The sequence below is a fragment of the Symphodus melops genome (assembly GCF_947650265.1).
Source record: "Symphodus melops genome assembly, chromosome: 3".
In the NCBI taxonomy this organism is placed as follows: Eukaryota; Metazoa; Chordata; class Actinopteri; order Labriformes; family Labridae; genus Symphodus; species Symphodus melops.
In genome coordinates this window covers 9640965-10217680 of record NC_136693.1, presented here as the reverse complement: position 1 = coordinate 10217680, position 576716 = coordinate 9640965, and the positions used below count along the sequence as shown (strand labels likewise).

The 576716-nt window shown below is 39.4% G+C and overlaps 27 protein-coding genes and 1 long non-coding RNA gene across 37 annotated transcripts in view; 14 read left to right on the top strand and 14 right to left on the bottom strand.

Annotated features, from left to right (window-relative positions):
• LOC306821416 (glypican-6-like) overlaps positions 1–78650 on the top strand; it is a 128861-nt gene extending 50211 nt beyond the window's left edge. The window contains exons 3-10 of one of the 2 annotated variants that reach the window (XM_079339812.1): positions 15625–16016; positions 30471–30636; positions 46855–46985; positions 48820–48963; positions 51159–51188; positions 70851–70981; positions 72065–72240; positions 73298–78650. In XM_079339812.1, the coding sequence (XP_079195938.1) occupies positions 15625–16016; positions 30471–30636; positions 46855–46985; positions 48820–48963; positions 51159–51188; positions 70851–70981; positions 72065–72240; positions 73298–73515 (1388 nt within the window). In that variant the 3' untranslated portion in view covers positions 73516–78650. The remainder of the gene's footprint in view (positions 1–15624; positions 16017–30470; positions 30637–46854; positions 46986–48819; positions 48964–51158; positions 51189–70850; positions 70982–72064; positions 72241–73297) is intronic. The other variant, XM_079339813.1, reaches the window with a different exon arrangement.
• Positions 78651–90998: 12348 nt separating this feature from the next.
• Positions 90999–199402, bottom strand: gpc5a (glypican 5a). The gene is made up of 9 exons (XM_079339816.1): positions 198948–199402; positions 194759–194920; positions 173114–173574; positions 172792–173025; positions 171575–171708; positions 171356–171481; positions 141495–141615; positions 130288–130450; positions 90999–92309 (listed from the first exon to the last, which is right to left on the bottom strand). Exons 1-9 carry the CDS (start codon positions 199096–199098, stop codon positions 92152–92154), a joined length of 1710 nt encoding a protein of 569 aa, XP_079195942.1. The 5' UTR covers positions 199099–199402; the 3' UTR covers positions 90999–92151.
• A 10728-nt stretch (positions 199403–210130) lies between these two features.
• Positions 210131–218404, bottom strand: LOC306821290 (ephrin-B2a-like). The gene is made up of 5 exons (XM_079339612.1): positions 218083–218404; positions 217095–217378; positions 215600–215692; positions 212173–212289; positions 210131–211565 (listed from the first exon to the last, which is right to left on the bottom strand). Exons 1-5 carry the CDS (start codon positions 218187–218189, stop codon positions 211180–211182), a joined length of 987 nt encoding a protein of 328 aa, XP_079195738.1. The 5' UTR covers positions 218190–218404; the 3' UTR covers positions 210131–211179.
• Positions 218405–228863: 10459 nt separating this feature from the next.
• On the top strand, positions 228864–232515 carry LOC306821422 (C3a anaphylatoxin chemotactic receptor). Its single transcript, XM_079339819.1, has 3 exons — positions 228864–228931; positions 229853–229965; positions 230322–232515. Exons 2-3 carry the CDS (start codon positions 229879–229881, stop codon positions 231264–231266), a joined length of 1032 nt encoding a protein of 343 aa, XP_079195945.1. The 5' UTR covers positions 228864–228931; positions 229853–229878; the 3' UTR covers positions 231267–232515.
• A 612-nt stretch (positions 232516–233127) lies between these two features.
• On the bottom strand, positions 233128–237651 carry cenpq (centromere protein Q). Of its 2 annotated transcripts, none has more exons than XM_079339821.1 (9): positions 237347–237651; positions 237219–237276; positions 236994–237093; positions 236326–236394; positions 235959–236088; positions 235302–235421; positions 233713–233787; positions 233236–233316; positions 233128–233185 (listed from the first exon to the last, which is right to left on the bottom strand). In XM_079339821.1, the coding sequence occupies exons 1-8, from the start codon at positions 237446–237448 to the stop codon at positions 233314–233316; spliced, it is 657 nt and encodes a 218-aa protein (XP_079195947.1). In that variant the 5' UTR covers positions 237449–237651; the 3' UTR covers positions 233128–233185; positions 233236–233313. The 2 variants fall into 2 exon arrangements, with proteins under 2 accessions (XP_079195947.1, XP_079195948.1); XM_079339822.1 differs by having other exon boundaries at positions 233128–233190; positions 233241–233316.
• Positions 237652–239720: 2069 nt separating this feature from the next.
• mrpl16 (mitochondrial ribosomal protein L16) lies at positions 239721–242899 on the bottom strand. The gene is made up of 5 exons (XM_079339820.1): positions 242694–242899; positions 242259–242330; positions 241979–242127; positions 240734–241027; positions 239721–240236 (listed from the first exon to the last, which is right to left on the bottom strand). Exons 1-5 carry the CDS (start codon positions 242758–242760, stop codon positions 240045–240047), a joined length of 774 nt encoding a protein of 257 aa, XP_079195946.1. The 5' UTR covers positions 242761–242899; the 3' UTR covers positions 239721–240044.
• A 1497-nt stretch (positions 242900–244396) lies between these two features.
• Positions 244397–246937, bottom strand: txnl4b (thioredoxin-like 4B). The gene is made up of 3 exons (XM_079339823.1): positions 246662–246937; positions 246424–246575; positions 244397–244777 (listed from the first exon to the last, which is right to left on the bottom strand). The coding sequence occupies exons 1-3, from the start codon at positions 246791–246793 to the stop codon at positions 244612–244614; spliced, it is 450 nt and encodes a 149-aa protein (XP_079195949.1). The 5' UTR covers positions 246794–246937; the 3' UTR covers positions 244397–244611.
• A 140-nt stretch (positions 246938–247077) lies between these two features.
• trmt10c (tRNA methyltransferase 10C, mitochondrial RNase P subunit) lies at positions 247078–249307 on the top strand. Its single transcript, XM_079339817.1, has one exon. It carries the CDS (start codon positions 247348–247350, stop codon positions 248824–248826), a length of 1479 nt encoding a protein of 492 aa, XP_079195943.1. The 5' UTR covers positions 247078–247347; the 3' UTR covers positions 248827–249307.
• Positions 248974–252928, bottom strand: blzf1 (basic leucine zipper nuclear factor 1). The gene is made up of 6 exons (XM_079339818.1): positions 252425–252928; positions 251611–252071; positions 251143–251342; positions 250834–250962; positions 250336–250573; positions 248974–250248 (listed from the first exon to the last, which is right to left on the bottom strand). Exons 1-6 carry the CDS (start codon positions 252441–252443, stop codon positions 250063–250065), a joined length of 1233 nt encoding a protein of 410 aa, XP_079195944.1. The 5' UTR covers positions 252444–252928; the 3' UTR covers positions 248974–250062.
• Positions 252929–253202: 274 nt separating this feature from the next.
• On the top strand, positions 253203–261562 carry ercc5 (excision repair cross-complementation group 5). Its single transcript, XM_079339809.1, has 15 exons — positions 253203–253646; positions 253780–253955; positions 254079–254194; positions 254619–254726; positions 255041–255110; positions 255427–255570; positions 255739–255949; positions 256483–257352; positions 257447–257739; positions 258072–258191; positions 258671–258884; positions 259392–259536; positions 259746–259946; positions 260049–260133; positions 260802–261562. The coding sequence occupies exons 1-15, from the start codon at positions 253559–253561 to the stop codon at positions 261351–261353; spliced, it is 3393 nt and encodes a 1130-aa protein (XP_079195935.1). The 5' UTR covers positions 253203–253558; the 3' UTR covers positions 261354–261562.
• Positions 261563–261710: 148 nt separating this feature from the next.
• Positions 261711–272904, top strand: mettl21ca (methyltransferase 21C, AARS1 lysine a). The gene is made up of 14 exons (XM_079340352.1): positions 261711–262130; positions 263559–263716; positions 263823–263940; positions 264067–264164; positions 264333–264621; positions 266399–266411; positions 267063–267147; positions 267661–267796; positions 267931–268076; positions 268535–268652; positions 268865–269656; positions 270979–271139; positions 271294–271411; positions 272062–272904. Exons 1-14 carry the CDS (start codon positions 262085–262087, stop codon positions 272445–272447), a joined length of 2664 nt encoding a protein of 887 aa, XP_079196478.1. The 5' UTR covers positions 261711–262084; the 3' UTR covers positions 272448–272904.
• A 2937-nt stretch (positions 272905–275841) lies between these two features.
• tgfbrap1 (transforming growth factor, beta receptor associated protein 1) lies at positions 275842–284358 on the bottom strand. Its single transcript, XM_079339810.1, has 13 exons — positions 284122–284358; positions 282357–283072; positions 281832–282026; positions 280810–280964; positions 280619–280701; positions 279782–279962; positions 279533–279693; positions 278719–278776; positions 278477–278620; positions 278050–278193; positions 277319–277478; positions 276693–277150; positions 275842–276328 (listed from the first exon to the last, which is right to left on the bottom strand). Exons 2-13 carry the CDS (start codon positions 283051–283053, stop codon positions 276140–276142), a joined length of 2625 nt encoding a protein of 874 aa, XP_079195936.1. The 5' UTR covers positions 283054–283072; positions 284122–284358; the 3' UTR covers positions 275842–276139.
• An 88-nt stretch (positions 284359–284446) lies between these two features.
• cul4a (cullin 4A) lies at positions 284447–293463 on the top strand. The gene is made up of 21 exons (XM_079339811.1): positions 284447–284531; positions 285725–285898; positions 286553–286668; positions 286875–286979; positions 287636–287704; positions 287797–287870; positions 287947–288109; positions 288196–288285; positions 288379–288461; positions 288935–289002; positions 289159–289277; positions 289383–289575; positions 289870–289974; positions 290068–290178; positions 290739–290824; positions 290918–291025; positions 291537–291650; positions 291734–291839; positions 291925–292097; positions 292284–292436; positions 292532–293463. Exons 1-21 carry the CDS (start codon positions 284462–284464, stop codon positions 292625–292627), a joined length of 2376 nt encoding a protein of 791 aa, XP_079195937.1. The 5' UTR covers positions 284447–284461; the 3' UTR covers positions 292628–293463.
• A 1672-nt stretch (positions 293464–295135) lies between these two features.
• On the top strand, positions 295136–301775 carry lamp1a (lysosomal associated membrane protein 1a). The gene is made up of 9 exons (XM_079338889.1): positions 295136–295535; positions 298245–298351; positions 298465–298684; positions 298874–299035; positions 299144–299349; positions 299450–299575; positions 299667–299733; positions 299816–299983; positions 300696–301775. The coding sequence occupies exons 1-9, from the start codon at positions 295481–295483 to the stop codon at positions 300833–300835; spliced, it is 1251 nt and encodes a 416-aa protein (XP_079195015.1). The 5' UTR covers positions 295136–295480; the 3' UTR covers positions 300836–301775.
• Positions 301759–310841, bottom strand: grtp1a (growth hormone regulated TBC protein 1a). Its single transcript, XM_079338891.1, has 8 exons — positions 310100–310841; positions 307977–308128; positions 307734–307892; positions 305601–305725; positions 304643–304739; positions 304193–304365; positions 303431–303616; positions 301759–302554 (listed from the first exon to the last, which is right to left on the bottom strand). The coding sequence occupies exons 1-8, from the start codon at positions 310171–310173 to the stop codon at positions 302462–302464; spliced, it is 1059 nt and encodes a 352-aa protein (XP_079195017.1). The 5' UTR covers positions 310174–310841; the 3' UTR covers positions 301759–302461.
• On the top strand, positions 309574–319435 carry LOC306820872. Of its 5 annotated transcripts, XR_013778725.1 has the most exons (6): positions 309574–310004; positions 312089–312216; positions 317475–317582; positions 317680–317826; positions 318181–318320; positions 318968–319435. It is a non-coding gene; the product is annotated as an uncharacterized lncRNA (long non-coding RNA). The 5 variants fall into 5 exon arrangements; XR_013778727.1 differs by lacking the exons at positions 318181–318320; positions 318968–319435 and having other exon boundaries at positions 317475–317533; positions 317680–317913; XR_013778728.1 differs by lacking the exons at positions 318181–318320; positions 318968–319435 and having other exon boundaries at positions 317475–317533; positions 317644–317913.
• Positions 316211–320299, bottom strand: adprhl1 (ADP-ribosylhydrolase like 1). Its single transcript, XM_079338890.1, has 7 exons — positions 319454–320299; positions 318182–318346; positions 317966–318091; positions 317662–317802; positions 317394–317521; positions 317154–317286; positions 316211–317039 (listed from the first exon to the last, which is right to left on the bottom strand). The coding sequence occupies exons 1-7, from the start codon at positions 319665–319667 to the stop codon at positions 316870–316872; spliced, it is 1077 nt and encodes a 358-aa protein (XP_079195016.1). The 5' UTR covers positions 319668–320299; the 3' UTR covers positions 316211–316869.
• A 704-nt stretch (positions 320300–321003) lies between these two features.
• On the bottom strand, positions 321004–327737 carry dcun1d2b (DCN1, defective in cullin neddylation 1, domain containing 2b). 2 transcript variants are annotated; one of them, XM_079338893.1, is made up of 7 exons: positions 327450–327737; positions 325390–325606; positions 325123–325291; positions 324766–324896; positions 324503–324585; positions 324218–324314; positions 321004–323632 (listed from the first exon to the last, which is right to left on the bottom strand). In XM_079338893.1, the coding sequence occupies exons 2-7, from the start codon at positions 325562–325564 to the stop codon at positions 323553–323555; spliced, it is 735 nt and encodes a 244-aa protein (XP_079195019.1). In that variant the 5' UTR covers positions 325565–325606; positions 327450–327737; the 3' UTR covers positions 321004–323552. The 2 variants fall into 2 exon arrangements, with proteins under 2 accessions (XP_079195019.1, XP_079195018.1); XM_079338892.1 differs by lacking the exon at positions 327450–327737 and adding an exon at positions 326613–326682.
• A 647-nt stretch (positions 327738–328384) lies between these two features.
• Positions 328385–334633, top strand: tmco3 (transmembrane and coiled-coil domains 3). 2 transcript variants are annotated; one of them, XM_079339815.1, is made up of 14 exons: positions 328385–328460; positions 329231–329546; positions 330034–330201; positions 330911–331090; positions 331177–331374; positions 331469–331597; positions 331688–331780; positions 332033–332216; positions 332406–332523; positions 332689–332869; positions 332977–333127; positions 333243–333322; positions 333430–333579; positions 333968–334633. In XM_079339815.1, exons 2-14 carry the CDS (start codon positions 329289–329291, stop codon positions 334079–334081), a joined length of 2004 nt encoding a protein of 667 aa, XP_079195941.1. In that variant the 5' UTR covers positions 328385–328460; positions 329231–329288; the 3' UTR covers positions 334082–334633. The 2 variants fall into 2 exon arrangements, with proteins under 2 accessions (XP_079195941.1, XP_079195940.1); XM_079339814.1 differs by having other exon boundaries at positions 332674–332869.
• A 2865-nt stretch (positions 334634–337498) lies between these two features.
• grk1a (G protein-coupled receptor kinase 1 a) lies at positions 337499–344472 on the top strand. Its single transcript, XM_079339605.1, has 7 exons — positions 337499–338400; positions 339380–339507; positions 339950–340107; positions 342046–342129; positions 342854–342978; positions 343622–343823; positions 344176–344472. Exons 1-7 carry the CDS (start codon positions 337699–337701, stop codon positions 344466–344468), a joined length of 1692 nt encoding a protein of 563 aa, XP_079195731.1. The 5' UTR covers positions 337499–337698; the 3' UTR covers positions 344469–344472.
• Positions 344473–345619: 1147 nt separating this feature from the next.
• Positions 345620–360115, top strand: tmem255b (transmembrane protein 255B). The gene is made up of 9 exons (XM_079339968.1): positions 345620–345684; positions 346497–346639; positions 346781–346843; positions 353756–353845; positions 355183–355263; positions 356230–356315; positions 357089–357248; positions 357901–358044; positions 359610–360115. Exons 1-9 carry the CDS (start codon positions 345621–345623, stop codon positions 359844–359846), a joined length of 1068 nt encoding a protein of 355 aa, XP_079196094.1. The 5' UTR covers position 345620; the 3' UTR covers positions 359847–360115.
• A 1160-nt stretch (positions 360116–361275) lies between these two features.
• gas6 (growth arrest-specific 6) lies at positions 361276–376280 on the bottom strand. Its single transcript, XM_079340304.1, has 15 exons — positions 375681–376280; positions 375271–375431; positions 372957–372981; positions 372800–372862; positions 369923–370045; positions 368855–368974; positions 367837–367959; positions 366213–366334; positions 365937–366055; positions 365116–365305; positions 364853–365017; positions 364599–364767; positions 364249–364388; positions 363973–364174; positions 361276–363297 (listed from the first exon to the last, which is right to left on the bottom strand). Exons 1-15 carry the CDS (start codon positions 375754–375756, stop codon positions 363146–363148), a joined length of 1950 nt encoding a protein of 649 aa, XP_079196430.1. The 5' UTR covers positions 375757–376280; the 3' UTR covers positions 361276–363145.
• A 1419-nt stretch (positions 376281–377699) lies between these two features.
• pros1 (protein S) lies at positions 377700–384855 on the bottom strand. The gene is made up of 14 exons (XM_079339360.1): positions 384514–384855; positions 383782–383939; positions 383572–383596; positions 383407–383490; positions 383153–383275; positions 382861–382986; positions 381916–382044; positions 381577–381817; positions 380756–380942; positions 380436–380600; positions 380120–380288; positions 379558–379694; positions 379238–379466; positions 377700–378752 (listed from the first exon to the last, which is right to left on the bottom strand). The coding sequence occupies exons 1-14, from the start codon at positions 384590–384592 to the stop codon at positions 378565–378567; spliced, it is 2040 nt and encodes a 679-aa protein (XP_079195486.1). The 5' UTR covers positions 384593–384855; the 3' UTR covers positions 377700–378564.
• A 1620-nt stretch (positions 384856–386475) lies between these two features.
• Positions 386476–422449, bottom strand: rasa3 (RAS p21 protein activator 3). Its single transcript, XM_079339093.1, has 24 exons — positions 422157–422449; positions 409047–409164; positions 408417–408520; positions 406751–406845; positions 404631–404707; positions 400890–400970; positions 400696–400768; positions 399107–399180; positions 398920–399024; positions 397526–397682; positions 397266–397414; positions 396122–396236; positions 395912–395986; positions 395691–395814; positions 395135–395241; positions 394681–394758; positions 394442–394519; positions 394108–394181; positions 391056–391162; positions 389852–389934; positions 389528–389736; positions 389336–389439; positions 389039–389222; positions 386476–388655 (listed from the first exon to the last, which is right to left on the bottom strand). Exons 1-24 carry the CDS (start codon positions 422209–422211, stop codon positions 388580–388582), a joined length of 2502 nt encoding a protein of 833 aa, XP_079195219.1. The 5' UTR covers positions 422212–422449; the 3' UTR covers positions 386476–388579.
• Positions 422450–429370: 6921 nt separating this feature from the next.
• tpp2 (tripeptidyl peptidase 2) lies at positions 429371–443471 on the top strand. Of its 2 annotated transcripts, XM_079339022.1 has the most exons (29): positions 429371–429625; positions 430381–430509; positions 430743–430838; positions 431142–431246; positions 431378–431502; positions 431616–431779; positions 431915–432069; positions 432172–432248; positions 432337–432464; positions 432618–432866; positions 432971–433086; positions 433242–433413; positions 433513–433670; positions 433751–433827; positions 433972–434078; positions 434753–434907; positions 435011–435127; positions 435238–435338; positions 435434–435530; positions 435611–435748; positions 435855–436099; positions 436422–436500; positions 437787–437825; positions 438226–438377; positions 438496–438592; positions 438715–438845; positions 439172–439418; positions 439954–440073; positions 440178–443471. In XM_079339022.1, exons 1-29 carry the CDS (start codon positions 429461–429463, stop codon positions 440265–440267), a joined length of 3831 nt encoding a protein of 1276 aa, XP_079195148.1. In that variant the 5' UTR covers positions 429371–429460; the 3' UTR covers positions 440268–443471. The 2 variants fall into 2 exon arrangements, with proteins under 2 accessions (XP_079195148.1, XP_079195149.1); XM_079339023.1 differs by lacking the exon at positions 437787–437825 and having other exon boundaries at positions 429372–429625.
• A 2807-nt stretch (positions 443472–446278) lies between these two features.
• Positions 446279–453269, top strand: LOC306821259 (F-box/LRR-repeat protein 3-like). Its single transcript, XM_079339575.1, has 6 exons — positions 446279–446595; positions 447810–448014; positions 448454–448618; positions 448745–448867; positions 449221–449392; positions 450081–453269. The coding sequence occupies exons 2-6, from the start codon at positions 447811–447813 to the stop codon at positions 450719–450721; spliced, it is 1305 nt and encodes a 434-aa protein (XP_079195701.1). The 5' UTR covers positions 446279–446595; position 447810; the 3' UTR covers positions 450722–453269.
• A 1877-nt stretch (positions 453270–455146) lies between these two features.
• On the top strand, positions 455147–461596 carry LOC306820943 (LIM and senescent cell antigen-like-containing domain protein 1). The gene is made up of 10 exons (XM_079339036.1): positions 455147–455451; positions 456334–456490; positions 456593–456659; positions 457428–457548; positions 457779–457928; positions 458041–458191; positions 459006–459098; positions 459203–459251; positions 459360–459435; positions 460843–461596. Exons 1-10 carry the CDS (start codon positions 455423–455425, stop codon positions 460955–460957), a joined length of 1008 nt encoding a protein of 335 aa, XP_079195162.1. The 5' UTR covers positions 455147–455422; the 3' UTR covers positions 460958–461596.
• Positions 461597–462597: 1001 nt separating this feature from the next.
• On the bottom strand, positions 462598–470117 carry nkpd1 (NTPase, KAP family P-loop domain containing 1). The gene is made up of 4 exons (XM_079339277.1): positions 469934–470117; positions 466384–466712; positions 464387–465814; positions 462598–463439 (listed from the first exon to the last, which is right to left on the bottom strand). The coding sequence occupies exons 1-4, from the start codon at positions 470085–470087 to the stop codon at positions 463161–463163; spliced, it is 2190 nt and encodes a 729-aa protein (XP_079195403.1). The 5' UTR covers positions 470088–470117; the 3' UTR covers positions 462598–463160.
• Positions 470118–576716: the final 106599 nt, after the last annotated feature.

Sequence of the window (576716 nt, the reverse complement as noted above, 5' to 3'; positions counted from 1 at the left end):
AGGGCAAGATATTCAACCCAAAATTAGTCCCGCTAATGTGTATGAAACGATTAGTTAATATACTGACAAACACTTTACAAAGCAGCCTCTTCAGTTGGTGTGTGAACTGGTGACCTGCAGGGTAAAAAGTACTCCAATTATTCAGAAGACTCGAAAGGACCTTCCTTTATCATTCGACATTAAGGAAATGTGCTATGTTAAATGGTGAATGGACTTGAGCTTATAGTGCTTTTCTACCACTTAGCCACAGCCGCCCAAGTTCTGGTTCAAGTTTCATGACCAGAAACATGGTACATTTAGTATATATAGGAGATGTTTTTGAAAAATAGAGAGAGGTTAGAACAGAGAAATGTTTGAAGACCAATGCAGAGCTGGCTAAACACTGAAGCTTCAGTGGCCACAACGTGACAACCTGCATGCAGGTGGGGGGAGACAGCTCCCTACAATGTTATGAATCTATTTTAAACTCTAAGATAAGAGATACGATAATCCTTTATTCATCTCATAGACAGATACATTTACAGTGTTACAGCAACAAAGCAGGATAGCAGAAGGAAAATCAAACAGTGCAGAATTAAATTAGGTAAATATTTAAAAATGTACTATAAGAAAAATGCATTATAAAAAGCCAGTAACTTAAAGATGTAAGTCTGTTTAAACTGGATGAACTCGATCATCAACACCTTACATATAGTTATTGTACAAGTGGTCCCTTAAATTAATATTGCAATGCAAATCAAATTTAGATAAAAATACAAAAAAGATCACATGGCTATGACATCTTATAACATTATTATTACACAAGAGGTAGGAATGAATTGTCAGGTTTGTGGGTGTGTTTTATGATGTACTGGGAGCAGGCTTGGTTAAAGCGTTTGAATGCAGCAGGAAGAAAGGACCTGCGGTATCTCTCCTTCAGACACCGCGGTTGGTGAAGCCTGTCACTGAAGGAGCTGCCCAGTGCTGTTAAGGTGCCATGCAGGGGGTGGGAGACGTTCTCCATCAGGGATGATAGCTTTTTCATCATCCTCCTGTCTCCCACCAATTCAACAGAGTCCAGGGGGCAGCCCAGGACAGAGCTGGTCTGCTGCTGCAGCACACCGCTCTGTAAACGATAGCTGATGCCACCACAGAATCGTAAAAGGTCCTCAGAAGTGCTCCCTGCACTCCGAAGGACCTGAGTCTCCTCAGCAGGTGAAGTCTGCTCTGGCCTTTTTTATAGAGAACATCAAGTCCAGCTTATTGTTCAGGTGAACACCCAGGTGCTTAAAAGAGTCCAAAATCTCAATTTCCTTTCCCTGAGTGTTCACCGGTGTGGGGGAAGTTGGTCTGTGTCTGCGAAAGTCCACCACCAGGGCTTCGGTTTTACCCGCATTGATCTGGAGGCAGTTCCGCTGGCACCAGCCCACAAAGTCCAGGTTGAGTTCTCTGTACTCGGCCTCGTCCCCATTGGTGATGAGTCCGACAATGGCAGAGTCATCAGAGAACTTCTCCAGCTAACAGTTGGTCGTGTTGTGGGAGTGGTGTTAGGTCTTAGAGTTACAGTCAGAGTTGCATATTGCTCCTTTAAGTAGAAAATTAATTTCAAATAATAAGATGCAAACGAAGTAGCACATACCAGGCATACACACAACGTGCAAATGTGGTTTATTTCACCTCGTTTATTATAATTTTAACCATCTTTACCGTGAACGGTTAGTTGCCTAAAACAAACCAAACCATAACCATATAGATGGCAGTTGTTTTTTACCTCGATTAGCAAAATTGTATTAGGTGTATTTTATTTTATTAGTAGTATAGCTTCACTGAAGATTTACAAATCACATTCTGACTAATATAAAATAATCATAATGAAGTAATCTTCCAATAAGGATTCTCACCTGATTTAATACGTACACTTGACAGCAGACAAATCAATATTGATAATTCCTGCTAATATTTGACCCCCTGGTTATAAGAAAAGACCTGGAACACTACCAGCTGTCCTCATGCTCCGGGGTCCTCAGCCTGCAAACCTCCTGTGGTTCACATTGAAAGGCTCATGTAGCATGCACTCTTCTGCATCCAGCCCTGTCACACAGCTTGCTGGCAGGAGTGATGAATGTGGGAACGGATTGCCTCTCTCTTTAAAAAACTTGTATGCTGGAAAAGCTGAGCCTTGTTGGCTGCGACACAGATCTCGAAAAAAATTCAAACTAGCAGACTATGTAGCCTAGCTCTGTCATAGCCATCCAAACCACTTACACTCATCCCTTAGTGTGCTGTATCTTCTGTGCACGCTTGTTAATAAAGGCCATTCTCGGGCCAATATTTTTTTCTGCTGTGTTGGTTTATTGGTGCACTCATTTTGATGAGGTTGTCGAGCAATGTTGATTTTTCTGGCACTCAGATTCGACAATTTGTTAGCAGAGCTCCAGCGATTCTGCAGTCGCACAGTGTGAAAAGGAGAAGGCATACATGAAATGAAACAGGAAGACTGCAAAAGAAGTCACTGGGTTGAATATATCTTGCTCCAGTAATTGGCTATGCAAGGGCTAGTATGTCATCCTTACACCCACACACATTTTAAAGATTATTTTAGTCATGTTTGGGAGTGGTGGAGCGCTACTGCATATGAAAGTGGTAATAAGTAGACGATAGAGTATGCATTCATTGGAGCTTGATAACAAAAAATCAGTCACAAAGGCTACTTCCTTCCTCCTTCTTTTTCGTCTTCCTTTTTTCATTATTATGCCTATGAGCGATGCCTCTTGGCTCCAGTCTTCCACATAATTTAAGACTGTCCTTTATTTAAACGGCAACTCTCTCCTGGTCCATGCCATCATTCAGCAAGTCTTAAACTATCATTGCCTTGTCTTATCCTCTCTGGAGGCAATCACAAAATCAGTGTTCTCGCTCATATTTATTTGTTCGCTCATCAGGGTGCTTCTTATGCCAGCTCTAAACCACATGACAGCTGTGAGTGCAGAGAATCATTTCCTGAATGATAAGCAGGCAGGAATTGTAAGAAATATGCTTTTTTGATTCTGGTTAATAGTTCCTTAAAAAGTCTGGACACCGTTAGAAGGTTAGTTGGGGTGCGAACCAAAGTACGGAAGTTGATCTGGTAGCTGGAGGGGTGCCAGGGTAATACTGCTGAGGTGCCCTTGAGCAACAACTCCCAGCAGCTCTGGTTTGCTCTCTGTGTATTAGTGTGTAGCAGCCCCACTCTGTATCTCCATTTATGCATGGCCACAGGTCCTGTTTGTGCATGTGTGTAATCCAGGCCTACTGTATGTGTGTGACAGGCATGTCTCTCAATAACAGGATGTAAACCAGAATTTCCCTTTCATAAAAGTTTGTTTTAAAAAAAGAAGAAAGTATTCATAGCTTTGAAATGATGCCTGTTACTCTGAAAAAAATAAAAAAATAAATACAATACAATACAATTAAATCTTGAGTTAAGTGAGTAGTTATTGACATAGCTAGACTATGTGATAATTATTGACTGAGCAACCAACAGTTGTCAGTGTTATAGTATGATCTTACACATCGGAGATGTATTATTAATGCAGTATCGTTTAAGCTGCATTTTAATGTCGAACACGGCTGCATACATATTGGTTGGTGGTTTAATTTACTGTAAGACAATCTGTTGTATTGTAAGTTCTGTAATAGGTTTCAGACTGAATAGGAGGCAATAGTTAGGAATCTCATTTAACTGCAAAGAAATGTGAAATACATTATATTCAGGAACAAACTGCTGGTTGGTGCTCCACATGTTTACATTTAAATTAATGAAGTTCAGACCATAGCGTCTGAAAAAAGACCTCCAATTATCCACCAGTTATGCTTTGAGAAGGAAAAAAAAGTAATGGTAATAATAATCCTGACTTCATGTGTAATTCCCAGAGTCTTATCTGAACGACTTTTTATCCACAGTGTAAAAAATGTAAAACAGCATAAAATATTTGACTCCAAAAAAAGATTAGCGCTCAGATTTAGCAAAGCAGCTCCATTAGGTAAATAATAGAGGAAACAAACGCTGCACTGGTGCTGGCAATGTCACTGAAGCACACGAGGAGCCTGTTTATCATACAGCTCCTTCCTCACTATCGGTATGTCTATCATGTAGCTTTTGTGCACATCTGGCAACAACATACAGATAAAATGAAGTAAAAAAAATAATCTCTTATTGATGGATTTCTGTCCTGTGAAAAAAACACAGTATTTCTCTCTCAGCTGTAATGCTGGGGTTGCACAGTGGAATATAAATTCACAGCATCAGGCTTTAATGACAGCGGTACTTTATGTGAGGAATGGCAATGTGTGCCTGGTTCTTCAATAAATATACTGCAGACTGAACCTCAGTGTGAACTCTAATGTATATATATATATATATATATATATATATATATATATATATAGTGGATGGAATAACCGAGTTAATGTTTAAGGAATTTCACATCATTATACCTGGGTTTTTGGTAAGATTTGTAAATTGTTTCAACTCATAATGTTTGAAATTTAAGCTTTAGATTCCAAAAAACTGTGCAAACTGTTACCGTACATTAAGCCCTCGTAGCACGGGAGAGAATCTCTGTTTGTTTCAGCTAATTCCACGATTTTCATCTGTGTGTGTGTGTGTGTGTGTGTGTGTGTGTGTGTGTGTGTGTGTGTGTGTGTGTGTGTGTGTGTGTGTGTGTGTGTGTGTGTGTGTGTGTGTGTGTGTGTGTGTGTGTGTGTGTGTGTGTGTGTGTGTGTGTGTGTGTGTGTGTGTGTGTGTGTGTGTGTGTGTGTGTGTGTGTACGTGTGTGTACAGTATTTGGAAAAATTGGCATGCAATTATTTTCTGCATTTCCATTTATTGGATACAAATGATTTTCTAACTAACTTACAAATCTGCAGAAGAAACTGGCATGGATTCACACTCATCCTTTATTTACAGAGCCAGATGGTACGTTTGGACACCAGCAAGCTTCTTTTTAATACAACAGATGCTGAATTGTGAAATTTCTCTGTTTTTTGTTCGCTGGCTGTGTGCCGCTATGTCTAAAAAGCCCATTATCCAAGGCAAATATGTGACCCCCTCTTCTCCACTATACCCCCCCCCCTGCTTCTATCAGAGAGCATCAAGTACAGCCAAAGTTATTTCTCTGAGAACAGAGGACGGACTCTTTCTCAATTCAGTCTGTCAGCTCTCTGCATGAAAGTCTTCTTCCTCACTCAACCTTCCTTGCAGAGATTTCAGCAGAGATTCACTTAACTGTCAGAAAACAATTGCTCTTTGTAAAAGGCAGTGGCTGGTGCAACTTTAATTTTAAAGATGTTTTAAATGAGCTGCCACCGTGTGATTGATGGGCTGTGTGAAACTTGCCTGCCGCTCCTCTATATCCTGCGGCAGGGGCCTTTAATTACACGGCTTCTGTATTGATGCAGTCAGCTGCAGTCTGATATGCATCATGTATGTGGGCAGAATGGATTTCTACCACCTGGCCGTCTGCTCTGTACAGTATCATTGCACACAGTGTCATCAGCTGAAATGCTTTGTCATCAAAGTAACCTACAGATAATGGCCCTTTGGTATTCATGCATTCACTCATCTGTTTACTCTCAGTCAGAGAGTAAAGTGAATTTGATTTTGATTGATGAACAGTGGTACGTGAACTGACCTACCGTTTAATCATTATCTACCATGCATGTCTATTTCTCAAGCAAACAATCCAGCTAAACTCACACTGCATCTTGAGAATAAAAAAAACTATGTGAAGCATATTTGGACAGCTTTCAAGTGTTAGAATGAAGCATCCGTATCATCACTGTTTAGCAGCTGTAAGTGCATATTCAAGCACAGCATGAGTACAGTTAAAAATTTCGGGGGGAGAATAATTTACTTTACTGCCAAATGTAAACATCTCTTAAACTCACTTATTTTTTCAGGATAAAAGTTTAAAAAATATTGAATTGTGTGTTGCATTGCACCCTGACATATTGTATATGCAGCGTTACAACAAGCTCCTGTGTATCTACAATATATAATGCTGGAGTCTGTGTGAGAGAAGAAATAAGAGTAGTTAAGAGAGACACTGTCTATAAAATCTAACTTTAACAGTTGTTGACTTAAGAAAAAAATAAGCTGTCATGTTTTTTGCTATTATTATAAAAAAATTTAAAGATTTTTTGGTAGGCTATTTCAGCCTATTTTGTGGGGATATGACAGTGGGTAGAGTCAGAAATCAGGGAGCGAGAGAGAGTGGGGAATGACATGCCGGAAAAGAGCCACAGGCCGGACTTGAACTGGAAAAGGACAATGCAAAGCAAGTGGGACAAACGTATCTGTTACTCCATATCTAACTTTTATAGTACAACCAATGTAACTAGCTTGGATAAAACACAAGCATTTATTAGATTAGATTTCCACTGTGGTATGAATGAAAACAAAAAAACTTAATCTGTGGGTTTGAAAATGGTCAGAGATTTGTGTATCAGTCACAAGCTCTAAATACCAACAGTCACATATTAGAAGAGTCTGCACAATTTTTTTTTATTTTTTTTTTTAGAAGAACTGTGAAAATCACTTTTTGCCCCACCTGAAAATAAAAAGTCAGTTATACCATCAAGGTAACACATCGCTCATTAACAAGTTGGCACTGCTTTCCCTCAGATAACACACCTTGTATTCTTTGAGACGACTGACTGGGGAAAACTTCCTGTGCTGGGTGAGACATCACTGGTTCATCATGGAACCAGTGATGTCTCACTCAGATCATAACAGCCTGATACTCAGGTATCTTTTTCTGTGGCCGTGAACTTTACTCTGCATTGTTTTTTCATCTCCACTTTTAAAGAAAGTCTTGATGACTCATGGTTTATTTCACTTAGGGGATGTAATGAAAGTTCACCACCTCTGTCCTCTCCTGTCAATGGTTGTCGCCGTGCCTCTTTCTCTGCTTCATCGGTGTGTTTTGAGGCACCTTTCACTGTCTTCGTTTCCATAGCCTCCTACAGTATGTGTTCCTCTCAGCAGTGCCCTGATGGCCCCTCTTAATTATAAACATCAGAGTCCTCCATTGGCTAATATGATGTTTCTCATTCAGTGTCATTAGGATATGTTAATTCATTCTAATTAAGGTCTTGTTATTATGCTATCCATTAATGAATGATTTGGATTCATCAACATCAACACGGCTATGATTGAAAGCAGTTTCTGATGCTTTAATGAATCTGCTGTGGTCTTTAGTGAGTATGTTCTCATGAACACGACATTAACACTCTGTTCTTGTAGTTATTTTTTGCCATGATAGTTTTGGTTTTGTTTTGTATTACATCAGATATTTAGCTTCAAACACATTAAGGAACAGCAAATCAAACTCAAATGGATTACATAAATAGTTTGTGACAACGTAGTTTAAGTGTAGATGTAACAGTCTGGTCAAACCAAACAAAGCAGTTTGGAATGGAAAGTGTGCACAGTAAATCAGGGCATATTTGTATTATTATTATGTTGTTGTTGGGTGTTTTGTACATTAATTCTGATTATGTTTTATCATGTTTAAGAAGACATCTACTGCATGCCTTTGTTAATTTAATAGACATGTACCATTTAGGCAATTTTCTTTCTCATTCTATTCTGTCTGTTAATTCACTGTTATCCTTCTAGCATATTTCATATTTTTGTATACAGGACTGAATTAAAAAAGTTATTGGCAAATGAATTGGATGAACGACTATAGTTTGAGATCAGGAGACCACTATAGGTGCCCAAGACTTTGTTTTCAGTGGATGAAACTGAAATAGATTCCTGCTATTTAATATACAGTATTGATCATTGTTTGGTTTCCCTTACCTCTCAAATAATTATCCTCAAACAAAAGTGGGAAGAGGGAACCAAAACATGTTTAAGGATTGTTTCTCCACTCTCGCCTCAGATCGGGGTTACACACAGGACTGAAAACAATATTATCATAATTGGCTTAACACACACAAACACACACACACACACACACACACACACACACACATTGCTGTATCTTGCGTAGGTAATGAGTATTGGAGAGAGCCAAGCAAAACAAACCTGCAGCTATCTCAAGTATCTGTCGTGGTGAAGTGCTGCTTTAAATTGTGAATAACAATGACATGGAAATGACTGGGCTCTGCTATAAGGGCAACAGAAGAAAAGTGAATGTCCCATTGATTTTAACATCTCCCAAGGAAATGAAATGGAGCTGGTGAAAAGCTAAAAGTACTGGGGTTTTCTTATTGATTGGGATTTATCCTTCAAAGCGTATACTACCAATCTGGTCTCCAAACTTAAGGCGAAGTTTGAGTTTTGTCTATAGAATACTGACTTTTTTTTTTTTTTTTTAGAAATAAATCTTGCATTCCCTTTAGAGCTAGGGAACCTCTTGTGTCATTAATTAATTGATCTTTGTTGGACTGTGCTGGGTACTCCAGCAATATTCTACACGTATGGGGTGGGCGTCCACAATAACCATCTTGAATTCAGTATAGAAATAAACAACAATAAAACCAAAGCATATCATGTTCTTTTGTTTACTTGACTAATGTTTTATTTTTTAATTTGAATAATAGTTAGTTGCTAAATAGTTGTGTAAAAGAGTGTTTCATAAAACACAATATGGTCGTTATATGTTTCTCTGAGGTTAAAAAGGACAATAATACATGAATTACAGTAAAGGTCAAGGATGAAAAAAAAAATGAAATACACAAAAACCACAATGAAACAGACAGTACAACAGAACAGAAATACATTTGAACAAAGGCGCCTCCAGGACAACTTAAATACTTACAATAGAGATGTCTGTTGTGGATACCATTTTAAACTTCCAGTAAGAATGGCTATTAGACTTTTTTTTTTTTTCATTTATTCAACATGGACAATATTGAACTTAACTGCAGTTTTATTTCACAAAAACATATGCAAATCAGGATGAGGTGAACAAACAAATAACAGTCTGAGACATTTTATCAAACTGATAATCTCTGGAAGTGCTAGCGGAGCATATTGTGTAGTATGAGTAATGTTATCATCAATCTCAAACACCAGCGCTAAGCATCAGGTGCAGACAAAAACAGAGAAATTGATTTTTGTAGACCTTCAGTTTTTTCAGCAGGAATTACCTCACTTGGCCATGATGTCACGCTAAATGTTCTAACTTGAAAGGTGCCACTACAGCGTTGTCTTTAACCTTTACCTGTCCACGTGAAATTAAAACGTTTTTAAAAGTCCCATTAAATGTGAACAATAGTCTTTGTCTTTGTTAGGCCCGAATCACACACATGCACAAACAGGATCTGTGGACATGCATTGAACGTCAGTGTGGTGCTGCTACAAATTGCTATGCAGGGAGCGCACCAGAGCAGTTTTGGGGTTCAATGTCTTGCTCAAGGGCACCTCAGCACTGCTTGAGAAGTGCCCCAGCACCTCTCCAGCAACCAGAACAATTTATGTATTTGGTCCACACTGGGACTTGAACCGGTCTCCCTATGGACTGAGCCACTGCCGCCCTCATTGTAACCATAGTTTATATGTTAATATTTCAGGTACATTGATGAATCTGATTCTAGATTATGTGAAGGAAATATTAGACCGGTACATGTATCTCTATGTACATGAAGCTGGGTTTTAATCCATGTATTGGTAGTTTTTTATTTTTTTTAAAGCTCCCATGGGGAACTTTGGATTTATGACGCTTTTGGTGAAGCCTGTGGACAAAAAAATATCTTTTATCGATACTGATTTGTCCTGTAAATTCTGACAAGATTTCCTTTCTGTCATACGATCCTTTTCCTTGTACGTATAGGCAGAGGTTGCTGGCTTTAAACAAAAACACTCTTGTCAGCCTCAATGTTGATTGTCTCATTTTATTTTGTAGCTTGTAAAGAGACATAGGTAATCATTTCTGCGTATTTCATAACCAGCTCAAATCTCAGCCTTTCTATCCATTTTATCAATGAAACTGTCCATTGTTACAGACAGTGTTTTGTCTCTCCTGTCCTCTCTCAATGCATTACATTAGCATGCTAAAATATAAAATGTTATCTTCTCCATGCTCAGCTTTGTACAATAAGCACCCTCCAGCCATTCAAGGCTGTCAGACCATTAATTGAAATTAAGTCTGAATTAACCACGCTAAGAATTACAGATTCTATTGTTTAAGCCTGTGAAAAATGAGCTTTTGAATTTTAAATGGTGTGAAGTGAAATAAGCGTGTCGATGCATTTTATTTTTGTTGGGGGGGGGGGATTGTTATTATCCCAGAAACAGAAAGGTCACCTTTATTAATCATAGTAATTATTTACAGTAATTAGGCCAGATATCAAAGGAACACTTAGTACTGCTCTCAGAGAAAATGTATTCTTCATGCTCAGAGATACTTCAAGGGAACTAACAGAGTTTCTTTATTTTTTATGCAATATGTAAACTGCTGAAGTCCAACCTCTATTATAACTGTCTGCCACTAATGATGTGTTCACTCTTCACGCATGTTGTACTCATAATGACTCATAGGATATTTTTCCTGTTCAGTTTTTTTCCTTGCTAAACGCATTGAATGGCAAATTAGTCATGATAATGATAAATACTGTATGTTATATTTAAGTAGCTGCATACCTGTTACAAGCATTGTATAGATTGATTGATTTATTGAAACCATTAGATTCTTATTTTACAACACCATTAACTGCTTATCCATACTTTTAATTAATTTTAATACATTTTCTTTAAGAAGAAGAAGATTTACTTTATTGATCCCTGCAGCGGAAATTCTGTTTTTACACTTTGTTTAAGTCATGCAACACACAGATGCACATATCCTATGGACATGCACTAATGGAGCTGGTGGGGGGGATTCATTGCCTTGCTCAAGGGCACCTCTGGGATGCTCAGAAAGTGATCTGGCACCTCTCCAGCTACCAGATTTGGTCCGCACCGACTGACTACGATGGCTATGTTCTGTTAAAGAATTTAAAGACTCAAAAGTGAGATGTTTGGCATTTTAGAAACGTTTAACTGACAGGCTATATAAAAGCCCTTCAGCAAAATTATTTTAACCCTGACGCTGAAGTTCTTCAAGTTTTTGGGGGTTTTTTCACACTTTTTCTCAGTGCATTCACATCTCTTTTAAAACCTTGTTTGGATTTGTACAACCTTGATTACTTGAGAAAGGTGGATGATTCCTAAATGTTTTGTGTCAGGGAGCACATAGACACATTATGCATCAATAGTGTCCAACTATTAACACCCTGAAGGCCCAACAGCTGACTCATATCCAAGGTCAACAACACACAATGGTAACTCCACAGCCAAATGTGTATTTTGGACAGCAGAAACAATCTACTCCTCATGTGTTGGCAGGCTGAAGCTGCTTTCTGAAACTCTCTGCAGACTCGGTTTTCTAGGTAAGGTGAAATCACAGAAAAAAAGACAGTTACGCAAGAGAAGATTGATGAATATTTCAGAAGAATTTAATTCAACAACTCTTGGGTTTGGATTATGCAACTTTAAACATTAGTCATTTGCTTGAACTGATTTGAACTTACATTAGCTCTTGTAAAAAAAAAGATGTCATCATCAACGACTAGAATGTTACCTTGTGAGGTGAATTACAACCGTCAGAAACTCAAGAACCACATAAAAGATATCACTTTAAAGTATTCGTCTATTAAAAACCTGATTGTTGTGGAAGTCCATGCTGTATAAGCCTCCTTACAAATAAATGATAAAAAGTCATTTATTGTATGCAGTCCATGGTCACTCAGGTTGAATTGCCACTTAATTTTTTTAGATCTTTTTTTTCTCCAAGCAGTTCTGTATGGCAGTACTTTCCTTGAAAAGTTTTAAAGATTATAATTTGATGATTAAGATTCATGTCAATGAACCCTACAATGTCACATTACCTAAAGAGATCGACAAAAAAGGATTTGCCTTTCAGAATACTCAATAAAACATGTAGAGACAAGTGTAGAAAAAAACACTTCAGTCTCATTCTGAGGTCTTTCCACACTGATACAGAGTAAATGAAATGAGTAAAATTGTGTTTTTATGACATGTATTACTCATCCTGAGAGCTATTTAAATGGTAACACAGATATATTATAGCCTATGCAATACTCAGGGGCTTACTTGTCCTTGATTTGCGTCTAATTGGAAAAATGGAATGAAAAAGGCCCTGCAGGCTCTCAGTATTTAAACAAAAGTAGGTGTAATGTCAGGTCGCTCGACTGCAACAGAAAGTAGAATGGGAGACTTGGGACTGGTTCCCCTCCTGTTTCACAAGTGTACATGGTGTCTCTATTCTATACAAAGCAATGAGCCAAACAAGATGCTACTGAAATAAGATAAAAGGGTGAAGAATATAAGGCTGGTGGAATACAGTTAATGTGTAACTCCCCACAATCTCAGGAGCTCTAGTGGCATTAGCATGCAGAGCATGACGATAAGCAGATGTTGTATATTACTTTCAGTTTGCAGGGAGCTCCCACAGGAAGTCCAGGTCACCTTTCCAAGTAGACAATCATGCAGTTTCACAATGGTGGTCACAGTGATGTCAGACTAAAGTTTGACTCTTCATTCTAGCTGCAGTACAACAGTTTGTATTATTCCACTTTATATTTTTTAATGAACATAACCCTTGTCTTTGAAACCAGAAACGTTACAAAAACTGGTTTGTTAAAACTGAGTGATGCAGAATGAGTGTAGAGAGTGAAAGCATGCAATTTTGTTCAATTATATTCATTCATTTTTCCAAATTGGCCTCAGAAATAGATTTTTGATTCAGTTTATGAATCAGTCTTTAGCTAGGTTTTATTTATTTAATTACTTTGGTAAGTTGTAAAAGTGAACAAAAGGAAAAAAAAAACATGTTGAATGTTAAAAGTAGAAAATAAAGTTATATCTATCAACCTAAAATCTGATGTTGTTAATTACAGCCCGACTGAGTAATCAGCCAACTGATGATATCTGTCAGTGTTTGCAAATTAAGTGACTATCAGTAAAAGCAAATTCAATGCCAGATATGCATTTCATTTGAGTTTCATTGTAGACTGTATCACTTGCAGGTCTCTTTCTGCCTGTCACCAGCACAGTGGGCTTTCTGAATTAAAACAAGCATCTCCTCCAGTGTCAATCGGTGATGCACGTATTTATATATGCATGCTACTCTCCAGTTGAGTGACCATCTTGTCTTCGTTATATATCTCTTCCACAAGCTGATTACTGCATTTGAGGAATGAACAGAATACATCTTTATAGTTGTTATATTTTAAAGACCTACAAGCCATCTGAATCAAAGTTGAATATGCTTCTCTGATTTAGCCTATGACTGCCGAATGTTTTACTAATGTTAATTGACTGCATACAGCACAGCCCTCACTGAACAGACTGGACTGATTGCTCATGCTGGTTTCGTCTTACTTTAGCAGAGGAGAAATGTTTTATTAGAAGAGGATATGACCACGATGCAGGGGTGGGATTGCTGTCATTAACAATGCAAAGAAATGTCAAGCAGCCCGGAGCTTAGTCCCTGTTTGGTTTATTAGCAGGCGTGACGTGTGAAATGTCTGCAGCGTCTTCCTTTGAAAAGGAGGGCGGAGGAATATTTGACATTTGTGCATGGAGAGAAGTGTTGTGATCTTCCCAACATTTACGCCTGTGCACCCAGTAACATGGGATCCTATTAGCAAGGCTTCAGTGGTACTCCCAAGCTAATGCTGCTGCTTTTTATCCTTCTTTTCTCTTCCTTTTGTTGACTGAATGAATGCTCTAGACATCAGGTTCTCACATGGATGAAATGCCACTCAAAACAATAACACAACAATGATAATAAAACTTGAATTCACATTGAAAAGGTGTTGCACATGTTAGTCTTAATGTCTCTGGTTAATTTAATGATAATAATAAATGTACTGATAATACTAAAAATGGAACTAGGGTTGAAATATACTTTTGCTTGGAAATCTGTATACATATAATTAGGTGACTCTTTGGTGTTTTTAGTTAACGCATGATTTTGGTGTTTCCACCCATAATCGCATATGTAGGTTAGAAAGATACTGCCTGGGCATCTTCCTAAACTAGGACCAGGTCTTGAATGGACAGTTAAGCAGTCTCAACCCATATGAACATTAGTTAAAATTGCACAGACGAGAAGTAATCTGAATTGTATCTCTTTCTTGCAGTTAACTCATCTCCTGCATATAAATGTTTGATTCCAACCAGCACTGTAGGTACAGCTTGGCTAATAGTTGATCTAATAGCCCTGTTGGTAGTCACTTAAATGCTACAATAGTGGGGATTCTAGAGTCTGTTGGAGCCCTACAACCATCATTGTGTCTGCCATTGTCCTGACTCTTACCCCTCATCCTCTTTGTTTTTCTTGATTATTTTTCCAGTGACAAACTTTGTTTTTCATAGCAATAATGCTTAGTAAGTAAACGAGATTGAGTGCTTTCAGATGGTGCCCCTTTAGGGAGGTTTCCTACTGTCATTGCAAATTGTGAACATGTTGGTTCGCTGCCGTGGTTTAAAGTTTGTGAGCCATCAGGGCCCCCCTGGCCTGGGGCCCCAAGCAGTTGCCTACCTTGCCTTTTGACAAACAGTGCATATAGCCACAATCAATCATCTTGTGGACAGACTTCATGGTTTCAATTGCTTTTATGACACTCACTAAGCTGCTCCAATTGTTAGTCTCTGCTGTGATTTTTATGAAGTTAAAATGCACAAGCACACTGTCTGTTCTATTTCTGTCACCACTCTCAGATGAATCAAAGATGGGGAACACAACGTAGTCCTCCATTCTTTAGTCTGAAGTGGGACCAACACTGAGTGTGCAGAAGTTGCTGATGACTCAGAAGGCCTTGATGTAAGGGATCTGTCCCAATATACAATATATACAGTAAATTCAGAAGCTTCACAGTCAGACTTTCCACTGTCAGCAGCACGGAAGTTGACAGCATGTCTCCTAGAAATGTAAGCTCTCAAATGTCAGTCAACTGTCTCCTGGGGAAAAGCTCACCCTAACCACTGAAGCATTGACACTATACCCACAAGTAAAAGTTCTTTTGAAGGATGAAACTTTATTGTCCATATCGAGACAGAAGCACTGACATTTTAATCATCAGACATTAACAACAAAGTTTTGTTTTTGAATGACAATCTCACCGGGTTTGGTGTTAGTGTTGTATCGTATAGTTTAACGTAACAGTAGATTCAGTTAGAGGCTCACAGGCCAACTCCTCTGTGGACAAATAAAGTGTGACAATGAGAAACAAATGCCGGGTGCAAGACGACTCTGTATACTAGTGTCTGTGTCTAAAACTTCTGAATATTTAGTTACAGTATGCAATCAGAACCTTTACATTAATCATTCATAGTCCTTGTGGCCCATTATTTTTCTGCTATTGAATTTTTAATGCTTTGGAGCAACTTTCAACACATAATAAAGTACTTATTGTGGACTGCTATACGTTGTACGTGCAGCCTGGAAATGAACCATTAAGGAACATGAACACTACCCACATTGGATGATGCTTTGCTCCTTTTTCTGAATAGATATCCGTTATTGTAAGTATATTTGCATAATGACCTAGCCATTTGTCTTTTCTCTCCCTTGATCATCTTTCTAGAGTTTTTCTTGGAGCTGCTGGACAATTCTGAGAAGTCTCTTAACAGTATGTTCACGCGGACATACGGGAAGCTGTACATGCAGAACTCTGAGGTGTTCCAGGACCTGTTCACTGAGCTAAAGCGCTACTACACGGGCGGTAATGTTAACCTGGAGGAGATGCTGAATGACTTCTGGTCCCGGCTGTTGGAGCGCATGTTCCAGCTGCTCAACTCGCAGTACCACTTCACAGATGACTACCTGGAGTGTGTCAGTAAATACGCGGATCAGCTAAAGCCTTTTGGAGATGTGCCCAGGAAACTAAAGGCCCAGGTCACCAGGGCTTTCATCGCAGCACGGACGTTTGTGCAGGGGCTCATGGTGGGTCGGGAGGTCGCCAACAGGGTCGCCAAGGTGAGCTGTTTTTTTTCTCTTTGCAGCTGGTTTGATTTCTGTTGCGATCCCGAGCAGTTACATGAACCTGTGTCACTGTATTTCTCTTTTAAAGCTTGTTGGAAGAGTTTTTAACTGATTATGAAACAAAGTGAGATTAATAATGAAGCCTGTATTGCTAAGATTTGAACTGCCTGCAATGGACACTAAAATGGACAATAAAACACGTGTCTTCTCTCCGTGGAATCATTAACTATTTTCACCCAGTGTTTTTCAATGGGTGCAGCCTTGGGACATACCAGCTACTCCTTCATAAAAAAATAGTGCAGTTTGGATCTCAGATGGAACAAAACACGTAAAATGAAATAAAAAATAAAAAAAACATGTTTAAAAAGTGGTTCATCGACTTTTTGATTAATTTGATTAATACCAGGCACAATCATGACCCACTGTAAATGGCCCTGCAACCTACTTTTGACTCACAAATTGAGAACCACAGTTGCAGTCTTTATGATTGGCTTTTTTCATGAACTCTAAAAAGGAGACACAGCCTAATTCATCTCTTTGATTTACCTGCTCTATTTATATCTTAAGTCTTGTCGACTGACTTAAAAACCTACTTTTGAATTGAATTTGCAATGCTTAAGTACACAGTAAATAACCTTTCTTCCATATTTCAGTTCAGTAACCTGCTGAGAGCTAAGCTTGGCTAAAGATTAAAGCTCATTTCCCCTCCCATATTTCTGATGTGGTTTTGTTTCTACAGGTTCCATTTATAATTTAGTGATTTTGTTTTTTTGCAATGTGCAACAGGAAGATTAGTGACATTTTCCATGCTCACAGATAATTTGATGCTCTTAATGGTTTGATTTTCCCGTGCTGTTTTTGTGTTTTGGTTAAATACACTGAAGAATAAATGTGTTTTTGAGCATCATTAAACACTTGAGATTAGTGATGTGATTTTAAAGGCTTAGTGGATATGTTTACCAATTCCAAGTTAAACACAGAGAGTTATGCAACAGCTTTTCATTGACGTCTTAACAGGATAAATTATATAACCACAGCTGGTACATTGCAGAGCTAAACTTTATGAAATACTTTCGAAACTTTCATGAGAGATTAAAAAAAAGCCAGAGTTATGTATAGTAAACTTGACATACTACATCACAGTCTGAAGGTCTTCTTAACAGAAACACTTCGACATAGAATTTAGTTATTTAAACAAATTAAACCTTTGTTTGACCTGCTGTAGATCTGTCACAAATTTTATTTGTGCCACCTTTTCCCATATCATTACATAGAGTTCAACAGAGATTATTTCCCTTTTGATCTTCATGTTTAATCTATCTGATGTTTATGGGTGCTGCATAGAATAGCGATTCTGTTGCAAGCCGTACGGGGGCTATAATCCTTGTCTGGGCAGTCGACCTCGGTCCTTTGCTGCATGTAATCTCCAACTCTCTACGCCAAACAATGTTTTCCAGAAAACTATTATTCCATCAACATTAAAAAAGAAAAAACTCTCCATTGATGGTGATTGTGGCATTTTAAAATACAACCCAGTGCACTTGAAATGTAGTTATTTGATGAAGTGTTAAATTTGTTTTATCAGATGAAGAAGGTGCTCCATAACTTCAGTCCACCTCTGTAAAAGGTTCAAAGTAGCTAAGTGCTCATTCATGGTTTCCAATAGTGAGAACTCTGTTCTGTTGGGACACGGGTAATAAAATGTCTTAAATAAATAATAAACAAACATGTTGTGTATTGAGATCATCATAAGATTTTTTTTATAATTATTTAAAGCTCTATAATTTATACTGCCCTCAACATGAAATAATTATCATTGATATTGTATTATAAACAAAAAAAACGTCACTGAACTAAGACTGTAAGTTCACATTCACAAAAATGTTGGTTAAAAAAACACACAGCAGCCAAGCGTTTAAATATAGTGGTGAAAAACCTTTTTACTTGAATGTCATTAGTCAGTACTTAAAATGTAAAACATGTGGTGTTTAATTATAATTATAATTTTCAACTTGTGCTAAGGTACAAACTGAGTAATGTAGAAATCCAATGTAAAAACACAGACTTGAAATTGAATAATTTTAGAAAGCACGAAAAAGGTGACATGATGAAATGATTGACGTCCATATATTTGATGTCGATTAAACAAACCATCAGTTGGATATTAATGACTCCCCTTCTCCTGTACTCACTGTGCTTAAAGTATAGTTTGTTCTTGTAGGAATTTGCATTGTATATGGTGAAATAGTTAAATGCTCTATCCGCGCTGCTGTTCCCCTGCTGCCTTCCATCATCTCTGACGAGTCGGTCATAGTAAAACAGTTTATTATTGAGGTTTATAGTTTGCCTTCCTCCAGCTACCTTCCACAAGTCGACAGTGGTAAACTATTTCTGTGAAGAGTTTAAACGAGCACTCCTGTACATCTGTTCCGGGCCTAAAAGGCACCCTCGCGCTGGATCAAATCCCGTATTCCCGGCTTCCTCATCAATTATGAAGGGAAGCCAGGAAACAGTGTGGCATTGCTGAAGGCTGTCAGGCCGCTGAACAACCCCACAACTCAAGGTGAAAAGTTGCCTGACATGACAAATCACCTTGACCTCAGAATCACCCTCAGTACCTGCTGCTCTCAGCGACAAAAAGCCACTTGCATCTCCTTACAACACACACTTTGAGTGCAGTCCAATTTCTCTCTTCTGAGGTGTAAGCACAACACTATACACAAGGCAATTTCTGTTCAATTTCATGTCTACAAGTGCTGAGGATTTATTTGCTTTTAAGGAAGAATTCAGCATTTTTGTAGTGCTACTGCTGCAGTTACTTTATTTTCAAAATCAATGTTTTGCTGTGTACGGTCATTTAAGAATTTGAATAGTTTTAGCAAATCATTTACAGGGAGTCAAATGCTTCTTTCAACTGTCCTTTCTGTAAAGTCTCTGTCCATGAACCATCTGAAGGTAAAACACTGTGAACTTGACAGGGTATGCAGTTGAAATATCCGAAAACATAAAATACTGAATTTCTGATAAAAGTTTCACCATGAATATTTTACTTCAGAAAAATGTCATCAAAAACAAAAATAGAAGATAAATTCATTCACACTGTTTCTTCAATATAGAGCTGCAGGCTCTTATCGGTTGAGTTCTGAGCTTGCTCGTCGAATCGTCCATTTTTGTTTCAAGCATTATTGTTTTTAGTCCATTTCGTCCGTTGTGAATATCTGCTGCTTTTCTCTCTTTTAAACTGTTTTAATATTTGGGGGAGCCCAATAAATATTTTTTCAGACAATTAGGCAAACTCATGCTTCGCCTTTAAATGGGGAAAAGGATTGAGCCTTTATAGTATCGTCCTTTACACACAAAGTCCCTCTCAGCTGGCACTGAACTTTAAATGTAAAAAATGTTTCCATGCATTGTACAATGCAACTGAAAGTTCAGACTGAAATATCTTTGTTGGCTTTAGTGGACTGTACTTTGACCTACCGTCTTAATCTTTGGCCCCTGCTGCTTTTATCAACTTCTTGGCGGGCTTTTATCAGCAAAAACACCTACTGGAACAAACACATCTTACACATTGGATGAACGTGTATGTACAAAAAGTATATGAAGCAACAAAACAAATAAATGTAGTGAGAAGAACTACATTGCCTGTGTCTTGTTAGTACTAGTGTGAAGCGGCATAAACGTGTGAATCTGCTTTGCTGATAATCAGAAGTTACTGAAGTATCACCCACAGTTCTGTTCTTATTCTGTCAGTACTCCTTACATAAATAAACCAAAACATAAAGTCTTTTGATGACACTGTGCTAGTTTTGGGATAAGGAGAACAAAAGATTCAGACAATATTTGAGAAGTATAGTTAAAAATGAAATGCAAAAAGAAGCTTGTTTGTGCAAAGGTCTTTAATATATTTATCTGTGAGGTTCGTTGTGAAGAATTCGCAAGGTCACACAACTCTGTGTTAAGCCTTCTTTTTCGGACAGTAATAGTAAAATAGTAAAGCACACAGCCGCTGTTAAATGTCCTCACTAGCAGCTCTGAAGTCTTCAAGTCAAATAACCCAATCAGTTCAGAAGTTCAGTGTTTAACATCACAAAACATGCCTTTTCAAATGAAAATGCTCCCTTCAAACATCCGTCTGTTCAATTTTCCATGTTGCTTCTACACAGGATGATGCTCTGATGATGATGAAGTGTGCATAATTTCTGCTCTCACACAGCTCTGCATGCAGGGAAAGTCAGAACAGGAGAGATATCGCTCCATAAAATGGGATTTCACTCGACTTGCTCTGAACAGTTTCCTGGACCACGATCCTGGATTAAGAGCAGAATCTCTTTGGATTACAGTTTATGATGACCATTAAGAGTTTTATCCTGGGGGTACTTAAAACACAGTCCAAGCACATTAAGAGCTGCTCAGAGAAGATTGCAGGGATTTGGCCCTTTTCAAAGGTTTAAAGTTCGGGCATTTAGAGCACTTATCACTCACTCTGCAGATGTGCGGGAGGCCGGGATCGTCCCTGCTGCGTATTTAGCTGCCGTGATGATGGAAGGAGGGAAGGTACTTTGTACTGAGGGATTTGTTTTCCCCTGATGGCTTATGCTGTCATGTTGATCTCATTATACACTCATTTCCTACCATGAACTGTCAGATAATTTAACATTAAGCTCCAAGGAAATTCCTAATCTTTACACAACATTTACCTTAGATTAATGCTCTGCCAGATTACAGACTCGCTGACATGTGAGTAATATCACCATCAGTCCTGTGAGCTTTCTATAGGATTTCTCAGCAACTTTGTTTTCTGCCTTCTTGCACACATTGCCATTCATCAGTATAGCCCACTCAAGTGTCAAGGCGAAACATCAAATGCTTTCAATACTCCCCAGTACGAGCTCTGAATACAGCTTCATCCTGAACCATTACATTGAGTTTACCAAGGAATACATGAGCTAAAGTGAGGCCAATTTACATGAAAGGTTAAGGCATTATTTAGATTTTCGGGAATAGATCTGTTTAAATGAGAGATTCCTTTTTTAATATTTTAGGATTTAAAAGGATATACTGTATATTTTACGTCAGATTTTCTGATGAGTGAATGACTGCTTTTTTTTAACCACTTTCAATGACACTACAGTTAACGGGAACGCAATTGAAAAATGTCCCAATTTTCCCAGCATAAGAAAATAAATAATAAAGAATCCAAACACCAACATAACAACTGGAGTTACATTTAGCAATAAGAAACAGAGAGCTAATCATAAGGACTGCTGACCTCCACAGCTGTATAGACAATGGTAAATCAAGCAAAAATGTTTGTTTTGATTTTGTACTAATTTTCTCCCCATGACATCTTTTTCTTTCCCTTCCGCTGAATGTCAAAACACAGTCAGTTATCTTGTTTCATTTCATCACAGTCAGAAACATATCTTTCGGCTCCATTGTGATGTGCATTATGGGAAGAATGACAATGAAACACACTTTACAATATCAAACTTTGTCAGTTTGCCTTCGGAATCTGTGTGTACATACTTTGAAATCACACAGCTCTTTAAATGAAATAAAGTAGCTGCACAAAGAATACATTACACTATGGCAGCCAGCAGTTGAACCGTAATGAAATTAGAAATATACAAGAATTAAGTTTGCAAAGTCTGCCAACAGTTTATGGCTTTAAGCTTTTAGATGTTAGCTTCACATTGTTAACATCCTGTTTGCACAGAAGGAAGAAACACATGATAAGGACGTTTCCCTTCTATTTAGTTTGAATCTTTGCAAACTTAAAATTAGTTCAGTCAGTTCTGATTTTCTTGTTTTTGCCTAATGCTGTTTTCTGATTTTATGTACTCTCAGATTTTCAACTCTTGTTCAATAATGTCTATGATTTTCTTGTAGTTAAAATGCTAATACACCATGAATCCATTTCGAAGAAAACCTAAATTGATAAAACATGGACAGAGAAAAAAATCAAGAGAAGGTTTTATATTGTCCTATATTTGATTCAGCCAACGTTCATCTCTTTCAGTTTCTTCAGTTTTGATGAATAAGTTGCATAAGCAGATTTTGGACGAGAACATTTTCACAGCAGGTTCTCCTCGGGGCAGATGAAGTGACCTCCTCCATGAGAGAGTGTGCTCCGTCCATGTTTCTCAGCTGAGGCCCACTCACTCACTACAGATGCACGGCACAAACTTGTCTCCCCTCATCTCTCTCTCTGTCCGTCTCCTTCCCTCTCTCTCTCTCTCTCTCTCTCTCTCTCTCTCTCGCTGGCTCGCAGCTCTCACAGCTTGCTGGGGATAAGGCCTCAGCCACAGTGCTGTGATGGCAGATGGCAACTGGCTCAAAAAGGTTGGCACGTCATCGGGAAATGTGCTGCACCAAAGATGTCCTTTTTAATTAAAAGATTTTGATCTGCGGTGAACTGCAGAACGTTGGAAGACATGAAAGACAGCATGCGGTCTGAAACACAAGGACGCAATATGAAAGGATAATAAAGAAATGTACTGTATACGCCTTTTTAGAGTCTATGCTCTCCAATTTTGAGACAGACCGTTTTTCCCTGATTCTGAGTGGGAGGGCATTTAGAACAAAATACAATAGGGAGGAAATTAACAAAGATGAGGAAAAATATGCATCCCTCTATTCAAAAAGTCCCTTATGCATCCATCTTATCTAACAGCTATTGAAAATATGTCACATCTGGTGACTGTGCCAGCCCAGATTACATTTTATGCGCACTTTTTTGCACCTTGACTTGAAAAGTGTATGGCACCACATCTTTATTTAACAAGCACTTAGACGAGGTTGTCAGCAACGGTGTTGTGACATTTGTCCAGAGGTTTCTTGGCAGCCACAAGAGGCCTGTTTGGCCCTGACATTCAGGCTGGGCTGCAGACCACCAGACGTACGCAGGGTGAGTGCCGTGCTTTAATCCGGGAGGCACAGTGGCAGATGGATAACAATATAGTGAGTGCAGATCTGGTACCCACAGGAGACGTACACCATGCTTGGTTGTCCTAAAATGTGGTTTCTGCTTTTAACATGTTCGCACTTGTCTTGGTAAATTAAAGAAACAATCCCAACCGCTGCTCCAGACATGCTACATAACATGGTATGTGTCAGGGCGGATCAGGGTAGATCCCGTACCTTGTCTACGACAGACACTTGAGCTTACTTGTGTGGGTCACAGAGGCCTGCAGAGCATCACTGTGTTGTGTCATGGAGGCACAGCTGCTCACATGTGGATTACTCTGTCAGTCGGAGACATTCATTGATTTGACAGCAACTGATTTTAGTGCATCCTCTCTGGAATTGTCTTTGGCTCCATCGTACATTTAACATGCTGAGTGTAGGGAGACTGTAAAGTTCACAGAGCAGAACAGAAAGGAGACATGATTAGTGAAAGTGCTGCAGACCGTGTTTTATTATCAATGACAACTTTAGTGCACACACTGTCAAATCCAGCTCAATCTGTGCCGCTATGTACTGAAGGATTTTTTACTGTATTTATCTCAGGTTTACACAGTTGCTCATCGTAAAGCCACTCTCAGGTTCTAAATGTACTTGTGTATTGGCACGTTTGCCGTTTACAAGAGCAAATATGAGCTTCAGTTAAAGTGCAATTCCAAAAGATACACAAATGTCATTTAGCTGGACCGAAACACAGTCCTATTAACTAAAATTCACTAAAAGCAAATCTAAGCATACAGTAGTGTATACCACAGATACACATAGATAAAAAAATATATGATTTGATTTTGATGTTTTATTTATTCCGAACATGTAACATAAGACAAAGATGAACATAAAAGAAAAGACAGACAATAAATAAATAAATAAATAATAAACAATAATTATAAACAGTGGAAAGTGTAATTCAGAATAAAAAAGCTTGGACAATAAGCTATTATAAGTTACCCACAAAGGAGTGGGAAGAAGTAAAAACTTTTTGACTCTCACCCCCTCTCCATCTATTCAGATAGCTTTTATTTATTGTTTTTAAATGACTTTTATGTAATATTATATGAAAATGTATTTTTTTAGTATAGTCATAAAATACATTTGAAAAGCATCAGAGTCAATAAGAATACCTATGATAACATTTGTTAGCCCCTTCCAAATGGACTAATGAGCTTTTTTGTAACACTAATATGTGTCCTTAGCCTGTCTACTCACCCACAAATGATGAGAAAAATCTATCTTCTTTTTTCTGCTCCAATCAAAAAATTGTATTCTCGCTATAAACAATCGGGGCCGGGCCGAGGAAGTGTACAAAGCTTTACAACAGAATCTCCTTGGCACCTCTAACTGTAATAAGTAGCAATTATGCTTGATGAGCTTTTCTTGAAACATCTAAAAAAGGCAAACAATTGTTTTAGTCTCTCATTATAATTCTATTTTGTCCTATTTTACTTGTTTGATTTTTGAGGGTATGATTTCAAATTAGCTGCCTTTAGGCAGTAAAGCAGAAGATTAGTTTGTCATGCTTCACCATTACCTCTTGTTGTTCTTGGTTATGTTTTGTATTTTCTCTAACCTGCAGATTTCTTAAAATATTTATTGCAACAACCTTCAATGTAAACTTTGATCAAGAATAAATAAGAGGTGTTAAGTGAAGTTTCTCTACAGGCGTGTGCTGTCGACCGAGCACATGTTTCTCCTGGAAGCAGATGGTGGTCTGATTTGCACACTGACAGATCATTCATATTGCTATTGACACTAATGACTGTGGAATTGAGTAGGGACACTGGGGCAGCAATGCAGTCTTACATCCTTGTCCAATCAGTGTGAAGAAACGCAGCCTGTCACAATGATTATAACAGAACTATTGAGAGGATTTTGTTGGCGGCATGCTCACTGTCCCACTTGTGTTCCCCTTCTTTGGCCTTGGTAGCTCGCAAAGTCACTGTCATTTCTCACAACTTCATTACTTTTTGGCACAACACAATTTCTACCTTCTGCGCTCTCCCCCCCTTTGTTACCCCTAAAGGGAGTTCACGCCATATGTGCATAACAACACCCTGTCGGATAGACAATGTGATGTCTTCCAAGAGTGTCGTTAAGAGTGATCTCTTATTATGTTATCAAACCTAGTTGCTTTGTTATAATGATGTCTTGATTTAATATATCTGTTCAGGTGTTCATTTCCAGCTGAGTGTAAAGGTTCCTTCCTGTTGGAGTAGTAATGGGAGGATCTTAAAAAGTGTGTTCTTTATTATTGATCAGGCTCAATGAATTTATCATTATTCCTGTTTGATCTTAAATAAGGTTAATGCTCACTTCAGAGCTGAACAGCTGGCCAAACCTTCAAACAGCTCCTTTGATGAAGCCGGCTAATGAGTATGCATATATAAATACAGTATACTCTCTGTCCCTCACAGCACACTCACGTCTATAAACGATGGAATACAACTTATCACACTTACTCAACTACTGTACTAAAAAAAAGGTCTGAAAAATGACCAGTGATAGTCAGAAACTTAAAATGTTGCTGTAGAAAAAGCAAAGCTCAGCTGCAGCTGAAATAACAGCTCTATCTATTCTATTAAGTGTTTTTTTTCTATACTTCTGAAGTTCACAGAATAATCATACACTTTGTACTCCTCTTCATGTATTTAGCTTCAGTTAGTTTAAAGATACTGATGTGTTATATAAAATATATGAAAGGACTATAATATGAGTTTAAAAATGAGTAGAGCAAACAGCACTACATATAGAAAATAATAATTGGCCTCATCTTTATCAACAGCAGAAGTTCAAAGCTACTGAAACAAAAGAAAAGGCAAACATGTTGAGTTTAATAACTGTAATATATAGTTTAATATACCAGTTTATTTTTTTTAATTACACAGTACGTTAATTATTTTAGTATTTTCCATAACACTTTTGCAGTTGTGACTTTTTATTCAGAATTAGAATGTGTTTTTTTTAAGTTCATGGGGAAATGAATAGTGCAGCATTCGTACTTTCACTCAAGTCATTGATCTGAGTTGTAACTCCAGCACAGAGATAAACCTCACACCCTGACTGGCATATGAGCACATGCTCTCCAGGCGGTGTAATCACAGCACTTAAACATCAGATGACTAGATTAGTGTTTTAATCTCACTCTGGATCTGTGGCATCTCGCCTTTCAGGCCCACCCTCCGCCTGCTGTGAATCTACTCGACTGTAAATAAGTGTTAACAAGATTATCAGATTACCCTTCATCCAGAGCACCAGGCGACTGCTGGGCACACTCACAGCAGTCATGTAAAAAACAATAAAAACAAAACTCCTGTTGGATAATTGGGTTTCGAGGCGACGTTTTAATGCAAATTATGTAAAGGATCACACAGCTCAGGGGCAGCTTAAAACAGTACTTGCAGCATGTGAGATTTGTCTGGTTGCCACTAACAAGCCACACTGACTCTATATATATATATATATATATATATATATATGTGTGTGTGTGTGTGTTTGTGTGTAAAAATGTAGGTTTTGGACCAATTTATGAGTGATTAATGGCGAGAATTGAATAATAACGTATTACTTATTTACTCTTCTCTGTAACTGAATTATTTGACATTCAACGCTGTTCTTCTCTCTGTTTGTCTTAGCAACATTGTCTCTAATTGAAGATTAGTCTGGTATACTGCATGCATGTGTTTCTACTTTAAGAGTACAGCACATTTATGATGCTGATTTATTCAAAAGTTATCCTGTCAAAGCTCTATGTTTAATGATGGTGGTTTAAAGTGGATTTAATGTCCCTGCCCAGGTACAGTGACTGGTTGGGCATGAGCCAGCATAGAAAACAAAAGGCTCTCTCTCTCGCTCTCGCTCTCTCTCCTGTCACTGCAGCAAATATATTTCTATGCAAATTATCCTGTGAAATAAAATGATTCAAATAGCTCGATAGAAAATTTTACATTTAATCTGTTGCGTTTGAGTCATCGAGGAGGGAGGGAGAGAGCGATGGTTGGAGATGCATGAGGATGCGACAGGAAGTAGAAGTCCAATCTAAAATCTGTCTCATCCTTCTCTCAGTTATTGTAGACTGGTGAATTGTACGAGGCAGTCGGATCAGACACATGAATTTATATGTGTGGCACAGTTTTTTATATAATAGCCACAGAATGACTACACTGACATCTAAAGCGTACACTTGTATAGCTGCCAGATGAAAGCTAGAAGCACAAAAAGTGAATTAAAAAAAAAAGGTCAAAATAAAATGTAAGTTTAATTTAAAAACATGTTCGTCGAATATGACTTAAATAGGAGAGGGAATACTGTACATCATCATAGGGAACAAAAATTGTGAATTTGTGAGTTAAAAATTCAGTTGGTAATGAGAGGCAGTTTTCTGCAAAGCAAATACTGTGATTGGCATGTGTTTGGTTCTGATTTTAGTCCAAATATGGCGGCAGCACCTGCCCATTCCTTCTGTTTGTCTGCGAGTGTCTTGTCCGGTTTTCTCGCCGTCTGTTTCATCCGTGTCTGTCTCTCAATTTTCTCTCTGTTTGTTTCTCTGTGTCTTTGGCAACGTCTTTGGATTTCTCCCCAGTCAGTTCTATCTCTGTTTCTCTGCTTTTTCTCTCCTCCCTCCTGGACTGCCTGTGCAAAAGACGAAGGAATTAAACATTGGTTCATGTAGTACATGCATAATGACAGCAACACAAATACATACAGCTGGTATAAATGTATAAATTTGGAATACTGCAAGTATTTATTGTTAGCATTCATTTCAACATTTACTATAGGGTGGATGATGGGTGACAACAAAGTAATAGTCTTAATTATAAATACATGAAAATGTTCCTTGAAAAAACTAACAACTATTTACAAAACTTTACAATAGTTATCATAAATTATCTTTAAAGCTTCCTTTAATTTCATTAGTATGTTCTTGATTATTTATTAAATGTTTGCGTATGGCTTTATTGGGGAATGTCTTTATTGGGACTCACATTGTTAATGTTTGCGTTTGATAATGATGAAGCAAAGAAACATTTCTATTTAGTTAACCATAACTTCTTAAACATGTACTCTGTGTCACCTGATAGATTACTGTAGCTGTGTAATGCCAGGCTAATTATGAATTACAAATAAGTCAGGGGGGCAGCACAGGTCATTTTTGCACCAGAAGTGCTCCTCAAGCCAATCAGTCTTTGTATCAAATGTTCCCCATACATCATCAACAGCTGTGATTGGCTCCTCTCGGATCATGATGGATGAAAATATTTCTGAAAAGAGGGGACCAGCTACATCTGGGAGGGAAAATTAAACATAAGCTTGCAGATGTGTGTAGTTATCAGGCTTGAATTACTGTCCACACAGACGCACATGAACCCTGACACACTCACAGAGGCACTTACACACAAACCTGGATTGTCATGCACCAAAAACTTCTTTAATTTTACAAGATTATAAAGTTCTATCTTAAAAGTCACCCTTTTCGCCTGTGATGTCACAGAAACTACATACACAACTGGTTTCTGTGCATGTCAACTTTGAAATGTGTTTAATCAAATGACCCTTGTTTTTGAAAACATTTCCGTCTTATCCACGCTCCCACATCCCACACTGATTGAACAATTTACAAGACCACATACCAGCGGATGACATGCAGCGCTTGAAATGACAGCTATAGCAGCCTGGTTTAATGGCCTCCTTACGAGACGTCGCGTGATGTCGGTGGCAGATTGCAAATGTCACAGACGCTTCATTTGATCCTTGTTGCCAGCTGCCAAGCAGCAATGCAAGCAAATTCATGACAGTGAACACCTCTGTCTTTTTGCTCTTGTCTTCTTCCCTCTTATGCACACACACACACACGCACGCACACACACACACACACACACACACACACACACACACAGGTGGTCATTGTAGCAGCAAAATCAAAGACAAACAGCAGAACAGACTGAATGGAAAATGAAGGTGGTTGTCATCTCCGAGCCTCAGATCTTGCCTTGGTTGTACAGAAGTAGACAGATGTTCTTCTTTTTATAGTCCATCTCACCTTTATCTTCAGCTGTAATGTATTACCTGGATTTGTGTTGTCTCTCTCTCTCTCTCTCTCTCTCTCTCTCTCTCTCTCTCTCTCTTTCTCTCTATTGTTTTCGCTTTCTGACTACAGTAGTGCCACTTTAGAGTCATAATAAAAAAAGACAGAAAACAGTGAAGCAACGATTGAGTAACTAAAACGAAATAACATTTACCAATTTAGCATGTGGATGGCATTCTTGTCTTGTCATTTATTACATGTTTCCTTGTAAAGACTTTTTTAGTTGTTTCTGTTTTGTTTTTTGTTTGTTTTTTTTTATCTTTGGATGTGTGAGAGCAAAGCTCTCTAAGGCATACATTTTGACTTGACCTGATTTGACCTTGAATATCAAATTGGTCACTTGTTTTCCTTTGATGAATGCTGATGATTATGCTGTTAAATTAAAAGTCTCTCATGCTTTTTTTAACCATCTCCTCAAATCATTTTCTGGACTGGCTATATTTATTACTCTGCCACAGTTTAACCCTTACAGTAGAGAGATTGTCTCTCCTGTTGTGCACACACACACACACACACACACACACACACACACCCCGACAGTCTCCAGAGTGTGTGTACTGGACAACATCTAAAGTCAGGCATGAATACAGAGGCTGACAGGCCAATTATCAGATGTACTTTTGGTTCTGCATCCCCACCTTTGAAGAGAACCAGACGTGAGAATCCTGTCGCTTTCACTCAGGCCGCTACAGTGACATGGCAAAACAACAAAAGGCACAGCCCTCACACACAATGGAGATGGACAGAGTTGTAAACCTTTTGTCATTCAGTTTTATCTGGTTGGTTTTCACATTTCAGGCTTCAGAGGACGTGTTGTTTGGGGGTGTTTGTCAAAAGTTGAATAGTGTCTGACATTTCCCTCTCAAGTTTGGACAGCAAATGCCTATGCTTTATCTGCACCATAGGGTTGGCTATGGTTGGTGTGTTAAGAACCCTCAAGTTTAGCGAAAACATTTTTTAAATGTCACTTTTTGACTGCAAGTTAAATGTTTAATCAAGACTCTCCATTTCCTATTGTGTCATAAAACAAGTCAGAGATTGAGGGCGTCTGAAAAGACTTGACCACCAAAACATGCATCATAGTTCTTTCATTATAAATCAAATAAATCAGGGGATTAATAAGCAAAGGGAAAAAAATCTGAGGGAACAAAGTTGGGCAAAAGTTTGAACTTTTTTATACCTTCTCTTTTATAACTAATACATAAACAAGAACAAGTGACGATGCACAAAAACACTGAGACAAAACAAGACACAGCATGAATACTGATGCTCAGACCTCATTTTTAAATGTATTCACAGCTGTTTCACAAGTTTACCCCCTGTTAGATATTGCATCTCTTTCTCTTTTTTTTTTTTTTTTTTTTTGCAAAAAAATAATTGTTCCTCGTCTCTTTGTTTTACAGGTCAATGTAGTTCCAGCGTGTGTCAGAGCCTTGACCAAGATGCTGTACTGTCCTTACTGCCGCGGCATGCCCGGTCTGAAACCCTGCCATAACTACTGTCACAACGTCATGAGGGGCTGTCTCGCCAACCAGGCAGACCTCGACACTGAATGGAACCTCTTCATCGGTAAGAGAAATCCAGTGCCCTTGTAGCTGTGTTTTGTTTTCCTTATTTTTATACTTTGTTTCTGTCTCTCTGGGTCTGTGTGCATACTTGAACTTTCCCTTCCAAGTCTGCATGTTACTTTCCAACGACCTGTCTTTGAATATTCTCTGTGGGAATTCAGCAGGATGTGCTGTGTTAGATTCAGCTTTTAAAGGATTTACAGAGACAAAACTGAAATCTTATTGGTGCAACCATTCCTTCTATTTTTTTTTTTTTTTTTTTTTTTCCATCCGAAATGTTGTTTGCCATTGCTGGAACCCTGGCATGGTGCTTAAAGCTCTGGTCCCTGCTGTTTGGGATTGATAAAGGAGAGCAGATCCTAGGCAAACACATTTTCTATAGTGTTTCCAGCTGAGCTCACTGAGTAATATAGCACTTCAGTTAGGCTGTAAGTAGCTGGCTGCTGTAAGCCCTCCTGTTAAATGGATACCAAGGAGGCACATAGAGTGCTCCCTCTGGATCTTTTGTGGGCCAATGCTGTATTTGTTATGTACCCCAATCTCATCCTCCCACCCACATTTACCGATTTTGTATTTATTTATTTTTTTCAAATGGCGAGACTTTTTTTTCTTCTTTTTTTTAAGAGGCATCCCTGAAGACTGTGTGTGTCAAGTGAGCTGCACTTGGAAGCTTTTGGCTGTTATGCGACAGGCCTGTCGTTGGAGAAACCGTCAGATGACGTACCGCTTGTTCTCTCCGATGGCACGTCTGAAGTCTCAGATCAACACAGGCCCCCATGCACTGAATGAGATGTCTTGCAGCTTTATGACATGTGTTAAAAAGTTAGTGTCTTGTTCAGTTGTGAAGAGGCAAATCTATTGCCGCAAAGGGACGTTGTGCTTGACAGTAATGGGAAAAGCTGTTGTTGCAAGAAACTGATGTATCTGGTTATACAAAGATGCCCTTGAGGTGTTGAAAAAGTGGATTTTTAATTTTGGAACACTTTTTGTGAAGACAGTTTTTTGTCCCTTTTTTGCACCGTAGAAGGTATTATAATTATTAGAAGTGTTGAACCGAAGGGATGTTTATTTTTCACTCATTTTTCCATGCCTTCTGACATTTCGTGTTTATTATCTATTTCTAAAGAAGTTCGATTTGCTTACCATGCAGTTCACAAGAAATATTGATTTGCCTTTCAGAGACAACTTCTAAATGTATCACAGGTCACTTCTCACCGCTGGAGCACATCTTTGCATTATAGAAATTTATGGATCGTACCCGCACTCAGTCTGTCTTTGCCATCCTCTCAAATCATCACTTATTAGAGAAGGTTAGGTTAGAGGCAAGGCCTTCAATTTTTAAGAACCCTCAATGACATTTACCTGAGGACTTTGTTCAAGCTAAAATGTCAATATCGATATCATTGATTGGTTGAACTTGAGAAAGGAGACTTGAGGCTTTTTATTAGCTTCGAAACTTCAACGACTAAAGAGAAACAGCAGATGAGTTCAGAAAAATGGTACATGGATCCATAAAGGTAATAAATTAAAATCTTTCTTTCCTGCCTGTAATAGTTAAAAAATATATTTCCTCCACTATAAATACAAAGCTAAGTTGACCTTATCTGACACCATACCGTAGGTGCTGAGACGATCACAGCCTTTGGTTTTGGTGGTTCTAAAATATAGACACACGGAAGGCAACAAAATAGACGTGTCTTCAAGTCCTCATTTTAATTTGTTTTTTCTTTAATATAAGACAGTAAATGCCAAGGGAAAAACCATGCAATGGATTCTTAAACCTTTCCTCTATGTAATTCAAATGTGGTCCTTTAATGTGCTTTTCATTTGTCACACTGTCCCTTCAATCAGTCGGTAGCATTCATGTTTAATACTCCATTTTTTTACCAAGATAATCTGAGACCATATTTCTGAGATATAAATATTTCCTTGAAATTTTTTAAATCAAATCATGCAAAATCAAGTCACAGTTTTCAGTCTTTTTTTATAAAAATGGCCAAACAACTTTAGCTGGCAGAAATCTCCTCCAAGGTGAATTGGACGTAGTCTACTATAAAGGAACTTCAAGACATCAGTGCCTTTTGACAACCCTAAAATACCAAAATCGTGGAAAACAGGCCCGTTTTGTAGCCACACCAGGCTATATTTTAAAGGCACACTATATTCTTACTTAAAGATATGGATGGGATATTTTTTAAAAGGTGGAAATGCTGAAATGCAGCTGCTTCTTGCAGTAATTACATAAATGTGGGCGACATTTAACTTAGAAGAGTGGGTTATTTAAAACTCAAATGTACACGTAGCTAACAGAGCAACCTTTGTCTGTGAATTTCCAGAGAAAAGAATAAGCTGTGCTAGAGTGAGAGAAGAAAATGGACACTGCCGAGCATCATCATTGGGAGCAGACTGAATACATCCAGCTACCTCAGAAAACTTTTTTCTTCACTTTCAAATTAATGGCTTGATAATTATGGGCAGTTGTATAATGTTTTGAATAATGTAGGATGGTAATGGAACAGGCATGTGGGAGTGTGTATATGTTTGTGTGTCATTATTAGGTCCATGGCCACATTTGAGTTTAAAACAGTATATAGGCCTGGAAAATACCATCTGAGCATGTAAGGCTTCAAGGATTCTTCGGTGAAAACACTTTTGAATTAAAGACACTTTAACTTACGTGACTGGATTTGCACTGAAATGTAAAACATGTTATTGTCAACACTATTGAGCCTTTTAGGTATTTTCGATAATTAGAAATCTGAAAAGTCATGTTTCGTCCAAATGGCTTTATCAAACTAATTTTACCCAGATAACTGCTGGGATAAAAAATTAAATCTTTCAAACCTAATTCCAACAACAACAACATGGAGCACAACAACAGCACTGTGTGAACTCATTTGTTTTCCTGCTTCCTCTTAAACATTTATGGGCTGCCTTTTTCTTTTCCCTTCATTCTGAAATTCTCAAAACAAAAGACGACGTCAGCTTCCACTCCTGGCATGTCTGCACATAACAACTTTTAATAAGCGTTGACTAATCCATAAACAGAGACCACGTCGTTCCTTTTCAATCTCTCTTCCATGCAAGATAATGGATTCATAGTCGCACATGAAAGTCACATAGCACGGCTGGTTTTCTGTTGAGTTTAAATGATGAATAATTTTGACATCATTTTGCATAACATTGTGAACAAATGCTTTTTTTTAGAATTTGTTGTATTTGAAGACAAATTGTGTCTCTTTCATCTGCTAAAAACTCCACTTGAAAGAGCGTTGCCAATCTTCTCTTCATTCGGATGAGTGAAATGTATAACCTATGGTGCAATCTATACCGTACCACATATTTTAAGGTTATTATATTTTTTACACACCATTACACCACACTATTAATATTTTGTTTTAACAAAGGCTTTGTCTTAAATTATTTATAGTATATTTCTCATTGGATTTTATAATAAAAGTTTATTTTTTTAGTTTCTCATATTAATCACACATTGTCTTTGTATTTTGGAATTTTCAGTAGAACAAACATAAAAGTGCTGTTAAAAGATGTGTAAAAGGCAGAGTCACAGGGATTATTGAGTCACACTGTAACCGTGCACTAATACAAGATTAACATAAACACGAAGAATCAAGGATATCATTCAATTTGATAGCCACTTATTAATGAACTTTACATCTTCCAGCACAAACAGTTTGGATGACACATTGAGTTTTACAAACATAACCAGGTAAAATGGATACGCTTCTGCTGCGTGCTGTTCCTTCATCTGTGTGAAGTTGAAGCTAAAATGACCTTGGTGAGTACTTTGTCTGTGTATCACTTTGCAGAGAAAGAAAGGAGATTACAGCACCATGGATTTCTCAGTTACAGTCACAGTACAAGAGGTGACAGTTTGTAAAGGTTACCGTAACAACGTCATGGTTTTCATGCTGCAAAGGAGACAGACTGCAGTGAACAATGAGCACAAATCTGAGGAATGTGATACACCTGTGTATACCTCCTGTACTGAGTGATTTTAGGCTTCCCAACTTTGAACTGGGTTTGTGTGCCTCTGAGAGTGTGCAAGTGTATATATGTGTATGTGTTTGAATGTTCAGGGAAAGAATTCATGGTTTGGCCAATGGAGGATACCAGACCATCCGTCACCTGCCATGATGACAAATTTTCTCAGCTACGCATCATGACAGACACATCATTATCATTTTTCTTGTCAGCACCTTGTTAAAATACCCTCACAGAGCGAGCAAGAGAGGGACAGAGACAGAGAGAGGGAGCGAGAGGGGAAGACAAAGAGAGAGGCAGACAGACAGAGAAAGAGGACTGATGCTGCTTTTCACACAGCACTCTGGCTTTTCAGGCAACACCATTTGTGAGAGTCATTAAGTGTAACATAATCAGTTCAGCTCAGTTTATTGTTAGTTGTTTTGTTAATTCACAAGACAAAGATATTGTCGTTTTATAATGTAACATACATGCTGGAGGTGTTTGCATGTAGACGGAGGCGCTGCTTGTCAACAGGCAAGGCAGCCAACTGCCTGGGGTCCCATTCCAGTAGGGCCCCACCTGAGGGCTGAACTACTTTCAACTGCATTAGCTCAACATTTCAAGTTTGCAATGACAATAGGAAACTTCCCTAAGGGGGCCCTATCTGATGGCACTTACTCCTGTTGTGCTGTTAATGGACGCTTGCATTATTCCCATGACAATCTCAGTTTGTTGATGAAAGTCACTGAAGAAAAACGCAGAGAGGTAATCTGTCTGGTACTCATAACCAGCTGACCTGATCTTGAGTAATGTGACTGAAATAAACGTGGTCTTTGCCCATGAGTATCATTTACCGTGTCAAAATACTACACTAGTTTGAGGGGCTCCCTGTGGATTTATTTTGCTTCAGGCCACAGTAAACTCTTGGATCATCACTGTATGTAGGGGGTCACTATCAAACACAGCCAAATGCAAAGCATAATCACTTTGTGATATTTCCTCACTGTGTGGAAGCTTGTCCGGAATGCTATCAGATTTTCACTAATGTGAGAAGTTTTCTTCTTCTCTTTTCAATTAGAGACTTTCCAGCAGCCACAACTTACTTATATGAAAGTGATTTGTACAATAAACTGTTTGATAAGCCTTTGTATCTATCAAACATATAATACTAAATGTACTATGTCAACATCACAATATCTGAACAAAGCTTCTCATCTCCTCTCAGTCTAAACAAGCAAAGACGTCTTACGATTTTTATGTCAAAACAAATATACAACAGTCAGCAGGAGATCGCTTGATTTAACCAAAGCAAATGTCAAACATAATTTACTAGCTAATTAGCTAAAACTGATAAATCAAGCCTAAAGTTGTTATTTCACCTCTCTGAATTCACAATCACTTACTAGAATAAAGAAACTAGCTTCGTAAAATGAGGGACAAGTCCCATTGACTTGAAAACTGCATTTCCCGGATTCAATCCAGCACTCCTGTGTTCTAATATTTAATCACATTTTCTCCTCCTGTAAAAGGTTGAATAATTTTTCAATTAATTAAAAATCTGTGTTGAAGCTAATGCTCAACTCCAATTCATCCCAAAGTTTGTCCCGCCTTCTATCTTGGGATTGGCTATATCCCTTTCAGTTGGCAATACGTCACAACATGGCAGTTACTCTTGAAGTTCCGTTTTATGGGGACATTGATAAGAACAAATGATTTGAAGTGGTCGATCCACAACACCATTATCATTAAGCCACATGAGAATGGAAAGATTGAATAGTATATACCTGCTAATTAAGGGAGGGGCTTAGCCAACAGTTCATTCTATTCTAATTGGTTTACAGTGAAGTAATAAAGTCCTTCTCGCTTTTAATGAGAAGTTATTTACAAAAGCCAGCTATTCCCCTGTTGCACGTGCTTGGCTAAGTCTGTGAGCACATTATTTCTCCAAATTAAGATATAGTCCTGTGTTGTCCTCTGTTGAGTCCGTTGACACCACAGTGTAAGCGATCCTCATTGATTTTATTTGCTCATCTCTTTTTAATTGCATGGACGGTGTCCCAGTGAAACTGGAGCTCCCCACAACCCCCCAGTTCACAAGAATTCAAGCCAATATTTCTTCTGCCCTCCAAGAAGGACTTTCTGTGAAGTCTGTTAGATTATGAAGATGAACAACCTGCCAGTGTTCTACTTTAAATGATATCGATAGCTTGGCTGAAGCACAGCTCGTGTTCTTCATCACTGCAGTGGAGCTTCAGGAAGGTCTAAAAAAAATCATTGACATCCAGACTTTTTTACTAGTTGTTTAGTGGTCTTTTGGATTCCTCTGACATAAATTTGACATAAAAATACTGCTTCTTTAAATTTAACCTGATCATTTTCCATAACAGTCAAACTGAGTGTCAGGCACAAAGCTCTCAGTAACGGACATGACAGCAACAAACAAGCTAGCTGGGGGTTTGCTGTCTGTCACAGAGCTGAAGGCTGGATGACTCACTGAGCCGAGTGGAAGTGATCTCCATATCCTCAGCATAATCAGCAACCGGTATCTTTTATTTCTAATTGCAGCTGGCTGTGCAGATTCTGCAAAATGCTGCTTTTCTGTAAATATGGCAGGAATGCTTGCACAGCTGCACTTTCCAGACAACATATCATTTTAATAATACTGAGCTACTGCAGCTGATTGTCAGCTGGGTTTTGTTTAATAATGTAATTGCTTGCAGACATATTCACTCTGCATATTGTTCTTGCTTAAGGTTCCATGCTCGTTTTTATATCAGTGGTATACATATTGATGAGAATTGTATTGTATTGTTTTACATATTTTTACATTTTTAATGTATTGCATGTTTTAACCTATTCCAAAGGCATATAAAGCACCTAAAGGAATAGTTTGACATTTAACATGGCTGTAAAGGCTGGAGGCAGGGTTGACTATAAGCCAAAGCTTTAAGTCATTAGCCAACCTCTTCCTGTTTTCAGCTTTTATGCTAAGCTAAGCTAATTGCCTGCAGGCTGTAGCTATTTTTAATAAACACACTTGAGAATGGTATCAATCTACTAACTATTAATGACTGCTGACCATTTCCACAGATTATGTCAGACACTGTATAGCACCCTATGAGCTTCCTGGATGGCTTTAATTTCATCATTGTTTGACATTTAATTTGGCAACTTGACTGCCACACAATTAAAACTTGCTTAAGTTAATCTATTGAATCAACTCAGTCGACATCAAATCTGATTTCATACATTGCTGGTGAAGTAAAAAAGGGAACAAAAGGCAAGGTGGACAATGAAAACGCTAATTAGTAGTGATGCAAGTGTCCTGCAACTGTCACTATGTAGTGTAAAGTTTTAATTTGATAAGACAAGACGGGTCATGTGTAAGGTGCATCAGACATTCTACTGAATACTCCAGATGAGCTAAATGTATTGTGACAGCTTTAAAAATAAACGTTTGTTAGCACTGTTTCTGAGCTACAATCCAGCAGACAGAATGCATGTCGAGACTAGCCAAAGACAAACAGATAAGTTGGCTTGTTAATGGAGTCTTGTGTAATTGTCTCACATCTTGCAGCTGTGAAGTGGAAAAAAGTTTTGCTCAAAATCGAGCCTGACATCTTCTTGAGGTTTTTGGCAGTGTTTGTGTTTAGACAGAAGAGCTCTGAGTAAGAGAAAGAGGGTGTCTGTCTCACACTGGTTACACAAACGATACGCTTCTCCCACATGAGCTAAAGATTTACCGGTACTTCAGATGTGTAAACGGAACAAAGGTGAAAAATGCGAGTTTTAGTCTGTTCAGCTGATAAAAGCTTTCAAACATCAGCGAGCCATTTTGTGCCGTTGCACTTAAAACCCAATTGCATCTCTGCACTGTACAGCACATTGACAAAGACATTATGTGTGTTTGTAATCTCTTCTTGCTGTGTGTTTCCATTCACTGAGACTGAGCCCCTCAAAGAAAGGTCACAGAGCTCAGGGGTCTGCTGGGACAAAAATTAATCCTCTGCTTTAGCCCCCTTTAGTCTCTTTAGGGACATATTAGGACACATACTGCTTCAAAATAATCTGCAAGCTTTTCCAATTCCTGTTTGATAATAACTTAATGTTACACACATCTACTGTAAATTGTAGCATTTATTATCACGCTATACTGAGCTTTGATAGCTTTCAATTGTCACAAAGCCTTCTTAGTTCAATCTAAAATGTAACAAATGCTTTTTGCTAATGATGAATTTACAAAACATTTATCACAAGTTGTTTTTCATTTTCTGGTAAATTGTGCCCTTAAAAACATTTTTTAAACATGTTTTTTGGAGGAGGCAATATTTTTGCCTTTGTTGGATAGGACAGCTGAAGAAAGATGGGAAATGTTGGGAGGAGAGAGCAGGGGATGACATGCAGCAAAGGCTGGAGGTTAGATTCAGACCCACAGCTACCATAGCGAGAACTTAAGCCTCTGTACACGCCATCCGGCACCCAAACCAAACAGTTTTAATGTCACCACAAAAACAAAGTTTTTCCCTTTCACTAAAGGTCATGCTTCTCTTTAGTCTTACATTCAGATCAAGGTCACTCAGGGACCTTTGTGAATTTAACAAAGATTTAAGAATTTAAAGGAAAGGAAATCATAAAATATGGTTTAAGTTTATATCCCCTAATCAATCAGCTTTACTGGAACAATGTACAAATTTGTTTCTTACAGAATATTTTCAATAACCATATGTGACTTTTCTCAGCTTATAGACATGGAGCGGGGTTTAAGATGCACTGCTATGCTTGATAGAGGAAATGTCAGGGCAATTTTCCTTCTACAAAAGAAGGCTGGGGACGGTCTTTGGATGATTCACAGCTCATTTTTTACCAATATGATCATTGTCATAGTTACCATGTGTAATAGTTTTTATTCTCTGATCTATTAGTTTGTTCTTTTTGGAATAGAGGAAACCCATAATTGTGACGAATGATCTTATTAATAACCTTTGCATGTTAATTACTAGATATATAATTGTATATTTAAAACTGCAAAAACAGTTTATTGGGCAGCTAAATGAAAAAAAAAAAAAAAAAAAACAATAGCCCAATAATGTTTAAAAAGTTTAAATTGATCTCAATGTTTTAAGGTTATTTTCTGTGCAGGTTGTTTGAGTGCAATGCTGTGTCACTAATAGTTCTGTTTTACTATAATAATCTGGACCTTTTTACAGTTTCACTGCTCTTCTTAACAGGTTCAGGCTTGCAGTCTGTATGATACACACAACAATGAAAGAGAAAGGAGCAGCTGCTGCAGACAACACATCAAAGATGTTTTTTTTATTGAAGTGACACAATCCCTCAATGAACAAAGAAAGTATGGTTTCTTCTCATCTTGTCAAACGTGGAATATATAAACCAGGAGCCATGTCCCTGAGCAAGTTCATTTAGGCAGGGATGCCTCTGAGAGAAGTTTCTTCCAGGTCAAAGATGCAGTCACATAGAATAATTTGTTAATTACAAAATCTTCTTTTGTACAAAATCCCTATTCCTCATGTGACACATAAAACATGAACAAAACAAAAAAATAGGAAAGATTGACTTCTTGTTAATTACTACTAGAGAATCTGACGAAACAGTAGTCAAGCATTTTTTTTGGTTTGGATTTAATTTGCATTGTGTCATCTTTCATGCATACTTAAACACCAACATCTGCAGGGGAGTAGTTGGATATGTTGTGAGTTATCGGCAGGTTGTCATGGGGATGTATTGTTGGTTGTTTGCGATCCGAAAATGTCCAATTGGTATTTCCAGATGGAGAAAATTATTTTTGACATTCTCATCACTGATTTTCTGAGTCATAAAGCAGACTTGTTATAGTCAACTCTTTGTTGGTGGAATTTCCACTCATTCCTTCCAATGTAACTGAATAATGAGGCAAAGTTCTAATATAGGCCAAGTTTAAATGGCTTGTAAGTGTATTTAATAATATGAATTGAAATTACATAAACAGTCATTTATCCATGATCAGAAATGTCAAACAATGCAATACTTAATGACAGAGTTTTATTTCTTTGCTGTAGCCTCTATGTCTTCAGAGAAAGACACCTTACAGACAGAGCATGTGGGCTTTTGGAGCTACTAGTTTACATAATTGAGACACAGATATGTCCTTATGTACCTATGTACCTTTTGTCCTGAAATGTATGCCTTTCAGAATTGGATTGAAGTTAAAAAGAAAAAAAACAGTAGAATCATAGTTTATTCCATTATTTGTTACAATGCTGTTTCAGTATTGATAAAAAAAAGAAACATGACTGTGAGTGGGTTATATTAACAGATCTTTATATCAACCTGCCAAGGATTGTGAAAGAAATAATCATTATGGAGCCTGCTGTTATGGAACTCTATAGTGCTCACCCCATTAAATGATATTAAGTTTACTTTGACCAAAGTAAAAGCAGTCAGTTTGATTTATCACAGGGATCAACAAATGACTGCAACAAAACAGTCAGAATATCAAAACTCAAGAAGTGAAAAAGGGCCCTGATAATTTGGAATGCACTTTGTTTTCCAACATGGTAGCATCGTTGATTTGTCACAGAGCCACAGTGATCAGTCATTGTCACATGAATGATCGCTGTGTCCCTCGAGGGACTCGGCAGATAGTTTGTTGCAGTGTCTCCAAATCCTTCATGGTGAGAGAAAAGGAAATTCTTCAATTAGAGAATAACCAAGCATGCAGCCTGAAGCAAAAAAAAAAAAAAAAAAAGGCTTGGCCCTATGCAGCCGGTCGCTGCCAACCGCGCCTGTGTCAGTCAATAGAATGAGAGAGGAGAGATGCTAAACATTGATTTTTTTTCTAATATTCATTTTGATGCCCAAACAAATATGTGTGTCAAGATCAATATTGCATACAATGGGGAACAGAGTAGCATCTATCAACCCATTTATAAGGTCAGGTTAGTGGTCTAAAGACAGCAATGTTGGTTTTATCACCAAGTGATTTTGACTCAGAAAATGTGGAAACAAGAATGTTAAAAGTCAAAATCACTTCATGTGGGTTCACCATCAGTAACATTGTCTTCGAGTCAAAATCAGTCAAAGACAACCAGTTACGAAATGTTACAAAGACCAACACCTTTTTAGTTCAAAAAAATGTTTCTTAAAATATGTTAAAATGTTATTTTCTTTGAGCACCACCTTTCTCCTGAATGCAAACTGCAACAAATAATGCCTGAATAGGTTGAACCAATTATTGTACTCACTTTTTTTCTGCCAGCTCCCCAGAACAAAGTCTGTTTGAATCAGGGGTGTCCAACCTTTTTCCAACCGAGAGCCTCTTTGAAAGAATTAAAGTGGTAGAGAGCTATTTGCATCTCATTGATCATGTTTAGCCACATAATGTATCACAAGAAATGAGGCATCTAAATTAAGCTAACTCTTCTTTACACAAATGGTTGGAGACGCAATGACACAAAGTATAATTCTCAGAGGTTACACAGCACAGAGACTCTCCATGCTGCTGTATTAGCACCAAACTGTAAATCAGCTGATTTAGAGAGAGTTTGCATTATTGACTTGTTGTCTTTGGTTTCTATTATGAATATGTACTAATACATCTTGGATTCATAAAAATGCAAAAAAATAGTGTTGACCAGCGAGCTCTGACCATTACCTGTTTAAAGCTTAGAAGGCGAGAATGTTTCTGACTAAGGGGTTTCACTTTAGGGAACCAGCCTGGATCAAAGTACACTTTACCCCAAAAGTCTGGTCATTTGATCAGTGTGAACACAAAAGTACCATACTCGGGTATCATCCGTTTGAAGAGGTGGTCGCGGCCCTGGAAATAGATACAGTGAACAAAACCATGACCGAAAAGGAACTGGACCGCAGTATACTGTACAACTCATTCACGTAGGACCTGAAAACGCCTTAAAAAAAAGTGTCAACCTGAGTGATTCTTGTCTAAAAGGCCATTCTGGAAAATTGTCCGGACTATATTCACTGTACATTGTGCAGAGTTCTGTGATAAATTGCTTTAAAATCATGTCACAACAAGAATAAGAGGCCTTGAAGTTTCAAACAAAGTGCAGTTTCTCTAAAATTGATTCACCTTGAGACCTCGTCAAATAAATAACTTAAAAACTGGGCCCCAAACAAGACGGAAGAAAGAAACACTTACTACAGTAGGAGAACAGTCCAGCCGCTGGACTAAAATGTGTGCTTTCTTTGCCCTCTTTGTCATTAATCTTTAAGATACTCTTTTTTTCATCATCTCATCCTTTTTAAAAACTGTTCTAGTATGTGACATAATATCAGGAGTTATTTAAGTATGTAGAAGTAACTCCTCCTCATAGCAATTCATGTGGCTGACTCATACTCATAATCCATCAAATATTCATTAGGCTATATGAAAAATAGGCTGTCAGAACTCCGCCGAGGATATCATTTAGGTCTTTGGGTCTTTTATGGAATGAGTAACAGAATTGCTGCCAATTTATCGTCTGCTTCCACTGAATCCCACTGAGGCTTTCTGTGCGGTGGCATTAGACGAGTCCTCTGCTAAACATAGGCGGCCCAAGACGTTACTGGACTCGGTCAGCCTCATGCAGTGACCTCCAGCCAGCTCTTGATGGAAATCTAACCAAGCATCACACCCAATTTGAGCCTCCAGAGTAAACAAACAGGAGTGCTCTTCTAAGATACGGACGCCAACAGCCGATGGAGGGGAGTCTGTCTGGAGCTCCTTTTACTCTATGATGTTCAAGTAAAGTTCTTAGAACAACATACACATCTTACTGAAGATGTTTATTTGGAGGGCAAACAAGAAATAATGTGTTAAGCAACAACGCTAAGCGACAGCTTCATTTCTACATTTTTTGTATGTGCAGTTAAACAGCTTAAAAAATAAGCTTGATCTACTGTTGTTACACCTGTCTGTAAGGGGTTCTCTTTAAATTGTTTCTGAAGTTATCTCTTTGAGTTGCCTTTTTTAACCTTTTATTGTAAAATTCTTTGTGACGTCTGCTCTCCACAAAAAAACTATCGAGAAACTTTGCTTACTTACTGATCTATTTACCAGCAAAAGTTTCAAGCAAATACATTCAGTCAAATATAGAAAATCAAACACATTTGACTGTTTGAATTGTTTCTGTGACAGCCGATACAGTGATTTGGTAGTAAAGAACCAGTTCTTACACTGGTAAATCTTTAAAGTTTTAAGAACATTCCCTGCGCTTGCAGGACCGGTTTCAGAAAGAAGAATCAGTCTAACTCTAAGGCGATTCTTTGATTGATTGATTGATTGATTGATTGATTAACCCTGAACGGCTGATTTGAGTTAGATCCATGGACTCTGAGTAGGTTCACTAAGAGTTTAGTGTGCACCACGACTACAGAATAAAAAGCCAACATCAATACAGGCCCGATACTACGATTAGCCACTGAAAAATGTAGTTGAACTGCTTTTGTTGCTATTTGCTGTGACATCACTAACCATCAGTAATGGTCTCTCGTAGGTTTCCATTTTGCAAATGAAACCAGAAGGCTTCTGCCTCCCAAAAAATGGCGTAATCAGCAGGGCACAGATTCATAAGGTGTAGCTGGAGATGAAGTGGCAGTGAATGACTTCATCACAGTTCTGCCAAGCTGAGACATAGCCTGTGGATATTATTACAGCTTCATTCAGTGTTAATTGGCCCAGCTTTGACTATTAATCTTTACACTTTTAATTCACGTCCTTTAAACAGGCGAGTGCCCTCTCCTCTGTACTCACCTGTCCTCTAAATCACTCTTCTCAGTCGAGCGGCTGAGCTTAATATCCTGCCCTGTCAATAGCCGCTGAGAGGAGGGAGACTTTATGTTCCTGGGGTCTCATGACAGCCACTCTGAAATGTCTGCCTGAGGGCAGGAGCTCAAACTCATTCTGCGAGGGGCCAGTCAGGACACTCTTGAATGGTATTGGCTTTCCTCAGAGTCAGCCTCTTGCGCTGTAATTGTGAGAGCTGTATACCTGACTTCCCCCGATGATCTGATTTGTCAATTTTACAAGGCTCCTAAGGTTTACTGAATAGGTTTCCACACCAGACTGTTGTTGGTGTTCTTTTGTTTACAAAAGTCACTGCAGTTTTTACTTGTAACTTCACACTTTGACTCTAACATCACCTGTTCCAAACTTAGTAGGTGAGAATGTGTCTGACTAGGGGTTTGAGAATCAAAATAAACTTAAATACATCCCTAACTGCTTATTGGTTGTCAGTTAGGAAGCTGTTGTTGAATTATGATATCTTAATATACTTTGCATAGAATCGCCCTTGTAAGCAAAACCATACTAAGATGTGTATGCATGTAAAACAACCTCATTTGAATTAATAAGCAGTAGTTCAGAGGGTACAAAAGGGGAACTCTAAATTTTTCCTGTTAGCTGTTGACAGGTCATGTAGAATAAGGTAAAATAATAATGACTAACAAGCAACCAACACACTACTTATTATGATTACTAGGAAGCAACACGTTCATGGAGAATATTGTAACCTTAATTGAAAGAGTTGGACTTTATTTATCATAATAAAGATGATGAATATGTTTTCTTTGTGATCATTTCTTCTGTGGTCACAATCCATGTATTCTAAAAAAAACAGGTCATTGAACAAATAATACATTCATAATGATATCAGACATAACCATAATTAAATTTGTACTGACATTAAGAAACTGTTCTTTAGAAGTTTGGATTAGTCAGAGGAAGTGTTGTATAAATATAAGCTCAAAGTTATTCTGTAGCATTATTTCCTAAGCTGCAGTCACACTGCCAATGGGTTGAGCCCAGACTTAGGACAGCAGGGAAAGTCGAATTTTTGCCAGCATCACAGCAGAGTGTATAGTTGTCAGGCTTTGCTTCCTAATCTTATAGAGCTGCATGAGAGGACAATATTAACTCTGCATGAGTGTTCTGTAGTTATTCTCACTTATAATCTCATGATTGCCATTCTTCTTCTGAAGTAGAAGAGGACCTGTGTTTCTGCTGCCCCATTACAGGCAGCTGCTTCCATGTAGGTAAATATGCATGCTCATGATTGTTATACGTTCTTGGAAACGTCAGTGCACGGAGATGGAAGTTATCCAGCTAACACTGTTTTCAGCATGGAACTCAAAACCAGCTCTGACCCATCAAACAGGACCGGGTGAAATTTAAATAACTTCTTGGAGACAAAAGACCGAGGCTAATGAAAATATCAGATGCATCGCTTTCACCAGTGACATCTCCCGGTCTGACATGATCAATAGCATCATCCCTCTGAACATATTAATATCACATTGTTTTACAGTAATGGGAATGAAATGTGGCAGTTTGGTGGATTATTTCTTTAAGGTATCGATTTCAGTCAAGACTCATCTCGGGAAATAAAGACATAGTCATTTTCTTTTTGTTTGCTGGTTTGTTTTCTTGGCTGCTTTTCGATCTTCTTGGGGTTTTTTTGACTGCTGTTCTTGTTCCGGGTTATTAAGAATATAGAAGCCTTTATTGTGTTTTCAAAACACGAACAACAAACCTTTCCAAAGATGAGCGGTTTGAGATTTCTATTGAAGCAAGGCAGCAACATACATAAAACAGCTTCTTTCAAATTATATCATATGGCATCCAATATTTTTAAGTAATTCATAAGCTAACGTCTGGATGGAAAGACTTGAGATAAGTACTGAGTGTCTAAGTGTTATAAAAAAATGATAACTAGCGTGATGCATAGACATGAATTCATTCATTTATGGATATACTCTGAGAATTTATAAATCTTAATGAAGATTGATGAATAAAACAGAGGTCTTGTCGTTCTCTGTCAAACGGGAGTGATTAGCATGTGCCGATCAATTATGTAGGATGAGCTATTTCTAAGCTTAACACAGGGAAGCTAAATTCGTCTTAATATTGCATGTCCTCCAAAAAAACACCAGAGTATCTCCCTATCTCTTCCTTTAACCGTACGTTTTAATGTTCAGATGAAGGTCCTCACAGGTTTCTTTTGTGTTTGTAATCATTGGCAGGAAACACAGTTGGAGACGCATTTGTTGCCTTTCCTTGGACCGTGTTAAAAAGATATGAGAGAACACAGCATTCAGAGGGTTTTTAGCATTTATTGTTTCTAATGCTCAAAGATGATGTGAACATATTGGGATTTGTGTATGAACAGAATTAGTAACACTTCTCTGTGAGTGTGTCACGTCTGTTCGCTGACATGTGTCCTGTGTGTTCTGACAGATGCCATGTTACTGGTGGCAGACAGACTGCAGGGACCATTTAACATCGAAGCTGTTATAGAGCCGGTCGACATCAAGATCTCTGAGGCCATCATGACCATGCAGGACAACAGCATGACAGTGTCAGCCAAGGTAACGTTTTGAATGAGCTCTACGTGTATAATAGTGTGACTTATAAAAGTAATTTATCCCCCTATTGAAATGTATACAGTATAGGAGGACTTGTTAATGTCCATTTACTTTAATCATATTGATATTGTGCAATAGAATGTAGAACCACTAAACATTCATGGAACAAGCAGGACGACCAAAATGTATAATAATATATTGAAAAGATAAAGGGGTTAAACCATTATAAACAACCTACAGAACAAAATCTTCAGCCGTTTATAGTCATATGATTTGGATCCTTTATTACATCTTGAATGCATGACTGACTATCTTTTGACTTCAAATCTTGTATAAAACTATTTAGCTATATTAAAAGGTGAAAAAAGTTGATCATGAAAGAGAAGCAACTTAATTCTTCTTTAGCCTCATGAGAATTACATTTTCTAATCAGTCTTTAACATATGAAAGGTTTAAAATGAAAGGCGGTACATTCATAATATTATCACATGAAGTCCTTTTTTACTCTTTCTTATTAAAAATCATCTTTATCAGTTCTCTTTGTTCTTCCGGCCCTTCGGTGTATTCTGACTTATCTTCACGACAAAGTTACAAAAGTCACCGTGAATGAGCTGTCACATTATTTTTCGTTTAAGGAGGGCTACAATTTACAACTTCACCTGAAGTCCATGCTTTTGCGCTCCATCCCTTGTTGTGCCCGGCTGACAGATTACAATCTCTCCCACCATTAACGTTTGAACAACAACTCTTTCTCCTATCGCAGAGCCAGTGAGCATTGTGCTTCTATTCCTGCTGTGCCAACTTGTTGAAAATCAGTTTTCTTGATGTACAGGATAGTGGAATTGTAATCATAGTGAAGAATTGATAAATATTAGAGAAGAGACAGCTTCTTGTCTTCACAGCCATGTAGCACATTAGAGTGCTCCATCACACACCGAGCCAGGGGCCAGCAGACAGCGAGAGAGGAATGCTAATGAGCTGAGCTGTTTGGGCCCTAAGAGCCTAAAGACACAAGGCAATGTGAAAACTATTCTCACAATGAACCTCTGAAAACTGAACACATTTTATTATAAGAATCAAGTAATTACAGATCTGACATTATTTATTTTAGTCTCTATGAACAAGGAAACATACTGCAAGTGTGCATTATCTCAAATCATTTTTGACTCTATATTTGGAAGATTTGAGTTTTCTTCCATGAAACAGATTTCTCGTTTAGTTTCTTTTATAAATGTGCAGCTTCGTCGTAAACATTTTTACTATATATAGAAATTCTACAATTCAGCACAATATCTACCACATGGTTCAAAACAAAAGTTTTAACCAAGATCCCTGTTCAATTGTAAAAAAAAAAAAGGAGACGAAGAAGAAAAGTTTTCCACTTTGAAGGAGCATGGTCAGATTGAAACACAGCTTTCAATTGCATGTGAGTAACAACATATCAGGGGTTATTCGCCACCAATCTGCCACCTTCTGTGAAAGGTGACTCTAGCACTAATAGACAGCCAGGCCAGCTTTATATGGTTTTTTTCTATCTCGAATAACAGACCAGATATCATGCTGTGAGCAAATTGACTCAGGCTGTACAAGGGAGAACTGTCAGCAGGCAGAACACAACTTCTGTGGAATCAAATTGAATGTGTATTATAGAAGAAATAAAGGTTCATGTCCCCTTGGTACAGTGAGGAAAAACATGTTGCTATGGCCTGCCGATAATTAGGTTTTAACTTACTCACACCTCGTATGCTTATTATGAGACACTGATGTATCCTGTATCACTTTCCCTTGTTTCTTCTCCCTACTCCATGGCTATTGGAACTCCCTCTGTTTATTCTAGGTTTTTCAAGGGTGTGGTCAGCCAAAGCCATCAGGAATAGGCAGGTCTGCACGCGGTATCTCAGACGTGTTCAGTGCTCGATTCAGACCCTTCACTCCTGAAGAGAGGCCTACTACAGCAGCTGGAACAAGCCTGGATAGACTGGTATGTACAGACAAGGAGAGTTTCGTTGTATACTCTATGCAGTAAATATAATGCAGAAAAGGCATTCAAGGATTATTAAAGACTGAGAACAGATTGCTATTTTAGGGCAAATCCTTTGCATGAGACATTTAATTCTTTCCCAAAATAGAAAGTCTTATTTCGGGGCTTTCACTATGAAGCCTAATTGCGGCTAAAACATCTTATTAATGAGGGTTTTATGGAAGAATTTTATATTCTGCCAGTAAATGAGGCTAAACACACTTCCATTCCCAACTCAACAGATTTTCAGCTCCGTACAGAACATTATTTTGAAATATTATAGTCAGAGGCAGACACGGTGAAGACATACTAAGCTCAAGGCCAACCAGGGCTCGAGTCCAAAGACAGGTGGAAAAAAAAGGGGACCCTTAAGGATTCCAAGAAAAATCTTTGTAAATCCCTGTTCATGTAGACCTTGTAGACCCTATACCAAACTCTGCTCAGAGTTAAAATATTTCAAGCAAGAGGTCAAAGAGATGTCAGAAGTGGAGATGTTTTTTCAGCATATTTTCTGAGGCTTTATTAAGCAGACTGTATCGCTGCAGGAAAATCAAACAAGAAATTAACCCTGCCTTTTCCCAGATTAAGTGCTGCTCTGAGAATCTGTCTTGAAGAGGGTAAAATAGATTCAACATCTACCCACCAAATTTCAAGAGGATGAAAAATCCTTACACGTTATTTGAATCTATAAAAAGATCCGTTGTAGCACTTCACGCCACTATAAGGAGGTTGTCTGTGTCTAGCTCTAGTATATGATAACACAGAACACTAGAATTCTAAAACCCACTGCTCAAAACAATGAATCAATTACAACCTGCGACTGCATCTTAATTACTTTATCACATTATATGTAGCCATGATGCCTCTCTGTGATCAAAACATCTAAATAAGCTGTGTTGCCTTGTTGTTATGCATTTGAATGGAAAAAAAGGTATGTAAACAAACTCTAGTACGTTCAGAGATTTCAGAGAGGATTCTTTTTTTACTATTTAATGTTCTGAAATAGTAACAAACATTTTACAGTGGTCTCTTTAACAGAATGTGTTTAGTTGTGCAGCTAAAGCGTTATAAATAATTTGCAGTGAAAGACATCACAGTGGGATAACAACTTCAATGTGCTTGGCCAAGAATATAATTGTATTATTAAATCATGTTTTCTAAGTCACCTCATCGTCCTTTGACCAATTCATTTAACAAATGTTTGCGTAATCCTCTGTCCATTGGCAAATCCATTCATTAAATGCATTATTATTCTTTTGAATAAAAGGCACAGTTAATAGTCTGCTGCTGTTGGGATTGTTTGACAGGATTATAATGGGAAAGATGCTGGAGCAGAGAGGCTTTGTAGTGCACTGTCTTCATAAATTGTCTAATCACTGTGATTGTGATTGTGAAACTAACTTGTAAAGTCAGTACAGTAATGGACTTTTTTTTTAAATGTCATTCTAAAAATTCTGAATATGATTATACAAGCTAACTTTTCAAATGTTATCTAGCTGAACCTCTTTCTTTCATGGCTAAATCATATACAACGAGCGTGAAAGGGTGGACAAATTGCTGAAGGACAAAAGCACATTTGTAGGAAATCCACAGGTTAGGATTAATAATTCATGTTTGCAAGCTCTCAGACCAGCCTCTTGTAAAAGAACAAATCTTCTAAGAACAATGGGTTGGGTTGCTCAGGGTAAGACTTACTCATCTTACTCCATCGCTGCTCTTCGTTATGTAAATGTAAGAAGCAGTTACACCAAAACATATCAGTGCTACACACTCAGTCTCTAAGGGGCTGTAAACTTAATTTTTCCAAGAACAGTTGATTGCATCAAATGAAACAAGTGTTCTTATTAGACCACTTTTGACTCATTCTGGGGATAATATGGCTGTTTACAGGCCTATGTCATTGCTTTGATTATGTCTGATGGCAGCAGATTTTAAACTAAGTGGGAAAATAAATTATGAATAAAAAAACTTTGGGGTACTAAATGTCACAGTGAGATGAGTCTGCTGGTGGATGGATTATTTCAGCAGCACCATTTATCATTTAACTTTTTGCTTCAGTAACTAATAGACGTTCTTTTGCCCATATTCTCTGTCTCACTCTGTTTCTCTGATGTCCAATTAAATCTATTTCTTCTTCATTTCTCTGCTGCTCCCAGAGGGCTGTGTGGAGGACAATGCAACACAGTGTAAGCATTTCATTCCTCCTCTTACTCACACCAACTCATCTGTCTTGTGGCGTTTTAATCAAGCTGTCTGTACCGCTCAACTTCTTCATATTATTCAAAGTTAAAATGGATTGCTTGTTTGCGACATGAGTGTGTTAATTTCGTTGAATTTTGCTTTTTGGTGATCGTGAACTAAGATGCTGTGGTGGATATTTGAAACTGTTTTTCCATGATTTGCTTTATTTGAACATAATTAGACGAGCAGCATGGTGGTTAGGTCTGGTGTTAAAGAAATGTGGTTGTAAGTTTAAATTCCTCTTGGTTTTTACATTTCTCTTCTTGGGTTTCTTCCAGGGTTTTCCCCACCATTCAGTGACATTTATCTCTGCTTCTCTTGAGACTTAAAACCATTGATCAAAGGTGTGATCTGCATGTGTTTGCATATTAACCCTGTGATATATAAGAAAATTGTCCAAGGTGTGTCTTTGCCTTTGTCCTGGTGCATGCCGGGATCCTGTTGTGCACCAGCTGTAGGGACAAAACATAACACACTTTCTTTCTTTTGTTGCTAGTTTTTATGAGCATTTCTGATTCCACCAAAAGGTCGAGATGATGGGCAAGTTTTCGGGCCTAGTTTTTACTTAGATGAATGTCTTGAAGTTTTAATGAAGTATTTCATTGTCGTGTGTAGCGTAGGCTTGGGTATATCCCACAACCTCACGATATGATGCGTATCACGATATGATACGTATCACGATACACGTTAGTTTTGGATCATGACCATGTGCTACAAAGAATTCCCTTAAACAGCTGTTCATTTTTGTTGAGAACAACAACAGATATTTAGATTTAAGGATCCTGTAACTTAAAACTTATTTACGCACTTAGAGATCCTAAAAGTTAACAAACATATTTAGTTTACAATACCAGAGCTAATTGTAAGCAAATACAATATTTTTTTTTATTAAAATATTCCTCCCTGTTGTCTCTCTGTTTTATGTATAATGTCTAATATTTTGATTTCACTTGACTACAAGTCCACTTGAGTTTGCAAGAATCTCTTTTAGATTTACATCTGTAAACTGTTGAAGCAGCGTAGATCCTGTACTGAACGAAGGAGTGGAGTTGCACAGTTTTACTTGCTCACCAAGCAGCTGTCTGAAGCCTTCCTTTTCAAACACACTATACGTGCATATGTCAGTATAAAATACATCACAGAAGGGCTTTGTCACCTTTCGTTTACAAGTTGAGTGACCATGAAAGCTTCATTCGGTGCTGGCACAGATGGCCCACACTGACGGTGTGTGTAGCGAGCCTAGCTGTTGTTGCTAACTTGGACATTGGTCGTGTTGCTGCTGTGTTTTTATGAATCTTGGAAGACTATGTCCAACTCCAGATTGCCTGGTGTTTGTAAAAATACTAAATCTTTCCTTAAACTTTGCTTTCAGTTTTGCTCACGGAGTGTATCATCCATGCTTGTTTGTTTTGGTTTGGAACATGCTGTGCATCATGTAGTGTTGCGTCTACTGCCCCCTTTTTGTTCTTAATATGAACTGCATAACAGACAAATTAGTCTTTGTAAGCGGCATTCACAGCTTTGTAGCTGTATCGATACTGTAAAATCTGCACATGACGATATATTGCCGTATCGATTTTTTGATTACATCCTAGTGTACCGGTATACAAACTAAAGTCCAGAGGCTACAGAGGCTTAAGTCCTTGAGAGCAAGTGGCCAGGGTTCAACCTAAGACTCCATCCAGTGTCATATCTAACGGGGGGGAAAAAACAATCTAGAAAGAAACATGTAAGCAGTCCTTAAGAAATAAGTCTGAACATTTGTTATGATTGTCTTTGAAAGTTCTTTGTTGATCCATCAATCAGTCAGAGTTACATAAAAAGTTGAGACTATCGGACAAATAGAGCATTACCTGGTTTACAAGTTATTAAGTATGTGACAGAAGGTATAGCGGTATGGAAGAGCAACAAGGATGTGGTGGCACAATGTGTCAGTATACAAGGATGGGTTCAGTTAATTGGGATATATTGCAATATTGCACTACAAATAATGTTTAAAAAAGGATGGTGTTTTTGAAAATCTTAAATGTATAAGAAAATATCTTTCCAGGACTTCTTTCTTACAATCCTGTACATAGAACAACATTCTGTTTTCTTGTACAGTAAACAGAAGGTTTGGTTGTTTCAGTGATATTTATTTGCTCTTTCCTCAATATGAATGAAAGCAAGAAAACAGCTATGTGTGTAATAAGTGACCTTGTTGATTTGTGAGAGATCACCTTGATTATCAAATCATTGGCTTCAGGTTAAGAAAGGTTGACTCAATATGATAATTGCGATTCATGATTATCCACAATATTATTACCCTTTTAACCCATTTTGTTTAAATCTGTGTCTGTTTTCAGCTGATCTATCACCTTGGCCTGGTATCAGTCTGTTTCTCAGATTAGAGTAGAAGTGCTTACAATTCATACTGTCTAAACTTCTTTGTTATTCAGCTCACTGCTAAACCATTGAAAGCTGAAAAAGGTTGGTCTCTGGTGGGTTTATTAAGTCCTCCATAGCTAACTTATGTAATAGCTTCTGTTCACTTTATGTGGATAAGATACCATTGTAAATACAAATCGTTTTGCTGTGTTGAAATAAAAGAAATCTGTTTTGTAAAATGTGCTTTGATTTATGATAGTCTGTTTAAATTTCTTTGTCTGTAATTCTTCATCTAATGTAGACTAGTGGACCATAACCCATACAACTGAACCCTTTATGACTGCCCAGTTTTGTTTAATATAAATTAATGGTACAGCACCACAGTTTTTACAGTTTTTTGTTGACTCTGTCTTTTTGATGTGTGGTGCAGATTCATTGTAGAGACTAAATGACCTTTCCCTTCTAATTCAGAGGAAATCTTTTGTTTAAAGTCACAGAGAATTGTCCCTCGTCTGTTTCCATAGCACCAACCACAAAAGGCATCCCTGCTAGAAAATCAAAGGGATTAAAGTTAAGCCTTATTTCTTTGTTAACTTTTTGTGCATAAATCCCTTATATACTTACTTTTTGAGTTAAATGGAAACTAATGGTGTGCCAAAAACTGTAGGATATTTTATCAAAGAGAGTTGTCTTTTACATAAAAGCATAAAAAACATAAAATTAGACTGTTATCAATGAGCTCTTTAATCTCAGTTGGATAGTTTTATAGAGTGGCTCAACTCAGGTTTAATACATATTTTTTATCCATAGTGGCAGGGCTCAATAATAAATGGTCCAAAGGTCCAAAACCATCAACCAAACTGGACTGGACTATCAAGTGGATTGATGATGTTTTCACAGTTTGGTTATTCTCTGAGTTTTTCTCTGTTTCCATTTTTGTAGGTTTTTTTTTTTTTTTTTTTTTTTTTTTAAAGCTTCCTTGAGTTTTCATCTTGGACCATCATCTGTTAAAAATTTAATTTGTCCAATACATGAGTTGGTGAGACAATATTTGTAAAAGTAAAGCTATTGGATATTATGCTTTGTTCTCATAACTTAATGTTAAATTTAACAAAATACCTGTTCACTATTAGGGTGTGGGGTTACTTGTGAGTGTTTAGCTTAAAGTATTGGTTATTCACTGAAGTCAACTTAAACAGTGTATTAACAGTGGTTTCCAAAGTGGGGGACACGATATTCCTTCCAAAAACATTTAAAAATTAAATGTTATATTTTACCCATTGATTTGAAAATATATACAAAAATATGATGGATTTTGTGTGGCATTCTAATGCCAGTCTTTGGAGAGGCATTATAGTGTGCGTTGCTGTGTGCAATGTTAAATATTTTAAGCACCTTAAGGGGCAATGGGGGTGTGAGTCTCTAGCCTCGTTACATTGGGTGTCACAGGCTGAAAAGTTTGGGAATCCCTGTGTTAACACACAGTGTTGTTGGCAACATTTCCATCAACATGTGTTTCCATTTAATGTCTAAGGGTGTTGAGGAAAGGTCCATAATTTGGGTGTAAAACAAAATGTATACTCTTCATTTATTTTGCTAGTGATAAGCAGATGTCCGATGACACAATTCTGACAGAAATGACTTTGTTCTCTGTCAGCTTAAATCAACATTGCTTAAAGGACATTACCGTCAGTTTCCCCATTAAGCAAATGCTTGCAGAAAAATGAGACGATTGCCCTGAGGGAACTCCATCACTGATTTGTTTGACCAATTTCTAAATATTTTGAGCCTCTCTAATGTGGCTATTTGTTGTTGAACACAGTTAAAATGGGGATGCAGTTGGAGAGAAAGTAAATCAGTCATTAGCAGTGGCCAGGCATTTCTCCACGCTCCATTTCACTGTGTTTAGCAGCACGCCAGGACCAGGAAACTATGTGGCAAAGACTATTTTCTACTGGAAGAAATAGTGTAAAAGAAATTATCAGGGTTTTATTTCTTCAATCAATCAATGCAATTCAGTTTTGAAAGGCACCACATATCTATGCTTTATTGTCCATTTGTTATTGAGGCCACACTATACAGAGAGGACTAAAGGGTTTTATGGAGATTTAGGGTGACACACTGTGAATTTCAATGCATGAAAACAAACCCAGAGCTGAACATTCCTCAGCCTCTGAAAGGGGTTTGAATCACTATTCCCACATGAAACGTTTGTTCTTGCCAGAGAATCAGTCACTGAGAAATCACTCCGGCCAGTGCTATTGCAGACACATCTGCCAGTAATGACCAATGGCAACAAGGCCCAAATGGTGAAATCCAAGAGTCATGCCATAAATGTATCCAGTTATACTTCTAATGGAACGCTGGCATGTTCTGCAGATCTCTTCTCTGCAGTGCCTCTACTTAATCGCCTCAATTTCTGTGCAGATCAGCAGGCAAGAAGAAGAACAAGTGTTAAGACCAGTTAATCGCACTGGCAGGCTAATTCTGTATACTAGGCATGCTGAGTTAATGTTTTAGCAGCAGTAAGAACCACAGGGTGTGAGTGCTGTTGGGGTTTTTAAACTCTGTTTCACTTTGTGCTGACAAAGATCTTGAAAAAGAAGTTTATACTTTGTGGTATTGGAGTGTGAATACATCTGTTGGTTATTGAGAGAATTCAGACTTTACTTTCTGTGGCTATTCTTTGGGTGACAATTTGTAATGTTACATCTTCTTTTAGATTGAATTTGAAGAAGCCGTAAAATTACCTATAAAACACCTTTAATGTAGGTTTGATAAAACACTGAAGATTTTCTACTCATGATTTGAATTATGCAATTAACAAATGGTATTCTTGGAAACTCTGAGCCAAGCTGTAGAGCAGAGCTGTCTCCAATTCCAATTTTTCAAAACGGCTGAAAGATATTGTATTTTTCATCAAAATGGAAATGACTCTTCAGTGTAAATCCGATTTTAAAATTGTACTGAGAGCCTGAAAAAAGTTCTTTCTTTTCTTGGGCTATTTGAGATTTTTCACTTGACACCGATTATGATGAGATGAAATTAATGGGGTGGTGTAAACTGGGTTGTCTCACCGGTCACCTCCATGGCTTAATAGAGGGCGATGAGACCGTCCATCCAGAGGTGATTCTGTCCGTCAAAAGAGATGGAAAGCTGACAGAGACTGATCTGTAATCAGCCATGCTCGCTCAACAGAGACCTGTCTGTGAAAATGAATTGGGATTAATGGACATGGACAGACAAAACAGATCAATTGGGCCACCCTATAACTCTGCAGTGTTTAAAGGCAGCTTATTACTGTTCATATCCATTTACTTCCTCACGGTTTATTCAGAGTAGTTTGAAGTTTACATCTTTTATGTGTCTGTGCTCTTCACATGAAACAGTGTTTCTTGGAAGTTCTTTTTATGCATGGCTAAGCTAGTAGTGCACATACGATTTGATGCATCACAAACAATGCTCTGAGCAGACTTAGACGTTCTTTGTTTTAATTTAGATTTGAACTTTACAGTGCAGATAAGAACATTTCCTTACTGGGACATGTTTTGGTAAATGACAAACCATTGCCTGTTGTTTGGAGGTTCCTGTTTTTCTGCTTCGTTTCCTTGGCAAGCTCATGTAGACTTTTGCTGCTCACTCTTCTTGTCTTTATGATTTTTCTGATTATATACCAACTAAAAATACAAAAACTTCCACATATCTCTTGTCTCAACAGTACAAGTAATCCATGGAATCTACATGGAAAGCAAAATCAGTAGGAAACTGATATTTGGTTCCATGAGCCGTCTGATTTTTGGTTTCTGTCCTACAGTACCCATTGACTGTGTAAAACATGGTTTTACACATTTGAAACAGTTTCAGTGACATTACCCATTGGTCCCTGAAGAGGCGTTGTGAAGCTGAGAAATGACAGGTAAAATAATGGAAATGCGGACTCTACCTAATTTTCAGTCAATTAATTTTCAGAGTTAGAGTTGAGGTCAGCAATTTAGCCTCCGAGCAAACAATTACAACCCACCCACCTAACAGTCAATCATTGATGTCCATTATCACGCAAACTTCCTACGTTATTCAGTCTCTACCAATTAGCTTTTTCCATCAAAACCATTTTGTATCGGTTTCCACAGTGAAAATTTGTATTTTAACATTATTGGGGTTGCTTGGCTTATACAGCCAGCTTTAAACTTTAAACAGCTGCAGTTAGTTTTGTACTTCTGCTCTCATTTATTCATCAAAAACCAAAGTTGCTGCCTGGTGGTATCGTCCACAAGTATTTCAGCGGCATCGCCTGTAAACAGAAAAAACAGGTCAAGTGGAGAGCAAATCAATAAGACAACACAATAACATGTCTTTATTGTCATTGTTCAACTACAACAAAATGCTGTTAGAGCAATCCAGTGCAACAGAGGCCATGTCAAAGTATCAAAAGATAATGTAAAAAAAAAAGTACAAATATACAAACACTATAACCAAATTCACAAATAACCAAAATTACACTATAACCAAATTTACAAATGAAAATGTAAGAATATGGGTCATTAATGCAGTATAAATAGACAGAAGCAGTTAAATATACACAGGTTGAAGGTAACATGTGCTGAGTAATAAATATATTGCAGTTAAAATATACATTACGTCGAAAGTGAGATGGATGGATGGATGGATGGATCGATAGATAGATAGATAGATAGATAGATAGATAGATAGATAGATAGATAGATAGATAGATAGATAGATAGATAGATAGATAGATAGATAGATAGATAGATACTTTATTGATCCCGAGGGAAATTCAAGACATAAATGGTCATGTTACCAACAATTATCTGACAACAGTGTAGCTTTTTATACATCTCAATATACTGTATGAAAGAATAATATTCTGTATAGGCATTACACACAAATATTAAACCCCAAACCCTTAAATAATAGAAAATGTTCAAAGTCACTGTTGTATCATTCATATTGTGTGTTCATTCGATTTTTCATTGGACTCTCAAGTCAGGAGACTATAAATATCAAAAATGCAAATGTATTGGGGTGTAAGGCTATAAATTGACTGGTGAAATGTCCATTGCACACTGGAAAGGGCTCATACCTCTTCATCAGCACAACAGCAATAAGCACAAATGGAAATTGATGAATAATTAACATTGGGGATGGCATCAGTATTGATTGACCTTGAGCTAATTATAGGTGCTAAAACAAGGGAATCGGGGATAATTTGTTCCTGTCAATATCTTAGTTACTTGATACCATCCAACTCTCACACAGAAACGTTGCATGAGGAACATCTACTGTATGTAGATCCGGCCAAAACTGGAACTACAATCCAAAAGAACCTGCAGGCTCTAACCAAAATGAAGTATACATTATATTCATTTGACCTTTACATATAAGGTTAAATTATAGGATTCTCCCGTTTCTAGGTCAAATGGACAGCCACTGGAACCACTTAATGGTATTGCATATTGAACTAGTCTCTCAACACTGGTGGATTCAAATGGTATAAAGAGAGGCAAAGACTTGTTTAAAAAAAAGTACAAAAATCACCATAGGGAAGCAGTACAAAACGGCCGGTTCTCATAGCAATTGGGTTAGCTCACTTCACACAATGGCTCTGCATTTTGTGATCCTGTGCTTTGAATAATGCACTAAATAGGATTTCCTTGGACACACTGTGGTTTATTTCAGTTCACCTGCCTGCCTGCATAGATGAGTTTAGCTCACAAAGTCTCAGCTGTGTTGAAGCACAGCAAACATGTCCACCTTTAGGCAGAAGCACTAACCACACCATGTCAGGGGTAACAGGAGATGGCTAAAAAGCCTGCTGATGAGCAGTGAGGCAGAAGCTGAGGCAGATTCCAGGACATGCTGTGGCTTTCTGGCTGTGTCGACTGTCAAGCTGCTCAGAGGGGAAGCAGCCAGGTTTGTTGGACCAGTTTGGAATTTAGCTTGAGATGGGAAATTACTCTATTTTACAATGGAGCAACACATAATAGGGTTCCCAGACTGTGTGCTATATAAGTGGGTAAATACTCGTGCGAGTTAGGAAGATTTGAACTATCTTTAGTTATTGCTTGGGAACAGAAAGTAATCTGTCTTTTTGCTTATCTCACAGACATAGAGTTAGGTTCAGGTTTATTAAGTTTAGTTTTTTGGGCACTGGCATGGAATAATGGTAATAGTAATAGCATTTTTCCAGGAAACCTTTACTCACAACTACATAACAGTGTCATGTTATGGAATTGGTTGGAAAATGACATTGCACGAACCTCCCAACTTCAGGCTTGTTAGTTACAGTCAGGCAGGTGATTTGAAACAGCTTTCACATTCTTGGATCCCATTGGTTATCATTTGATAAAGATACAGCCCAACTTTTCTTGGTACATTGTAAGGTGGCTAAAGGTGTAGCCAACAGTTAGTGAAAATATGACAAGCAACCTAAAGGCAAGAACATGGGGTTTAGAAAAAAAAAACTAAGCTGTTTGGTAGCTACACTTGGAAGAAAATGTTTGTACTGTACCTATGAGTCCAGATGTCAATGCATATATTAATAATGATGCTTTGCTGAATTTTTCACCAGTGTGACCACCTGATTGAAAAAGTTGCTTCAGGAACTTTTACCTCACAGCGAAGCATCTGTTTATAAAGCCTTTTTCCCTAAACGGCATGTTTACCCTTGGGATGGGACACAAAACCAGCTGTGTATGAAACTTCCATCTGTGCTTACATTAGTCAGGTCATGGTTTGTTTAGCAAGAATGTGCTGCACTCAAATTGCTCACTACTGATCATTGGTGCTACACTTTTACTGAGTTATTATATCCTCGAGAAAAATAAACATGATGCATCAAAGACAAATGAAATATGTTTAGAAATGTTATAGTGTTCTCTACTAACAGATGAAGATCAATTTTGATTTGATGCCTCATAAAATCACTAGATTTATTCATAGTAGAACCTTTTGCAGGAATTTACATGCTGTATATGATGAAAGTTTGGCCCCAAGTTCACTTTTCTCAATATAACATTTAAACCTCCGCTCCCTGTGTGTGCATTCTGTCCTTAAAACCTGTTCTGCTGGTCCTGAGGTGTTAGAAAGTATGTTGTGTATTTTGTTCGCCTGCAGTCGTGCCATCTTGAGACCTAATGGAGTCAGTATCAAGGTCTTGACCTTTTGTTATCCATCTTTGATTTTCTGCCTGAATAATAGATTATTTTCGGGTTTGGGAGTCCCTCAGCAGAAACATTTTTACAGCCCTACTTTCACATCCTTAGAAGAGACACCCCCCCCCACACACACACACACACACACCTACACACACACACACACACACACACACACACACAGAGAGAGACACACATACATACACCACCACCACAGACACAAAACTTGCCAAAGTGCCTTTTAGATAATTATTTTTTCAAACTTTTTGCATCATCTGTGCTAAATGTAAGAAAATATTAATTTGCTCCATTTAGCCAGGTTCACCCAGATGAAGCAACTATTGCTTCTTAATTGCACACTTTGGAGCAAAGACTTGTACAATCGTGGGACTAACAATTAAACTTTTACCTTATTTATTAATTAAATAAGGTATTAAAGGCAACTTTATTTGTATAATTTCAAACAAAAACAAGTCTAAAGGAAATTAATTCATCTGTTCATTAGAGTAGATGGAAATTTTAATGCACATAAAAATTAATGCAAGTAATAATTGTTTTATAATTTACATGTATAAACCTTAAAAGTTACTTATCTTTGATGTCCATGGACAATTACGCTCTCAAAACAGTTCATCATGAGGTTACATTCATGTGATACTAAATGAGTATTTTTTTTTGTCCATCATGTGTGTTTTGCATCGTTTAATTTTGTGTGTTTAAGCAAATCCATCAGTTATATAGTAAGGATTAAGCATTTAAGAGTCTTTAAGAATTCAGTTGTTGTCTGAGGAATTTCTTAAAAGTTCCAAAAACAAACTGTTTAAGAGCACATTGTACTTGCTAAAAAAAAAAGCATCAGAGTTGAAAATGAACATTTACTGGTAATTGTTAACTGTTGCTGTATACACACATTTATTGATCTTAGTTTGATGCTACAAAGCAGGCTGTCCATCTCTGCTCTTAGTCTGAAACTGTCTCTTCCACCAGAAGAGAACAGAGGGCCAATGTTGCTGCATGAAAATGATGAAATGAGCAACAGACCCAGTTGGTTTTGTCAAAGGGCTTTTTTGTCTTTGAAGAAGTCCAGTGGGCACATGCATAGGTGTCTGTCCATCTCAGTTTGGTTCTTTTATTTTTGGCTGCTTTCTTTTTCTGTCTCTCTGGTCACATTTCAGAAGGTGTGATGTTTCTAATCTTTTCATGTGCTCTAGCCTGATAACAGCTGACCTTTAATAAACTTCACAAGACATACGCCAACACCTTGATGTTAAATCTATAATTAACTATCATCTGTCCTTGATTTTGAGATTTTTAAAAGAAAGTTTTCACTGCTTTGCCAGACAACTGTAGAAAAAAAAATCTTTAGTTATACTAATAAATAAAAGCATTTAAAGTAAGTGCAGCAACATGACTTTGCCTTTGTCGTGGTTGCAATGAGAGGAAATTTCAATAATCACATAGTATGTAAATTGTGCCGCCAGAGGGGCTCTCATTTAAAACAATAACAAAATATGTCATGAGAATCATGGGAGTGATTCTCTCTGCTACTCCCCCGATGAAAATGAACTCCATGTTTACCGTAGTCAAGACAAATGGGTGAAGCCGATCTTAGGAAGAGAACATACTCACCGACAATGTATCCAAGTTTATTTGACATGAGGTTGTTATCAAAGCAGCACATACATACATCAACAGTATACCAGATATCAGTAGCAGCTCCCACTTCTGTATGCAGCTGTCTTTGACGTAACAGCTAATGTTTCCATCTGTCATGGTGGCTTTGTCATGGTGGCTCCCATTGAAACATTGATGTAAAAATCATGAAGGTCATGGGGTATTGTGGTTGTCATGTGTGGAAGTTGAATGAAACTTAATTATAAATAACAAAGAATCCCCTTGAAAATGTTCTACAAGCAGCCCTGTTGCCTGCAGACCAGGGTTTATTGATCCACTTTTAGCATCTCCAATCTTCAAGGCTTTTTTACATGTGCTCTTGCTTGTAATTGTAGGCTTGTAGGCTTTCACCTCAATACATGTGAACGCTTAGAGCTGTATTTTACACACTCTTCATTGTCAAATATGATTGATTTTGTAATTCAGTAAATTATGAAGAGCTTTTGTTGAGTGATTAACAAATAAATAGCTCAGATGCTCTGCTTTTAAAACCACTTGACATTAAGCCTGGCCCACCATCAAGAAAGAAAAGTCTCATGAGGGAAAACAACCAACATCGTCCTTGTTGTAGGCTTTTCTTAAAAAGGGTTGATATTATTGTATTTGTTTTAAAATCACAGGTTTTGAAATCAAAGAAATTTGAAATTAAAATAGTATAATCTTTTATTTAAAATATCTGGGGAGTTTTAAACCACCTTGTGGAAATGTTGCATTGATTTAGCTGCTGTGTCTTCTGCTCTTACAGTTTGTGCTACTTTTAAAAGATGCTCTGCTCTCTCAGTCAATTTCATTCTGTAATTGGGAAATGCATGAGTCATTTGACAGGACTGACAAGCTGCTGGTGCATGCTTTGGTTGCAGTTACGTCTTTGTTCTGATTGGCTTCGTTAATGGCCCGTGTGTTTTCTTAGGCAGAGAATCACTGTTGTTAACAAGGACGTCAGCAGGCGCCAATCATAGTGTTTAATCATGGCTTCAGTAAGCTAAAGCTCTACTCCCACTCTGTTTACATCAGTGAACAACAATAGTGACAAGCAGTCAGAAATGTACTGTATATACGCTGGACAAAAGGTGCTACCACACAGCATTAAAAAGAGCTTATGACATGCACGTAACTGTTAAATAAGAAGTGTATGGAGATACCATGAGCTTTCAGAGCTTTTTGGGTTTGCCTGACTGTGTCTTGTTTATTAAGTTTATATCAGTGCTGTTCACAGTGAACACTATGACCTCTCGTTAGAATTAAGCAAGTCATTCTGACCCGTGAAAGTGATAACTTCACTGGAAATTTCATTTACATTAAATATTGGAGAGATGCCCCGTATGTATATAGAGATCAACAACCACTTGACACCATTTTCAAGCGAAGAGATCGGAATACTAGAACTGAACTTAAAAGCTTTGTCAACCAAAAATTCGTGTTTAGAAGTGACGTGTTTTTTTCAGTTTACAGGAGTTTCATGCACATAAAATATTTCTTATAGAGATTTCAGCTTAAAGCAAGTATGTGCTACTTTTTTGATCTAGTAGACGTCGCCCTTGAGCACCAGCGTGAATGCCAAAAGAAACCGCGGTTTTGCTGCACCTGTGCTATCCTAAGAGCCTCCACGCTCCTCTCGTTCGCACAGACAAATTTGGCCTTGGCTCGAGCTGTAATTGATTGTGGCCTGCTTTGGATGTGTTAGCAGCTTGTAGTTTCACATTGCATAGAAATTGACATGGATTGACAAATTGACATGATACAGAGAGACATACTATTTCTGCTATATTTATATGTAACCTGTCGCATATTCTTCCTTTAAACCACCCGGAACAAATCTACCCAAAAAATATAAAGATGTGAGGCATAAATCAGTTAAGTCTACATTTACCTTTAAATGTGAAACCAAAGCCTCTCCCTTTACAGTAAATACAGCTCAACAGCACCACAAACTACGGCATGTTTATGACTATACAGGTGTATCAATATCAGTTTTAAGGAAATATAGAGTTTATAACCATCTTGTTGTTTTGAAGGACTCTTATATCAGTTAGCATTGGTTGTAGTAATGAGTAAAAACACACACAAAAGAACAGTTATAATGAGTCTGGGAAAAACCTCACATCCCTGTCCTCATTCTCGTCTACCCTGAACCTCCAGCTGATACAATCAGTTATTTAGAAGTTTCTGCAGAGCAGCTATCTCAGAGACGAGGCGAGACAGTGAAGGTTCAGCTGCGTCTCATCCTGCAGCCGAAGCAGCACAGACACATGAAAGCAGAAACTGCAAGCTGGAGTCAGACTCACTGCCCTGAGCACTTGTGTAAACACTAGTGCTTACTATTTTTCTTTTCAAAATTCACCCTAACGACTATGTGTGTATGTATGTGTGTGTATTCTTGCGTGTGTGTGTATGTGTGTGGCTGTTTGTGTGCTTACATGTTTGCATTTATTTATGAACAAATGTTTGTTTACTGCCGTGCTTATGCTGAGCTCTTGACATTGTTCATGTGGACTGTATCCTTTGTTATTCTGACTGAACACTCTAATATTCTTGAATAAGCATCAAATGAATCATAAATGGATTTATTTACATATGTTTATATTAATTGGTTATCCCTCCGCCTTGTCTCCAGCTCCTCTGAAGTGTTTAAGTCAGCAGTAACTCTGTTTCCAGAGCAGACCAGATCAATTGCACAGCACTCTTTTTAGATTTTAAAGGTTAAGTAAAATAAGCTGGCACAGTCTGATCAGATCCATATTTTGTTGTCCGTGCCAGGGTGCTTTGGGCAATCGTGAATCAGAGCCACACCAGCGCTGTGTTAAAGCATTGGTGTGTCTGTGACAAGATTACCACATCAAATGTGTGGACAGTCTCCTGCAGTGGCATCCTGTTGGTGCTCGCCCTTTCATGTCCTGTTAAGACCCGAGGCCTCGCCGTATGTACGCTGCCAAATCCCCAGTGTAACTAGTACATGAGGGGGGTTGAGTGTGTCTGTGTGAGTGCATGTCCTTTATACATTTGATTTGACATGTTGTTAGGATTATCTCTCGTTTAATAACTATTACTGCAGTCCCAGTTACCAAGTAACAAGGGCTTCTACTTTAGCTTTGAATTTATATGTTTTTGAGGTTCTCAGAGTCATCATCTTGTTAAGTTTATTTTAGTCCTGAAGTAGCCAATAGAGCGCAGTAATCAAGGCATTAGCATGATTCCTGTCCAAATCACAACCAAAAGTTGTTTTACATTGTATGTCTCCTAGATGGCAGCTCATTCCAAAAGAAAATAGCATTTTCTTGTTGTTATTAGCCTGATAGTACTCCTTGTCAAAAATGCCCTTTTAGTAGCCATGGCTGTGCAATTTGACATATTATGGAAAACACTCTATATGGTTGGTTAGTCTACATAATTGTTGCCTATTATTAGCAGTGTTCCACCTAGGATAAAACAATTAGTCATTCTTTTAAACAGGATAAACTATAGAGGAAGGCAGGAGAAATTCTTAGAGGGTAAAAAAAAAGTCAGGCTGGGATTTTGGAAACGTAAGACAGCAGGAAATAAATGAGAAGCTATCGGTGAGAAACTAGGACTTTAAAAACACAAAAAGAAAACTGTCACACTTAGAAGAAATACAGAATTCTGCAATGGGATTATAACTCTATAAAAGGGATTATGACAGATTAACTTCTAATGTAAAGCCAGCATAAAAAGTCTAATAAAATAAATGGCTACAAAGAGGTGACTCCAATAAAATACGTAAATCTAGTGAAATGCTTTCAAAATAGTTAAGAGACATTATTCAGTGATGAGGATGATGCCGGTGGCTGGGACAGGGAAAAGGGAAAGGGGTGAGTAGTCATTATTGAATGTGAAAATGTTTGAATTAGATAACCAAAGTTCGAACTTTCTACTTACTGCCTTTTGTTAAAAACAGTAAAAGTGAGAATCTCAGCAAGAGTTAATTCAGAGAACAACAACTCAAAATTCAAAATTAGGCATGCTAAGACTGGATTACTTGTTATATGTCTTGTACATATTAGTCTTTAATTATTACTCATTTATATTTTTAATTGATTGTTCGAGTTTCATGTTTACATTATACAGAGAGAGCACTCCGAGAGCCTACCGGAGATAAAGTCCTTGTGTTTTGAACATAACTGGCCAATAAAGCTGATTTTTCTGACTTGTCAAATTTCCAGAAGGCTCTAGAAGCAGATTTGAGTTATACTTTGTGTGGTACTTCCTCTATTCAGTACTTATTTCATGAATGAAGATACAACAAGATAAAGGAATGTTGCTGTAAGATGAGTTTTACATTAACCACAGCACATAGTGTGTGAACATACAGACGACTTTGATTGACAGCTGATTTGAATGATAGTCTCTCTGCTTCCCAGGTAAATGCACACTGACTAAAATTCTGCAGAGAACAACTACAGCACAGTAAAGTACAATTTAAGTGTATTGCAAGGAGATATTATTAAAATGCGTACACATCCAATTGATTCTATTGTTAATATGCACAGCTAAGCCTGTGACCCTGAGCTCAGGGCAAATAAACCCTTGCCACACAAGTTTTAAATACTCCTCACATACAGACAAGTGGGCTGTAATCAACTGCAAACGCTTACAGCAGAGCCGCAAGACTCTTTTCAATTCTTAACAGTTCTTGGCACCTTAAAAATTTGAGTTTAAGGAACAGATTAAGCACTTTCTTTGTCTGAAAATAACCAGCAAACAATAGCTAGCAGGCTGACTACTAGTTAACATCCTACAGTAGTTTAAGAAGCATCTAACTTTATTGTCTGAGTGTAGCAACCTACATCACCCAAGATAGTTGTTGTGTTGTCGGTGTTGTTTGTACAAGAATTCATCCAAACCTGATTTTTCTAAAACTCAGTACCACAATTCAAACTCTTATCACTGCACTGCAATACTATGACTGGCAATCCATTATGCAATAACAGAAATGTACTTTTTTTGTTCAACTTAAAAAGATGATGACACATTAACACACTGTGCTGCTTTGAAAATCTGTACTAACACATTTGACGCAGCACTTGTGAAAAACTGTATGAACGCTGTTTTACTAATCGGGTGTTGACATGATTAAATGTATCTGTGCACTTTAAAATAAGCAGTACCTCTAACAAAGTGTAAACAATGTTAAAGGTGCATGTTATCATTCCCCTCTATTCAGAGATCTGCGAGAATTTGTTGCAGGAAAGTCTGATATGAAAACACGTGGTACTTTTTTTTTGCCTTGTTGTGATTGAGGTGGCTTGTAACAGATTCATAATTATAATCACAGTTTACAATCACAGTCCATTCAAGCAGCAGTAGGTAGGTACAGTTCAAAGATAAACATTAAGTGAAAGTCTGAATAAAAGTTAGAAGAAAAGGATAAAGTATGATTGATATGTAAATACAAATACTAAAGAGGCCTGAGATGAAAGGCGTCAACTTGTCTCCATCAGACACAAGATTGAGTTGAGCTAATTATTTAAAAAATAAAATGTTTATTATTTTAAGGGTGTGGTATTGGATGTGTGAGGTGTGCACATCCTTGAATGTTTGTTATATACGTCTGGATATTTAATTTATTTCTGCTTTCATCAAAGTACTTCACCTGTAACTGAACCCTGAGTAAACTTTTATTTCACTTGTTTGAATACGAAGGTTAACGTTAAAGGCAGGACAGGCAAGTTTACATAAAGCAACATATCATTGTTTTGACTCTGATTGCATTCAAACTGGATTTCTTTAGCAACTGAGCTGTAATGTTTAGCATAAAAGCAGTGAACTCTGCATTACAGAAGCTGTTTTTGAAAAATATGGGCATAAATTGTATGAGACATATTTTGCAGTCTTCGCTTTCAGAGCCTTGAAAAATGCAGCAGCAGAAATTGGTTGGAGTCCAAAACAATTTACAGAAAAAAATTGCAACACTTATGAAAGCAATAGAATTTCAAAGAGAAGGTCATGACCCATCAACAATAGTCTTTCTTGCCGAAATATATTTAAACACAGTCTCCCACTTTCACAGACAAACACACACAAAACCACAGTGAAAACGTCACTTGTCTAAGACAGGCTCAGTTTTCTGCTTCATTTCACAATAGAACATCTGGAAATTATGTTACTTTCATGTTTTAAGTTTTTTAGCGAAAAGTTGATACTTGGGCTTTTTTTGAAGAGCTCTATATTAAAAAAAGCAGTCTGAAAAAGGCAAATGAATCACATCTACATCTAGGAACAGATTATACACTGCTCCAAAAAATAAAGGGAACACTAAAATAACACATCCTAGATTTGAACGAGTGAAGTATTCTTATTAAAAATACTTTGTTCTTTACAATGAGGCTCAGTAGTGTGTGTGGCCTCCACATGCCTGTATGACCTCCCTACAACACCTGGGCATGTTCCTGATGAGGTGGCGGCTGGTCTCCTGAGGGATCTCCTCCCAGACCTGAACTAAAGCATCCGCCAACCCCTTCACAATCTGTGGTGCATTGTGGCGTTTGTGGATGCAGCGAGTCATGATGTCCCAGATGTGCTCAATTGGATTCAGGTCTGGGGGACGGGCGGGCCAGTCCAAAGCATCAATGCCTTCATCTTGCAGGGACTGCTGACACACTCCAGCCATATGAGGTCTAGTATTGTCTTACATTAGGAGAAACCCAGGGCCAACCACATCAGCATATGGTCTCACAAGGGGTCTCAGGAGCTCATCTCAGTACCTAATGGCAGTCAGGCTACCTCTAGCGAGCACATGGAGGCTGTGCAGCCCCCCCAAAGAAATGCAAAACGCACCATTACTGACCCACCGCCAAACCGGTCATTCTGGAGGATGTTGCAGGCAGCAGAACATTTTCCACGGCGTCTCCAGACTCTGTCACGTCTGTCACATGAACCTGCTTTTATCTGTGAAGAGTACAGGGCGCCAGTGGCGAATATGCCAATCTTGGTGTTCTCTGGCAAATGCCAAACGTCTTGCACGGTGTTGGGCTGTAAGCACAAAACCCACCTGTGGATGTCATACCACCCTCATGGAGTCTGTTTCTGACTGTTTGAGCAGACACGTGTGGCCTGCTGGAGGTCATTTTGCAGGGCTCTGGCAGTGCTCCTCCTGTTCCTCCTTGCTCAGAGGCAGAGGTAGCGGTCCTGCTGCTGGGTTGTTGCCCTCCTACGGCCTGCTCCACGTCTCCTGATGTACTCCTGATAGCACCTCCATGCTCTGGACACTACGCTGACAGACACAGCAAACCTTTCTGCCACAGCTCGCATTGATGTGCCATCCTGGATGAGCTGCACTACCTGAGCCACTTGTGTCGGTTGTAGACTCCGTCTCATGCTACCGCGAGAGTGAAAGCGAGCTAGCATTCAAAAGTGACCAAAACATCAGCCAGAAAGCATCGGAACTGAGAAGTGGTCTGGGTTTACCACCTGCAGAACCACTCCTTTATTGGGGGTGTCTTGCTAATTGCCTATAATTTCCACCTGTTGTCTATTCCATTTGCACAACAGCATGTGAAATTGATTGTCAATCAGTGCTTCCTAAGTGGACAGTTTGATTTCACAGTGTGATTGACTTGGAATTACATTGTGCTGTTTAAGTGTTCCCATTTTTTTTGAGCGGTGTATATTTTCTGCTATCCTGCAAGAGAAACTCTGAGATTTTAAGTACACGGTTCATACCTCAACACATTTTCATTCATTTTAGACAGGATTTGTGTTCTCTGTCTTTATCACTGTTACCAACAATATCGAACACAATGTGCTTCTGTACGTGCTAAGTCCTCCATCCGGCCTGTTCACGGGTCACACACTCAGACTCCTTGCTGAGTCCAGATGGAATCAGTCGGGGGTGACTGCTTGTACCAAGTTTCAAATTGGAAACTCCAAGTCTGTCTTGTGTGCATCACAGATGAACACAATATGGATGGAAGTGAACCAGAAGCACACAAAAAGGGAGGGGGAGAAGAACTCCAGGCGGTCCTTCAGTACTTTTCTCCTGGTGGAATAAATAAGAATAAGGAGTTGAGCAACTACACAAACTTTTGCTGCTGTATAAATGTTTAAAATCAGAATGTGTCACAGTTTGACATGGAGGCAGAACTATTGGGGCCTGTTGCATTCCTGTTTGTTTTACCTTTCTTAGTTCAAGATCATGTGTCACTGAGATATTTTACCTTTTTATAACCAAAATGTTCAATAAAACATTCAAAATATCATTTTGAATATTGTTTAGTAGTTGTTTAACTGAAAGTACTTCCACAGACTTCATATTAATTCTCAAAACTTTAAAGGTTGTGTCAATTTGTCAGAAAACTTACAAGTGGATCTCTTCTATGCCTTTGAATTACAAAATTATCATGCTGATGTATTTCTGTCCTCTGTTTTGGCCCATGGCAGGTGATAGACATCAAAGAGCAGCTGAAGAAGTCCAAACGGTTCTGGACCAACCTGCCAGATGACATCTGTGCCAAAGGCAAGCTCACCGAGTCTGATGAGGAGCAGTGCTGGAACAGCCACACGAAGGGCAGGTGAGGACTTCTGCTCCTCTTTTAAAACCACAGCGCTCTCAGGTTATCACATTTTCCCTTCCAAGGATTTAAATAACTACAGTCTGTTCCCGGATTAATTCTCTCACTGTAAGTACAATGGTTAGTGCTTATAGGAGGAACTTCTGTATAAGCTCTGAGGCCCTAATTCCCAGAGGACTGTGGAGTTTCCTGCCCCTCTTATCACCACTGCAGTGTGTAGATATGCAAGCCCAACAGTAGATTGGACACTGAGTTGTTTTCTCTGAGAGTGAACTAAAGACGCTGGCAGAGAAAATACCCGCTCACTCTAGCCCTCTCCAAGTATTAAAAAATCAGCAGATGGTGCTTTAAAAGAAATGTTATTTCTATTGTTTGTGCCAGCACCTTTTTTAACTATGGCTCTAAATCTGGAAGGTAAACTGATGCTTAGAGCTAATAAAATGTCAGCAAGAGCCAGGAAATGTTAGGAGTGTTATAAAAACCACGGATTCTCCTGTTACTTAACATAAATAATGCACACTCTATTTTGAATAAAACTCTGTTTTTGTTTTTTCGGTTTTGAAATGTCAAAATTAATTAGTTAGATTTCAAGACACAAGAGCTTCAACATAAAAAAAACAGGACAGCAATTGCTTCAGCAATTAATTCTATATTGTTTAGTTTTTTTATTAAATGGCAGTATAAATAAATCTAAACTTTGTGTTTAAAAAACAAATTATGTCCAGGGATTTAAAAAAAAAAGTACTCTGAACCATACACGCAGAGCGCTCCCACTAATCTGTCCAAACCTCTGTCTATATTGCGTGCTTTCCGTCCGTTACTCAGGATCAGGTAATATGTCTATGAGGTGCAGTGGATATGGCAAGGATAAAAATTCCTGATCAAAAGAATTGAATTAAGTGAACATAAAGACAATTGCCAGAAAATAAAAAGAAAAGTTTATTTTTGTAAAACAAAACTGCAATGTAATTGAGCTTATGTGGACATTGTTATCTACTAAACTCTACATTATGCAAAATATGCTTCATGAGATTCCACATGAAGATTTTCAGTGATTCAAGTTTTGTGTGCCATTGCGTCCAGATATTTCCCTGAGGTGGTGAAGGAGGGTCTAACTAATCAGCAGAACAACCCAGAGGTGGATGTGGATATCACCAGGCCAGACACACTGATACGACAACAGATTATGGCGCTTCGTGTTATGACCAACAAGCTGAAGAATGCCTACAACGGGAATGACATCTACTTCCAAGACTCCAGTAAGTTCCCCAATTCAAAGTTTTTTGGAAATGCAGGTGGAGCCAAATATAACAATACAATATTTTTTAAAACTTAAATGTAAAGATAAATGTTTCTCAAAGGATTTCTTGCACTGCCTACTGGTTTTGATTTCAAGCATACCTTTCAAAAACTAAAAAAAAACCAAAAAAAACCCAGCAGAGCAGGAATATAAACTGTTATTACTGAAATAAAATCTTGGTCGACATTTATACAGCAGCTCATCATACAGATCCCCAGAATGCATCAGTGTTGTACTGCCGAAAGAGTGCCTTTATTGGCAGAATAAATAGCTGTAGGAATGGTGACACGGACAATGATAGACAGCCACGACTGTGTTTTGGAAGATGTACAACTTAAACATTGCCAAGACAGAAACCATTCTTTTTTTCTTGAGTCTGTGGATCCCATTTAGCCAACAACTCAAAGGATTCTCGAACTAAATAATTACTGACACTTAATGTTGTGCCTCAAGTCAATTTTTGTTGCTGTCATGTTTGTTTTTCTGGTATGACTTGTATTTCCCCCCAGCATCAAAAACCCTGTATTGGAGCAACTAAAACTGATCCATACAGTAGGTTAATATCTCACAGAGGCAGACCAAAAAGACCATTGAAACCAATCCAAAAATATTGCCTGCTTACTACTATGAGGCAGATGTTGTTATATAATTGACCTAAAAAAGGGTTTGATTTTTATTTCGCCTTACAAAGCTAGCTAAACAACCTGACTTGTGTCTGTTTTTGCTGCTAAATGAGCTAGCGATCAAAGTTTGATTTGTGTTTACGTAGCAAAATTAGCTAGCAAGCAAAGTTTAATTTGTGTTTTCATTGCTTAGACTGCTAGCTAACCAAGTTTAATTTGTGTTTTTGTTGTTAGAGGAGCTAGTGTACACACATTTTATTATTATTTTGCTATAGGTTGAGGTAAAAGTGTAATATGCGTGTTATTGCTTTTTTAACTGTAATTATGTTTTTGTTGTGTTTTGTTCCTACAGCAGGTAGCTAACAAATTATGCATTTTGTTTTCTTGCGGCAGGTGATGAAGGTAGTAGTTCTGGCAGTGGCAGCGGCTGCACTGACGGCTGCACAACAGAGTTAGTTTATGTTGGAACAGAAGCTCCGGTGATTGGAGCTGACAGAAGCGATGAACGAGCAGCAGCAGCAGCCGCAGGAAAGTCGCTATCACGCGAACCCTCCCTACTGCTGGTGATGTTTGCTCTCACGCTTTGGGCAATGCAGACTCAATGGAGATAATACATACGTGTGGCCAGAAGAATGACTTTAATACTGTTGCAAACAGTATATTTAACAGCAAGTTGTACAGCTGTTCCCTCACTGGACATGTAGAACCTCCTGGAAACCTGTGGAGAACAGCCTACTGTGTGAGATGGTCGGACTGGAAGTGAGTGCAGTGCTGCATCCTGCTCGTCCCCCAAAGAATGCTTGGTGCCATCACTGAACCAGCTTTCATGTCTCTGAAAAAAATAAAATAAAATGTGATTTCTTTTTCTTATTAAATTAAAGTGGGATGTGGAGAACATGCTTCTCTTCTTGACAGTGAAAACCATCTGACCTGAAGTTTCAGACAAAAGGGGAATCTATTTTCCTCGGTATGATGAAGTTATGAAAATGATTTTACCCTTTTCATCTTGTCCCCCCATGAGAGAAGGAGACGGTCTTACAGTGTGCATGCATGGAAATGATGTTAACTGGGAAAATGTCTGGGTTTTTTGTGATTTTTTTTTTTTTTTTTTTATGGAGGCTACACAGTTTGGGATTGATCAGCACACGATTGTACAGCGCTAGCAGTTCAACTGGTTTTCCCCTTGGTTCTATCAGTGTGGCTTCAGGAAGCAGCTATTCTTGCAGCCACTTTAGTTGCACATTTGATTTTCTCTGAGTAAGTGCTAATGTAACGCACTGAGAGAAACGACTTTGCACAGATTATTTTTGTCGGCTTCATAAGTTTATAAAGCTATACCAGAAACATCCACCCCACAAAGAAAGAAGATCTATATTTTCTGATCATTTAACTGATTATATCGTGCTTTTAAAGAGTTACAGTGTGTTTTTCACTGGGAGGTAAACTGTAGGCCTAATGTGACTTTATTGGTTTAATCAATGACTACATTTTGTATTGTACATTATGTATTATTTGTTGTTGGTTTTTTTTGTTTTTTTTGTTATTTGATGACCTGTAAAATTATAAAACAAGAGCTTCTGCAATGACCCTAAGCCATTATAAAGCAAAGCCTGTTCATGATATTTAGTTACCTGATTTACTCTTTTAATTTTAACAGTTCAGATTTTTTTTTTCATTCCTCAGAGGACTCAGAGCATATAAGTGATATTAGCTTAATATTTTATGTTTTATTTATTTTCTTGACTCCCATGCATTTATTGTTTGTTTTTGGGGTGTTTTGTTGTCTTTGTTTGTGTATCACTTCATGGACACCATGTAATCCTAAAGTCCTGTGAGCTTGCACGGAGACACTCCTGTAACACGATTTGTGTGTTTACCTACTCAAATATCATCATGCAGTGATGGCCTAATGAAACTTGCCAGTTTGAACAGACCCACCACCCCTACAAGCTACAGGTGATATTTGTCGCTGTGTTTTCCTACAAAGTCAGCAATTCATGAAAGTAACAGCATTTCAAGGTCAGAGATTTCTACTGTTCTTGTAGAACTGAGGTGTCTATTCGTGACCTTCTTTATTCATTTCCTAAAGGCTTCTTTCTCCAACAGGATGCAGAAGCTTAGGGAGAAATAGCTAGCGCTCCACCAAAGCATCTCAAAGGATGTGACCTCTTGTGGCACAGAAAATGTCTCCAACATGTTACAGTTTACTGTAGAAACAAATACCTGTAGGACAAATGGTCACAGTTTCCCCAAAAAAGGGCAACAGAGGCAGTCATCCTTGGGCTGGGAAGTGCTTAGAGCATGTAATTTCATCAGCTCACAAGTACATGAATTGCTTTCATATAGCATATAAAGAGTCTCTTGTCTCAACAGGGGGTTTCCCCTTACCCACTAGTGTAATAAATGAACAGCTGCTGTGAGCATCTCAAAGAGACTGTGCTTTTCATGTAGCATACTAAAGCAAGCATCGATCACAAAATACTCCCTTTCCGTTCCAACTTGCGATGAGTGAGCATAGATCAGGTTGCACCAACTAAATGGAAAAATATCTGATGAGCTTAGGCTATAATAATAGTTGAGGGTGTATTTAAGCGTCTAAGGGCCCTTCAGATGAGCAAACGTACAGAAAGAACCCTACATGTTGCTTAAGTTTGCCCCAGCATTATGGATGTCGTCACAGGATTAATCTTGAGGAAAACCTTTCCTCAGTGAGTTTATATGACTCACAAGGGAGACGTAAAAGTACCACAGGAAGCTCCCACTTTAGAACAAATGGGAACTCATTTGACCTCAGATGCCTCACTCCCTGCTGAAACCACTTTAGCAGAAAGGGACTAAACAGCAGCCTCCCACCAAAGCTAGCATGACATAATAAACTATATGATGTGTGAACCTTAATTATTGACTGCAAATGACCTCTGAACAAAACTTTGGAGAAGAAAGTGCTAAACTTCTTAATACAATGTCCTTCCCAAAGTTGAATTTTCCAACTTACATGATTGTGACCTAATGATGGGAAAAAGCATAAAAAGGGGCGCAACCAGCCTTATCTGAGTATGTATCCCAGCATGCATGCAGTGGGTGATGGTGTCAGCTGCACTCGTAACAGTGCAACCAATGTAGAAATTATATTTCTACATTGGTTGCACTGTTATAATGCGCATCCCACTTTACAGATGTGAAAAAGATGTGAAATTAAAAGGTTTTTTTTACACCGAATGTTATGCTAATAACCTTAACGTACCCACATTCAAATATTTTAAAAAAATCTGTTATATTTTGATTAATACTTGCCAAAAGTTAATTATTGAGTGATAAGTTAACATGAGAATCACCTATACATAGAATTCAATATTGTAAAAGGGATATATTTCTATACAGTAGTAGTCTCTGTTCCCGTTTCCGTGTCTGTAAAATGGATGCTGGGTTAGAAAGCAATGAGCATTGTTAAGACCTGGGATAGTGACACACTCTGATTGGCTAAAGAAGTACATGCACATATCAATGCATGCTGCGATCAAAGTGTAAGTTAGCCTGTTAAACCCTTTAATAATCAACACTTGTGTATTTGTGAAAGACAGCTGAAAACAGGTTTACACTGTTTATGTCCCTTTAAAATCCCAATGTATTTAGATTATTCATCAGTGCTGTTGTGTTCACTATCAAGTCATGATCCCAACGGTCCAAGGTTCAACGGTTCCCAAAATGAACTTATCAACTTGGTCCAGTGTGTCAGAGATGCTAGTTCGACAGGAAAGTCTTCAGCAGTAACTTTTAATAATGAGCTAAATATTTGATAACACACTAATATGTGTCAGGCCTGACATACAGCAAGTTATTCCTTACCGTGCAGATTCTTTCGACCGATGGGGTTTATATATATATATATATATACATATCCAGGACTGACCTGGATATATATATGTTTTAAAAAAATTAACAGTTGCTTGTGTTTTCTAAGCTCTTTTATTTTGAGAGTAAGCACAGTGTTGTTTTGCTCCCTAAGACTGGATTTGATTGGGCAGTAAACAAGTTGGATTTAGGTTATGTGCTGCTTGGTAATTCTATAAATGAAATAAATGTATAATAAGAGCAGAAGAAGTACTAATTAGTCAGTAAATAAAATAACAATATATGGCTATAGTTAAAGGCATCCTTATGAATACAGTGGCTGGGTAATAAACACAATGTGAAGGCAGATATTTCTGAGTCTGAGAAATGAGGCGGACCACTCGCTGCAGTGTGTGTTCGATAATAGGGCAGAAAGTTAACTGTAGTGCTTCAGATACTGGCATTGTTTAAATGTTAGCACCACTGCCCTGCTCACTGAGGCTTTACTTCTCGATATTTAAAAGTTTAAGAACTGCTGCCATATAAAGGTTCATTGCACACCCATAAGCACCTCTATAACATCTGTACCAGGAAAAACAAGAGTCTTGGATGAGTGAGGATAAAGCAGTTCTAAACTGCTGCTCCCGAAATGCAGTCAAAAAGTGAATAAAGGAAAGACTGATTCAGAAGTAGGTCGAGTTTTTCCAGATATTTTGATTCAATTCAAACAAAAGTCCTTTCTCATTACAACCAGAGGAATGTTTGCTATTTCCCACTCCTTGGTGTATTTCTCTCTCTCTCTCTCTCTCTCTCTCCCTCTCCCTCTCCCTCTCCCTCTCCCTCTCCCTCTCCCTCTCCCTCTCCCTCCTCTCTCTCTCTCTCTCTCTCTCTCTCTCTCTCTCTCTCCTGACAAGCTGTGTTATCCCGATCAGACACACAGTATCACTGTCTGATTCACATCACTGCTTAACTTAATTTGTCTCTGAGCCATTTTGTGTACTTTTTTTGTCTTGTTCATTCTCCCTTAAATTTGAACCAAACCGAAACAGAAAGTAAACGTAGGTGGACTGAGGTTTTTTTTGCAGAATGTTTTGAACAAAATGTGTTATGCAAGGTCTTTTCCATTTTGGTGTTAATCGTTCGCTGCACTTTTTGCTAAAAACATATGCTGTGAGTGTGGTACTGTTGTGATTTGCAAACAGATAACAAAGGAGCACATTAGGATTTGTGGAGATGTCGATGCACGCTGTTTGAAGTGTTTTGGGGGAACTGATGTTGATGGTTGTACAAGCAGACATGCCTTACCATTTTTAAAAGACTTAACTGGATTGCTTATTTGGCTTTTGTTACACATTCTTGTATACAGAAAATAATACAAAGGTAATAATAAACATTTATTAAAAAAATATATTTGGTTGATTGTAGTTTTCTCAGTCTTGTCAGGGCTATCCTGTCTCCATTTAATTTCTGACATTCTATTTCAGCTCATCAAGAGTCTGCTTTAGGCTGGCTCCATGAGCCACAGAAGTCACATAAACACTATATTCATAAATGCGGGATTTTACAGACGAAATTAACCTGTTTAAAATCTGGTACAAAAAAACAAAATATGTCTGATTATTGGTATGTGGTTATTGTCCTTCATGAACAATGTGTGACATGCTTTGTCACGTAGCTGACCTGACTGACAGACGGGCACAGCTGTAACGGCTCCAGCTCTCAGCCTGTCGGTAGTTTGACAGAAAGTTGGGTTGAAACGGAATTTTCAGCACAGCGGCTTCTGTTGATGAGCCTCCAGAGCGCCCTCCAGTAACAGATTCATATTCCGTCCATCCTCCATTTATTCTTACAGTCTATGGATAAAACCACACTACCATTTTGACAAAGAAAAACGAAAAATGTATTTGATTTATTTGCAAGGTGAAGTCATCAAAAAAAGTTCTTCAGTGGGGGGGGGGGCTGAATTAACACTGTTTGAATAACAGACCGCTGCTGCTTCCCTTGAAAATAAAATTATGGACTGCATTGAATCCTTTGATAAAGTCTCTTTAAAGTCTGTTCCTTTTTTGTTAATCCTCCACCTTTTTCACCTGCTTTGTTTCATGTCATTTCTGTTCTTACCTGATCCACACAGAAAGAGACGTTCTTTCAAAGATTACTTTGAACTTTAAGAAAGTAACAAAAAAAATCTGAGTTATTTTTAGAGAGATATCAGCTCCTGGACTATAACATTCATAATATAATATTTTAATGAAGTGAATGAGCCACAACAAATAAAATGAATAGAACAATGTACAATGTATCATATCGTAATGACACTTTGCTCTGTTGGGATATAACTTCAATACCATATCAGTATTTCTTGCTATCTAATGTTCTTGTCAATATTAATTTAAAAATGATGGTAGATAATTACAGTTTCATCATCCATCCATCCATTTTTTTTAACATTATGCATAGATCACAGTATTTTGCAGCAGAGTAAGGATGCTCAGGACAAAGGTTAAAGACATCACCCAGTGAGGATTAAGTGAAAGAGAAACAGTTATGAAACAGTGTGCGTTTGTAAAGCACAATCGAAAGGAATGTTTTTATTGCCACCTACAATCTATCAGTTGTCTTGGCTCGTGACATGTTGTCAGTCACGAGGCAGCAGAACGTCTTAAACAGACAGAAGAAAAAAAAAAAACAATACATCTCTGTAACTCCACCGAACATCCATTTATTCATTTTCACATGACAGCAATGGGGACGAGATGAAACAGCTTCACATCTGAAGCAGAATTATTCAGTATGATTCCTTCTATCTGAACTATTATTCAAATGCTTCAATTATGGAAACGCAGTGTAAAAGGGCCGAGCTTGAGACGTAATAATAAAAGTTTATAGATCCTAAAGACAAAGCTGAGCATATTCTATGTTGATACACTTGATAATTTTGGATTGCTTTAGGCACAACCCCCTGTGACTGTTCAAGGGATTCATTTATAGTTACTGTAGAGCCGGAGGAATACAGGGTGAGTGATGTAACTGCAGCTGCATGATCTGATCTTCTGACAGTTTTTAAATAATTTAATAAGTGTTGTGCTTCTAAAAAAATTGTTTTGCTTTAAAAGAATATGAATAAATTTTGCACAACAATCAAATGAGGCTGAGAACTCTGCTGACTTAACTGATTATTTTGTAGCTGTTTTAACCAATGGAGGCCTGGAGTCCTGTTACCGTCTACCAGCAAAGGTTATCATTTCATTTTACACACTCTCACTCTCTTCTCTCATGTGTAGCCTGACACTGAGGCAAGGTCTACGTTTGTGTTCTTGTTTGATGAGCGGAATGATTATCTTTATTCCTATGTTAGGAACAGTCTAACTTTCCCACAAAAAAAGGAAATCTGTTAAAATAGAGCAAAAAGAAGTCATTTAAAAACAATGTTTTAGACCTCTTTAATTTATCAAATTGCTATTAAACATTTTGAAAGAGGATATAGAAACATTAAGTGGAAATGAGTTCTGTAAATTAAAACAAAAAGCTCCTGTTTTTTCTGACACCTTGAGGAGGAGTTGACATTCTACAGTCACAAATAAATTAAACACAGTGAGGGTTTTGTTCCTGATTCGGATGTTTTCAGTGGAAAAGCTTTCAAGTGTGAGTCATGCCTCCTCTGGGAACTGAGAAAGTTGCAGGTGTTGTGTTGAAGTCAGTTTCTCTGTCGATTATATTTACCTTCCACTTAACCTGCATCCAACCTTATCCTTAACTCCAACTGGCTATCTGTGCTAGTCCTTACCACAACCTCTTACACTGTAAGCCTCATATCTAAAAATGGAGTTGGGTGGCAAGGGAAGTCAGATTTTATGGGTTAAATAAATATACTTTGACACTTTTCAAGGGGAAACATATGTCCTGTGTCAGTGCCTCAATTCAAAGGAAAGTGCACATCTGTCTCAATCTTTTAAGTGTAGGATTAACTGTGATACAGTAACGTTTTTCATGCCATTAAGACAGTGTTACATTAATAAAGAAAGAGTTAATAGGCCGAGACAGGCGTCTGCAACAATTTTATTATTAGCTTAGCTTACAGTAGCATAAAGTCATGAACTTACAGGGAACAGGGAAGAATGTTTTTGAGTTCTGTTATCACTTTGAAGTCCCCTTAAAAAGAAGGGACATGATAGAGGATAATTTAATACATTTGAGGTTTGTGAGCTAGCTTGGCTGCTAGCTTTATTAGCTTACATCATGATGAAGTCAGTCTTTTCATCAAACCCCTGAGCAAGAACTAACAAGACCATTTAGGTTTCCTGAAATGAAAACCCTTAAATGCAAGCCTCATGAGCCCAGGCATGTTAAATGTTATCATGTCTTTAACAACAACATTAATTATGACCTAATGTTTTTATTTCAGTCATGTTTTAGAGCCATTTTTATATTGCACCCACTTAGCCATTGCAATGAAGCTAGTTCAATTAAAGCAGTGTAATATCAAAGAAAAAAAAATCTTTACTTAGTGTCAGAAAAAACAGGATCACTTGTAAAATTGTATGTGCATTGCAAAAAGAGATGCACATTAACTACTCAAAATTGAGGCAACAGATTGCACACATTATTAAATCTAACTTTGTTAAAATGTTAGTTTAATTGAAGAGTTAACTAAAATCAGTTGATAAAGAATAACCTGTTTAAATTGAGTAGATTCAAATAAAGCACACAAACAAATTAACTAATAACAAATTAACTCATAACTATTAATTAATATAAACAAAAATATTAAGTAGATGTCACGGTAAAGAGCTGGCAGCAGAGACGCCACAAATATATCATGCATTTGTCTTGATCTGGATAAAAGATGTCAACCAGTCGAGGGATGATAGTGGCAATAATGATGATACCCCTCTGATTTTTTCAGACGACTTCCACTAAACCCACCTGCCTCCCACACGCACGACGGAGGGCTGGTGTAAATACCAGATGTGCTCAGGTATCCAGATCGGCTCGGGGTCCTGTGCCGGAAATTTGATGTTACTTCAACTTATCACAGTTTAGGCACTATAGATAATAAATGAACTAAATTCAGCATTTTAAAGATTTATAATATCAGTGCAACTAAGAATACAACTTCATTATTCTGTAGGCTACACACAACTGCCTAAAATTTGCTTTAATGTGATATACAAAATTAGCAATACAAACTTATAAACGATTGAAATGAAGTTAGTGTTATTTGTGAGGGCAATGTCAACATGAATGCTGCTACTGTCAAATTGAAACAACAACAACAACAACAAATAAACAAACTGATGCAAAAAAGATTCCCAAAGATTCCAGGTCATAAGGTTTTGAGTAGTAAACAGACTTAGCTTAGAGTCTGCTTTAATCTATGGACGAGCTTTGTCGCTTTCAATATCGGAACATATGGGCGAATACAAACAATTTTTGCAATAATACTGCACATTTTGTTATTAAAAACACAGATGTAATAAAGGCAGATATTTTGAAAAAAAAAAAAAAACATAAAAAAACCTATACAAATATTTAGTACTTTTATTTTACTAGTTTTTTTTTAAGAGTTTAGATTTTATGCCCAGTTGGAAAAGTGTGTATTCACTTGTGCTTGTGAACACACACTTTTACAACTGGGCATAATATCTAAACTCTTAAAAAGAAACTAGTAAAATAAATTGTCTAAACATACCTCTTGAATCATTGTGAGATTGCAACAGTTTACAAAACACTGAATAAACACTAGTTTGAAAGATTCATTTTATATTTTTCAAAATATATAGCTTAAAAAAAGGCTTTTAAAATATTTAATACAAACAAACATTTAAAGACATTTAGCTTGTTTGTTTTTAGCTGTGCAAAAATCACTTTCAATTTAAAAATATATAGCCTAAAATGTGTTTTTTTTTTAACAGTGTAAGAAAATGCTTTTAAAATATGTATAAACATTGACAAATATTTTAAAAGTTTAGAGCAAAAAAAATGTGCCTTTTCTCTGTCTTTCATTTCAAACTCCTGTTTCCATGATTGCCAAATGGTAAGCAATGCCAACACCACCATGCTGGTCTTTCCAAGGAAGCATTTATACTGAATACATTTTATCAGATATATTAAGTTAAATGTACATGACTACAGATGACTACATTTATTGGAGTGTAATACAAGAGCACTGCAACAAAACCTTTTTAAAAATCATGACATTAAACCAACAAAAAGCTTCAGGAAAAAAAGCTCTAACAATGGGACCGATGCCTTTTAACTGTCCTTCAAAACTCATAAAACTCAGCGGTGCCTCTGAAAGTAGGGTGGTGACTGTAAATATTAAGGTCTGAGGACATTGTTAATGGATTCTCTGATGACACATTTCATCCAAGCGCTGATTGTAATTGCTTTTTACATGACAAGTAATAGTGCAAGGGCTTTGGAGACAGCGAAAAATCCCTTGAAAATAGAGACCTATGAAATTAAACCTTGGTTTTCAATTTTCACTCCCACAAGGGTTGAGCAATTAAATGGATTTAACCCAGTGCGGCATAAAAAGACATAAATAAGTTTCAAAGCGAATCTCGTGTATCATTATCCCCATCATTGGATTCATTAAAAGTTCGGTTTTGTTATACTTCATTCTTCAACAAATAAGACCAGATGCTGATGTTTTCCCTCCCACTCTTTGTGTGTTTACACTTCATCTTGAAACCAACAGAGCAGGTTCAATACACAAACACACTCCCTTGGTTCCTGTGATATTGATATGACCTTGGTCTGCAGTGTTTATTGCCTCTGAAGGGTTCATTTGATGCCTTTAATTCAGAATGATCTGAACATTTTTAAAATTAGTTAAAAAAAAAAAAAGTAGCCTATTGGTTGTGCACAGCTTCGTAGGATTACATGTTAAAAGACTCTTTTTGAATATTTATTCACCAGTACCCTAACCCCTTTTGCGTTTGTGCTTCTTTTGCAAAACGTTTTATTCAGATAAATTCTCCCTCTATCTCTTTGCCTCTGTCTCGCTGCTGTCTTTCTCTCTCCGGAATTAGGATAAAGAGTGAATTACACAGCAGAACAGTCCTGGATAGCAGAGACAGAGATTACCCTCCCTGATCTTTCTACAGACAAGAAATAGTTCAGTGCAAAACCCTCCCTGAGGGCTTTGCCACCTCAGTACTGAAAGACTTCGTATTAGCATGCATCAGAGAGGAGAAAAAAAACGGTGTTATCCCTTTTGACCCACCACTTGACTAAAGGAATAGAGGGATCCAGTGAGGCAATGTGGGGGATGCTCGGCCTGTCACCAAGCTGATCTGCACTCTCAGAAAAGAAACTGGTTTCTGCACACAGAATGACAGGTTGTTATTGCTCCAATGCTAGCATGTACATTTAGCATTACACGCAACAATAAATGTAAAAAAAAAGGATATATCAACCTTGCAAGATGAAGAAGATACATTCAAACACCCGTTTATTTTCAGGCACACTTCATGTTCATAATCTTCTGTGAGTGTTTTGTTTTTGTTGGGTTTTTTTGCACTTATGTTCTATGGAAAAATGGGCTTATTTGCACCACGTTCTGGATAAAGTCATCGTTGTAGAAAAGAAAAATACCACACGCTTTCTACCATCTGTAACACAGTCATCAAGTTTGCTTTGATGGCACATCATGTTCAAACACTCATCCAAAACAATGAAATTACAAACTGACTTACCTGTTTAAGCTCCTGCTTCTCTGACTATAAGAAGCATGAATACTGAGTGTGTCTGTGTCAGAAATGGTAGGTTTTTGTTTGTTTGTTTGTTTTTTTACTTTATATTTTCAGGTTGGTCCCTTTTGAGATTAGAGCTTGTTTTTTAAAGGGAGACCTGAAGTGGTAGGGCCTGGAAGCAGCAGGGGGGTATGTCAGACCCCCTCCCACCCTCCTTTAGCTCAGGGAACCAGGAGATGAGAAAGCAGGTGGGAGATGGATAGATGGTGATATCTGTACATCAGAGGAGAACTATCAGGAATATATTCAAGCATGACTTATGTGATCTGAAAATGTGAAATACAGTAATGCAAGTCTACGAGTCTGGCAAATAGGTCAGTGGACACAGAGCTGGTGTTGGTAGTGGCAGCCATGCTTGTGATAAGTAGGTCAAAGCACGAAAGAATTGAAGATGGTAACGCCTAGCTGTTGTTTGGATAAAAATGTTCGAGGATTTGAAGAACAGCAACAAAGGCTATTCATCATAAGATTAATGAAACAAGTTTTAATCATGTTAAGGTTCCATCTAATGTGAACTTGCCCAGTGTTTCTAAATTGTAAGCTAATTATCTTTAAGTTGAGATTTAAACTGTAGGTCAGTAGGACACGGAACTCTACTACAAAGAAAAAAGAATAACACAGATCTAATCTGAAGCTTCTGATAATACTGGAGACAAAAATACAAAAGCATTCAGTGAATTATGTCAGGGGCTTTTTATAATTAGAAAATTGATGAAGGTATCGATTTTGAGATTTTTAGCATATAAACAAAGGCAGAGATTAATTACATCTCCTCCTCCTCCTCCTCCTCCTTCTGCAAGACTCTCCTGCACATGGGATGATTCACATTTCAAGGATTAGCAACAGCATGTCTTGACATTTCACCGTGCACCAAAATGAGTCCTCTGTTGTGTGCTGAACGCTCTGAAATATCTATTGCATTGTGTTGCCAGCTGACCCTCCGTGAGCAGACATGAGGATAAAGACATCGAAGATAAAGAGGACAACAATCCTCTCTGCAGGCTTTAACACCTCAGGAAGGCATCTGATGCTGTTTGTCACAACCTTTTTGCTCTGAAGTTAAGAAAAGGTGAAAACCAACGGCCTGGTTTCATTTATCAGCCCAATGGAGAACAACATTGTTTAAATACACCTATTTGAGGAGCTTCCAGTCTTGTTACCATTTGAGATTTGACACAATTTTCATTTATTTGTACCCTTTTTCTCCAGTTTAGTTTTCTTCTGTCATCTGCTGCTGTTTCTCCTCCCCTTTAACTGTCCTAGATTCCTCTTTTTTTTTTTACCAAACAGCAGATTCCCCCAGTCATCGCAGCAGTACATCAGATTACATTTTCATAAATTTGAGACTCCTGCGCACATTTTTCAAGCTTATTTCTGGTCACTTATCCTCACACCTGATCCCAGTTCTCGGCTCACGGAGGATACATTTAACACTCCAGGCTTATGTTCCTGCAAGACTGCCAAATTTAGATTTCAGGTCAAATTGGCAGACACCTATGACTGATACTGCTGCAGATGATGAATCTAAAACCATATCAGGTTTAAATCATATTCATTATTTCAGTTATATGTAAGCTTTTATATAATTTCTTCATATTGTCTAAATAAACGACATTAATGGACTTATGTAGAGATCTGAAAAGTAGAGATTTAATATGAGAGCTAAAACAATTTAAATGTTGCAATAGAGAGTGGAGGAAAGTCAGCGTGATGGAAAAAGAAGATGAGTAGAGAGAAAAGCCAGGGAGGGAATGGATGAGAGGATTTATTGTGAAACCTGTGCTGTAGTTCTGTCTGATAATCTGGGAGCAGTGGGTGGCTAGACAGCGGGAAACACTATATTGATGGGACTGTTTACTTCATTCTCAGAGGGAAAAAAAGGCTTGAACACAGAAAACAAGAGAGTGAGAAGGCACAGGCTGCTCTCTCCAGGTGGTGGTATGTGTGCGTGTCCCATTGTGCTTCATCTTCAGCTTGCCATTAATATCTGAAAACACACATCAAGACATGTTAAAAGTACCTGTGGGGCTGCAGGGAGCCTCAGCTTGGTGTTCATGACGCTGACTATTCTCTTTCTGTCTGAAAGTGGAAAATGAAATATATGAATAATAGAGATGATACAGTGCAGTCATGAATAAATGCAGGTTCCTAACCTTACTGTTGGATCAAAGCTGTGAATACTCTCCAAAATCTTCCGGACCATCCATAATCTCTCTCTTTTACACCGAACGGGTCAACAGCAGCACTTGACTTGAGCTACATTTGTTGGCATCAGTACTAACTACCATGTAACAATCAACGTGACTGTATATCTGTTTAGATATAAGAGTATAAATATGTGTGTTAGGTCTGGTAAGGGATGTCACAAAAAGTTCACAGTGAAACAAGAACCTTAGAACCACCAGACAACTCAGGGATGCACAAGACAATGAGAGAACTGCACACAGGGATCAACAGAGCAAAGATTCAATGAGATTCAATCCTGCACTTTTCTTAAGCACATCTTCTATAGAAGAGAAGATCCCCGGAGTTGGGAGGATCCATCCTTTGGTGGCCATGAATGTTAAGGAGATTCATTGAAATATTACAGTCAGGAAAATGGAGTGGATCAACAACCCTACTGACTTATTCTGATAAATGGGGAGCTATAGCAAGCCACGTAAAATAACTGTTTAGAAAGTCATTAAGCATCATGTATTACAAGTTTATGTTAATTCTATTTAAACATTGCCAAGTACAAAAGGACTTGTCAGCCTATTACAACTTGTTCAGGGAATGCAGGGTTACAACAGTAATAAGCTTCCCTGAGTTTGAAAAGACCTCACTCATTTTTCACAACAATTGATCTCCTTGACTCATTGAAAGTCACGTCCTGTGTGCAGAGTTAAGCTTCTGAAAACAACGGCTTTACCATGAACAACTTTAAGAATGATACAAAGCCCTGTCTGCATCTGCACTCTGATGATTAAAGCTCCCATCTAAGTTGAGGCTAAACGTTAGCGCTTGTCAAGGTCACAGTAATAATTTCTGAGTGAAACAGAAACCTCAACGGGAATATGAAATTAATCTCTGTATACGTTCGAGCAGCGCTCAGCACTATTCTCCTTAGAAGGTCCCAGGAGCCGCTCTTTAGTGTGCAGAGATAAAAGACTCCAAAGACAACGGTCCACACTAACTCGGGCTTTACATCTGAGTCATTCTGAAGAAACCAAAAGTGTTGTAATTGGACAAAGTCCTGCTCAAAGAAACTTTCTGCAGACAGCTATTAAAAACCTCACCAAAATGTCTTTTTTAAATGAGGAGTTGGTTCAAATCACCACTCATTTCTCTGTCTCTGTGCCTGAACTGTTGTATTACTGTCCATGTTTCAAAACTTCCAATTATCAGTAATGTTAAAGGCCCAGCAGAGAAGGAATACAGAGAATAATTGTACTTTCGGTGCCTGTCCAAAATGATGAAACTAGGGAAATCATTTATATTGTTGTGTTTTACTTTGATATGAGAGCATGTCGTGATTCTATGGGTCAACCCTGGATAGTCTTGAGAAGCTTTTGGTAACAAAATCAATATAAGGCCTGATTTGAATTTTTATATTGTGTCTTTAAACATTTCTATTTCCAACAACTTCATTGGTGTTTTATTGGGTCTAGTTTAAGGTTAAGTGTTGTGGTTTGGGATTTTAAAAAGGCATTTCTTTCCATTCAGAGTCACAGTACTAATACTAAAGTTCAGATGAAGACGAGATCTTGCGAAAATGCAGGCCTTCGCTTTTCTATTCCTTTTGTAACATGGGTCGTTATTTTTGAGGTTATGGCCCCTTTTAATGGCAGTCCCATGTTCAGTGGAGAAAGATCCAACTAAATTGTATGGTTGACACCTTTGTGAGGCAAACAAGCAACATTTGACTGTCTTTGTCTCTCTCTCTGTCTCTCTTTCTGTGTGGCACAGATCAGTTCATGTTCAGCAGCTCCAAGAGAAGGACTTACAGATATCTTCCTCACCAGTGTGAGTGTGTCAGCTCACTGGCTGTCGATTACTGTGAGGACAGGCCTGTTCTCACTCTCACCTTTTGGTTATTAAAAGGTGACATCAAAATTGAAAGTGTGAATTGAAGGCCCAGAACAGCAGAGTAAAGGACAAAATTATATGTTGGTTTGGATTCTGGCACATTACTGATTCATTTAATGACCACTGAAAGAATCATTTCAAACGTGATAAAAAATGATTGTATAGTCTTTATTTTACATTATTTTATTAGAAAATGATGAACATGTCATCTAGTTTATATTAAAGAATGGACAGAACATAAATATACAGCATTCTCTGGATGAATATTTTATATTTTGTCTCTTGAAATTAAATGTGGTTGTGGTCAAGACTCACGTGTTCAAAGTAAAAGCAGTTCATTTCTTTTAAAATCACAAGAAACCTTCATATTAGGTCTCTAAGAAAGGCCTGGGAAAACCTGGGGATCCCCAAGAAGGGAAATGGGATGCAATTTCGTTACAGTCAAGTGAACTACTCTCACTGCAAGTCTGACCAGAAGGAAGCATGAAAAAGGATGGATTACGACGGAAGGCCTCAGAATACAGCAGGAAGACAAGCAAAGATAAGTTTGGTGACTTCATGAAGTTATTGCAAGTCTGCTATCAACAGACAATTAAGTACAACCACCTTTTGTTGTCGCTTCTTTAACTCGAGATATTAGAACATCAAGATATTGCTATAAAACAGGATGTGTATGACAAATAAAATCCATATACTTGGCAGTTGCTTTGGTAAGTACTTGTTAAAATGTATATAATTTAAGGGTGCCAGTGAAAACTCTCATTGATTTAATGGATAGTCCATCTGATTATTTTAGTCTGTCTAACTAGCTTCACTTACTTTGGGATTTATTTACAACATTTCTAAATCTTTTACAACCTTTTCCTTGCAATGTCTGACCTTTTCAGTGATGCAGGAGTTGCGTTCTAAAATCTCAACAGTTACTTTGGTGAAGAGAGCATTAAAAACTGGTTGAACCTGCCAAGCAAGCCATGTCTAAACAAAACAAAACAAAACAAAACCAGAAGAAGGTTATCATCAGAAGCTGTTTTCCCTTTGAAGACTGCTGGAGAAATCAAAATCCTGCAAGAAGAATAGTAGCGTGGCTGCATTATTACAGACATTTCATTTTGTAATAAATCATCCACTGTATATGCAGACATTCAAGACCTAAAATATCCATCTGACACGTTGCAAAGCCTGCAGGATGACACCTGTCTTGATGTATGTGCACACCACTGACACCAGCACCATCATCGTGAGCGTCTGGCCTCTTCCTCTGGATAACTCACAACATCTCAGAATAATTATCACGGTATGATATCAAATAAATGCTTTCCTATAAGTACAGCTGAACCAGAATAACCTGACATTCATATTTATCCTCAAGGCAACTTTGTCTCTATGCCTGTAATGTAGTTAGAAACTGAACATTATTCTCTAATTATGGTCATTAACAACACTTGCTTAAATGATAATAGCACTGACTTTGATGTTGCCAACCTGTAATGTAATTACTTTGTTTTTAACAGGAGTAGCGTTGGCTTGTAAGAGAATTAAACAACTGTACTAAGGTTGTTAAGCAGTGACTCTCGCTGGGTTGAAATGTTAGCTGATTTAATTTAAAAGAAAATGATCCTATATCATCATAATAAACCTTGAAACTTTGGTCAGAAATGCTTTGAGTTACTGAAGGGCTTCAGATGCTTAAACAGCCTTGAGTGTAAATGATGATAAAAGCTGATCCTAGTATATTAAAAGAGGAAAAGACTGATGGCAAAACATTACCATGCATGCTTTAGACTAGACTGAGGAAGATTACATGCTTTTAATATATGATCAGAGAGTGTAGGAAATCACACACTGCCAGAGGAGATTGTTCCTACGACCTGAAAATAAAAAGCTGCTTTGGCCATAATTAATATTTCATCATTGTTTACATGGTAATATTTTGACATTAGAAGCTTTTGTATTTTCTTTCTTTGTTTCTGTGATTCAAACACAAATTGAATTGAAGTGAAATCTGGGTGTAAAGAGTATCATTTAAGCCTTCTCTTTGCTTTAAACAAGCAGTTTCTTATATATGGAAGCCCAAAGCAAACATGCTTCCACACATTTCATTTGATCTATTTTGCTGTGATAGCAGGTCATTTTAGTTTTGTTTTTCTTCAGATCTCAACTCATTCATGTTCTTAAGGTAACAACACTGGTTTCTTGGAAAAATCATTAAAAAGCAAAACAAGAGGCAGGTCACTGTGATAGACCAGGCAGAAACATGGCAGGCAGCCATTGATCCTAGTGAAGTAAATTAAGTCTATTTATATATTTTTCTTGTGCTGGTGGGCACACTTTGGAAACATAGATACTGATAATAATAATAATAGATAATAAAACCCCCCCAAAAAAACAAACGGGATTTACTCATCATCATGGAGACACGGAATCATGTCTCCATGATGACAAGTAATTATTACTTAGAACGTCCGTATCTAGTTTACCCCATTAATCTAATATTTAGCAACAAATAATCTATTAGTGAGAGATGCTTGACATACTTGAACCATTTTTTTTCCTGCTAAAAAGTCAGACAGTAAAACTAACCAGGTATTTCCTCTGCAGTGGCTGCAGGGGCTATCAGCTCTGTCCAGGCCTATGAAGGAAGAGCAGGATTGACTTTAAAAGATGATGATAAACTCCTGAGGAAATTAATTTATTTCTAAAGAAGAAAGGAATATGACTTCTCTCACCGGCCTCCCATTTCCACCTACCCACTCCTCTCCTTTCACAATTTCTCCCAGCAGCAGCATTACATGTCAATTTGAAATTGAAATGTAATAATTAAACGGACTCTGGACAGCATTGCAGCATTTTATATTAAGGGAGACTTGTGTTCTTGTTTCTCCTAAAACAGTGTATTGAGACATACAGTACACTTTACATTTACTTTAGGTTTGACACAATAATCTCAAACTGAAGCACTTTGGCATAAATATTTTTCTATAAAAAAAACAAAAAAAACCCCAGTATGTACTAATAGACAGAGGCTATTTCTGCCCTCATTTTAAAATAACCAACCAACTGAATGTTAGCGTGTAAAAATACTGAAACTGTATGAAGTGAAGATGATGCCCTCTTGCATTTTTTAAATCTATCACGAAAGGTACCTCTGGATAATTGAACTTGTTTCACTGCAGTTTTAAAAAGTTCTTAATGTCTCTTGCAGGTTAGATTACAGTGTCATAGCATATGCAGAGGAATGTTAATGCGTTTTTAAATCTACAAGTTGCATAATTAAAAGTACATCTATATAAATTAATACCAGGCTTTTACTTAAACTTGACATCAGCTGTTATAAATAAGTAATTTTTAGTGTTGAGAAATGCCATGTTAACAATAAAAAAGAATATTTGCAAAGCTGTTTTGTGTAAGCCACAGTGTCCGGTAATTTCCACACAATAGCCAGTGTTCACTCCTGCTGTGTCCTTCACTGTTTCTAAGTGCAGCTCCATTAAACACAGGATCTTGTTCCATCCACTGGCCCTTTTAATCTCTGGATTAATAGGCTTGATATCAAGTCTTGAAAGTTTCTTGCTGCTGAAAGGGCAGCTGTTACAAGGCCAGGAGCATATGTAAACATGGCAATATCAAGACCCAGATGGCTCCTGTCAGTCCAAGGCTCCTGGATCTGCCCTCCGTTTCTGAGTCCTCTGCAGGCGGATAATGATGATGATGATGTTGTCTGTGATCACCGGCCACATCTGGACTTACTGAGGAGAGAGCAGAAACCAAGGGGTCAGTCAGAAGGATGCTCATAATCAACATTACTTAATGAGAGCTGTTTACAATGATAACTTGAAGGACAAGTGAAATATTCTACTTTCCATTAATGTAATTTTCGATTAAAACAACTTTCTCATTACTTTCCACCTTTCCGTCCCTGTGCATAGCAGTCAGCCATGTGCTCATGAACTGTTATGGGTCCAAAAAATGGGCCTTAAATAAATATTTATTTGCTTTAAGTAGGTTAAAACATGTCTTGCAGTAGCTGGTAGATTTTGGCACAAAACACTTTACTATGAATGAATTTTGCATTTGCTTTCTGATTTTTTTTGGGATAGATTAATTTGCCTCTGTGGTTCTAATAAGTGTTAATTACAGCAGGGCAGTTATTGTGGGATTGACTCAAAATAGACTACAGTGTCTATGCTTATTGTAATGTTAGACAATGCCACCCAGAGGGGCTTTTATGGGGGTTTAAACTGTTTTAGAACATGAATTGATGTATTTGGCACACATGAATAAGCGGCTTGATGTAGGTTTCATTCATTGTTTTTTTTATGGGGGGGAGCTAATTATGAAAATGCAGAAAATCTCAAGAAATTAATTAACAGCACAGCTACATAAAAGTGCATTTAACTAATTTAACAATCAGTATAAGTGAAACACTGACATGACTTATTCTTTATATTACATATTTAAGCATTATTTAAAAATGATTCAGATGGAATGTATTTTTCTTCAGTCGTTTTCTTGGATAAATAACTGTGGACAAAATGCATCACACATCTTTCACAGCTCCAATACATTAGTGCTCCCTCTTCACCATTAATACTGTTTTCCACCGCACTATATATAGAGCGCTAATGCAACTACAGAGAACCTTAAGCCTCCATCTCATCCCAGGAGGAACAGAAGACAGCTTTCTGGGGGGCTCTTACACGTAAACAGCCATCTGAAATTTGGTGAGGAGGTTTTAGAGCTTAATGCACACATGGTCACAAAAAAAATGATTCTTGTTTGAGACCTTTTAATAGCTCTCATGAGAAAAACATGCCTGTTAAAACTGACAGCTGTAAAATCATTTTACAAACAGAGGTGATATCTCAAGCCCTGCCTCAAACGATGTGATATTATCTAAAGGAGACAAGAGAAAGGTGGCAGCATGTAAAGAGTAGCATGACATGCAACATAGTCCCAAAACAGATTGAACAGGTTCATTCTGCTATTACACTCAACAAAAATATAAACGCAACACTTTTGTTTTTGCTCCCATTTGTCATGAGATGGACTCAAAGATCTAAAATTCATTCCAGATACACAATATTACCATTTCTCTCAAACATTGTTCATAAATCTGTCTAAATGTGTGATAGTGAGCACTTTTGCTTTGCTGAGACAATCCATCCCACCTCACAGGTGTGCCACATCAAGATGCTCATCAGACACCATGATTAGTGCACAGGTGTACCTTATACTGCCCACAATAAAAGGCCACTCTGAAATGTGCAGTTTTGTCTCACAGCAAAATGCCACAGATGGCGCAAGCATTGAGGGAGCGTGCAATTGGCATGCTGACAGCAGGAATGTCAACCAGATCTGTTGCTCGGGCATTGAATGTTCATTTCTCCACCATAAGCCGTCTCCAAAGGCGTTTCAGAGAATATGGCAGTACATCCAACCGGCCTCACAACCGCAGACCACGTGTAACCACACCAGCCCAGGACCTCCACATCCAGCAGGTTCACCTCCAAGATCGTCTGAGACCAGCTACTCAGACAGCTGCTGAAACAATTGGTTTGCATAACCAAAGAATTTCTGCACAAACTGTCAGAAACCGTCTCAGGGAAGCTCAACTGCATGCTCGTCGTCCTCATCGGGGTCTTAACCTGACTCCAGATCGTCGCCGTAACAGACTTGAGTGGGCAAATGCTCACATTCGATGGCGTCTGGCACGTTGGAGAGGTGTTCTCTTCACGGATGAATCTCGGTTTACATTGTTCAGGGCAGATGGCAGACAGCGTGTGTGGCGTCGTGTGGGTGAGCGCTTTGCTGATGTCAATGTTGTGGATCGAGTGGCCCATGGTGGTGGTGGGGTTATGGTATGGGCAGGCATCTGTTATGGACGAAGAACACAGGTGCATTTTATTGATGGCATTTTGAATGCACAGAGATACCGTGATGAGATCCTGAGGCCCATTGTTGTGCCATACATCCATGAACATCACCTCATGTTTCAGCAAGATAATGCACGGCCCCATGTTGCAAGGATCTGTACACAATTCTTGGAAGCTGAAAATGTCCCAGTTCTTGCATGGCCAGCATACTCACCGGACATGTCACCCATTGAGCATGTTTGGGATGTGCTTGACCGGCGTATACGACAGCGCGTACCAGTTCCCACTAATATCCAGCAACTTCGCACAGCCATTGAAGAGGAGTGGACCAACATTCCACAGGCCACAATTGACAATCTGATAAACTCTATGCGAAGAAGATGTGTTGCACTGCATGAGGCAAATGGTGGTCACACCAGATACTGACTGGTTCTGAGTCCCCAGACCCTCAATAAAGCAAAAACTGCACATTTCAGGGTGGCCTTTTATTGTGGACAGTCTAAGGTACACCTATGCACTAATCATGGTGTCTGATGAGCATCTTGATGTGGCACACCTGTGAGGTGGGATGGATTGTCTCAGCAAAGCAAAAGTGCTCACTATCACACATTTAGACAGATTTATGAACAATGTTTGAGAGAAATGGTAATATTGTGTATCTGGAATGAATTTTAGATCTTTGAGTCCATCTCATGACAAATGGGAGCAAAAACAAAAGTGTTGCGTTTATATTTTTGTTGAGTATATTTGGTATGCGTCGACCACCTTGATACCAAGTAGCTTAACTCATATGGTCCACACAGTAAACAGAGGCATGCCTTTCAGTCACTTTTTCTCCATTGTCCATAACCTGATGATTTTTCTGTCGTGCTGCAGTTTTGAAGTCATTGCTGCACAAAAGGATGATTTGAATCCTCTCTGTCTTTCCCCCTTGAATGTTCGACAAGACTTTAAACTCTCAAACACACGTTACATATTTTGTATTATCATGTGATGTCTTAATTGTGACTGAGGGACTGCAGATGTAAACTAGCTCTAAGCTAACTCTGAAGCGATATCCAATGGCAACATTTATGTTTAATATTGTATCTGGTCCCTTGAAAAATAAAAATTAAATCAAATCAAACAATAGTATCTCCCCTTTTTTAAAAAAATAATTTACAAGGTGCACCCCAAGGATCACCGCTAAGTCAAATGCGTATCTTTTAAGATGCTTCGATTAGGCCAAATAATTTCACAACACACATCACTGATTAATTAATGCAGATGATTTGATATTTCATGTGACTGATAAACCTTGTGATCTAGTGTACCTGGAATACATTCCTATTCTGCCAACTGAACTTGTACCAGCTTAATCACATAAATTAGATGATGAAAAATATGAACTTGAACTTTTCTGCTTAAATTTTGTGGGCTTAACACTATACACTCTTGGTCAACTACATTTCTGAAAATTACCACTGACATTGCTCTTTTCTGTTTACATCTCTTTGGACCTCAAGTGTTCGGGGAGGTAATTCCGTATCCCATCCTGAGAGAAATCAAGCGTTCTCTTTAGCGCTGTTGGTGTTACCTCAGCACACCTGACGCTCAGTTCTGGTTCATTCCCACAAGGAAGGAGTGGGGCTGAACTCGATAGATGACCCGCTGCTCCACCAGGACATTTCAGTTTCTCACTCAGCCCCAAGGGTCATAAGTCTGTCGTGGGCAGGATTAGTCTAACCCGGACCCTTTCAGATTGTGTAAGGGTTCTCTTATCAAACTTTATCTTACTGGCAGAGAAATAAGACCTGCTGCAGAGGCCATTTGTTCTCTGTGGACTTCAATTCCACTTTTACGACACAGCAGAAATAGCCTGTAATTCCTCTCCCCAAAAGCGAGATCCACAACAATTACTTGTTGCTGTAATGGCTGAATTCCCTCAGAGGATCATTAAATCTAATCTTATCTAATCTTATTTGAAAAAATCGAATCAAACCTAATCTAATCTAAATATATAGAATCTAATCTGTTTGTTTGCAGCTCAATTAAACTCTCTGAATAGCCACATCTGATTTGAATTCACATCTGAATGCCGCAGTGGAAATCTTTATTGCTAGCTGTCTCCTCTACATGTTAGGGCCCACACATGAGCCACCGCTGAAGCGTCTGAGTGTGGCCTCAAATTAACTGCCTATTGATTCACTGGCGAGGAGTCCCCAGGACAGCTATTTGAAGGTCTACAGCTCACAGATAGTCTGTCTAAGTTTTGTACCCAGGAGCACTGAACTTCAACACTTCAATCAATTCCTCTTACAGAAGCTTCAAGGTTTCTAATGAAGCAACAAGCTGTGGACACAATGACAAAATATATCTCTCAGATTAATAAATCCTGCTTCACTGAAACTACTTTCCACCCCCATAGTACGACTGAGGAGTAATCACCAAGCCAAGGATCCCTGAAAAGCTGTGGATATAAGGTCTGACACCTCAAGAGACAGAACAAAAGGAAAATCAAATCACAGTAACTTCACCAAGAAGAGTAATTTAAGGTGCCGTTTGGTTTGGCTGTTTGTCAGCACTGTTTCACAAAAACTTCAGGCTTGAGTTTGACTTCACTTTTTGGAGAAGTGGAGCATTGACTAAAGTAAAAAAAAAAATACAAAGTTTGGAGTTTCGAGTTTGGAGCAGACCTTTAACAGGTAGATTGTACTCTCTAATAACAAGCTTTTTTCAAAAAGTCTTTCTGTTACTTTCAGGACTATTTATATATTAGTATATTATATAAGTCGAAAGACTTGTGAATGATGCATGTTAAGTTCAGAATAAGAAACAAGCAAAATAAGCTCCTTTTTTGAAAGAAAGATCTTGTCTTTACACCCAGCAGAAATAACAAGCACCAAAAAAAGAATCAAACCTGAAATTATTTATCAAACTAACGTGTAAAAAAAACTGAAGGGTTTCTTCATCTAGTGCAAGTATCCTTGATTACCGACACAGACATATACATGTTACTTAATTTATTTTGTACAGACACACACATAAACAGTATTGACTCTGACTGCATCTATTAATAACTACTATGACTGCTGAATCTTCTGGCTTTTCATTTTATTATTATTTTTTTTACAATGAATATGGTGGTCTAGGCTAAGAAACTTAGGACCTCTATAAAATAGAACGTGTTGTCTCCAACAGCTTGTGGCTGAGGATAGCTACGATAGTTTGCATCCAAGAACAAGTGGTTTGAAATGAGTGTTGCGTTGGTGACGTGTTTTAGTGAACTATTAGAGAGATTGGGATGTTTGAAAAAGGTGCCTGGTCTGAAAAAGACATAGGTCAGATGGAGAGGCTTAAAACTGAAGTGAAATCAATAGAAGCTGATTCCTGAGGACTTGGTCCAACGATGATCAATAGCACACTAAGTGCACTGAGAGAACAAAAAAACACTGCAAAACAACTGCAGTGATTGTAAGTGTCTTTTGTGTGATTGTAATACGGTCAGCATTTAGAGCTTCATGTCCACAAGCTCAGCTCTGTTTCGCTGCCAAGGTTGTTATTAAAAATAACTTTAAAGAAAAAAATGTGAAAAAGTTCAATTTTCCCAGTTTGTTTAGCGGGTCGATTACAATTTAGAGGGGTAGCAGCAGGTAGCAGCAGTGTGTTAAGTTGTTGTACACTGTCTTGCGTTCAATAAACCAACTGGCCATTTTTTGGGAGCAACACATTGCCAATTAATGTACTTTTGCAAGTCAGACAGTTTGCAGGAGTTTGCATGCATTTTTGTACTTTAAATTGTAATTTTGAACATACATTTTCTTTTCAGCTTGTGTTATAAAGGAGATTGTTGAAGTTAGAAAGGGTAAATAGTTCACCACCTCATGTAATCATAGCTTTTACTTTTTACTTGTCTGCATGTCCATCGAGAATAAAAAGAATTCTCAGAGGCTGTTGATTTTAAGCACTCATTTAAGACAACGTAACCTGATGTTTATGGGCTTCTTTAGTGTTGTTCTTGTTTTTAGGATGAAACAATCTGTCAGTGAAAGAGTTGGGACACTTCAGCTGGCTGTCGACGCCTGCCTGGGGGAAAAGCTTCACCACAATTAAACCACATTGATCTCTGTGTTATTTGACAACATTATTAGACTGTCTGCTCCCTGAAATAAACCTGAGGACAGAACCCACGGGGAGAGTCTTTCTCTTCAGTCTGCTGTGAGAGAGTTAAAGACGGAGGGATTACATTGGCATTACATTGAGACAAAGCAAACAGTGATTCATGGGCTTATCTTTCATTGACTTGATTCTATTAAGTTTAATTGTAGAAGGGTGGGATACAATCTAAGTCTCAGAGATCAAAAGAAACGTCTAAGTATATTACAATAGAACATTTTAAATAATACCAAGATGGAGGCATCTTCTGTTTCAGGCTAAAGTTCTTGGAGTAACAGTGCAGACAGAAGCAGGATGCGGTCGTAATCTGTGTACTGGAGTGTGACATAGTGAGTGCAACTTTGGGAGAGCTTGTCTGATTGCATATTCCTGGATAAGAACTTGTGTTGTGAATGTGTTGGGAAGTGTTTTCCCCAAAGCCTCCTCACACCTTCTGCTTAGCCTCCTTAGAATCTTCACTGTAACTAAAGTGTGGGATTACACAAATGCTAAATCCGATGTAGTGCTTTGTGTTGGGACTTTTTCTGCCTCTGATCCAAGGAAGGAAAAAAAACTTGAGAGGCGAAAAGCAGCTATTTTACAGAGGCAGGAAACACCTTTGATTTGCTGCTAAATATACAAAAGATAGAAAAAGAAAGTGTGAAAGCTACAACCATGGAAATTACATTTCGTGAGAAAAACTTAAGACAATGGCGAAAATCACTCAGAGATGTTTAATATATAATGCATTCCAAATACACGCCTTTATAAATAAAGGCATGAAAAGCAAAAAACAAGCTTTAAAAATGTGTTAAATTTAAATGTGATTAACTATAATTAAGTGTCTGACCAACTCAATGATATCATTTGCTTGACAAGTTATCAAAACCTCCCAGAATAGCACAATAAAAGTCAGATACAAAAGCAATAACAGCCCTAAAGAAGAGAATGTAAAGCAATCATCATGGTCTGTTTACAACACCTCACATGACTGATCTAGTAAAAACATAAATAGCCTCGTTCTTGCTGCACTTTTTGGCTGCCATCATGGGAACTTAACCAGCTAAGGAAGTAACGACAAAGAATGACACGTCTCTAAACCAGATTTATTAAGATAAGATTGAAATCTTAACGGGTCAGTACAATGAATATGGGAGAGTTCTATTACACACTCATGGAGTTAGTCAAACACATTACAGTAAGGCTGCCTCTTGTAAACACATCTGATCACATTCTGCAGATTAGATATTTTTACAGCATAGCAATTTAAAACACACCAACAATGTTGTGGCTTATTCTTGTTGTTCTTTGGCCCGATATTATAGGTTTCTTCTTCACTTAATTAAGTAGCAGTCTGGGGAACTTGTGAATTTTGTGTATTCCTGCTTTAATCTTTTCTCAACAGAGCTGTATTTCTCAGATGACACCCTTTGTGCTCATGTGTGTCACGATACATGTGTTGCCGGCGCAGTTTCCCCTTGCATTTAAAGGGGATTTATTGTGGAGAGTGGGAAACGCAGCAGAAACAGGTTTTTCTGACACAAACCCCACAATGTTGTTGTCCTCTCACGTATCTCCATTAATCTTGTCGGTAAGGGTTTCTAAAAGAACAGCCTATTTCTGGAACCTGTCTCTGTCATTGGTCACAAAGAGAAAAGTGTCTGCATGAAATCCGATGCTGTCTGTCCCGTGTCCTGTCTGTCAAATAAGACAGCATATTGGTGTATGCTGTCATTGTGCCTCCTATGAGAATGTCTTTTTCCAGCTGCAGATTTCCCCTAAAGTAATTCTAGATCATCACTGATCACAAAGCAATATCTTTGTCTCACACCATTGCTTTAAAAAATGTCAACAGCAAGAAACACCCAAATGATGACAGAAAGCCTTGAGAAAAGGATGAGTTACTGGACTTAGTTGAGCCACAAATTCTATCTCCCACACTGTTTTTGCATGCCTTTGATGCAAACAGCTTAGCGTCTTATGTATGCATTTTAATGATTGATGTATAGCCCAACTCTCTGCTTGGCATATCGAGCATGACAAGCAGAATAAGTGCAAATAAAAAGACACATACATATTTCTAAGCCAGCTGCTTTCCCCCACATTTGTTTTGTTTACAAAAGATCAACTGAGGAGAGCAGCTAAATGAAGAGAAACCACCTGAGACCTCTTGTAGGGAAGGCTGAGTGCGCCCATTCTCCAACAGTACAATTGAATGCAGCTCAGTGCTGAAAAAAGCATCCCCATTCAATTAAATTCAAACGCCGAGAGAAAACAATAAATTAACTCTTCATCCACAAAATCACATCATTTTGAACCATTTCATTCATTGACATCACCTGCATGATAACGATATTTCATGAATAGCCATTGGCAGGTGTATGTTGATTGATTCATCACAAATCTTCCATTGGCTTCCCTCATATCGTCTTCCTCACGTTGACAAAATCAGCAAGTGTCACATCCACATTTTTCAGCAGAGACATGTTTTCTGCCAGGAAGGAGGTCATATTATTGAACACCTGACATCTGAATCTGTGCAGGTGGATCAGGAAATCAGAAAGGAACATGAGGAAAGAAAGCCACAATTTTACCTACAAAAAACCCATCCACACTCACTTTTGGAGGCTAATCTTAAAGAGACGATCAGTACCGTGTTTTTAGTCATACTGAACAAACGATACTCGGCTTAGCATAGGTCCAGTCATCTGTTCACTGATTGGTCAGGGCTTAAATATATAGATTTTTTTTTTTTTATTTGCCAGTGATTGTAAAGAATGTTTACACAGCAATTTTTGGTCGTAAGAAAAGCATCCATCATTCAATGTTTTCCTTGCAAAACATATCAAATTGTCATTAAGTTTAATGTATGAGGTCATGAGGCAAATTGTCTCTCGTACAACAATGTTCTTGCCTAACAATGGGAATCCACAAAGACATATCAACTTTGTACACAAACTATGCTTGTTCATGGGTTTGTTGGAACTAGCAAAAAAAAAAAAATCGGATTAATCACCAGCATCTCTTTTAATGCAAAAACATCCTGTCTATAACAGCAGCTTATCAAATCAAGAAAAAAAAAGTAAAAGAAAAAAAAGGTATTGACAAACTGTTCTCTTCTAACCAGCAGAGAGTGGATGTTCTGCTCAAAGACGCCAGGACTGTTTGATGGTAAACTTTCTGAATCCCGTGTTTTCTTTCTGAAAGCAATCATAGACTGGCCAGGTTGGTAAACACAAACAAGTCTGTTTATTGACAACACATCTTATAACTGTGTGTACAGAGAGCATCGTGCAAACATTTCTTGCTGTGTTGTGTGGCAGTGATCATAGAAAGTTACCAGAAGTAGCATTGTGTATAACAGAATAAAACACATGTGTGATTACATTCAGAATAAATCACCTGAATGATTATTTTACAGGTAAGTGTGTTTGCCATAGCTAACATGGAAACACAAGTCTTCTTTCTTCTACAATTAGCATTGCCTGAAAGTCAGTTAAATCACCTTGAATCAGGTGATACCGCCTTTTGTTTGATTTATTTGCCTCCTGTACTTAAATGTTAAGTATTTCAAATGTCTGGTCTGACCCTCAATAAAACCTGCATCCATCCTGTTTGTGCAATTATAGAGAAAAGCTAGATCAATGGAATCCAATTTAAGGCAAAAGCATTATTCTAAAGCACAGAGCGCGGTGCCTCTCTGCATGGAGCCGGCCCAATGATTAAGTGCCCCGGTTAGATCCTGTGCAGCTTTGCTGCACACGGCACAGTGAGAGCGTTCATGTCCTGGATCCCATCACCCCAGCCTCTATTACATCCTCAGAGCAGTCAATACTGGGCTCTGACCGCCAGTCACTCACTCTCAGGTTGCACACACAGGCAGAATACAAATTAGGCAGGAAAACTCAAAGCTCTGCATCCGCTCTGTGTCCACACCTTTTCTTAGCAGGCTGCTGTTTGAACAAGCGTGCTCGCACAAATATGCTGTGTCACAGAGAAAAAAAGATAACCAAGGCATAACAAACTTAATGCCTGACTTGTAAATACAGTTTAGAGGAAGGTTCTACTGCCAGCCAGTGTGCAAATGTGACCCCCTGACTTCATATGGTTTGAGGTAAATGATCATAAAAGTAACAAACAACGTTGGGGAGATAGAGAGATCAACTTTATAGGTTATATAAAAAATTGTAATGAAACTGCAGTTAAAACTTGAGAAACATTGGTCTCAATTGGGGCTACATATGAGCACACAATAGGTTCATTTTTCTTCAAACAATGCGACCCAAACCGATGGGAGGGGGGTGCACTTATAATACTCCATAATCATCATCTTAATCAAATGAGAACAATTGAACTAAGCTGACTATGAGGACCTTCTTTTCCACTGTTCATTCCCTGCGAGTTATGAAACACTATTTACAGCTCAAAACTGTAAATATTGTATCAGACAGAGTCAGAGAGTGTTAACGAAAGAAGGGGATGTGTTCAATTTTTCATGCTCAGTTCCCCTTTCCACAGAGGAAAACAAAAACATACGGGCCTGATCAAATTGACATGCAGTGGTAAAGGTCTCTGCAAACCTGCCCTTCTCTGTCTCCTTCTTTTTCTTCAGCAGCAGCAGCTCATCTCGTCAGAGTTAACCCTTACTGAAGTCAACCACTTGCAACATAAAAATAGGACAAGGGCACCCAGCTATTTTATATCTGTCTTCAGAAATAAATCCACGTTTGAATGGCAGCATTAAAGGCCCTGAAAGCTCTATTTTCTCTTTTTTTCTGAACCCTGGAGTCCCACATGAATACAACAATTGGAAAAACTGACTTCTGTTATTTTACAAAAACTGAGTTTGTGTAGTGGTTTCAGGTGGGTGGGCCTCTGTTGGAAAAAGGTGAAGCCATGTATTTCCACTGAACGATTAGGATTCATAATAACATGAGAGCATTTTAAAGAACCTAAAAAAAGACTGATGCTTTGGTTTACATTTTCACACACATTTTCCATCAATCAGATGTAATGTAATGTATGAGCATATACTGATCAGCATTGTTTAAATGCTGAGCTTAACATTAGTTTAACTCATTGACAACAAATCACATCACACTGATGAATGTTGTGTACTTAATAAGCCTAAAGACTCAGTCAGAAAGAGTCAACTTAAAGGAGGAGAATAGTGGTACGCAAAGCAGCTCACAGACAGTCTGACAGTTCAAAATGAAACTCCTCCATCATCATGTATCATTGCTCTTCATGATTAACCATCTCCTGTGTGTTCTTAAACTATTTGATCTTCTTTCCTGAATCACAGCTCAAATGTAGGATTCTGTCTGAAGCGGCACAAAGACGGTCTTGTAATTAGCTTGACCGCATCCAAACCGGCTATCACCCTGATCGGAAAACACAATTTGCATAATAAGGTTTTTGAATTTGCACAGTTCCCTCCCTTATTAACCTTCCATTAACCTTTAGATAAACATAGGCAGCTCTGAGCATTATTCCCCAGGATCACACACCAAAAGACTTGGCCCAAATTCATCAGACCAGCTGTGGAATTGCTTATGGGTGATTAGGCCACTGATAGCTGCTCGCCTCACTGAAGATGAAGATCAGAGGTTTCACAACAGCTCGAGTTCTCTTTCAGTCTATATGTCCTCCTTTACGCAGGTTATAGGAGGCATGCATAGGTGATTGGTGGATCGATACAAGAGGAAACAATCATGGTGACCCCTTTAAAAGCTTTGTTTCTTTACTGAAGCCTCAGTGCCGTATAGTGTCATGGTACAGAATATTCCACATGCAATACACATAAAATCACTATTTCACGAAACCTCCCTTTCCTGTCTCCTCCTTTGTCACTGTCAGACAAAGGAAACAAAGCCAAAAACATTCATATTTTCTGTTTACAATCCCTTTTTTTTCTCTGCCTGTTCTCTGATATAAAAAGTCTGATTAAACATGACAAGAAAGAGAAAACAAAGTTTAGTGACAATAAATACAAGCAGATTCTGAAAAGAATTTCAAGTTTAAAATAAAGTATTTTTGTAACTGCAGCTTTTGTGTCAAGGAACATGATGAACAGCAGCAACATTTCATAATTACATTCTTTAAATAAATAATCATGCAGAGAGAGGGAGAAGGAGATTAAAAAATGATCGACATGTTTGGCTTCGATGTTCCTCAGCAGTGTTCATTTGGAGAATTTGTCAGGCTAATGATGACATTTGAAAGCTTAAAGTAAAGCTATTACCTGTCAACTCAAAAGATAGATAGAGAAAACTGCTTTGCCTCAAGTTTCCATAGCATTTTCATATTCTCGGGGGGGATGTTGATATTTTTTGATGATATAAAGGACAGAAAAATACAAGTTTACAACAGCTGAAAACTTTCTCAGGCTTACAACTCTTCACAACTCTTCAACATAGTCACTTATCATTGCCTCTTATGGATGTAAGTGTATCATCATTCGCGATATTATAAGAACAAAAGTGTCTCGATACTGTCATGGACCTGCGTCAGTCTGAAATGCTAGGTCTCTATGGTAATAACCTACATGTCCTCTAAAGCTTCCTGTTGAGGTAATGTGAAAATATCTCATTTCAGGCAAAACAATTATATTTTTTTTCAATCTCATATCAAGTCACATATATTAATAAAGCTATTTATAAGAAAAAGACAGGCAAGAAGCTTGACGCTGAAGATTGCAAATATAAGTCAGAAATTAAATGCAGTGCAAGAAGAAGAGAAGAGGCCATGTTGGTTTCTTATGTGGTTCGTAACAAATTTCATGCTTGATTGGACAGATGTGCTCGTCTTTTAAGGTACTATTGTGGCAATTATATGCAAATCCTGCAGCTTTGAATACATATAAGTATTTACTTGAATTGCATTTTTTGTCTAAGCTTGTACGAATGACTTCTCCTGCATCAACACAAGCCTTCAGACACTTCATCGCAAGTGCACGTACTACTGTTGAACGTCTGCAGAGTCCCAATTCTTAGTAATAGGCACTCTGATGGGACTCTGAAAGGTGTCATTTTGTTGATAAAGGAAAACGTCAAATTTTTTACAATGACACTTATCAAACCCAATATACTAGAGCAATCAATTGTTTATTATTTATATGTGTAAGCTGCTAGGCCTGAAGGCTTCATGTAAAATAATGACAAAAAATTGGGTGAATCAATACTTCCAAACCTTTTTATGTTATTTCACACTATGAAGTCAATCATTAATAGTGATTTTAAATTTTGGTGTTGTACAGTTTAACATGAAATATGTGCGTAAAGTTTAACCTGTTTTTTTATAACGCTGATCATTTAAAATAAACAATAAAATACTTGGTAATAAATATACTTCCATTTAGAGCTGCTAATGAACATTTGTTGTTGGTTATTTTGTCGTTTCAGTGCAGAAAAACATTCATTCATTTAAGCTACTGTTCAGGTACCTTATAAAGTGGTGACTGTTGCTAACTTGGTTTAAAGGACGGTGCTGTGTGTCAGTGTGTGTTTGTGTGTGTAAGAGAGACCCTCAGTCTTATGGTTAAACCAATTCCTCCGGTTCAGTCAGGCTCTCCCTGCGCTTGATTAACTTTGTGATCCATTAAGTGGCTTCATCCCCTCAGCAGGGACCAAGTGCCCTCTGGTCTACCCTCAGAGGATTAAGGGAATCCCAGAGACATCATCAAAGAAACTCCAAGGTGAACCATGCTGCTAGCTTTCTTTGGAGTGGAGTGAAAATGAAGCTGGCCAAACATACGTCTTGTTTTAGCACCGGTGGTCAAAGACAACTATTAAAAGCTAAAGTGATGACATGTCATGTTTATATAAATGTATACCAATTAACTGTCAGTGATTGGAAATATAATTAGACTTAATTAAACAACTGTCAGCAGAGGCAACATGCATGGTCAGGCTTAAGATCCCTTACGGATGTATGATGTACTCAACAACAGTGTTGAATCTTTGCCAAATCTTACAAAGTTTGGGGTAAAGCCACATATCTGCTCCCAGGTATTTTAGTACACTATTCAATCAGTATATAAAAAACACATCAACTTCATGAAACAAGTTAAGTTTAGTTTATTAGTTTGGTTGTCAGGGACCATGTACAAAATGCATTCAAGAGCCATCTCAGACTTCAAACCCAAACAAACAGTAAGCATACGATGTGTGAAAAGACAAACTTTGAGTCTGTTCTGCATTAGAAGAGTGCTGTGTGGCTGACTGCAGAGGCTGCTGCTGAGGTAACTTCAGAAGTAAAACAGATACCTCCACAATCTTTTTAATTTTTTGAACCAGAATATTAACTGTGTTGTACTTGACGGAATTCAATGGTGACGTTCATTGTCATTTATTTGATGCTTGAAATCCTCATTTCAACACACTGTGTTTTTATATGCTGAGTTGATCTGTATGCTGTTGCTCTACCCAGATATTAAGATTAACTATATTGAAACAGTAAGCAATAATTTGTGGTTGTCTGGTTTGCTTTTGTTGTTCATAAAGAGTTATAAGTAGTTATTTCTGTTTGATTAATTACCAACTAAAACCTCATGCAGTGGAGTTTTCATCCCAATTTGAAAGTGTTTTCTTATGCGCTCCCTGTAGAAATCAACTCAGAATTCACAGCATCAACACTGTGATCGAGTCAAGCAGTGCTATGAGATGTATAAGCTCCAAGGCCACAACTTTCATTTTAACTTTCCCTCAACAAGTCTGGACAAGGTGTGAATGTGGCATGAAATGAGTTACGGAAGCAGGGCCAATTGATATTTAATTAATGCTAGGCCTGACTGGAGGGGCCCTGGCTCATCTGCTGCATGTCGCATCCAATATGTATGATTTACAAGCAGGCTTCTTACCCCGGCAAACTTCCAACATAGTATGGAGCATCAATGTGAAGGGGTGTATACACCCAGCACACGTAGGGAGTGAGAACTCTGCAGCAACATTTATTTAAAAATGAGACAAATGTAAGCTGGACTACACCAACATGCAGTTTATCTTCTGTTTAAGACGATGTTTAAATTTAACCATGGTGTCATGGAAGACCAAAGGAAACTGTGTTCAAAATGTATTATTTGTCTTTTCTTAGCCTGGATGAAGATCTGTGGTTTTAAAATAACAAGTTAAAATATTTATCAGCAACGTATAAACACCTTTGCTGTTTGTGGAGGCAATATGCGATAGCCGACTCCTTTACTTCTTAAATCCTCCCGTTTTTATTAATGGACACTCTATAGAAAGACTAATCTGCTGCTTTCTGTGCTAAGATTTACACTGGCACTGTTTGCAGTATGGTATGTTTAAAGTGTTTCATAGAAACTTTCCTGAAGTTCTTATTTTGAACTGTGCAAAAACAGAACAGTGTCTTTTCTCCTGAATAGCTACAGAATGTTGTTGGCTGGAAAAAATAGTGATCACATGGCAACAATTTAAACACAACTGAATATATTCAGTTTTCTTTCAGAAGCTCATGTCGAAAATGAAATACAATTTAGATTGAAGTGGTTCTGCTTTTTTTTTTTTTTTTTTTTTTTTTTTTTTAAAATATGACATGGTCTTTATGCTTTTTTTTTTTTTTTAATGTGTGTCATATTTAGCAATTTAAGGATTATTCATGTTATTGTTCTCTAAATATGGAAGAATTTATATTAAAGCACATTTTTGTTCAGGTTGAGTAATAGAGAGTTGACACTGATAGCTAATAAATGAATCGTCTGAAAACAAATGCTCATGCTCGGATGATTAGTCCGTCATGTAATACTGGTGGGCGATGATGCTTTTCTTGTTGTCGCTGCTGATGATGGCTGGGTGGGATGTTGATGGCTGCATGTTTTTGTGAAGTGCTGTCACTAATGTACAAAGCTTTATGTGAGCTTATTTGGATGGTTCAAACATGCATATTATTTATTTTTTTTATGTTTAGATATATTTCTAAGAACTTCAAGTAAAGTTTAGGTGGGATTTTAGTCCTTTTAGATGTTATTAAAATGCCGAGGTAAATGCCATACGACTATGTTTTAGTTACTTTTAGTTTCTGGTAAAGAGAAAATGGTTGTGTCCAAAACCGCTAACTTTCATACAATCATTCTAAATTGGATATCATCTTGATTACGTTACTGGTTCCGAATTCATTGAATAAAGTGTCGCGCATGCAAGAAATTCCAAGCTGTACTGTATATTATATCGGTCATAATTTTAACGGGAATTTTACGGGAGCTCACAGGTCATAATCAGCCACCCCACATTGCATTGTGGTTCCACAGATCATCCAATGGTGGAGCTCACCAGCCAAACAGCATGTGGACCACACATAAAAGTATCAAAACTAATATGTTTACATTTGGTAAAATGATATTCAATTAGCTATGAGTACACAAGTACCTATTTATATTGCTATCAAATTCTATACTTGGCCAGTAGGTTGCACTAGGCGTGTGTTAGTTTATTCAATGCAGCCAGGACCACAAATACTTTAGCTAAGAAGTCATTTGAGAGAAAGGATGTTACTAATGGCATTCTGTCTGTACATACTGTTTGAGTATAACAGGCTGCCCTGATTGTAACTACACAAGGGCACAATTTTCAATCAGTGTGAGCCATCCCTTTTCTGAGACAACAGAGTTGAGGAAGTGTGTATTATGATGTCATAGGACCATCAGCTGTCCTGGTCATCATTCCAGTCATATTTTTTCATTCAATTTAAAAATCTACTCGTTACTCAAGAAGTATTTTATCTGCCCTCACAAATGTGTTCAATTACAGAAAAAAAAGACACATGTCTCTGTTTCATTGTGATTCCAAGGTTATGGAAAGACGTGTGTGTTAAATATAAATGTGGCCCTAAAGAATAAAAAGGAGAAGTGAAGTTTGTCATAATAAATCTCACTGGCAAATATCTCATGTACTGAATAGGAAGGTTCACTAGTGGTAGCAAAAAACCATAACTTTGCCGAGTACTGTACATTTTCCAAAGGTTAAGAATAAATTCCAGAGGGAATAGAAGATTAATACAGATGATTAAGTTTAGCCAATGTAGAGCCATAGATAATGTAGATGCTGCCCAAATGAATGCAGCATCATCAATTACAAGTGTCTGTGAACAGTGGAATGCATTCATTTTATGATATTAAAATCCTGAAGTGTTTGTCATATATTCAAAATACAAAGTTAGTGGAAGTCTTTATTTCCCTGAAGATAGTTAAAGGCAGATAACATACCTTGCCAGCCTGCTGTCCTACATGAATTCTGCAGGTAGAGCTAACAGACATCATTTTTCCTGCTGGGCCATCCATCAGCCCCCACCATCACTGCCCCACGTTACATTAAATAAATGCCTGGCTTTTCTCAGGAGTCCACAGCAGCGTTATTAAACTGCCTACCTGTGTTATGATGATAGATCTCCTCCAAATCTCGGACCCCCAGCGAGCCCAAGTTACCCATAAATGCAGAACATAAAGAGATTGCTTGTGCGGACAACCGAGGAAAGCACTAAAATCAGGCTGCGCACGGCTCACGGCGTCTCTATTTGGTCAGAGGGTAAGTGGTGGCGATTCATGATAAGCATTCAGATGCTATCTCTGACTGTGGAAACACTGACAGAGTAAATCATACATCTTAATAATATTAATCCAAATAAAGTCTTTAAGGGCTCAAAATCCACCAATAGAAACATTGTCTCCAAAGAACTGTTAGAATGCAGAGAATCCAGGGGCATTCACTTCACTTAATCCTGATCAAAATAGTTAAAAATTGGTGAGTACCAACAACTATAGGGCCTAAGGCTGGGCAATGTGTACATATTCTATAAAGGCCAACCATCAATATCTCAGCTCATTTCTAAGTGACATGCTAAGAAACATTGTTCAAGGCTCAAGAATATAGTCAACACTTGAGCTTAATGCATATTGTAAAATGCACTTATTGTGGCTGGCTGGCAAAAAAACAAACCAACAGGGTAAGTGGCACACATTAAACAAGCCTCATACATATTCTAAGCTGCAACAAACCCATACAGTATAGGCAATAATCGATTAATTATGCAATAGCGTGCTGTGAGAAAATAGAGAGCCTAAATCTTCTCCTGCCTAACAGTCACATTCATGTCTGCTTGCCAATTTCCCACCAGGCCTCAGCGACAGGACCGTGGATGAAGAGTGTGATAATGGATGGTTCTAATGGTCAGGCCTGGACCGCACATTAGGAATCAGGTCGATTCTCAGTATTGCACACAGGAAGAGCAGCCAGCAATCAATGCAAGGCTAATGTGCGAAAAGGAGTAAGTTGAATGTCAGTCTTGCTAATCAATAACTATTCATTTTCACCGACCACATTTCCTCAAATAGGACACTTAATATTGTGCGATTGGATAATTACCACGCCCAATTAAGGATGTGTGACACTAAGCGATTGATGGTGGATGGAAAACATCTGCCAAAAGGCGCTAATGGAGACACGCGCCAGACTCTGATCGACAGCCAGGAGATGGATCTTGATGTCTGCAAACTGTGGGACGCCAGCTAAACCTGCAGGAGTCAGATAATCCTCTCTCTACCTCTACGGCACCGCAGATAATGGATGTCCATCCTCTCAGATTCTGCTGTAACAGGAAAAGCCTGCTCCAAAGGGAAAATGACACAACCACTTTGTAGCATCTCCGTTTGTTTCAAATGCTGCATGATTTGTATGGTTTTAACAATTTCCCCCTATAACAGGAAGTTTTAGTTCACTAATAGATTAACATCTGCAGCACACAACAATGTTCTTTCTTCTCACAGATATACAGTAAATAATGTTATATAACTCCATCCCTTCTTTAGCTCTGCTGGAGCCCCATTGGTCCACAGACTCTGAGCTGACTCAAACACATTCTGGGCCAAAGCAACAGAAGGTCAGTGCAGATTATCTTGTAGTGGGAAAAAGTGACATCTCAATCTTGTCCCCTCCAATCCAGCTGAATTCTGCCCAGCTCCTGCTGATAATGTCAACATATTTAATTCCTATGACTCCACACAAACACACGCAGACAAACACAATGTCCACTACGGTTGACCATAATTGCATACAACATTACAAGTATTATCCTCCCAATAGATTCCTTCCTCTCTTTGCCCGTATTCTCTCAGTTTCCGAAACAATTTCATCTTTGTTTCCAGCATTGTCTGACTAAAAAGTTAAACAGCAGGAAAGCTGCAACTGAAACACATTAACTAAGCCTGGTGGAGCCCACAGCTGCCAATTACACTGTCATTAATGCAATAAAATATTAAAGTCATCCAACTCCTGGTTGTTTAGCGTAAACCTAATGGATTAGAAGCATGATGTGAAAGGGACGTTTGTGACGATGTCACTTAATGTGCCATTATTGGTTTATTCCCTCCTAAAAACAAGACAACAGTGCAGATTATAACTAATGCAGTTTAGATTTCAAATTGATAATATGCATTGGTAATGTTATAATATAGTAGTTATTTGAATAATGCAAGAAATTCAATCTATTTCTCATGGGACTTGTACTATATAAGAGATCCAGACACTTATATAAGAGATACAGACACTGCCAGTGTTTACTGTAAAGACAAAACAAAGTTGCTTTGTTCAGATCTTTTTTTCAAAAGAAATGGAGCAGGAATTACCCAGTTTAATCAACAACATCAAAAACAACAATTAGGAAGGGACAGTCAGTTCAAGGGTCAAGCTTTGATTAGTCACTGTCTTCATTTACCTATCTTTGACAATTCTAAGAATAAAACTGGACAGCTAAACAACATCCTTCATGAAAAAAAGAAAAAAAACATTCAACTGCCGTTTAAAAAATTAAAAACCATCCTTTTATGTTTTTTTCAGATAAATGTTTACAGCTGTAAATTTATGTTAAGACTGTCCCAACCCTGATTTTTGCCAAACCCTTTTCAGGAGTTTTAACTATAAACTGAGAAATGTTATCTTTCTTTCATGAATGTAAAATAAAAAAAAAATTCAGTCAAATCGACATTTTAAACTTTCACACCCACAGTAATTCTTCCATCCATTAAGTGGCAGAGATGCTAATTGTAATGCAGCCTTCACTGCAGTGATAGAGCCTTAGGAAGCAGGAGAAGCATTATAAAGGCAATGTCAAGGCTACTTTCGACAGTGAAATTCAAACAGCCATTGTAGAGATAATAGACACTTTGAAACCTGAAACTTAATGGAGAATTTAATAGCTCAAAACCCGCCCACAACATTATCTTCAAATTTATTTCACGTCTACTTTACAAGAAAGTGCTTCTGAATAGCTCTTAAATAATTTTCAGTCAAAACGTCCTGGTCAGTAAAGGCTAACGAGGATTTGAAGCAATTTGGAGTTTGGTGATAAAGAAAAATATTCATACAGTTCATTGTGTTTTCCAAAGGAAGCACATTTCAAAGGTTGTATTTATTTATTTATTAATTATTTAAAATTATTATTTTTTTCCATCTCAGCTAAAATGTGCACAGGCTATAACATTTGCCTTTGGTGTTTGATGGAAGAATTACTGTGAGTGTGTTTATCATTCTGCAGCTACAAACAAACTGAAGGCAGTAAACAGCTTGCAAAGCTGAGCCTACTAACAGGTTTTTGTTTCACAAAAAGGCACCCAGAGTGTTGTTTTACCACGTTCTCCTTGAATGGCTTTGACTGAGGAGGACGCATGTAGACTTACACGGCAGCATTATGTGATCGAGCTCTTTGGGAACATAAGAAAATACCATTCCCGTTCTATGATTTTCTGATTGGTCTCAACAGTCTGTAGTCAAAGCTATAGCTAAAGCAGTACAAAAATAAAAATAATCTTTTGAAGAACCCATCAAACTCTACTGCTTATATCAATGACTTCAGTTTTGAGTACGTACAATCATTCATTCTTGGTGCCATTCATTTGAAATTATGAATACTGGCCTGAGAGGGAAAACATTTTCTTCTGCTCCAAAAAGAGGCACAAAAGCCAGTGAAACTGTTTGTGGGGGGTCTACTTTATGTTTATTTGTGTGGTGCAGATGACAATATGCTGCTAATTAAAGCTTAAAACCCACACTTATTATTCATCAAAATCTAAACAGTTTCACTTTTTTACATTTTTTTTCCTGAGTCCTAGTTGCATGACCTCTATCATCCGTCTATTTTCATGCAAACAAAAGCTCCATTAGGTCCACTTTAACTTCAATACTTTTTTTTAGCAGAGTAGTTTTCACTGCCAGCTTCTTTTATACCTTTACCAGCAAAAGATTATTATGAGAGAAACGGGCAAAGCGATTTCACAAGTAGAATTTTAACTCAAATAAGTCGTGCTGGGAGAATTTAATGGATGCCAAATGGAGTAACAGCTTACACAGATTTATTTCTGATGCGTTGAACAGAACTGACAGTGTGAGAGACAAAGCAGAGCAAGTAAAGGTTGACTGGATGTGTGACAGATAAAGTGTTTTTAACACTTAGATCTGCACACGTTTTGATTGGTTTCACATTAACAAGTTGAAAATTCCAAGGATTTACATAATTTATTCTGTGGTTTTGTTTTTGTAACAACAAACCAGATAAAACCACTTGAATCTTTTTTTTTTTTTTTTTGCCTGAGCATGAGCTCTGTGTTCACCAGATTTCCCCACAAAAACAAGATCCTTCTGATGTAATCTGGATGAAAGAGAAACAAGTTTTCAGTCCCTTATGCTTGGCAGATACTGTACAATTTTATTCATCTTGGACTTATAGTTTTGTTCACTCATACTTCAATTTAACTGGCCTTCTTGTAGGGACAAAAAGTACATTAGCTAAGATCCCATTGTATAGATTAATTGTTGGAATGTGGCCCAGCAATGGGCTTCATTGGTTTAATCCAAGTCCATTCACAAATTACAACGACAACCAAAAATATGTTGGCAAGAAAGAGAGCGCAGTTTTACTTTTAGCAATTAACCAAGAGATAAATAGGAAATGTTGCCACAGATGGCTGTACTCACACTCAGCAGCCACAACATAATAACACCTAAAAAATCTCCCCCACAGAGCTGACAGACAGCTGATCTACATTTCTAAAAATTCCTGACATGCATAACTATGCAACAACAGAACAATATTGAGTGTTTCACAGACCAAGGGATCAAGTCAGAGGCGAATGATTCTTTTAAATTCAAGCTTGACTGGAATGGCAAGGCTGTTGGTCACAAAAGAAAATTCATTCAGTGCATGAAGTTGATGGTTTGCGTCATTCAGCTTTGTGCTCCCAATAGTGCTGGATGTTTACATGATATTTTAAGCAAGACATTGAAATACTGTCCATTCAATTTGCATTGTGCTCTTATAATTCTCTCTATCTTTTGGTTTATAGAGCTCTGGGTGGACTTTATCTCAGAAGAAGACAGATCTCAATTCTAGCTTTGCAAATTGAACAGGACAAAGAGTGAAGCCTTGAGCAATAATGGGTGGAAGCTATCATCAAGGAGATGGACATCTTAAAATGTTTGTTGAGAGGTGTTTGTTATGCAAGATCCAACACATACCTCTTAGTCTTGCTATAACTTATCACATTTGGTGTGGAGCTTAGGCAAGATTTTTTTTATTTATAGAATTGAGTCACTGAATCAAACAAAGGAAGAGGAAAAAAATAGACACCTTTTTTGAATGTAGTCAGGGAGTCTGCAAACAGAAGAGAAGAACAAGTCGTTGGAGTAGTTTAGTGTCTCACTCAAGGGGAACCTCAGTAGTGTGTGTTCAGTGAATGGACCATTCTCCAGCAACCAGACCCAAAGTCCCTGCTTTGGTCCTTACGTGGGTTTGAAACGGTAACCAAAGTCCATCAGACCGAGCTACTACAGCTCTGCCACAGCCTTAGATGAAAAACCTATAACTTAATCAATGTAGAATTTAAACTGAATCTGAGCTAAGTTGTACTGTATATGTGAATGTATGTGAATAGTTGTTGATAACAAAAGACAGGTACCTCCCTTTTGAAAATGCATGGTACTTTTGTATACATAAAACAAATTGTATCCAATAAGTAGAACAAACCAATGTGTTGTTATTGAGAAGCGTATTGGTGTTCTGATTTACATCTTTCATGTTGTCTGTGCGAGTGTGTGGGTTTCAGTCTTGCACGTTAAGTGATTGTGATTTGACAAGGGAGCGTCTGAGAGCTGCACACACTGTTGTGACATTCAATCACTCTGACGTGGAAAATTAGTCATTGTGGGTCTTGAGGAGGAAAACAGGTGGGGAAAACTCCCACAGGGGGATCACAGATCGCTGACACATATCAGCTCTCTGATATCTGACTGATCCGATTGTGTGGTTGCAGCACTGTTGACACTGGTTGGCTCTCTGTTCCAGATGTTATCTCTGTCAAGTGCTCGGTTTTGTTTTCTGTCTCTGCAGTCTAAGACGTCTGATGGTTCTTGAGGTCACTTGTTTACTTTCACATTGTGTTCCTTCTCTAAATATGTGGTTGGAAGTCTACAAGGCTATGAGTGACTGCAATATTAAACAGCTTTATGCAGTTAGGGGGCGATTTGGTGGGTGAAAACATCTCGTCTCGGAGAGAGGTCAAACGAAACTGGCGAGAGTCACTCAAGCTAACAGAAAGGCTGCGTATCCATGAATAGAAGTGGTGCACAATAGTTAGGTGCAGGAGGAAGCTTCAGTGCCACGTCTTGTTGAACCTTACAAAATGTGTGGGCTGCAGCCACAAAGAAACCTACAGAGCTCTCAAGCTTTCGGCTAATGAGAGGGGAATGAGGCTGCAGAGGAAAAATTTCAAAATATTGATGAATGAATTGTGGAAAGTCTTGGTTATGTTTAAAATCATTGATTTATCTTGCAAATGATGCAAGGTGATGTAAGGATTTTCTGCAAAAAAAAGTATCTTGTCTGCATTCAGGATTAAGCTGGCGTGGGTTCTGTTAGTCTGAGTATTTCTTGGCACAGATTAGGTCTTTTAATGCCAATTGAGCATCATTTAAATGCTACACCATCCTCAGCTTCTTACCAGGAGCATCCTTTCAAGGCCACAGGCCATCCCTTTTTCTAAAGGATTCTGCCACCATGATAATGGAGCACCTTACAAAGAGCTCATTATCTCCTGAAGCTTCCAAGAAAATGACGATTACGTCAGTCCGCTCGACCAGCCCTCACCGGAGTTTAACCGACTAAAGCTCCTTTTTAAAGAGCAAGAGGGAGGTTTGAATAAATAAATGGTAAAAACTTAAATTTGAACACAACAACTTGGGAACCAATGCCTTGGGGGTGTAGCTATTCCTTTCAAGCTACCATTATACTCTGACATATTCGTAATGCTTTCTGCTGGGTATTATTATCATAAATTTAAAGTCATGGATTGAAGTTTAAAAAGGAAGAAGGCTCCGTTATATTTATCTTATATTTGACAACCCATTTTAGTTAGGCCAAATATTTTGCATGAAGCCTGATAGTGTCTCCATGGACTAAGAACCTTGAAGGATCTTATCCAGAAGACGCAGGGACTGAATGTAGTTCATTGTGGGTTTTGATCTGATTTTTTTTTAAAGTCACTGCTCCAAGGCTCAAGAACTTTCTGGCAGAGTTTGAGGACAGACTGTGAGTAAACTGTCAAACCTAGACACTGCAGCCGCATCAACTTGTGTACCACTCAATAGATATAACAATTATTACTGTGGTTTTCACAAAAGTCCTCGAGGTTAACATTTATGCTTTTTAATTAATTAAAGAAAGGGATAAGCTTTGTCATACACTGTGTGACTCAATACAAGTATTTCATGATGGGCATTGCTAAAATATTGAAATCAAAAAGGCTGCAACTAAAGATTTCATAACTTTTTCAGCCCACAAAATCCAACTCCCAAAGATATTAGAATTCCCAATACGAAACAGAGAAAAGCAGCCAATCATCACTATTAACGAGAAGAATCCAGTACCTAACATTTCACTTTGAAAAAATTAAATAAAGCTGTGAGCTAAGTGAATATGAGATTGACTGTTTGAATTAGAGCTGCAGCTATTGAATATTTTAGTAGTTGAGTATTCTATCGAATATCCCAATCGATTAATCGAGTAATCGAATAAATCATACTTTTACTTCATTAAGGTTTAACTCGTCTCGGGTCATCCACTACAAACCTGCTTCGTTGCAGCTACCATGGTAACGCCAGCTTGTTACAACCAACCACCTCTGCTCTACAGCTGCTGATGCTCACCATATTACTGACACACAAATTAACTGTTTGATTCACTGGTTAAGGAGGCAGGATAGATGAAAAATACAGGCCAAACATGTTTTAATGGCTGAAATAACAGATAGTGTTTTTGTGTCACCTACACATCTGTAACAACATTTAATTGAGAAAGCATTATGTTTTGTTGAAACAATCACAGATTAAAGTCATAGATTCAGTAATTTTATCAGATCAGGAAATTAAGAAATTTAAAATATATATTTGCTTGCCTTGATTTATTAAATAGGTAGTTCCCAGAGCCCCCGCTCTCTGACCCCCCCCCCCCCCCCCCCCCCGTGCATTAACATTACAGACTAAAAACTAAATTCCATCAGAGAATAATAAATTATTATTCCACTAAACAAGTTCTCTCTTGATTTAGCTTCGACAACATTAGACCCTTCATATAATCAGCGTGTTCATTATTATACTCGTATCTCTGACTGCTCCTGCAGCGTGTGCATTCAGCGCGCTCACAGACTGAGACTACAGAGGCTGTGAGATGATGTTGCTATCGTTATGTTGAGTGCAGACACGGAGAGAGTGAACGGACAAAAGCCCACTGCCTGACCGGCTCACATGTCCCGACCGTCTTATGGATCACGGATCAACTGTGTGCTCGTGTGTGTGTGTTAGAGCTTAAGTGTCTGTTGATGTGTCAGACTCAGCGTGCAGCAGAGAGAGGAGCAGGTAGCTGCAGCTACATTAAACGCGTTTAATACTCATAGCATAGTTTTGATGACGCAAAAAACCCCAAAACTAAACGAGTCTTTGAGGCAAATTCTTCGATCAATTTTTGTAATCAAATTACAATAATCAAGTTACTTGAGGAATCGTTTCAGCTCTAGTTTGAATGTATGTATACATCTGTGTATGTTTTTTTTTCTTGTCATTTGTATTTATGTCTGGGGTTTTTTTGTTCAGTTTCTTTTGACTTGCTTTGAAATGTGTACATGATTTGTTAATTTGTGGTGTATGTTAAAGGTGAAAACGGCAAAAAAGTAAATAGAAGAGCATCGAGTTTGAGTCTTTTTATATGAAAAAAATTTATCAATTACATATATGGCCTATTTTGGCATATTAGGTAAGGCAGGAAAGCTTAAACCTGAAACATCTGAACATGGTAATAAAGAGAGTCCTCCACACCAGAAAAGCTGTTTCTTATTTCAGTGCATTGATGCAGAGCTATAACATGGTCATCATCAAAATCCACTTATTTTAGATGACGTACTTTATATGAATTTATCTGGAGCCAGACCATGGTCCAGTGAGAAACTATGTTTTTTAATGATAGCATCTTTGCAGCCGTGCAATAAATCAAAACCACAATTTAACCTTAAAGTGTAAAAACCGTCCTCTCAATATGTGGCCATGACAAACATCAAGCTGCTGGAGCCTTGTTTCCTCTCTGTGTATCAGCCTTTTCCATTATTTCTCATCCATTATCACTGAAGGTCAGCACACAACATCAGCCTGAGTAGAGTCAGACACTTGTTCCTGTTGGGCGACTCAGATTTTCACCGGTTCACCTGACGTGTTCCTGTCAGAAAGTGTGTGTATGCGTGTGTGTGTAGATGCTTGCTTGTGTATAGATGTGGTTGTGCAGACTATAAAGAAAGAGGGGGAGGTGAAAGCTTTTGCAGCAGACATGCAGAGAGTTTTTTTTCTTTCTGGCAGGGCAGGCAGGAGGCAGATAGGAGGGATGATGGCAGAGCAGTGCGTGGGTCTGCCAGGCTGTTGATGCACATCTAAGGATGACCTTGAAGGTCTGAGGATGGAGGCTGAGTGAAATTTTCAAAAGACACCATGAGGAAGGAGACAAAACCTGCCTGTCATATGTCACCATGCTGACAAGTGCTGTGGGTCATGCAAAGTTTGCTTTCATGTTCCAGCCACAAACAGAAATATACGATTCTGTTGGAAATAAAAGAGAGGATTTCAGTCCTAATCAATTGAAAGTGCTTTTTATCCCTGAGAATGAGAGATAACATTTCTGACCATGTTAAAACATTTTGACACTCGGGAAAAGGGTGAGTCATGTTATTGTAAGTGAAGTGTTTTCAAAAAAGTTACAACCTCTTTCTCTCCACTTTCAGACTGAAAATATGCTGCACAGTAGCAGAATTGAATCAATATAGTGAATGCAGCCGAGGCCACACCACATGGATGCTCCAGCCAAATGTTTGCCTCTATGAATGGCTATTTCTCTTAACTGGTCAGTCTAAAACTTTGGTTCTGACTGAAAACATGTTCAAAATGTTTTGGATTGATTACCATCACATGAACCATGTGTTCATTGCTACAGTTACAGCTAACTGTTAGAATCATAAAATGCTAAGCTACGATGCTGAAAATGGTCAACATTAACCCGGATAAATATAGGCCAATTGGGCACTGTTGAGCTTTAAATTAGTCCAACCCAGACATACATGGCATGGATATAGAGTGTAGACTTTTATAGTCTCTATTATAACGTTAAGGACAACCTTTGCAGAAACATTTGACGTTTTGAAAAAAAAAAAAGAAAAAAAAGAAAAGAAAAGGTAAACATAGAAGGTTCTTGTCAACAGTCGATTAAAGTAAAATACCAAACTGTTACCCTCCAAATAATAACAGAAGCTCATTAATTCAAATAGGTGTTTACTTTTTCATTAGAGTAAATCAGTATCAGAAAACGTTTGCTCTGTTTTAAGAACACGTCTAAGCTCCAGCAGAATAATTGTGTCCAGTCAATACGGCCTTGAAAGCGTCTCCTTGCAAGCACACAGATAACAAATTAAGAGGTGGAGAGACCAACGGCAGGCGACAGAGGAAAGAGGGTAAGTGTCGATTAGTTGCCAGGCCATCGGAGAATAAAGCTGTCTTAATAAAACCTTCAACATCTGTGCTTATTGATAGAGGAGACTTTCGGTAGAAGGACTCTGTGTCTGACACCGGGCTGATTATTAAAATATTTCACACAATGATGTGTGCTTGCCCTTTTCATGGTTCATTAACACAATGAGATGTCCTTCCACATGCAAGCCGCAGCTCATTAAGCCTGCCATTAAATCATGCACGGTATGAGAAAATGATTGAAAAACAGGAATGGGCCATCAGAGATAATGACAACTTACTGTGGTTAAAAAAAACCTGCTTAAAAGAGACAAACACCTGCAAAACAAATGATAAAGAAATGCAAGGTTTCTATTATCTTACAATAAAAATGTCATTATGTGTACTGTGGCAAATCAAAAAGCAATTGCATGTTTTTTCATGCAAGCAGGGTTTGAGTAACAGCGAGCAATGACATCTAAGGGTTTGAGTAACAGCGAGCAATGACATCTAAGCAAACAAAGTCTGGCCATGTGTGTATCTCATCTGGAGCAAAGCCAATGTGTTAATATGGTTATTAATCTGTCTTCTTTGTAGTTTACCTAAATGAAAATATACGTTTTTAAAAAAAGACCATTGAAGATCATTGAAAAAGTAGATGCCATTGAAGTCCTTCAAGCATGCAATCTACATTTTTTATGCTGATTATTTTAAACAAGATCATATAATTTCACCTAATGTTGAGGTAACATCAATATAAAATCTCTCTATCCTAGGCCTTAATGACCGTACTGGGGTTTTCCAGAAACCTGCATTTAGGTGATATGTTTGAACTTAGTGTCACGCTTAAATAGATTCTAAGATGTGTTAAATGTGAGTGATCATCTTCAAAGGCACTACATTACCTCCTTAATTTGAGCTGGATAAACAAGACCATTTAATAAGTCACAGACATCTATCATGGCTGATATTTGAAAGCAGACTTGGTTGTAGAAAAGTGCATGATTATCCATATGAGTTAGATCAGCCCCCAGCAAACGGGGGAGGCGTTGATGATGAGTCACAAGAGACTGATTATATAAACTAATCCTGCAGTAAACCTAAAACCTCAAACAATCTGCAGATGAGTAGGAGGCAGAGGGGTTAATATGTTGTTTAAGGTAGTTTAGTAAACTAGGGCAAGTCAAGGTAACCTTAATTCAACTGAAAGAAATATTAGCAAATGGCACATAACAGTTAATACATAAAAACCAAAATAGGTCTGAAGTTACCAAGGAAACGTGAACCAGGCTCAAACTCAAGACCATTCAAGGCTTTGAAAATGGGAAGCCCAGTATTACATGGAAAAAGTGTGTTTTGGGTAATGCTGCCAAATAGATAGTATTCTGACTTTTTCTATTTAAATCTGTAAAATATGCTTGTTGAGGAATGATTGTCAACATTTGAGACTGCAGGTCTTAGAGCAACCAATCTTGGATCAGTGTCAGAGCGAGCAGAAGTTATGCAGCAGCATAAGTTACACAGAATAGCCATGAGTGTAGAGAAAGATACTTGGTACATAAGGCCAATAACTCTTGAACCGTGATGTCTAGAATTAAACAATTACCCACAGGGCTTACAACTGCAGTTACATGTGGTGAATATGGTATTTTTATTTCTGCTAACAGAGTTTGGATAATGAAAAATGTTTGACTGTAGAATATAATTACACTGATTAATAAAATAATTTGCATGATTTAACAAAGTCAGTGATGAATAAGAATCATCTTTCAGTCTATGAGGCCACTGTCATATGTTCTTGTGCTATGAAATTGGTTACACCAAAACCTGCTACAATTCGACACAATATTGGATTGAATATTGAATGTTAAAAAAATTAGGTTGTATGTTATTTATTAAACCTTACACGACCCATTTTTATTAGGTCAAAAAAGTTGGATTAAGCCTGGTAGTGTCCCAGAGGACCAAGAACCTTTAAGGAACTTATCAGGAACTGCTCCATCCAGAGGAACTATGGACTAAATAAAGTTCTTGAGGGTTGGATCAGAATTTGATTTCCTGCTCCAGGGCTCAGGAACTTTCTGGCAGAATTTGAGGACATACTGTAGCTGAACTGTCAAACCTAGACACTGCAGCTGCATCGAACTTGTGTACCACTGAATAGAAAAAAAACAAGAAATACTCTACAAGTTAACATTGTTGTTTTTCATTCATAGAAAAATGGTTTACTTTTTCATACACTTGTAATAAATACATTTAATCATACTGGCAACAAGTCAGTCACATTTTTCCAAGTTGATTGTGCAATTTGAATGAATTTGACAGAAGTTAAAATTTGTTCTTGTTATCAAATCATTTGCTCTTTAAGCTCTGGACCCCCCTGACAGCAGATGGTGTTTTATGCTGGTCTCTCTGGCAGCCACCTCATCTGTCTGCTTATGACAGGAGCCATTTTACTAATGCACTCATGAATGCTTCCTCTTTGATGCAGTGTCCTTGACGCTGCCCTCAAATGTCTCCAGCTGGTGTACAAGGTTCGGGATATTGGGTGGATTCTTCTCAGGATGGTGAGGACTTTCTGTTTATCAATACCAACAGTGTCACATCGATTTATTTATTCATTTATATGTTTATGTATGTTGATTGTTCAGTGTTCCAGCTGATAACTTGATGAGCAGTTGGCCATGTATTAATGGGATATTTGTGAATGTTGGACGCTGCAGCCTTTCTCTGGCCTTCCTGATTCCTAAAGCTTTACTGTTTGTAGTCTGTCATGTGGCCTTTCAGTAGTTTGCGATCCCTTCAGTTCCAATTATTCTCCCTCCATTTGCTTCCACCCCGCTACATTTTTCCACTCTAAATGGCTTCCCTATGTCATTACTGTACATCCTCTTGTCATTCAGCCTGATGGCTCACATGTGGATGAGGTGACTGATGGAAGCCCCCTACATGAACCTTTATCCACTCTTTAAGTTGTTCCGACTGTACAGGGCTAAAGCCTGTGCTGTTGGATCAGCAAATCAAATTCACTTGTGCACTGTTTTTCCTCAACAGCTCAGTTTGTGATAAAGCCTATTCTTGGTTTGTTGACCTTGTACACTGCAAGTCTTCTCATGAATCCATGATTAGTGAGTGTACTATATGAGCTCTATGGTCACCTAAGCAATATGGTTAAAATATACATCATGAAAATGTTAGTGCTATTGATTTTTTGCCATTATTGCTCTACATATAGAGGTGCATCTGACACCTGTCTGTAAAATGCAATATTGTTCAACACCACAAACTGCAACCTCTAAAATGATCACAAAGAAGAGTCTAAACTCAATAGATGCTGAGTGTCACTAGCGACTGCAGGTTTGTTTTGTTAGAGGGTACTGATTCAAGATAGCCTGAAAGACTGTCCAGCTCAATAACAAAGAAAAAAGTCAAAATCATGTCTGAAATAAACAAACGGTTACAGGGAACACTAAAATAAGTGAAGTATTCTTATTAAATACTTTGTTCTGTACATAGCTGAATATGCTGACAACAAAATCACACAAAAATGATCAATGGAAATCCAATTTATTAACCAATCGAGGTCTAGATTTGGAGTAACCATCAAAACACACTACAGGCAGATCCAACTTTCCAATGTCCTTAAAACAAGTAAAAAATGAGCGTGCTAGGTGCCTGTATGACCTCCCTACAACACCTGGTCATGCTCCTGATGAGGTGGCGGATGGTCTCCTGAGGGATCTCCTCCCAGACATGAACTAAAGCATCTGCCAACCCCATCAAAGTCTGTGGTGCATTGTGGCGTTGGTGGATCGAGCGATATATATATGAAAACTGCACAAGGTTAGAGTATTTTTCAGCGTTGTATTGCTATTGTTAAGTAAAGGATGTGGATACTTTCTACACCCGGGTGCAGACACAGCTCTGACTGGTTACTGTCAGCCTCTCTCTGGCGCAGTTTCCAAACCCCCCACTGAGGTTTATTTGTGTGTTGAAACACGTTTCTTCAGCTTCAGGACTTTGATGTGTGATGGTAGAATCCATGTTGGATAGTGGTTTGACAGTGCTATTCCCTTGTTAGTATCTTGGTCAGTGTTATCCTGTCTGTGAGGGTGGGACTGTGGCGGTGGTGTTGGTTGTGCCTTGTGGTGTGAATGCAGGATTGATGGTCTCCCAGTAGGTTTGAATCAACTCTGGACTTTTCTAAAGGTGGTTGGACCTTACAGATCATACTGACCTTAGATAATTTAGCACAAGCATAATTATTACCTGATAATCCTTTGATACAAACATTTACATGCCAACAGTTTGAACTACATATTACACAACAATTGCATTAGCAGTTAAAGCTACAAATTGAACACGTTTTTTTTAAACTGAAAACCTCGAGTATGGTTCTGCCAATACCAGTTGGAGAGAGTTATCAATAACTACAGTAATATGTTCATTGGAATGGTTCCATTGAAAAAGAAAGGTTTTCTGTTTATCATTCGAGTCCAACCAGCACAGCTCTCAAAATCTCTGGTCAAAATCTCCAGAGACATGCTGTTGTAAATGATTTGGATCCATTATTCCTGGCACAGAGGAGGGCAGGAGTCACAACAGGTGACTTAATTTGATCTTACATTGTAATGGGGATAAGGATCTTTCTAATAGGCACAGCAAAGCATTACAGGTCCGTTAGGAGAACTCCAAAAGGGTCCCAGTGATGGGCCTATTACTGTATATGTCTCACAAAGTGGTCTGATGTAATTTTCTATGCCTCAGATCTCACACTCAAAGCTGTAACGTACACAGCAGGGTAAATTATGACTGAAAATTATCACCTGACACTAGATAAGGGGAAGCTCTGCAACAGTTACAAGCAACAGCTACATGAAGTCATTTACTGCTGGCCTGTGAGGTAGAGGCTCAAATTACATCAAATACTCGCCTGCGGAGACACTCCTAATTAATAAGAGGGGTGGTAAAGCTGCCTCTCCCCTTACCCTCATTGTGCTTACTCGCTAGGAATCGATTTGTGTCTCTCCTGCTGCCTCAGTGTCTGACAGATGTCTCTTTGCAGTACAGTGCTCACGCTACAAGCAGTCATAGTGTCTGCAGCTAAACCCCACCAGGACAGATAAGAAACAAAGAGCTGCCAATCGAGGCTGACGCATGAAAAACACTTTTAGTTGTTACCCATCACATGTTTTGTTTACAGAAAACACAAACAGAAAGTTTAGTTTTGAAATATCTGAATTATTATTGGATGGTACGACCTAATTTTTTGAAAATATATGAATCACTCTGATTTTTCATTTAATTTCCATTAAAGTTAGCCCCAATTCAAAGTTTGATTTTTTCTTGTGAAACATCTTGATGCAAAAAAATCATATCCTCTAGCTTACACTGGTACTTCTGTAATTTAGTCAACCTTATTAAACTATTATTTTAAACACTGATTGCTGGCTTGCACAAAAAAAACAAAAAACAATTTAAGCTTAAGTACAATTTATACATAACATTATACCTCCAGAAGCATTAGAATTCGTATAGCGTGCATGTTAGCATGCTAATGTTTAGCCCAAAGCAGTGCTGTGCTCGAGTGCAGCCTCACTGAGATGACAGTATGGTTTAGTTGATTCTGTTATGTTTTAACCAATGTGTCAGGATTAATAAGCCCACCATGCCTAAAATAGTCATACTGGGTATATTATATTCACAGCTGAGCCAGGCAAGGTTTTTATGTGATTAAACCAGGTGTGTAATTATCTCATCATAAAGTAGGGCTGCAGCACAGAATTGTCTCATCCCATCTACCTCAGCTCCTTCGGCTTTACCTAATTTACCACAATGCAGTTCTCGCTAAGTAAGCCAAAATGCAAGAGTTATTTGGAGGTTTAAAGGTATCTTATCACACTGAGATGTAGTAAACATTATGCCTCGTATTCAAGTATGCCGTTTATTTGTTTTCATTTCTAACTGTGATCATGTTATGATGCTTAGCATGTGCTGTAAAAGGCTGGAATACACAACACTGTGATCTTTCAATAGTTTTGACATTGAAGGTAGTCATCTGTACTAGGTGTTTGTATTTTATTTAATTGAAGGAAAAGCTGAATGTGTGAGCTTGCGAGACTGTTTGACATGTCTGTAAGTCAATTAAAACAGGGAAGAGGAGGATGCATGAAAGATCATGGATACACACTGCCTGTCTTTGAGCTGTATGTCGGCATGAGTAGTGAGTGCATCGCCAGAATTTGGTGAGTCAATACTCTTGTGTTTTCACTGTGTGCTCTTATTAATTGTCTGGGTTTACCCCAAAACAGATCCTCAGACTGAGACTCGGTCAGGTAGCTCAACGATCTAAAGTCAAATGCAGTCAATTTCAACCTGCTGCAACCGGTTTACATAAAAAAATATATATTTCTAAAGTAGTAGCTCACATTTCTGCTTCTCATCACGTACATATCTTTTTCACACAACAGTAATTCTGCTTAATGAGGATAATCTCTAAATCAAGCGTGTATTGTCAGCATTGAGCTTATCCCTTTTTATTTCCTTATCATGCTGATCTATCGTCAGCATGTTCTGCTGATAAACATCAAACACATAAAGGAAAAGGATTATGGGTAATTGCGGAGAAAGAAATCAAATCAAATTATACACGGGTGTTTAAGAACCTAGCATCGCAATTGCATTATCACTTTTCTTTTAGAGGCAGGCAGGCTGTACGTAAAACAGCAGGTGGAAAGGAATCACACAGCCCTCTAATTTAGTTTATAAGATCTGAACATAGACCACAACAGCATGTTTATGTGACTTTGTTGGATTTTTTTTAACACATCTCACTCTTCCAGTATCTAATTCACATTTTAATATTTCCACAATAAACACAAATAAGTTATTCAAAGGTGTTTTCAACCACGCTTGCTGACCCTGTGTTTGTGGTGATATGTTATTTATACTTTGTTTCTTATCTCACTTTCATGGATCTCTTACCCAGGTTTGTGGTTTCATTTGTCCTTGGTCCTAGGAGTTGCATTAAATATTGAATTTCTGTCTCTTCTGCTCTCCGTTTTTATGTTTTGCGCTCTAACTGAGATGAAAAACTAACAACGCTCATTAGGACTGGACCTCCTCCACTGTGTTTTGTCCTCATGGTAGACAATTTATCAACTCTGTACCTGCAGTAAGATTCAGTAAGTTTGTCCTTACGTTGCCTGTCTTTTTAGCAACAGATAAAACTAAATAATGACTTTCCACCCATGGGGGAACAAAGAATGTACTGACTGGCAAAGCATTTGGTGACAGCACTGTAGTACTGATCCAGATTTACAGTATTTGCCAGTCTGAATAGAAATATGAAGATCACAATGGACATTCAGACATTACAAACCCTCTCCCTACAAGTGATTCATCTGCAATCTGATGTCATCAAGCAACTTCTCATGACGTCTTCCAATCCTTTAGAGATAAGACAGTTGGCAAAGACTCCTCTCCTGCTTGTGGCATTTCTTCATGACATCTTGATTCATGTTTAAGCATCCTATTCCTGCATTATTTTGAGTGGATTTACAATTTGGCATAATGAATGAATGTGTTCCAAACACAAAAGTATTCAGTTACATCATGCTGCTTGTTCGAGCAAAATATCCACCTCTCCTCCAGTCTGCACCTGTAAAAATTCAGTAAGATTTGCCACACAACCATATTGGAAATGTAAGCCTTGCCTAATGAAGATGGAGGCAACATTGTATGCTTATGTAATAATATAGTTCACATTTCAGCCTTTCCTGCAGGGTCCTCATTGTGTTAAACTTTAATGCCAATATGTCAGTCCTATTTAACACACAGGGACTTGTTCATTTCAATCTCTTAGCTAAATTGGCATAAATGATCTTGTGTAAATGGCAATGACCCAACATTCATTCATGACTAACAGTCTCATAGGATTAGTGGTATGACACCGATAAGTGTCAGTAAGTGTTAAACATCCAATATGGTTACAAACAATGACGCTGGAGGATGATTCAGAGAACAGTGGGATGCTTGTTTATCTGTGACCTTTGTTCACTCCTGCAGGCTGAAGAGGTGTTTTGGTTTAAACCAATATTTCACTTTCTATTTAAATTGTGCCCTCGAATAAACACCAAATGACTCAATTCTGAGTTTAAGAGAAACACATGCATTTATTTGAAGTTTTTTGAAGGTAAGACCCTTGGTGTTGTCTAACAGTTGTGTTTTGCTTCGGTATGATTTCAGAGCTTATTTTCTTTTCCCTAGATTAGATAAAATGGATAAACAGTTGAAGAAGTTTGCTTCGTGCATTTCATCAGTTTTATATGGATTTGGGTTCAGGTGAGACACCTTTTTAGGACCAGTGAAACAGTCTGATTTGAGTTCTGTTATATCCTTAGCTGACTTTGTTAGATTACACAAACTAAAACCAAAATAAAGTAACCTACATAGGAGAGGAACTTAAAAATACAATTTAGAAGCAATAAATGCAAATAAAACTGCAGGAGGTCTTGGTCAGGTGGGAGATCCTCAGTATTTGTGCGAGGGTCAGGCAGCAGGGGCTCAGCAGAGGTCAGAGCTGACAGTGGGTCATAAATATGGCAGACAGGCTGAGCTGGCTTGTGACAGGGAAAGGGCGGTTCTGCTGTAATGGGTGGTAAATGTCAGAGACTCCCTACAGCCTGAGATGAGCGATTGTTAACGTAGCTTCCCTGAGCCTGAGCTGCCAAAGCCTGGAGACAGACTGACGAGCAGTAAAGGAAACATTTACACGGACAGAACGGCTTGTTTGGATGACCCCCCCCCCACCCTCCTCCCTCTCCACTCTCCCCTCCTGTCGCCATAGGCAAAATGAGACAGGTGATTAATCAGGTTGTTAGCATGTTTGATGGAGAGGAGAGAGGAGAGGAAGGAATACGTGTGCTGGGAGGAAAGTGAGAAAGGTAGTGAAATGAAGACAATAGCTCCATCGTTGTGATTCATCAGGGGTTACTGGCCCTCGTGGGAGCAATAATTTTTAAAGTAACAGGTCTTGATTGCAATAATGTCCCCATGGCAACTGTTATCTTTAATGACTATTATTATGGCAATCATAAAAGAGAAACTGGAGCAAGTCTTATTAATATTATTATAGAACTATACCTTGGAATGACTTGCCTGATCCAAATTAAGTTCTGCAACTTTAAATTTATGACGGGCATAGAGAGGCACGAGATGAAATTTTAGTCTTGGAACTTTAGCATAGTGTGTCATGATAAATATATAGTTGATACTTTTCTGTTGGTGTTGTTTATTTAGAAACCCCAAAACTTCAGATATATTTACTTCATTTATTGATCAGGTATCATGAACAAAATCAACGTGGTAGCAAACACCCATTTGCAGCATCTAGAGAGACATACACTAACATTTCACTACTGATCCAATCAAGAGAAAAAGAAGGTTGAATGGAATAAATAATTAATGCATTGCTCTGATAAATACACACAATATTGTATACTCCCTTCTATATACTAAAAAATGCTCATTACCACTTGGATGTTATATAATTGGTTATTGGATATTTTCTCTCCTTAGGAAATAATATGGAAGCTTGAGAAATGAGTACTGGGTTTAAATGTCTTTGTGCAGTTAATTGGTAAATTGTTTGATAAAATTAAAAAAGAGATGAGACTTACTTTTGGAGACTCTGGAAACTTTCCTTCTGTTCTCGCCACCGCCTGAACCAACACAACCATCCTCATCGTCACAGTCGCCGCTGTAACGCCCCTCTGCGTCTCCACTCCCTGTTTCAATTTGGTCTAGAGACCCCAGTTTAGGAATGGACTTCCCCTGCAACAACTGGAGAAATAAAATCAACATTTGTAACTGCTTTTCATACTTTCTTGACAGAAATAGTTTGGTTTCAAATGAGTGTTGACTTTGTGCCTATGTGCTCAATCTCTAAGCAAGCCTGTATTTCCAGCTGCATGAAGCACCATCTACAATATATGTATATCGTATTCACATTCAAAATTCACAGCAGGATACAGGGAACAAGGTCCTCTGCTTGCAAGGACAGCACCAAATATACTCTCAAAATAATAAATAAAAAAAAGGGTTAGAAAATGCAAACAAAAATCCACAGCAGTCTTATTCTCAAATCTGTAGAAGGGTAGAATTGCAATGACATTGACAATGTTTGGATGTATCCTAAATATTCATACGGCTTATTAGATATTTCATGACAAACATTACAAGTACTTTTTGTTTATTTCATTATACAAAACTGCCAAAGAAATGGCTTCAAAGTATACCTGTATTCTGGCTGTTGACTCAATGTTAAAAATTGACAGTGAGAATTTACATGTGTACTTGTTAACAGTGGCTACAAACTACAATCAGATGTATCTGTTGTATGATTTGGAAGGCCCTTCTGGGCTGAAGTGGCCTGCAGCTAAACTTTCTGCCGTATTGCTGTGCTGCACAATCTCAATCAAAGACTTTGTGAACTGGGTACCGGGGGAAATGCATAAGCTAATTGGCTCATTTAGATTCATGGTGCGTCACTGAAACAAGAGAGGCTGCTGTGAGTTGATCAGAAAGGTAGTGTCTATGCTAATTAGTTACTGTTGTGGTTCAGTGCAGGGGAGCAGAACATGTCAGCGTTTCTGCAGTGGCTGAGCTGGGACATGTATCTGTGCTGGTAATGAGCCTGTCTGGGGTCTTTGCCCTTCATCACTGACAGGTTAGGAGATGGAGAATAAAGAGTTTAGACAATAATGTTATCATGTGTGTAATTTTGGCATGATTTCTTTCTTTCCGTTCATATTGACTATCAAACAAAAACTTGTGATCTATTATGTGGAAATGTGTGTCTGCAGTGCCAGAGATGAGTCTGGTTGGAGAGTTTAAGTGATTGAGAGCGCTGGGTTCCACAGTGCTCCAGGGCTTAGTATGTTCACAGCTCAAAGGCTGTCGACTTTGAATCACATTTACAGAGGAAACAGCATCTTGCAATAATTAGTCTGTGCCTGTAAGACAATATGTAGAGCTAAGGTTCAATTATCTACTGTGTGTACGTAGGTAAAAAATGAAGATGAACATATAAATAAGCCTCTGCATTCATAGTAGGTGAGAGTGGGAGAATTATTTATTTATCTATTTTCACACATAAATATAGGAACTTGATTGAACTTTAGGTCAAGTCTTACAATATACAGTATAAGAATTTGAAACATTACAAACATCAAACATTGTCTATCTTGTGTTATGTATGAAATGTGTGTCTGTTTCCAGTTCCTTTTTGTAAATGTGCTAGCCTTGTAGACACATTGGAGGAACACAATTCTAAGCATAGAGTCTGTGAGATTCTTTATTCTTGTGATTGCCAACAAATGTGCCAACAAACTGATGCCAAACATTGTCTGTCCCTGCTATTGCTTGGTTCTCTGTGCTATAAGGCTGCATTGTTGTCCCAGAACACGTCAGTGAACGCTTTAGCAATGGGTGAAATGTTACTTCATTAGGATTAACATGGGCACTGGATATTATTTTGAGTTGATCCCACAAACACCCTCCTGCTTCCATAAATCCTCACTCGTGCGATAAATCCGCAGCTAAAAATAGTGTCCAACAAAAAGGACTGTTTTTACGTTGTTAATAACCTTAAGTAACCTTTGTTTGAGACATTAATAAGCTCCTTTTTTATTATACTACCTACTTATGACCTGTTTTTAAGGATTTTCATCTACAATAGGAACAAGAATTGGAAGTCTAGTTCAAACCAGGAAAGTCAAAGAGGATTAAAAGATCAACTCACACAATATAGTATTTGGTCTTGGCTATCATTTTAAATTGTTGGATTATACATGGATAATTTTTAGCAACAAAACAGTATCTAAAAAACACGGGAAAAGAATAAAAGAGCAATAATGTAAAGTCATGTTCAGGAATTTTTTTTTTGTTTTTTGCAACATGTGGTCACTGGCAGTTAATTTGCATCAAACAACAGTAATATCTTCATATCTTTAAGTTTCATGAGTTTTATGACATTTTACAGCAAACTCATTTGCTCCAAAAGCTGACAAAACATTAAAACCTATTTGGCCAAACCTGCCAATCAGAATGAGAGTCAATTCTTTCAGTCTGTAGGGCCAGGAGAGAAACTTGTATTGAACGGCTCCCCTGCTGTTACACTTATGAAACAGCCTGAGTGGTCAAACAGTCTTATTAGGAAAACTTCTGCGAATGACATGAGGCTTTGTGGAACACTGGCTGTGAGGCAGCTGCTCTAATTCACTCAATGCATCTCCAAGAGAGAGGATGCTCTCAGTAGTCACCCTTGGACAGGCCTCTGGCTGTTATTGTAGAGTGTCGAGAGTAAGGGCCAACCAGATAATACCAATCACACTTCTGACAAACAAACCGAGCCACAGGCACACAACTGCGCACATAGAAAGATTTGTTGTAAATAGAGATCACCTATTAATTGGGTTTTTACTTTTGTTAAATTGCTATGAAGTTTCTAAATTGCTATTAACAACTTTTGGAAATACAGCTTAAACCTTTTGATATTTTTAGCTCCAAAATCTGTTATTCTTTGTAATTATAACCTTTTATATGAAGAGAACCTTTAATTGAAAAGCCCTTAAATTAAAAAAGGAAGGATATCCAAGTTACTTCTTAATTAATACAGACTGTATTCCCAGTTTTAATTTGCTGTGTTCACTTGCAGTAGCTGCTATTATCTGTTAATGTAAATTAAAATTATGCTTATATTTCATTAGAACACTTATAATTAGAAGAAATCATTTAAAGGATCACTGGACATACTGATCAAGGAAAAGAAAGGTCGCAATCAAATTCATATTTCCTGGTCAATTAAAAGTGTTGTTCATGTTTCAAATACATTACATTTTAAGTGAGAACGAAAATCAGCACTTCCAGTCAGACACCCTAAGTGGTAAATTTAATGACCACTTATTTCACTTATTGGAGTAATAGCACCAATACAGGGTGTTCACACCAAAGTGCAAAAGCAATATATGTGAGCACATTGCCAAATCTAGAAAATTGGCAACTTTATGAGACACCTGTAAAACGTGATTACAATCCCGAGCTGTACCTTCAAGGCAAATTTCTAATTAAAAGCAAACTAACATGCTAAGCTTATGAATATTTTCAACAGTATGTTGTGCTCTTATGTGCCAAACTTTAACATCACAGAGCAGTGGCTCTATAGACTCTCGATCGCCACGCTTTCTTCAGGTTGACAGGCTGCATCATGTTTATTGCTTGCATGAATCATTGGTTTTCCTCTTATCTTGGTTTTCTTGAACCAAGCAGCTATATTTTATGCATTTTAAAGTTACACCCTGTAAACATTACAAAGTTCTCCATAACACCAGCTCCCTCCTCAGAAAAACACAACAAAGAGAGCAGTTTGTGAGGCGTCTCTAAAGGTTTGCTGTGGGAGCTGAGGCTCACCTTAACTTTCATCACTGCATCATACAAAGTGTATACATCCTGACAGGCTGCATCACAGTGTTTGTGTTGGCAGTTTTGACTGTGCAGGAAGCTGCAGCAAAACACAGCAAAGCTAGCATTAAAACGATACTGGCACCAACCTCCTCCGGCTCTGTGATATCTTCATTAGCCGCTGCATAAGGAAAGCCCAGAGCATCATCAAGGACAGCAGTCATGCAGCCCACACACTATTCTCACCCCTGCCATCTGGAAAAAGCTAGGGGAGCATTAAATCACGCACCAGCCGTCTCCAAGACAGTTTCTTCCCACAGGTAGTCGGTATAATGAATAGCACCCACACACACAGACACACACAGACACACACAGACACACACAGACACACACACACACACACACACACACACACACACACACACACACACACACACACACACACACACACACACACACACACAGATAGATGCAGACACTAAAACTCATGTGTTATTTAGGAGGTGTCAAATTAATCATACTTTCCTTTGTGTGTGTTTTTTTTTAGTTCAATGTTGAGTGCTAGAGTGCAACTGTTATTTCTGTTAGAGTAATTGAACATCATGTTTGTTTGTTTGTTTTTAGCTGTAAGTGTGATGTTTAACCTCCTTTAAATAAAAAATATGCAGCTATATAATACAGCAGAGAATACAGGCAGGTTTTTTCATTGTTCTGCTGTCTAATGCTAGGAATATCCATCTTTTGTCAACTCTGAAATTATCACCTAAAGCCATTTAAATCATGTGTTTCTGCAGTAATGGAATGAGGCGATGGCCATAGAAGTTTGTATCAGTGGATTATGACTTTATTCATCCTGTCTACAAAACCATTTTAGTCTACACCCAGCACAGTCACAGCCAGGAATGGTCCCAAAATGCTGTACAGAACTCTAGTTGACTGTGAGAGACAAATAGCTCACACTTATAGTCAATTAAAATGTACAGTGTCTATTTTCTAAGGATTGCAGGTTGTAATGTGGCTTAATGAATCAGACCACTGGAGATCCAGCAGATGAATCCAGCTGTGTGTGTGAATTGTACAGCTCAGGAGTATTCACTTTGAGCACATCCCTCTGAATGTAAATAGAGGGTGGAGGAGAGCTCTCACAATGATCATATTTGCCAGTCAGAGGAGAAAAGTGTCAGGATGCGAGTCTGCTCCCAAGACACTCTCTGTCATTTTCAATCTTCCTCACGGCAGCTGCAGCTGCGACAGGGTGGTTATACGGGCTGAGAGCAGCGGAAGCAGCAGCAAAGACGCAGCAGGTCAGTTAGTGAGAGGACGAAAAAGTGAGAAAATAATGTGATCGTCAGATTAAAAAAAAAAAAAACACCTAATCAACCTGCATTTTACTCGGTAATTGCAAACTTCGAAGGATAATTCTTTTTAATAAAATACAAAAACTATGGTGACCATATGTGTTCTTCTAGTATTGTCCTAATTTCAACCTATAAATAACATGTTCCAACAAACATCTCCACAATATGAAAATACCTCGTTCACAATAGTTTTTTGTAGTTATAAGGAGTAACTACAAAAAACCCCCACATATTTTTTAGAGTATAATTTAAGCCAAAATTAAATTATAGTTACATTGTTTATAATGTCCTCACACTACTTTTGATTTTTTCATATTCAAGACATGAACAATGAGCCACAGATCTGTAATAAATGCGGATTTCTCAAATATGTGTCGCTCAATCAATGCACGGTTGTTGAAGGCTTGGGCTATGTCTATGAACCATAGTGAAGCATCATGATGTGTGAGGCTCTCTGTGTCACAACCTGTCAGTATGCTAACTGTTAGCGGTTATATTTTGTATTTATCAGCAACTGAATTGTTGCACTACAAACACACTATTTACTCCTGTTTGAGGTACTTTTGGTCAAAACTACAGTGCCAAGCTGTTTTTATATATTCATGTTTTTATATATTCAAGGGGGATTAAATATGTATGTCTTGGTACCAATGTGTTTTGAGCTGAGTCATAAAAAAAAAAAGAATATGAATTCAGAAAGTATTAAGAGATGTGGTCTGATGCCAGCCCTAGTATTGAACCACAAAGCCCAAACTTTACCAAATATTCTCACAGATCTCGAATTAACCCTCAACCAGCCACACTTTATCTGCTATGGGCAGCTGATATTAGTGAACATCGCTAACCAACAAATAAAAAACAGGGCAAGAGCCCTTTTCCCCAACTTGAGTGACGCATCTAACGACCAATTACACTAAGGAGATTATACTGCTGTTGCTAAAGCTGGATTTTAATCATGGATAAACACATGCAATCATTTGAGATAAAGTTGTTATCGACAGGTATGCAGCTAAGCTGGATTTGTCTTTGGATGTTTTTCATTTACAGCCTTTACCACATGGGTATGCTAGGAGCCACAATGAGTGTGGATTTAAGGCTAATTTTTATGCTGCAGGTTTGAGGGTTTGTCTTGTCTTTAATTAAAACAAGCTTGCATCATCCGGTTATATCTTACCCTCCAGATTCCTTGCTGGATATCAACATGAATTAATCACACAAACAGAATTTTGTAAGTCAGTGAGTGTGGTGTGTGTTCAAGCATCTCCATAGAGGAGGATGATGGCTGTAGCCAAGGTCATCTTTACTTCTTAGCGGCACTTCTTTAACAGTCAAATGTTATGATGTGGTGTGCACATATAAGAGCACAACAAATACAATCTGAGTATATTCAAAGTGTTAATCCTTTGGACGAGGAGGGGAGGGGACATGAATTATTCAGAAGAAAAACTGCTGGTCAACCAACACATCAATGGCTGGTAAATAATTCAGCCAGCAGATCGGGTGAGTAGCTGCTTGCTTCTGATTTTGATTGAGAGACGAGGACAGGGCCTGCTTAGAGATTCTTGATGGGTTTTACCACATCAAGAGGGGAGGACAGGGCTGAGGAGGAGCGGAGCCAACAAATAATTCATTGGAAAGAGCTGCTGATGAACAAGATGATGAAATCTGGAGTTTGTACTCCTCAGATTGCATGATGAATTTGTCAATACGTACATTTCTGTTCTGTGTTTTCCGGCGGTTTCGGCTGCAGAATAGCAACGATGTGTTTCTATTTGGTTGTATGGAAACTGGGAGCACTTTCTGCACTTCAGTTAGTCAAGGTCAGCGGCAAATAAATGGAAACAGTGAAGAACATCTCTGATATGTAGATGAAAAACATGAAAATCAAAATTTGCATGGACACGTCATTCTTATCCTCATAAAAATGCCCTGGCAGTGATGTTTTTAAAGTAATAGAATTTCACCTTTTGCCTCTATCCATATTTCAGCGTACACAATCCCCCCCTGCAGTCGTTCAAACAGGCTGCCTGCCATTCATGCATGCATGCACACGTACTTTAAGGTAAGTTTCACCATATTAATGAGATGCACCAAAACTATAGTGATTTATAGAAGCAATATACTGTGTGAGCACAGATGTGCACACAATCACTCATGTGTACAATTGAATGAGTATGTGCACTGGTATATGTAATTGATGTTTTTGCTGGTCATAAACTGAGTTGCCATTAACCCCACACATACTCACACAAACCCTCCACTTGCCCCACCCCCACCGCTTGTCTGCAGGATAACACACAATAACACAATAATCAGAAATTACAAAAACATGTTCTTCATTTAACCCTTGCTTAATTTCTAATCTGAATATGACCCACATATCCTCCTGTAGCACCAGTGTCCATCCTAAAGCTGCCACACTGTACTGAATTACACGATTAGGACTTCCAAGAAGTCACGGTTGTGTATTCTGCTCAGCTTTACTGTGGGCATCATGACATGCATGATCAACAGCTTTACAAAAAAAAAAAAAAAACTGAATAGTTGAGGAATAAAACTTGAGCGTGCAAGATTTATGTTGACAATTCAGGTCGTACACACAAGATGACACTTGTGCTGCTCTTCAGCAGCTAATGAGATGCCAATCAGAACTATTTGCAAATCAGAGCCACTTGCAAATCAAGTCCCAATGAGATGATAATGCAAAGTAGACTCAAGGACCGTGAACACTCAAGCTGTTAAATGAATAGTAACAGATGTAGAATATGAAGGTCTGCTACTCAACACTTGTAAGATTTCACCTTCGTTTATGTTCACTGAATAAACAAATTCTATATTTTTTTCTGAGTGGAGGAGTAATTCCAGTTCACTTCAGATATAAACCAACAGCACTTTATCATAACTCGTATAAAGCAAGGTGACTTCAGGACAAATATGACATATTTGAGAATTTCTTTCTCTAATCTGCAGGAGCCATGTGAGAACACAAACAGCGATAAATGATTTTGCAAATGAGTGAGTTATGTAACTGATTTGAGACTAACAAATAATAGAAACAAAACACTTCACTTTGAGAATCAGTTTGACCCAGTGACGCCGTGTAAATTTGACTCAAGTGTACTCAAGGCGTTGCAACATTAATTGGTGCTTGTTTGCTATTTGAGATTCCCAGAAAACCCAAAATAAACCTCATTGAAGCTAATTGAAGACAATATTGGGTTGATTATCATTATGACTACATACAAATTAGATAAGGTTTGCTATTTACCAACATGCGCAGGACCAATATCTGTATTTTATATTTGTCTGATGGTGCTGGAGGCAGTTCTGGCAAGAACCAGAAAGGATTTGGCAGAGTGCTCCTCTTCTGCCCTTGTTGGAATGTGGATTCCAACAAGTGTATAATACAACAAACTTTGGAGTGTTTTACAAGAAGCTGCTTTTTTAACACAACTGAAGGCAACCATATAACTTTCCAAATCACCTCTGAAAAATATTTTTAACAGGCTGCTTTCACCTTTCAAAGAGCAAAATAAATGAAAAAAAAAACAACAACAACAACAAAATGGTTGAAAATATCCTAAAGCTGAAGCTCACTTTTGATCTAGTTATTTTTTCTTTTCCTGTATAATTAAGTAGGATTTGATAAAACCAAAGAATCCAACTCTTTTTTTTTTAAATAAAACACACTTGTGCTCTAAATACAAGTGATGTACTGTAAGTGAATTGGCTATTACTCTAAGACTGAAAGCAATCAATATTTTTTATGGTAATGATTTGTATTAAATGTCTGTAAATTCCTGTGAGATTTCGTCTGTCTTCTATGAAAGTATCTAAGACTATTTGGCACTTTTACATCAACTTCCAACTCACTCAGGAGGCTCGGACATGAGAGAATCTGGAACTCTGTGCAGTTGAAGCTCAAATAAATGTCCCATTGGTTAAGAACTTTAAGATTAATGCTCAGACACAAATTAAGAAGTCACCTTGTTAATAGATGTTGATATTTCTATCTGAAACTAATGTGGTGAACTTACTGACCAGCACACCAAACGTTATGTACAAAAACAAGGATTTGAATAACAGCAGACTGAGCTGATAACTGTACCTCTCATATTAACTCCCAACATCTGACAATGTATTTTTATAAAATCATTGAGTTTGTCACAAACATTATAGCCTGAATCAGCTTTGGTTATAACTCTTTTATGTTAGTGAATTTGGACTGATGCTCTAAAGAAACGCAATGTAACTTTCCTAATTAAAATAGTAGTTTCAAAGTCCATGTAATAAAACAATGACATGAGAATAAAGTATCCCATGTCCACAGCATGCCCAGTAATCATGAGAGAACGGCTTTACAGCACTACAGTAGTCTGCAGGGTAAAGTAGACGAAGCAAGGCACAGGACTAGAGTAAATACAAATATAAGACGGGCTTTAAACGTTATAAGAGAGCTTCACTAAACACACCGAGGAGATGGTCGGCTTTCGGTCCAAGACAAAGGTGTCGTGAGGCAACGTGAAGTGACTCCACATTCTCATATTCATTCATAGGATGATGAAACAACAATGTAAGATGCATAAATAAGACAGTTTAATAGAAAAAAAATCATAATACAGTACAATAATACAAATGTTTCTCTGTGACTATTGAATGTATACATTCTAAAAAATATAGTCACAAATGTTCAAAATCAACTTAAAACAAAAAATTACTAATTTGTGATGACAAAATGTTTCCACTGCCCAAAGTGGCCAAAAGAAGTTATTATTACAGCATGAAAACATACTTTTGTCTGTCATGTGTAGTCAATTTATTTGTTAGTCTGTTAGTTTTTATATTAATCTCACTGATTTATGATCAGATATTAAATCAATGGGAAGCAAAAACTGCAGTAAAAGAACATGTTTTAAGCTTTGATGCTGATTAAAATAGGACACAAAATAGTAATTTAAAAAAAGACATTAACAATAAATATGGACGTAAAGAGGACACGAGTGCAAAAGAAAAATCACATCTCGCTGAAGGTTTTGCTTCCAACAGATTATAGATGATTGTATAATCTGGGCTGAGCTGACAATCATGGTCTGTTTCATAAAAGTTACAGTAAATCTTTTGCGGCAGATTAATCATTTCTGAAAAGTTAAGCTCATAAAACTTTTGCCTTTGGGGTTAAAAAAAATGCAGAGCCACAAGAAAGAGGTTTAAGAAGCAAAGACACACAGCCAGCGTATGACACTGTGGATGTCAGCGGGATCAGGTGCTCTCAGATGGTTATGATATAGATTTATGTGTCCTGACATCTCACAGATGGTGTGAATTAGTCAGGAAGGGGAATGCCAGCACCAGGTCAAAAGAGATGACCTGGCCTTCAGCCCGCCACTTGGGAAAGAAAAGAAACAGACATGTGAAGCTACTGTTGCAACAACCAGCAGCTGTTTTTGAAGCTACAGCAGAGGAAGTGCATCCATAAACTGCCCTAATCTCATCAGCCTGAGAGATAACAGGCAGTGAAAGAAGCTGCAGCTGCACAAACATGCTTAAAAGCAGGATGGGGGATCGAGGAGCCGCATTGATTCAGACAAATAGGGAGATAATAATTTCATATATGAAGACACACAAACAAAATCAGATGGGTTTCAACAGTAAATGTGTTAGGATTGATTTTTTTTTTTCATCGCCTGGAGAGGATTTAGCATTTTACACTTTTCAAATAGGTGTTTTCTATTAGCCAGTGCTTACTGGTAATATGAAAGAGGATATCAATGGGTTTTTTTTAATAATTCATAGAAGGAGAGTACAAGGCTTTTTAAGTGGGTATTTCATTTCAAGGTAATTTGGTCGTGCCTGTGTACCTTGATGAAAAAGCCCAAAGCTAACGACAGAGACTTAATGTTCCATAAAACAAAGAAGCACAGAGAATTAGCAGATCGCCTGAGGAGACGCCAACTGCTGACAAAATGAGGGATAAATAAAAACTGAAAGTAGATGGAGAGCCACAGAAAAGATACTGAAAGGAAGAAATGGTGCACGTTTAAAGTGTAAATATATAAAGAAAGGCTCACCTGATTGATGTGCTTCAGTTTGTCGATGATTTGATTGATCACAGTGTCTGCTCCCTTTACTTTCACCTCGGGGTTGTCACTCTGAGCTTTGATGCCGTTGCCCACCACACGCAGGGTGTAGCTGTGATCAAGAGATAGAGAGGACTGTCAGTATTTCAATACAAAAGTTTAGATTTTCAGATAGACTTGATCATTTTCAGTTGGCACAATGCTTCTCCACACATCATCTCTCGCTCACTTTGAAGAGAAATGTTGTCCCTTTCACAAAACTATACTCTTCACATTTGAATTACACATCAAAACCTGTGATAATTTCACAAAATCAGATTATCATGGAAGATTAAAACATTGTTCTCCCAAACGTTTTGCCAGTAATCATCAAGCAGTGTCTGTCGGATGAAAAGAGACATTTTAAGTGAACAGCTTCTCAGATGTTCAACTCAAAATTTCAAGGTCAAACAAAGTTTATATTTAAATATGACAAAAAATATTCCAAAAATGTAACAGAACTGTGGGGTCAAAAAAGTTTTTTACTTCATGTCTCTCCTATAATAATTTCACCATTTTAGATATATTTTTGAGGGGAACATCGAACTAAATCCCTAAATGTCATATAAGGTACAGAGAACACGAAAACTCCAACACACTTTTTTTCCAACAGTTAAAATACATTTTATTCACCTTCACTATACACCTTGACCTGATTGTTTTGAGGTGTTTTTCGTGTTTCTCTGTGACTGCATCCCAGTCCAGAGAGCACCTCAAACCGACACTTAAACCTAACTCAACACTTACTAAACTGAATGAGACCAATGTTGGATTCTCTTTATCTTTCAAGACAAAAAAACACTAAAAAATAATAAATATTCACAACTCAAACAAAGTGTAGGACAATTTGGAAGGATACCACAGGGTTGAAGTTTGAATTGTGATGGAGGGGAATCACATGATTCACCTGCATGTGGACTGCTGTCTCTGCTGCAGCGCAGAGGCTGCTTATAACACATATAATACACAATATCAATGCATTTATGACTGCTCTTAGCTCTGAAACCATTAGACTGTGCTTTCAGTGCAGAATTATCAACTATTCATTTGTGATTCGAGCCTTATATTTTCAATGTGGGCATTAATCCTGCTTGTAAAGCTGTTCATTGTTGTTATAGTCTGGTAATGGGCTCCAGTTCAGCTCAAGGACTCGTCTCTCTTTAGTTTCTCTGCACTCTGTCAACTCTAATGACTCTGACCATGGCAGCAAGTGAGTGAGCACAATCCACTCACATCTCAATCTGCAGCATATCATTTCATCAAACGAGTGGATCAAGGTAAAGTCAGGCATTGCTGAAAGACCTGTGCAGGTCTTTGTGAACACCTTTTTTGTGTGTATGTGTGTTTGCAATTTGTCAGAACTGATAGACAGCCCCCTAAGGTGTCGACATGATGTCTTTTTGAACTTGAATATCTGGATTAGAGGAAAAATAATAATAAAAAACACACAGGCTAAAAGGAATAAATTCTTTTTTTATTTTTATTTTTTTATTTTTGTGGCAGCAAACACAAACTTGGTTGGTTCTTCAAGCAACACCAGGTCAGACAGAAAGTGTATGAATAAATAAAGTGCAGCAAGCATGGCTGCCTAATTTATTTAAAAGAAAAGGTGGGTGCCTGAATTCAAATGTAGTCAGCATGACTGGGTCCTACAGATTTTATTTAGATCTTTTCCTACCAATGGGAACTCCTAAATGTGATTACGTTTTGGAAAAGAAAGCTGAAAGTTTCATTTTAAAATTGTTATCAGCAGTTAGTATGTCATCTCCAAGGTATCCCCTGTTATCTTTTTTTCAATTCCCATGAGGCTCTTATCCCTCTCTGTGTGGGGCCTCTGTCCTCCTTTTATTGCTGCCATCTTTCTTTTGGCAGTCAAGGCTAATGAAATATTGAAGTGAACATTTCAAATCTGTCCACAATAACAAGGCTATATAAGGTAAATTAGAGAACAGGTGCCGATAGCTAAAGTTGTGTTAATGCATTTAAATGTTTTTCAAGTACAGAAGAACCCTGGCAAAGTGGAGAAAAACTAAAGCACATCATAGCTTTCATCGGAGGATGACATTCACTATCTGTTTATTTTTTCTGAAATTGGGCTCATTCCAGTTAGTTTCCTTTAAAGTTAATTAACCTTCAGTAGATTTCATGTAAAGAAAGAGGTTTGTTTAGCACTTAGTCCACTCAAGTGAAGTATAAAAAGTACATTTTCACCAACATATATATACACACACACACACACACACATCTTTTTTTACACCAGAAATGATCTATCACATCAACAAGAATGTTTTTCAATGTTATATCTAATGATTCTCCTCCAAAAAATGTTTAAGTCTGATGATTTTGTCCTCATATGACCTTTTAAAATCCAGATTTTAAGAACATAAACCCTTACATAATTCTTTAATATTGTTATCTTTTAGCATCCGTTCTTAGTTGTTTAAAGTTCAGGAGGGTACGTTATCAAACAGTCTGTTAATGTTACTGCAGATCTGAAAGATAATCTTTCTCCATATAAAGAATCTAAACAAATCCAAACAAGAGCAGAATTAGAAACACATAATTAAAAATGTCTAATCAGTAATCAATGTCAGAGTTGTGAGTTTTGAATGGAATGAATGCTTAAATGTGCTTTCAGCTTTCCTCATGCTTTTGCACTTTTGTCTATATGATTTATTGTTGTTGTTTTTTTAAGTTTTGTTTTATGTTGTCGGCCTACAGTTCCAGCAGATGTGTTACTTTAATACCTTTCTCGTGGTCATGTAGGTTAAAGAGTATACTGTCCCCGATAAATAAAATGCATGATTAAAGAAATACAACTTCAAATTAAAGCACACTGACATATAGAATTCACGCTCCATCCTTTGATCAAGAACATGCTGCTGGTGGGTTTACATTCCTTCAATCCAAACTGTGTATGAACATCTGTCATCAATTAGGGAAAGTTGTGATCATATAGAAAATGAGAGTAGATTTAAGAAGGTTGGAGACATTTGCTGCATGTTGTATTTTAGAGTAACTCGGTTTCTGCGCTGCATATAAACAAGTTCTCAGGTTTGCTGCCAAAACACGATCTTCTGTGAATATGATCTGATCGACTTCAATGTACGGGTGAAAGTGAAGTTGGTATTAGCTCTCTACCTGCAGCTGGAGGCTGATGTGTTGGGACTAATATGCACCTGAATGGTATACGGTATGGAGTGATGATCCCTCAGACCCCTGCTCTGTTTTAATCCCTGGATTAAATCACCATGTGTGAGGACTGGAATGATGACAATCCCTGTTGGGTCTGCTGCTACTATTAAAGTGTTAAGGGTATAAATGTTTGGAAAATAAAAGTAAGAATCAATTGTAAAGGGTGGTTACTGTCCCCCTTGTGCACTTGTAGCCTCTGATAATCTCATAGATTATTTAGATTTATCATGAGATGTCATGCTGTGTAATAAATAGCACAAAATCCACTTCTTCATGACCTTTCCTGTAGTCTTTTCCTCCTCTCTGCAGTGTGATTAATAGCAGATTGAAAAGATTACATCAGAGCCATCTGTGCACTGTTCCACACAATGAGAAAAAATGTGCAGACACACATCTGTTAAAAAAAAAAAACTGATATCAAAAATGATCTTTTATTGTGAAGAGCAGAGAAATGTAAGTTCCCTTAAATGTGGAGAAAAGCATAAAATATCCGAATCGATGCACACACACACACACGCACGCAGGCTGCTCGGATTGCATTCAGTGAGCGTTGTATTTCATTATGCCACAGGGATCCATAGCCTGAAACACATACAATCTTTTGTACAGCACTGCAGGACTGGCAATGCAACACAAAGACACTCGAGGGGTTGCAACAGCCGAAAATAAGGGTCTGCTCCTTAAAAGGTGTCGCAGAGAGAAAACATTGATCATAGTCATCATCTATTCCTCAGTGTGAGTAAAAGGCATACAGTAGCATCAAGCACAGCCTACAAGAGGATATCAAAGAGCTGAGTGATTGCCTGTGTCTCTGTGGACCCGCAGCAGGATCTTATAATCCATATCCCGCTCCCCAAAGGGATGCTTGGTTTGCATCTCATCTCTGCTCACATTGCTTTTCAGCCCCAGATTGAAAATTTCAATCATTTTATTCTTGGCTCTTATTCCTATCTCATTCAACTATATTTATCTGTAAGTGCAAAAACCTTCACGTCTGGAACAAAGAAATGTGAAGCCCTAGTTGCCTTATTGCTCGACTCCGGCACGGGGTAAGATTGGTATGTCAAAGTAATTTACTCTGATAAGCATGAATCTCCTCCAGACTTCCTCAACTTAATGTACTGTAACACTGGGAACCCTGCACAAAATTCAGATGCAAGCTGCTGCAAACAATTTGATGCTTTCTATTTGGAACAATGTTGTCGAAGGTGTAACATCTGAACAGCATCCCTTTGATTAGGGCTTTGATGATGAATGGTTGCCAAATGGGCCTGAAATTACGATTGTGCAAGGCACTGCAGGTGACAAAGAAAACACAATGAACGAAGATAACATGGCAGGAAAAAGAAGACGGAGGAAAGGAAAATACACACAAACTCAGTATTAACAATCAAATATAGAACCATGCTGGAGATGCTGTTAACTTGCCACTATTAAGATAACACTCACAATGACAATGAGTGTGAGTCAGATAGTATTAAGATATGACTTTTTATAATCAGCATGTAAAAATGAAACAAAGTTGCAACTGCAATAAATGGGTTTTCACCTGTATCACCTTTACAGTCAACTGGTTGCTTATTTACACATCTATCAGTTTAAGTATTATATTATGACTTTTTCAAAGCTGTTTTCTCCACCAATCCCCTGAGGAAAGGTTACAGTATGTGATTTTAGAGTTAAAGACCCTGACATGTTTGCAAGCTAGCTGTGCCAGTGTACAATGTCTGCATCACTGAGAAATATGACTTATTGCGTGACGATTTACAATTTCAAACTGTCATTTACTCCATAGTAATTATAGATAAAGTGATTATAGCCATTATAAATAAGGACTGTCACCAGAACATTAATGGCCATTGATAAAAAGGCATATGTGGTACACTTCTGTATTTATATTTGTAAAGCTCTATTACTATCTGGCACAATTCAATTTAGCTCTTGATTTTAGAAACTTTATAGATTCCTACATTTTAAAGAATGGTCTCATCTAAAAAGCCCAACCTCCACACAACTAGATAACATCTTTTTTTCTTTTTGTTGTTTGAGTTTACAGAGACCTGCTAAACATGGCTGTCGTGATTTAACAGGCAGGTCACTGACTGCTCTCCCTGTTTTAGATTAATATGCTTCTGCTGCCTTTGAAAGATCAATCATGAGTTGCAGCTGAGTATACCTGCTAATTTTTGGCAGTCACACCGTCTGTCTTTCAATCGAGAGTTCACATGTGGAGTTACTGAGGAGATAAAACTGTGCTGTTTGTATGAAAGTGTTTCAATTGTTTTCTTTGTTCCACTGTCTAACATGTGATGCTGTCTTGGCCAGAGGAAACTGTTAAAAAAGAAGGATAAAAGCAGCATCAGTTGTGTCTGATTTTAATTTGAAATCAATGTCTGAATTTATTTTACTTCACAGATACACTAACAAAAATTCAGTTGGCAGTGTAATGTAAAAATCTTTTTTCCCCTGAGAGTGCTTTCATCAAAATGTAATGCAGAGAGATATTCAGTAGCGAGAGAGACGAAGGAGGAGCATGCACACTTTTCATGGCTGGCTGAGTGAGAAACAAAGCAGGCCTGCAGTTATAGGCCAGAAGGCGATACCTGCCTTCCAAGTTGTCAGTGAGGACACAAAAAGCCCTCATAGCTCATTGCCTAGCGCAGAGAGGTTCAGAAGGAGGTGGCCACTTCAAAGCAGCCTCTTCACTTGGGCTCAAAAAGGAGGGAAAATACTTCAGGCGAGACAAAGGAACATATGCAGTTTAATGTGTATAATCAACAAGAGGGCCGCGCTTCAAACAACCATCTGTTTTGAATAATAACACACACTAAATATGGCAATGAGGATATTAACTTTGCAACGCTAACATTAAATAATACATCAAAACCTCCATAACTCTTGCAGTAAATAAGTAGGGGTTAAGATTCAACACGGTGTGCACTAAAAGAGCTCCTTATGTGTAAGAACCATCTTTTTATACCAGCTAAAATTCAGAATCAGATAAAGACATTGATTGGCAAAACCTTCACAGACAGATTGTAGTAAAGTATTTTCATTAAAGATTATTATAATCAGGATTACAAGGTTTGAAGGTGTGTCTCTCTAGGACTGTGTACCTTCACTGAGAGCTGTGACAAAGAGGATAATACAGAAGTCAACAGAGCCTCCGGCAAAGATTGAGCTCCAAACATCACTACTGCCATGTTTGTTCCAATTACTAGGAAGCCCTGAGCCTTGAAGTCGTATTGACTTGTGCCAGGAGGACACCATGGAATTAGCCAGACAGAGCTGTTTGAGCAAGGTGGCAGCGATAATTAATATGGTCTGCTGGTCGACGTGTAATGGGCACTTTGTGTCAATGTTTGGGTGATGAGAGATGGGTTAATTACATATTCATAAACACAAAGTTTTGCTGAATGGACAAAGATGTGTTTTCAGTGTAGTGAAGTCAAAAAATATTTTTAAAAAAACAAACAAAAAAAACAGATGAAAGTTGGTAGACCAAAAACTCAAGTTTAAAGGGAGGCTTATGAACAGAGCAAACACTGTTTGCTATTGATGCTTATCAACACTTCATGATGAGGGGACAATAATTAGTCAACACAACAACTGTATATTTCATATGAACCTGTTAATTCATGTTAAATGGTACTGCGACTAGACTTTATACTTAAAAGTGACCCTTCTCAATAATCATTTATCGCACACTACAGTTGGTTTCTGCAGATACTGGTCCTCCACATTCCCCATATTAAGCTGTTTTCATTTCTCGGCGTCAATCTCTGGCAGTCGACTGTATTCCCTGCTAGCAGCTGTCCAAGAGTTTGTTCAGCTGAAGAGTTTAACTGCAAAAAATATTAGGACTATGTTTTTTTGAGTATCTGAATAGACAAATCTAGCTTTGAAGAGGACAAAAGTAGAGAAGACATAAGGTGTCTGCCAGAAGAGGAGGGAAAATTGATGTTTCTTAAAAGTTAGTAATCCAGACAGTCAAACTGTAAAGGTTAAATCTCACAAGTAGAAAGTCTGGTTTTGGTCTTTATTAGGTTTAATGATCTTTTCGTTTGTTCAAATAGCTGTTCCTCTAAAAGTATATTAACTTCAGTGCAGTGATCTAATATAAATCTGGTAGTCATACAGTCATATGACATGTTGAAATTCTATGTTTTATGGCAACTGGCTCTGATTTTTACCCATAGAGTGAGCAGGCTTTTATCAATTTTCAATGTGTATAAGATTACCGGTAAATGTATTTTGATCATGAAACAACATCCAGTATACTTTGGCATTGTTTATTTGGTAAGGCGAGTGAATCACCATGTTTTGAATAGGGATAGAAACGAGCACTCGAGTACTCGCCGCTGACCCCATTATTCGAGTTGCAATTCGTTACTCGTGCACCTGTGCAAGCGCTGCTTTTGGCTCTTACAGCGTCATTCTTGTGACCCAGCTTTTTATTTGCGCCTCACAGAATATACTAGCAAGGAAAATAATGAACAGGATACAAACGTGTGACTTTTTCAGCCACGGCTTCAGCTTTAGTACACACACAAGAACAGACGTCAACAAAAACAATAGGCAGCTACGGCAACTCTCAAGGGACATATAACCAAAAGCACGACAAATACAGAACTGTCTGCTACACCTGCGATATGTCAGTCAAGAAAAGTGACGACAAAACGATGAAGTGAATGTCCGGTGCAAGATTTGTGGCAGTAAAATTGCATACCATAGAAATATTAGTACGATGCTTAAAACACAATTACTGAAACAAGCAGTCTCACGTCATGTCATTAGCTAGCCCTGTTAGCACACCTTGTTAGCCTGCTAATGACCAAAACGGTAACTGAAGATACTTCTATTAAGTTTTATAGAAGGAGCTTCTGAGACCTCAGGGTGTTTGTCAAGCCAGAGTACAAGCAACCATCACGGAGAACAACAGGTGTGAGGCTGCTCTTTGAGAGTTTGAAGCAACACAGTACGAAGTACATATAGCCTACGCTGCTGTCGTGACATGACGATCGCATTGCGTTGTTGGCTATTTATTTATATTTATCTTTAAATATTGTACGTTTATGTCATTTTACAGGCATTTACAGGCATAAACACAAGATTTTTTTTATGATAAAAAAATAATAATTATGCGGATAATAATAACCTGCAAATACTCAAGTACTCTTTCATTCAGTGATTTGAGTACTCAAGTACAGCTATGACAGTAAATTGCCATCCCTAGTTTTGAATGCGATACTGTTTGGTGTGCCCACATCGATAAACTATATCTGTTTTGATTCGACTTAATCACTAGATTACACTGCTAATACTTCTGACGTCATATTGATGCGCCCACAGTGTCTTGCTTTCATGAAACAGCTCAAAGAGGGGACCTTTATGCATTTGATGTTTGTTTGTTTATTCATCTTTTTTACATTGCATATTGCTTAGGGAAGGAACAACAGGCTGTTTCAAATGGCACCGAGCCCCAAGTCACCTGCACAACAGGGGAACGCAGTAGGAGCTTGTTGAACAGACAGGATGCAAAAGCCAGAGGGGTCAAATCAATACGTGAATTTATTTATTTTTAAAAATTCTCCAAGAAACAATCATGAAAAACCTGTCCCTTTTAGTGTTTACTGTGAAGATATTTGAATGCATGATTTACTCAAGAGCCTGCTTTTCAAATAGAGCAAAAAAAAGTCCAACAGAGACCGAATTAACTTTAACTTTTATATGTTGAGCTCTATAGCGTCTTCCTGTTTCTGTTATTGCTGTCACCTCCAGGTGAACCAGCCTCTCGTTGACATAACTTTTTGTCAAAAACCAAGTGACAAGGACAAGAGCCTCCATACAAGGGGGTTGAGACATAACCACTAGGGTATAGAGTGCCCCATCCAACACTTTCAACACATTTACATAGACAAATGGCAGCATATGGAGCTGCACCTCTCCTAGCACCGCCACCCAAAATGCCACCTATCTCTCATTCACAGAAATCCATTATTAGGGCTGTAAAGAGCGTGTTATATTGGACCGATAATTTCCACCCTGGGCTAAGTGGCTCTGTGTGCATATGAGCCACTGCATCATGCATGCTGTTAATGCCAAATAGATATCAGAAGTCCTCAAATGGCAATGGAACTTTTATAACACCTCTTAAATATTTGAGTTTTATGGAGGGTAATAAGGACAAATGGAAAAGTTGGCTATCTAGGAGCTGGAAATGGCCTCATAAAAGCAGATGGTGACCAAAAGAGGGAATTTTCAAAGATCTTAATGCCTCGAAAGGGCAATAACGTTCAGGATTAAACAGATGTGGTAAAAGCAGGGCAGACAATAAAAGACTCATCAGAGCTTTTATGATATCAGCGATCAACATGTTCACATTCAAAATAATGTTCTGCTGTTTTTTCTTTCAACGCATAAATCCTGGAGTCTTGAAGTTTAATTTGACAGTAGAACACAAATAAATATCCTACAGAACCTCACACACACATTTCTTGGTGTCAGTCCAATGCAGATTATCTAAATCATCACTCTGATAAACTCCTTTTTTTTCTCCCTTGCACAAAATTTAAGAGGCTTAGTCGTCTTAGCCATCCTCATCCACTGACCGAGCACGTCCACATTTCTGCACCTGCATCATGGGGTGCAGGCTAAAAATTGTTCAGAGGATGATTAGGACTTTATGAGGAGCTCTGTAAAGACACATAAACAAGTCAAATCGCCCAGAGGAAGGGCTTTATTCATAGGCTATCAAGCAGCCGAAGCAGCGGGGAAGTAAGGTTTAGAGTAAACACTTAAGAAGTGATTGGGCTTCCTCTCACAATGGCACTGCTTTATAACGAGGCGTCTCCTGTATCCTGCCCGGCAGCGGAGCCAAAGCATCACAAATGAACTGTAATACAACCTGGAGAAGAAAGCTCCCGCAATCTCCTGTCTGGATATTTAAGCAGGATAATAACATATAATTTGTCAGTGCTATGCTGAGCTGTGCTGCAGCTCCGGCAGTCAGTTGATGATCAATCTTTTATTGTGGAGGTATGAGAAGGAGGAAGAACGCAATTCGAATGGTGGTTGAAAGAAACACGAAGATAAGCACAGACAGATGAGTAAGCTTTCCGTGTCATGCTGACACAGAAGTTGTACATTAAAAAAGCACTACATGGCTTATTGGTTTTTTTTAAACAGTCGTTGAGTCATGTATTATTGGGAGGATGTGTTGCTAGGGGTGAAGGTTAGTTAAGAGGGATTGTGCTAAATAAGTGGAGAAACATTAGAAAAGTAACAACATGGAAATACTACATAACAAAAAGAAGGGGGGGGGGGGTTCAGATTGGTCTTTAAAGTTCATATTCTATATTTTCTATAACATTATCATACAATAAGTTGGTCATGTGTTTTTTAACACGAGCATAAATCTGTACATTTATTTTAACTTCAAAAAAGTTTTTCTCACGGCGTGTCGTAAAACACTACTGGAGTAAATTAACTTAGTAGTTATTAAGTTTGAATCCAAATGCTTCGTCAGAGCCACATAAACAAACCGGTGATGAGAAATAAACTGACCTCAGAAAAGAAAACCTAAAAAGTTGAATGATTATTGGGGAAGAGATAAAATGCAGAAACGGTGGACACCTTGGGAGGGATTTATAGTTTAACTTTGGATGTGTTTATCACTGTATTATCGTCATTTCACAGAAAGTTATTTGTCAATCCTCCTTTTCATACTGGCTATAAAGAGACAACAGATGATTAAAGTAGACCAATAATCATTTAAAGTTAACAGCGAGAGATGCATCAATAATCAGCACAGTGGAAGTGATGCCTTATCTCCAGTTCTGCCTCCACAGACATACAACACAGATGCTTTGTTTACAGCTCCAGACTGTTGAGTGAGTTTAAGCTTTTGTCCCCGTGTCTTTGATAGTTGTACCACAGGTGGCAGGAACAAGTCCACACATCTGCTGCTTCTTCAGCCACAGACTCAAAAAGCCGCTAAATATCACTACACCTTGGAGAGGGCAGTGTTCATCGGCAGCAGTAAACAACACATTGGCAAAGGGGATGGAAATACCAACAGTCTAATCACCTCTGTGAAGCCATTTGTGGATATTTGCTCTCAGCCTCATTCTTCTTTTGACTCGACTGGAAGAGCCAAAGAGAAGAGGAAAAAAATGATGTGTCTAATGCTGCTCTCAAAAGCTCCAAGGTGAATGACGGCTGCAAAACACCAGTCAGAGCGATCTGAGCTGTGTTTAAGGATGGCTCAGATTTAGGAGTCTGTTTGTCTCCATATTAAAAAGAATGAGAGAAATCATTGCAAGGCAAACAAGTGCAGCTGCAGAGGAGCAGACTCAATGAAAAGTGTGGGTGGAAATGTTTGTAAAAGGAGCAGTGGTGCATGAATATTGTTTGTTTATTAGTATGCATAACACAAAATGCAGAAGATGCTCTCAATATATCATCTATCCTCATTGATATAAATAGGGTGGAACGAAAATAAAAACTCTTTCTGTGTAATGCACTACAATGGAACCGCAGACAAACTAGGGCCTCTCTAAAACTGTTTAAACACAAATTAAACATCCCAACCAGGAAAACACACTCAAGGACTGTTAAACTGCAGGCGACCTCCGATTCTGTAGCAGCATTTATAAAGTTCCCTCTGAGTATTATTGCATAAACTGTAGCACTTGACATCACCTCGCCACCAACATCAGTTGCAGTCAAACTGTGAATGTTTCAGACTATAAGCAATGCAAGGCTGCGTTTATGATCCAAGTGTAATGAATTAGCAAATATTTGACCTCTGACTTTTTGGGGATTGCTCATTCTGTTCTCTGCTGTGACATTTCATCTTACTGTGAACAATGAGAGAGCTGTTACAAATGCAGATCAACCCATTACTCCATCTAAGCTGTGATGAAAGCAAGCTGGAAAATGAACAAAGACAGAGACACATTAAGAAGCAGCACAGAAGTCTGCCGATGGTAATGTGTTCAAATTCAAAGCTGTAAACCTATTTGGGAGCTTTTCTGTTTACAGAACAATCAGAGAAGTGAAGCCTCACTGACACAATGAAGCACGGCGAAGGACGGCTAACAATAAATAAAAAAATACGTAAAAGGGTTTTTTTATAAACGATGAAATGCTTGTTTGCATCAGCAATTCTGCAAACAAAAGTAATGTGTGTCATGATGAACTGAAAAGACAGCTGATAGTTGCTTTGAATTTTACTATCAATTCCACACCAGTCACGTGTAGTTGTTCTATTCTTAACATCTACTGTATAAGCAAGACTATAAAGACTATGTTTAAATACAAGTATTTCCTTAAACATACGAACATCCATCCATCATGCTTTCTAAAGATGAGATGGAGCAGCTGAGGTGAAATGCTGGGCCTATCATTTTATTAACCACAGCAACCCTGGTTATAGCTGTTATAAAGGTTAGATTTACTGCCATGTATGATTGCTTTAGTTGAAGAAAGTGGTGCCTCGTAAACTGAACACTGAAAACAAAGTGAAAAGTAGAGAAAGATCAAATATAGAAGGATTGTTAAACATTTTCCCTGCATGTCATATCACCAATCTTTCTTCTGTGACAGTAAAACTGCTCGCTCTGAGTCAATTTTATAGTCCACTGATCACATACTGTAGCATCTTTCCTTTCAGCCACTGATGGGCTTATCTGTGTTTATGTTTCCACACGCTATCTCCCACACGTGTCTCTGAGCGACAAATCACAGGAGCGCAATACAGCTGCAAAACCTGCATCCCTCCCCACCAGTACCACTCTTTGAGACTTCAGCTGTAAATCCCCCATGATCCATTGCAATTACACCTATCTCTCAATGTCTCTCTGTTTGATACTAAATCAGTCATCATGTTTTCCCCTCAGGTGTGCCTCTCTGTTTAACTTGATTTTGTAATTAAGGAGACACCAGCATTTTGATGCTGTGCTCACAGTGACAGTGCATTTGTATTTATAAAGCTTTAAACAGCACATCTATTCATTTAAATAGGGGGAGAGAATTCATGCAGATAAACAGTAAACAAACAAATGCATCAGTTGATTCATGGGATTTTGGTGCTAATTTGCTATTAGCATATTCAACAAAACATTGAACAAACAGCCCGTGCTGTTTTAGATGATGCGCTCCCATCATTTAACAAAGCAGGATTAAAGTAGTGTGTTTATTCATTGCAAGAGCACAAATTTAGCTGATACTATTAGCACAAACTGTGATATCATTAGCTGTAATATGATTCCTTGTTGACTTTAGGGGGAAAGTTATTCATCTTCCCATACTACGTGCCTCGTTCAAATTGGCCTTCTCCTCAGAAGATCAGCACTTTTTAAACAAATTATGAAGCCGGTTAATCCAAATTGATGAGCTAAAGATGACCAACACATGAATAAATCACGTTTGATTTCCTTTGTCTTTTTTTTTTTTTAACACAAGCACAAAGGTCGCCCATGAAGTTCTGTGGTTATCACCTTTCCTATAACTGTTTTACAACTCAAGCTCACCACAGGGCACAATTCATTTCCAGAGCCACAGATTTACTGCTCCCACAAAAAAAGTTAACAACAGGGAGGTGTCAGTGTAATTAAAATGTCACAACAGTGCCTGGACTGTTGTTTTTCTCTGGAGGGCAAAAACATTTGCTTCACAGTGACAATTAATTCTCATTTTACACACCTGACCCCACGAGTATATTTCATTATATTTGCAACTTTTTTTTTTTTTTTGCATTATAACTCGGTTATAGTTGCTACTAGAGAGAAACATATGTGACACACCTGTGCTGCTAGATGTTAACTAAGTATGGATCCCTGAGTTATTTCATGATGGAAGGGTGGGCTTTTTAAGATTATGAGAGAAATTGTCTTTAAGTCCTGACAGAAATGAACAATTCATGTGCAACAAAGAAAATCTGTCATGATGATGTAAAAACTTCGACCAATGTCACGACCAATCATGCCTCTCTGTCTCCCTGCTCATTTTCTACCCCATGCATGCACGAGCCCACACTCAAAACATGACCTGAAATCCTCTGCTGGATCAACGGCACTAGTGCATTTAAGTGAGGGGCGTGGCTTTTGAGGGAGCAAGGACGGGAGGGGGTGAGTGAAGACGACAATAACGTGAAAAAAACTTAACACATGTCAAATCAATACGAATTAAACTACACTTTGCAAATAGTCATTGCTTAATTATCTGTTAATCTGCTGATTATAACTCAAATATATTAAGTCATTGTGGGAGGGATTTCCGACCAAATGTCATTCAACAGTTAGAATGTCTGGTTAAAAATGACCTGTTTTGTCTGTCTAAAATTTTAAAAACCAAGAATATTCAGTTTGTTCCACAATATGGCAAAGGACAACAAAACATACACACGAGGAAAACAAAACTGGAGATTGTTAGGCATCCTTCTCCTGCAAAACTGTTACTCTTCATTCACTCAGGCAAGGGTTGACCACTTCCTTCTCTGTGGATGTTGAAATATAAAAATAATTTTAGCCTCAACCAAAACCTTAAAAAAAAAAAACTACAACCATAATCTGAATAAAATGTCATGATGCCATTCTACAAGCTAAACCTGGGAAAACAAGTAAGTATGACACATTCGTTCAAAATAGTCACAGCCGTGGGCACCAAAAGGCCTTGATAAATCATTCTGTGAAGCATCTTGGCATCAATAACTGCTCACTCAACAGTGGAAAAAGAAACAGACAGAAAGTACAGGAAGAAGCCAGCAAACAAATCGCGCTGCATGAAAAAGATGCTATATGTGTTGTAATGACAATTTATCTCGTTTTATAACAAAGAAAAAAACTTCCCAGGGGCAATTCAGTAAAATGTCAGAGTGACGAATGGAGCATGCAGTGTATTTGGGTTTGCCCATTTTTTGACTGGAGCAGGTTTCCAGGCTATGCAGCGAGTAGCAGCGCTAATCTTCACAACCTCTTCACACTTCTTCAGCTTGTGTCAACAGCACTGTGAGTCAGTTAGCCATTCATATGCTGCTACAGATGGTCTCATCCCTCTTCTTCAGCTCGCCGGCTGACATGATTCATGGGGCCCTGTGTCTTGATTTAGGGTCTCTTTCATATTTCTCTTCGCCCACAGCAGAGCAGCATTTCTCTAAGATACCCCTGAGGCAATGACCCTGGTCTGCCTGGCCTGTCTGTCTGCCTGCCTGCCTGAGAGGTAAGGGGGGGAAAAAAAGAGATCTGCTGGACAAAAGTGGACCAAACGCAACACACACACAGAAACAAACACACAGAGAAACACACACGTAAGCCTACAGTGAATATACGCTAAAACAAGCCCAAAAGGTTGAAATCTATGGATTTATTTCTCAGGAATACTAACTATGTAACAAAATTATAATTAAAAGAGACGACCAAAGGTGTATACGTTTGTGCAAACAACATCTCGGCTAGCTAATTAACGAACCCAAACACAAAAAAGACAGCCTTACCCTTAACTCCCATGCTACATATTTCCTCTACTAAGAATTAATGAAACGGGCATGTCTTTGAGCAAATTAAACCTGCAGTCTTTGGTGATTATTACAAGCTTAGTGTTTAATTATTCTTACACTATCCTCCATTTTTTCCCTCTCTCTCGCTCTCTCTCCGGTGTCAAAAATTTCCTCCAATTTGGTCTCTGTGGGCTTCAGATTGCCCTGTCAGAAAAGACTACAACAAAAGACTGTGTGCACCACTTTCTTATCTCGACCAGTAAATTACTTCAGGATCAGATACAGGCTGCCAACTCGCAGAAACTCCACTCGCCAGACACAGACACAGGGAGAGAAAAGAGGAGGAGATATAGGAAAGAGAGAGAAGAGGAAGACTTTAAAATAATGTCAGGACATGACAGGAGGAGGAGAGAAGCCCCATGGAGACGGATAGTTTCAGAAGCTCGAAAAGGTCATCTGATGTTACCCAAAGATCATCTTCAGTCGCCTCTTTTTTCACACAGCTCCACAGTTGGAGCCAAGTACCTGTCCATCAAATCTTTCATAACCTGAAGCTACGACAAAGTGGCTTCATTTTCCCACTGTAATCAATCTGAGAACACGTTTTTACTCACGTTTCAACGATGGAACCTAAAAAACAAGTTTGAAATGACAAATAAACATGGTCTGTAGGGTCGTTTTTCTAAATATCTTTGTTTTTGTTATTATCAGTTTCATAGGGAATTTACAAATCTTTTTTTAACTCAGTGGTCCATAGTTCTTCTTCAAGTAAGTGATGACTCATATAATAAAGGACATCAACAGACAACTCCTTCCACTATCAAATAATCTACTAATCATTTTCTAGTTAAGCCATTAATTGTTTGGTCCATGATGAGTCAGCAGCAAAACAAGCTGACGTGCCCAGTGTCATGTTTTTCCCATCCAAACACTGAATATCCACTGGAGGAGTAAGACACATGAGGAAAACATGTATTGAGTCTTATTAGACTGAACAATATTATTGACATTAACATTTTAAAAACAAACTATTTGTCTGAGATACATTAGGTAATGCATACATTAAAGGCAAGGTTGGTAATTTTTGAAAACTAGTAAGTAGCATCCTCTCATTCTCGATATTTACCCACCTAATCCCCTCTGAGCTCCCTCAAAAGCCACGCCCCTCACTTACATGCACTAGCACCATCGGTCCAGAAGAGGATTTCAGCTCAATGCTTTGAGTGTGGGCTTGTGCATGCATGTGGTACAGAGGCTTGATTGGTTTATGAAAAATGAAACCTCATCAGACGTTGGTCGAAGTTTTTACAGGCTTACAGCTGCAAGATGACCAATTTTTGGGGGTCTCTTTTTCAGAGCACAGGAGTTATTAATTACTGTCAGGTCATAAAGACAATTTCAACCAAAATCTTAAAAAGTGTATCTGGAGGAAATGACCTACCCTGCCTTTTAGTGAGCCATTGATTCAGAGTTGTCAATCAATAGATGTTAAATTATTGTCATGGAGCAAAAGAACAGAAAATGTTCCCGATTAAATTTGAATTAAATGTATTACATGTATTATAAAATATGTTTCTTTGACATTTCATATTTTATACAATACTATATAAATACATAACTTAATCAGGGGATACATCTATAATCATGCAGTCATTGGTTGCAGCACTATTTCACTTCTAACCCTTTAACTTGCTTTAAACATAGTCTAGTGTTAGTTCCACTGTTACTACAATGAAGTCAATCCTTAGAGAAGATGAATCAAACACAGAGGTGTAGACACTTGATATTTATAGTATTTCATCCTGTAGAGTCCTCTAAAGTAATATTGTCTTATTTCTTTGTTAACCCTGAAATTAGGTTTGTCATATAGCGGCAATTTTAACCTCTTTACACCTGACATTCGACCATCTTCCATTTTTTATAAAAAAAAAAAAAGGAAGCGGAAAAAGAGTCAACTATAATAAAAAAGAGGAGGGGAATTCTTGCATCATTTATCACCATCAGCGTGTTTTGGGTTTCAAACAGGCAATGTTGTGATTTCTCTTCTGGTGGCTGACCACTCTCCCATCAGCAGACTTGTGCTGTTTGCTCAGGTTATATAAAATAAGAGGCCTTAGAGACGGGTCACTTTGAGGTGTGAAGGTATGATTAAACTGGCGGTAAGTCATCGGAATGCAGGCGGCGGTTTTTCACACGCGTCAGGGGACTCTAAGTACGGCAGCGTACAGACGTGCTTCCCCTCCTCTCTGCAGCATTGTGCAGGAGCGGCTCCACCGTGCTGGAACCGAGCAGATGGTGAACGTATGCGGCGCTCATGCATGTCATCATCACCTTCATTAGCTGAAGGTGACATATGACATCATCTGGCCCGCGTGCAATGTGGGGGCCAAAAAAGAGCTGTTTGCCACTTTTGTTTTCTTCTCTTTTTATTGCAGCATGGGTTCAAGGTTGTTGATGGGAGGGATTGAGAGTGATCACGATCCCTCACACATAAACACACACAGTTTCTTGTTCCTCCTCATCCTTTCCCTTCTTCACGCCTCCTCTCGGCATTAAGGTAAATAAGGGCTTCCAGCAGAGAGCCAATGAGCACGGGCCACTGAGCAGAGATGCATGTTTGTGTTGCCTTCCTCCCAGGACCCTGCTCGTTTATCTTGGCTGTCAGGTAAAGGGCAGACTCAGAGAAGGTGAAACTTTTTTTTTTTAATAAGGCCTGCATGGTTTCCATAGAGACTGTAGGACAACATTTCAGGGACAATGATAAGAGAGCAAAGAGTGGTCTGAGGGCATCCCGCGGTGTGCTATGTTGTTGTCTGGAGACATTTGTGTTTACGTCAGAGGAATGAAAGAGCTATTTTGATTAATTCTCGGGACTCAGACCTTTTACTGTGTGTATGAGTGTGTGTGTTTGTGTGTGTGTGTGTGTGTGTGTGTGTGGGGGGGGGGGGGGGGGGGGGGGGGGGGGGGGTTAATGAGAGCATATTCACACCCAGCTTTCAGCTTAGGTCAGGGGCTAAAAGGTATGTTTCCACTTATAAAGAGGTGCTAAGTCTTCTGTGGGTACAAAATCCCTTATATAGACAGAAGACCTCCAATGACTGCTGCTTTCTTGTAAAGGGAATGTCATGTCAGAGGAATATTTGAAATACAAGGGGCAGATTCCCTGGCTGAAACGTTTCTGAAACAAAAAACACGGAGCAATTTAGGTTGCATTTAGACACTTGTCAATATTCAAAACGCAAGCTACCTACGCATGCAGAATATTCTCCAGGCTAAAAGTGCATCAAGAAGAAACAAATTTCACAGGTAATGAATACTTAATGACTACTACATTTTTCACTTTGTGCCGGTAAATGGGAAGCATGTTTAGTTAACAAATGAGTGGAAAATAAAAGGAACAGAGGGGAGCCCACACGCATTGACAAAAGCCTGCAGCTGCGAGATAAACCCGACACAATCATACAAAAAGATACGACAGTCTTTGTTTCCAGCCACATTCCTGCAAGAGAGAAATTAAGTCACTTCTGGAGCAGAACCCAACATGGATACGGTCCACATGTAGTCGTTGAGTCAATGTGGAAAAAAAGGCGCCCTTGATAAGACGGCGAGCAACTCTAATTCATGTGCAGACGTGCTTCGAGCTACTGCAGCAAAGGGCTGAATTCAATATTAGGCCCTTAGCTTTTATTCTGTATTCATTCTACATTATGATGGTCCCATTAACAGGGAGAAATACCTACAGGAGACAATATAACCTGGAAAGATATATCATGGTCTTTTTGTAGATGGCCATAACAGAAATTACTCCATTAGTTTTAATATTTACTGCTCAGTGGTGTGAACAAATGTGAGAAACAGCGTTTGTTTTCAAGACAATGTTGCTGTGTCCTTGTGATTAAATCACAAGGCGACACTTTTCTGTCAGCACCTGCAATTCCTTCCGTTTTTTATCGTGAAACAAATAGATCTCATTCACACTCAGGGTTCTCTCGCTAAAGACATGCTACCTCTGCTCCCTCTTTATGAGCATTAACTACACATCTTTTCCAACTCTTTGTTCCCCATTTTCCAGCAGCCTCTGATTTATATTTGGAGGTAAAAAGTAAGAGTGCTCCGTGGGGATCGAGTCTGGCGTGCTCACAGTAGACGGAGGCAAACGGATATCACACACCGGGGTGAGGGTGTGTGCTCTGACAGCTCATCAGTGGACAATAAGGCCTTGGCTGTTAATGTCCTCATACTTGGCACTCTGCAGGGTCACAATCTGCTCCAGATGCTGGAGGCAGGCGTCCAACTCCAGGAAGGAGTGGACTCACTGAAAAATGAATGAAAACGAGATGGACACACACATACATGCACCACCTGCAACCAGCCAAGTCTAGAGTTTACTGTCTCCTCTCCTCCTGCTCTCGCTGGCAGTTTCTGCAGCAACATCAGGGATAATATCTGAGCGCAAAATAAATGAAATCTCCCTTTTTCAGAAAGCTAGATTGAAAATGTATCTGTGCAGAGCAATCATGCATAATTCGGCAGAACAGGAGTGGGCTAAAGCAGACACACACACACACACACACACACACACACACACACACACACACACACACACACGAGAGAGGGACTTATGAACTCAATTTAGTCAGCCGGACAGAGTTCTTGATTCTGTCACTTGGGATAATCGTCAGGATGTGGTACTCTGACCGAGCCCCTACGTCTAAACCCGGGCAGGATATAAGGTCATGTTGGAGTGGAACTCTAGCCATGCAGCACCCAGACCTCAAGTGCTCTGGTGGTTTTGTGGTTATCTGCAGTAGCCAGCTGTCGCAAGCTCTTCAAGAACGTCCCCTCTCCTCTTCCGTCGGCCTCTCATCTTTCCCTTTCTCTCTCCTCTTCCTCGCTTTCTCTCTCTCGCTCTCAATCAGAGCTCTCCAATCAGCCCAAACTAATCTGCCCTTCTCCCTTTGTCTTATTTTAGGGGGAGTATTTGTGAGTGTTTGCTTGATTCTGGTGTTAAACGATTTAGTCTACAATGTGTTAAAACCCTCTATAATGGTGGTTTTAGGAGCCAGAGTGCTTGGAAAAAAACTACACTAAATTACAGGGTTTGTTCACAGGCAGGATGAAGAGAAAACCCTCGGCTATATCTGTATTGCACTTTATGAACTCTTGCTGGCCTTTAGGTACACTGTACATTTTTTTTCCTCCAAAGTTGTTGTTTTTTACAGCATGAAGGGAAACACATATCTTTCCTTCTTGCACGAGAGTGACTGCGAGGACAGCTATGCATAATATATCTGACAGCACATGTTTAAAAGGTTATTTCTTTTCCATTCAAAATTAGGTCAGCCCATCTCAGCCAAACGAACACAGGATGAGGCGGTGTGAGACTTGATGTTCAGCAGCGTGACTGTTTATCACTTAAATTCTGTTTTCTGTCTGTCACTGTCAGAAACAACGTGGATAAGAGGCACCACTCCACGGCGTACATCATCACAACGGATCCAAAGAGGGAGGGAAGGGATCAGAAATCTGAGTGTACAAGAGTGTGTGTGTGTGTGTGTGTGTGTGTGTGTGTGTGTGTGTGTGTGTGTGTGTGTGTGTGTGTGTGTGTGTGTGTGTGTGTGTGTGTGTGTGTGTGTGTGTGTGTGTGTCTGCACCCTAAAGCGTGGAGCTCCACCTGCTGGTTAAAGAGCATCGCAGCAGCATTAAAACAAGGCTGAGGCACAAAGATTTACGACTGTAATGACCACAGTCATTTGACTGAATGGGCCTATAGCTCTGCCAGCAGGATTATTTATGGATGGAGAGTGTGCATTAATATGTGAACTGAACAATAGGGAGCCTACTGTTAGACTTTGATGCAGTATTACAAGGACTTTTTTACTATAAGCACATGTTGTGTGAGTTTGGCGTTATTTATTCTTAACCCTTGTCTTCATTCAGTCGATTTTTGGGTCGAACAGATCTCTGCTCTACAATATAACCAATTTCTTTTAAAATACTGCTTTTCTCATATTCTGAGTTTAAATCAATAAGTCAAAAATAAAAATTGAAAGTGGTAACTCTTTCACTTGCAATAAACAGGGCTTGGATACTCAATAAAAATGATGAAATAACCGTGATTTGTGGTTCATATTTGACATGTTTTATGAGCTAGAATTATAGGGTTAGTTACCAAAAGGGTTTCACCTTATGGTTTATAGTTTCATTATATAAAAAAATAGTTGAAAAGAAAGTTATTCAGGTCTCAGCGGGCCGTGCTGGGCCGTGCTGTGAAGAAAGTATTGTCTATTGAAGCACATGTAAATCATACTGCACCTTTCTATGGTAACATGTTATCAGTTCAAAACGCTGCATCATAAAATGTGTAAAATAAGGATAAGTCTCAAGTTAGTAAGACAATGAAGATGTAAAACATTGATGTCAAACTTTGAAGAGGTCACGACAAGCGGAAAAAAGTGGAGAGTCTTTATTATTCGACACAAGCGGCCCCCTGATTGGAACACGTTGTGGATTTTGCAGCAAGGCTCCCTCTGACATCCCTCAAATGAAGAAGTGTGTTTCCTGAGCAGGCTGGAATAACCTAATCTCTTGATGCTTCTTCACTGGATTCCTATTAGAAGAGCTTAAAAGCTGTCATTTCTGTTAAGCCCGGCGAAATCACCTGAGTGTCACATCTAGCGTGTGGATGGAAAACAAAGGAGACAAATGAGGACCAATGAGACAGATATGTAAATAACTAAAGAATCGAGTGAGGAATATGAAATAAACATAGGAGAAGGTAAAAAATAGATCAAAATAAAAAATGTATTCCTCCATTTATAGAATCATTTTCTTTGGATCAGTTTCTCTGCTCACTGCTCACACAGAGAAGAGGCCTGCAGAGCTCTTATTACCATGTCATTAACCTCTTCAGGATTAACCGGGCAGGGAGGGGTCATAGTTCAGTGCTCAGACACCCACTCCAGCATGAAGGGTGGCCTGTAACAAGAAAGGCCACACTCTTATCTGCCCGCCTGTCTTCAAGCATCTTTTTCAAATCATGTAAAAAAAAAAAAAAATCCCACCACAGCAGTGATCCCTCCATGTTAAACTCCAGAAGCAGGCAAGGTCAGTTGCCTGATTATCGTAGAAATAAAAAAACTGTTGTACTCAATTAGAAAATGCTCTTTGAAAGAATAAACACAGAGCCAAACACCTGGTGTGTGTTGGCAGCCGTGAGACAGACTGCAGGTGGGGATGAATTAAAGCGAGTCTACACCGGAGGAGGTTTTCATGAATAAAACATCACTCTTTTTTACTTGTTCAGGCTGTAGCTTTTTAGCACTGCTATAACTCCTGCTTGTTGTCCCCTATTGGCAGGAAGTGTGGGGGGAAAAAAACATATTTCTAAATAGATTTTCTTATGATTAGACGTCAAACTGCATTAGGAATCAAATGTGTGGCAAGCGAAAAAGAAACAAGGCTCTCTGTAATCCCATGACAAATGCATTTTTATTTTTATTTTTTGCCTTTCTCAGTAACTGCAACAGAGAAACAAAGAACAAACTGGTGAGTGTGTGTAAAATGTGTGTGTATGTGTGTGTTGATACAATGAATGCAGCTCATGGCTCATGGCAACCTGCCATTACTCCAGTGTGTGTATCCATGACGGATGGAGGAGGCATGTGGGAACGTGCTAACCTTTTTGCCCTGACAGGGACAGTGTCTCCAGCCAAAGAAGATCACCATCACTGAAACACTTTGACGGATGATCCCCTGTTTTATTCTTCACCTCTGGCTGTCCAGAAACATCAATCACACAAATGTTTTAATCAGTCTTCCTGCAAGACGAATGTTTGTATCTAACAAACCCCCCAAAAACCTTTACCGCAGTAAACCGAGCTGAATTACAATCCTCCGATACTTAACACGATATCTGACTTCTCCCAGAATTTACTTTTAAAAACGTGAACCTGTTTTTTAAAAATTGTTTTCTAATCTCTTCGAAATCCTCTTAATAGTCTATAAAACATTTATTGGTTCTGCTCCTGTGTATATTTCCGGCCTGCTCACAGTCTACAATCCTCAGGTCATAAAGGGAAGATCTGTTAGTCTTGCCCAAAATCTGATCAAAGATCCAGAGTGGGGGCCTTAAGTTACTGTGGTCCCTCTCTCTGGAACAGGGGTCTCCAACCTCTCTTCATCTGAGAGCTTCTTTGAAAAAATGAAAGTGGCCAAGAGCTAATTGCATCACATTGCTTGCATTTTTTTTTTACACAGTACACATCAGCTGAATTAAAATATTGTTTGTACAAATTGCAATAAGCCAATGCTTATCAATAATCTTAAGTTCACATCAAGGTTAAAGAAAAAAACACAAATATTTTTACACTTCTTATTGTGCCACATAGTGAGCTATGCTACTGAAAATTCACATCAATGTCCCAGAAAACCTTACTGCTTTACACTTGTTTTAATGAGCCAAATATTAGTAGGAAGAGTTGCATTTCTTGTCATCGGATTTATTATTATTATTATTTTTTTATTTTTTTTTTTTTTTTTTACAAACTATAAGCGACCCTGATCTGAAAGAAACTACTTGCTGACCTGAGGGCCATCAAACTGTCACTACTAAACTCAAAACTTACCCCTTCTTTCAAGCATATGAATAGTTACTCTTTTTTATCCTTGTTTTGTTCCTATTTTGATTAGAATTTGATCCTAATATTTGTGATTGTCGAGACAACTCTGTTTTTACTGTCACTGTAAAGCACATTGACCTAACCTGTAATGACCTGTCATTTATAAATAAACTTTCTGTTCTATTCTCATCTCAATTAACTAATTGTATTGAAACTAGACGTGGCAGATGTTGCTTTTTTTGATGTGCCCGGGGAGAAACGTCAAAGCACCTCGACATCGCCAGTCAGTTCAACTGAACGTTTTAGCTTCATTGCAATCCTTTCAATCTTCGTTCAGTCTTCTTTGTTCTGTCTCCATTCATAATCAGCTAAAATTTCATTAAAAAGTTTCGATAACCATCATGAATGTGTTAAGTAAGGGCTGGTTCCAGAAGGACAAAGCAGGTGATGTAGTTCAGGTTTTAAAAAGAAGTTCTCAAAAGCTCCAATGTAGTTTAAATGCAGGTGACAAAGAACGACTTGTGCAAAAATAATGTCTAAACTTTGCTTGAAATGTGTGAATAACTCATCAGGTCTCGGTACATCACACACATATATTTCAATTGCTACCAAAACAGTGTTCGGCTGAGATATTCAGCTCCAGCACACAAATCTCTGGAACCTGTAATGATATCCTGGAGCAAAACAGACAAAATATCGGATATTGTTTGTTCCGCAGGTATTTTAGATTGAGTCTCATTTCTCTGTTATTTCTCATTCTTGCTGTGAGCACAACAAGCAGCCTGCACATTACTTTAGTTCAATGACTCAAAGTTGGATTATTTACGGAGAAATTAGCTGTCACAAAAATGACAGAACTGTTATAATAGGTAAAAAAAAACTAATCAGAAAATTCTTGTCCAATCTGTTTTCCTTTTTTCCTCCCGGTATGAGTGTGTAAGATAGAAAAACAAACAAAGACAACAAATGTGTTTACCAGGTCTCCCCTAAAGTCAGGCTCCCATCATCTGCATTCACGGAGAGGCCGAGATGAAAGCTGCGTGTTACCCCTCTATGATGATTGTTCTTTATCTTTTTGTTTACCGTGGACACAGATGAGGACATGCATTAAATCTCTCTTAAGTCTCCATCTCCTGAGTCATGTTTTTTTGTATTCAGCCCACTTTATTAAATAAGTCAAAGCTCTGATGCAGCTCACTACTTTTAAAGACCAAAAAACAATCTGCACCAGCAGGCACAAGCCGCTGTTATAAAAGGCATCTGAGCACATTGAAATGTACAGTTTCACACACACACACACACACACACAAACACACACAACTGCACCAATCGTTTAAGGCCTCTGAGGCCTCGATAAGCCTCTGTAAATCAGCCACCATCCGGTAGTGAGTTTTATTCCCCCTCTCTCTCAGTGGATGTTGGGTTATGACCCGTAGGCAGGAGGTTATTTATTGCTTTAGTCTCAGCTTGTGTTGACTCCCAGCCACTCATCTATGGTTGGAGGCTAATAGAGAGCAGCATAGGGTTGTAGATCTGCAGGAAGCCCGCTCAGCTGCAGGGACTCAGCTCGATAGTCTCCTCCCAGCCTCATATTCCCCAGATTCTTAATGTCTCTCTATTCCTCAGCTTTCTGCCTCTACTTTCTTTTTCTGTAATGATCAAATCAAAATGGAAACCTGCGAGTGAACCTGAGGTGAATGAGTCCTTATCAATAAGTGTTGAATGAGGAGCAGAGAAAGGAGGGTGAAGAGAGCGAAGAGGAGGAAGCCTGCAGACCAGAAACATTTCCCCGAGCCTGCTGGCAGAGATGCCAGACAGCCTGCAGCCTGCTGCTCTGCCTCTTTCTCGAGCACAACACAAAACATCTCTATTCTCTGAGACAGCTGCCTCCCCCTTGTAATAGAAACTTGGGATGATACGTAGGAAAAGAAGGAAAAATGGAACAAGCAAGTAGTCAACTGGATGGAGTGATACTTAAACCAGAAGTTGGTCTGGAGCTGCCTTGGAGCCCATCAGCTATCTGAAGAGCTGATGAGGATATAAACTCTGGGAGTGGTGGAGAACTTTCCAGGACGTTTGGCGTTGCTGACAGTTAGCAGTAAAGGAGTTCTGGCCAAGACTTCCTCTTATGTGCATTGCTTTTGTTTACAGTGCCACTTCTCAACTACTTGAGTTGTTCGAGTGGAGTTGGTGTTTAGAGATTACGTCTATGAGGGGATGGTTATCTGCACGTCATGAAGATATCTGTCTAGAGTCATTAATTAAAGCGTCATCTGATAAACTCAGAGGGGGGATGGTTTGTATGACAGAAGCTTTATGAAGCCTTAAAATAGAAATGCAACAAATCCTTTTAAAATAGTTAATTTCTCTCTAAAGTGAAGACAGCAAATGTTAATAGGATCAAGAAAAGTAGAGAGAGACATCTATTTTAAACTACAAACCAAAACCTCTGCTTTCCTTGTTTTCTAAAGTGTAGGATAACCCGTTTAGCCTTAGCTTTGATCACTTCAGAAAAATATTATTCAACTATTACCTTACTAGCAGTAATAATAAATGACGAAACAGAACACTTTAAATACCAAAAATCTTGTCCCGAGCCAACAGATTCTCTATTTTCAGTGAAGGACAGACATTATTTTAAAATCAAACATTATTATAAAATCTATGTATATGACGTAATTACGAGACTAACTGGATTGGGTATCATGACAGAAGGTCTGATCTGGTGCTGATCTTTTCAATCCAATTCTATTTGACTTGACACGCGCCAGACCTAAGTTTCAGCTTATCTTGAGGTATTTTGTGCTCGTTGTATTCTACAGCTACCTACAATATGTAGAGGCCGAAGTTGAAACGAGTGACGGTATGATGTCAAAATAATAACTAATCATGTTTGCTTGCATTAGCTGTGACTTCATGGTGTTCATTTGTTCTTGTTTTATACTGGAAGTGAATTTTTCGGACCAATTTGTTGCTGCATCTAAAAGGTCAATTCGTTCATCATAATACTGGTGAATTTAAAGGATTATTAAACAAAATGCTGCAAACTGCACAAAAATCCATTATTTTAATAATCCTGTATAGCTCATATTTGTCTTAATTTCACATAAAATAAGGATCCTAGTCTCCTCCATACAAAAAGGGCATCCAGTTTATAAAATAAACACAGCTATCTGATTGGTCCTCTTGATTCTCTTGATTAGCCCATAAAAAAGCCCAGGAATCATTATCTGGAACAAAAAGGTCTGATCTATGCATCCCTATCTAGTACGACCCCAGGGCTCTCTCTCACTTTCTTTCTTACCTTCACACAGTAGCTGTGAAACAAACTGAACAAGGCTGTCATCCTTCACAATGCAGCGTCTAACCCAAACTGGCAACACAAGCCTGAGCCTGGTTTGAAATACTGGCCTACTTGCCATTTCTGCAGTGCTGACAGCAGCTGACAGTTAAGAGGAACAACCACAGACTGAGGATATATGAAGGGGTCCTTGAGTGATGACAGCACAGCTAAGATGGAGAGTGGTGATGTAATGGAGACAGGGCTGCTGACGGATACTACGAGAGAGGCCAGTTTGTCTGCGGCGGTTCAAAACCATTCATATCCAAGATCTATGTGTACAAGCACCAACACTTAATAGAATAATTCTACACCTGTGTCAGCTTTTTGTGTGTGTGTGTGTGTGTGTGTGTGTGTGTGTGTGTGTGTGTGTGTGTGTGTGTGTGTGTGTGTTGTGTTGTTTTAGAGAAGGGTCAAATAGTGTACAAATGGTCGGCTCATGTCTGCGGCTGAAAAATAACTTGATCATACTAAATCCATTTCCTGGCATGTTATCTTATTTCTGTTAAACTTGTGGCTTTTTTTTATCATTTGAGCATCCTGACTTGTATATTATTTTGAAAGAAAAACAACAATAAGTCTTAAACGTTGTTATATGAGGAAATAAAACCATTTACGATTCCGTCTCAGCGTTGTTGGGTTTTTTTTTCATCGAGCAGAAACCACTGTTCTTCTTATTGGGTCCTTCCCCATTAGGACCCACATAGGACAAATAAACAATTTACACAGTCTTATTTAAAACTCAGTTTTGGTCTCAATTATGAATTCCTTTGAAAAAAACACTGGGGGGATACATGTGTTTTAATCACCCATTTTGATTTCAATTAGACATTAGAATTAGTATGGCAGATTTTACTTGAACTGTAGCTGTTTGCGAGGAAGCTAGGCTTCAAACCTTTAAGGTATGATATGGGACATTTTAAACATTAATAAATAGATTTTACAAAATAATGGATAAATAATGACTCTTCTCATCAAAACATCTATCACCATGTTATCTTTTTGGTTCTCTGCCCTGTGTTCACACTGAAGGGGCAAAACTTCCTTCAGTATGTTTATGTCAGTAAAATGTACAAACATTTTTCTGACACATGAAGTTCCTCATGTTAAACCCTTTCTGTTGAACAGTTAGCTCTGCCACCACATGGGGGAAATAGACAGCCCTGCTTACTGAAGTAGAGACACAAGACTTTTCGTCTCTGAGAGACCGTTGCTAAAGTAAAGTCGTTCTTTGTCACCTGTAAAGTAACATTAACTCTGAAGGTCGCATATCATACATTAAACTGTTGTTTTGTTCATTATGTTATGTCGTTTGGAATATGTTCAAAAGCTGGACATGTTTCAACAACTAAGAATACCATTAGAGCACCTCTTTGTTTGCTGCTCGTTTGTTTAGCAGAAGTTAGGTGGAGTCTGCATTTTCTATATTGCAACTATCACCAATGGGCTTCATAAAACTTATTTAAAAAAGCAATTAGTGACAACACTGAACCTACGTCCATGCAGTCTTTGTCTTTTTAAGTTTCTGTTTCTCTTGAATCCTTTTCAGAAAAAAGCACTGATACAATTTACATCGATTTTATCAATAACTCGAGAGCAACTCGAGCAACTCGAGAGCTAGTAATGTTCTGCATATTCATTTATTCATCCAGGTATCTGATATCAATGAAGATTGGATTTATGCGTACAAAAAGAGTATTCCTAAAGGGGGGAAAGAGCTGATGGAATCATCTGATCTGAAAAGAAGTCCTTCACTGTGCAGGTTTGTTTAACTGATTTTGTGACATGATAAATCTATTGTGCTGGTGTCGGAGCGACAAAACAAGTACAATTCTCTCTCCCTGTCTTTCAGGTTTCATGTTCAGATTTGTTTTAGTGTTAAAGTGTTTCTGTGAGGCTGCTGGGTTCTATGCTGAGGTTATTTTTCACAACTGCTGGCTTTTCTGCTGGTGGGCAAATAATCATAGGGTAAGGTAGGGTCTTTAACAACATGATCCAGTTTAAGTCCAGAAGTAAAACAGGAAACATTGTTTGAGGCACAAAAATCTTGATAGATGGATGGATGGATGGATAGATGGATAGATAGATAGATAATCTACAACCCTTTGCTGCTCTTATTTAATTCATCATTTGTGTTGTTGATCTGTATAACACAAACCTTTTTACAATGTCCGTCCCATTCCAGCAGGAGAGCCCATCACCAGAAGCCAGCTCGCTCACACACAGCTGATCTGCCAGGCCACCGTAGTACGTTCGGTAGAGACGTAAACTGTTCAGGAAGTCCCTGAAAATGGAGTGAAATTATGGCTTCAATGAATCAAACTCCTTAAACGACACAGCTTTCTAGGCGCACATCTGTTAACGTTCGCTCACTCACCTTCTTTTGACAGCGAGCGAGTCCCCTGACACTCTAACATGGCCTTTTAGAGGGAGGGATTCTCTACTGCTGCTGTGCTGGATGCTGACTGACTGCACAGGCTTCCTGCTCGCTTGGCCACACAGTCTGTGCACCTATTACCCAAAGAGACCCACACAGTTTTAAGTCTAAACACTGAGGGAAAAAAACATGCATTATTAAAGGCTAATCTGTAATCTGTTAGTTGTGTCTGACAAATAGTCCCTCATTTAGACGTTTGAGTGACAGCTGTTTACTCTAAGGCTATTAGTGCAGCCCAGCCCAGCCTATCATCTCCTATTCGTAATGTAAAGCATGTGCGGTGTGTTAGGCTGCAGTGACACTAGACAACCACAAGATGGAGCTGTTGGGTCTTTGTGAAGAATTGAGATCTTGTTTTCTTCAGGAAAAGAATCCGGTGAGAGGTTTCATAACAAGTGAATGTTATGCTGACAGAAAGTGATGCTATTACTTTACGGTTAGATAATCTATGGAGTTTCTGGTCCACCTGGGTCTGCCCCATTGATGTAATTTCTAAAGGGGATTGATCTAACCCGACTAACGTGTCTGTAAAGCTGTCAATCGCTGGTCTTCACAACATGTATTTATCTGAGAAGTAGCTTGAAGCTGGAACAGAAATAAGACTTAAAATCTTTCTATGTTGAATAAAATGATTTAGTATCTACCTCTTTTTTTTATCTGTCAGATTCATAGGTGGTTTTCACTGCCTCAAATCTTTCATTCAGGAAAGGGTTTTTGGAGGTAGCAAGAGAGCATATCAAGGACAGGACACATTATCAAGCTTTTCATTTTAGGTAGGCACTCAGTTTTGTGAGTAACACTAACAACTATAGAAACTTCCAGGAATATTAATGACTTTTAGAAGGGTCTTGAATTTGTTTCATAGAGGGAGAATATTTCACCTCTGGTGGATTTTTGAAGAGCACTGTGAATGATCAAAATCTGTTACACAGCCTGTATTTATACAACATGCTCATAAGATAATGTTTATCACCCGTATACTGCTTTCAACCAACAGTTTGAAAGCATTATTATTGAATGATATTATAATAATATTTTTGGTTCCGATCGGGGGTGGATTATGTAGAAGGATTCAGGATGTTACACTGTCATCTGTCTTTTGGCATATTGCTGTAATATCTCCGCTTAACTCAATCTATCTATAAAGTCCAACTGACCTGTGCTGAGAGACGAGGTCCATTTTTCTGAGCGTGTCCGACTGCATCATGAAGCAGCGTGTGAACTCCCAGCAGCACTTGTTCTAAATCCTGGGGTCCCTGCATCCGCACTGACAGGCCCTCAAGTGAGCGAACAAACTCCCTCCAGTGAGCATCAATCTCCGCCATGCTGGCCAGACAGCCGCGCATCACGTTCAGGCAGTACCCCATGCAGGGCTTGGCCTGGGTTAATCCCTGTAGAGAAAATGACTCTGAGATCAGTGGTTCCGGTAAAGACTGTCATTAAGTCTGATGGATAAACTTCAGAGACATGCGTCTGTACCTGGCAGTGAGGACAGTAGTGCATCTTGAGCAGGGCCCGTCTGCATTCTCGGCTCAGCTGCAGGTGGTCGGTGGTGTTGATGACCTCGATGCCAAGGTGCAGCGCTTGAAGAAGAAGCTTCCCAGAGACCCCGGAGCGAGCGATCTGATCTGCCAGGAGTCCTGGCGCTGCACCGAAGGGTCGCACATCCCGCCTCGATAACCTGACACACTCAGCGTAGCCCGATGAGATGTCACTGAGGCCGGGGTTGATGAGGTGATTGTAGACCAGCGGGAAGAGAGAATCGAAGAATCTCTGCACCAAGTCATCAACGTTGAGTTCAGAGCCCAGCAGGAAGAGACCGATGTCGGTGAAGAGTTCTTGCACGGGGCCCACAGCCTGATCAGCCATGGTGCGGTACGACTCGTGGAGGATGGTGTTAGTGTAATTCTCTGCCTGTCTCATCAGGACCTCGAAGGTCTCTGCAGAATGAACAGCAGAAGAAGAGGGAGACAAATGGAGAATTAGCTGATTTCTAGCTGCTGCATGAATCTGTCAGAGCAAATACAAAACATTTTCCACTTGTTATACATTTTGGATGCAAGGAACGTCCAGGAAGTAGGGCTCTGGTTTTGAAAAACTGTTTTAACCTTTACATTGTCCTTGCTGTGTGTTGAGAGAAAGAAATCCAGAGGCAATCGCCTAAATATTCTCTTTCTGGCAACACCAGAAACCAAGACTACTGTAGTGATATGAACAGGGGTATTCAATATGCAGTTTGTACTTCCAGAGAGGAGAAGAGAAGAGAAGAGAAGAGAAGAGAAGAGAAGAGAAGAGAAGAGAAGAGAAGAGAAGAGACAGATCTTCAGAGAGAGAGAGAGAGAGAGAGAGAGAGAGAGAGAGAGAGAGAGAGAGAGAGAGAGTGTCTTCAGGGGTCCCAGCAGGAGTTGCAGCCTCCTGCGTCTTCTCAGAATAGGGAGCAGAGAACGTGCGGCGAACTAATTTGTTCTCTAATCAAAAGCTAAACTGAAAGAACAAAAAGGGGGAAATGAACAAAGAGAGTGGTTGCTTTAACATGAACAGACATACAATGTGTATATATAAATATATATATATATATATATATATATATATATGTCTGTATGTATGTTTGTATGATGTGTGTATATATATATATATATATATATATAGTATAAATACAAATCATATACTGTACATTGTTAATAAAACAAGCCCTTTTTCCACACCAGCGTGAGTGGCTTTAATGACGAGAGGAGAGAAACACTCTGTGTCCTGGGAGTTATTGCAGAAAGAACAAGGGAAGAAAGGAGACGAGAGAACAGTTGAGAACTGTAACAGAAGATGGCAGAGGTTAAGAGACTGAAACAAGGGAGAAGAAATTCAAAGAGCAGGCGGAAGGGAGAAAGGAAACAGTCAAGATTACTTCCTCAGAGAGCAGGCCTTATTATAATGTCTTTCATTTACACACAATGCACATGTTGAAGGCATTGCGCCTGCCATTATACAGCATGCACACATAACAGACTCCATGTTTGATTCTTGCTTTCAACCTACAAACCTGTATCCTAAGAAGAAGATTTTCCCGCTAGTGAATGTTTTCATCACAATGAAAGTTAATGGCAAGCAAACTCCTCTAAGAAGCACTGCTGAAGATATTTCTCTCTGACAAACTAAAGCTTGGGCTGCTGCTTCAGGAGGAAAATGTGTTTCAAGCTGTTGCTCTTTTGTCTGCCACAGCAGTGCACCAGGCGCTGTCAGCAATATCTCACTTTGCTTGCTCGTGTGTGAGAGTGTTTGGGATTTTTAAAAGCAGTTCTTTGAGGAATAATACAGCATTATGGCATCCAACGGTGATAAAAGCAGTTTTCTCACAGAGCGCAGGACGATTATTTTTCCCCCCAACATGTACAGTAAAGTATATATATATACTGCATATTTGTGTTGGAAATCCTTGAGGGATGATGTGAAAATATGACATTGAGACTTTTCCAGACATGAAGCAGTGACTTCAGCCCAGTGAAAATAATGTTATACCAGCTCGCAGTTCTCCCTGTCTCCCATTTGTCTCCCAGCCTTTGTCCTCCCCCCCCTGTCATATTTAACTGTCATTTTGTATTTTTGCATTTTGTATTGCATTTACTTTACTTTTTATTGACACTTTAGTTTCTTTGACTAATTTTAACATAGCTGCACTGTCGTTCATTTGCTGCTCTGTGTGCCTTTGAATACACAAATACAGTTTTTTGCATTGAATTGAATTTTTTTGTCTCAGCTAATACCTGAGCCGTGGCCTTTCTCCCATCATGTGCTGGTCATGAGTTGTAAAGAAACAGTCAGGGTGAAGCCCCAGTGCTGCCTAGGGGGGCTGAAAGTCTGAGAGGGGGGTAAACCAGCGTGATAAGAGCTTAGACATTCAAGTTCTATACACCACGCAGCGACGTGGAAAGATTGACCGAAAGCCCCCTGGAGAAGGTGACGGCGAGGGGGAACAGAGAGGGGTCGGACATACCACAGAGGTACCAGGATGTGAATCTTGATCCCAGGTCTTGGATGATCTCAAGACTCTTGAGTTTAACCAGATCTAAGACTGAGATGTTTGTTTACAAGAAGGAAAAGCTGCACCTCCTACACAGCGAGCTCTCAGGTTAGAGAGCGGCATGAAAAACAAAGCGAGGATGTGCAAAGACCAGAGTGGCAGCTGCGAGGGTGCAGAGTGGGTGCTGTGTGTGTCTCTGTGTGTATAGGAAACAGACAAGTGACGGGGAGATAAACACAGAGACAGAAATATGTGCTGCTGGAGTACAGTTAGAGATTATTACAACCCTCGGGTGTATGCGAGGAAGAGTAGGTAGACTTATGAAGGGTCCCACAGGGATTACTGTGCGTGCTTCAGGAAGAGGTTCACCACATTAGACTGTGGAGTTAATGAATCCCACCTGTCAAACCACATCACAAATATCTGTGCACTAAAAAGATTTGGTCTGTTTTTTTCGTCTCTCTAACCAAAATCTGCTCATGTTCCCTAAATCTTGTCATCGACTTGCTTACAAAGTTTCCTGTCAAAGAAGGCACATGTAAAAACAGCAGGGATAATAAGATGATCAGTAATTTTTCTCTCTAAACAAATCTTCTGTGTCAGAATAAGAACACCCACACAGAAGCTGCGAGCTGTCCATGCAGCGATAATGACATTATTTTTCATCAAAGAGAAAGTGTGAAGCAGTGTCTCTCACTGGGAGGCCACCACCGGCAGCCAAGCTTCTGGGTAAGCCTGAGGACGGAAATAACATGAGGCGAGAAGAGAAAGAGAAAGAGTCAGCAGAGTGAGAGGGAGCCAACGAAGGAGGAGAAGAAGAAGCTAGATATTTTACCGTTCTGAAGAAGTATGATTCAAGCCCTCATCGGACGCTGTTCACATTTAAAATTAGGTCAAATATGTTTCATTAAAGCTGCAGTGATCTATATGTTCATGTTAACATTGGATCAACTGACTGTTATATAAAAAACACTGTCATATTAAATCACCCGACTCTGCAGAGATTAAAGTTAAGCTAGGACAAACTAGTCACTACAGAAGAAAAACAATAAACCTATCTGCCCTGTTTGTCCCCTCAAGGAGGTTTAATTGTCCTTGCCTTTTGTTTGTTTTCTGTTGTTTGTCTGCAGGTTTATACACAGCGTTCAGGAAACTTGGGTGAAAGGTTTAGAAAGAAAGATCCTCAACTTGCCATGTTCACCGGAAGATTTTTTTTGAAGTTGTGAATTTGTTTCTGCTTTTCAAATTTGGACGTACTATGTGGACAAAAAAAATCTGATTGCACACATATGTGTGAAAATAAATCACAGCAGAGCGAAGGTGCTGATGCTTCAGCTTAGTTAGCACAAGATATTTTGAGTAAATAAATAAACAACTTAAGACTACAGGTTCCTACACTACATGTTTTTCATGCCTACCTAGAAGTCTATAGAGAGAGGCTGTGGGTGTGGTTCTGTTCAAAAACATCCCATAATGAGGCTGCCACAGTGTGCATGTGTTGCCTGTGTGTGTTCTGAATGTCAATGACCCGGCTGATAAGAGGAGAGCAGACATGTTTACATTTCTATCAGCAGGCGGACCATCAAGAAGAGGCCGAGCCTGCGTGATAACGAGCACTCTCAAACTAAGGAGTGACTTCTCGCATTGTTTCAGAGGAGCTGCTCTGCTTTAGTTTACCGGCAGCTGGACACACTCAGGGTTTCAGAATTAAGGAGTGGGGGGAAAAGTCAGTGGGTTGGACTTTGTGTTTGTGTTAATCCATGATTACACTTGCTCACTTTAAAACAAGTTTTTAATTGCCTCACCTCATTTTTAATTAATTTATTGTTTGAGAGGAAAAACAGCAGAGCAAAAGACCTCCAAACATGAGCAGCTGTGTCTGACACAGTTTGAACAGCAGCAGGTGTCCAGCTGACCCGGACAATGACGACAAAGACAGATAAGGAGTGCAAAGACAAGACAAACAAAGAACAATGATACGAGTTAGACAAAAAAATTCTTCACAGGGGTGGCTTAAAAAACAAAAAGACGATATTTAAAAGTGGTTAGATGTATTCTTAGCACGACAAAATAAGCTTTTTATTTATTTATTTAGTTGATGCAAAGAAGTGTTTAGCTGTTTTAAGGCATTAACTGAGATGTTTGACGTTTGAAAGTTCTGTTTATTGTTACAATGTGATGGTTAAAATCCTCTATATTAGTTTCAATCGTGGAAAAGGGTACAGAATGTCGAGAAAGAAATGGGATTATATTACAGAGGTTTGCATATAAGGACAAAATTTCAGAAACATTACAACATGAAGGTTTCCGTTACAATCTTCTGCATGTTCATCTGCACTTTTCATTTTAAATGTGCCGCTATACAAACTGCATTTCATTCACGTTGGAAATGTTTAGAAAGAAGGGGAGAATGTGTAACTTTGAATCCATCATTCAGCATCATATTAAGAGGCCATTGCAACAGGCCACACATCACCTGCAGGGGTTTCTCTCTTGCCTGTCGACATTAGAAACTAATTCTAATAAATCAACAATTAATGTTTGAAAGCTCTGCTATCACAGGCCATCATCATCCAGATATATTGACTATCACTTAGCAATAACAAAGCCTCTTCTGTAAGATTCTCAAGCAGCTGAGCCTTTCTCCATGTCTAAAAGGCTTTTAGATCTGATCCCATTTTCTTCCTTTCTCCCATAATTGCTGCTCTTCTCATTTTCTCTAACATCAGATGATCTGGTTAGCTGTGACAGCGGGAGCTAACCAAGTGATGAGTTTCCCTAATAGTCAAAGCAGCTTGCAGTCTGCACTAAAATGGAAAAACCTTATATTTCACAGCATTATCATATTTTCTCTATGCACATCTGCATATTATTTGTTCAGAAGGGGACATGTGACGTTCTTACATGAAGTAAGCAGATTAAAGGTCAGATGCAGAATCAAGATGATTAGCTATCAACAAAAAAATATATATTTACTGCAAAAATGGCATAAACAAAACTATAATGGGGTATATGTAGTGTAAAAACGCTTTGTTTTTATTTACCACTAGAGGGAGACATTTTTCATTTTAATATAGGTGGGAAACATGTATTGCATATTCCACCTTTAAAATCTGCCCACAGGCTTATAAAAACTATACTAGACAATATATCTAGATTTCAATTTACTAAATCCCATAAGGTACGTTCAACGTGTCAAAAAACATGATGAGATGACATTTTTAAAATAGTCCCGTGGTTGAAGATTCACAAAAAAGTCGCATCACTTTCTAAGTAAAGGAAAATCAAAAGAAAATAATGCATCGTTTAATCTGATTAACTGAGTCCAGTCGTCTACCATCGTAACGTAAGGTCATCCATATTGTTGTTGGTGTCAACCACACTTGATCACATAAAGCAGGGTCAACATTGGTTTAGTTACATAGATTTAAGATCCGCCTTGTGTGACTTCTTGGGAGCATTACAAATCATAAAATGTCAGATGTGGGGTAAAAATCACAAGGTCTTCTGAGCTCTAAGTGGTTCAATTATAACTAAAAGATAAGTTAACAGCTTTACAGCCAACAGTACATTAACAAGGGGTTAAAACTTGATTGTGTTCAGGTTAGAATGAGGTTTAGGTCAGGTAAGAAGCTGGGGAAAGCTTTATATAAATGACTGTCCTCACAAGTATAGTGGTGGTATAGTGTGTGTATAGTGTGTATGTGTGTGTTGATATTCAAAGGCAAGTGATTGAGGTAAGAGATCAGTCAGCTGGATGAGAAAGAAGACAAGTCTTTGTTGAGGGCCCCTTTAAAATAGAAAGAAAGAGCAGACACTCCTGCTGTCCCTCTTTCTAACACACACACACACACACACACACACACACACACACACACACACACACACACACACACACACACACACACACACACACACACACACACACACACACACACACACACACACACACACACACACACACACACACACACACACACACACACACACACACACACACACACACACACACACACACACACACACACACACACACACACACACACACACACACACACACAAAAGCACTGATAATACGAATGTACTTTAAATATCTCTATACGCACTGTAATGTGAGAGCAGATCACATCACTGTCAGCTACTTCTGTTTGAAGCTGTTTGTGTTTCCAGGTCTTGTCGAGCACTCAAATGCCAGCAGCCGACCTCGGCCAATCTGTTGAGCAACGCAGTGATGGCTTTTATTAATGCGATTCATCCTCTCTGAATGACTGCGACCACAACAGAGCTGCTCTGTGACATCTGATAGGTTGCAGAAAAGGCCATCCTGCATCGAGAGAGGATGAGTCAGTGGCTCTGCGGGTTCAGCTCATCCCCGGGAAGAAAAAAAAACACACACACACACACAAACACAATGAAAGAAGAAGACTTGCAGGGTGGCACAGTCAGTACAGTCAAGAGGAAAATATGCTCTTCTTGTGGCATATTAGGGGATGAAAAGAACAGGCGCATGCTTTGTAGTGCCAGGATGGAGTTGGATAACAGTGTTTACAGCACAAATGTTTGTGGTGACTAAAAAAATAGGAACGGTCTGATGACTGTATAAAGCAGAAAGATGTTTGGCAAAGGAACTGATTGTTTAACCCTAATCGTATTGTACAAGACAGAGTGACATGCTTTGTAAGGTTTACTTTATGGGTCCAAAGTATAATGAGGACATTTTAGCCACTTTTGTAGGAAGTTTTCCAGAAAGTCTGTGTTGACCATAAAGAACATTATAACTATTTTTTTCCTTATTTAAGTGAACTGCATCATATCATTTCATTTGGCTATTTGTCTGTCCACACGTTTTCTTCAGCAGCAAATCTGCTGTCCTAAGACTCTTTAGTTCAATTCACAAGTCCAGAAGATGATCAGAACAGACCATCATATACCTTTTCCCTCAATATCTCCATATACTTTCCTGCGCAGAACGTCCTAATTCCATATACATTTGAGAGTTAAATATAAAACAACAGGGAACTTCAATACAAAGGACTGAATGTGCTTTGGAAATGTGCACACGTACGTCTCTTTGACTGCTGTTTTATTTGTCCTAACATAAAGAATTTACTTTCAGGTTGACTCTATATAAATCCCCATTGCCAAACAATATGTGCAGTTACTTTCGATTTACCTTGTAATAGATTGGGTCTATTTCCTGCCTTCCTCTAAAGCTGTTAACTGAAGGTCAGCCTGGCCTGACCGAGTTATACTAACAAACTAACACACTCTCAAGCTGCTGAGTATAGAAGGTGAAAAAAAAGCCTCCATGTAGTCTCTGCAAGAGGCAGCTGACACATTTACAACATTTAAGCACTTATTCATCAAAATCCACTGAGTGCAGGACTGTCAGGGCTTTGATAAGAGTTTTAAGCAGCTTCGCTTTCTGAGCATAATACACTTCCACATGAACATGTTGGTTTGTGAGTTTGCAACACAAAACAGAAAGCAGGTTTGAGCTAAGAAGGCAAACAGACAAACCTGACAACATCTGAAGAAGACGACCAAGCTGAAGCTCAGAATGCAAATAAACATGGAGGGGGGAAAAAAACAGAGGCGAAAGAAAACAAGATAAGGTAAATGAATCAGACGTGGCTTTTCACAGAGCATCACCATAGACACAGTAACAAAAACACACACAAACACACATGGCCTGGCAGACTGTCCTGATTTAGCAGGAGATTGAGCACAAAGTGTCATTCAGTGTACGTGAGTAAGCTCAGTGTACCTGCTGACTCTGAAACCACAAAGTACGGGCCTTTTTATGCGTGTGTGTGTGGGTGTGTGTGTGTGTGTGTGTGTGTGTGTGTGTGTGTGTGTGTGTGTGAGGGCATGTGTGAGCAAGTTTTCATGAGGAGAGGGAGCAACAACACACAAAGAGCCGAAAAGAAAATATCAAACTGTCCCATCTTAAAATGTTTCTACCGAAACTGGTACCTTCTTGTCAATCTGTCTTTTTTTTTTTTTATGTAGAAACAGCAACATCACTAACAGCAGCGGGCCGACCACGCTGACCTGCAGATGGCAGAGAAATGTTCCTGAGAAGCGTGAAAAGAGCCCCGAGATGTTTTCTTTTCTTTTTTTTTCTTCTTCCAACTTCAGTTTCAATAAAGAGGGCATTGTTTTAAAACCCAAAACAGTCGCCTGTTCAGAGGTGTTACAAGAGGGTGTTCTGGCTCAGGGAAAGATAGAGTGAGGGAGGGGGGTTATTAAAACTGTAGAGGAGAGGAGAGGAGAGGAGAGGAGAGGAGAGGAGAGGAGAGGAGAGGAGAGGAGAGGAGACGAGAGGAAACATTGACAAAAAAGGAAAGGAAACGACAGGAAGAAGTAGAGAGGGCAAGAAGATAAGAGAGGAGATGAAGGGAAAGGAGAAATGCATAAACAGAATAAAAGGAGAGAGTAAAGGAAAGTTAAGAGAAAAGGAGAAGCAAGGATAACAAAGAAAAAGAAGGAAATGAGAAGAGAGGAGAGGAGGGTAGAACAGTAGAGGCACATTGGGACTGTACGTCATATTAATCTGTTTTGCCTGGAGTCAGGCTCAGCTTACCATCAGCCCTTATCTCTGTGTACTTCCTCCCCCACATCAATAAACACGCTCCTCCCTACATACATTAATGGATGACAAACACATATTAAGCCTGAACTAATTCATAAATCTGCACACTCCCACCTGAAATACAACAAGACCCTCTGTCCTCTGTCTGTGTGTCTGTCTGTGTGTGTGTACCCTTTTACTACTCTCTCTTTCTTTTTAGTCTCTTCCTCTCTCTGCTGCTCCTTCTCTTCGGCAGAAGGCTTAAAAGTCAATATTTGAGGATCTGTTGCAGCTCTTGAACACTTCAAAGAGCACAGAGCTCCGCTGTGAACATGGCCTTTAATATGCCGTTCAGGAAAAGAAGCAGAGAGGGTCAATAAAGTGGGGCACAAGTACTGCTTGTAAGGAAGTGTGAGTATGTTGTGCGTGTGTGCATGTCCTGTACTTTTAGGTCAAATATCTTTTCCACCGTGAGGAAACACAGTTCAGGTTTAGCTCATGCAGACTCGTAAACATGCAGAGAAAAAAAACAGAAAGAAAGAGAGCTGTAACATTTTTAGGAGCTGGAGTGAAATTAATAACTTCATAATAAAGCTTTCATTAGCTTTCAAAGGTGGCTCTGTCTGAGGCCGTGGAAGGTTTCCCACAGGAGCTGTTAGCAGGAGCTGACAGAAGCCTGAAAAGACGGCCTTATGCACACAGCATGCCACTGATTACTCTATTGGACTGGATAATTACATAAGATTTATAAAGAGATTATATGGAACATTAGGTTCAGGGGTCTGAGAGTGGTGAGCTGATGTGGAAATTCACTCCGATGATTCACCTGCAAAAGAGCCAAAAGGAGGCTGTGATGGTATCGACGTTCTCTTGATTACAAAAAAAAAAAAAATTCCCAGAAAGAGAGTAGAGTGAAGTCATCAATTCACATTCAGTTGTGAGGGTTTATTGAACGTAAAGGATTGTTTCTTCTACAAATGACAGAAAACATATTCAATAAAAATCTAAATCAGCCTTGTTGTATCTTAAGAGCCAGTTTACAACCATGTGAATCAGAACAAAAGCAGGAAAGAAACGTGTGAAGAAGAGAACTTATTATACGTTTAACAGGTAATAGACATAAAAGTTAAATCAGTTTGTTAATAACCAACTGATTACTCATCTGTTCTTTAAAGTCCTAATGGATTGGTCCTGCAATCTGTACTTCTGTATGTCTTGTCCCTCCATGTCACATGTGTTCCTGTGTCGTTTGATGGCATGATCAAACCGTTCAAAATCAATTCACTCTTTTTCGGCAGTTCCTTGACGTTTAAACAAAGTTTTGATTTGAATTAAGCGGGACTGAGAGCTACACATTTAAAAGTAGTTGGCATCGTAACATGTTGAGAAAACACAGATGTGACTGAAGTAGGACAGACAGAAACCGTAATGATACTAAAATCCTCCTATTCATCATATCTTGAACTAACAGATATTTCCATGGAACACATCTGAATCAAACTGTTTTATTGGTGGCACCGAACGCAACACAGTATAAACAGCATTCATTTGTCACTCATGGCAAGGAAACGAGTGATTATCAGCACATTATGCCATTATATCTGCCATGTAGGGGAGAAGGACAGGATGAGGGGGGGAAAGAGAAGACGAGGAGAGAGTGGGAGCAGACAGTGGGCTTGGTGTTTTTGCTGTGTTTAAGATTTCATCGCCCAGACGACTTCAGCCTAATCCCCGGAGACTGCTTCCTTACTTAGGAAATACTTCCTTCCTTCAGACTGACCGAAGAAGTGATTTCGCCTCTGTAAACAACAAAAGTAAAACAGAGAGGCACAGTCCTGAGAAAGCAGTTCAACAGTCTTAGAGAAGAGACAGTTTCATACTGATGCTTTTATAGAAAGTGACACTTTGTGGTGAAATCCAAGCAAGTTTCCTCTTGGTACCATTTATAGAAAGTATGATTGAATGATGCAGTAGAGCACAGTCCTGACTTGTGTCTGGTTTACCGATAAGTCGGATATCTAATTTATTCAAAGAATTGTGGTTAAACTCGAGGTCTACTTTCAGAATAAGAGACCAATTATGGCCTGAGACGTTCACTTAACATACCGGCAAATCAAAGTAACACGGTTTGTGTGGAGAGCTGACTGTCAGCTTACTCTTTGCTGTACACTGCTAACAGCCGTACATTTTTTAGCTGCGCAGTCAGCTCGCCTGGGCAAACATCACACTTGGATGTCACCACACAACAACATGTAAATCTCTCTTTAAAAAAAAGGTTAATCTGTCACTGAGATATTCCTCTTAAGCAGCTTGCTGTATCATCTAATCGAGAAAATGGCCCCGAGACAACAGCCAGCAGACATAAATCTCCACTTCAAAAAGGCACACAGGAGACAACAATGTAAAGTGCTGACTGGTGTGTGTATTTTTAGGGCTCCTCTCTATGCAGCAAGTGTCTACAGTGCAGTCTGTGAGGAATATGCATGTTTGTTTGTGTGTGTGTGTGTGTGTGTGTGTGTGTGTGTGCGCTCGCGCGTGTGTATGCTTATTCATTGCTCAACATGTGAAACTGCGGATGTCCACCTCTGTGACACAGCGTTCGTAAAGCACTTGAATATTATGTCAACTGAACTAAACCTCCTGAGCAGTCGTATAAGCATATGTATACACACACACACACACACTTGAAAACTGATGGAGAGTCAGCAATTAGCATCTCGTCAGACATTGTAAAAACTCTGGAGGGCTTCTTTTGGAGTGTCAGATGAGGATGCTGGGTATTAAAAAGTTATTTATAGAAAAAGACAATATAAAACTCTCCACTGGTTTCTGTGGTTCAAAAGCCTGGAGCTTAACTAAAATAACAATCTTAAAGAGAAGAATTAGAGGTTTAAACTTCAGCCCACTTGTAAACTAAAAGGACACTCAGAGAGCACAGACCTCCACCAAAGACCAACAGTCCAGTCTTCTCTGTCATGCAATGAAAAGGATTTATTTGTGTGAATGATGCTCACGCTATGCTGACCTAACCTTTAAAATTGTTGGTTTTATTCATACTTAAAGGAGCTATACGTAAACCTTGCAAACATTGAGCTGTGGAGAGCATTGGACTTCTGCAGCTGTGAGGTGCATATAGTATGTGAACAGTGAGGTCGGGGGGAATCTCCAGAGCAGTCCACCCGTAATTATCAAGATATTAGCCGGAGTGGAAACGGCTATCAGCGGACATACTGGCTGCTGCATTGTTTTCAGAGAAGCCAGTATTTTACATTTCTTTCATGTCTGGTGATGATACTATATAGTAAGGTCACTTTACACTTTACGGTAATTCAGTTGACATCCTACAAATCCCTCTTTAATAGGAAAAACTTCTTGTTCTTCAAGAGGTTCTTGTTGGAAGATGTTTCTACCTTAACAGAGCTGTTTCCCACTGTTTACAGTCTTTCTTACGTAAACTTGTGGCTGACTTTGGATTAATGTCTCACAGACACAACCTTGGTATCAATCTTCTAATCTTGACAAGTGCAGCTCAACAAGCCTCTAGTCCGTTTCTTTGGCTTCTCCTGCACATTTCTTTCTGTCGTTGTTTTCTAATCTTTGTATACTGTTTGTATTGTTTCTGTTGTTAATGATGCTCTTTTCTTGCACGCAATAAAATAAAAATTACACGAGCCAAAATGTCAAACCTTTTCTAAAAAAAACAACAAGATGGTAACAAGTGAAGGCAAATGTATGGTAATCAGCATGTTTGACACAGGAGCAGCAAAAGGACTCCGAGTGGGAAATAGCCATGGCCAGTCAAACTACGTTGTTTCTTTAGAGCAGCCAAAATGGCTGGATTGTTGAAGGGTATTGACTCTGAATAATCCTGCTTCCCTCTAAATCCTTATCCTCTGACTTCAAACAGTGTGCAAAGGCTTTCAATAGAATCTGGCATCCTCCCAACTTTCTCTCTGTCAGTTGTTCATTCTTCTTCTTCGCATTCTTCTTCTCTCCCTGTCCTCCCCTGGATCAACTGTCCAGCCTTGAACGACAAAGCCAAGCCCAAACTCTGTGCAAATCTCCAGGAGAGGCCCCTGCAATGACTCGCAAACACACATACACATCAACACTTTAGACACACACATACCCACCCTCCTCTAGTAAGAGCGACAACAAAGAAGGCACGGCTGTGGACCTGGTGGACAAAGAGTCTGCCAAATAAAAGGTCCCACTCAAAGAGCAGAGAGCAGGTTAGAGGAGATTTGAAGGCCAGGCGAAGGAATCAACCAAAGAACTCTTCAAAAGAAAACCATCCACTCCTCAACTTATTCAGTTTACACACGTATTCATCACGCATTCATCTTGCAAGGTCTGCCTCTTAGGTTGCCATCAAAATCAGTGTTTTTTGATGAAACTCTCTTTGTCCTTATTTTCCCACACACATATCACAAATGTAGAGTTGTTATCTAGTTCTCTGTGTTATTGAAAGGTATTACAATAGTTACTAATCGTGAGATGTCAAATATTTTTAAGGGTTTGATGAGAGCACAGCTGTAATTGTAAAAAAAAATACATTTCAGATTAAAACCTAAGAAGCTGTTCATCTACACAGGTAAACATTTTACCACTGTTGCATGAATTTAACATGTTAACAGGTGTTTGTTAACACTTTACACAAAGCATAGTAACAGACTATTGAAATATTAACCTGATCATGGCACCTCATTTCAATTTAAGGGATTACCAAATATCACCAAATGTCATTCATTTCCTCCTGAAGAGCACACATGTGCCTGCCCCGACTTCAACCACATCAATAGATGATGCAGAAATAGTTAAACCTGCTGGTGGATGTATAGCAAAAAAAAAAAAACAAAAAAAAAAAAGCTAAAGCCATAGGACTCCTTTCCTTAGGCAACATGAATGTATATGCTGAATATCAATATTGCAGGATATAAATGCTACCAGCCCCTCCTGCTTACTCGCAGTGAATTTTCCTGAAACATCCTGCTGAGCTCTTACATCAACTCAAACCATCTTCCTGCAGAAAATGTATCTGAGGACTGGCATGGACAATTCTGCAAGTCGAAGTTAAACATGTGGCAGTTTGGGCTCCCACATGCAGCTCACCTCGTAACTTTCAGGAAGTTTTCAGGAGTTTTGTGCAAATGAGAAGCGGCAATGCAGTGATTTTAAAGAGACGAAAATGAACTGTTTTTACAGTACCTGTCAAACTGTATGTTAACTTTGCTGCTTAATCCGGATAAAAACCTAAAACTGATCTGATTTATACACGCCTCTTATATAGTGGCGCCAGGTATGTTTTAAAGGCCACAGCAGACCTCTTGGCATGAAAAAACAATAAGCACCCTCTATGTGAGAACGTCTGGTGCTCCTCGAGGGAATGTAAAATAAGGAATGTTCATAACCAAGACAAAAGATCCTAAAAATTCCGAGTCCTATAAAAAGCTGCATATTTTCCCTGACTGAGGTCAGCCGCCAATTTGTGACCAACATAGAAAGTTTACTGGAAGCAAACACTGTGTTACTGTAGTCAGTGAAGCAGTGCTGCTCAGTGCTGGTCACAGGACAATATCTGTGTGCAAGAAATAAGAAATTACTGTTTTGAATTTGGAAATCTTGGAGAAATGAAGTTGCAAAGGAGCAGTGAGGTAAGTGTGGTGGCTGCTGGAGCACTGCTTTTAGAACAGCACATTACACAATTATTCAGTAGAAGCTGGGAACACTGAAGTACCAAAGTACAGACAGAGTGTTTTCCCAAAATGTAGATTTCTGAAACAACTATTTCGATGTGATACTATTCCAATGACACAATCCACAATGCTTCACGCCAGTATAAAGAGCCCAGAGCACATTAAAAAAAATACTTTAAAACATATATGGAAGGAGCTCTGAGTTAACACTAGAAAACATGTCAAAAAACAACTTGCTGAGTTTGCTACATTTCCTTTTCTGGCACTTATGTAAGTTCATTTGATGATATTGACCTGGAGCAGACAAAGTCAAAATTGGTTGAAATATTTTCGCGTCCTTATTGAAATATTGAAATTGTTTTAATGCACAAATTGTAGTTTGGAATTCCCTCGATAGTCTGCAGTGATTTTTAATTAACTCTTTATAGCGTTTGTTTCAAATAGTCAACTAAGCTAAATGAGACAACGTTCATGAAACAGCCCGATAATTCAAAACTCACTCAGACTTCCTTTGCCTCATAGTGAATGAGCGTTGAAACAGTAAAGAAAGGGTTTTATTTAAAGGAATATTAGTGTGAGAGCCAGAGTGCAGGGTTACACATTGTTGTTCATAGCAAAGAAATTCTCAAGCTAAAAACGGGTCGATTTAATACTTATAAGAAAGCAAACAATTTCATAAACCTTTCAGCTCTAACATGCATAGTGACAGGGAGAAGAAAAAGTGTGTTTTGTGAGCGTGTGAAAAGTTGACGTAGATGCTTTTGGCTTATAAATGCACTGTTCTAACAGAGTGCGACTCTGTCTCTGATGTCTTTCATCCCTTTCAGCCACATTTTAAATATTCTTGAACAGGGTTCAAACCCAGGATGTTGTGGTTACATGGTTTGGGTGTTAGCTAACAAACTTCATGGCTGAATCTCTTTACTGTGATAGAAACTTTAAAAAAAGTTAATGATGTAATCACAACATATTAAAACAGCTTTGCTTCTCCATACTCAGACCTCCTTGTTTGGCACAGATCGGGTTGTCCTAATTTGACGGCTGATTGTATCCACTGATTCAAGCTGCCATTCAACTCCATTTTCAATTCAAAGAGTGAAAGAGCAGCGGATTTTTTTTAAAAGCTGGTAAACAGAAACACAATTAGCATTTATGAGTGCAAATAGTAAACCCAGAGAACAACATAGGCTAGCTTTCCACTTTAACAACAAGCAGCACTCAGTCCTGTTTGATTGATCTTACATTCACCACAACCTCTTGAGCTCCTAACAAAGCAAAAGCTCACAATTAGAAACAGTGCAAATAAAAGAGTGACTCATTGTCTGCTGGATTCCTGTGTGTAATGTTAACAAGAACTAGCTTTTCCTCCCAGGTTAGACATCAAGCAAGAGATTGGCTGGAAGAAAGACCAAAACCACAGAGAGAGAACAACCACAACAGCTTCATGACAAAAAAATTCAGGTTCAAGTAGCATTAGGTTTCATCAACAGCCTGTCCCAATATGCTAATCAAGTGGTCAGGCCGTATTACTGAAAGCTTTAAAATGAAGTATGAGCCAAGGATTATAAAAAAGGTATTCTTACATTTGTTTTCCAAATGTTTGCACTTTTTCTGATGAAAAACCAACCTGACTGTTAGCCTTTACATTATGAAGACAGCATCAATGAGAGCAGAGCTTCAATGCAGGTGTGTTTTTGAACCTCAGCCATCAAAACCAGTGCTTTCAGACACCTGACAAAGATTCACAGCTGCAAACTCAACTATCATGCTTATCCGTCCTGCAACCTATTGCTGAATGATGGAAAACACACCATTAACTACATCTGCTTGTGGTTTTACTAGGAGGCGTACAACCCAAAACCATTTCATGATAATGCCCATCAAAGGTTTTTATCAGTGAGCCATTGGCTATTAAATCATATTGTGACTTGATAGAAATGTAAAAAATCTAGATGTTTGCATTAAAAATATAACAAAGATAACAGATAAACAACTGTGACAGGTATCTTTATGTTTTTTGACTAATCAGCTTTAAGATGTGACTCAAAACTTCACAGACAAGTGATCGCATTCAGAGCGAGGGGGCAGTTTTGGTACCTTGCTAAAGGGAACATCGGCAGAGCTCACCTCTCCAGCTGACAGGTCACTTTCAAGACTTGGTCATTGTCGGGACTTGAACCGGCAACCATCCAGTTCCCAACCCAAGTCCCTACAGACTAAGCTACTGCCACCCCACATATCACTATCGTCCCTGAAAAATAAAAATAAAAATTAGCCTAAATGCTAATCTGTGATGTAGCCGCTCATGCAAAAGCGAAATGATTTACATTTTGTCCCTACCTCATGTGTGTTGAAGAATGTTTTTTCTTTGGATTCAGGCTCAAATTAAGCAAGAAGAAGGCAACGTCTTCTTACTTCCCATAAGGAAAGGTAGATTAAGATTTTATATTTCACATAAGGTTAAGTATTGTTCAGTTTTGTAGTCAGTAAAAGGTAATACATTGCTTTCCCAACACTTCTTTGAATCAAGACTTGTACAGAGATCCTGTGATCTCAGACCCTCATGCAGTGATTTGAGCACTTCTACTCAGACACGCTCTCAGGCATCTCAACAGCTGATTCAAAGTGGGCTCTGTTTCTCAGTTTTATTTGAGGTCTGCCCTACAGGGCGCACAGGTTGGTTGCCATGGATGTAAGACAAAACTGCACAGGATGAAAAAAAAGATCTCCCCCGAAGCCTTGCTCAGCAGGCAGCATATTTGTGCATTGTGTGCAGAATGCGCAGGAACCTCACAACCGGTGAATGAAAACATGCAATCCTGAGAGACTTACTGACAGACCGAGCAGGATGAGAGAAAAAGAAAAAAAAGATATGTGCTGTGGAGCACAAAGGCCGTCTGCTTGACATTATGCCATCAACATAATCTTTTTTCTCTCTATTTTTTCCAACCTCAGTTGCCCAGCTATCTTTTTTCTACTGTTAAATATCTGTAAAACCAGTGGTTGGGTTCATTTAAGGTCCAGAGACTGAAATAATGGAGCATATCTGACAAAATCAAAAAAAATGTAGTAAACCTTAACCGCAGGAGAAGCTGTTTTGATGTTCTACTCAGTAATAGCAGCTCAAGCCTCTGCGTGGCTCATTATGTAAAAGCATTACGCTTTTTTTGTATGTAAAAGATAGCCATGGAGATTTGTGAAGACCCCAAAACACAAGCATACATTCCCCTGTGGAAAATATTTTAGATCACATTCTGTCGGTCGTTTGTTATTCCCAGTGTCTCCTGAGTGTTTCAGGCTGTAATCGCTCTACATTCCTCTAATTTCTCCGTGCCCCCTTTACCTTCAGCTGCATCATATAAAGATACCTAATTGAAGGCTTTTGCACAAAACAAATGACCGCATCAGCTGGCCCCCTTTTAACTCGTCCTTCTCCCTGTCTGTTTGCAGTGCATTATACACTCTGCTTGTTCTCTGTTGTCTCTCAAATTACAGTGCAGGCTGTCAATCAGTCAGAGACTTAAAACAAATTGACTTGTTTTGATGTGAAATTCCAACCCGCCCACCTCCTGTTTATGATCAAGTAGACCAAAGTGCAGCCAGTGGATGTAAAGTTTGATTTCATTTACAACATGAGTCGTAAAGTTGTTGGCGCTCTCCATTTCCATTATCATCTTAAAAGACCCTAAACAAAAACTCACAGTCTCACAAGATGAATAACAAACAATTCACTCAAATTAATTCAGCGTCATTGAACGCTCCCGACATAGGAGGACGGATTAAATACTCAACTTGTGTTTCCTTTCTGTCCACACATGGACAGAAAAAAAACTCTCTTTTACACTCTGTTAAGATCTAAGAAGCTGCCAGACATTTCTGTTCCTCCGTGCTTCCCATACATATGGTGCCACAGAGTTGTCTTCCATGTGACAAAGGCTCTTAAAAACCTCTAAAGCTGAATAGAACAATACCACGTGGGTGGCTCTTGTGTGTATGCCGTGTTTGTGTGTTGCTGTGTGTGTAAGTGTGCGTGCCAGTGGTTGTAAACAGATATCTCAGACCGGGAGTCAAAAAGTCTGCATCAACATTTGAACAAGTATTAGCGTGTGATCAGCACAGATTTACTTAACAGAAAGGCAAACAGATGCGGAGGAAGACTTTGGTTTTGTAGACGGATGCACTTTTTTCATGTTCGATTTAAAGATACAAAGTAATTGATCCCACCAATTACTCACAGATTAAAAATGTTTGAATTACTGTTTAAATGATTAGTAGACAAAGATGGGAGCCACTCATCCTTGGGTTAAAACAGGAACAACATATTGCACATGACAAAAAGGTTCATCAAAAGATGTTAAACACATCATTGGGGTTTTTTTTAATGTATATTGTGTTTCAGTTGTTAAAAGTCTCCTCCTGGATACTTGAATGATTCTGGCTGAGAACATGTTGCATAATTTGCTCGATACATTACAGATCTTCATACTGCATCTGATCCAGACGGGTATTGATCTAATCGGCACAAAGTAGTCTCCATGTTATTGTGTTTAACCCTCAATACGTCTCTTTAAGTGCTTCCTTTAGTGTGCTGTTAACTATAAGACATATTCTCAAGAACCTTAGTTACTCATCCTCCTGTCAGAGAATATATTTTGTACAGCGTCAACTACTAAAATGAACACACATAAAGACAGTTTGAGGCACAGAGCTTTAAAAGAAAAAGAAAGAGGAGTTGAACTTTGACCTTTTCTGATAGATTGATTAATGGAAGTGAGCATACACACCATGGGATTTAGTAACACTTGTTAAAGTGTATTTATTTTTGCAGGACATCTCCACAGTGCTCCTTTAATTGTCTTTTAAAACGAGTAATTTGTTATATTTTCATCAGACAAAATAATGGTATTTAGCTCTTGTTCCAGTTCCTTAGATGTGAGTATTGACTGATGTTGTCTGGGGAGTTTTATGCATGGTTTGTTGCACTGCACAAGCAATCTGAATATGTCATCTTGAGCTTTGGGATATTGTGACGCACAACATTTATTCAATAATTCATTATCATTAATCCATAATGCAATAGTTACTAGTAAGATTCCGCTTTAGTTTTGCCTGAAAAATACATGCATCACACAAACACTTCCGGAACACGACGTAATGACTTGATAAATGAAATAATTTGAGGAGTTATGCGTCTGCTGTGACTCCAATATGAGACGTAAATTGCTGAGCGTCTGTTGCCACTTGAATTATGTAGCCTGGAAGTTCGAAGCAGCCACCGCCAGTGTTTGTTGACTGATGTGAGCCGATGTTGACTGGGGAACTCTGTTTAGTTTGGCAGGAGCGCACACAGGCTGCCATTCCTTAGATGAAACCATGTGAGCGCTGTTCATTTTGTGCCGCCGTTTTTTGACTGGCCCTGGTGTGAACAAAACCAGCCAGCCTCAGAGAAAGATAAACAAACCTTCAGAAATCTAAAGAGGGATGAATATATATCAAATAGACAGCCTGAAATTTACTTTTAAAATTATTAGAATTGAGACCTAAATCAACAATTCATGAATGCTTTAAACACATTTTGACTTTGAGCAAACTCCTGATTGAGCTAGTTCTTCCATGCTACTGACATCCAAAACAGTGTTCCACTTGTCTTCATTCTCTGACTTGTTTTTATATTTAAATGAGATCCATATTATCCTTTCAACTGTTGTCAACACTCTCTTGAGCGCTACATGTTTATTAATACAAAGATAAATCTATGTCCCAACAAATGCTATAACAAATAGATTCCTTCATTCTGTTTTACAAAGCTGACACTTTGACCAATTTAAATAGATTTAACACTTTAGTAGTTTTTAAAAAAAACTAAAAAAAACCCTGAACTACATAACTATTCATAAAGCTGTTTATTTTAGTTCTCCTTCAGACACGTCACACACTGGATGACTAAAAGCAGGCACTGGTCCTGCAAACCTCGACTAAATCACTGTGATCATGGAAGTTTCTCCCTATAAATCATTTGAGTTTGGGAGGAGGATAACAGCACGTCTTAAAACTGAGAGACGTCATTAAAGTAAATTAGTTTAATGATACGTCTGCACATTCAAGTCATAAGCTTCTGTATTTGTTGCCCACCAATTTCAGCCGTCATGACAGCTATCAGCTGAAGTAGGAGAAAAATCCCACAGCAGGGAGTGAGCGCAGACTCAGGCAAGTTGTTGCCTGTGAGTCGACTGTCAGTCATTGCAGAGTGAGAGGATGGAGAAGTATGGGGAAGAAAAGGAGACAGAGGTTGAGAAAAGTGGGGAAATGAGGCTGTCAGTAAGGAGTGAGTCAATGATGGGTTGAATGCGTAACGTTCCTGTGAACTTAAAAAGAGGATTCGATTTTCATCTAGGCATACAGAGGATCATGACATCTTGCACAGGAAGATAAGTGATTAGAAAAAGCCTCTGTTTATATACCTGACAGACATTCACCTTTACAGACAGCCTGTAGAAAATCTATCTAATCCCCAAATCTTTGTGTAGCTGCAGATCTGGAGGGAGGAAAGACCCTGCTCTGTGTGCTCACACAAACACACACACACACACACACACACACACACACACACACACACACACACACACACACACACAAACACATAAAATCTGACTCATCCTCTGTTTTTACAGCACCCACACAAACCCAAACTCCTTACTGTATACCCCGACTCGGGAATACACACGAACATCTACACACATGCAATTATCCCTGTAAACATTTGCGGTTTCAACTCAGCATAAGTTGATCAACCTTCAGAACAGCAAAGACCAAACACACAAAGCAGTTCAGACTCTTACCTTGAAAAGCAGCGACATTACGTGCGATAAGGAACTTGAGGCTGGAGCTGGACGTCTGAAGGAGGTTCTGGATGTCCCTTCGGGCCGCCACTTGGTACTTCTCCTCCATCTTCTTGGTGCAGCAGCTCAGGTTCCTGGACATGCACACCTGAAGGTCTGAACCTAAAAGTCATTGAGATGATGAGATGGTGTCATTATGGAAGAAAATGGGAAAGAACCAAAAGCAGGGGGAGGACTGTGACAGCATTGCAGTTCTCTAGTCTCTATTAGTCTTTATCCAGTTCTGTTAATGATTTCTTCCTCTGACATCAGTAATACATTAGAATAAAAGACATAAGCTATTTATAAAGACCTAAATACCCATCAATTTATGAAACCCAGACTTCTAACTGAATTTGTTGAAATTGTTGTTTCAATCAAGCAGACATCTAAATACACCACCAATAATCTGATGGTTTGGAATCTTAGGAAAAGGGTTTAAAAAGTATTTTTGATGTACAAAAATTGAATATTTTTCACTATGACATAAAGTCTTAGGTTATGGTAAAGCCCATGTCGGATGTTGTTAAACTAGGTTTCCTTTTACCAACATCAGTAAGTGTTTATCTTTCGGAGACGGGATTGCTTACCCCTGTGATTTGAGTGAAATGCTTCTACATGACAGGCATAAACTGGGGCAGAGGATTTGCTCGGTCTCTTCAGGCTGCTCCACTTTTCTTTACACATTCCAAAGATATCCAAGTCAGGTGGATCTGACAACCAAAACTCCCCGGGGGTATGAAGAAGTGAGTGTCTCTTAACTATCCTCTATATCACCATATGATAAACAGGGAACTGTCCAGAAATGACAAGCAGCTTTCCTTCCTGTAGCAGCGTTCACGAAAGGGGGAACATGCTAGCTCTGAAAGACTGTACTGAGGCACGGCAATGATTTGAGCCTTACACTAACAACTCACTTATGACATAGTTATCAGGTGAATGTGAAACAGGTTTATTAGCTCATGTTTACCATCGAAATATGGACAAGTGTTGCAAATTAGCATGTGTTGCAAATTAGTGCTAAAACACTCAATCAATGTATCTGGTTTGTCCAATGTAATTGCTATATCCACATCAAATAAAAATTAAATAAATAAAGTATAATGAGAGCACTCGCGTGTCAGCATAGACAAGTACACATGTAAACCATGGATAGTCTGACACTCAATTTGTCAGTAAAATTCAGACCTAGCAGGAGTACTGGATTAAAGTGTTTTGAGCCTATGACCGCTAACCTGCTAACGCACTGATGAGATGTGGGCAAAATGTGATTCTGAATACTCAGGGAGAGGTTCTAGGATGGATTGTTAAACAGCATTCATTTCAATTTGGGAAAGATCAGTGTCCGTAAGAAAGGTAAAACTCTAGAGTCAGGACTTCAGTCAGGAGCATTTCAACTCTGAAAACTGTACAGGGCAGGAAACATCATTACATTCTTAATTTGAGGTCATTTTTGTTTTTTTGAATTTTAATTTCTTATTTTTGCTTAATGCCGTATTATGTGTGCTGGATTTTCATTTTTTTTTTTACAAATTGTTTTATTTAACCTTGTCTGTGATTGTTAACTATTTGTTCAATTGACTTTTAAATGACTTCTTTTAAACGTCTCTTTTCTCATTTGTCTAGATAAACATGTCTCGATATCATGTAAACCTGTTGTTATAATTGTTAGCTAGTGAATCATCTTAGTCTCGTATGTCGCCATACCAATTACTAGTTATCAAATAACTAAGTTATAACAAAGTCAACACGATTCATCCTCAGAGGAACATGAATGTGTGCAATGAACTTGGCAGTAATTCACCTTGAAGCGTAGAGAAATGGACACACACAAAAACACAAAAGTCAACTTGTTGGGAAGGAGAAAGAGTGGGTCAGAAAATCAGCACAGTTGGTTTGAGGACCATGTCAGTACATTGATGTATTAGATGATGGACATAGTGGTGGACTGATTAATCTCTCGGTACAGATTCTGTGTATAAGAGCAGCATTCTGTAAAGATTAAGTGGAGAGCAAAGGGGGTAGAACAAATCTGGACTAACCCATCGATCATTTAACAACAATTTAACTTCTATTCATTTCTCTAGATGTGCGAGTACATCTCAAAATCCCCCTTTGGATGTTGTTTCCCCAACAACTCTTCTCTAGTCAGACTGAAAATAAGAAAACAACTTGAACCTGATAAAAGACCTGCGTCAAAGCATTATCATATCATCGGATCACGTCTCAGGTTTTCCACTGTGAACATATGAAAGCAATCTGCACACATACGGGAACAAAACATCTTAAAAGCGACCCAAAACTCTTCTGAAGCCTCTCTGACATGCCTAGACAGAGCTCACAGAGATGTTGCCAGAGACGCTATCAGCACCCTGCGAGGTTCAGCAGCGATGAGGTAGCAGAGGGGGCAGCATGGCACATGTGGAGGAATTCAAACTCTCAAAGATAAGACAACTTGAAAGTTCCCCCAATCCTGCTTTTTTTTTGTTTTAATACAACTTTGAACACCACTGAAAACAGCTGAGATTTTATGAGGTGATGAACTTCTAGATGTTCCAACCTAAATTAAAGGCTGCTTGATGCCGTTTTTTTTTTTTTTGTTTGTTTTTTTTTTTTTAAGAGTTACATGGAGACAGCTTGCTCCTGAAGATTCCTGGAATATCTGGAGGTCATTTATTCTCTCCAAAACACAGGATCAACTAACGATAACATCAAAAATCAGAGGATCAGCTCTACAACACATTATCTTATGTTAGCCTACTAAAAAAGATGCTAATGGAGAAGAATGAGACCAGTCATCTTCAGCTATGAGCTACAATGATTCATGGACACTTTCAGTCATCAGTAAACAAGACTGAGAAAATTTTAAGAACAAGTGACGACATCATTTCAGTTTTAGAAAACACTTCTTCTCTACCTCCAAACTTGTTAATAGTTTAAACATTTCCAACAGATTAATCCAAAATGAATGAAAATTGTATTTACTTTGACAAAAATGCAACTAAAAAAACAAGCACAACAGCACTTTAAATCCATACAGCCACATGGGTACAATTTATGGGGCAGGAGTGTTGATGGCATTAAACAGGTTATTTATAGGTTTAGAGGGCGTTTGAGGGTTTTCTGTCAATTGAGTGGGTTTCCTCCCAGCAGCAGAGGAAAGGGGTGGTGAAGTTTATGGGGAGCAGTTTGTGGCAGGACGGCAGTCAACACCATTAAGATTTACTTTTCTGAGAAATCACAGAGAGCAGCAGCAGGAAGTGACAAGTCAGTGACAGCCAGTATGAAATATCATAACTCGTAATTGTTACGTTGCACTGTGGGTGGTGTTCAGAAAGTTGTGTGAACCCTAGTTTACCTAACTTTACACAAAATAATTCCTGTTTATCCCTGAAAGCCACTTAACCGCCTTAGACAGCCCAAAGGAGCAGAGTTTGGTTTGTTTGGTTTCTGTCACGACCAACAAGTAATCTCAGCAGCTTTAGTTTGTTCTTGTTTCATGGGATTATCACAACACATGTTATATTAGCTCATGCACTGCTAATCATACTGAGAGGTAAACGAAAAGTGACAGCTTTGACTGGCTGTTTGGCTGTACAACAAACACTGGGAAAATCTCCAAACCAACCCCTGAAATAGGTGAAATCAACACTAAATATATAACTCAACTTCAATTATTAATGTTAAACAGTGCTGTAATACATCACAGGAGGTATGTGTTCAACAAATACTGTAGTCACAGAGATATGGACTTCTGTAAGATTTGTTTTAAAAGTCACACACAAGATGCCATTTAGCTCAAAGTTCTGCTGTGTGCCGGTGTATATCATTATCATAACTGCACACACGCCTCTCAAATGAGTTTTAAAAGGGGTGTTTTGTAACTGTGAACTTCAAGAAAGCAGCAAATGACAGGTTAAGATAAGTTTATGAGTTCTTCAGGGTGGTAATGTTGGATTGGATAACTTCTGAAGCGCATTCATTCATCCATTGGTATTTTGATGCTCAAGTATGTTAGAAATGAATAAATGTGACATTTGTATTGCTGGCTGAATAATTTATGAAAAAGGAGCTGGAAATCCCCTATATTATCACACACTAAACTTCTTAATCAATAAATTCTATAAACTGATGTCCAACACCAACATACCTTGTCGAGGTATTTGAGGCAATAATTGACTCGGTCCAATTTGTAGGAGTTGAAAAACTTTACGCACTTCGTCGCATTTGTTTGTGCTTCCAAACACTAATCCAAAACAACACGCCGGGAAGAAGATGTAACTCATCCACATCACACCCATTTTTGATCCAATCCTGGGATAATACTCCGCAAGAAAACGAGCTTGATTGAAAGTTGTATTTCCTCTAAACCTGCAGTCCCCTCAGGTGAGTCCCGTCCACATTTCAAGGTTCAGGATTCAGCGTCGAGTATGAGGACTCCGTGTTCGTCCCGCACTAACGCTCCGGACAGTCATTGAAAACTACTCACAGAGGAAAAGTTACCGGGGGAAGACTGCCCCGTTTAAAGGCGGCATGTTGTCCGACTTGGTTGGACCGACAGTAGAGGCGGAACCATAACGTTATACCTGCACTCCGACACTGAGTGTGCAGCCGACCTGTAGCCCGAGAGCGCCATCTTGTGGGTCAAGATTCATATTGAAGGACAGTTAAAAACCTTGCAGGCTGCAGAACTGAAGTTAATTCGAAAATAGCCACAGTAAAAAAAAAAAAAAAAAAATCTGATTTCTTTTTTTTCCCAACACAAAACTGTTTTAAATGTATACGCCCCCCCCCCCCCCCAAATCCGTTTTCATCTACGAATACTCCAAATTACACATTTAAAAAGTAGGCTTGTGTTAGTCATTCACACCTGACTTTTTAATATTAGATTAATATTCTCTGAATCAGGGAGTAACATTTCTAAAACAATTAAAATGCATCAGGGCTCATTTGATGTTGGCATGTGCTTAAATCCTTTGTTATTTTGCTCAACTACTATTTCTGTTAAATGTAGTAAGTGGTCACTTTATAATGCAACATCAGTAGCTCTTCTCATTGTAGACTACACTGCTGCTTATAATGTTGAGTTAACGGTTCCTTGTGACTAGGTGATTGACCCTTGTGATCTCATTTAATGCTTTGGGTAATCTTCATTCACATTATCCACCACCTAAAATATCTGAACTCATGTTTTCAAGCTCAATGCTCTCTACTTAGAATTGAAGGTGGAGATTAACAGACAGTAACAAATACTTTCCAGCTCAAGCATGCAGAAAGAATTTAGCACAAACATCCAACTTATTAAACCATTAAAATAAAATGCTCAGAGAGAAATGGTTTTAAAAAAAAAACTTTAATATATTTCAAGCAACATTACAGTGAAGCAGTGTATACTCATCCACATGATGTAATTGTTTTTTTCAAACTGACCAATCTGGTCAAAACATAAAAGGACAGCTTGGTTTAAAACTGTTCCTGGGTCAGTAATCAGGTCAGGGTTCCATCTCCTCAATCCCACACAGGCCGGGACAAGTGCAATACCTCAAATTACACAGCATTGCTACCAATCCCCACCTGCACAGGACAGGACATCTTCATGTAGTCATGCTCACATAAGAGGTAAATCAATACTGTCGTCAAGCATTCCACTCTTTGGAACCTAGTTCATCAACCTAGTCAGTTTTGCATGGATTTGCACAGCAAACAGGAGTTAAAGCTGAATGCAAACCAGCAAAACTGACCAAGTGATGATAAACAGGAGTGAGAATTTTGTAACACGAGGAACTCAACAAGATGCAGTTAGTTAGAAGTACTTTAAGTGCTCACATTGCAGTAGATAGGAGAAAACACTACCTGCACTATAAGCACTTTAGTACTGCTGAAACTGTGTCACTGGAGTTTAACTGAAAACATTCCTTTCCATTCATTTAAAAAACGCAATATTGCATGTGTACAATTCAAGCAGATTTGGTTTGATGCGTCACCCCCACAGCCAAAATCAGAACAAAAACAGGTGGAGAGCAAGCAGGCCACCATCAGTTTTGCATAGATTTGCACAACTCATCTATTCTTGTAGTGCAACTATGCAAAACTAGCAGTGAACTGCGAGATATTGAGCCCAATCAGAAATTAAAAAAAATTGTCTGGTGGCGCATATCACAGCCCCTTATGCCAGAAGGAGCACTTAGGGCAGTAGGTGCTAGTCTATTTCACTATCTGCACTAGATGCACCTTAGCACAAAGACAGTACTTCAACATGACATTTAACAGGACACAGAACATGCACAACAGTGTCTGGGTATTGCTGTAAGTGCCCCCACTGCAGTAGGTATTACATAGAACTACCTGCACTGTAAGCACTTTGACAATACACAGACTTAACAGCTTGATTGTCCCAGGAGTGATGGGCAAACAGCGTCATTGTTTGGAGTCCTTCGTTTCATCGTGGATCTGTAAATAAATAAAAAATAATGTATTAGAGCTTACACGAGTAGTAAAGACCGTTCAGGCACGTGCACGCTATTTCTGCCAGTGATCTCCCATTCTCTTGATAAATGTTAATAGTATGTTATTAGTCGATAATTACGTTGGTCGTTTGTTGTGACATGTTATGATTTATTACAGCAGCACGAGGTCACTGAAAACATGAATGAGTGGCACAGCCTGCGGCCCGCGTTCCCTGCGCCAGTGACGCGCATGCGCAGAGGGCGATGTTGATCACCCCTCCCCCACCGTCTTTTAATATGGCGCCTCGAAGTGCGCCAACCTTAGCTGAAATGGCTTTTAAAAACCCACCAAGAGAGCACGCTGACAGAGTACAACACGCAGAAATGATAGTGGTTGCGTTTGTCTGTCGAATTATAGGGAAGGTTGTAGTTTGCGGAAACGGGACTTTCATTAAAACAAAAAAGGGGGGTGATCATGTAAGAACAGGGACCATCAGAGACCAGCAGCCGTGCGCTGGTTGGGCAACTTAGCTTAGCCACTGCAAGATGGTGTTAGCTCTACGAAAACATGAACGATAATACTAAGTAGCCAAGAAAACCATCCTAAGTTGCCACACGAGCAGTCAGTAGATTTTAAGTAAAGCAGCTGGCTTATTTCTACAAAATGGTTCACAGGCGAATAAAAATGTGTTTAGCTTATTAGCCAACAACAAACGAGCGCACAAAAAGCAGACGGCACGCTGCGTTGTTGTATTCAACTAAGTCGAGTCGTATGGGATGCATATTAAATTTGTTAAGACGTTTAAAATGCATTGCATTGGTCGTGTTTTAATCCACGACAAACGACTCTAAAGTGTATCCGGCTAGGCTAAGCTAGCTGAGCTAAAACGCGCGGCCTAATGCTGCCCCATGTGCTGCTGCTTTGTTCTGGGGGGCACTTTAACTCACACACCACTGCACTGCAAGAACAGGCAACTATTCTGTCTAAAAATAACAAACTTTCTTCGCAAACATCGGATTGGATTATTTATAAATAGCGAGGGGTAAACGTGGGGGTTGTGATATTTTATTATAAACAAGTTTAGGGAGGAAACGCAGAGGAGAAAAGCTCCGGAGCAGCTTTTCAAATCTCCCTCGATGGAGGAGCAGAGAGGGGGCTGCCATGCGCCTCACGTTACACTGTTTTCATCGCCAACACAGCATTTATGTCTTAATGTTCGCCTATCCCCCCCAACCACATCATAAGAAGACGCATTAGACGTGAATAAAGATTACATTAGGGGACTTTGTTCACCATTACAGAGACTAAAAAATAACCCAAAACCCGACTTCCTTGCAGATAAACATGCGCTCGGTAGACACTCACCAGCCGAAATCCTCCATCTTCGCTCACTTGCTTGGGCTCTCACCGACAAAAGAGAGACATAAATACGCAACTGATCTGAAAACTTTTTAAACAGTGAACAAGGACGAAGTCTCAAGTGTGCTCCGAGTTGATCTGGAGGCAATTTATAGCCCAGATAATGCAGTTTTAAAATGATTGCTTGGTTAGGAAAGTGGCGCGAAGGCGACCAGTTGGTAACCATGTGGGTGAATGAAGGGCGGCTCCCACTGAACGTAAATATCTAGCTACAACCCCCAACTCTCCACATTAGCATACATAAACTACGGTACTTCCGACCCCACATCTCCAACCAAACAGCCTCCACCTCTCCAAGGGGAGGCGAGGGATCACTGCGGCTTTCTACCACCTTTTATATTGTCATTGTGTGCAAGCATGGAGTGAAAACATGGAGTTTAAAACACATTAAGTTTGCAGTAAAATAAGGAATAGACTAGAATAACCGAAACCTTTACTACAATAAACATGTAGGCAAAATAATGTAAAACTATTTAATGTATGACCCAGTGATAATTTCGATATAATCTACTGCATGTTCGTTTATTACAAATATAAAACGACTAATTAACCTGTTGCAGCTCCACAAAATGTTTTTTTTGTGTGCTTGTACTGATGTTTATGCTCATTTGCATGGATTCGTTACATTTATTCTTTCCTCAATTAGAGACAAAAAAATATGTTTGTTTTTTTTTACTTTTAGATTATAAATGTAACATTTAACAAAACAGTTTAAAACTGAGTAAACCTGGTAATTTTTAATATTTAAATTTGCTGCAGAAACATGTGATAAGTGCTTGTGTGATACTTAAATACATATAATTTATAGTTTCCTTTAAACTATCCTAATTGAAGTGCCATAAACAGTAGGACAACTGAACCTCTAAAAAAACAAATGTATGTTTTTGTCTAATATAAATTGGTCTTCCAGTATGATCTCTGGCATTAAAAAGGTTTTTTTTTTAATTAGTCTATCAGATCCAACTCAGTAGATTATTTATTTTCAAGTCTACAATTTTTCTAAATAGCCTTTTAAGGTTTTCATAATTCTCCATAAATAAAAATTAAAATATGAAAGTTAAAATTACTTGTTTTTCCTTGTATAATAATGATAATGACAATATCAGTGAAAAACAAAATGAAAAGTATCAGAACTTTTTATAGCTAACTAAACAATTATCGAGAACATTTTAGGATAAGTGAATACACTTTAGTCATTCAAATTTTGTTTGTCTAAATTGTGAAAAATTGTTGTATTCCTGATTTTAGAAATCCAGAGCTCCCCTGTGGTTTAAACAAAAATACTTTTTAACCTTTTAAGAGAGTTCACAGTTTATGCTCATGCAGTGGTTTAGCATTCTTATGAGAAAAAACGCAACAGCTCCAACAGAAACACAGTCTATCAAACTACAGCAGCACAGAGTTCTAATTCAGGGGCCCGACAAGATAGAGCCCAGAGTTACATCTCCACATTTTCATCATCTAGTAAAAAGTTAAACTCTCACAGCATTTTACCAACACAATCATTTTTTGGCTGTTAAAATAAGGAATTATTAAAATGAATCCAGCAAATATCTTCTACTATCTATCTTCAAATGAATGAGATTTGTTTGAATTCTGAAAAACAAATGTTTCTATTTTTATTGAAATAACAATGCCTTACACATGGTAACAACGTTGTTGAATACTGAAATAAGCTCCAAAACCTCTGTTTTATGTGTTCTATGTTTAGGATGTTGGTGAACATGATTTTGAATTTGCATTTCCATAGAAAAAAATCCTTCGCACCATTTTAAAAGTTGACATGATTTAAGTGCAATTAACTCAGAATTATTTTTAACACATTTCTCATCCTCTTATGTTACTTTAAACTTATACTTGTCTTCATTAAAAAGAGAAATGTTTTAGTTTTTATCTAATCATCTCACTGTTTTTTTCCCTTTAGACAAACTTCAGTATTGCACTAAAGCATTATTTCCCCCTTTCAATTTTAATTTAACCTAAATGTAACATTTTGATGCATTACACCAGAGTTAGCCTTATGTTGATTTACATCTGCAGTCCCTTGGCAGCTAACAAAACAACATAAAAACATTCATCACTCAGCAAGTAACAAATGGAAATATATACATGAAATGTCCATTGCAGAGCTAACGGCACGGTAAACTCACACAAACAAGTTGGAGCCAAGCCTTTTAAAATGTTCTAAACTGTACATAGATTTGATGTACTCTGAAATTTTAAAGGTTAGTAGGTTGTGTTTGCTATTATCTCACAATGGCGATACCTTCATGGTTTTTTGTCAAAGATTTTCAGAGCCTGTTTGTACAAAGATTCAAAAGGCCTGATTGTTGTTGGGCAGGGCTGCCTTCAACATGTGATGCACTATGAGATCTGGGAGAAGATGAGGGCATGCAGAAATATCTCAGCAGCCTCCGTGGAAAGAGTCTGAAAATTGACATGTTACATTTAATAGTTTGTTTTTGTTTGTTTTTTTTAAATTGATGTGTTTCTTGAAATTGAGATTTGATTTTAGTAAGACACCAAGATATTTAAAGTCAGAGACAACCTCACTTTGTTCTTTCTTTATGTAGATGTTTACACCCGAAGTGTGCAGCTTGGTGGAATAACTTTACAAGGTTTTGAAGATTGTTTTAACGAGAACAAAAATGTTGACAAATTTACTGAGTTCTATTGGTAATTTAACTTAAATAAAAGTTTGAAGTCTCGGCTACTACTCTCACATAGTTGTTAGTAGTTATTCCCTCTGCTGCTTTAAAAAAAAGTGAAGGTTTCTTTTCACAATTTAAAGATTTAGGAACAACAAAGAGACAAGGGAGAACTATATACCTCCATAGTTATTACCACCTTTCTGCTCATTCATCTAAACTCTTTTGTAGTTTTGAGCTTAAAATAAAGTTTAATGAAATTCAGATAGGCGCTAACTCAAAAACGTTCATCATGTCTTCCATTACTATTGGCGTTTTCGTTTCTTTTTTCAGACATGTAGTATTAAAGTAGATGTAGCTCTTTACCTGACAGTTTCGGCGAATGTCTCTCACCTTTTTCAGTGTCTCACTGACAGCATGTGACGTGTCAGCCAGCAGATCTCACCAGGTGCTGCTTACCTTTTAACAAGCTCTGTGAAAAGTCTGAGTATTAATGGTGTTAAGTTGAGACACAGAACAACTTTGAGTCGCACAAAGCCAAATGATAACTGTAAAATGTATGATTTTCTCCTGATGAAATGAGTTCACTCCTGTACACTTCACAGACAGATGAGTGTGGTACAGTATGGTAGCTGGCCAGCAGAGGGAACTAGCTAACTGTATACTGTATATCCATAAAGATATGATTACTGTTAAACTGTAGAGGAAGGACCGACCACAACTTCCCCAACACTGAAGTTTCTGTTGTTTTAAAAATTCAGCTTTATGTAACAGAGTTTCAAAGAACGGGTACAACTATGTTCTCCTGCTGCAGATATTTAGAACTGTAAAACATCTCTCTTTTCTTCATGATGAGCTCGTCAAAGATATCGGAAACATCCTCAGAAGGAGATGGTCTTTCCAAAACACGTATTTGACGTGATCTTTTTAATTCTCCATCCAACCATTAGTGAGAAAACTTTTCACCCTTAAAGCACATTATCTGTTTGTCTCCACTTCTCTGAGCACACTGTGGGAGTGGGAGCGCTCAGTCATGACCCCCAACCCCCCACACAAAGCCAGCGGTGGGGCTAGTTCCTCTGTATATGGAAGTGAGGTGGGGGGTGGGTGGGAGGTTGTAGACTTCACGTCGTCCCATGGGGTCAGATAAAAGCTTACGGCTCTTCTTGTTGGACCCCCACGCCCCACCCCCTCTTTCCTCTTCAAGCTGTGTGTCCCTGCACATATGATCGTTGAAGATCATGATATCAGAGCAGATGTCAGCTTCGAGAAAAAAAAATCTCATTTTTTTTGGTTGCATTTTTCCAAATGATGAGTTATTTGGATGAAGATGAAGAAAGAGGAGTTTGTGAGCAACATCTGCAGGTTTGAAATCACTGAAAAGATGAGCAGAGCACAGGTTGATCAGGTAAAATGTGCACAATCATCAAAGTGTCCGTGTAACATTTAAACCTGTACTTAAGATCCACAATGCCCCCCCCCCCTTCTCCCATATGCAGCATCCCATCTCCTCTTTCTCTCTAAAATGGAATACCATATCTAAGATCCTCCCACCACAGAGAGGCCATGAGCCTGGGGGTCTCTGTGTTGTTGTTACTATAAAAGCCTGGCCACCATTGTCTCTGTGTGACCCCGAGGTCAACTGAACTCACCTCGCCTGACCACGGCCCATTCAGCTGTGAAGCCTCACACAGGACAAAAACATCTCACAAGAGCAGGGAGAACTCCAAGCGAGGGGTTGGAAGGACACACGTACGCACGCACACACACACACACACACACACACACACACACACACACACAAAGACAGAATAGGCTTTGCTGTCTCTGAGTCATACACTCATTTAAGTTATATTGTTTTTCACAGTGTAGAAAGACACTATTCCTGTTAAAAGTGTTAAGAAATTACATTTCTGTGAATGACATGCAGTGTAGTTTATCACACTGTATAGGTCACATCATGGTCAGGAGAGTAGAAGTATAACTGACTGAGGCAACTTGGTCTAACATAGAAATCATTTGTGAAAAGTGGCAGCAAAGTTAACTTTTATAAATGATCAAATTCATCTTTGATATCTTTTTTTTCTGCAATAGGAAAAATTCCACAATTACATTTTCACGATTGTATTGAAAAAGTAGTGCCGTGTGGAGTTTTTCATTACAATGTTTTCAGAAGGCAAATTTACCACCTGTGTATAGCATGTTAATTGTTTCCCTGCTTGATGCACAGACGGAGCACATGTCCTGAAGATCCTCCAGTCTGGCTCCCCCGCTCTCAGACGCCGCCGTGTCCCTGGTGGAGAAGAAGCTCATGGAGGCTGACAGGTTGAAAATGTGCGGCATGATGTGGCTGAAGGAGCATGAAACATGTTCACCCATGGATGCCATGCACAGTGCCCACAGGAGAAATGGTGAGACAGTTAAATGTTGAGTATTTTCATTATTGTCTCTACAGAAATGGGTTTTGTTATCGTTTAATACCTTTGCAAAGATTTAGTGGCGTTAAAGCAGATCATGCAAACGTGTTGACCTGCAAGAATCACACTGCAGATGAACAACATGTTCTGGGGCAAGAGGTTCAGAGACATGTGTAAATTTGACATTTTAAAGAAGGGCTTTATGGATCTGTTGTCCTATTGGGTACATGATTATGACAGTAAATACTCTTAAATGGACAGTTTCCAAAAATAATATAATCCTGACTTTTTTGTATCATAAAAAAATGTTTTTCCTGCTTTTGACCTAACATGACACGAGGAAAACTCATCATGGTGCTGTTTACTGCAGACTGACAGACACTCTCCCATGAGCATCATTAAGTAATGAGGAGACATGCCCCTCTGAGCAGTGGCTCATTCAAGCATCTACCCATCCAAAATCACTGAGGATATATTTTGTGTTTTTAAAAGATGGTTTCAAGTCCACCACAGTTTAAATTGAAACCAATACACTCTTATTGAAGTCCTGTAATCACTGTTACAATCACTGGTTACAATCACTGGGGCCATGTTAGCCTTAAAGTCTCTGGTTTTTATAAACCGGCACCCTCTCTGCATATTTTAGGGTCTTAATGACTTTAAGTAACGCATAGGTTTTTCCTTGACTCAGTCTCAGGCAGATGGCCTCAGCAAGCAGACCTCAAATTCTATTAATGCTTGATTTTTGAAATCAATATAGAAAGATGTAACATATTCACACTTGCTGTCCTCCAACACAACAAACTGTCAACATCTCCAGCCACATCTCCCTGCAACATCTCACCTTTCACTGGGAGATCTCAGATAGAGACTTTATCTGAGAGTTTAGATCCTTTATACCAAATGTCTATCTCTGTATCTCTTGCACATCATTGTTAGACACTTAGACAATCAACGCAAAAAAAACCTAGAAACTTAAGGGGGTCACCTACATTGGGTGCAGCTTCCCTGAGTTACATTGCAGCCATTTCATCCTGATTCTTGGCTGCTGGTGACATTCTGCACAAAACATTTTGAATATAAAACACGTCTGTTTTAAAACACGGGTAATTGTACCAAAGCTGTATGCAAACAGTGATGCTGCTACTGTTGTTTGAAGTCATCATAACTGCTGAGTCATTTTGAAACTCATCCGAAAGCTGAGAGAAATTGCTGTGATTTATTCCTCTAACTTTCATTTCTTTATTTTCATTTTGCTCATTATCTCTCTGTGTCTGTCCCTTTAGTTGTTGTGTTTAGTTTTGGAGAAGAGAAGAAAACAGACACGATAACAATGATGGTGCATTGAAAACCATAGCAAAAATCTTCCAATGTTGGAGTAATAACATTTCTTGGATCTTGACATCCTGGTCGAATACAGAGGAATATTTAGAAATTATCTTTAAGCAGAAGCAACAATTGAAAATGTTAAAATATGGCAGCCGTGGTCAGGGAGAAAAAGGACCACAACGTCTCAAATTGTTGAGCTTTAATAAAAGTAAAAAAAAAAAAAATGTCTTATCAGCATTTCAAACAAAGCTTTCACAATTATTTTTCGAATAAATCCTCCAAATGTAATATTAAGTAAACTGTCAATATTTGGAGATTTGTCAATAAATTAAACACACAAACACTTAATTACCTAATTAATAAAGCTTTCTTGTGCAGCAGCAGTGAGATTCTTTTCTGGAAAACAACAACAACATGAACAAATAAGCATTTGATTTGAGTGTTTCCTTCAGTTAAAGCAGAAATAACAGTCTCGTAAAAGTTCTTCATTACAACAAAGTCCGCCATTCAAAATGTTTTCAGTGAAAGCATGTAAGCATATAAAGTATGAAAAGTAATCATAAAGGAGCTAGAAGATCGGGGGGAAAGTGTGTACAAAAGTGTACAACAAGTTGCTTTTATTATGGATTAATTAGCTAGTTTCATGTCAAGATAGATCCATTTATTGTTGTCTTTTTTTATGATAAAAAACAACATTGAAGCTATAAGTGATAAAGCCAACTTAAATGTTTGGGGTTTTTTAAATGCTGAGTAAAGGTTGCAATTTAACAAATCCAACACTGTTTTAGTTTAATAATCAAAGTAAAATCTAAACTACAGCCATCAAGGAGGTTGTGTTTGCATCACTGCTCATTGTCCTTATTGTGTCCACTGAATTATGGAAACACTAATGTCCAATTTGAATGAAACTTGTTAAGCATGCGCTAAAGGAACACCTCTTAAACCCTGGACCAGAGCAGGATCATACCCAAGTATTTCTTTACTGATTACAAACAGTTTTGTAAAAATTGCTTTGATGATAAACTGCTACGATTTTTTTTGATCATAGGATGATGACCATTTTCTCTCTTCTTTTTTTTTAACCGTATGATGTATTTTTTCCACTGTTGTAGTAAATAATACATACAATACTAAGATGGAGATGCTGCAGATGAGCACATTAATGTTTTAAAATATTTGTTGTATTTGGTTAATATTTCCAAACAGAAGTAGTTGGCGGTACTTGGCAGAGGTCTGCGCTTTCAAAAGTGTCCTTCTACTCTGAAGTCGTCTCGATGACTGTCAGGTGACTAATGAAAAGGGTCAAGTATGAAAATGCTTAAATAAAGTACAGATAATTCTGTACTAAAGTGTAGTACATGTAAAAGAAAACTGTTCTCGTAAACAAAAGGAGATATGAAGACACTAAAGGGATACTTCACCTGTTGAACTATGACTCTGCTCGAGTTTTTGTCCTCATCGCTGCAGACAGGCAGAAGTCGCCTCACCACCATATTGCGGCTCTTAGACAGAGCCATAAACATCCGATTCAAGCACAAGACCTTCAAATTCCCCTTCATCCATAGCAGTTTGAAGTTGAAGCTTTTTTTTTTTTTTTTTTTTTCAATTTTGCTTTTTAGCAGCTTTCTCCATAGAGCCTGTTCGCATAGCTTCCAAGATATGGAATGGATATGGATATGGAATATGGTGGACGTTAAGTTTCGATTCTGGGAGTGAGGTCACGCACAGTGATCTGTCGTAGGTCTGTAGCTTCAGTGGGTGAAAATGTGAGGAACTAGCGATGTAGTTTCACCCCTGCTAGCCAAAACAGCCTCCAAGGACACAAACAATTTTTGCGTCCTTGGTGGCTCCTTTTTGGAAAAGAAATGCAGAGTTTTCCCGTGGAAGGGGAAAATGAGTATGCACGACCATTCAGAAATACAACCAGGTTAAAGTCTCCCTTTAACTTCCTGTCTGATTGTCCCTTCACAAATCAAAATGTTTACGTCCTCATGGTACTGTGCCACACAAAGATTAGGTTCATTCTGTCTTTTCTTTAAGACTTCCATAAAAACTCTGAGTCACTGACAGCAGCTTCAGTGGGTTTGTCGATAGTTTCTGTCTGGCTTCAGAGCAGCAGACATTAGACTTTGTAGTAGATGTTGGTGGGAGTCTGCGGCGATATCTCCTGAACTATGTACACAGGAGGCCCGTAGTCAGAGCTTACACGTTCATAATGACGACAGATCATACTGTCAGAAGCCCGAAGAGGAAAAACAACATCGCTGCGGTCCGAGCCATTGTTGTCGCTGCTGACGCTGTCCCGCTTCGGCACGGTCAAAGTGTTGAGGGACACTGCATCAGACTGCTGGCTGACTGGGACTCCCTGACGCCGGCGATACCTCCACAGAACCACCACCACAATTATGATGACGACCAGGAGGATGACACCGCCGCAGACAATCCACATGAACAGTCCTGGCTCAAGGAAAAGGACGCCACGTGGGTTTGTTTGTCCCTTTTCTAAATCTGTCATTTAAAACAGCAGAAAGATGGAAGAAATGAGGACAGAAGACAGATTTAAAAGGACGGGTTCAGCAGATCAGTATGTGTTAACATGAACAGCTGGACATACGAGATAAAGCTCTAATCTTTAGGATCCTACACGTCAAAAGTCTGGAGCCCTATGGTACTGAAAGGGATCTCAGAGTGATTTTCAGGGAAGATTAAAGTAACAGTTCTGTAACCTAATACATACCTCTCTCAAATGTAATGAGGTAGAAAATAAATTTAGTCTTTAAGCATTTAACAAAGAATTTAAATACTTAAACCTTCTGGAAAGTTCAGGTATGGGAAACTTAAATTGGTTTGGTTATTGCTTGAGGTTGATAATGGGTTTTTTTTTGTGCTGCCTCTAGTATCAGCATTGAGTCTGAATGTGTCTGTCATGTGCTTCCTGTATTCCATATGAGCTGCAATATGGGAGAAAGTGTCTGATTAATTATTTTTGTCTCTTCCAGAGTAAAAACATGTTTTCCTGAAACTCACTAAACAATGTAGCCTTCAGTATTGATATTTTCTACATTTTTCAAATGTAGATATGTGAGCATGATGTCAAAAATGTATGTTATCATACCAGTTGTGCTTTTTGTATCCTCTTCTTTCATGGAGGGATCTTTGGCCTTGGGCTTGGGCTTTGTTGGTGGGAATCTAGTGGGGGACTCCTGGAGCGTTGTAGGTGGATCTGATGAGCCTGAAATAAAAGGAAAACTGGCATTAAGTGTGTCAAAAAACATATACCACACATCTTATTCCTGTATGTGAGGTTGTGTCAAAACGTCCCCATAGCAACTATGTCTGGTGAATCATTATTGCCTGGTGTTAGCCTTTCTTTCATTTTTGGACAGATTACTGTGTTCAGTCAGTCTTCGGGTAAAAATGTGTCACTAAGAGAAACATGACTTAGACCACATAAGTCCTGTTCTGCGTCATGATTGTGACTGTCTTTTTCTCTGTATTCAAATAACTTTGATGCTTTCCCTTTCTCATTGTTCACCTTCATAACTCAATGAAGCCAATGTTACTTTTCTACATATAACTGCAAATAAAAGGGGTTAGATATTTTTTACTGCGAGAGGCTCTTCTCAACAATAAGTTGTCACCCGCAAGAGCAAACTTTAACGTCGTTTTACTCTAAATGTAGCCGTATTAAAAACAGGTATCGTGCTTTAAAGAAGAAACCTTACAAATAGAGGCATTGAGCACAAGTGTTTCCCGAGATAATACATAAGTAGAGTCATGTTCTCATCAGCTTCTATACAGTAAGCTTTGTAAGCATCCAGTGGAGTTGCCCCCTGATGGCCATTACAAATAATACAGTTTTAAGGGTCTTTCAGATTGGCCTTTAAGAAGGCAAGTTCCACTTTTTTATGCACGCTCATAACTACATTAACTTATTTACAAATGGTTTAATGGATAGGGAAAGATGCACACTTTGCATAAGAATATCTTAAAATGATTTAAATAACACAACAGATACAGTAGGATATCTATAAGTCAGGATTGTGTGTCTTCATCTGTATACCTCATACAATGAAACAGAAGTGTAAAGTAACTATTCACATTCAGGGTTAAGGTGAGGGGTTCTGACTAATGTAGTGACACATTTTGAAAGTGTGAATAAACAGCCTCCACCCTTTTTCGCCTGTGATCCATAGCAACAAAAACAAAAACAAATCTACCAGTTATTTAAGATTTGAGAGGTGTTAAGCTACCAAAGACACATTTCCCCTCTGAGCATCTCACATGGTTTCCCTAGAAGAACTGCTCAAGGTTCAAAGAGATGAAGCGATTATAAATGTGGTGAAGAAGTACAAAAATATTAAAACAATGACATTCTGAAGGAGAGTGAACCGAATGAGGAAACCACTAGACTTATCTACAACACATGAACATACTGAACCGTTTAAACTAGTTTGACATGGACCAGCTACACTTGTAGTATTCTGTTCTCTCCTAAGCCAGATATTCAATGCAAAAATTGCAATAAAATATTGTCTAAAAGTGTTGATAAATTTGTATTTTTGTCTCTTATTTTTTACAGGATAAGCTTCTCAAGATGTACCCTCCTGTTTTCAAGGGGGTCCGTCTTGAAGACATTCACAACATGAAATGATGAAAACAATTCAAAAGAGAAAATTACAGAAAAGAAGACAAGACAGAACAAAGACGAACACAAAATGGTAACAATACACAAAAAGACAACAAAATAAGACAGAAAAGAGTAGGATAAAAAACAACAACTTACAACCAAATGGTGGCTTAAATAACCATTGAGTAACAAAAAGAAAGAATATTATAATTATAATGGTACTGCTTGATAATTTCTTTACACATCCTTATGAAAGTGAAACAAAGAAATCCAAATGTTTAACAGTCACAGAAAGAATCAAATGAAAACTAGAAACATTTCTTATAGAAAGAATATGCATTTAAGTAAACAATTAACAAAGATGTATTACAGAGTTTCCATGAAGTAATTTCATCTGTTGATTTATGAGACAGCACATATTAATAATGATGTGAGTATGTTGGCCAGTCTACTGGAGCGAACGTCTTTTCTGTTTTAGTTTGGACTCGTTTGATGCATTAGCATCAGTCACCACATGAAGCATGAATGTACAAAAATAACTGACAAGATTTCCAGCTGTAAAGGAACTATCCATGAATCCAAATCTACACTGGGGGAGCGGTGGTGGTCTTTGTGTGTCATGACTAACCCTAACCCTACCTTAAATATGTAGATATTAATGAGAGATTACAACTAAATCTGAATTATTCATGTTTTCTGTGGCTGTTGAAAGGTTTGTTTACATCAGCAGTGTTGTAAACACGGTGGGATAAACAGCTCCATATTCTCAGTTTTGATCAGTTGACAAACACACGATGCAGTTTTTTTTTTCATCTCTTACTTAAACTGTTGAATAATTCAGATGAATAATACTTCACATTTTGTGGGCGATAAATTACATATCCGGGGCTTCAGATGATTTCACTTTAAAGATGTTAAAAATAAACACATCTGTTTTTGTGATTCTATGCAGCTCAGGAGCACCCAGCTTATAGTTATTGTTTCTTCAAAGTAACCTAATTAAATGACAAACATCACAGCTATAACATTATTAATAGTTGAAAGACTTTAATCTAAAAGAGCCAATATGTCTTTGCATGAACACTGAATATAGTGATTCATCTTCAGGAAATATAAAGTAATGGTGTTGAATACGCTCAGACTTTGCTTTAATAAACTTTAATGCATACAATAAGAGTTCAGAATGGAAGAAAAAAAGAACCATTGGCTATTCTGATGTTAATACAGTAAAAGATTATTGACTGCTGCTGCCAGTTTCAATGATCGCATGCAGGATAATACTGACAGCCTTAAGCTGCCAGAGGTTTGGATTCAGGATTTGAGATAATTCATGAGGCAATCTCTCTTCAAGAGACAGAACAGATGATCAGGATTATCTGACCACTTAGTATTTCCAGTCAGGAGGTGATATTATTACATTATAGTGAGCAGAATGACACAGTAGTTCTTATGTCACTCTCTCCGTCAATCACAAACCCAGAATACTTACAGCAATTAAACTTGATGAAAACTTGAATTTCCCTTGGGATCAATAAAGTATCTATCTATCTATCTATCTATCTATCTATCTATCTATCTATCTATCTATCTATCTATCTATCTATCTATCTATCTATCTATCTATCTATCTATCTATCTATCTATCTATCTATCTATCTATCTATCTATCTATCTATCTATCTATCTATCTATCTATCATTAAAAATCAACAATGTATCGACCAACTTTTCCAGACAGGAGCATTTCAGTTTAGTTTGTTTTTTTGTCTTTTATTTTTTTTGTCTGTCTATTTGTTGTTTTGTTTTGTTGGTGAAGTCAGTTTTTTGTCAAAAAAGGAAAAAAAATGTGATCATATTTCAATAACAATACTGTTGCTGAAAAAACAACTAACCCAAAAACACTGAGTACTCACTTTGGCCAACTCTCAGCACCAGCTTCATGGATTTGGTTTTACACACCCCTCCGATAGTGTTGTCCAGACCTTGCTGGGAGGATGAAGAGGTGGCTAACACAGAAAGAGAGAGAGAGAGAGAGAGAGAGAGAGAGAGAGAGAGAGAGAGAGAGAGAGAGAGAGAGAGAGAGAGAGAGAGAGAGAGAGAGAGAGAGAGAGAGAGAGAGAGAGAGAGAGAGAGAGAGAGAGAGAGAGAGAGAGAGAGAGAGAGAGAGAGAGAAGACAGTTAACCTTTTTTATTTATTTTTATCTTTTATTTTATTATCTTTTAGTTGTGATAATATAGGATGGTCGGTGCATCTTTCCATTACGATTGCTTTGCAGGCTGTTTAAGTGGTTGCGGAATATTGCATCACACAGGCAAGAAAATACAGTAATAAGATGTAATGTTTCATACAGTATGTGGATAAGCACACTTAAGATCATGAAAAACCAATAAAGGTTGCTTTTGGGTCGGACAGTGAACAAGAAACACTCAATAATTCTGACAATAAGATGTTGTAAATCAGTGAGGGGGGGTTAAAGCTCCTGAGCTACAGAACCCATATTGTCATCTTCCTGTTGCTTACTTTATGTAATCCAAAGATATTTGATTTCTGTCACATAAATACTGCAAATCGTTATAATTAAGAAGCTTATTTCAGATAGATTATTTTGTACATTTTTTTAAACACCCTAAAGTATTTGGAGTCCTCATTCCAGCTTTAGATGCAAAATAAGTTTATATATTTATATCTTTATATCCCAGCAATTACTTGAACACACCATATATCTAAACACACACACACAGAGGGGGAACTCTGGTTCACCCCTGTGCCTACAGACACACACACACACGCACACACACACACACACACACACACATACACACACACACACACACACATACACACATACACACATACATACATACACACCACTACCATTACCACCAGCACATACACACACACAGACTTGTTAGCAGCATTTAGGTCAGATAACAACATCTCACAGGCCACAAGCCACGTTGCCATGAAAGCTCCTTTCAAATCTGCCTGATGCTGTAAAAGCCTTGTGTGATTTGGGGCATGTAAGCCCTTGGAATCACAGTGGCCTGCCAGAGAGAAGTGTGCTGTCAGAGCGCGGCGAGGTGGATGAGGCTACATGGTCAGACTTCCTCTCCATCTCATGCATCACTTGCCACTAAGATGCCGGTTCAAGCGACAGCGGCCCGATAACGAGGCCACATTTTTGTGATTCTCATGCAAACTGACAAATTGAGAGGGAGGCGAGGATGCTGAAGTCCTCAGAGGAGGAAAAGGAAACAGAATTGATTTAAATGATGCTCCACCTGTAGGAACCATCAGCTTGTTCCTTTGGGTTTTTTGTTTGTTTTTACTTGTTTTTTTTTGTTGCACATCATACAGCACTAAGACACATAGGATTCATTTCTGGGATGTTCTACACAGAGACTCACAGGTGATGTAATAGTCCCGCCCCTTGAGAAACTCCAGACCCCACAGGTTGGGGCTGAACTCCTGGAACTTGAAGGTGAACTTTACATCCTGGTGAGGTTTGTCACAGTTCAGCAGAGGTGTGTCAGTCTTGTGGATGGTGCAACTCTCCATCTGACTGCGGGAGACCAGGTAAACCCGATAAACCTCCTCCTTCGCCCCTGTGGAGGCAGCAGCTCTGGGACACACAATGTCCATCTTATCCCCAATCTGAGGAAACAGGACTAGACCCTTACCTGGACTAAACCTGTGAGTGAGAGACAGAGATCAAACTTTATCAAACGAATAATAAAAAACTTTAGTATCACTGAGAAGTGAATTTGCAAACTAATGAATCATTGTGCCAATAGGCTTTTTTGTCATTGGTAAGGTCTTTCAATGAGCTACCAAAAAGAAATCAAAAGAATTACAAAAACATTGCATGTAGTTTAAAGACAGGCCACATAGAAACCAGACGAACTGTGAAAAAGCTTACCACAACTGCCCCAAAAAAAAACAAGAAAAATTGTCAGTCTTGCAAAGTGAACGGATTGAAACCAGAAGATATTTAATGATGAAGCTGAAAAAAATAGTCAATGAATTGATTTTGTTTCAGTAAATAATTGTACAGCTATTTGGTAAAAAAGAAAAAAGAAGAAAAAAAAAAAGGCTTCTGATAATAAAAAAGGACATATTCCAATCAATGTCATTCAATCTTCTCATGTGTACATTTTCTGCTTCTTTTTGTCTTGGAGAAATAGATTTCCTTTCATTTTGAACATTACATCAAGCTGTGAGATTCACTTCGATGTTATTATTTATAATATATTATTTATACAGTTCAATAATAGTTATCATTTTGTTTATTAGTTGTTTTAGCAGCTGCGATATGTAACTTGTGGTGTAATTTTCTCTGTAAAATATTCTCTATTTAACCCATAGCAGCAGCGTGAAAGTGGTCCGTGCACTCACTTTGTGTTGGAGCTGCTCCAGTGGATGGACTCCAGAGTGATGGCACGACATGAGCTAATGATGGCCAGGAGGATCACGGCACCGCAGCTCCATGTGATTCTCCCCATCACAGGAATAAATGTCAGGTTTCACGGCGGCTCGGTATCATAAACCAGAGTGAAAACAGGCAGAAACGTGCAGTCCCTGCATGTCTCCAGCGGCGCCAGGTGCGCGCACAGGACGCATCCCTCCCGAGTGAAATCCCAACAACTTACGAATCTCCCCTCTGCAGTTGTTCAGTGAAATCCTCCACATTGTGAGTAATTGGCTGGAAAATCATTTGTGTGACGAAATACGTGTATTGAGGACAGAGACTGTGTGGGGTATTTGAGTGATCAGCTGACTGGCCGTTCCGCCCATACACAGGCTCATGCGTAGGGAGAGCGGGGCTGGTTGGCACATTTGTATCCCTCCCTCATGAAAATGTCTTCACATTGAGGTACTGAGATCAAAATCAAGGCCAGTGATGGAAATGCTAGAGGCTGCCCCCAACACTTCATAAACAGCTATTAAAAAGCTTGAAAACTCTGATTTTCTCTTCAATTCTTCCAAATGCACAGTTTAACTAAATCAACAGCAATAAGCGGTTATTCACCATAGCATCAGCTTATTTCGTATAAATCAGCCTATTGTCTTGCTAAAAGCATTTCTGGGGAATTCCTCAACATTAGGAGGTCTTAGGATAGAATGACTAGGGAGAGTCAAATATACTGATGGTGGTTTATATAAATACAACGGATTTAACTTTAACTTTCTTGTAAATTATTTGATTTTTGGAGGGGTGAAGGTGTGATTTGTGTGCTGTGGGATTTTTTGTGCCTGAAAACCTTCATTTTATTTTTTTTATTTTTTTATTTTTTACTGTGAAGGATTTAACATATGTTTAATTAATAAACAATAGATTGTTTTACTATTCATTTAGCAGACACTTTTATTCAAAGGGACATCTCAGAGAGAAGGTACAATACAAGCAAGGATCTAGAAAGGATGAATCATCTGCACTTGTTTTAGGGGAAGGGGCATCGATTTAAAATATCCCCCTCTACTAAACGTTAAATTTAACTATCATTTAATGTTTTGAGAAATCTTTGAGTATATATTGATACTTGTGTTAGTTGTTTGATTTTAAATGTTGACATCAATCAGCACTGAAAACCAGCACTGGATGAATTGGTGGATTTTCTTTAAAATCCTGTATATTCTGTTTTTAAGGAGCCTAGACTAATCCGCTCATTTTCAGGGAATCTTAACTAATGACAAAGTGGTTTAAAAGATTATAGGGCTTCTGTCACAAGACTAAAGCGGCACAAGTGACAGCTGAGATGTGTGTGCTGTTTGTGTTCAAAGTGTGGGAAATATTTTTTCATATATATTAATCATTAAAACCTCAAGTTTGGAGACATCGACTTCACACAGAGAGAGCCAGAGCTATGTAGGGAAGTTCAAACCTATATTGTACAAGTCTGACTTTTGGGTTTTACTGGAGAAAACTAATCTGATGTTTGTAACTGATTTACATGTCAGCTGACAGAACACATTTAAAACACAAATTCAGGGTCCAGTGGAACAATATGAATCTTGCTTTTGATTGAAATATTCTTTAAGACCACACAACCAAACCCAGTGACATACAGTACAGAGAACACATTTTAAAACAAGGTGACTTTAACCATGAACACATCTCAGCATGTTCTTGGGGTATAAAGTTTCTGGTCTGTCTGATGGTGAACTGGCTGGAGGAATCTGGGATCCATTTTTATTATTTTCTATAGGTTTGTTTCCCACTTGCCATCTTTTTCTATCTTTGTTTCCAAAATAATAATAATACACTTTGACTTGTTGTAATAAAAATCAAAATGTAAAACATGATCAAAATAAAGCAAACAGGGGAGTTTTTGATTTTTTTTTTTAACTTTTATTTATTTAATTGATTTGAACAAAGCCAGTAAATGAACATATGCAAATACAGAAGGTAAAATGCTGAACTTATTATGACAAGCACCACAAGTGACAATTGTTGAAATAATTAAACACAGAGAAGACACATTACATGTAGAGCTTAAAGTGATCACAGTTCAGAATTATATTCAAATGTTGATGAATGCTGAATTAACTGTGTGACAATGAATGTATTGTCATGTGATTGTCAATGGTTTATTCATCCTATGAAGTGTGAGAATCTTCCTGACACTCAATTTTTCAGTGTTTCTGATCATATTTAAAAATCACCAATGGCAACTGGATTCTCTGTGCCATTATGAACAATCTGCAAACATTAGCTCAATAAATAACATTTTTTATAACCAGAGGGATTCTTTAATATACATATACAATATAATTCATTTTTAAAAGTATTATTTCAAAGTGCGGTAGGTGTTTGTTCATCCTGAGAGATGTTTAGCAGAGCTATGCTGAAAGTCTAGACTATTAAAAAAGAGGTCTAATAAATGTGTTTATTTAATAACGTGTATCACTTTATAAATCATGTTGACTTTAACATAAGTTGTCAAATGTTGCAAGTTAAACACATGTTCTCCCAAAAAAGAATGAAATAAAAACTAAGAAGAAGAAAATAGAAATAGTAGAAATAGTACACGAATGCAGCAGGATGATCTCTTACAGAAGTGGCCCAGTGTTAGTCCATTTTTTTCTTTGTGTCTGATCATGTCTTGTATTCTAGCCGGTGCCTTGTGGCCTTATTTGGATCATTTTCGTGAGATTCCCCAAAGTGAAACTAATGCTAACATGTTAGGCGTCTTATATTTGACAACCCCTATCACGATTAGCATTAACCTCATCATGGGGACTGGACCTAAAGGCTGGTTCATCCTCCATGTGCTCACCTTTGTTCTTGCTGTTCAGACTTTGAAGACAACCTGCAGAGGTCGACAGAGATGAATCAAACATTTCAATAGTAGTGTTTCTCACACATTTCGCATTCACTTCAAAAGCAGAGAAATAAGGCTTGTTGTGGTGACCTACATTCAAAGGTTTGACAGTAAAGATTGCTTTGAATGTATAACAAGAAAACGTAGCAAATTAATTTGAGAAGTTTGTCTTGATTAGGATGTATTTTTAAATGTCATAACGATGTAAAATCTTATCTTGGTAACACAATTGCCACATTCAGAAAAAATATTCCCTGTACACTTAAAGGTGGGTTTACATTTGATGATAATTGTAGCTCTAATCTGCATACTTTTACGCTATCTCCTGTAATTCAACCTGGTACTTCACATCTTTCGAAATCTCAAATACACTTCTGTGGGCCACAGCCATGTTTGTGGTCCTCTAAAGCATCTTTAGGATCGGCTCAAGTATTTCAACTGACTAAAAAAAGTCCAGCTGTTCTTTGACAGAAACGCTCTGTGTCTATTACCTCTACCCAGAGACTTTTAACAGGATGTAACAGGTGCTGCCACATGTCTACTCTGGTTGAGAATCAGGATGTTAATCTAATCTGAAACATTGTCAGGAAGTAAGTGTGTGTATGTTTCCGTGGAAGTTAGGTAGTCACTGACCTGGCTTCTTTGTAAAACAGCAGCACTTCCTCTTTAGGCAACTGGTCTCTCTCTTTCTCTCTCCCTCTTTCTCTCTCTCCTTGTCTCTCTCTCTCCCCCGTCTGTCTTCTCCTCGAACTTCTGCATGCGTTTCACACTCACTCCACATTGAACAGTGAAATAAGCTGGTTAACATGACTTTTATACCTTTGCATGAGTCATGCGAAATCCCCTTTCACAGAATGACTAAATAGAAAAAAATTCATGCAACAGATTTGCAGTAAGATGCCTTTTTATATGTTATGTAAATGCAGCCTACAGAAGAGAACATATTCATAGCTGGAATTAAAAATTGTTTTTGACAGTTATGTCAAATTGGGATGGTTGATATGAGGATGATGGCAGAAGGAGACCATTAATTTTAATTAAATGATATGTTAAAATATGTAAAAAGAATGTGTCAGAGATTTCACAGGAAAATAGATAAAATATAGATCTGCGCCTGAGCAGCAGGTGCAAGATCACTCTCTCCTCTTCAAACACATATTAAAGGACTTCATATTAAAGGATGTTCAGAGGGATTTATTAAAGCAGAAGATCGCGAAAGACAAAAATCGATACTATTGTACTTAGTGAATGAAGCAATTTTTTATGATAACTCTAAATGTGATACCTTTTTTTTTGGCTTTTCATGACTTCTTTCACAGCCTCCTTTTATTAAATGGATAAAGAAAGGTGACCACAGGACACTTTACCTTGAGAAGATTGAAACAGTATCCTTAATCCAAAAGGACACCTTTCTACTCCTATACATCATACATACTGTACTGTACCTATTATCACACTGCATTGTGTAAGCATTAGCTAAAATCTATAGGATATGATGTAATCTATAGGAAAAGAACTGTCACAGAGCAACGTCACAAGGCTTCTTTTTTTGGGGGCTTTTTAAAGATTTCAATAGAGACAGAACAGTGGATACAGTCAGAAACCAGGAGAGAGAGCATGGGGAATGACACGAAGAGTCGCAGGTCGGATTTGAGCCTGAGCCACCCGCTTGGAGGACCCCAGCCTCCATTCACTGGCACCCCATACAACAACCTTTTTTTCTCTTTTATGTATGTTATATACACTTTATTAATCCCCGAGGGGGAAATTGTGGTTCGCACTCGATTATTTTACTTCTCACACACAGGTCTGAATCCTACACATGCACAAGCAGGATCTGTGGACATGCATTAATGGAGGGATGTCAGAGTGCGGTTACAGCCCCTACTGGAAGCACCCCCTGATCTGTTGGGGGTTCGGTGCCTTGCTCAAGGGCATCTCGGCAGTACTTGAGAAGTGGTCTGGCACCTCTCCAGCTACCAGACCAACTTTGAGCATAACTTTAGATCCTCACAAATAAGATTAAGATTGACATTCCCGAGGTTCAATGTTTATGTTTTATTATTTAGGGTATTTTATGAGGCTAACAACCATAGCTTTTAGCAAATATAACCCCTTCTGTTTAATTTATACATTGCAGGAAGTATCTATCAGCAGAGGATCCCAAAATGTCAAAGTTTAACCCATACACTATGTGGCTTGAGATTACTGTACCCCTTCACTTCTACTGTATCTATTGTGAATTTGTTTCATATGAGTCTAGAGAAAGGGTTGTTTTAATTTTGCTGTTAGTATGCTAACATCAGCACTGAACACAAAATTGAGCTACAAATGGATGGGGATTTTCTTATACAGATAGTAGTTTGGCCATAAAATAGAAGAAAAATTCAGGGATTAGTAATATACCATAATTAAAGTTCATCCTGAGGTCTACATGAATGTGCTACTCCAGATTTTCAAGAATAACCTATGTTCTGTTTAGTCTTTATTCATGTCCTTTGATTATAATCCTCATGCTCTGTTTTGAGTGTTTGTTCTTTGGAGACTGAAGTTACATTACATACCACTTATCATCAGAATTGCTGTTTCAATTCCTCTGTGCATGTCACATCTTTCTCCTCTTTCTCCATACTGTCACAGCTCCAAATTAGTTTGTACATTGTATTTTGTTTTTCTCATGTGTCAGAGCTTGTGTTTACTCTTTTATTTTGGTTACTTACTCCTTGTCTTGCTTCCGGACTGATCCTTCCTGCCATTCCCCCAGTGTCTCAAGTGATTACCTGATGTGTCTCACCTGCGTCCTGTTGTCTTCATCTCCCTTCAGATAGTTTCTGTGTTTCCCTCCCTCTGTGCCCGTCAGTCTTGTACCTTTGTGGCAGTGTTCCAACAGATAGCCTCTTGATCTGACACTTTTATTTGTTTTTTGACCAAGCTTCTTGCTTTTCATTTTGAATGATTCGTTTTGAATCGTGCATTTAGGTGTGTTTCAGTGTGACACGTACGTCCTGCCTGCTGGCAAACATTCCCTTTAAATAGAAAGAATAGCATGGTTCGGATCCTTTTTCTCCTTCCATGTCTCCTTGTTGCTAAACACAACTTCCCAACTGACACCCAACAATCAGCAATACGTTGTTTTAATTCAACTTAAACAAGAGAACGTTTCGTCTTTGGTTTTGATACATAAACATAATACATTTTTGATGGTATTCATTTGAGTCATGAGTTCATCTTTTTAATGTCATGTTGTTGTGTTACATTTCATTTTTCTTGTATGTTTTTTGTTGTAAAGCCTGCTAAGGTAAATTGCCTGTGATCTTGGTAAAAGGCATTTTAAATCGACCCCTAAGTGTATATTTTAAGAACATTCCTAAAGGTGGGATTCATCATCGTGTGCATATCGAATTTATTGCAATCTTTTCAAATCTAGGATGGAAAAAGATGTCAACCATAATCAGTTTGGATACAGTTTGTCTTTGGATCAGGATTTTGCCACATGATGTTTAGACCTTTAAAATACATTTAATAATAATAATGATGTGGGCGGCAGTAGCTCAGTCTGTAGGGACTTGGGTTGGGAACCGGAGGGTCGCTGGTTCAAGTCCCGGCACGGACCAAGTCCGGAAACTGGTCTGGTAGCTGGAGAGGTGCCAGTCCATTTCCTGAGCACTGCCGAGGTGCCCCTGAGCAAGGCACCGAACCCCAAAACTGCTCTGGAGCACTCGCTGTGGGCAGCCCCCTCACTCTGAGACCTCTCCATTAATGCATGTCACTAGAACCCTGTTTGTGCATGAGTGTGTATCTCGGCCTATGTGTGTGTTAGACAGAGTGTAAACCGAATTTCCCCTCGTGGGATTAATAAAGTGTAAATTATTATAAAGATAACTTGACTCTTTTCTTGTCGAGCCACCTGTGAAATCACTGAGCGGTATGACTGTGCAGGGTGATGAAATGAATGGATTTCTGTTTGACAGTTAAGGGAGTGTCACCTGTGGGGATTTTATCACAGACCCCTTTCCTCTAAATGACTGATCCAACAAGCTATCCTCATTACATATCTCAGATGGGGCCCGTAAACTGGCCTAGAATCTTGCTGCACGCAATGTCTACTTGTGGTAAGTCAATAACTAAGTCATAGTGATTTGTTTCTGAGAAGACAAGGTGCCTCCCCATTTATTCTCACTACCTTTCCCTCCCTCCTCCCCCTTGACTCTTTATTCCATCACCCAGGATGTCACTTTCGAAGCATGCTGGCTCTGCCAAACCCCTATCTTATACCCATTCAGTGTACCAGCGCTAAGAACATCACATTCCTGTAAACGTGTTCAAGAGGAAACACATTGAAAAAAGTTGTTCTCGGGGAAAAGGTTGAAAGTACATGTGGAGGCGGGGGAAACAGCAGAGACGCAGCAGGGACCCCCCCCCCCCCCCTTCTCTCATGAACTGGAAATCCACAATGTGTAACATGCCAGCTGAAAGACAAACCTCCTTTCAGTCTGTCTGTCTCTGCATGTCACAGATTTTAAATGGAGTAAAGTGCTCTTAAAAGTTTCCCTTTTCAACAGATAAAATATCTAATCAGAGAGAAAGTGTGTGGCTTTAACCCCAATGAGAAACTCACCTCATATGTTAGTGTTAAAAGGAAATCAAATCCCTTTTCAACCGAAATGGTGACATGTAAAAAATTTTGTTGAGAGGATCTTTATCGAAATTGTCACCTTCACTCATAACATCACTACTTTTATTTCTTTTATGAACGACGGTCGGAGGAAAACCAGAAATGTCAGCCAGTCTGAACGTTTGTTATTGAGAACAAAATGATCCTATGAGTTGTATTTGTCTCCTCAAAGGAAAAAATAAACATACTTTGCATTTACTTTCTCTTTCTGTCTGTTTGTACTCCACAGAGCTCTGTTGCAGTGTTTCCATGTGGGCAACCTGCCATCTGACTTCACTTTGCTTTTCCTGTCATATGTGGGTTATGCATGAGAAGCCAGACAGATAAACAGCTGATACTATCTGAAAATATTTCCATTAACCTTTCACCCTGAGGTCTATGCGTCCTCAAAGTGTGGAACATGTAGTGTTTTAACTCTTTAAAAGACATACAGACTATGTGCAGGCCAAATTATATTTCTGACCATAAGCAGGTGTTGTTTAATCAAAAATAAGTATAAAATAACATATATCTAGATCAACAGTTTAGTTCACAAAAGGGCAACAAAGCCAAGAGTTGTGGTTCATTTCAACTATTTGACATATGAGCGGTTGATTCCCCGATCAAAACCACTGCATCTAAAATTAGCAGCTTTAAAAGGAAGTGTGGGTGAGCATCAGCGGTGGAAAGACCAACACTATGTATGATTCAATTCCAAAAACTACTTTGAATAAATACACACGTTTCAATTTGAAAAAAAGTTTTTCTCGTCCATTTAAAAAATTCACGTTACTGATGTTAGATTTATATAAACTCAAATCAATAAATCTTCATTTGTATAGCGTCAATTCAAAACCTAAGTGCACATCAAACACAAGTGTGATGTCGAGACACCTCACATAAAGCAGGTTAAAGACCTTACTCATTGCCATATTACAAATACCCAGGTTAATGCAGCAAGCATTGAGCAACATTGTAGCAGAAGTTTCAGTGGCAAGAAAAAACTTTCTTTTAACGGGCAAAAATCTTGGGCAAATCCAGGCTCATGACAAAAAGCGCCATCTATCGAAACAGCACCAAAAATGCCCCCATTGTCTCCAAACTAAAAAAAAAAAACTCTTTGTTTCTATTTCATATTAAAATCACACAAATCTATCCCAAAGAGATCAATTTGAGAAGATCTGTCTCGAGACAAGTGAATTCACAAAGCTCCACAAACAATTAATTCACATAAAAAAACAACATTTTAAATACCCTTAATCTTTAGGACACATGATTGATAGGTCGATAACGAGCTGGGTAGGTTAAAAAAAAAAAAGATAAATAATCTCATTCTTTAAATAATCATGTAAGTAACTTGAATCTTTATTGTCTTCTTCTTTGGCTTTTAACCCAGCATGAGACTCTGTTCTTGTTTTAGTGTTTTATTGTTTTTATTGTTTTTGTTGTTTTAACCCTGTTAGTGTTTTACTTATGTTTTATGTTTGTGCTCTTCATGGATGTACAGCACTTTGTCACAGCCATGGCTGTTTAAAGCGCTTTATAAATAAAGTTGAGTTGAGTTGAGTTGAGTTGAGACTCATAATAATCATGTGGCTAATCAAAATACATTTTTGACAGTTTCTTTTATTTTCCAGGAGCTGTACTTTTTAGTGTTTCTTGCTTTATTTCTAAAAGCTGTTTTAATTAGTTACATTGACAGGATGTTTTTTATTCATTCAACTGATGTTGGAATGATTTTTAGAAAAATCAATCAAGTTTATCTGAAGTGACAATTGGCATTAAAATGTTTAAGAGTTTATAATTTTGCTTTACATTGGGGTGAAGTAGTCCTATATATTGTGATAATGATCCCGTTTATATTTTAAAAAGTATTTAAGAATGTAAAATGTTTTGTAAAAATGTAATTCCCTGCGTTCAAGTCAATAAATAACAAAATAGATTTCGTCCTTCTCACAAAATGAGCAGCACTGCCATCTACTGGTTGCGATTATCTGTTACACCATTAAGTCGTTATTTTTATCCTCCCTATTCATGGACAGGCTCTAAATCATAACAGATGGGTCAGCTGTCACAAAAGCAAACTCTTTGTTGCATTAGTTGTTTTGATGTCACAGAAGAGATCTGATGCTGTCATTTTCGAGCCATAACACCAGCGATAAGAGCTCATCTGCTAATTGTTGTCAGTGCAGCCAAAAGCCAAATACTTTTATTCCTCAGCACCACAGTTAGTCATTGTTTTCAAAAAAACTAATAATGCCTAGATAAGGCCCACTGCTATATGGGTCACATGTTCCTTCATTCAAGAAAACATGTAGTTAAGTGAACAACAGTGGTATTTCCCTTTTTTTTTTTAAATAGAATATTCAGTTCAGTGGTGCAGTGGTTCAGTGGGTCAGTGGTTTGACAGCCCATTAAAGCTTCAAATGTTGGCAATTTGATCAAAGTGTCCTTGAGCAAGAACTGAACCCCTAAGTTTTTCCTCAAGGCATGGCTATTAGTGTGTCAATGTTATTAGCCTTTGTACAGAGAGGCACTTTACATCACATCCTCTGCCTAAGTGTATGAATTTGTGTGTGAAAGGATGAATGTGACATGCTGTGTAACAGTGCTTTGAATGGGTAGACGACTGGAAAAGTGCTACATAAGTACACTCCATAATATCTCTTAAAAGATAATGGGTTTATTAAGTGTTTCTTGTTTCCTGAGTGAGTGCTATGTTTGATAGTTAAAGGAAGCAGGAAGACATTCTTTGAAACACATATAGGGGACAGGGTCAGGAAAGAGAGAGAGGAGCCCAGAGTCCACAGAGCATGCACATTTCAAAGCAAACCGGAGCAAATAGGAGCTGTTCAGATGAAGGATGCCTGGGCACATTGAGAGATAGACAATTGTAGTGATTATTTAATGTCTTTCGGGAGTTTCATGTATGCATGTGTGTATTGCAAAAGTCAGAAAACATCTTTGATCATGTGTCATTATATTCTTCCTCGGTTATTAATAACTCATACAATGAAGTCAATAAAAGCAGTTTTGTGTCAGATCAAACAACATTTCATTGTTTGAAAAGTATGATTGAACTTTTGCATCTGATATAAGGCAAGTTTGAATCAGACAGGAAAGAGAGAGAGAGAGAGAGAGAGAGAGAGAGAGAGAGAGAGAGAGAGAGAGAGAGAGAGAGAGAGAGAGAGTCTTATAACAGCCAGTAGGCACTCCTTTTTGCTTTACCTCCCGCTCCCAATTCTGCACACACAGGGCATATATCAAGGTAAGAAAGAAACTCTTCTAAATTAGCACCTGAATCAGCATGTGTTTAACTAGCTTTGAGAAACAGATTTATAACATGTAACTTCTAAGTAACTATAATGACTTGAAATCTGTACTTAATTAATTTTTTTATCATTAAACTACACATGCTATCAGTAACTTTGTAAGAGGTTACAAAGGCTACCGTGTGGAGACCAAATGAGGTGTGTTCATTAACTCAGAAGTCCTTGCATGCATTGTGTTCTCATTCCAGCTGCACACTTACAGGCCCGGTCTGCAAGTACATTCAGGCCCTAAGGCAGCGGAGGATGTTGGAAAATAAAACAGATTCCTTTCTTTGAAATCATCACTGCTACTAAAACAAATTTAATGGTAACTTTTCAGGGACTCAACTGACATTTGAGGTCAAAAGCTTTTATGGTGGAATCTCCGAAGTTTAAATTTGGGTCAGAATTTTATTTATGTATTTTATTTTATTTTATTTATTTATTTTTTTTTTGGGGGGGGGGGGGGGGGGGGGGGGGAGAGTGGGGAAAGGCATGCGGGGGGGGGGGGGCACTCACACCAATTCAAGAGTATCAAGGAAGTGACTGTATGTCAATTAATTATCCTCCTTGGTGATGAGGAGTTGGAGGAGTTGAGGTGAGATGACATGAAAGTTTACTTACATGTAAAATAGAAACATAGCCAATGTAAAGAGGGAAGTATGTGGCTTTATGTTGGGGTGGGATGTTGACATCCACTTGTCTGACTTTTAGTAAACGGACATGTGAAATCCAAATTCATATGCAACCATGCATATTGCACATATTTCCACTTAGCCAATTGAGAAAGAAAATCATTTTCTTCCTAGGAATTTGGCAATGTCATACACAAAATGTACACAACTGTTAAAACTTTTTTTTTTCTCTCTGTGTTACAGGTCATAATTGGTTTGATGTCTTCCTAATGGCTAATATGAATGGAACCAACAGCTTCTGGCAAAATGAGGCAGTGAAGGGGGTACAAATAACAGCTACTCTGCTCATCTTCCTGGTGAGAATTCCTCAAGACATCATATACAACCATCGCAAATAAGAGTATAGGCAATTATCAAGAGGCTTCATCTTGTGGAGTTGGGGTCTACTACACATTTTAATACCATTAACCTTTTTTAAGTAAGTGTTAGAGGACAACATTAACACACAGCTCTACTCAGTATGAAAATATGTAAGTGAATATTGACCTGGAGAGGTGCCAGAACACTTCCTGAGCACTGGGTGCCCTTGAACTCATCTCCACATTTAACTTCCTGCATTACAGCAAATAAACATGTTTCACTGAATGTAGGACTGGATCTTTAAACGTTCTTCATGCTGAATATAACTGGCCTGTCCTCTTGGTTCCTTCAGGTGGGCGTATCTCTCAATCTGCTCGTGGTTTGGGCCCTTGGAATGCGCAGTCATCGCTACCTGATTCGTAGAGGCAGCAGAGAGGAGACCCGAGGTGCCAGCAGTTTCCGACTGTACGTCCTTAACCTGGCCTTTGCTGACCTTGTGCTGCTCCTGCGTACCCCTCTCATGTTGGGCTTTTTGGCCAACAACAACAGTTGGCCTTTCAATCGTGGTTTCTGCCAATTGGTGATATTCCTGCGAGGCCTGGGGTTATACGCCTCTGCGTTCCTCCTGTGTGCTGTGGCCCTGGAGCGATGCCTGTGTCTGATGAGGCCAGTGTGGGCACAAATGCGTCGCCCTGCATGGGCTGTTCCTCTGACATGTGCCATCTTGTGGCTGATGGCTGTAGTCTTGTCTGCCCCCTACTTCTACAGTGCCAACTTGAGGGAATTTAACGGGACATATCACTGTGTGGAGAGTTTACAATTTAACATGGGGCTGTTTGTCGTAGAAACAGTTGCCGGTTTCATCTTTCCCTTATTGGTGTTCTTGGGAAGTAACCTGGCTGTTTTACTCACAGTTCGGCAGGCAATGCCATCAACACCCACTTCTTCAAGCCCATCAACAGCCCGCAAGATGTCCAGGATGTACCAGATTATGTTCATCACTATGCTCCTCTTCCTCACCTGCTGGGTGCCCTACTTTGTTTGTCGGTTCCTGAGGGCTTTGGCCCAGGGAAATCCTGACCGAGATGTGCTTTACAAAAGAGCAAATATTGGTGCATACATATCTCTGTACCTGGTGTACCTCAAGAGTGCTTTTAACCCTGTGCTGTATGTGTTCGCTGCCCGAGGCTTAGGCCGTGCCATCAAAGCTTCGCTTGCGTCCACTATTGAACGGCTTTTCAATGATGAATACACCGAGTCCATGCGACGAAAGTCCATAAAGAACTCACAGATGTAGGCAAGAGGTTGACAGTGTAAAAATTGTTCAATTCTTTTTTTTTTTTTTTTTTTGATCTTTCTAAATGTGACTCTGAATACAAGCTGCAAGAAAAATCCCTCATACTATCTTACTTGCTCTTATTCATTAGCAACATTCTATTCAGGAGCTTCAGGAGTTGAAATTGACAATAGTCCAGCACTGAATTGCAGCAAATATATTCATTGGACTGTGCTGAATTTTTTTTAATGTTGTGAAAAGGGGTCAAATGTTTGTTTCCATTTTTGCAATTTGTTCCTCTATTAATTTCTTGTGTACAGTTCTACTATTTGTGGTATTGGAATCAGTTTCAAAATCATAGGAGTTTCATTTTTAGTAACCACTTCTGTAATTTATCCACGAAACAAAAAAACATTTTTGCAGGACAGAAACATTTGTTGGTTCTCACGGTTTGATTCGGAGACTAGAACTGAAGGAGCCAGAAACATTTGTTTCAGCGCATGAGGGAATGACAAGTAAACACCCACAATAATTAACCAAATAACCAATAACCAAACCAAAACAGCATAGCGGGGACAAAAGAAACAGGATCACATAAAACTGTTGCAACTGTGGTTTCTCTACAGTCAGCCAAAAACAACAAGATACATGGACACAGGTGTCATCTGTGAAAGTAGATGACTGTAGATTCTAAATATGCTGCTACTGTTCAGGCATGTCAAAGGAATGGTAATAATTCATTAATCATCTCATCTGTTTATTAGACAGCGGAAGGAAACACCTTTACGATAAAAAAAAAAAAAGAAAAGAAAAAAACAAAAAAACCCAAGCTAAAGTCATCAACACGGCACCTTTTGTTACCGCTACTTCCTGGCCTGTGCTCTCAGTATGGTACAATGTGCTAATGAGATCAACCTATCAATATCCACAGTGGCTCAAAAGCATCCCTTTTGTTTAACTCAAGATAAAGATGTCCAGACTGTAACATGTACTGATGTACAGCTCTGGTACTCGCTGTGTAAATCTTATGAATGTGTGTGGATCTCTGAAAGGACTGAAGCAGTAACAGTGCTCTCAACAGGAAGTCAATATGTTGCAAAATCATTATATAATACTGGAAGTGACAAGATAGCTTTAATATTGTTTTTTTTTTTAGAATAGCAAATCTGTTCTGTCATTGTTGACCAAAGGAATGTAAATGTACCATAACCAATTTTTGCACTTTAGATGTATTTTCTGTATTAAAAGGTACAATAAAAAATAAGAACAATTCTGTAGATGGTGTCTGTTTAATTACAACTGAAGAGACATCAACCGTTTTCAGGCTTCTAATCATGAACTCCAGTCCACCTGGAAAGAAGCACCAGTTATTCTTTTGATTGCAGGTACATTTAATCAATCAAGTTTTTATTATGTCATATTTCTTGCAGAAAACTGCAATAGGCTCAACACAGGAGTCAAACTATTAATGTGTGTACCACATCACCACAATGTCTATAGCTAGATTCTGCATGCAGACTTGCTTCATGCCATGTCAGTCCTTCACTTTCCTTGTTTACGGTTTACCTCTATAGTCCACGTTCCCATAAATCCTAAAAATGGTCCTTCAAGAAGGACGACAAAATGGAAGAACATTCCAATTCAATGTTTACACAAACTTCATGGTTTAAGCTTTATATTTACGCCTTAGAGTTCTGTTAGTTATATCGTCAGTAATCCTATTTGTGGAAATATTCTTAAGCAATAAATAGTGGCTTCTCTTTTGTGGTTAACATAGACAAAGATTTCAGCCAGTTTATGCATTAAACACCAAAGTGGAACTCAGGTATATTGACAAATACTTCCCCACGTACAAAAAAACCTCAAACTGTGTGTTCACACCTCTGACATGTAGGCTTTTATTTAAAAAAAAAACTTTTTCTGATTGTTGTGAGGAAAGACTTAGCTATACAAGGTATCACGTTATTTCAATATCAAGCTGAAAAGCTGATCAACATGTTTGTGCATCCGTAGCTGCAGCACCGATGCATCCTGGATGGCGGTTGATTTCTGCAGGATATCCTCAATGTTACTGTTCGGTGAGGAAAACAAAAATATTAAACACTGTATGAGCTTCCAATAAATGGGAGGTGTTGGGATTGTTTTGTACAATGTTCATTGAGAGAGAAAAAAAACACACATAGAAAGGCTTAATCCTGTAGCACCACAGATGTCTCCCGGTGCCTTTCGTAAGAAGACAGATTTTGTCACAATTTTTCAAAGAAGTTACCCAACATGCATGTTTTCACTTTCCTGTTTCATAAAACAGGAAATGTCAACTCAGGCTTTTCGACCACACTTTATTCAGACAAGAAAAAAGTGATGTAAGAAAGTGAGCCTTTAATGGTGAAAAAACTATTGTGCAAAAAGGAGAAGTCAAGCACAGACAAGACACTGTGAAGGTGCTTTGTGCAACCCTCAGTCTTACCTCGACTGCTTTCTCATCTTTCTTCACGGGAAGACGGGGGAGGTTGAGAACTGTTTGTTCAGCTATCTGTAAAATCTGTGAAGGGAAAAAAGGGTGTGAACCGAGTGTTTATTGTATCTTTAAATCTTCAACCTAAAAGTTGAGGTTCAGTGAATGAAGAAAAAAACCTTGATTTACAAATCTTTGCTTTGATAATGTGAGGTGTATTTTTCTGAGTTATGTAAGTTAAGTAACATTTCCTGTACCTACTGATAAGATTTTCTTTTTCAGAAAACAACATCTTCAATGTCAGAAAAGAACATAAATGTCATGTTTCAGCAATGTTTTATCATGCTGTACAACTTCATCAACCAGAAGCGTGCAGGTTCCCCTTCGTGTCGAGCAGGTTGACACATGTGTGGAGAAATGCTGTCTACCTCAGTGCTGGTGTCCGCTCTGATCAAACTGCTTGTTTACTCTGTTCAAGTTTGTAGGACACTTTCTGTCAAAGTTAATTCTGGAAATTATACGTATATGAAATGATATAACTTTATTATTATATAATAGGAGAGGGGGAGGTGTCTACCAGACTGTTTGGCAACTCTTACATTATGTAGATCATTTACTAACAGGGCTTTCACACATGCAGAAAACTCCTGAAAAACTCCTGATATTTTGCCGGAGAAGCTGCATGTGTGAAAAACAAACACTCAGACTTCAGCCGGAGTTTCTCCTGCCAGACCTCGAGTGGTTCTTTGAGAACACACAGGAGACTCTCAGGAGAATTCAGCCTGAGCCAGTGAAGGAAAGGAGTGACGTTGATATTCTGTGACTGGAGTCAATGCATTGACTGTCTGCCCACGACTGCTACGATCTCCAAGCTCACAAACTTTTCTGACTAATAAGGAAAAAATATCCAGCTATTTATCTCACGTCAGTCTTTTTATCTCTACACATTGAGAGTCAAGCCCACAGACTGATTAAATGTAAAACCCTGTAAAGGGCTGCACGCGCGTCACAGTCTGAACTGTTGGCATTTCAGTCTAATTGAATTTAACTGGACACAAACATGCATGGACAACTGTACAATTGCAAGAATTTAAAACTATACAAATTTAGAACATGATTGACAATCTTTTTTTTTTGGTAGACCAAAAAGGGGAACAACCGATTCTATCCACTTCATATTAACATCAATTATTCAGGCACTTAAGAAAGATGGAGAACTTTGTCACCACATTGCATCATCCACTTTGATCCTCTTGCTTGAGTAAGTTACAGCATGTGATCCAAAAATGTCGTGTTGTCTGAAAGGGATGCAAGATGTCACACGTCATCTGCAAATCTTGTATCTTACATAGTTATCTGTCAATGCTATTTGGTTGCGGTTTGATGGATAAACGCAGTATACCAGGAAAGAAAAAAAGAAAGAAGTTTGCGAGCCAGCAAGCATTCGTCAGTAATTCTGACCCGGAGTGGAGCAGAGATATGTTCTGGTAAGCTAAAAAGCCTGTAGAAATAGTTTTTGGAACATACAGTAGCCCTTTATAGGATGACAACACTGCTCATATTTGGTTTATACTGCATGTTAGAGTGTCAGTGTTTATCACCTCTTTTGCTTTTTCCTCCTCCTCCTCCACCCGGTCTCTCAGCCTGCTGCATGTGTGCTGTAAAGAGACGGTCTTCTCTTCTGTCCTCTCCAGAGCGCTGACCACAGCCCTCAAGTCTTCCTGCAAGACAACACAACTCGAGTAGGAGAAGAGACAACACGATACAAACAATAAAGGGGGGGGGGGCAGATTTGCTCAGCGGTTAGTGGGCTATAGTTCTCATCTCAGAGGGTGAGGGTTCAATTCCAATACCCCAACCTTTGCAGCATGTCATCCAATCACACGCTCTTTAGCCGTCCTACAGAATATAGGCCAAATGTGTCAAACTGAAGAAATTAAAAACATTTTCAAAATAATACAAATTAAATATGATAGAAACATGTTTTACTAAAAGGATATGTATGATATGTTTTCGTGGAGGTCTGAAACCAGAGATAATCTGAATTGATAGATGGATGGGTTGTTTTGCTAAATTAATAAATTTTTTACACTTTGACAAACATGATGACAAATGCCAATCTGCACACTCTTTAAGACTTGAAATGACAAATGGCTTGAGAAGAGAGGTTGCAAGTTTGTCATGAACATAATCATTCATTCATAGTGTAAGTGCTTCAGTACTTGCTGTAATGTACAAAACAATCCAGTGTTTCACACCTCCAGGCTGCTTAGAGTCTGCTTTCCAACCACAGACTTCTTTGACTCCTCGGCATGTCGATGAGATGGACGCTCGAAACCTTTTTGTTTGTTCACTGGAACTTTGAGCTGGGCACACTGTGCAAGGAACCTAAAAAAGATGATCAAGCCTCCAACATTACAACATTTTTAATTACCGATATTGTTGTTTTCCATCTTGTTGAACATGCACTGGCATATTATTGTAGCAGTCTGCATGACTGCTCGACACAAAGCATAATTACAGAAGCTTGCATTTGTTAAATGATGCTCTGCCAATACAGAATCATTACCAGGCAGGTTCATGACATGTCTTTACATCCTCATTTACATAAAATGTTCTGCTCACCTGCTTTTCATTGTGTTCAGATGTTCCTGGCTCGCTGTCTTTTCTGTGCGCTTCAAGGCAAGAGTTGTGCTGTAAAAAATAAAGTGTCGTTGTTACATAGTTCATTTTGACCATTCTTCCATGACATAAAGAGTCTCTTTTTAACAAAGGTATTGTATTGTGTGCTCATGATGGATTGATATAAGAGTTTGTTTACATGCTCTTTTGTAAAGTGTCTTGAAAAAACTTTTGTCATGAATTGGCGCTAAAAAAAATACAAATGGATTAATATTGTTCTGGACTGCAGTATATTCTATTTAAGCGTGCCTTAAATAGATGCCAGAGAGGTTTTTTTTTAACTTTTTGATATTGCTTTAGAGCAGAGGTGAGCAACCCCTCTTCAAACTCAATGCCACTCAGGAGTCAATGAGAAAAGAGCAATAAATTGTAAACATTAGGAAATCCTGACAAAGATCAAGCAATGTTTTATAATGCTCTTAAATTGGGAGTATATGATCAAAGAAATAGTAGATATATTTGGCTTTATTTGGCTGAAACCTTTTTTATGAAGCATTATTAAAATCATTTAAAACACAAATAAAACACACGCAATAAAACCGAAGTTGCTTTAAATAGAAACAGAAAGAGTTGAAGTGAAAGTGTTAAGCAGTAAATCAGGTCAAACTTACAGTATTGATAAGTCCATCATGTTCTCCAGAGTAGAGATAGATGATCCTGTCATCAGCTTCCACTTTTCCTCATCTTTGTTTTTGTTTATCGGCTCTCCAGCTGACGTTAAAAAAAACACATCAACACTGAAGTTGTGAAACGTGTTTTCCCACAGTGTACTTTGTAATTATGCCTGCGTGATTTGAATCCTGCACATTTGATGGGGTAGGATCAACAGGTCAAACCTTTCTTCTTCTTCTGTGTCTGTTTTGGGTTAGTCCTCTTGATTACGGGCCCTCCGTCCTGTAAGTATAATTCAAGTGTGTAAGCTGATTATTTTCTTTAAGACATTATGAGGTCACATTGTTCTTACCTGAGGCTCGGTTGCTTGTTTCCTCGACTGATCTTTCTTTTTCTTGTTTTTTAGGTTTGGTGTTTTTGACGCAGCTGCAGTAGAACCTCGTACGGCCTTCATCACTGAATGATCGAGAAACAGTCAAATGTATCGCTAATAAGAGGCGGAGTAATAACGCTTTGTAAGGCTACAGTAAATAAACAAACACATTAAACGCATGGTACGATATGTAAAACGCTGTTTTCTTCTTCTCAGGGTTGATGTCAGTAGAGAAGTCTTCGCGCGGCTTATTTCGAACACAGACTATAACGCGCATGCGCGACATCTGTAACTCTTTACCCAGCGATTAGCTTTCCAGGCACCGCCCCCCCCCCCCCCCTCCCAAAAAAAACAAAAAAAAAACACATGACAAAACAAATATCTGATAGAGGGACAGAGTATTTATACAAAGCGAAGGATTCGAGAAAATTACACATGGGAATATATCGCTGATTTATACAGAGGGGGGAAATTAAAACGATTCCGAGGACAACCTTACCTGAGAGATTAAACCCAGGGCAGCAAGATCAGGATGGACGTCAGGAGCGGCGATATTTTCATGAAGAAATGTTGAATTTTAGAAGAGTATAGGTTTCAATGAGTGGCGGTAGCACAGAATACCTCATAAAAGCCATAGGAATGTGTTTAAATCATAGGATGCAACATGTCAGTCTCATTTTATGAAGGCAACTCTGAATCAATTTACACTTGTGCCATTCATCACATAAATTGAATACATGTAATAAATTACTATTTATGCATTGCACGAGATTACACACTACCAAATGCATTTCTTTCTAAAACTATAATTAGACAACAAAAGGTTATTTCCATTCAACTTATTATGCAACTTCAAAATCTTCACCTCTAAAAAAAAAAGATTTATATCTAAATTGCAAAATGGTTTAGCTTAAGTATTATATTGGTTGTGGTTTTCCATTTCAATTCATGAACAAAATCTTAACTTCACATTAGCCAACGTTTGAAGGTAGACGTAGATGTAAAATATGTTCCTTTCTTTTTGTGGTGCATTTTTGGTTTAACTTGTTCTCAGCTATTAAAAACTGTTCAGTTTGGTTTTTAAGCAGAAAAAGAGAAACACATTTCAAACTTTGTTTTATGTAAAAAAAAACAAAAAACAAACCTATAACAATGAAAAACATTCCCAGTTAACAGTTAACCTCAATAATAATCACAGTTAACAGTTCCAATTGAAATCAGTTTTTGGTTGCTTCATAAACGCTGTTGCTTGGATGGTGTCGCTGTATGACATGGAAATTATTTCAGTCCCTTCTGGATGGTTACACCAGGGATCTGACTAAACTAAAACTAACCTAAGACAGCCTCGGATGACTTGAGCCTCTGTACATGAGATGAGCAAACTAACCACGAGGCACAGCACATGGAAAATGTATCTTTATCAAACCAGAGTGTTTTAATGATTATCAAGAGGTCTGAAGAGGATTGTAAGCGCTCAATGGTTGTGTAGAAGCTTTAAAGTTACAAGTTCTTAAAACGGCCATACTTAGTTATTTTTACTGATTGCTTGATTTTATTTATGACCCTGCCATGAGAAAAGTTCCTCTGATGACATGTTCTACATTTGAACCTGCATATCAGTATCCTCACCCAGAAAACATTATTCACAAGTGTGCTTTCATTGCATCGGACTAAAATAATCACTTTTCACACCTCAGCGTGTGAATATTAACACCTCTGAGTAACTAAAACAGCAGGACTATAAAACAGGAAACGTGTCCTCATTACAGCCGCATTCTGCATGCATCTGAGGGGCTTGTAGTGGAGGCAGCCTACCAGCAGAGTACATCCCAAACTGTCATGTAAGAAGACATTAACCAGCTTCAGTCCAGCCGGAGCTGCAGGACCAGAACTCCACATCAAACATTCAGCCACACTGGCTGGACATATACCTCTGTGGTCTTTGTGATGAGTGACACCAGTTTATGATTCAGATGTTTATTATATAATAAACATAAAACTGTACCGTTATCACTGTTTCTGAAATATCCAGAGGAACATCAGATTTTTGCTGCATAATTTGATGTCCATGCCGCTAACTATCGAGTAATAAATGCTTCACATCGTTGGTCACCTGCCTCTTTAATGAGCCACTCATGGATAATTAGTTGTTGGACTAAAAAAAATAAAGCCGATGCAAATTATCATCCTGATTTATGTTGCGTTATTTGCTTAGCTAGAAAAACTGTTAGCCTCACCCTGGCTTTGAATGATGGCCGCTCCTGGTTCCAACAGCTAACTAAAATCAACCAAACTGCCAAAGTTAAAGTTGGTAATCAACGCCCACAGTGGTGTAATCTGGAAGAAGCTCACATTTTTGATCAGAGTTAATGTTTTTTAATATTACAATATCTTTGCGCTGTTGGCGCAAGAATTCAACCAAACTTGTTAGATTCGTTCAAACTGTTCTGTATGTCAGTGTAAGAACTTCTTTCACTTTTATAGGGACACAATTGATCCAGAGAGACATTAAAAGTTGATGTTCTGCATGCAGGTTTGATGTGTGCGAGTGTATGACAGTGTGTCAGACAGTCTGCCTTGACAAAAACGAGGCAACAAAAGCACCAGTGCTCGGCTGAGACGTGCCCAAATTTCCTTCTCCTCCACGCGACGCCACAGCCAGAGGAAGACTCCAAACTTACACCCTCCCCAGGAGGTGAAATTTGCCTGTGAAGCGTCCATGATTGCGCAGGTCAAAGGGGCTGAGCACCTTTCTAATGCCCAGCATGTTGCCTTGGACTATCTGCTTAAAAGTCCAGGGGTTCTGGTTGTTCTGCTCCATCTCAGCCTGCTTCTTGTGCATCTCTTCGAGGCTCTCTCTGCTCATGACCTGAAATCAAATCAATACGATCATTTTAATAGACATGACCAGTGAATAATTTGTTAGCAAAGGATCATTTTATTTTTATTATATGTGTCATTCTATTTACATTGCGTTTCCTGACGTTGTGTAGACATTTAGGTGAACTATTTAATTTAGTGTTGTGTACTCACTACATTTTGTCCAAACACTCGATCAGAGCTTTCAATGAGAAGTCATCTTTCATCATTTAAGTCCCACATAGCTCTGTCCTTGATCCACTATCTTTAGTTTTTAGATCATGGGAAAGACCGAGCTAATGAAACTGCTAATTAATCCGTCGATCATAAAAGTTGAACATTTTTGATTGAAGTGTTAAGGAGCATTAAAAATGGGAACAAATATTTACCATTCTGCCATTCAATAATCATCACTAATAGAAATAAGAACTTTGATGACATACCCTCTCAGAATATACTTAATTAAAAATAAAAAGCAAAAAAAAAAAAAACTATCTATGCTCTCACCTTAGCAGGGAAAGGCAGCTTCTTCGCTATTTCAATCAGTATGTGCTCAATCTCCCCCAGCTCCACCTTTCCTCCGACCTCCACTATCAGACGGCCATAGCGGATGGGTGTCACATAGTGGTCAATGGCTCCTTTGCCCCCACCCATGCGCTGACCCAGACCTTTACGTGTGACCGGCTTGTATGGGCCGTTGATTCGCCAACGAGCAAAGGTTGTCCGGGGATCCATCTTGCGGTTGATGGTGAGACGCATCATCTCAATGTGTCCCCAATGAAGGTAACCGCCTCCCAAGGCCTGAGCAGCACGGAATGAGATCAAGAAAACAGGAGAGTGATTCTGTTGTGGAAATACTTTCTGAGCACTTCTTTTATTTATCTTTAATTAAGGGCAAGGCAAGTTTATTTATATAGCACTGTTCAGACACAAGGCAATTCACAGTGCTTTACAGACATAAAAACATTAAAACAGAGCTTAAGGAAAGAATGCAACAGAAATGTATAAAATAAAATAAATACGAAAATAAACAGGGCAAAAGAAAGATCATACATCATTAAAAGACAGGGAAGAAAGTAAAAATACTCGATAAAAGGAACAACTGTTAAAACTATTAAAAAAGGAAGAATGTGTTGCAGTAAGGCAGACAGTATATTTCTAATTGAAAGCCTGAGTGAATAACAAAGTTTTAAGGCCTGATTTAAAGGAGTTGAGTGTGCCGGCAGTCCTCAGTTGTTCAGGGAGTTTGTTCCACAAGTGAGGAGCGTAGTAACTAAAAGCTGCTTCACCTTGTTTGCTTCTGACTCTAGGAACACTGAGTAAACCTCCTCCTGAGGACCTGAGCGGTCTGGATGTTTTATATTCAACAAGTAGATCTGACATGTACTTAGAGCCAAGACCATTTAATGCTTTATAGACCAGTAGGAAGATTTTAAAGTCGATCCTCTGACACACAGGCAGCCAGTGCAGTGATTGAAGCACAGGTGTAATGTGCTCCACCCTCCTTGTGTTGGTGAGGACTCTGGCTGCAGCGTTTTGATTCTTGCAATATTTTCTTTTGTTTTTATTTCAGATGGTAGTAAGCTGATTTTCTTACCATCTTAATGTGGTTGTTAAATTTCAGGGCAGTAAATACAAACATCATTATGAGTTTGATAGTACATAGCCAAAAAAAAGTATTATTTCAGATTAAATAATAAAGCTTGGAGTGTAATCTTTATTACAGTGTAAACAAAAAATACATTTACTCACCACAATAGCATACTGTCCTGTGGTGAAGGTATTTGCTGCCCTAGCTGGCCCTTGGATGTCACGTAGCTTCTTCATCTCTTTTTTCACCTTTTTTAAGTTTGGCACTTTGTTCACAAACTTCAGTTTTGGTTTCTCCGGCATAACCACATCTGAGAGAGGTGAAAATGAAAGAAAAAAAAAAAAGTAAGTAACAGCAAAACATGAAGCATCCTGAAAATATTTCAACTTGAACAAAGATTTGTTTTGTTTTTTTAAGTTAGGAATGATAAGGACATTTTACCACTGAAGTCAGGAGGTATTTCATACGTCTTCAGTCCAGCAGTGAGGACTTTCAAATGGTTGTTTAAAGAACCTAGGAAACAAACAATAAGTAAGATTTATTTATTTTGGTCACAGGAATGTAATTGTTCACTTGTGATGAGTGTAAGAGTTATTATTCGCTTCAGTGTGACCTGACTGTTCTGGGAGTTTGGGTATTAATGATGTCTAGACATCTTGAATCTGCATAATTACAACTCTAATATCTTCGTACATGTTTAATCATCTGACACCTGCTTTGGTATTGGAAGAAAATACACATGAATTCATCTCTGTCATTGAGGGCGTTATGCCTTTTCTTGAAGTGCTAGTCGCCTGAAGACTATTCAAATGCAGAAATGTACAAATGAAGTCTCAGTCAGCGCTTGTCTGACGTTAACATTAGCTAACATGTTACCTTGGTGACCGCGGGCTCTACATATGGCGCTGAGTCCGCCGACAGCCGCTTTGATGAACGAGAGCATGATGCTCGTCTTCCCCCTGTTAACTTTCGTTTGTTCTGAAAACCTAAATGTTTAGAAGACAAACTAATTAAGCTTAAGCTTTAGGAACGACATGCTGTGTACAAGGTCGCAGCCATTGCTGCGTCGCTAACCGCTAACCTCACTTCCGTAAGAAGAAGAAACATATCCGGTTTACCCTTTTTTCCCCCAAAATAAAATATAAAGGCATTAGGTTTACGTTTTGGATTCGTGCCCACACGTGCTTCCGAAAAGCTCTGCATCCTTAAAATTGGACATAACTAAACCATGTAGCATTTTGGACAGGTTTTACTATGAATGACAATAAAATATCATTTATTACACAACAGGAAATATGTATTTATTTTTGCCCATAAAGGACAGCATTGCCTTCCTCTACAGAAAACAAATTAAACTGAAAACACGGAGGACACATTGCTTCGTAGTAGGTTTTGATGTTGTAAAAATTAAATTGAAGTTAACACAATGACTCAGTATGTTTCCAATCTTATATCTAATATACATCACCATGTTTATCTGTGAAACATGATAGGTTTAAATCCAATGCTAAATAATTGTAAGTCCAATGCTAATGTTAACTGCACAGGTTTAACCTGTAACTATGTTTACTCTTAGTCACATAGGAGCTGCTAAATCTTGTTTTTGGATCATTGTATACAGAGGGGAGGGGGGACAGCGGGTGTGTATCGTAACTAATGTCTTGTGTCCTGCCTGTCTGTATACTGCTACTGGATGCCTTGAATTTCCCTCGGGATCAATAAAGTATCTATCTATCTATCTATCTATCTATCTATCTATCTAACTTACCGATTTGTTGATCCAATAACTTTGTGGTGCTAACTGATGTTTCCTGTCTTATAAATTGTATTTCTGACATTTGTATCATGTCATTTTATAACGTACCAAGGAGGGTCCTTTATACAGTGGTTGCTCTTTAATAACAACCTTGGCACAATTCGTAACTTGCTATAGTCTTAACCTTTAAATAGAAAGTTAATGTGTTGAAACGGGTATGTCAGTCATTTTGCACCATGTAGAGTAATTGATCACTTGTGCTGTACTTTACAAGAGAAGATTTTATTTAGTAAATACTAAATTAAAAAAAATAAAATTAAGTGTATTTCTCGGCTGACATGCAGCTACTTTACACAACAAAATGCATTTTTAAAATACATGATAATAAATTAAGGTCGTTTTTCCAATTACCAGACGTTCCATATCAAATTGTATAGATCAAAACAGCAAAAATAAAAGGTAAAAAAAATATGTGAGGAAAAAAAAAAGAAAAACATTTTTCAAGCATAAAAATGACCTGCTGCAATTAAAACCGACTTAAGCTTTAAAAGCCAATCAACTTGGGTTTGGTCTTTGATTTATTTTAATGTCAGTCTTTTCCACATTTTAAAACACATTACTAGTTCTTGTGTAAACATGTTTCCTGTGCAGTTTACTTGGAAAACAGTGGGTGTGTACTTAAGGGATAACATTAAACATTCAGAAAACCCGCCTTAAACCAATACTCTTTCCAACCATGGCTACAAGCTAGTAAAATGTGTTTACTGTTACCTCATCCTCAAATATGTGTGTTCACTAGAAGAAAAGGTTGTACATACCATAAATGGCCAGTAAAAAATAAATAAAGGCTTTCAAGTTTCTTTACAATCTAAAAAAACCCAACAACTCTCCAAATAAGAATGTGTCCAAACAAAATAGTGCTATTTTTAGTCAATTCATTAACCAGCACTTCATTATATGGAGAGGGTGGAAGAGGTTAATGCCAATAGCAATAAGTCCTTATAAGCATTAGGCCACAGTGTGCAGGGAGGACTCTAACTAGATACCATGGTAGAGGAGATCATATTTGGGAATATTTTGAGGATCTATTGGACTCTGGACAATCATTTTCCCACGCATAGCTCCTCTGTAAATTACTTCAATGAGATCCATAAAATCTTGCTTTGTCTTGAAGCTGCCAACAAATTTGGTGTGATCTGGAGAGCTATAAGAGAAAAAAGAAAAACAAGTTTTAACCAAATAAAGTCACTCTGATTGTCACTGTGAGTCACAGGGTCTATTTTACAGCTGTTTGTGTATTTGTTGCTGCTGCTTAGTTTAGTACAAAGTAGACCTGAAAGAGTTAGTTGACTTATGAATAATAGACAAAAGGAAATTCAGCAACTGTTTTTCACCTTACAGTTTGTATTATATATTTTAACTGAATAATAGAAAAGCAGCATCTCAGATGTAAATAATTGCTGCATGACTGCATAGTTCTTGGGTTTGTGGATTATTGGTCAAACAAGGACACAAAGCTAAGTGTTAGCTGAAGAGAATATGGTGGTCTTTTTTTAAATTATTGATTAATCTTGATTGCATATCATCTTCCATAGATAATGTAATGTAAAGTGGTTATGATTGACGGTTAAAGAAAAACAAGAAGTTTGAATTTGACACCTGTAGTGATGTAAAGATTAATCGTAAAGTTATGAAAAATAGATTCAAAAGATGTCAAGGTTCACATCAGTACTGTTATGGAAAATTTTACTCCATGTGAACTATATGCATTGTACAAAGGTCTCATAATCTGTCATATAAAATGTATCTGAAATGTCTTAGAATACTACATGCACAGCCTATTGGGTGTTTTGTTTTCCATAATTTCTCACCCTTTATTCTGTTTCTCACTGTTTGTACATGTGGGAAGAGTCACTCAGGCTCTTTCTCACTAGATTCCATCTCCTTCTCAGCCTTGGGAGATGGTAAATAGTCACGTAGGGCCTGTTTCTCACACAAGGAGATAGATCGTGCTCTGCCAGGTGGGCAGTGGCCCTATGTGGTGAGGGGGAATGCTCTGTGTAATGTGTTGGAAATGTATAAGTGTTCATGTTTGCCTTTTCTCTGGGCCTCTTTCTCTCCTCACCGTGTGAGAGAGGGGTCTTCCAACGCTTATCTTGCCTTGGAATAAATGTTCATTGAGACCAGATCAATCTTGGGGTTCTTTTTTTGAATAGATCTTCTCACTCTTTATTTTCACTCTTTGGTAATGGAAAAAAATCCACAACAGTACTTTGAAAAATTAATTGCAATAATATAATGGGTGTCAGCAGTTGTAGAGCAAGATTATGAAATTGAGGACACCGTCTTTTAAATCGAAGGGATAGAAGCATTTTGTCTTCCACAAGACGGAAAAAGAACGTGATGAGAAGAAAACATACGAGACAAAAACTGTGCACATATTGCAAGAAGACAAGGAGCTACACAAATAGCACAACCAAAATAATGCAGCATTTAATCGACACCACAATGAGATGAAAAATAATAATAACATTCAAAAGCCAAACCACAAAAAATTTGTCAGCAGCTGTATTTTGTAAAATAAATGATCAACGAATCATATCATGAACCGAGTACTGTATAATTTCATGAGTTTAATGAGAGTTATCCCTATAGTTACCTGCAAAAGTTTTCTCAATTCTTTTTTTTTTTTTCAGGATTAAAAGACATGGGGGATTATAGGAAGATTAATATAATGCGAGCGTCTAACTATTTTTTGGATATAAATTATATGAAGAGTCTTGTAATAAAACTATCAGGTATAAACATGTAAAAACATTTTTAAAAACCTGGGTAATTTTATTGACTTACCCATAATCCACTTTCATGTGCTGTCCATTGAAAAAGAAAACAGTGGAGGGGATGTAGCTGATGTCAAAGTATCTTGTGTAGATTGGAGCTTTATCCACATCAATGATGTATATTGAAGCCATGTTACTCAGGTCATGAGCCGTTTTTGACAGCTAAAAAAGGACAGACATGAACATTAGGATAATAAGTTGTGAAAGAAGCATGGACAAACAGTTTGGATGTTAAGTATCCTGCTCACAATCTCATCCAGCTGGAGACAAACTGAGTCCTCGTCTCTGCCAAATCTCAACACTAACACCTTCTCTGCGACGCCTTTAATAACTTCATCTATGTCTTTTTTGCACGTTAATTTTGGCAAAAACAAACTCATTTTCGAGGCGAACAAGTTAGCTTCCCTTGTTTTGTGTATGCGGGAGGAAATACGGTGTTACTCCGACCGGTACGAGGCTGGAAATAAATCCGTCTAGAAATACGTGAAATCAACACTGATGTTCCTACACTTAAATTGAAACGCAGTATTTTTTTTAATTGTTTTTTTAATGTATAGAAATTATAATTCCATCAACTGAGCCATTTGTAAGGGTTTTCTATGAAACAATATTTCAAACGGAGCCGCGAAGTGCAGGTCATAGTTTCAGTAGGACAACCTTTAGTGTCACACCACCTAACAACGTGACCTTCCCCCCCTCGCCCCCCGCCACTGTTTGACAAGCATGGAAGCTGTTTGAGTGGAAACACAACTTTGGGGATATTAGACACAGTGGCGAGCGCCCATGTCTGCGAAACGGATAGATTTACATATTTTTAAAGCTTTTGTTCCGTTCAAACAATCCAATATCGACAGTGACTTGTCTGTATTTCCGGGTTTTTTTAAAATACTCTTGAGAAAGCTGACGTTGAATTATTATTATTATTATTTTTACGATGTTGCGTCTTCTTGCAACCCAGGGTTTGTACGACCTCTGTAATAGTGGCCATCTGATGGCATCCTGTGTGATCAAGAGGAAAGTCATCCGTCTCCTCCCGGTCAGCATGACCTGTCACCGACCACATGTACACACCGGGAGCCCGGGATGGAAAGATGCTCTCCAGCCTCAGACGGATAAACCAGGGCAAGTAGACAGCATAGATTTGGATAAATGGAAATCTGTCATGAGGTCTAATGTTGCATCAGTAGAGAAAGTCAATGAAGGAGAGGAGGCGAATGAGGACGGTGAAGAAGTTGAACATGGAGATGGTTTAAAGTGCACCTCTTCACTGGAGGCCACTCGGAAAATGGTCTCAATGTGGCGCGAAGCTGGGAAGTTTGTACCTCAAGAGATGACAGATGAACATGTTAGGAATCTGACAGAGCTCACCACCAAGTCCGCCAGGAAGAAGTACCTAAAGTTTCTGGCGATCAAGGAGGGCAACAAAAGGGCCAATGAAGAGAAGCGGCAACAGAGGATGGCAGAGAAGGAAGCGATGAAGGAGCAGAAAAGAGAGAAGGACTGTGGAGTTGGAGAATATAGTAGGAACACATTTATCCGCACGTTCTGGGACCGCACCCTGGACCAACTCCTGGCCTGGAGGAGCGCCCAGGCCATGATGTTTAATCAGCCACTGGTGATTGATATGAGCTACGAGTCCAACATGGCCAGGAGAGAGCTCGAAAACACTGTCTCCCAGTTGATGGAGGTGGAAGGGTGGAACCGACGTGCCATTGAGCCCTTCCATCTCCACTTCTGCAACCTGCAGGAAAACGGTGCGTACAAGAAGGAGCTGCTCAAACGATATGGAGCAGGGACCTGGGATCGCCTGTTCGTCACCAGTAGCCACCTCCAGCATGTTGATATGTTTCCCCATGAGCAGCTTGTATACCTGACTGCAGACTCGCCCAACATTCTCCGCAAGTTTGACCACTCCAAAGTCTACATAATAGGGGCTCTGGTGGACCGCTCGATCCAGTCCGGGTTGTCTTTAGCCAACGCCAAGCGTTTGAATCTGGCCACAGCCCGGTTACCTCTGGATGAGTTTCTCCACTGGGAAATTGGAGCCAAAAATCTGACCCTGGACCAGGTAATCCGCATCATGCTAACTATCAAGGACACGGGGAAATGGGAGGAGGCGCTGAAGTTTGTGCCTAAGAGGAAGCATGATGGATTCCACCAACAGAAGACTCAGAAAGTGATGAACAATACCAGAGTCATTGGGGCAACAAACCAAGGACAAAGGCTGAATGTTGACAAGACATTAAGATCCAGAGAAGGGACATTTAGAAGCGAGGGTCCGAGCTTTCAAAGTTCCCATAAGGAGTCGGGGTTAAACAGAGCAGCTGAGACAAAAGTACGGACATCATTTAAGAGCAATGTGGAGGGAAGAAAAGGTGCAGGCAAAAACAAAATGTGGTGGGACAATGAGTGAAGTAATAAAAAAAAGGATCTTGTGTTAATAAGGATGTATCTGTTCAGGATCACCATGTGGGACAAGTGGTTAATAATGTTAAATGCACTTTTGTACTGTGTTTTGATTCGGGGTAATAAACTGAAAAAAGAAGTCAGTTAACAAATGTAGAAACTACTTTGGTCTTTATTCTGGTTTGTAATGAAAAAAAAAGCAGTATTAATTTGAAATGTTTTTTTCACTACAACAAATCAAAATATTGAACAGCATATTTTAGAGAATTGCAAACAGGCCTGTATCATTTATCAGTGTGGCAAAAAAAAAAAAAAAGACTTCCTAAAGTCCTAAAACCTTTTTTTTTTTACAGTGTTGCGAAGAAAAATCAGGTAACCTGATGTAATAAAATATATCACACAAAACTTGAAATACTTTTGGAAAATATTCAAAATAACAGGACATGTTTGTAGCCATTTGACATAAATTAGAGCGATCTTTGAACAATGCTGCTTTTAATTAATAACATTGTACTTTAAAAAACATCTAAATATTGAATATATATGACATCTTTGCATCATACACTCAATAAATGAATACCTTGTTTTTAAAATACCATAGCACCACTGTACAAAGAAGCTGGAGTCATTTTCAGTATAAGAGACATCCTCTCTCATATTTGTTTACTACAAAAGTGCAAATAACCGTCTCCTCTCAAGCCTCGGCAAACAATCACAAGTTACAGTTTGTTATGTTCTTAGCACAGTATTATTGCACATTTGTTTTAACCAACTTAGAAAACCCTAGCTTAATATTCAAGTTTGAAAACCCAGACACACTCACAGCATCTGCTCAGTAACAATAACACACCTTGACCTCACATTCAAGCAAAAAAAAAAAAAAAACTCTTAATGATTTAAACCAAGCTGCGCTGGTTCTGAAATGCATTCTGCTTTCATCATGATTCTTAAAGAAACCCTCTTTTGTTAACTTTGCTTCCATGTTCATGAGCGTAGAAGAAAGAGCAGGCCAACAGCACTTAAATCTATCTCCACTTTTGTGGAAATGAAATAATCACTTCTACACACTAAATCTGGTGACAAAGGCTCAAACTGATAAAGCTGATTAAGCAGCTAACTTTTCACTTTTACTGAAGAAGTCACTTAACACTGAGCGGAAATATCCCTCAGACTGCTCTCCGTTTCAGCAACCCGTGATTTGAAAAAAGCTCTAAAGCTGTATTGATGACAGCTTCTTTCCCCTCTACAGCACCAGGATGTCTCCAGAGCAGCGCTCGCAGCAGTTGAAGGTAATGTTCTCATAGCGGGTGTACGGATGAAATCTGCCTATGCTCTTCTTGTTGCTGAGGAAGTTTGAGGTGGGGGAGTCACTAAGTGGAAGATCTTCCTTGATTTCTGAGCAGGAAATTGGATCTAAAATCTTCAGCACCTGAAATAAAAAGAAATGACACATTTGTCAACTTGTGGATTTTCGGGAAAATATGAGAAAAATGTTTTTATGATTACAACTTCGAACCTTTTCAGCCATTTTCTCGGCTGGTGTGCTGCAGAGCTGCTCGGCTTTGGCACTGTTGCTCTTCAACACACTGCCTGTGCTGCTGCTGCTGCTGGTGTTGCCCAGCAGGTGGGAGTTGATGGCATCTGCTAGCTTGTGATTAGCTGCAGCCAGCTCTCCTGTGCTGAGGGGCTGTGCACTGGGGTAGTAGGTCTGCTGTCTGCCCCACTGCAGAGAGACCAGCAGCTGCTCCAGAGACCTGATCAGAAAAAAGCAACAAACACAAAGACTGTCACCATCAGCTGTCCTCAAAATGACATCAAACGGACACGTTCTGAGAGTCTTTTCTGTTTCCCATACTAATGACTGCATTTGTCATTCTTGAAAGACTAAATACATTATGCTGGATCAAAGATTCCAATCCAACTTTATTTGATTAAGCATTTTAAAACAACCACACCTAACCCTAACAAATAGGCTGTCCAGTTAAAGTAAAAGATTGTCTCGTGGTAATGTTACCTGTGAGTGATCTGCATGTCTCTGGAGAACTCGTCTCTCTCTATAAGAAGGTCCTGAATGGCACCCTGTGCCTCTCTGGTCTGTCTCTGCAGAGCTGCTCTGGCGTTCGTCAGCTCCTCAGCCATGACCCTGAAGACGGACAACACATCAAGGTTCATTCACAGTCATGTCGTCATCTGTCGTATGATCATTTTAAATTGTATATTTCTGGATTCACAACAGATGTTTGCTAGCGCATTTAAAAACTGAGAAGGATAGAGCACTACATTAGACCTCTCGTAGATTTGATTTTATCCCTGTACGTTTTACCTGCTGGCCAGGAACTTGCTCCTCCAAACGTCACACTGGATGCTCATTCGCTCCAGCTGCTCTGCCGTGTGTGACAGACTGCGGCCGAGAGCCTCGTTCTCCAGAATCAGCTGGTTCTTCTCCCGCGAGAGACGCTCAAAGTGGTACTGAAGGTCATCGCCAACTGAAGCCACCAACAGTTTCTTTAGCTCACGGTTCACCTGGCACAAGATGGGTAAAAACAGAAACACCAAACTTAGTTTCCTTTATATTCACTTTATCTTCAATCAAAAAGATGAATACAAATATACAAAATGATGAACTGATTCACATAGAATATCAAGTTAGAAGAAAAAAAGAATAACTAATTGACAATGTAACATATTTCTGTGCTATTACCAATACTTACTTTATGACTTTATAAGTTTAAGAACAGCACATCTGATCTAATACACATCATGTCTTTGTTGCAATGTTTCCTCTTCTTACCTCTGTCTGCACACGAATCTGATTGGCTAGGCCTTCCTTGTCCTGCAGGAGTCTGCGTTCAGAGTTCTGCAGCTTCTCCAGCTGTGTTCTCCAGTCCTCCACCAGAGGCAGCGGAGGGGATCCCTGCTCCTCAGCCTGTTGCCCTGCCTCCCCTTTTCCCTCAGCAGGTCCTGTACGGCTGCTCCGGCTAATTGCTGCACGAGGGACAACAATCCTTACAGCTTCCATCTCCATGCAGGCCTCCCGATTCACCTTGCCCAGGTGGAGCACCCCGATTGGATGCGGTGTAACCGGAGGAGCAGGGTGATTCGATTTTGGGCTGTGTTTTGGACTTGCCACCTTTAGCAGGGGAACTGAAACTGGACCTGGGGGCAGCGTGTCCGCCTTAACCTCCAAGACAGCCGGCGGCTTTTCAGTTTCCATGCCATCGCCGGCCAATCGAATAGGCACTCTGGCCGAGACTGGAAGAAATGAAAAATGAGTCGAAAACTCTAAATGAAACAGTGTCTGAAAATCAAACAGTTCAGATGAATTGTGATGAATCAACTTTGGAGTTGAAATAAATTGCAGTCTTGATCATCTCGAGTCTTCTCAGACCAAAAAAAGACACACATCTCCCTGCATGTTTACTCGTGCTGACTGATTTATAATAAAGATAAATAAACAGGCATGGAAAGAAAACGTGAAGGAAAAGATGTTAACAGTGGACTATTTCTCGAATAAGAGTCATTTGCTCATCAATGCGTTTCAATCGACTGAACAAGTAGTAAATGTTAAGAATTGATAAGTTGTAAATAGAGGAAACAAATCATACCTGTGACAGCAGCCGTCATGGTGAAGGACCTGATGTTTGTAGAGGAAGTCTGCAGGTTTAGATAAGACTCATGTGACTCTTCGTTCAGTGACAATGAACAAAGAGAAAACACATACTTTGTAGTGACTTTAAGAGTTTAATGTTTGACACATCAATCCGATAGCCGACAATCAGAGGAGATAGCTGAGATATAATATTTATAGCTGACAGACACAGATAACTTAAGACGATTACAGTAGCTAGCTGGTAAGCTAACTTGCTAATGTGAGCTCTTTGAATGGTGTTGTCATAAAGGAACAGTCAAGGTACAGCTGTGCTCACACTACCAGGCTAAGAGGAGATAGTTTATCAGTTAATATATTCGTATTCAGATGAGCTGTTAAATAACATACCGAAACAGAGGACCAGAAGTCCTGGATTAAATAATTGGACGAAGCCGAGGTCTGTTTATTTTGTTACCGGACACAGTTGGCATCTAGTGCAAATTCGCATCAATTTTGCCCTGAGTCTTACCTTTCAGGCAAGGCTCCCCATCAATACTCCGCGTCTGTAAAGACGAACGTAAACAGTAGTCGTGGATAAAACTATACTTTATACATACCAATAACCAGAAGTGTGTTTCCAACATTTACACGGAGCATTCACATTTGTTACTGTGACATATTCATGTGTGCTAAGTAGCAAAGTTAAACCTGATTGTTGCTGTTGAGGGTCAAAATTGCCCAATTCCAATTTCCATTTCCGTCTCCTCTTGAGAAAAAAATATGAATATCTGAATAATTTTGTTGCTATTGTCCAACCATACAATATAACTAACTAATTATAACTATTTTGCATTAAATGTAGATGAGAAATGGACACTGTCTGAATTTCTTGATGTCCGTATATAATATTAATTATAAACGTGAAACGGAACTTTCTTGCGCCCACATTTTGTTCTCCACGGGCAAAAATAGTGTTAGGACAAGTGTTGAAAACATAAATTGGAGACCAAAGCTGTGATGTTTCTTTTTTTTTTTCTTCACTCCAGTTTCTCCGGATCTGAGAAAAATGTTCCCAGTACTAAAGCCCAGTTGACCTGTTCTGGTTTCCGTTTCTGATACTCAGCACATCTGGACTTGTTGAGTCCTTGTCATGGGGGTGCACGGACTCTGGAGGCTGCTTGAGAGCACAGGAAAACCTGTGAACCCCGAGACCCTGGAAGGAAAGATCCTTGCTGTTGGTATCCTTCCTCTATGCTGATCAATGTTTTAGTCTGCCATTGTTACAATAATTCATCATCTCAGCTTTTAATCTTCCTGTCAGATAAAATGATGCTCCTGACTGTTTTTTTTTTCTGAACCCGACACCTCCAGACATCAGTATATGGCTGAACCAGGCAGTGAAGGGAGTGAGAGACCGTGATGGAAACAGTGTACAAAACGCACACCTCCTCACTCTCTTTCACCGCATCTGCAAGTTGTTGTTCTTCCGCATCAGACCAGTGTTTGTGTTTGATGGTGACGCCCCACTCCTCAAGAAACAGACTCTTGTATGTCTTCTGCTTCAGGACAAAACACAACCCACTTTACCCAAAACGACGTAGACTTGAGTCCCTTCAAATTGTCCTGTTGTGTCATTCAGCAGCTTTCTTTAATCTGTGGCTTCTCTGCAGGTTCTGAGGAGGAAGAGGAAAGAGGAGCTGAGTCAGGAGTCTAAACAGACCAATGAGAAACTGCTCAAGACTTTCTTGAAGAGACAAGCGATTAAAGCTGCACTTGGAGACCAGAGGTAGGCATTGAGGAGAAAACACTCGTCTCCTGTGTCTTGAGTCATGGGGACTCAACAAGGGACTCGCAAGCTACCGGTAGCCCTCAATAAGTAACTCGCCAAGCAAATCCAAAATATGAAAAAATTAAAGAGAAAATAAAAAGAATTTACGCTATGCATAAACGAAACCTCACTACTGTATCTACTAACTCTTGATCTATCTGACCAGATTACAATGCACTAGTCGACAGCATGCAGTGTCAGAAATTTTATTTAAGGTAAACGTATAATAATAATTAATATACACTGCAAAAATAAAGGGAGCAGAAGTAGCTTGCGACTTGCTTGTTGTTGCTTTTTTGAAAGTAGTTCTCATCCTAAAAAAGGTTGCAGACCCCTGCCCTAAAGCCTTCTCCTATTGTCTCTGCTCTTTTTAATTCCACAGTAAGGAGCCTCTCCCCAGCCTCTCCAGTGTGAGGCGAGATGAGCTGGACGACATGTACGTTCTGCCGGCGCTGCCAGAGGCAGAGGCGGAGGAAAAGGACCAAAGCAGGTCCGAGCTTTCAATCCATTCCTTTTTAGACTATTCTGTTGACTGATACATGTCTCAACCTTAATAGTCAGGCCAAGATGATCAAACATTACACATTTACATAATTGTCTATTCTTGCACTTTAACTTTAACTTGAAACTGTATTTTTAAGAAGTATGTTTTCACAACCAACTTTTTATTTACTCATTTCTCTAGAAACTAGCTCCTTCATTTATTTGACAAGGGAGAAGTTAATACTAATCCTTTTTGGTTTTATTCTTATTTGCCTAATAACACAAATACTTATATCATTTTATTGTAAGTCATTCTTATAGTTCAGAAGAAGAGGAGGAAGAAGAGGGGAAAGAGAGAGGAGAGACAGCGGATGACTTTCAAATGTATCAGGTAAATATCAAATCCACACGAGCATCAAATTACACTGGACTGTTATCGTTCACTTTTGTTTATGTGGGAGATTTACAATGTAACTATAGATATATGCACTGGTAATATGTAATTGTAAATGAATGATCTTTGGTGTGAATAACATTTTCTTTTAAACTTTTAGACTGTCAATTCTTCTTTTTAACCATCTCCTCTTTTCAATTTCTTCCTAAAAGAAAAATACCATTATCATCACAGGATTTTGTGTGGGCCTTTCTTTGTATGAATCTGTGTTTAATTATTGAAGTGTAAAGCCAGGCTGCTTACTATGTCTCAGGGAGAATTGTATCAAGACCCCAACTCAGTGGATATCAACTCTGAGGAGTTTTCCTGCATGCCTCCGGAAATGAAACACGAGATACTGAAAGAGATGAAAGAGTTTTCCAAGAGACGCCGGACCCTGTACCACAAACCTCCTGAGGTACTGATCGCTCTACACACACACACACACACACACACACACACACACACACACACACACACACACACACACACACACACACACACACAGACACAGACACACACACACAGACACAGACACACAGACACCAATCTGCTCCTCCTTAATTTGGTCCTTCTTCTCTCTTAGCATTCTGGAGACTTCTCGCAGTACCAGCTTGCAGGCCTGCTGCAGAGGAATCGGCTAAACCAGCGTCTGGTCGGGGTGGAGAAAGAGATGAGCCAGCGGAGTGCTGGCGGCGCTTCACAGCTCTACAGTGAGGACGGAGAAACGCAAAGTCACAACGTAGAGTCACAGAGGCTGGTCTCTGAAGACTACTCCCATTACATCCTTATTAAAGGTGAGTGCCGCTACCATGTGGTTGGTTTACGGGTTTCCTGGATGTTACAGACTAATAGCCCAACATCAGTTGTTAGATTTCTTGAATGCATTGAAAATTAAGTGCTTCCATAACACACTTTTTCACTTCAAAAGAAGGAATACTTACAGTAATACTGAGACCGTATTTAAAATAATAACGTGTTTCAATGCAAAAAGCTTCACAGTGTGTAATGATTAGAAATTGCGCCGAACTTTGAGTGCTTTGTAAGTTTGGACAATCACTGTCGAATCTGATGCATCTGATCATTACATATATTTATTTTAAAATCTGCAGAATACTTTGTTGCCAGATTAAAATTATTAGCAAACTAACAGTTTCCTGATATTAACGTTTAATCTCAAGGTGTTTTCTAAACTATAATTTTAGTTTGTAAAGGTTTTAGGTATTTTGAAATTGTCCTTCAGCAGTATTTCTGTGATAAAATAACCTGCATCAATAGGAATTAGTCTCTGATGAAAACTTGTTATTTTTATACAAATGATCCCATATAGGCTCCAAAAAGAAAGAGGCCGCCCCTGAGAGCCGACCTGCAGCTGACCCCTGGTCTGGGAGCTCTCTGTCAGGCTGTAAAAGACCAGCAGCGGGCAGACCAGAGCCTCTGTGGCGTCCCGCTGGTGAAGAAGAGGTGAAGGTCCAAGTTCCCTCCTCGAAGGAGACCAAAGCCCCTGTCTTAAAACCTTCTGAGGACGCCACGTCTCCACCCTCACCTCGCACGCTGGAGGCTATCCAGTCTGCAATGTACAACAGCTCAGATGATGAGAAGACAGAGCACGATAAGGCGGATGGAAATGTGTCTCCGCGTACCCTTCTGGCGATTCAACAAGCTCTAGCTGAGGAAGATGATCCGAGCAAACGCAGGACTCTAATCAGCAGCGTGCCCACCAAACAGCAGGCAGCTGTGTCACATGTGGTCATCAGCAGCTCGGACGAAGAGACGGAACAAGACAATGTGAAGTCTCCTTTGCTCGAAAAGTCGGAGCATGTCGCGAGCACAGCAGGCCAAAGTTCACATGTGCAGGATCGTTTGTTTGTTAGCAGCTCTGAAGATGAGGTTGAGGAAATGATTGGTCAGAGAAATAAAGCACTGCGCTCTGCAGTCCTGCAACAGCAAACGGAGAAGGAAGGAGAGGATGCAAGGAGAGGAGAGTTAGCGGAGGATAGAAGGATAGGATGTGGAGGAGGAGAGCTGGAGAGAAGGGAATCAGAGCATGCATTGGTCAGACCACAGGCTGCGGCATCAAATCAGAAAGAATTACCCTTCAGTCCTTCTACTCAGATAAACGAAAAACTGCTTGTTACAGAAAATGTAACACCTCCTGATGATGTAAAACCAGAGACCAGTGAGGAGAGTGAGTCAGAAGGTACAGTAAGTCTACGACATCACAACTTTTTCATCCTTGTTTTTAAAACCAGTAGATGCTGAAAATAAAGCACTTGTTTTTTTTCTTTTCCCAGAGAGCTTCATCGTGGTGTCAGAGGAAGAAGAGGATGAAGGCGGTTCCCTGGTGATGACGAGAGAAAACAGATCTCCAGGTAAAGCCCAGGAAGGTGTGACAAAGGCAGAAGACAAACTAGTGGAAGGTTTGACGGAAGCTCAGAGTGAACCAAACTCTGCGGAGACATCAGAAGAAGAAGAAGAAGAAGAAGAGGAGAAGAAGAGTCAGGCTGAAGAGGAAGAGTCGAAACAGGAAAAAGAGACGGAGTCGAGCTCAGCCCCAGCCATCAATGAGTGGGAACACTTCGATGTGGTAAGTGCTGTTTGGAAAATGTTGGATTTTTTGGACCAGTAACTGTAAACTATTGAAAAGAGTCAGTAAACCCAAATTCCATAAAAGTAATTGAAACAAAGAAGTTTTACTTTGTACTTTGCTGCGCACAAGTCCTATATTATTTCATGTAATTATTTCTTCTTTGTTTTTCTTACAAAAATTCAAATGTTACTTTCGTCTGAGGGGACTTTATGTTAGTCATTGGATTTGTGCAACAGACATGGACACTTAGAGGTCAAAATATCTGATATCGTAACCTCTGTTCAGCTTTTAAGCACAGGTCTAATGCCGTGTGTGCGTGTGCACTGTAGGGTGAGCTGGAGGCAATGGAGAGCTCTCTGGAGGTGGAGCAGAGCAGCCTGAGGGAGCTGAAGCAGCAGCAGGAGAGGATGGCTAACACTGTCACTGGACAGATGTACCTGGAGAGTCAGGTAAAACATGACGCGTCTTATAAACATACAGAAACACGCAAAACACAGAGGAAGTCCACCCTCGTATATGTCCATACCTCTTTCAGTCACAAAGAATAATTATTGTTTTAATACAATCAAAATGGAAAGACAATCCAGAAATACAGGAGGGGTAATATTTCTTTTTGATACGTCTGCCAAACTTTCCAGGAGCCCCTGGAAATGTTTTCTCCTTCATAAAATCACTAAGTCCCTCATCTTTATTACTGTTTGATGACCTCTTCCTCAGTCGATGACAAAAACATGCACCTGATTCCCGCTCACATGAAATGGTGACAGTTTTAAAATCCCCGTCCAAATTCTTTTTTTGTAAATGTCTTTTAGTCATCAGAAGAAACAACTCAGCATATTTACAGTACGTACATTCTGATGTGTGCAGGTTAGCTTTGGTATGTAGGGTGTTGTGAGAGTAATGGCCCCTCCTTTCGGCTTGATCCCAGGAGCTGCTGCGGCTCTTCGGCATCCCGTTCATGGTGGCTCCGATGGAGGCGGAGGCTCAGTGTGCCGCGCTCGACCGCGCGGACCACACCAACGGCACCATCACGGACGACTCTGACGTGTGGCTGTTTGGAGGACGACACGTCTTCAAGAACTTCTTCAGCCAGAACAAATATGTCGAACACTTCCAGTTCAGCGACCTGCAGAACCAGCTGGGTCAGTGCTGGGTTGTGAAGTAGCATATCTGGTGCTCTTTATTCAGAGTCTTAGTTTTCTTTGATTTTTAAATTGATCCTAAATTCACATTAAATAGAAAAAAAATCAAGGAATAGAAAATGTGCCAAAAATAAAAAAAGACGAATATTTGGCCTTTTTGGCAGGTCTTTATTTTCTATACAGTTGACACGTTTGCATGGCTGAATTACATATTTAATAAGTTTCATGATTTGTTATTTTTTAATTTGACTAAATTAAAGCCTGAGGTGTTTGATGTGCACTGGGATAACACATTGTTGTGCTTAACTGATGTGTTTTTATTGCACATGTCTGAGAGTTTTTTGATCCTGACCTAACTGATGGACTTTAAGTAGACTGACCCCACACACACACACACACACACACACACACACACACACACACACACACGGCCACACAATCCTCTGCAGCTCGCACTCTCACTCTTTTGAATTGTTGAATCTATCTCTGTATGTATTTCTTGCTCAGGTCTGGACAGAACTAAACTGATAAACTTGGCTTATTTGCTGGGGAGTGACTACACGGAGGGCATTCCTGGTGTCGGATACGTGACCGGCATGGAGATACTAAATGAGTTTCCTGGGCCGGGCCTTGAGCCGCTCATACAGTTCAGGTTTGTGACAATACAACAATTAAGCGTTATATTGTCAGAGTTTTTGTTCTGTTTAATTTGAGGCTTTAACCTCTTTTACTCTCACTTTCTACAATCTTGATGGTATGTATAAACCGGCCATTTACAAAATACTTACATACTCTATTACTTTCATCAAATATTGCCACTTTTCAATGTCAGTGATTTTGTTCATTGGTGGTCGTTATTAGTAACTGGTGGTCCGAGGCTCAGGAGAAAAAGCGTCTGATGTCTAATCCTCGGGACACAAAGGTTAAGAAAAAGTTGAGAAATCTCAAACTGCAGCCGGGGTTTCCCAGCCCTGCCGTGGCTCAGGCTTACCTTCAGCCTGCTGTGGACCAATCAGACAGCTCCTTCAGCTGGGGACGCCCGCAATTCGACATGATCAAAGAATATCCTTTCACAGTGTTCGTCCATGTGTTTGTGTATTCATGTATTTTGTGCGTGTGTGCATAGTGCACTTGTGTTTGCACTTTCCTTAACCAGCCTTTTAAGTTCTGTCTGAGTCGTTTTGGTTGGAGCAGTCGAAAGACAGAGGAGACCCTTCAGCCTGTGATCAAACAGCTCCAGAGCCAGCAGGTAACCCAGAAGATTCTGGACCGACTCCCAGCCAGGGCTTCATGTGCTCTTAAGGGATAGTTGTGCACTTAATTGTTAATAATCAGGGGGGTGTGGCAATGGTTTTTTTAAAGATTCAATAAATAAAAATCTACTACTTTTTTGTGGGAATTAAGTAAAATATGAATACAAATAGTTTTCATGTAGATTTTCCTTTATATTTACAATGACCACTAAGCTGTGTTTCATTTGTGTTACGTATAATAAGGTGTAAAATGACAATACAAAATACATAAATATTCTAATGATTCTTTCATATTTAAGTTTAAAGTTGGTAGTAAGCATTTAAAGTAACTACATTTTGAATTTGAGAGTTTTGATGAACACGTTTTAAATCCATTCATAGAATCATATTGGGAGCATGACAGGTGAAGCGTTGCTGGAGCTCATTTGATAGGAATGTGCGGTTACATCAGGCAGAAAAACATAGCTCTGCACTTGTAAACAGTCACAGTTCACATCTGCAACTCGTGGACATCTCTCTGTTAAGTGAACACCCTGTCAGGGATACCTGGAAACTCCCTTGAATTTCTCCCTTTTGATGATATGAGTTTAAAAAGGTGAGGTGAATAATAGCAGATGGAAGTTTCACATTGTCACTTCCACATCTCTCACTGTTTTGGACTCAGACTCAGTTGCGGATCGACTCATTCTTCCGCATGGAGCAGCAGGAGAAGCAGACGATCCGCAGCCAGCGTCTGCGTCGAGCCGTCACCTGCATGAAGAGGAAGGAGAGAGCAGGAGGGGAGGAGGACGAGGACAGTGAGGAGGAAAGGCTTTCACCATCCAAATCCAAGAAGGGAAGGGCAGCAAGTGAGAGTCCGATGAAAGGAGCAGGAGTAGAGCGGGGTGAGGAGAGGAGGCCTGCAGCCGGAGGAGGGTTTCTGGGATCAGAAGAAAATGTCGAACCCTCTGTTACATCTCAGAAGGAAGTACGCTGCAGCGTCCAGGAGTCCATCTCAGTTAAAGCCTCTCAGTCTAGTAAGACTCCACCTCAGAGGGCCAGGGGGAGGAGCAGCAGCTCCAGCGAGGACAGCGACGATGGCGGAGATGAAGTTGCTATGGTTACAGCCCGATCGGTGTTCGAAGTGAGCAGACGAGGCAGAGGGGGAAAAAACCCAAGGGGAAGGGGAAACATGAGAGGAAAAGGCAGGGGGAAGAAAACAAAAGAAAAAAACTGAACTTCAACCACAAACATTTAAAAGCTGTCACACTGTCAGAAATAAGTTCTTTGATATTTCACTTGATATGTAAATGTGAATATGTCAATGAATCATGAGGTCATTTATACTGATGAATTGAGCTTTTGTACTGCATTAATGTGAAACTTGATATTTTGACGAAGATTGAAAATATTTTGCATTAAATGTGTCTCGCGTTCAAGTTGAAATATTTCCTTAGTCGATCATTTATCAAACTGCATCTCGCACACTACTTGACCTCTGCATGACACACAAACAATCATAAAGGCTTTGGTATGTGAAAAAAACAATATCTCAAAATGAACAGCCACAGTTTGTATCACTTACAACCAGGTCTATTTTAAGTTGTTTGTTAAATTCAGGAAATGCAACTCCTCAGCTTCACTCCCCGGCTCCAGTTCAGCGGAGAGACGGAGCACCTGTTGCTGTTTGTCAGTTTAACGCCGCAGGAGAGAGGAGTCCAAGCATGCCCAGAGAGAGTAAGACATGCAGGGGGGGAGTTCAAGCTCAAGTTTGCGGATGGTTGTTGAGACAAGAAGTTTGGTAACAATGTATTTGTGTGTAATTTAAGAATAGAGAAGGTGACCAGTAGAATCCAGCAGGAGCTCCTGACCCAAATACTGAGGAGAAGGAAACGGGAACAGCATTTGACTGCTTAAGATTGTTTCCTTGTAGGGCATTTTTGCCCTCCTACCTGGACTCATTCAGACATGGAGTCTCCACAGACCAAGGCAACGAATGACTCTAAAGAGGAAGGTGAGAATTTAGAGTAAAGCTTTTCTCATTTCTGCTGTAATAATTATCAGTTGCTTTACTGCAAAAAAAAAAAAAAAAATCTGAACAGGATTACGTTATTGAAAAAGATTTGTGGAAAAATATGCTGATTTAAATCCTTTCAGATCATAGAGTATTACACTGAAGTCTCCGCTTGCATAACATTTTTCTCAGCAAACATTTGCATCTCTGCCGCTTCATGCAACAAAGACTTCTATACTAAAAAAAAAAACAGAAGTATAAATCAAGCCCTCCTTGACCTACCTCAAGCTTTGCATCATGGCTCTGTGGGCTCCCCTGATCTTGTTTCCCAACCAGCCTTACATAACTGAAGTTGTGTGTCAGCCTTGACACATAGCTGGGGACAGAAAACACTGGCACAGTGTAACAAACAGCTGAGATGGGCTTTATTTATAAAGCAGGGAATCCATTGCTGCCTCTCATGTGATATGAAGGAAACACATCATGATCACTCATCTGTTTGATTTAAATCTGTTTTCAATGATAGTTTGGTTTAGGTGATCTGCAGAGGCAAAGTTAATATAATCAATAGAAACAAAATTAAAAAAAATGTTTAATACCATAATTGAAAAATTAATAGAAACAACAATTGCTATGGCACAGGAGCCTTGAGGTTCTATTATACTGTTGTTTACAGACAGAAATTTCCCTTTAACTAAGTTGATAATACACAAGGTGTGTTTCAGTCAACTCTTATGTTCTATTTAGGACCACTGTTTCCCCTTGTGAGAGAATGATCCACTCGTACAGTCCGGTCACTAAATCACATGATTTGAATAAAGTGTCAGACAAAATAACCACTTCTGAGAGATTAATGTCCTATAAAATATTTGTAAACATGTTGAGGTAAAACAAATATTAAAGGTTGGATATACTTTTTTTTTTTTCTAAATTACAGTACAATCTGTACCGTATGGTACCATACAACATTGTACGGTACTCTACTGAACGATAAGATGCTTTCACAGTCGTAAATGATAAATACAAATAATTGGAAAAATGATCATTGTAAACAGAAAATCAAAGACCAATAAAAAACACAAATGAGAGATTAAACATAATCCATGTGGCAAAAGGTTGAAAAAACACAACAAAAAAGAGAAATAAATCAAGATCAATGACCCTGATGCAAAACCCATCGAGGTGGACACAGAAGAATATTTAGAACACATCCTTTTGCCCTAAAACCTGATGAGAATCAATCCTAAGCAATTTTGGGTTTAGAACAGTTGCAATGTAATTTATTAATTAAATTAGACTATTAGACTACTAATTAAAGTTTGTTATATAATTAAATTATATAATATGACCCTTTAAAGTTTTAAGTTTAATATGTTTAATATTTTTATTTTTTTACAATAACCATATCTCCTGTGATTGCCAATGCAGGTGCTGCTGTAGATGCAGAGCTAGCTAAAGCCATAATGGCTCGGTGTTTCCACCCGTCTCTGATCGGCGTGGAGGCCTGGGAGGGATACATGTTTAATGATCAGCAGATCAGGATCAAAGAGTCCACAGACCTTTATGGAGCTGTGCTCTGGCCCTCGGTACGCCCTGAAGTTGTGCATTATCACAATGTTTTTATGAGTTTTTTCCCAGTCCTTGTTTTCAGCCTTGCCTGCAGATAAAAATCTTTGTCTTCCCCTCTAACAGGCGATGGTGTTGTGTCATTTCTTGGAGAGCAACCGAGAAAGTTACAACCTAACAGACAAGAATGTGATTGAACTGGGAGCTGGAACTGGGCTGGTCACTATTGTAGCCAGCCTGTTAGGTATGGAAATACGACAATCAGGAATGATATCTTATATTTTGGACATATTTTCTGTGATTTTGAATCCATTTTTTTTAACTCTGTTGCTGTTTTTATGTCATACATTCCTGCACTGTCTCTCTGCAGGTGCTAAGGTGACCTCCACTGACCTTCCTGATGTGTTGGGGAACCTCCAGTACAATGTTTTGCGCAACACCAAGGGTAGATGCAAATACATACCACAAGTAAGTTTGTTCAGATATACTGCCAGAGCCCTGCTGACAAAACAATGAAGGTATCTACGCAGCAAGAGTGTGCAAAGTTGGCCTTTCCTTTGATAAACAAATTCCACAAATTCATGGAAGAGATTGGTTTAACTCTGTATAAATGAATCCTAAATCATCTGTTTCCAGGTCACTGAGCTTATCTGGGGTCAGGAGGTGGAGCAGCGTTTACCTCGTGCCACACACTGTTTCGACTACATCCTGGCAGCTGACGTGGTGTATGCTCATCCGTACCTGGATGAGCTGATGGACACCTTTGATCACCTGTGTCAGGATAACACACAGATTCTGTGGGCCATGCGCTTTCGCCTGGACCCAGAGAACAGTTTTGTGGATCGCTTTCGGCAGCGCTTCCACCTGGAGATGTTGTACGACCTTCCGAGCCTGAGTATCAAACTGTACCGAGCCTGGAGGAAGGGCTGAGGACAAAAGGACCAAAGAGAGGCAGCAGGCTGAGCTGTTGCACTCTCTTGTGTGCGTGTTTCTGTTTGTTTGTTTGTGATGTCTGATCCTTGACAGAGTTTCTTTATTTGTTCTGAAATATGTTTTCATGGACCTCATATATAAGTTGTACCTTAAAGCTTTATGAAAGACATTCAAATATAAATGAGATTTGACCTTGAAATGTTTTACATGTTTTTTTATACCAGTAATTTTTCAATTTCAAAAAATGTAAAAGATACAAAATCTTTTCACAGCACACATACAACACACGTCCTCAATTAAAACAGAATTGAACCTTTCAAATGTAAATAAAGGCTGTGCAGTCAGATTGATTGCATGACTCTTGCTTTTGATGCTGTTTAAATGCTGTTAAAGTGAAACAGTGGTATATCTGGAAACACTTTTATTTTTTTTAATGTGTTTAGTAAGTGAGAATGTTGTGTTTATGTAAAGTCTGTTGCCTATTTGGCTCACATAGGTAAAGAACCCATTGAGATAGATAGATAGATAGATAGATAGATAGATAGATAGATAGATAGATAGATAGATAGATAGATAGATAGATACTTTATTGATCCCGAAGGAAATTCAAGGTTGGTACAAGAGACCGGTTATGCAGCGTTACATTCACGCGCTTATTTGATTAGATGATCACTGACCGTCCTTTAACTCGCTAAAATTTTTGGTGACTGGGTTTTTGGGTCCAGTATAAAGCAACGATGATACAGGCAAACAAGGCTCTGTTATTTTTAGATGACAGCTGAGATGTTTTAGCTGTAGGCTACTGCTGTGTGACCTAACATGGATGGACAATATGACCTGGAAAAGTAAAATCTATATTTGCTTCAGTAGCTCCAAAATTATGGAAAGGACACCTAAAATGTAGACAGCATCATTAAGTGTTCTTTTTGTAAAGCTAAAGTCTGGCAGCAAGGATTGAAATGTCCCTATTTACTGATTCAGTTACATGAACGCCTGTGTGTCACACAAATTTAGCATGTTTTGGAGACCCACCATTACCATGCTGAAGAGTAGCCTGCTATTAATGTGACCTATTAAATCTGATCTCTAACTTGTGATTCCAAATTTCTGCCCTAATTTTTCCCGTATGACGTTTATGTGCTGTTTGTTCTTCAAAAATTTTGGCTGGATTAAAGAGGAACAGAGGGGTTTTATTACATGATGGCAGTAAGGCAACACACTTCATCGTCAAGATAAACAAATGCTCAACAACTGTGAGGCCTTGGAGAAATATATGGTTTATCTTTCAACAGTGTCTTATAACAAACAACCGCTCACTGCCAGACAGAAGCTGCCTGTCGTCAAGCTTAAAAACCTTCCTTCTTGCTACACTAGCTCATGCTACACTCTCCCTATATGAACTCTTAAACCGACCTGAGGTGTTGGATGGTTTGCAACTGTTGGAATGTTAAGTGGACTGAAATGTACGCCTTTCAAAACTGTGTGGTGATACTGCATGGTCTGAGGTTGTTAAAGGTAACCAAGGGAGGTCTAATTGAGGTTAGTGTGACAGATAACCCCTTCTTCTTTCATGCCGATGATGCGTGAGGATTGCAATCCAGCCTGATCCTGTAACGTCTCTGCTGAAGCGATTCAGGCCACTGCAGGAAATTCAATCAAGTGAGCACAAACATGGACACGTCCCACACGATGCATATGAGATGTAGACATAGATCTTTGCAGGATGAAAAACCTTGTCTCATCCTTGGTTATTGATATTGTCTGTCAAGTGCTGCAGGGGAAGTAAGAATGACTTTAGCAGGCTTTGAAATGTTCAACTTTTTCTCTCTGTATAGATGCTTCAGAGACAAACACAAACATGCATTGGTGTGGTTTCCATCAGAGTTGGTCGCCCTTCTGTGTGTGTCTCTCTTGCTATTTGTAGACTGAATGAAACCAAAGCATTGCCTGCCTAGTGTGCAACGTCTGGACTGATGTAAACCAAAAAAACAAACATATATATACGTGTATATATATATGTGTGTGTGTGTGTGTGTGTGTGTGTGTGTGTGTATATATATGTATATATATATATATATGTGTGTGTGTGTGTGTGTATATATATATATATATGTGTGTGTGTATGTATGTATGTATGTATGTATATATATATGCACACATTATTTAGTACTGACATACATTGGTACCAGATGATGAATGTGTTTACAGACCGTGGGTGCTTCGGGTAAGTCTAGGGACACTGGAGGCAAAGATATGTTTGCATCATTATATTACAGTCGTTCGTCTTTTCCTTTTGGCTCACCCACTGAGTCATCTTCGCCAGTTGCGTACATACGTGCCCCTGCTCTTGTATCTTACTTGTGTTTATTCCTCCTGGGCATGGCTCTAAAAATACCCTCATGACCTTGTGATGGTGATGGGTGTGTCCAATAGGATGCTGTGTCTCTATAACCTAGCTCTCAAGTCTCCATGTGCAATCGCCCCTCTAATCTTTTCCTGCAGATCAAAGCAGCAGCAGGTAAGTCAGTGGTTAAGTTTAGGTTATTAAGATGTGAAGTTTGCATTAGTTTTAAAAAACCTACGTTATAACTACATTTTTTTGTAGTATGTTTATGACTCAAGTTTTTTAAACAAAAATGAGAATACTTTACACGTCTTCCACATTAGATACTCTTTTCAAAATAAGAACATAGTTTGAACTGTTAAGAAAGCTCTTTGTAAAGATCATACTAGAGGGGTTTGTTTCTCCTGTAGTCTCGTTTTGACCTGACAGATGTGAGAATTCAAATAAATTAAATGTTGTGATTAAGGTTTTTATAAAACATTGCAAAATTAGACTAAAATCATGGTATCCAGACAAACAACAGACAGCTAATGTGATAATCTTGCCATGACTGATGCATATAATCTCCTTTATTATTTTCAGATTACTTTTCTTTGTTCTAGTTGTATAATATCAAAAACATACATAAGAGTACATTAAAAAAAGTGTTATTGAAGCTCTGTAATATGAATATCTGCCTCTTCCCAGAACACAGGGATTGATATGGCTAACTTGTCCATGAGTAGTTCCATTAGTAGCAGAGAGGAATGTGAGGAGGAGGAATGTGAAGAGGTAGAGGAGGACATAGAAGACAGGGATGAAGAAAATGAAGAAAAGAAAAAGAGTAAGATTCCATTTGAAATTTTGATTTCACTTGAATTGCCCCCCGGGGATAAATAAAGTTTTTTGAATTTGAATATTTAAAACAATGGGTTAGGGACGTCATGTTCATGTGAAGTGTCTACCTTGTGTCATTAGGAGAATCAGCCATCCAGAAGCATCAGAAGTCCGCCTGGGCTCCAAGTTACTACTACAGAGCGAGCAGGGAGGTGTTCTCTTATGTTGGGCAGGAGATCGTCATTGAAGAGGGACTTGACTCCTATGCAGGCATGATATGGCCAGCTGTAAGTAACTACTTTTATCGACTTTTTTAAATATGATATTCAGTACATTTGTACAGCGTCACACAAGTCATACTTTTTCTATATGATTAATGATGCAAACACAAGTCACAGTGTGGATATAAGTTCTGAAACAACAAGCTTTGTTAGAGTCCGAAATGTAACACCCAAAATGTAACAACGACCCAAAATGTAATAACTGGTTGATAATGTAACAAAATGCTGAGCCCAAAATGTAACAAGTTGTTGCATTACTGGAAAAAAAATATTTTGCCTGCCTCATAATTTAATTACTAACCCAAAATGTAACAACATATTTCATTTTGGCCAAAAAGTTATTATGTTTTGGGCTCAGCATTTTGTTAAATTATTGACCAGTTATTACATTTTGGGTTTTATTAAAAAGTTTTAATGACATTTCGGGTCTGTGAATTTCAATATCTGTTATCCATCACCCCCAGGCTCCGACTCTCTGTCACTACTTGGACACTAATCGTAAACAGATCAGCCTCATGGACAAGGCAGTCCTGGAGATCGGGGCAGGAACTGGCCTTGTGTCTATTGTAGCAACACTTCTAGGTAAGAGGTGAATATACGACTTTATCTACGTCTTAGGACATTACAGAGAATGAGTCAAACAAGAAAGAAAGCAGATTTTTTTAATTTTTTTGATTGTTTAATTTATCTATTAAAGCTTTTAGATAGGCTCAGCTGTTGACTTACAAAGTGTTTCTGTAGCCTGAAACAGTGGAGGGAAGATTTTAAAGGTTTATTCATTTCTCTTGGCCAAGGTGCCTGGGTGACAGCCACAGACCTTCCAGAGGTCCTGAACAAACTGAGAGTCAACCTGAGCAGGAACACCAGGGACTACTGCAGACACACTCCCCAGGTGGCAGCTCTTTCGTGGGGCTACGACCTGATGCACACCTACCCTTCATCTGTGTATCACTACGACTACGTGCTGGCAGCTGACGTGGTCTACCACCACGACTTCCTGGACGAGCTCCTGGTCACCATGAAGCATTTCTGCAGACCAGGAACGACTTTGATCTGGGCCAACAAGGTCAGGTTTGAGACTGATCTGACTTTCACTGAGAACTTCAAAAATACTTTTCACACAACTCTGCTGGCCGAGGATGGAGAGATGAAGATATTTATGGCAACATGTAGAAGAGAAGAGGAAGAAGGCAGTGTTGGGATAGAAACCCAAGATCTGCTTAGAGAGACAGAGGAAGTGAAGAGAGTGGAGGCTGAGGATGATGAAGAGCCACACCTTAGAAATACAGACAAATATAAACTGAACTTTTCATGGCCTAAAGGAGAGGATAATAATGAAATAAACAAGCATGAGTCTGATGAAGAAGTATATGAAGAATACATAGATGAAGAAGAAACAGAAGATGAAGACAATGAAGGACAAGCTGAAGAGGAAGAAAGAGAAAAAGACATTGATGAAGACGATGAAGATGAAGGGATAGAGGAGATAGCCGTCCTCAAAGACAACAGCTTTATAGAGCATGACAAGGATCAATCAGAAATCAATGGTACAAGTTCTCACACAGCCAGAGATGAAGACGTACCTGGTGAGTCAACTGTCTTTGAGTAATACATGTAAAAAAGTATTTACTGTAAATGAGTTAGACATCACTGTCATATCATTTCCTTCATTTCTTTAAGTATCTAAAACAATCCAGCGTGTCAAAAGGAATAAATTATTAACAGATTTAATTTGATTTTAAACGGATTGGCTAAAATGTGCAAAAGCACTGTCTGACATATTTGAGACTGAAAATATTACTTTGCTCAAAGTATCTATGAAAATAAATGTGAATGTTCACAAATATGATCTGCAACTGTTGGCACCTCAATATCAGTATCACAAGGTTCTGGTGTTGAAATAACAAGTTATGATGGCAGTATCACAAGGAGGTTCAATGTGTTGCTCTATCTTAAAGAACATTAACATAAAAAGATGAAACAACATTTATCTCCCCTCAACTACAATCACTGGAAGTTGACGTTTTGTTTTCTTCCATTGACCAAATGTTAACCAGTTTAACACTCCAAAGGCTCCTCGTCACAGGGGGGAAAGTTCCTGAGGTAGAATAAGAATCAGAATCAGGTTTTAATGCCAAATACATGTACACATTTGACTTGGTGCAAAACATTTAACAAAGGAAATAAAGCAAAAACAACAAGAACTTTTAGAATAAAATATAAGAAGAAATTACAAATTACAAATTACAAAATATACGATAGAATAAAAAAACAAAATGTACAAAAGGTGCAACAGAGGGGCTGTTCAGTTGACAATAAAAAATAATTTTACAGTGTACCATATAAATGTGCAAATAGTGAGAGCTCATGTTGTTTACATCATTTGTTAATGCCATTAGTCCAGTACACGTGTTTCAGCAGCTAACTCTAAATTAGAAAAGCATCTCTGGATCCTTTAATGTCTGGCAAGTCAAGTAGCAAAAATTAAATTTGAGATGTGACATTTGATGAAGCCAAGAGTGGTGAGTCCAAAAAATATGAGCTGCTCTCAGTGAAACCAGATGGCTAATTTAATCAGAGAGGCTGAACTTATTCGGACGGAATGCAACTACTAATTTTTCCCCCCATCACAGGAGGACAAGTTGGTTGACCGACACAATCATTTGACCTCCTGGGCTTGTCAGATTGTTCTGTAACTACTACTCTTAATGTTGTGGCTTTAAATGTTCAATTCACTTCAGATGAGCTTTATTTTACATGACAGAGCAACAATCTATGTTGCCAAAGCAGTACAGAAAAAATATGGTTTGCAAATGATTACAGTATATGCAGAATTCAAATATACATATAACACATATCATAAAAGGTATTCAGTGTATTTTGTCTTTGATGCTTCCCTTCTCTACAGGACATGGGAACATAAAAGCAACAGCTCTACAGCAGGCCACAACACTACCCTGGGTCTGTAGCATCAACAGCAGGCTTAATAGAGATGTCTACCATTATGTAGGACAGGACATTTTCATTCAGGAGTCCATCGACTCTTTCGGAGCAGTGATGTGGCCAGCAGTGAGTACCTTTAAAAACAAGATCTGCTGGATTCAGCAATAGTTCAAACTTTAACACCAAAACGTTTTTTGAGCAATTTTTTTTCAAGATTATCATAATTTTCTAGCATTATTTTCTTAACAAGAGGTCATGATGATGATATCTTTATCCTTAGGCGTTGGCTCTGTGCTCCTTCCTGGACAATCACAGGGAGCTGGTGAACCTGCAGGGTAAGGAGGTGCTAGAGCTGGGAGCAGGAACAGGACTGGTAACCATTGTGGCCAGTCTGCTGGGTGAGCAGTTTCCACTTCAATTTAGTCAACATATGAACACAAAATACCATAAATACAACAATATACTGCACTTATGACAACTTTTAATTTACAATCTGAGTTTGGAAAGTTTTAACTCTTAGCAGCATTATTGTGGTTTTTATTTACTTTAGCTGAGAAGCTGAGATGATCTGGTAATGTTACTCTGTGTTTGAATTCAGAAAACTGTATTTGGATTTTTCACTTGATTTTAAAACATTATACCTCATAACAACAAAGCAATGTGCCTCAGAAAAAAACATCTTTAGGGCCATTGCATTTTATGGTATACCTTATAAGTATTTTAGCCGTTTGTTATAGTTACATAATATATTTATTGCATGCTATAGCATAGCAAAAATGTGTAAGATTAAACAACAAGAAGTCCAGCATGAAAGTGGTAAGAAAAATCTGACTGGGGGTTAAGGATAGGGGGTAACAAGGGTCTAAAGGGGATGGATCTGGAGCCTGGAATAGGAACCAGAAGAAGTCAATAAGCTTCAACTTCAACATCCTGCTGTATTTCTGAACAGAGAAGAAAGGTGTAACAGCCACTGTGGTAATTTAGTAGTGCAGGAATCGGTCAGAACTGTTCCATGTCGATGACATAAATCCTTTTTCTGCACCTTTAGGAGCTACAGTCACAGCTACAGACTTACCTGATGTGTTGGGCAACCTGCAGGCTAATGTGATGAGGAACACTAGGGGGCGCTGCAGACATATGCCCCAGGTGGCAGCTCTTTCCTGGGGCTACGACCTGATGCACACCTACCCTTCATCTGTGTATCACTACGACTACGTGCTGGCAGCTGACGTGGTCTACCACCACGACTTCCTGGACGAGCTCCTGGTCACCATGAAGCATTTCTGCAGACCAGGAACGACTTTGATCTGGGCCAACAAGGTCAGGTTTGAGACTGATCTGACTTTCACTGAGAACTTCAAAAGTACTTTTCACACAACTCTGCTGGCCGAGGATGGAGAGATGAAGATATTTATGGCAACATGTAGAGCGTGAGCGACAGGTGAAGTTTGCCAAAAAGACCCTGCTTCAGAAGACTGGTTCTGTTATCTTTTTATTACCACTGATCAACGTATTGTTTTATGAAGTTGTGTTTATGTCCTACTTATTAGTATTCTCTTCAGATCTTGTCACGTAGACACTGATTTTTTGTTTTTCCAGAAACTTGCTGCTCCCTTATCCTGTTATAAAACACGGTCACTTCAAACTTCACTTTTTTCAACAGCATAGGGAATAATAAAAAAAAAAACCTTTTTAAGTTGTTGTCTTTGAGGATATGTTGTAGCTCAACGGGAATACTCTGGGTTACATGGAACTTGCTTTTACACTTCTTTATGATGTTTTGGATGTGATGTATTTTGCCAAACTTTTAGTACAGCACCTCAGTCCGCCTTGGCTGTTATAAATGTGCTAAATAAAGTTGGCTTGACTTGTCTGAAATAAATATTTTGAGGAAAAAATAAATCCCTATTTTTTTTTTCATCTCGAACAAAATGACAAGACCTGTCTCAATCTTTGAGAAGACTTTGTTGTATTAAAATGATCATGTCAAAGCAGACTTGTGAATTAGCTTCAGGTGTGAATGTGAAACAGAAACTGAATTAATTGACAGTTTTATGTTTATTAAAATGGGACGGATTCACAGTTTGTACACCCCATCCACATTGCATTGATTTAGAAAGCAACAAGTACAAATGCAGTATATACAGTACAGCTCCTTTTTATCAAATACAATTAGCACAACAGTAGTGTATTTTTGAAATAATATACAGTAAGTCATGGTTAGGAGGCCTTTTGTGCAAGCAACACTGTAACAGTTGAGACTGAAAGACGCTGTGCAGAAGCTGTGCATTTCTGTCATTAAAAGTGAGCCAAGCCTAAAGCGTCTCAAGTTATTTTGAATCACATGTAGGAAAAATAGTCCTGTTTACAGAGTTCCCTCTAGAGAGGAGTCTGAATGAAAGAAGGCAAAGCATCGACAGCACAGGCACCAGAGAAACGAGCACAACTCACAACAGTGCTGAGTAGAAGAAGGTAAAATAATTGTAAAGAAGTTTATTGTTCTCCTCTGCTGTAACTCTTTTTTAAAGTGTTAAACTACACGGGCATCTGAAAAAAACAAAAAAAAACAGGAATACAGTGACATCTCGATTACCAGACATAAGTGTTAACAAAACAATATAAAAAAAAATTGGAGGTACAAAAACATTTAACTTTCTGAACAGAGCTTTACATTAGCAATATTTTGTCAGGGTCTTCTCTCCTTCTCCTGTCATCCAGTGACTGGTTCTCTGAAAGCTTTAGGGGGAAATGTTTTTCAAAGTGGCAAGACGTTCGACTAAATGACTCGTCTAAAAGGAGTTCAGCTCCAGACTATTTAAGAAAAGGCTCCTTTCTTGAACGGTTCACTCTAACATGTAACGATGTCTTATTCTATGACAATCTTACAACTTCCAAGAAAGTGTCTCTGGTATTTAGCTTCGTTTATCTATGCAACGCACATCTGCCAATCACTAGAAGATGAAGCAGCACCCTGAGATGAATAAAATGAATTTTAGGGCTTCATCTTCATCAAGTTCAGTCAGTTTGAATGTTGTTTCAGATGAGGGGCATCAATTTGAAGAAGTCAAAGATACATCTCCAGCTCCCTGAGGGGAGACCGTTTTTGAAAGATGAAAGTTTATCTGATCACATTTTGTTCTTGAGAAAACTTTTGCTCTGTCTTATTTCCAAACATTAACACTCGTTTAGGGGTTATATGTAGTTAACGGTCGTACATTGTGACACATCCCTTCATTTTCCATTGAATAATGTTGTAAAAATGAACTTCCGTCTAGAGGTTTCACAACAATACTGCTCAACATGACATTATTTGTAATGAAGAGCAATGGCGTCTTCATTTTTTTTGACAATTTGAAATATTCTTAATGCCTCTTAAGAAATAAAGTATCTATCTATCTATCTATCTATCTAATGAACATGTCACTGCTCGCCAGTTAAGCCAGACCAGAGGTATTGATGGACTCTTGTGTGGAAAAGATGTTGGATAAAGAAAAGAATTGGAACACTTTTGGGTTTCTTTTTCCAAACATCTAAATGTATTTGTCAATTTTTTTTCAAGAAACCCGTTTTTAAAATGTAACTGTTGGTCTTTCATGAAAGTTCATGAGAGCAAATACAATCGATTAATTTGCTTATCTTCATTCCATTTTGGTAATAAAAACAAGTTCCTTCATCATATATATTTAATTCTTAATTCTTTAAGGCATATTCAGGGTGTTTTGTGGAACAATGCTTCGGAAAACAAGTAATTTCCTTTAAGTTGCAGCTGTGGTTCAATCATTAATATTATATTTACAGGCTGTGGGTTCAATCAGTCTTTTCTTAAACAGTTTACTCATGACTTCCCTCTAGTGGTCAAACACGTTTTTGCAGCCTGAAAAAAACAAAACACTTGTTGAGTCACAAATAAATAATTGTTTTAAAGTACAACATGAGACAATGATATTATCTCAGCATTTACATGTAAAAGTATAATGGAGATTTAAGATGTTTATTTACATGTTGGGAACATTTTACCTCCTTACACTGGCTGAAAAAAAAAAAAAAAAAGGTTATGCTGCATGCACATCCTGAGACGGACTTGCGTTTGTGTTTTTTAAACAAGGACAATCTTCATGGATCTTTTCAACACAGCCAAACAAACAGATGGATATATGACGGCAGAATGGCAGTGAAGATTCTTGTTAAATTTATTTTCATTTTTTTCCTCAAAACCAGACAAAATGTATGAAACTTGATTTCACATGATCCAATGATACTTTACACACCTGCCACTTCTAACCGAGAACATTTCTGGTACTGTTTCACAATTATTCCACTGAAATATTTTTAACAGGAGTAAATGATTTGTTTTAAAAGGTCAATCTGAATAATCCTTGATGCAGGTTAAGTATTTCATATCCAGTTACACTTAACTGATGATTACTGGAAAACAACACTGAAACTAAGCCTAAAAAAAGGTTTCTGATTTGTGACTCCAACACTGAGGTGAGAAATTAAGCAGCAAAGAGATGAGAACCTACTGGGTAAAAGACAGACAGAAAAGACTCCCTTTCCATTACTGCTCTGATGACACTATGGAGTATTTCACATTAAAAAGAAATGTGCAAGTTGTATTATCACGACAGCAGTGTGAGGGGATTAGTGTAACCGGAATCAAGAGAGCGGAAATATCAGGCATGCTTCGTGTTTTCTGCAGTTTAAGACGTTTCTCATGTTCATGTCTGAAAGTGTTCAAAAAGAGAGACGATTAGTGGTGCAGCACTGAGCCCACAGATGAAGCACAGGGATCTGTTTTTGATTTGTTTTTAAATCAATCATGGGCCGGTTTACTTTTTTCTTTACTCAAATTTTGCAGCCTGAAGGTCTGGTGTAACTGCGGCACAGGACAAAAAAAAAAAAGAAAAAAAGAAAAAGAGGGTGTCATCTGTTTCTCCCTCATCCACATTCTCACTTTTACCGTCTTCTTTGTGTTTCGTAGTAACTCCAAGGTATTCGACTATCACAACATTTTCTCTGTGCTTATTGTTACTGCCAGGGTCCACAGCCATCCAAACCCTCTGCAGGTCCTGCTTTAGCTTGGTGCCTGTGATCACAGATCGAGTGGTGTCGTGACGGGCAGACTTTCACGTATAGTTACTGCTATTAGTTAACTGTCTCTTTGTGGGAGAGTCTCTTACTCTCTGGGCGACACAGTGCTTGTGGACGGGCACTCCCCCCGGCAGACACACAACGTCGGGCTCGCTGAAGGTGTTGTGGCAAAGGTGGCATCCCTTCTTTGTGGACACAAAGATCGGCTTCTTCCGCTCTTTCAGCTGTGAAGGAAATAGAACGCGTGTTCATACTGAGTGAAAGTGCTCTGCACTTTGGAAACTTTTAGGGAGACATCACGTATTTGCAAGTTGTAAAGTTCAGCCCACAAGTTTCATGACAGAGAATTTCAGATATTTCACTTTAAAAAAAATCTTTAATTAGATCTGATTTTAAAGTACATTGGGCTATTTCAAAATAGTTGAAAATATTTACCACTGACATTTTATTTTTATTTTTTTTTTAATTTTAAATCAAACAATGTTATCTTGTAAATTCTGTGTTCAGGGTTTGAAAACAAATGGAGGAAGACAAATGTACGCATGTCAGTTATTTGCAAGTATTTGTAAAGTGCTGTGTGGTTCTCACCCTGTCATGCAGCAGTTGAAGGTTTTCAGAGTAGGACAGTCCCAGGGCGATCTGGGAGGTGTGGCGTGCATGCATGCTGGCCCTGACAGCTCGACCCAGAAAGGGCCGCAGCAGCTGCAGAGACCAGCCCTCGGGGAGCATGCGCAGGACGCGAACTGGATCGAACACCTCGCCGTGCCGATTGAGGAGGTCCACGGCGGCCATCTCCAGATCTCCGCCTCCGCCGCCACCTCCAGCCGACATCTGCTTCCCCTTCAGATAAACCTCCAAGAGCAAGTGAAACAGCTGCTGTCTGTAAGCAGGGTCCCGAGAAGAAGAGGCCCAGACGCAGAAGGCCTCTGCAGACGGGAAGTCTCTGAGCTTGTGAACCAAGATGTGAAGTGCTTTATCATGCTCCTCCAGTTTTCCATGAAGTGTCGCACGCTCGAGCAGCAGCTGTTCACAGTTCTCCAGCTTTCCTAAAAATAACAGAAAGACATGAAACATGAAGGACCAAAACCCCTACAGTGGCTCTTTCCAAATATTTTGCAACAAAGGCTAAACCACACGGCAAAAAAAAAAAAAAAAAAAAAAGAAAAGAAGCTAAAACATCCAAGTGCAGAGATATCTTAAGCTACATGTCTCACCCAAAAGGATGTGTACATTGTAAAGGTGTGACTCCCTGAGCAGGGCTTGGAGCCTCTCTCTGGCTCTGCTGATCTGCTCTTCATCTTCTGCCGACTCTGACAGCAAACGCAAAACCTTCTCCAAGTGCAGCACTGCCAGATGTGTGTGGAACTTCTCTTTCTGCATTCAAAAACAGTGAAAGCAAACAACCTTAATGCAGGAAGTAATGATTATTCAGTTATGCGTCTCGAACGGGTTGTTAGAAACCCTCAAAACCAACACACGGACACAAAAAGGAAACGGTGACAGAAACAGTCTCCCAACATACCCACAAGGAAGCATTTATATACTACTACAAGTGGAGTGTCTCTGTAACCATTGAGTCAGATTGTGGGTGCACTCTTTGTAAAGGAGCAAATATCTTCATTTTTATTTGAGTGAATATTTACCCATTTCTTTTTCTTACATGTTCATGTATGCATTTTTGGTAGAAATCATTGTAGAAGGCAGCTGGAGACAGATGGTGCATAAAACCTTTTAAAACAACCAAGCTCCCATCTGCCAGGCCAGAGACTGCCTTCAAAGATAAGTAACCTGGCTTACCACTGAGCCACTGTTTCTTATTTGAGCATTTTCACATTTAGAAACGGATCAATAGTAAAGACTGTTGCAGTCCATGTACATGCGTCTGTTGTAGTTTTACAGTCGTGTACTGCAGACGAGTAGTGTTGGTTCAGAGCCTTCGTTGTACCTGCGTCTTTCTCTCCAGCACCAGGTGTTCCAGGTAGAGAAGCAGCGCCTGGTTGTGCTTTCCCAGGTGAGTGATGACATCATCAGGGTTTAATTCTGATAGGTGTTTACTGGTAGGCCTCTTAGTAAAGATGTGGACACCTGTCTGTGTAAAGGAAAAAAAAAAAAAAAAAAGGTGAGGTTACCACTACAGCTCTCAAACAATGCTGCATTGTTATGTATATACATATCAGTTTATAATCAGAGCTGTTGAGCCCCGTTACTCTGAATCTGGAATGTGTGCCATTCATTTCCCTTTGACTCAGTGAACGCCGGCTTTTAGATAAAAACTGAATGAGTCGTTAAGAATTCAAAAGAAACAAAAACAATGCAGTAGCATTTAACATGTTAGATACAACTTGGAGATCATTTAAGGTGTGGTAACCTACGGTGGGATTCTTCTGCAAGGCCCAGTCTGCATACTTCCAGATCAGGTCCAGATCTGAGCTGGAGCAGAGGAAGTCCACGATGTACTCATAAAGGCCAGATCTTGTAGAGTCCTGCAGTTCCCCGTCTACCACCCGAATCCACACCTGTCCAATTAGAACAAGCAAATGCAACCAACGTCAGATTATGATGCAAACCGATTCTACACTAGAGCCAATGCTTCACACATGTTGAGAGTACGTACCTGAAGTGCTGCTGAATCCTGACCATTATAATGATAGAGCAGCCCGAGTGCAAAATATCTAAAAGAGGGGAGAAAGAGGGATGAAGCAAGAACCCCAAACACGTTTTAACTCAAAGGTTTACCAGAGTGCTTATTAACCACATATTGACCCAACAAAGCAAAATCTCAGCCTGCAGAAATTCACAAATGACTCACAGTGTCAGAGTGTTGACTTCCAGCTACAACAGTTTCAATAGAGAAATGCTTTCATCAAACTAATCCTCTTTTATCAAGCTGTGAAACAAAAAGACATTTTACAAGTCAAGAGCACGACCACAGTCTCTAAATGTGAAGAAGCGTTTGAGTTTGTTTTTTTTAGAATTTAAGTTTGTGGTGGGACGACGTGATGAACTCAAAGATCAGGAATAAACTGAGGTATGGAAGTGGACAAAACCTACCGTCACTAAATTGTTTCAAATGTTCTTTAAAGAAAGTATGTTTTTGCCTTGTCTCTGCAACCAAAATGTACTTTTCAACATTTTTATTGGACAACTCTTGACAAGACGGAAGAGGGTTTGGAGGAAAGAGAGCAGAAACAAAGACTACACAGAATTTTTTTTCTTTTTCTTTCTTTCTTCATTTAAAATGAACCAAGACAGCAGCAATGTCAAGGAAGACTCCACTGTCAATTGGAAGTAATGAACAAAACGCATCACCCTTGGACTGGATTCAAATCCAAGGAAGAGAAGCCTTAAGACTATAAAGTCTGTGTATTCAAAGGCTACAAGCAATATTTTAAATGTAACTGCAAACCAAAGAATGACAGCATGTATACTTGTGATATTTCTCCAGCCATGGCACGCTGTCTGCTAGCAGGCAGGAGTTGTCTGAAGCTAGCAGGTCTAGAAGGCTCTCGTGATCCTGCTCAGCGTACAGCTTTAACAGCGCAGTGTCCACGTCTTCCCGACAGCCATTAGCCACCTCTGTGCTCCGTACCTGTGTGTGTGTGTGCGCACATCAAGACAAACACAGTGTCACACATGAAACGTCATTAGAAGTCGATCACATTTGAGCACTCATTTACCTCTCCCAAATAACTGATGAGGAATCTTTTGCATCGCAGGACTTTCTCCTGGTCCCCTTGAGCCAGGTGATTCAGATCTGCAAACTCGTGAAGAGGAGGGTGGCAGCGAGTGAATGAAGAGGAAGCCGGAAGCAGCAACGGGTAGAGTGATATCAGCTCCCGCACATCCAGCTGTCCCTTCCTGCAGATGTGAAACGTAAGGGCACAAGAGGTTTTCTGATGAGGGACGCACTTAATAAGAAGTATTTACTTATGATATACATTTTTGTTTTTCTGTGTTTAAAAGTACAGATATGCCTGATACATATTCCTTACTGGACAATAAGAAAATGATTGAAAATTCCTACAGTGAAGCAAAATTCTCAACAGAAATCTATCATCTTAGTGATAGAAAACCTAAAGTATCAGGAAAATAAAAAAAGACTGAAAAGAACCCGTCCTGGTATTAGTGTCTATTAAAGTTGTAAACGTTTGGGGCTAAGGGTTTAGTTAGTGCGGGGGCAGTAAACACGAACGGAATAGAAACCAAAAAGCAGTTGAGAAAGTTTGGGAAAAGATGTTTGTTGTGGAATGAAGCTTAAGCAATAATAGATGAGCAGACTATGACAGCATAGAACGATGTGTTCAATGATCCGATGGGGAACGTGAATACTGTTCGAGAGTCAAAGTACTGTAGGTTATGATATGTGAGGGTCAAAAGCAGCTGGAAAAAGGAGTGGAGAACTTATCACTCCACTTTGACACTATTTCTAAAAGATTCACGGTGGGGTTTCATCCACAAACAACAACAGAGCAGTTGAACAAAAGCTGGAGAAAGTCTCAGACACTGACTCTTACCTGAAGTGCTCTGTTGCTTCAAGGAACTGCAGCTGGCCGAACTGGATGAAACCTGCCTGCTGAAGGATTCTTTTGTGCAAAAGCTGCAGATACAAAAAAACAAACAAAAAACACAGACATTCACATGAAATAAATCTGAGACCAGGTAGATGATCCATGAGTCCTATAAAACAAACGCCCAAGGTTTATACCTGGAACTTGTCTTTGGGAATATTTCTCTGAGCCCCTTCTGTGAGGACGAGCGCCTCCTCCACTCTGTGACTGGCCAGTAAGTCCTGGATCTGTCTCTCCAGGGGCAGGGGGACCAGGACGTACACAGCCTTACTGGACGCCAGGATGACCTTTCCTAAAAAACACAAATCACTCAAACTTCAACAAGCTCACGTCTTAGTTTTACACCTAAAAAAAATAATATCCAAAAAGCCTTCAGCTCTGAAAAGACGAATGCATCATGTGAATGATCATCAATATAAGTATCATGGGTTTCAAAAACGACAGGTAAACCATAAAACGTCAAACCCTTCAAGTGAGTGCTACCGGTGTTAGCTGTGAAAAAGAAACTGAGTTACGTATTTTAGAGTCCGGGGGAAAATAGCATTATTCAATAAAAAACAGGATACACACTAAAAGTACGAGTTAAAGCTCCTCATCCACAACTCTGCTGCACGCCTGCTCACTCAAAATCCTGCTCCTTAGACAAAGTCCTCAAACCACCAGCCCTCGGTAGTCTTTACGATTTGAGTGTGATGTCTGTTAGTTTATACTGTTCCGTTTGTTCTGGGTTTTTTTTAATGTAAAGTGACACTGAGTTTTTGAAAAGTGCTCATAAATAAAATGTATTATTATACATACAATACATCTCTGCTACATTCACAGCTAAATCTACGTACAGCATAAAACCCCTGAAACAACTGTCAACAGTCAAAATGCATTTCAGGTAATGAAGGCAAAAGGTTGTGTACAAAAGATTTTATATCTGGATAAATAAATAAAAAAACTCCCCTAAAAATCTAAGCAGAATAACTATGATACAACAAAAAACATTTTTAAGCTTGGGTTTATTTAATCATGTAATAAATGTTATGATACATGCTAATAACACTTAAGACATGAAACTATACATATATTGGTTCATGAGTGACAACCAATCAGATAAACTCTGTTTTTGTGAACATGTGGTTTGATGAGGTAACACACACACACACACACACACCTTCAAAGTCTTGCAGAATGTGTCCGTCCCTGAATGAAAGGGTCTGTTTGAGCTGTTGGTCCAACATGCTGTGGATGGTGATGAAGCTGTCATCCAAGGCCACCACGTAAGGAAAACACACGGCAGCACCGATGATGCTCTCTGACCAGTTGACTGGAGCCCGCTGAGAAACGCCTTCTGCGTTAGCAAACATTCCTGAGGAGAGACGATGCTGATGAGGGTTCATAGAAACACAACATATCCAGATACTCTTTCCATATTTTAGACTCCCAATATCCACAACAATGGAGGTTGATCCGTTTTGATGACAGAGAGTTCGGAATCCATGCTGACCGATATAAATAAAACAAAGACGCACTGACACCTCTTGTTGTTTATGGAAAACAATCCCCGCTACACCACAAATAAAAACAGGTAAAGGGTAGAAGTCTAACAAATGTCACTCTCTTCCTTTATTAACTTCTTAGACCTTTTTGAGGACGCTGGATTCAAAGACCTGTCGACCTCCTGTTTGTCCTGACTTACCCAGACCACCAGGTGCTGCTAAAAGGAACTCCTCCCTGCCGATCCTCTTCACGATGGGTCTCCTCTCCTCACTGCTGTAAGGGAAGAGGTCTTGGGAGGCTCCTGTGTTGTAGTTCAGAATCATGTACTGAGTAGCCAGAGCCAGGCACAAGAAGTAACCATCGAGACTGACGGCACAGGGCTGCTCAGGAGTATTCACCTCTTTGACCAGCTGCACTCTGTCCTCGTACACCATGTAAATTTGCACTGTTCGCCGTTTGGATGAGAGCACACACATTTCCACACAGAACGGATCGCCATTCACAGGATTCTCGTTGATGCAGAAAGCTGTCACGCCTCGGATTTTGGCTCCGCCTCCTGCCGCCGAGGGCACCGTCTCCAGTGTCACCATGTCAACGAGGAACACTATAGCATCGCAAAGCACGATCAGACGCTCCAAAGCGGAGGCAGCATGCAGCTCCGCCACTGGTTTCTTAAGGCCCAAGTATTTGTGCAGCAGCTTCTGAGCGGAGTAACTCAGTTTCCCCTTGGAGGAAGTGACTTCGTCGAGCAGGAAGTGATGGATAAAGCAGTCGTTGGTGCCCAGGTACAAGTGCTTTCCACAGCATTCGACGCACTCGATGTTGATGCGAGCCTTGTCGCCCATGAGGAGATCTCGCTCCACAGCGGGGACAAGCTCAAAGGCCTTCACACTCATCTCAGCCAAGGCATCGAGACTAGATTACACAAAACAAACTGGCATCAACAAAACTGCAGAAAAACAATCAATATGTCAGTACACTGCTAAAAGTATTGAACACTTGTAAGAATAAAATGGTGTATGGATGCCTTCATCATATACAACTAAATAATGGATCTACACTGCCTTTAGGTAATTTAGATGGCTGCTTGTTTCTGACAGGTTAAATAAGTGTAATAATTATTTCACCAATTGTAAACACACCACCTTGAGCTATCAGAAAGTGTTAAATGTTGTTTTGATGTGATCTTTAAGTTGAAGATTTCCTGAAAATGTTTTCTCTTCAGGACTCAGGACATGTTTACATCAGCCGCTCCATGTTATCACTGTCGTGTCTATTACGCCCACCTCCTGTATGGACTGACCATTTGAAATGTGAGTCGTATTTATGTCTTAGCCTGATTTGTTATACTCATATATATGATTATATTGAAACCACTGGTTGGTCGCTTTTCTTTTAAATTAATCTTAAACGTCTGTGCTTGTATGTCAACATCCTTTTCCAACACTGGCTGTGTGTTGAGTTGAAGTTTAGTGGGGTGTTTCTAAGGTGCAACATTTAATCAAATATAACCTGACACACTCTCTCGCTCTCCTGTAAGTTTGGTTAAAGGTAACAGCTAGCATTGTTAGCTCATAACTAGCCTGCTAACCTCTAGATTATCGTCGATATCAACAAAGTTTGAAGTTGAGCACAGGCTGTCTGGGGGTGTCATATGTCCTGACTTTGTACCGCAGACTGAATACAAGAGGAGGGCAGAGGACGTTTTTTTCCCACATTAATTACCTTATGGGCCAGCTAGCTCTGCTAATGGTAGCTTAAATTGACTTGCTCTCAACAAGCTATCCAACCTTGAGCTAGTTGTGGCTAAAGAGGAGCTTTAAGTGTCAAATAATCTATATTAAAAACGGGGATATGTCCGCCCTGGCTCAACCTCTCTTGTGGTGATGCTTTAACTGCCTCCATAGTTTTTTTTTAATTGAAGCTGTATGTGTATAGGTATAGTATAAGTATAGTCTACGTACCGCTGCAGACAGCGCACAGGACGGCAGGCCGGGACGAGCCCTACTCCTCCACACAGAGAAACCACCAAACTGATGTACAGACAAACATTAATACTGCCATGCTGCACGGGTCGGCATCACACCAGCAAGCAGAACATTTATATGAATGGTGGGGTTAAGGTCTTTAAAAAAACACCGCCCATCTGCACTGACTGAACTACTCCTGCTGGCTGCAGGTGATGCGTGATGCATTCAATAGCGCCTCGTTTAGGTTGTTGAATATTATTGCAGACGGTGTCAACAAATATCAGACTCACTCCTTTTTCTGTGCAGTCAATAGAGAAGATTTGTATGTATAAAGATGAATAATGTTTCGTTTGACAGTCGACATACGCACTTCTCGCAGCAGATAATTCAATACGAAAAAGCAGGTAAAGTGTGAATGGTGGCTGCCGCTTTCCACTTATAATGTGCTGAATCATTGGATTTGTTAACACTGTTATTGGAACTGAGAAATGTTGTATGCTGTTAGGGTTTATTTTATAATATAGCCTATTGTGACGTTTGTATTTAATTTAAAATTTATCTAAAAATGTTGTATGTTTACTTTGTGATCAACGTGAGCAGGGTTTGCAGCAGTGAAGGGTAGCTTTATTGTAAAGTATTATTTTTCTTAAGACTACTTTTGAGGATCTCAAACGTTTTTGAAATGTATTTAATGTTTACTTCTACTTTGGTAAATTACGTTACAACAATTATTTGTCAACCATAGACTGTAAATATGTCACAAATTAATCAACATTATTACCAAAAATGGTAAGTTGTTATGAAAAATATATAATCGACACTCACATATTATAATGTATTATAATATTTAAAAAACAAACAAACAAGTCATCCACTAGCTGATGTACTTAAAATGTAACAATTAAAAAAAGGTCTAAATGTTGAGAATAAAGTTGAAAAGCATACTCCGGAAATGTTAGCTTTATTACTGAAATGATATCTATATATATTTTTCTCGACATTCAATATTTTTTCGATTTATCGTTTCACCGACAGTCTAACAAAACTATGACTGACAGTAAAAGTTCCAACTGTCCCTGAAGCCACCTCGGCCGCTTTTCCCCCAAGATGCACCTGTTCAACTGAACTGACTGAGAAAAGCCATTTTGTTGTGCTAGCTGGCTAGCTAGCTATGTGGGTAAAGAAAGCTACTAATAATATGGGTCTGTTATATCAGCGCTAACTATGCCGCTTTTACATGTTCGTTTATTACCGTAAACTGCAACAATTTAATTATAGTTAGAATGTGCTGTAGTGTAGACCGGCATGGACTGTCTTATAGAAAGCTAACTGAAGTGTTGTGGTGAATAATGGTAGCTAAAGTGTGCTTCAGTTTTTGTTAGCTAGCTATCTGTTTACTCAGCTGGCGGTAGTTATGTTTTCTGATTAATCAAACCTTTAGCTGTGACTTTGTAAATGTGTTTTAAAGACTTTGTCCGTGCTGTCAACCAAAGACACCTGGTTGAAGAAAGAGGCTGTGTTTCTGACAGTAAATAAACAAGGCGGTTGAACTATCTAACACTAACTTAGAAAAATAAAATCACTTGAAAACATACAGCGTTAAGACAACGCGCTGATCTGATAATGGCAGAGGACACCCGACAGGACAAGAGAGCCAGCTTCTCTGTGATAACGGAGCACAACACCAACGGGATGATGATGGCCAGGAGCTCCGCCGTGGCCTCCAGCAAGTCTGGTGCCTCCAAGAAACTAGTCATCAAAAACTTCAAAGGTACTGTCACTTAGAAAAAAACATCAGTCACACGTTAAAGAGAGGGGGGCTGAGTGTCACTTTCAGATCCTACTATGAGAAGATGTCCATTTTCTGTTTTTAATTTTTTTGGGGACTCAGTACTCTGGTTCACCTCTGAGAATAAATAAAACCAGGTTTGTTTTATGGATCAAACAGGTCACATCCACATGTGTTTTTATTGATCTCATTGGGTGTGTTGAGTTTTAGTGAACTGTCATCAGTTTCATTTCATAGAGCACGCGTCTCTTTCAACTAAATAAATGTGATCATGATGAGTGTGGTCAGTAATTCATCTGATCAATAAAGCTTGTTCCCTTAGTTAAAACATAGAGGAACTTTTCATATTTTTTGCTACATATATATATATATATATATATATATATATATATATATATATATATAAGATATATGATTTATCTGTGAGTCTTTCAAAGATATTCATATGATGCCACTTTGCCTCATTTGCCAAATTACAAATGTAGTTTATTGTATTTTAATCTTTCATTCTGCACTTTAGGTTGCCGATTCACAACTGGCTGGGGACTACAGCTGGAAATTAGCCACAAAGGCTAAAGCTGCTCCTTTTAATGTAAATAATAATAAAATAAACTGTTTCTTGTCTTTGTTAAACAGACAGGCCAAAACTAGCCGAGAACTACACAGAGGACACGTGGCTGAAGCTACGAGACGCAGTGGGTGCCATCCAGAACAGCACCTCCATCAAATACAATCTGGAAGAGCTCTATCAGGTTGGTGGCCTATCTGCTGAACACACTGTTTTTTATAACATGTTACCTCCTGACAGGTAAACTAGCCAGTTGTTGTTTTGTGTTGCCAAATAGTTTTTCCTCGCTTACATTTTTATTGATTTGAGTTAAACGGTCTCTCTCGTCTTTTTGTCTTACCTGTGGCCTCTCTCTCTCTCTCTCTCTCTCTCTCTCTCTCTTTGTCAAAGGCGGTGGAGAACCTCTGCTCTTATAAAGTCTCCCCCACGCTGTATAAGCAGCTCCGGCAGGTCTGTGAAGATCATGTGCAAGCCCAGATCCACCAGTTTAGAGAATATCCTTTTTTTTTTTTTTTAAATTCAATTAAGATTAGTAAATCGTGTCAGCCGAGTTAATCGTATTAAAATAATTTATCATTTGAATTCAGGATCTATTGTTAGAGATGAAGACTTCCTTGCATCACAAGATCCAACGATTGGCTGACAGTTAATTTTAAACTGAACCTGTTCTCTTGCTGCTGATCTGAGCTCAGAGAAAACTTGGCTCTGTCACTGTTGCAGGTGTTGTTCCTGTCTCTCCTCACAAGGGGTCAACGTACAACAAGTTTGAAGGTTCCACTGAGTAATAGTAAATTAATGTAGCAATGGCTTTGACGGGCAGATGAAGTATAGCTGCTTGACATATTTTAAAATCAAACGGCTGCTTTACAATAAAGCAAATCATCAGCCATTTTCATATTCACTAACTACAGATGAGCCTTTATAAGGAAGTGTGTTTATAGTATCATGTTTGACTTCACGTGTCAAACTGCTTCATAGACTTTGTAAAGGCAGGCTCTTTGGATGAAGACACTGGGACTATAGATTTGAAAGTCAGTCCCAGGTGTTTTCGATGCGTCCTACCCACAGCACACTCTGAAGTCAGGTCCTGTTATCAATTTACTTTCATGACGTGTGAGAGTTGAAGATTTGTCCTTAACACCGAGCTCACAGAGTCTCTGGACAACCTTTCCTTCCTGAAGAGGATGAATCGCTGCTGGCAGGACCACTGCAGGCAAACTGTAAGTCAGACGTTTTGATCGTTTATTGAAACTGTTCAGGCTAATCGTAGTAGTGAGTGTGCTTTGAGGACTTTTTCTCTTTCGTTTGACAGATAATGATCCGAAGCATCTTTCTTTTCCTGGATCGTACCTACGTGCTTCAGAACTCCCTCCTCCCCTCCATCTGGTAAAATGACTCCTTATCTAAACCAGTCTGTGTGTTCAGGCGGACTTGGGAGTCTGATGCTATGTATACGTTGCAGGGACACTGGGTTGGAGCTGTTTCGTACCCATATTGTGAGTGACAGCGCTGTTCAGAAGCGCACTGTGGATGGCATTTTGGAGCAGATTGAGCTTGAGCGAAATGGAGAGACAATAGACCGCAGTCTGCTCAGGAGTCTACTGGGCATGCTGTCAGACCTCCAGGTACCTGATCACCTGTTCACGATAACTAACCAGCACCAGAGCTGAAAGCACGTTCGTATTTAACTTCCTGTCTGACTTGTAATCAGGTTTACAAAGATTCCTTTGAGGAGAGATTTCTGACTGAGACCAATCGCCTGTACGCAGCAGAGGGACAGCGGCTGATGCAAGAAAGAGATGTGAGCGAGACTATAGTAGGATTTAACTTTGTCTAAATGGTCACAATGTTCTCACGCAGTCATGCTCTGCTTGTGTGTTTGCGTCGTGTCCAGGTGCCTGAGTACCTGCACCACGTGGCTCGTCGGCTGGAGGAGGAGAACGACCGCATCTTGAGCTACCTCGACCAGAGCACTCAGTAAATGACATTAAATTAAATTCAACACAAATCACTGAAAACCAAAATAACACAAAACATTGAAGAAAGGCAATCATCGAAATGAGGTCAATTAAACTAGATATTTTAATGTAAAATAAAAAAAAATGTACAGTGTAAAAAAACAAAAAATGCTTAGTGTACTAAAGTTAATAAAAGTATTAGGAAATCTCGTGTTTGTTTGATATTGTTCTATTGTATCACTCACAGTTCTTTAACATTGATAGTGCCCACTGTGTTTCTTCTTCTAGTTCCTCGTTATTTAATTCTAAAAGATGTAACTCTCCCCCACAGCAGATGAAAGAAGTCATAATCCCAGAGCTAAAGTTGAACCTTAGTTTCAATAGTTCTTATAGTTCAATAGATCTTGAATGGAGGTTATCAGATCAAAAGCATGGGGTGTCTCTTATGGCTTAACTTTTTTCTAACTTGTGTTTTCTCTGATTGTTTGGCAGGAAACCCCTCATTAGTTGTGTTGAAAAACAACTTTTAGGAGAGCACACGACTGCGATGCTGCAAAAAGGTGCGTGTGAGTCCTCGCGTCAGAGTCAGCGTTTGTTTGTGGAAGCTTATAGTACATTTGACCATGACTTGAAATGTTCAGTGACAAACATAAAAGTAGTGAAATGCTTGTTTTTGGATTATGTCAAATGCAAACATGCATCTGTGTCGGGTCCAGGTCTGAGCACCCTGCTGGATGGGAATCGTGGGACTGAGCTGGCCCTCCTTTACCAGCTCTTCAGTAAGGTGAAGGGAGGACTTCCCACACTGCTGCAGTTCTGGAGGGATTACATCAAGGTACACATGGAACAGACATAGCATGCACTGCAATCCTACCAGAACACCCTGCAGATGTATTTGTACAGCATATTTACACATTGTTGAAACCCTCTGTGGTCCCAGTCCTTCGGCGGAGAGATAGTCTGTACTCCAGAGAAAGACAAGGACATGGTTCAAGAGCTGCTCGACTTCAAGGACAAGATGGACAACGTGGCGCAGAACTGCTTCACCCGAAATGAGGGGTTCATCAACGCCATGAAGGAGGCCTTTGAGACGTTCATCAACAAGAGGCCCAACAAACCTGCGGAACTGATAGGTGGGTCAGACAGAAACCCAGCAGCCCACGGCAGATCTTAATTTCACACCGTGCCCTTAAAAATCACCCTGACTTGCTTGTTTTGAAAATCGTCTTGTAGAAGATTCCAGGTCATTCTTTTCTCATTTCAACATGCACTTTGTGAACAGATAGCGCATGAGTGAAAAGGCTTTGGATAATTTATTTCAGTTTAAGATACAATGTTTACATTTGTTAATCATTTTATGCAGCATATTTTACATTTTTTTCCCAGCATATGATAACGACCTTTCTTTAATGTTACTTCCCGTCCAGCTAAATATGTGGATTCAAAGTTGAGAGCAGGGAACAAGGAGGCTACAGAGGAGGAGCTGGAGCGAATCCTGGACAAGATAATGATAATCTTCAGATTCATTCACGGTCAGTAGCTCGCCTGTTAACGTGTATGTTTGCTTTCAGCACCATGACGCTTGTAACATTCTGGTGGGTTTGATCTGCGTTTGTTCCCTGCAGGAAAAGATGTGTTTGAAGCTTTTTATAAGAAGGACTTGGCCAAACGTCTGCTGGTTGGCAAGAGTGCTTCTGTTGATGCTGAAAAGTCCATGCTCTCCAAGCTCAAACATGGTGAGCCTGTAATCCAATGTCTTATATGAAAAATCAGCAACTTGTCATTGGTCATGGTGTCAATAGGTGCATTTAAATTTAGTTTAAGTGCATGTGCAATAGAGATCATTGTCATGGCACATAAACAGACTGGACCCCTGTGACTATTAATGATCATTATTCAGCACTTATTTAAGGCTCTAACTTGATGTAAGGACGTTATTACACTTAAACTTACAGTCGTACAATTTTAGTTTGTAGAGTTCAGTGATTTCAGGATTCAACCTGACGTAGTTTTTATCTGTTACACTGTGTATACATCTCTGTGCATATTCACATTATGCTGCTATTGTAGGTGCACTGCTGCCAAACCCAAATGTCCTTGGATTTGATGTACAATGCCAAAAAAAGTATCTATCCATCCATCTCATTTGTGACAGACAAAGACGCACGCTGTCAGAAGAGACAAACCACAGCCAGCTTCAACATCTGATGACATTTGGTTAAAATATGGATAACGGTCAGTTTGTTTGTGCTCGTGGTGAAAGAGTTGGGATGTTTGTGCTTTTCCCCTTCTCCAGAATGCGGAGCAGCATTTACCAGCAAGCTAGAAGGGATGTTCAAGGACATGGAGCTGTCCAAAGACATCATGATCCAGTTCAAACAGGTTTGTGAAAGATGTTGATAACATGCTTAGAGTATGTGCTCGTATCCCTCTGCACTGTGTCAATTAATGTTTTACTTTTTATACATAATTCAGTATATCCAGAACCAGAGCCAGCCAAGCAACATAGAACTTACCGTCAACATCCTCACCATGGGCTACTGGCCTTCATACACACCCATGGAGGTCCACCTTCCCCCAGAGGTATACAACCAAATAAGCAGCTTTATGAGCATTAACCATCAGCAGTTAATGCACATAGAGCTGCCTAATGCTCGAGTTCAACATTTCTGTTGTGGATAAAGTGGAACTGTAATCAGACTGTTTGTAAATGAGTTCTAATTCATGTACTCAATCAATTTTGGTTTGCTGTATTTATCGTTGGTTTCACTAAAGCTTTACTGATAAGTTGCCGAGAGGATTATTGGATTGACAAAAAAAAAAATGGTTTTCTACAATTGTGATAATCTTTTAAGTATTTATTCATGCAAATATAGCAAATGCTTTTTCAGCCTGTCAAATGTAGAGATTTCCTGGTCGCTAAGCAATTCTTAGATTCATCTCTTAACTTGGCAGAATAATTGATGCATATATCAGTGAGTATCAGATCTAGAGGTCATTTGAATACTTGAAACCGAGCAGGGTCGTCATCTGACCTCTTCACAGACTGTGTTCAGGATCTTGGTGTAAAGGTCTCCTCATTGTGTTGTGTTAGATGGTTAAACTCCAGGAGGTGTTTAAGCTGTTCTACCTGGGGAAGCACAGCGGGAGGAAGCTGCAGTGGCAGCCCACACTGGGCCACGCTGTACTAAAGGCAGAGTTTAAAGAGGTAAGGAAACGGTGGGCACATCGTGAGAAAACAGCCACAGACAACATCAGAGCTGCAGTGACAACGTGTGCTGTCTCCTGCAGGGCAAGAAGGAGCTGCAGGTCTCTCTCTTCCAGACGCTGGTGCTGCTGATGTTTACTGAGGGGGAAGAATTCAGCGTGGAGGAGATTCGCACCGCCACTGGCATAGGTTAACCATGTCTTTTAGATATCAATCCAAAAGATTCTGTGCATGATGAGAATAAAGGTTAACACCACTACTCTCTCAAAAACAGAGGAAGGAGAGCTGAAGCGTACGCTGCAGTCTCTGGCTTGCGGAAAGGCCCGCGTCCTCAACAAGAACCCCCGGGGCAAAGACGTGGAGGATGGAGACCGCTTCAATTTCAACAATGACTTTAAACACAAACTGTTTCGCATCAAGATCAACCAGATCCAAATGAAGGAAACGGTAAAAATAAACCGCTTTTTGTTGTCTCATTTTCACACACTTTAACCTTACAGCCTTATTTGCCACTTCACTCCAGATCTTCACTGGTAAAACATTTAAAATCTGTTGCTCTTCTAGTAGTCTTTGCCACCTACATGTGTTGACTGTTCAATAGATTGATTCTAAAGTTGAAACACATTCTTACAGGTAGAGGAGCAGGTGAGCACCACAGAGCGTGTGTTTCAAGACAGGCAGTATCAGATTGATGCAGCTGTGGTGCGCATCATGAAGATGAGGAAGACTCTTAGCCACAACCTTTTGGTGTCAGAGCTCTACAACCAGCTGAAGTTCCCTGTCAAGGTATCCTAAGCAGCTCATCGTCACTGTTCTGTCTGCCAGCACATACACAAACACACAGAGCTCTCAACATCCCACCTTGCTCTTTCTCTCCACAGCCGGGCGATCTAAAGAAGCGCATCGAGTCACTCATAGACAGAGACTACATGGAGCGTGACAAGGAGACTCCTAACCAGTACCACTATGTTGCCTGAAGGGAAACCACTGTTACAGCTATGCTTTCCTCACAGCAAGCGTACAGGTGCCCCCCCCCCCAAAAAATAAATAAATAAAAAGCATCACCGCTCTTTAGCACCCCCACTCTCCTCTGGTGCTCATCTTTCCCTCCATTCACGATCCTGGATGCAGCGTCCAGATCTCACAGAGCTCCAGAAATGAGAGAGACTTGTCTGGCCTGGTCCCACTCTGCGTTATCTTTGGGGGGGAGGGGGGGATGACCCGGGTTTTTGATGTTTGGTTTCTGTGACTTACAAATCTGCTCATGCAAAACTTAACTGAAAATAACTTGGCACTTTCCTCTAATCTGTTTTTTTTTTCTCTCTTTCTTTCCGGGATTGGGTTTTCTTTTTCTCCATCAAGTTGTTCTAAAATCACTTATTTTCTACAGTAGTTGGTTTGTCTTGAGTTTTAAGTTTTTGTTTTTTTTTTCCTTCTTTTTTTGTTTTATTTTAAGTTTTGATCAGGGTGTTTCCATATGAATGGCTTCTTCAACTGCTAAGTGTAAACTGATTGGTTGGTGGCTTGGTTTGGCTGAGAAACATCTGTTGAAGACGTATAAAGACTTTGACAAGAGACTTGAGAGGGATGAAGAGGGGTTTTGGTCGGACTTGTTTGGGCCAGGGGGAGGGTTCATTGCTTGTGACACAGAAGCTGATTGACATGCAGGTAAGCCACTTGGGTATTTCTTTGGGTACCTTATATGTTTTGACCAAAATGTCCAATGTCATGTGCTGACGTTTTTTTTGTAGATCAGATTGTATTCTATGTAAGAGTGAGAAAAGTGAATCTGAATAAATGGATATTTAATGATTCTCTGAATGATTTGTAAATATCCAGCTAGTGGTAGATGTTTTATATTCTAATGCATGTCTGCCCTGCTACTTGGACTTGCTCCACACGCTCAAGTAGAGGCTGGGTTGTATCAATCAAAACTAAATACTCTTACAAAGAAGGTTTGAAAGTGCCCGGTCAGACAATACTTGCAGTCAGTCATTTTTGTACCACACTTATGGAAACAAATAAAGATAATTGTGGGCTATTTGGTTGCAGTCATCTCAAGCATTTATCAATAGAATGTGACTTTCTCACTGCTACAACTGCCTGCGGTTTGGTGATGTCAAATGCATCTTGAAACCATAATCAATATCATTGCTTTAATGAACTATAATCATTGTAGAAAAAAAAAATCTGAGAAAAAAAGCAGGTATTAGCAGCATTTTGTGCATGTGAAGTCCCTCTTTCAAACGTCTAGAATGATGTAAATGGATATCAGATGATGTACTTGAATCACTTAGTGTCATCAAAGCTAATCTTATTTGATACTGATGACACTTTTTAAACAATACCCAACTCTATTGACAGCAAGTGAGTCAAATGATAGACTTCCGTCGACCATGCAGCCATTAAGGATCAACGTGGGCATCACACATAGTTCCCATCGTGTATATATTCATTCATGTGCTTGAGCATGTTGAAAGCTCTTATACTTTCATCGAGACTGAAAGATCACCTGCTAGGAATGTGTCCCTCTCAAGTTTAGTTTGTCAATCTGTTACTGGTTGCTTGAATTGAAAATAAACCGATGTTCTTGTTACTTTCAACATTACAGCAATAAATTACAGCTTTTGTATGATGGGGGAAAAAAAGAGAGATATGCAAAGGGTTAGATGTTTTACAAAAAAAAAAAATGCAATTTGTAACAAAGAGTGACTAAACTATGACAGGGGAATGTGGTGGGGTCCTGATAAGTCCTCGACGGCAGTATTAAAGCAGCCCCTGCGTTCCTTCTGGGGTTTTACACACCCTCGTGAATTGATGGAGGTGTCAGCTGACTCCTAGTAACTCATGCACTTTCAGGCTGCACATCATTGTGTGTGTTTGCGCGCGCGCGCGCGCTTTCACATGCTGCTTTCCCTTTTACAGGATACTGCTGGACTCCAGATACTGAATTTAAACATACTATGTCATTTACATGTGACATGCTAGGTATAGGACTATCTAAATAACTTCAGGAGAGTTGTTTTCCAGTATCATCCAGTAACATGCATGTAAAACGAGTGCATTTAGGCTAGATGTGCAGGACTTGACATTTAACACTAAAAATCAGATAAAGTCCTCTTTCATCACTTTTTAATAACTTCTAATTAATAAGCCATGAAATATATCCCGAGTGTGAGATATTTCATTGTCCCTGAGTCCCTTGAAACCAACACCTTTTCTCTTAAGGGGTCCTCTTTATACTTACCCTATATTATGTAGAGTTATGTGAGTCACTAATAAGTCTTATTTATTAAAACGCAATTTCTTTTTAAGCTGCACGAAATCAAAGCTCTTCACTATGCATGATGACATTTCGTTTTCATTACAGAGCAAAGCACCCTTGATAAGCATTGCCTTGAATGAAGCTCGTGAAAGAATGAAGGGGTGGTCTCACGTGACTGTGAAGCTCCAGTCCAGTTCACATGACGTGAAGAGAGAGAGAGAGAGAGAGAAAGAGAAAGAGAGAGAGAGAGAGAGGCGGTTTACGCAGTCAGGCTGTGCGCGACATCTAACCGCGTTTAACCGCTCGTTTCCAACAGGGCATGTCCTTATGAACACTGAATAATTCTTCCGTCTTTCCGAGGTCAGAAGAGGAAAGCAAACAACACCGGGAAGAGCGCAAAAGTGACGTCTCGTGTTTTAGATAACTGTCCGCGAAGTCAAGTGTGATTGACGGTGCGCTCGTGAGGACCCACCTGCGCCTGAAGCGGCGACGCTTCACTTCCTCTCTGGTGTCTTCTCCTGACCTTCTTCGTTCAACATTTCTTCTGTTTGCTTTGATTTGAGAGATGAAGCTATTTCACGCTTTGGCCGTGCTCATCATCGCCTGGTTTGCGGTAACAGGTGAGTGTCCTGCTGGTTTAAAGCACATCTTCATCACCTTGCTGATCTGCAACGACTGTAGCTGTGACGTCAGAGTTGTTCACTACTAGGCTACCTGTAAGTCAGGTATGAGTTCTTGTGATGTTTAGGCCTACTATTGTGTCAAGAGGCTGGTGATCGGTTACATTTAGACACAGAGGTTGACCGGGATGTAAAATGATAGTCAGTGAATAAAACTGACGTTTCATTTCCCATAAAATGTGTGAATATTTATTTATGACATATTTAATAGCCTCTCTCAGTGTTAACTGTCCTCCCGAACACAACTAGTTGACGATGACGATGTTAGGACATTTCAGAGGCCAGACAAGTAATGAAGGCTAAAGTTAAGCAATAGATCTGCATATTAATGGGAAATAGCCTAAATAAAACATAATAATTACAGATTGTTAAAAAGATTATTGCTTGCTGAATGTTTCTGTGTATAATATTGATTTTGCAATAGGATTCAGTAGACCTGAGTTGTGTTATCTGTTTTGCAGATTTTACAATAATGGACACATACTAGGCTATGTAGCTAAATAGTCATAGCCTATGCACTAGATGCACATTTTAACAAATAGTATTTCATGCTGGTAACCAGAGAAAACCAGATGTCCTCCAAGTTTAACCATCAGTGCTTGATGCTTTGAGCATTTAGAAAATCCAAAGGTTAGCTGTCCTGAGGTAGTTGTGTCAAAACAGACAGGCTTGACCTGAAAACCCCTTGGACCTGATGCTGTTCTATTCTGTTCTGTTCTATACTAATGCCTCGGTTTTGTGAATGTTGTGGAGCAGCAGATTGAACCCATTGTTGTGTCATTTGAGAGCTTCACATGACTGGGGCGATTGCTTTTTGTTGGCACACAGGTCATTAGGGGCCTACTGACAGTGTGAGTGTATCAGCAGTTTAATCGCCCTGAGCGCGCACACACACACACACACACACACACACGCTCAAACACACACACAACCTCGCTGACTGAGTCAAAGATCACATTTCAATTATAGCTTGGTTGTATTTTTTCTTCTTGACGCTTTCATTATGATTGAAGAGCATGTATACTCTTTATAAATGAGAAAGCATCTCATTTATAAAGAGTATACATGCTCTGTTTTGTTTCCTACTTTTCAACATCTTTCAAGATATCCAACATCAGCAACCCCCCCTATTGAAAATGCAGCATGGGATACCTTTCTGTTTTTTAATCTGTCCAAACAGACTGTCTAATGCTGCTATCTTCAGCCTGATACTTTGTACACACAGCGGCTGCTTTACCTCATGATCAGATTGCAGTGTTGTGCAAACCGTGGGCTGTGTGTTTACATGGTGAACGGAGAGGTGACATCAGGGTCATGTTACAGTAAGGCAGCGAAGCACCAAAGTATACTGCCTTTTCTTTATGACTTTTCTTTATTCTTTATCAATAGATGGTAGAAACGGTGAAAGCTTAATGAGATGTGAAAATAGGGCAGAGGGAGTGTTCAGTCAGTCGCTTGTGTAATAAGAGAGTTGTAAAAATGAATCACAGAAGCATGTTGGGCCAAAGCTAATTCAATCAGTCCCTTAGAAATATGAGCTGGTAATCAGCAATTATTTAGAGAAACTTACAATTACAATAATCATCTTAGCAGGAAAATGCTGCATTTGTACTTTATTACATGCCAAGAAAGATTAGAGATGTTGTGTCTGTATTTCATTGTATTGTTTGGTCGATGAATGAAATCCACTTACAAATAAAATATGTGCATTCGTGGCCTGTGAAATGAATAAACAGTGATATGTTTTTTTATTTGACTGTACATGCTCAGCTGATGAGAGCACGTTTGGCCGATAAGGACAGAACCAGCCCGTTCATGCTGTGTGTCTCTGCTGCCTTTGAGTTAACCAAAAAGGAACAGTCACAGTCACAAAATCACAACAACCGAACAGAACTGTCTCCATCTTTGTACAGGTATTCATCCTGGGAAGTGCAAAGACAGCTGTTAAATCCCTGCTGCGTGTGACTGTCCCATAAAAGGGATTTTTTTTCCAGGATATTAGTTGTCGTTTTCTTAAGCGTAGGAGTCTGGAAAAGCCACCTCAGCTTCCAAATTATATATGTGACAGTTATCTTCTCACACGGTCATGCAGGCACATTTGAAAGTTCCCAGGTTGGCCAAGCTGCTAAATGCTTTCTTAACAATTCAGTTCATAAGAGCCCAAAGTTTGGCTCTACGTCTGTTAGACCTGTGAAAGGACAGCACATCATTCTGTCTGGAAAGAGAGTGCAGACCTCTGCTGGTGACTCTGTGTACTGCCTGGTTGTGTATGTAGGACATGAAATCATGTGACGCCGGTGGTTACGTTATCATAATCCTCTGTTTTCATTTATACTCATGGTGGAGCTTTTATCTAACCAGACAAGTCATATAAAAAAGAAGACCCAGATAGATATGCTTTAGCAATATCTAAGTGTGCCTTGTAGTATCATTGATGTTAAATATTAACAACTTTATAGCTCAAGCAGTCTACAGGTCATATTGTGCATTCATGGGCTACGTATACAGAATTTTGTTTTTCCCAGTTGGACATGTTATGACACAAATCACCCAACTCTAAAAAGCATGACATGTGTGTGACACAGTTTGTCCATGTTTTTACTGTCCATTGTTTTTCCTTGTGTCTCATTGTGTTCACTTCTTCTTCAGGCCGCTCTCAGGCTGTTACTCTGGAGGTGAGGGCGGGCGACTCCACCTGCATAAAGGCGGAGCTTTCAGCATCGTTCTCCATCACATACAACACCTCCAGCAGCACGGTACGCACAGTGACCACATCAGCACTAGCGTTTCCTGTCTCTTAAAAAAAGAACACTCATCTTATTGATCGTAGCTCCTTTGTTAACATGTGTGTCTCCTTTCTTTTCCGCAGAGAACAGCGCAGTTCTCTCTGCCTGACTCCGCCACAGTGGATTCAGGCAGCAGCTCATGTGGCACAGACAGCAGCTCGCCCTGGCTGGTGGCCGTGTTTGGACCTGGCCACGCTCTGGGATTAAGCTTTTCAACCAATGGAAGTCTGTACAATGTGGCTAACCTGACGCTGCAGTACAACCTCAGTGACACTTCAGTCTTCCCCGAGGCAGACAGCTCCGGTGAGGACAGAAATAAAAATGATGCATCGTGTGCGGCGTAAACCGTGTTATACGTTAACAAAAAGTAAATGTTTCATGTTACATTACAGCATTTCAGTCTGAAACAAACAAGTGATTAACAAAGAACTAGTGCCTTTTTTTCTCGGGGATTATGCAGACTGATTTGTTGCATGTTTGATTTTGTCCTAGATGTGGTCACTGTCGTATCGTCCTCAGTTGGGATCTGGGCAACGATCAACACCACCTACCGCTGTGAGAGTCCCACCACTTTCCTTGTTGGAGGATCAACTGTCACTTTTTCTGGCACAAGACTAGAGGCGTACATGCCACAAAATGAACTCAGTCCAACAGGTACTGTTAGTCCAACCTCAATACTGCGTGCTCATTTCTAGATTGTTCGATTTATTTTTTTTTCTTTAAAGGCCATTATACATTTTTTTTATACCTTTCCTGCTTCAGAGAGTGTATGTATGGCAGATCAGGCTAGTACTACAGCTCCACCAACTACTGCCAGTACTACAACAACCCCGACCCCAGCCCCGACCCCTCCAGGAACGCCTGAACGGGGCACCTACTCCGTGAACAACAGAAACGGCAGTGTGTGTCTCCTGGCCCGGATGGGACTGCAGCTCAACGTTTCTTATTTCTCTCTCTCTCAGAACAAGGTAAAGGAGAGATTTTACAACCCATAGTAAACTATTCCAGATAGGCCTGTCCTTTCTGACTTGTGTAAAACAAATGAACCACATTTGTCTTTGTTTCCAGACTGTCCAAGAATTAGTAAACCTGAGTCCCAATGAGACCAGTGTATCAGGATCATGTGAAGCCAGCAGTGCTTCCCTGGTTTTAACACAAGAGCAAATCACCACGCTCAACCTCACCTTCACCCTGGTAGGATTGTCTTCCTCTTGTGTGAATTTAGATCCTGTTTTGTTTTTCATTTGTAGTGTAGGTGTTAATTGAAACCTTCTCCTGTTCACAGAACTCTACAAGCAACAAGTACCGGCTGAGTGCCATAACTCTGCTCGCTAACTGGTCTGATATGACGGGTAAATTATCATTGGAAGACTCAAACTTTTTCCTCCTGGCTCTTGAGTTCTTTAAATCAGTGTGACCCACCTCTCTGCACAGCTCCTTTCTGGGCCAGTAACACCAGCCTGGACTACCTGCGGAGCACCCTGGGCCGCTCCTACATGTGCAACGCAGAGCAAACTCTGGCTGTAGTGCCAACTTTCTCTCTCAACACATTCAGAGTGCAGGTGCAACCCTTTGAAGTCACCACAAACCAGTTCGCAACAGGTAACAATGCTTCGTTTTTTACTCCTCCGCTCATTTTTGGGTTGTTTTTTTTAACTCAGACCTGAGCTTCTTTCACACAGAAGCTACTGCAGGTGACATTTGTGTGACTGTGTCTCCATGAGATTACAAGATTAAGAATTCTTACCAGTATGTCTGTTAAAACAAAAACATATCACAACCAGCCCTTAATCATACCGTTCATCTTAGCTGAGCTAAGCTAAGTTCTTTTCAGACAGACACCTGAGTGGTATGTGCTTTTAAATCCATCCATGACAAGAAAAGGAAAGTAAGTGAAAGGAAAGAAAGTACATTCCATGAAATTCCAAACGTTTTAAAAGCTTTTTCTGTTAAGACTTATATGTCATTTAGCTGTATCAACATTTACCGACATTTGTTGTGGCACATTTTTCAGCGCTGGTAGGAACAGTTGATTTCCCCTCAACAAAAGCATGTTTTTGTCCTGGATGTCTCAGCCATAATGGAGAGCGTTTAAATGAATGAACTTTTCTTAGACAATCCTCAGACAGTCTTGAATCAAAAGGTCATGGGTTAAGAATCAGTAATCCTTCTGTTCAACATTTCAAAGGAGCTTTAAACCATGAACTGCAAAAACGTGTTCAGCCAGTCGAAATGCACAGACTGGGCATTTTTCCAGATGAAAAACTCTACGAACTAACTTCTCATCGTCTCTTTTTTTCCTTCCAACATCCAGCCGAAGAGTGTCAGATTGACCAGACCCAGATGTTGATCCCCATCATCGTGGGAGCAGCTCTTGCCGGCTTGGTGCTAATCGTCCTCATTGCGTATCTAATAGGCAGGAAGAGGAGCCACGCTGGATACCAAACTATCTGAGTGGAGCTTTTATTTCAAACTTAAACCTGGCAGAGGAGAGGAACCATAGTGTGAGAGAGAGCACGTATTAAGACTAGATGCAACATGAGTGAATGGAAGCGGTCGGTACTCTGTGGTGAGTGCGTGCCATTTTTGCATATCATATGTGACCGCTGCATATTTTACTTTCACTTTGTCCGTGAGGTGAGAAGCCAAAGACCTGCTCAGTTTAGTTTGTGTGATCATCTAGATGGAGTCTAAAAGGAGCGAGGCAGTCTGAATTTGCCACAGCAATTTCCCCATCAGCTGCTCTATTCTCCTTTCATTGTTCCATGAAATGTTTGAATTTGCTCAAACTGCTGGTTTGTTGTTTGTAGCTTTACATTTAAAAAAAAAAGATCTTTTTGTATCCCATGCAATTTCAGAAGCAGAGAATCAATAAACGGCACAAGAAGAATATTGATTCTAAAAAGAGCCAACAGCCTGGCCCCCGTTCTTTCTTCTTGAGCCTACTCGTGTTGACGAGCAGTTTTAATAAGCTTCCTGAGCGTTACGATTATCCCAGAGACTCAAAGAAAAGGGAAATGAATTTGTATCTTTTCTCATCATGTTGCTCCACAGCCAAAAGCCTGAGCTGTCCCAGGAGGGAAATCCAACATACAAAGTACACTCTTATAATTCTGACGATAACAAGGTGGGTTACTATTTTGTGTAAACGGCGTGTAGTGGTCTGAACACAAACACACACGGTTTTGTAGCTCTGCATAACTACATGTTTATATCATGAAGTGAAATAGTGCATGGGCACTTTTAGCTATGAACACTTCTCCCCACCTCTGGAAGGAAATGTTGATAGGACTTGTCGTGATTTGATCTTTTAAGTTTTAAAGAAAATGGTGTGAACTCGTTTTCTATTGTGCATCTCACAGAAACTTAATAAACTCTTCAAAGTTCAGCACTCTTTATTTCTCCATGAGTATTTCATTTTAGCACTCGTAGATTTTCCAGAAGTGAAATAAACACGAGCATTAGCTCTGGTGTGTGTTACACGGAGTATTCCGGCCTGGAACCAATGCCACGGTTATTTTTGTCCCGAGCAACATCGCTATTCCCAACAGAACAAAGTGGATACACCTTTGATAGAAAAAGAGAGCAGCCCTTTCTCGCCTGTGAAGGAAAAGGTCACAAACTTTGACAAACAACTTAATAATTACATGAAGTAGATATTGAAATGTTGCAGAAATATATCACTTCAGTGTGATTCACATTCAGTTGGTTCCAGCATGAGGATTTGTCGGAGTTTCTCAATGTGAGTAAAGTTGGCCTCATGGCTGTGTTTAAACTGTGCAACACATCATTAATATGACCTGGCCTCAACTTTGTCTTTTACCTTTTATATTAAAGTGCAAAATATCACATTTCAGTTAGTCTCAAATGGAATCATCAGTTCATACAGCACATAGCTTTGACTAGTCTTCATCATATATTTACACTGAAGCTGTATGATCAATCTATTTAAGACACATTATTATACAGTATGATGTCAGCATGACTTTAGTCAGTGAAAAAAAAAGAAGAAGTGCAAACTAGCTAGTGGGGACTCATCCCAGTGGAATGTTTTTCATATGACAGGTAGTCGAGTTTGGTTCAAGATTCTTCTGCGATGATGCGAAATCGACACGTCTCCCGCAGCTTCGTCAAGGTTGCCATGGAGAGACTTCCCGGTTCAGTGAATATTTTCTAGGATGGACAGAATAAAACACCAGGGCCCATTTTTAACTCATGTTCAGACAATAATCTCAGAGAGCTCCTCACTTGGCTTTAAAAATCCTCAGCGAGGAGTCATTCTGTGAGCGACGGAGCGAGGAAGGGACCAGGATCTAGCCTGAACTTGAAAAGCTTAGGATTGTTTTACTAGGAGAAAGTCTTTGTACTTCGGGGGCCTTTTTCAAAACGACCAAAGGGCCATAAAGCTTCGTAGCACAATTCTAAGAAATATATTGTTGCCTCAGAATTCCCCCCTCTAAGTTAAGACAAAAGTTATTCACAAAGCATCTTAGCCCTCGTGAGGGCTCTGAAGTGAAAAGCTGTTCGGAGTGAGGAGGACTTTTAAGAGGCTTAAGAGTTACTCAGGCGGAGAAGGAAATGGAAGAAAGATGGAGAAATGGCTGAGCACATAAAAAATGACAGCTCTGTCACTTTAAGAGAAGTAATACCGATGTAAAGGAGCGATATAAGAATTGTTTCCAAATACTGAGATACAGAGATGTTCATTACATGAGTGGTTATAATTAGACGATGTCTGACCACATCCTGTGATCAGCTCGTTGGTTTTTAACTGCCTATTACCACCATTTATATTTTTGCTCTTTTTTTTGGATCAGCCAGTCAAAGCTGTGTCGTAGCCATCAATGGGCTAAACTTCACTTCCTCAGTAAGTTCCTGTGTCTGCCCTTTATTGCACTAGATCACTCCAAAGTTGGGACAGCTTGATAGAATTTATTAAGCCAAGTGAGGAGCCGTCTCCGATTACTCTCAGACAGTTTGTAAATATGGACACTCGATTAAAGGATTACAAACAGCAGTCAAATAGAACTATAGAACTCGTGTTTGTACCTGCATGAATGTGTGGCATTCATCCACAAATGGTCCATGGGTGATCTGCTTGAAGCTTTGGCAGACGTCTGGTAGAGACTGGGCCTGTTGGATCAGAGCCTCGTTGTGGTGGATGAGTGTCAGAGCCACCCGGAACAGGATTTTAGAGCCCTCGTAAAACAGGCAATCCCAAATCCGCAGAACTGTCTGCAAGGCAACAACAACAACATATGAGTGAAAGACGGCGACGCGTCTATGACCTGATGCTGTTTGTTCTACATCAGCTTAACTACTGAAAATGATTACAGCACCATGACATGTGACACTAACAGGGCATCTACATATTTTGTTATCATGTAACTCAGCTGCTGTAATCAAGTGAGGTACAGGAAGAACCTGAGCTTCAGCAGCTACTCTGAATCAAGGTCAGGAATAAGTCATTGCCTGGTGGGAATAATAAAATAAACCTCTCCATGTGTTACAGCCTCTTGGTGAAGCTACCATGTGTATCTGGTGAGTCCACAACCCTCCCATAGCTTTTTGAATTTGGAAAGAAACGGACAAATCAAAGGAGACTTAGATTATGACGGCGCTTTTATTGTTTGAAATATAAGAAGCAGAGGTAACGATCCCAGCGTGAACGTTTACAATAACTTCCTCATGTGTCGTTAAAGTCTTAGATGTTTCAACACAGTCTGTTACTACACCTCAAGAAACTCTTGAATAAAGAAACGGCTGCTCATGGTAAGTGACAATGGCAGGACTTGACTGAAGCACACTCACCTCTACTGGTAACACGTCTATGTAGAGGCAGATGAACCATCGGGAGACCACCAGGGTCCACATGACATTTTGATCCAGCATGGTCTGCCACACTCCGGGGACTTTGACTTTCACAAGTTCCCCCAACACCTCCTGGTCCGTCTTTAGTCCCAGCATGGCTGGACTGTAGTAGTCTGGAACCCCCCCCCCCCCACACACACACGCACACACGCACACACATTATTGGGAGTTGTACAATACTCTCCATGTCGCTGTTTGAGTGTGTACAAGATACTAAATAAACCACACTGTAGTTCTAACGCCATAAACAGAAGATCATGTGACCTACAGGATTTTGTTTTATAAAAACCAAGAGTGCAATGACCAACTACTGTCAGGACACAAGCTTGAAAAAACTGTTTAATGTACACACACACACACACACACCCACACGCACACACACGCACACACCTGGTAAGATTCTCCCAAGGAGTGCGTCCATCAGCCAGAAGGATTTCTCTTCATCTTTTGTGATGATGAGTAGATACCCAGCTATAAAGTTCATCCCCTGGAGACAAAAGAGAGTCACCTTCATGTTACACAGGGACGTTGTGATCCTTCATGAGCAGGTTTCATTACAGACTGTCGAGCTGGTTTTTATGAAAGCATTCAATGAAGACCCCAAATCTTCTGTTAAATGTCTTTCTTGGGGGGGAGCTTATTACTAATATCAAAATAAAACAAAGACAACTTAATACATGTGGAGTTGTAATACAAACGACACAGTAGACAAACAGAAGGTAGATACTGAAGCGTGATTACAAACAGGAGCCGTTGTTTGAAAGGTTAGTCACATAAAGAAGAGACCAGGGAGCATTGTTACATTTCTTCACTCTGTTGAAATGTTGAATTTTAAGTGTGACCTGCATGTAACTGAAAAATCTAAAGATGATGAAGGACAGTTTGAAGAGACACATCAAAGATCGACTTCCATCCAGAGAAAAGACCCTCTGCTGGACACTCGAGCTCAGACAGGAAGACGAGCTGTTTCAATGCTGCAGCTAACGTGGATCATAATAATAAAGTACAGTACAAACAGGTGATCTGAGCGGGACAGATAGATGGATGGAACCATGAGCACAGCTCTGCTGCCTCTTTGAATTGCAAAACAAGCCTCTCATAATTTGGTGACTGGGTATCTAAAACAATTCCATCCACTCAAATTGTCCATTTTAGACTGCAACAAATATTAGAGTTTATATTCAAGTCTGTTGTGCTTTTTTTCCCCACGCCAAATCCAGACAAACCATTGGCCTTGTACATGAACACATTTTGGGAGCTCCCTGACAAAATCAAATATTCCCTTTTTCATTTTGAACAAGTCTGATAATGCAGAATCCCCCCCCAGCGAGAGCTTCAGTGGTATTACCTGACAGTAGCCCACAGTGGGGTTGTGGTGGCCGTATGCCAGCAACACGTTGTACAGAGCTTTTTGTAGACATGGGTTGGACGTCTTGCGGAATTGGACATTGTCTGGAAATGTTCTGTTCAAGTCTGTAAAAAAATATATAATATAATATATACACAAACACATATATATTTATTTATTTAGTTTACTTAGTGTTGTATACACTGCAGTGTTGCTGCAAATTCAAGCACCAGAGTCTCCTTAACCTTTTCAATCATTACCGTAAATTCCGGACTATAAGCCGCTACTTTTTTCTCACACTTCGAGCACTGCGGCTTCTACTCCGGTGCGGCTAATGCATGGTTTTTTATGGGGGACAATGAGCTTCTGCCGCAAAAACATTTGACTTCGTCACGTCGGATCTTAATATCAGTCATTTTGCGCTTCATGCACGCACCCTCATCATGGAAAACACACGGAGAAGTACATATGATGCAGCTTTCAAGCTAAAGCCGATCGACCTGGCTGTCAAAGAAGCTAACAGAGCTGCTGCACGTTAAGATGACACTGACAGCGACAACAGAGACTGAGGAAGTGAGTAATGAAGTCATTCTGAGGCAGTGAATGGATGGACTTTTTCCTGTGAAATATATTACGGTCATCTTTTTCATCAGCCGTGTTACAGACACCGTCGGCTAGGCTTCGTATTGTAACGGTTCATGTTGTAAAGTCAGTAGTTGATAACGTGTTCATAATTCCGATTATGTGGAGAGTCAGTGAATGCACCAGCGAGAACGCTGGGGGAGAGAGTTGGATTGTTACGGCAAGTTATGTGTTGTTCTCTGCTGTAAACGGCGTGGTCACGGCCGACAGTGATCGGGTTATTAAGTTATTATTTGAACGCTCTCGTCGTCCTTTAACGTCCGTACGGACGCTACAGTATTTGCGGATGTTACCGGTAGCCTACGTCTGTGTAAATAGCTCTTGTTATAGCGTGGACACCTGCGGCTTATAATCAAGTGCGGCTTATATATGTACAAATACATTTATTTACTTATTTTTAGCCGGTGCGGCTTATATCCAGGTGCGCTCAATAGTACGGAATTTACGGTACTTCAGTCTTGTGATCCGACAACATCTAAACAAACACATAGTGTATATTTGCATGTCAAGCCTGACTGAACATTCCAGTAAACTAATACACAATGCAAACACGAGCTTCATACTGTTGAGGTCACATTTGTTTGAGCGAGATCAAATGATTGATCAGGTCTTAAACGCTTTGTTACATGACTGAGTTCTGTAGAAAATAGCATCTTAAAACATTGCTTAGTTTATCTTTCTCTGTTTGGTTTATAATTTTTAATGAGTTTGTGTTTGTTCGTTTATCGTTGTCTTCTGTAAAGCACATTGGGTTTACGGTTGTATGAAATGTGCTGTACATATAAAATTGACTTGAACCACAGTTTTTTCTTCTCTAATACGCCTCATGTTTATGGATCTATCACTTGCTACCCTGGATCCTTTCTCGTAAATCAGCACTCCCTTCAAACGATGTAATGATGAAGAGGATTTCCATTTACTTCAAAGTGATGCAGATGAGACACTCGACACTGAAAACAAGATTCTGTAATGCCGGGTAAGAGAAACAAAACAGCAAACTGTCAGACACCCTTCTGTGTGGCATCGTCGGCAGAACTATCAACCGGTCAACTAAACCGACTGTTTCTGGGGTTCAACTGTTCTGTGCTTACAGTCCAGAGTCAGTGAGACAGAATACTGTGAGTAGATCCTACAAAATAAAATCTTCAATGTTACTTATTTTACAGTTTCTCTGTTTCTACAGTTACATGTTCAACAGGACAAGGTAAAACAAAAAGCTTTGTGCCATTTAGACATGTTTCTGTTGCTCTCTGTCATCCCTGACTGATGTCTCTTAATGTTTTGTTTACTTTTCAGTGTTTGCACAAGTAGGCGGTGTGAAGAAAATAAACAACTCTTTATTGTTTAAATAGGTCTTCAAAGACAACGCATAACTGAAAACTGACTTTGCTCCTTTACTCTTTTAAAAACGTCTTCATTGGGGATGGTGTGAGGTGTAAAGAGATGTCAGTCAGCACATGGATGAAGGAGAAAGTGCTTTGACAGTCTGACCTGTGCAGATGGTCTCCTTCAGTTTACGGTCATGCTGGGCTTCGATAAGAGACTGGTAATATCCTGGGTTCTTCTCCAGCTTTTCTTGGGCCCCGCTAGCTGCCATCCAGATCAGAGCTCTGTGCTCATTAGGAATCCCCTTACGCACATAACGTTTTACTGAAGGAGAGGGGGAACAGTTCAGTTAAGATGCACTGAATACACAACACACACACAGCTGGCTTGCTCATTTTTCACACTTACATGTTACATTCTTCTGCACCTTGTTTTTCCCCTTCAGCAGTTTGGACCACTTGATGGATCGCCGGGTAAGCACAACAAGGTACTCAGACATGAGCTCCTCATATGACTCATAATCAAAGTCCTCTGAGCGCTCAAAGCCGTACGGATCCACACTAGGCCCAAAAGTTACAACAAAAAAGAAAAAAAGAAAGACTGTAAATACCTTGAATGAAACATTGTCATGCATTCAAATCAAAAGTCTTTTAAGATTAATTATGGGCTTCAACCTGTGTATTATTGTAGTATATGTCACTGAGCTTGGGGCAAAATGAGAATTTCACAATACATGTAAAGAATGTTATTGTGTCTACTTAAAACTGCTGATGCTTTTATTATGAAGGCCTTGTCCTTACATCCTTACTTTGTGCTTTATCCTCTCTAGTTAAGCTTGAACTAAGCACTGAGGAAAGATAGAAGGTTTACTTGGTCAAACTTGTCTTTTCTTTTGAATATGAATCATTTTGTGTACAAGAACTAAATGTGGAGTTAGACTCCAGATGAAAAAGTTGTGTGTGTAGGTGGCTCAACCTTAAGCCTTCAGTAACAAGATTATCTCCCTGTAGCTTAACTCTTCCTCAAAAGCAAAGTCATCCAATAAGAAGAACATTCACATACAAAGCAGTACTCTCTATATCAATCCTGCACATTTACAACTGTCTTCACATGTACATATCTTACCTCCAGTAAAGTTCACATTCAGTTACATATGCCTGACAACATTGTGTTTTAAATGTTAAATTCAATGTTAAACGTTAAGTTCAATCCTGCATGTATACACATCTTCTTATTCGTATTTGTATATGTTTAGTGCTTATTTGCTTTGGATTTACTATTATGTTGTTTTATTTTCTAACCAGCTGCTGTAACATCACAATTCTCCAGATTGGGATTAATAAAGCAAATCTATGATCCGTTTTACTGCATCTTTTCTGAACATGTTGAAACACAACTGCTGGTAGACTACACACAGTATTCGCTGAGTGAAAACAAAAGGTGTCATCTTGCAAATGCAATGCTACCCCATGTTGTTGCCCAAACAAGGGATGGGCGCATATTAGAAGTTCAGGTGTGAAAGTGTAGCCTGTTTTCACTTGCAACAGATTCCCTTGTCATTTAAACCATAGCTCAAGGTTTGTGTTGTTTTGAAACAAACATCTACAAAAGGCCAAATGCTTTGTGTCTATATATATATATATATGTCCATATGCTTCTGTTCTGCACTATTTGCAGAGTGTCCAATATGTAGCCAGGAGCTAGTTTGTAATGTACACTTTAACAAAACTATGGCAATGTAATTAATAAATCTTTCCCTCATGAAAGTTGTTCACATTTTTTGGTTTATTCACTTGTATGGATAATTCGGAGGTTGTAAAAGTAGCCTTATGGTGGCAAACATTGTTATTAAAATGAAATAACCCCATTTTAACTAAAGTATCTAACAGTACTGTTGTCACATTGTCTTTAAATCTGTCTGAAATATTTCCCAAAAGGCTTTCACATCATAATCTTCAAGCAGGTAGGATTTACTGTCGGGCTTTTTGGGGTCACGATGCGTCGTTATGAGCAGGATCAGGTTTCTAATTTTTCTGACAAAAACCAAACTGTTAGAGTAATGCACACCTCTGCCTCTTTATATTACTATATTAATCAGCTGAATACATTTACCTAAGAGACATTAAATTGAAAGACAGTGTAGAATGAAGATGTGCTTTAACTTTTCAGACTTTATATGGCTCTGGAAGATTTAAAGAAGAAAAAAACTACGCACAATTTACCGCAATCATCGCGATAAATTAACATTCGGGGGAAAACTAAGGATTACTTCTCGCAATCATCGCGATATGATAAAATAAATATGGTAGTATTTTATCGGTAGCCGTTAGCAATGGGCTAACAACTTGAGTAAGTGTTTTAAATAGTTTCCTAATGCTTTCAACTACCACGAAATGAGGGATGAAGTAATTAGCTGCTACTAAATTTAGTTATCGGGTAAGTTACTTAGCTAGTCCTGGCTCCACATAGTCATTGAGATGATGTTTTTTTAACGCGAACATAGTGCAAACATAGACGGTTGCTAAGTTTACCTTTCCACTCTGCTTCTGGCTGTTCCGTTGACCGTGGAGGGGCTCTGACCGCTCGCCTTGTTCTTCTTCTCCATTGCCTCACTTCACCTCCAGTGTTATCATGAAAGTCTGTGCAAGTGTCAGACTCTGTAATCCACCGAGTTGTGTTTCCACCAACAGCTCAAAAACATGCTCTTGTACGTGACGTGAATGTCGAAGAAATCACAAAAGTCGAGTCGAAGTCATTTATCGTCGACTTCTAACTTTATCCATGTTGGCGTACTGCGGAGTGAAAAGGGACTAGAAGCTGCCTTTTCTCTGGGATTAACATGCTATCCTCGAAGACGGGAAGCTTTGAAAAAGCATCCCCACGCTTTGTTCCACTTTACCGAGAAGTCAAATGACTGAAATGTTGAATTGTTATAAAACACGCCGTGTTAAAAAACGGAGTTTGCTTGGAGTCTTATCGGCATCCACACATACACCTGCTGCTGCTGCTTCTGCCCCCCTTTGGGTCTCCTCTTGGAGAACAACCAACCAGTATGAGGCGCTAAAAACTATATTTACATGAAGAAAACTAAAGCTGTCCTAAAACACCAAGCCACTGAAAATCCACCGGCCCGCACCGTGCGAAGTGGGTTGAAAATGTTTTTAGTAGTGACGTTTGTCCCAGGACACACACACGTCAATCAAAACTAATGCTGCCTTCAGGTGATTCTCGTAGTATCCGACCTCAGAGACATCGGGGTGTGTAATGACGTTTATAAAGCATTCAGGGTTTGTTTGTTTTTTACGTGCAGATACTTAACTAAAGGAGGGAGATATGATAGGTTTAAAGCTATTTAATTGTGACTCTACACATGTTTTATTGTAGTTTTTGGTTTGTACATTTGCTGAAACGTCGACAAGATAATTTTTTAAAAGAAGTGTAAAGTCTGTTAAAGATTGAACAACTTTTTTATTCTTTTTGACCTGATACAAATGTATGACTTTTAGTCGTATTTGTACTTTACAATAATACATCACCATCCTTGTTGTGCAACAAGTAGGCAAACTTATGTTTTTGCTACGCTCACACATTGTAGAATATTTTATCATACGCTTATTTTATCAATATAAACGCTACAGACCATAGACTGTAAATAACAAATCTTTATAGACTGCGACACACATGGCAACATAAACTTTCACGTTCACAACTCCTTAATGAGGAATGACTCCGTAATGTCCGATAACACGTAAAGGCAACAAGCCGCGCCCTCTTTGACACAGCCACGTAGCACAGGTAGTTCAGTCATATGTTGACATCATGCGCCTGTGGAGGACATTAGTAATTCATTAAATACCTGGAACTACATTTCTGCTGCACAGGGGATTCAGGTCTCCCCCCACCTAATTAAATAGAAAAGAGACTTTTAAGTCGGGCCCATGCTTAATGGATGACCTCAAAATAACTTAGCATTGATGTTCCTGTTTACCTTTCTCTCTTTATAAACCCAGTATCAGCCCATCATCCCGTTTTTTTAAGAGAAACATGTTTGAAAGCATATTATATTGTTTGTACAAATACATTGAAATTAAAAAAAGATAAAGACAAGTCTTTCACACTTGCTCAAGTAAAAGTAGAAAGCTCTTTCTGTAAAAGATGATGAGCACCAACATGACTCAGACTTCAACAGTCACCTGACTTAAATTTAATTATGTGCTAATAAGAGAATCTGGAGCAGAGCCCCAGACACTCACTGTCCCAGGATGACATTAAGGTTGCTCCGCTGGCTTTTTAGCCATCTTTTAACATCATTGTTTTGTATTATCCATGGCTGGAAAAGGAGAAACATTATGTCCGGATAGAAAAGTGTTAGGGCAATCAAAACAAAAACGTATCACTATAGCCATCCTGCATAAATCACTAAAAAAATGTAGAAACAAAGAACCTGTATTATTTGTATTATTCAGTTTTTGTACATTTTCCACCTGCCCTGTATTCTGTATTCTGTTTATCATACGCAGATAGATAAGAACACCATACTCCTAACAGCACTACCAGAACGGAGCATGAAGAATCGGGATAAGCCTTGATATGGACAGATGATGGATCATGTAGGCCTTGACCTTTTATCCTCTCGTAATATACCAGAGTAAGTCTAAATACTTGCGAGTGTAATCCTGCTGGTGGGCGGGGTCTGATTTGTCAACAGGATGAACTTTCAGCTATGGACACATTTGGCACAGTTTTAAGCAGAAATTCCTCTCTTGCAGTGCTCATATAAACCTTCAATCTTAAAGTCTCACTTGAGCTGATTATTCCTGTTTATAAACTTATCTGTATTGCCTGATAGATTCTCTATCATTAAAAAAATATTCTCAGGTACTTGTTGTTACCAGGACAACTTGTTGATGATGAATAAAGCCAGTTTTTTTATTATTAAATTTGACAAAAAGCTAACTACCCTATTTTATTTATTATTTAAGAATGAGACAGGATTGATTTTAAAAGTTTATTTAGAAATGAAAAAAAAAACAATATTAAAACACTTCTAGTTTACAGTAAAAGTTAAACACCATACAACCTGTAGAGAATTATGACGAGGAAATATTTACATGTTATAAATGATTTGACACACAGTAACACTTGAACATCGTGGACCAGGTATGGCTTTGGTGTATTTCCGTTTTCCGTCGCCGCTCTGCGTGGCTGTTTGTTACTGCAGCTCAGACCCCCCCTCATTATTGTTTATTGTATACGTCTTCATGTTTGCAATGCTAGTGCACTACTTTGACTAATCTTAATTTAAACTGCATTAAAATGAGACTGTGCTTGACTAGAAACATATGAAGTTCTAGGTTTGTATAATTTGTACATTTGATATTAACCTAAAAAGTAAAGGTGTCAGTAAATCGTATAATCTTTGGTTTATATGTTTGTTTTACTGAAGGATCCCCATAGTTGACTGTTGTGTACTTTGCTCTGTGTTTTGGACTTTCTCTCTCAGGTTCAACTGTAGAAAATGATACAGCACAAGTCTCACTCTCTGTAAATGCAGTCGTTTTGGCAGCGTCATCACAAACTGTTAAACTCTGCAGCATACGGCTTTCTTTTGTGTCCAGTTGTGTGACTTCCACTTTTTCCTCTATATCGTTCTCTTTTCCATCTGCTGGATTCTCATTTGTTTGTTTACAATGGGTTGGTGCTTTCGTATTATTAGTAAGACAGAGGTTCACTTTTTGAAAAGTTACCAATCGAGAATCAAAAGCTGTCTCATAATTATCAGATTGTTGTGGTGGTACTGAAAGCAAGGGAGTGACAGTTTCCGGTACCGGTTGGGGGGAGAAATCAGTCAGATCATCATCATCATTATCATCATCATCTTCTTCACAATATTCAAATCTGCAGACACATGGAATGGGGTACTTTGGCAACCTTCGATGTGTGGTCTCAGCTTTGATTGGATTCAGATTTCCCAGTCTATCTTTCTCTACCTGCTCCATCGATGTAGGAAGTCTCTCAGCTTTTGATCTTAAGGGACTTCTCCCTTCAGTCACTGAAGCCAAAGGTTCACATACAGTTGATCCCATTGAAGGGTGTTGTTGGGCTCTTTGAGGATCTTCTGTCATCAGGTTAAAAATCTCTCCAAAGGACGAGCTTTGTGACGGATTCGCAGAATTTGTTTTAGGAGAACTATCCACGGATTTGGACCACACAGGTGAGCAGGTTATGATGGTTGCCAGATGCCTGTGAACCTGGGTTTCTACCTGAGGAGTTATCCTGCATGGTTCTGGTAGTGTGTTCTCAGTGACATATGCTAAACAGATTATCTGAAGATGTCCATGTTTTAAGGTACCGGTCATTTTGTTTTCTTCTACTGTAGTCTGAGTATTACCATATTCCCCTGGCACCCTGTCCTCAGCATCGCTATGATAAACGTGATCCTCCATCTGGGCTTCGAATGAACAACGGTCTTCATCCATTGGGTGTGTATCTCCCATTTGCTTTCTTTGCTCGATGTTCATTGATTTCAAATCAAACATTTCTTCCAGATTGGAGGTAACTTTTCTTGACACATCCACTTTGTGCTCAGATTTTTGTTCCTTCCCTTTTGTCGTTTTCTTTTCTTTTGACTGCTGTTCGTCAGATTTACGTTTCCTTTGCATGTGCTGGTTTTGTATTTGAACAGTTTGTTCAGCTGCATGTTGGTGCAGCTTTTCATGACAAGCTACCCTCTCTTTCACACTACTTGTTACCTGGACTCCACCAGAAGCTCTGTCTGTTGGACTCTTCAAGACACTTCCCTTACGCACAGTGGCCAACGTCTCAAACTTCTCCATCAGAGATGATAAAAGGATGCCTCTTCCAATAACTCTTGGTTTGATTGGCTGTTTCTTCAAAATGTTCTGGCCCCTCTCCTTCTGTTGAGCCATGGCAAATTTAGCAACAATATTGTTCACACTGCCTCCCCTTTTCAGTCCTTTTTCTCTTCCATCGCGAGCCTTTGTATGCATGTCATGCTCACTGTCTTGGCGGCTGTTAATACAACCCCCCAGCACTCTCGGACAAAGTGTTCCCACCTCCCTTTGGTGGGTGAGGGGAGGTTTAGGAGTGGATCTTGAGAATTTGGATTGGAGTATCTGGAATGTGGTAAGGCGCCTGGATGTTAAGTCTCCTGCTTTTTGATCTCCTCCACGTTCTTTTTGTGGATCTGACCAGCAGGGCATCTTGGAACAGGTCTCAGCATTCTTTTCCCAGGTCATTTGAAGTTCTTTCTTGAGCTGAACAATAGTGCAACTTGTCTGAAGTTGGCTGTCTAAACAATCTGTGTTTCTTTCCACAACAATATCCCACCCTGCTGTCTCCAAGTTTGGGCCGGTCAGCTTTGTAAGATCCCGTGTTAGGTAATGCAGGAGACTCTCCAGAATCTCTCGGAGAACAGGGCGACAGTTGCGATCTCTTACCAACTTCCTCAACATACCGGCATCAGGGCTGATACTGGCTTTCCAAGAATCTGGTCTATGGAGAGTGGAGAACGAGCACAACTTAATCCCTGTAGCATCTGCAGCCAAGTGTTATCACTGTAAACAAAGAGAACGGTTTGGGCCTGTTCTCTTTGTAAAATGTCTTAAAATAAAGATGTTAAGGTAACCTAATAGGTTTGGATTAACCAAGCCAACAAGTCGAACATAAACGTTATAGTCCAGTCAGGGTTTAGCTGTCTCACTGGAGCAATGATATCACACCAATTTGACAGTTGTGAAATACAAAGCTATATTTGTGTTTTACATTTTGTATCAAAAGGTGGAGTTGTTTTTGAAAGGGAATTTACCTATTGCCAAATTAATCCCAGTAAATTCACTCCAAAGTACAGTAGGGCTGGGCAATTAATGGAAAACAACATTCAGAATCTCTAACCGACATAATCTAGCCCATGTTGATTATTCGGATTATTTTCAGGGCAGTCACGTGACGACACGTCCAATCCACCACATGGACACATTTTGTCTTTAGGGAAGACGACACCAAACAAAAATGTAAACACTGCTGGAATTTTTTTTTTTTTTTTTTTAAATAAATGCAAGTTATTTATTTACTACTGTTTTCGAGAAATTCATTTCTAATTTAAAACTAAAATGTGTTTTCAGTTTTGGCGATGATTTGATTTCAGTTCAAAATATTCAATAAATAACTAGAAAATAGTTAATCAAATATACACTATCATTAGAAAACAACACCCAGCTTGAATAGTTGAGCTTATTTACAGTAGAGCCCATGTCAGTGAACTATGAGAACTAAAATGATCGCTCATTAATCGTCATTAAGGTAAAATGTTCTGTTAATCGTGATAGTGATTGGAGGTCATATCGCCCAGCCCTACTCCAGAGCAACTATTTTTATCATCTTCAACTCCATATTTTTCCCTGGATGACTTTATGCTGTCACCTCGCAGCACTTTACATGAACATCAAATTCCAATAGTCATCCCAGACTGGCAGCAAAGAGGGGAGGAGATATAACGTTCACACTCCAGCGTAGTGAACTTGTTACAGATTAGTTCAGCGCATTGTAGAGGAGGTTTGTGCAGCATGAGGAGGAGAATTGGTAGAACATTAAGACAGAAGAAAGACAAAGAGAAACAGGCATATCATGCACATTTATCTCAGTCCATTTTAATGTTTATATCGTATTAATGTTCACCATGTGATGGGGCTTTTCACAATAAAGTACACTAAACAGTGATCACAGTGTATATGATAGAAGTATTACACCTTAGTAATGTAATGCATACAAGTTAAAATCATTCAAACATTTCAGGACATGTTACATGCATGAAAAAGATTGCTGTAGTTCAAAAATTCTGAAGCTTTCTGCGACGAGAGATCACAGAAAGCCTATCTTAAACTCACACATTGTTTTTCCATGACATCGGTTTGTGCTTCATGTTAATACAAGTTAGTTTTAGAAAAGGATGTCAGATAAGGAAATGCATGTTGTTTGTTGAACATGAAGCCTATCTCTGTATACTGTATATCCTCCACATGGTATTGTCAGACATTTGAAATAGCGTCAAAAACAAGCATTGGAGGGAGGACTTGAATCAAGCACGCTTGACCCAAGAAAACACCTGCAGTCATTGCTGCATGTTTTGCAGCTGCCAGCGGATGTCAATTAAACTATGTCAGTTCCAAACAGATCAGTGTGTACATGACTAGAGGGTCATTTAGGATAAGAGCAGGCAGTTTTAGAGGCATGTGCAGTTCCTTTGTGCAGCCAGTAGGGTTCAGGCCAGTGAAGAGAAGATTTACTTGTCTATGCACTTCTCTGCAGATGCTGCTTTGTAAAGCGCTTCTCCCAGCTCCTCCAGGCGCTCTCTTTTGTCCAGATCCTGGTACAGACTTTGGGGAACCTGGCTCAAGCCGTGCATGAGGCCATAGAGACAGCCAGCGATCAGACCTGTGGCTTCACTCTCACCTACAAAAAGAGCATTTTCACTGATGTAACATTCAGCAAGTTGTTTTGGTTTTTTTTCACGTGACCTATATATTTGATATAGTCCTGCAATGTGCATCATGCTGTGGTTTTCACCTCCATGGAACATGGCTCGTTTACACAGTCCGGTCCAGTCACTGCCGGCAGCTAGAAGGGCATCGTAGGCTATCATGGGAGCATCGTGACCTCTCCGGCCTGCACGGCCCTCTGAGCTCCAGCGCTTATATATCTGTACATTGACATAGACAGAATACAGCAAGGAACTTCCTGTTAGGTTATTTTATAATGAACAACCCGAAGGCTTGTATTTGTTGTGTTTATTTATCTGTTCTGTACCTTGTCCATCTCCTCTGGGTCATAAGAATCAGGGAAGGACGCTTTGTTCTGTCCTTCATTCTCTATCTCTCTCTCTTCCAGGTAAAACTGCCACTTGGCCTCAAAGTAGAACCAGTTTTCCTGATATTCTGCTCAGGAGTGTAAGATCAGACAGATATTCTTTTATCAGCTTTCAACACACAACCCAACGTGAGGAATTCTCTTTACTGACAAACACTATATTTTTTTTTATGCGTTAACTTCAACACAGACAGAAGCACAAACTAACCTGACATGTGTCGTATAGTCTTCCTGCAGTACTCCTCAGCTCGAGGGATGACCTTCATGAGCTCGCGGCCCCAAGTCACAACAGGCTTCCCCTGGATCGCATAGGATGCAAACAAAGCTGACGTCAGGGAGCCGAGGAAGCCTGAAGCCAAGGAGGACACAAATAGTAACTGTGCAATATCTTTGTACTGACATTTCAAACTCAAAATCTGAATATATATAAATACTAACTAATAAAATACATGTAACATTATCAACTTTAGATGACACATTTGTTTGTATGGTGTATTTTAGAAAATGCTAACCTGTTGGATGGTTGTGGGTCATTCTGCCAATCTCTATGCTGACCTCCACCAGGTTGTCTAATCTCTCGGGCTGCCAATATCTCATACCCACACACATGGCCTTGGCAGCGGCACCAAAACCAGACCCTGTACATACACATATGTGTCTGTCTTAAAACACATCATTTAAATCACGTAGTTATGTTTTTAATAACAGTATCATGAATCTCCACTAGCCTTTTTCATTGAACGGTGTGTGCCAGGCGAGCAGGAAGTTATGTGGTTTGAGGTGAACACAGCCCTCCACAGTGGCAGGATCTGGAGCCTTACCCTGGAGAGACACCATGGCTTCAACATAGAGACGCACCAGCTCCCTGTACAGGTCTTCCAAACACCAGTAATCTGGACACATAGACGAATGCAGACTGAAAGGCATTCATGATTGGCATGCAAGACGAGATGAGTGGTACTGCGATGGGCTAAGTTTAGCTTCGCCCTGCCGCACCATAGATTAGGACCAGCATGCCTCAGAACAAGTGGAGTGACTTCCACACACCAAGGGGTCAACTGGGATCCTGGGGCAGATCCCACAGCCATCCTGCAACAATTAATTCATTTTGACTTTATGTGTTTTGAAGAAAGACCCTACGTTAACAAAGCATTATTTTGTACTGAGTAGTGAGTGATCTCGAATGTTAGCAACTTTCACCCTCTGGACCGGACTGTATTTCAGATCCTGTTACAGTGGATGAAAGAGGATAAACAAAGGATGTGTTCCTTTAAATCCTTCAATGAACGTGTTCAAAGAGGAAGTGGTAGAATCAAACTGGTTCTTTTTGGCTTAATATAAACTCCTTATTGTCTAAATGAATTTAATGAGGGATGATTGGCCACATATAACATTGATATTTTATTGTATGTTTTGGCATTAACAAGATGTATTACAACATGTGTATGTTGTGTTCGGGCTTTGTGTCTAAATTGGGCTTCCTAATCTCAATAGATGTCATCACCCTTTCACAGGACTGCTGTCACCGGCTTAGAACCGCATCTGCAGTCAAACATGACACCAGCAGATTACGGAGCTGCTATTGTTCAGCAAAGGGGAGCCGTGGATCATCTTTTCCAAAGTAGGCTATTTTGGACTTTTCTGTCCTGGCAACCGCTGCCCACCCTGCAGGGGGCTTGAAATGACTTTAGTGTGACAGAGGTTTTTTTCTTTGATGGTCAGTCACAAGGATGGATTATAGGTATGTCAGCGGGGTTATTCATTCAGAGATTCATTGTTCCAGTGAGTGATTAGCTGCTTCCATTGACTTTATAGAAGAAGGTGTTCTTAAAAACATCTAACACCTGGCTGGATAGGTCAGATGATGTCCATATATTATTGAACAGGTAACTAAATATGGCTTTTGGTTCTATTTAAAGCGATATGAAATAGAGTAATAGAGATTCATTAGAAACATTTAACAATGACAGAAAATCCTTATAAATATATATAAATCTTACCTGTTATAAGTGCTTCTGCTGTGGTCATGTGCATAAGTGTCGCATCACTCAGGGGCCAATTATCAGGGTCTAACTTCTGGGCCCCAAGTCCCCCTAAAGAGGCCAGTTCCTCTTGGATCTTCTTGCCTGAGGTGCAGCTCTCCCAACGGCCCTTTCTGTAGCCCAAGGCATCCCCAGCAGCACCCAGAACCATGGCTGCTTTGAATTTCTCCATAACACCAGGGTCCACTCACGGCGTCCTCTCCGAATTTATCACAGGGAAAACACACTCTAATCTTGAACAAAACCCCCACTCTGCCTCCTGGGATTAAGATGACACAGTTTTGTGAACAAATCTAAACGTTTTCCACGCTGCAGTCGATCTTCCCCGCCTCAAAAGGACTGCAGTCAGAGAACAAAAAATCTGTTTTCCAAATACATCTTAAAAACAATGGATTTTTTTAAAATTCCTGTTTGAAGTAAAAAATCACCAAAGACCTCCACAACACCTTTTCGCCCTAACTGCTCTTCTCGTATCTCATCTGTTGATTCACACAAAAACAAACACTCCCTGTCACAGTTTGGGGCGCACACAAGAGAGCATCATGTTCTTAGTCATAGTTTTTGTGTGGGGCGTTGTAGAGTTCAGCGGTGATCAGGTGTCTCCTAAAAAGGCAATCCCCATGGCACTGAAGCCTGGAAGCTGGATGGCTGGTTGTGGACTGGTAATGGGGGGCTGGACACACTGGGAGAGATGCTAATGTGTTGCTGGGTTGGACTGCAGACTTGTCAGCTGGTGCAGGACCTTGTTGACATCCCACCGGCCCCATGGGAGAAAGATAAGAATGAAAAATCATCCAGACTGGTGTCACCAGTGATGTGGTCATTGGTGGGTGAAGCTATACTTTCACCATGCTTAGCATTACCAGAAGAGCTAGTAATGATGATGATGGTATGTGGCAGGAATGCGACCTCATAAGGGATCACTGTTGCCAAGCGGACATTTTATACAAACAATAGGTCAGTAGTTCCTCATAAGAACCATGAAGATTTTTTTATTTTTATTTAATCCATCAAATACTACTTCTGTTTAGTGAACAGATCTTTGAATCAGTCAAGGTTTGATTTAATTACCAAAATGTAGGTCTCTATTAGACATGAACATCTACATAGAGCATTGCAAAGTAACAGATGGCCAAGTAATTCAGTTTATTATGTTACAGTGACATCGTGAAATGAGTTAGTTTTTTGATTCTCCAAGGTTGGCAAAGATAATAAAAATGAGTTGTAGCCCCTCTGATTAACGACTTCTGTGTTATAAAATGCACAACACTGAGCTGACTATATAGTTGAATATTTAGCTGCAGTTTTTGTTGAACGTGTACCTAGTTGTCTGTCATTTATTTTGGAGGCTTTACCTTACCAGCATTTAATATTTTAAACCAACTGATCCGCCACAGTCTGGTCATGTTACGAGTGTTAAAAGAGTTTTCTGAGGTCACATTTATTCAAACAAACCTTTGATGCCACAACTGTCGTATTTTAAAGACAATGCATTGTTTACAAGATCGTCAAAAAGAACATGCTTTATTGAAAATTCTCTTGAAGAAAACAACGTAAGGTATGCTTCTGTGATAAAACATAACATTCTGTAAATACCTGTTTTCCTGCTGGCAAAAATAATACTGTTTTAAAAGATTGATCAGTATGACTAGAAACAGTTGACCACGCGTGTCCAAAGACAAAACAAAACAACGTACCACATAATCAAACTGAACACTGAGAAATGTCTTGTTTTCTAGCTTGTGGAGCACAGACCATGTCAGATCATAAAGTCAACAACATTCAACTTAGAGACAATTTCATACCATCTTGCATTTGCAACAGACTCAGAAAAAAAATAAAAAATTCTGAAAAGACTAATGGACCTGGTTGGAGAAACAATTCCAGTTGTCTTTTCTGAACTTCAAACTGTCATAACTTGGACAATTGAGAACCTTCACAGACATGACTGAAAAACGTACACAGGATTTTTCATTGCACCATCACGTAGCTTGCTTGGATGAACAGACAGACACGACACATGAACCTGCTCCTGAAGTAAATGTCTTACAATCACATGATGAGGCTGGTTTCTGAACTCATATGCATTCAGTACTTTCCAACTTCTGAAGCTTCATACACTTGGCCACAGAAGTCACGGACACCTGTTTAAATAAACGTCAGTTCTTTAACAGATCAGTTTAAGGGAAAAACAAGGCCAAATGATTCCCTGTGTTGTTCAAAGATGGCAGGACAGTTTGATGCAGTAAACAGTCCACTGTTATTTCAACACAAAAAAGAAATCGTGAACTATGTGTCGAACAAGTAGTTGCTGGCTGTTGAGAACAAAGAGTTTGGGGATGACTTATGCATGTGCAGAAAGCTGCCTGTTGCTCACCGTGACCGGGAGAGGACGACTGGTACCTGAGCTCAACCTTCTGTCCCGCTCTAAAGCCGGGAATAGGAACCAGATAAAGAGCTGTTTATGGTTATACATACACTAACAGTACAGAGTGCCACTTCAACTTTAACTTGGGTTCAAAGTTTCAAGTCCTGTGGCCACACCTGACATTACAGCTGGGTCTTCCCACATACTTGTGACCATATCCAGTGATGTAGCCGTGCGCTTTGAGAAGTGCTTTACTGCACACTCGCCCCATGATGGCGTCAAAGGCAGTGTTCTTCAGTAACAAGTTTTTCTCCTTAGTCAATTAGTGGTACTTTAACACGTAACTGTTGCTCCTGCTGAAGTATCTTATCGAATGAAAAGCCTCAAACAGTGTAAACTAACAGTGTAACAACGCCTCTGGCTGCGGCATATAGATGTTGATTTTAAAGTACCAGCATGGAAGTGTAAATTGAATGGGTCTATAGCTGTATACAGTGCTATCTAATAAGAAAACCTCCAACAGAAAAAGTGTAAAATCAGTGCAGTTTGCAGGTTTGGCAAGTCATCGTCACCTGGATTATTAAAAAAACAAAAAACAGTCAACGTGCCAGTCAGTTTCTCTTGTGTACAGCAGCTCACACACTGCAAAACTAGTCCAAACAGGTGACGCAGAAGCATTTCAACACAAAGCATAATCCTAAATGCTTTTTGTTTTCTAATGAAGATTATAAACCTTACCGGTACCTGCAGTCTTTCCCCATGTATATATATATTTCTTATTAAGTGTAGTCTTAATCCTATGGGTACCCTATGGGTGTTTCACAACTGTAAGGATAGTAATTTTGCTGGTGCTGAGCTCAAAAAGGGAAGCTCCGATTCTGCGGTCTCCAAGATTTAGTGTGAACACAAAACGTAGGTGAATCATAAACTCCTGACTGCAAATTATAATAAAATCTAATTAAAATCTTTCGCTAAAGAGGCAAAAATGTACCCCCCCCCCAAAAAAAAGTAAAGGAACACACACATCCGCACTCACAAACATACTATGATCAGCAAGCACACTTTTCTCTGCTCTCCGTTTGATTGTCAGAGAGCTACAAATTCACAATCTCAGCGAAAATAATGTAGATCACTTTTTGCATCCTCACAAATATCACATCAGCTTCCATCACTTTGCACCAGCTGACATATACACATGCAGATTTTTAACAGTGTCATTCACTAATGATAATGCATGAGGCCGCATCTTACTGCATCTATAACTTAATCCTCTGCATGTGCTGAAAGTTCACCGTTACTGTCCCTCCTCATTGTGCCAAGGGTTCAGGTAAAAGTGAGTCGACAGCAGCAGTTGGAAGCCACACTCATCGGTGATTTGCACAGGAGTGCTGAGTGTACCCATTGTTTTCATATTGCAGTAACAAAGTCTTTTCTTGATAGCGGACGACAAAAACAAAAAACCCTAATCTCTCTTTCCGGTTGCTGCTGTCCTCTTTGAACTGGAGTTTCAGGTCACAACCCAGCCAAGGCATCTTATGCAGTTGGAAGAACGATCCAAACAACAAACTGCAGACTGTCTTTTTGAAAAGTAGTGTCTTTTTGGCTCGTTGTATAAAAAAAAAAAAAAAAAAAAAAAAAAAAAAAACAATCAGGAGAATCTCCATCTGCTGGGTGAAGCTAGGGCAACCACTATGTTATGTTGCGCTTATTCCCCCTCACGATCGGCCGAGCAAACTCCACAAAGTCATCTATGAGGACTGGCCAAGCCCCTGAGGAGAGAGCAAAACGCTGACGTTTAGTTACACCGTATGTGATCTGTTCAAGTGACTCAATTCATTAGTACAATGAGTAATGATGTGGTGGTTTGGTCTCTTCACAGGCGCCACCTGCTGGTCTGATAGAATTCTAATCTACAGTGATTTACCTTCATCGTGCTTTACAATTTACAATATCAGAAAAGGTTGATTTTAATAAAAAGTTTAGCACAGAGAGGATGCAGACTGTCCCTTTAAAATGTTAGGTTCCTTATGACAGAGTTTCAATAAATAACTTCTGTGCCTATCATTTTTGTTTTGCCTTCATGTGTTTAGTTACTCAATGAAATGCATCACAAATCTGTCAGAACTTTTTTTTTTTTAACGATGCCTTTCACATTCATATACATCTCGAAGCTAGTCATACAACCACACTCTGAAATGATATGTGATGCAGTCTGAGCTCATAAAGGTGACTGACTGAATTATAAGCATGCAGCTGTGAGGGTTTATCTTTCATCAGGGAATTAACAGCTGAAATGTTTAACACTCGGACAGTGTAATGAACAGCTTTCATCAACAAGTCTTTCATATCTTCACCTTCCTCGTCATAGTTCGACATGTCGTCTTCAATCATATTTCCGAAGTCCAGGAGGAGGTTCCACGTGTCCTTAGGAATTGAGCGCTTATGATGTTCCTAAATGCAACATAGGAACACTTACTAACAGTATTTCACAGGAGGGGTTTTTTCTAGGCTGTGGTTTTATAACTTTTGTTGTGTTTGACTTTCCTCTGATGTTTTGCCTGGATGCAACATTTCTAGTGATGAATTTTGGTTTTGTTTTATTTATAAATGGCTGACACAGAACAACAGTCCTCCCTCACCAGCAGGAAGCGGTTCCAGAGATCCAAGAACTTGAAGCGATCTGTGAGAACTAGATTCCAATAAGCGACGGCCATCTCTAGGTCTAGGAATCAAAATAAGATATATCATGAAATAAAAGTTTCATATTTACATTTTAAATAAATCAAAACCAGATCTAAAAAAAAGGGGGGGGGTTTAACCCTTTTTCTTTTCTTTGAAAATATCGGGGTGTTTTTTTGGAACATGGGACCAGCTCCCCTTTTCTACATATTCTTGTGCTTACCTAAACCTTTCTGGCCAGGGTTCTTGGCAAAATTGAAGGTAAACTGGTAAAAGTCTTTGAACTTCCCCGTGTCTTTCAGCTCCTGCTCCAGTCTGGGAAGCATTGCCTTGAGTTTTTCTGGACTGTCACAGCTAGAGGGGATATAACAATAGTGAATACAAGTGGCAGTCACAGCTTACACAAACTGTAACAATGTGAAGATTCAAATTTGCTTGGTAAATTTATGTTTTAAACAAAGTACAGCTAGATGTTTTTTTTATATTGAAAAAATAAACATAAGTATATTTATTTGCAGTCAGCCTTAATAATAAACCTATCCATGTAACAGCAGCATGTTTCAGTACGAGTATTGCTCACCCAAGCTCAGCCATGCCGTCCACAAACTCTTTCTTGCTGAACTCGCACTGGGTGGCCGCTCTGAACTTCCATGCCACCACAAGTATGCTCATGCTAGCTGGGTCCAGGGTCAGGTCATCACAGAACTGCTGGATCCCATCAATGCCTATCTTATTCTCATCCTGGGGGTCTGCAAACACAGTAGAGAAAAAGTGAGCAGGGCAGTGCTATCATGCAGGACAGGCAGAGTGAGCGGTCTCTTTGACATGAAACTAAAGTGACGCTTGCCTTTGTATCTGCTGTAGAGCTGTTCCAGCTTCTTGCGGTCCACTGAGGTTTTCATGGATTCTTTGTAGTAGAGGTCTGGATTCTGGAAGTAGTTGTCTGTGGCGAATTCTAGTTTCCAGTCATTCTGCGTCAGGCAGTACACGGCTGTCCTCTCCCCAGCCTGCGTGAAGGACATGAACTGCCGAACCTTGTCCTTCTGCGATGACTTCAACTTGTGCTGTGAGACAAGCGGGCACACAGGTAAATTTAAGGATGGACTGAAATCCCACACACATCCATTTAAACAAACACTGACTGATTTCAATATTTCCTCATGAGTTAGCCCATTTTAGATAGGCCTTCATGATTGTAATTAAACACAGAAGTCTTTATTAGTTTTGTTGGGCTATAGAGATGCACACATGCAACCTGGGGCTCTATACTGTAGGCCTATACTTGCAAAAAGTTTCCAGTTCGCACTGAAGGTAAATCAGCCATGGTATCAACACTTACTCGAACAACACACACCAGTCTGAACTTTATGAACATTTGAACCAGAGAGCTGATTTAAACTGAAAACGTCTTAATGACTTTTTGTACTTGTATGCAGAAATAGTTGGGTGTGGGTTTACTGATGGACACATTGTAAGAAGTGGCACACAGTTGGAAAAAGTAAGACTGACACCATGCATGCATCATGTAGTGTGTTGTATAAACCCTGTCACTCTTTTATGCATGGTTGCAATGTTCCGTTATTTTGTAATAAAAAAAACCCTCCTTGAGTTGGTTTAATGTACTAGCTCATTTGGGAGGGAGACCTGCACGTATTTTGCAAAACTGCGGACCTGACCCACCCGATTATCACACAGCAAATTCGCCGTGACAGGCCAGTGTTTTGCGACCCAGTTTTGTGGGGAGGGGACGTGTGATCCTGCAGGCTCTCTCTCCCTCTCCTGACCCGGGCCGGCGGCAGCAGCGGGAGCACACACGAGTTACCAAAAAGGGAAAGGTACGTGCAGCAAGAAGTGCGGGTGTCCGATCTCAAAATACCAACAACTGACCTTCCATTTCCCTCATATATTCGCGACTCATATCACCCTGACAATGCGACACTTGGTTGAGGACGAGCCCGATCCCAAATATCTGTGTGATCCCTCAACATCAATGACAGCAGTTATCGGGGTCTGCACTTGCTTCAAGGAGCTAAAGATTCTCTCCAGTTTCTCATATTTAATCTTACCTACCATTTTATCACACGCTGTTTTGGCCCACTTGATATCCAATTACCCCCTCGTGCGCATGCGCGAAACAAACTGCGCTACTGAAGGCCAATTGGTTCATGGGAAACGTAGTTCTGCAGAACTGTAATCCAACAGGCCACGGTGTTATGAAAACCCTACATATAGCAGCTGTCTGTATCGAATAACAGCTTTCAAGGGACAAAAACAATACTTTATTTTTCTCAAAGTGCGTGTAATTAAACAGAGTAGCGTGAAAACGTGACGTTGTGACAGATTTGTTTCATGTAAATAGAAGTTGAGAGTAAGACAGCCGATAGAAGTGAGCTTTGAACTTACTGAACAAGCGTTGTTGTTTTACACGTACGTGTGTGTAAAGATAAACTTTTGATGTATTAGGTTCAAATAGTTTGACCAGTTATTACAATAATAGTGTTGCTCGGGGAAAAAACTACAACTCCCATATCAAAGCTGATAAAGATGTTTCGGAAGTAATCTTCAAGTGGATCAAAGTTATATCAGCGTGATAGCAGTCAGAAAACATTGCGCTAGTTGTTTGCTTTGGGCCGCACTTTTAAGTAAGCGTTATCATCTAACTTTTCATCGTGTCATGATAACTGTTTTCACCCAGAAACCTCGATAACATAAACTTACATGACAGCTACTTAGCTAAGGTTAGCAACGTCGTGTTAGCATGTGTGTTGACTCAGCTGCCTGAAGCTGGTCTGACAGCTCCAACCAATTTAGAGAGAGCTAAACTTGCTCCTCAGGAAGAGAAAACAGGTTGAACTTTGTACACACTAATACATCTTCGTTTTGTTTCATTAGTTGCGGAGTACCTACCTGGACGAAGTTGTGTGAACATCCCCTCTCCAGCAGCAGGACAGTCGTCAGGCTCGGTGGGAGCAGGTCGAGGTAACCATGGAGCTGGTCGTCAAGTGAAGCGGCTGTCCGCGTGCATGGACGCTGCCCTCAGCTGCTATGTGGCAGGAGAAGAGGAGGAGGAGGGGTGCTGCTGCTGCTGCGATACAACAGCATGATTGTTCCCTTCTTCTTCAGCTTCTCCTTCAGTCGTGGAGTTTGTGAGCTAACACTGCAATATTTCGCAGGTATCGTTTTCCGGTTTTCTGTACTTGTACAGGTTATACCTGGTTGTATTCGTGTGTTCAGGGAGGTGTTTTAAGTTATTACGTGTTTAATATTCATCTTTTTATGTATGTGACTTTTTAAAACATTCTTGCAGGAGTTGTTTTTTTTCCCCATGTAGCCTTCATGTTTAATGTTCAGTCTGTTAAAAGTGTAACTACTCCGTTTTGGTTGTGCAAATATGCCAGCCTGTCAAAAGTGAAGTGCATCTGTGGTGAAAAGTTTATTAACTATGATAATGTTATTTTACAAAACAATTTGTAAAATACACATTGACTATTCTTAGTTGAGAATACTCCAACTATTACATTAATTGCCAACATTTTAATTATTAACTATTTTTAGTAATCCTATTCCATTTAATCTAGTTTACGGCCAAATTAAGTTCTCACACTAACAAACAAGTAGTTGTAGGCATTGTGTTGAACATACCAGTAGACATTTCCCACAAGTTTCTGATCTTAAATTGACCTGACAGGCCAGTTTTTAGTTTGCAGCCTTTGTATAAGTAAGGAACTTTGTTATTGTTTTACACTTTTACAGCTATAGTCACTATTCAGAGTAACATAGAAACAGTTGTATGATCATCTCATGCATTGAATCTACTGTTGTCGATGAATACACTTACTAAATACAGCCCAACTGTAGGAAGGACAGAGGAGGAGCTCGGAAAGTAAACACTCCTCTGCTTACCTCATGCTCATAAAGGTGCGGTCCAACTTTGGTGCGAGTCCAGTTCACTCTGTCACAGTATTCAGTATTAAAGCGCACAAATGTTTGTTATGTGAGGGTGGAGAGAGTGAACATGTCAGTTTCTTAAATAGACACAAAGCTTGACATCAGGTTTAGGCAGAATAGCAAGTGCTGCTGGAATGTCTCCACATGACGTGCTCATACAAGTCATCTGCACTAAACCCTGCACACAGATGTGTTATTAGCAGCCAGTGAGAGAGGCCGCAGGTGTGTACACACAGCTGTTGCTTCAGCTTTTATCTGTGACCTAAAGATTAAACCTTCTCTTGAGATCACACGAAGGAGCACAAAAGCTGAGTTTCCACATAACGGGATCATCTGTGTCGGATCTGAGGACCCATGCTACTGTCTGTGCTGTTAAAGGCCTAAGTGATGGTTATTGTGTTCTATAAATTCCATTTAAAAGACCAAAATAAGCATGTTGGTTTAGCTTTCAGTGCTTTATTGATTACCCAGCGTACTGAGGAAGTGCAACTTTGAATATTAGTCACAACTGATACTTAGATCAGGTAAAAATGCCACGATCATTCCTGAAACACCTGGACATTGTTGTTTGCAAAAAATGTAATCCAGAAGAAGTCAACAGTGAATTTGTTCGTGACGATTTTTAATTCTTGAGCTAGTGAGGTTTAATTATTATATTTGAATGAGATTTTTCTGTCTCACCCTCTGGCTCTTTCTCTCTCTCTCTCTCTCTCTCTCTCTCTCTCTCTCTCTGTTACCAGGCCCGTTTCTCTTCATCAGTCTCCACCCTTGGGTGAAGGCAGACTGTCGGGTGTTTGGATGCAGGTCGTGTGTTGGTTGCTGTGCCTTAGCACAGCGGGGGCACTAGTAGTGCTACAAAAAAAACAGGTGGCCCAGCAAGCCATCAAGCTATATCGAGGCAAAGGGGCCCAACAAGGCTACAGCTGGGTGGCAGGCAACTGTAAACAGCTGGCAGGTCTCCTGCGTCAGAAAAATGTGGTGGTCAAGAAGCTGGCGGCCGCGGCTGCTGCTGTTGGACAAGATCAGTCCCTTTCAGAACCTGAGAGGCACTTCCAGGTACCAAACTGAGAAATAAGATTGAGCTGTTTTCTTGTTAAATGATTTTAAAAGGGTGTGAGACACCCACAGTGTTTCTTTAGTCTTTGTCTCCTGGCTCCACAATGATACGCGTTCAGATGTCATACTCGGGTTTCACTTAGAGAGAAAAGATGCCCTGGTTTCATTCTTGCTTCAACCATCAATTATTTTCTTCAAGAAAAACGATTAAAGACTTTCAATGAATAATACAACTTGTCAAAGTTGAGCAAATGTATCTGCTCTTAACAGACTAACTGATTAATTGACTCACTGTTTGAACTGTAGGTAGGAAATGGCCAAACAAATAATTCTTGGTGTTATCAGAATTTTATTTATCATCTCTGATGAAAACATAACAGTTGCTCTCTTAAAAACAAATAACCATAAACATTTTTTTTTTTTATAAAACGGACCTTTGGTATGTAAGGATTTTACGACTGAGTGGCATCTCCCTGCCTGCTTTCAGGTTCACACTCTGGAGGTTTTCCAGAAGGAGCTGAATGAAACGGGGAACCTGGTGTTTCAGGCGGTGCAGAGCCTGCAGAGGGCGCTGCAGGGAGACTACAAGGATGTAGTCAACGTCAAGGAGAATAGCAGACAGCGGCTGGAGGCCCTCAGGGAGGCAGCCATAAAGGTGAGGGCGCACAGTGTTCAGGGTTTCATGATGCCTACCTTAGAGAGTCAGAAGAGGGAGGAATTCACAACGTGTTCAGTCAGTCTGGAAACAGAAAATATTCGTAATTCTGCCATACAACGCATTGATAGTCAAAAATGTTTGTTTATAATCTGTAGATCAATGGGTGGAATGATTACTTTATAACCTGTGACTTTAGCACTTTGCTTTACTAAAAGTAACTGCAATAAGTCTCTGACCTGTTTAAGTGTACTACTGTCGTTTGACTTTGACTCTCACCCACTCATATTAACATACTGCTAGCATACTATTGTTATTGTATAATATATACATTTATATTTATTAAACTTACATTCTATACATTGCACGGATGTATATAACAGAATATTGCATCTATTGCACTATATTATATTATACTTTATAACTGTCAACCTGCTGTTTACATAGCTCACTGTTTCTAAACACGCGTCACTTTAAATCTTCACTGGTCACTTTAGCCTGCCACTTACTGCACATCATTTCTCCATTGTCCTGCTGAGCTCACCCCATTATGTATAGTCCTCTGTATATATCCTGTTCTACTATTTTTGGAATTGTATTTATGTTACTATTTTATTTTATTTAATCATTTTATTTTTTTGATTCTATCTTGCTGCAACTCCTGAATTTCCCCATTAGGGATCAATAAAGTTATATCTTATCTTATCAGGAGGAGCAGGAGTATGTGGAGCTGGTGGCTGCAGAGAAGCATCAGCAGGAAGCTGCGAAGAGCGCTTTAGCCCAGAATAAGTCTTTGTCCATGCTGGATGAGATCCTGGAGGACGTCAGGAAGGCGGCGGACCGGCTCGAAGAGGAGATCGAGGAGCACGCCTTTGACAACAACAAACAGGTCGGCCAAGAGGCCGCACTGCCGGGGTAGAACGTTATACCATCAAAGATACACTGTGCCTCATCTGAAGTCTCTCTGTTGTGTAGATGAGAGGTGTAAACGTCGAAGCAGTGTTGAGGGTGGAGGATGAGGAGAAGAGTGGGAAGAGGAAGAACAAGTCCCAGCAGAAGGAAGTGGAGGATGACCTTGGATTAAGCATGCTCATTGACTCGCAGAACAACCAGTACGTGCTGACCAAACCCAGAGACTCCACCATGCCCAGAGCAGACCACCATTTCATCAAGGTCACTTTATTCCTCACTCTCAGGTAGCACGCTATAGCCTCTATGTTTGAAATACTTGAAACAATAACTTTGTTCTTCACACCGTCTGCTGCAGGACTTGGTGTCGGTGGTGATGTTGTCCCTGCCCTGTGGCTGGATTTGTTCCTTAGTCGGACTTCCTCCCATGTTTGGATACATCATCTGTGGGGTGCTCCTCGGTCCGTCGTGCCTTAACAGCATCAAGGTGCGTGTGTTCTGCAGATTTAAAGAACATTACCGAGTCATACTGTGTGTGATAGTGTTTTTTATGTCAGTCTGTCTCTGTGTCCTGCAGTCCATGGTCCAGGTGGAGACTCTGGGAGAGTTGGGTGTGTTCTTCACTCTCTTTGTAGTAGGCTTGGAGTTCTCACCTGAGCGCGTTCGAAAGGTAAGCAAGAGAGGCTTAAATTTAGTATGACATTTTTTACACAATAAATGACCTGACCTGATTGACAAAATTAGCGAAGAATGATGACTGAACTGCAGTGTCAAACTGGGAAGTAATGTCTCTGAAGATTTAAGCTACTGAAGAAAAGGATGCCTTTTTAAGTGTGTTGAAAGTATAAAGGTGTAGTTGGTTACTTTCTCCCTGGAGGAGTTGGTAACAGTTAATTTATGCAGTATGTGCATTTGTCTGCAGGTATGGAAGACGTCCGTTCAGGGCTCGTGTTACCTGAGTTTGCTGATGGTGGGGGCCGGTTTGGTGTGGGGACAAGTCCTGCATATTAGACCCACCCAGACTGTCTTCATTTCCACTTGTCTCTCCCTGTCAAGCACCCCACTTGTGTCCCGCTTCCTGGCAGGGAGCCGAGGGGACAAAGAAGGTGGGTGGAGGCATGCTTACATGAATGAACACAATTAAAGTGTTTCAATGTATTTATTCCTTTTGTGTTCTGTAATTTCCACACTTTCTTTTTGAGTTGTTTTTTTTGTTCAGGTTTATTCCCTCAGTATTCAAGGGTTAGTAATAATAATAATAATAATAATAATAATAATATGTGTGTTTGAAACAGGTGATCTGGACTACAGCAGCGTGCTCCTCGGGATGTTGGTGATGCAAGACGTTCAGCTCGGCCTCTTCATCGCCATCATGCCAACTTTGATCCAGGCTCAGAGTGGCGACTTGGACAGGTGAACTGTTTCTTTTTTCTTATCTCCACCCAAACACTTAACTAGACACACACACACACACACACACACACACACACACACACACACACACACACACACACACACACAGAGAGCTTATTAAAATCTGCTGTTCCTCTTTATGAAACACAGCTTCCTTTTTGGCAGTCTCCGTGTGTTGTACCTGCTGGCTCAGGTCCTGGGCTCTCTGGCTGTTGTGCTGCTCCTCTGTCTTTTATTCAAGTCCTTCCTGATTGGCCCGTACTACAAGAAGCTGCACGCTGAGAGCAAAGGCAACAAGGAGATCCTGGTGCTGGGCATGGCAGCGTTTGTCTTTTTCATGCTGACAGTACGCAAGTACACAAAATGTCTGATATTTCTCTTCCACTGGGACAACTTTCCTCTTTGAGGAGGTTGTTTGTGTGTGTGTGTTTCTCATTCTGACTGATTCTACAGGTGACAGATTTTCTCGATGTGTCGATGGAGCTTGGCTGTTTCCTGGCTGGAGCTTTGCTGTCCACCCAGGGTCACATAGTCACTACTGAGGTCATGGGATGCATTGAGCCAATCAGAGATTTCCTCACTATCATCTTCTTTGCCTCTATTGGTCAGTTACAGTTCTAAACAGATGTTAGCTTATTATCATTATGCTGTCTTTTTTTTTTCTTCACTTTTAGCAGTGAGACTTTACTCATCTTGTGTTTGTTTCTCTGATGCTACAGGTCTTCATGTTTTCCCGACTTTCGTGCTGTACGAGCTCACCATCCTGCTGGTTCTGACCCTCACACTTGTCATCATGAAGGTAAAGCACTCCCCTCTCATTGAGCATTTTCCTTCTCCAGCTCTCCGTTAATTACCACTTTCTCACTTTCTCTTTTTCTTTTCTTCTGTCTCTTCTATTCCTCCTAGTTCGTGATGGCAGTACTGGTTCTGTCAGTGATCCTGCCTCCAGGCTCCCAACACATACGCTGGGTGGTCTCAGCCGGTCTGGCTCAGGTCAGCGAGTTCTCCTTCGTCCTGGGTAGCCGAGCGCGTCGGGCTGGCATCATCTCTAGAGAGGTCAGTGATGAAGTGATGCAGAAGTTATATATTTTTTAACTTCCTGTTCTGAGTCATTTGGTCAACTGTTTTTTTCTTCTTTTTTTTTGTAAGCTTCTCCCAGTTATTCTTCAATCAGTTGGCCTCAAAGAAACTGATTTGTAAAATAATTACAACTAGAAAGGATTGTTTTGTTTTATTATGTTCAAACAAGCCTACTCACTCTGATTTCGTCCGTTCCACTCCTGTTTTTATTGTTATGTAAATCTTTCAATCTCTCCTTTTTTAACTTTTTATGCTTACGTTTTATTGTCTTTTTAAAACCTTGTATGTAAGGTGTCCTTGGGTTTTTTTGAAAGGCGCCCTCAAATAAAATGTGTTATTAATCTCTCACTGTTTCTGACCTCAGGTGTATCTGCTGGTTCTCAGTGTCACCACACTCAGTTTGCTGCTGGCACCGGTGCTGTGGAGAGTCACAACGCAAAGATTTGTTCCCCGGGCTGAACGCAAAATGGTCACATGACAAGAGCACGAGTGGCTTTGGTTAAACAGTTCCCATTTTAACTGTCAAAAAAAGACTTTTTTGTTGTACATGTTTTCTTGTACCAATACACAATACTTTATGAGGTGAAAGAAACTGAAACCTTCTCTATGTTGGCAAAAATCGAACCGCCCTAATGGCTTGATTGAAGCACAGCTGTTTGTCAACGAAGTCGACTCACCATCATTCCCTTTGTTTATGCTTTGAATGCACTACTTCATGCAACATGAAAAAACACAGTCTCTCTGACTTTTTGTTTTCCGTTAAAAGTGTGTCTGCACTTTCGACCCACGGAGACCAAATCTGTGTCTTATCTTAATATGTTGGGTTTTTTTTATTCTTGAGGAAAATGTGTGGAGCTTTTTTTTAACACGGAACCTTCTCTGTTTGATTCATCACGTTTTCTGACTTTAGCCTTTGAATGTAGATGCCAGATTTTTTATCTAGAAGATGGTACTTGAAGCTTATTGTAATAACAGTCTACTAGGAATTTAGCTGTGATTACACGTAAACTAAAAACTACAATAGTTTTTCGTATAGAGACTACAGATGTCCTGTCTCTCTCTTCAAGTGCTCTCCATTCTTGTAAGACTTTATGATAATCTCTCTTGATGCACACAATATTATAACATAGGAAACAGAGATACTGAAATATTAAATCACAATGTTTTTTGGGAGAGGGTGGGGTTTTAATATTTATTATATAGGAGTGGATGTAGTAGGACATTAGGCCCCGCTTGGAAAACTATAGTCTGTGTACATGGGGTGCGTCCGAGTGACAATGTCCAGTGTTGAAAAATGAAGTCAAAGTGCAAAATTCTGCAGTTTGTGTCTGCTTGAGACTGGCTGCAGACGACACCTGAAGTCACATACAAAAAATCAATTATTACAGCAGAAAATAACAAGCCTACAGCCTAGTTAGCTCATGTCTCGACCAACACACACTGTAGGGGGGGGAGATTGTTTGATCACCTGTTTTGATTTTATGAAGGATATCTGTTATTCACAATGAGGCTCATATCTGACCTGATTGACAGGCAGGCGTGGTGTAGGTGTTGGTCAGGAAGCTTAAGACTCGCCTCAGCTCCAGCTCGAAGCCTCTTGTTAGGTTGACTGAAAGTTAGGATGAGATAGCGTTCCCAGCATGATGACCTCCATCCGTGGTCCAAAGCCCCCTGCAGTAACAGATGGATGATGTCACGCAGTCTTAGTGCATTAATATTTACAGTCTATGGGCTGGACCACCAGGTCATCTGTGCCCCAAATCACACTGTTACTGAAATTCATGCACTACTTCCCAGTGAATGTGAAAGTGACATGATCTGCACTACAGCAAGACTCACAGGGGTGAGAGCTCCTCATACTTTCATTATGTGCAATGTATGTATGTATGTAGCTACATACCATTTATTTGTTTCGCTTTTAATATTTTTCCTGCAGTTTGTCAACACTGAGGGATATTTTTGTTTACCTTCTGTAGAGGATGAGTTTACATGACTGAGGCCTCCATGCACAAAGAAACACGGTTTATATCACAATGTTAATTTTTTTCTCCAAATGTATTTATTAAAAAAAAACACTGACAAATTGAAGTCTTCCTGGTTTTCCTCATTTCTTAAAAGACCATTTATTTGGGGAAACCTAAACAATAATGGTTTAATTGCTGTAAAACAATCTGATACTAAAGAAAACCTTGTTTCCCCCCTTACACAGGGACAACTGTTCCTTTACTTGAAAGCTGCTTACATTCAAGTTGAGCTCTCTTTAAAGTAGAATTAATTAACAACACAATCAATTAACAATAAAAACAACCTGTATCAAAGTGGCACATACTGAGCACATCTACCAATGACACAAACTGCATATAAGTAATATTTCATGTTCCACTCAATAATAAACATGAACAAATATACAGCAACATGGAGATGTTGTTGCACACCTTAAATAGCTTCAAGAAACATTTAATTGTCTAAATGTCGAGATAATCATATAGTGACCACTTCTTGATACTGATACTAAAGACATCTGACTTTTGATCAGTGGTATTGGGATTAACATTTTCAGCACAATCATTTTTTTATACACAGACTTCAGGTGAGGCTGACACATGTCTGTGTATGTGCATGCTTCTGAGTTCACCTGTACTGTGTAAGCTGATAACACACAACCTCTGCAGTCAGCACATTTGTCTCAAATATTATCCTATTAGTAATGGCAGACAGTAACTGGGCAGGTACACACACACACACAATATATATATATATATATATATATATATATATATATACACACACACACACACATTTACTAAAGATGCTTTACAGCTGATTTAGTGGCTGTAATTATAACAATATTTATTGTACTATGATTATACCTCAACTTTAACCTGAAATATCCCAAACGCTCAAAACCAAAGAAAACAAATGTGGTTTGTGTCTTAAATACATTTTCTAGAAAATATTAGTAGTCATACAGTAAAGTATAATATGTTGATTGTTATTTTATATCCATATATTTTCCTGAAACATGTTGATAAGATATACTGTACAAAAGAAAAATAAATGGCTGTTCTTATTGCTTCTTTGCAATTAGAAGACTACCAGAAAATGTTCAACTTTGAATTAAGACTTTCAACAGGGAAACTGCTCACCTGACTCCTTCAAAACATTCTCCTGCTAGCACTTTTCAAATCTCTCAAGTACATAGTATTTTGTGTAATAAAACTACAAAAAAAAAATGCAAGTCTAACAATTTGTGTGTGGTATCATCAGACAAAGGTTGCCAAAATAAAAGGGGAGCTCGATGAAAATTACTTCAAAAAGTTTTTTACCGCATGATGAGTAAGTTTAAGAGGATTATTAAAACAGATTCTTGTACCTTTGGATGGAGCAGCACAAGTTGTTTGAACTAGTTTCTTCATGCTAAGCTAAGCTAGCCAACACTACCAGATCAGGAAAGCAAGTCAACAAATAATGGCTTTGGTAAAATTCAAAAATAATAGAGATCGCAATAAATCTTATCTTTAAAACCCCAATTTCTATAGCTATCTAAGATATGTTGTTAGAATGACTGCAGGAATTTAGGACTGAATTTGTGTTTTTTTTTCTCTCTGCTTGAAGAAAAACAAATCCGCAGAAATGTGATGGTTTTTCACCGTCAACTTCTATTTCTCAGTTCTCTCTGTGACCGTACAGTGACTGTGTGCTCCCTTCTCTTTAACTGCAGCGTGAACATGGGTCAGCGCAGGATAGAGTATTACAGAGTTAGCCTACATACTGGATAAATCCCTTTGAGGAAAGGTGATGAGTCAGGTAGATCGTCTATGAGAGTGAGAGATGGGACTATAAGGTGATCAATGGAAACACTGTCATTGTCGGCATAAAGCAGACGATAAGATATGTAACAACTTCTCGACTGAAGAACCAGAGGACTATTTTCTCATCACCTAGAATCTCCTTGCAACTTTCCTTTTCCTTTTGCAATCTGGTCTTTTCTAAACTGACTTTCAGGCATTTTTTTTCCTGTATCTCCTTTCTGTATCTTTTACTCCTTCTCATCTATTCCTCCCTCTCTCCTCCTCACTTATCGATTGTTTCTTCATGGATATTGGTGGCCTCACAACAGTAGTTTCCAACTCTACCTACATCTCGGCCCGTGGGAGCTTTGATGGCACTGCCAATCCTGCATCCAACCGAGACAAGAAGTACCACTCCCTCCTGAAGCTTCCTCATATCACAGCGTGTGAAGGCCTGAGGGAGACTTTAGACCTCAGCTTTAGGACAGTCTGTGTGAAACAGCCAATTGGAAAACGTCTCTTCCAGGAGTTTCTGGACTCCAACAATGAGTATAAAGGCACCTGCCGCCTGTGGGAGGATATTGAGGAATACACTTTGGCCGATGATGAGGATAGAGTCAAAAAAGCCAGTAAGATCTTGTCCAGGTACATGGAGCCTGGGGCGAAGTATTTCTGTTCCTTTTTGCCTGAAAACAGCATCACAAAGGTCAAAGAGCAATACCAAGAAGCCGGGGACCATCTTTTCTGTGAGACCATGGACAGTGTTATGGACTTTCTGCAGGAAGTGCCCTTCACTTTCTTCCGGGAAAGTATGTATCTAAAAAGGTTTCTACAGTGGAAGTGGCTGGAGATGCAGCCCATAGGAGAGGACTGGTTTACGGAATTTCGTGTACTGGGGAAAGGGGGTTTTGGGGAAGTTTCAGCCTGTCAAATGAAGGCCACTGGGAAACTATACGCATGCAAAAAGCTCAACAAGAAGAGGCTGAAGAAAAGGAAAGGCTACGAGGTGAGAAAATCCATTGAAATTCGCTTAATGATATGACTCTTCCATGAGTCAGATTAGTTATTGCAGAATATTTTCTTAACCTGGCTCCTGATTCTACAATTCATTTAGTAGACATTTTTATCCAAAGTGTCAAACATCAGAGAGTAAGTACAACACAAGCAAAAGACTAGAAAGGAGAAAACATTGTCAAGGTGAAAAAAAAACAGCTATAAGTCCAATCGACAGGTGTTGACAGGAAGTGCACAAAGGCAGAGCACTTCCTAATAATAATAATAATAATTTAAGTATAGATATTGTCATCAAAAACAACATCAACAGAATTCTCTGCACAATTTAAGGGTGTTGTTTTTGCACATTTTCCAACAAATTGAGTTCGTAATCCCAATGATGAACAAAAAGAACAACAAAAGGATCATGATGTAATGAAGGGGAGCTTAATGCCTTTCAAAGTCTGACTAAACCTGTCCACTTTTTATTAATGTTCTGCATTTAAAAAAACCCATTAGAAATATACTTTCTGTATTACTCTCAAAATAGTGTTTACCGTGCTACATTAGTTAACTTATGATTATGCTATGATAATGCTTATTAGCGTTTTGAAAAACTTACTGAAGATGTTGTGTTGTTTCTCCTAGAGTTGTAATTACACAACACATGGTTGTATATATCTTTCAAGTTACCTTTCCTGTTAATTTTTAACTGTGGTACAAACATTTTTAACTTTTTTAAACTCTGCAGACTTTACATGTCCTTGTTTCTTTGATCAGGTGTCATTTAGCAGCTGAGTGTCCATATTTTTACAAAATTAATTCTGGCTTTCGTTGTTTTTGCTCAAAGCATGGTCTCATATAAGGGAGAGAGGTTTTTTTTATATTATTTTAATTTTAAAATAGCTAAAGATCACTTTAAAACACATGCAAAAAGGACTATAAACACTGTACATGTATTCTCATGGCTGCTGTCCCTGTGTGTCCTTCAGGGGGCAATGGTGGAGAAGAGGGTCCTGGCTCAAGTCCACAGCAGGTTCATTGTGTCTTTGGCCTATGCCTTCCAGTCAAAGACAGAGCTGTGTCTGGTCATGACCATCATGAACGGAGGAGACCTGAGGTCAGATCTCACTCACTGACATTCCTGATCAAAATTGGCTCAGCTCTCCCTTTCCTCCCACTTGTAAAGCCACCAAGAACTGTTGTTTTGACACTGATGTACAACCCAACATTATTTGGGGATTATGCAATAAAAATGTATATATCAAGTCAAATCGCCAGACGGTGAAAAAGAGATAGAGAGAGTGGGTGGGGGAACACATACTGTACGCAAAACTACGGTACATAACAGTGTATCAAAAACATTTAGAAACTTACTCATAGACAGGTTACTGTCTATGAGTTGGACCGCCCCAAGTAAAAATAAAATACCTTAACTTATTTGATTGTATGTATTTCATGTCAGTTCAGCTCTGTCTGAAGCATTGAATAAGGTATTAGTGAGTTACAATGCAATGTCTCTACCTAATAAATGTCAATAACAGGCTTGCCTCACTGTTCAGATATCACATTTATAACGTGGACGAGGACGATCCTGGATTAGATGAGCCACGGGCCTGCTTCTATGCTGCTCAGATCATCCAGGGTCTGGAGCACCTCCACCAGAAGAGGATCATCTACAGAGACCTCAAACCAGAGAACGTGCTGCTAGATAATCAAGGTACCAAACAAGCACAAGTCCCTACAAGAAGCATTCAGTGAGGAAATGGTTATCAAGCTGTATTTAGTCTGTTCAATCTGTGCAGAAATAAGGATGTAAATTAAAAGAATTTGTTTTGCCAGATAACAGACTGCTCTGAACAGCTAAATGTTCCCTCTTGATTGTATTATATTTTCTTTACACATGACAGTGCTGTTGTCATCAATACCTAATTATGCCAGGTGCCAAACCAAACCCTTGTAAAGACTTTTTTGTTGACTCCGAAAATATTTTTTATTATTTTCCTCTTGAGCTTAAACACACAAAAACAAACATAGTTATGTTTCCGACACATCAGAGGACTTACTAAGACTGGCCATGGATGCGTTTCTCGGAGAGCTAACTTGTCATAAATCTAACCCTAAAATTGAAAGAGGAATGTATGAGGCCACTATTCTCCTAACTTTCATCACTTTCCTTCAACATGCAGCTCACTTTGGTTTGTTAACTCATGTTTTCTTAGAAATGATCTGAGCGTATGTTCACTCTTTGTCTTCTTAGTGTGGATTAGTTCACCTGATCACTCCATATTTCAACACTGCACTCCCTCACAATCATTCTATTACCTACACATCAGGTGCATTGTAAAAAGAGACGCACATTAAATACTCAATAAAATTGAGGCAACAGAGTGCACACATTATTATTAATTTAATCTAACTTTGTTAAAAGTTGAGTTAATTAAAGAGTTAACTAAAATCAGTTGCTAAAGAATAGCCTGTTCAAATTGAGTAGATTCAAAGGTCTAAGCTTCCTTAGACCTTTTGAAAAAGCCATGTGTTTGACTTCAGGAAAAAGAAAGGACTCTTTCTTAGTTGTTAGAACTACTGTAAGAACTACGAATCTGGGTGTGTGGGAAAACAAAAGATGACTGTCGTATGGCTTGTCACTGTTCCTCTCTGCAGCATTATTCCAGTGTCGCTCTGTCAAACAACAGAAAACTACATATTCATTATCAATCAGAAATAAACAATATATAATCAAAAGAATAACTTATAAATATAATACCAATTCTTGTGCGACTTAATGTAGCAAAGTCAGACAATCAAACACATGGAGAGAGAAATGAAAGAGAGTAGGAGACCATGACCTCTATGTTCTTGGTAAACCTTTGAACCAAATCAACAAGACATGTTCGTTCAGATACACCAACCAAAGTTGTCTAACTACAGTTTGAGAGGACAAGGATGACACTTGTTGAGCATTTGTAAAACTCCAACATTAATTCCAAGAAAATAATTTAATCACAGTTTGCTCGTGATATCTTTCTGATATCGTGGCGTAATACCATCACACTATAGCCTGCATATTTTACTTGTGTCTCTGTCTCTCTGGATTACTTTGCTTGCTAATTTCATTTTGTAATGTAGCATACACCCACAAGTTGTCATTAACAAATAACTTTCTAAATAAGACAAATAACTTGTCTTGTGACCAGATGATAGCTGCAGAATTCAAAAGAAGAAAAAAGGAACAAAAGTGCTTGTCAAATAAAAACTGGCAAATTCTATTCAGTTGGATTCATTAAAAAATCTCTTCATTTAGAATTCGGCCTACATAAACATAAATATTATATTTAATGAAACAAAAATAAGGAGATACTATCTCAAACTTTTTTGTTTGAAAGTTACTTAGATAATTGGCACAAAATCAAGGAGGCATTCATGTTGAATACATTTGATCAGATATTAAGTTAAATGTACATGACTACAGAATCATTTATTGCAGCGTGTGCAGGGATGATTTGACACGTCTCACGTGTTACCACTTCTTTGATATACGGTAATTAGTTAGAGAAAGAATAAATATCTAAAGCATTAAAGGTTTTTCCTGATCTGCAAGTCATTGTTTGAATAAAATGCACAGCTCCTGACATTCCCCTGCTGTTTGTTTTTACAGGTAACGTGCGTATCTCTGACCTGGGTCTGGCTGTGGAGCTGGCTGTTGATCAGGTGAAAATAAAGGGCTACGCTGGGACTCCAGGTAGAGTGGACATTTATTTTGTCTCTTATAGCAGGATCTGTCAACACACACCCACAAAACTCACAGCGTCACAGTGTTTGTCTCCGCATTATAAGACATTATACTATTGTACTTTGTCCCATTTAAAGATCACATGCTGTAATGTGCACAGCTGCTGTTACCTTCATCCCAGGACTACACTGACACACTACAACCACTGCCAAGATAGACTCCAGCATGAACAGAAAGTACAAACACAATCTGGTCAAGCTGTTTTATCAACTATTTTATTTAAAGAAGCAGAAATCTGTGACTGGACAGAAGATTCAATATAGGCCTACAGGTACATTTTCTTAAATAAAAATTATAAAATGAGTTGATAATGTGATTAAAAAATATAATTAAAATACTCTAATACTCACCAGTATTCACCAGCTGTAGAAGCTATAGAAGAAACACGACATTGAAGTCTGAAATGTATCTGTGTATGGAGTTACTTACATTTCACATGTAGTAGTATTGTTATTTTGTTGTTGTATTGTTATATTCAAAAGCACACTGGCTTGACGTGATTTCATGATTTTGGCTTTAAGAGGTACGACATCTTTTTCGCAAAAATACTTATAAAATCATGTAATTTCAGAATGGTGATGCAAACATTTTAAACATTCCTGCTACATTTGTGTCTCATCCAAAGTTCAATTACAAAACTGAAAGGTTAGGACCTGTTTGCTTTCACTTGCAGGATTCATGGCTCCGGAACTGCTGAGAGGAGAGGAGTACGACTTCTCTGTTGATTATTTCACTCTGGGGGTCACTCTGTATGAGTTTATGGCCGCTAAGGGACCCTTCAGGACCAGAGGAGAGAGGGTAAAACACATACCTTTGAACTTTTCCTTTTTTGAGGCTCAATTTTTTTTGGGATGTTTTTTAAACATTTTCTAAAACCTTGTGATAGTTTATTTACAGGGTTTTTTGTTTGTTTTTTTTACTTAGCTTTTAGGCTCAAGGTTGCCCTCTTGTGGCCTCTTTTTGATACTGTTGTAAAATATAGGTCTCACATATGAACTGTAGTTTACTTAAGATGTGTTAGGGTTTTACATGTACACAATTTCACTTTAAAAAAATGTAAATTAGTTTTACTCAAAGTATCAAATGTAAAATTAGGGTGAGTCCTTTTATGTGTAATGTTTAAGGTTAATTTATGTATACAAATTATGTAGCTACAATTTGAACGCTTTTGTAAAGTCTCTGAGAAGTTCTTACAGTGCTTAGAGTTCTTTGGTAAATTTACTGAGGCAATCATTTTAACCTTTAACATGGTCATGATTTATTTATTTGATGAGATACTTACATTAAATGTAGACTGCATTAGTTTTCATTTGAAGTTTAGATTTTTTAGTAGATTCAAAAACTTAAAAGAAAAACTTGACTTTTTCAAAGTTTGTATAAATTGAAGTGTGCAGGTTTTGAATGAGTTAGACTTGTATCTCTTTCTGATCTCTGTGCTAAGGTGGAGAACAAAGTGGTAAAGAAGCGGACTCTAAGTGATCCAGTATTTTTTCCAGAGACGTTCAGTGAACACGCTCGATCCATCTGTGAGGGTCTGCTGTTCAAAGAGGTCGACAAGAGGCTCGGGTTCAAGAACGGCTCATGTGATGAGCTCAGAGAGCATCCCTTCTTCAGTGAGATCAACTGGAGAAAACTAAGTGCAGGTCTGTACCAACCAGAAACAAACAAACAAAAAAAAAACGTCCATCAATTTTTTCTTTGTTGATGTACAAATGTTATGAATTATGTCTTTAACATAATGGTAATAGAAAAAAAATAACAGAGAGAACGAAATGTCTATTAAGAGTTGGATAAGTAAAAAATGAGCCTTATGCTGTGTTCTTTGTTTAAAAAATGAAGATGAAACGCCGGTAAAACCTCCAGAAAATATATTTTTGTTTGATTTAAATATTTCACACACTGACAACAAATTCTGTTTAGGGAGGCTCAGTTGACTCAGGCTTATACCCTTTAAATTTAATCAAACCATTTTGAAAATCTGCATCTTCCTTCCAGGGATCCTTACTCCCCCTTTCATGCCAGACTCCAAGACAGTTTATGCCAAGGACATTGGCAACGTCGGGGCCTTCTCCACAGTTAAAGGTGTGCAACTTGAAGACAAAGACAAGACGTTTTTTAACGAGTTTGCCTCGGGGAACATCTCCATCCCCTGGCAGGAGGAGATGATCGAGATGGGGATCTACAGTGAACTCAACATCTGGGGACCCGGCGGGACTTTGCCCAACGACTTGCGACGTGAATCTATCCTGGAACAGACGGCCAAGTCATCCACCTGCACACTGTCCTGAAAGACTAAACTGGGAGCAATGCATCACAGTATTTACTTGAGCAGATAATGGAAGGCCTTTGAACTATATCCTAATAAATCAAAACAACCTGCTTTTGAGCTTTGTGTATATATTTCAGTTCATGCTAGCGTTTTAGGAATCCAATGAGCATTATTTATAATGATGATAACACCACACATTTTATTTTTCAATGAAGCTCTAATAGACAATAACAGACATAGGATTTCTTGCATGTGTGTTGTTATTTAATAGAACACTCGCCAGTGTTTCACAGGTCAGTATATTTAAACTTTCCAACAAAACTTTTAACAGCAAGCCATGTTTAATGTATGAGCACACATGATTTCTACTTTTTTGTACAACATCTTTAGAGGTTTTGCTTAATTGTAAATGTAAAAAGTTTGTGTCCAGCTGCTGAATGTTTTTTTTTAATCTAATAGAAATGTTCAACATTTTCACCAAATTTACGACACACTTGGTGTTTGGCTTATATTTAAGTATTTCATACATGTAAATAAAAGTCAATTATCTTGTAGGGAAAGAAAGCAAAATGGGTTAATTTTGTTATTCACTTGCAGGCCGCTTGGGGGCGCTGTAAAGTTGTGACGAACAGCATCATGACAAGAGGGATGCCGCATGTACATGATGAAACCATACGATGAAACCCATCAACAAACTCAGTTTCGTCATTATTGTTTGAAGTAACTATTTTAACCACTTACTATAAGAATTCTTCAAAAAAGACCTTCAAGATCATTCAAGTTATGTAAGATAAATAAGTAACCCTTTATCACTGAGGGCAACACGGGAGCTGGTTGGCTCTCTCTCTCTCTCTCTCTCTCTCTCTCTCTGTGTCTCTGTGTGTGTCTCACAGGAGCTTTGAAAAAAGTTGAACCTGTGTGTTTTCAGAATCAGCTGCTGTGGGAGCATTGTCACCAAACTGAACTCTTCTTTATTAAAGAAAAGAACAAGAACACTTTTTTCCGAGATATAAGACACAGTATCTGACTAAATCGTAGCTCGGTGTCGGTGGATCTTTGCGGAGGATGAAGAGAACTCATTTTTGAGTCAACAGGGACAAAACCAGCAGCATCACAAAACTTCAACGGCGTCTCATTTCCAGCATCGCTGTGTTTTACGGATTGAGTGAAAATGCAGCAGCATGAAACCCAGCAGGCAACTCAGCAAACAGCAACTGAAACACTGGATCCAGCAGGTAGGCAACACGATGTCATTATGGCAGTGTCCCTCCTATGGACATGTCTAATCTGATACTTGCTTACTTTGCATTGTAACACTTTGCTCTAGAATTAAATGCAATGCAATGTAAACTTGCACCTAGGCCTATGTATTTCAATAAGAAACCCTATATTTTTTATTCTCATTAGGCCATTAAGGACGTTTAAATAGAGTAAAACTTGTTGGTTTTATTGTTTGTTGGAAACCTAATAATGCTTTTATCAGAGCTCCTGAGTACAAATGGAAAGTACATGTTCTCCAGTTTCGCAATGAAGCCTTATTGGGTTAGTACTGATGGACACTTAAACTTTATTCAATTATTTGCATTTAAACGTCGTTTTATTTTGATGATTTTTTTTAAGAATCCAAAATATTAAAAGGCTTATGGATTTATAAACAAATGAACTACTAAATACAGTTGATCAAGTGATACTCATCAGAAATGAAATAATGGATCAAACCACTCAACAGTAGACCCTTTATAAAACTTTAGTCTACATCAACTTGAAATACTGCTTGTATGTGTATGATATTTATGATATGGGTTAGGACATGATCACGCACAATAAATAGGCCTCATTTTATTTACCTTTATTTTTTATTTTACCTTTACTTTAAGTGCAGTTCATAGATAATTATTGTAAGTAATTATTCATGCAAGAATAGTTAAAGAGCAGTTTTACAATATCATACTGTGCTTACCGTCTTAATTAAAAAGGATGTAATGAATGCAATAAATGTAAATATGGTCTTCACGTCACACTGTTTCTTTTTCTTGGTTGTTGTCAGATCAGTACCTGCGTCGGAGGAAATCTGCCCTGTGGGGGACCGTCTCGCTGCTGGCTCTGTCTCTAGTGGTGCTGACTGTGGGTCTGATCTCTGCAACTCGCACAGACAATGTGCCTGTTGCTGGTTATTATCCCGGGATCACTGTGAGTCACAGTCAAATCTCTGTCATTTACTCCCTAGAGAAAAAAAACTTAAATGATTGTTCTGTTATTATTACTACTTTTTACTTCCTGTGTCTAATGATTCTTCTTGTTTCCTCCACTTTGACCTCTTTATACCTCCAGCTCAGTTTTGGAGCATTTCTGGGTATTGTTGGCATACACCTGGTGGAAAACCGCCGACCCATGGTGAGTCTGTTCCTTGACCTTTATGCTGTTGTTAAAATCCCAATATATAGAGTTTCTATCATCCATTTAAGACATTTTCTGCATGTAATTAGAACCATTCAGCTGTAGGTGGGATATTCATTAAATGTTTGAATAATTATTTTAATCTTTAATGAGTTATTGAACATATTCAAGATTTTAGCCTCATGTTTGATCTTGCACAATGTAACCTTTGTCAATGTGTATTCTGTCATTGATATTCACCTACCCAAAATAACACACTTTTCCTGGAAACAGTACGCATGTGCCATAAGTTAAAGGATTATGTTACAGACTTTGCAAATCCACAAAACCATTTTATGGCAAATTGCTCTATTATGAGGAAGAAACAAATCTGATTAGCCAATGGCAGTGTAATGTGTTCTAGGTCCTTGTATCGAGGTCAGTGTACTCAAATGGATATGTGGCCAGGAGATGTGAATGTGATTGGCTCTGGACTTTAGTGACATGAGGGGAAATTGCATTAGTATTGGTCAGTTTCTGACAGGGCTCCTTTATTTCATACTGTACAGGGACACCATCAAAGTGCCTCTCTGTACAACCTCTTTTTTTAACTTGAATAAAGTGAATAAAGTGACAATAACAAAAGTTTGAGAGCTTCGGAGTGATACGTAAGGAGATAGAACGTAATTAGAGTATATTGAAATCTTCATGAACTTACCTCCAATCACCATACCTTGGTACGACAGTTGACAAGTGTTTCACATGTCAGACAATTGCACATTAAGGGCAATGGGCAACCAGAAGTGGACTCTGTGTCATTTAAGTAGTGAAGACAGTATCACATTCACAATGAGACCTGTGTGAAGTTCCTGCAAAGACAAGAGGACACCAGTGACACAAAAAAATATCCACCCTTGAGTTGTAGCATTTGGTTTGTCGATATTAAATCAATCTTTATGTGTATAGAGTTAATTCATAATTCAAGAGTTATCGCTCTTAAGATTCTAGTTTTTCCTCAGATTAGTTTACAAACATGAAAAAAATGATGCAGTTTAGTGATTCCCAACCCTTTTGACTTCGAGCCCTACCTACTTCTTTCTATAAAAAAAAAAGCTGGGACCCCCAAAGGACCCACTTAGAAAAAAAATAAAAGACCAGTGGCTTACAAAATTTAACATTAATTTGAGTAGTTTTTATTGATAAAATGTAAACAGATTAGTTTTACACACACTTGTTCTCATGAAAAAACCTTTGTATCCAGTAAGTGTCCAATCATGATTTCAGTTGGTATGTGCAAATTTAATTTTGACACGTTCAGAGCAGACACAACCTCGCACCCCATCTGAGACCCAGGTTGGGAACCAATGATTTTAGAGAATAGAACAAGTGTCTTACGTGTACATGCTCCCTCTGCTTGTTACTGGTATATCAGTTTGTCTTGTGAATTTTTTATTTTTTGTCCACTGTTTCGTCTTATGTTGCCTCTACCTCAGCATAGTATTCTAATCTGGTCTACACAGATATCCATCATAAAGCTGTTCATACATGTTAATAGTCTCCCTCTGTAAAGTGTCACAAATAGAATAAGGATTTCTTGTGAAAGACGTTAAATATTTGTAGGCTGTAGGCTCTCACTTCTATTTTAAATGTGTGAAAAAAAACAACACTGAATACATTTACATCCTGATTTATTTATCTATCTCCCAGTCTGGTGCTTTAAACTTTAACCGCGTGGTTGCTGGTCTTCGGTGTCTCCTGCAGTATGAGGCCAGTTTGGCTCAATGCTCCCCTCACGCAGGTGTCTTCTTTCCTCCTGTGTTTGAGGCTTGTACTGAAACAAGAGAGCCTGCAGATGCATGAGGGAGGCTGCTCATTAAAGAACAACTAACTGTTCCACAATACCACGGACACCTGAGAGCTCTGAAGCTTTCTTTTACTTCCTGGATGTCACAAGCTCTGTTTGCTGCTCTGCCTGGGACCGTGAAAAGTAGCTGATGAGTTGTTTGATTAAACTCTGAAGACAGACACTTAATTCAACTAGTGTGTATGTGAATCTTTGTTTGGAAAATCAAAGAAGAGAACAGACTAATCAAACAATGAAATGACAGCCTTCAGCTCGACAGTTGATAAAGCTTTATTGTGACAGACAGAATAATAATACTCATTCTAAAGTAGGAAGCCAAACAGATAATAAATCAATGCTGAGCAAATCTTTAGTTAGAAATGAGGAATAATAATTTTCCACCTTGCAGATCTGTATTAAATTGCTTTCTTATGAGTTGCCTCGTGGAACACTTCATAGCTCAGATATATATCAGATAGAAGATTTTATTGTTTAAATTAATTCTGCTCGCTCAGTATGTGATAGAACTTAGATTTTTATGAAGGGGTGGATGATTTTTCTTCAAATAAAGCTTTAAAAAATCTTAATGACTCGTGTAATTCAAGTTTTCTCTCATCGTGTCCTCCAAAATGTTTAAAAGGATTGTGGAGCATGAAAGTCTCTGAAAGATAAAAATAAAAAAGACAATCTCCCTTTATATTCTCACCTCACTGACACTCTGATTCTTTATGACTCAACCCTTCATGCAGCTCGTGGTCTTTTCTCAGGACGCCCGCAGTTACTGTCTGTATCTCACAGACTGTCACCCTTTTGGTCACCTTGAAGCTCAGGACAGCAGAACAGTGAACCTTTAAAGGGTCGTATTTTATCCAACGAGTTCCCATTAGCAGTGTGTCCAGCTGTGGTCATGATTGGTCACTGGACCGCTGAGCAGGAGAAAAAGACCTTGCACCAGTCAGCGACTTTACTTACATAACCTGATAGGAATCTTTACTGACTCCTATAAAACTCCTCTTTGTGTCTTTATCTCCTCATCTGGATCTGATGGATCTTTAACACTCTCCTCATGTGGGTCTCTTTGCATCAATAGGCATTGGTCTTTTTGAAATACTTCACCTGGCTCTTATAATTAATTCCATTAAAAGAATCAGTCAGATCACAGTAACAATTGTTATGGATCATCATCATGAATGTGCAGATTACTCACACCTGAGTAAGCAGCTTCCCTTTCCCTCCAGGGGCGTGTACATGGTGCAGCCTCGGTTACATTGCCCCTCTCTAAAACCTGAATGGCCATCCCAGGTACCTCGCCTTTATCTGATCTGATCTTTATCTATATCAGAGATATATTATCTATAAAGTAGAATGATGATCTCTCCCTGCACTTTGGCAGGACAGATGCTCCAACCAAATATCAGTGCAAAGTTAAAGCAGACTGTCATATCATTTCAAATTTATTTGTTATACTTAATTCTGTTACTTTTGGAAAGAACTGTTTTTTTGTTGTTGTTGTTTTGTAGTTCTAAAGAAGTAAGTATGGAGGTGTTGTTTGGCACAAAACTCTCACCTCATTGGCTATCACAAAGACAATATGGCTGCTGGGAAGGACAGACCATTTTTCATGGAATTCCTGTGCATTGCAATATTTAGGAAAGGAGTCGAAAGCAAGAATAAAGGGGGTATTGAGAAAATACATAATAATAAATTTATTAGCCGATTGTTAGATATGTATTTTTATAAACATTATTTAAAATCAAGTCGTTTTGTCAAGAATCTTAATAAGGCTTACCCATTCAAAAAAGTCTGCACGTGCCCCTGTTTCACTCTTAAGCTGACAATTTTCAGTTCTGTTTAGTTATGAGGATATGTGATTTATGTTGACTCATGCCGCTCTCTTATAGCATTAGCAAACAGTTATTAACTACCTGGTGTCCATAGTGTGATCATTGGAGGTGGGGGAGACCAAAGAGTCAAAAACACATTCTCAGATAAATTATAAATCCTGTCTGTGGCTGACAAATGTTTTCAATTTTCAATCTCACCAATTTGAGGTTTTTTTTCCTGCTGCCCCTCAGTGCCCAAAATCCAGTAATAATAAAGAATTTGAATTCATACTCATATAAATGTAAAAAAATAAATTAAATACCTTTTTTTCTGACTTAAAAACTAAGTGTGCTCTAACTTGAAGATATGCCCTAAAAAACCCTAAATGTCAACCTAAAATATAAATGGTTCAAATGTTATTGTAGAGTTAATAGAACTCATTTCACTCAGACTACTTTTTAAACGTTTTTACATCTAACACTTCTTTCTTACTGATATTTCCTCCTGGACTCGCCTCCAGACAGCAGAAAAACTGTCCACCAACTGTGGGCCTGTGTGTCTTCATTTTCTACAGTATTTGATTTTTCTCTCTGCTTCAGTTGCATTAGGGAAGATTGGGCGGGTTTGGGGATATTGAGTGTGTGTTGAGGTGTTTTATGTGCTAGCAGCTGGTGCTAAGGTAATGTGAAGTAATGCAGTTGTCAGGCTCTATTGTCTCTGCTGCTGGCTTCATCTCCCACTTACAGACCATAAAAGCAGAGTCATTTAAACGGCTAATGAAGTGGAGAGTCTGGTCTGGTAGCAGATAAAACCTGCAGAGAGAAAAAAAAAAGTCTTTCTCAGCTCTCCTTTTGTTTCACTTTTTGAGGGAAATTAATCTTTAAAAGCTCTTGTAATATCCGTTCGACGAATCTTGTGTTATTCTCACATGTACAGATCAATATTTCACATGTAAATAAGGAGGAAAAAATCTGACATGTGAAACAAAAATCAATTAAGTGTGGCAGATTCTTGAAGCTTCTTGGGCTTGATTATTCTCACACGTTCAAGGTTTGGTTCCCTTTTTTAATATACAAATGACACCTTTATCATACGGTGAGCCCTAAAAACAACTAACCCTGCTGAACTAAAACAGCTGGCATTCAAATGTACTTTTTTTTTAAAACTCTGAGTTAAATGTCTTAATACATACAAGGGCACCCTAGCCAGCAATAATATTGTCGATACCTTTATCTTCAGATTAATAGATAATTATTTTCTTGTACAGAGAACAGTAGCTTTGTAAACACGAGCTAGAGGGCTAATCAAACTGCTATAAATATGAAACAAAAGGTAACTAACTGGTTAACTAAAAAAGTCCTAACTAACAAACACTGATAGCAGAGTTTGTCAACGGCTTTTCATTGGCTGTTACACACAAAAAGTGTCTGCTTCAATTCAATCTTGAACCCCCCTCGTCCCCACACACATGAGGAGATCTTTAAATTGGAATCAGATGTGATTAAATGATTCACATTCACATTCAACCTCAGAAAAAAAACAAAAAACTATCATCTCAAGAAGTTGGAGTTCAAGAAAGAAAACGTTTTTTTCTTTTTTTTTCTTGAGATAACAAAAAGGCTTTTCAGAACACTCGTTTGTGTCTTGGCAGCATAAAGAAACTGCTATTCATACTACACTTGTTACTGAAAAGATGCATACACAGCACACTGTGAAAGCTGGGGATTTAGAACTGTCGAGGTAACTACATTACAGGATACTAGACATAATTTACATGACTCGTATTATCCAAATGCACCTGATGCACTGTAGACTTTCTCTCTTGATGCGGCGAGTGATCGTTCATCTCATAAATAATCTAGTGTATCTCATGTTTAAATGGATGTTTAATTAATACTCTTACGTAATAGTGTGGACAGCTCATCCACACTTCATCTAATTAGCCGAGGTTCTTTACAAATTCCTCCTGCTTACATAACACTGGTCAACCTAAACAACCTGCCTTTTTCACAGAAATGCTGCAAGTAACTTTTAAATGATATATTTCATATTTAACAGGTTTTTGTTTTGGTTTGTTATCCTAAAAGAATAAAATGAACATCTTATGTCCTCGGTGTAGAAAAAGCACAGGTGTTCAACAATGAAGCACCTTTCTACTGTCTTGGTTCCACATTTAAAATGTCTTTTGTTCTGGTATAATATATATAAAAACAGAAAATCAACACATTTAGTCAAGTTAGACAAGTCTAATTAACATTTTCTTTTTTCTCTATCAGAATACTCCATGTACTTCACCATAATATAACTGTAGAGTTGAAAAACTGAAGATCTGACTTGGTAACTCAATTTTGTCAATACAGGATCAGGAGACTATACATTTATTAAATATATGCACTACGACTAATGGCTTTATTCCAGTTTCCCTCTGGGACAGATAGATACAGTGGGTAGAAAAAAGTGTGTTTAATTTGCTGCATCAGTACAGCAGGTTCGGTCCTGAAGGAGCGATTGAACAGACAGTAAACGATGCTCAGTGATAAAGTTCCCGATAGGACATCTGTGATCAGCCAGCTGGGTAGACTCCCTGTGTGTGTGTGTGTGTGTGTGTGTGTGTGTGTGTGTGTAACTTTGTCTTACAATAAAAGTTACATGATAGAACATGTCCTCGCTTAATTTTCAAATGGGAATTTAGAAGGATTCGATCAGTAATCAGCTTCTTGCACATGATTTACTCACTCTATGAGATAAGCAATACTGTGTGTGTGTGTGTGTGTGTGTGTGTGTGTGTGTGTGCGTGCGTGCATGCATGTGAGTGTGTCGGATCAAGAGAATGAGATTGACCTCACTAGTACAAAAGGCCATCCTCGTCCCCTGTTCTTTGCCTCTTTGCCTATAATTTACCCACAAAGCACCTCTCTGTTGGCAGATTGAGAAGCCATACATTTTTTTTATCGTCCTTCAGCCCAGATGCTGCAGAGGACCAATCAGGACACACATGAGCAGAAACACTGAGCTAACATAACCGGTCTGGTGTGTGTGTAGGTGTGTGTTTGTGTGTGTGTGTCAGAATAGCCTAATAAACACTTTGCTTTTAAATAATAAAAACGGTAATATCAATTGATGGGGGAGTTTAAAATGATGGTATAAGGCCTTTGTAGTTGATTAACATTGATGTGTTAAACTGATTCTGAGAATACTTACTGCAACATTTTATTTCTATGAAAACATTCCTTACTTTAACCCTTTTTTCATCTGCCTTTCAGCTTACAGCAGCAATCATATTCATCAGCATCGGAGTCATTGCATCGTTTTTCTGCGCCATAGTGGACGGAATCATCGCTTCAGAATTTATCGTAAGTATGAAACGTGTTTACATGCCTGAGTTTAGCAGACAAAAAACAAAGGTTTAGCTACAGGAGTGGAGGTCAAAGACCGGCACAGAAACCTTGTTGAGATCAGAAACTTTGCGGATGTAATCAGACCGAGCTGTCAGCTTGGACATGTGGAACAGACGAGCTAATCTCAGCAGCCGACCGGCAGAGAGCCGAGGAAACGTTCAGCACAAAAGGGCTGATTAAATGTGTCCAAAAGTTCTGAAAAACACGACAAAACTTTTCTTTTACATGGACACATATTAAAGAAATAATCGTAAAGAAACATGTAAGTATGGACAGAATGTTGAAGAAGTCTAATTAGAAATCATTTACAAGGACAGGTTCATGTAAGCTCATGGTGAAACTAGATTTTACCAATTATACTTGATAATTATAAATTCCCTTTAGTTTTCAACTTCTCCTAAGGTCAATATTAAAATAATAACAAAAATAAATAACTTCTTACAACAAATACTGCTCACAGTAAAGTAACTTTAAAGATCCACTATTGTTAACATTGTTCACATCATTGAATTGAGAGGACAAAACTCATTCTGGATGAAAATGGACAAAGTTTTTATTTTGAAGGTTTGTCTTGAAGACATTTTTTGGTGGCAGCCTAAATTTGTTTGGATCACAAAATGTTACAATGAGATACCAATCATATTGTATTACATAGCATTAGTCTTTGGGTTTTTAGTGTGATAAAACCCCTTGTTGTCAGTCTTATTTGATAACTCTTTTTTTTTTTCTTTTTTCGAAATTAGAATCATAGTAACCTGAATATGTTCGCATGAGAATGAAGCAGGTCAAATAAGGTGGATTTTTTTCTCCATGGTTTGTTACGTGCGTGCCTCAGTCGGTCACATCAGCCTCATGAATTTAAATGAGCGTCTTAATGAGTGTGGACCAGAGAGTGTTTAAAAAGCTGGACCTCTCAGCACCTGGCACAGAGTCACTGATATTGATCATCAGTGCCATCAGAGCCTCAGCACATATTTTCATTTTGTGCACACGGGACAGTAAAAGTCATATTTATTGCACCTTCAAGCTTTGCAATCAAATTATATAAAGTCCACTGTGGTTCATCACCGTAGGTTTTATAGTGCAGTGCATCAGGCACAAGCCGTATCCTCTAAGGACGCATAGATTCACACAAGCCACATACACGTGCAGTTGTTCCATGATACACAAAAACACGTTTTTCCCCCCACAATAGAAAGAAGCACTGAGATGACATTTGTTGTATTTATGACAACAGTTACTACATCTGTGGTTACAAACCTCACCAAAGGTTTTGTTTCTGACACTCACAGGACACGAGGCTCTTGCTTGAGGACATGTGTGACCACTACACGAGTGGATCGGGCTACGCCTTCGACAGCTACTACACTGAGGTGATTCATTCATATGTATACACACTTAAAGGTCTAATATGGATCATCTTCACATTGACCACTGCACCTGTCCCTACTTATATTTTACAGTTGTGTTTCGCCGTTATGTCCTCTGTGTTTGAGTATCATGACTAAATAAATAAAACTTGCAGAGCGATTTCCATAAAGTTTTCAACAAGCTATGCTGAGATATCCTCTCTGTTGTTCACTGCTGTTTTTTTATAGATTACTTGTTATAGAGCAAGATTATTAGTTTCAAATTGTCTTGTTATATCAGTGTAGACAACAAGGCCCACAATCCCATACAGTATCACGACATCATAAACTGCCACTATTGTTGATATTTTCATTAAGAGACACAGAGTAACAGAAATGACATGCTGTCTCTTTAGTACATCAACTACTTCTGTCTGTAGCATACTTCTCATCACAAGCAGACTCATGAAGTGAGTGTAGCCTTGACTTGGGTTGACATTTATCTATCACTGTTCACTTCTTATATTCCTCCTCTTACACACTTCTCTATGTCTCTGAAGGTGTAATTTAAAATGTGTCATAAAAATGCACTTCTGGTTAATATAGACTCAAAACCAGAAGTTGGGATCTTTGTGGTTTCTGGGTGTTTGAATGAAAGTGTGTATTGACATCTAGTGGACAAATAATGACAGTGCACTGAAAGAAACATCTTAGGTTTAATCACAATACAATTACAAGCACACAGAAGTTCTGGAGTTGTTGTGTTGACATGCTGATGCTTTACTGTTTCCCTGTGTCTTAATTATCTGGCGGTTCTTTTTGTTTTTGTGGGGGTATTAAGTTATGTGTCTGTTAACAGTGTTAAAAAGTGTATAGTTAAAACGTTCTCTTTGTATCTTTATCAGATAACCTGGTGTCGATTTGGCACTTAGTAAATAGAGATGGTTGATTTATTGATGATTAATTAATAAAGTACCTCTGACATAACAGGTAACGTGCCGTGTGTCGGATAAAGCATGCAAGCTAAAACTGCGGAGCAACACCTGCTACTGCTGCTACCTGTACAACTGTCAGAGGTGAGGCTCAACACAGGATGCTCATCCGATCTAATACATGCCAGAGTGATGGTTTGATAAAAAAAAATGTGTTTTTGCATGATTTAAGATTTACCAGGCATCTTCCAGGCATTCATATTTAGCATGGTTAGCAGAACATGATATGATATCCTTACCTACTTTAGGCTCGGCTGTTGATTTTCTGAACAACACACAAATTGACAAGGATCATCTAAAACTCCTTTTCCCCATTTCTGTTCCCAAAGAGCGCTTTGAAATGGGGAAAAGGGAGCAGCTGGTTCCCTCACATTGTTCAAAGTAGAGGAAGATGCTTCAGGTTGTAGACTTTCTACTCTGTGACTCAGGACATGTGGATCTGTGTTGGTATTTACTGTTTTGTGTCTAACTTTTGTTGTGCTGTTCCCCCTCTTGACCAGGACACTGATTTTTTTTTTTTTTAAATCTTTTTCACATTATAAAGGACCTTTCCTACAACCTACTTTTAAAACCTTGGTGTAGGAGTTTTCTGTCAGATATTAACACACAATATAAAATAATAGCTTTAATGCTCCCCCTGCTTGCAACTATGTTTTATTTCAGAAAGTTTTTAACACATTCTTAGTTTTTCTCCTCGCTGCCAGGAAGGTTTGAAATAAAGAAAACACTGATTTGTAAAGTGGTTTTCCCTTTTTATGGCAGACGTTTTTTTTTTATGTTTTAGGATGAAGTCCACAGGTTACATTGCTGTTATAGCTTGTTCAGTAATACTGACCCCTCCTGTCTCCCTCCTCCAGCAGCGAGCACCACACAAAGTACTACGAGTTCACCGGGGTCAACAGCTGCTGGGACGTGATCCACCTGCACCGTCTGCTCTGGGCCTCAGTGGTGCTCAACGTGATCGGCCTGTTCCTCGGCATCATTGCTGCAGCCATTCTCGGTGCCTACAAGGATATGGTGAGCTCTAAAGACGTGACATAGTTTAGTTTGCTTCTACTTAAAAGACATGGTGTAGCTTCCAAATGTGTCACAGTAACCACGAGCCCAAAGTGAGGCTGGTTTGTCAAATCAGAAGTACAAATTAAGAAATGATAACAGCTAAATGACAAGTATGGAAACAGTTCAAATGTAACTCTTATCTATGAATCCAATAATTAATTTAGCAGTACTGGTCTGTACTGTTGTGTAGGTTAATGTATTACAAAGCATTTAAACACGAATGAACAAAAGAGCTTTGCTAGATAATAATTGCAAAGTTAAAAGCATGGAAAACGAATTGTAATAGGCCTGCAGTATTGATTTGTTAACATGTCACATGTCACACAAAAAAGTACTGCTTTAATGTGATAACACTCAAAACAGTAACACTCAATATCTCTGGCATGAAGTAAACACTGGTAATGTGTCTCAAAGACAGATTCTTTCCTGGTCGGATTTTGTTGGCCTGAGTGCTCCTGATGATCTTTCAACATTAATTTCTCCAGTACATCAGGCAGCAATCTTCTTTACCTCTGATATGCTGTAATAAGGTGTGAGTTTCATGCATATCTGGGGCACACTCACTTCATCTTTATCCTCTGCATTTGTTACTGTCTCTCTGTCTCAGCAGAAGCCGGCTCCTCCGATGGCTCCCAGTCCTTCACCATCCCCACACATCCTGTACAACCCCACCCAGCACATGTTTCCCTACAGCGGCTTCTGCCCTTCTGGACAGACTCTGCCCGCCTACCCTAATTATCCAATACCAATGCAGGTGAGGAGCCATGGCCTACGAAAAGAAGCATCGTAGCATTTTCACGCAAGACAAAAACCAGTTACACAAAGGAGCTCAGTTTAAAAAAAGAAAATGAATTAAGAAGAAATAATTCAGCTGCTCCAGTTTCCCTGTCCTGGTAGGGCTCATGCTGTTTCACTGTGATGTTAGTGGGACACGCGAACACGACAAAAGAGCCATCATTTATTATCTAGGTATGACTTGTGCCTTTCACATGTGGTAGGAAAAAAGGCCTTCATTGAATACAGTACCTTCCTCCCTCTCATTGTTTTAGTATGGCAGCCACATGAGCAGCAGATGTAAGACATTTATTTAACTCCAAACATCAGAGCACTGAATCAGAATCATTTGTATTGGCCAGGTATGTTTAACACACAAGGAAGTTAACTTCAGTAGACTGTCTCAAATGTAGACATTAAAAGAAACTGGAACACAAAGACAAATATTAATCTGCACTGCTGCAGATTTCTAAAGTTCATACATCAAAGTATTTTTTCTTTGTCTTACTAACTGAATATCTGCTGAACAACAAGATACAACTTTCTTGTTATAAGAAGACACATTTTGATCGAGGAAATGAGTCTGCCTGTCGACTGATTTAGTTTTGACTGAAATATTGCTAAAAAAATATCTGATGAATAAATGTGAAACGTCACGCAAACGTTAGTGGGGTCCAGAAGAAGAACCCAACCGGGTTTAATGATTCACAGAGTTTTTCTTGTGCTCCAACGTGACGTCTATTTGTTGTTTTAAAAGAAGACTGAGAGAAGATTGACATGAAATTTGTTTGGTTAATTTCTAAATACTTAAAAAAAATAATGTTTTATTCTCATCATCACAGTTATGGCAGTAGATTCTCCTCTTTGCCATAATGATCATTCTCTGGGATGGAGAATGCCTTTGTCTTGAACTGCATAGAGTCAACTGGGATGTAGTTGCCAAACAAGTCACTCATCTTAACTTGAATGACCAGATACGTCAGCAGTGGATTTTAAAGCTTCAGTGACGGACTCTTGATTCGTGTCATTTTAGACGCCCTGGTAACAAAATGGTACGACTTCGCTGATCTTGCCCGTGAAGGAAGTGTATTCTTACAATATATCCAATCCTGCTTTCAATCAAATGTCTTTATCACTGTCAGTCTTAGTTGTGAATAATGTACATTTAGGCTGTTCAGCAATAGCCTCATCTTATGTCAACATGGTAGCAGCTGTCACAGACATGATCACTGACAGTAACTATATAGAAATAGTCAGTCTCGTCAGTGATGGTCTTGTTTGCTTTTGAAGGTCACATGGAGACGTCAGTGTAAATGTCAGTTCTATTATAACTTGCAAAAAAAATCCTCACAGGATTTCTTGTAAATATGTGATGTTTCCACAGGTTTAAAAAGTGATGACTGCTCATATGATTGCTGATATTTCTAACGATCAGAAAACCAAACAGCACCGTCCACATAAAAATGTCCAAAATGCTTTTTGATATCTTTGGCTCCACTTTCACATACCTCTGCAGCCTACCACTCCCTGTCTCTTCATCCACAGCATAACGGCAGCTTTCAGCAACCTGCTACTCCCCAGATGATCTCTAACGGAGGCCCTGCTTCCAACTCTGGCCTCTCTGAAGACAACCAGAGCCAGCAGCCCACTCAGGCTCCCACCCAGCCACAGCCTCAGGGAGCCATCCAAGAACCGGGGGGCTACATGCTGACACCAAACGCTCCTGTCCTCTACGGATCAGCCTACAGTCCCTTTGAAAAACCTCCACCTTACGCCTGCTGAGCCCTCATGCAAGACAAGAGAGCCTGTTGGAGAAAAACCTTCCTGCTTGATCAGACTGGATGTAGCACAAGACATTTTAACTGTGAACATGTAGACACAAAACACCCATTGAGCTTCATGACTGCTCTGTACTGATGTTTCATGTGGTGGCACTGAGGAGAGACACAGACGTATAGCTTTGTAGTGTAGTTATATGGACAAGGCTAGAGGAAAAGTTTGGGAAATAGGAGACTCTGCTTTTTTGCAGAGATGTCACAATATTATAAAGAAATAAATATGAAGCTGCAGCTCTATCTGTTCATCTGTACTGAAGTTAAAAACTACAAAAATGACCAATAAACAGTGAGTTATGTACCGAACTATTCATTGGTTTAACTGCCAGGTGATGATGAAACTGCTCACCCACCTTCCCCAGATATCTCCTAAACTCTTTTCTTTAAGCCTGATCTGGTCTTCAGATGCATTCGTGTTACAAGTACTTGTAGTAATTCAGTGCTCTGACATTAACTTTGCTAGATTGGATCAGAGGTCTTCCTGTGTATTTTCTCACCGTACTATCTACGGTACAGCTAATTAAAAAGGGCTTATTTCAGATAGAGAAATGTAAAAGATGCTGACGTTGTAATTTTTATGTTTGTGTGACTCGTTAAATGTGCACTAATAAACTGTATTTATTATTGATAATGCATGTGAACGGCTGGGGAAGGCAGTTCTGTAACTGCTATTGAATACTTTATGTATTAAAGACACACCTATTAGAAATGCATTCATTTAATGTTGTTTACAAATTCATGCGGAGTGAGTAAGGGCTCGGTCAAGATGTTGGATTTAAAGGCAGAGTTCAACATTTTAGAAATGATAGCAAAGTGTTCAACGACACAATCAATCAATATCTAAAGTTTGATTATCATGAAGCTTCTGCCAGCCCACTGTCAGCTTTAAATCACTCGAAGATGGGGAATGGAATTGTTTAATTAACGCATTAATCTTATTTTAATTTAAATACAGACTACTGTATAGTATTTCATTTTAAAGGGGAAGACACTGAATATCCATTTCTCTTTTGGAGGTAGTGTCATATTTAAAGCTTACTCCTGATGTTCAACTTTTTACCACTTAGCAACACAGAGAATAGAAGCACCTCAAAAAATGTCAACGTTTCCCTTTTAATGATCACCTGTTCTATTTTATCACCATTGTGTTTAGCTTAGCTCAATAGCCTCAGATTGGACTGTTCTCTACTTGTCCTACTGTTACACAATGTTGAACACATTCACATGCTAAAGTTACACTGAAGGCTTTTCACTGACATTGATGAGAAAATGGAGCTAGCTCAATGATCATGTCGTGAGAGTCATGTACCTGAATGTGAACCTCGTCTGAAACACAAGTTTACGACTGAGAAGGTCGGAAAATGAACATGTCACACTTTGAGCAACACATAAAAAGTTTATCTTGAACATAAGCACACAGCATACAAAAGCATTCTGTTTGAAAATACAATTTGACCCTATGATGTTCATACAACTGCTTTTATTTTTAAATAGGATTTTCACTGTTGGGAGAAGTCGAAACTGAAAGGCAGACTTCTCTCAGCATTGTACACACACTGGCAGTTAAAGTGAAAAATAAAAACTGAAGTTCAATATACAACACAAGATAAAAACAATAACTCGTCAAGCTCTATAATCTGGCATTCATTCATCAGAAAACTGGAAATGATCCATTACAGAGGAAAAAGAAAAACACTGGAGCCCTTTGGCATCATTCAATCACAACGCTCCTCGGACATTCTTTGTTTTTTTATTGTTTTGATTTGCTAGCACCTATAAAATCAAATTAAAAAAACAGAGTCTTTAAAACTCCGTGATACTTTGATACCCAGGAATGGCTCGCTCAGTCTGCTAATTTTCCACTTCGATGAAACGATCGCTCAAACGTCTTTTTCTCGAGTAAGCAGATGAAGTAAAGACTCACGTTACCGTTTGACTTTGGGTTAACTGAAATATGCAGGAAAAAAAAACCTCGATGAGCATAAAGGTAGTGTTCGTTTCATGTCTTCTATAAAGCATTGTACAGTCACGTTATTTACAGATTCAGTATATTACAGCGCACTCTTTTTTTTTTTACTTTCAGTAGCTTGTGTGGTGCGTTCGATGCAGTGCTCACTGTCTCTCCTTCTCGGAGAGGGCCCCTCCCCGTGTCCCTGTGCTTCTGTGACTTATTTATTTTCCTTAGATCGGTTTATGGCAGGTTTCTTTACTGTGACTGGGTGATTCTGAGGGAAGAAGGGGCCTTAGTGACAAGAATACTGATTGAAGATTAATTCAGAGTTATTCAGGGTGTCAGTCAGCTGTTTACAAGACTCCACCCGTGAATGCATAGTGTGCTTTCTGCAGCGAGAACAAGATTGAAGACGAAGCGCTACCTCTGTTTGTTACAGTACTGCACCACTGTGAAACGATTGACCTGTCTGAAGGGAAGCTGTTTTAAGTTTGGGTTTGTTATTCTTTGGAGGCACATGGTTGATTTTTAAGGCTGCAGGCAGACATGGAGTGCAGCTTCAGTCAAATCAAAATGGCTTCATGAAGTCCATTTCTGCCTGCAACAATGTGCAAGGTTTCCTTTTTCTTTTGACAGAACACAACGTTATGCCTGATGCCACGCCTCCCTGCTGGGGGTAAAACAGGGGATTCAACTTGTTATGGGAAGATAATATTGCTTAAGCCCCCAATAAACCTCCAAGTAGAAAATTCCAACGATAGGTGATGTGGGATTACTCCGTCATTTAATTGTCAAATATTAAACTTTGAGCATGGACCTTGCTCTTGGTGGACTAGATGTAAGCAATATGAACGCAGCTTTGCCAACAGGAGTCCATTTTGATCTACATTTAAGCACAGGATACCGGATTTTGAATAGACTAAAGACCAACCATTTGACACGGATTAAGATAAGGCCCTGTGTGTTCTTATGGGCTAACAAGGCTGTGATACATGGGCAGTTTTTGAGGCAATGTTGAGCAGCATTTATTCCCATATCTTTTACCCAGTAGAGGTTGTTGATTTACATCACCGTACAATTCCCTGCGAATACCGTTAGGCAGCAGTGTCATACCAGTAAAAAGACAGGGTCTTAGGCTAAGGCTCGAGCTGCTTCATGATATCAGGTCCAGCTTTATTTTTTCATTCCAAACTAAAATATCACCCCACTGTTTAAAGCTTTTATGAATATGTTGGAAATTATTCCCATTGCCTCGATGAACTACTAATGGGCCGGTTTTGGCAGACTGATTGCTGTCACTGCAGAGAGTCCAGCAGGGGGCAGGAGTGGGAGCGGATGTCGTTGTGTTTGTGGATGGCCTGGTCCAAGTCCAGGGGCCGTCCGTTAACACTGACCTCCATACAGCCACTGTAGGACGCCGACACCAGCGTGGATACCAGAGGAACATCTAAGAGAGAGAAACGACAACACAGAAGTTCACCAAGATGATCTTTGTGGGCGCTTAGTAAAACAATGACTGTGAAAGAAAGCTCTGTGTTTGCTAACAGACTCAAGTCAATAAAACTTAACACATGAAAACGGTTATCAAGTAGATTACTTTAGTGAAAAAGATAATCCTTTAATGTGGTTTTCATTCCAGTTTTGGGGGAATTCACTGCTGTTCATTGTTTGGATTCATCTTCCAGTCGCTGCAGACTTAACAGCTATGGATCATTGTCATGGTTTGATATGAGAGTCTGTGAGACACTCATGAATGTTAAAAGTTAAGGGCTTACGTTACATCTTTTTTGGAGGAGAAAGGAAAAAAAAACAACTTTGGCGAAGCGTTACAGAGATCTCTTACTTATTTACTTATCAGTACAACAGAACTGGATATCTTTTGTGGTTTTTAAAACGAGATATAAATGAGAAAAAAAAGAAAGTTCTTTGTCCTCTGTCTTGACTTAAGTGAAATGCAGAAATGTTTGACACGTAAGATAAATGTCAGACTTTTGTTTCCACTTTTAAATGTGTTTTTTTATGATCCTCAGTTTCCACACCGGTGTGTCATTAGATGTTTGTGCTCTCTTCTCCCCTTAAAGTTGCTAAGCATGGCCGTATATGTTTAAATGCATGTCCTCACCAGGTATGCCTCCTATAAAGGTGCTCGACTGTGACAGGATGTCAACAGGTACTTCGGTGCCCTCACTACGTCCAGGCTGCCTGTCGACCAGCAGCAGGGTTTGGTTGCTTGAGATAGTCACCTGGATTTCATGACTATGGCCATCACACAGGGGCGCTGGAGAGCTAGCAATGATGACATCATCGACAGATACTAGGATGAACTGAAGAGACACAAAAGGTCAGCGCTGAGCTCAAATGTACAGTGATAGCAACAGACTGCGCTTTAAGCACTCACATCTCGCCATTCTTCAGTGAGGGGATTATAGTCTGCCAGACTGATGGAGAGAGGGACTCTGTCCTGATAAACAAGTGCAAACAGAACTCCTATGGCAGAGGTCGGACGCAGGATCAACCGGACACTCAGGTTCTGTGATTCTGAAGAGACAGAACAGCAGGTCGTGAACTTTTAGACATACAGCGAAGAGGCAAGTTGTTGACGAAAAAGAACGGAAGGATGGAGGCCGACTAAGTGTAAACTAAACAAATTAAACATTGAGTACAGGAAGAAGCAAAAGAAGGCTTAGTGAAATGACCTCAAGCTCTCTTTACACAACACACACTAACACACACAAACACAAAGAGCACCATAGCTGATGTTGAATAGAGCGAAGCCTGTTCCGGGGAAATACGCTCCAGGATCCTCGGTGCTGAAGCACTGCATGTTGTCGTTGGACCGAACAGTTTCCTGTATGGATGTATCTTCACCAGTCAGCCACCTCCACTCCTTCATACAGCCGTCTAGACGTGGGTTCACCTAGGTCATACACACGGCAGTGAAATATGTGCGTACCTAAACATATCTTGTTTAGGTACACACAAGCAGGTCTAAATAAACACACCTGGTTGACGAGGCCGTCTTCTCTAAAAGGGACTCCTCCCACAGTGAGGTTAAGCTCATGCATGCCTTTCTTTAGTGTAAACAGATCACCGTTTACTGCTATCTTCATCACGGCCTCTCGGTCAATCTTAATCACCAGACTCCGGCCCTGCTCCTCCACTGAAATCTGAGACAAAAACAAAGCATTTAAGGAGCTTTCAGTCTGCTGATCAAGTTCAAAGTACAAAGACATTTTTTTTATCGTGCGGGACAGAAGCCTCCAACCTTTCTCCACTGGCCGTCATTGACAATCGGACCGCTGCTGGTGACCCTGCTGACTGAGCCGTACTTCAACTGTAACTCCAGCTTCCCGTGATGCATTGCCAGAACGATCCAGGAGCTGTTAAGGTGACCTCCAGCAAAGAAGATCACTCCCTCGGGGTCGTAGGTGCGCAAGTCGAACTCAGCTGAAAAGCTGAGAGAAAGAAGGAAAAAAGAAAGATAACAAAGCAGAAGAAAAACAGTCGAGACACAACTCAAAACTATTTTATCTGCTCTCCCTTTGGCAGTCAAACTGAAGTACTTTTCCCAACTGATGTTGGTATTATTTTTAGAACTAGCTTGAAGAAGTTCCCACAGCGACTACTTACTGTTTGGTAAAAAAAAACAAAAAAAAACCCAAAACTCTTTTTGCATTTTAGATATTGAACCCACTCATTTAAGCTCATTGGGGCTTACATTCCAAACATGGCAACACTGGGACTACAGATGTGGAAAGGTACACTTTTAACACTTTTCACACAAACAAAAGGGTCACTAAAAGTCCCGTCCTCCTTTGTAATCCTCGTTGAAAGCTTATTGGCTGAAAATGTCTATTGTTCTGAAATGTTTCATTCCAATGAAATAGATAGGTTGGCAAAGAGATGTTGCTGCCACGTCACTCTGTGGCGTAAGACTGAATGATGTTCCAGAAGAAAAGGAAAACTTCACACACATGCTGTGCTCATTAGCTGAAAATAAAGCTGTTCTACCAACCAGAAGGCAAGGCTGTAATCAGGAAACAAACATTGGGATTCCTGATGATTAAAAGTTACTAATTCTCTCACCCAGTGTGAATCTTTCGGCGGAAACGCAGCCTCACCACCGGTACGCCACTGAACATGCGACCCAGGTAGAGGGAGCGTGTGTTCTTTTTCAGAGACGGCAACATACAGGGAGTCAGAGGCTGCAAATCATACACAGAAAACAAGCAGGAGATTAAGTTTGCTTCTCCTTTCATTCAACCATTTGTGTTTTTAAGAATATCAATAAGGTGGTTTCAATAATCTCAAAACAAAAGTGAAAGCTAAACTTAGAGGAGTGCAACAGTTCAGGTGTTTCACCTTACAGCTCCTGAGGTCCTGGCTCAGCTTCATGCCCTGACGACCATCGCAGAAGCAGCGGAAACTCCCTGGAGTGTTCAGACACTCCTCTGCACACACACCTGTCACACACTCATCCACATCTGATGGGTGACAGCAGGTCGGAGAGGAAAGGCAGATGGAGAAATGAAAGTTAGAAGTGGGGTAGAAGAGAGTTTCAGAGAATTGGGAAGGTCATGAAGAGTTTGCTCGGCTGAGAAATTAAGCAAAACATAACTTACAGGGTCTGGAAAAAAAAAATAAAACATTTCTCAAGCATGTGAAAAAAAAAAAGAAAGAAATTAGACGTCTGTCTCGTCAACATATCAAGGAATGCAAACAACACTTTAGAGTCGAGTGGTGTTTGACGTTGTCTGGGTGGTATCTACAAGCTCAGTATACGACCCTACAAGGCCATGAGAAGGTTAGCTATAATAAACTTTGATTCTCAGAGGAGGGTTGCAGAGGTTATGAAAAGTCTGGTTTCCACAGCAGAGAAAAACTGTTGAAATGACTGAATTATGTGAATCTTATTACACACCGGGACAGCATTCTGCTTTGATATCACTGAGAATAAAAGTATATCCTGTTGAATGTATATTAAATAATTTCTCTTGCTATGAATTGAGTGGAAACTAAAAGATTACAGACATGTATGTAAAGCTTTCGTGTCTACATATTTCAAGGTCCACATGTTCTTGATCATTGCTCCTGGTTATAGTGTTGTGGTGTTTCCAAATCATTGCATTTTAAATGGGACATATTATACCTTTCTTTCACCTTTTCAAACCGTCCTCTGTGCTCTAAATGAAACATCTGTGCTGTGCTTTGGTCCAAATATAACATGAATCAAGCAGCAGAGGAGGTTTGTGACCCTGTAGAAACCAGTTCTCTCAGAATGCTCCGTTTTGGTGTATGTCTCTTTAAATGACCCCCCCTGAGCTATCCCAGTAGACATCACTCTGCTGAAGAAACAATAAAAATGGCGGACTTGCACAAAAGTTTTGCTCTAGGCTGGAGGTGGAGTCCATGGATGGAGATACCAGGAGAGGGGAGGGGATTTTTCTTACCAAAATCCAACTTGTGATGTCACAAGTTGAGAATATTTTGAATCGGAGCATTTTTCTCTGTGTGGTAAGACTATGGCAGACCAAAAACAAAAGGACTGGATGGATTTATTTCAAATTATGTGATCAATAAACACTTAGGTTATCCAAATAAATGTTCAAAAACACTGTGAAATTGTGTTTTTCATAATATGTTTGAGGTGAATATGAAAAGTTACACAAAAAACTTCTGTGACAGATCATCCTTGTGATTCCTGCATTTTTCAGATACTTGCACCTAGAACAATCTGTACATCCCATTTATGAGCAAACTAAGGTGCATCACAAGGTCAGTCTGTGTTTCACTCCTGAACGCTGTCCAAAGTGGCAGAGACGCTGACCTGTCACCTACTTATACAGAATTGCTCTGAATGTCTTTGCATTCCTTTCCTGACCCCACAACACAGCTGCATCAAGTCCTGCTGAGGCTGACGCTGCTCTTCACTCAGTTCTCATGATCTGATGTGAGTGTGTGTTTGTGCGCACACACACACACTCACCGACACAGCTCTTGGTTTCGTTGTCGTAGGCGTAGCCGACATCGCACAAACAGTCGAAGCTGCCCTCGTTATTTTCACAGTGAGCTGTTCCACACACACCGGGGTCCTCACACTCGTCCACGTCTGAAAAAAAAGACGAGCTGCTGTCAGCAGGGAAGGTCACAATCTGATGGAAATGTAAAAGTACCAAAAACAGTATACTCAACGCTTCAGCTGTTTTTTTGATCCTTTGTTATTATAAATGTGGAATCACTTAAACTAAAACATCATAAACCATATCCTACAACTTCTAAATTCATCCTATAGTTGACCTGTTTTTACACTGTAAGTTACATACAGCATTGTTTCCAGCACTTCAGACATTTAAAGATGTCTTTACTGTATTTTCTTTAAAGTGTTGTTTTTACGTTCGATGATTTGTAAGGGTGGACTCACACTAAGCAATTCGTACCGTGCCCAAGCATGTTTCCCCCCTTACGTCCAAATCTGTTAGACTAGTGTGAGGGCTTTGGTCCACTTCCTTGGCCCTGGCACGGTTGGAAGGAGTTTTGACGGGGTAAAGTTGCTCATGCACAAACACACAACATGTTCATGAAGTGTAATCCTAGCCTTCCGCTATAGAGACAGTGTCATGGATGTATCGGACTATGATGACAGTAAACAGTCATATTCTCTGTTGTTCTCCAGTGTGGACGCTGACTCAATCATGCTTCCCTTCTTTTTTTGTTTTCTTCATGAGTCCTCCTGTCTTGTAAACTAAGCATGCTTCACATTAAAGCCTTGCATGTATTGGATCACCACGTTATGTATGTGAGGTACAGGTTAATCCTGGAGCAGTGTGAGTGCATTCTTCGACTGACAATAATGATGTTTATTAATTATTAGTATCACAAGACAGACACCCACTGACACTGGATCACCACAAAGAACACAAACTAAGAGTGGGTACAGTGATTTCCTAATTGTTAAATTGTGGTTTAAGCTGTTAGAAGATGACCATCTATAGTTTGTGGCTTACCGTTACACATGTGGCGTCCCACCAGCGTGTAGCCTTGGCGACATGAGCAGCGGTAACTGCCCATAGTGTTGTTGCACTCGTGGTCACACCCTCCGTTTCTCTTGCTGCACTCGTCGACATCTGCAATTAAGAGGGTGGTGCGGTCAACGTGAGCACAGGGAAAATCATCATCATGGGCGGTGAACAGCATTATGTTGTTTGGCTGGCGTTGAGATTTCCAGCAGTAGTTGAAGATCCCATTTTGAAAGTCCGCGATTCTGACTAAGATCGTGGAGCGTAAAGTTGAATACTGTTCGAAAAAGGTCTCTTTAGTGTGATATGAATTATTTTTGTACTTTGCTTAATGAATCACAAATAACTGACACTTTATGTCACTGCAGTGTGAGTGTTTGGAGTGTCGACTTCCAACGGAAAAGAATCGGTCCAGGTCAGACTGAATCTCTCTTGGTTTCCTCTCACAGTCAGGTGGCAAGATGAGTCACAGTGGAAATGTGTGGAATGGAAGCTGTGCCATAAATCAGAGAAGCATGTTTCCCTCTCCCTCACAGTGCTTGTGTAAATATCGTGTGTGCTTTTTAGGTCCCGTGTAAAAAAGTAACATTTGATGCATTTCCTTTTCTTAAAAGAAAAAAAAAGGAATCCTTGGTAGTTTTACTTTTCAGATGAGATGCAAGCAGTTCCTCACATCAATAAACAGCAACAAGCTTTGACCTCTACAAGAGAAACACAAATTCTCGTACATGCAGTTCATATTGACCTGACACTCCATTGACAGCAGCAGCAGTTAGATACTAAATAGAAGTACAAAAAGTGGACTTGTATGGGATCAAATAGAAAAGGTGTAAGGACAAAAACATGGGGGAAAAAGCAATTCTATGACTAATGATTGTGATGGGAAGTTGGAGCTTTCTATCAGTGGCTGGGATGGGAAGTAGCAAGGTCAGAGAAACTAGAAAATCTATTCACAGAAGCTGACACTGAGTGACGGTGCAGAAAGACTCATCCTCTGCTGAGCTCTCTAGCATTCTGTACAAGTTCATTTCAGTCTTTTCTTAGAGATGACAGTACCTTCCTCACAAGTGGCTCCGGTCCAGCCTGTAAAACAATGACAAAGGAAGTCGCCCTTTTTGTCCTCGCAGCGCACCGTACCTCTGGGATTACAGGGAGAGGGAGAGCACTGATCTGGAATATCTTGTAGTGTGGGAAAGAAATGAAGACAGAAAGACAAAGTAGAGTTAATATTGATAAAAACTGAGTCAGTCGAGCTGATGAATACAGTAAGTGTAACTGTAAACCGATACGAGACGCCGGAAGGGCATCTCCAGTGCTCTGTATGTCAGGAGTTCAATATAAATAGACAAACGCTGGCTCAGCTTTTCTGTCAGAGATGCCCTAATTCCATCTATGCACGCCTACCTGTCCTCTAACTCACAGACAAACAAGATCAAGTGTAAAATTGAATTCTCTGTTCATGGTTGCTCAGCCAATTTCTCCCTTTAAAAAAAAAAATACAAAAAAATCCATGAACTTTCACTGCAGGCTTGAGCACATGTGAAAATCTTTTCTCTCCCCACAAAGTTTCCTTTTTCCAGCAGACAAGTCTGGACATGTTTGCTGGAGCTGAGAGAGAGAGAGAAAGCGAGAGAGAAAAGGACCATGTCAGGAGACAAATGAGGGAAACAGCAGAGAGATAAGCTCACACCACAAACAAAGAGCCATTTGCTTTCTACTGAGCAGATGAACTGCTTCATTTAGGTTCATTTTATATATATATATATATATATATATATATATATATATATATATATAGTAACCTTTTTTCACAGTATCACTTAGAGCTTTGGCATATCTCCATTGAAATAATTATTGCACTTATCAATACAATTTCACCACCCAAGGAAACTAAATAGAATCGTCAATTACCGTCATTTCCAATAGCTAGTGAACACTTCCAAGGAGCAATACATGGACAATTGAAAATAAAAAGTTTCCAGGAAAATGCAGGTCCCAGATTTGCAAAAGAGATTCATCAAGTTTGAGTAGAGATGTAAAGATTCACTCAACTCACGATTCACAAAACTGAGCTCACGATACGATTCTTTCACGATCGATTTTGAGGTAATCGGGAGTTGATTGGAGCTTCTCCTTGTGCTGTCGATTACATGCTGCATCATGTTGGTTGTGCTACTTGTGCAGTTCTGTCTCGTTGCAATATTTGCACGAGGTTTTTGTCTCGTCTGTTATCTTCTCAACTCTTTCATTTTCTGTCTTGGGAAGCAAAAATGCTTCAACTGCCATGATAACGCCTGCTGACGCTCACCATGTTACTGATCATTATTTTCCCCTTGTGCTTAGTGGTGCTTAAATAACTTGCTTTCTGATCGATAACGCCTTCATATGAACGTGAGTAGAGAGGGCTCGGAGGTGTGCCGCTGGAGGAGAGCAGAGGCTTCAGAAGAAGTGTAGTCAGTAGTCAGTCTTTGTTTAGTGCTCAACAGCGACATCTACTGGATCTAAAAGTTTCACGTTCCTTTAATCTCGAGACAACTGGACTAAAATAGAATGATGGTGCATTAGCTGGTGAAATGTTCTTCAATAAACTTTTATTACTTTTAGTCAGTTTATTATTTAATCATCTCCAAATATAAGACACACGTCTGTATTAACACTATATAATGTGAATGATTCCTTTTCACAGCAATGTCATCAAGTCCTTGTTATCCACTTTAGCTAATACTTTAACAGTGTCAGTGGATTCAAAAGTTCTCAACATGCCAGTAATGCTTTTCATCCATTTTGGTGAAAAGTACAGACTGAGAAAAGGACAAGTAATGTACTTTGAGAAGAAAAATGAGGATCAAGTTGCCCAAAGCTCCTTGCATGAGCAGGGACTATGAACAAGCTGGCCAAAAGCGATAGCCTCGTTTTTTTCCCCTCTGCCTGACATTTTATTGGTCCCTCAACAGCACATCAAATTTTCATTACGTTTAATAAATCACACCTCGCGGGCTTCAGCCAAGAATTATCTAGATAGGCTCTGTAAGGTTTACAGAGCAGCAACTATTGAAGTCATATCAGGTGTATGTTACAGGATGACTGAATGTGTTTTTAATGTCTCTACTGTTTAGTAGAATGGAGACTAAAGAAGGGAAACAGGCAGGAGGGAAAGAAAAATCCTCCTGATCAGCTTTATTTATGTGCAAATATGAAGATAATAGCTTAACTAAACCTCTATACTTATCATATTTCATGTTAGTAAGGCTGTCTGAATAGAATGTGTGGTATTTCATGATCTGCATCAAAAGCAGTACAGGGGACAGATGGGCAGAGATTCAAGCGAGTGATAAGAGAGAGAGCTGGTGAAACAGATAGTGTGCTGACAGATGAAAAGTGGGTAAAAAAAAAAAAAAAAAAGAGCTGCCGTGCCACAATGCTGCAGCTGAGTCACGGAAACCCCCCCTTGAGGTACCTCGGCCAATAGCAGTAAAGCCGGGTTGCTCCTTGTATCCTGATGCAGCAGAATTGCTGTGCTCCACTCACGTCAGACTATTCTGCAACGTCACGAAGGAGCTGCTGCAGTCACCCAGCGAGAGTGCAAGTGAGCTAGTATGTGACGACTGAAGGGGTGTGTCACTCATTCACCAATGTGCAGCATTGCTTCAGCAGAGTGCTGCATTGTTACTCATAGGTACCTGGGCTAACGTACATATCTACTACACTTACTCGACTTTAAAGTCACAGGTTGGGTGTGTCACGCTGCAAAATCTGACTCGGAGAAGACAAAGATCTTCACCATCCTTCCTTTGCACTTTAGTGAAGCAGAGCAGTGATACTGCAGTGCAGTGCTGCCTCTCTCTCCCTCTCTTTATGCAATAACAGTTAGACTTTCAAATGCAATGGACACATCTTAAATGAGTCACCACGGAAAGTGTAAAGTATCCTTACTGTGGACACATGTAATCAGATCCTGCTTCTTCTTTTCAGCATCTCCAAACTTTTCCACACAGGCTAGACAGAAAGAAAATAAAACAGACATGACATGTAAGATAATGTAAACACGTAATCTGTCATCTGGCTGTTTAAGGCTGAAATGATAACTTACCTAAATACTTTGGATAGAAGTAGTCCTAAATCAGGGTGATCCAAGGAAACAGAGAGGGATGAAGTTACAAAGTCAAACTAACAAAGAATCCAAACAGGGCAAGATCACTGAAATCAATATGATGACAAAAATCTACCATAAACTCTTGCTCTTGCTTTTTATGGTCATGGGAATTAAAGGCAACTTATAAACAATCATTCATTTGACCTCAGATATTTAACGTGTGTGTGTGTGTGTGTGCGCCCAGAAAGAGATTACAATACGATTACTCTAATCTCTGTGTTTGTGCTTTCTGTAATGGGTGTTGCCCCTTTTGCCAAAGGCTTCCTGAGAATTCTCTGCATTCCTGGTCGTAGCAGCATCCCTCCCACCTCACAGCAGCAGCAATCCTCTACATGTGGGTCAAAATGTTGGGAGTTTTGGCTCCGGAGGCACAGACAATGCAGTAGAAGCCACGTGCAGCAGGATGAGTTGAAAGGTGGAATTAGTTTGGCTCTATTGATAAACATGACCCTCGACTAACAGTCCGCTATGAAACGTCTTTATCAGCTATCTGTCTGACTTAAAAAGGTTACCAAACAAGTGGATGGACCGAGAAGATGGTGCGATTGCGTGCCTTTCTATCACAAGTATCCAGGGACGCCCCACTCTTCATCTCTCTCTCTCTCTCTCTCTCTCTCTCTCTGCAGAGCCAGGGAGCCGCAGAAGGAGGAAATGCAGAGTCAGAGAAGAGTCCTTTCGGAATGAATAATGCAGCCATGAATGAGGCGGCAGCTTTGTGGCACGGCATGGAATAAAAATACGGCCTCACAAAGTCAATACTGCTTGTGGTGTGCATCCAGCTGAGTCAAACCCAACTGGAGGGGACATCACCTGACACCACCTTCTCCTCTGAAGTCTGAACCCAGCTCAACGTCACTTTAATCCTGCCTCCCACAGCTGTCGTGAAGCCTCTTCATTTGGCTAATCTTACAAGTGATCACTGAGTCATTGACTGCCTCCGTTTCTACGACGATTCCAAACACTACAACTTCTAGAGTGACAGAAATTGTGAAAGAGAACAACATTACAGAAAAATTAACAACAACAGATTATTGATTGAAATGCCATTCTAAATAAAGCGGCATAAATGACTAAATGAAAAAAAATAAAAAAATAAACACTATATGTCAGGGTGTGTTTGTTGCCGATAACTTGCTGCGCAAGATTCAACAGTCTCCACATAGAAGTCTACTGACAGACTTACAAGGCTACAGTGCCCACTCAGGCAATGAATGAACACTCTTGACCACACGGTGCACGTTTTCTGACACACTACATTATTTATACCTCAAGTGCTTTTTTTTTCTTCTTCATGTTCAGCACATGTAGTGTGTTTGCAATAGGCTTAAATGTATTGACAGTACGGATGCAAAGGTTAATCTGCACGTTCATGAATGTAGTCTGGACTCTAATCAGCGTTAAATATTCCCACACACACACACACACACACACACAGTTTCAGTTTGTTTGTTGGAAATCACTAAATAGAAAAGGTGGGTGAGAGCATGAAGGCTGATTAGTGACGTTATGTGCACTGCTGTGTATAAGGCAACACGTAACTCACCACATGTTCATTTTCTAACGGGAAAACTGCTAATCACCTCTCAAAGAGTCCAATCAGATCACATGTATATTTAACACATACACACTTACAGGAATACAGATGTCCAATATAGACATGGACAGAAGATATCTGGGTATTTCATATCTTTGAAAGGAACTTAAGTCAAGCAATGGTTCAGCTGATGGAACAAAACTACAACTACTGGAACCTAGTGAAGCCAAAAAAGCCAACCATCTTTTATAAAGTTTTGTATCATGAAAAGCAAGCGTGTCTGTACTTCAACTGAACTGTATTAACTTAAGATTAGTCATAATGATTCAAAGTCTGTCACTGTAAGAAAACAATGAAACAGGCCAAGTCTATGACATGAGAGTATTACTGAAGCTGTCAACATGCTGGACTTATTGGAGCATGCATACTCAGCAGGCCAGACAGTGAATCATTAGTCCACTGTTACATTACAGTCATCAATCTGCAGTCAATATGGACATGATGTAAACAACACACTATGCAGCTTTAGATTTATGACAAAACACTGTGAAAATAAGAAATATTTGGATAGTTAAGACGCGTTTTGTAGTAGCCTACTGCAGCAGAGGAAGGTGTGGTGCTGTGTTTAGAAATGGAGAAACCTGCACACAACCAGGGCTAAAAAAAAGTGCAACCTCTATGTTTGATTTGGTGCCACAGTATCCACTATATACTCACCGTCTCTGGGTCGTTTTCAAAGACTTCTCTGGCCTCCTCTTTGGTGCACTTTTCTTCAACACACTCCCTCTCCAAGTGCCCTTGCTTCGTCTCCTCGAAAACTTGATTTGCTCTCCGCTGTCTGCTCAGAAACTGGTTTGCCTCTTGGGGAGACAGTGAAACTAAAATACACCCCCCCCCCCAAAAAAAACACACGAATTAAAACACAAGAGCCAGAAAAGGTAAAAACAAGTCACTATTAAGCAATAGCTGAGCTCCTAGAAAACAAAAACATTCAGCACGGTTGCGAAACATCAGCCGTTTCAAAAGGTTAATGACGTTGTGGCATGCATCATCACCGACCTAAAACCAAATGTCAAAGGGGACTTAGCGAGCTAAGCTAGCCACCTAGCATGTAACTGTTTACTTACTGCAGTCGGACCAGCGGACAAGCAGCAGGATTAGCAGGGCTGCTGATGAAAGGGACTTTGTCGGGGTCAACCGCATTGTTTAACCGCTGTGTCTGCGCCAAGCTTAAGAAACTTTCTCCGATACCCCCCCTTCTTTTCGGTCTCCCCCCAAAACCTTCAATGTCACTGCTGTTTGCACCAAGTCGAGGCTAACGTTACAGCGAAACAGTGCAGGTATTTCTCAGGTACTTCTGAAGGTGGTCCGTTTACGCTTTTTTAAATCTAAAATCACTGCGGCGGTCCGTCTCGTGCTGAAAGTGTCGTGTCTTATCCCCGCATAGTGTTCACCACTCGGGCATAGTCAGCGCTCGTTATCCTTTTTCTCCCCGCAATTCAGCTCGTCCCCATTGCGGTATGCAATTTATTTTTGACCCCTCTCTCGCTTGTGTCTCTGTCCGGACTGTAGTCTCCACTCTGCGGAGAGATAGACTGCACGCCTCTGCTGCTTCAGGAGGGGGAGTAGCCCTGAGGAGTGCAGGCAGGAGTTTGAAACGATGCAGCCCTCCTCAGATACCTCTCCTTCATCCCTTCCCTCCTCCAATGTGAGCGCGTGCGCGCGCGTGTGTAGCAATTAACACAAGTAAGAGGAAAGCTTAAATTAAAGCTCAGTACGCGATGGGCTTTTTACAGCATGGGTGGTAAATTGCAGCAATAGACTACTAAAATTTGACCAAGTGCTTTTACCCAAGTACGATATTGTAGTAGGCTACAAGTCTAATCTTGAACTCTCTGAGTCAAGTTTATTTCCTGGGGAAGGGGATTAGGGCCGCTGACAAAAACATCTTGAAACTCTGACTTTGTTTTTTTTTTTTAAATCTGATTTTAATCTTAGATTATGTCCACAAAATGGACATAATCCTCTTTCATAAATGTCCTGCATCAACAATCATACTTACCATATTTAGGTCTTGAATTTATAGGCCTACTGGAAAATACATATAAGGTAGTAAGAGAATGACTATGTTCAAAAAAAGTTCAAGCAGTTTACCTCAAACTTTATATAAGCGCTTTTATGTTTAACTCCTCGAAATTTGAGATCAGACTATTTCTATTTAAGATTTCTTTTGGGCCAGTTTTCCCATAGTAACCCACAAAAATATAACTTCATGTAGGGCTTAATTTTATTATTATTATTTTTAATCTTTACATGTTTAAGTGTAGCCTACCTAAGTGCTCTTAGTTGTCAACAACATTGTTATAGTGATGCCAATGACTAAAACAGTATCTCAGTCAAAACACATCCATGACAGCAACTCTTTCAGTGTTTACACAATGTGGGTTATAAAAATGCATGACCATAGTTCATAGTTCATAGATTGTGATTGATGTATTCTAATGTAAAGTTTTTTTTTTTTAATAATAAGTATTGAGTTGTAAAAGTCTGTTCTGTTAATAACTAATTCTTCGGAAACAAAGCTTCTTACTCAACATTGGTGGTGAAATCAGAGCTTAATCAAATTACAAAATCTTCCAAGTAGTTTTTCTTTCTGTTTTGTTTGTCATGATTTGACCTAACATCTGTTTTAATGGTTCCACTTGCTTTCCCCTCTGTATTCCCATTTGAGTTTCGAGGCCAGGAGGCTAAAGTGTATCACATGTTCAAATATTGCATTTTTTTACGAGACAAAATGGCAGGCCAACTTGAAAACATTGAGGAACTCTTCAATTATAGACATTGTTATGTTTGAAAGTTTTCAGCATGTGTCTAATGTAAGAAACCACATAGTCTAAAGTGGCATATTGGATCATGGTGTTGTCCTGCTGCTATCCATTGCTACTAAAACCTCTAAATGACTGAGGGATACTTCTTTGATGTTAGAGGCAAACACACCTCTTGTTTAACAGTTTGTTGTATGATAAAGGTCTTAGGGCACATGCAGCACTGTAGAGATTACAGTACAAAAGCAGAAACCTCATTTTCGAAACCTCAAGGAAGAAATTCAGGCAGATGAATGCAATGATGACATGTAACGCTAGCCATGAAGGTTGCTCTGACAATTTTTATGAAAAACAAACATAACAAAGACAACAGTGAACAACTAGATTTAAGTTATATATAAGGATGGCTTACATACGGTCTTGTCCCATTCTGAACATGGAACTAGAAGGAGAACACTGAAGAAAAACGAGTTTTAAAAAAATCAGCAATGATGCAAGATGTTTTCATCTGTTGACAAGAATAGTGTGTTACTACTAGGACCAGAAAACGATACAGCACGTTTTAAAAATGTTTCTCAGACAAGACAATACCCAAGGCACACTGAGCTCGAATAACGTATCACGTGATAATCAAATAAACAGATCTGGATCCTGCGCTTTAGCTTTCTTGCTAATCAACAGACAAACACAACAAACAGGATTTAAAGATAGTACCATGATTCAGCCACAGGGATGAAGATGCAGGTGGTCCCAAAGCCTGGTCAACAGTGACCGTTTGTTTACTTTTTTCTACACAAACATAAATCATCTCTCACTCAAAACAGCGAAATGTGTGCTCCAGAGCTCAGCTCCTTTTAAAAGTTTCCTACAAAGCAATTATTTCATTGCAACAAGGTGTTACAACGACGTCACGGAACCATCCAGCTTTTGACTAGCTCACTGGCAAGTCAGCTGTCGTTGTGCTTCTCTAGTGAAAGAAGAGACTTGCTCCCAGGGCAGGAAAAATAATACTGTACGGGTAAAAGCATGTCACACTTTAAAACGGAACCATCACAGAGAGTCAACAAAAACGACTGTAAAAATCTATCTCTATCTCTTCTTCTGGTCATTTCTTTCTCATCCCCATCCTGGCTGCTGTTGGATGCTGCCTCTTGTGACGTCTTTTTTGATGGCTTGTTAATTAGGGTCACTTTCTGTGCGGATTTGCAGCCTTGGGGTTACTCTCAGGGGCAGAAACAGGAGGACAGGAATGGGACTTAATGCTGTTATGTTTGCTGAGAGCCTCGTCGAAGTCCAGCTGCTGGCCGCTGATAGTGATGTCCATGCAGCCATGGTAAAACGCTGACACAGGGGTGGCAGGTAACGGCACATTGTCTGTAGAGTGAGCCAGAGAGAAAGAGGTTACTTTTTCTTTTTTAATACCAAGGTTACTAGAGGCAACACAAAGAAAACAAAGTGACTTTTTTAAAAACAGGTAAAATACAAAAGACTTTTGTAGAGATTATGATCACAGCGGGATGTTGTCAATAGGGCTTTCAGGAAATATCGCTGAAACTTTTGTATGGATTGTCGGAAAGTTGAGTTTAGAAGGCTGTGTCTTCCCATAGGATGAGTTGTCAGCCCTCATGCATCAATCTAGCACCCTCATCTGGTCAAAAATGTATATTGTAGGGTCACTGGAATAGCTCAGTTGGTAGAGTCGGTGCCCAATTTACGCATGCTGAGGGTTTGAATTTAGTCTGTGGAACTTTGCTGGCAGACATCCCCACCCCATATTCCTGTCTCTATCCATTATCTTATCTATCTAAAATTAAGACTCTTCCAACATCTCTTAATTCCAACATGCTCCTGCAACTAACCTGGTACTCCTCCTATATATGTACTGATGGGGTTCTGCATGGTGCTGTTCAGGCGCTCCAGTGCCTTCTGCAGGCCATCAGAATTAACGTAGGTCACGGTGGACGAGTTGGCCGAGATCTGGATGTCTGTAGGAGTCACATTCAGCTGCACTGTCAGCCGATCAGGGTAACACAGCATGAGTGAGTCCAGTGTGGCAACCAAGTCACCATCTAGGAACACTTGCAGGTTCTGGAGCGGGGATGTCAACAACATCACATACTTTAATTGTGCCTGTTTGAACTTGAATTTATGCAAGACAAAATGAAATGAATGAACTTACAGCTTCTTCTTCACCCTGCGTTACGACAGCCACCGACAGGGGGACTGTGTTGTTTTGGACCAGAGCAAAGAGGACGCCTGTGCTGCTGGATGGGCGTATGTTCATCTTTATATCCACATTCCAGCTCCCAGAATCCCCTGATTACAGCACAAATACACAAACACAAATACATTTCTTCTATCAGGGTAAAGAGAAGGTCTTTGCCGTGTTGACCAGAATGGCGGTGGCTTTTGGTGTACTTTGCCTAAATCACATCTAAAGAAACATTCCTTTAAACTACACTTGTGCTGCTCTTAATGAACACATAAAAAAGACCTGTATGGAAAACCCACCATAGCCAACTAGGGCCTTTATTTCTGGAATTTGATGTCTCATTTTGTCCATGACCCCCCCCCCCCATTAGCTGATAACAGCAATAAATGCTGTATTTTAAACATGCACAGAACTGCATATAGTCTTGCAGCACTGTTACTATAGCTACTCAATGCTCATGAAATGAGAGAGGAATCAATTACAGAGGAGATGTTTCCCCGTGCTTATGTATCCAGTATAACTTACTCACTGTAGTCATTGTTGAAGTGTGCCAGTCCTGCCCCAGAAAAGAAAGAACCTCGCTCCACATAAACAAAGCAGTGTTTACTCTTCCTCTCCTGGATGACCTCTTTTACCCCAGATGCCCCCTGGTTCATTAAGTTCCAGCCCCGGATGCAGCCATCGAGGCGGGGGTTGATCTAATGAAAGGATGGAGACAAAAAAAAAACACTGGATTGGATCTGGTCTAAATCAGTTTAATTATATGATTCTCATTCATCTGCTACATTTGATCACATGAACAGAAAAGCTATGTTTGATTGGATTAGATGAGTGTGCATGCTTACAGGTTTGATGAGGTTATCTGTGCGGTTTGGCAGACCAGCGATGTACACCTTGGTTTCTAGTTTGCCATTCACTGAAGTAAAGAGACTCTCAGGGCTGTTGATGCTCATCACTGCTTCCTTACTAATCTTCACACTGATGCTGCTCTCCAGTTCATCCACAGAGATCTGAAAGTATGTTACATATGCAGTATTAATCTGTGTCTTTCCCACTGTACCACAACACAATTCACTTTCCATCAGTTCAGTTTATGGACGAGCTTTTCAGTTAGTTATAGATAACAAGCTGTGTGTGTCAATATTGGACTCATGCTTCTTCTTACCACATGCCACTGTCCATCATTGATAAATTTCCCACCGCTGGTCACTTTGAATGTGTGCTGGTTTTTGAACTGGACTTCAATTCGACCTCCTCTCAGTCCAAGCATGAACCAAGAGTTCTGGGATGACTCTGCGTAGAGGACAACTCCCTCTGGGTCAAACGTGCGAAAGTCAAACTCTGCTGCAAACCTGAGAGCCAGAAACAAAATGACAGATGTTGAATATTACATGTTATGTGCTGCATTGACAATAAAATAAACCAACATGGAAGTTACAGTTTCCTTTTGTACCTCACTAAATGCAATAGGATTAGTATAACTGCTGGATTTTTGCTGACATTAAGAACTGCAGGCACCAAAAGGCCAATACTTAAACACATTTTGTTCAGAATGATCATCATCACATACAAAGAACTTTTTTTTAAGATTGTTAAAAAACAGAGTGATGATGAAGCTTTAATTAAGGTTGTGCCACAAAACATTAAAATCTCACAAGTTAGCTGAACGTTATTTTGAAGAAATCGATTTGATCGGCGTATTCAGACAGACAAAGGGCTCACTGATTTCTCGGTTGAAGGACTTTTTCCTGCAGAACTCCACCACATGTTTGTTTGTTTTAGCAAAAAATACAAACTCACATAGACCTCTCATTAACTTATATATTTACTGACGTGGATTGTTCCACTTCCTAATAAATGACAGAAGTGAAAATGTATGTTCAGTCTTTTTCGTTTTGAAGTTTTTTGGAAGAGAAAGAAGCTGCAGTAAGATTTTCATTTATTTCCCCTTTATTTATACTGTAGCTGTAGAGTGTGTGTTCTCACTTAGTGTTTTCTGGCAGACGGAAACGCAGATAGATGACAGGAAGGCCAGCGAACTGTTCCCCCAGGTAGAGCATCTCTGAGTGTGTGTAGTCGTACAACTGCACACACTCAGGGATTCTTTCACAGTATCGCTTATCCTCTCCCAAACGAAGACCCTTGCGACCATCGCAGTGGCACTCATAGCTGCCCGCGGTGTTGAAGCACGTCCCATCGCACACATCAAACTCGCACTCGTCTACATCTGCAACAACAGGGAAAACATATTCAAGCACAGTCAATCGAGATACATCGTCTCAGTGAAGTAATTTTAAATTTTAAAATATGTTTTCCATCGATCACCGTTGCAGGTCTTGGAAGTGAAGTTATATTTGAACCCTGAGGGACACCGGCAGTCATACATGCCCGGTGTATTGACACATTCAGCAGGTTGTGCACAGATACTCGGGTACAAGAGGCATTCATTGACATCTGAAAAAAACAGTCAAAGGAAAAACATGGTTGAATTGTCTAGTGAGAATATTGATATGATCTGTGTCAGTCCTCAATGATTAAATAACATAGGCATTTCAACTAAATGGGGTAAAACTAAAAATGCAATCGAAATGATTGAAAGGGACAAAAAAAGTCATAAGATCTGGTTCCTTTTGATGAGCTCTTACCCTGCCAAAGAACATTTAAAAAATGATAAGCAAATGGACTGGGCTGATTCATTCTGATGTTTGTTAAGACTTTGTCCTCAACACTCAACTCGTAGATAAACACTGAGAGAACTGCCCACACACAATTTCACGGATCCAAGCATCTACTCGCTATGAGCCGGTTCACTCTGCTCTGTCATAATAGAGACGTGAGACTGGAAGTCCGTCAACAGCATAAAGGACGGACTGTCTTTTCATTCAGTAAAATCTTTTCCCGTTTTGTTTCTCAAGAGTTCACCTCAGGTCAGCTTTAGAAATAACAAATGCTTCAGCCCCTGAGGACAACAGCTGGGTTTTAAAGTGCACAGGGTTCCTTCGGTCCATATGGAGAAATATAAAGGAAGTTATAACAAAGAATAATGCACTGTATAGAAATGTGTTTACGCAGCTGCCTTAGCCCTGTATGTCCCTGTTCTATTGGGACATCATGTATTCACATACTGTGGGATGTAAGCCATTACTTCACACGCACAACGAGAGAGAAGACCAAGCTGTCCCCTTCTGTCTTTCAGTGGTACTCAAATGAAGTAATTTATTTATAGCAGTAAAGACTATGAAGACTTTAACATTATCGTCATAATCTTACCCACACAGTTGATCTTCTCATTGATGAAGTAGCCCTCTTCACACATGCAGTGGAAACTGCCAGGGAAATTTTTACATTTTTGGTTACATCCAGCTGGAAATTCAGGATCTGAACACTCGTCGATGTCTGCCCAGAAATGAAAACATATCAGCAGTCAATACAGCCACTTAAGAGGGTTACATTCATTAGTTGTTTGGTTTAATTCATTCAAAAAATCTAAATGTATACAGGATGTAAGACATGAGCCACTGAGTACTTTTTTTAATTTCACAATTGATGTTTCAAAACTCACCATCTTCACAGCGTGCGCCTTTCCAGCCAGGCTTACACACACATGTGAAGGAGGCCTGGCCATCCAAGCAGCGCTCCGAGCCCTCCTTATAGCATGGAAATGGTGTGCACTGGTTGCTAATTTCTGCACATACACACACAAACAACATCAAAGCCTGAATTAAAGCATAACACATGTGTAGCTAACCTTTGCATACCTTAAAATAATAACATAAAATGCAGACTTTTTTTTTTCTCCACCAAAAAGTCCCTCACCTGTCACACAGGTGCGAAGGTCTGATGGGATGGCAGAATCTGTGTTCTGACTTGGTATGCCAACACGGTGTGAACCCAGACATGCTGCAACAACAAAGAAGTTGGAAAAAGGAAAGGTCGTACTACAAGATATAGAACAGGCAAAAATACAATCTGCTAACTTACCAACATATTTGGGATAGAAGTACTCCTAAAAAAGACCAAAGAGACGAAAGAACAGGCTTTATTCATATTTGACAATAAGAAAAATAGGGTACAAACAGATGAGATCATGCAGCGAGGGAAATTACAGCCAGCTGTTTTTGAAAATAATTGTAACTCCAGTCAAACATCTGGATAGGTCCAGATGTTATCCAGAGATCAGCTCAGCTTTACCGTCTCGGGCTGGTTCTCAAAGATCTCCCTGGCCTCCTCCTTGTTGCACAGCTCCTCGATGCACTCCCTCTCCAGGTTGCCCTTCTTGCTCTCCTCAAACAGTGAGTTTGCTCTCTTGTGCCGGCTCAGGAACTGGGAGGCTGTGCTCTGGCTCAGGACTAGGACAGACAGATACATACTGTAAATCACACACTCATCCAAATGCATTAATTACTTTTCCCATTTTGAGTGAGGTTTGCATGTTTGCAACTACAACTACCAGGGCCCCTTTGTTACTTATGCAGTTTACTATCTTAGTGTTTCCTCTCACATATGTGATTAATATAAGCAGGCATAGGCAGCTACAATATAATAGCACATGACAGATCCCAGCAGGAATTCCAGTCCTCTGTTTCACATGACAGATGGCTGCTGAAGCTGCTGCATGCATGGACAAAGTGGACAATTACTATGAGTTGGCCTGAAAAAAAGGTCATTGCGAAACGGTTATTTCCCAGAAATGACCCCTTGTGGTCGCAACAAGCAGCTTCATATTAACCACGGTGTCGAGAGGAGTTGTGACCTCTCACACTATCTGCTCTGTGTTAAAAGTCCTGTACCCGTTCATATTCACGTTGAGAGCTGCTCTCAATCTACTGACTACAAATTGTCTGTAACAGGCCATTCCGTGAATTACTTCACTACGTAGGGTTCAAAGTGTAAACCGCACGCACCAAACACTTGCATACTTACATCGATAAGCATCGACGAGCGTCACAAGAAACAGCAGACAAGCCAAGGATTCCCCAAGTACCCGCTTCTTTCTCCACATAGTCGGGCCGTTCTTCCTGCTAGGCCACGGGTTGGCTCTGAGTTACAGCTGGCTTGCTACGTACAAGTCCGTTAGAAGGGGGAGAAAAACTTTATTCTTCCCGAAAGTGTTTTCGTAGGGAGAGGAGGAGTGGCGGGGGCCGCCAGGAGAGCAGATCCAGAGGGGAGTGAGGGGGAGGCAGCTAGGGAGCGCTGCTGACACTGCCATTGTTTGCTTACACGCCAACTTGTTGATGCTCTGGCTGAACTGATGCAGAAAATAGGGTTTTCTAAATACAATACACGACAGAAGGTTTGGAGCACAAAGGATTACTGGGAGTGTCAGACACACATGCGCGCGCGCGCAACCACAATACTAAATGAAAGTGACGAACAAGAAATGCCAAGGTTTCAAACTGGCACAGGTATGACACTCAGCCAACAGTAAAACAATATTTTTAATAATAAACTGCCCTCAAAGTTCACAGTTTTACTTCTAGAGAAGTAGAGCTGTTGTAGATACTGAATATCAACGTTATGTCTGCTGAAGGTTATGAAGACAACAGCATGACATCTATAATGTTTCCGGCATATTACGTCACAAACAGACAGGCGATCAATACAACGTCAACACAGAGCACAGGGCTAAGGAAATGTAGCCTATCAGTGTGCTTCAATTTATAAGATGATGGTTTGAGAGGAGAATGAGGGGATACAAAATACAGATGGCATTAGGGAGGGTCATAGGAATAGGACAGCTTACTATTTTTAATTGAAGTGCAAAAACTGTATCTGGCTATAATTCTTTGCGTTTTGAATAATACATTTACTACAGTTTTGTGTAACCATAAAACCAGAGACAATAAAAATATTAATATGATAAAAAAAAAAGATCAGTATCAGTATTGGTATCGGTAGGCCTATCTTGATCAGATCTAAACTGAATAAAAGTGGATTTGGGCATCCTTCATATCAGCTACTGTCAATATGCTGTTATAGCCTGCGTAATATCAGAAGGCTACTATTGGAAGGTATTTTGTCAAAAACAGGAGACTTGGTTGGAAATATTGGCTGTTTTTTAATATTGGCTGTAACTGTATTATTTCTCATGGGAAGATAAACGGACATAGTAGTCAGTCATCCTCCTCATCAACCTTATGATGGTATTGTGTGCAATGTAAAGGTAGAATGAACTGTTCAACAAATGAGATGAACACCAGCTGTTGCATTAATATTGGTTTCATTTAGTTATCCAGGAGAAAAAACACATCACATTTTCACCATTCATTCAACATTTGTATGTACACATATAACAGGCTTATTTTAATACTTTTAAAATATTTGTACAAAATACACTGTTCTCCCTTTACAATATGCATTTATTTGAAGATGTGCGTTGATTTTTGATCATTTGATGGGCTTATTCTGGGGTTGTTCATATTATTGCATGCTGAAACATCATTATTGCATAAGTCATTCCTTTGTGGGTTTCCTGGTGAAGGATGTCACCATTACTGTCAATGCTGTGACCCCACCAGATTAGCAGATAGTTCTGGGAAGGTTGAACTGAAAATGATTATAAATGTGATGAGAGATGAGTTTGGTGATTAGTTTTGGCAACAACAAAAAGCTGCTGAGTTTTATAAACCTGAGGGGAGTTAGTAACTGGTGGAAACAAACACTCACCAAAGTTCAGATATTAAAGCAATGCTTCTTTTTTCTTATTTAATTGTTATTACAGTGTTAGATACATACAAATGTTTAGGGAGAATATATTGGCAAAGGTTCCTTAAACAAGGAACAGTGGTTCTATACAAGAGGAAAAAGGAGAGACACTAGATCAGGAGAGAATAGAGGAACTGTTTCCACATTCCTTCTACTCCTTAGTACAACTACAGGCAGTGATTTTCTCTTTTTTTTAACAAGTGGGACTCTTCCTTTTCTTACCCGTAACACTGGGTTTACTCAGTTGGCAATACAACCCGTCATTTCAATCACTCCTGCACATACCAACAAATGCACACTCACAAAAACGCACAAAACTCAGTCATTCAGTTCAGATACACAGCGAGATATCTGTATGACAAGACAAAGATAGAAAACCGAGTCGATCTGTTGAGAAAAGTCCTCATAGGTCGACATATTTGACAAAGAAAAAATGTCACATTGAAATAATTGCTTGTTTGTTTTTGCTGTTTTAAAAAAAAGTTTTGAGATATAAAAGAAGATCTTGACAATGATTTTTTTTGTGTGTTTTTCATGAAGAGAATGTTATAAAAGTGGTGACTGGCACTGTTCAGGGTCCTGTGAACACCCATGAGGCTTTATAACCATTTCGTTTTGATGATACAAAAAAAAGTGGTGGTTTGTAGTCACAGTTGCACAGAAGTGACCGTGGAGGCTATCACTGCAACTACAACTAGATTTCACATGCACTGGTTTGGCAAAAGTTAATGCTGATTGATATGTGGGTTAATGAAAAGGACAAAACAATTTAAATCCTGTACCTTCAACAGATTCTGACGGGTAAAATTCACAGCAGGCAGTTTCCCCGAGGAATGCATCCAAAAAGGTTTTAAACTACAGGGGGCAGCTTGTTAAAGCAAGACAGAGCTGAACGCACAAAACAGAGGAACTGTATCATTAAGCAGCCAACAGGGCAACACAACCAGTGACGTGCTATCTATTTTACTTTTCTAACTGGAGAGAAGAACGGTTAAAATGTTCGCATAAAGATTCAAGTTAAAATATAAGATTAAGATAAGCTAAAAACTATCATTGTGAATGATCTGTGCTAAAACATTGTCTGTTTTGTGAGCTGAATGGATATTTTAAAATCTGAATTATTGTGGTTAAACCCAGAATCTAACTGAAAATATGTAGGTTCATTTTTTTTTTTTCTTCTTCATAGAATATGGGAGTCAACATGGATTTACAGCATGTAAGCCTGGGTGGGTCAGTCTGGTTCTGATTTTTATAGAAATGTGGTTTGTAGTTCAAATCCTTCTAATTTCTTTGGTCATACATTGACAATAAGATGAAGGTCATCTAATCTGCCATCAAGTGTATTATTTCTTAGCTTTCATCTCACCCTGATGCTGGTGACATAAGTACAATATCAAACTACAGCTGAGCAACTCTCATGAGTCGTTATATGCCAAAGTCCTGAAACACTAACATTGAGATTGAAGATGGGCTTCAAAAATTGTGGATAAAATTGTCGGTGGTAGGATTTTTTAACGCTAACATCAAGCTTCTTTTGGCTGTCCTTGGTCCCAACAATTCCTTTCTTTTGTGCCCTCAACCTTCACGGCCTTCTTGAGGAGGTCGGGGACAAAAAACAAAACAAAAACAAAACACAGGTTCATGGGTTTAAAGCGCCTGAGAAGGAAAAATAGTTGTCCCGTCTTCCTTCTTTCTAGAATGAAATACAACAGAACATTTCAACGAGAATTAAAATACACAAATAAAAATCAAACAGATAAAATAAGCTTTCTGAAAGTGTGCTGTGAGGCTTGTTCATCCAGAAATTTGGAGCCGATTAAAGTGCGCGTTTGTCACTGTCGAAACTGTCCAGTGAAAATTGTTGTTTGTTGTCTCGCCACGTCGCAGAAAGGAGTAAGAAAACGATGAATGTTTTGATTATCTCTTCATTCACATCCCTCCTTTCAAACAGAATTGTCTCTTTTTCCCTGTTGATCTGAGGTCTGCTCTCCAAAGATGGAGTGATGCACCTTAAGGGACTGCAAAAGGAAAAGTCCATCAGCTCAGCATCAGTCTGATGTTCATCTAAAAACTCTTATTTTCCTTAAAAATTATTCAAACAAGCAACTCTGGAAAAACTTGTTTCCAAACCACGATCACCTGCTTCCAAAATTCTCCACTATCGGGGAGAACAGAGATTTAAATCTCAACACAAGACACGGAGCATTGATATGATGGATTTCTTTGCAGCAGAGTACGATATGCTGGTTTCTCGGCATCATAGAAATTGTTCACAGGGCCGCTGCTAGATGGAGTAGGTCGAGCTCTCCGACTGCTGGCGGATGTAGCACTGGAAACTCTTGTCTCCAATTGGATGCTCCCTGGGAAAACAAAAATAAGGAGGGTATGATATGTTAGAGAGTGGTCTCTTTTTTTCAATCAGGATAATTAAGTTATGAGCTGAACTAGAGGCCCAATTATCCAAAAAGGTCCGAACCAAACGCTGATGTGAGCTGTTCGATGGGAGAGTTCATTTTGAATGTTCAAGGTGTAACATTTAATCTTCAGCATCGTTTGTTCATGTTACATTAATAATAGTCAACTGTGGATTGTGTGTGTCTACACCACCTTTTGGCCCACATTGGAAGTTATTATGCTTAGAAACATATTTTTTTAAATCACCATCATCTAAAGATAAATCATCATCATCTAAGATCAAAACAAAAGAGAGAAGAAAAAAAACAACTTAAAAAAAAGGACGTACTGGCTGCCTATCTTTGTCTTCTTGAACTTGTCCCGTTTGTACTTAGTGTGCTGCTGCTCTAGAGTCTGCACAGCTGAAACGATCAGCTTCAGGGTCTTGTAGGTCTCCTGGGGGTCATCAATCACAAAGGTGGAGTACTCCTCCTGCTCGGGCCCATCGTACACCGATTTACTGCCGCAGGCCTCTGCAAGGGAAGACCAACAGCAGAGTGAGAAGTAGAAGAACAAGATTAAATGAGGAAACATACACAAAAGTAGAGATAGACGTTTCATACTCCTAAAATTACTTTTGTCTGACCTTGCATTTTGATCAGTTTGGTCATGTACGTGCTGAACAGGGAGTAGATTCTCTCAGTCTCTCTGTCTCCATCTACATCAAGCTGGATGTTTGCAGGGAGGCCGCTGAAAACAGACACAAACACACGAGGATTAGAGCGCAGAAATAAAGAAAAGTAAGCTAACATACGTGGATTTGGACAACCTCACATACCCAGTACAGGGTGAACACCCAGGAGCTGTGTCTGCGGAGAGCTTGCAGCAGAGCCAGTGGCCGTTGAGGTAGGCTGAAGGGTGATAGGTGCTCAGACGTTTACGATTGCACTGGCTGACTTTGGTCAGAATGTCGATCCAGTCACGAGCCTCCACACAGTTGTTAGCCTGGATGTAGAGCGCCCGCTCGGGCTGAATAACCTGGAACATCTGGAGGAGGGAGACAGAGGACAAAACGTGAGTGAGGAATCTAAAGCTCTAATCGAAACAGATTTTGACAAACAGTGGATGATTTATGGACGGGAAGCTGTGTTGGGTTCCTTACATTTTTCATCTTAAAAGACTCCTCCTCTAATCGCTCCACAGCCAGGATGTTCTCTATGGGAATGCTGCAGAGAGCGCCCTCGCCTGGAGGTACAAGGAAACACAACAGACGTGAAAAATGAATGATACAGGAGCAAAGGGTAAAACTTAACTGTAACAATATGAGTTTATAAAATGTGAGCCATGTCCATAGAGTCATTAGAGCACACTCTGTATTCTAGTTAGTATACTGTATTCTTAGTTCATATCACATCTGGGGTTCCCAAAAGTCCCAGTCACCTACCTGGGACTTCAGTGTGAGCTGTGTTTTCTTAAACCTAGTTTAGTTACTAGTATGTTGAATCATTTATTGTTAGGCTGTCTTTGTAGATCATTTGTAAGTGGATTTAGGGAGAAATATTCAAGATAAGTCGGGCTTTTGTGATGTCCTGATGAAGAGTCAGTTGAGTCACGATGCGCAGACACATTCCTCTTACATAAAGCATTTTCATACTGATCAGAGTGCCTCGGATTTTCCGCTTAGACGACCAACTTTCCACCAAGAACTTTGCTTGCAAATAACCAGACAGTCATCGATTAATTTGCAATAAATCAGACTGAATTCAAAATGATGATAAATTGAGTTTGAATTAACACATTTCTTTATTAAATGTTTGTCATGCAGTATTTTAGGCTTCCCTGGGGAGAAAAGAGGAATTTAAAAACCTCTTTGAAAATCTCTTGTGTAGTTTGTATATAAATCATTAGAGTACACAGCTTATGCATGCCCCTTTAGAAAATAATTAATTTACATAAAAGTTTAATGCAAGAGGGAATTTAACCTTAACTAGACTCAGGGACAATTCTTTCTGTGAACCTTTTTAAGAATAAAACAGCCGACAGTTTATGAAAGATCAACACAACCAAAACAACCTCAAAACGTAAAAGACTTATCCAAGTACTCTCTTCTGAAACTTGGTCTGGATTACATTGGTCTGGATGTGTGTGATTTGGCCTGAGCTTGTTTGGATGCAGCACAAAGGTTTCTCCTGCTCATGAACATAATCTCCACCACATGTGTTGAACGTACATTGTGTTCAGACTAAATGTACATTCAGCAGATTCTCTCCCTCCTGCTGATTTGTGCAGAAGTTCACGTGATGACATAAAATGAGAAGGAAACACTGAATCCCCCAAAAAGGATTCTAAGTAATCTTCTTCCTCACCTTTGGTTTTGTGGTAGGTGAACTCGTGATTGGTGAGGCGAAACCATCTCTTCTTGAAGTTCTTCATGCCAAAACGGTTTCTTCCTTGAGCTCTCTTGATCATAAATCTGAGGGAAACGCAGTGAGAGAAAAACCACTGAAAATCTTCACAGGTTCCACACAGATTTTAAAAATATGTCACAATGCATTTATTTATTGTCACAATGCATCCTTTAAATATGTCCTCTCCACTAAATTAGTGCAATATCTCAATGTATAAGATTGCATTAAAACTATGCTTTCATTCTGTTAAAAAATAAATAAATAAAATAAAATTGTCATTTATCTTTGCATCCACATGCTTGAGGTTCCTCGTGGTAAATGCTACTCTACATGTTCAGTACAGCTCTTATTCATCTCAAATTCTGAGTCAGGAGATCAAAGGTATTTATGTTTTACCCATTACTACATAAAGTATTTATAAGACAAAATTAAAGTCTGATTTCATTCCGCTGGTTTCATTGTTTTTAAGTATTTCTTTAAAAAACAAAGAAAGAAGTAGACATTAAAGCTAGAGATAGTTAATCCATCACACTCAACAATTCATGACATGTTTATTTTTAAAACAAGGTACCAGTCACACGTCACGTGTAGCCTATCTGTCGTTCACACGGGGGAACATTCAGTGAACACCTCTTGATGCTGTGTTAATGGATGGCATGAACATCAATCCTCTCCAAGTGTAAGAAAATAAGAGCAGTCACAAGTCAATGTTTTATTAATTAGTTGTTTATTATTTCTTATATTTTGGCCAATTTTGCCTTTAAATGGATAGGACCGCTAAGACAGGAAACAGTGGGAGGAGAGAGAGTGGGGGATGACATGCTGCAAAGAGCTGAGATCAGATTTAAGCTCAAGGCCGCTGTGATGAAGACTGAGGCTCTAGGCTAACCAGTGTGCCAAATTAAATACAAAGATAACTGACCAGAGTTTGGATTGTTTTAGGTGTGTTTAGTTGAAGTTTTATTATCTTAGATTAATTTATCAACTTCTTTTTATATCACAGTTTTTCGGCCAGTTTTGTGCTTTTGAACTTGTTAGTTTAAAAAAAAAACTTGAACTTTCTGGATATTTCAGATGGGCATTTATCACTTGTTCTGTCATTTTATGGATCAAAAGGACTTATAGGTGGGATTTTCTGCTGAATGCTGTGTTTTGGGACCAATTTTCTAATTTACCAGTCAATAAATAAATATAATGGATTAGTTGTTTGAAGGTTATTCCTAAGCTAGTTTAACTTTCACAATGTCATTAGATAAATAGAACCGTGGACGTCTGTTCCCTGCAATCAATGTAATAAAGATATTTGTACACTATGGGTTGTCAATGAGATAGAACATGTTAAACCACCACTATGGACCATTCAGGTACAGTAAACAGGATGTGTTTGATAAAGAGTTTGAGGACCAGAGGATACACTGAATATGAAGCACAAGGGGTTACAAACACCACATTTTTGACTCTCCCACAAAGACTCTTTTATAACTATAATAAATAAATACTATTCAGCCAAAAAAACCTGCTGCTTTCACATCTGGTGTAACGCCCAGAGCTGTGCTGGAAACCCTTATGATACGTTGGTGACTCGGTCACACAAATGGGCAAAGGGAGTAAAGGATCAGGAGGCGGGCAGCTATACATTCACCAATGTTTGTACAGTAACCAAACCTTGCTGTCACTTTCAAACCAAGCATGTCTGGCATGGCAAGAAGAGCACAAGTGACGTCTCCTACATAAGCAGGCTTTAAAGTAACTACTTTACTTTATACCATCCAGTCCCTGAAGGTATCATAGGTGTGCCTTGAGAATGTAAAAAGACTACACCACCATCACACGGTGAGAGTTTGATTGACAGGTTGCTCACATCTGGGCTGGGTATAAAGCAAAGTGTAGCAGCATCTACAGTAGCGCATGTCAGGAAGGAAAATCTAGGTTTGGATAGGTCACAGTGCACACACGGGGGGTCACAAGGGCAACGCCTTTATATAGAGAAGCTCTTACCTGCCCTTGGTGCCTTTTGACCCCTTCCCATCAACCCTCTTTATAGTGAGTCTTACACTCCTACGCCGAGGTAGCAGAAACAAAAGAGGGTGGGGATGTTGATGAGCGAGGCGTTGACACAACTACTGTCAACTCTCCTCTTTACAGCCTCCGCAGAAATATCATCAAACGACGGCACGCGGTGAAGCACCCTGGTTACAACCTCAGGTAACCTTTGATTTCACTTGGGGAATTTATCGCAATACAAGAGTCAAGATAAGATAAGATAAAATAATCCTTTGTTCATCTCACGAGGGGAGAAATTTACAGTGTTACAGCAGCAAAGCAGGAAACGTGAAACGTGTTAAAGCTGTTCGCTGGCGAAGAAACAAAATAAATACAGTTATTCCTTCTCTAGTAGAGAACTGGATGGGACAATTAATATCACTCTTGTGTCATTGACATAAATATGAAGCCACAGCAAGGAGCCATTTAGCTTAGCTTCGCTTGAAATACAAAATCAAGTGTGGCTCCGTTCAGCTTCACAAAAACAAACTGTCTGCCCGTTGTTGTAAAGCTTAAAAGAAAGCTTAAGCTGCCGAGCTTGTAACAAGCTGTATCTCAGAGTATCCTGTTATTCTGACCAGCTGCTCGTAGAAGAATCATAACAACTACACAGGTGAGTGAGACTGGAGTATAAGATTTTCCCAGAATATCTCAGTCTGGTCAATAAGCCTTTATAGTCAACCCATGTACTGCATTTAAAGAAGCCTGAAACAAGTGCCAGGGCGACTTTCATTAAATAGTAGTATGACAAAAATAACGAAGCTGCGTCACGACAAGTGAATAAGGAGAGAGACGCTTTAGTGACGCTAGAAAAGCAGCTTTATCTGAACGCTTTTAATACAATTAATTTACAAGGTTTGTCTCAATTGATCCTCAAAAGACGACAACTTAATCTCTTATTAATTGTTACTTCTTAGCCGCTGTTGTTACTTAATTTTAATATCAGTTTGACGAATGATTGCCTTACCCCTCTTTGAGCATGATTGGTGTTTCGATGCTCTTCTGGTCCCACTTCCCAGAGGTGGAGATCAGGTCCAGGAACTGTGAAATGATAAAAATAACGCAATATATAATCAGCATTTTTATCTCAACTTTGGTCCAGTCAAACCACACTTAAAGTGTCTTTAACACTACACTCTTCTCAGTTTGTCTCAACCCTCGTCAAGGATTGAATTGGATCAGCCATTCATTTCAGGTGTATCTTTATCCAATGTACAAAAGAAAAACTATATTTGATCGTGTGTCTATGCATTGGAAGAGTATTCTTTTGAGTCCAACAAGAAAAGGAAGCGAACACTCACATTCTTCACAGAGTCGGCATATTTCTGCTCATTGAAGTAGTCATAAAAGGCAGCCATGTAAGACTCTTTGAAATTGGCCTGGAAAAGAACAAAGCATGGAAAGAAGTGACAGATAGAGAGAAAGATCAGCACGGTGTGTTAAATTTAACTCTTCAGAGTAAAAAAAAACAACAAAAGTAGCCTCGTTCAGTCTCTGGAATAAAAACTGAAAAATGCACTTGAATCCCATGGATACTCACTGATTTAGACTTGGCAAGACTTCCCAGGGTCTGGATGGTCTTAGATATGAGTGTGAGGGTTCGAGAGGTGGCTGGGTCCTGAGAAGATACAAATAAAACCTCAACACATTAAAAAAAAAGCAACAAAAAAAAGAAAAAAAAAGAAATTAAAAAAAATCAGCAATCCTGCTAGACCACTTTGTAAAAGCTCTGTTTGGATAACTACGACCTGTTCAGACATAATTAATAAAGTGCATCTACTATTACTCTGACTTAAAATAAACAAGCATGAGGCATCTATCCATCCATCCATCTATAAAACCTATCTATCTTGTATCCATAAGCAGGACTTTTTTTAAACTCGTCCTTACAGCTGGCTTGCTTGGTTCAATGAACTGATTTATTTATTGTTAGTAAGCCACATCCCCTAACTTTAACTTGTTGGTTGTGTGTTTGTTTCAAACATCAGACTCACTGGATGGTGCGGCCTTAAATGGAACAAGTTGGGGGAGAGGATGGCTGGAGCGAAGAAACGCAGGAAGATGAAACTGCTTACTGCCGTGTACCGGACATCTTGATCAACTGGGGAGCAGAAAAACGACCCAAAAAAAAGTAAAAATACTGACACAGTAAATTGAATGTGAAAACACACATCACATGCTGATCTGGAAAGAGAGATGCACATTGTTTAACATATTCTGTCATTTCTCCAACAGAAAGTACTTCCAAATGCATTTTTTTTACAGGGAACTGGGCCATTTTGTTATTTCTCTTAAGTTTCTGCAGTACCGTTTGGCAGCCAACAGGGTGCAGCACAGTACATCCCTTTATTAGCACAACATGCATGCATAATCATAACAGTGTTAAACAGTTCTCAGTCTTGACACAAATAGCAGAGTAGAAAGAGAAGAAAGCGTCCTTGGACTTCTTGTACAGTACATCCTGTTCTTTATTTTGTGTTTCCTGTTTCTTATTAGCAGCATGCTCTCTCTTTCTTCCCTCTCTGTTCAGTCATTAAAGAGGTGAGTTACCTTGGAAACGGGTGGCAGCAGACTCTCTTAACGAGAAGAAGATGTCACACATGACGGTGGGACAGCGAACGCCAGAGGTGGTGATGACATTGAAGATCCGGTCAACATAGTGACGAAGGTTTTCCTGGAGAAGGGGAAGAGAGGTAAGATGATACAGTGACAAACGCAAAAAAAAAAAAAAAAAAAAAAAACAGAAACACACCACACAGTCTTTTTCTTACCCTGTTTGTCTCTAGGTTCTCCGACTCTTTAAGCTTCACCGGGTCGATTTCACAAGGTTTGTGTTCTGTGCAAATCTATGAAGATTTATAACAGTATTGAAAATTCAATCATGCATTAAAGTATTTGTGATACAAATTAGATTGAGAATAACGTTCGTGTAACATCTGTATAAAGAAACACATTCTCTTAACAAAGGAATACAAATATACCTCATCAATTATGGGTTTGAGTGTGACTTGTAGATAGTGCATTCCTGCCAGCTTCATGGTCTCATCAATGCACTTGGAGGTCAGCGAGTTTCCTCTAAAAATGGTGTTAGGATCTCTACAAATACAAAAGAAGCAAAGTGGGGTTTGAGTGCAGTTAAGACAGCAACTGAATGAATAACATGAGTTTCTCTATGCCATTTAAATCATTGCATTACTTTGGCTCGCTGTATTTGCACAGTGAAATTCATGTGCTTAGCCAGCAAATATTATACCCAATATGATGACATCATTTCTACAGGCACTTTAATTAAAAAAAGCATCTGAGCTTGATTTAGTGGTGACATTCATTACAACACACAAACATTCTACTTTCAGCTGGTTTATATTGAATCATGTACTCTATTCATCAAGGAAAAATGAAAAGCTAGTTATAGAGAGCTTTTAAACAATTCATTTTTCACTACAAAAATCTCTGAAATTCAAAAGTTAATAACCATTAATTGCATTTAAATACATACAAGTAGTTTTTTGAGCTTTTTGCCTTCATAAGATGGGAGACATGAAGAGAGACAGGAAATGCTGGGAGATAGTGGTGGATGATGTGCCATAAAGCAAGCCAAGGTTAGATTCAAACCCAAAACTGCTGCAATGAGGACTATAGCCTCCTCCGTAAATGGGGTGCACAACATGACTGCAAGGCTACCTGGTGCCCGACAAGTTATTGCATTTTTAATCACATTTTAGAAATTCAATTATTTTACATTTCAAAATAAGTGTTCAGGCTTTTATTTTGTATTCTTGTTCAGTCTAAAGTTAAGGGTACTTGAAGTCCTGATCAGGTACAAACCTGCTTTTATATTCAAATGAGTTACAGTACTTGTGGTAGATATAATCTTAACCACGGAAAAAAGCCATATTTTACATATCGAATAGTAAATGAAAACTGCTTTAATGCATTCATTTTGGACCTTTGCCCTAGTTTAAATCGAAGATGTTTTTTTTTTTCTTTTTTATAGAGATTCACTAACATATAAAACACAAAGCCAGAGGATGTCCACAAAAAGCTATTTGACAATGAAATAATTGACTTGGAACGTGTAAATTTTTTTTTTACAAATTGTAAAAAGTGTGATGACACACTCACTGTGTGCGGTTGACTTCAGCATGTGCTATGGCGCTGATAAAAGGCACAATCTTGCCGTAGTGAAGAAACAGTCGCACAAGGGGAATGGCTGCTTCTTGTTTCTCTCGACACACCTCCCCCAGGATATGAGCCGTGGACGCAGACACAGGCTGAACAGAGAGAAATGAACAAACAGTATTCAGACAGTGAAGTGTACACCCGGTCAAAGATCAAAGAGCTGCAGGAGGCCTTATGTGTGTAAGACATTCGTGGACACGTACCCCTACGTTAGCAGAGTGCAGCAGTAGATCTCGGAGGGGGGTGTAGTGTTCCGAGGGGAAGACGTGGTCCTCTGTGTAAACGATGTTAAGACGCAGAGAGCCGAGCTCTTCTACCTTCACTGACTTCCCTCCGTTCTCCCTCGGCTGGAGAAAGTACCTGAGGAAGAAGAATGTAAGATCTCATCAGACAAATCAGAATTCTTTTCCGAATACGATTTTGGGAAACCTAGGGAATGAGGTTTGTACATTTTCAAAATACGACATACAATACCTTTCTTTTATGTTACACAGAAGTTCATTTTTATGCCAATAATGACAAGGTGTTACTAATAGTGACAAACCAACAGAGAAATCCCACACAGCTATGTAGTTCATCCCACTTCTACAGAGGTTTTGTGCTTCTTCTATGGTTCACTAACTGCACTTATCAATCTTGTTTCAAATGAATGGTCTAGTTGGATAACTGACAACAAAAAGAAAGTGCTGAATACTAGCTGACTGGCAACAACAAGACACAGTTGTGGTTGTTGGAGACCAAAAATTAGATACAAATATGAAAAATGGACTGATACATAATTTAAAGGCAAAACATGCAAAGATTTGCCAACACATTTGACATACATGTCATCAGCAATCGATCCTGTCAATTAATGAAAGGTTAATGGTCTAATCATATTGAGAAATTTTCATCCATCCACTTAGTCAATCCCAGCTGTAATTGGGTGAGAGGCGGGTTACACTCTGAACTGGTCAACAGGGCACACTTACACCTACGAGCAATTTAGAGTCACCAATAAACCTGACAATTATTTATTTTGACTGAAGCAGGAAGCTGGAGCACCAGGAGACTCTATACTGAAGAGTCCCAGTCAACAATGATGATTCGAACCTGGAACTCTCCTGCTGTGAGGCCAGAGCGCTAACCACTGCAACGATGTGCAGCCCATTGAGACGCATAAGATACTGGATATAATTTCATGAAATGAAAGATTTTTATTTAACTCTGTAGAGGACTTTAGTTCATGTTTCCATGAGCTGCCATCATTTCTGGAGGGAAGTGTTCAGCTTTTCCAAAGAAACACAAAGTCTGAGGCTAAATACAAGACGCTCTGCGGTTGTAAATGATCATTCAAGCTCAGTGAAATCTTCCCTAAATTAAAAACTTTAAAGCACGTCGGTTGTCACTGTTTACATTTGTTGCTATTGCTCTGCCGTTTCTACTGCAACACATACTCAGAATGGCAATGATAATGAAATCACACCCAGCCAGCTCCAGCAGGGTACAGAACAGTACTTCTTCAGTGGGGAAACCCCATACAACTGAAGGGAAGTGAGTGACAAACCAAGAAGGGAGTGTGAAAGGAGACAGTGTTGTGTTTATATCTGTCTCTTACCATGCATCATGGACCCCTGCCTGACCTAAGACACGCAGAGGAACACGAACACCTCCAAGAAACTCGTCCCCGAACTTCAGGTTGCTGGCGTTCCACAGATCCACCCTGAATGCAAAAACAAGATTTAGATCATGACATGAGACGTTTAAAATACACCAAGACACTAAAGAAAACCACGCTGTCTCACCTCAAGGCTAGCTTATCAACGTCTTCTTCTTCAACATCAAACTGCCGTTTCGTATAGCTTAATGGCCGCGTCACCTAATCATAGAGACAGAGTTAACATGGAGAATTGCATGTTAGTGGGAGCTGTGACACAGAGATGGAACTGTTAGTTGATGGATCACTTCAGCCCATGGTTTCAGCTTCTTAAATATCAATTTCTAATCTTTTTCTAATCAGATGCTTAACTATTATACTTTAAAGTTAAGAATAAAGACATTGATTGTAAAAATCTCCCACAAAAATAACTTGTTTTGTATAAAATTAGGCCCGAAACTCTAAGCTCAATATCTGGGAGACTTGAGCTTCAGTTGGAAGTATCTGTGGTCAGGATGTCTCAGAGTCCACGTGAGAGTGGAGGATTAACTTCATAACATTTCAAAGAATGAAGAAGAACAATCACATGACAGATGTACATGATGGATGGCCTGTGTGTGTGTGTGTGTGTGTGTGTGTGTGTGTGTGTGTGTGTGTGTGTGTGTGTGTGTGTGTGTGTGTGTGTGTGTGTGTGGATGTGAACCTCTGTGTGTGAATCAGAGGAGGGCTGCAGGCAGAGTCCCGCTCATGTGCTGGTGGGGAATAAATGAGACGGTCTTGTCAGATAAAATCAATGGGCCAGATTGTTTGGTCGTTTGTCCGAATCAATCATACTCTTGTCCTGCTGTCTTTTGGTGCTGCAGCAGCGAGGACGCCAGAGGGAGGGGCGACACAAAAATGTCAGAGCTGCTGCAGAGCGAGGGTTAACGGGGGCAGCATGAAAGGGAGTTTATGTGTGTGTGTGTGTGTGTGTGTGTGTGTGTGTGTGCATGTGCGTGAAAAAAACTTGTAAATACAATCACATGAACACAAATGAACGAAAGTGAATGAATGAAAGTGTGGTGTTTTTAAAAGACATTTTAAGAAGACACTTCTGTGTTACAAGGTGCTTTTGTAATTTTTCTGAACTTTTGTCTCATGAATTTCATCTCCCATAGTAGTAGTTATAAGCAAGGCTTGTTTGTTTATGTATACATATATATATATATATATATATATATATATATATATATATATATATATATATATATATATATAATAAAAATAAAATGTATATAAATATATATATATATATATATTTATATACATTTTATTTTTATTTTTTTACCTGGCTGAATTAGTGAAATATCACCACTAACGAAAGTTACTTTGCTGGACAGCTAGCTTGTTGTCAAGCTCACATGCTAACTTTACATTTTTAGTATTGTGCCACATTGTTTAAAGTTACTCTATGTTACTGTCACTATCATAAAAGTAAAAATATCCTAGAACTCAAAATCCCAGAAGAATGAGATGAAATTTGGCTTTGGCTAGCAAGTTGCTAAACAATTAAGAGGCAACACATCATGGTGCTAACAGGGTGTGTGCGTGCAAAGCTAATGGTAATTATTTAATAAAACTGTCCCACTGTCCTGGTACAAAGTAGAAATAGATATTGGACTTTATTTAAAGTCAAATGCCTTTGTGTTCTATTGATAACTGAAAAAGTTAATGTAAACCAAACAAAGACATATTTACCTCAAAATAGAAAACCTCCTCAAACTGGGGATTGTTGGTTTTCCTCTTCACTTTGGTCTTCTTTGCTTCTGACCTGAAAGACGCAGACAGGAAGAGGAGGTAAAACCTCATGTTTATCAAACTTAAACATGTAATGGAAATATTTGTGTATGGTGGACAGGTACAATCAGGTCAAATGGTGTGTTAGGTCTGACCTTGAAGGTCCTAATAAGGAGACAGCAGCGTAGGGATCACATTGGCCGTTGACGATAGGAAGACCTTGGCACTCCAAAACTCTGAAAAGAAACACACGCACTACTAATGACAAAGAACACCGCACAGGTGGCAGAAATGATAAATTATCAGGGAGTAAACATAATCCAAGAAGTGGACTAAGATTTTTACAAAAGCAAAAATGGTAGCCCAAGACGAGAAATAGGACAATGTGAAGGGTTGGCATGACTTAATGAGAATCAACCCCACTCTCGTTGGTCAACGCAGACAGTACATGTCGCAATGTACTCCTCAGGCCTCCCATACAGTGTAAACCAACATGAAACTAGTTTACATAAAGATGAGATAAGTTGCCACAACAGAATGCTGTTACATTTCTGCAGATCGTTTGTCTGGGGTTCATCCATGGGGGTCTGATCCAAACGGGCAGCATCTGGAGCTGCAGTCAGATCTGACTACAGACGCTGGAGGAACTCAATCAAATTACGTTTTGTTTTTTTTCTACCAAGCTAGTTAGGGCAGAGAGCTTTTTAAGGCAGCTTTCTATAAAGATCTGACGCACATTATTAACCAAGCAAAATTGATGTTGGACTCACAAATACCATATAAAGTGTATTTCTGTCCTTTAAAAAGGCACTACATAAATTATATTTATAATCATCATCATTATTATTTCTGCCGCTTCTTGTGAAAATGTTAACGTTAATATACGGACATGGATGTGAATGTAATTGTTTTGATCTTTAAAAGACTTAACAGGATTCTGTTACAAGCAGTCTGTTCATCTTGTTCTTCATTTTGCCAGATATAAAACACCTGGTCCATTCATACTGCAGTGCACTCCTGCATAGGGAGTCTTTGCTACATTCAGGGCCGAGTTTAGAGCTCTCTGATATTTTCCCACTGTGTAAAAATTGGCCCTTTTTGTTGATTTTAGGTGTGTCTGTATATAAGAAGTGCAGAAACCAAGAGCAGGACAGATAAAAAGAGAGGAGTAGTAAATCCATTTGAGCTGTTGGCTGAGAGCTGTGCCAGTTTTAAATCCTGTGTGATCAAGTGACTACAAACCCTGAACAAAAAGCACCATGGAGACAAAAAGATATCAAGAAGCAGAAGAGTCCATGACATGCATTCAGGAAAATGTACAGAATCCTGAAAAAAGAGAGTTACAGATCAGAAAGCAGGGTAGTTATCTAAAAGAAGGTTACATATCTTAACACTGAAAAGTTAGTCCAGAGAAGCATCTCTAAGCATTAAAGGAGAAAAAACGCTAAAGTGAAAGAAAGCCTTTGCTATTTCTATTTTTTAACAATCACATACTTTTCATTTATGAATGTAAAATGTAGTTTACAGCCCTAAATAAAGGAAATAAATTAAGAAATAAATTCAATAACATATATTAAAACTTCCAATATAATTATGATACTTTACTGTGTATACAATTCGCCTTATCCCTATACGATAATATCTCTCTCTCTATCTATGTGATGACATCATGCTGTAAGGGGATTAGCACCCAAACAGGACACAACACCCAGCGGGACGAATCACTTCCTGCGAGTCATGGTGATGCACAAATACTTACACCACATGGTGAATTACACAGCAAATCACAGCACTGCCTACAACTGTACTGACACACACACACACACACACACACACACACACACACACACACACACACAGGTTTCTATTAAGGAATAAGGAGTGGGCTGGGTTAAGCATCACTAATGCCAGGGCGCTTCCTGTCCAATAAGCTTGTTTATATAACCCCTGCTTGGCCTACAATCCAGCCTATTCTCTCTCTCAATCCCTCTCTCTCTCTCCCTTTCTCTCTCCCTCTCACTCATCACTGTTGTGGGCGCTGACATGCCAGACAGCGGTGGTGAAGCAGACTTATTTGTTTTAGTCGACATTACTCATATTAGGTTAATGGGTTGCTTCATTTTCTGCGCCCACGTATCATGTCAAAAACTATCTCACTCAAACAAGAGGGGAAACCAAATGACATCACAGCGCCAAAATCACACAAAAAGCAGACGTGATCATGAGTCGGTGTCAAAATCACAACGGGGCTTGAAAGTCTTGCAACGGTATGTTTTTGCATTACATGTGTCAAATTTCTGTTTGACCGCATTGTTCATCGGTTGGGGAAATTATTTTAATAACTGACTTGATAGAAAAGAAAAACATTGTTGTTTTTCTCAACAAATCAATCCAAAAAATATTGTTGTTTTTCTCGCCAAATCAAATACTTTCATCAAAAGATGAAAGAAAAGAGCTGTGGGAAATCTGATAGACTGACTCCAGTGATGTCACTTGAGTCAGATCTGAAGACAACAAGCTTTGAAAAGAAAAAATGTTGAGGGGAAAAGGGAGTCCTCTGTAATCCCACTTCTACAGAGAAGCCAACACAATACTAGAATAACACCCAAAATATACAACTAAACTTTAGGTTGGCAAGTTGCATTGTGGGTAGCGTAGGAGCGTGCTTTTTATTTGTTTGTCTCCTTCATTTATGTGAAAGAATGTGAAGGTTTGAGGTTCTGTCAGCTGGTTGGTTTGATCTATAAAGCTGAATGGACACAGCTCCATCTCCCTCGTACACGTGTCTTCCTCGAGAAATCTGCCGAGATGACCTCCTCCTACTCTAAGCTCCTTACCCACAATGTGCTCTGGGAATGGAGCCACGCTGGCTCATCATCTGACTTCACTGCTGCATGTTACAGAGGAAGAGCTCGGGAGCAAACAAGCACACACAAATGTACACACGGAATAATCCAGCCTTAATTATATCATTGATCTCCGTCAAACACTAAGTTCACTAACCACATGCACGTTAACCTCATTTTACACACACTTCAACCCAAACAGAGAGAAGGGCAGATTTATACATTCATGACACTTGTGCCACAGCATGTTGATTCAAACATTCAGGAATAGATTCAATGTTTTGAAAAAAAAAAAAAAAAAAGCTGTAACCTTCAACTAGCCTTGTAACAGGCAAAGCTGTTGCTGGGAAACAAGCTATGCACCTTGAAGTAATTGTGAAGTATTTCACAAAGCAAACAGTGCTCTAACAAAATCCCTCAATTGAACAAAAAGACCAGTATAAACCTTAACTGAGCGATGATACAAAAAACCCCAAGTTTGCTCCTGAGCATTACATTAACCAGCAGCAACATGTATCACAAAAAGACAGGCAAACATCTGATTCATGCACATGGCTGGATGGAGGGTTCACAGTGAAGAACAGTTCATCCAGCCAGTCACATGTAGCGTCAGACTATAGTCGATGTTGTCGTGTTGTTCCTTTACATTTGTATGATTTGCATTAAAAGTGAAATATTAATGTCAGGTTGTTGAGATGCCCTAAACGGCACAGTTCAAATTTAAGAAGATATTATTTTCAAAAGGTTTGCCATCTTAGTTTATTAGTTGAGCATGCTGATTTCCTCACTGACACTTCTCACAAGGTGTAGCTGGGGCTAATGTTGTTGTTTGCAGCTTTTTGGTCTTTGGCTGATAGCGGTGTAACTCCGACAGCCTCTTTGACAGGCTGGCTCAAAAATGAACAAAAACAAACAGGAGCTGACAAAAGAAAGACAGGAGGTCTTAGTACTAGTACGGACTAGTTTAGACAAAGTGACGAGTGTGTGTGTGTGTGTGTGTGTTCAATTCAATTCAATTCAAAAAACTTGCCTGTGTGTGTACAGTCTTACCGTGTGGCCAGTTTGTGGTTGATGGCGCCGCTGTCTGTGATGACCTCACTTAGACGCAGCTCCAGGTGAACCTTTCCCTGCAGAAAACAAACACACAAAAATAAATACACTTTGTTAATGTACACAATTGAAAATTTCAAATTTTTAAGTTATATCACATTTGTCTAGCACACAACCAGTAAAAAACATACGAGGTAGTAGAAAATAGTTATTTTCCGATATTATATCGATTCATGGCCAGCCTGAAGACGTGCTGGAGTTATTTAGTCTGGAAGTGATTGGATTAATGACATTAATGACATGTAGTTGTGCAGCTGTCTAGAAAAGCTCCATTAATTAACAGCATCAGTATGCAAACTCACAGGCGTTTCTCTTTCTGGCCGATTCGAGCATGGGGAACAAACACACACACTTACACATGTGCACACAGGCCAAACAATGCGTCCTCTATTGAAAAGAGAAGAGAGACACTCTATCTTCCTACTTCATTTGATCCATCTCCCTCGCTTTCTCTCTTTACTCTCGTTCTCTCACACATCCTTCCTCTCCCCGGCTCCTTGGATGAATGCGTCTCTGTTTCAGATCCCTGCTCCAGGGCTACACACACCCATCTGTCTGCAGATGTTACTGTTCACTGTGGCTCTGACTGTCTGTCAGTGTGTGTGTGTGTGTGTGTACACATGACACTATGAACTGGGTATGTGTGTTTCTCTCTGTGACTGCATGTGTGTGTGTGTGTAACCTTGTGTGTGGATGAGTGAGACTGCTGAATACTGAATGGCAGAAAATAATCACACACCTGATAACTTGACGTTTTTGTAATTCCTCGATAAATTGTTTGCACTAAAACAAACAATAACACTTTTTTTCTACCTTTCTGTTGAGAAACTCAAGTGTGCATCCTTTAATGTTTGAACTTATTTTAAAGTTGCAGATGAAATCCAAAAGTGGTTCTATCTCGAAGTATTCGGTGTAAAGTACAGGAGGCACCAAGTGGCTAAATTCACTCAAATCAAATACTACCACGAGTTGTGCAAATATACTTTCTTTTAATTTCACCATTTGACCTAAAGAACCAAGAACTGGCCATAAGTATGTGAAGCTGAGAAGACCATCACAATGTACAAAAACACAGCCAGGTTGATATCTTTTCTCAATGGAAAGTTTAAAAAAATAAGGTAGAGTAGACACTGAACAATTACCAGAGGGAATTAAGGATGCTACGTAATATGTGAACATGTGAATGTTTTTTCAAACTAAAATCAATGCCACATTCTGCAAAATTAACACAGAACATGGTTAACAAAAGCCCTTTTCACAAATGCACAAAACTCCTGAAAACGTCCTGAAATGTTCGCGATGAGCTGCATGTGTGAAGGCAGCCACATGTTTCACTCCAACACTAACCAGGATTTTGTACCGCCAGCCCAACAGGGATATCCTCCCACTGCGAGGCGCATGTGTTAACAGGCAACACATGTCATTTCACGGGCTGTCTACATTTTCTAGAAAATTTCAGAATTGCAAGTGTTAAAATGGTGCTTTTGATCAATGCTTTAACTTTTCTCTATAACCAAGTGATCATAAAGATAAGTGTAATGGAGTTAAACAAAAAAAAAAAAGGATCTACAGCATGTACAGGGAAAGGCGGGTGGTGACTTTGACCCCGCAGCTCATTTGTTTCAGGTGCACACATGCTGTGTTTGTTTGGGTTCTGCCCTGGTGGAACAATGACCATGCAGAACACTATAAAGCATCAATATACTTAAAAGCAGAGCTGTGTGTGAAGGTTTTTCAAACAATAATTAATTCAAATAATTTGATATGTTTAAATTAGTGTTTTTGTGGAAGCAATTTTAATCTGCGTGAAGGGTTCAATGACAGTTTTTAATGTCAACAAGACCCATTCTGGTCAGCGCCAGAAGATGGGTCTTTAATGTCAGGAGGCTTGGGTGGAGTAGCTGAGGAACAAAACACGAGAGAATCTTCAGGAAAAGAAGAGAGTGATTTGTTGAAAATGTGTGACAAAGTGTAACAATGTGTGTGATAGTGTGTGTGTGTGTGTGTGTGTGTGTGTGTGTGTGTGTGTGTGTGTGCGTGTGTTTTCTTGGTGTACTGACCTGCACCTCTGAGTCAGCGCTGACAGGTTGAAGCTGAAACCAGGTGTCTTTGCCGTGATATTTCTGCAGGTCCTCTTTCTGCACTGCAACTTTGCCTTTACACACACAATAGGACAGAAAGATAAATGAGCTTGAAACTTCCTGAAGAGCCTACGTGTCGTTTTACACTCACTAAACAAACAATGTACAGTACATCAATCTCTCTTATTGCACACAGGCACCAGGTGCAGAATCACTCTCTGAGTGCACTACGAGTGGCCGGGAACTGAACCAGCCATTTCTATACTGAAACTAACAATTCAACCTTTCCTACACCCAAACATACCCCACCCCACACGCACACGCACACGCACGCACACGCACACACACACACACACACACACACACACACACACACACACACACACACACACACACACACACACAGAGATTTAAATCACACCATGGGTGAGGTTTTTTAGTTTGTAGTCAGCGCTCACATTCTCATTTCCAATCTAGTCATTTGAAAACTGACACTCCCAACACATCACTTATAAAAACATCCGGCCACACACAAACATCCACCTTTTATGATAGAAGTTTAGCTGAACGCTTTAAAGGGACATGAAGATATCATTCAATGGTGGGAGAAATGTGCCTTTAACCTGGTTGCCTAAAGAACATTTATACCACTTTGCGTCTGAGGATGAAGACTTGAAAGTCTAGTACTACTGAAGTTATAAATATTGCCAGCTCATCTTAAGAAACTTACTGGCTCAATTAGGCAGTTCAAAAAGATGACTGCATTTTGCAATCTTGCAAACAATATGAAGTTGCATGGAAACAATAAAAAACATTAAATATGTACACCTTGTCCATTCAGTAAACTTGTGTACATTTCTATGTACTGAATGAACTTAGATAAAAAAATTTAATAAGTGAGCTTTAGAGGTGCTACTTAGCATTTTATTATTTTTTCTATTTTTCAAATAACTTTCTTACCTACAGACATCCCAGTGATTCCAGTCTTAGCCCCAATTTCCACATACTCTGTGCACACTGTATTCAATGTTTAATGGTCTTTCTTCCCTAATTTAATTCTGCACTGTGTGATTTTTCTTCTGCTATCGTGCTTTGTCGTGCTGTAACACTGTAAATGTCTCCGTCAGTGAGATGAATAAAGGATTATCTTATCTTATCTTATGATTGTGTTCGCACAGCGACCGCAGTGGTCCGTCTCTGCAGCGTGCCAGCAGCGCCACTACACCCTGCTCCTTTTTAAATACACTGCAAGTCTATTTTCTATGTAGTACGCTGCAGGCCCATGTCAAGCTGGACAGAATAAAACAGACACGGGAACGCACAGACAACCGGTCAATTTGAAAATCAAACACATTATTCAGAGTCACAATCGTATTTTCCAATACTTTATCAACATAACAACAAAATGGGAATCTTGGATTTCCCTCGTGATGTGAGCACAGCTACTCATGGCTGCGCTCCTGTTTCAGAAAAAGATCCAGTGGGAAGGGGGTCGGCCCGTGGCGTATGTGGAAATTGGAGGTCAAGCTTTTTTTCTAAAGATTTTTTCTCTTTTCAAACACTCGCGACTTGATGCAGTTAAGCAGCTTCGTTAACCTTCCAGCTTTTATGTGCAGTGTGACAGATGTTGGAGCTGCAAACTCACCGATGCTCGAGTCCCTCCTGAAGACGTCCCTGTCAAAGATGTAGAAAGAGAGATGTCTGAAGCTACGTGGGATCTCGCAGTAGAAGTCCTCTCCATAAAACGGACTGAAGTGAGAGGGGACAAAAAAAAGTCAAAGTGAGGTTAGAGACTCCTCTCGTCTAGAAATGTGATATTTTATTTTAAGATGTCAAGAGACGAAAAAAATGGTGACTGAATGTCTAAGATTAGAAATAAAGTCAAAATAACATTTCTGTAACATGTTTTGTATGAATAACAGTGCAAGAAATCTGACTAACAAGAATACACCTATAGACCCCCCATAATCCTTTTAACCTCTTTTCTTAAATTGGGATTGATGTATGTGATATTTCCATTATTTTTTTGTGAATTCTGTTTTAATTTGAACCATATGAATTGATAAAAACTCCTATGTGGCCAAAATGTACGTAATGGGAAAAGTACTCTGAGGAAAGACAACGTAATGTCTGTGAGCGCCTTTATCAAAAAAGGAAGCTGATAACGTTTTTTTAAACCACCTGAGCGCAGCAGTGTGAATTTATCAGGAAGTAACAAATAATTGTGTATTTCCTGATTGAACGCTGAGTGGAGATGAAGAGGTCTTGAATGTACCAAAGTGACTTCTCGATGATCTTGGTCCTGAAGACTTCTTCCTGGTCCAGGTTGACGGTGCAGTAACAGTCCCTCATCCTGTTTGGCCCCGGGTACGGAGGGATGTTTTTTGCTTCTCCTGAACACAATAACAATGGGAAAGTCAGCCAAAAGCAGAGAAAACCGAGTCTTTATTATTTGTTTTCAGAAGGGCTTACTCCATTAAGCTTAAATGAAAAAAAGCATTATGTAACTTTACACCTGTTGTACAGTGGATAACCTGACAGCATGTGTAAAGAGATTAAGTCAAGGAGGTGACATAAATACTAAGCTGTTTTTTTCAGAAATAAACACATTAACTGCACCATTTAAAACAACATGTGGACACAGTCTCCTTCAGTGTGTGTGTGTGTGTGTGTGTGTGTGTGTGTGTGTGTGTGTGTGTGTGTGTGTGTGTGTGACCATGTTGTCAGATCTGTGAATGAAAGAATCTGCGTGGGACATTTCCTGAATCCTGCTGAAGCTTAATGTGTTCATCACACATGTGTGACAGATAGCACTCCCTTTCACAGGAATGTGGTCCAACCACCCACCGAGACATTAACACACACACACACACACACACACACACACACACACAAACAAACAGACATATGCACACAAACACAAACAGACACGCACACACGTACATAAGCACACAAACAGACAAACGCGCACACAGACAAAAACACACACACACACACACACACACACACACAGACGCAGGTGGTGCTTCCGTCCTCCCTCAGGAGCAATACATCCTCCTTTATGAAGTCAAAGATCCATGTTGACATGTCTCTGTTCCTTATCCTCTCTTTTCTTCACCCGAGGGACCCTGAGGTTCATGTGGTCTGTAGTTACACATGTCAGTCTTACACACTCATTGTTTGCTCCAACAGCGCTTCATTATCCGCACAAGAATCACATGCTGCTCAGTTATACAAGTGCATCTATACATTCAATATTTGGACTTCCTAAAAAAGTTTCAATGTGAGACTTTATGTTGTCTTCACTAAAGTACGAACTGACAGAAAAGCAGCAATAAGCTATGAGGTAAAGCTTTTTGTTGCCCTTTTGGTTTATAATGCTTCAAAATAACTTTCAAACGCAGCCGCATCCTCATTTCTCCAGCCTCTTAGAAGAACAAAAGCTCCTCCTGCAGCACAAGGAAGAAGTTTAAATAGATGCAGCAGAAGGAATCTGGAGCTGAACACAAGGCTTTTAAACACACTGCAGTGCTTGCAACCCGGAATAGAGGAAGAAGAGAGTGTTGACATTTGGAGAAGGCACTTTTAAGATCACAAAAAAGATAGCCACTCTCTCTCTCTCTCTCTGACAATCTTTTTTTTCCCCTGCTACCTCAAATGAACCCCTCCAGGATTCAAACACCGAGAGGGATATACTTAAGAAGAAAAACTGGTGTTTGGTAAAATCAGAAAATATATGACGTAGCAACAGTGACAGAAGGTGAGTAATCAGATTTATCATGTAGCCTTCACTCACACAGCACTACACTGTTTAGCACCCCGCCCCCTCCTCCCCATGATTTACCAGTGCGTTACTATGTTCATACCATAGACTGTTAAAAAACATGGATAAAGCCTGACGGAGGTTTCCGAACGGCTATTATAGAATCCCAGTGTCCTACTTAGGTGATCTAAAATGTAGGGGGGGGGGGCTGCAGTTATTTTCACTTGGCTTCACCTGAACTTCCTTTTTGGTGCATGGTGCACACTTCTGTAAATGCAAATAGTGTGCAACAAACCTATGTGCAATTATACTGGCACTGTACATAAACATGCATTGGGGCACATGTGAAGTACACCAGCACTTTACCTTCCGCCTCCTTATGCAATATGCACAACACCTTATCTACTCAGACGATCACTACAGTCTTGTTCCTGGTATGTTTGAGCAAAATACTAAACCCACCTTTTAGTGTTATATGTTTGTCTCGGTCAACTCGGCCTACAGTTTATGTTGTTTGGTTCCTGCTTGTTGTTGTGCTTCCTGTGTTTTGTGAGGTGTACATCTGTATACATGTGCACCATCAACCCGCTGGGGGACCACAGATGAAATAAAAGTATGGCTAATCTGGACTGTTTACATGTCTATGTTCATTAATGCAATCTTCGTATTTCAGATCAATAAATCAAAATATTTACACACAGGCAGGGGAGACCAGCGAGCGAAGAAAAGGCCTGCCCTCAAATGTCATGACTTAAAGCTGGGTCTGCTCTACCCATCCAGAATGTTGTATGTTCCTCGACCATGTTGGGAATGAAAAGTATTTATAGTTGTTCCAGATGGATTCACTGGAACGTTGGAGTAAAAAGCCGGAAGTGATTAATGTTTAAATACAGGGCTCACCCTGCACATTTTCAGACTCTCCTGGGAGTAAATAATAATGTTTCCCTCAGCTATCCAGTCTGTAACACAAAGCAAAACAATGTTGTCTGTCGCAATGTTGTTATGGTTTTTTTTTTTTAAATACATGCAGAGAAAGCCATCATGTAGACAAACGTCTGAACCTTTAGTCCATAACTCTCCCTGGGGGATAAATATGAAACCATGCTGAGACAAACAGAGGTGATTAAGAGCCCTCTGTGGGCTTTGTAATGCAACCCGCTGTTATGACTGCTCCTCTGGAGGCTTATTCATCTACCGTGTTGATCATTAGACCCACAATACACAATAACAACATTCATTCATTCACAAGTGAAAAAGACACGTGAGCTCTCAAAGACGACACGACGTGCTGGTTAAATGTGTTGTTACAGATTCCAGCTCGGCCTGTGTTTATGCGTCGAGCGGAGTGATGACGTCTCTCTTATGTCTGTATTTATCCCCTTCACTTCCCACTGTTATTAGATCCTCCTCCTGTCTCCTCTTCACCTCAGCTTCTCTCTCATTTACTCTCCTGCATTTGTTTCTCCTCAGCTCGTCCTCATTCGTTCCCTTGCGCCCAAGTTCAGTTCAGTCCCGTTCGACTTCATGAACTTTAAGGATCCATGATTGGATTGAACCATCAGGTCATCAGAGCAATAAAAAAACAAAAAAAACAAAGGATTAGCACCGCTGTCACAGGTCTGTGCATGTTTGTTTAATGACTTAACATGCAACGTACATAACACAAATCTGTGCCAAAATCAGCAACTGTAGAGCTCAAAACACCAGTTAAGTTTACCCATAAATGCAGTTTTTTTTTTTTTTTTTTTTTTTCGCATTGCCTTCGACCTTGCTTCAAACCTTCTTGGATTGATGACTGCATTTTTCAGCAACTCTACTTTTCAACTGAAGCCAACTCTACATGGAAAATCCAACTTGCCGAGACTTGAAAGCTGCAGAAGATAAGTCATCCGTCACAATGAACTTCTCATCCTCTTCATTTCTTTATTTTTGTAATTGATGTGTGGTAACGCAGGTGAAAAGTTCTCTGTGAAGGTGAATCACAGTGCAGATAAGAAACTTTAACACCTGAGTTGTTGGTGCTTCTTCACAGCGAGTGACGAGTCAACAAAACATCAAAAGTCTAGGAGCTAATGGAATTAGTGACTCAACCTTAAACTCTTGCAAATTTACACCTCAGAGTGCATATATTCACAAATGAGCACCTGAACGCATCACTTAGATAGAAAAACAGTTGCTTCCAACTATAAAGAAATCTGCTTTTATTTTGAAAATAATGAACACATGGATTTTTGAACATTCAAAGAACATTTTTTATGAGCTAATGTTTATTCCTGCACAATCTGAACACACACTATAGTGCTATGACGATGATAGGTATAGGGCTCATGATTTAAAAGAAATGCAGACCTGATTGACTGCATGACAAAATAAAACCAGTGTTTTACTAAAACGTGATAAAAGTCCAGTACATGAAACTGCTTCCATTAAAAAAGTAAAAACATTAAACTTAAACTTATCATTGTTTTAGGATAGACATGCTAACGCTAAACGATAGCCAAAACATACAGAGCTATTCTGACTGCCTTACCACTCAAGTATAATACTATTGTGACACGCCAAAGTCAAGGGGTCTACAACGAATGTTTGACACAGTGTTTCAAGCTTATTTGAGGTTTCTGCATGTATATAACTGTAATATTGAAAAATGAATGTTTTACATCAACCACATCATTAGCATAGAGCCGACAAGAAGCACGTGCCGGAGAGTTTCTCAGGGGAAGTTTAAGACAGCAGTGAGAGTGGAGGACACAAGTTCCTGTTTTGAAAATGTCAATATGTTCTGTTGTTTGTTGTGCACAGTCCTATATTGTCTGAGTTTAGTTGTCGTAAAAATTGTAACGGTGATCTCTGCATGTTAAACAAGTAATAAATAATGTGTGGTGTGTGTGTGTGTGTGTATACGTGTGTTTGATGGAGAGTAAATCTGGAATAAAAAGAAAGCCTTAGCCTCTCCAGTAACCTCCAATTCAACACATAAGGATTAAAGACTTTATTATAAAACAACAGTCTGTAATCCTCTGTCTCAGCCTGCCGATCATTCTCTCGGACTTCATGGTCCATGAGGTTTCTCTTTTGCTCTTTGTCTGGACACCCCTTTTTTTTTTTTTCTTTTTGCAGTGGCATCGATTTCTTATTCAGAACTATAGCTTCAACCCCGTTCTACTGTCCCCTTTTTTTTTTGTTAACTTCCCACTTTTTTTTTATTCAAAACAATCCCTTTTATTTCTCCACTCCAGAGGGATTGCATTTTCCATCCTTGAGATTTAAATAAGCAAGAAGAATAAACAACAACAGCGGCAGCAGCAGCAGCTCTCTCTTTTCACCGTGCACCGCTGCAGCTGCCCGTGGAGAATATCGCTTGATTCAGTGTCCGAGAAAAAGAAGCACACTCTCGCATGTGTGTGTGAGCTAGCGCTGTGTGTCGGTGGGGACGCAAAACATGAGGGCGTTCAGCAGGAGACATGCAGGGAAATAAAGTGAATACAAACTGATGGACAAATCCAAAAAAGGTTGAACTCCGCCTCATACCCGCAGAGGAAAGTGACGAGAAGGAGGAAGAAATGAGGAAGTGTTTGAAATAGCGTAATGGAGTCAGTGAATGTGTAGCTTTGTTCCTCTTTCTCCCATGTTGACTGGTTTCAGTTGGCCACACTCGTGTGTACAGTTACAGGGGCACCGCTGCTCTCGTTACTCTAATAGTCTCTGACATGAACACACTCGAGGATACACAGGCGTGAACGCTTCCAGTGGCTGTTTGGCTGAAAGCGTTTGGCTTTAAGGATAGGGCAGGAGGGGGCCAATGAGAAAAAAAACACGAGCAGTGTACTCAATCAAGAGAGAGAGAGAGAGAGAGAGAGAGAGAGAGAGAGAAGTCAGTCAAATAGAAAAGTGGAGAGTGGTTCGCTCTGGAGGAGAAAGCTACAACAGGAAATGAGATGAGGAGAAAGGAATTTCAACTGGATCCAAGATGTAGTTTAAAAGCAACGAACAACCCAGTTACCCCTGAGTGCTGAGTGTGTGTCTGCGGGAGTGTGTGTGTGAGAGAGAGAGAGAGAGAGAGAGAGAGAGAGAGAGAGAGAGAGAGAGAGAGAGAGCGAGAGCGAGAGAGACGGCCGTGAGAATTGAAAGAAAGAATGAAACTTGTGTAATGACAATTTATAATCCCACAGATAATACTCAGTTCCTGTTAGACTCCCATGTAAAGAGTAAAAACAAGAAGTGGCATCGGCGTCCTTCTGACGATGACTAAACATTAAACATTAACACACACTCAGTGGCTTTGAGCCCACATAAAACATTCCTTGACCTCTGAAACTAAGGGCTTATTTTTGATGAACATGATGGCTTTCTCGACAAACTTTTTAACATTTAATATTTTATAAAGCGTTTTTTTTTTTCATGATTATGAGACACTGGCGAGAGATCACGCTGTTGTGTTAAAAAGCAGCACACACACAACAAGACATACTTACTCTGTAAGTGCCAACTATGGGCTAATCTCCAAAACCTGAATTCCAAACTTCATCCTCAACATCCAGACGAAAACTTACAGGTCAGTCAAACTTTAGCTGATTCCGCTGCAGCGGTATAATAAAGCTCTGCCATCACTGCAATTCGTATAAACCTCTACTACTTCTTTATAAGCCCCACAACAGCTTAATATTGGAGTCCCAGTGTGTGACTTGATCATCGGGTTGGCCCAAGCAGAGGAGGTATGCAGAAACAGCATGGGCTTCACGTATACACTCAGCATCACATAGTGTGGTTCTGCCTCACCGGCTCGGATAATCACAGTGTTTGTTTAATCACCCATTTTGCCAATATTAACACTTTGATGCCAGCTCATCGATTGTATGACTTCGCCCCACCAGTCTACCTTTCATGACATTTACATTGATGGTAAGTAGCAACAGAGACATCAGTCCTGTCTTCAACAGGCTATATAAAAGGGGCTACTGACTTCCCAACACATTGCTCTATGGACAAAAATGGACAAAAACCTTTGTTTATTCCTGCATGGGTCCATTCACATAAGACTATCTGGATAATCATATGAACTTTGTTGTGAAGCTCTTTGTGACCTCTGTCTGTAAAAGGTGCTATATACCGTAAATACAATTTACTTACTTACTATGAAGCCAGATATCAGAAGAGGGCTCAAAGACCTCAATCAGAAATTAGGCTGCATCAGGTCAAACCTGATAACACTGTTAGCCACACCATGCGGCAAGGTACTGTACATGGACCGAGACACATACACAGAAGTGCACATTCCTGTTGGTTGACTTTGTAATGCGAACACCATATTTCTAATGTTTTCTACAGCGGGAATGTTGAAGCAGATGTCAAATCTAGTCTGGACTCAGAACTGAAAACAATGTTCAGGATAAACCTCAAAATGATCAGCTTTAACTTAGAGTTAACACCCACGAATGACAACAAGCTGGATTAAACTGTCTTGAGAGTCAAGATAGCGCTCGAGTTTATGTGTTGGAATGCCCCTTTAAAGTAGATGATAATTTGTATAATTTAAGATGGTTGGCCCTTGTACAGGGCAATAATCCAACAATAAACATGACAACACTGAACTGATTCTGAATACCATGATCTTTTCACTATCTATGAAGAAAACATGTAGCTGTGGTCAGTTTGCATGTCAGTTATGTATGTAATCGTAACAACTGCCGTGAAGTCCACTCCTGCACTGTCCACATGCACGTTACTGAAGACACAATTACAGGAACTGTAAGCGGAGAGCGATGGGCGATTAAACCAACATCAAACATTTACGACTGTAAGTCCTTTAAATGTTTGATAGAACGGACACGATGTTTTGTTGGGTCGAGTGATGTCATTGAAATGTAGATTTTTTTACTGCTCGCGTCTTACTCAACGAGAGCAACATGCGTTTTCGTAATACTTCCTATACCTCCTGATGCTAAGAAGGTTTTGTAACATCAAGTGGTAGTCTAGTATGTGCATCATGATATAATCACTGAAAAACATTGGATCTGAATCTTGACAACAATTTAAATGAATGTTTCAATTTGTTGTAGATTTTCAATGTCTGCTATCATTGTTTTATGATCGAGCACAATTTAAATATTAAAGATTTGACACTGGACAATCCTTAGATTAATCTAAACACATAATTATCCCACATAAATGATGAATACTCTCAATTTATCGTCTAATTTAACTTTTTAAATGCAACGCAGCTTGTCTCAAATGCCCCCCCCCCTCCCCCCATTAAAAAAGAACCCACACTGAGACCCGCTGAGCTGTTCACCGCTGAGGTCTCCACGCAACCACAACAGTCGAAGGAGCAGCATGAGGTCAATCATCATGGAGGAATAAAAACAAGAGATTACGGTTAAGGTTTTTTTTCTCTGTTTTGCACACCACAGTCTGTTTGATAAACCAACATTCAGTTACTCATCAAACTCTGCGCATCTAGAGAGAGCCAGCCTGCAGCTAATGTTCAAACACATTGGTTAGTCTCAATGGAAAAGTTGAGTAAAACACAAATACATAACCACAAACATGCACACAAAAGGGCGTGTGCAGTACAGTTACACGGTGGAGGAAAAATATCTGCTTCAAAACCTGCTCTCATTAGAAAAGTTACGCATCTGTTCACACAATTTTAAATAATTCCCTGTTTTATTACTTCTAAGTGAAGAGTTAAACGTAAAATGAGGACAACTCTCTCCTTGCTGCAAATACTCTCAGTCTTGAAGTTCGCAGTGGTGAGAAGATACGCTGTCTGTTGCAAGCACAGGAAGGGAGAGAGGTTTGGTGTACTGTACTTTATGTCTCTGTGTGGCAAGCTGACACTGACTGTCTTGCCAGAGGAGAATAACACTTGCGAAATCTGATTCAATAAGTGTGTGTGTGTAAACCCCTTTTGACTATTTCCTGTATGAGCTTTTTCGCAAGCATTGAAACGATATTCACCACATTCAGCTATATCCCTTTGATGCCACGCAGGGGGTAGGGAGTGGTGTGCAGCTGTTTGTCTCATAGTTTAATAGTAAATGTTTTATTTTAAGCTTCTCAATGTATCAGCTGTTGAAAGTCCAGTGGGACTTTAGGCCACAGTTAAATGTAAAAAAAAAAATATATATATATATATATACATTTTAGACCACCTATAAGCTACTGTGAGAACAAGGCTAATGCTACAATCAACCACTGCATAGCCAATATAAATTTAGCAGTTTATAAGCTAGCAGGTACATTTCTAACTATCTATACATTTGGCTAGGTAGTTTTGCTTTTCCTATTGTCTCCTGTCACTTCATCAAAAAGTAGTATTAGCTTTAAGTTAGCAACTTTAAGTGTGGGACGATAAAGCTATCTAAGTGGCTACACGCTACTGATAGCTGTTGTCTGACTGTTGCTATAGGTTAGCAAAAACATGGTTTTAATGTATTAAACAATGGGCCTTTGTTCCCTTTACTGTACTGTTGGTTGTCGGGTTTTCTTTGCAGTTGCTGATGAATGAAGGAGTGAGATTTGAGGTGTAAGCGAGCAAAAGACTATGATACCCTGAGCATGATGTCTTGAGAAATATTAACCACTTTAATAGGAAATGCAGTTGTTATTGATCCTTGCACTTTTTTCTTTCCAGATTTTGGCGAATGTTTTCATGCTATTGTCAGGTGTGTCATCGCAGCGATGACACTCAGTTGTGGCATTTGAAGGACATCCTGAAGGAATGGCACTCTCTGTTCATTTAACAAGTATGCTCACCCTGCATGCTGGCCTAATACTTCCCCACAATTCCTAGTACGGTGTTCTCCATTAGTAAGGGTTAGTGAGGCTGCTGCTCCCTGCCCGGATTATTCCACCAGCCTAAGGTTGCCTGGACCGAAACACTCTCTGCGTCTAAATAGACAACACGCATGTTTACAGCAAACTATTCTTCCCCCGAAAGCCGCCTTCTAGGACCAAAAGGAAGACATTGTCTCATATACATGCCTGAGCGTACACATGCGTGGTGACGTTGAAGCTTCTTAACCCATACTCATCTTAAGAACATAATGTTATCATAGCCTCATGAGGATTGTTATTCTTCTCAACAAATTAAATAGATCCTGAGCCCTTTACCCAAAGAAAACACACGCTGGAGTGCTCGACGCACACATGTTCCTGCCCCCACTCTCTTCGTCACTCCATGTCTCCTGTTCAGTCTGGACAGGAGGAAGTTTGGGAACCTCTGTTGGCCAGCTGTCAGGGGGAGAGGGGGGGGGCTTTGTCGCTACAAACAGCATTTCCTGACCAGGCAGTAGTTTGAGCTGCCTGACTTTCCTCGACCTCCAACACTTCACCTCCTCGACACGTATATTATCTGCCGTTTCTTCCATTGTGGCCCATTCAGTGGCAGTTCTTTTCTTACGGCGTTCAAAGTTACTCTTCTGCACATGTCAAAGCACTTTTCAACCCCTTGTTTTGAAAAGTGACATACTAATAAAGTTACTATCATATTATTATTCTTATGACTAAATATCAACAGAGTGCTCCAGGAACACAGGCCAATACCATAACTGCACTGTAAAATAACACACACAAGAACATAATCTATAACAACATCAGAAGACTTTGAGTTATGGAGAGAGGTCCATAAGCTTCTGTTAGCTTATTGTTAAGGTTTTAAACTCCTTATCATCACTTTTTTTAAAATCACTATTAATATGATTCAGTATCAAAAACAAATGATGACATCTCAGCACTGATTTTATCAGTATTTCCCCAACATCTAGCCTCATTATTTTAAACTTTTTAAGCTTCTTAAGTGTCTCAGCTCCAATATAAAATATCCCCTCTTAAATTGTTGTTGTATGCATTTTTGTCCTTAAGAGTCACTTTTTTTCTCTTTACATATCTTAAACCCTGCATGTTTTTCATCTGTGTTTGCTAGCTTGAAGTCTTCTCCATGGCTTCCTTTGTTGGTTCATCGTTATGTTTTGTGAGGCATGAACGGCCAACAACTCTTGTTCGTACTGCTCGTGGTCATACACTGCATTGGATACTTTTTTGATTTGAGCAAAGACAGGTTCCACAATAGCTCGATCACAGTACGAATTTAGAAATTAAAGTAATTTCTGTTAAGATATGGTAATATTAACATTGGCGATATGGTTAAATGCATTTGTCATACTTGCAGTGGCAGAGCAGTCAAATGCACACATGTTGTTGTTAATTAGAGCAAAATCCCGACTCCAGCTGTGCCACTGAGAGTTCCTCGTATTTCTGAACGCTGACAGGGACATAGTTGCTGACAGATGAAGCACAGCCCACTGCTGTATGTGAGACACCACCTCTGTCCCTCGCTCTGTGACGCACTACATCTGCTTCGCGTTAGCTTGTTGCCATGCAGGAAAAAACACAATTCGTTTTGTAGTCTATTCCAACCAATCAGGAAGTGAATTGGGGTTGGTTTCCTGTTTCCTGTGTTCGTCTTACTGCTCAGACTCATGTCCAGTAGCCCTGTTCGGTTTCCGAAATTCATGTTTTTCCTCCAGGAAACTGAGAGGAGTCATAACCAAAACAATCATAAGTCCTCTCTCCTTTTCTCTTTGCTCTGCAAACATGTGGCAGATATTCAGCTCTGAGTCATCAGCCAGCCGCAGTCGCATGCCAAAGGACAAGATTTTGATGAAAACAATGTGATGCAAGTGTTACACCGGCATTTTGTGAGAAGAGCTCCATGGGGAGCAGACTGACAGCAAGTGTGACTGCTGCTAGGTAACAACACAGCTTGAACTCTACTGCTGTCACTGTGCAATGTTACAGAAGAACAGGAAGGCTGAGGAGTCAACGCTGGGCAGTGATGACATCACAAAGCTTTATGTTTTCATAATGTCAGTAAGCCAATGGAGAGATTTTAAGTTATTTTAGTTCGGTACACACATTTAAGTAACATCATGCATTATATGCACTTTTCATTAAGTTCATTTTTTCCCTAAAACTAGAGAAGTTTGACTTCATTATTACAAGTGTTTTTTTTTGTGAAGAGAGTAAATGTAAAAGTGTATTTTTACGTTTGTAAAGGATGGAAATGCTCCCTCATCCAGTCATGCAGCCATTAAGTTTTCATTGACTGCCTCAATGCTGACTGATTGTTCATTCAGAAATCTGACGAGCTCTTTGTGATTCAACACTACAACTGGGGTTTCAGGTCTAAACATGATATCTCTGGTCTGGTTGTCTCTCCAGCTGTTTTCTGGGGATGCTGCAGCCAATTTTAACAGCAGGTAAGGAGCTTAATAAACACAGCTTAACTTCCTACACCAGCTCGACTGGAAGAGGCTCCACTGGAGTGTTTTTCTGTGTAATGCCGGCTGGCATCATCACACAGCCCCACAGCCCGTGTATGTGTGTGTTTGTTGTGTCAAACATTTTGTTTTCTGCTGCTCATCCCTTCTGTCGCATGTTTGGAGTCAAAACAAAACAGACAGCACGGTCAATCGGGATGGGTCAGTGCCTGATGTCAGTAAAAACATCCCACACTGACCCTAGATAACAGCTTCAAGGCAGACCACGTCAATGATTTAAATGATATATTACACTAGAAAAATCTGAACATTATACAGTATGTACCTTTCTACAACAAAATAATGACAGTAACATTTACTAAAAAAAGAAAAATACATATTTTGCCAAACATTTTAAATCTACAACTCATAAAATGTTTTCTGTTTTCAAAACTGCAAAAAATTATCTGATCTATCAAAATGTCTCTTATGAAAAGATTTGCAGCTTCAACGGGATTTCAAATCATTCCAAACCTAAAATATGTTGATCCTTGACTGTTAATCATATAAATAATTATTAATGATATACAACCATTAGATTAATGTGGTTAGATTACCCACACAAGCCAATAACATAATTGCAACACATCAACTCAAGATCTGGAAAATTAATTTCTTCCTTTTCATTCTGGTTAACTTCCGACAGTCATGCAATTTTCTGAATAGCAGCAAACCACTGTCCTCCACTGCACACTGCACTCAGCCTCCTCATGGCTCCATTCACAAGATATGCATGCACCACATGCCTTGTACAACCAAGTGTGCCCACAGGAGACCAGCAAGATAACTAAATATAGAAATCTGGGCTAACAATCAATAGCTAGACAGTTAAGCATGAAGCTGTATGAAGGGGGGTGGAATTGTGAGAAGGAAGAGGGGGATAACATTACATGAATCGGTGGCTGCAGTTTAAGTGTAATAAAGGCTTTATATTGTGGGAAGGAACTAGAAAAAAAAACATCTGTATTTGTGCAGCTGTGAAGCCTTTATGTCACCCAGACTACTAAAAATCAGTCTGTTCAGATCATGTAGGCTAAAGCTGGCTTCTTTTGCCAGCTGCCAAATTCCCACAATTTCCCACAAGGCTTTGAATTCCCCTTTCCTCCCCTTTACATTTTAAATCGAACAATTTTCAGCTCACACTCCATGCTCTGAAAGGAAGAAAAGCGTGATTTGAATACCAATAACAGCAGGAACAAGACAGACCAGTCCACCTCCAGTTTTCACTGACTGCTTGGCCCGTTAACATGGAGCCATCCATTGAGGCGCTCAGACTGGGGGTAGGGATTTTTCCCCTTACCTATTTTTATTTTAACGCTCTGGAAAACCCGCAGACCTTCCTCTTCTACCGCCATGCTTTCCCCGTGGCTCTTTCCCTAATGACGATAAAGACAGTCCACCACGGATCTCGGTTCTGGCCTCTCCAACGTGCGGATATTCCAGGGGTTTTGCTCATCTATGCTCTCCGAACAGTTCTCATACTCCAGTCCGACCAGGGCTGCTGCTGCTGCTGCTACTACTGCTGCTGCTGGCTGGTTGGTTGCAAACAGGCGAGCATATCCAGAGCAGACCCCGCAGCAGCAGCAGCGAGACGAGCGCTGGGGGGGCGTGGCTACAGAGTGACCGCCCCTATATGAAAGGTGATACGTGCCACAATGTGGAGAAAGTCCTGTCATTAAGGAAACTGATTAGAGAGAGTCATCACATCTGACCCAGACATATATGATGATGTTAAACATAATTCTCCTTAGTCCACATACCAAAATTGCGATGTTGAAATGATTATGATCATAATGTCTGATCAGCTCTTTATACTCAATTTATTTATTTTTTTAGCTGCACATATTGACCATGGACTTGCTCATCAATGGGACCTTTTTATTAAAATTAAAAATAAAAACACATTATATTGTTCCCTTGCACACCTGCTGTAAACACAGAGAGCACTGCAGCTAAGTTAAAAACAATAACAAATAACCACTATCACCCTGTCTGAATGTATTCACGTTTCATTTTAACACGTGCCTTTTTCACAACGTTTTTTACACAGCAAATCCGAGTGAGCTGATGTGAGAAAGAAGCAAGATATTCTCCCATGAGAATTCAGCTCGAACCAATAGGAGTGGGAGTGACGTTTCTATACTGTTACTGATGCACCGTGCGTATAGTGTCTGCACGACACCACTATGATTTTTACATGAATGCCTCGTCATAAAGATTGTTCCTCGTCAGCAACATAGAGGCACCAGTCAATTAAAAAAGGAGTCTTAAAATACAAAAGCAAATATTTTTTATTTCATTTGCTAAGTTAGTGCTTTGTATGTATTTACTTGTGGTTAGTACAAGTCCATGCACATTAGTTGTTGCTGCTGTTATTTTTTTTCAAAATGCACATCTTTGCACAGTATGTTGACATTTTTATAAATCTGTACTTTTATTTTGTTCACTCCCAGGTCTTCATCTTTTCAGAAAGGTGTTGTTGACTTCACGGGCGCTCTTTTCCAAATATATGATATTCCTCGTATTTTCACTTCCAACAGATCGTATCTTGTACCCAGATCAACGTTGCTCCATGTCTGCTGGGTTAATAAACAATCTCAACAATAAAACATACAGTAAAAAGTAATGGAGCAGTGTCCGTTGGGAATTTTTTCACTCCATGGTTACAAAATTATGGTTTCCTTTTGTAAAATGATCATCACTTTTGAGCATATGACTATAATAGCAGAGGCCTGTGCCCATTTCTAAATTAAATAAAAGTTTACAGAATGTAATGCTAAGGGGTCATCTCAGTTACATAAATGACTCTCCTATCTTATCGGCGATAATCTTATAACATTTTGAAACTTGAGCAGCAATTGCCATCGCATTGCATGTAATCACATCACCATGTGCCACCAGTACTGCCACTTATGATCCTATTTCTATTGTCGGCATACATTTTATAATAATCTTTCTTGGGGGGAGGGGAGACCAGGAGGAAAGATTTGGGAATGACACATGAGAAAGGAGCCACAGGCCGAATTCCTTGCTTTTTGTCATTAATCACCCCTCATATATGTTGGTCCTGTTCCTTAGGCATTTACAACCTCTCATAAATGAGCGAAAACGTAATGAGGGCGGTCTAGACTAGACTGTGAATTGACAAGATCTAACTCATGTTATCGAATGATTTAAGATACATAATTGTAGCCCTGGGAAAAGCTAGCTCAACACGCTCCTATTGATCAGCATTTTATTTGATCCCTCCATCTGCATCATATGTTTCCCGCTTAAATGGCCCCTCATGCAGCAGCACCAGTTTGACTCAGGAACTCCCAAGATTGTTTCCCAAATCAAATAGACTGCTGATGCAAAAAGGAACACAACGTTTTTTTAAAAACAGTTATTTCCATAGATGATCTATTTCTATTCCTTGCAAACTGAACTTTGCACTCTGCAAACAATAGACTACAGCTGTACTCTCATTCAAACCACTACATAGGCATTCTAAAGATATAGTGTACAAGTTTGCTCTACATTTTTTAAAGGATTTTTTTTTTAACTTTCACAGAGAAAGAAAGAAATCAGCCATGGCATTGAGTTTGAACAGAGTTGCTTGCTTCATTTCAAGAAGCAAGATATACATTAATGTTGAAACAAGTGAAAGGTTACAGAAAACAAGTCCCTGTCTGCATAAACATAAACACTAACATGCCATTATTACATGTAGGTAAGTTAAACAGCGACATGTTTTGCTCTGTTTTAAGTTAAATGCTATTTTATGCACCTCCTTGTCACCCAGCTTGGTAACAGGCAGGGAAAATAGAGAAGCAAACACCTCTAGGTCTTAGGTCAGGTTTACAAAGGCTGTCAGAAAACAAGACAGCAATAACCTGATAAGAATAATTATTTCCTTGTGGACTCTGAGATGTAGGCTATTTGTGACACATAAGGAAAGATGTAGGGCTGGCTGGGGAAGTTTGCCTGGACAGGATTAAGGATCCATTCAGGTGTTTCAGACACAGGGATCATTAGCAGCCCGTACCGTTGAACCCATCAAGCCACACCACTGACATCACTATGACCACATTCCTTTAAATAGACTGACTCTGGTCAGGGACACTCTACAAACCCAGCTAGCCAAGCCCAACCCTGCAGTGATGTGGGGCTAAAGAACAGTTTGTCTATCAGGAGTGACGGTTAACTGCAGGGCTTCTGCTGCCAGCCAAGGTGTTCAGATTAGCAGTGACTCCTTCAGAACAGCTCTAAATCTCATTAGACTGTATGTCTCTTTGCTAATGTTGGATTATTTGACCTTTATGACAGAAGACTAAAGCCACCACAAAGCTACACAAAGAGAAAGTCAACGAATCAGACCATCAGAGGTGGAAAGGACTTTACTTATTTTCATTGTCAAGGCCCTTTTGCTTAATTCAATAGAGTTTATTCCTGGCTTTTTGGCTTTTTGGCAGCTTACTAAGAAGTTTCCAGTTGGTGCCTGATGTCAGATGTTTGTGTTGTTAGCAATTCTAAAGACACATTTCCCTCTCCCTCTCACATGGTTTCATTTAGGTGTCAATGTCTGAAGAACTAGTTTTGTCAAGCTTATCAGGCTTTACCAAACTTGGGTATGCATGTAATTCAAATGGGATCTACTGAAATGTTTATTGATTTACTATCTATCTATCAATAAAGTATCTATCTATCTATCTATCTATCTATCTATCTATCTATCTATCTATCTATCTATCTATCTATCTATCTATCTATCTATCTATCTATTTATCTATCTATCTAAAAAATGTATTGTATTTTAAAATATATTGAACACAGGATAATGTGGGCCATTGCCAATGCGAAATCAAGAAACTTGAAAAAAAAAAAAAAAAAAAAAGGTTGGGAAACATTGACTTAAGTGAAGGAAACAAATGCAACTAAGTGTGGAGTTATAATACAAAACATATTCAACACATTACTTTAAATGCACCATTGAATACTAAACTGCCCAACAGTAAGGTTCATAAAATAGCCTTGCCTCTGCCCAGTTCCACCAGCTGCACCTTAAAGTGACAGTAACATCTTGATGCATCAATAGGTTATAATATAACATAATGTCAAGGCCATCTTCATGATTCTTTTGGAAGTATAACACAGTCTGTAGATTGTCTATATTGACATTTATGAATGAATGGACTGTAGTTCTATTTGACTACTAAAGACTACTGACTGAAAGTGCGTCAACCTGACATATGCATACCGATCAGTGACGCAGTTAACTACATGCTTTGCGTGCCTTTGACTATCTCATCTTTTTTTTGAAACTGATGTGGTTATTTTCATAGATAACAACCATGGTATTACCCGTGTTGAACAAATAATCTATCAAGTCAACTTTGTTTTGGAGCAACACTTGGTCAGACTAAAGAGAAAAAACACATGGTTCATTATTTGAGGCCACATATTGTTCCATTGCTGCAGCAAGATTATGGTATGATATGGGCTCTAACTTCATTTCAAGCTGGTTTAACCAAACAGGTCAATGCAGGACTCTCCTCCTGACTAACTTTGCATGTACAGATGTCACATCAGTCACCTGTACTGGCTACGATGCAAGAGTCACAGGTTGACACTATCTAGACATACCAGCCAAATTAGCATCATATCTACATGCTGAAGTGGAAGGACGAGAATCCATTTTGTGTAGCTGTATACAATGTATAACACGGGAAATAATGCTTCAAAGACATTTATGACAGGCTTTCATTTTAGTTTAGCTAAAGTGACTACGCCCTGTGGTAAACCACGAGCTTGTGAGGAACAGAGAAAAACAGTTAAGCCCCCACTCCCATTGAAGGTCTAACCTATCTTGGTACTTAAAAAAAGGTGAACATGGACGTCAAAATGTGTGCCCAAGAATCAGCATGGCATCCAACTTTGTTTTTGTGTGCATATGTTTGTTTGTGTGAGACAGCAGGGCAGCTGAAATAAAGAGGAAGAGATGGCAGATGCTGATTCTAAGCAGATTAGAGAAAGGATGCTCACTGTTTTTTCATGACACACAAAGCGGCCACCAGTGCAGCGTTTGAGGGCGTTGGCAAACTCAAAATAACAGTTAATTTATGTCTAAACCTCCCTGCAGCCTGCACTTTTTTTGTACACACACACACACACACACTGTAATATACAGTGCACATACTGTATGTGCATGGAAATAATGGACATGTGAGAGAGACAGACAGTGCTGAGTTGAACAGATGGTGAGTGACGAGTGCAGAGTTAATCCTGGTGTTATGAGGGGGGACGAGTAAAATCTCTCTATGGATGGAGCATGAATGAAATGTCAGAGGAATACATGCGATTTGGTCAGTGGAATGAAAATCAATGCAACTTTTAATTTAAATCGACAATGTGAATACAGAGCTTAGGTTTAGCCAACTCACATAAGCATAGTCATTCCCATGAAGATGGAGAGAGCATGTGTCAGTGCATACTGTTTGTAAGAGGACTGCAGGACTGTAAGATGTTTGAGAAAAGATGGAGCTGAACACTGGAGGGCCAAGGAGGCGTTTATGAGAGTGTATTATCATTTATCCACAAGAGACACGGAAGCATCAATATCTTATCCCCACCCATCAACCCTCATTTGTTATCTGTAATCTTGAATTCACTTCCTGGATTGACTCAGTCCACAGCAACCATGGTCAGTATACAAAGAGGAGTAAGAGAACTGTTCATGTTGTCATGAGCAAGCTCTTGAAGTGAGGGTCAAAGACTCAACAGAAGAACTAAACAGAACAAAAAACAACAACAAAAGACTTGTATACTTGTCCAGATATGTATCACAGCTTTAAGTGAGAGCACAGAACTCACCTCACTGTCAGGAACATGAACAGGAGATTTTCCTCCACTATATTCTTAACTCCTTTATAGCATAGACAGAGAACATATATGTTGTATATGTATATACATAGCAACATAGACAGAAAAAAATCAACAATTGTGACACATTCTTTTCCAACAGGCCTTTGCGAAATGGTTTCATGTTGTGTTTCTATTTGTTTTAATTTATCTTTTACAGAGAACCAAAAAACAATGCTATAACGTTCTTAACGTAACGTACTTATCCTGACAATACACACAAATTAAAACTCATAAAACCCTGAAACAAAACAACAATGTAGCAATAAACACGATGACAGGGCTTTCACACTTACTGGAAACTCTTGAAAAACTGCTGATAATTGCAGGAGAAGCTGAATATGTGACTGCAAAGGGCCACATTTTTCATTTGCCGGACCCCTAGTATTTTTTTTCACAGCAAATCAAAGTGAGCTGATGTGAGATCGCGGCAGGGTATTATCACCTTGAATACTTACTTGTAAACGAGAGCTGACTGAAATTAAGCCGTTGCTGACAGAGTGAGCGAGACGTATCTTGGCCTGATGAGGATCCATCATCCAGTGAGTCAGAACTTTATTTATCACCCTGTGAAAAGAACAGTCTTCAAACTGTCACACAGCTTTTGGTACTCTAGCACCACCTGGTGTGCAAACATCAGCCAGTGAACTTACTTTAAGATAAAAGGATGGGGGGAAAACTAGCCCTACAGCTTTGTATGGCAACAATGTAGTCTAACGTGTCAAATAAATAAATAATTACTATATCTCTATCAATTGGCATTGTTGTATTATAGTCACTTTTAAACTGGCAAATTCAATCAGTGTTTGTTAACAATCATAGTTGAGATAAGGGTTGATTAAGGGAAGAAAAAAAAACTCATCATCAATTTTTCTACCCCAGTTGAATAAGAATATTACACAACCTTCTGTGCATAAAGTCTTTGAAACCTCTACAAACCAGTTTCACTTTACTTCCAGGTGGTGTAAATCTATTAATCCGAATAGCTGGTGTTTTATTGCTTTAAAGCAACCAGTGAACTGTCAGCAGGTGAATCAAAGAGGCTTGATTTGAGATGAGAAAGGATAAAGTTAGGTAACACAGGATTCCTAAATTTGGATATAAGTCCGTAGAGCCAAAATGGGGGAAATCCTGCTTGACTTTTCCTATCAAAGCTTGCTGTAAGCCTCAGCAGGGTTTTTTAGAATCGACTCAAAGGAATGACAAATAAAGCAAACAGTGCCTATATAGGTCTTCATTTCATTCATAGTAAATAAGATTAAGGAGGAAACACTTCACTTTACATCTCCTGATGATTCTCAAGAGTTTATAGTTAGTTTTTTTTCCTAAGTAAAATGGATAACAAACAGCTCCATTTATGATTATAGATAAAAATAGATTATAGATAGAAAAAAACCCCATAAAGTGACAGTCTATGAATAGGCTATTCATGGCCCAAAAGCTAAACAAGTGTTAAATGTCTTCAGACATCAATTATTGAGAAATATTGTCAGACTTTAACTATACTAAATATGCACACCCATAATGTACAGGGTAGTTTTGACATTATGAGACATTATGTTGAGGTCTGTTGAGTAAGTCTTACAGAGGGAGCCGCACTGGCCCTTTAAACCTCTCACTCCCCGTCTCTCTCTCTCTCTCTCCTCCGTCCTGCTCCTCTCTTCACCACCTCCGTGCTTTGTTTTCATCGTCGCTCTTTTAGTCATGGCTGCTCACTCCACTGAAGAGCCGTTCCCCTTTCACGGGCTGCTTCCCAAGAAAGAAACCGGAGCCTCGTCTTATCTCACCAGGTTCCCCGATTACGATGGCCGAGGGGTACTTATTGCTATCCTCGACACCGGTGTGGACCCCGGGGCCCCCGGCATGCAGGTAAGTCTCACCGGCTGCCGCTCGTTAGCTTTGAGCTAGTTAGCAAAGCTAAAGGCCAGACTCCTTCACTTCATTTGTGTACAGTCACCCGACGGCTAGGGCTAGCATGTTAGCTTTGGTGAATGGCAATTGTAGAAATACTATGACAACTGGGTTGACAGAGTTCGTGACAACCAAATAAACGAAGAGTTAATGTTATGAGGCATTTTCTCCGGTCGTTACATTGCGTCTCGGTGCTGGACTTATTGACAACTAAATGACATAATGTTAGCTTGATTTGCATGTTTGACTTAGGCAGAATTTGTACGCTTCAGATTTCCTCCAGTTTCCGCATGAACACTTTGTCCTGCTGCTGCTGCTGCAGCAATTAAATCAACATCCATTAAACTACCTTTTATAAGCATATGTAGCTAAGTTAGTTTACAATCAAGAGCCGTCTGTTATCTAGTTTGTTATACTTTTTACCTGCCAAGTCACAAGTCTTCAGCCAGCTCCACAGTTTTTCTAACTCGGGTTTTTAAAACGTTTTGTAAAATTTATAATCAGTCATGTCTGTGTTACAGCGTTTGGGCCCAGTATAGCCTCGTATATTGAGGTCAGCATTATGTTCCTACCACTTCTCATGTTAAAAGAACAGAGATTAAACCAGATGCCCTCAATGTGTGAATACAAACACTTGAAGTCATTTGAACAGGAGGATGGTTTACTGATCACCCAGATCTAGACCGATTAATTTCCTGATTTTTCTTCTTTAGGTTACAACTGAAGGGAAACCAAAGATTGTTGACATCATTGACACAACAGGCAGCGGAGATGTGAATATGACCACGTTGGCAGAACCCAAAGATGGGTCAATCACCGGCCTCTCTGGAAGAATCCTTCAGGTCTGCAGACATCTTCGTGATTTGAAGAACAACAGCTGTGACAAAGATATTATCCTATTAGAGGAACAGTAATGTTCGACATTTCAGACCATCCTATGTGGATGTGTAATGCCTTTTTTTGGCCATTCTTTGTTTCCCTATTCAAGTCTTAATCTATCCACACTAATGTCTTGAACCTTAAGGATGTTTCATCATATTTGTCTCACACAGTGTCTAATTTTGATGCCTTCCAGATTCCTCCTGCCTGGGTCAATCCATCAGGGAAGTATCGCATTGGAGTTAAAAATGGCTATGAATTTTTCCCAAAGGCGCTCAAAGAGAGAATACAGGTGGGAAGGCCTGACATTATTTCTGTACTGTGTGCATGATGGGTTTGATTTTGCAACTCTTTTGTGAAAAGACCTGAGCGCTCTGATGGTGCGTGCAGTACGAGATGTTTGGGATGGGCTGAGAAAAACATCCATCTGTGATGTTGTAAGATACTCACTTTCTCGCTATTGCAGTGATGCCACTTGTAGTACCTTTTATTTTAGACGATAGAGAAAACAATCTGTGATGTAGAATGGGAAAATGTGAGTAATAGTATGCCAGCCTTTTCAAGACATTTTTGACATCTTACTTTCGTCCACTAGAAAGAACGAAAGGAAAAGATGTGGGACCCACCACACAGAGCGGCAATGGCTGAGGTGTCACGCAAGACGGAAGAGTTTGACCTCTCTCACCCAACACCCTCACAGGTCAGACTTAAAACACAAGCTGATTCCTTTGTGTGCTCCTGTCAGTGTTTATATGCAGTTCATAGTCAGTGTCACGTTGCGTTTCCTTACTCTCATACGTCGTCTCCCTTCCAATACTTCCTCTCCTTCAGATGGAGAAGTTGCAGAAAGAAGAGCTGCAGAGTCAGTCAGAGCTGCTGGCATCTCTAGAAAAGAAGTACAGTGATCCTGGTCCTGTTTATGACTGTGTACTTTGGGATGATGGCGTCTCATGGAAGTAAGCGATACGAAATATTATCCTTTTTTTTTTTTTTTTTGAACCTTTTCTCTTCAGTACACAGTGGTTTATCCGTTCCCCACAATATCTGTCACTGTTTTTTTCCACTAAAGGGCGGTGGTTGACACTTCAGAGTGTGGAGATCTGTCTCAGTGCACTGTGCTGAGGTCATACAGAGAGTCTCAAGAGTATGCCACGTTAGGAAATGCTGAGATGCTCAACTACTCTGTCAATATTTACGATGAAGGAAACACTCTCTGCATCGTCACCAGCGGAGGTAATACATGCTGAAGCAAGCACGCCTTTTATAATGATTCATGTATTTAACAAACGCATGTTGAGCGTAACAGAGTGTTCAAGGCAGGGTCATTTGAGATATGCAGAGTAACCTTTCTTACGTGCATTTTTAAAGGGGCTCATGGGACACACGTGGCAAGCATCGCAGCAGGTTACTTCCCAGAGGAACCTGAGCGCAACGGTGTGGCGCCTGGTGCCCAGATCCTGGCTCTGAAGATTGGAGACACCCGTCTCAGCACCATGGAAACTGGCACAGGACTCATCCGTGCTGTACGTTTACCAAACTGTGTCAAGTAAAGATTAGTATTTGGGCTACAATAATTGTGTATAACTTTAATTCAAATGATTTTGTTTCCTTTTGCCCTCTCAAAGATGATTGAAGTCATAAACTACAAGTGTGACCTGGTAAACTACAGCTATGGGGAAGCCACCCACTGGCCCAATTCCGGGTAAGTATTTATTCAGCGGTTGTGTTTGTGTGAGTTCATTTAGTGTTGCACATATGGTTACATAATTATGTGTACTTGTTGTTTCCAGGAGGATTTGCGAGGTGATCACAGAGGCTGTGCAGAAGCACAATGTGATGTTTGTTTCAAGTGCAGGAAACAACGGTCCCTGCCTTTCCACGGTTGGCTGCCCGGGGGGAACCACAAGCAGTGTTATAGGTACACACACTGATATACCCAGTAGTTTTTTTGTTTTTTTTAGAAACCTTTGATAAAGTACATCCTATTAAATTACACACTAAAACATCATAAACCTGATGTGTGAAAAGCAGAAGTTGTTTCCTTTAATTCCTCCTGTCTTCTGTCTTTTAGGAGTTGGAGCATATGTGACTCCGGACATGATGGTGGCAGAGTATTCTCTGAGGGAGAAGCTGCCTCCCAATCAGTACACCTGGTCGTCCAGGGGCCCCAGTACAGATGGGGCCCTGGGGGTCAGCATCAGTGCCCCTGGAGGTGCCATTGCATCTGTACCCAACTGGACCCTTCGAGGGACCCAGCTGATGAACGGCACATCCATGTCATCGCCTAACGCCTGCGGAGGCATCGCACTTATCCTCTCAGGTGACTCCGGGGACGCGCTCTGAAAGTCCACATAGGAATACGAGCATGACAAGAAATGTGGGACTGATGCTAATTCTTCTAGTATTTTATTTCATGTGATGAAGGACTGAAGCAGAATGGGATCCCTCCCTCTGTTCCTGCCGTGAGGAGAGCGCTGGAAAACACAGCTCTGAAGGTCGATGACATTGAGGTGTTTGCTCAGGGCCATGGAATAATCCAGGTAGTGACGCACTCCCTTCAGCAGAAATCCACAATTCAGCAGTTACTTGACTATAAACTCCAGAACTGTTATACTTCCTTTCAAGTATTATAATTTAAGTCTTAAATCTTTTTTTTTTTTTTTAAATGAAATGAACATTTCTGTGTTCCTCTCAGGTTGACAAGGCCTTAGACTACCTCACTCAACATGCCTCTTTACCCACAAGCAATCTGGGCTTCTCAATAAGTGTAGGAACACAGAAAGGCATCTACCTCAGGGACCCAGCCCAAATTCTTACACCCTCAGACCATGGAGTCGGAATCGAACCCATTTTCCCAGAGAACACGGGTACTAGTCACAGTCCCTTTATAAAAACTTTTATTAAGAAGTGTTTTTGTTTTTTTTGTTATTCTTATATGAATTGTATTCTTGATACGTCCTACACAGGGAACTCTGAGCGAATCTCCTTGCAGCTACACTTGGCTCTCACATGCGCCGCGCCCTGGGTTCAGTGCCCCTCCCACTTGGAGCTGATGAACCAGTGTCGTCACATCAACGTCCGCATCGACCCTGTGGGACTGAGAGAAGGAGTGCACTACACAGAGGTAAAGGCAGGAGAATGGAAGTGCAGGCAAATGTTGACACTGCTGAGTCTGTCAATGTAAACCTGGTCGTTTTGTTGAAGGTGTGTGGCTACGACACAGCAGCTCCGACCTGTGGCCCTCTATTCAGAGTTCCAATCACAGTTATTATTCCTGCAAAGTAAGTGTTTCCATAACACCGCATTTCACCTCCAATTAAAGGTTCATGTGTGTCTCACAGCTCTCGCTCTCTCTCTCTCTCTCTCTCTCTCTCTCTCTCTCTCTCTCTCTGTGTCTCTCTCTCCCCCTCTGTTTGATTTGACAGAGTAACAGATAATCGAAATCAGGAGGTGTGTTTCACAGACGTCCACTTCAGACCAGGACAGATCAGACGCCACTTCTTCACTGTTCCTCAGGGAGCGTCCTGGGCAGGTGTGTGTGTGTGTAATGAAGAGAATGGGTTTTGTTGTAACAAGATAATAATGCTTGGCTTCTGAAGACAGTTTCCCTTATTCACGGTTGTTACACATGTTCATGACTTGTTCTCTTTGATCAATAAATGATGGGGGGGAATATTAGTTCAGTTTGGCTTCGGGAGCTTTCCTTCAACTCAATCACTTGGTTTTTGAAGTCAGATTTCTGTTTCTTTTTTTTTAAACCCAGAGAGGCACAAAATATGTTCTAACCTGATGTTCTGGACTATTTTTTGCACATTCTATTGAGCATGTTATTTTAAAAATATTAAAATATTTTTAGCTGACCATAGTTTTCCATATGGTGCTTATTGTAAAATCTGCTTCCCCGTGGTTTAAAAATCTGCTAAATGCCTCTTTTCATTTTTATCCAAATACACACAGGAGGTCTGTTTTTGGTGACTGAACGAGTTTCTGTCAAATAGATTTATTGTAGAAAATGTCAAAATAAAAACAGTCTAATCAACAGTAGCATAGGTAGTTATGAATAATAATAAAGAAATAGGTGGTTGCTTTTTCATCTTTAACCCAACTCTTCTTTTCTCCTCCGCATTCTTTTTTCACCTTTTGCTTACCACCATTACATCCTCTCACATTGTTGTTCTCCTGCTCCTCCCCGTCTCCCTCCCACAGAGATCACGCTGACCTCTCAGTCAGGAGATGTGTCATCCAAATTTGTCCTCCACGCGGTGCACCTGGTCAAACAGAAAGCGTACCGAGCCAACGAGTTCTACAAGTTCTCTTCCCTGTTAGAGAGAGGCTCCTTAACTGAGGCTTTCCCTGTGCTGGTACACACACACACACACACTTCATCAATCAGTGTACAGAACACTTTATGTACATACATTTCACAACAGTGGGTTCATTTCTTTCTTTTTGCTCCTCCTCCAGTCTGGTAAGGTAGTAGAGCTGTGCATCGCACGCTGGTGGGCGAGTCTCGGTGACGTCACTGTTGACTACAGCATCTCCTTCCATGGACTCAACACTTCCCCTTCACCGCTGCACATAGTAAGAAGAGCGCACACACATTCATAATGAACCAGAAACCATGAGAAGCGTACACCTCAGAAACAATCAGTTTCCCCCTTTTTTTCTGACCCTCATTTGTGTCTACCCAGCATGCCTCAGAGGGAGTAACTCATTTTGAGGTGTCGTCACCTCTGAGGTACGAAGAGGTGTCCCCCACTATCACCCTCAAGTCTTGGGTTCAGCCTCTCAGGTAACCACTCAAACAATCTCACACGTATCATTGCTCCACATCCTTGCATTTAATTTCCTCCTCCATGTTGTTGTTGTTGTTGTTGTTGTTTTTAGGCCGGTCAGTTCAAAGATAAAAGCTCTGGGATTGAGAGATGTTCTGCCTAACAACAGACAACTGTACGAGATTGTTCTCACCTACAACTTTCACCAGGTACTTAAAAGTGAAGATGAGAGCAAGACACTTGTACTGTTTCCACGCTTGTGTAACCTTCCTTTTAAAACTGTCCTTAGCCCAAGAGTGGAGAGGTTACGCCCAGCTGTCCCATGCTGTGTGAGCTGTTGTACGAGTCTGAGTTTGACAGTCAGCTCTGGATGCTGTTTGATCAGAACAAGAGGCTACTGGGTTCAGGAGACGCCTACCCACACCAGGTACACGCTGAGAGTTTGGCCCCCTCACATATTCAAGAGGATCACTCATATCTGTTGTTTTTAACCAATCTCCTCGCCCCCCCCTTTTCTGTTTGAACATCACCAGTATTCTCTGAAGCTGGAAAAGGGCGACTTCACTGTTCGTCTGCAGGTCCGTCACGAGCAGTCGAGCGAGCTGGAGCGCCTTAAGGATCTACCGTTTGTAGTTTCTCACCGGCTGTCCACCACACTCAGTCTGGACGTGTACGAGACTCACCGGGCTGCCCTCATGGCCAAGAAGAAGGCAAACTCTGTCACCTTGTGCCCAGGCGCCTCGCAGCCCTTCTACGTCACGTCTTTGCCGGATGACAAGTGAGTGAATTCACGCAGGGGCATTTGATGAAGTTATCCATATTAATAGGATGGAACTAATATCTTCAGCAAAGAAGTGTAACATGAACAGAAAATGATCACTTCACAGAAGATCAAATCTGCCTTAATAAAACGAGGACTCTGATTGGTTGATAGTCGTAATAGCCATGGATTAATTGAATAGGTTTTAAACGGTCAATCGCTCATTCCTGCAGTCCTCAGTCCAGTTTCCTGATATAATTGAATCAAATGTTGCTTCATCTTTCCGCCTTCATTCACTCCGTTTGCCGCCGTTCTCCCTCTTGTTTCTCTCCGTTTCCAGGATCCCAAAAGGGACGAGCCCAGGATGTTATCTCTCAGGCTCTCTGGTTGTCCCCAAGAGCGAGTATGGCAAGAAAGCAGTGAGTGGCCCTTGCTTGTTTTTTTTATTTTCATCGATACCTCCTTAGTTCTCAATCCTACTCCTCAGGATCTGAAGTGATGATAGTTATCCATCCTCTGATTCCTCAGGGACTCAAACAAACTCGCTTTGTGCAGCACATGAACCTTTTAATCCGACCTCGCCCAAATCTAAAACTCAGTCATTCTGTGATCCTGAAGTACAGGCTTGAAGACCAGTAGCTTTTCTGTTTTCTGTGTGTTTTATCTCGTAACGTCTTTAGAGATGAGCTGCATCTTGTCTGCCGCTTCTGAAACGTGTCGCTGTATTTTCTGACGCTGCATGGCCACACATACTCACACGTTGACTCGCTTTGCTTCAGATGATCTATGTTCAGCAGTCCTGAATATTACTGCAGTAATACTAACTGCAGATACAACCTTACTTTTTAGTATGTTTAGCCAAAGATTAAAAAAAAATCAACTGAGACAAATGAAGTTGATCAAACTGTTAAATGTGTCCACTTTGTGCTCCAGACCAAACTTGTGGCAGTAACAAAAAAAAAAGTTTTCATACAGAGCCCTTATTTTTCCTTATTGGCCTTCAGAGGGAAGTCAACCACTCAGGGCTGGATGCTAATCCTTTCCATCCTGGCAGCTACTCTCACAAGGTCTCTTTAATCCCAGGTGGCTGCTTGAGACTTTTTTTATGGAGCCAACTGGAAGGTGTGAGTGCAAAAAGAGCAATGCACTTGAGTGTAACACCGTTGTGCTCAGCAGATGCCTCTCTGTTACTTTGTGTAATGGAAGATGTCCTCGTGGGCTGCAGACACTTCTCATCCACACTCTCGTCTTAGTACTTTTGATTTGACTGAGTTCTTGTGTCTTTCTGACGAACTTGCTGACCCCGCTGCTTCGATGCAAAACTCCTTTTTTTTCTTCTTATTGTTTGACACGTTGTATTCCTGTTGGCTCGTGCATTGTTTGTATCGTGGAAACAAAATAAAACAGTTGTGACGTTTTACCGTAGTTCACGGCACTGACAGAAAGGGCTTTCACCTCTTGGGAGAGCAGACGTAGGAATCCGGTGGGATGGATGTAAACAAAAAAGACCCAAGCTGATCTAAGTTGGTCATTGGTTTTGAGTTAGACAAAACCAATGACATCGTCTTCACCCACTGAATCAGTTATTGAAGTGTGACATCAGGTGAATTATACCTCAGGGGGGATGAAAAATGAAGCGACAGAAGTATCCTTTTTGGTGTGTTTGTGTTGTCTCTTCCTTACTGTGTGTTATTCTGACCACCAGGGGCAGGCCTCTGCAAAACGACAAGGGAAGTTTAAAAAGGTACTGGATGAGCTAGAAGCACCGTACTACAGAGCGTCCACTGCTCTCCCACCATCAAGAAAATGGCTTTTTGGGATATGGGATACATGTGTAATCAATGTCAGAGCATGTCAGTATTTCTGTCTGAAAATGTGCAAAGCTCCTTTTCAGTGTTTGTCTTGATGTAGAGCAGTAAGTGTTCTGGTGGTCAGTTAGATAACGAATATACATGGAGCTCAATTAACACTGCTTTAAACTTGTATAATTTGGTGTTGAAAAGAACATTTAAGTGGTTAAAATAAAGCTAACAAAAGGGAGGACCCATAGGAAACAGTATTGAGGAAGAAGATTAGAATGTAAGATGCTGATTTTAAAGTAGTTAATCCTTTTGAACTCATTTAGTTTGTCTGTGTTCGAACAGGATATTGTTCCAGTCGTGTACCATTTAATTCCCGCTCCCAACAAAACGAAGAACGGAGGGAAGGAGAAGGACAAGGAGGGCGACAAAGAGAAAGAAGCGAAGGACGAGTTTGCGGAAGCAATGAGAGACTTGAAGATCCAGTGGATGACAAAGTGAGAGTTGCTCAGCTTGTTTTTTCAGCAACAACGCAGCTCTCTTTGCCTCGATCTTTGAATTCTCAATTCTCACTTTTTTTTTTTTTTTTTCTTTCCGCCCACCTTTGCTTTTCAGGTTGGACTCCAGCTCCATCTATGAAGAACTGAGGGAGAACTATTCTGAGTACCTTCCGCTGCACGTCCAAAGACTGCACCAGCTGGACTCTGAAAAGGTAACGCGCCCCCCCCCATCCCCGACAGGACTGAATCCAGGAGCGTTCATTGTGTTGCTGGACTCCCAACATCGCAGGGATCTCCTCTCACTGTTATTCCTCCTTCTCCTGTTTGTCTACAGGAGCGTGTGAAACGACTCAGGGAAGTGGAATCAGCAGCCGACATCGTCATCTCACAAATCGACCAGACGGCCTTAGCTGTGTACCTCACCATGAAGACAGACCCCCGGCCGGATGCTGCTTCTATCAAGACGTACGTCAACGATGAGACACAAACATTGTTGTCAGAAAGTTCAACCAATGTTAGGATATTTCTTCTTTACACAGTCATGCACTGTCTCTTTATGGGACAGCTTTACTTAGTTGTAGCTAATTAAAGCAAATGTTAGCAGTCATGTATTTATTACTGTGTAACTGATAGTGATGGTGCGAGCTGGTTTGCAGACTGTATCTCCTCTCTGGGACATTAAAGCTTAACCTACTGCCCTTTAAAATGATAACATGATTCTTTCTAACAAGCGCTCACAAGAAGTATTTAAAAAGCCTTCATCACCACCTCCTCTAATGTGTTTCTCTCAGTGACATGGACAAGCAGAAATCCTCTCTACTAGACGCCCTGTGCAGGAAAGGCTGCGCTCTGGCTGACCAGCTGCTGCTGCCCCCTCCAACGCAGGACGGCGCCGTGGCTACGGGACAGACCGCAGCCGATGAGGTGGTGGTGGAACAGGTGGCCAGTAGCTCTGACGACTCCTTAGAAAACGTGGCGAAAGCCCTGATGGATACTTTCTGGGAGGTTCAGAAGTGGGCGGAGCTGACTGATTCGAAGGTGAGCGCATGTTTTCAGAAACGAGGGAAAGATCAGCACATAGTAATGCATACATGCGTTTTTTTTTTTGTTTTTTTTTTTTTAAAGGATAATTAATTTCACAAAAACAGCTGGCTGTTGGAGCTTCAAGCAAATGCAACGTAAACAGGAACAACCAAGTCTATTTGTTGTTCTTTCTTCCCTCTTCATTGTGTGTGTGAGACTCAGAATAATACTCTGCTCATGGTCATCATAGTAAGGGAACATGACGTGGTGCATCGTTGCGTCTCCTGCAGATCAGTTGGGGTCTTTCATGGGTTCAGATTACCATAACAAAATGTCAGATATCCACAAGACTTCGTCACTCATGGCCATTTAGTTTGTGATTTTTTTTTTTCCCTCTCTGTTTGATCAAATATCAGTATCAGTCATTAGGGCTTAGACGAGTTACATTATGGCGTTTAATGGTAAAACTCCTGTGTTTCATGTGAGTTCTCTTGACACTGTCACCATAGAGAACAATTGGGCTCATCTTTTGTCTCTGGTCTCTTCTCAGGTGTTGATGTTTTCATACAAACACGCTCTCGTGAACAAAATGTACGGCCGAGCCTTAAAATACGCCTCAAAGATGGTGGAGGAGAAGCCAAATAAGGAGAACATGAGGAACTGCATCCAGGTACGAGAGCAGTGATTCCTGATGTTTGTTCAACATGACTTATTAAATGTCTGCTTCATGTTTCCTGTCACTAAAATCCCGTCTGTTTGTTGTTGTTTTTCTAGCTCATGCGTCACCTCAGATGGACACACTGCGCCACCTTCAGTGAGAACTGGCTCCCAGTCATGTACCCTGCAGAGTACACACCTTTCTAGACACACACACACACACACACACACACACACACACACACACACACACACACACGTACATGCATGAGCAGTGTGGCAATACATTGTCCATTAAAATGGTAACTTTAACGTCATATCCCTCAGGTTCACATGGTCTACACATCTGGATTTTCACTTTTAGATGCACCAAAATGACAGATAATGCTTTGTGTAAATGTTTGGATGCATCCTTCCCTCCACCGCTGGAGGGCTCGTGTTTGTCTCGTCTGTTTATTTCTCATTGAACATCTTATTTAGTGCTCAAAACTCCTGCCAAGGCTTTGTGATCTCTTTGTTTTCTCAGTTGGGGGTTTTTCTTTTGTTTGGATGTCATCTTCACATTTACGTAAAGCTTTCACAAGCTGCCACTCTCCGCTGTCCAGACTCCACATCATATAAATATGACACCCTGAAGCTCTCGTCTTGTGTAAATACTGTAAAAGGGCCAGTATGAACTACCTGAGGATGCATCCCCAAGTAAACGATAAGAACTGAGACTCCTCCTCTAATCACTTAAAAAGAAAAAGAGAAAAACAGTTTGTAACAGGCTGTATCAGGATCTGAAGATGAGAGTTTGCTGTACGGATTCTGTCTGCCTGATCCCTGACTTACCAGGGAGTCTCACACAGACTTTTATATCTTTTTATTCTTTATATTTTCATTTTTCCAAACAGGCATAGATGATGAAACTAAGAGTTTGTCTTGTCTTGTCTCTATTTAGGCTCTGACTCATGTACACAAATCAGTGTTGAGGTGCCTTTCTATATCTACCTTACCTTACCTGATGCCATAGACGGCAGCAGGTTCAGTACAGTCAGCCGCTTGCAGTTACTTCTCCCATCAGCTTTTGGCATCAGATGTCGTTCAAAGCCTCGTGCCTGCAGTACGACGCGTCAAGAAGTCTTTGACTCGGCAGGTATGTAGAAGCAACAACAAACCATTTAGTTTTGTTGTTGCTGCTGCTGACCTGCAGAGGTGTTGGCCCTCCACTTCATGCTGCAGGTACCTGAGCAGAACATCTGATGTCCATTCAACGGACCTCACTGAATAACACAGATGCAGTTGTTGGCGGCATTAGTAGGCGTCATTGTAAAATGTTCACAGTGCTCGATGGTTTTCTGCAGCATTTTCAATGTTGCACTTGTACACAGTGTCAGAAACTACTGTACATACACACGTAACAAAAAATATTGAGATGCAATAGGTATATAATACAAATATTATTCTAAGTGATGTATTTTGCATATATGCATGTCTTCTAGTGAGTTAGGAAAAAGATTTCTTTTATTTGGAAGCAGATTTTAATTTGTTTTCGATTTAGAAGATTTTTAATCCCAAACACAATTCTGACAAATATCCTCTTCTTTTTTTTCTCCAGTGTGAGTGATTTCTGAATGTCTTCATGTACTTGTGAGCATATTTTGTGCACATGTGCTGAACTGAAATGAAAACAATGACGAGGGTTTAAGCATGACTTAGTTTAGTTTTTTATGTACTGTTACGTTAAAAGACTGTGCAGGTTTTTATTGTTTCCTCTGATTAGTATGACGCATCTCATACTTCACATCGTGACTAACCATTTGCATGTTGTGTTATTATTTTAGATCAGGCAACTATTGCTTTACTTTGATTTCTTCAGAATATAAAATGTATCAATCCACAGTGAACATTGAGTGCATTAAACCAGGCTGATGAATACAATTCTCTAAGGTTTCAACGTAAAAACACAATTTGAATGCTAATTAAAACATTTCCATCCTTGGAAATTAGGATTAAGCAATCCTTTCATAATGACACGATAGTTTGGGCTTGTACGTTTATGTTGCCGCGATGGTCTCTCATCTCTTAAGAGTCATCGTTAACTCAATGTGAATCTCTCGCTTCATACAGTCTATTTACAACCATAGTGATGGGTCAATACAGAGGCCCATGGGGAGGGAGGTCTTAAAGAGACAGCAGCTGAAACCAGCCGTCCCAGGCAGAGACTGTCAATATCAGTTTTAAATTCTTCAACCCTGTCTCACATTACGAAACTGAGTGCAGACTAGATGCTCACTGGGAAAAAGAAAAAAAGTAACTGAAGTACCGTTTTAATATATTTAGCTACTCAAAAACTTAAGCTGGAAATGTATTCTCTTTTATTTTTTTAAACGTAAGTGTGAAAAATATCAGTGCTGCAGAAGGTTAGATACGGCTCTTTTCCTCATCAGATATGCCAACAATGTAACTCAGCCACTGACTGCTCGTTATTCTAGCGGGCTAATGTAGCCTCGGGCAAAGATGGATTACAGGGCTCTAGAAAGCCCTTATCTTTTTAACAACACAACCCCAGCTTTTTTAAATGAAATGTCATTTCCTGCTTTTTCCACATTCATGCATGAGGACTCGCTTAGAAGGGATATAGACAATCGTTTGTGTGAAATCAGTGGTGCTCCCCTTACGGCCAGTTTAAGGATTTACCCGTTTATCATGTTAAGATCCACTAAAAACAATGACTGCAGAGAATGGCACAGAAAAGCATATTCCTCTATGGAAATGCTCAAAATGTATTTGTAAATGGGGAGCATACCTTTTCAAATGTGTATGATAAGTAGCCGAGGAAAGAAATAAAACTAGTGTTACCTGAATCATGTAACACATGAGGAAACATGGCTGTTTGTTTTCACGGTGCCAATGCGACAAAGGACGATTGAAAGATCCAAAATGAGTTTCTTTAGTGATTCTCAGCCTGCATGCTAAAGAATGTAAACCCCCTCCACTAACCTGATTTGTGTGTGTTGCTGAATCTTTGGTTTCCTCCTGCAGCGGTGTCCTCCATCTCTTCTTCCCTGTTTTGTTTTTGTTTCTGGCTCACACACGTGTTGGGTTCAAGGCTGAGCAGTTCACTGTAAGCGTTGCCAATGACAGTCTCTCTGAAAAAATGGCCTTAACTTTCACCAGGGGACTGTACCGTCCATGTCTGCCACCTCTGTTGCTCTCATTGTGCAGGTGTCAGGAAACACTTCAGAAATGCTTCAACTGGATGTTGAGTGTTTATATTTATAGTCATCAAATGTAGTAAAAGCCAATATTTTACAGAATGTTATGAGACGAGGTTGTATGCTCTTAGTATTATTTTATATCCATTCTTCCTTGATGACGTGGGGAAATACCTGAGCTAGTGTCACACTATTTTATGGTCACATTGAATTTAAAAAAAAAAAGAAAAGGAAAACATCACTGAATTAAAAAAAAAAGATTTGGAAGAAAAATGTCTCCTTGTCATTATTTAGCAATACAAAGCAGCAGTTTTGTTAAATTTTGCCAACCTCTTTGTGATGGATTTGCAGAGTTCAAACACCAAGTACAGGAAGTGCTTCACCAGAGAAAGGGTTTCACCACACAAGCCTACTGATATACCACAGTTTAAAATCAGTTTTATTAATTTGGAGAATACTTAAGGAAAGTGGTGAAAAATAAAGCAACCATTGGCAAAAATAAAAGGTACAAATTAGATACTTTGGTAAGGAAGGTTTTTCTTGATTTTGAAATGTGTAAATTGATACATTTAGGAAACTGGTTTAAATATGTTTTCCCTTCTATGTGACCTTTCTTCCCCCGATTTAGTGCCATATATTTGTATTAGGCTACTGAGGCTTTTATAATTTATTAAAAGAGGTTAAAGATCATAAATTTCAAGTTCCTATTTGCATACTATTTAGCCTTATTTATAGGCTTATGTACAACCATTATAGTGTAACATTTATGGGTTAAGGGAAGTCTGAGCATAACAGTGTTTTTTTCACAATGTAATATGTACTTTCATTTTCAAGTTAACCTTTTCCTATAAAGTCAATGTTACATTTTTGGAAGGGTTCAAAGTTTGTTGGTTACCTACACCGTCGAAATCAGCTTATCGACCTCACTATCAGCCCTTCACAACCTACACCATATTTATTACCTCGTTTTTTCACCAACTCAGAGACAAACTCATCCACAACTCGCATATCGCCTCAAAAATCATTGAACCAACCACCCAAAACCTCTCGGCTCTAAACAACAAAGCTCTGACACTCAGGGCTGAGCACTCAGGGCCCCACTAATTCACTCGTCCCACTCCTCTCAATTTTACCTTTGACTGTTATGTGTTATTGTTATGTGTGCTACTCCATGTTCATGTTTTTTTGTTTACTCATGTATGGGATGAATGCACGTATCAGCTGTCACACATTTCCTCTGGGAGACAAAAAAAATTTCTTTAATATGATTAAAACCTTTTTATCAGGTTAATAATCACATTTTAAGTATGAGTAGATGTATTTGACATTTAATAAATGAACATTTTCGTAGGCTTTGTGTATCTTGATAAAGAAAATAGAACTGTTTTTGATATGCTGGTTTGCAAAATTTATGAATATTTTACCAGGTGTAGATCATTTTTTTTCTTCAGAATAAACACATGAAAAGATTCTTTGTGATTTGTCTAAGTTAAACTGTGTTTAGTAACTTTTTTACTGCTTTGATGAAGCAAACAATATCTGATTCGTAAATATGTTGTTGAAGATGTGATAACTTGTTTGACCACCAGATGGCAACGAATGTTCAAGTTGTTTAAACGGGTGGACTGATCCACAAGTGGAACCAGAATTAAATTAATTTAGCATGAGAGGTTTAAAAAAAAAAAAAAAAAACATGTCAAGAATGAAAAAAATGTAGATTATATCAGGTGTTAAGAATCAATGTCCATTAACACATCCTCTGCTCTGGCTTTGACAGTCACAGAGCAGTGTGATTTTTCCTACGGATGATGATTAATTACATAGTTTTGTTCTGAATGTTGAATCAGATGTATTGTAACTGTTTTCAGCATTGGTGTGTAACATACAGAAAAGACAATCAATGTTACAGAAGATTATATAGAGGAAGAATTGATTTAAAAGAAATGTTTTTACAATGTTTGATATCTCACTTCATGTAACACTTCTACTTGTTTTTTTTTTTGTTTGGAAATGGAGAGAGAAAAAGCTATCTCACAAACAACATGAGGTCAGATAAATCTCAGCTTTCATATCTGTCTCCCCCTGAGTGCTGAAGTTATGAGTGTGACCTTTTCATCCTGACACCACTCTCCAAACCTGAAAGAAACTCAAGTCAAGAATATAGATGAAGCTCAAAAGTTTTTCACAGGTCTGTCATCACAGACCACTGCTTCATCTTTTAGTGCATCCCGGTGTCATTTGTACGTAGAATAATAATAAAAGGCAGTGTGGACCCCTTAAATGTTCTCCCAGACAGACATGAATTTCATTACAGGAGGAATTAGAGAACAGTTAAATATGGTAATGTAAAGCTGCTGTGCACAGATCTGTTAAAGTTAAATTGTTGGGTTTCACTATGCTTTCTTTATATTTATCATGTGTATCTTGTTGAGATATCTTGCACAATGTTTTTTTCTTTCATTGAATGGAACCACCCAGTTCAACTGGTGTTAAAGAATATGTTCTGACAGTTCAACCTCTTTCATATCTAAAGATGTAAAACCTCTTCCTTCTGAGATCTACAAAAGAGAAAACCATACCATTCAAAAAAAAGTAAGCCTACATGGACTATCATTTTTAAAAGTTGTAATTTCTCTAAATCATGGGGCATCATAAGTGGTAGCTCTGCTCTGATACACACCTCGGTTATGGATTTGCTTTTGTCCCCTTGGCGCCTGTGCTCTCTCTGCTCTGCCTCCTCTAATTGCAACCCATTTCTCTAGGGAAAAATAAGAATCCATTTTTTTTTAACAGAAATGGGTAGACTCATTTTCAATGACAACAATCAGATGTAAAGGTTGGCTTAAATGTAAAGGTTGTGTATATAAACATAGTGAAATGTAAATGTCAAATCAAAATACTGGTTTTGTACGAAACACACGTCTGTTCATTTTCTCAGTTTTTTTTTATGATAATGGATAATTGAATTAATATTATTAATAAAATATGGGGAAACTGCGCCCCTTGGTGGCAGTCCTGGGTAACTGCAGGCCGCCCACGGAGTGCGCTCGACGCAGAGAAACACAAACGCCATCTTTAGCTGACAGGCAAACTACTGAAGCTGACTTGGGAAACGAAACTAGGTCAGGCGTTAGGAATACAAAAATACTGGTGAAAAACTCGCTTCATCAGCTTGTAGTCGGTGTTTGCTAAGTTGCCGACACACCGTGCTGTCCTATGGTCCAATGTGTTTGATCGGTCGAGCAGCTCGGACGCAGTTTTCTTGTGTGGGTCCCGGTTGACGTAGATTGATCGCTTTTGTGGATAAACAGCCGACAGACCGAAGTGAAAGCCAGGTGAGAGGAGAGCGAGGTTGACAGCGGTCTGTGAGTGTTTTTATTATACTATTACTCAGTTGTAACATTTACTGTCAAATAACTACAACTTGTTTGCTCGTTAGCAGGATGCGAGCTTCGGTTCTGCTATGCTAACGCTTCTCTTACTTTGCTTGACGTTATTAATTTTTTGCATTTTTCACTACACTTCTGTTTGTGCCGACTGTAAACACCGGCAAAATGTGCACCTAAAGTAAGTTTATAAAGAGCAAATGTTGTGGATTTTGCCGTGGACTGATCAGGTGAGTCAAAAGGAGGCGTGTCTTCCTTAGACAATGTTTTCATTCTGACTCAGAGAATCACACGCACACACACACGCACACACACACACACACACACACACACACACACACACACACACACACGCACACACACACACACACACACACACAACACGTACACACACTATACACAAACATACACTATACACTCTTGAATTTCCCTCGGGATCAATAAAGTATCTATCTATCTATCTATCTATCTATCTATCTATCTATCTAAACAAACATACTGTACACACATTATACACACGCATACTGTACACACACACACAGGATTATAATGAGGATTGATCACACCTTTACAGGTGAATGAACGGTGTTTCCTAATAACTATATAAAGGAATTAAAATATTTGCATATTTTCTGGTTATTTTTTTCAGTCAATTAACAACACATGTCAGGAGTTGCAGACATATTTTCTTCTTAGATTTATAGTCTGGGGGCTTTTTGCAGTTATTCTATTGGACAGTGGATAGGTTAAGAGAGAGAGTGAGGCCAGCCCTCTTGGAGAATACATTCATACATGGGGTGCAACCAAACCACCAGGCCATCAGCGCCCTAGTGACCTGTGTCAAATTGTGAATTTAAATTGTTTAAATTATTTTAAACATTCATTAGGCTAAGGCATTAGACAGTGCTCCTGATTATGACCAAATAGTTGTGGCATTACAAACATATAGCAGTGCACAAATATGGATTTAAAATGTGTCAACATGCATCAACCTACCAGACATGCTCTGCAAACATACTAAGAGGACAAGTGGAACAACATTTAGTTTGCTAAGCATGCCAGGTCTGTTGACGTAGAGTCTCTCCATAAATAATGCTGCTAATGAAGAGTTCCTTCTCCCATTAAGTGAACTCAGCCCAACCATCTGGATGTTGTTTACCCAGGATGAAACGTGCACTGAAAGGCAATAAGCAGGAGGATGGAGGTGGCACCAGCGGAGGGTCTCAGGAGACTCTTAAACGGTCCCGAAAGCAGAGGAGGGAGAAAGAGTTTGAAGGAGAGGGAGCCCACTGGGAGTGTCTGCCACAGGAGATCCTGCTCCACATCTTCCAGTACCTGCCTCTTCTGGATAGAGCCTACGCTTCTCAGGTAATCTAGACCTTTTTTTAAATTATTATTTATTTTATTAATGGTCAGTGCGTGGTTTATTAGTGTTAACACTGGACGGCAGTTAAACAGTAAAAGTCTTATTGGTCTCCATTAAATGAGGCAGACCTGAACAACATGGGAACATGACTCACCTCTGAGTAAATCTTTGCTTTTAGTTCTCACGGTGAGTCACTTTTTGTCTACATGTTCATAAAGCATTTTTTGCTAACAATCCCTCTTCGGAAGAAAACAATCGTTATTGTATAAAGTGTATAGATGTGAGTTTTGGTTTGTCCTCAAAGTATCACCTTTGCATCAGTGATGTCAGTTTTGTTGCAGATTTTTGTTTTTAAAGTTTAGCTATTCAAATGGAAGTAAATACAGAAAAACTTCAGTCGTCTGTAGCTAAGAGAGTTGGTTTGAAATTCCTTTCCTGCAGGTGTGTCGAAGCTGGAACCAAGCTTTTCACATGCCAGAGCTGTGGCGATGTTTCGAGTTTGAGTTGAACCAGCCAGCAAGCTCTTACCTGAAGGCCACGCACCCTGACCTCATCAAGCAGATCATCAAGAGGCACGCCAACCACCTGCAGTATGTCAGCTTCAAGGTATGTCCTGGAGTGTTTCGTGTTCAGGGAGGTCACAGAAAGAGAAGTGTGCGCTGAATTCAATTCTTCTGTCCTGTTCAAACTGAAACCCCTTCTTTTTTTCTTTTTTTTTTTTCTGCTTCTCAGGTGGACAGCAGCCGAGATTCTGCCGAGGCGGCGTGCGACATCCTCTCTCAGCTCGTCAATTGTTCTTTGAAAACATTGGGGCTCATCTCAACAGCCAGGCCCAGCTTCATGGAGCTGCCCAAAGTAAGCCTCAGCCTTGTTGGAGCACACCCAATGTATGGAGGTTGGGGTCCTTCGGGGGGGCCGGCCTGGGTTCGAGTCCGACCCGTGGCTCCTTTTTGTCATTCCCCACTCTCTGTCTCCTCGAGTTCTGATTCATCCACCTAGCTCTAAAATAAACCTTTGAAAAGAATACAGACAGGGTAGATATTTACATTCTGTTACCAGCAGAGGGTGCTGATGCAGATGTGAAGTAGAACTAAAAGTATTTTCAGTCACTTGATGAGTTGGCGAGTGAGACCAGCACGAGTGTTTATCACGTGCACAAAAAAAACCCAGAGGATTAAACGCCGCCTCTCCTTTGCTCTGCTCAACAGTCTCACTTCATCTCAGCCCTGACGGTGGTTTTTGTCAACTCGAAATCCCTGTCCTCCCTGAAGATTGATGACACCCCCGTGGACGACCCCTCCCTCAAAGTCCTGGTGGCCAATAACAGTGACACCCTCAAGCTGCTGAAGATGAGTAGCTGCCCTCATGTTTCACCTGCAGGTACTGACAGTGATTTGAAATGTTCTTTAGGTGGTGGAAGGCTCGGTGCAAACTGTTCATACCTGGTACCTTGTTCTTCCTTAGACGTACTTCTGCACTCACTTTACGTTTAATGTTATAATTAAAGTCTTAAAGGGGACATATTATGAAAATGCACTTTCACAGTGTTTTTGAACATTTATTTGGGTAACCTGAGTGTCAACCGACTCACAAAATTTGAAATAAATCCACCCAGTCCTTTGTTTGTGGTTTGCACAAGTCTTACAACACAGAGGAAAATTTAAATGCTTAAATTTGCTCGGTTTGTGACATCACAAGTTGTATTCTGGTAAGAAAATACCCCTCCAAATCCACCTCCAGCCTAGAGCAAAACTTTTGCACAGGTCCACCATTGTATTTAAAGAGACACACACACCAAAACGGAGCGTTCAGAGAGAGCTGGTTTCTACAGGGTCCCAAACCTCCTCTGGTGCTTGATTCATGTTATAATGGCACCAAAGCACAGCACAGATGTTTCATTTAGACCACAGGGTTTGGAAAGGTGAAAAAGAAGTATAATATGTCCTCTTTGAAGGCGCACAGAGAAATAGAAAAGTTTCTACCAGTGTTCCCTGATGTTTTTCCGTGCTTGGCATAAACAGGCTGTGTGGATCTATCGTCTCCTTTGACCCCTGTCTCTCTTTCCAAGGTATCCTCTGTGTGGCCGATCAGTGTCATGGCTTAAGAGAACTAGCTCTAAACTACCATTTGCTCAGTGACGAGCTTCTCATCGCCCTCTCCTCCGAGAAGCACGTCCACCTCGAGCACCTTCGCATCGACGTGATTAGCGAGAATCCGGGCCAACAGTTCCACAGCATCAAGAAGAGCAGCTGGGACGCCATGGTCCAACACTCTCCTAAATTCAGCCTGGTCATGTACTTCTTTCTGTACGAGGACGAGTTTGGCCCGTTCTTCCGTGATGAGATCCCCGTCACACATCTGTACTTTGGACGCTCTGTCAGCAAAGACGTGCTGGGCCGCGTCGGGCTCACCTGCCCGCGTCTGGTGGAGCTGGTGGTGTGCGCCAACGGGCTGCGGCCGCTGGATGAGGAGCTGATTCGCATCGCCCAACGCTGCACGCAGCTGTCTTCCATTGGATTGGGAGAGTGCGAGGTGTCGTGCAGCGCCTTCGTGGAGTTTGTGAAGATGTGCGGCGATAGACTGTCACAGCTATCCATCATGGAGGAGGTGCTGGTTCCAGATCACCGCTACGGGCTGGATGACATCCACTGGGAGGTATCAAAGCACTTAGGTCGCGTCTGGTTCCCAGACATGATGCCTACCTGGTAAAGCACGGGGTGAAGTTTGAAGTTCGGTCCAAAACTTTGAGTGTGTGCGCGTGTGTTTTTGTGCGTGTGTGTGTGAGAAAGAGTTTGTGTGCCAAACTGAATTGACTGCAAACGCCCCTCATCTTTCTCTTAATTTTTTCCCGGCGTTCATTTTTCTTTCGGAATGCACAAGAAAAGAAATCATCTTGACTTTTTATTTGAAGAAATGGAACAAATATCAATGATTGCAACTCCTTCACACCGTTTCATGTATGTGATTTTTATTTATATCTAAATTTATTTGTCACAATTAGCACCTTTGACTTTTTCCTTTGTTTAGGTATAACATCTTCGGGGTAGTGTTCGTGCAGAGGTCAGGGGAGACATTTTTGCAGGGGAATAAACAGGAGTGTTTGGGTATTCTTCAAAAATTAATTGACTTTTATGTACACAAAAGTCTACACAAGAGAATGATAGGCTTTTTTTTACAAGTCCAAATAAATCAGCCTTTCCTGAAGTTAGGGTCAGACCCCTTTTTACCGGGTTGCCCCAAAGTTGAGTCCAAGTAAAAAGTCGACAAACAACTTTTCCTTATTAAAATACAACTGGTGTTAATTTTTCACACCTTCATGCGCCTTCTGGATGACTGCCTGCTCGCTGGGCAGAGAGAGAGGTTCTGTGCGTCCATGGTGTCAAAGCCAAACTATAAAGAAGTGTGTGAGTAAATGTTTGGTAAAGAGAAGTGAGAGCGGTAACTTGGGTTTGGGTTTAAGCTGAAAGCGTTTGGCAGCGCCTGCTCTAAATAAACATCAGCAATGTTGAAGCTGGAGACTTTCAGAAAGGTATAAATGTCCTGAACAAGTCGAGTGCTGACTAAGTGTGACTCTATGACAAACATGTAAACGTGGTCATAGACTGGATAGCAACACCTCATTGTGGGTTTCTGGTCTCAGTTATTGTTGTCGTGGTTTTGATGTTTGATAGATATTTGTCCTAGTCCCAGCGTCTTATTTTGAAAAACAGCAACAACAGCACTGCCTCTTTCTCTCTCTTGTTACTTTAACAGGATTAAAGCTAAAGGCAGTTTCATCCTCCTGCTAGTAGTGAAGGTGCTGCTCTTCTAATCATCTTAGTCTATATGTACTGTATAAATGAATGTACAGATACATAGTGTAGTTTAAACATGCTTTCGTGCGTTGCCTGACCCATGTTTCGAATGTAATTCTTTACATCTATGTTTCTGTCACTTTCTATTTCTAGAGAAACAAATAGTTATCTCGTGACACAGACAGAGAGCAGGTCGAGACTCTTTACATGTTCTTATTGACTGACTCACTTTTATTTTCATGAAGGACCCACGTTTAGCACCAAGTCGTATGAGGATGAAACCGATTTTAAAGTCAACGATCTGTAAATATTGACCGTTTTCAGTTTCTCTGTCAGTTTAATGATCACTCCTGGACTGGCTGGTGGACTTTTTCCTTTGTGACTCTCAACACACATTAAACACTTTCTTTGGACAAACTCAAACTGCTTTTAAGCACAAACGTTCAACATGCTAACAGTCTTATCAGTCAATAGTTTACCAGAGAAATATTTATTGTTGTTTTTGCTTTTATATAATATACATTGTGTAAATGTACCTTAGCTGCAAAATCCATCTGTAAATATGAGGATGCCCCACGATGAGAAAACTGACAGATGCATGTTTTCTGATGCGTTGAAAGAGAGAAGAGAAGCTCACTTAAAGTGACTTGTTCTGTATCTTTAAAGTGCAGTTTGTGTGAATTTAATTCAAGTTTCCATGGCAACTTGATTAAAGCCAGACAAATGTAAATGTTAGTACACAGTCTGTATAGTTTTAAGTATTTCTCTCTAAGGCTGAGATACAGAAACAATGAACATGGCCTTAAACAAGTCATTCATGTTGGGCTTTTATTACCTTGTCCTCGCTCATATTTATCTGTAGGTGCGACATCATCCAGAAACTGTGGTGTTAATGGGACTGATGAAAAAGCAATGTAAATACATGTTGTTAATGAGATTATTGTGGAGCAGTAGACAGGATCGTGTGTGGCAGCTGAATGTTGATGTAAATGTATGTGTAGGAATCAAAGTTGATGTGTCACTGTTGTGTTAAAGGTAGTGGAAGTATGTCCCACGATGGACCTGTACAGGCTTTATTAACACATCCCCTTCTTTCTATTTTACAAATGTTGATTAAAAAAAAATGGGTTCACAGCAATATTTCTTGGGTTGTCTCCCTTTAATTTGGACCCCTCATGTCTGAACTGTATGTGTTGGACTTTATCCTTAAAATGTCTGAACATTTTGTGTATTTATAAAACCAAGCCACCTGCTGGTTTCTACTGACTGCATTAGTATACAGTGCTTATAGATGAGTATTGGACTATTCAAAGATGGGCTCAGTAAGGCCCGCTGTTTTTACATAGAGAGTACAGTGGCGTGGTGTTGTTTTGATTTCAGCTCTACAAAGCTGCTCTGTACCTGCTTGTACTTTTCCCAAAGATGTGTAACATTTGAGTAAAGTTAATAGCCACATTATAAAAGTGTGTGTTTCTCTTTTCTCGACCTGTTTAAGAATACTTTTGTTTCCCTTCATGAGCTTTGGTTTGCCTTGTGCACTCCTCTTATGCTTTGTTTTTCTACCACTATGCAAAGTATCTTTTGTCTATTTGTTTATGGCTAACAATAAATACATTTAGCTGGTGTAAATTGGTAAAAAATAAAACTTCAGCTCTACAGGACAGATGTGAAAAATTCGTCAGTCAAAAGGTTTAGACTCTAAGCTTTATAATTGTGTTGAAAATGGGCCATTAAAGAGAAAACGTTGTGGATGCAATGAAATGCAAGTAAATGTTATTTATGTTGCACTTACCTCGAGGCAAAGTGCTTTGGAAAAAGGTATATAAATGAGTGCAAAAGTAAGGACATAAAAACAGACAAGCAAGAGAAGACACATTCAAATGATGGCTCCATTTAGTGAAATCAGATAAAAGATGTAACTTTAACGTTGTCTTCTCTTCCACCCACAGCTCATTAATTTTTTAACTCTTGGAGGATTTAAAAGGGCAATAAGTGATATATCTTCAAAAGGAAATGTGCTGGAAGAGCTTCAGGTATATGGACAAAGAGCCGATGAAGTCAGATAGGGAGGTTCAACTGGAGTCCATCTAAATTATTATTTCAAACAAACGTTTTACAAAGGAGCTCTCCAGGTTTTACAGCTTTGTTTACAGAGCATGCAAACATTTCATTTTTAATTATCACTTCCTATTTTAATGTCAGTTAAAAGTCAGCTGTTAAAAAACAAAGATGATTAAAAGAAGATGAATTCAATGAAGAAATAAGTTTTATTTGGGAGGTTTGTTGATGAAGTAAAGTGTTTGAGATGCTCCATTAAAAAGAGGCATCACTTTGGCTCTTTTATTGCACTTGTAAAGTCTCATTTATTTCCTCTATCCAGCCGCACACAGGTGTTTTCACTTGTTTTGATCAATGAATAATGGAGCCTTTTCGCTGTTGATAAAGAAATGCTGCACCTATGTGATGAAATACTGCGGTCTTTGAGGTAATTACTTCACGAGATTAGGCGTCTAAGGACAGTGGATGGGAAGAAACATTTCTTATTTGACAATCACAAACTATCCTTTTCTTCTTCTGTTTGTTTGAAAAATGTTGCTATATCTTTTTTAAACTGTCCTTAGAATACAGAGTTCGGTGAAATCAGTAGAGAAGCGGACGTGATACGAGAATCAGTTTATAAAACACACAAACATTTAGTAGGGGGCTGTAGTAGTTCAGTCTGCGGGAACTTGGATTGGGACGCCGGTTCATGTCCCGGCACGGATCAAGTCCAGAAATTGGCCTGGTAGCTGGAGAGGTGCCAGTCCACTTACTGAGCACTGCTCGGGTGCCCTTGAGCAAGGCACCGAACTCCAAAACTGCTCTCGAGCGCTCGCTGCTGGCCCTCACTCAGAGACCTCTCCAATGTGTATTTCAGCTTGATGTGTGTGTTCATGTCCATTAAACAGAGTTTGAACCGAATCTCCACTCGTGTATTTTACCATTTTAACCATTTACCATTTTATAATGAAATCTCTTCACAGAGACTATTCACTTGATAGGATAATATGATATATTGCCTCACCTATTCTTAAATCAGAACATCCTATACCACACATATTCTCATCATTCGGTCATCATTCGCAAAAGTGACTTTATACTTGATACTGGTAAGACACCCTCAGTATACAAAAGGCTTGGGGTTCAAAATATTTAGAGGGTATATTATCACACGTTTTATGGGACGGACACCATAGATCTATATCTACAGGGGGACACCATAGATATATAACTACAGGGGACACTATAGATATATAACTACAGGGGGACACCATAGATATATAACTACAGGGGACACCATAGATATATAACTACAGGGGGACACCATAGATCTATATCTACAGGGGGACACCATAGATCTATATCTAAAGGGGACACCATAGATCTATATCTACAGGGGACACACCCAGTGTGAGTGCGTGTCCAGAAAGCCCCGCTGCCACCTCGGCTCCGTGTTGCGGCTCTCCAGGGAGCGAACGACCCGACGCAACAAGACAAGTTTCCCCCTGAAAGCTTTTAGCACACCGTCAGTGTCCGGTTGTTTGGCACATTTCCAAATCTGTGGCGGTAGAAGGTGATGCTGGGGGTGGCAGGAATGACGGGCAGGTGAGTGTTTCCTTTTAGTTTGAGAGTTTAATTTAAGTAACGAACATCAAGAATCCATCGGCTAAAGCTAACGTCTACGGAAAGTTAGCTAACTGCTAAGCTCGATTACAAGACGAGTTTATAGGATACCACTACATGCTATAATCAATACAAATCTGGCCTAGGCGACAGTATACAGTTCAGTTTTCTTATTTTGCACAACAACACGTTGCCTTGTGTTTTCTCTTCTACATTTGTTCTCATTAAGTAAACAGCTAACGAGCTAGTTAGCTGCGTAGCTTTAAGTCCCGTTAACTTGACAAATTCCCTTTTTTAATCTCGGTCTATATTTATTTATTCATTTATCATGTTTGGGCGTTCAGAATCACTTAAACAGCAACTTCTGAATAGTTTCCGTATATGACAGTATATATAAAAAGTTATAGCCACTTCTTCTATGTTAGTTATTACTTAAGCTGTGCTATTATTAAACATCTTTTTCTCTGTCCAATGCCGACTTGCATGAACGCGCAGGCTGTCACATAATAGTGTATTCAACGAGTTATATCCCCCCCAAAAAATAGAAAAGTGTGTGTGTGTGTGTGTGTGTGTGGTTCGTGTAGTGCCTCTCTGTTAACTTTCAGTACAGTCTCTGTTTCTTTACCAAATTAGGTGATGACCGTGCTCTGAGTTTGTGAGTTCCCAAACTGATTCCCATAGTATTTCTATTTTCCGTGCTGACAGCTGCTGAAACCAAGCAGGCCACTTAATGTAGGAGCAATGTGACGAATGATAAACACTGTTGGTGCAGCCCTGCATCCCAGTTATTAGTCAGCCTGACATTTCTCGGAGGAGTCTGAACAAGTAATGTGCTCGTGTTTATTTTCTTGTCTCATGGAACAGCATTGCTAATGCCCTGGCCAATGCGGCCTGTGAGCGATGTAAAAGTGGCTTTGCTGCGACTGAGAAGATTGTCAACAGCAATGGAGAGCTGTACCACGAGCACTGCTTTGTGTGCGCCCAATGTTTCCAGCAGTTTCCAGAGGGCCTCTTCTATGAGGTACTGCACTCAGATACTCTTTATGATTCATATTAAATCCACACAATAACAAGCAGTATTGTGTGTGCTTCACCAATGTTTCTCTTCTTCTCTTCTTTGCAGTTTGAAGGAAGGAAGTATTGTGAACATGACTTCCAGATGCTCTTTGCTCCGTGCTGTCACCAGTGTGGTGAGTGTCACTTGGCCTCTCAATGAATGGGATATATCCAGGCCTAATGTCATTATTATTACAAGGCCAAGAGAAAGTTGTGACCACTTTATAATTGATTTAAAAAAATTCAAACATCATATAAATACCAATGCCGTTGGTTGTATGGCTGGAAAAAGGATCAGTTTGGGCATTTTGGGGTCTTGCTTGCCTTCATCAACTCAAAATCTGTGGCTGTTGGATCTTTTCTATTGCTCGCACATTTCCTTTCACTAAGACTTTACTGCTCAGTGATTATTTGAGAGCGTTCACACACTCTTTCATGCGTTGCAGGCCAAACATTCATCCTTCACTGTACCTCCCTTGTGCAGCGCACCATGATACATGTGGGTGTAAGCGGCCCTGAACTCTATTTAATTTCTCTAAAAAGATAAGACCCTGGAGTTTCCCCTCTGATCTTCATATCTATTCATACTTTCATTCAGAAATACCTAATCGTGTTTAGAATGTGTTTTTAAACCTGGTAATTCACTCCTCCCTCTCCAGAGCGACACCAGCATGGCTTAATTAAATACAATTGACTATTAAAAAGCATTCAACATTAAAGTGTCACTCTGAGGACACTACAGGAAGCACTGAAGAGCATTGTGGCAACACAAGGACTCTAGAAAGAATTGCACATAAGGCACTTCTATTTCAACCCACAACATCGCATATAGTCCAAACTTTATTAGAAATGTCAAAGTTAAATTTGCCTTAAGCCGATCTCTCACTCTCACTTTCCTTCAGGGGAGTTCATCATTGGTCGTGTCATTAAGGCCATGAACAATAGCTGGCACCCGGACTGCTTCTGCTGCAACATATGCCAGGCTGTGCTTGCAGACGTGGGGTTTGTCAAAAATGCTGGCAGGTAAGTATCCCATCTTATTACAGTCTTAATATAACACCGTGACAGCCTGTAAAGCAGGTGGTTACACACACTTGTGTATTTATAAATAATGGAATCCTGAGCAGCTGTGACAGAGTATGTCAAAACATTATGTGAGGCAGCAAAGTCTCTCTTGACACCCCTGTTCTTTTTTTTTTTTTTTTTTTTTTTTCTCTTTTCTTTTCTTTTTTTTCCCCCTCCACTTTCTTCAGACACCTGTGTCGGCCCTGCCATAACCGCGAGAAAGCTCGTGGCCTGGGCAAGTATATCTGCCAGAAGTGCCACGCCATCATCGAGGAGCACCCGCTGATCTTTAAGAACGACCCCTATCACCCAGACCACTTTAACTGCAACAACTGCGGGTCAGTCTTTTTCACTTCTCGTATCCGTTTAGTACGGAAACGGCACACTGTCAGGCTGGATCTCTATCCGAAGGCTCAATTCTCTCTCACGTGTGCTAATGTTTCTACGCAGCAAGGAACTGACTGCTGAAGCCAGGGAACTAAAGGGAGAGCTGTTCTGTTTGCCCTGCCATGACAAGATGGGTGTACCAATCTGTGGCGCCTGTAGGAGACCCATCGAGGGGCGTGTGGTCAACGCCATGGGCAAGCAGTGGCATGTGGAGGTTTGTCAGCTAGAATGAGACTATAAACAGTATACTTGATCCTGTTACTGTTTGTTGTTTTAAGAGCTAGTTTACACAAGGAGTGTAATTCTCCGAAAGAAAACATAGTCATTGAAAGTTTATTCATTCATTCTTTTATTTAGGATTCATGACAGGGTTTTGTGCTTTCCATGATTTTTTTTGGGGGGGAAGAAGTGATTCCTCATACGAATGTCTATGACTGATATCTTTCCAACGACTAGCTGTGTCCAGATTCCCACAGAGAGCTACAAAAAGTGCGATTTCAAAAGTGGATAAATATCTCACACCACCTTTTTAATCCATGACGTTAAGTGTAACGTCGGTCGCCATCACGTCAAATTCAAGCTCAGGAAAATAGTTCATGAAAAAGCCTCATCAGAACCAGTGAAGTGCTAGCGAGCTGATTTGAGGCAGGAGGACGCCTTTATAAGATTACTTCTCCCTCATCAAGCTGTTTATTCATCCATCTGGAGGCTGCTGAGTTTTGTTCAAACATAAGACACTGCAGACATTCAATAAATTAAATGAGATCCTTGTGTTATTAGTAGAACACATATATTTAAAGGGAAAAGAACAAAACAAAAGAGAAAACTAACTCTGCAAAGTTTTTTTTTTTTATGGTTCAAGTCTATGACATAAATATATTCATGTAATGCTCTTGAAAAATTCATTATCCAGACTACTAAAAAGAAATGAGCTCCCCCTCCATGTGTGTTGACATCTGCTCCTCTTTCACGTGCCTTCATTAAGAGTTTTCCCTCTTTCCCTCGGCAACATTTGTTTTTGTTTACAGCATTTTGTGTGTGCCAAGTGTGAGAAGCCGTTCCTCGGTCATCGGCATTACGAGAGGAAGGGGCTGGCTTACTGTGAGACTCACTACAACCAGGTAAGCAACAAGGAGCCAAATAATGGAAGGCTTTCTCACAGCTCTGTGTCAGTAAATGTGCGCCTGCTGTGTAGAAACCTAAATGTCCTTGTTCTGCTCTCCAGCTCTTTGGAGATGTGTGCTATCACTGTAACCGTGTGATCGAAGGTGATGGTGAGTACCACTACAGTATGATGACGCTCCTGTTTTGAATATTTTTATTTACATGAAGTGTTGCTTGAATTTGAATTTGAATTTTTTTTTCTCTCTCGATGTTATCAGTGGTGTCTGCTCTCAACAAGGCGTGGTGCGTCAGTTGTTTCTCATGCTCCACCTGCAACACGAAACTCACTCTCAAGTAAGTGACGGAGCTCATGAAGGGCTCCTTTCACAGTCGATTGGTAGTTTTCCCTCTGTCCTCTGTAACAACGTCAACATGCGTTTCACCACTGCTGTCTTTCCTGCATCACACTCCCAGGCTACAATTCCGTCCCTCTTTTTTCCTTTCCCTCCAATTTCTCCTCTTACACGCTTCACTTGCTGCTTCCATGGTAACTCAGAGATAAGTTTGTTGAAATTGACCTGAGGCCAGTGTGCAAGCGCTGCTATGAGCGCATGCCTGAGGACCTAAAACGCCATCTGGGCCGATGTGAGAAAAAAACCTGCTGCGTGTCTGTAGAGTTATTATTCTTAACAACTCAGTGCTCCATCTCTTGGTTTGTTCTTCCTCTTGCTTTCCTCTTCTTCTGTGCTGTTCTTGTCGACTCCTTTGACAGCACTGCATGCTTTGTCAAGCATTGATTACATTGATTTATTGGGTGTAAGGTTGCAACTATTGGTTTCTTTTGTTTACTGATTAATGTTTAAATTTGTTGAAAAAAAATCCTTTAATCATTATTTGAGTTCAAGGTTTCTTCAATAATTACATTTTTTCGTCAAAAAAGAAAAACAACTTGAGCCGTAACGTCTCTCCCTGGTGAAAGCTCAGCTTATTGTAAAGAGAATCTACAAAAAGACAATTAATGGAACAACATTCCCAGTATAAGAACAAAAAAAAAGCATCTTGTGTTTACAGGAAACAAGTAATCAAATGCAGAAATGAGTCAAGTCACAGATGAGAAACAAGCTTCATGCCCATTGGTTAATCGTGCTCCACAGACATATTGCAGTAGTAAGCTAGTAATCAGTGAAAGACTTGAAGCTGCATAATCTCAATAATGAAGTGACAGTTTTGAAAGGTTTGATGTAATATTTGTCTTAACACGAGTAAAGGACGATCAAACTCTTTAACTTCATGAGTCACAAACCATAACAGTAACCTTTCATATTCTTTGTGACACCAAGCGTTGGTTTTGTTTGTCGTTTTGTTAATCCTGCATATATTCTGTTCAGTCAGTTAAGATGTTTCTGGATGTCCTTTTTAAGTTCAATGGTTAACTGATTAACAAAACCATTACAGGCATTTTCTGTCACCTCATTAGAGCTGATGGTTTCAGGTCTGAAAATAGGAGTTTGTTGTTGTTTAGTTAAGTCTTTGCTAATTGCCCTAAAGGTCCAAACTCATTGGTTACCATAGTAATTCCACATTACAAGATTGACTTTGCTACCTAATAGAATCTCAAAGGAGGAGGTTGTTACTTCAAATACAGTGAACCTGACATGAAGATAATTCTTGGATTTCAATAATGCATGCTGGTAAGAAATGTAAAACACACATGTTGAGTTTTTGGCACTAACATGGCTTTTTTTTCCTTCTTCTTTTCAGGAACAAGTTTGTTGAGTTCGACATGAAGCCTGTTTGTAAAAAGTGTTATGAGAAGTTCCCTCTGGAGATGAAGAAAAGGCTCAAGAAGCTGGCTGAGTCATTAGGACGCAAGTGAGCTGCCTCCAACCAAACGGTGTGAAAGTGTTCCTACTAATGTCTGCCCTGCTAAAACATCCACGAGTACTGCTGCTTCACCACACAAAGACCCACAATCAAACAGTACATGAGTGTTTGTCATCTCATTCTGTGATCCATTTTAACAGGTTTATCACTGTGCCAATGTCTCAAGGTGCCTATTAGAAGCTTGTTCTTGTTTTTTTATACACAGTTTGATTTAATTTTTTTTACTTAATCCTAAATTGTCCACATTCTTATCATTAAACAATACATTTGGTGTGCCATTTTATTTAGATTTTATGCTATATACTGTAAATCATAGATTGAAAACAAACATTTTCTTGAACTTAAAAAGATTGACATATTGAGTAACCCATGTGCCTTGAATATACATATATACTATGCGTCTTAAATTACAAATAAATGGTTCAAATGTATCTGGCATACAGTCATTCTACAGCTTAGCCTGAGTTTATATATCTTATCTAGATAAAGTATATTCTGAAAGCTAACTTTTGCTTTCTTGCCATTTTAGATTTTATACTTCAAGTATGTGTGAACAGTAACAAAGCAGCCACTTTATTCTGTCATGTCTTTATTTCTGATTTAAGAAATAAATGATTTCTGAAAAACTTAATTTGGGTTATTACTGGAAGCCTCAATCGACAGAGTGTTGGCTAATCGTAGTAATGCATATTACTAAAAAAAAAAAATGTAAAGGACCTATAAGTAAGGTCCTTTACCTGCTTTTTGTAAACAACGATGAGCATGGTCTTGTTACCTGCTCTTTTGTTAATGTTAACAGACAAACAGTAAGGTCCTTTACCTGCTTTTGTAAAGTGTCTTGAGATAACGCCTGTTATGAATTGACGCTATATAAATAAAGATTGATTGATTGATTAATCCACTGGGTTTGTTAATATTGGTGTCCAACATACTGTAAAGCACACTTAGAGGCTGATGTACAGTGTGTAGATCTTTGTTCATGTGTTTTTCAGATAAACAGTTTATACAGAATTACTCTGTAGCTGTTCATTTTCATAATTGATCCCTGGCTTCCAGTGTGATAAAACACAAATATGTGGTTGGGACAAATCATGCTTTAATGACAAGAAATGCTGCAAAGACATCTTAAACAGTTACAAATACAGTAGGTGCTAAGACACATATTTACTGTACGCTCTCACTGTGTCTGGATGGCACTGTGAATGCCCGAGGTTATTGTTCTGATATTTTTAGACTGGTGAACCTTTGCGACTTTCTGAGGGAAACGGTTCAAAGGAATCCAGATGAAATGAACCGTCAGCTGACTTTTTTTTTTCTTTCTGACTTTGATGTTAGAATATAATTGATGAATCGGCACATTAGTGCTCCTTTTAACCTGGCAACAACACTTTGATGAGCACATAAATTAAGCTTCCATTTCATTTGCTGTACAACATGTTTCAATGTTTTGCATTAAAATGATCATTACTGATAACTGGAGCTTATATACATAGCGTGTATTTGATTATCTTCATACGCAATAAAGTATTTCTAAACGCAGAACTGTGAGTGTCACAGAAAACACCAGGTTAACCCTGTTGCTAAAGCTGTTCTAAAACCACGTTTATTTTTTACAGAACAAGAGATTACAACTTCTGGCATGATTTTATGGTTTATTGAAAAGCCACAGAACACACTATGGTGTGAAATAAAGTGTTGCAACAAGGACAACACATTATAAAATAAGAAACATAAAAAATCCATAGCCTCCTCTGGACAGGTGTTGAGAACTAGCATGTTTGCTGAAACACTTGATGCATAATTCATCCAGTGTACCTGTGATGTCCATGCTTGAGTCTATAATAATAATGCTCAAAAAAACAAAACAAACAAACATTAAATAACAGATTTGCGTGTGAATTAAAGCTTTCTACAGATTTTTAAGAACAGTTAAAGCACTGGCTCATTGTATGTTTTCTTTGGTTAATATATTTCACAGCTTGTTGTCGCCCTGTTTATTTTCGGTTTCCAACTTCCATAGCGCATTTATAGAGAAAAATACAACAGTGTCGTCCAGGCTTTTTTTTTTCCCCACAACACTCATTTTGACTTGTTCGAATATATTAAAAGCACAGGTGTTATTCAAATGTTACATATTAATATCACAACATTAGAGTCGACTTTATGAAGCTGGCATGGATTCCTATATGCGGTTCTTAACCAGATTGGGGATTAGACAAGTAATGCTGGGCAGCATGTAATCGGGACAGCTGGTTCTGAGGGTGAGGACTCGTCAATGTTGTTTTCTTGTATTGTGGTCGTAACTTTGTTGGCAAGTGTGGAAGGAAGTGGAGTCTGAAAGTTGCCCATTCACCAAAGGTCATTTTTAGGAGGTCCTTAAGATCATCTGCATCACCAAAGACCAGTGCTGGACCACTGAGGTTATTCCTCTTCACAATATCAATATACTTATGAGGATATTCCAACCTCTCCAACTGAGAAAAACAAGAACATTTAAATGTTAAACACACAGAAGAGAATATGATTTAGTCCCTAATATTCACTTATGTGGCATGGTGGATTTGAAAATACTTTTCTTTTGCATTTTTCAAGAGCTCAAACTGTTTTGTTTAGTTCTGTGTTGTGAGGTCAAATAAACTATCAATTAATACAGAATTGTTACAAAATACTAAACTATACCATCGAAGCTTTTAATACATTTATGTTCAGAAAATGCCATGTTAGATTTTAACCTCTTAACTATGTTACTTTAAGTGGCATACTTTATTTCTTTATAACATTGTCAACCACATTCAAAATGTTTCCAGGAGATGGAACAGCATGCAGATAACAGCCTCAATATAAACTCATCCATCTCTTATCTGTGTCTAAATTAAATGTCTAATTAAAACGAGAAGAATTAATGTGGTGACAAGTGGGGTGCCATTGATTGTAAAGAAGTCACAGGAAATGCAATGTATTTGCAGACTAGACAGTAAAAGTTGTTTATTCACTGCATGTTTGAGAGCACATCTAGCTTAATATTTCAAAAAGTAATGGAACAACAACAAGGAGCCACTGTAAGGGTTTGAATTAAGAGCTGCCAACGACAAGCTTGTACACCTCCAACTGCTCAGCAGGGAATCCAAATCCACTATGCCCTTCTGCTGTGCAGAAAAATACTCACGCTGAGTGAAAATCATCTTATAGTTGCTCATGCTATGAAAGGAAGACTAATTATTGGCTGACTTGCTCATTTAACAAAGATTAGGTTTTTTTGGCTGCTCTGTAAACTGATAAACAAAATGGTCTCCTGTCGTAACAGTGATAACGTAGCTGCTCAGCAAGTTGTTGTTTTCTTTAATTACCCAGCATTTGTTCCCACTTGTCACCATGGATACTTCCAGGTCAGGCTTGAATGAAATTTTTCAAAGGGTCTTACCTCTTCACAAACACCCTCTTTATCCATTTGGATGATGGTTGCGAGTGGCAGGGGAGCAAGGTCCCTCATCCAGCCAGAATCTTTCAGTCTGGATGTCCCTCTGATCTGAGCCAGCTCCTTCCTGATTGAATGATCCAAGTTCACCGTTGCCTCTTCAAAAGTCTTCAAATTCTTCACAGTGAATTTGAAATCAACTTTGAGAAACCTTTCAAACATCTCAGGATCTCCATCTTGCTCAAGGAGGTCCTCAATCTGTGAACTCATCACATACAACTCTGCCTTGGACTCACTGAAGACGTCCCATAAGGTCTTTGACTCATCAGAGTTGTCCATTTTCTTACCATCAATCTCAGCTCTCTGCTGAGCGTCTTCCACACACTGGATGATCCAGCTGAGACGGCAGGGCCACTCATTGGCTAAGACCACCCATGCGGCAATGTATTCTGGTTGAGGAAACTCTTTATTTAAGGCCTTCATGATTATCACGGTCACTCTGATGGAGTTTATCACCCTCCTCATGGACATGGCATCATCTACCATGTACTGGTTTAGATTCCTTTCATTGCTGATAAAGATACTCCTCAGCAATTTCTCCACTTCCTCATCCTTTACATCTGGTGCCGCGATAGTTTTACCAAGCAATGGCTTTGATTCTTTGGTTTCCAAAACAATTTCCACTAAAGATATATCTGAGGAAGATTTCTTATCTCGATGCCTTTTCATTTTGGAATTTTTGGTCAGGCTGTCAAACAAACTGCGCTTTGACTCGTCACCCAGTGGAGGGACTGTGAAGGCCAGTGTCACGATACAGTTCAGCAGTGCATAAGCTCTGTCCTCTTTGCTGAAGCATCCATCTGCAAAGTTCACCTTCTGTACAAGAACATCAGGGTTGATGGCCAGAATGGAAATAAAGGGACTCTCTTCTTCTGAGAGCAGTATATTGATTGCATCCAGAACGGCAACGATTTTCTTTGGAGAGCACCGATCCAGATTGGTGATCTTCAGTACAACTCTGATCCTCCTCCTCTCGAATACCTCCATAAACTGGATAAAGCATGTCAAAAACCACATTTCCTTCCTGACTTCGTTCATGAATCCCAGTTGGCTACTGACCTTTTCATTGTCCATCCCACTCTTGATGTTCAGATCCTGGCTGAAAATGAGGTTCTTGCCCATCTGATAGACAAACCTCAATGCACTTGCAGCAGGGACCCCTAACGCAGCAATGAACAGACCCTCGAGAACACCCACTTGGCTGTTTGTGTTACTGTCCTCCTCATCTGGGTTGATCTCAGGTTTGGGACGACCGAACGTCAACATGACCACCAGAATTATTATTGGTACAATGAGAATGGACAGCAGGAGAAACCACAGAGGACAGCAGCAAATCTTTTTGGACCTCCAATTGTTTGGACCATCCTCCACTTTCTGAAACAAGAAATATACAACAAAGAAAAGCACGTTAGATGTCAGTTTCGTGTTTGTTTGTTAAGATTTATTTTGGGGCTTTTATGCCTTTATGCCTTAAGAGATAGGATAGCGGAAAGGGGTTGGGAAACAGGGACAGAGAGAGTGGGGAATGGGCCAAGGGTCATTCTTGAACCCGGGCTGCCACTTTGGGAGTACTCCGTACATACACCCTTTACACTTGCTACCAGCGCCCCTACACTGTCATGTTTTGTCACAATAGCAATACGACTGTAGAAATGGCTGGTTAAAGATTTAGGTAAAAAATGAACAATTATGAAGTGCATATTATTGTGCCTACATTTATATTGTAGACAGTAAATCCCAATGACTTTGGGGATTCCTGAAAGCTGTCACTATGGGGTTTACCTTTTGGCTATGAGTGAAATATCTCAACTTGTGGATGGATTGTGTTGATATTTGGCTCAATGTTATGTTCCTCAAAGGATACATTTGCAATTATTTCAATCAAAGGTTACAACAAAAGTTTGAATACTTTTATGACCGCATATATAAAATAAATCACAAACCTTCTTCAGGACTTCCAATTCTTCATCATGTTGAGCAACCCGATATAGTACAAGCTGTAATTTCCCAAAACTCATCTGCATGGCATGCAACAACCGCATGGCAATCCCGGCCCATAGCAGGTCACTGCCTGCAAAGTGCCAGGCACTAAAATGTACATAAATGAACCTGATGTTATGGTGTTGCTGGTTCTCTTCAGTCCAAATGGGCCTATAGAAGAGCAGTCGGATAATGAGCGCTAGAAAGTCAGTGACTGAGGGTTCAATTGAGCGAGGCTTGGATCTCCCTTCCTTTTGCTGCTCAATCCTTAAAGTTTCCCTCTTCAAGTAAACTGAAACAAACACAAACAAAAAACACAGTATCACAGTTAGGCTAGGTGGCCTATTTGGGCCAGTAAGTAAGCCTCATGAGCTGTAACATATGTGTTTGTCTTGTTGAGCTGTGTAGGCTGGATTGTGAAAGTGAAGTTGACTTGCTGGACTTTAAAGTATTCAACAAAAGCAGTGCTATGGACACAGCTGAATAATTGTGTGTGGACTTTGCTGTTGTTGCTGTTTACTTGTTTTCTGCCTGTGCTTAGTTACATTTTGCACATGATATGCTTGCTGAGCATGTTTAGTAACGACAAATTGGATTATTGAATTCATTCTTGAACCCGGGCTGCCACTTTGGGAGTACTCCGTACATACACCCTTTACACTTGCTACCAGCGCCCCTACACTGTCATGTTTTGTCACAATAGCAATACGACTGTAGAAATGGCTGGTTAAAGATTTAGGTAAAAAATGAACAATTATGAAGTGCATATTATTGTGCCTACATTTATATTGTAGACAGTAAATCCCAATGACTTTGGGGATTCCTGAAAGCTGTCACTATGGGGTTTACCTTTTGGCTATGAGTGAAATATCTCAACTTGTGGATGGATTGTGTTGATATTTGGCTCAATGTTATGTTCCTCAAAGGATACATTTGCAATTATTTCAATCAAAGGTTACAACAAAAGTTTGAATACTTTTATGACCGCATATATAAAATAAATCACAAACCTTCTTCAGGACTTCCAATTCTTCATCATGTTGAGCAACCCGATATAGTACAAGCTGTAATTTCCCAAAACTCATCTGCATGGCATGCAACAACCGCATGGCAATCCCGGCCCATAGCAGGTCACTGCCTGCAAAGTGCCAGGCACTAAAATGTACATAAATGAACCTGATGTTATGGTGTTGCTGGTTCTCTTCAGTCCAAATGGGCCTATAGAAGAGCAGTCGGATAATGAGCGCTAGAAAGTCAGTGACTGAGGGTTCAATTGAGCGAGGCTTGGATCTCCCTTCCTTTTGCTGCTCAATCCTTAAAGTTTCCCTCTTCAAGTAAACTGAAACAAACACAAACAAAAAACACAGTATCACAGTTAGGCTAGGTGGCCTATTTGGGCCAGTAAGTAAGCCTCATGAGCTGTAACATATGTGTTTGTCTTGTTGAGCTGTGTAGGCTGGATTGTGAAAGTGAAGTTGACTTGCTGGACTTTAAAGTATTCAACAAAAGCAGTGCTATGGACACAGCTGAATAATTGTGTGTGGACTTTGCTGTTGTTGCTGTTTACTTGTTTTCTGCCTGTGCTTAGTTACATTTTGCACATGATATGCTTGCTGAGCATGTTTAGTAACGACAAATTGGATTATTGAATTCTCATATTATTAGTCTGTTGTTGTCTTGGTGGAACTTTTCATCATTGTGTCATTAGTATCATGGATGGATGGATGGATGGATGGATGGATGGATGGATAGATAGATAGATAGATAGTAGCTTCAGTAGCAACAATTCTTTGATTAAATAACAATCACCTACCCATTGCAAAATCTAGAAGCATTAGTTTTTTAATCTGGATATAACATTGGTTTTATGTGTGCAATACTTTTTTCCAAGGTTTGAGAAATAAATTATTGTGACAACCCTTTAATATACTGCGAGACCTTTTTGGTTGCACAAAGAAACAACCTTAAACCCATTTTTCCGTTTGGAGCTCTTCACTGAAAGGACCATGAAGGCCTACTGCTGCACCTGCTGGTCTGTTTTCTTTTATCAGTTGAAAATGTCCTGATGAATTTTCAGGAAATAAAAACACATTTTGATTCTGTTTGCTTGCATTGGGTCTGTTAAAGTCGTATGTGAAGGGGAGTTTTTACTTAGCGTAGGCTCTATGGACTCTGAGAGGGGCACGCATTCTCTTTAAGGCAAGGTGTTTATTACTATTTACCACCTTTCATTTAAACCATTAATGTCTTTTTTCTGATTGTCTTGTGCCAGGATATATAGTGTCAAGGAGAATTATTAAGTGTGTACTTAAGACCAAAGGGATCCCCTCGAGGCCTGAAGGACAGAAATACAATGTCCACTTTTCAATCAATCATGGAGTTGTGAAAAAGTCATTAAAGCAGCAGCCACCTCTGAGGAGTTGCTCAGGTCGGTCACAGGCTCAGTCATAGCTCACTGATTTTCTGACTGCAGTTGAGTGGCAAAGTCAGTGCGAGAAACAAACAATAACCTGATATTGCTGCTTTTTTCAACACAGATTTCAACATGGTTTGGTGTTTCATGTGAATGTGTTTTTCATTTTTCTACTTGATTGCATCATTAATCGTGTATTTACTTATTTTTACATTTCTGTTGGGCAGATGTATTATGTCATACAGTACATAAAGCTTGTTTAAAAGCTTGTTTTGTTATTTCATACAAATTCGACATGTTACAAGGGGTACACCCTGTTGTTAAGTTATCGTTGTTCTGCTTGTGATCTTTAGGTAGATCTGCTTTACTACTGTCAGCAATGGCGAAGATGTTTTTATATCATCATGCCCTCTGAGATGGGTGTTGAAATACTGTTCTTCAATACACTTTTTGAAATTTGTATGCACTTTTTGGGATGTGTTTGTACCCATGAATTAATTTGGTGTTTGAATGTCTGGGAAATGTGAGATGGATGTTTTTTTCTGAACGATCTGAAGGCCTGATCTCTTCCTACACATACCTGGACTGGTGGTGGGTTTCAGTTAGAAGAGGCTGAGAAAAGCAGGGCCAGAAAAGAGCTGACAGCTTGCACTTCCTGTTTGTTTCAGCCTTACTTAGTTTTCTGGAGTTTTTCTGGCTCTATTCTTTCTCTCTTCTTTTTCAGCTATCTCTTTTTTGTAAACAGATGCTACCCTTTCTTACTCCCTGTTGACCTTTTCTTCGACCTCTCTTTTTCAACGTTTTCCAATGCCTGTGGCGCTACACGCTGCCACAGCATTTCTGTTGCTAACAGGTGCAGTTTCCACGGTCAACATAGCATCATTTTACACACTGCAGTTGTGTTTACGGCTAACATTGGGCGGTGGAAAAAGAAAACAAACACAGTGTGGGAGTCAATCCAAGTTTACTTTCTGTGTTTGGTGCCCACATAAGAATTTTAAAATCCAATATTTCACTTAAGGACAGTAGAAACACTTATATCACATGATTTGAAGGAGTGAAAGATACGTTATGCTGGGGTACAGAGAGGGATAACATACCTTCCATTTGTCTGAGAATCATGCTTGTTCGATTCTCACATGAAGAGTAGAGTCCCACAGTCGCAGGTGAGGAAACCTTTGTCAGAGTCTTTGACAGTGCATATGCATAAATCTCATCTAGAAGGAGATACAACAACAACAAAAACCCCAGCATGCATTACTCACTAAGCTGAGGAGTTTTGCAAATACTTTATTTCTAAAGTATGCTGTTGGCAAAAGCATTGGAAGTAATCGAAGCTTATCTGACACACCCACTCAAATAATGAGTCACATGAAAACTGAGGCAACTGGATCCCGCAGTTACCACGTTCACAGGATTAATTATTACCCAAACATTCGTTTAGCATATTAATACTGAACAGAAGGTCAACAACTGGGGGATGACAGTGGTTCATAAAGGCACAAAGGTAAGCATTCACACACATCTAGAGTCTCTGTGCTGTTGTTTTACTGAGGCAACTGTCTTCATCAGCTGTGAAAAAAGAAGAAGAGTGAAGACTGCAGGAACACTTTAGATGCATCTTAAAAAAATGTTATGTTGATGAAATCTCCTTATTCAATGTCTCTATTATATATTCCAATTGTCTTCTCAGAATCCTGTCTGTCAATAGCAGCAACAGCATTGTTAATTCATTAAAATGTAAATTACAACTGGATTAATTCAGTCTCATTAATAATCATTTAAATAAATAGCATATAGATTTGAATAATTATGAATAAAAACTCTAAAGGAACGCACATCTTACTGCACACTGCAAAATGCCAAAGCTTGACTTCTGGTGAAATCATCATAGAAACACCAGGAAAAAGAACAGCATGAGGGACAGTAATTTCCATTGGGATGAGATAATGACAACTTATGATAATGAAGGAGGGGAATTGACAACAAGATAGGGCTTGTGTCTGTATATATTTTAAGTCTAAACTAGAAATTTTTATTTATTTTCATGAACAAATTGAAACTGAAAATAAAAATGGAGCCGCTCTGAGCAGTGGGACAGAACTGTGCCAAATTACCTGCAGAGATCTTACCTTTTGTTGGCTTCGGCATGATGACCGTGTGGCGGGGTGTCGTGCAGCTTTCGCTGTGAAATCCCTTTGACCTGTGGAGAAAAAGAAACAGCAGGGATCTCAAAGCCTGCAGTGGAGGGTTGTGTGTATGTGTGGCTTAACTGGGTATGGGTGTTGCATGTTTTCTGGAAAGGGTCCCTGTCCTTCTTTACAGCTCTAACTTTTTATGCAACTGAGAACGGGATCTTAACAACGGCATTGAGCATTATTGCATCATTTGTAATTAGTCCTGCCACACTACTTTTGTGTATAACTATTCTTAAAGATGTGGAAACACATACAGTCACATTTCATTTTTAATCGTTAAAGATATTTCAACTGCTATAAATGCAGCTTAAATACAGGCAGTGCAATTTTAGCACTAATATAAAAGCTGCAGTTTAGCTGTACAGTTGTGGAAGTGTACTAGCCAGGACTTCAGGAAGCCTGACAGAGAAAGTGTTGATAAATGCTAAATATGTCATGTGGAGGCAGACAAAGGTGTTTTCACCTCCCTTGAGTGGAGCTGTGAAGCAAAAACCTCCTGATTTGTTCTCTGTTCATTCAGTACTCTCAGCTTAACTTGAGGATTTGCTGTTAAAGATTTTTGTGCTCATGCACTGAACTCCTTGACAGCTAAATGAAAAAATAACAAAACAAACACAAAAAAAAACACTATGTGTGGATTGAACGTCCTTAAGAACGCTTACATTGCAAAAAAAAAAGAAGAAGTCACAGCCCACAGTGATTGCACTTTATTCACTTTTTGATTGATGGAGGTTTAAGTGAGTTGTTTTTTTATTTATTTTTTTAAAGAAGATAGCTGACATTCATGCACGTGTACACACCATCTAGTCTAGGCATTTTTTTTTATGATCTTGGAAATGTCAACAGTTTGGCTGTGTCAATGATTACCTGACATTACCTTCTCCATTTCCCTGCTGGCAACATACTTCAGTCTCTTAGTGTTCTTGCCTGTACATGCCTGGTAAGCTCCAAAGTAGTTGTACATGCAGTTTAAAATACCAAACACAAATCAGAAACACCTATATATCTTTTTGCTTAGGTTTATATTTAACTCTAATGGTGCGACATGTGTGATCAGTGTTGACAGAAAAAACCTCTTTACTGCAACCGTAAATGTTGAATTACACCATAATCTGCAATAAAATACTGACTTATATGTAATTTCCGTGTCGAACCCAAATACAGATGGAACAGGCTTACCTTTTTAACTTCCAAATGTCAGTTCTGATCTATTTTTGTAATCATCTTGAATCACATCTTTCAAAATCCAGCAGACAGAGAGGACAGTGCAGCAGCAGCTAAAGCGTCTGTGAACCTTAAACCTCCAAAACCTCCATGCTGTAAAACTTAACAACACTGATAACAGAGCGGGAGGAGAAAAAAAAGCACCTGATAACCACAGGGTGCAGTCTGTCTTTAGGCCGGTCACTCTCCAGAAAGTGCTTCACCATTCAAGATGAAATTATTTCTCAGGGATGGAGCTGTACGTTTCTTCCATTCCTCGTCTTTCAGTCCCTCAGCTCCATAGTCCTGCTCCCAATCTCCCCTCTATTCATAGAATAGCAGTGAAGGGGGTAGTTCCAGAAAGCATCACAAGCCAGTCAAATCCTCATTCTCGCTATAGCTTGTGGCGTTAACAGTCCCAACTTTTTTTCCTGTCCGTGGAAAAATGGAACAAATGAGTGATTTCATGCCGGAGCCTGGGGTCTGCATGATTCATGAGCTGAATTCCAAGTTTGGAGTCCCCCAGGTTGAGAATGGCTGGATTGCTGTTCACGGCCTGAACTGACACGCAGAGCAGTTAAGATGCCAAAGCAGCAGCACCAAAGCCTGTGTTTGCCCAGAGCAGGATTTGTTATGACATAACTGGTTAGTCAAGCTTTGAAAAACAAGCTCGGAGCCTAATTAAAATTGGCATATTTTTTTGGGGAGGGAATTAGCCTACTTTTGTCATCTGGTGTCAACTAAACTTTGGTAACTTATGTCTTCAAAATAGGCATCACGTACTTTAAAAGGTGTAATTTATAGAATGTACATGTTTTCCTTTTGATGATGGCAGAAATGACAATACCTCACATGAAGCTCACTCTCTACAAATGGGCTTCTTAGCTTGACTCTTTTGGAGTATATGGACAAACTGTTTTGTAAAGAGCTCCATAGGCACAGGTATGTTCAGGTACATGAGCATTAGGAGCAGAGGCAGGTTTAATGGTAATGACTCCATCGTTTAATGTAAGTTCAAAGAAACTAAAAATTGAAAAGTCTTTCATGTTTGTCACTCATAATACGATGATGTAAGGGCTACATTTTTGGGGGACATATGTGACAGATTTCTTTTTTGTTGAACCAGTGATAGGAACACATATTTACATGCTTTCGCAACTGCAAGCGCAATATGTAATAAGTTATGTTGTGCTATAAATGATTTTCCATTGTTCCATCTTGATGATCACTTATTCACTTACATGTGCAGCCAACTACTGTATGCACAAACATACACACCACACAGACACATGTTGATCATTTGGTCTTTTTTAACATCACAACCAAACAGTAAGTGTCACCCGACACTGCATACAATCTCATACACACGACTATCAGAGAGCAAACTTACTTCATGTGTGACTAGAATAAAGTTCAATTAGTGAACGTCTGATTAAGATTTAAAGCACTTGGCCTGAGGGCAACTAATTCTGCCTTTACTCCGACTACCTGATTGTAAAACTTCTTTCATTAACTGGACTGTGCGCACATACACACACACACACACACACACACACACACCTACACACACACACACACACACACACACATACACACAGTTATCGCTTGTCCACAGGTCTTTTACAAACCTTCACTGAATCAATTGGATGGTATCTCCCTGTGTGTGAACCTCCAGCACACCTTTTACGAAGCAAAGCTTCCAATTAAGGTTAACTAATTCACCTGCATGATTAATCCAAGATAGGCATCAGACACAGATAAATTATATTCCAGGATTGGGCAGACTTGCAGTGATTTTTTGCCAGAGGCGAGGGGAAATTAAACTAACGTTGTAATATGTCGGGTTCAGGGGATGACAATTATTTTCTGTCAGGAGCTGGTTGGAAATGTGCTCCCGAAAAGATCATTTGTATGAACTTTGCTGCATAAATAGCTAAAATGGGTTGTCCTCTCTCAAACCAACAGAGGGCGCTAAAGTATAGTACATGAAAGCAGTGACAATGACATATGATCAGGCTTCCTACATCAAACTTCTCTGCTCTGTTTGGTATGTAGCCACAGTCCCGACGTTGAAGGAGGCATTTATTGCAAACAGGGCGCGGTCAAGAGCTTAAGACGTGCTAGACGTTCTTCTGGATGTGCTGCTGGTCATTTGATGTAAATCAGTGTCTGCAGCACACACACACACACACACACACACACACACACACACACACATTAACACAGTCAAACACACACACTCAGCTATATCTCTCTGCCTCAAGTCCTTATCCATTGTTCCCAGAGGTAGACAAGCTTGGGTATTGACACGTAGCCTGACACCAGCTCTCTCGGCCCTAATTGGCCTCAAGACCTCTTGTTGGTGTGATCTATTGATCAGCCTCACTGCAGATGCAGCTAAGTCAGAGGGAGAGGTCGGTGAAATAGCCAGATATACTGAAAGTAAGCACTGCCAAATCTGAGCATGATGTCTCAAGCTTTGCCTCTCCCTCGGCAGAGCTGTGCAGCAAGCTAAGGCGATGATAAGGTCTTCACCCCGGGGTGCAGGGGTCCAGATTCTCGCCATGAGCTGATTCACACACACTGATTGTCCTTTATTGTTACTGAGGGGGATGATGGTGCCAACAAATGGAGGTTTCTGAATGCCATGACCTAAAGATCTATAGACACTGTCTGCTTTAACAATCCCACCAGAGACGGCGAGATGAAAACTCCTCCACTCTTAGAAGATCCATTTTTTTTTTTTTGTTTGATACCTCTGCTGCAAATATTAGGAGGGGTAAAGAAAGGCGCCTTTGAGATTGCAACAGAAGAGTCCTTCAGGGGCAGGGGTGAGAAAAATGGCAATGCATGCTGATCTTGTATCTATCAGCGCAAACATCCAACACCTGATTATTTCTGCCCGCACCTTCAACCTCCCTCCCCATTCACATTCAGATCCCAGATCACATCATCTCTGTTCTCATCTCCTCCCGACTTCTCCTCCTCATCCTCTGCCTTCTCTACAAGTACAGCCATTTCTTTGTAAATAGGGTCTGTGCTTCTCTGCTCTCTTAATCCCGCTTCCTCATTCGGTACAGCCTTCCCTCAAATCCCAGAAAAAACTCATAAGGGAAACATGCATGTGCTTATGAGACCTGCCACACAATGTGTCCTCTGCTACCTCGTAAAAGGCAATACATCCTTCTTCATGGGGGTGCGCAGACTTCCTATTCTCTTTTGTGTGTGAGAGCTCCATTCCCATATGGAATTACATTTATGATGCATGACAAGGCTTACTATTCTCCATCTCCACTGCGGCGCGCTGAGAGTAACCAGAGCTGTCCAAAAGTCATGGCTGTGACAACGCAGATCATAATACATTTTCTCTCTGTGCGGCTGCCTCTCTGTATTCCTCTCCATGCCTCCATGAAATCTGTCTTTATCCCGCCCTGCCAGAGTGGAGCTACCAGGTGCAAAAATCCCAGCTCTCTCTGGGTGTTGTTGTTGGGATTGAGTGTCCACTCTTGGACCTTTTTCGCCAACACGCAGACTTACACGCATGTGTGCACACATTCACAGCGCCCCGCTGATCCTGCCTCCTGTTTTATTGTCAATATCAGGCGGCTCACGGGTGGCAGGGGTTGACGGCTGTTGACAGGGGCAGGATTGTTGAGGTAAAGATGATGGCAGCTCTTGCGGAGATGGAATAGCTGCATCTTGAGACCCGCTTGGAGGGTGTTATTAGGGCGATATGAAATCTGCCCTCCATCAAACTCACATAGAAAGAAGGGGGCAGGAGGCAACAAGATGCAGTGCTAAATGTTGAGCCTCTTATTCCCCCTTTTAGCTTCCTCTCACAGTATGTATCACGCCAGCTTCACACACACTCATACACACACACATACACACACACACACACACACACACACACACACACACACACACACATTCAGCTTCAAACCACCTGTGCCTGTGTTTTTCAGTCATCACAGCGTGCAGTCCCCCTGCCGATTTGCACAGAGGAGTTGCCGCCATATCATATGAGAAAGGGCACTAATCTTGTTTATTTTGTATATCCTGAACATGTACACCTGAGGGCTCACAGCATGCTCTGCACTATGACTCCAGAAACCTGCTGTCATGCTGCTCCAAAGCTCCTGACAAGATATCTAAGCACACACCAAGTACACCAGCTGTAGTAAGGTTTGAGCCTTTAGTAACATACACATATCATAAACTTTATGGCTAGACAGCAGGAACATGTGAATGACTGTTAGGTTGGACATTTTTCTTTTCAAGGTTTTACCTTTTGCCATGCTCAAGGTGAAGCTTCAGGAATGGCAATTTCCGTCTCATGTTCAGTTTTGCTCCCAGAATTAAATAGACAGCTACTGGATGATTTGTTATCGGTGTTCACCATAAGATTCACATGTTTTGGTTTTAAGTGGAATTTAGCAACATCTATCGATGGCATTACTGGAAAATTTGAGGCATCATTTTGGTTTATTGACAAACATCTGTAAAGCTGTTTATCTCAGCAGCCTTAGCTGTACATTGTGATGCTAAAAGTTGCTCTTGCTTTAAGAGGCTGAATGAGACTTACTCGCTTTTTTAAACGGCTCTGCTTTGATTTTGAAAACGATGCATGTTATCCATAGTTAGGCTTGTAGCTGACATGATTGACAGGTGGGTGCGATGTAAAGCTTCTTCAAGAGACTTGAAACCCGCCTCAGCTTTGCCTTTAAGCCTGTTGTTAGGTTGACTGAAAGTTAGCCTGAGACAGAATATCCAGCATGGCGGCTGCAGATCAGCATCCAAAGTCACAGATGGCTGACGTCACTCAGGCTTCGTTCACCAACATTTACAGTCCATGGTTCTACAATGGTACTGGCCAAATAGTTTTTCTTCGACAAGAAATGATGAATCAACAGCCTCAAACAGTCTAGAGCTTTGTCCTGTCCACTCAGTTCACCTTTGGTTGTTGCTTTGTAACATGTCCAGGACCTTCAGCTCTTATCATCAGCATCCATGTCACACAGTTAGATCAGAGCATAGCTGTGACTAAGAACAGCCTCACAGAACTGCTGTCTTTTAACTCTATAAATAAGAAGTGTGTACTTAAAAGTCACAACTTTAATGCCTCTGATGTGCTCAGAGAACGTGTGAAGATTCAGCTCCTCGAAGCACCAGCCAGCGAGAGATGCTTTGGACCGGCGAAAGTGTAAACGCTAAATAAATATATACACGCTGCAACACAACCTAAATAAATCTTTTGGCAGTTGATCTATTCTGCTGTTTTGTTGTTGTTGTTGTTGTTCACTTTGATGCATTTGCAGCTTTAGTCTGTTATTGCTCACATTGCACTAGAACATTAACAGCCAAGTCCACGTTATTATCAGCCTGATTGAAATTGAGCAGCGAGGGCCTGTGGTGTGTTCCTGACAATGACGCATTTTAAATTCAAAGAACAAGTGCAGGCTTTGTTAGGGCCTCTCCAGAGTCTGCAGGGTTTTGAACAAATGTTAATAATTGAACATTGCTGTTAACATTCCTGTCAGGTTCTCCATTATTTCATCTGATTTCTGATTTGGCGTGGAAAGGTAAAACGCAGCTTAATGTTTGGTTTTCAAAGACATTGTATCGTGTAAATAAAACTATCAAGGCTCTAAACACATTAAAATGAAAAAAGTGAAACGTGGGAGTGTCACAGGTGTGTGTGTTATTCGTCTGACAGGAGAAAAACAGGTTGCATCCAATCATCAAAACATAATTTGTCACACCTTCACACAGCAAACAGACACACTCACAAAACATGCATTTGGAGATTTTCTGTGTTGCAGCAGAGCTGTCAAGACTCAATAATAATGTCGTCTTATGCGCTGCGAAGGTTCTGTCTGCGCTCTTTTAACTGTTGCATCTCGTATTTAGATGTCAGGGCTGTTTACACGGCGCACACATCCTGCAGCTCTTTCAAAATCCGGGGTGCAGAAAGGCAAAAGGTGGAGGCAGAAATCTTAGCATGAATGTGAATCTGATTTTATGAGGCAAGAATCGTTTAAAGTGACTCTCAGAGCTCCTTCTGTCAGCTGTGAGAGAGGCCGCTCTAATCCATTGTCACTGGGTGGATCAATTTGCATAATTCCTCTATTGTGCCATCCCAGATCTTATTCGGTCTTCTTTTTCACACACACCAAAAAAGAAAAAAAGTAGAAGAAGAAGAAAAAAAGAAGACTTTGCCACTTGTTGCTTTGGAAACAGGGTTGGAAATGTGAAGAGAACGAAGTGGAAGAACAGAGGGGACTGTGTGGTGCACAGGTATAGAGATGAGGAGGGCACGTGGAAGGAGATATGATGATGAAGCAGAAGGAAAGGGGGATGAACAAGCTGAGGACAGGGAAAGAAAGGGAAGATAGATAGAGAGAAGAGAGGAAACTACTGTTCAGTGAATGGAATACAGAGCAATTTTCTGTTACTTAAAAAGTCATTTATCTACGTCGACAGTCTATTAGTCATGTATTCGAGTGTGACCCCCCCCCCCCCCCCCCTCTGCACACTCACATGCACACACACACATCCCTCTATCACACCCACAGTGTATGTGTGTGTACGTGTGTTACTGTTTATGTGTTGTTGTGTGTCTGTGTGTATGATGAGGCTGTATTGCTTTTTCCTCCAGGGAGGGGAGGTGGAGGAAAGACAGGCAGTGCTAAATTGCTCAGATAAGATCAATATGTAGTTAAGGGGTGGGGCTGCTACTTTCAGAATGAACACTGTATAATATTGCATTAGCCCTGCACAGTGGTAAATAGATTACTGTTCAAATGTGATGTGCAAAGCTTAGCTATCAATGAATAACATTTTAGGAAGAACACTCAGGGTACAGGGATTTCTTTTTTTCACCTATAGGATGTGTGCATGGAAGAAAAGTCGCAGAAAAACAGTATGAAGCCACTTAAGCAAAAGCCTAAAACTTCATATGTATATTTTTAGGTGACCAAAAAAACGTATTTGGTGTTTTAATTTTCACTCGTCTTTTGGGAGTAAGAAAGAAAGTGTGGCATTTGTATGTTTTTGGCCTTTATTAGGTAGGACAGCTGAAGAGAGACAGGAAATGCTGGGTGGAGAGAGGGGGGGATGACGTGCGGCACAGAGCCGAGGTCGGATTCAAACCCTAAGCTGCTGCGACAAGAACCCTATCTTCCTCACATGGGGTGTGCAAGTTAACTGCTAGGCCATCCAGCACCCTGTATCAACACAGTGTTGATTTTGACGTTAGAAGCTTTTCACATTAGTTTTCTTCAGTGAGCAGGATTGTCCTCTAATCCGAGACTAGCACTCTGGAAAGCCTTTATTTGTTCTTTCACTCCGTAGCTACAGTGAAGAATTGAAATGACTTGTTTTTTTTCTTTTCTTTTTGGAGTAGAACCCGACCAGATGTCCAATCAGTGTCCTGGCTGATGACATGTTTTCTCTACCTTGAGGTCAGTTGTCATTTGTCTTGCTTTGGCTTGGCACTGGGTTTGAAGAGCCATTTTATGCAGTCATTGATTTTTCTTTGTTTGTTTGGCTATACTAACCATTGAGTCAAAAACAGCATGGACCAGAGTATACTCCTTCAGCCTCTCTGATTGGCCAACCACTGCTAGTGATTGTTCCTAGAGAAGCTGATTGGAGTCCTTGTTTTAAAATACTGAAGATAAAATGCAAAAGATAGACACTTTACAGACTCTTAGTCACTGAAAAATCGTCAGAAATATAACTTGTTAAGTATTTTGTCTTTGCAGGGCCAGTACGACTATTCTGAACCCAACAGAGATTCTTCAAACTAGAACTCGAGTTTTTGATGGATTAATTTTTAAATCATTATCATGTCACATTTTTCAAGTGTTACTTCTTGAGATGTATGAAATAGTGTTCTTCTTTTGGGCTTTGTCAATATTAAATTCAAACAACAACCTGACAGCATCACAATAAAATAACTCCTCTTTGAGTAAATGAGCACATCCTTTAGAGTTTACTCTAAAGTTAAACATCCCAGCTCGGCGCACTTGCATTAGCACATTGTGCTTTTTCATTCAAGGCCACAAAAAACATTTAAATTCGCTTCCAGCTGCTCGTCAAACTTGCAGACTTTAGTTCCTGGTCCTATAAGAGCAGATATTTGACAATAATTTGATCTTGACTGAGACATTAGAATAGTAATGTATTAAAGTATTATACCTGTACTGGATGAATAGGCTAGTATTTGCTCACGTATTTGTCTATTTGCATATAAACAAACAATGTGAGTGCCTGTTAATTGTTTTGGTCTGCTCATGGCGTGTTCAAATCTTCTGGGTACATATGGCATAAAATGCATTTCTTCTCTGCACAGTTATTTTTTTTTGCAAAGAATCACATCTGAAAGCCAGGGCCGCATTTTATTTAATTTTTTAGTTGGGTGAAGTTCCCTTTAAAATGGACTCAGCTTCAGTGAGACTTGAGCAGGAATAAGTATCTGTTGGCCTTAGCTGAGAGACATCACACTGTTAACCCTGCTGGCACAGGATGAAAACCCTGCTGAGCCTTGTCCTCTCTCTCCCCTGAGAGAGAGGTCTCTCTCTCAGCTCTCCCACTGCCTTAAACAAGCGAAACAGCATGTCCTTCTATAATCACCATCATGGATTACATATAATCATGTATGCTAATGAAGTCATAATTAGAATAACTCATGCATTCATTAGCAAATATTTCTCTGTCAACACATACAAATAGTCACACCAACCAATATGAACAATAACACTATCTTCCTTGAAATTATTTTTGTGTCTTAATTTTCTTTTTGCTATGAGTTTCACAGTGTGGAAGATGAACCACTATGAAGCAACATTATTAACACTTGAGTGAACTTTAAAGTCATTCAGGCTTTCATTAGACTGTCTTTGAATGTTTAAAAAACAGACCTTTCATTAAACCTTCTTTTACATCAGAAGATTACTTTTGATGTAAAACAACTTTTTAAGATAGCAGCTGCTTCTGAAGCCTCCTTAGCTTTCTTCACAACCACAAACTCCTTTAAGAGTTACTCTTCAGTCCTTACACAGCCCAACACAAATACTAACATAATACCAAAAACTTGGGGTGGGGAAAAAAATCGATTTATGTACTGTACAAGTCGAGATTCTTTTTTCAGCCAGTCTCTCAGATGACTGGAGGAGATCCTGAAGTGATACCAAGAAACAAATCGTTAGATCCTCAAAGATTTCCAACCCTACAAAAAAACAAATTCATTCATCTTGAGAAAATCAATAAATTGAAATAATCTCAAATATAAATATTGGTGCATGCGGAAAACATAAAAAGACTGAACCTTAAACAATCACTGTAATTGAGTTGAGTAGTTGCAACATCTTTATAAGTGTTGAAGGTTTTAAGCTTCACGGTTTCATCTGCTGAGGCTATTTGCTGCCTGAATCTTTAGCTTTCCTTTCAAATAAAGACCAAAAACAGAACCAACATATCTTAACAAAGGAATCCAGGAATCTTTTAATCAGATGTTCACATCAAGGACTTACCCATTTATAACAAATATTTACAGGGTTATATTTATATTAAAGCTCTGTTCTTTGAGGCAGCTCTGAAATAATCCGAGCAGCAGTGAAGCTTCTGCTGCTAGAACTAATCCTCCATTAATAAACACATAAGTGAACATTAAATCTTTGTTAAATCAACGGTACCAGATTGGCAGGTTGCATGGGTGCAGGGAGCTGTGACACCAGACAGCACCAACAGTGTCCTCGAGAGATAAGTGTCACGTTATAGTGGCTCCTCTGTACCTCTGGATAAATCTGATTGGATGTCGCTGGTCAACTTGTGGCCACATCGCTGCTGAATGAGTTGGTGATTGTGAAGCAGCTGATTCCAATCAGTTGATGCAAGCCCCCACTGCTCTGCCTGAACTATTACAATACTCTCCATTGGCTCGAAAGGGAGAACCTTTGGGAACACAGAGAATAGAGATGCACAGATTGTGAAAATCATGGCTGATACAGAAGACAATAAAAAAAAAAAAAAAACTGTTCCGATGATTGCTGATGTGAATACAAATGTCTTATTCATCACTAATTTAACTTAATCCTTCTTGTCTGTTTTTCAAGTCTTGTCTGAGTGTTATGTGATCGGATGTATTTTATTTGAATTGTTAGCCTCTCTTCTTGTAATGTCACTGGAACATATCTTACAAACGTGTGTCATTGTCTTTCACATTTGACCATGCAAACAATACTGTTGGCCCAACAGGTTGATTTCTTCTGCGTAATAAAAATCTCCTCCCCTAATCTGTGAAAAGAGATACCAGATTGCAGACTTAATTGAGGCTACACAATAGTTGGTAGACATCGGTCAGCTACATTGGGTTGATGTTTACCAATGGAGCCAAAAATCGCACAATACTGATGTTAAACAGATATACTCGTCTCTCCCAAATACAGGGCTTCTAGGAGATATTTTATCTTTAACTTAATTTGTTCAGTAGTAGGCAATAGTAGATATAAATATTGCGTAACACAGCAATCAGACATTGCTGTATTCTCAGGGATGTTCAGATCTTCATTATTTAGCTCAGATTGTTCATCTGAGTCCTTAAACATCAGTTATCTGACGGTTCTCAGATACTTCTATGTAGGTTATAATATATGTTAAATATGTTTATCAAACATCAGACACGTTTCAAACCATTGATCCAAACACTGCCGGTTGTTATTTAAAACTGTAACTCTGATCTACGTAATGATGCAAAGATAATAGTAAATCAACTCCTGAAAAGGATGGGATGCGATCATCCACAAGAGCATGCATGCAGTTGTTGGGACTACAGAAACACTCGTGGATTGTTTTGGTTGTCTTACAGAGTTTGGGAGCTTTGTTCAAAAATGATCTTTGGGGGGGTACAGGCACACGCTTGTAAAAAGCACACTAACTCCCCAACAGAAGTTTGATTCTGGGGTGTTATGGAGTTAACCACGGGATAAAGAGTAATTAATAACAGCTGATGTGACCTGCTGTCTCCAAGGTTTGCCAGTCAACTTCAACAAAAGAAAAAAAAAGATGATTATTACCAAAGTCTGCATTTCCCCAGCTCCGTAGAGAACAACAGCATTTTGTAAATCATTGTGGTTTCAGATTTATGGCCTGTGATTGTATTTGTTTTTTGATGCAATGTTTACTGATGTCTGTTTTCAGGGGAAGAAAAAAAAAAAGAAACAAAAAAGCTGTAAGCATGCTTCATTCTGTCTGTGCAGCTTTGGACAGCTGAAAGACGGTGGTGATATTATCTGGACATCACATACAATAGGTGGAGCAGGGCAATTAAAGGTAGGGTTGGTAATTTCTCGAAAACTAGCACGAGTTTAACCCTTTACAGGGCACTTATTGAAATACTTTGAAATTCCAAAATTCAACCTCATAGTGTTATAACATTTTTCAAAAATTGTAAGTGTAATAAACATTGACAAAGTTACCATATTTGGCTTAAATGCCACAATAACAACATGTAGGGTGATCTCTTCTGATTGGCTGAGTGAGGATCACATGCTTCTCAACCTTACTGAGGTGCAAAAGGGTGGCCATATGTAATGTGGAAATCACCAAAAATAGCCATTTGCCCTATAAAGGGTTAAAAGTAGCATTCCCACAGTGCTCCATCTGCACCCACCCCCTTCACTCTGTGCTCCCTCATGTCCCAAACTCACATGCACTTGCACCACTGGTCTAAAAGCGGACCTCGACTCATGCTTTGAGTGAAGCTTGTGCATGCAAGGGGTAGAGAATGAAGAGAGAGACAGAGAGTCGTGATTGGTTCATCAGATTGGTACCTCATGGCAGATGACACATATTTTTTGTTTCTTTTTCAGAGTACATGAGTTATTGATTCAGGACCTAAAGACAATTTCAACCAACATCTTAAAAAGTGTAAGGAGAAAATGACCAACTCTGCCTATAAATAACCACAGCAATAAGGTCTGCAAACTTACTTGATGCCACTAAAGGTTGAATATTCACAACATTTTAACCATACCATCACTACTTTTCCAGTTGAGTGACCATCTTGTCTTTGCTACTGAAAATCTTTTCTACAAGTGTTTTCAAACTGCATTTGAGGTATCAATGGTGAGAAATGTGTACAGTTCTATCCATCTACCTCTGCAGATTTTAATTATATAAGAACAATATCTGCCGAATAATCGCTATCACATTTTTTCTCTGCACAACATCGGCCGAGAAAACCCCACATCTGTCAGGCCCCACTAAAGAACGTAACCATTTATCTACCCAACCAGCTCACTTTTCACATAGAATTAAAAAAGGTAAGACATTGTTAAAAATGTTTTTGATTATACAGTCTGAGACACTCTACACTTTAATGTAGAAATAAAAGTTTAATAAATACAGAATGAGGAATGTCATGATGTCTCGGATGACTGTTTGCTCATGCAAAAACAAGATACCGCTTTCTTTCTATTTTTTCTCTTCACATTTAAATTGTTATCCAACCAAGCTGTCCAATACAGCAGCAGCCTTGAACTGTTGGCCAATACTGGAGAAAAAAAAATGAATTAAGCATACTGATTTCAGTGTAGGCCTTGCCAGAGGGATACTGAGAGCTAAAAAGGAAAATCTATTTTTCATAATTATGACCGAAAATTAATGTCTATAAGTCACTGAGCGGGGAAAAAGGTCGCAGTAGGATCTGCAGAGTTGTCGATAGAAGCTATTGATTCGGTGATTACGTATATTTCAGACCTCCTCTGTGTCATATGACGTGCAAAACATATGGTTTGCAATAAGATCGAAGCCTTAAGAAAGGGAACAGGGTGTAGTCACCTGTGGCGCCAATCTGTTTTTTTAAGGCGAGAAAGAAAAATCGATGCGTAAAAATCTGTACCCTTCAAAATATCAGATTATACATTCAAGTATAACTGAAACCCCCTTTAAGCAGTGGCCTTTATCAGATTACATTATATTTTTTCAATTACTTTTTGAACCCCATGTCATTACATAATCAGAGGTTTGCATTTGGAGGTCCTGCAGCAAGCACAGGCTCTACGCTGGATGTTTATTCATGTGAGCTGTGAGCCAAACAGAGCCGACCATCCATCAACACGCTCCGGATAGAAGTGACTTTCCTCCTCTTTCCTCACTCTGTTCAACACCTCCTCCTCCTCCCACCACTACACCGCCGAACGGGTTTGCTGATGCGTGAACAGAGTAGCCGCGACGGAGCGCTGCAGAAAACAAATGCCTTCCCCCGGTTCTCGCTCGTCTCTTCTGTTGTGGATCATCAAAAGGAGGTTCATTGTTATTACTTCCGCTGTTACACTCGATGATGGAAAAACAGACAGGGGGCTGGGTTTGATTGGTAGTTAAGACACATCATGCTAAGAACACCTGCTGGTTGATAATTGTCACAACACAGGAAAGGGATACAATCAAGCGGTGGGATGTGCTGTGAGGATATACTGATACACATGCATTCAGTCCCTATTATTCAAGCGCAGACACACACACACACACACACACACACACACACACACACACACACACACACACACACACACACATACACACACTATAATGGGCCAGTGTGTGGTTTAAATTCTCTTTGATGCCTTGGATACCCCCCACTGTTCACCATATTACTCTGTACACATCAAACAGGTTGTTCTGGGAAGAAAAAGGGACATGATGACAAGACCATGGCTCAGAATTCAGCTCATCCTGATGCTGGGCTTTTTATTCACATACAAAATAGTTTCCTCTTTCCTCTCCCTTTTTCTCCTCTTTCCAGTCTGTCTTTGTTACTCATCCCCTTTTTCTGCCTTTTTTTCCCTCACAGTATCAAACCATTCCTCTTCTTCCTCCTCCTTCTTCCTGCCTTTCGTCCCTTTGCAACTCTTGCATCTGTTTTCCTCATCCTTTTTATCATAGAAAAAAAAAAGGCTTTCTATAAATCTTCACCATCCTGTTTTGCTGCTCACTTCGTGTCTGTCCTCTTCCTGTCTCTATTTTTCTTGTAAACTGCCGCCGGCTACACACAATCCTCTTTTGGAGTCACCTGGAGCTTGTCGCAGCATGCCACCCCATCATAGCTGACCATCCAGACAATGTCAGCATGAGTCACAGTTCACAGATGATAATGACCTGCCCAGCTGCTCTGCAGGCAGGGACACACCGGGGCCCTATATAACCCTACGATCCTGCTAGACGTGTGTGCCCATGCATGTCCTTTTCAATGCATGCGTAAATGTGTTTGAACAAATTCGTCATGTACCAGAAATGGAAACTAGGAAAGAAGATTTCCTACTTGTGTTGATTTGTGTTATATGTGCAAATGCATCCATGTGTGCAGTGAATTTACTGAACTGGAGATTATACGCTGATGTCTGTGCATGAGCCTATTGGTATGGATAGCATGATCTGATCTCCAGTGTGATCTGTCCTCGCCGCCTCCCAACCAACACCCCCCAACTCCCTCTCAACCCTTAATTCCACTGCTACCTCCAAAGCCCTTCTAACCTTTCTCTGCACAGCCGTCTGTCAATCATGTTCAATGCAGCATGGAAACATAGGGACACTTGATTCAGTGTTAATTGAACCCTCACAGTTTACCTTGGAATTTGCCTGCATCCCTTATCAGTTATTACTAAGCTAGTGTGTTGCAGAGCCATTATTAATCACTGCACACAGCTCAGTGAACATCGATTGGCTGATAAAACATTTGTAAAAATGAGGTTGTCACAGATGTATTGTTCAAAATGAACATTCACTTATTAGTTTACCTTTACAATCTAAGCCTCTTTTGCAAATAACATGGAGCTTTTTCTTGTCTCTTGCAGTCTCGGGTGATTCAGAGCTTCCTTGAAAGTGGTGTGAAATACTGCAGAAAAACATTTTACCAGACTTAAAGGTCACACCTATTGAAGTAGGTGGTCCATTTAGCATTTGCATTTAACGCAAATTACATAACAAAAATATGTCTTTGCTGTGTTCTACTTATGGTCTCTGGGAAGTTTAGTCAGAAAAAACCTGTTTCAGCCTTGATATCTGAAGAGTCATTCTTGTGACTAAATTAAAGCTTGCTCATCTAGTCATGATGTTTAACATTATTGTCCGCAGTCAAAGGGCATCAGTACACTTTAAGACATTATTTGACCAGCTAACAGCATGGAAATCTTTTTACCATCAGCTTTGACTAGATATACTGTATGAGTGTGACTGTATGAGTACGTGTGTATTTTTATATTTCGTGCAAATATGTGTCTCTCACTGCATTGATTTTAATGTTCAGCCCTTTGTATTACATGCTATGTATAAAAAGTGCTATATAAATAATGCCGATTGATTAATTAAAAAAAAAACAAAAAAAAACCTTACAATTCTACAATTCACTCAGATAACGCTTTTATCCAAAGCGACGTACATCAGAGAATAGGTACAACAATATACAATACAAGTAAGTGCAACCAAACAGCGTTGACTCTGATTGGACACACAGGTGCTGAAAGACATTGATGGCTATTCTTCAGAGCTCTAATTAGTAGAAACTGGAGGTGGTAAACAAAATCAATTAATGTGAAAATCGATATTTTTCTCTACTAAAATTGAAAATTGATTCATCACTTCCAAAAGTCGATTTTGGGTAGGCTAGTCAGTCACTAGTTGCTCGTTAGATTAGTAGACTGCCAAACAGAGCAGCAAGAAATTCAGCAGACTAACAGATGATTCGAGTAGATCCTGAAGTATCTAATAATTCAAAAATAGACTCTGGATCCATGGATCTATGAATCCAGAATAGTTTTAAATCGAACAAGGGATTCTGAATCAAATCTTTACTCCCGCCCTAATAGAAACCATTTTAATAATCATTGTTATCCAACAAAACCATTGTTATTACCATCATCATCAATGATATTAAAACCATTAACAGATCAATTAGCAAGGTATGTAAAGGTAAGAAATGAACAAGATTTGGATCTGCCACTTAAAGATTGTCAAACATACAGTTATTTAAGACTGTGTTTTTATAGTCACCATAAAAGAAGTCCATGTACATGAAAATACTGAGGACAATTTCAGGACCTCACGACATATGTAACAGATTAACGCTGTGCCTCCGAGGTGTTCAAACACGTCCCATGACCTAGGTCAAACATGCTGAAGCCTTTTTTGACGGGTTTCTTTCAAAGCAGAAACAAATTTGTTTGGAGGTCCCCGGTGGCGCTTTAAGCATGTTCTCATTAATGTGTAAAAGACTATTTTCATGTCATGAATTCTGCCCTAACCCGTTTTTGAATTGTCTAGATTTATGTCGTCCAATGTCCTTGGGGTAGTTTAAAAATATTCTTGACATCTCTTCTTCCCTTCAATGTTAAAGTATTTAGCTGCTTCAATGTGGAATTATTTAACAGTGTTTCTGCAAATCGAGTTTTTGCTTGATATAAGTTGTTCCCTGCATGCGTTAAACTTGCTCCCTGAGGTTGAGCCCACTCAGTTCTGCTGAGGAAATTGTTTGGAGTGATCCACATTCTCAAAGAAATGTACTGACGTCAAGATCATTCAAAGTTCGGTTTCAAGATGAGGAACAAGGTTTGTTACTTTCAAGAAGAGCATTGCACCATCTTGCATCATCTGTGTTTGCAGAATGCAACTGGAAATGGAGGGTTTTTCAAATGGAAACCATAAAGGATCTGTGTGATTTTTCTGAGACTGGAGTCTACCTGGCTCCATGTTCTCTGATGAAACGATGGTTCAACAAAGCAATGTCTGTGACAAAATGTCATGTCAGTAATTGTCTCTCCTTATCCGCTCCAGAGAGCCAGGATGGACTTACAATATATCCTGCTCTGCTCCTATCTCAATCAATTCACTACAAGAAGGTTAAATTCTTTTCTCACAAGCCACCTTGCGGGAGCGCCTTCGACAGAGATCAGACTGCAATCAATTGAGCGTCTGTGTCATTACAGGATTAGCTCTACCTACAGCATGGTCACATACATGGGGAAGCTTGCCCAATAATGAGCAGGTAATAGAGCAAGTGACTGCATGTCCCCTGGGGAGGATTCATGTCCCATATTAACTACACGAATGGGGAGCAACACATCACCAGAAATAGACTCCTTAAAAAACTCTGTCATGGTTAATTCTGTGGCAACGTCTTGATATTTTAAGTAACGACATCATGACTTGCCTCCACCACTTACACGAAGAAGTGGAAGAGATTTCAGTTTGAGGAGATCATCATGGTCTTGATATTCATTTCTTTCCATCCTTTATTACAATTTAAGAACACATCCTCTCTAATGAGTTCCGTAGTCTCTGTATGGGGTTTGCATTAATTGTTTTCATTTTAACATTGCTATTATTGTGTCTCCGTGGAATACAAATTCTGCTAAATTAAATAGTAGTGACCCAAACAATGAGGTACTCCTGAAGTCACAGGAAATGCTTTGTCTAGGATAGACATTTTTTTTTTTAGAGCGAACATTTTACTGCAAAGCGGTAGAGCAGAGAGTAAGGAGACTGGGACAAAAGTGAACCAAACCCTAACATGGTTAATTATTCATTAAAATATTGATCTTTTACTAGACTACAGCTATCTGCTTCTTTTATGCTCCTTGACTGTTGTAAACTTTTGATTTTTCCCTTAGTTTTTTCATTCTGTGCCACCAGCAGAGTCTTTTTTTTTTTTTTTTTTTTTTTTTCACCTCTCGAGAATTATTTAGAGACAGGGTAGGTAATTTTCTCCAGATACACTTTTTTTTTTAAAGATTTTAGATGAAATTGTCTTTAGGTCCTTACAGAAACAAATAACCCATGTGCTATGAATAAGGAACAAAGAAAATCCGTCATCTGTAGCAGTTGTAAACTTGTAAAAACTTCCACCAATGTCTGCACTCAATACGAGTTTTATGAACCAATCACACCTCCCGGATTCCCTGCTCGTTCTCTTAAAATATGGAGCACTGAGGGAAAGCTACTTTCAAAATTGTGCTAGTTTTTGAAAATTACCAACCCTGCCTTTAAACAAATTTGTGATGAATCAGGTTCAAATATGTGGTTCCACAAATGATCACGCTCCCCAGAGCATGACCTTCAACAATGCCCTGACCATTTTCTAACAAACAAGAGTGGCCGATTTTGGTTTTGAAGCAATTGTCGTAACATCTCTCACAATATGCCATATTTTCCACAAATTTCTGCAAGTTGCCGCGCTAGTGGTAGCAGCATGTTGCTCAAACCATCACTTTGTATCGTAACAGTAACTGCCTCCCAGGCAGCGCTCGGAACTCTGTGATGGATGGAGATGTGACCTACAGTAGCTTCTCCGCCTACCTGATAAAGAAAGCTGTTTTGGATGTAATTGTGGACAACTGTCAACATGTCAGAGTATCCTGCATATTTTGAAGAAAGTGACCCATGCAAATGCACTCTGCCTCCCTGTCAGTGATGGATCAACACTCCTAGACGTGAACAGACACAGGAAAACCCACACCGTAGGAATATGTGTAAAGTAGTATGCGTAGGATGGTATTTGTCCGACACCATCTTGAAGCTTCAATAGGTCTCAGTCCTCCCTATAGTCCCTCATTATCCGGCCTGCTGGTGTTTGAGTTTGATTGATTGTTCATAAAACATGCATGACCCTCATGAATTATTGTAGGAGAACATCCAATAAATTGTTTTAGATGGCTTATTACAACAACGTTACTGGCTGAGCATATTAAATTATTTGCAGTGCTGTGAAACAGGGGGGCGATCTGAAAATAACGTACGATGGTGACATTTCTCCACTCCACTCTACACAACATAACCATCTCTGTCACAGCTCTTTTTAATCACGAGGACTCATCAATCACATCCCATCAGGACTTTAATAAGAAACAGACAGAATGTGAAGTGATGAGGAGGAATGAGCAGGGTTGGAAGGGACGTTTTATTATTATCATAATGTTAAGTGTGATAGATGTAACAAGGTTTTAAAGACACAACTACAAACTTCTAAATCTTTAAAGTTTTTCCAAAGTACCATATTACATACAAGTGTAATGAAAGTAAGCTTGAATCAATACAAATTTAATAAAAAAAAAATGCAATGAAGTCTAGTGATGGGATCATATTTTCACAAGGTATTAAAATTTCAAAGATGCAAGTATATTTTTAGTGAGGATAAATTGTGTTATTAGATTCCGTCTGTGAGCTGACCAAAAAAATTAAAAACTAAAAAAATGAGAAAGACAAGCCTGTTGAAGTAAGGGCTTCATTTTGGTCATTTAAAAACACTTAATGCTTTCATATATCATTCTGCCTTTTGATATCTTTAGATAAGAGTGGAATTTAGCCTAGGTATTGGTTATGATTTGAACCCACTGTGGGTTTTTGCAAATAGACAGAGCTAGCCATGCGTTTCAGGTGTGTGACCCTCACTCACCTTGCCCGCCTCCCATGGGTGAAGTGTAGAGACAGGTGGGGGGTGTGTGTGTGGAGGGGACAGAAGAGAAGGAAAGCAGAATGGGACGCTCAACCCTTCGCCTCCGACCTTCAGGTCCCACAGGAATACGAGTCAAACTTCAAAAATAAAACTGAAGGGCTTGGGCAACCACAGGTTTTTGGAGCATTTGGGGAGATTTAAAATGGCCACCTCATCTAGGTTTTCAGCCGAATTTGATCAAACTAGCATAGATTGACTAGCAATTGATTTTTGATGACCAGATGTGCTTAACAACAGTTAAACTGCATTATTATCTTTTACGTTTGCTTTTGTGCTCTTTATATTGAAATATTCTCCCACTTACAATAAAAGACTCACAATCATATTCAACCTTCAAAACACACCTCAAACAGTGGATAAAAGAAAACCAAGTCTGTGACCACTTTTAACATTTAGCCTCTATTATTGTTTTGTGTCACTTGTGCCTCTGTATTTGTATTTTTTGTGTGTTTTTCCTCTGTTACCTGCCTAGGGACAATAGATGGAAAGTACCACTTCTATACATAATCTGGCATTTTTTTTTACAGCTGTTACATCCCTGTAATTGTTACAGCAGTTCATTAACATGCACTGTCCTTAACTAATAACTAAGTAGATAGAAAATGTCTTTATTTAGAGAAAAAACAGTGGATGAAGTCAAAAGTTGGCGAGGAAGAGATCGGGGAACTATATGCGGGCCGCAGGTCGGATTCGAACCAGGCTGCCCTCTTGGAGTACTACAACCTCCGTACATTGAGCGAGTGCACCGACCAACGGCGCCCTCTTTTCAAAGATGGTAGGATATTTACTAAAGAGAGAAGGTCTTGTGTTGTGAAGCAAACCAATTAACGCTTCCTGCAGTGAATAGATGCTGGTGGTTGAAAGGGAGACTGTTTTGAAATACTGTCAGCTTTGAAGGTCCACACAGAGATTTTTTTGGACACACTTGTCCTGCTTCGTCCTGCTGAAATCAAATTTATTTTATGACCGATGGCACATTTCAAGTACCGCTTTTACATTCAGCTTCCAACATCAGATTTTTTTCTGAAACACAATTTTATTTGATTCCAGCTCATTTATTCACATTAAGATTCAAGTGTTGTAGTGAATGTGGCTCCTGCAAGCAGAGACATGAAAAGCGCCAGATGAAGGGAAAGGAGCCATGGAGAGCGTTGTGTACATTCACCACCTACCTGCACCCACCACGTTTGATCCAAAACCTCACGCCTTTGAAGTGCGCATGCCTTTGTGCTATAGGCCAAATAGAGATGTGTGTGAAAGACCTTGCATGCAAGTGATGTCATTTTCACACACACACACACACACACAGACCACATCTCTATTCATGGGCACGAGTGTCGACACACTCATAGTGATATAGCAGTGACGCTTAATGGGAAAATGTTTTTATCAACCTCAGATATTTGCCTTCAAAATGGTCGTTCAGACATTTTTCTTTGCTGTCTACAGACTATCTCCAATTGCAATTCAAATTTCTCTTTTTTTTTATCAGATGGCAGGGAAGTAGAAAAGAGTTCCAAAATATCTTTCAGACTTGCTGAACTTCTCTCTAACAGAATAAAAATCCTATTTTCATATTTACAATAGAAAAATTGTGTTCATTTATGATTATAGTCAAACTTTTTTCACAGACCCTGCAGCTTCCCTTTGCTCGACTGAGAATTTAAAGATTCTACCATTCTGAATAGTAGTATGGCAGAAATCTAATTGTCCTCATGGAGCAATGGGAGTAAGGGCTTCCTAAAGAGTGTGAATTAAAACTCCTGCTGGAGTTGTTGATCTGGAGCCTGCGTTTCCTTAAGCTTGTAATGTTTCATAGTTGTTTTATTGAGTGAACCAAATAAAACATTCCCTGTAATTTACAGATATCTTTGACAGTTTTGAACACATGCGTATACACACTGTGTTTATTTAATAAGTGTGTGTGTGTGTGTGTGTGTGTGTGGGTGTTTGTGTGTCAGCGCTTTTTACCAATGCTGCGCAGGAGTCAGACAAAACAACTTCAACAAGGGGCTCTGTGACAGAGTTTGTTTTAGTGACAGGCTGAAACATTACTTACATCATGAATCTGATTGCTGTTAGACATAGCAACCAGCAAATATCTGCAGGATGACCACAGACACATAAAGATTAAGCGGAGAAAGGGTGAAGCAGTGTTTGAATCAGAGTAACCACAAGCACTGAGCACACTGAGCTGTCTCCATGAAAACGTGCACACAAATATATTTAATAATTCTAACATACCTCCCGATATGTACATCAGATCAGATGATTCAAACACGCACTAATTAAACGCTGTACGCTTTTCACTAAGAATAAACAGGAAATAAATGGTACAAATGATAGCTTTAGGCCTGATTGCTCATTTCTCTATTTATGAAATTCTAGCAACTTACAACTCCAAAGGATATTTTGTCCTTAGTTTTGTGCAGTTATATAACTGCTAGCTACCAGTACACAGCACTAGAAGTCTGCTTCTTGTGTCCTCAGCTAATTTGTTTACTGATCTTTACTCCTCGGTCGTTACTGGGTTGTTGGTTACGTCTCCTTTAAACCCAACATATGTCTTGGTTTGGAGTTAATTGTTCTAGAAGATTATCTAAGAAGACTGTACTAGTGTTTTAATGCTTTACGATTTCACGGATACATTTGCACTAATTGGCAAGCGACCACTTCCTGTCGTTGCCTTCTCAGTATTGCTGGTACATTGTTCCTTTTTTTGGCGACCAGCATTCAGCGGTCGTCTTTTTGCAGAAAACACTGGGGTTTTAAAGAAGCTTGTCTTTCTTTTGTTTTGCCACATCTCTGGAAGAGGCACGTTTGTTACATTCCACATGCTCGCTCAGCTTTTTTTTCAACCAATAAATATTAGTTAATAACCAGTCCAGCTACAAAGATGAATAGAAGCATAATTAGTCAATAAGCCTGTGGTTTAGAGTGTTTCACTGTGTACCATGCCTTTACCGCTCTCCAACTCAACCGTTTTTAATGGTTACCTCTTTTTACAAAAAAACAACAACAAGGAAATACCCACAATGCGGATGTTGAAGCTTGAAACAGTGGAACAATATGATAACCTTCTTGTGACCACATCATAAGTGTCCACTTTGAAAAAATAACCTGCTGTACAGTACAATACCTGCCCAGCAGCATAGAGCAAACAAAGTTGGCTGTGAATGTTCAACATATTTCCCCAAGGACTTTGTGGAAAAACAAAACATTAAAGCTAATTATGTATTCGACGGTCCAGCTTTAAAGCAAAGCAAATTACTGCATTTCAAAAGCAAAGAGCAAAGCTTCTGCACAGGCTAATCTATCACAAACCACACAAAGAATCTGTTAACTGATAGTTAATATAATTAATTCATCACACAATTATTCCTGCTCATTTTGTGTGGATGATATGCATGTATAACTTTTACAGTTAGCCCCAATATAAACATTAATGGTATGTTTAGACACAGCAGCCCTTTGTTAAGGAGAGAGACAGAGGGAGCACATGACTCACCCTGTGTGGAGTGGAAGACCTTTTGTCCTTCACAACGGAACAAACGGTCAATAAACAAGTCATATAATTTCCCAGTGGACTCCCAGCACACAGGACTAATATTTTGGCTAAGTGTCCGTGTCTCTCATGAGCACATGTGCAGACTGGCTTTATTTCGTCTGCCAGGTCTCATTTCAAAGAAGTTTCACCTTCTCTGAGTCTCTATTTTCATTCAGTAGTAATTTTGGTTGGAAGTTGTTTTCACCCCAACTAAACTCGCTGATGAAAAACACTAAAGCCAATCAAAACTTACCCTGCTGTTTCATTTGAATGATGTTGGTTTAAATGGTTTTTGGTTGCCTCAATCATATTTGCCCTTGTTGTGTGCCATTCAGTCTGCTTTGGCAAACACAAGTCTTTTCACACTTTTAACAAACAAGTTGTTCAAACTGCTCTCGGTCTTCTACTTTCAGTGTCCATGTTATTACAAGCACTTGTCTGTGCTATATGTTCTTAAAAATGTTGTTGTCTTGTAAAAATCAAATATTGCATATGGTTTTGCAGAAAGCCAAGAGGTTTTTTCCAACATGGTTAAAGCCCTTCCACTATTTTACTTAAAAAACTGCTTTTTCTGTAGTTATAAAAAAAACAAAAACAGGGCCAGAAATGCAGTGATGATGCAGTAGAAATGTTTTATTAAGTGTTGGTTTCATAATTGACACTTTTATGCAGACTGGTCTTTGCCATAAATTCAGAAAACACAAATACACTTGGTGGGTTATAAAGAAATTAAAAAGATTTAAAGGGTTTTATTCCCCATTAAACCCCTGTCTGTGCCCAGCTGTTGGTGAATAAATCAAAACGCAGCCAACTGAATAACAATTAGAAGATCTACATTTTCAAAATAAGATAGAATAAGAATAAGATCTGTTCTGCAGGGCAAAAGAAGGTTTCACTCAGAAATAGCTACTGGTAAAAAAAAGAGAGCACCAAAATCATTTGATTTCACTTCTCATAAATGCTGACATTCACACACTTCCTGGGTTTGATGCCCTGTGATCCAAAGCTCCCACTGATGTGAAACATTAGAAATGTGTTTTGCATGCTGGATCGCTTGTGTAAACATATATCCATGTTTTATGTAACTTCACGACCCCCCCTCCCCAAAAAAAAAGCAATTTAATCGAACCCTCTCAGTTGGAAGCTTCCTGTTGTGCAGTTAAGTGTCAGATGACAGAGTGAGAAAGGAAAAACAACAAGGGAGGAGATGAGTTATGAAGAAGAACAGGAAGCAAGAAAAGTGGAGGAGCTGTCAGTCTGGCTTCTTAGGGTTTTAATAGCTCTTTCACATGCACACATCTAAACCTCCTCCTCATCTGCTGTCTGTGAGTGCCAGCTAGATGTCACCTTCACTCTGGATTTCCAGCTCATGACAGGAAAATGAAGGTGAAGTCAGTAACAGCGAGCACACTTTAATGGGAATAAGCATAAACCTCAGATAGTCTCAAAATACACTTAAGAGTCGTTTCAGAGGATTGATCACCTTTATCAGAGTCTACCGCACATCCTGCACACCCCCTTTTTAGTCATTATGTATTATATAGTGTAAGATAAGCTTTATGAAAATGTACCCCAGGTTGACATGGTAGTATAACAAGGCAGCATGGAGGAGATATGACAGGAGTGCTGCTCTACATTTAATCAGGAGGCGAATAACACAGAGACGCAAAAGTCCTACTTCAAACCGTCAGAAAAATGTGGAGATTTCTTTATTTATAAACGCTTTTTGTTACCATAGCTGCTGTTTAGCCTGAGACACTGAGCACCATGTGATGGTGTACAATAACTTATGACAACAAAAATGATGTATCCTTAGATATTCCTGATGTCAATACTAAAGTTGCAGGGCATTTGAGCCTTTTAAAGCTGACTCTTTAAATGGTTCTGAAACAAACTGAAATTGATTCTGAGGCCTCTGTGTGAACTTTTAAATCAAAAAAGACACATGTGCATGTCACTATTATATCTCAGAAGTGATTTTGGGGCCTTAAATTGCTGCCATGGGGTAGCTGTTGGATGTAAGTGTCCTTTTCATGTTACAGTGCGAGGAAAACTGAAAGAGATGTGCTGTAAGCATGCACACTGGTTATTTCTGAAACTTGAGAGAGAGTAGAATAAAAGTGTGTGTCACAATTCAGTTTCTTTGTAAACACTGACACCTGCTCTGACACTGCAAGGCAGTGCCCTTTAGTCAGTGAGAGTGTGACACCGATGGCTCTGCTCTGAGTGTCAGAGTGATACATGCAGAAGACCGATTAACTGTACTTTTAACAAAATGACCTGCAGGCGCAGTAGGTCAGTTCAGCTGCTTTTATACGACTACTCATGACTATGGGTGAGGGTTGGAACGCAGATTGATCAGTAAATCAACAACTTTGCTTTCAAACTCAGCTCCCTATTCATCACAACGGTCCGACACAACGCCCGCATCTCTACTGAAGCTGAGACAATTTGTCTGCCAATCTCATGGTCCAAATGACTGTATTTCATAGCAAAACACAATATCCATGCCGGTATTGATACTGGTTTACCACACACTTGCACACTATATATATATATATATAAATATATATATATATATATATATATATATATATATATATATATATATATATATATATATATATATATATAAAAAGTTTAACAATGTTTCCCAACTATCTGCCTTTTTCACAATGACCATCAAACCATGCATCTGTATGCCTGCCTTTGATTTTCCACAGTTTTAGTTTCATCCTGCCTGATCTTTTCGCTTGATCAAAAGACGCCGGCTGAGTCAGTGTCATAAAAAAAGATTCTTGTTAAGTGAGAATATTACATAATAATGATTGTACTCATCAGCCAATTTTTACTGCCTCTCTCATTTATTAACTTGCCGTGATGCATTGATCTCTGATTTGGGCCTATTATGACCGATGACAGAATGAAACTTATAATGGATTTTTGATTTAGACTGGAGCTTGCTGAGAGCGCGCACTGCCGCGCAGTATATCTGACATGACAGGGAGATATCTGTATTCATTACTATGTGTGTGTGTGTGTGTGTGTGTGTGTGTGTTTAGTGAGGAGTGAGTTTGTTTGTAAGTAAGGTCACTCTTTTTGAGAAATCTACTGAAGCAATATTTGAATAAAGTGGCATCTGATTTGTTATGTGATTGCATCCAAAGCATTTCCCTGACAGTCCTGAACACAGTGAGGTACATTTTGAGGAATGTGAAAGCACTTGAGGTTCTACAGTTTAACTACAGTTATAGTCACCATCTACCTTTAGTTTGAAACATATTACTGGGATTACAAATGATATAACTATTTACATTTTCCTTTGACATGATCTTTTTTATTGAAACTTGCCCCCCCGGAATAATGGTACGGTAAACATTGGTCTAGGTTGGGAAAATGTACCTGCCAGTATTGGAACCTGTAATCTTTAAAGAATGAATTTATGTTCGATAATACCAATGTGCACATCCAGTATTTGAGTTCTTAACTCAACCACAGTCAGCATGCTTTGCATCTGCTTTTTCAATTTTTTTTTTTTTTTTTGCTGTAGTAAGGATAAAGTCACAAGTGAATTTTATTTTTAAAAAAAACAAACAATATTACAACATTATTTGTTTGATACTTTTGAGAAATTCCCTCCTAATGTTGCCAAAAAAACAAAAAACAAAACGATTTTTAGTCCAAAAAGAAGTGCTTTCCATGTTAGTTATCCATCCCCCTATCCACAAACTGTCCTCAGAAATAAATGGTCCATGGAATACTGTTTGAAGATAAAATGCTGGGCGAGAAGTTATCATGGTACAGTGAAACCGTCACTCTCCTGGTAGCTTTTTAGCTCCAAACAGCGTCCAGGGATTTGAATAAAGTGGTGTATTTAGTTCAGCAAACATAGCATAGAATTGATTCATTTCTCCAACTTTCAAATTGCACTCCCAAATTTACAAAGTGCAGTGTAACTTACAAAGCTGAGAATGATTGTTAGGCTTTAACTATTTAGGTTGTGTTGTTGAAGGCAGTGTGTTTGAATAGATAAGTTGGCTTAAACTTTTGAACGTTAACTAAACTTAAATCTGTTTACATTTTCAGGGAATAAGAAAGGGCTCTTTATTTATTTCTCCCTCCCACACATTTCTTGATTCAACGGTTGGGTGAGGATGTCTAAATCCTCACTTCTTCTCCAGTGTCCCACACAACATCTCCAATCTACACTGCTTCACATTCAGTGGCCATCTTCCTCTGACACAGACAGAATGTTTGACATGAATCGTTTGTTGCGTTAAACGACCTGAATTAACATCATTTCTAAAGATGCTGGGCTGAAACCCTATCAGGGCAAGTTAAAGAAACATTTTATGAAACACTGTCTGAAATGCAAATGTCTGCTGAATTCATGAAATGTAGTTCCAAAATCAAAGTTGATTGGGGTTGTGTGCAGTGAGTTTGCGAGTTTGTGTATTTTATCCAGCGTACTGAAAAAACAAATGATAAAATTCTGTTTGTGTAATTAAACATAATTGCAGTGAGAATTCATCACTAATAACGTAGTTACTACAGGGATCAATGAAAAAGACAACATGCTCATCTGTAATGGATGAACTATCACAATCTGTAGGGCCCAACACTTTACCTAAGGAACGAGTACCCAGAGCAACTTCTCTGGCCTGTCAATCAAGCGGTTTTGCCCCAGAGTGCCGGCTGAGTAAACCTGTAATTCACTGGAGTGAAAATTACTCTAAGTATATATTTTCCTGTATTATTTGCTGAAGATACCTGATGATTTTCTTGGGCACTACCTGATTCTTGCTTTTCAACATTTCCTTTTGTTGATTGATTGAGTACTCAGAAAATAACTAATAATAATAACTGAACACTTCAGCTGCAGACTGTGCAGCTTTACTGCACACACAAATACAACAAGTAATACAGCATGTTCAGAGGCAGCGCGAATATAAATAATGTCATGCGCTTAAAGCGGTGAACCCCATCAGTACACAACACAGGTCTATGACTCGGTAACGCCTCCTTGGTTTAGTAAGGCCATCTCATCAAACAACTCGAGTGTGTGCATGTCTGCGCTCTCGCTGGTAGCATCGCTGCACCTGACCTGATCCAGAACAATGATTAGAAAAGTGAATTTGAGTGGGCTACTTCAGCTCAGTGGTATGCCTCCATTGGATCGTGCTTCAGTGTTGAGTTAAGTCTCCATAGATGCTGCCGGTAGAACAGAAGAGCTTGAGCCTGACAAAGAGAGAGCTATGCCAGTGCTTAACTGGCTTCATCAAGCTGTTCTACTTTCAAGTGTTTTGTTATTTTAGCAGTCAGGGAAAATATTCAGACATTTTAATAAAGAAAATGAAGGAATATCAAAGTGTAAATACTCTGCGACAAAGATTTTCCCCAAAATAGCAGAAATATTCAAACTTGTAGCTAGAACGATTACAACCAAAATAATATCAGTAACATATCTTAGAGTAGCCTACTTATTGTGTAAAGTGGGTTATTTCCTTCTATGTATATTAATCATTCATAATTGATGATGCATAACGGTTTACATCGTTTATTGTAATGCAGCTATAGTAGTGTTTAGCTCATTTTGTCACACGTTTTTTTTTTTTTACATGAGAAACGTGTTCACATATTTTTTAATTTCTTCGTTTTGCTAACATCAGGGTTGATGACGGCGCGGATGTGTTTGTAAACACAATGCAACATCCCAACCAGTTCAGTGCTGATCTTTGATTGAATCTTATTTTTAAACGATGAAGCTACACGGCGAGTAAACAAAACACCTTGTGAGCGTCGCTAACGAGAAACACAATATTTCACATGGCTCACAGTGGATGAAATAAAGAAAAGTACTGTGGTGTATCTGCCAATGCGTTCAACCTGTGTGAGGATGAAATTAAAGTTTGATTATCAGCAGATAGAGATTCAACAACAAATCTTCATCCTAATTTGATTTAACGTTTATTTCACTGTTATTTGGCCTTAAATGAGGTCATGAAAAACTTATGCACACAGGTATTTTTTTTTTTTACTTTATATGTTTTTTAAAAGGAAGCGTCGAAATAGAGAGATTTTCAGTCTACAAAGGCTTTAGGCCGTAATATTTACCTTGCACAATGGTCCCTGATAACTACAATTCAAGAAAACAAATGACTTTAAACATAGGGACAACAACTCCTTTAAGGTTTTGAAAAGTGTGACCAATATCTTATAATATATATTATATAGAATATTTTTCTCTCACAGTAAATAACTCGACTGATTAATCTGCCTGCTAATTAAGCTACGGCCAATTTTCAACACTAAAATTCTGTTTTGATCTAAAACAGTTAACAACTATAGTTAGCAATCCATGGGATTGGGATGCTCACCTTGAACCAAACTGACAAAGGCCATAAACAGTATAATGATGTTTAAATGACTGGACACTACAGTATTTATTTTAAAAAGAGGGTGTTGCCTATAGAACTTGGAGCGCAATCAGTAGTGTGGGATGTTAGGTTGTTTGTCTTTTGTTTCTAAAAATATGTTACTGCATATTTTTCTCAATTAGTTTTCTTTATTAAAATACCCAAAGCCATCAACTCCTGAATGGTGAATCTTTGGAGGATCATTTGAAGAGCAGTTTTCAGAGAAGGAAACACAATATGGAAGACGTGCTACACGTCAACAAGACCTGCTTCATCAACATGTATCGAATTTTAAAACTACAAATTAGACGGTACGTCTAATTTGTAGTTTTAGTTGGTTAACATGAATACAGCCAAATGGTGAGAGGACCGAAACTCGTTAACCCGGTAATGTATCACAAAGAGGTCTAGGCAGAGGGAGGGAAACATACAGGCCTAGCCTTACAACACTTTAACATCTAGCCTGCTGGTAATGGATTTATATATACCAAACTGAAGTGAAGTAATTACAATTATGTGGGAAGACAGGATGGCTTAAAGTAAATATTCCAATGTGTATCCATTCAGAGGAAACATGTATAATATATAATCATATTTGCTGCATTATTAGTGCAGACAAACCTTTACAGCTTGTGTAAACAGCTTCTCTAGTCTTCAAATTTAAGAAGACCTTCATACAGCGATAAAAAACAATGAATTAACTAGATGACAAGCTTGCACATCTTATTATAATAATGTTTTGATCATATGGTTCTGGGATTCAACAATATTGTTAAATAGGTACAGTATAAACATTAAGACTCAAAGAGATAAAGACAGTCTAGGGTTGGAGCGAGGAATTATTATAAATTAATATAACTGATGTGCTAAAGTTGAGAAGTGAAGCCTGTTGTAACAGTCCTCCCTATGTCCTTAATATAGTTTGACAGTCAGCCAAACTCCATTCAATGGTGAGTGAGTCAGGTAGTTATAATAGTTCTTTATTTATTCACCAGATTGAATAAGGAGTGAAAACCACAAGAAAAAAGAAAATGCATAGATTACTGTCATCCCAAAGGTTGATATTAAAAAAAAAGGGGTGGGAATCTTAACAGAGTTGCTTTGATTACTAATTTAATTTAATTATTTCATTAATTACTACTACCAAACTACTTTGGTACAAAAACACGGAATTGACCAAGTTATTATATTCATAATTATGACATTTTAAATTTGACCACCACGTTAAAAATGTTAATAGTTTACATGTTCAGCTTTTGGGGACTCATATTCTACTTTGATGAGTTGAGACTTGAGTTTTTGACCATTTGAGAGGCATGTTCAAATGTTTGCTTAGAATAACTCATTGACAAATGACTTCAAACATATTATTAACCAAAAGAAGACACACATTAACTATTTTACATAAAACTTTTTTATTCATTGTTACAGATCAAATATAGTGGCAAACAGAGCTGAACCCAGCCTTGGGTTTATATGGGGGTGTGTCAAGTGGAAGGTGCCATGTTTGGTAGAAGTGGAGGGATGTTTAAGTTGTTGAGATTTAAAAGGCAGATTTAGTATTTCAGTATCAGTATTTAATTAAGTGAAATGTATTTTGACATGCTTCAGCTTTATTGCAGATAGTTTGTGTTGTTTGTAGAACAGGTAATACTCACCTGAGAGTGAACTGATTTCCACACGCTTATGGTTGGTTCCAGCTCCTACATAAGAGGAGGCTGGGGAGCCTCTTAGGTAGTTTGAGTTTGGAGTTAAATTGGAACACAGCAGGTGATTTCCAAAGGTTTATTGAGGAGTGTACAGAGCTGAAGGGCCCAGCCTGGGATTGTTTAGAGCTCAGTCTCTTATTTGTTTGACACTTTTTGCTTAATTTATTTTTTCATAGAAGTATTCTTTTCATTTTTACAAAGGAACAAATGAGGGCCTACAGGCCTAGTGAATACCCAGGAAAGGTAAGTCAGCAGAGGCGTAAGGGCTTTTTTTTATTTATTTTTTATTTTTTTAACAAAGATCTCAATTAAAGAGTACTAAATTGCGTGTTCGCTGCAAAAGTTTGCATGTTTGGTTTGTGGGCGTTTTGCGGGTGATTTATTTAAATCTTTATATTTGTATACTGTAAATATTTTAAAGCAATTTTTGCATTGTTAAAAACAAGCTAAATGTCTTTATATTGTATTTGAAATCTATTTCTGCACTGTCTAAAGACAAATGTTTATAAATATTTAAAAGCTTTTTTGCACTGTTAAAAAACTATTAAAACATCTATAAAACTGTATATTTATACATTTAAAAGCAATTTCTACACAATTAAAAAACAAATCAGTAAAATGTCTTTAAAGCTTTATATTTATTGAAAAATTTAAAAGAAATTTTGCACTGCTAAAAACACTCAAGTAAAATGTATTTACATCTTTTTATTTGTGTACATATATTAAAAGCAAATTTTGAACTGTTAAAAACAATCTTTGAATCTTGTGTTTATTCAGTGTTTTGTACTGTACACTGTTGCAATCTCACAACCATTCAAGAGGTACGTTTGAACTTAGGCATTTTATTTTACTTGTTTCTTTTTAAGAGTTTAGATATTATGCCTAGTTGGAAAAGTATGTGTTCACAAGCATGAGTGAATGAACAACTCTCAAAAAGAAACAAGTGAAATATAAAATGACTAAAGGTCTGGTAAGGTTGTGCAAAAAAACCCTCTTTATTTTATTTTTTTCAAACTGTGACAATTTCCCTCTAACATTTCTGCAATACTAACTGTGTTGCAATAGTGGCCCAGGAGAATGTATACAAATAAACTTAATTTAAATTTTAACTATGTTTAGCCGCGACATCTTGCATCATCTCTCCCTGCTCTCTGGTGGTGGGAGTGGGAGGCAGACTGGACTCGCGTGAGGTTGCGCAAGGTTGTATCCATATAAATAAACATAAATATTTGTTTTCTTTCCCAATTTTGTTTTAAATCAAACACAAAACCTGTTTTAATAACTGTGGCACAATAGATATGGCACAGGAGAATGTATACAAGTGTTACGAACGCTCAACAAGTTTCATCATTGTCCTCTCAAAGTGCAGTTCGACCACTTTGGCTGTTGTTTCTGAACTAACATGTCTTGTTGGTTTGGTTCAAAGGTTTTCCAAGAAGACAGATGTTATTGTTCAGAAGAAGTCTCCTGCAGTCAACATGTCTCCATGCTACCGAAGAAACCCCCGGACTCTGAATGGGTCCGGGGGTACAGGTCAGTCTGCTCTCTTTCATTTCATCAGATTTAATTCATAATAATGTGTGTGTAGTTAAAGTGTATCTCTTCTTCTAAGCATTGTTTTGCTCCTTTCACTCTTATGATTCACCTTACCAGTGTTTTTTTTTTTTTTTTTTAACAAAAGTGACCATTCTTTTGCTGGTATTTTCAAATGTTATTTGGGCCTTGTTTTCAGCAGTGTCTTTCTGGTGCTGCTTAGCAACCAGCACACACCTGCTGCTTTTCAACTGATGAGCTGGAAACTGGAAAGCTTGCATGAAAATGTCAAATCTCCCCAATATTCAAAGAAAAAAGAAGTATTTCAAACTATAAAAAAAGTTACTTCGTTTTTAACAATATCTCATTTGCCTGCAACTATTCCCTCTTTAATGCATAACAATTGTCTTCTCATCATTATAAACGCACTGAAGGTAATTCTGGTTGGCCAGTTGGACTGAGATGAACCCTTTTTTTCTCAAGTCTAGCAACACCAGCCCCACAGCCAACGTGCTATTATGGACTAAACATTGGCAGAGGGAGAGGCTTCAAAGAGTAGGACGTCTCTACAAAGCAACAGTTCACTCTTCAGAAGCAGCTACAAACAGGGAGACTGATGGCCACCGGCCACTGTGTGTCACATGACGTGATGTGAATGTGCGATAGGATGAGGTCAGTCACACTGAGCAGAATGAGGGGTTTTTAATGTCAGATGAAAGTGGGCTCTTTAAAACTGTAGTTTTTGAAAGTTGCATCTGAGAGCAACGAGAACAAAGCAGTTATTTGTCTGGAAGTGATCCCGTAGCTTTTGGTCACAAATGAATACTATTTTCACAAAATATTTGTCGACAATTAGACTTTGGGTATTTGAACCTTTACTCAGCCATTCTGAAGCATTCTCTAATCTAACACTGCGGCTAAAAAGCAGGGTTGTATTGTAATCTCTCGTTGAGAGTTTCTACTGTATTGCACTTCTTGCCGCACTCAGTAACACAGTAACAAAACATTGATAACCTTAAATTCTGCAGTATTATTAAATACACTCAGGGGAGACATTTTAAACAAGTGCACACTACAGATACTTTGGGTGCTAAAGAAAAAAACTGTTTTTACTTTCCGAGGGTAAATTGTCACGATGTCTGTGATTTGACTCTTATGTCTTTCTCACCTTCTAGAAGTCTGAGTTTACTCTTTTCAGCTTTAACCACTCTAAACCAAGATGTCACAGGTTATTTTGATACACTTTTAACCAGGATTAGTAAAAGTGGATCGACAAGAGGAAACGTCCTACAATCAACCACCCAGCAGTTTTTGTCCATGATTCTTATATCTTGTAATTTGACATGCACATTGTCTTATCACATTGTCAGTAGCTTCGGTAGCTTTGGTTAGTTTTCACTTTGCTGTCGTTCAACATGTTCCACAGTGTAGTCATAGATAGCTTTCCAAACAATGCCTGCATCAGCAAGTTAAGAAATTTCAGGTCATTAAAAAAAAAAAAGTTTCTCTCTGTGATCAGGCTGTTTATTTGTGTAAAGCACTTTTCAGATGAACCTCCTTCAGTAACAAGTAAAACTCATGAGCCAGAAGTTTCCAATTAATTAATTGTCCATAAATTTGCCGAACAAGATGACTGAAATGTTCATACAAATTATCTAAAGAACACATTATACTGAGTTCTGGATCAGAGGACACTGCTGCCATATGCTGCTGCAGCACACATTTTATTTTCTTGTTTGACTTGAAAATGTAAAACAGTTGCTGCTTAGGATTCTGCTTCAGATATCTACTGAATAAGGGAAGTACTTTATTGTGCCTTGCATAGCAGAAGCCTCATAGAGAACCTGGATCTAACAGTATGTGGGAGTCCAACCTGCGACTGTTTGCTAAAACTGAATCACTCTATGAACTGAATTATGTTGAACTTAAAGCAGCATTTCATCAGTTTTACTTCACAAATACTATGTCACCTCAAACACTAAGTGACATCCTGTGAGTCTAATTACCATTGCAGTGTGATCTTTTTGAAAAACAAAGAAGAGAGAGCAGACTCACAAAACAATCTGCTCAGGCTGGTTTCACTTTTCAAGCTTCAGTGTACAATTTTTATGCAAATTTAAGTTTATTCTGTGTCTTTTATTAGATATTAACAATATACTAGTTTAAATGAATTCAGGACATGGTCCAGTCAACTTTCAGTGCAACAAATCCTATTTCACGCTTTTATTATTGATACATTTCTGGATGTGAGATCTTCATTTGGTGACCTTAGTTGACCGTGGTATAGATTTTAGAGCTATCAACCCACATCTTATCTCTCAAGCATGCAGCATGCAGTTTGTAGTTTGAAATGAGGTTGCTTAATCTATTTTTGTCTTTGATTGACTGATTGATTAATAAGATGCTCACAGCGTTGTCTTTTTTGTAGTCCTTCGAGAAATGCTTTTTCATGATAGCCTGTCAGGCTATCATCATTATCTCCATGTCAGACATTGTACGACACGTTCTAACTGTCAGACAAATCAATTAAGCAACACTTTTACCTGAATAGAGGAAGGTCCATCTACAACTTTAGGGACAAACCAGATTCATTTCAGAGATGGGATACTCAAACCAGATACAACTAATGAACCAAAATGTAACATGAAAATTGTCAGTGCCAGTTTGTCAGCAGCCTTTGGATGCAGAATAACTGAGTTGCACCTCTGCAAGTCTGCAACCAAATGTAAAAATGCAATATGTTATTTATACTTTTTTATCAACATTAAGAGCAGGGCCCAGGAAAAAAATCCTGTTTTCTTTAAAGGTGTATTTTAGGAACTTTTTATAACTTCATTAGAGAGACAGGGCAGTGAATAAAGTCATAAATCGAGGGGAGAGAAAGTAGACAATGACGTTCGGGAAAGGAGCTGCAGGCGTATTGGAACCCAGGCTTGTGGCTTCATGGACAACAGCCTCTATACATATAGCACACGTTTACCACTAGGCCCTCTGATGCTCTGGAAAATAGATAAAAGTCTTTTAAAAATGATGTTGATGATACAGTTTTATCAGTTTAGCATATCAAGTACCCTATTTTTGTTCTCCTATCTCACAGGACATATTTAGTCAAACCTGTGTACAGAAGATCCATCATGGATCTGCCTATAATGAGCTGTTTTAGATTTCTTTACTTAACATAAAAAAAGCTTTCATGCAAACTCACAGCCCATCTGTCCACTCCCTTTGATTCATCTCAGTTTGAGTTCAAATGTAAACACTTCACTGAAATTGCACTCTGCTGGGCTGTCAAGTAATTTGTTAATTGCTGTGGACTCTCATCTGACATCTGTCCTGTAATTAATACTGAGGACCTCAAGTTCCCCTTAGATCTTCTGGAGAAGTATTTTATCATTTAGGAGGTGCTACTTGTCCTGTCTGACAGAATTCAGCATGGTGGGTATTATGTTTTTTTTTTTTTTTTTTGCTATTCTAGTATTTAGTATGGTGAACAACAGGGTTCTGTACTTGAACTACTTTATTTCTGCTTACATGCTGCCCCTTGGGCAAATGTTCTATAAAGGAGACATATTTTCTCTCACACAGATGACTTTCATAGCTCTCTGGCTAGATTTGATTGGTATGGTATAGAATGCAATATTCAGCTTGTTAAATTGCTTGTTTATTTGACATGTAACCTTGTACTTTTCTTCATTCAATAAAAAGAACAAAAGGGCTTTTTTGACTGTATGAAAGCATACATATTCTGTATATTCTGTTTGCTATCAATGCAATATACAGAAAGTGTTCCTTTTTAATGTAAAGCTATTTACATGGATTAAAAACAATTCCTTAAACATACCATTCCAGACTCTTAAAATATTTAACTGTTTCTCCTCAAAGTTCCTGCTGAAGGGATGACAAAGCTATTTTCTCAGTCTACCATTTTGGTCCAGACTGAAACATCTCCACTACTCAGAAGACCATAAATATTGACATTTTAACACTCAGCGCTCCCAGAAGTTGAAGCCTGATGACTTTGGCGATGCTTTACGACTGTGGATGACATGAGGGAAAAGTTTAGGTTGCCTATCATCCAGTTAAAAGTTTCTTTCTCAAAGTAGTGCTTGGAGAAAAGGATTCCTGGAGAAACATGTGACAGGGATGGAGTGTTTTTTGGCATTATTTTCAATCAAAGTTATATTGACCCGTAGCGAAGTTCCATAAAGAACTTCTGGTTATGAGTTAGGCTGAACCAGACCTCAGAGAGTCTAAAGAATTGCACATAAAGTAGATTTAACACAGCATCTTTCTGGTTCCCACAGGTTTTCACTTACCACCGAGAAACATCTTTTCTAAAAATAGAAACTTAATTAAGGCTTTTGTGAAGGCTACACTTTCACTATATGAAGTACTTGCAGTAATTATGCTGCTTTCATTTGGCAGATGCCATGTTCCAAAGCAACTTTTGATAAGTGCACTCAATGAGCAAAAGAGATGTTACTATCGCAAATGGACTATATGAAATATGTGGCCTTGATAACAACAAGCTGATTTCTAAAAATATAAAATTTCCACTGAGAGTAAATAAAGGTGCTGAATTTGTTAGCAGCATCATTCTTTAGTAAAAGTACTGGAGCTAATTGTGGGGTTAAAGCTGGAGGGCATTGGAGGGAAGATTATACCAGTTGGTTTCATGAGCAAAAACTCCAGATGTGTGGATTACAAAACAGCATGTCGCATGTAAGAGTGTCAAGAAAGTGCTCTATGTGAGCAAATAGCAGGTCACTTTCATATTTCCCAATACAAAGTCAATACAAACAGTAAAATGTCAACATATCTTTATTGTGTATTGACCAACTGGTTCTTGGCATCAGTGAGATCAGTACTGCCACCAATGGCCAACTGATTTTTGAGTTTTTCTTGCTCTGATCTTCTGATGACTCAGCTTGCATGTGGGACACAGATGTATTTAATTACATATAATTTCTCGTTGGGTAGCTCATGGATCATCATAGATAATGTTACCATCGGTGAAAGGATTATGTTGTGTCTTCATGTTAGTTGGAAAAAACCTTGTTTATACTACCTGGAGCATGATGGCAGTCTCCTTAATTAATTTCTCTTGTGTCCTCTGTCTGGTTGGATCTGGGCAGCTATTAATCTTGCCTCTTTTCATAGCCTTTATTTCATTTGGATAATTTTGTCTGAATCTGTGTGTTCATGAATGTATGACAAAGTGTTTGCAGTGCAAATTAATGAAATACTGTTATGGGTGAGTCCATCCCTTTATCCCCAATACTTTTATGAATTAAGTCTATATTTCAAACTTAAGGTAATTAGTTGACAGGTAAATCCCTTCCATAATCTTTTGTTTTGGTTTTAAGTAGACGAATAGTGCCACAGCGAGGAGAAACGTAGACCCCATTGTTTACAGAAGGCATCCCCTTTCCTTCATTTTAATGCATAAGGTGTTTTTGAAATATGACAGGGATGGGCGACGTGTGTTTGTGTATGTGTGTGTCTCTGTGTGTGCTATAACTGAGGGGAAGCAAGAGGGAGAAGATGAACATGCTTTATGGCAGTAGTAAAATTCTCCATGGTCCGTCTGCTAGGGAAGAGCCAAGGGCAGAATGTTTATGGCTCCCAAACATTATAAACTACCTCTGTGCATTTACCTCAAGCTGCTGTGTTTGGCCAGCCATGTCCCTTCGCAGCAGAGCGGGCGTCAGAGTGGCGTGTCTCTTCATGAATACTAACTATTCCTCTGTTTCACTATCATTAAATGTATCTTTACAATTTCCAGCCTCACCTCGTCCGCTGCTAAAGTCAGGAGCACTGAGGTCTGATTTCATGCTGTGAATATCAACTGATACAACGGCTGCACTGCCAGTTTTGTTGAAGGCATGCATGTCTCCCTGTGTTACTACACTGTATTAAAGACAAACAGGGAAAACATCCAATGCCTCAGTGAGTTAGATACTTCTGGAAGGGAACTGCAAAATACACAAATATCCATTACAAATATCACAAGACGTCCGGCAGGGGTCAAGTTCAGGGGGCTTGACAAACTGCTACAACTTCCCACACAGTCATATGGGTATAGGTGGGATAGACTTACTGGTATTTATTGATATGTTTTAATGGAGTGTTAGACTGGGCATTACACTGTACGATTACATATTGTGGTAGAAGTCATACATACTGTATAACATACAACCAAAGTGCTCACACTTATTCCAGTTGAGCACAACCTGAGTGCTCACACTGTGCATGTTAAATCAAAACAGAGCATTTACAATTGTCAATAATGTTTCCTCCCACATGCCAGCAAACACAAGCTAACTAGTAAGCTAAACCATAACAAATATTCCTTGGCAGCTGTAGGGTTGCAGATGTTTCTTTGCCAACGTTACTCTTGTTCATATCTTTAGTGTTGAGAGGGGGAAGACACATTGCACAGGCATGCCTGTTGTTGGAATAGCGTTTTCAAGTCTGTCAGTTTACAAAGTCACAATAAGCAAGAAATGCCTAAAGTGGTGGAATCAGCTTGTTGCAGTGCAAGATATACACTCATATGATCAAAATGTAAAATATGCCAGAAAGTCCTCCAACTGGTCAGGAGTAGCTGATCAGGCCATTATTGGCTAGTGTTTCTGTCTTTACACTGCCCAACAATTGACGTACAAAGCTCTAGTCATGATTTTATAAGTCATGCGACCTAAACATTTGGTCAAAATGCAGGGCTTAATTTAAATGTATGCCTGGCCTTAAGCGTTATAATGTGGAAAACTAGTTATAATGGGAATTTCTGAAATAGGAAAACATGTTTTTGAAGGAAGAATGTGTGACTGTTTGATCCAGTAGATGTCACCCTTAAGCACCAGCATGATTCCAAAACAGACTGCTCCTTGGCCGTACTTCCGACTTATTGAAGCCTCCACTCTCATCCAGTGACACACCTCCAACCCCCCTTTACTTGAATTTGCAAGGAGCGCAACCACTGACAAAATTGTACTTAAGCAGCAGTTGTCTGTGGCCTGCATTGTTGTGTTAGCAGCAGGCTAATCTTAGCCTAATCTTATTTAAATTGAAAAGGAATGACAGAGAGCTAAAAACACTTACGTTATGTCTAAATAAGCATCAAGTAGGCTAATTTTATTTTAATGCACAGTGAAGAGTTGGCCATCCCGTCCATGTAAACCTGATGGAAACTGACTCCAACAACAACATAGCCAGTAGGACTCGCGCTTCTCACTCATTATTGGTAGTCATGACTCAGAGAGATGTTTATGGAGGATACGTTTGATTTCTGCTGTATTTATGGGTAAAATAACACATATTCTTTCTGTAAATCAAATAAGTTTTGATTTTCAAAAAAATGTATTCACTTTTTCAAAATGTAAAAACTGCAACATCATATCAAATAATTAACCTTTTTTTGGCCACGAATCATGTAAGGTGCCATATGATGCCAGAATTCAAACTATGTTATTTTTTTCACAGTCTGCTGCACTGAAAATTAGAAGCAACAGCTCTTTGTAAAAAGAAAAGGACCTTTCTCTACAGTGTGCAGAGTACATCATGCACTCCTAAGTCCTGGTGCACAGAGGCACTCCATCTGAATCCTAACACCATTTTACACTCACACTCTGAAAGCTGCTGTCAAGGGATACAAGATTTATTAACCTGTAATTGCCTAATTTTGCCTTTCCTGCAGGCACAGAGGGAACCACAGCCCGCCGATAGACAGCCTCACCTTGCCTACTGAGGAAAAAGTCCAAGGATGTAATCCTGTCAGCATCACATAGTCCTCACTGGTGATTTATCATCACTGCCTCCCTCCCTCCCTCCCTACAAGCCTTCCTCCCGGACCTCTCCCCACCTTCTGCCTGAACAAACACTTAGTGAGTTGTTATTGCACTGCTCATTGACGGTAAACTCAGCCGTGTGTTTGCGTTGCATCATAAAAGGAAGGATCTGTTGATAGAGTCAACTTCTGAGACAAGAGGAGAGATGTGTTAAATGACTGCGGCACACCCTGGATGTGTTGTTTGTCGGGATCAATAGCCGAGTCTGAGCAAGCAAGAAAAAGGAAGTGTCTCTGTTACGTCAGGTGGATTCAGGTCAGTGGCTAAGGTACACTGATTACAACTATTGAGTGGCAGCTGTGTTTAAAACACAGATAAGAAACTTCTAATTACATCACTTTATTTTTTCACAACAATTTTCTCATCAATAGGTGAACGTATTTATCTGGCAATCAGAAAATAGATACAAAAACTTCATGGTTCAAACAAGGTAAGACAATGCTGTTGTCCTACTTCAAGACATTCACTGAATATCATCTTTATGCTCTTTTAAATGGAAGATGCTAAAATAACACATTTCATACCAGACATATACCAGACAGTAGACTACTACCTGACCTCACAGAATTGATGTATTTAAGCTGAGGTGTATGATGCGTGAAGCAAACAGCCTATTTCCCACCATGCATGTGTGCTCAATGTTACTGCTTATCTACACTCGCTCACTGGCTTTAGCTAAAGTAAGGCTGGGCTTATTCTCTACTCTGCTTATGCTGTTTGAAAACGTTCCGAGGCTTATGGCTCAAGTGCAAATTCATAACCAGCAATTCAGTTTTATATGCAGTCTATGAATACAATTTTCTTTAAAGAAGACAAAAAAAGTTGTTTTATTTTCAGCAAAACTTTTATTGGGATATAACAGAAATTAAAACGTAATTTTTCACACATTTTTCTTTCAGACACTGGAACTCTGATTGGTTCAAAATTGCTATCAATAAGAAAATTCAGTTGGTGAGAACGTTTCAAGAGACATCAAGAAGAGGGACCACCAACAAACATTTAAATAAATCCAATCTCATAGTTCAGTTAAAAAAAGTGACACAAATCCTAACCAATAACTCTTCTTATACACTGCCTCAACATAAAAGTTACTCCTTGACCTTTTAGCCTAACCTAACCCTATCTCAATGTTGTTGTTTTTTTTGGTTCGGCCTGTACTGTTGTACCATATCTTTTCGTTGTTTTGAGTAATTCTTTTTTCTTTCGTTCTTTTTTAAATGTGCACATTCGTGTTTTGTTTTTGTTTACCTTATCACCAATGGAAAAAAAAGCCTGAAACAAAGAGTGACACAGAAGTAGTGAAAAACCAACAATATTGAAATCTGTGAAATTATTATTTACTGATATCTTTCAGCCCTGATAAGTCTTGACAGACTATATTGGAATCTAAAGCACTTGAGACTCAGTTATTAGATAATTACAACTTGTGAATCGTGAACACACTGCAGTACATGCGTATGAAGCTTTCAAACATCCATCATGACCGGATTTAATCAAATAAAAATGCTTCTGCACAAACGCTGCACACTTTTTTAGAAATGTGCTCTCATCTTCTTCCCAGGACTGTGTGGGAGAGACTGCTTGATTGACATCGCTCTCACTGTAATGTTAATTTAACTGAACTTGTTAACACAGAAGAACTTACAGCTATATCACTTACACCACGCCAACATTTCTGACTAAGAACATTTGGACAAGAATCAAATCACATCACTGCAACAGCCATAATGAGATGGTGGGCTTGTGGATGTGGTAAATTTGCTTTTAATATTGAAATTGGTGAACATGACTTTAACATACATTTTGGAACTCTTTTGACAGTGATCTTCATTTTCCAGAAAGGGGAAAACATAAAGGTGAAAACGTCAGTGACTTTAGCTAGCTACAGTATCCCATTTTTTCCAGTAATTTCTCTGTTTTTCTGACAGAGAAATACTAGTTTTTAAATTTGATGTATTTAATTTGTTTTTATTTCTTGCTTTTTCGTCTGATTGATATTATTGACTTATTGTCTTGGCTGTAACCTATAAATTTCAAATTCATTATGTTTTCCTTTTCTCTTCATTTGTGAATATGACCTTATGTCCCCGCACCATCTGTACCATATGCACACATGCACAGCAATTCACCTTACCTTGTTTCTTGTGTGACCAGACACCTTTTTTTGCTAATTTTCCTATCTTCAGATGACTTGTTAGCGCACAGAAAATCAGCCACCTTCAACAAGAACAAAAGTCTTATTAGTGAAAATGTGTGAAAACACCTGCGAACTCTGCAGGGTCTTTGATCCAGTCTGTAGTGTACCACCATGTGTATATGCAGTGTCTGCAGTCTCGGATGACAGTTCTTTCTTGATTATTGTACTGCATATCTAATACAAACTATTCTCTGAAATGTAACATTGGCTCCAATACAGAGGCTTTAGTTATAAAACACTTGTGTGAAATAATGTGCCACTCGACCTTTGCTAATACGTTTTAGTATTATTAATTGCTTTTGTAGGTGAGGGATCATGTTCTAAGTGTTGACACTTTTCTTTCATGGGAGGGTCCAGGTTCCCCAAGCTGCCTCCTTAATTTGACCTCTCAATTTACCATTGCGTTGATAATGGGTTCATTCATCAGTGTGAATTGGCGAGGGTCATTTTTTCCCTCAACTAAATGGAAAGATTAGCTTGGCAAATTACAATTGATGAATGACCCATTAGGAAAATCAAGCATCTAGGGCACTGATATTGTGCATTGTTGCATGCTCATGTCCTGCTTATGTGTTCAGAGAACGAGCTGACCTTCTCTGTGACATCTGCAGTCAGCCCACAAACACCACTGTGAAACAGAGGTGTTGAAAGTTTGTTTGTAAAATCCATCTTATCCAGCTCTCTCTTTTAGGCAGCATTCTGTTACAAGTGAAGTTGCAATCAAGGTATTCTGCATCACTCTAGATATTGCATAACCTTAACAGATGAGGAAAATAGTTGTTATTTAGTTGTTGTTACCAACACTGGATTATGATGACATTGTTTATCAGACAGTGACATTCACATTTGACACATCTTCACTTCTTCTTTGAATGTTAATAGACTCACCACTCCTCCATGTACCAACCTGTGAACTGGTTTCCCCTGAATTGAATACTAAACACGGCTCCAATGCATTTTCAAATGTGCACACTTCAATTTTCCCTTTTATTTAAAACAACATTTGACATCATTATCTCATTTACTGTTAAATATTTAGCTGCCTTTTTTCTTGTTGCCAAAACCAGATGTGCATTTGAGTATGAATCTCCCTCCGACTGGATTTTTTCGTATGTATTACTGTATAGTAGTCTAACAATTAGCATAATGCAGGCGTATTTTAACGTAGCATTCATTATCCGTTTAACACATTCACACCCTGGAATAAGTGTACACGGGGCGAGATACAGATGTTGAGAAATAGGTTACAAAACATCTAAATTGATCTACTACTACCTGCAGTGTGATATACACAATGAATTAAAAGTCTGTGTATCTATTAGTCTATATTGGTAAATTGATGGACTCAGTGTTGACACATTTATTGATCCTGATCTTAATGAAAATGAACCGACGCTATATAAAGTGATCCTTGGAAGAACTCTTCTGGTTTTAAACAACAACAAGAAGAAGTGAACTACATTTAAAGTACTTTATTGAATCAGATGTTTGTATTTGTCATTCATTCTTTAATATTGCAAACTTTTACATAGATTTCCACCATGACTTTTCTCTGTCAGGTTGACCCTCAGTGCACTCACTGACTAAAACACTTTGTCTGATCAGCATTTCAATACAGTTAAATGGAAACGTATCTACTGAGTCTCTACCTCATTATCGATGACTATTGATAGGAAAAACACAACTAAAGAATTCCCAGTAAATGATTTATCAATTTACAAACATAAAGAAGGAAATGTGGCCAACTCCACAAAATGGTTCTAATTTAGTTGACTTCACTCGGTGTGACTATTGAAGAAATACAAACGTATAATCCTCTTTTGGCTTTCCCTCCTCCATCAGAACATTTTGTTTTGGACAGCGGCTTGAACTGAGCAGATGAAACGCCTACAGGACCTCTTGTGTTGTAACTATGGTGATGAGACACTCGTGAAATCTCCCGCATGCATCTCCTCTCAGCCCTGTAATCACGATTTAGGAGCAACAGTTGCAAGAAAGACCTGGGGGGGGGGGGCTCTCACTTGGATTTACGAGTGAGAGAGGCCAGTGTGGTAAACAGTGCATATGGTAAGAGTAGCATCACTTTAAAATAACAGAACTGTGTTTCCATTTGCTTGCTTCCTACTAAAATACAAATCTTTTATGTGCTTATTGAATCTTTGGCACAGACTTTCGTGCAGGAAAAAGAAGTCCTGTATTTCAAAGGGATATGACCTGACTTTAAGTATATGGTATATTTGTATTAACCACACTTCACAGCATCACTACCAATATACTGCTTCTGTTCAGAGACATTAAGGATTGTTTTTTTTTTTTTCCTCTTCTGAACACTGCTTGGAAATATTGGCATACGCAGAGTTTGTTTTTCTGGGCTTGTTTTCAAAATGAGCCTGGTCTTTACGGCTTTGTTTTTAGTTCACCTTCTTAATAAACAGAAAACAAAACTGCCAGACAATCTCAGATAAAATACAAGCTGTCAGTCATTACCACCCGCTGCCTCGCTCTGATAGTTGCACATGCTGTAGGACCTGTCTGCACACAGCAACCTCTTTGCCTGTTTTTCTCTTTGGATCTGTTTTTTGTACAAACGGCTGCAGTGCTTTGCAGTGTGACCATACAGTCTCGGGGTCAAAAGGCTGCATCCAAGAAAAGATTAAGAAGTATTTTTTGTTTCTAATATGCTGCAATCAAAGGCAAATAATGGAGGCTTGTTGCCATACTGAGCACAGTTATTTATAAAGAGGCGAAACAGTCGGTGTGGCTGGAGCCGACCCAGGTCTGCACTCACATGAAAACAAGGAAGAAAGAGTGCCAGCGGTCTGAGCTGCATGTGGCACATGTAGACCACAGAGTGGCGGCACACCCACCCACTATAAGTGTCAATTAGTATTAAGGTGATGATACAGGTTAACACAGTTTTTTTTTCTCTCTCTCTCAGCCTCGCAAGATAGAAAAATCTGGTGCCAAAGCAGCCCTTAAAAATTGTGTAATAAAACAGAAAACAGCAGGCAACAGTGTAGTAACAAATACACAATCGGTATCAATTTCCTTTAATTAGAATGGAAATGGTTTCTTATAATGGTAGTCAAGCTATAAAAGACAGCCAGCACTATTTCACTGGTTTAAAAATCTGAAAGCAACAGATCTATAATTTACACCTTTACAGTGAATCCTGTTGAACACACATCTTAAATACAGCTGGTTTCGATTTGCTTCACATGTTGCTGTTCTCACAGTTTTAGTAACACATCAAAATGCCTTCAAACATTATCATAGGTGGCGGGTGAAACTGACTTGATCGTCTCTTTAGCAGTTAGTGTCAGCTTATGCAGTTTGTCACCCATTGACTTTAAATACCACTCATTGTTTTAACTTGGATACAGCCACCCATAGTTTGTTATGAATGTCTAGCTGTTCGAGCCTTCTGTGCGTTCATCTGCTATTCAAACATCACCCCTCAGAGTGTCTGTTCTGTAAAACAGGGTGGGCAGAGGGGGGGTTTGGATTCATGTTGTCAGGATGTTCAGCTGGGATTCATACAAGAAACAGCAACAGATAGATGGAGGTAGTGTGGCGTATTGACAGAAGGTGTGATCAGAGGTGTTTAAGAGATTTTTTCCTATTATCACACTCAACACCAAGTCTTCAAAAATACTTCAATCATAATCACATGATTAGGACTTTTCATAATAGGTTGAGTTGTTGTTTTTTTTTACCAAATATAAATTGTTTGGGCCGAGATGTTGTATTGTGACCCATGTACACAGGCTACAGTCCGAAAAGTAGGCAACACTTTGCCTCTTCATTCTCAACTATCCCTTTTTTACTTCTCTATCCACTTTGAACAAGATTTAACAACATTGTTCAGAAAATTCGATTAATTGTTTGGATTCTCAAAATTAAAGCTGGTGCAAAAAATAAACTAAATGTATCATGAACTATTTATTGGATACTTGACAGTTTTGATGACATCATCCTGCATCATCAGCTCATCATCCAGACACAGGTTGTGTAATTCTTGCAGCAGTTCAAGCAGTGCTTTAATGCTTATTAAGTTTATATTTAAACTCTCTCAATGAGCTCACTTGGAGATGACAGATTATTAACGGTTTTTGTATCATAAAGGAACAATCACACTGAGATGTGTCGCGAGAAGTGCATCGCCAGCGAAACCCGTTATTTTTCGCTCGTCATTCAGACACAACTCGTGAAAAAAAGAGGTGACTCCTGTGTCGAGGAAAACATCAAAACTGATGTGTTTCATTGTTTTTGAACCACTATCAAAGATTAAAACCGACCATTTTTAACTAGACTCCACAGATTAGATCCCAAAGCCCTGTCACCAGCTCAGCCATTCTGTGGCATCAGACGTGTGCTTACCACTGTGATTAAAATCAACACCATGAGGAGGGAACTTAATTTGAACTTAATTAGCATTAACGCTTCCAATTAGACAAGGTCCTGCCACCACTGAGCAAACTAATTCACAGGAAAGTACACCTCTGAACAGGCACCAGAGCTAATCTGCATTCAAACACGCGATCAGACAAATATTGACCACCTACCTCGTGTCCTGAATGAGTGAGTGCCCACCGTTTACAACTGATGGCTCTTATTGGAAAATCTGCAACACCAGGGGGATGAAAAATACTCACTGCAGCTGAGAGGCAAGGTGAAGAAAGTTTCCACTTTAACTTTTGCTGTTTGAATTAACTTCAAGGGTCCTTTGCCACCATATTTCTATTTTAAAAAAAGCAATGATAGTTATGTAAACCCCAGTTCGTCTAGGTGGGATTTAATTAGCGCTCAGTCAGGTATGATTAGCTAATTCGGAATCCAGTCAACAGACTATATTTTGCAAGACTGTATCAAACTTTTAGTAATTAAAAAATGTGTTTAATATTCGACATACATATTTTTTTGTCTAGTCATGTTAAAGGTAAATGTTTCTTGATTCCTTTCATCTCATCAGTTGGTGAGATTGGATTTCTTTTCCAACAATTTAAATTTTTTATAAGATTTACTTCTGACTTTTTTCTTTTTCATAACAGACTCAGTGGTTTGTAACCGCGAGAGCAACGGGTGTGTTTATTCCATTTAGAGTTAATTCCAGGGTGCTGGTGTGTCCATGCTGCTTCACAGTCAGGACTTACTGGGGCGTCATTAACAAAATGTGTTGCACCTGTGCCCCTTTGCTATGAACTAATCTGTTGGGTCTGCATGCTCCTAATATGATAGGTGTCAAAACAACAGGTACACTGCACTCTTAGACCATGTTTACACAAGAATGCTCCACTGAATATTGTTCGAATTGTTTTGTTGTTTGTGCTATCGAAAAAGTTCTGCGTTCAGACGACAAGTTTTTAGTAACAAGTGCTGTGCACATGGATCCATGATTAAAACGCTGTCGTATACATGCCAGGGCAGTAATTGACGGTGTGACTTTGTAATGAAATAACAATGGCACGTGAGTTATAAACATGCGAAAATAGCTCATAGCTAATGGCCTTTTGGATGTCCGACAGGTATACAGATAGAGTCAGTATTTGGCACATGTAAGCATTGTTTCTCTGCTGATCAAAGTGATGCTGCAAGCTATCTGCATTTTATCAGAAAACGTTAGATTTAGCAGAACTCAGGAGTCTGTCATGGTTGTTGTTTTTGTCCATCCACGAGCTCATGGCTATTGACTTGAACTGTAATGGGCATGTGCAAAAAGCATCTACTTACAGATTAACTACATATTGCCAGTTTACACTGAGATGATGCTGTTTTAAAAAGTTGTGACGATGGAGCCCAATCTCAAAACGCAACGTATTCAGGCACCCTGAACATACAAACAGCTAAATGCAATAGAGGTTACTGTTTTTTGTTGAAATCAATGTCATGGAAACAGGGCTTTCAGACTATTTATCTTGCTTTTAAGAATAGACAAATAAGATGCCTCATAAGGTTGCATAAATAAACTGTATAAAACAGAGAAAGACCTTTTAAATGTCTAAGCCTGTTACTCATCAAACTACTCTCAAAAGCAGAGACAGGTTTCAAAGACTTTCAGTAGAAACTGAACCAAATTACATCAGGGGTTACGGTAAGAACATAAATATCTTAATAAAAATATGTAACAGTCCATTTAAAAAAATAATAACGCAGAAATAAATAACATCTCCTAATATGAAAATATACATGAAATACATGTAAAGTCTGTGAGAAATACTTGAAATATATGTGCCTTTAGGAGCAATGTGTCACATAATTCACTACATAATTATATACCTCCTAATGGTTCATAATAATCACTTTGAGTTGATGAAGTGTGTGGTCACTGTGAAGTGTTACAGGATCCATCACTCCATCACTGCTTGTGGATGCCAGTTAAGGACCACAGACTGATTTGAGCCCACAATGGCACATTGTAAAGAAGCTCCTGTATTTCAGTATACACTTAAAGCTGAGGTCCTCCACTATTGCACGCCTGCATATCATTAGCTTTAGTAATGTCCGTGACTGTCGTGGCGCCAATCCCCGAACCCGGTGGTGGACACCGGAAGTAAGGGAGGCCGTCAAGCTGAAGAAGGAGTCCTATCGGGCGTTGCTAGCACATAGGACTCCTGAGGCAGCTGACGGGTACCGGCAGGCCAGGCGTTCCGCAGCCCGGGCGGTCATGGAGGCAAAAACTCGGGCCTGGGAGGAGTTCGGGGAGGCCATGGAGGAGGACTTTCGGTCGGCCTCGAGGAAATTCTGGCAAACCGTCCGCCGCCTCAGGAGGGGGAAGCAGTGCTTCACCAACACTGTTTACAGTGGAGGTGGGGAGCTGCTGACCTCAACTGGGGATGTAGTCGGACGGTGGAAGGAATACTTCGAGGATCTCCTCAATCCCACCTTCCCGTCTTCCACTGAGGAAGCAGAGGCTGGGTGCTCAGTGGTGGATTCGTCCATCACCCAAGCCGAAGTCACCGAGGTAGTTGGCAAGCTCCTTGGTGGCAAGGCACCAGGGGTGGATGAGATTCGCCCTGAGTATCTGAAGTCTCTGGATGTGCAGGGGCTGTCATGGTTGACACGCCTTTGTAACATCGCGTGGAGGACGGGGACAGTGCCTCTGGACTGGCAGACCGGGGTGGTGGTTCCTCTTTTCAAGAAGGGGGACCGGAGGGTGTGTTCCAACTACCGGGGAATCACACTCCTCAGCCTCCCTGGGAAAGTCTATTACAGGGTACTGGAGAGGAGGTTCCGGCTGTTAGTCGAACCTCGGATTCAAGAGGAACAATGCGGTTTTCGTCCTGGCCGTGGAACACTGGACCAGCTCTACACTCTCCAGCGGGTGCTCGAGGGTTCATGGGAGTTTGCCCAACCAGTCCACATGTGCTTTGTGGATTTGGAGAAGGCATTCGACCGTGTCCCTCGCGGCACCCTCTGGGGGGTGCTTCGTGAGTATGGGGTTCGGGGCCCTTTGCTAAGGGCGGTCCGGTCCTTGTACGACTGGAGCAGGAGTATGGTTCGCATTGCCGGTATTAAGTCGGACCTGTTCCCGGTGCGCGTTGGCCTCCGGCAGGGCTGCCCTTTGTCACCGGTTCTGTTCATTACTTTTATGGACAGAATTTCTAGGCGCAGTCAGGGGCCGGAGGAGACCACAGGATCTCGTCTCTGCTTTTTGCGGATGATGTGGTCTTGTTGGCTCCATCGAACCCGGACCTTCAGTGCACATTGGGGCGGTTCGCTACCGAGTGTGAGGCGGATGGGATGAGGATCAGCACCTCTAAATCTGAAGCCATGGTTCTCGACCGGAAAAAGGTGGTTTGCCCCCTTCGGGTCGGTGGGGAGTCCTTGCCCCAGGTGGAGGAGTTTAAGTATCTCGGGGTCTTGTTCACGAGTGGGGGGAAGATGGAGCGTGAGATCGACAGACGGATCGGTGCGGCGTCTGCAGTCATGCGGTCGCTGTATCGGTCCGTCGTGGTGAAGAAGGAGCTAAGCCGAAAGGCGAAGCTCTCGATTTACCGGTCGATCTTCGTTCCTATCCTCACCTATGGTCATGAGCTTTGGGTCATGACCGAAAGAACGAGATCTCGGATACAAGCGGCCGAAATAGGCTTCCTCCGTAGGGTGGCTGGGCGCACCCTTAGAGATAGGGTGAGGAGCTCGGTCACCAGGGAGGAGCTCGGAGTAGAGCCGTTACTCCTCCACATCGAGAGGAGTCAGTTGAGGTGGTTCGGGCATCTGGTCCGGATGCCCCCTGGACGCCTCCCTAGGGAGGTGTTCCGGGCATGTCCCTCCGGGAGGAGGCCTTGGGGTAGACCCAGGACACGCTGGAGAGACTATGTCTCTCGGCTGGCTTGGGAACGCCTCGGGGTCCCACCGGAAGAGCTGGAGGAGGTGTCTGGGGTGAGGGAAGTCTGGGTGTCTCTGCTTAGACTGCTGCCCCCGCAACCCGGCCCCGGATAAGCGGTAGAAAATGGATGGATGGATGTCCGTGACTCTCTCTGCCTTCACATCTAGCAGCTTTTTCAAAACAGCTGAGATAAGTTGTTGGACTCTTGTTTGCGTTTGCTTTGCTTCAGTTTTTTGGCACCTCTGGGTGATGCCGTCCAATTTGCATTAGCGTGTCCAAAGTGCTGCCAATATAAAGCCACACTCTCTGAAACAGAAGTTTCCCCACTCAACTGATCTGAAGAAGATGGAAGTTTTCAAGCTCTGCTGTGTCATCTGGCTTCCAAATATTACTTTTCTTCTTTGTGTGTTTTGTTGTCAGTTTTTTTTCTGCATTTTGCCGTTTAAAATCAGTTAGTAGGGATGTACAGATGAATCGTAAAGTCATGAAAATTAATTCAGAGGTGTCGAGGTTGACATCAGGACTCTGAAAAATGAATTACAAAAACACTGTGAGTGTCAGCAGCTGTTGAGAAGAGGCGGTTGGCAGCTGCAGAGAGCAATAATTGAAATTAAGGACGCACCACCGTCTTTTAGCTTCAACGTGTGGAAGATTTTTAGCCTTCTCCCAACTCAAAGTTACCTTGTTAATGATTTGGTCAAATCAGAAGTAAAGTGTTTTTTTTTATTCTTAAGATGCATGTTGTTAGTTCAAGTTTACCAGCATGTGGTACATAACTCTTCAAGCACCTCATTTAAATTTTGCCATGAAAACAAACCCATAGTTTCTGAAGCAGTACAGACGTCCTCGGCCTCTTAGCAGGCCGAGAAATAATTGAGCCTTTTGGGTGGAGAAATCCTTCTTCCTCAAGCCCTCTAAAAGTTGAAAAACTCCCCTGTCTGGAAGCATTTATCATAACCCCCCCCCCCCCCCCCCCCTCTGAGCTATGTTCAGTTACTCGAGGATTTGGGAGTCAAATCCTTTAATACATATTACCTTGCCGAGAATGAAATACGACATGCATCTATTGGGCTGGAGGAAAATGTTGTGTGATTGGGCACAGCATGTCTCTCCTCGTCCGCCATGAAGCTAGTCCTTTCAAAGTGGTTCTAATGACAGCTCAAACAGGGAGCCTTGTCTGGGAATACAGATAAGGCAGAGTAAGAGAGTGAGTGAGTGTTGGAATATAAGGATGTGGCGGGAAGGCAAAAAGAAAAGACAGATGGACGGAGGAGAGAAAAACAGACAGATGGAGAGAAAGAGGAAGAGAAAGAGAGATATTGCATAACAGCACAGGAAAATTTTGATGTCTCACTGCAGCATAGTTTAAGTACTGCGCCTGTCACAATTTTACTACTGCCCTTCTTTCTTTTTTTTCGTTAAACTTTTTCTCTAACTCACTGTTCTTTTAAAATGAGTCACAAGTAGTTCTTTATATTCAGACCACCACACAAAGAAGACATATTTCATATGAGGCAGAGCTGCCTATTAAAAAAAAGGCAGCCATCCACCTTTGTAATAGCACCTTAAACAACACATGCAGTGAAGACATGGAGAGGAGTCAGAACACTTTTTGCAAATGGTTTTGACTCTGTCGGCTTCAAATTAAACGAAAGCCTTTTTTGTGACTGGGCAAGATGAAAAACCACAATACAAACAGTGAGAAGGTGGGAATTTGCTGGTCAAGTATATTAAATAGAAGCAATTATTATTGAGTGGTCCATTATTGCATTTTTTTTCCTTTCAAATGAGTTCTATATCACAAAAATCTAAGCTTTATCTAAGCTAAGTAATTATTATTCTTGCATATTCTGTTGCTTTTGCCTTTCACTGTAAGCAGCCCATACAGAGAGTCAAAAAGGTTATACAATCAAATCAGTAATTCTTAGTCATCGATGAAGCTTAAATTGACTCCATAATTGACTTAATTATGTGCAGATATAAAGCAGTTTTAGTGGACTTTTAAAAATAGCATTTGCAACAAGCATGATTTTAAAGAATAACCAGCAGCTCTTCCACTCCGCCTCTCTCTTTGTATTCTTAAACGTGATGTCTGGACTGGCGAGGACTTCATTGTTCAGTGAGCAGAGCCGAGCCGTGGAGAAAAACCTCCTGCTGGTCGCAGACGAGGAGAAGCTGGGAGAGGCCCGCTGCTGTTTGGTCGGTGCAGAGGATGAGGCTGGAACTATAGGTGGATATTATAATTCATGCAGCTTTGCACACTGGTCAGGGATAAGCTCACCTCAAGGTCAGGGAGCTGTGAGAGGAATACTCATCGGGAAGTCTGGGCTTATTTTCACATCCCTGCACATCCCTCTCCATCTCGTCCAAATGAGGAAAGATTCTGCAACTTGCGGTCGAGCCAGTGTGTTAGAGAGCTTGCCCAGTATGAAAGCTATTGAAATTGAGGAACTAATGCTTTTTTTTAGCAGGGATTTTTACCTACCGAAAACGTGTTAAATCAAAACCACATTATCCTTTCCTGTTGAAGGCAGCTACTTTTTTGTTTTTGAATGCAGTTAAAAGTTCCTCTTTCACTTATGTTTACAAGGATATAATCACTCTGTAGACATGTAGATTATTTAAATGCTAATTTCATTTTGTTTTATCAAGGATCTGCATTTCTTGCAAAGCAAGAAAAGTGCAAGTGTGGGAGTCTCACATATATTTTCCTACCATGTGTACATTCAATAGGTATTACCATGCATACATAATTAATACACTGTATAAACCCTTTACACCACAGCATATACAAAAAACAGGAAACAGAAAATAAATCCCGCATAACTGCGCTCACACAGAAAACACAAACACAGAGGGGATCCCAGGGAACACAGACAAGTGCGCTCTCCATGGCCCGAGGTGAAACAGAAACAAAACAGCTACAGTCTGCTCTCTAGATTTCCTTGACAATACCAAATTGATGGAGTTTATTTCTCATATATTATTTATGTTATTTGATAGGGTTGTAGGCGATCTGCAAGAGAGAGAAATTCTGAAGAGAATACAGAACATCTTGGATGTTTGGATGTAAGAAGCTGCTTCCTCCCAGGCTTGTTGGATGTATGTTTTTTTTTATCCGTCACTTTAGAGTGTGGGTTAGAGACACTTGTTTCTGCTACGCTCACACAGATGCACAAACACTATGATATGCAAAAATCACCAATGTCACTCAATAAAATAAGAAAGAAAATAAAAAGTTGTATCCAGAAATGTATTATATGCTAACCAGTGTTGAAGAAGCCCAGGAGGCTTGACCTATAAACAAAACGTTGGTGTTCCCCATGCACACACACAAACATTTAAGGACATAGTGCTTTTTGTCCTGCTGGCCCTGCTGCTACGCACATTGCCACTTTGTTACTAACTCGCATGGAGGATTGGAGGCAGAACGACTTCCCTCCAAGACCCTGTAGATGAAACTTTGCAAAGGGGCGTAACACGAGCCTAAATATCCCACCTTGAACCAGACATGTAAGTGACATTTCTTTGGCCTCGCAGGGGTATGTGAGGGTGTGGCTATTGATGGGAGCATTGAGAGGAGGGGGTGGTTGAAGACAGTGCACGGAGGAAGTGCTACTTTCAAATTCATTTTTTTTTTCTTGACAATTATCAACCCTACCTTTAAGCTACAGAAAATCAAGGCTGATCTGATGCAGCAAAAAAAGGTGGAGAAAAGTCTACCTTGATAAGCATATAACATATGACAATAGGCTTGTGGAGCCTTCTAGTAATAATTAAATTTGTGTGTGAAAAGAGCATTCGCACTGATGTATGTAATGATTTCAAAGGGAATGTAGAAAATGATCACATTCTGTACATAGTCATATATACTGTAAGGGGCCTTCTAAATCCTATTTTGGATAGTTATATACGCAAGGCAGGGAGTGTATCTGGAGGAAATTACCTACCCTACCTCTAATGATGTGAATGAAAAGATTATTATTTTTTAAATAATCTAAAAAAAAACATTAGATTATTTTCTTCTATCATGCTTTTTTATAGACAGGCAGGAAGATGTATACCTCTGTGGAGCTACATCTGGGATAGTGTTAAAACAACTATTTTCAAAGAGAGAACAGAGTGTAAATGTTCAGTTGTTGTGAAGCATATGTTCTCTTTTACTTCTTAAGCCTGTATATTGGAAAGACTCCTGCCAAGTCCAACATGTAGGCTTTCTGTGAACTGTGCTGTTCTTCCACAGTGAACAACGACACAGAACCCCTCACGTGTATTTTATTCTTGCTTATGTGAAGATATTTTCTGTGCTCTACATGAGTGCTATATAAACCGATGTCTGACTGTTCTTTGTGCTATCATTGCAGGGGGGAAGTGTTTAAGGGATTCTTTGGTTTCAGGGAATCAAATCTTGATTACTTACAGAGATATCACGTAAATTTGTGTTTCATTTTGTGTGTCTGTCAGTGGGAGGGAGACCACCTCCTATTGTTATAGCTACAATTTTGTTTAAAGAAGTAATTTGGCTCTAATCCAAAAGCCTTAATATCTTTCCCCACTGACTGTTTATAATTCCCATCCAACAGTTTGACTCTGGAGAGTCCAACTTTTATTGTTATTGGATTCTGCACAGGGAGAGTTGCTGTAATTTGGCATCTTTTCTGCAAATTAAAAGAAAGTTTTGTTTGTAAAATTATTCCTCTGTAATTTTGTTTTTGTTTGGCACAATGGTAAATTGATATTTTGTGGAATGTAATTGACAAGATAGGATTTTCGTATTTTTCTCTGTATTGATTTGGCAACACAAATTAATAATTTCAAGACTTTAAAGCACTGCAAGACAGCAAAAAGAAAGTCAGGCAGTGACCCTACCCTCCCTACCAACACTACATTTCTTCCCTCTCTCTAGTGTCATATCAATAAAGGTCCAAAGGCTTAAAGTCATTTTCTTGGAGATAAGCATGATTTCTAATAGAAGAGTATGAATAAGACTAATGAGAAGTAAAAAAGATGATAAAGAAGTCACAATCATCAACACTATTGCCTTCCTTTTTCTTTTTTTTTAAGTTAAGGGTCACATATGTAAAACACAGCTCTCTCCGTCTTTTCCCGCTTCACTTTTCAGAAGATGTTTGCTCAAACAGACTGTTAAGAGATTTTCCCCTTCATGACATCACAAAGGGAAGTAACCTTTCTCCCAGGTGGGTGAAATTCCCACAGCTAGAGGTTTGTTCTGCCCCCTGAGAATGTCTTTCCAAAGTAAACTAGAGGGCATAATGCAAGAAAGCCCATGCCCCCCCAGAACCCTTCCAGAGAGGGGCGTCGTCAAACACAGCTCATTTGCATTTAAAGCTAACAACACAAAAACAGCCTTTTCTGAGCAGGGCTAAAATAGTAGGGTTTATAGGCATGATCAAATACAAGATCAGTGAATATTTTTATCACAAGAAACATGCTTTAGGGAGCTCTGAGACTTATTTGATGTTGTTGAAAAGGAGGATAATATGAATCAGCAGTCTGAACACTGTAAAATGTGCAAATGAATGTGTAACATCTTAATTGAGTTGAACTTTTAGGGCGGACAGCTCTCTGACGTAGTGATTTGTCACATGTGCACTCAAACAGTCTGTGCAACATGCCTCTGAGGTTAACTAACAATACTTCCTGACTTTTAATGTAAGCCACTGCTGCACAGTTAATAGAACATCAACTGTTTTACTTTTCATAAACATCACAGGTATATTTCAAATTGAAATAACTGAGTTTGAAAATTACGTTGTGTCCATGAAATGTATAGATGACATTATTTTGGCTTTAACAACCGGCAATGACACTGGGTTTTTATGTATTTTTATTGGCAGCATATTGAACTATAACATCCTCTGTTAGTGTATCTTATTACCTCTTTCTCTGTATGCCCTTGAGTTTGGCTCTCATGTGCATATATTAACATTTCAAGGGCCTGATGTGACACTCAAAGTGGCCTACAAGTGCAAATGAATAAGCGATGCATCAGGGTGGGATTTGACCTGTGTCTATGAGTCAGCTGCCACTGACCACTGAGCTACAGCATCACCCAGAAAATCACGTTGTACAAGAGACATCAAAAAAGCCTCATCCAAACCCCCAATCTTCACAAGCTTCAAGCTCATGTTTGGTCGGTCTGGATAAGTCATAATAAATCAAAGGAATAAAACTGTTTTCGTTAAGGTTTGACATGTTTACGCTTTTTAATGTGAGAAAAACAAGCACTTAAAAATAAAAGCAGACGTAAAAAGTCTCGAGCCTTCAATTAAAGTTGCCGTCTATCAGAAACGGAGTTCTTTTCCCGTCTGTTAAGGGCTGCAGTTGTACTACTTCTGTGGTTTACATTTTAACGATTTCAGAGAGAGAGAGAGAGAGAGAGAGAGAGAGAGAGAGAGAGAGAGAGAGAGAGAGAGAGAGAGAGAGAGAGAGAGATGGTGTGAGTGTTTTGACGTATTTTATTTGTTTGAAGATGAGGACGATAGCAATTTAAAATGTGTCTTCTTGTCTTAGAAACACGGCTCCTCATTCTGCTGATTGCATCATCCAATAACAGAGCACATATACACACAACCACTGTGAAGTCTGGAACCATCTGATAAAAGGTATAAACTCATACTGTGATGTTTTTTTAAAAATCGGAGAGAAATCAAAGAGCTAAATTAGAGGGATAGAGTACAAAGGGCTGTGATCTCGTCAGATGGTGAATAAACTCAAAACAGAATAAACATCTTAGATTCATGAATGAATTCAAGTATTTGCATGTATGAAACTAAATGAAGTTAAAGGTTGGGCAAACATTGTCAGACAAAAAAAAAATTGTTAAAGCAAAATATATAATATTTCTTGTATAAAAGAAAGAGAAAATTAGCCCCTTTAAGATTCTTGTTTTTACAGGACTCCTCCAACTACAGTCAAAAGAAACACTGCATCTAGAGTTTAAAGATTAACCTGCATTCGTTGCGTCCTTTTGAAAGTTACTTCAGGACACGTCTGGTGTTCATCACATTCTTTACTGAATTTGTGGCTTATTTTGAGTCCTTTCATTAAAAGAATATACTTCAGGATTATAAAAGGCAGCAGCTTTCATTTAATCGTTGCAGGGGGGAAGTGCTGCTAGCTGCATACTGCTCAATTAAACAATATGTCTACTTCACATACTCTTGCTTGTTCATTGACAGCCGTTACATGCTGAAGCGCGCCTCTATCAACCCTGCCTGGGGCAGGGCAGTTTACTAGCAACTGAGCACTCACACTTTTCAAACAAACTGGACTTTTGGGGTCAAATGTACTTGGATGTAGTTGTTGCCTAGTGTGAGTGCTTCCTATGTGGGCGTGCACAACTCCTCCTTTAATCCCTCTAAGTGACTCTATCAGTCTGCTTCATACTCTACTATTTACTTCTCCCTCCATATACAAAACGTTATAGGGCTCAACAGTTTGGTTCTAGAAGTAAAGATAGTTATTATAGCGTTATTAACGTATGCTCATGGCTCTCCAAGACAAACTTAAGTTGTAAGAAGACCAGGCTGCCACTGGCTCGTAAAAGCTGGAGGCGGGAAGTGGGAAGAAGGATGCGGCTGCAGGTGCAGATAGATTGACATGTTTCCTAACATTCTTGTTATCCACACAGCATACCATACTGTGTGGGAAGAACTACAATCAGTTACTCTGCAATTTTTCATGCATTGCTGGTACATATTACCAGCTAATTGCCTTCTGGATTAGGCAAAGTTTGCCTAGGCAATGACTGCCTTCTCTCTGTAACATCTTAGCCCCCATACCCTATCTTATAACACAAGTGAAAGATGTTTTCTGAATAGTTTCACCTAAATATTTTTAAACTTTATTTATAGTAGAATATGCAGCAAATGCGGAATGAACATACAGTTTATAATTCAACATGTTCTGTTTAGCTAATAAACACCAGTAATAACAAAACCTTTATATTAAACAGGAAAGTTGTTTGAGGGAATGGGACAACAAAAAGTGATTCTACGGTCATTTCTATTTCCCCTGACTCCATATGACTCGAGTCCCTCTATTATTCGCACATGACTAACCGTCCAGATGGCCAACATGCAGCAGTATGCTGTGGAATTGGAAAGACTGAACAGCCCATAGAGCACTGAGAGAAAAATGATTATGCCATCAAAGGCTAATATTTAGGACATTATCTGTAATTGTTGTAAAGATGGCCTCTGATTAGCTGTGAGCAGAGAAATATTTTGTTGACCTCGGTAGATTGACGGCTTTGTTATTCGAGCTGAGGGAGATTAAACGGCAGTTAGCTGAACTGCATCAGCACTTACACAGAGCGTGATTAGACAAGAGAGTTCTGATGAGAGCATCAGCTGGATCCAAATACTCATCACAATCACCATTCCAACATCAAATCTGAGTACCTACATTATCATGTATCTACATCATATTTGATTTGTTTTACATCAATGATTTAGATTAGGTACACTGCTTACAATACTTTAAATAATAAATGTTATTTATATCAATGATGGAGTTGTAAGAATAAATGGTATTGTGGTACACTCAAAAAGTGTAACCACATTTGATATTATTTCAAAAGTAATTGTTTTGATGCCACTTAATATTATTTTAATACTATTTGTGTACTTAGCAAAAGTAGTCCTGTGTAAATAATATGGTAGAGGAGCGGAACCTTCGGCGCTACGTGATTGCAGCTCCCCGGTTGCATAGTGGGGATCAACTTCCTGTTTCCTTTCATATGCGATCTGGAGAAAGACAAGAGTGCTGTGTCGTTTCCTACTCTTACACTCTACATGTATTTTACAGGTTAGTACTCGGTTTAAAACAACTGTGAATGAGAGCCCTAAGCTTTGTATTACTTCTAAGTTACTCGGTTACTAAGTTTTGATTAGTTGTGTAACTTTTGATGTAAGTTTTGTTGAAGATTGTTTAGCCGCGGCTAGTAATGGCGGTAAAAGCCGAGCCGCATCGTCACGGTAGTCTCGCGATAGTTAACTCGCGCCTGAAGTGTGTGCATTAGAGCAGAGATTAATGCATTAGGCAGGTATTTCATATGTAAATAGCTTCCTATTGATTTTGTATGACTCCTGATGTGACTTGATGAATGTTTATTAGCCACTGAATGCTGCATTAGTTCAGAACATTTAGATTGTTAAGTTTGTACCAGATTGTCAATGTTATTTGTTGTACTTGAGAAATATGGAAATGCCATATGAGTTCATAGAAATTAATTAATATTTCTAAGTGCTAAGTCCAATTCTAATTAAGCTAGATTTACTCAGCTAGACGTACAGAAGAGTAACTGAGTTTTGCACTATTTACATAGAAGCCTATAGCACATTAAAGCTGCAGTATGTGTTATTTTCTGGTATTACAAAGATTCATCTGAAAGTGTAATAAGCAGTAATTACATATAGTTTTGGGTAACAAAAGATGAACGAATACAGAATTGCACTTTATTTTGACTTAATCAGTCATTGTTTGTACTGGACATTGAAAGCATTGAAATGTATTGTAAATGAGTTTCAAAGAGAATATAGATATGCGATCTGGAGAAAGACAAGAGTGCTGTGTCGTTTCCTACTCTTACACTCTACATGTATTTTACAGTTTGCAGACATTCTCTTTGTTAACGCGGTCACCGTGCCAGCCGGGGCCCGTAACAAACTGTGGGGGCTCGTCCGGGATCTCTCCTCTTCAGTCTTCGAGGGGCAGATCCAGTGATATTAGAACCACAAGACGGCCGTGATTAAAGCGTCGCTTCAGCCAAGCCAGCCAGTGGGTGTCCACAGAGGGAGATCAAAGTGAAGAGGATCTTCGCCTCATCAGGGAGCTGCACTGCTGCAACGGAAAGACAACGCACGCTAGTCATCGCAGAGCTACATCGCCAGAGAATATAGAAATGTCGACTGCACGGAAGGAATTCGCATGGAGCACCAGAGGGCGCCTGTTCACGCTCTCAGGCACTCAACTCTTCGAGCTAGCGAAGAGCCTTACTGCCGACAGCGGAGACACAGCACAGTTCAGCCAAGATGATAAAGAGAGCTGCATGAACTATGTTGCCTCCTACATCCAGTCAGAGACTCTCCTAGGACTCGAGGATGAAGGCATGAGTCAACTACTGGCACTGGACGACTTAATCAGCCAAGCCATCCAAACCAGTACAGGTGACACACTCTCGGGAGCTACAATGTCAAAAATGCACAGTCCCCATCCATCAAATATGCCATCAGAACCACTACCCTCTCCTGATAACCAAGTGGACATCAATACAAATGTGAGCACAGAGACACAGTCAATAGAGGAGCTGAGGAAAGTGTATGAGGAACTAGGTAAGAGACTGGAACAGTGCGAAGCAACAGTTCCCCAACCAGCAGAAACACCAAGTCACCAAAGTCACCCACACTTCCTCACTCGCACACAACTCAGCCCAGAGAGACCAGTAACTGTAAGAGACCTGTCCTATCTCCCACGCAGGGAATTCAAAGTGTTTGGAGGACAAATAGGAGACAGTAGTTCTGAAATCAGCTATAACAGCCTCACAAAGCAGATCAATGAAGGGATAAAGGAAGGATTTGGTGAAGCAGAAATTGTTAGAGGTGCACTACGAATTGTCAAACCTGGCACTTTCAGAGACATGCTCATGCTCAAAGATGAACTGTCCCTCCCCGAACTTCAGGGCTTCCTCCGATCCCACCTTGGAGAAAAAGCAACAACTGAGATGTTCCAGGAGTTAATGTGTGCTAGACAAACAGAACAAGAGTCCCCCCAACAGTTTCTATATCGCATGATTGGACTTAAACAGAAGCTGAACTTTCAGTCAAAACAGGCCAACACAGACATTTCCTATGACCCAAAGACCATACAGGAAGTGTTCCTACACACAATCTACCAAGGCCTGGGAGTTAAGTATGCTGACATGAGGCAGAGACTAAGACCCCTAACTTTGAACAATAATGTCACAGACGAAGAGATTCTCAGGGAAGTCACAAAAATAATCAATGAGGAGAATGAGCACCAACGAAGATTGGGTCAAACACCCCGCCAAAAGACAGTACAAGCTCAAAGTGCTGTAGTCGAAACTGATGAGAAGAACGCCAAAGAACACCACACCTCTCAAACAATTAAACAACTGACTGCCCAAGTAGAGACTTTGACAAATATGATGGCCAGTTTAATGGAACTCAAAGCTACAAATCCCTACCACTTCTCCCCAACTCAACCAGTCCAAGTTCCTTCTCATACCCGCCCACGTCCTCCTCCTCCACTGCCACCTTCCAGTAACATCCCCCAACCTTCAGCCAACCGACCTACAACCCCCTTCAAGAGAACAGCCCTTTGCCCAAAGTGCACTGAAAAGAACTCACAGGACTGTAGTCATTGTTTTGTGTGTGGAGAGGCAGGACACAGAGCAGTTGGATGCTTAAAGCGGACCAAGTTCCAGGGAAACTGGGATCGGTCTCTGTCGAGGGACAGCCAGAGACCAGGACAGAGCCCCAGTCCCAGCCGGTAAAGCCCGCCTCTGCCAACCCTGTAAAACCACCCACCTTACAGCGCAGTAAACAGACTAGGAGACAAGCCAAACGCAACAGAAATAAATCACATGCATCCTCCTGTCAAAGCACCGCAAGCCGCAAAGTTCCCCTAGTCGGTAAGAAAAGTCTCCTGAAATGTTTGATTAATGGTTATCCCGTGACAGTATTATTTGACTCTGGTTCACAAGTGAGCATAGTAGACAGACAGTGGGCCAAGACACACATTCCCAGCTACCCAGTGAGACCACTGCAGGAGCTTTTGAATGATGGACTAGAGGTTTATGCAGTCAATGGCCAAGCCGTTCCCTATGACGGGTGGGTTGAACTCACAGTCACTCTCACCGGTCATGAAGATCCAAATCTTACTGTACAGGCCCCCTTCCTTGTAAGTAAGCTGTCACTTCCCCAGCCACTAGTTGGAGCTAATGTGTTAGGAGCAATTATTCAAAACCAAGAATCCGATGAAGCTGCTAATGCCACATTGTTTAGCCTCCTACGCAGAGCTTTTGGTATGGATGAGGAGCAAGTCGTAGCCATAGTTAACTTTATCCAAGCGCCACAAGGCTATGACTGTGACCCAGCCACAGTAAGAGTTGGCAAGGACAACGTAAATATTCCAGCCGGTAAAGCAGTACAAGTTTGGTGCAGGGTACCCCAGAACTTTGATATTGCTGATCCCCTTGTACTTTATGAACCTGCAGAAGACAATGTTGCTTTAAGACACCTGAGTGTTGGAGAAGGACTCTTAGAGATCAATAATACTCAGAGACCTTTTGTGAAGATCCCCATTTCCAACCACTCAAAACATGAAGTAATCCTGCCAAAAAGAACAACCCTAGGCACCATCCAGCACGTTGCTAAAGTAATAGAGCCAGACACGGCAGAGCTGCCCAAAACTCAAACCATGCCAGTCACAGTAACAGCCATGGAGGTGAACAAAACCACCTCTCCTAATGTCCCCTCTACTGAGCCCTGGTTACCACCAGTTGATCTGAGTCACCTGAGTCCAGACCAGCAACAGGCAGTAGAAAAAGTACTGAAGGAAGAGTGTCAGGCGTTCTCCTGTGACAGTAGCGACATAGGATGTATTCCTTCGCTACAGATGGAAATCAGACTCAAAGATGACACACCAGTCCAAAGGGCCTATGCCTCCATCCCAAAGCCTCTTTACCAAGAAGTGAAAGAGTATGTCCAAGAACTATTAGTCAAAGGATGGGTTGTAAAATCGCAGTCTCCCTATGCAGCCCCTGTCATCTGTGTGAGAAAAAAAGATGGAACCCTACGTTTGTGTATCGATTATCGTCTTCTAAACAACAAAACTGTGCCAGATCGTCACCCGCTTCCCCGAATCCAAGACCTCACAGACTCGCTTGGGGGCTACAGCTGGTTTTCGATCCTGGATCAGGGGAAGGCATATCACCAGGGTTTCATCGCAGAAGGATCAAGATACCTGACCGCATTCACCACGCCGTGGGGTCTCTACGAGTGGGTAAGGATACCCTTCGGGCTGTCAAATGCGCCAGCAGCCTTTCAACGGAGCATGGAGGAGATGCTCGACACACTGCGTGACGAGTGCTGCATCCCCTACCTTGATGACGTGCTATGCTTTTCCAAGTCGTTTGAGGAACATGTCGAAGTGCTGCGCAAAGTGCTACAAGCCTTACAGCGACATGGCGTGAAACTGAAACCTGAGAAGTGCGAGTTGTTCCGCAAGGAGGTTCGATATGTGGGGCGCCTGGTGTCCGCAGATGGTGTGAAAGTGGATCCCAAAGACATTGAGGCAGTACAGGCGCTCAAACACAAAAGACCACAAACAGTTGGAGAGGTCCGACAGCTGTTGGGATTCCTGAGCTACTATCGAACCTATGTGCAGGACTTCTCAAGTATCGCCAAACCCCTGTATAACCTACTGCAAGTCAAATCTGACACACCGCCATCTAAACCAACCAGAGGCAGAGTAAAGTACCCCCAACAATCTTCTCGAGCTCCAGTGCAATGGAACGAGGAACACCAACAGATACTTGAACAATTGACTGACATGTTGACACAACCACCAGTGTTAGCGTACCCAGACTTCACCCGCCCATTCATACTCCACACAGACGCGTCCCAGAAAGGCCTCGGAGCAGTCCTTTATCAAAAGCAGGATGACAAGATGCGAGTCATCGGGTACGGGTCCCGCACGCTAACTCCAGCTGAACAAAACTACCACTTGCACAGCGGCAAACTTGAGTTTCTAGCCCTCAAGTGGGCAGTTTGCGACAAGTTTAAGGACTACCTCTACTATGCACCACATTTCACAATTTTTACAGACAATAACCCCCTAACGTATGTCCTGAGCACAGCGAAACTAAACGCAGTTGGACATCGCTGGGTGGGGCAACTAGCAGATTTCCACTTTGACATAAAGTACCGTCCAGGAAAAGTCAACATTGATGCAGATGTACTGTCTCGTTGTCCCCTTGACATCAATGCCTTCATGAAGGAGTGCTCTGAGGAACTCTCAGAGGAAGCGGTTGGTACAGTCTGGGAAGGGAGCAGGAGAGCCAAGCAGGGAGATGTGCCTTGGGTAGCGGCCCTCAACTTAGCCTCACCTAATCAGCCTCCCAGAGAACCCCTCCACACAATCAGCCACGATGAACTGATTCGAGAACAGCGAGCTGATCCTGCCATCGGAAAAGTCTTGGAGATGAAAGAGAACAACATTACACCAAATGAAGACAACAGAGGTAAACTTGACACAAACACAAAGAGACTTTTAAGAGAGTGGAGTAGATTGCACATAGACAATGACCTTCTGTACAGAAAGACTACAGAACGCAAACAACTTGTCCTACCAGCTACCTATCGGCAGACAGCACTAACACACCTACATAACAACATGGGTCATGTTGGGGTGGAGAAAGTCCTTAGTCTAGCCCGAGAGCGATTCTATTGGCCTTTCATGAAAAGAGAGATAGAAGAGTATGTCACCAGAAAGTGCCCATGCATTAAACAGAAAAAGCCAGCAACACACGAGAGAGCACCAATGGGCAGTATAACATCCAGTTCACCCCTTGAGCTCGTGTGCATAGACTTTTTGCATTTAGAGACATCCAAAGGTGGGTTTGAGTACATTTTAGTTGTGGTGGACCACTTCACCAGATTCGCGCAAGCCTACCCTACCAGGAACAAAGCCGCCAAAACGGCAGCAGACCGGCTTTTCAATGACTTCATTCCCAAGTTTGGATACCCCTCCAAACTCCACCACGATCAAGGCCGGGAATTTGAGAATGAACTTTTTAAATCGCTCAGACAGCTTGCAGGTGTGGGTCACTCTAGAACATCTCCCTACCACCCACAAGGCAACCCCGCTGAAAGACTGAACCGCACATTGCTACAAATGCTTCGTACACTTGAAGAGAAAGAAAAGCAAAACTGGAAAGACCATTTGCCCCAAGTCATCCATGCTTATAATGTTACAAAGCATGAGGCCACAGGCTTCTCCCCATACTACCTGTTGTATGGCAGACACCCTCGTCTCCCAGTAGATCTTCTCTTTGGCCTTATGACAGAAGATGTAGCTGAAACGCCACAAGGATACGCCAAAAAGTGGGCAGGAAAAATGACAGAGGCTTATAAGATAGCAAACGCAAACAGCCAACAGTCAAGTTCTAAAGGCAAAACAAACTATGACAAGAAGTGCAAAGGAGTAACCCTACAGCCTGGAGACAGGGTACTCATACGTAATCTCAGCGAAAGAGGTGGACCTGGCAAATTGAGGTCCTACTGGGAACCGACAGTCTACATGGTGAGGGAGCAGGTTGGAGACAATCCAGTCTACAAAGTAAGTCCAGAGACCGGAGGTCGTCCCGTCCGCACTTTGCACAGAAACCTGCTATTACAAGTGAATGACCTACCAATAGAAATAGTCCAAAATCCTACCACAAAGACACAAAAGAGAAACAAAAAGTCCACGGAAAGACCAAAGACTCCTGAACAGACACTAAGCCCTGAGGCAAGTGACTCTGAAGATGAGGTGCCTCACTACTGGTTTCGTGTGCCCAGACATCCACAGGCTGAGAGCCAGTACCCAGATCAACAAGTTCACAGTGAGTCACAAAGTAGACCTGGACCAAGTCAGACGCGTCAATCAGAGAGACAATACATTCACCCTGAACAAGTAAGAGACACTGTTATAGAAGGGGAACATGTACACTCAGACGGAGAACCAGATATGGACCAACCTGAACGAGACAACAACCAGGAAGAACCCCAGCTTCTTCATCAGGAAGAGGATGTTCTACAGCCTACTCTTGGACCAGCATCAGGGCCCGATCCTGAACCAGAACCTGCGTCGCCACCCCGACCGAGACAGTCCACCAGACAGAGGCGTCCGAACGTGGTCTTCACCTACCCATCCCTGGGTCAACCCACATACCAACCTCGTCCTACGGTGAACGCAGTCAACGCTCAGCCTACACAATACCCCTTTCTATATCACCCTTCCCCTTACTCCCAACTCTTTTACCCCTCACCTCTAACACCAAACCCTTACTTACCTGTCCCATACCCCATCCCCTGCTTTTGGACTGTGAACTGAAGAGACACTTAAAGACATTCCAGAGACATCCCGTTTGAGAAGAGACTCTAAGAGGTTCTAAGAGTTTTTGAGTTATTTAAGTCAAGTGTCAGGAGCCACTTTTGTGTTGGGGAGCGTGTGGTACACTCAAAAAGTGTAACCACATTTGATATTATTTCAAAAGTAATTGTTTTGATGCCACTTAATATTATTTTAATACTATTTGTGTACTTAGCAAAAGTAGTCCTGTGTAAATAATATGGTAGAGGAGCGGAACCTTCGGCGCTACGTGATTGCAGCTCCCCGGTTGCATAGTGGGGATCAACTTCCTGTTTCCTTTCATATGCGATCTGGAGAAAGACAAGAGTGCTGTGTCGTTTCCTACTCTTACACTCTACATGTATTTTACAGGTTAGTACTCGGTTTAAAACAACTGTGAATGAGAGCCCTAAGCTTTGTATTACTTCTAAGTTACTCGGTTACTAAGTTTTGATTAGTTGTGTAACTTTTGATGTAAGTTTTGTTGAAGATTGTTTAGCCGCGGCTAGTAATGGCGGTAAAAGCCGAGCCGCATCGTCACGGTAGTCTCGCGATATTTGGCGCAATTCTCGCGATAGTTAACTCGCGCCTGAAGTGTGTGCATTAGAGCAGAGATTAATGCATTAGGCAGGTATTTCATATGTAAATAGCTTCCTATTGATTTTGTATGACTCCTGATGTGACTTGATGAATGTTTATTAGCCACTGAATGCTGCATTAGTTCAGAACATTTAGATTGTTAAGTTTGTACCAGATTGTCAATGTTATTTGTTGTACTTGAGAAATATGGAAATGCCATATGAGTTCATAGAAATTAATTAATATTTCTAAGTGCTAAGTCCAATTCTAATTAAGCTAGATTTACTCAGCTAGACGTACAGAAGAGTAACTGAGTTTTGCACTATTTACATAGAAGCCTATAGCACATTAAAGCTGCAGTATGTGTTATTTTCTGGTATTACAAAGATTCATCTGAAAGTGTAATAAGCAGTAATTACATATAGTTTTGGGTAACAAAAGATGAACGAATACAGAATTGCACTTTATTTTGACTTAATCAGTCATTGTTTGTACTGGACATTGAAAGCATTGAAATGTATTGTAAATGAGTTTCAAAGAGAATATAGATATGCGATCTGGAGAAAGACAAGAGTGCTGTGTCGTTTCCTACTCTTACACTCTACATGTATTTTACAGTTTGCAGACATTCTCTTTGTTAACGCGGTCACCGTGCCAGCCGGGGCCCGTAACAGTATGAACAGAAATAATAATAGAGATAAGTTCAGGTGCTGGAAGTGTTTTCAGTGATGCGATGAAACAACTGATGTCATGATAAATAAGATAGTGAGGGCAGCCAACAGGTGAAGAAGCCATAAGCTAATATTTATCACAGAAACAGCATACCTTTTAGGAAGCTAAATGGACACCTTCACTTTGTGGGTTTTTTTTTAAAGCATGGGGGCAGCCAGGGATTGTTGATCAACTGTGCCTACAAGTTTATTTTTTTTTTTCTTTTGATTTTCTTTTTCTTTTGATTTGTCTAGTCAAAATGAGCTTCGGCAGATTATGAGAAGAGATCTTTCTGAGAGCGGTAGGTAGGATAGTGCGTCAAATGACAACCTGAAGACGATTGGGGTACAAACTGCTAGAGCTGAAATTCAAAAACCTGTAGATTTACATTATTATTATATTATATTTTTGCAACTTTTGTATGGCCTTATTGGAAATCTAATAGGAAATCAATTTAAGCATGCGAGGGGTTTATCAGAAGTGTTTGCACCCTCTGTATCAGTGATAAAATAATGTACATCTTCTGAGCTCAGGTCGTACTGTAGGTGTAAGAGTGATGTTTAATCCTACTCAACGCAGAAAGCAGTTCCTACCAAATGGTTAACTGTGCAATCAAACACCTTAACGTTAAACAGTTGTTTTATTTGTTGTCATGAGTTGCTGTTGAGATTAAAAAGACAATTCTTAATCCTTTCACTCGGTTTTCGTTTTTGGAGGCAAGATATCATTGGAGGCAAACTTTATTTCCTCCCACTAAAACCATACCTGTTATGCCTGATTGGAAACCACGTCAGCTCTCCTCAACCTTTAAATACACAGAGGACATTATGCCTGGTCTCTCATCGCTATTCAGTTATGATTTATACCGTGCAGGATGTACCATAAATACAAGTCAAGTATTGAATGGAAGACAGATTCCACTGCAACATTAAATGTTGGATTGTAAAGACAGACTTCCCCTTGATGTACAGCATCTGTATGGACAGTAATGAATTAGGTGTCTTCATAAAGTTCATGTGCAAAGTATGTGCATATGTCATATGACTCCGACCTACTCTTCAGCATGCAGGAGGTGGTACTGAGTGAAAGAAAAAAATGAACCCTGTTGTCCACTAGGGGACAGAATGTCTCCTGCAGAGGCTTGCTTTGTTGAACTGGAATCCATTTAGTCTCTTTCTCCTCCCTCGTGGTCTCTCTTTTGTGACCCTCTTATAATAAGAACATTCCCAAAAGCCAGAATGACTGGCTGTTCATAAAAAGTATATTAGATGTGCTTTTCAAATCCATGCAGGCTGAAAAAAAGCCCTTCTTTTTGCATTCACAGCGTTGGTTTACAAGTCCAGAGATTATCGTTGTCTGATCCACAGTGTGACAAAGACAACGACACTTTGGTTCTTACTAGTGGCTCATGTACTTTGTGTTTTGGTCCTTTTTTTAAAAGAAAATGTCTTAATGCGTTACCCATTTTTCAGTTTTACAAAGGCAGAGCTTGAACTCACACCAAAATAAATCCAAAAAGTAAAAACAGAAGAAATTATGTGAACCTGTTCTTATTCTTAATTATGACTTTATGAATAGTTCAAGTGTACAGAAAAAAGACTCCAACCAATCTTTTAAGCTCCAGCCAGACTCACTGTATAGTAGACTTTCTAATAGGGAGCTCTCCCCTCACTGTGTGTCTGACTGCTGGAAATAAAGCTCACAGTTCTTTTAGAGGAAAGAACAGTGCAGATAATTAACCAGCAATCTTACTCACCCTCTTTCTTTGCCTTACTTAAGGACACAAGTTCAATTCTACTTTATTTATATTCCTCCTTTCTAAGGTTCTTGAGATAAAAAAAAAACAAAAAAAAACGTGAGAGACGAGCCTTACAGGAAGCAGAATAAGGAGGTCCTTCTTCACCAGTGACTTAATTAAACACAAAATGTTTGTTTTACTTATTTTCTTCAGTTAAAATTTGTACACTTGACTTTGCCTATGTTCTTCATCCGCAACGTCAGAAGACAATGACATTTTTGCACTGTTCCTGTTTGAAATGTTGTTTTCTTCTTGCTCAGGCAACAACCAGCTTTTCTTTCTTTCACTTTTTCTGTCAAGACCGACTTCATTTACTGAACACAGGGAACATTTATCCAGTGAAAAGGAGTTTTGGTGTCTTGCAGTTCAAACACTTACTAACCTGTGTGCCACACTAAATCAGTGTTCCTCTGCTCTGCATACCTGTTGCTCATATTTTCTTCAGACCTCATGTTTTCCTGTCTCACCTGTTACTTGTTGTCTCATTATCTCCTGTGTAAATAAACCCAGTCTTAGCTGTCACTGTGCTTGTTTTGGATCGGCTGTTGCTTTGTTTTCATGACAGTAATTCTGCCGGTGAAGCGCTTTGCCCCTTATGATTCACCCTAATTCTGCTGCCAGGTGTCTGCATTTATGCCTTGTTACATAATGTGATAGTAATTCTCTTACATTGTATACGTAAATAACAAATTTCTAAGCATATTTCAATATGTTTACGGTATTTGAACAGATGTACACAGTACACAACCATATGTAACATAAACTGTATAATGTAATGAGGTACCCAGGAGGCATCCTAACCAGGTGTCCGAACCACCTCAGCTGGGTCCTTTAGACGTGAAGGAGTCTATTCTGAGCTCCCCCCTGAATGTCTGAGCTCCTCATCCTATCTCTAAGGGTGAGCCCAGCCACCCTCCATAGGATTCCAGGATCATTTCAGCTGCTTGTATCCACAATCTTATTCTTTTGGTCACTATCCATAGCTTATGACCATAGGTAAGGTTTGGAACAAAGATTTGCTCGTAAATTGAGAGCTTTGCTTTCAGGCTCAACTCCCTCTTTACCATGACGATCTGATACAACACCTGCTGATACTTTACCAATTAGCCTGTCAATCTCACGGCCCATCTTACCCTCACTCATTTGAACTCTTAAACCTTTACTTAGGGAAAGACTCACTACCCACCCGGAGGGAGCAGTTCAGCGTAGAACCATGGACTTGGACTTGGAGCAATATTCCCGCAGTACAGCCACATACGATCAACATGTACTCCACTGCCATTGCCGCAGACCTCCACACGGCATTGAAGAGGCATGTCAGCCAAGACAGCCCAACAATGCCCAGAGCCTTTAGGAGTGAATCTCATCCACACCTGTTTCTTTGCCACTGGGAATCTTTTTAACTACCTCAGTGACCTCTTCCAAGTTTAATGGTAGGCTTCCTCTGGATCTTCAGACTGTGCCTCACAACAGAAACTATGGCTAGGTGATATGACCTCAAATATATACCCCAATAATTGAACATTTTATCTTGATTACGATTAAGGAATTCACTGGAATCCAGAATCTATAAATGTTGATATTTCAGCAAATGTATTCCCTGTTAATTGGTTGAAAAAAAACAAAACGTTTTTTTTACGCGCAAGTGAGAGTGAAGCTGCTACTCAACTGTTGCACTTTGACTTAATAAATGGGTGAGCGCTACTCCGGTGCACTATGGACAAAGGCATGATGGTGTTACAGGAAAAAAAACGATACACAAATTAGGCAGTTGGAAGTTGTTTAACACTAGCTGTTAGCTTCACTAGAATTACTGAGAAATCTGCACTTGTTCCCAGAGGCAGTTTTCTGTCCATCAGAAGATGATAGACAGTGATTGCCGATCGGTTCGGTTAGTATTAAGGCAATGAAACTACTTTTATTTTTTGACACAAACCTTTGACACTATCAACCACTATCGTCTCCCTTCAACTCCAGCATGTATTTTTATTCAAACGAGGAAAGTCTGTGAACATTATGTTGGCAACAAGTACTTCTTCACTTCACAAAAAAATGTTGTAATACGCAGAAGTTGTTTTAGTCAGACAATGTGGCATTGTATTTCTATGCTTTCAAATGCAGTACAAATGTAGACCTCAGGCTGCCACAGAGAGGTCACTCATCAAACATGTTGTCTGCCATATGTGGGGCTTTGATGTACGAAATGTTCTTTTCATTCATTTGTAGTCCATGTGTGTGTTTCAGTAAGTGATGGACACATTTACAAGCTTCTCTTTCTGTCTCCCACTGCATTCATCTCACTCTATCTCTCTGTATCACTGTGTAGAGCTTGTCTAAGGGGAAACTGGGATTAGAGAGGCTTATGGCATCAAATCTGACGAAGGTAATACCGCTAATTAGCATTCACTAGGAAAGAGTGAAAAGATGGACCCCACCACCAGTGAATGTGGGGGAGAATTTGTTGCAAGTGACATGCTCGTGTGTCAACAAGGAGTATCTGAACGTCTATACGAGATTTGTTGGCGTGCAGACTGTAGATCTAAAGAACTCAAAGCTTCCATCTAAATGCCACTACTTTTGGAGAAAAGTACAACCTTTCTTTGCAGTGTTCAACAATTTAAGATGTGTTATAATTCATACTTAACCCAATTGATGCAACAAAGGTGTGGACTTTGACTGATATTTTCATTATTAGGAACATTACAGCCGATGGCTAATTTAGAGAGATCATAAAATCTTTGCAAAGCCGCAAAGTAATCAAAATGAATTTCATCTTTAACCAAATGAGGTGCGCCATTAGTCTTCATTATTGTCTCATTTTGTTACATTTACTGAAAGCAATTGCAGGAAAGGATAGAACTCCATTTTAGCAGGCTTGTCTGGCACAAAACACATTTTCATGCCAGTCAAACTTCCTCATTTTAGCAAGAATGACAAGAATAAAACAACCCAATTGAGCTTGAAAAAGAGCTGAGGTTTTGCGGTGACTCAACAAACAAATAGAAAATAGCATGGCTAAAGGGAAGGAATTAGCAAGGTGAATTATAGAATTACACAGTTTGAGGTGCCTCCCAAGCTGTCCACATTTAAGCATCATATGAGATCTATTGTGTGTGTTTCAAAGCACCAGTGGTGCCATTACATCGACCTAAATGTACACCCAAAAACCCATTTGTTAATCCTGTGTTTAGAGGTGTGATTCGACAACGCCACTTTGATTTTCAGGGCCACATTTCCAGGGCCATTTATGTTGATTTGTCGCACAAGTGCTGCAATTAAGAGACGCCCTTCATTGGCAGGTTGACTTACATCCACTTAACTGCAGTATCTATGCTTCTGTCGGCCCTCTGTTGCTTTAGATTTTTCAAAGCAAGGCCATCAGTGCCAGGAAGAAGCAACGGGACGATGGAACAAGACCAGTGAATTAAGGGTGTAATCATCAGTACCCAGGAGCACAGCCTCACCCTGTAGTGTAGCTTCTTCTATAATTTTATTTGCACAGTAAGCCCTTGTTGCAGGAAACATGGGAACTGAGAACATATACAGAATAAAATAGGCTGCTCATTATGGACACTTTATTTTTTCCACTTGCATAAACAGAGATAAATAAATAAATCTGAGATCACAGTCAGAGTTCTCGTGACTAGGTGGTGTCTATGTAAATACCTCTGTACTGCTGTTTAACATTTCCCTGACTAATGCAACACTGCAGCCTCGTCAGCCCCCGTTGGGCAGCCTGCTGAGGTCAGCATCCACAACACGACAGGTCCTGCTGCCCATCTCCTTTTGGGGCACGGCATTACCATATAAACTTTGTTAATGACCTTGTCATTTACACAACTTAATTACCACAGTTATGTCCCCTGAACATCTTTCCATATGAATTATACATCAGGAAAGTGGTTTCAGAAGAGGTGCTGCAGGGGTTTGAGAAATGTATCCCAGCACAGTGCTTTAAATTAAGCAAGTCTTCTTGAAGCCTCTTATGGGAAATCATTCAGGAAGATGTGTGGCACTTATTTTTGTATAAATCCAAAAGTGGCTTGGTTTTTGATGAGAAAGTGACTGATTTTACACAGTAAATATCTCATATTCATCTCATATATATCTTGCAGACCTATAATCATTGGATGGCTTTAGACTCATGTGACTTCCTTGCTCTGCAAACTCTGGATTCATTCTCCATAAGCAGGTTCCTCATGGGATTCTGGGGATTCAGAGTCTTCACAAGCCAAAGTTAACACTTTACTTGCCAAAAAAATGTGTAAGCAAGGTTGTTGAATATGGTGAGCAATATCACAGCAGTCTGCTGCGCTTCTCTCATTTATTGAATTGAATACTTGCTAAATACAGCTTACTCTCGCTGGTTTCGTCAAAGTTGCAAGCCTTAACTTAAAAGATTATTACAACTTCATTACTATCCTCAAAGATTGGTCAAACCATTAAAGATTGCTCAAATGGGGTTGTGTTTGAATGGAATTGGTTTGGATGTTTTAAATAGCTTAAAGTAGCGTGTTTGGTTAAGGCAGTAATAAAGTACACATGATGTCTAAGATAAAAACACATCCAGCAAATGCTTATCTCATATAACATAGGTAAAAAAATGTTTTTAAACTTATTATCAATGAATGTCTCTCTATCAACTGTTGCTGTCTTCTTTAGTGACAAGCAATTATCTGCCTGTTTAGTGTTTGCCACCAAATTCAATATCATGAATGCCTTCTGAGAAGGGCACGTCGTTTTTGAGAACACTTGGAAGTAACTGTAGAATACGTTAAACCCTGCAGTCTTACTGGTGAATCGTCATCGTGGCTAATTATGTTACTGTTAAAAAACAAGCAAGCAGAAAACATACACTGCCGGCCAGAAAGTGTATTCTTCTAACACAGTTACTAGGAGAGTCGTTGTAAAACATGTGACAACTCAAACTGCTTACAAAGTCTGTTTAGTCTTTGTACCATGTATTGAAAGAGAAAACAGGAAAGTACATTCAGAGCGCTACACAACACAGAAGCATGCATGACAAAACTACTAAAACTCAACTTAATTTTAACTGAGGAATTAGTACATCTTTGTTATTTAGGTAATAAAAAAACTCATTATCTCTTCATCACTTTCCTTAAAAATGGTAATTTCCCTTCAGGACCTGCTTTGTTGATGTTAAAAGACTGAAATGGTGTTACGTCTGAGTAAGAGTTGGAGAAGAAGACAGCAGGAGTTAAAATTATACTTCATGAGGTTTAAACAAATGAAATTTTCTTCATAGAAAACTTCAACAATTTTGAAGACAAAAAGGCTGTAGGAGAGGACCTGGCTGTCAAACGCTCAACAGCCCACTAATAATCAGCTATCAATAAAATATTCAAGTACCATGCGTTTAATACCGCTGAGTCTTAAAACAGTCTAAAGGTTTCATGTTTTTGTTTCAGGAACACACTGTGTCGATTTAATGGTTTGAAGTAATGAGCAAAGAAAGCCGCAGCCAATATGCTCTTTTAATGAGCTATAACTAAAACACTAATCCCTGGAAAGAATTAAAAGGTTTTGTGTTTTATTCAGGAACCACAAGGGATGGAAATATGCTGCAGAGATGCACACTGTCATCCTTGATCTCTCTCTCTCTCTTCTCGTCTTTCTCTGCCTCATTCTCTCTCACACGCACACTCAAACACCAGCCTGTTTTTCTCAACTTGCATCCACACCTGCAGTTTTGACTGGGTGAAAGTTTTTCACCCATTCACTTTGTAATTCATGCTGTTGTTATGGAAAATTTTACTTCATTTGTACTACGAAGGTCTCATAGAATCTGTCATATAAAATGTATCTGAAATGTCTTAGAATACTACATGCACAGCATATTGGGTGTTTTGTTTCCCATCATTTTGTTCCCTTTATTCTGTTTCTCTCTGTACATGTGGGAAGAGTCACCCAGACTCTCTCTCACTGGACTCCATCTCCTTCTCAGCCTTGGGAGATGGTAAATAGTCATGTAGTCTCTTTTCTCACACTAGGGGATAGATTGTGCCCTGCCAGGTGGGCAGTGTCTCTATGTGGCGTGATGGGGGAGTGATCTGTGTAATGTGATGGAAATGTATAAGTTTTCATGTTTGCCTTTTCTCGGGGCCTCTTTCTCTCCTCACCGTGTGAGAGAGGGGTCTTCGAACGCTTATCTTGCCTTCGAATAAATGTTCATTGAGACCAGATCGATCTTGGGGTTCCTTTTTGAATAGATCTTCTCACTCTTTATTTTCACTCTTTGGTAATGGGAAAAATTCCACAACACTGTTTATGGCCAAAACATCCTCTTAATATGGCTATTATCTGTTTTCCCCCTTTGTTGTCGGTGTCCACGTTGTTGGCATAGAGTCTGTTTGAGAGCTGTTGTTGTACAGAACTTCTTGTGCCACTTGGAGCTTCCTTCACTTTTCACAGTAACTCTACTCGCAGTATGATTTGTTCAGAAGTTGGCCTCGAGACTCACAGCAGGAAAAAAACGTTGTCCATACGCTGTCAATAGTTTTGACAAACTATACACATGGCAGCTAGGCACAGTCTCCTCATGTTAGATCTTCAAGTCTGCTGCTCAGAGAACTCAATAACAATACAACATGTCTCCATGTGCTTCTCAAACACTCAAACATCCAGTATAACCTATAGCCATTGATAATACTGTTCAGATTGTCCATATTTGATATAAATCCACTCCTGTCTTAGAGTGATACAATAGAATAGATACAATGCTTACCAAAAAGACTGTGCAGCTTTTCATCTGCTTAACCTGCAGCAAATGAAATAAAAAGACACCCATTAATTCACGAAGCACATGCATTAAATGTTCCCGTAAAACAGAGCAAACGGCGTCTCTGTGCTCCTGCGCTGTTTGCATGTATTTAAACGAGTCATTATGCATTCATTTAGGATAAGATTGGCCCCTTTCTATGCAAATGAGCCTCTTTTATTCACAAACAATGTGGAGAGTTGAAGCATGACATGGGCAGGCGACTTGACTGTTATCCCACGTCCTGCAATGCGCACGATGCAATTGCAAAGTTTAAACGATACAGTATATTGTACAGCTCTAATATGAAGTATTTTTTATCATGGGAAAAATTGGAAAAAGTGTTCCCTCCCCTCCAAGTTCAGGTGCTGACGGAAGTGTTGAATTAAGGTGGGTTCTCATTGATAACTCCTTCATGCAAACTCAAGTGGAGGTGGGTTGGAGATTTGCCGCTGGAGGAGAGTGGAGGCCATAGAAGAGCGGAGATGTCGCCAAACAAGTTTGTTTTGGTTTAATGCTGGTGCTCAAGGGCGACATCTACTGGATCAAAAAGGTGATTAGTGAGGGTTTAAGAACAAATAATGTTGTCTGGGTAGTAATAAGAGATAATGAAAAACCCTTCTGATTCTGAGAGAGGGTGGACTTTCGCTGTATAATTTGGAGAAGGCTGTCAGATAAAACAGCTATGATGTTCCTCCTTTCAATGTAACAGAATAAATGGACAGACAAACCAACAAGAAGACACAACAGCCTCAGATGAAAATATCTTATGCGAGCAGTGTCATTCTGCATATTGCTGTTATCGACACAAAACTCATCATTATTCCAGGAATGTAAAACCCTTTAAACCTTTACGGACAACCTGACAGTGCTCTGGTGGCTCTGAATGAAAGGTTGACTATTCTACAGATACATAGACCTTACCGGTAAAAAGGTCATGCAGCTCAAAATAGTCAATGTTGCTTGAACCATTCCCATGATAAAAGCACTGATACCTCTCTAAAATGAAATCTTTCTGCCCCTGTGAAACATTGCTGTCTCACCGCCACTGGCGTTAATTCATTACAGAAGAAGCAGGCAGAGATTACAGCTTTGTATTCCTTGACAATGTCACGCTGGCCTGCGCCATCCAGATAATTATGAGTCGAGAGCTGCAGCCTCAGAATGAGAACGCTCTCTGAGCTCATCTCATTCTTCTGAATGGGTCTCTGTCAGACACTGACAATGAGTGACCTTGTGCCTGGGAAATCGTGCTGAATTAACCATGGAGCAGATATCACTTATATATCATGGCTGCATTCCTCTTGAGGGGGCCTGGAGTCATCTTACAAAAATGAATCAACTCAACTGCCTAAATGATGTCCCCCTCCCCGTCCCACTCAACAGAGACATGCTAATCTGTCTCACACTTTATCCTTTGGCCGTGTCTTTCAGAAGCTAAAATGAATGTGATAGTCATCAGTGTGGATAATAGATTCTTAATATGAGGCTCTTTTTAGTAAGATGACAGTGTCTGTTAAATAACTCTTATTTTTTTATTATCTAGATGGACTTCTCATTCTGCCAACTTGTCATGCTTCCTTATTGTTTGTAGTTCAAATTCTGTCAACTGTGATTTGGGAAAAACAAAAATAGTCTAAACAACAGTGTTCCTGCTGAATATCAATAAGTTGGAGTTAAAACCCCTCGCAGCAAAGTTCCCCTAACTTGAACCTTCTTGTCAAACACCAGTGTGAGTGTAATCAACACGCATTCACACTCATCTTCTGAGGTTATTTACTTCTCTGGAATGAAAAGTCACTTTACAAAAGTTACAGTTAAACATGCCTGACTCACTATAAACTCTTTCACATCAGGTTCATGTTCTGCAGCATATAAAAAACCCCAAAGAGAAATACAGAACAACAGACAGAGACATTCAGAAGGGAGAAGGTGTGTGTGGGGGGGGGGGGGGGTATAATGAGATGAACAGATAAAAGTGAAATCAGTGATTGTGGGTTTGTCCATCCGTCAGATGGCGTTCATATGCCTGCTTGAAATGCATAGCTGCGGTTGCTGTCCTGATACAAAATGGGACCTCATTCCAGCTTGTAGTGTATACGTGGAAAAAAATATCTCTGACATAGCTGGATGGCTGGGTGGAATAAAAATCAGTGAAGCAGCTTTAAGCAGTTTGCAGCAAAGAAAGTTTCAAATAGACTTTTACTTTTTTTTAAAAATCTTATATTTTCTGTCTTATTCACTTTTGACACATGTATGTTTTTTGCTTAGCTATATTGATATTGATCATCTATATGTATCTCAAAAACACTTATCCAATTCACCAAAACCTTTTAGAATGAAGCTGGTTTTAATTTCTAATGTTTGAAATTGTCGACCACATAGAACTTTACCTGCCATTCAAGTAGAAAGAAGATATATAATGTTCTTTCAGAAACAAAATCATTAAAGCACATATACTGGTGAGTTTTAGGAAGTGACTTGCCTTTGCAGAAACATGTCAGGGTGACTGGGGAATAAGCCACATCCTTTGCTTTTCAACACCTTTTTTTGGAACTCTTTTCTGCCAAAGGCAAAAAGCAGAGAGTGAATACAGCTGTGGGTATTTTGTAAAATGTGTTAGTGTGAGTTGACATCAATTCTGCAAGACCTGAATGTTACTTTTGTTCTCCATAGTGTGTGTCTCACCTGCTCTCACTGCTTTGCTCTCACTGCTTGCACACAGAATGCTTCTTGTGAATGTGGAGGAAAAAATCCAAAGAAAAGTCTTCATTATTTTTTCTGCTGTTTGATGTGAAATTAGTGCAGTCAGTCTGTTTCTTTGTGGCTGTGCATCATTGTGTGTCTGTCTCATTCAAGCTGTTGACTGAAACCTGCAGGCCCTCACAGTCTTTCATGAAAGAGCAGACACAAAAACAATGTGAGATGTTATTTCAGTTCAACTGAACCCTCATTAAGAACTGTGGCCAGTGAATATTTGCTTATTTTTTAGCGCAGTTGTGTGTAATATTTTTTAATGTTCTCTCAATTAGAATTAAATGACATTTCAATAGCGCTCAGAGCTTAGCTTAGTAACTGTTTTTGTAGAGAATGGTTGTATTCAAACTTCCAGAGGAGATACCATTGTGCTTAATGACGGGCTTATAACTTGACTGTCCCTGACAGGTATCGGTTAAAAGCACTTTTCACTTTCAGTTACTTGATATCCATTAAACATCTATTGGAGTGAATCCTAACATGACCCTTTAGGGACTTTGCCCAGAATGCAGAGCATAATGTTTTCCTTTAATCTCTCTACTTATAATGTAGAGGTGCTGTCTCATGGATCAGTAACTTGTGATTGAATTATTTTCCTTTCCAGTGTTTGAAGTAAAGTCAGATCTGAGGTTGTCCCTTTCTAACTGGGGGGCCGGGAATTTTTATTTTTTTTTAAAACCAGACATTTTTCCTATTTCTTAGTATTTTTAAAAAAAGATTATCTTATATAAGATGTAATAACAATAAACAATATTTGTATTGAAAGTTCTGAAAAGATCTGATAAATAATCTCTGAAGACTGAACAATTAGGAATTTTGGCTGATTTATCTCAGTTAAACACAGACTAAAGGAGACTAGCTTTGATTTAAAATGTTTCAACATACATGTTTGTGTGTGTAGCAAATCTGCTTACGAGTTTATACAGACATACCAGAACTTGAGATACATCCAGATATTATTTCTCTGCACTGTGCTGCTTCTATCTCCGCTCTCTCATTTTGTGTTTCTTTCTTTCATCAATGTTGTTATTGACAAAAAGGAATTTTCTCCTTTCCTCTACTTGTCTTGGTTTTGGTACATTTAGACTGGACTGTCTTTGTTCAAATGTTTAACCAATTCACTTATTAATGTGATTACTACTGATCATGTGACTGGTTTTAAATGTTATAGGGGAAGGAGCTTGGTTGCCCTGTTGTACCATGACCTGATGAAGGCCAGTATGGCACGTTTTTTTATTTTTATGAATCAGCCCTGATGAATGAAAGGACTTTTATGCACACCCCTCTGAGTGCCTCACGCCTCTTCAATAGCTTCCCTCACTAAAGAGAACATGAGGAACATTTTCTTTTCAACAATTTTTTGAAAACATTTTTAAACACCCATGCAGCACTCCATGCATCTGCTTTTTGACTAAACAGGGCCATGTTCTGAACAGAGGGGGTTCACCAGTGATGATGTGTGGGCTACTGTGTAGGCACAGATAAAGACTCTGTGACCCATTAGGTAAGACAGCTACATACCTAACAGTTTATTTGTTTATTAATTTCAAATACATCCGCCTTATTCTTCCTCCCGAAGCATGACAATGCAGGACATGGTTAATTTAGTATGATATACCTTGTAAAACTGAGAAGCCTTTGAATCCTGTTTCATGATTCTGCGGCTGACTCTTCTCAGTTTTTCTCTTCTCTTGAGTACTTTTTCTTCTTGGAAGTTGATGAAGATGTTGTGAAGTTCAGCCCCAAAACAGTCTCTTTGTAGAACGATTGTCTTTCTTTCAGGGGTCAATGTTTGTGCTTTTCTTGAAGTTTTTGGTTGAGGCTTGTTTTTGGTTCCCTTCTTTTGTGAGCTTTAGTTGATATTGTTTGTAAAAAAAATACCAAGGTTTGAAGTAAAACAAAAAAGCTGGCCTTACTGCTACTGTATACAAATCACATCTTTTCCAGCTGTGTAAACATGCTAAATGTCCATCCAGTTTCTGACATTTATCTGAGGCCATGTTGTGGTGGCTGCAGGCTAGACGTCCCTCTCCCCAGAATCTTCCAGCTCCTCCTTGGGGATCCACAGGCATTTCAAGATATTTAATCTCTCCATTGTGGTCTGGCACTCCTCCAGGGTTTTCTACCAGTTGGACATCCCCTAAAAATGTCCTAAGCAGGGCACCCTGCGGGCATTCGGATTGGACATCATAACCACCTCTTAACCAACTGATTCTGCAGACTCCTGGGATATCCAAGAAGCTCTTTACCCTTCCTGTCAGTGTGAGCACAGAGTCTGACACTGGTAACTTCATCCTCATCCTTTGATCACCGATACAGATCATGACATACTGTGAGATATGTCATGCATACACTCCAGCACAAGTTCAATCAATGAATCCTGTTTTAAGCAGCAGAATCATCAAACATTTCCAAAAATAAATAATTTAAATAGATGTATAAAACCAAGATGCAGTCAGGCAATAACACGAGTATTTTGATTAATGAAAGCAAAATATTCACCTCTGATCCATCTATAATAAATCATGGATTCACTGATAGGGCTAATAAGGGGAAAGCAAATTCTTCCATTTGTGTCTTTATTACAGGCAACAGAGAGTTTCTTGTTTGACTGTGAGATGCTAAAGGTTAGCATGAGTCGCTCAACGATATTGGAAAAAAAACAAAACAATAGACAGCATATTGAGATATGGGAAAAAAAGGAATTTATTATCAAAAAATGCAGAGTCCCATCTTCTTAAATATGGACAATTAACATGTGAATCGTACAATCATAATTATATATATTATTATTTAAAGTTAAAAAGTTTATTTATTATCTGAAGCTATAGAAATTGTACCCTTGAGAAGATGAGTTAGTCTAGCGTCTCCTCCGCCATTGTTGCTGATATCAGAAGTCCCTTCTTGATGTTTCAGTGTGGGAGAAGTGACAATGACAAGCATGAGGTTATTGTAAAAGAACTTCTTTTAACTAAGAGTGCTGTGAGCACCGCAACAAAAGAGAGGTGACACAGAGGGTGTTTTAGGTCTCAGACACTGAGCTCTGAAAACAATTAACTACATTGGTTTTGTATTGAAAACAGGCGCTGCCAGCTAAAGGCTGTCTGTGGACATAGGCCCCAAGTGTAATGTCCTTCATACACTTATAATGCAGTTACATTAGCTATGTAGAATTTGGCCTGTCCAAGTGAATACAATGATCAATGAGTTATGTCAACTTCGTTGGTTTCTGTCTGTCCTGAAGGATGAAAAGTAGATTGCAATTGTGTGCCCACGCCAGACCAATTTATCAGCTATAGCCACAGTATCATCCATTCAGATTCAACAGGTAAGCAGCAGCAATTCTGTCATCTCTGTGTCTATGGCCCATCCACCCCCAGCTCTGCTGTCTGGCATGTTAATACGCATATCACTGCCTGCAGCACACTCCTACACTCAAAATGAAAACAACTCATCAGATATCATGTATGGTAATCCAGATTCAGTAGTTAAGCATCTTCAAACATGACAGAGAAACAGACATACAAAATAGGATTCAGACAAAGGCACATCTCACACACTTTGTACTCTGCAATCTTATTCCTCCTCCTTTCCAAAGACAAAAGTCATCTCATTCTGTCACTGCACCGACGCCACCCCCACACTCCACTCTCATTCTTTTGTTTCGGAGAGGCAGGAGTCAGGTAACCTGTTGGCTTTAGCTGCAATACAACCATTTTAATAACACAACTTCAATAACGGACAAGCTGATGTTGACCTCTGTTCCTAAAATCTTTTATAACTACTGTTTTATTACATAACACATTCACTCAACATGACAATATACAAAAAAGCGCTCAACCTGTATGAGCTTAGCCAACATTTATAAACACCGCTACCTAAGAAACATGTAAGAGAGCAATCTGTATGTTTAGTTTATTATGTTGAGCAGATTCTCAGTATAAGGCAACATTTTGTAAAACAATCTCTTTATAGGAAAGAGACAGACAAAAGTAATTCAACCTCTCATTGAAATTTCCCCCACAGATCACTTGTCAACAAATAAATGCAACTCGATGATTCCACAGGCCCAGACTGATGACAAACAAACAAATTCATTAACAGATAAATTCATAGTTTGCATGTTCCTTTGGAAATATGTGCAAGCTAAGTTAATTTGCCCTTGAGTCGTGTGTGAATGTAAGCCCAAATTTTGACAAAGAAAAAAGTGTGACGACTTTAACAATATTATCAAAATGATCAGGAAAGAACATGTTTATTTGCATTTTACAATCCAATGTTAACATCTGTTCAGTGAAAAAAAATTGTAGTAAGAATTAGAGTATGTCACAACCTTTTTTCCAGACGTTTGCCTCACTTCTTCCCTGTGCTCTTTGTTTGAAATTGAAAAGTGTATTCTTGTCAAAGCTGCTGCTAAATACCCATTTGGAGCTTGGGAAACATAAACATGTTTATGCCAAAGGGATTTTTATTTGCATTTGTATAATGAGATAAAAATAGCTCTTAATATTAAAGAGAATTGGATAAACCTGATTATATAATTTCACTGCTGCAATCTGAGCAGCATCATTTTTGAGAAGTTGCATCATGCACTGTACTTTTACAGGCATGACCGTGTACTGAGTGTGTTGTGAATCTATGGTGCATTCATATTCAGCATCAATAAGTATACACACAAGTCGTCTAGCTTGTTATCAAAGTCAATTATTAGGTTAAGGGTGTCAACCTGCTTTCTGTAAACCAAGATGAACCAGATGTTCAATGCAATTGAGCACCGAGGGGATTTCATAAAGCCAAGGCCAAGCAAAGAGCTCTTGTCTGAATGAAAAATGGGATTTCTTTGTGTTTGTCCCTAGGCTTATGTACCAATAACTTCAAAACATGAAATATGGTAAAAATAGCTGCTCCACAAACTGCCTTTTGAATAACCAGAGAGGGGTAAACACAATAAAACATTGGCACAAACATGCAGGGCGATGGTGTATTCATTCATTTAAGCCATTATTATTGAGAGAACATTAAAGATGGATTCAAAACAGAAGAAAGACATATAAGAAAGAATTTAAACAAGTTGCATCATGTGCCGGCCTACTGGATTGCACAAAGGCTATATCTACCTATCAAGTTATTTGTCAGGGGAGCTGTGCTGTGAAGGTAAAACTGCAGTGTGTGCATCAGTAGATGTGAACAGAGCATTGCCAGAATCACACCCCACTGTGGCTGCAAACATTACACCAGGTTTCTCACCCCCAGTTTTCAAGCTGCATGCTGCTTTTTCTTTGGTGTTTCACATTAACACCACTTGTTTCCTGAATGAGACAAACACAATCTTTGTAAATACTGTACATCCTTTCAGTTGATGTTCACTGTGTTGTAACTGCAGAGAGCAATTTATATCAAAGCCTTAAATGTAAGGTTGTGCTCTTAATATTTAAAATTATTAAATGACGAAAAAATCCAAGTAAAGAAGATAAAGCTGTCATCCCCTGATGTTTTCTACAAAAGCTTCATATTTTACTTATCGAGGTAACAACCAGTATTAGAATTACACACCACTGTTTTTAGTCGTTATTCCACCACTGCTGCAGCCATGGATCAATATTTGTTAGATTTGGTCCCCATTTGTTTTTATCCTCAAGAACACACTTTTTTTTATCATGCAGGAAATGTGTAAACATTCCTGCTGCTTATCTCGAAAGTGACGAGTTGCAAAGAAATGTGTCAACAATGGATTTTTAAAAAATGAATGGATAAATAGCTTGTAGAGTTTCAGAAACGTCCTCTGAGTGTCGTTTTTACGAGAAAGAAACCATTCTTAGAAACGTTTCAAGTCTCAATGATACAGCTGAAGCATTGAACTTAAAAACATTTCTCAGAGTGAATTCCTAGGGTACCTTTAATTGAGTCCTTTGACTTCATGGAAGGCTACAGAATGCTTTAAAAACCAAACATACAACATTAAAACAGAGCTTGATATACAGCAATAATAAGGCACCGAGCAGCAAGGCCTTGACTTTATCCTTACGGATCAGTAAAGAATTCATTATTCAAGCCTGATGAGCGGCTCTTTGGTACTTAAGTGGATAGCATGCTTCTCGTGCAATTTATAAAATCTATGCAAATATAATTGCATCGCAGCTTTACGTTGCTTGTAGAGACATTCAAGTGTATTAAGGATGCTTCGTTTTTTGTGATAACACCAATAAAAGGATATCAGACAGGGGAACTGGTGCCACATCAATGCACTTCTACATAGAATACTGTATGTATGGTATTACTTAGCCATTTGTACAGAACATTTATCATGCAAACTATGCATAGAGGTTTAATAGTCTAATGTAAAAGAGCAGTCTGTGTGTTTGTGTGGGTGGCTTCTAAGTGGCTCTGCTCTCCATCTGTATCATTGACATTAACATTATGCTTTATGCACTTTTTGGCTTTTAGTGTGCGGTAGAAGTAGAGAGCTTTAGGGTACGTGGGTTAATTTAGTTTCCCTACAAAATGTGAGTGCCTTTGTCTTTAACATTTAATCCAAAGGGAGGTATTTTTCAAGAAGGCAAAAGGCTGTGTGAAGGGTAATAAATCCCTGCCCTGACTCTCCAGAGCCTCGCAGACGTTTCAACACATGCTAAAAACCTGAGGCCCAGGGCTACATCGTGAGAGGTATAGTAGGCATACTGCTCACCTGAATAATGTATGGGGTCAAAAGGTCTTGGTGGAATTTCCATTTCTGTAAAATTTAAGGTAGAGGCAAGGTGGGAAAGAGGTCCAATGCAATTACTTTCATTCATACTACTCAGAGCATGTTAATTACTTGATGTGTCAATAAATGCCCTTGGTACTGTAACTTTGAGCCGTGCCTGCTTTTCCATCTTTAAAAATTCAGTTTGTTCAAAATGTGATGAATTTTTTGCCCGTACAGTCCATTTAAATAATTTTAAACATGGATGTTAAATGGATTACATCTTCCCAGTGTTTTTAGTATTCAGACTCAAATTCTCTTCAACTGGTTGCCATCCACAGACTTTAGAAAGGATACATTGATTGTGAACAAAAGTTTTAACCTCATTTAAACTTACACTTCTCCACTGAAGATTTCTTAAGCAATAAATAGAAATGATCACCCTAGCATATATTAGCATGAGCTGCTATGTGTGAATATTTAAGACTGTAAATAATAAACATTTCAGAAGCTTCTTATCATGAATAATTTACTAAAAAGGGAGTTAAAGTCAGATTTTGTTGAACACAATCCCCAAAATCCCAATTTGATCTGCATAAGCGCTCACTTTAAACAGTGTTACAACATAATCAAGACATTGCTTTAGGTGAGTAATATCCCTTTAGCAGAGCCTAACTGTGCTTCAGGTGCACATTAACTTAAATAATCTAAGTGCATGCTGTCCTCCAGCTGAATGTCCAGGATCTCTGTAGGCTGCACAAAGAGCTGGGTAGGCAGGAAGTAGAAAACACGGCACAAGGGAGACCTTTAACATGGTCTTTCATGTTTTGAATGACGACAGCTTGTGTGACAAGAGCAGTATGAATGTCTGGCAGAAAGAACATGTCCATGAGGCATCAGCTTTTCTAAAGAGTCTTTCTTTGTGTTTGTTTTGTAAGATGCAGCAACACAAAAGAGTGCAGTGCGGATAGGATCGATATTTCTAATGACATCTTTGCTGTAGAATTATTGCTTTTTGTAAAATGTGGTGTGCTGATAAACACTAAACACTTTTACAGATTACTAGTTCAAGGAGACCCTGAAGATATGCAATATGTTACTTATTCCAATGATGTCATCTTTCTCCAGCATCTTTTCATCATAATCCAAATGCTTCTTAAAGACTTAAATGAGACATTTTCCGAAGTTTGTAAAGGTATTAGGGCACACAGACTGACCTTGATGTTTCCTTGGAACATTTAACCAACCCCAAGGTGGCTATTATTCTGATGAATATTCCGCACTGCTGACAGCACCACAGCTTATTTATTTACCCAGCGAGAGGCAGCATGCTACCTCGCCATGACCTCCCGCGGTGTCTTCCTCCCTCATTTGTCATCTCGCACCTCCTCTGGTGGCCACGTGGCTCCAATAAAGTGAGGGGCGTGAACATGCAACAGAGCAAGGTGGAGCTGAAATTTAAACGCAAGCAAAGAGGAAAAGCTGAAGTAGCAAATTAAGCCCACATGACTTAATCTTGTTCAGTTTCATGCTTGGCAGCATGTGGTGAAAGATGTTGGTCCTCTTGTCTGCTTGCATATAAAGCAACTTCAAAATAGCGGACAGTTTTTGGCTTACCACTTGGTGAACAATTTAGTTGTAATTTAGAACTCTATGTTGGTTTTATTTTTATTTTATCAATATACCATATGAGTAGTGTTTCAACAATTGTATTCATGAATTCGGTATATGGTTGAAAAAAAGGATATTAAGATGTAGTGAATCTATCTCTCAGATCATTATCATTGGATTATATCTGGTTAGATTAATTCAAATATGAGTACATAAAGTGTTAAGGTGACAGAATATGACTTTCTATTAAAACTGTAATTATTTGACGTATTTGTTGGTTGATGCTAAACAATAATAAGGCATATAGTCCTCTGCATTTCATGTACCGGTGCCGGTACCTTCAAAGAAAAGAATGTATGCCAGCTTTATGACTTATTTGCTTCCACATAAAATAAACACAGTTTTAATGAAGCCCTGACACACTTTGTCAGAAGATCAAAACATGTGGCCCATGTTCAGAGAATAAAATGTCCATGGACTGAAACATTTCTTTTTCCTTCAGCCATCAGTTGTTCTGTCCTCTGAACATGTGCTGTTGTTTTGATCTTTCAACAAAGACCTTCATTACTTCATTAGTAAGCAGAGAAGCTCGCTTTTTTGTTCTCTTGCCTGGCTTTATATTTTCAAGCTGTGAAGATGCTTACTTTGCCACATTTATATTTGATTCCAAGTTAATGAAATACAAAATGAATTTGAGAAGAACAGCTCAAACAGTCTCTGTAAAGATACAACACCTTCATCATCTCATTGTTGTTATATGACGGCTCTATTGCACTTATTGCTATGATTTCATACCTCCACAGTCATGCTCACTGTGGAGCAATATTATTAGTCAGGCTATTTAGCTAATCATGCTGGGTATCTGTAGACTAACCTGGTCCTTTACTGACAACAATGCCACTTATTTTGAAGCAATTTGCTGCATTGTGGTGAGGGCCTTTGTCTTTATTACTATCTCCCTCTCTGCCCAACCTTTCGTTTTTGTGACTGCCATTTAAACTGGCGGTAATGTTGTCGATACCATTTGAGAAGCAGCAGTTAGATGGTTGCAGTATGTCCGTCGCGAGGGGCGCTATGATGTCATTTTCTGCAGACGGCGACTGGGATACTACAGAAATTCACTTAGCACAATAAACTAATAGCTAAAGTTACACTCCCATATGATGATGGTAAATTGTAAATGGACATGAGCTTGTATAGCGCTTTTCTAGACTACTTTTAGACAACTACGCTTTTAAACTGCTGATCAGACTCACCTATTCACACACTGACACACTTACAGTACCTGTTCACACACAGGCTGCTATGAATAGTGACCATCAGAAGTAATGAATCCCATCCATACATATGAATTCAGCAACATAGGGTTAAGTGTCTTTCCCATGGACACGTAATACATGTGGCTGCAGCAGCTGGGGATCATACACCCAACCTTCCGGTGGAGAGACAACAGAGTCTAAAAGCTGAGCCACAGCCACCTGACATGATGTACGCAGTTATTCATGGAGGTCCATTCACTCATTCTCCTGTTGACTGCACTGACTGCTCACAGTGGCGGGCCGACCCCCTAACATAATAGTAGGGGAAACACTGGTGTATTTTGGGAGTGGATGCCTTGAGAGAGATTCAACACCTTTAGTTGTTAAACTTTCTTTACATTCTTTTTTCTGAAAAAAAAAGAAGTGATGTTCTCATCTTTATTCTCTGAGAACATATAGCCCTGCTCTTGTTTAACTTCTTCAAAGTGACTTTAAACTTATTAACATCCCAAATGCATTTCTGTTCACAGACATTCCTTGCTGCTCTCCATTCTGATCATTTTGGGCCACTGACCTCTCAAATTTGTGGAGCATTTTCATCTAGCCAAAAAAAACAAAAAACTATTCTGCACGTCAAAGCCCAACCTAAATCTTAATGCTGGTCGGAAATGTTGGAGCCTGAATGTGCATTCACATGAAAGAGAGAAAGATCTGAAGGATGCCATAAGCTGGGCTCTAGGGCCTGAGCAGAGACACCCTGAAGACATGCTGGGAATATTAGAGAATGATTGATACTCACAGCTGGGGAATGGAGGAGAGCAAAGGAATGTTGAGGAGTTTTTTTTTTATCTTGCTCAGTTCCTTTGAAATATGGTTTACAATCCTAGCCTGATCCTCCTTTTTGCTAAGAACCTATAGATTATAACACAAGACTGCCAAATGTCTCCCCTATTTCTCATGAAAAGGCACACGATATGTGCACATGCCTTTCTACTCTGAACCAGATCCCCGACTGAGCAGGTTTCTTTCATTTACGCAGTCTTTGTGAGTGTGTCTCACTAATTAGATCAGTGCCTACACCATGGACAGCTTTACCTTTATTTGTATTTCTGTTGCATTGATTTTAAGAAACTAGATGTTATTTAAGGAATCAGAGGTATACATAGGCTTGCAATTTACCTAAAGTAAAACAAAATTGAACCGAAACAAATACTCGAGTACTATGCTTACAACATGCTGTACATCAGCAACAGAATTACAGAACTTAAACTAAAGCTGGTGAAACGACCCCCCGATGATACAGCCTTTGGGTATGATAATCAACTTTTCTGGTCGGTACAGCCATCAGTTAGCGATCAAGGATATCAAGCCAAGAACACTTTTTGCATGTCATGGTCATTATTGTTGTGTTTATTGTGATTAATAAAAGCTAAGTAGTTGTCAAATAATACCCTATGGGGTTAAGAATTACATTAAGGCTTCTTTTGCTGTCTGGACTATTTTCCTACACACAACCAAAACCTGCAGGGGCACTTGGACTACAACTGGACACAAGATGAAAGAAAGTAAGTCAATTGCCAATAGAAAGTAAATGCATATGCAGAATGTGTTTTCAGAAAAAAGCTAGAATCTAATTTCTTGTTTGTGAATAGGAAGTTAGCAAACATTAGTGGTTTAGAGCTGTTTTGTTAAACTCAGTATATCCTGCTACCGCCAAAAACAAGGTTAAAGAGAACAGTGACATTGAACTAAAACAGCAAGTTGAAATATACCAAAATCTTTGTAGAAGATGGACAATAAAGAGTGGATTGATTATACTCAGCGTGGTCATCACACTGAATGACCTGCTGCCACAAACCTGCTCTTGACCCCATAGTGCGACTTTATGCCAGGGTTAATGATGTTAAGAAAAAAAATGGATATGTTAAAAAACAGAAAAAAAAGCTTTATAATGAATAAATCCATTACTAATGAACATGGTAAAGTGTTAATAAGAGAAATGTGTCAGGCTTGGCAGGTTCTTTGACTGACCTTTGTAACCTTGAGCTGATCTCCTTTCACTGAGGTACTCATTCATGATCAATAAGCAATCAGGGAACTTGTCTCTGCCTGCTTTGGCCCTCGAAAGTGTTTACGAGTCAAGCGATCACTTTTGCAAATCACTGTTTTATTTGCCATCATATAACCTTACCTTCACCCATATCAAGCTATCAGACTGCTGGTGTAATATCCATTTGCTATTGCAGTAATTGACCTTACAGCCCATTATGTGTTTTCATTGGGCTGAGAGGGGGTTCATCGTGTTCATTATTTTGCTTGAACACACGCTGCACCTGTAATTCAACCAAACAGAGGTAGTTGTTTGTAGGCACACAGAGGGGGTTCGGAGCCCTATGACAGCACCGCACTTAAAACAGCTCTTTCATGAACATATTTCCAACGTGTCAGCAGCAGAATCTCAGAGGACGTGGTGCCACAAAGACCCGTCAGGCAATCTTATAATGATGAACCCCATTGTAGATATTTTAATATTTGGCATTCACACAAGGAATTCAACAGCAGATGACATTCCGCTCTAATCTTGCTGTAGCAGTGTAGGATTCGAGGTTTGCTAAATCAAAAAGTGTCAGAGCTGAAACCAGGCTCAAAATGTCAGGTTCCTGCAATGGAAACCTAATAAAGAGACTCAGTGTTCTTCTGGGGCTTATAGTTTTTATGAGCTCAAAACTTCTGTGTATTCCCTGCTACTCAGTTTCAATTACTGTGAGGCTTAACACATCAATAGCAGAATCAAATTAAGTGAAAGGGGCAATGACATGGCCTGTTTGGCTTTAGACCTTTAGGGTTCATGTTCATGTTCTCAATGCTTTTCTTTGCAATTTGCTTGGCAGCTTTTGTAAAAAAAAAAAAAAAAAAAGCACAAACAAAACAAAATCTTAAAGAAACCTAGACAAATGTTCTCTAGAGGTTCATCAGCAAAAACTTTCTGACCAAACCTGTGTAAGTATTAACTGGTCAAAGCACAGACAGCTGCTTAATGACTGCCTATTGATTTTTCTTTACAAGTTTAAACTCCAGAGTCAAAAGAGACCAGTACTTCCTGCTCTAAACCATTTGAATGCTGGACATACTTGTGGTCAGTTCACAAAGGCATGTTTTTTACTGAACCAGCTCTATGTAAAAAAAACCTCCAATTCTGTCAAGTTTATTGGATTAGATCAAAGACTAACAGTCAAAAGTACTCACATGAAAAACTGCACACCCTCCAATGAGTGCATGAGGGTTGTGGCAATGTTGATGATAGGTCAAGAGCTGAATAAAGATTTGTTACATCTAAGAGCAATTATTAAAGAAACATCTTTCAATACATCATCATCAGTAAATGTATTTCAGATGTGAGTTGTCAATTTAAACTCAAAATGAGCCCTATATTTAGACAAAATGTGTTGCTGAATATGTGACAGAAAAAAAAACACCATTAATTGAACTACTGAATTCACCTAGGTTCAGAGATCTCACCTCTCACTTCAGATTGGAGGTTCTGCGTCATCTAAGTTTGTAAAAAACATACGTTAAAATGTTAAAAACAAGCTTTAAGTGGATGTAACATTGTTTGCATTCCACTCAAAGCTTATTTTGAGGTTCTTTCCTGAACTTATTCTTTGTTTTCTTTCAATCATATTGACCTACATTTTCCCTTTATTCATGTGCAAACAGCAACACACATTTAAACGGAGTTCATTTTCATCCTGCGTGCATTTTTGAATCAGTCTGAACCAATATCTCCTCTTATTTCTTCTCTTTTATGATAATTTATAAATTGCAGAAAAAACACTTTGTAGCTTTTAGGAGTGACATTTTCTCAATCATGTCTGTTGCAAACACAAGATGAAAAGACAATTCTGTGCAGCCCCTTCAAAATTTGTCAAAGGAAAAGAACAAATTGAATGATGTAATTCAGATTCAGTGCTGTGATTGACAGGCCACTCTCCATGGTGTACCCTGCCCCTCGCCTTAGTGTCAACTGGGATTGACTCCAGCCCTCCCACCGCCCTCAAGAATAAACTGGTATATCAAATGGATGGATAGTTTAGATTTTTTTCTATATATTTTCCCAATTGCTGCGACCCTCTTCTCATTTTTTGATAACAGTTCAGTGTGACTTGCTCCATTTATCAGAAACTCTTTACCAAGCTGCAGAAACTCAATAAATTATTCTGTCAGATGGCAGCATTTGAATTGCAGCTCTTTCTTCTCCCCCCCCTTCAGATTTCTACCCTCGCTGCTTAGCTTTCACTCTATCCACCCATATTTCTCACCCCCTCCTACTTCCTCTCACATTCAGTCATTTTCCTCCCTCACACACGCTCCTATTTCTCACGGTAGGCAGCAGGTAATATCCGCAGGTGCTTTAACATAGTTTGATAGTTTGTGTGGCCAATAGGGATGGCAGGGGTGCTCCAAAATGGCATGAAAAAACCTCAGTAATCGCAGGTAGAAGCAGACAGGATTCCTAATGCCATTTCAAATTGAGCCAGCGTGGCAACTTATTGGCAAACACATTACTTTAAGTTTCTTTTTCTCAATCAATTCACTGGAAAGCTAAAAACCAATCTGGAGCACGGCAGCTCCCACAAGGCCTGATTGATGAGACTGGTTGGGAATGTGCATATCCAAGCAAGGTTTGGTTTACGTGTCCTCAAATTCCATTGGGTGGAAAATGTGGATTGAGTGAGGCCGTCATGGATTTGGCATCAGTAACTTTGGGGCAGATTGCGGAGAGTGGATTGATGCTCAGTGGAGGGGATGTGACAGTTCATCTGAAGGAAGAATGGTAGGGAGAGGGAAAAACAAACAGACAGATCTATATAGAGATTGACAGCGCCGTAAGGCTGACAGCATGCAAGAGCACATAAGAAAGTAGAAATGGAAAGTAAAGAATCCCAGACGGAATTATTGGAAACTGGCGCAGTTGCTAAATTAGTAATTCATTTCACTAATTTCACTAATTCATTTCACAACCCCCTTCCCTGATGTGCTCAATAACTGTCAACTGAAACAAATATGACCTGCTGCGCTTGAACTTCTGCCTGTTCTCCGTAATGTTGTATCAATTTGCAGCTTGGTGTTGCTTGTGTCTGTCCTTTCAAACAATCTCCCCATGAGATGAGAGGTCAGATACAATGCTTTATTTATCTTTGGATCAAGATGGAAAAAATGCAAGAGTAAAGTCATTGTCATGTTAAGATCAATCCTGCTATCAAACCAGATTCAAGTTTTTTTTACCTTAGTTCTCTATTCGATAAAAACATGTGAATGACAATTCATGTTTCAGATACCATGAACGTATTATAAAAATAAACATGTTGTAAACAAACATGTTTTTTATTGTATAAGAAAATATATGCATTTCAATAGTAATGGAAAATGGTTACTAGACTTGAGCTTAAATAGGGTCTTCCAACTACTCAAGGACACTGAAACTGCGGGTCACACCTACACATTCCCACACTGATGGCAGACGCTGCTATGCAAAGTGACCATCAGAATGAACTTATCCCATTCCTATACATTAATATGCTGCTGGAGAAGCAGCAGGAGTAATTTGGAGTAAAGCGTCTAACCCAAGGTCACATCGTACATCAAGCTGCATGAGCTGGGGTTCAAAGCCCCAACCTTTTTGACTCTGCAAACTGAGCCACAGTTATATCTTTATAAGCATGCTTATTTAAGTGTCAACATTTATGCTTAAAACTAAAGTTAATATGCTCGAGTATGCATATTATTATGTGCTTGTGTGTATCTGTGTTTTAATATATGTAAGAGTGTTTATATCTTGATATAATATATGATTATTCATGCGTGTGTGTTTATGTCAATGTTATGTTTAAATGTATGTTTATGTATCTAGATTTTTCAATATGTCTGTGTTTGTTTGTGTGTTTATTTTCATGCATGCATGATTATTTGTTTTTGCATGATTATATATGCCTGTTGATGTGTATGATGTGTCTGCAGGTGCATGACAAGGCTCTTTTATTCTTGCGTATGCGTCTTTATGTAAGTGTACGTGGTTAGTGTATATTTGATTTTAAATTGTGCATTGGAATTAAAGGCATTTGGTTATACTCTATTCTTTCCATTCTAGTGAGTAATGAGAGGCACAGATCTGTTGTAACTGTTTATTCAGTGTATTCTGGGTATATGCAGTATCTCTCTTCTCTTGGCCATGAGCCACATTTGTGTTGGAACCTTGCTGCTTGAGAAACCTTACAGATTACCTGTGTTAACTGGGACCAGCTCCTGTGTTTGTACATCAGTATCTGGCCTTACAGCTGGCCCTTCTCTTAGCATTGTGTTGGCGGTGCCAGTGGGGCCGCCACAGTGCTGTTTGTAGCCAGTGAAATCCTGCCAAGTATCATGGGTGGCTGGCAGTCTGGCAGATGTGGGCACTGAGAAAAAAAGGAACATGTCTGCAAGTGCTAACTACTGTATCTATCCAAGCGGTGAAGGTATAATAAAGGAGTAGAGAAAGGTTTGCTGAGCTGCTGATGGAAGACAAATGGAGCTGGGCAGGAACATAATTCAATGTGTGAAACAATTGTGAACCTTTAGGAAGAGGGACAAACGAAGCTTCAGCACCCATAGGAATTTCACGGATTAATTGAGATGCTTAATGTTAAACTTACTTTCTTTATGTAAAATTCCTGTAGGATAAAACATGTCTTTTATATTACACCTTACTCAAACCCTGTAATGATAAAAATGTTTTTTACGAACCTGAGGAAACTCTTGTATTGATTTTTTTAAATGGATATTTTATTTGGCTTGATCTTAAGTAATGGTGGTTTGTGTTTAATTATTTGATTTGTTGGAGCAGGCCATGCAGGACTGAGGACGGTGATGGTTGTGCTGACGCCAAAGTCTGATGGGAGTGGCTGGGCGTCAGGCATTTTTTTTAATACATTTTTCTCATTTTGTAAAAAGGAAAGATTAAATTTGGTAAAAAAAAAAAACAATTTCTTTTTTTATGTTGTTTAATCAATCTAGTAAGTGCCCTTTTGATACAAACACAATATCCATTAGTGTGACTTTCGACTAAAATGTCATTGTACCAAACCATCTAACACATGAACCTTATGTGAACTTCAGTTTTTATTTAAGGTTCAGGTTACTTTACTTGTACCCATAACTGCATTTGGTTACAGGGAGAGTCACATGTACTTAATAAAACAAAAAATGAAAATACATAGGGGTACCCTTCTGTGAAACTCTTGACTTTTGCAGACAACACCACCGTCATTGGTCTCATCCAGGACGGTGACGAGTCTGCTTACAGATGGGAGGTGGAACAGCTGTACTGTTCTGTTTCAGCTGAGGAAGTTCCACCTGCCCCAGGAGCTGCTGATCGTATTTTACACCTCCATCATTCAGTCTGGTCTCTCCACCTCCATCACTGTCTGGTTTGGATCTGCAACCTGTCACAACCCGGCTCATAGAAAGTGACAAACAACGGATGACAATCAGTTTTGCCACAGAAAATGAATAATTTATTAACAAAAACGTGCTAATTAACCAAATGACCAAAGTTATGAGGTGTGTTAATCTGTATAATCAGTAGTGAGAATGTGGGTGTGTGAAAGGGTTATGTCGTGGGAGATGTTGAAGTGTACTAACAAAGAAAACTAAATCATGAACAAGCATCGGTCCAGCTGAGGAATCAGAGAGAGAGTGAATGAAGGCTGCAGCAGGTCTTTGTAGGCCAGAGTGGACCAGACCCAGGTGCCTCTGATCCTGCTGATGAGGACAGCCAGGACACACCTCCTGCAACAGACGGACGGCAACCTGACAGAGACCAGTGGCCATGGCCACAGGGTCGTCACAAACCAAACTGGACAGGCAGACAACGGATAATTAGGACTGCAGAAAAGATCGTTGTGTTGACCTTCCCCCCATCCAAGACTTATACCAGTCCAGGGTCAGGAAATGTCCAGGTAGCATGACTGCAGACCCCTCACACAAACTGTTCAAGCTCCTCCCCTCCAGTAGGCGTTACGGATCACTGTATGCCAAAACAACCCGTCATCAGAACAGTTTACTCCCCAGGGCTGTCACTCTGATGAACACTAATCAGTCACAAAGTTTCGGACCTGTCGCTGTAAAATAACCCTGGAAATAAACTGTGTCACTGTGAATGTACACATATTATTTTATTTAAATGATCATCTACGCACACTATATAATGTAAATAGTGTAAAAGATAGTTACCTCATGTTTTATTCATCATCCTTTTGCACTACTCACCCCTGCACTATTATCTTATTTAGTCCTGTACATATTAGTCTTTAATTACCAGTTTACATTTTTTGTTCATTGTTATTATGAAGAGAGAAACTAGTCTACAAAAGTTAAATTCCTTCCTTCCTTCCTTCCTTCCTTCCTTCCGTGTTAAACATACCTGGCCAACAAAGCTGATTCTGATTCTGAAAACATAGTGGTAGTGCAAATGCATGGAACTGCTGTGTGCAGATTCCAATGGTACAATTTGATGGAAGTTGATATTTAAAAGTTACAGATCCTAGCACATTAAAATTTCCCAATATCTGTCTGCACTTGTGCCAGTCTTTTAAATTTAGCAAGATAGCTAACCAGCTGGTGGCTGGAGTTTCATACACAACTTGCATACACCAGAGAAGTATCAATTACCTTATCAACCCTATAAACAATCTCTTAAAATAGAAAAAGATAGATCAAGGTACTTTGTGTGCAATCTGCCTGGGGGATCTTCAGTTTTCTAAGTTTACACTGACACAAGTTGTAATGATACTCATTAGAATTATATTTAGCAGTATTTCCAACGATACCAAGCTGATCCCCAGCTCCTGCGAGCAACATGTCCGATGTGTCCTTGGGCAAGACACTTAACCCCAAATTGCTCCCCCTGCTGCGTCTGGGGCGTATGAATGTGCGTGAATGGAATTAATTACTGGATGGTCCACATAACCAGCCATCAGTGTGAATGAGTGTGAATGAGTAGGTGTGATCTGCGGTGTAAAAAGCGCTTTGAGTAGTCGGAAGACTAGAAAAGCGCTATACAAGCTCAAGTCCATTTACCATTTACTATTACCAACAGAAAATGACTGTGATTTCACTGACTTAATTTACCTATCTTGTCTAGCAGACATGCAGAGGGGATATTGTCGCGTTGTATACGGTGACAGTAAGCTCAGAACATTTCAATAAGTATAAAAAACAAACATTGTTGGCAGGTGAGCTGAAGGTGGAGAGGCGGGGGTTTGGGGTGGGGGCTGCACTAATCAGTAGACTGCCCTGAGGGATCTGTCTGCAGAGGCAAGGACTTCTGAATGAGAGAAAGGCACAAAAAGAGGGCAGACGGGGGGAGGTGTAAAAGAAAAAGAAGAAAGAATGAATACAATTTATTTTAAAAAAGGGGAAAAATGCCTGCCAGAAAACATAAATAATGAAATGATAGCGCAGGCGAGGGACAGGTACAGAGACACATACAGATAACAAATAGGAAGACAAAGAAGAAGAAGAAGTGTGTGGTGGCACATTTCATGTATTGCATCTTAAGTGAGAGTTGAGTGCATGAGGGCTGAATAATGAAACAAAGATTAGGTATTAGGTATGCCAGGTAGGTCTTTGTTGGAGAGCTCTTGGAAATATTTAAAAAGGTTAGTGTATGAATAAACATAGCTTATCAAGGTCCTTTTTAAAGCAGAGAAAAGAAAGGGATCCTAATGAATAATAAAGAGCTGATGTGACAGGAGCTCCAGCCTTGTGCTCTGAAGTCCCCCCCCCCCCCCCCCCCCCGTAACACAGTAATGGAATGTTTCCTACAGGACTTTTTACCACAGAGGACAAAGGCATAATCATTAAAATGGGGGAGCAGGGAGGAGTCAATATTGCAAAGAGCTGTTGTTATTCATTGTGCGGGCTACAGATGGACTGTATATTAGTAGTGTGCTGTTCCCATTAGAAACTCCTCTGACACACGTTCACACAGCGCTTTTCAAGTGCTCCCAAGGTCTCTGTAACAGTTCTGTCACACACATGTAAACCACTGAGAGTGGGAAAAACAGAGGTTTGGATTTACAGAAGTCTCTAATGACACTGGGAAGTAGATCTTGTATAATTTTTTAAAGAGCTATTCCTTCTTTAATGAAACTGATTGTGACATGCATGATAATTGTTCATATATGTTCAAAATAAAACAATATGAAAGAAGAGATTTATAACAAGTCATTGGGTTTTGTTTTAGACAAAGTCTTATGGCCACTCACTTGCACACAAAACTCAAATTGAATTTTATGAAATATTCATTGCATTTTTTTGGGTAAATTTCCCAGCCTTCAGGAAAATTGTGGGGTATTTTAGGAACATTTAATTGACATTTTTGGGAACGTTTGAAGTCTTCCATTTAAAATATTTGGTAAAGTTTTGGAAATTTTCATCTTAATCCTTCAGGAACATCGATCAGAAATTTTCATAGGAATCCTTTGACACTTTCATGGAAAATGTTGGCTCATGGACTTTTTCAAAACATTTCATGAAAATTTGGGGGAAAGTTCAGAAAAAGAAAAACAGCGAGGAGGACCCAATTGCAGGTAAAAATAAAGAATGATTTATTTAAACTAAAAAGGCCAAGGTAAAAAACAAAACTTACTGTTTAAAAACCAAAACCCAAAATGAGGAACAGTAAAAATCCAAATAATCTGAGGAGAGATACAAGACACAGGTCACCAAAAACAACATATGACACTCAACCTACAAACTACAATGAACTGACACAGAGGGTTAGAAACACAAAGACTAAATAGACATGGGGTAATCAGACACAGGTGAGACTAATCAGGGTAATCAAGACAGGCGGGAAACACACAAGGAGCAAAGAACACAAGACCAGACACTGAGGATAACTACAAAGTTAAACCTAACACCGAAAACACAACCTAAACCAGATATTACAAAATGAAACGGGAAACACTTAAGACTAGACTAAGAAACACTAAACTCCAAACTAGGAACCTAAAAGCACAAATAACACAGGACACAAACTTACAGGCAACATAGAAGGACACAGGGATACAGAGAAACACACTAAAGACTGAAGTAAACACTAGATTAGGAAACATTAAAACACACAAGGGAAACAATCAACACGCAGAAACACTCGGGAAAAATGAAAACCAAAACAAGACGAAACACAGAACCAACCCATGACAAATGTCCCTAAATTTTTAGTGAAACTTTTCATGGGAAATATTTGGAACCTTTGATTTGGTAAATCATTTCTGAATAATGCTCTTGTAAATTACTGTAGATGCACTGTTGTGTTTGTGTTTTTATCATATTGTTTACGATGATGTGTGCTGCTGCTCTTAGCCAGGTCACTCTTGCGAAAGGGATCTTGATCTGAATGGGTTAATTACCTCATTAACTAAAGGTAAAACAAAAATAAGGTTTGGCCTAAAGACTGCAAGGTCACGTTTTGAGGTTAATGGATTGACTTGAGTTTGTTGGTTTGGTATATTTATTTAGGTTCATCCTTCTCAATAATCACAGACACTTTATATTTATAAGGCTAACACATATAATAACAAAGTATAATGAAAGTCTTGTGTTGATGCAGATGTTAAAGGTTCCTTGTTGATCTCTTTGGGAATACCTTGGGATAAGCAGACACAATTTGTCCTTTTTAATGTGGTGTACGGTAAGACAAAATGAAGGATGTTGGATTTTTTCCTAAAATGAATGGGGAGCCAGTGAATGAATGGAAAGAGGTGAGATGTGGCCTTGATTCTTGGACCTTCTTTTTAACCTGGCAGAAGTGTTCTGAATTATTAAAAACCAAGAAATTGCATCCTGAGATATCCAAGGTAGAGGGATTTGCAATACATCCCGGATGATTTAGTGCATGTATGACTCTTTTTGATTCAGAGGCAGATAAGCAGTGCTTTCCAGCTGAACTGGGATCACGCCGCCTGTTAAAACCTCTAAAATATAAGATTTAGACTAGCGTTTGGTCTGGTGTAGATTCTCTATAAGTTTGGAAATCACAATAAGAGTATGGACATTCTTAAATCCTCAGCACAGCAGTTTACATCTTCCATACTAAGAAAAGTAACTATACAATTCCTGTAGTGTTTTTTTCAACATCATTCTGTCTGAAATTTGGTGAAAACAGAGAGGACACAATCGGAAGGTTGAGGGTTCGATCCCCAGCTCCTGCGAGCAACATGTCCGATGTGTCCTTGGGCAAGACACTTAACCCCAAATTGCTCCCCCTGCTGCGTCTGGGGCGTATGAATGTGGCATGAATGTATAGATACTGGATGGGCCAAATATCCAGCCCATCACTGTGAATGGGTGTGAATGGGTAGGTGTGCTCTGTGGTGTAAAAGCGCTTTGAGTAGTCGGAAGACTAGAAAAGCGCTATACAAGCTCAAGTACATTTACATTTACATTTACAATGACTAGAATGTGCATTCTGTGCAATGTGCATGTGCAAGACAAATTCCCCTCTGGCTAAGAAAGGTTTCATTCATATAGTTTTTAGATGTATTATTTCGACTTAATTCAATTTTTTTTAAAAAGATCTAGAGCTAGACTGACAATGGGAAGAAGCCACAGGTTGGACTTGAACCAAGGCCATCCCTTGGAAGGCTGTTGCTTCTGTACATGGGGAGTGACCTTAACTGCAAGGACATATGCGCCTCAATCTTTTCTTTTTTGATGTTTATTTATTCACCTGGTTACATATTGAAAGAAGTTTGTGCCTGCAACATGTTTAGAAAATGCCCAAAGTCCTGTCAAAGCCAGCCTGTTGACATTGAAACGCTTGCCTCTTTAAAAAGTGCCAAAGCTAAAGCTATCTAAAGCGACACGGGATGCAAAGTTGAAAGCTATTTGTCCATTCTGTGCTGTCTCAGGATCACTTGCAGCCTGGAGGTGTGATCTTTCTATGTGTGTAGTTGTTTATCCATCACAATTCTTAGCGCCAGAGGTGCCCTTGGCAGTCTTTGATGTTCGTACAGCATTTCCTCAGTAGGTTGGAGTGTTAACCTTGGAACACAGAAAGGGACGAAAAGAGGGTGTAGTGGATAAATCTGTGCTTTTGAAACTCAAAAGCAGTGACCTCTGAAATGTATGTGGGTGGATTTAATAATGATTGAGAAAATGAATATTTCTTTTAAAAAAAAATTAGAGGCCTAAATGTTTCTGTACTAGATACTACTATTAAGTAGATCCTTGAATGACAAAATGTTCTTTGGACTGCAGTTGAATTCATATTAGAGGACTTGCCTGTGTACAGACCAAAGCCATCCAGTTTTTATGTCTAGTTATGTTCTACTCTGTCACAATTGTCCTTCCCTACTGCACCCACTTGGATTTAATGCAAATTTTTGTTATTACACATCAAGAAAGGTGCGTTCTCTAAGCGTCTGGTTCAGGCTGGGGGAATCACATTAAGTGACTCAAATCTGCCACAGTAGTTTATATAACTCACTGTCACCGTTTATCAATTTGCAATGCTCTAAATTTTTCATTGGAGCTGAAATGTGTTTTTTTTTTTTTTTTTTTTTACACAAAATCAAGGATGGCTGTCACTATTTGCATATTTTTGCACTTAAGATGGAGGGAACCAAGCCAGCTTTAATGAGGGACAATAGATTAAAGCTTATTGTTCAGTGAAGTACTTTAAGGCTTAAGCCTTTGCTACAAGGAGACACCACTTGAGTACTTTGGATATTCAAATTGTGAAATTGTAGATTAGCCACGTTCCCTTTTCTTCCTGGCTGCTAAAAAGTTAGCAATACAACCTCTACTCCAAAGGGAACAGGGGAGAAAGATGCTGGGTATACATGATGCATTGAAATAGTTGCATTATCAACCTGCTTAACTGTCTTAAACTATAGAGGATTAACCTCATGTCTCATGCCATCCACAGCATTTGCCATAACATGAATCTGTTCAATGTAGTATTTCTATGAAAGATACCTGAAAAATACAACCAACATGACAAGGTGGTTCTAGTGAAAAGACCATTCAGAGGCTTTTGAATGATGGTTTCAAAGACCCTGCAAGAGTTGACCAAAAAGGAGTCAGCCTAAAAGGAGCAGCACCTTGCCTTGTATAGTGAAATCAAGGCTCCACATGTGTGAGTATGGGGCTCTGAAACAATTAGGTGGGCTTATGGGGTGAGATTGCAACCCTGCATGTTCTTGTTGCTTCATCAACCTCATGATAACAGGAATATTGTATAATTTTGAAAGTCTATTGTAGTGCACTTAAGCAGATTAAATCATTTGCATAGAGCCAGTTACATAGGCCTACTTTGTGTAGAATTAATGCGGCAGTATAACACACTGTCTGTTGATGAGAATATTTCGTGGGGGTATTCACAGATGTTGAACACAGAATCCACAGAGAGGATAAAGAGTGATTTGTTAAGCATTCTGAGCCAGTGAACCATTGTGAGGAAGTCAATGAAGTGTACTGGAGCTTGGTTTTGTTACAGTAGGTGTGACCATAATACTGTCTTTTTTAATTGTACTCTGCTGTGTGAGCAGATGAGGGGGAGGCTGATGTGTGTGTGTGTTGTGTGTGTGTGTGCGTTATACTTTGATGAAGTGTAGATGTGTGGGCGCATGTTTGTGTGTTTTTGAGTTGTCAATGCAGATTTAGGGAAAGTATTGATGTGATATGTGGAAGGCTCATTTTTATGCTGAGCGCAAAATGAAATGTGTTTGATGTCGCATACAGTTTATGTCCTGTGCCATGATGAAAATGCTCTCCTCTGGAAAGAAGATGAATACAATTTCATTGGTGACCTTGCGGGAAATATCTGAAATGCTAGTGTGGTGTGATTTTTTAGACTAAGCAAGCATCTTCGAGTGTGTTCAGGGCGTTTTACTGCCCCAAGTCTTTCCTCACACTTCTTATTTACAATCAAGACGGACTAAATTAATTCAGAAAGACTGAAAGCTCAAACATGCCAGGAGCAGAAATTGCACTGGGACAGAAAATGTATTACTCA

Excerpts from the sequence above, each read along its gene's own strand:
- ercc5 (XM_079339809.1), top strand. The coding sequence starts at position 253,559 with ATGGGGGTGCACGGACTCTGGAGGCTGCTTGAGAGCACAGGAAAACCT. Across the intron at positions 254,727-255,040 it reads GAGGAAAAGGACCAAAGCAG|TTCAGAAGAAGAGGAGGAAG; the intron begins GTCCGAGCTTTC and ends TCATTCTTATAG. Across the intron at positions 255,571-255,738 it reads TGTACCACAAACCTCCTGAG|CATTCTGGAGACTTCTCGCA; the intron begins GTACTGATCGCT and ends CTTCTCTCTTAG.
- grk1a (XM_079339605.1), top strand. The coding sequence starts at position 337,699 with ATGGATATTGGTGGCCTCACAACAGTAGTTTCCAACTCTACCTACATC. Across the intron at positions 339,508-339,949 it reads ATGAACGGAGGAGACCTGAG|ATATCACATTTATAACGTGG; the intron begins GTCAGATCTCAC and ends CTCACTGTTCAG. Across the intron at positions 343,824-344,175 it reads CTGGAGAAAACTAAGTGCAG|GGATCCTTACTCCCCCTTTC; the intron begins GTCTGTACCAAC and ends TCTTCCTTCCAG.
- cul4a (XM_079339811.1), top strand. The coding sequence starts at position 284,462 with ATGAATAATGTTTCGTTTGACAGTCGACATACGCACTTCTCGCAGCAG. Across the intron at positions 287,871-287,946 it reads TCCCTCCTCCCCTCCATCTG|GGACACTGGGTTGGAGCTGT; the intron begins GTAAAATGACTC and ends TATACGTTGCAG. Across the intron at positions 289,576-289,869 it reads CAAACCTGCGGAACTGATAG|CTAAATATGTGGATTCAAAG; the intron begins GTGGGTCAGACA and ends CTTCCCGTCCAG.
- gas6 (XM_079340304.1), bottom strand. The coding sequence starts at position 375,756 with ATGCGGTTGACCCCGACAAAGTCCCTTTCATCAGCAGCCCTGCTAATC. Across the intron at positions 375,432-375,680 it reads TGTCCGCTGGTCCGACTGCA|TTTCACTGTCTCCCCAAGAG; the intron begins GTAAGTAAACAG and ends GGTGTATTTTAG. Across the intron at positions 364,389-364,598 it reads TCTATTCAACATCAGCTATG|AATCACAGAACCTGAGTGTC; the intron begins GTGCTCTTTGTG and ends CTGTCTCTTCAG.
- lamp1a (XM_079338889.1), top strand. The coding sequence starts at position 295,481 with ATGAAGCTATTTCACGCTTTGGCCGTGCTCATCATCGCCTGGTTTGCG. Across the intron at positions 298,685-298,873 it reads CCCCGAGGCAGACAGCTCCG|ATGTGGTCACTGTCGTATCG; the intron begins GTGAGGACAGAA and ends ATTTTGTCCTAG. Across the intron at positions 299,576-299,666 it reads TCAACCTCACCTTCACCCTG|AACTCTACAAGCAACAAGTA; the intron begins GTAGGATTGTCT and ends TCCTGTTCACAG.
- pros1 (XM_079339360.1), bottom strand. The coding sequence starts at position 384,592 with ATGTGGAGAAAGAAGCGGGTACTTGGGGAATCCTTGGCTTGTCTGCTG. Across the intron at positions 380,943-381,576 it reads CGTCTGCCAGAAAACACTAA|GTTTGCAGCAGAGTTTGACT; the intron begins GTGAGAACACAC and ends TCTGGCTCTCAG. Across the intron at positions 380,601-380,755 it reads ATGATGGACAGTGGCATGTG|ATCTCTGTGGATGAACTGGA; the intron begins GTAAGAAGAAGC and ends ACATACTTTCAG.
- dcun1d2b (XM_079338892.1), bottom strand. Across the intron at positions 324,586-324,765 it reads CCCTGGCCAGAAAGGTTTAG|ACCTAGAGATGGCCGTCGCT; the intron begins GTAAGCACAAGA and ends TTTGATTCCTAG. Across the intron at positions 323,633-324,217 it reads GTCGAACTATGACGAGGAAG|GGGCTTGGCCAGTCCTCATA; the intron begins GTGAAGATATGA and ends CTCTCTCCTCAG.
- adprhl1 (XM_079338890.1), bottom strand. The coding sequence starts at position 319,667 with ATGGAGAAATTCAAAGCAGCCATGGTTCTGGGTGCTGCTGGGGATGCC. Across the intron at positions 318,092-318,181 it reads CACACCGTTCAATGAAAAAG|GGTCTGGTTTTGGTGCCGCT; the intron begins GCTAGTGGAGAT and ends GTGTATGTACAG. Across the intron at positions 317,522-317,661 it reads GACTATACGACACATGTCAG|AATATCAGGAAAACTGGTTC; the intron begins GTTAGTTTGTGC and ends ACTCCTGAGCAG.
- mrpl16 (XM_079339820.1), bottom strand. The coding sequence starts at position 242,760 with ATGCTCTCGTTCATCAAAGCGGCTGTCGGCGGACTCAGCGCCATATGT. Across the intron at positions 242,128-242,258 it reads AATACCTCCTGACTTCAGTG|ATGTGGTTATGCCGGAGAAA; the intron begins GTAAAATGTCCT and ends CACCTCTCTCAG. Across the intron at positions 241,028-241,978 it reads CAGGACAGTATGCTATTGTG|GCCTTGGGAGGCGGTTACCT; the intron begins GTGAGTAAATGT and ends CGTGCTGCTCAG.
- LOC306821290 (XM_079339612.1), bottom strand. The coding sequence starts at position 218,189 with ATGGGGAGAATCACATGGAGCTGCGGTGCCGTGATCCTCCTGGCCATC. Across the intron at positions 217,379-218,082 it reads TGGAGCAGCTCCAACACAAA|GTTTAGTCCAGGTAAGGGTC; the intron begins GTGAGTGCACGG and ends TCTCACTCACAG. Across the intron at positions 215,693-217,094 it reads GCGGGACTATTACATCACCT|CCACCTCTTCATCCTCCCAG; the intron begins GTGAGTCTCTGT and ends TTTCTGTGTTAG.
- tpp2 (XM_079339022.1), top strand. The coding sequence starts at position 429,461 with ATGGCTGCTCACTCCACTGAAGAGCCGTTCCCCTTTCACGGGCTGCTT. Across the intron at positions 430,839-431,141 it reads CGCTCAAAGAGAGAATACAG|AAAGAACGAAAGGAAAAGAT; the intron begins GTGGGAAGGCCT and ends TTCGTCCACTAG. Across the intron at positions 435,531-435,610 it reads TCACCTACAACTTTCACCAG|CCCAAGAGTGGAGAGGTTAC; the intron begins GTACTTAAAAGT and ends AACTGTCCTTAG.
- LOC306820943 (XM_079339036.1), top strand. The coding sequence starts at position 455,423 with ATGCTGGGGGTGGCAGGAATGACGGGCAG. Across the intron at positions 456,660-457,427 it reads TCCGTGCTGTCACCAGTGTG|GGGAGTTCATCATTGGTCGT; the intron begins GTGAGTGTCACT and ends ACTTTCCTTCAG. Across the intron at positions 458,192-459,005 it reads GCAAGCAGTGGCATGTGGAG|CATTTTGTGTGTGCCAAGTG; the intron begins GTTTGTCAGCTA and ends TTTTGTTTACAG.
- cenpq (XM_079339821.1), bottom strand. The coding sequence starts at position 237,448 with ATGAAGGCCGTACGAGGTTCTACTGCAGCTGCGTCAAAAACACCAAAC. Across the intron at positions 236,089-236,325 it reads CTGAACACAATGAAAAGCAG|GTTCCTTGCACAGTGTGCCC; the intron begins GTGAGCAGAACA and ends CATCTTTTTTAG. Across the intron at positions 235,422-235,958 it reads AGACTCTAAGCAGCCTGGAG|GAAGACTTGAGGGCTGTGGT; the intron begins GTGTGAAACACT and ends GTTGTCTTGCAG.
- mettl21ca (XM_079340352.1), top strand. The coding sequence starts at position 262,085 with ATGGAGTCTCCACAGACCAAGGCAACGAATGACTCTAAAGAGGAAG. Across the intron at positions 269,657-270,978 it reads CAGAGATGAAGACGTACCTG|GACATGGGAACATAAAAGCA; the intron begins GTGAGTCAACTG and ends CCTTCTCTACAG. Across the intron at positions 271,412-272,061 it reads CATTGTGGCCAGTCTGCTGG|GAGCTACAGTCACAGCTACA; the intron begins GTGAGCAGTTTC and ends CTGCACCTTTAG.
- LOC306821259 (XM_079339575.1), top strand. The coding sequence starts at position 447,811 with ATGAAACGTGCACTGAAAGGCAATAAGCAGGAGGATGGAGGTGGCACC. Across the intron at positions 448,015-448,453 it reads ATAGAGCCTACGCTTCTCAG|GTGTGTCGAAGCTGGAACCA; the intron begins GTAATCTAGACC and ends CCTTTCCTGCAG. Across the intron at positions 448,619-448,744 it reads TGCAGTATGTCAGCTTCAAG|GTGGACAGCAGCCGAGATTC; the intron begins GTATGTCCTGGA and ends TCTGCTTCTCAG.
- LOC306821422 (XM_079339819.1), top strand. The coding sequence starts at position 229,879 with ATGGCTAATATGAATGGAACCAACAGCTTCTGGCAAAATGAGGCAGTG. Across the intron at positions 229,966-230,321 it reads CTACTCTGCTCATCTTCCTG|GTGGGCGTATCTCTCAATCT; the intron begins GTGAGAATTCCT and ends TGGTTCCTTCAG.
- nkpd1 (XM_079339277.1), bottom strand. The coding sequence starts at position 470,087 with ATGCTGGGGTTTTTGTTGTTGTTGTATCTCCTTCTAGATGAGATTTAT. Across the intron at positions 465,815-466,383 it reads AATTGGAAGTCCTGAAGAAG|AAAGTGGAGGATGGTCCAAA; the intron begins GTTTGTGATTTA and ends TTCTTGTTTCAG. Across the intron at positions 463,440-464,386 it reads AAGAGGGTGTTTGTGAAGAG|TTGGAGAGGTTGGAATATCC; the intron begins GTAAGACCCTTT and ends TGTTTTTCTCAG.
- trmt10c (XM_079339817.1), top strand. The coding sequence starts at position 247,348 with ATGTTGCGTCTTCTTGCAACCCAGGGTTTGTACGACCTCTGTAATAGT.
- tmem255b (XM_079339968.1), top strand. The coding sequence starts at position 345,621 with ATGCAGCAGCATGAAACCCAGCAGGCAACTCAGCAAACAGCAACTGAA. Across the intron at positions 345,685-346,496 it reads TGAAACACTGGATCCAGCAG|ATCAGTACCTGCGTCGGAGG; the intron begins GTAGGCAACACG and ends GGTTGTTGTCAG. Across the intron at positions 355,264-356,229 it reads TCGACAGCTACTACACTGAG|GTAACGTGCCGTGTGTCGGA; the intron begins GTGATTCATTCA and ends CTGACATAACAG.
- tgfbrap1 (XM_079339810.1), bottom strand. The coding sequence starts at position 283,053 with ATGAGTGTGAAGGCCTTTGAGCTTGTCCCCGCTGTGGAGCGAGATCTC. Across the intron at positions 278,194-278,476 it reads CCTTGCAGAAGAATCCCACC|ACAGGTGTCCACATCTTTAC; the intron begins GTAGGTTACCAC and ends TCCTTTACACAG. Across the intron at positions 277,151-277,318 it reads CAATGTACACATCCTTTTGG|GAAAGCTGGAGAACTGTGAA; the intron begins GTGAGACATGTA and ends TGTTATTTTTAG.
- rasa3 (XM_079339093.1), bottom strand. The coding sequence starts at position 422,211 with ATGGCGGTAGAAGAGGAAGGTCTGCGGGTTTTCCAGAGCGTTAAAATA. Across the intron at positions 408,521-409,046 it reads ATCATCGAGAAGTCACTTTG|TCCGTTTTATGGAGAGGACT; the intron begins GTACATTCAAGA and ends CTCTCACTTCAG. Across the intron at positions 399,025-399,106 it reads GTTGATAAGCTAGCCTTGAG|GGTGGATCTGTGGAACGCCA; the intron begins GTGAGACAGCGT and ends TTTTGCATTCAG.
- gpc5a (XM_079339816.1), bottom strand. The coding sequence starts at position 199,098 with ATGGGTGTGATGTGGATGAGTTACATCTTCTTCCCGGCGTGTTGTTTT. Across the intron at positions 194,921-198,947 it reads GCCTCAAATACCTCGACAAG|GTTCAGACCTTCAGGTGTGC; the intron begins GTATGTTGGTGT and ends AATGACTTTTAG. Across the intron at positions 171,482-171,574 it reads TCGCTCGCTGTCAAAAGAAG|GGACTTCCTGAACAGTTTAC; the intron begins GTGAGTGAGCGA and ends CTCCATTTTCAG.
- grtp1a (XM_079338891.1), bottom strand. The coding sequence starts at position 310,173 with ATGGAGAAGAAGAACAAGGCGAGCGGTCAGAGCCCCTCCACGGTCAAC. Across the intron at positions 305,726-307,733 it reads GAAGGAGACCATCTGCACAG|ACTTGAACAGAACATTTCCA; the intron begins GTCAGACTGTCA and ends ATTTTTTTACAG. Across the intron at positions 303,617-304,192 it reads TAGACGTGTTACCAGTAGAG|ACAGTTCTGCGGATTTGGGA; the intron begins GTGAGTGTGCTT and ends GTTGCCTTGCAG.
- blzf1 (XM_079339818.1), bottom strand. Across the intron at positions 251,343-251,610 it reads AGATTCGTGTGCAGACAGAG|GTGAACCGTGAGCTAAAGAA; the intron begins GTAAGAAGAGGA and ends ATCTTGTGCCAG. Across the intron at positions 250,963-251,142 it reads AGCAAGTTCCTGGCCAGCAG|GGTCATGGCTGAGGAGCTGA; the intron begins GTAAAACGTACA and ends GTCCGTCTTCAG.
- tmco3 (XM_079339814.1), top strand. The coding sequence starts at position 329,289 with ATGCAGGTCGTGTGTTGGTTGCTGTGCCTTAGCACAGCGGGGGCACTA. Across the intron at positions 329,547-330,033 it reads AACCTGAGAGGCACTTCCAG|GTTCACACTCTGGAGGTTTT; the intron begins GTACCAAACTGA and ends GCCTGCTTTCAG. Across the intron at positions 331,598-331,687 it reads CGTGCCTTAACAGCATCAAG|TCCATGGTCCAGGTGGAGAC; the intron begins GTGCGTGTGTTC and ends TGTGTCCTGCAG.
- txnl4b (XM_079339823.1), bottom strand. The coding sequence starts at position 246,793 with ATGAGTTTGTTTTTGCCAAAATTAACGTGCAAAAAAGACATAGATGAA. Across the intron at positions 246,576-246,661 it reads GTCTCCAGCTGGATGAGATT|CTGTCAAAAACGGCTCATGA; the intron begins GTGAGCAGGATA and ends GTCCTTTTTTAG. Across the intron at positions 244,778-246,423 it reads CACATGAAAGTGGATTATGG|CTCTCCAGATCACACCAAAT; the intron begins GTAAGTCAATAA and ends TTTCTCTTATAG.